The 557,152-nt window shown below is 45.8% G+C and overlaps 2 protein-coding genes, 1 long non-coding RNA gene and 1 other non-coding gene across 12 annotated transcripts; 3 read left to right on the top strand and 1 right to left on the bottom strand.

The window, feature by feature from the left end:
• Positions 1 to 84,370: 84,370 nt before the first annotated feature.
• LOC107539565 (uncharacterized) lies at positions 84,371 to 128,928 on the bottom strand. 2 transcript variants are annotated; one of them, XR_015715757.1, is made up of 5 exons: positions 128,537 to 128,928; positions 87,775 to 88,111; positions 87,081 to 87,362; positions 85,600 to 85,647; positions 84,371 to 84,756 (listed from the first exon to the last, which is right to left on the bottom strand). It is a non-coding gene; the product is annotated as an uncharacterized LOC107539565 (long non-coding RNA). The 2 variants fall into 2 exon arrangements; XR_001603415.2 differs by lacking the exon at positions 128,537 to 128,928 and having other exon boundaries at positions 84,372 to 84,756; positions 87,775 to 88,125.
• Positions 128,929 to 129,373: 445 nt separating this feature from the next.
• ASAP1 (ArfGAP with SH3 domain, ankyrin repeat and PH domain 1) lies at positions 129,374 to 410,664 on the top strand. Of its 4 annotated transcripts, XM_087825493.1 has the most exons (31): positions 129,374 to 129,453; positions 166,620 to 166,702; positions 193,699 to 193,825; positions 292,685 to 292,757; positions 313,329 to 313,474; positions 333,299 to 333,373; positions 333,967 to 334,016; positions 339,343 to 339,472; positions 340,709 to 340,794; positions 344,558 to 344,633; positions 345,762 to 345,878; positions 350,948 to 350,956; positions 351,748 to 351,848; positions 354,310 to 354,379; positions 362,681 to 362,768; positions 364,901 to 364,949; positions 369,757 to 369,920; positions 371,657 to 371,790; positions 373,603 to 373,694; positions 375,743 to 375,929; positions 376,154 to 376,239; positions 377,268 to 377,383; positions 377,536 to 377,603; positions 378,531 to 378,638; positions 380,772 to 381,000; positions 391,105 to 391,275; positions 398,448 to 398,517; positions 400,327 to 400,385; positions 404,259 to 404,758; positions 406,649 to 406,771; positions 408,013 to 410,664. In XM_087825493.1, the coding sequence occupies exons 2-31, from the start codon at positions 166,647 to 166,649 to the stop codon at positions 408,085 to 408,087; spliced, it is 3,435 nt and encodes a 1,144-aa protein (XP_087681619.1). In that variant the 5' UTR covers positions 129,374 to 129,453; positions 166,620 to 166,646; the 3' UTR covers positions 408,088 to 410,664. The 4 variants fall into 4 exon arrangements, with proteins under 4 accessions (XP_087681619.1, XP_087681616.1, XP_087681617.1 ...); XM_087825490.1 differs by lacking the exon at positions 350,948 to 350,956 and having other exon boundaries at positions 345,762 to 345,848; XM_087825491.1 differs by lacking the exons at positions 350,948 to 350,956; positions 391,105 to 391,275 and having other exon boundaries at positions 345,762 to 345,848.
• Positions 410,665 to 466,188: 55,524 nt separating this feature from the next.
• CYRIB (CYFIP related Rac1 interactor B) lies at positions 466,189 to 553,003 on the top strand. 5 transcript variants are annotated; one of them, XM_016216038.2, is made up of 12 exons: positions 466,189 to 466,241; positions 508,028 to 508,065; positions 522,367 to 522,449; positions 529,028 to 529,149; positions 534,061 to 534,166; positions 539,192 to 539,328; positions 540,333 to 540,410; positions 543,254 to 543,370; positions 544,731 to 544,810; positions 546,000 to 546,126; positions 547,624 to 547,694; positions 552,270 to 553,003. In XM_016216038.2, exons 3-12 carry the CDS (start codon positions 522,377 to 522,379, stop codon positions 552,331 to 552,333), a joined length of 975 nt encoding a protein of 324 aa, XP_016071524.1. In that variant the 5' UTR covers positions 466,189 to 466,241; positions 508,028 to 508,065; positions 522,367 to 522,376; the 3' UTR covers positions 552,334 to 553,003. The 5 variants fall into 5 exon arrangements, with proteins under 5 accessions (XP_016071524.1, XP_016071522.1, XP_087681615.1 ...); XM_016216036.2 differs by lacking the exon at positions 552,270 to 553,003 and having other exon boundaries at positions 547,624 to 547,869; XM_087825489.1 differs by lacking the exons at positions 466,189 to 466,241; positions 508,028 to 508,065; positions 552,270 to 553,003 and adding an exon at positions 486,500 to 486,520 and having other exon boundaries at positions 547,624 to 547,869.
• LOC148091366 (small nucleolar RNA SNORA25) lies at positions 531,070 to 531,197 on the top strand. The gene has a single exon (XR_015715823.1). It is a non-coding gene; the product is annotated as a small nucleolar RNA SNORA25 (small nucleolar RNA).
• Positions 553,004 to 557,152: the final 4,149 nt, after the last annotated feature.

Raw genomic sequence — 557,152 nt, 5'->3', positions numbered from 1 at the left:
CACGCTTCAAGCCACCATCCTGCCCCTCCCACCTTCTGAGTGAGCTTTCAAATCATGTTGAGCTGACTCCATGAGCTTGTCTTTACCTTTCAGAAAACAGACAGCGTGACTCAAATGCCATCGGCTCTGTTCTGAAATAATTTCCAACATAGTCTTTTCCTAACGCACGGACCCCCATCTCGACAGTATCCTAGCAATAACGGTAATGAGAACCAACGTTTCCAGGTTTACGGTTGCAAAGTCCACTTCTGAGCAAGATCTCAGCTGAACTTCATGACGACTCTCAAGGACAGAGGTCATTATCCCAATTTTCCAGCAGATTCAGGCTCATAAAAATAAATAAAAATAAATGTTAGGAAAATCTCCATCTAAAAATAGAGTGCTAAAGCTGGAAAGAGCTTAAAGATCATATGTGATCCAAAGTCTTGGTTTCATATATAAGAAAACTAAGGCCCAAATAGGGGGGAGCCTTTGGCCAAGATTCACCAACTAGAAGTACAACCAGAGCTGGACACAGAGGACTTGGTTGCCTCTCCTGTGCCCTCCAGACTCCACATGGGGGCTCTGACCTCCTCCCTTTGCTCACTGTACATAGGCCACCCTATAACCAGGGGCTCACTGAGGTCTCTCTGTTCCCATGAGCTTGGCTAGAATCCCCTGGAAGGCCCAGGATGCCTGCCAACCGCAGGTCCCTCCTCAGACCCCCACTTCTGGACCCAACACAAAACTCAGCCTCTCCTCAATTCGCACACACACGCAAACATGTACAAACACAGAGACACCACCCCCCCACACACACACACACAATCTGGACGGAGCATCCATGCATGCAGCGGGTGTAACTGGAATTCTAGAAAGAGGTGGAGGAGTGGTTAACGTGGAAATAACAAAATACCTTCAGATTGAATGTTAGGTATCTCCCCTCTTAAAGGGCCTTTCCATCACCCCTCCAGATGTGCTCCCATCGTCCCCAACCAACCTCAGGTCAGCACCGACTTGGTCCACCTGGTCCCTCCTCTGCCCCTCCTGGCTCTTCTCTCCCCTGTTCCTTTCAAGAGCAAAATTCAAATTCCTCACATTTTCTCAGGTCAAGGAGCATAAACTCTTCCTCATCGGTTCAACAGTCATTGTGCACCTCAACTGCTCCACCGAAACCTCCCATAGGCCAGGGCTGTGCTATATTCCTGAGGCTAGTTAGGGAAGCTCTCCAGATACTGTGCCAATTAAGCCAAAACCTGCAGGGAGGGAGGGAGGGAGGGAGGGAGGGAGGGAGGGAGGGAGGGAGGGAGGGAGGGAGGGAGGGAGGGAGGGAGGGAGGGAGGGAGGGAGGGAGGGAGGGAGGGAGGAAGCCGACATCATATTGAAGAACCTTCCAGACAAGGCAAACAGCAGGAGCTAAGGCCCTGTGGTCAGCCCTATGTGGCCTGCACCTGGAGTGGAATTAGAGATCATAAGTGTGGTATGAGATAAGCTCAAAAAGGTGGCCAAGAGCCAGCCCTGATGAAGCATTTTTTGTTTGTTTGCTTGAGTTCCAGCCAATATCTTATCTTCAACTCCATGGTTCTTAACAAGGTATTTTCCCCCAAACAAATACAGGTTCCCTTCAGGGAGAGAACACTGATCCCAGCTAAAAATATGATTAAATAGTCAATTCATTACACTCTATCCTAGACTCCCCTTACGATCCAGAGAGCTGAAATCGCACAAGCCATCCAAGTCAGGGATGTGTCTCTCTTTCTTGCACAGAGGGTTTTTTTTAAAAGAACCCAGTAAAGCAAAAACTAACCCAAAGAAACTGTTGAAGCTGCCATGTTATGGACCTCTGGGCACCCCCCGCTGTTGGTGGCACTGGTGGCAGCAGGACAGCCTCTGATGAGTGTGGACACAACAGGGGCCCCCGACTGTCCATAGAAGACACCACAAGCTGGGACTTGTCCCCCTGACACTTATCAATTTCTTGCTGAAATAAGCACCTTCTTGGCTGAAAGTGGTAAATCTCCTTGGGCCCCGACGGCCTGTGTTTGGCTTGTTCAATCGCCAATGAGCCGCTGCCCAGTGACTGCGCTGGACTCTGCCTATGGGGACTGGAGAGCTGAGAAGGACAGGGAGGAGGGGCAGAGTGATCCAAGCACCCACCACAGTCTTCCAATGGAACAGGTGACAAGTGGGTCCAAAAAGTCTTCCAAGGGGGTGCCCTGGACAAGGGGAGTATAGGAAACCAGTCCCTGGCCCCAACCCCCTGCCTCAGAGTCCTCACCCAGTGTCCCCCCTTCAAAACCCAGAGCCACCTCTCCCCCAGAGACCATCTGGATTCCCCACATGCCCCGGCCACCCAGGGCCTCTGGAGTCCCCTCCTCTTTGCTTTGCTCAGGGTGCTCATTTATGTGTTGCTCGCAGATCCCACAGCCCCATTTTTCGCGCGCCTAGTCTCGGGTTCCAGTCTTTGTCCTGCTCATTAGATTCACTCTCTGCTCGTCTCATTTTCATTTATTTCCTGCGTGTGCTGCGGTGAGGGCTGGGCCGGGAAGCTGCTGAGAGCGGCAGGGGGCCTGGCACCTCTCCAGGAGCCGCAGAGGAAATGCCATTAGCTTCAAATCCACGGTGCATGCAGGGTGCACGTGGGGAAGGGGCCGGGCGTTTCACCCTGGCCAGGCTTCTGCGGGGGGGGGGGGCAGCAGGGAACAGGAAAGCCCGGGAGCCCGGCTCTTCTCGCGGAGCCGAGTCCTCAGGAGGGCTGCGGGCTGGCGCTGGCTAGGCCCTGGTGTGGGGCAGAGCGCCGAGGCAGAGCGGGCAGTGGGAAGGCTATTTCAAGCACCCGCTGTACAGCCACCAATTACAGGGCGTGCCAGGGTCTGGATGAAAACGCCTGAGAGACAAGATCACTGGAATCATCGCCGGAGGCTGGAACTGCAGATAATAGGCTGGAGGCTAAGACACAGGAAAATGAACCAAGAAGGGAGCCTGAGCCGCAGTCAGGATTCTCCTGTGTCACCTTCACTCGGGCCCCGTCTGCCTCCAGGGACGGCGGAGCCCAGGGTCAAGGCTGCCTCCCCCTCCTCTCAGCTGCAAAGCCCGGGGGTTTACTAATCTCCCCGAGCTCGGTTTCAGTCCCTAGAAAGGGGCTGGCCGTCTCCCCTCAGGAGGCTGGAACGTCACCTCAGTGGATCCTGCGTGGAAGGCTCCGCGGAGCCCCCTCTCCTGAGTCCCCGGGGATAAGAGGAGGCTGCTCAGAGACCAGGGTCCCGGAGGTGGGCGGGTGGGTGCTCTTCCAGTCCCCGGCACTCTGCCACGGGTGGGGAAACAGCCCTGGACAGAAAGAAAAAGGCAGGCTCATTGCACTCCGACTTTTACAGTGTGTGCCTTAACGTCTCCGTGTCCCATTCAGTGCCCAGACCTTTCTCGGTCACCTGGGGTGCCAGGAACTCTCTGCAGGGCACCAGAGGAGATGGACCTGTTCCTTCCCTCTGAGCCTGCAGACCTGCGGGGAGCAGAACCACGGACAAAGCCCCTGATATCTGTGTGATCCACACATCATGGGGAAGGCTCAGGATGCCGTGAGCAATGGGAGTGACCGCTGCATGGTGGGGACAGTGGTTCCACCTCCATCCATTCTCCTCTGAGCGCTGACCTGGATGCCGGGCACAGGTCCACCTCTGGACATACCACAGGGATCACAACCGACCCCGCCCCGAACATCCTGGTGAGCGGAGAAACCCAGGCACCCAAAAGCAACGAGATACAGACGTGACTTTCCTCTGGGACTGTAAGTGCTGTCAAGAAGTGTGGTAGAAAGTGGGGCTGGTTAAATGCGGGGAGTCATTGCTAAGGAGGAAATATTCCAGCTGAGACCTGAAGGAGCCAACAGTCAAGATAACACCTGTCTCACAATGAGGTGAGAAGTGTCCAGATTGTTAGTTGACTGCTGTATAAACACATGAAGATACCATTAGCCATTTCTAATCCCAGCATCTAGCCCACACCCCACCCTGACGCTCACCCCCATCCCCAGTGCCCCAGTGGGTACCAATTAAGACACAGATCCCAGGCCTTCCTCGTGCGGGCTTACACAGCTCCACCAGGCCAAGGTCACAAACGCCCATGGGACGTGCTGTCCCTTCACATCGGAGCCGCACCAGGCCGCCTCAGAGAGGATTAGCCTGTCTGGGCCCACAGGCGGGAAGCTCCAGGAGCAGAAGGAGCCTCCTCCTGGTGCAGGGAGCCCAGCAATCTGGACGCCAGCAGAAGCCCTTGGAACCACCAGGGTCTTGTCAGAGGGACCTGCTTTCCTTTGCTGCCCTCTGGTGGTCAAATTTGGGAACAGCCTGCAGTCAGCAGAAGTTGTCTGGGCTGGGCGCGGGTGCTGGACTCAGCAGTGAACAGAGCCGATAAAATTCCCTGCCCTCGCGGAGCTCTCACTGGAGCTGGCTGTGTCAGGTACAGCTGCATCAAGGCTGAATCATTCCCACTTGACAGAGGAGGTGACAAGGTTTCAAGGGGAGACGTCATTGCCCAGACCACGCAGCTTGCAAGTGGGAAAGTTGAACTGAGAACTGCATGGCACTCTCTTGCCTTCCCATGCGTCAGGCAGACAGGAGGCTGGCTCTGAGTCTGGTGCCAGATAACAAATCCTAAGAGAACAGTGATGTGCTTAAAGAAAAGAGACTCGGGCCAGGACCCTGGTGCCCCAAGTGTGAGTCTTGGCTTTACCACTTTCTGGCTGTGTGACCTTTAGCAAAATACAAAGTGTCTCTGGTCATCTGCAAAACAAGAGTAACAAGGCCTAACCAGCCCATTTAAGGTTTGTTCATTCCATGGCCAACACTCCTCAAACACCTAGCATGGGTGGACACTGTGCTAGAAGCCGGCTGAGTCTGTCCCTTCCAGTCCCCTTTCTGCACTGAGACAGCCTCAGGCCTCCCAACTCTCCAGTTCACCTTCTCTCCTGCCCTTAAAGGCTGCTGTCCCACTCTGGCTGCCCCCTCCTGTCCTCATATCCTTGTACTTCAAGGGTCGCCATGGTCAATGTAAGGACTCCTCCTTCCCCCACCCCGCCCCAGGTATTTACCAGCAGCAAAACCAGGCTGATCGGTACCTCCTCATATCCAACTCCTCAGACCCTTCTGTAGCCCACTAACTCTATCTCAAGTCTGTTCTTCCTCCATCCCCGTTGCCACTGTCCCCTCAGGCCCCTGACCTCTGTGTCCTTCCCTGCCCAGATGCGCCTCTAGCAAGAGCTGTCCACCTCATGGCCTCGCTGCTGGCTCCGCAGCCTGACCTCTGCCCCCGCCTGCTCCTCCCAGCCGCAGGCCCTGCTGACGCTCTCGCTGCCCGTGGCACAGCCCAGCGCATCCTGTGTCAGGGAAAGCGAGGGCCATGGCCAAGGTTTACTTTCAGAAGTCTGGTGTCCACACCCGGCCGGCGCGAACACCAGAATCTCCCAAGATTCTGAAAAGCAGGCTGGTTTCTGTCCTAAATTATCCTGCGGCTCAGTGGCTGAGCATCGACCTGTGATCCAGGAGATCATGGTTTGATTCCTGGCAGGGTACGTGCCCGGGTTGTGAACTCGATCCCCAGTGTGGGGGGTGTAGGGGGCAGCTGATCAATGACTCTCTCTCATCATTGATGTTTCTGTCTCTCTCTCTCCCCCTCCTCCTTCCTCTCTCTGAAATCAATAAAAATATATATATATTTTAAAATAGTCTGGTGTCCATCCAAAGGTTACTGTTGAGCAAACATCAGAGGGGCCCACCAATGTGGGGAACAGTCCTGAGCACTCTGCTTGAGGGTCTTTAGTCCACGAATGTTTAGTTTGCTCTTCTCTCCCCTTTGATCTACTGGCTGGTGCTTCGAACTCGTTTCTTCATAGGTGGTTGGAACTGTGTCTCTACACCGAAGACTCACTCATTCACTGAACAGATATCTATAGACTCTGCTAAGTTTTAAGAATACAGAGGGCAGGAAGGAAACATTCACACAGACCTTACCCTCCGCAAACGCCTGCACGTTATCAGAAAAAGCAAGTCATTATAATTATAATAAAATGGAATGACAGCCACGGGAGGAAAGTGCAAGATGCTGTGCTATTTCCTTTCTTTTCTCTTTTCAAAGCAAGCAAGCTGGCCTCCTCCACGCTGGGGCTACTGTTAGGTATTTCGAGTCATCTCCGCACAGGTGCCAGGTAGCATCGCCGTCGTCTTGTTCGGCCGCACCTTCCGACGCAGGACTGTCCCAGGAGCGGAGTGGCTCTGAGCAGTGCCGGGCACTAAGAGAGGAGAAACGGCCGGTCCAGTGCCCCGTGCGGACAGCCGAGTCCACTGGAAATCACCAACTGGATGCTTGGGGGCAAATTCCTCAGATCGAAGCATAGACTGCTGGTTTCTTTCTCTGGTCTCTCCTGGGAAGGTCTCATCAACCTACAATGAGATGTGGCCTGTTTAGGTGATGTCAGCGGAAAGGGGAGGGGAGAGAAGATACTGTCCCCTGAGGGGGGACTTAGTCTCTGTGGGATTTTGTGAAAGTCTGTTCATCGGAGTGCAGCCAAGCCCACCTGGAGACCCTTTGCCTCTGGGTATCAGGAAGCCAGGAAACTCCCCAGATTCTGAAAGGCAGACTGGTTTCTGCCCTAAGTTATCCTAGGAAGCCCGGGAAGTCCTCGGGTAAGAGGAGGGGGTGGGGAGGCTGTGGAGAGGGGCTCTGGGGTCCAGGACTCCTACCGGCTAACAGCGATCTGCGCTAGATCCTGTTTTAAACCACTGCGGCCTGGTGGGCTTGGACATCAAGTCGGCAGATTCAAAGAAACTGAATGAAATGTAAAAGGCAGTGCACACGGGGGGGCAGGTGCAACCTCATGAAACTTTCATTGGACTCGCCTGTACACGATGCGAGTGTCGCTGGGTCACAGTGTAACATCTATTTCTACCTGCGAAGAGCAGTTTACAATTTTGAAAGCAAGTTCTTTAGGCGGCCGAATTATGTTTATAGTCTTCATTTTTCTTTACAGCGTTTCTGAATACTCAAAAATGAAATTTTGTTGCTTTTGTGATAACTGTACAGAGTGGGGTTCTTTTTCAACATGAAAAACATTTCACTTGTACAGAAAAAGTGAAAGAATGACTTAGTGAATGCCTACATGCTCTTCAGCTGGGTTCACCAATTAATGCCCCTCGGTCACATTTGACATCGTGGCCCTTTAACCAGAAGTCCTTCTAATCCTTCAGATCTTAGGCATAAGCACATACAATTAACATGCTCATTTAATATTTAACATATAATATTTAAACATATAACATGTAATAGTTAAATTTCCCCAATTGTCTTAGTAATGTCTTAAACTGTGGTTTTCTTTTGCCTTTTTAAATCTAACAGTGAATCAATTACTGCACCTTGCATTTAGTAGTTTTTAAAAGTGTATATTTTTTCATCATCAAAAATAGGAAAAAAGCAAGAGCAGATTACATGTCCCTTAATACCACTCTGTTTCTGGGGCATGTGTTTATTTCGCATGTGTGTTTGGGGTGACCATTTTATAGGAGGAATTGGGAGCCAGGGGTGCACACTCTCCCTACGCGTCCCCTTCAGCTCCTGATTGGGCACAAGTAGTGAAGTTGAAGGCTTGGTAAGACTCCAGTGACACATCCCAGCTCCAACATTTACCCTCTGGGTGACCTTGAGCCTCATTCTCACCTGTCAATGGGATCATCGCAGTGCTCGCCTCATATGACTGTCACGAAGTCGTAAACGGTACAACTGATAGGCCGTTGAGTCATAAGGAGCATTCCAAAAATACTAGCTGTGGCCATTAATAATGTCCCTGGTCTCTCGTCAAGGGATCCTAATTAGGAGATGCCAACACACCACCACTCTGAGATGGCCCCAAGTCTTGCACCCAAAAATGAAGCTTCGCTGCATCAACCATGAAGTAGGGCACAGGTATGAAAAGGGCAGGGACATGATACCCGGGGTGGAAGTGCCCTGTCCCCCTTCCTCAGCCAGTCGCTGCTAGTCCTGCTTCTCTTCTGGGAGACTAGGTGTAGCTAGTGGGTTCCTTTCATTGGTGCCATAGGAAGTACATGACGAGATGAAACCAGAGCCTTGTTATGAGTCCCGGGTCCTTGACTAACTCACCCCTAAGATTTGGGCCACCAGCTAACCTCCTTGGGCCTCAGCTTCCTTATCTGTAAAATTAGGAGTGCTGGCCACCATGCTCTCGTCCCACCCTGATATCCCCTGATCCTGTGGGGTGGATTAAGGAACACAGTCCAACATGAGTGCTGATTCTGGCAACAACAACAAACTTAGCTGACCAAGCACTGAGAGGGGGCACTGCAGGTGCGGAAATAAGCTAAAAGGAGACCAACAAGGCTGGAGCTTAGTAAACCAAGAGGACACCGGAGAGGCATCTGAAGATAAGGCAGACCATGCTCTGAAGTCCTAAGGAAAGAACAGGATTTTACCTGATGTAACAGAAATTTGCTGTGATAGAAAGTGTCCACGTCTGATTTTAAATACCATATGGAGAATGGATTGGAGGTGAGTAAAGTGGGACCTGCAGGCCATCAGAAGGCTACTGCAATAGTCCGTGTAACTATGAAGTTCATTCTCATCACTGATCCTCACTCCTCTCTCACATTAGAGCACAACAAGAGCCCATAAAACCTGGAGCGGCCCAACTATTTCTAAATACAGGGAAGGGTACTCAAAGGAAAGCTCTCATAACCCTTCTAAGTCAGCTATTTCCTTTACCATCAAAATGTTTGCTCTTCTCAATTCCTTGAGTAGTGACTAATAAAATGAACCCCCTTCTCTATCCAAACACACTAAATTAAGAATTTAACATTTCATTTATAGCATCCTTTACCTGGAATGATTAACACCAGATGCAGGAGAGTGGCAGTGATTAGTAACTTTCTGCCGTGAGAGCCATTTTTAGGAAGGACGCAGGCTGTCTTCCTCCACCACCTCCGTCCCACCCTCTCCCAGCTGTTGGCTCCAGCTGGGATGCGCTCAGAGAATGCTAATGCTGGGCCCAATCTAGGGAATATTTCATTGCCTTCTTTTTAAAATGACACCAACAGAGGTTACATGATTTGTCCACATACATCCAACAACTGAGTGGCAAAACTGAAATTAGAATCCAAGGGATCCCAGTGTATTTGAACCCAAGTCTGCTGGCCCTGCAGCCTGGGGTGCATCCCCCCACCCACGACGCAGTGAGTTAGAGCACACACTCTAAGGTCAGGCTGGCCTGAGTCATAAATCCTCACTTGATAGCCCTATGGCCTTGGGCAGGTTATTAACCTCTCCATGCCTCAGTGTTCTCTCTAAAAGTGAGGGCAATAATGATACCCACCACAGAGGCTTATTCCAAGGATTAGAAGAGTGAATATATATAAATCATTTCTTGGAACATGAAATAGCTCAGATACCGTTAGCCGGTATTACATAACAGTGGCCCCTGCTCTGATATTTAAGATTGGTAGCTATTCAGAGAGTCAGCTAATCTGACACTTGAGTAGACCTTATAGGGCGTCTGGCACTATAAACCTCCCAATTACAAAGGTTGTATTTTTTTCCTTTAAATTATTTTGAAATTATCCCTCAATAAGATCTCATAGACAAGAGCATGCCTTCTTTCCTGATACTTCCTTGTACTACAAAACATTGATTTTAGATTTTCCAGACTGATCAAAATGGGAAATTAACATGCAGCCATTTGTTCTCAAATACTGTCTGTGACCGCCTGCCTGGCTCACCAATGTCTGTTCCAGCCCAGGGCTGGAAATAGCAGCCCTTAGTTAACAGCAGGAGCCAAAAATATCACATTCCCTCAGTGGAATAATTTAGTCACTTTAAACCAGACCCTTCTTTTACTGTCCTTATTTTCAAAAGTAATGTCGATGTAGGTTGTTTCATTCCTTGTACCCCAGTGGAACATCCACATACAGATGAAGAAAGCATAACCCCTAGTACTTAGGTTTTTCCATTCACATATTCAAATAATATGTACTGAGTGCCTACATATCAGTGCCAGTCATGTACTAGGTGTTAGGGACAATAGTAAACAAGGCAGGGGCATGGTCCCCGCCCCAACAGACCTCTGGTCTAACAGAGAGATAAATCAATATTAAAAAAAATTATTGTTGCCTGGCATCGACCTAGGATCCAGGAGATCATGGTTCGATTCCTGGTCAGGGCACATGCCCGGGTTGCTGGCTCGGTCCCCAATCGAGGGTGTGCAGGAGGCAGCCGATCAATGACTCTCTCATCGTTGATGTTTCTATCTCTCTCTCTCCCTCTCCCTTCCTCTCTCTGAAATCAATAAAGATATATTTTTTAAAAATAATAATTGTATAATTGCAATTGTAATAAGAGCTGAGTAAACAAGTCAGGGAGCTCTAAGAGTGTTGAACAGGTCTCTGATGTAGCACCTGAAAGAGGGTGGTCCCTTCCTATTTCACCAAACTGAACATGGAGAAGAACCTGGTGGTGGGCAGGGATGGTTTTAAGTGAAAACACTGCCCAACCAAAATCACAAAGCCAGGGAGCTGGGACGGAGGCATCAACACATCCGATTTGTGTGACCAATAAAGGAAGTCCAGCTGGCTCAACATCTGTCCAAACCTTTTTCTAAGGTCTCTTCTGGTGCTGCAAAGACTAGAAATCTGAAAAACACTTGACTCCCTTGCGGTTAGGTTCTGGGTGTGATTCAGGGTTCTCTATTAGTCTTGCTCACGCAAGACATGAGCTCAGAACTGGGTTAACTGGGAAGACAGAAATCAATGGGCAAGGCATCATTTTGCTGGAGCAGATATAGGAAGGATGACATAGGTCTGAGCCAACAGTTGAACTGTGGCATGAGTAAGAAATGCTTGTTTTATTACATTAGACCACCATTATCTCTTATTTTATTTCTAATCCCAAGAGGGCCTACCTAGCCTTTATTAACTAGCACATTCTCTGAATCCAAAACTTATGCTCTGGGTTTGCTTTTAAAGTTGTGAAATGTCGGCGTTTTTTACTTTTAGAGTTTCAAGCCTTCTGGAATTTGTTTCCTATAAATAGTGTGAAATAGGAATCAGTTTTTCCTTCTGACAAGCTAATTACGTCAACTCCATGTTTCAGACATTTATTAAACAGACCTCTCCCCACTGTCATCTCCATCATATATCAAGCTCCCAGCTCTCTGTGTAAATCTGTTTCTAGACTACTCATTCTATTTTATTTACAACATGTCTGAAAATTGAGAAACATGAAATAAATTTATTTAAAAATAATGTATTCATTACATTTTTCAAATCATATGCTCAATTTACATTCTCTCAGTCAAGAAAGTCACCAACTAGCTCAGATTCAAGGGATGAGGAAGGAAACCCCTTTTAAGGGGAGGGCCTGCAAAGTTGCTCACGAAGGATGGGCAAAAAATTGAGCATACTTTTTAAATTAATCTGTCACATGTAGTGTCTCTCCTTACCTCTAATAATGCTTGAAAATTTAACATGCCTATCAATATTGACTTACTTATTTAATATTACTTTATGTTTTCCCTACAAAGTCCAAATTTATTGAATATCCCCATTGTACTTACAAATCAGACAAGAATCTTGGCGTGTTTTAAATCCTTAAAATTGCCCTGTTCCCATCTTTATGTATTTACTGCCCAAAATTTTACTTCCATCATTTGATTTAAATACAAAAGCTGTGTGTGTGTCGGTGTAGACCTAATTAACTCTAAACACTTCCATACATACTTCATCTTCTGCATACATTGTTCAGTTTCTTCTTACATCTTCTTTCTTCCATGTTCATCTTTCTTCTTGGTGAATTTTTATCATTTTGTAGTTCTCTCAGCAAGTATGTGTGAGTTGTAACTCCCTTTAACTCTTTGTATGCTTAAAAATGCCATTGCTTTGCATTTACTCTTGAAAAATTATTTGGTTTTCTGCATAATTCTGGGGTGAGAGTTATTTTATTTCTGCACTTTAGTGGGGGAAAATTTTATATGTATCCTGAGGACTTCAAAACCAGATTTCAAATACAGTATTTTTTTTTAATATATCTTTATTGATTTCAGAGAAAGCAAAGGAGAGGGAGAGAGAGAGATAGAAACATCAATGATGAGAGAGTCATTAATCGAGCCCCCAACCCGGGCACGTGCCCTGACCAGGAATCGAACCCCGATCGCCTGGATCCCAGGTCGACGCTCAACCGCTAAGCCACCCCCGGAAGGGCTCAAATACAGTATTTTTATGGAAAAGGTGGGTTTAATAGTGAATTAATTTAAAAGAGCTGATTAAAAGAAAATAACCAATAAGGTCGATATCATATGTATGTTACTGGGAAAACTAAAGAATTAGAAACACCGCCAGGCATCCTAGTTCCCTGCCCAACCCATGCCGCAGCGGCCAGCTGCCCCACAAGGCCCGTGGGTCAGCCAGCTGAACCCTACATGACAAGTCTGTAAAAAGCAGAAGTTCAGAACTTCTTTTTCCGCAGACTTTTCCAGAATTCCCTGACACTTTGCAAAAGTGCTACTTTTATCACTTTCCGTTTAGGGAAGCAGTAAATGCAGGATCAGTTTTGGAAGAAGGAACTAGAAAAAGTTGGCTATTGAGGCATGAAGAGACATCTGAGATGCCATCAAAACCCCCAAGAGGAGAATCCCCGTTTACAGGGACAGTTTGACAACTGCTCCCTCGCTTTGGGTTTCTGGAGCTCCCTTCCTCTCCTGCCATCTGTTCTTCCCAGGAGCGGGGGGCTCGGATGCCACTCACAAGCCCCCCTCTTACTGCCACCAAGGGAAGCAGTCGGTGCAGACTGAATACCGCATCCCCGGCGGCGTTGCGCTCACTCGACACCCAGGCTCTCGTCGCGCATTTCCTGTCAAACGTCCACATGCTCCGGTCCGGCTGCACTTGTCCTCAGGGCAAGTAACTAATGCCCAGAAAGGTCCTGGGCCAGCGTTCAGGGGACCCTGTGCTGCAGAGGGAGCTGGAAGCGCCGCTCTCTTTGGGGCTGGTTTCCCCCGGTAAGGTCAGGAGGAGAGGGGATCTGTCCAGCTCTCAGGCCTCAGGGCTCCAGAAGGAGGGTGACTTCCCTCGAAGCCACATCCACAGATCGCGGGAGACTGGGAAACGCTGCTAGAAGCCGGGACATCCATTCCCAGCTGGGAGAGGAAGAGGGACACAGGCGCGTGTCCCTGAAGGGGTGTAAAGTCCCTTTAGAACAGCCTGGTGGTGTCGGTTCTAAATACGCAAGCTTCCCCCCACCATCTGCATTATTTTGAGAGACTCCAGTGCATATGTACAAATTATATAAGGACATTTACTGTACGGTTATTTGCAATGGCAAAACACTGGAAACAACTTCCATTTCCATCAGTAGGAAATTAGTTGAGAACTATGCTATGAAATATTATGTAGCTCTTAAAAAAAGAGAGAGATGTGTGTGTTGAACTGGAGTAATGTCCATGGCATGTAATTAAGTAGAAGAAAGTAGCAAGTGGAAAAAAGTACGTTACAGAGGAATGTATAAAACACCATCCTACCTTTCACTTAAAGAAGATAAGCTGCATATCCGAGTATATAAATCTACATGCATACACATAGGAGAGAAGAAACACATGGGCGTATGCAAAAATCTGGAGTAATACCCACACACAAAAACTATTAACATCAGTGAGTGTGAAGGAGAGGGACTATAGAGAGGACAGGGAAAATTTACTGTTTTTATATTCTCTTGTTTCATTTGACTTTTTGCAGTGATTATACATTATTTTTATAATGTAAAAAATATAATAAAAATATTTTAATTGAACAAAAAACATTCTGATCCTATCCTATCAATAGCTTAAGTAAAACTATCAACACCATCATACTTTAGTGTGTTTTTTTAATTAAAATATAATTGACATATAACATTACATTAGTTTTAGGTGTACATCTTGATGATTTGATATTGCATATTCTGCAAAATGATCACCACAATAAGTCTAGTTAATATCCTGAGGAAATTAATTAGAGGAAACATGCATAAACTGAGACCCAGAAGTCGAGACGTAAACCAAGAGTTGGCCAAGAGCTGGGAGGAGCATCTGGCAACTCCACAAGGGGAGGCTGGATGGAGCGTCTGTTTAATGTGCACAGGGAACCAAAGGAAGGTCGAAGTGCCTGGAGCCCCCTGAGCAAGGGAAGGCGGGATGAGATGAGGTCAGAGAGAAGGGCTGGATACCAGAGCCATCTACGCCATGGGACGGAGTTGGGCTTTGGTTGTGAAGTCACAGAGAAGAGTGTGCTTCCCAGAGAACCACCAGGACGGAATTTACGTTACGAGGCAGACACTGTACAGATGCCAGTGGTACAGCCCCCAGCCCTGAGGGTCCCAGTCAAGGGGTGGAGACGTTTAAACGAGTCAGTGTGGTGTGGTGCTGACAGAGTCTAGGGAAGCGCAGGGGAGGAAATAGCCACCCCTGCCTGGGAGGAGCCAGGGGGCTCCGCCAAAGAGACGGCGTTTGAGACGGGCTTTAAAGAATGATGAAGAGTTCACCAGGCTGGGGCCACGACAGCTGGGACTGGAGTCAGACTTCAGGCACATGGAACAGTGTGCGAAGGTGGGGATGCATAAGAACTGGGCGGAAAATGACTGTATTTCCCCGCAGCTCGAGAACAGGGAACCATCCAGAGAAAAGGGAAACGGGAGTTGGTTGGTAAGCAGGGCACATATTTTGAGGGCCTTTGTATATAATCGTACTTTTTGAAACATATCCTACAGTGCACATGATTTTAAAGCAGAAATGGGTAATGCGCAATTTTAATAACTATTAACTACATTTCAACCCATCGCCCCGGGAACCTTAGACTGCACCCTAAAAGAGAAACATGGGATCATAACTTTTGAATTGGATTTGCTGTCATCTGGAAAGTGTATGTTTAACTCCAGGAGAAACTGCCAAACCTTTTCTCACCAGTGCATTTGGGCCGTCTTTAGCTCCCAGTGACAAAGTATGAGAGTTCCACTGGCTCCAGTTCCTCGCCAGCACTTGATATTGTCATGCTTTATAATTTTAGCCATTCTAATGGTGCACAGGGGTGTCTCATTTTGATTGACAATCAGCATCTTTTTATCTATGTATTGCCCATTCAGGTATTTTTTTTTTTTTTATAAAATGCCTGTTCAAGACTTTTGCCCATTTTTAATTGGAATGTTTGTCTTTTTATTGTTAATATGTAGGAGTTCTTAATATATTCTAGATCCTTTTGTTTCACATCCAGTCTAATTCTAGGTGGGAGAACAGAAAGAAAAAATAAAAGTTGACAGAAAATAAAAAGTAGAAGAGCCCTGGCCAGTGTTGCTCAGTGGTTAGAGCATCAGACTGCACATGAAGGGATTGTGGGTTCAATTCCTGGTCAAGGGCATGTACCTGGGTGGTGGGTTCACCTCCCTCCCCTGGTCTGAGTACTTGTGGTAGGCAACCAGTCAATGTGCCTCTCTCATATCGATGTTTCTCTCTCTCTCCTTCTCCCTCCCTCCCTTCCATGCTCTCTTAAGAGCAATGGGAAAAAATATCCTCAGGTGAGGATTTTTTTTAAAAAAAAGTAGAAGAGAATGGATTTGTATACACTATTAGTACATGTCAGCCAATTTGCTGGGTGGACTTCATTTGTTATTTAGCTTTGTCCTTACAGCAGCCCTTGTAAATTAGCTGTATTAATTCCATTAAATAAATGGGGAAACTGACTCTCTGAGGGCTTGAGAGACAGGCCAAGTCACCCAGCAGAATATGGCAGAATCTGAGCTGACCAGAACCCATACTGTGTCCCCTCAGGTGTTAAGATGCTGCCGGTCTAGGTGGACTTTAACTCACTCAAGATCTTGGGGTCAATGGGGTTAGCATAATCTCTCCGAGTCTCTCCCTAAAGCAAGTTATTTATTCCCTAGGCCCAGCTTTAACTGGAGGATGCTCATCTGCTAATGGTCCTTTCAACAGAGGCACATGTCCAGCATCTTTCACCAAGGGACTACATCTCTGTCTGCACTGGCTTTCAAGGAGCTGCAGATCAATGCTTGTTACTCCATCTGCAAATTCCCTACCCTGTGGCGGTGGCTTCCAGGACAAAGGCCAGCCCCTTGCCTTGCATTAGAGTAATAGCTGTCGGACAATCACATCCATGGAGAGAGTCAGCAGGTCTTGTCCAACATATGGGCCTCTGAGTGCCATGTGGGAGAGGAAAAGATCCAACAGATGGAACCAGCACTGAGGTTTCAGACACGGGGACTCTCAGAGGAGAGAGATGCCTCAGAGAATCTAACCCAATGCCTTCATGTCACAGATTCGGAACTGATGACAAAGTCCTTTTCTTAACACACAACTCTGACAATGTCATCCCCATACTTAATGGCTCCCCATCAGCTACAGAATAATAATCTTAATAATAACAACCCTGGCAACATTACAGTTCATCCAACACAACCTGGCATCAATTAGAAATGGAACCTTTACTTGTCTACCTCTAAGAAAAAAATATATCTGCCAATTAAACTGTGACAGAGTCCTGCTGGACATATGAATTGGCCAAGCCGCTTGAGGGATTGTCGCTTCGGAATTTTTTTCATCTATTTTAAGGAATTTGGCAATTTCTCTTGCCGTTAGATGCAACGCTTTGTGTGTGACCAGCAGTCCTTTTTGTATGTTTCGTGGCAAGAAAACAGAACAGCATCATCTCATGTAGGTGTCTTCCTTCTTAGAGCCTGTAAGGCACTTGGATCTTGCTTTGCAAGTAAATATAAAATTACTGTTATCCTGTCAATAAATATTTGCTTCACTAATTTCAAATCTCCCTCCTGCTGCTTTGTTTCCATGCTTTTCAGCAGATATAATAGCTTTTTAATCCAATACCAAATCATAGTGTATTCTTCTAGATAGATTTTAAATGGCAACTAAATTCAACACCCATTATGTCGACAATGTGTTTCACGCAATTGAAATCAGGACAGCATGGACAGCTAAGCCCAAGTTCACATGAGCACAAAGATAACCGTGTCGCAACTGCTGTGTGATTGGCAGTGATTGTAAAGTACCATCCACCGTAAGTCACATGCAAAGTTGAGAGATGTTATCCTACCCAAGAAGAAAAATGAAATGAAACAACAAGCGCTAGCACTTATCAAGCACCTACCATAGGCCAGGCATGTTTCAAAGTCCTTTTCAAGTCTAATAAATTTAATTTTAGCACAACACTGGAAGAAAAGTATGTACCCATTTTATGGATGAGGAACTAAAGCCCAGACAGACAAACTTTCCCAAGGTCACATGGATTCCTCCCTTTTTATTACTTCCTCTGGTCAACTCTCCCTCATCTTTGAAGACTCAACCCAGATGTTGCTTCCCTCCCAAGCTTGCCATGATGACTCTTCCCAGAACCTGAGTTAGGAGCCTGCTCCATGCTTCCCTCATAGGTGAGCTTCCCTCTCTATGAGCAGTGATCACATTACATCTTGGCCGCCTTCACCAAGCTGGTGGTAGGTCAGCATGAGCTGGTTCAGAGTCCTGGCCAGTAACCTACCTGACCAGAGGGGTCTTTGTCCTGGTGAATCAGAGCCTTGGAGCCACCAGTCATTGGATGGTGTGGATGGCACATTGCATGCCTGTCTCTCCTGCTGAACACTCTCGGCATCCTCACCCTGGAGCCCGGCATCTGGCACATATTGGGCACTTAATACACGTTTATAGAAGTGAGTCCATTGAGATTGCCCATGGTCAGCCAGCAAGTCAAATGTGTCTGCCCATCCAGCCATAGGTGTTCAGGGAACAATCTTTGGAGAATCCATCCCATTGCCTTAGCAGGGTCAGCGTGAAGACAGGCAGGGAGCTAGGAAGAGCAATGTCTGAGAAACAAAGGAGCTTCTGGATGTCAGCCACAGAGGGGAGCCTGAGAGCAACAGGGAGCCCGGGAGCAACAGGGAGCCCCTGCTCATTCACTGAATGTCAGAGCCTGGAGTGCCCCGTAGAGGCCTGTTCTATCAGTGTCAGGAAGGAGGAAAGTGAGGCCCAGGAGGGGTAGTTCCTGGCCTGGGGCTCTCAGACAGCTGCAGGCCCCACCACTTGCCCCACCATTTGCCCCACCTACTCCACCGCCCAAGCCCAGAGGGCTGGTTGCTGAGCTCTTTCAAATTCAAACGCAAGAATCACAGCAGGTGAGTTCCTGTAAGTAGACTAGGAATTAAAAATAGACCGCTTTCCTCTTGGAAGACTTTTCCTTTGGCCAGGAGTTTACTTGCTACATTTAGGGACAAGACAAATTTATCAGACAGTTAAAAATGACTCTGAGAGACGTGCATAAGGAAAGGACTGATGGACTGTCTCAGGACAACTTCACCAGCTGATAATCATAAAAATTCTGGCAGAAATCACTCATCCTTGGCATAAACGACAGGTGATGAATCTGGGCCAAAAAAGTACAACATTGGGACTGGAGGCCGTGCCAAGTCCAATCAAAACTGGCAGGCAGCAGGAGCTCACCCAGGGCAGACAGGCTTTCCAGATTTCTAAACAATTATGCGGGGCAGGGGGAGGGAAGAATCCTGGACCTAACGAGGACACAACCTGGATGGGATCCCTTGTCTCCTGAATCCCTGTCCTTACCCTCCACCGCTGTGACTGAGCTCAGCACCACGGCAGAGGTGTCCTTCTAATGCAGATTATTAAAGAGAATCCCTCCCTCAGTCTTCTGTCCCAGTGTTTCTCACACGATGCAGTGACTTACAGTTTGAAACTCTCAATACAAGACCCTAATAGATTTTATTAAGAAGTAGATCTTTCTTTCACTTTTCTACCACAGTCAACCATTTCTCCAGTCCTTTGAACTCCAGTAGTTGCTTTGGTCAAAGACCAAAGAGCCAGCACAATCAGCAAATGCATGAGTCTGGGCTCTGTCTGCCTTTCTTTGGTGAGGGATAATCGTGTGTTAGGTGAAGTGAGGCCTTATGAGTCAGTTATGTGTTGGCTGAGCAAAACCACTGTTATGCAATTCAGAAGTTACAGTGGAAACATGTGTAGGAATTCAAGCACGCTATCATTTACTCCAGAGACTAATGATTACTATGGGGATAGTCACTTCATTCCAAGGAAATCACCAGCTTACCTTCAACAATAAATATGGATTGTCTACACAGAGGTGACCCCCCAGTCCTGGTTTCCCAAGACTGAGAGGTTTACTGGACATGGACTTCCAGTACTACAACTAAAAGTCCCAGCAAGCTGGGACAAGTTGGTCGCCCCATATGTGCTCCTACTATGTGCTAGGGACCTTGAGGAGGTACAGAGAGAAAGTGAAATGTGACCCTTTCCCTTAAAGACCTTACCGGAATGGTAGTGGTACTTTTGATGCTAATGCGCCTTTAGCTTTGCATTTCTGTGTGTATGACCTTCTCTCCTCATCCACAGGCATCCATCTGCTTTGGCAAGGAAGTGTGATTATTTTTTTCTACCTGGGCAAGAGGAATGTGTGTGATTAGGATTCTTACAGCAGAAATGCAAAGAGGAAGGAAGCACATTTGGGATTCAGCTTTTGACTACTAAAATAGAATTTTCAAGACAATATTCTGAAAGTCATACTTTATTAAGATATATAGTAGATATTCCATAAGCGCCAATTACCATATCACAAGCCAGACCTGCCTGACATGAACACTGAGGTTTTTCTAAGCAGGGCACACAGAGTGCTTAGCATATGACATGGTGGAAGTTCCCCCTGGAAAGACGGGGAAACCAGTAGCCTTTCCAACCCAGCAGACAGAGGAGAATGCGGGGGGAGCAAGCCGCCAGACCGGGTGCCATGGCTGCTACTCTAGAATGTCAAAAGAGAATTAGATAGTTACTGGCTTTGCCAGCTATCCCTGGTGTCCCGGCCACCCCCAGCATGGGACAGCCACACAGATTAGATAGTTAGGCAGAGAAACAGCCTAAATGGGCACTCCTGAGCCTCCCTTAGCCCCGCCCCCCATCATAGAATGGACCCAAAAGTTTCTGCATTTCTGTCAAGGAAGCTGAGAGCCCCAGCTGGCCTCCCAAAGTGAAGGGGTAAAGGGGCAGAGCCCCATGGAGCATGGGGTGGGCAGCCAGGCTGGGGGCAAGATATGCATGGGGGGGGAGAGGGAGAGGGGGAAGGAGGGAGGGAGGGGGAGAGAGACAGAGAGGGCTCACAGCTGTCCCTCAACCAATTTTTCACAAAGGGCAATGGAATGAACATGATTGGCTTAGACTAATCATGACTCCGGGCAGGCACCGGGCCCCCCTTTCCCAGCCTGCTGCCAATATCCAAACCAAACCAGGCTTCTGTTAAACAAGGAAGGGCAGTGGCTGTGGGGAAGGAAGCATCGGTGTCCCCCAGACCCGCCACCACAGCTGCTGCCGCAGAGGCTCCTCGAGAACTAGGATGCTACACCAGTGCACTCTGTCTGACCACAGCGACTCCAGGCTCTTCCCGAGGGCTTGTGCTACCACCAGGCACCTTCCTCTATCACCCTCCCTTGTCACCCTGGGCACCAACTTACACTAAGGGCATCCTGGGCTACCATGCTAAAGCCCCGCATCCCTCTAGGTGAGAGGATCGTGTGCTAAAGAGTGTTAGCACGTGGATTCGAAGGCAAGCCTACTGAGCTCTGCGTTCTCACTCCTAGCTTCCATCCACCCTCCCAGGGTCACAGTACATGGGTGCGGGCCACAGAACTCTCTCTCCTTTTGCATTTCTCCTGTAGTTGAAAGACAAAGCAGCATTCCGTGGGGCTCAGATGCCTCTGCGTTTTAATAAAGATAATTCTCCCAATTTTTAACTCACAGCCTGCATTTCTCCCTTGCACCCTCCCCAAGAGTCTTCAGATTCCAGGCAAGGATGGCGAGCCAGAGACAGAAGCCTAGAGGGTGCCGCACTGGTTTCCAAGCCAGCCTCCCCTCCGCTGCTTAGAGCTCTCCTACGAGTCCAGGACACACCAGCTCCCTCCTCCATCTGCTCTGCTTCCATTAGAAGGTGTACTCTGCCAGGAGGCCCCCCAGCCCTCACGCAGGCCCCCACCCACCCTCGGCCCAGGCTGCCCAGACGCGCTGAATTCCCAAGGCGGACAGGGCTCGGGCTCCGGTTGCACTCCCTTCATCCTTGTTCATTACTATTCCACGTGGTAAAAGTAACGCAAAGGCTGACACTATTATTTTTCTAAAGTACTACAGAAGCTGCATCGTGCCCAGAAGGAAACAAGCTGCATACAAACAACATTCTGGAAGATGCTTTTATGATTTTCCTTATCTGAGTGCAAGAATCTTCACTGACATTTTCGGAAAGGGTCTATCTAGACCAAAAGTCCGAGGGGATCTGGAACTTAAGATGCTACTAGTAACCCAGATAATAGCTGTGTGCTCACAGATGTGTGTCAAATGAACTCAAGTCCCCTCTCCTTGGTCTGTGGAAGCCCAGAGCCCTCTTTATGATTTCTGTGTTTCTCCGGAGCTTTCTCTCATGAGTATTTCTAGTCAGTGTCCATCTCTACATTTGTTGTCACCATATTGACCCATGTCACTCAGACTCAACCCCTTATCTGGCTTCCATAAGATACCGATTCCTAGCAGACATCTGTAAATTGGCTTAAATTATATTAAATATTCATAATTTTTAAATAACTATAACAGATATTATTTAAATCCACTGAATACTTGAGTCACAGGATAAGATCAGATCAGAATATGCCACTGTATTAGTCTTCCCTGGCTGCCATACAAAGACTGGTGACTTAAACAACAGAAGTTTATTTCTGACTATTCTGGAGGCTGGCAAGTCCAAGATCAGGGTGCCAGCATGGTCAGTTTCTAGTGAGGTCTCCTTCTTGGCTTGTAGGAGGCACTTCCTTGCTGTGTCCACAAATGGTCCTTCCTCTGTGTGCACATAAAGGGGGGAGATCTCTCATCCTCATACGTAATAACCTACTTTCCCTAAGGAACTGGTTATTGTTCCAATTCACCACGAGGTGGCATCGTAATGGGCAAACAACCCAATGTTAAAACAGAAGTAGTATGTAACAGGCTCCCAGAGCTCAAATATACTGAATATTTTCTCCTAGAGCAGACCCTTCCAGGAGTGTTTGATTTATAGCCAGGTATTGAAGGATATCGCCAGGTATTGAAGGGGGATGGGAGGTGGTTCCCCCCTGAGAGGTTTAGACAACCCAAGAGCAGGTGGATCCCGGGGCACCAGCAGGAACAGCGTGGGAGTCAGCCACGCAGAAGCCCCTAAGCCTCGGTGTGTCCTGCAAACGCCAGAATAGCCCAGAAATGGCATTTCCTTTAAGGCAGACTAGGGGAACACTGTTGTAGAAAGCTGTAGAATGTTCTCCCTCCACAGAGAGCGCAAGGGCCCCAAAAGGAGACTCGTAGTCAGGGATGAAAGGGGGGTAGCGAACCTCAGGAGCCCAGACAGGAATGCCACATGCAATGGTGACAATATTGCGCTCCTGTCACTCAGCTCCCTGGAGGTCAGCAAACCTCCCCAAGCTCAGACAGCACCAGGCAAAGATGCCCAAATGGATGGAATCGATGTTTCCACCTCCTAAACCTAACAGACGCTTGAAATCAAAACCAGATTTCAGCCCTGGCCAGTTTGGCTCAGCGGGTAGAGCGTCGACCTGCGGCCTGAAGGGTCCCGGGTTCCATTCCGGTCAGGGGCACGTGCCTCAGTTGGGGGCCCCATCCCTGGCCCCCGTCAGGGCACCTGTGGGAGGCAACCAATAGATGTGTCTCTCATCGATCTTTCTCTCTCTCTGTCTCCCCTTCCACTCTCTCTGGAAAAAAAAGAAAAAAAATCAATGGAAAAGTCAGATGTAGATTAACAAAAAAAATTTAAAAATTAGATTTCTTTGTAGAAAAGCAAAGGAAGCTGCAAGGAAGCTGCGTTTCTGGCACACCCGAGGCCTTGAGCCTAGGTCGGCGCCTGCTGCCTGGGGCCCACACGCTTGAGCGGTGGCTTTCGGCACAGAAGCGAAACACGCACCAGGGCCACGTGCAACGCTTCCCCGCGGCTCGGTGACAGCAGGGCTTCACTGTGGCGATGCCCCTGGTACACTCGGTTCGGTGCTCCAGGTCCCCGGGGGTGTCTGTGTCTGCTGCTTCGGAAGTGGGCTGCAGTGACGTGTCTGGTGGGAAGCCTGGGGAGAGGCCACCCAGCCCCCCACCATGGGGGTGGCATTCAGAGTGGGGAAGGGTGGAGACAGGTCCTCGGGGAGGACCCTGTGGGCTTTCGGAAGAGTCGAGAGGCACACGGCTCCCGTCTGAGGTCTGCCGTGGTCAGCAGTGACCTTGGGCAAGCAAGTCAACTCCTCTTAGCTTCGGTTTCCTGTCCAAAAATAGAGGCGATGATTTCCTCTCGGCTCAGTCACAGGAGCGAAACGAGGAGGGAATGAGGTCGGCACCTGAAAAGCTGAAGTGAGGACCAGGGCGCAGGGTGACACCGTCCCACTGTCCCCGCCCGTCTTCTCAGCCTCTGCCGCCTCCTTGGCAGGGCTGCGTTTTGCTTTTTGGAATCTGTGCTAGCGCCGGGGCGGGTGAGTGCAGTAAGACCCGGTTCCCGTCCTCGAAGAAGCCTCCCCTGCTGGCTCCCCGCGCAGCACCCTCCACGCAGCTTCCCGCTGGCACCAGCAAGCTCCTGCTCCTTCCAGAGCTTCGCCACGGCCATGCCGGGGACCCGAACCTGGGCCTCCCCCCACCTCGTCACCTGGGGTGGCACTTTGCGCATTCCGCTCCCTGCCTCTGGCGTTCTCACTGCCCTCAAGGGCTCAAAGTCTGTTCCTGCCTCAAGGCCTTCACCTTTGCTGTTCCCCTGCCCGGAATGCTCTTCCTTCAGGTCCTTTCACACTCGCACACCCACTTTCTTCTGAGCAACATCAGTGCCAAAAGATTCCTGCCTTCCACTCCCTCAACTGGCAAACAACTCATCTTTTGATTTTCAGCTTGAATATCAGTCAGGCTGCATCTGACCATCCAGTCCCCCTTCCACTCACCACACACACACACACACACACACACACACACACACTCACTCCACCCTACCCACCTCCAGCCTTTACAATTCAAGCCCTACAGGCTGCTGAGTGACTTGAATTTTAGAAAAGAGCCGGCTGATCTCACCATCTCTCTTCACCTTAGCCCTCCTGTTTCCCGCTCAGGGCCTTCTTTGGGGATTTACATTCTTCTAAAGGCAAGTTTACAAAGAGCAATAGCAAGTAGGCTGCCTGTGTCTCAGACAAGAGTCAGGTATCTTCAGTTCCTTTCCCAGCCTGTAGCCAGCTCTGCAAATCACACTCATTCACCGGTTTCCCGTGTCTCACCTATAGAAACAAGGGGCTTTAACTATAGGACCCCTAAAAATTCTTCCAGCTCTGACAGTTCTTTTACAATCTGAACACAACAGATGGTCGGTTTCTTTGCTTACAACATTTCCTTGTCCCTCCGTGCCCCCAGGAGTCGTCGAATCGGAAGTCATGTGGGCATTTTAGACAGTCAAGACCCAGAAGTCAAGATGGGCACAATACTCAATAATCTTGGCCTGGTGTTGCTTTTCGAATTGTGGTACCAGAGCTCGATTCTCCAGCCCAGCAATTTTCTTCGCCTCAAGGTTCAATGAAACACAAGAATTTTCCTTAGACTGACTATGTTAGGGAAGGATTTGACTCCAGACAGATCTACACACACATGGCTCCATTTGAAAGAGCTCCCTATTGTTTTTGGAAGCCCCGAGAAAATTAAGCATATGCTCAACTTTTTCCTAATAGTCTCGTGAAAATGAGTCAGTTTATGGTGTGTTTTGAACTGAGTTTTATATTCCTGCGGGCTTGTACCTCTTGAAATAGGTTAAGAGCTACCTCCAGAGGAGTTGAGTAAAAAATCTCAGATGCTGATTTCTTAAAACCAGAAGCCCGAGTCCCCGGGTCCTGGGTGGTTCCATCCTGACTTACCACGGTGACCTCAGGCAACCCTGGCTTCCTAAGCTCTTCACGCGCTTTGTTAATGGAGCCCCTGCGCCAGGTTCTATAGCTGCATAACCAGTCACACCCAAAAAGTAGTAGCCTCAAACAAAAACATTAACTTGCTGAAGAATTTGTAATAGAGAGCAGAGTTCAGCAGAAACACCCCTCACTGCCCCATCCAGCCTCGCTGGCACAACCTGAAGGCTAAGGCTGAAGTCAACTAAAAGCTCCTTCACTCCTGAGCTGGGAAGACTTGATTTGGGGGGAATGGAATACTGGGCTCGAGGCATCGCTCTCTGTCTCTCTCTCTGTCTCTCTGTCTCTCTGTCTCTCTCTGTCTTATCTCTCTAATCTGCACTCCAGGACTTCCTGCAGGTTACCCCAGGGCTCACAAGGTGCATGTACCAAGACAGAATACTAGGCAGAAGCTGTATTGCCTTTTATGACCTGGCCTCGGAAACCAGAAGGAGTCAGTTCTGTCGGCCAAGACAGTCTCGAAGGCCCAGCGAAGTCCAAGGGAAGGAAACAGAGCTCATCTCTCAGTGGAGGAATGTCAAATCCGCCTCGCAGGGAGCGCGTGAGGGGTGGGGTGTGCACTGGTGCTGCCATCTTTGAAGAATATAACCCGTGCCCCCCCATGCCTGTCGGGCAGATGCCAATGCCCCCTACGGATGAAGAGAAGGAGCCCCTCAAAAGTGAAGGGCTTTATAACAGGGCCACGTGCTGAATAAGCGACAGGGCCAGGATTTGGGGAAAGGAGGCTGGAGGGTGGAAGGTGTGGGGATCAGAGGTGAGATGCTCCCCAACCACTCCTGAGTCGCTGTGAAGGGACAGGGCAGAACAGGCTGTGCCAGGAAGCAGGGGCCCCGGCTCTTGTCCCAACATGACAATAAGATCCACGGGGGCTCACCTCTGTACCCAGCAGAGTGCAGCACCGAGAGGACCGAAGGGTAATGTGGGAAAACCTTAGGCACTGGAATTTTCTCTAGGTTGAAAATGTGGGATCTTGGTCAGAGCAGAGCCTTTACATAAGTCCTAATATGTCATAATAACGTTGTTATAACAGACTCTTCATAAACACAATTTTCATGGCTGTGAATGTCCCAGCAAGTGGATGTATCAGGACTAATTTGCTGTTGGTACGTAATACATCTCGCCCCTATCTATATGGAGAGAGCATTTTGTGGATTAGGCCTCTTTTTCATTTTGGATCATTGCTGTAGGGTATATTTTCAGAAGAGAAATCATCGTACCAATGAGTAAAAAAAACTTAAATCCTTTGATACCTATTGCCAAATTCCTTTCCAATATTTTATTTTTATATATGAGCTGGTTTCACAATTAAGTTTCTGCCGTTACCCCTTATAAACTGTAGGCTGCTGGAGGACAGGAGCTATATGTTTTTATCCTGTAATCTCATCCCCTATCACAGTGCCTGGCTTCAGGGTATAGCTCAATACAAATGTATTTAATGAACGAAAATGACTGTTTGTTCATGTTCCCGTGAGCATGTGGAGGCCTATTTCATTACATCTTCATTATAACTGAATATACCGAGACCCCGAGAGAGCGAGCGGCAGATCCAGAGGACAAATTCCTAAATCCATGTCTTTCATGACCTTTCTAGAAATTTCTGAGCTATTTCAGAACCGAAAAAGGCTGACAGAACCCAGGTTTCCTACTTCCCATTCAATACCTACCCCTCCTAACTGTATGAAAGTACAGTTAAAAGCCAGCCTTTTACTATTAACAAAAAAGCAATGAGCTTTCTGCAAAATATTTATACCAGTCGGTCTCTATTTCTGTGTAACAAACCACCGCAAAACTTAGGTCACTTAAAAAAGCAACCGTTTATTTAGTTCACGATTCCTCAAGTCCCTGATGTTTAGTCTGGGCTCAACTGGGCAGCTCATCTGGCCTTGACCCGAGCTGACTCCCGTGTGTGCGGTCCCCTCCCGGCCCGCCGGACGCTGGCTGCCGGTGGATGGCCTGTCTCGCTCCCGCCCCGCCCGCTTCCATCTGGACAGGTCCCAGGACACAGGGTGGGAGCGCCGGCTGCCTCCTGAGGCCTCTGCTCAGACCGGGCACCGGCGCTTCCACTGCAGCCCGTTAGCCAGACCACAGCTCAGGCCCAGAGCCAAGGGTGAGGGAAGAGACCCCAGCCCTGAGGCAAGGGAGCGGCAAGGCCCCAGGCGCAGGATGCGGGCGCAGGGACAGAAGGAACCAAGAGTTTAGCCATTTGCAATTGACTACTGTGTCCTCGAGTCGTAAACTGAATCAGTCTGCTGAGTGGACTTCACTATGTCCAACTGGAACTTAAAGATTATTTATCCCCAATAATTCACATAGTGCCTCAGAGATTTAAAATATTTACAAGTCTTACTTTGGCTAATTTTTGGTGTAACCAGCATTTCGGGCGCACTGGGCAAGGGCTTTCGCTCTCAAATTTTAGTTGGAAGACGAGTCTCAAAGAAAGTTCCCTGACGGAAAAACTGGTGGACCCGCCACCCCGTAAGCCTCTCCTGCCTGTGTCCTCAGCACAGAGGACATTGCTCACCTCCTTGCTTTCAGTGGATAGGAGCCCCAGTTCATTCATTTCTAAACTGCGCTGAATTGCTCAGAAATAAGGGTCTTAAGGGTTGGGGTAGGGGCACAACTAGCACAGAAGTCGTTACCTGTCCATTGGCACCTGCCCTGGTTCAGACACTGGTGCCCGAGCCAGGCTCTGCAGCAACATCAACAGCCTGGATTTGTGCCGAGAGCTCGCAGAATCCCCCGCCAGCTCAGCCTCGCTCGCTATAAGGCGAGGTCTACGAGGTGTGGTTTCAGGAGGCAGCCCCCACCCCGCAAACCCTGCTTGCTCGAAATTCCCCCAGTGTAATGCCACACCATTCCTTCCATGGTGAGGAATATGTGCTAAAGTGCAAACCACAAGGACATTAAGCGGTATCAGCAATCATATAACGCATTATAGATTTCCGCATCTCTATGTAATATCTATATTCCTTTCATGGGGGACCAAGCCATTTCTTTCACAGTAAGGAATCTGTTTGAAAATATTAGCCACCAGGACTTGAACTATTGTTAATTTATTTAAATTAGTACAATAATTATACTTAATTATACTTATAATTAAATATAATAATTGATATAATAGTACTGATTATATAATACATTATAGAATTATGTATTTTGTATATTATATATATATTCCTTCATTCCTTTAGCGCATGGGTGGGGAACTTTTTTTCTGCCAAGGGCCATTTGGATATTTATAATATCATTTGTGGGCCATTCAAAATGATCAACTTAAAAATTAGCCTGCTATGTTTGGTCAAACATTTAATTAACTCACCCCTAATGCGATGGCTGGAACTGCTTCTCTTTGGTGAGGCCTTGGCAAGGCCAGACTGAATGATTTGACAGGTTATGTATGGCCCAAGCACTGGACCTTCCCCACCCCTGCTTTAGTGGGATATTCTATTGATGACACATTCTTTTAATGGGATATTCCTTTAATGGGGACCAAGTCATTTATTTCACATTGAGAAATCTCTTTTGAAATATAAACCACCAGGACTTTAATTATTGTTAATTTATTTTAACTATTATGCTAATTATATAATAAATCATAGAATTATATATTTCTGTATATTATATTTGTATATATATCACATGTACATATTATATAATAGTTATATAACATTATATAATCTGTTATCTAATTATAAGACATAATAATTCTGATATAATAATTTAATCATAATAAATTTTTTTAAATGGACAAAATATATGAAACATTGGATGTCAGGCATAGGACTGTGACCCCTTAGAAATGGGGAATAAATAAGGCGAGTCCCACAGTTGCCCCAGGATATTGACTTGGCCAGGGGAAGGGTCCTGCGCTTGGTTAGCAATGTCTAGCCTGGCTCGGGGGGCCCAGCACCAGCCCTCAACCGCAAAGTGCCCCCCCTGCAGGACTGTTAGTGTCTTTGCCCTCCAGTGCTCTGTTCTCCTGCCTCCTCCAGATTCCGACTTTCCGCACACCTCACTGTATCTTAACACTACTTTATCTTGGACAATGCACAAAACATTTTATATATACTGTACCCCTCTTTCCTCGTAAAGTGTCCAGCATGTCAGCTAACACACCTTCAACTCAGGTAACAGAATCCCCAATTCAAAATGGCTTAAACTGTCGAGGGACTTATTTTCTCAGCTACCACGATGTCTGGATAAAAGCCCCTTCACACTTTGTTAAATCAGTTCAGCAGCAGCATCGAGAACGAGACTCTTCCCATCTTTCTCTTCTGTCACTCTCCGCTGGTCCACCTTGTACCTCGTGGTCCGAGCTGGCTGCCCTATGTCCAGACACTACGGGTGGACAGACACTGTTCCCCAGGAAAGACACCAACCCCCGGGGGCTGCAAAGGAGCAGAGCATCCCCTCCGACTCCAGAGCCGGTGCTGTTTCTCTGTTCCAAGCAGAGTTTCAGATAATCGTGCTTCGGTTATGGCTAAAGACCGAGGTGATTTGTTGACTCATTTTCAGCAGGGAATTGAAAGTAGTAATTACCAGGTTAGACTTCTCCCAAACAGGAAGTGTAAATTTACCTTCCACCTGCAGGTCTGCTCTGAGGCTTTGGAGCAAATCCACCCAACCTCACATAGAAAACACGAATCATGCCACAGAGTTTGGAGGTAAACTAATTACCATTATTGCTGCTGAGAATGCTAGGACGTACCTAATGATAGGCTCTGAGGAATGAACGCGGACTTTGTTTATGAACGGGACAGAGAGCCCAGAGTGGTGGCAGGGCTTCAAGCTGGCTGCCCTGAGCAGAGAAGATACAGTCAACCTGTTGGCACTGGCAACGAATTCTGATTACAAAGTAGTGTTTTTGTGCCCCGATATAATGTAAAACTAAGCAAAGAAAACAAACAAACAAATTAAATGACTGAACGCCTATCAGGACCCAAGAGCAACAGCCAGCACCTGAGAGATGTGTAGTTGATATAGTGTCATGGTCAAGAACACAGACTCTGGCCCGGCCGGGCCCCGCTCAGCGGTTGAGCAACAACCTAGGATCCAGGAGATCACAATTCGATTCCCAGTCAGGGCACATGCAGGGTTGCGGGATCGATCCTCAGTCGGGGCTGTGCCGGAGGCAGCCGATCAATGACTCTCTCCCATCATTGATGTTTCTATCTCTCCCTCTCCCTTCCTCTTTCTGAACTCAATAAAGATATATTTTTTAAAAAAAGAACACAGACTCCTGTCCTCACTGGCCAGGTTTGAATCCTGCCCTGTCCCTTACTATTTGTATGATCCTGGCCAAGTGGCTTAACCTCCTTGTGCCTCACTTCCCCCTCTGAAACGGGAGGAATAACACCACTGTCTATCTGACAGAGTTCATGGAGCACTTGGAATTGTCTGTGGCACATAGTAAGTGCTAGATATGATCATTCCCTCTCAGTATCACATCACAGTGGTGCCTCCGTTTTCGAACGTCTCCTTGGACTAACATTTCGGTTTACAAACGCCGTGAACCCAGAAGTAAATGCTTTGGTTTTCGAACACGCCTCGGAAGTCAAACATGCCACACGGCTTCCGCTGAGGGCAAGATCCTGAGGCCTAGCTGTCGGCTGTGGACCCCTCAGTTTTCAAACATTTCACAACTCGAACTATCTTCCAGAACGAATTACATTCAAAAACTGAGGTACCACTGTATTTGAATATTCCTAACACCCTGTAGGATGGGTGGAATTGGATACTAGTAGGTACCCCTAGAGCTATTATGAGGGTGACCGATGACATAGGAGGAACTCAGTAGTTGCAAAGACCATCCCACCCCATCCAGGGAGGAGACAGAGGCTAAATGAGTAAGTGATTTAACAGGTCACCCAGATGAGCTGGAGTTCCTAACCCACAGCCACCCCTCCCTGGATACAGTGCTCTTTCCCCATCACCTCTGTCCCAAACTCGTCACTCCTCTGCTCAAGATCCCCCAACAGCTGCCCCTTACATCGAGAACCAAGTGCAGGCTCCAGGTCATTTCTGAAGACCCTGGCCACCGCCCCCCCAGTCTCCCCTGCTCATGCTGGTCCTGGGCCTCTGGCCTGGTTTCTACATGGTCAGGTTCATTCCCATCTAAGGATCTTCCCTGAGTGTTTCCCCTTCCCCTAATCTTTTCATAGCTGACCGCTTCTTATTACTCAGAACTCAGGTTAAATATCACCTCTTCAAAGACCCACACACTCTAAAGTAACCATTAGTCACTAGTTAATGGATAGCTTTGTTTTACTTAAAACAAAGTGCAATGTAAATGTACTTAATACACTGCTGAACTATATACTTAAAAACTGTTAAGACAGTAAATTTCACGATGAGATCATCCTGGATTAGGGTGGGCCCTAAATCCAAGGACAGGTGTCCTTGGCAGAGAAGAGAAAGGGAGAGATACAGAGGAGAAGGCCTGTGAAGACAGAAGCAAAGCTTGAAATTACGTAGCCCCAAGCCAAAGAATGAAGCTGGAAGAGGCCAGGAGGGCTTCTGCCCTGGAACCTTCGGAGGGAGCATGACCCTGCTCACACCTTGATTTCATATACGTGAGAATAAATTTCTGTTGTTTTAAGCCACCATGTTTGGGGTCATCTGTTACAACATCTTTAGGAAAATAATAAAGGGTTTAACAAATGTACACTATTCCTATTACCCATTGCTTTTCTTTGCCCCAGTAGAACTGGAAAACCTTCCAGGGTCTAAGGGGAGCAAACTTCTGTGAGGAGCCCAGGCTGGAACACAAAGGAAAGTTCCATCTGAGGTAACAGAGGTCCCTGCCCCTGCCCTGCCGCTGACCCTCCCTCCTGCCGGGTGAGGCTCCATCTCTGGCTGTCGTGGTGCCAGGGCCTCGGAGGCTGGCAGCACACTCTGAGCCCAGAGATTCCAAGCCATGGCATGAAGGGAATAATTGTCAGTGAGATCCCAGATTGTTTTGTTACATACACTTTGCAATATGACAAGTAGGCGTCCAAAATATGCTCCAGGAGGGGGAGCAAGACATTTTCCAAAAGCCTACTTGGCAACCAGAGCCCCTCTGCTGAATCAAGTGCCAGTCTGGCTCCTGGCTCCGCTCCTCCTGCCATGTGATGCTGTGTCACTGGGGGAGGGAGGTGCCAAGTATGTGCCACCAGGAGAAGCGAAGCCTGCTTTCAGTGGGGTTGGGAGCATCAGCTTGACTCCACTGGCTGCTTCTGGATTTTTCCAGATGATATCATAACAATAGCTCTAGTCCTACCATCCTAAAAGTAACAGCAATCACTTGTTAGGAGGCACATCCCCCGTGTGAGACATTTATGAGCGGCCCGTTCTTTCATCTGCACCATGATTGTATGAGGCAGGAGTTGTTATCACCTCTCTGTTACAGAAGCAAACAGGAAGGAGGGAGTCAAACAATTTGCCGAGATTCCACGTCTAGGAAGAGGTGGGGTGCTGTTCCGATTCTCACCAGCCAGCCTGTCAAGCTGCAGATGCGGGCACTCTACAGCCACATCGCATCGTATCCTACACTCTGCTGGGATAGGACCCTAGTCCCTCACTCCCCCGAAAGCAAGCACTTGTGTGTGGGGCACACTCCCTCAGACTGGCTATCTCAGGTAGGAGGTGTGGGTAAGACTGTTAAAATGTGAAAACTTACAGAGTTTAAACAGGATTATTAAAGCAAGGCAGACTGAATTTTCTCCCTCTCCCACCTCTTTTCCTGGATCCTGGCGAGTACAGATGCTAAAGTGAGAGAAAGCCTTTGTCATGCAACTCAGAGAGTTACATTGAAATTATGGAAGGAGATCGACACAAAAGAAATGTTAGCAATAGGTTAACATTTGTTGTTAAAAAATTGTGGCTGCACCAATTTATAATCCTACGGACAGTTCATTGCAGCATTATTTAAACAACCAAGCTATGGAAGCAACCTAAGTGTCCATCCATAAGCAAATGAATAAAAAAGTGGCACATATATTTGATGAAATATTACCCAGCTATAAAAAGAGTGAAATCTTACCATTTGTGACAACACGGATGGACCTAGAAGGTATTGTGCTAAGTGAATTAAGTCAGACAGGGAAAGACAAATACCATTTGATTTCACTTACATGTGAAATCTAAAAAACAAAATAAATGAACAAGCTCAACAGAAACAGACTCATAGATACAGAGAACAAATTGATGGTTGCCAGATGGGAAGAGGGTTGGTGAGATGGATGGAAAAGGTGAAGGGATTAAATAGCATAAATAGCCAGTTATAAAAATAGTCCTGGGACTATAAAGTACAGCATAAGCAATATGGTCAATAATATCATAATAACTATGGATGGTGTCAGATGGGTACTAGACTTATTGGGATGATCACTTCATAAGGTATATAAATGTCTAATCACTATGTTGTGCACCTGAAACTAATTAATATTGTATGTCACCTGTAATTGAAAATTAGATTTTTAAAATAATTTTAAAGGGTTAATTGAAGCCAAATAATTCCAAGGGCCTCTTCCCCTCTCCTTTTCACTCTTAAGATCTTACTATAGATTGTCCACCCCACATTCATTCCTCTGTTCTTCCTTCCTAACCAAACTCAGTTTTGTTCCATCTCTCCCACACGAGACGGAATGGCAGTGGACTCACTCCTAGTTCCAGGCATAGGCTTGAATGGCTTAAGGGTCAGGCTGTTCTCTCTGCCAGCGGCTGGTTTAGGAATGGTCATCCCTCAGTGCTAGCCAAGGAAACGTGAGGAAGTCTCCCCAGGGTGAGTGACAGCTTGATGGCTCCTGGAGAAACGTCTTTGCTTCTAAGAAAGAGCCACAGAAAGAAATGGACTTCTTCCTTTAGATTGTGTTTTGTATGGACCGATGCTCGGAACTGCTGCCACCACGTTGTCACCAGCCTGAGAAAGAAGCCAACTGGTGATGGCAGAGCAGAGAGATAGCATCGGCTCCTAAATGCCATTGTTGAATGAGTGATTCAACCAGTTCTGGATCCGCCCTGTCCCCTGGAATTCCTGATATGTGAGATAATAAATTCCCTATTGTTTAAGCCAGCCTGAGTCAGGGTTTTGTTTCTGCCACCAAAAGCATCCTGACTAATATGGGACTCAAAGCTGACTCCCCTCCCCCTCCTCCCCCATCCAGCAGCTGAGCTGAATGCCAGTAAGAATTACCAGGAACCCATTTCAGATGCTGAGCACAGGAGAGGAGGGACCTGGGGGAGGGGAGGGGATAGTACAAGAGGAGTCTAAGACAAGGCTCCATATCCATGGGCAAGCTGAACAAACTAGAGCATCCCCACTGAATCCCCACCATTCTCCTTACTCTGAATGTGTTGGACCATGATGTTTGAACCTGAAAGAACTGATTGAATATTCTCCATAGTTCCATATGGTGTTTCCCTGGCCAACAGTTAACCACTATTTTGCAGGTCATATCACCATTTCTTCCATGAAATACAGGATACTGCTGGAATTACAGATTGTTGGCCTCAGTAGAGCCTTAAAACGTCCACTAATCCCACCCATCTATTTTGTGAATGGGGCTCAAGGTCTGGAAAGAGGGGGCGATTCCCTGAAGCAGTGCAGAGTAAGTTTGTGACACAGCCAAGACTGAAATACAAGTCTCCTACCTCCCAAACCAATGGTCTCCCCAATACACCACCGTTCCCCACAAGTATACACCAAGAAATTGTCTATAGATTTTAACAGCCAGAAGTTTTCGATGGTCAAATAAACTTAGGAAGTGCTGCATTAAATGTCATGTTAAAGATATTTCCATACTAGAGGACCTTTGCATCCTTTTTGTTATGTTTTTTATGTTTATTTGTTTGTTTGCCAGTAATCCTTTCTGAATCTCTAAAGCTGAAATGTAATAAACGCTCTCTCTCAAATGGAACCATGGAACTTTTCTTTCTTGCAGAGCATCTTATATGAATTGTGTTTTGCAAATTCCATTTCAGCAAATGCACAACATGTACCTGCCTCCATAAGAAGGGAATGAGGTCAAACACAAAGAGAAGCTGAGGCAGGCAGGGGTGAAAGTGGGTAGATGGATAGACCAATGGTAGATGGGTGGATGCACGCATGCATGGATTGATAGGTGCGTGGATGGACGGATGGGTGGATGGAGAAAGGCAACACAGCTTGAGCTTCTGACCTAAAGCAGGCTTGTTACACGAACCAACACATTTTTTCCTCTTAGGCTAGCTTAAATTATACATTAGTCAGGTTTTTGTTGTTATTATTGTTATAATAACACATAACAAATAATTCCCAGATTTCAGTAACTGACCACAACAAATGTTTATAGTACACCTTGGGGTCTTCCGGGCCAGGACCCCAGGCTTCGCTTACATTCAGGTCTTCTACATTTGTCTTCATTCCAGGCCCCAGACTGATGGAACAAAAGCTACCTGGTGTGTGTTCTTCTCATGGGGCAAGAGGAAGTCCCAGAGAGCTCCCCGCCCCTTCCTTCATGTGAGGACGCAGTGAGGAAATGGACACTGTGAACCAGGAGAGGGTCCTCACCAGACTCTGAACCTGCTGGCCCCTTGATCTTAGATCTCCAGCCTCCAGAACTATGAGAAATAAATGTACGTTGTGTGAGCCACCCAGTATTTTGTTAGAGCACCTGAACTGACTAAGCCACCCCTGCACCATCATGCTTCTGGAACAAGGTGAGTATATAAACCTTAACACACAATAGATTCTTGGAAAGTAAACATTTCCCTTCTTTCACTTCAATGAGGACTACTAGAGGCACTGAACCAATTGCTTAGAATCTCATGTGTGTGCCTTACAGGTTCTGCATGTCTCCTTGGTGACACACAGGACAGGGCGAGTGTGGGGTCATTCTGCCTCCTTCTAGCTTACTGACCTTTTGCAAATCATCAAACTCCCTCACCTGTAGGATGGGGCTGAAAATATTTGCCCCTGATAATTTTACAGAAGTATTGTGAGGTTTAAAAAGATAACAAGTACAAGAGTCCCTTGAAATGTTAAGTCCTCTGCAAATTTGCTAGAAATGCTATCTTTGTTCTATAAGGTAATGAAGCTGATTTTTTAAAGCAATGGGCCAGGCCTTTCCCTGCAAATGAGAGCTGGACCTTCCAGAGCACTCTCCTCCTCTCCTACCAAGCTGTGGGCTTAGTCTAACGATGCCATTTTTGCTCAAGACGTGTTTGGAATGTTTCTTTGGAAATTACCTATACAGCTGATTTACAAGTCAAAGGAGAAAATCAGTTTTATTACCTGCATTCAGTTGGGGAGCCAAAAAAAGAGTGTTTCTGAGCACTTTCCCCATCTTATTCAGAAGAAGTTCTGAATGATTTAGGTCTATTAAAAAAAATCAAATCCACCTGCAGGTGGGAAGCTTTGCCTCCTGGAGACATCAAGGGACCATGCGGGGGGATTGGAAGGCGGTGTCGCTATTCCACAGTCTCGTTTCACGCTCGCTGAACAGCGATGCCCCGTTGGGCCAGCCGGGTGGTGAGCCGGGGCTTAGCCGGGCCGATTATCAGGAAGCCCATCCCTAGACCCCTCTTTGGGCTGGAATATTTGCTGTTGAAGCCACCAGTCTATGGCTTCCCTGAGAGGCCGTGTTACCCGAGCCCTTCCATCCCTTCCCGTGTGCCACGCCTTCCTTCCCAAAGCACTCACTGTGCGCTTCCCGGCGCAGATGGAGATGCCTGGGGGGGGGGGGGGCTGCGCTCAGCGCTCACACCACACGGGGAAGCACCCGGGCCAACACCCGAGTGCGGGACAGGTGTGACCCACGGTGAGAGGGGAGCCCAGGCAGAGGGCACGCAGGTGCTCGGGCCCCAGGAGAGGAAACCACACGACCTGAGGGCAGCAGCACCTCTGGGACCTGGCCAACCCCGAGGTGGCCCAGCGATGAGCTGGCCCAAGACAAGTGGGTTTGACCCGCAGCGTAGACCTCGTACCAAATGTTAACCCTCTTGGCAATATTTCAAACCCAAGGAGGGGAGCGGGGGACTCTTAGCAAATGTTTTAGCTTCTGGCTTCCCCTGGTCGAGAGCCCGGGGAATGACGTGCATTTCTCCGGGGAGCGGTCTGTGGGGCTGGGCCCGCTCAGCCTCCGTGCTGCAGGTGTCCCCCCGGCTGCCACTGTCCCCGTCAGGCTGCCGTCCTGGCTCTGTTGGCACCGCTCGGCCACCTTGCTTCTTAGCGGGTGATACCGTTCGCTACACCGAGTCCAGAAATTCTTAAATCTGGATCCGCAGCCTCCTCAAAGGGTTCAAGAATTCAAGGGGACCCAGGAACTCGAAAGGGAACAAAATTTACTTCTTTTTTTGACTGTCCTCCCACTGAAATTTGCATGGTCCCTCAGTCATCAATGTCGCCCACAAACCACAGCCGGATTAGAGTCCCTGCCCCTGTGGCTTCGGCCCCCACAGGAACAGCTGATACTCTCGTTCCACGGCGGGCTGTTGCAGACTGTCCCCATGTGGCCGCATTTGTCCCTGCTTTGAAGCCGCTGTACTATCAGACCCACCCTGGATATTATTACCTAAGGCGTCAGAAAGGGGACACCTTTCACACAGCATCATTTTCCAATAGAAACGTTTCCTTTGTCATCCCACATATCTCATCTTATGCACTTAATCCATTTCTCTGAGAAGGGACCCATGACACACACACAGAAATCTTAATCCCCACTTAGGCACTGTTCCATGTGCTTATAAAGAAATGCACACATTTCATTTTTGTGATCACTGACATAATTAATGATGTGGCTTTTACAGGTAGAGAACCCCGGCATAGAGAGATTAAGTGAACCCTGAATGCCACACGGCGAGCAGTGGCAGGGCAGGGCTTGGCATCCGACCAGCCTGGCTCCTGAGGCCATGTCCTAACCGCCTGGCTGGCCTGCCGCCCGGACGAGCCCGCGAGGGCTGTGGGGCAAGAACCCCGAGGCTTCCTTTTGGTCCTGGAGGTGATGGGAAGCCACAAGGGGATTTTCAGCAGGAAAGGACAGTCACATTGCGCTGGGGAAAGACCACTTCTCTGGCAACAGAGAGGAGGATCGAGCAGATTAGAGGAGCTGAGATTGAGGGAGGCAGTTAGAAACCCAAAAGGCAGGGAAAAGGCCCCAACCAGGGCAGTGGCGGTGGGCAGATGGCAGTGGCGATGGCGATGGCGGTGCTCAACTCCTACAGCACTTAGACTGCGGAGTCAACCCTCCTAGGCACCCCACTAACGCAATGCTTGACCCAGGTTTGAGCCCTGAAACCTAATAAGGTTATTTTTTCACCAACTCTGCTACCCAACACCAAGAAAACAAAAAGTTATATTCTGAAGCCAAGTGTAATCCATGGGGGAAGGTGGTAGGGAGAAGGGGGAAGATGTCAATATTTTAGAACATTTTACTTGATTTGGGTGGTCAGGAGAGTTTTTGGGTTTCCAACAATTACCAATTCCACACACACAGTGGACCTAATAGGCATGAGGCACAGTGAGAGGCTTGGGACCTGAGAAGGGTTACACTGTGAGTCCCAAAGAAGGCGCCCTGGCATCCAGATGGGCCAAGTCTTCACCACGGGAGACTAGCCTGTGCGCTGCAGGGCCTTGAAAGTCCTTGCGCTCTTGATGTTAACTGCTTGCAGTGCTGCTTCCCATCACAGTGACTGTCAAAAAGTGTCCCCCACATTATTAAACATACCCTGGGAAGGGCTGCCAACCTGCTGGAGAGCCTCTAGGCTACTGACAAAAGTAAGAATAAGAGGCCCCAAAAGATCCAGCTGCATGAACCACTCCCGCAGCTCTGAAGCAACACTCGGTCCTTGACACCCCAGTACTAACCACAGGCTCTCTCCCGAACATGCTCTCTTTGGGGCCTCTGTGCCTTAAGCCATGCTGTTCCTCCCTCAGACACACTCCCTTCCTGTGCTTACATGCCTGGAAACTCTTTAGTGTCCACATGTGATCAGAACTCAATATACTTCAGCCATTTAACATACGTGTATCTGCTCTGCAAAGACTGCTCACTTCCCTGGGGAGAACAGGCACGCTTTCCATGTCCACCCTGCTAAATGTCACCTTCATTAAAACAATCACCAAACTGGACTGTGGTCATGTATTTCCAAATATAACCTATGTTTCTAGCAGACACTCAAAAATATGTGTTGAATGAATAGATAAATATGTCTGAATTTTGCCAGTTATCTGCAACAATTCTCAGCAACCCCAAGGAGAGTCAAGTTCAGGTAATATTCTCATTTTGCTGAGAAGAAATTTACAAGTCCCCCTACCTCCCAAACTACCATGGATTGAGTGCCTCATGGGTGCTCAGTGCTGTTTTTCAAATGCACAGTATCATTTCATAGTCATTCTAAGGGTTTAAGTGACTTTCCCAAAGTCAAGGGCAAACAGCGAGTGAACTGCACCCAGAGGCCTTCTGTCTCCTAATCTGTGGGGCTCCTGGAGGGCACAGCAAGGAGGTACGCAAAGCAAATCCAAGATGCACACATCAGGGTTTACATAGAGGGCGTGTCAGGGCTAGAACTCTCTCTACAAAAGAATTTCAGGGTGATACCTTAAAAAACATAAGCTCTCCTGATAATTAAAACTTTTTCTGACTTGCAAGAATCCATTTTCTCACCCAGTTCTGCAGAAAGGCACTGGGCACATAGAAACCCAGACACCCCAGGCTGTGCCAGGATGGTGGGGAGGGTCCTCAGCCTGTGGGAGTCGCCTCTGGATCCCCTCCATTCCCTGAAGTTCCTCCCCTGGCAAGTGTGACCATTCTTGGTTCTACTTGCTTGAGGCTCACCTGGGTGGAAACCCGGCACTGGAGACCACAGACGTGCTTGGCTCCAAGAGGTACCCGCTATGAACTGAGGTTAGGGGCTGCATTTTGCATTTGCCTCAACCCCTGGGTGGTCTTCAGGGTTGGTGCCAGGGAGCACAGACTGCAGCAATTTACTAGGAGACCACAGAAGCGGTACAGCGGCAGGCCTGGAGTGGGCTCGGAGGTGGGCACACCCCCACCACCACTGCCAAACGCCCCTTGCCACCCACAGGATGAAAAAATGCTTCTGGCCCAGACACGGTGCATTTTCCAGAGCCTTGTTCTTGTGCTGGACAATCAGTCACCCGTCACCCCCATCCCAAGCCTCAATGTTTACTCAGATAAAAATAGGGGTGAGGGTGCCCATCACCAAGGTCTGGAGTGAGGACAACATAGTGTCCTGTTTAAGTGCTCACAGTGACGAGGGGAGTGGGAGGCCGAGGGGAAAGCCTGTGACCCACGAGGCAGAAGGTGCACAGTTCAGTTCCTCAGCTTTTACACTGAATAGATGCATAATTCCAGAACCCTCTGGAGAAGCCGAGATGGAAAAGATACAGCCCTGGCTGTCAAGGCCCTGACATGAGGCCTGGTTTTCATTTTCTTTCAACTTGGAATGACAGAGGGGAAAGCAGTAGGGCTGGGAGAGGGGAACGAGCACCCTGGTGTGTGGGCAGAGGCGGCAGGAGCTGGGCCCCACGGGGCCTCCCTCTGAGGCCTGAGGCCCGAGGTCCAGTCCGATTCAACTGGGAACAACTTTTCAGAAGAATGTCCCGTATTGGGCCTGTTAGGTGCCACCATGCGCTGAAAGCATCACAGACATCAGCAGATTGTCTCAGGGTTATCTTAGAATGAATGAAGATTACTTGTAGCCCTACAAAGGACGCCTTATCAACCCTACTTTAGAGACAAGGAGGTGGTGCTGAGGACAGGCTGAGGGTGTGAGCTTCGGAGCAAAGCAGCCGTGTGACTTCAGCAAGTTGCCAACCTGAGCCTCAGTTTCTTCATCTGCAAAATGGAAACTGACCAGTTCCCTCCCAGGTTCATTTAGGAAGGTCAAAGGCAATACTCGCTGAACTCTTAGCACAGCACCTGGCACATATGTCAATTGTGGTTAGTATAAAGGGACAATATGGAGATATTCACAATAATTCTACATATTCTGGATATTTACAATAATTCCAGGTAGTCAAGATAATATCTATTAAGTGTCCAAAACACTGTGGCTATTAGACAAATGTTAGCTTTCTTGCCATTGAAGTGTCAGGTTTTGTCAGTACCCCCCAGCCCAGCCACACCAGAGCTCTGTATTTCCAGCACTTAGCACAAAGCAAGCACTCCAAGCGTACCGGCTGCTACATGAGATGGCAGAGTGAGGACTTCGAGCTACGAGGCTTCCCCTAGATCTGTGACCTGTCATTTATTATCCTGTGCTGTAATGTCCTGTCAGGATCATGTGCATGCCTCTCCCCCGACACGCACACGCAGACGCACACGCGCGCACACCACCTGGCATGAACATCTCATCCATCTGTGGGTTCCAGGAGAGGATCGATTGTCAGATGCCCTCCAGCCCGCTACCCCTCGGCGACAGCACGATTACCTGCCAAGCCCGTACTTGGGACAGAGCGGGGCCCCGACAGCTGGTGCGAATGCTCTCCCAGCCCCACGCCCCATCTCCTCCACCCGATGGTGACCCCGCGATTCGGGGCCCGCTGTCCAGCCAGAGCAGCCGCGCTCCAGCAGCCAAAAGGGCACCAGGAAGAACTCTAACCTGAGCACGAACCGCTCCAAGAAGCTTCCTAGCGGACCGATGCTTTCACGTGGCCGCTGGCCAAACACACAGACAGCGCCGGCCCCGCGTGGCTTCCCTCGCGCTCTCCTTCCAGGGAGATGTTTATCTTCGCGGGGACTGTGTTTGTTTTGGAGGAGCTGATATCAGCACAGGGTCAGGCAAAGTAGGAAGGGGATTCCTGGGACCAGGCCACTCCCGCCCACTGCCAGCAGCTGTCACGGCTGGAGCATGGCTCCGTCTCAGAGCCACCTCCATCCGCACACACTTTCCCCAAACAGGGGCCACGCCGCCCCACCGAAAGGCGACTTGGTGCCCACTTTCCTTTTCTGTACTTCCCCCTTTCAGAGTCAGATTCGCTATCCTGTGGGTCTGGAACTGAGAGACCACGTTGTTGCCAGACAATGGAATTGTTTTCTTTCACTGGTTGAAATCAGGGCCTTGTTTCCACATTGAGTTTTAATTAAATTCAATTCCACAACCATGTGCACAGACCAGCTAAGGCCAGGCGCCTTTGCTAGGTACTTGGGCAGCCAGGCGTATCCTCACTTAGCCTGCACCCTTACTAGGCTACCTGACACAGGCCTTGCCCAGGGGAAGGCCCACCACTAACTCATGACCTTCCCCAACTCCTTCCCCAGGATCTCAGCTTCATTAAAGGCACCATTTACCCAGTTTCCTTCTCTGACTTCCAGCCAGCCGTCCTCCACACCTCGGGTTCCTTTAGCCACAGGTTCAGACCATTCTACCGGCTAAATGACTCCGAAATGCAGCCTTCTCCATGGGGTCCCTGTTGCTACCATCCAGTTCACATCTATGACTTCTGCCCAGCTCGTGTTAAGACCTCCTTGCTGGACTCCTCAGTTTCTCCACTTCCAAACATCTTCACTCTGCATCCAGACCATCGTCTCTAACACCCAGACAGCTTAGGCATGTTGACGGTCACCTTGACCACATTACCCTCAGGTCAGCGTTCTCTGCTGAAGTCAACCATGTACTCCCTGCTGGGGTGGGAGGGGGTTTATGTGTGTCCAGGGATGCTGGGGGGGGAGGGGTTGAAGGAATTCTGGATGGGGGGGCCGAGCTGCTGGAAGAAGGCTGAGCTGAGTCTTGGGGCTCACGAGAACGTTGCTGCCCATTGGCAATGGGATGATCATTACCTATTGGTCCTCATGGGACAGCACCCACTGCCCAGCTCTCACAGAACCCTGACTCTGGGTCAATGCGGCTTGCTTGGGTAGAGACTTGTGACACCTCAAACTCGTGTTCTCTGTCTGAATCCATCCTAACCTTCCTTTGTGGCAGACTGCTCCCCCACCTCCTGCCACCCCTAACTAAACGTTGTCCACTAAATCTGGAATGAGAAATAAAGGTGCAAACCCAGACTTTTGCTCTCAGAACCACAAGTCCAAATGGAAGAAAAGGATCTGGATAAGTAAGCAAGTTTTCTATTGTAAGAGCTTAAATACAAAGACACGATGGGCTGGGCAGTAAGCACACAGGTTAAGCTGATATAATAGTAGAGGGTGCAAAATACAGTGACTTAGATGAGATACATGCTTATCTCTCTCCCATATACCACTGCAGAGGTAGGAGTCCAGGGACAGGGCAGCTTTGCCATCTCCAAAGTAACTTTCATCTCCATTTCCAAAGTCTCCCCTCTAGCTGCCACCATCTCCAACCAGCAGGCTGGGACCAAAGGACCAGACGAATCCACACACTTTTTTTTTTAAGGACATACCACTTGTGATCACATCGCATGGGCCAGAAATAAATCGCATGGCTTCATTTTGCTGCAAAAGAGGCTGGAAATGTTGACCATTTTGGCAGCCTTGTGTCCAGCTAAAACACTACCACTGTGGGAGAAGAGATGTCTGGGGACATTCTGCAGTCTGTCACACAAGGAAGGCTAAGACAGATTCTTTTAGAAAACATAAGATTGAGAAGTCACAAGTCTCTACCAAAGCAAGTCACATTGACTCCCAGAGTCAGGGTCTGTGGGAGCTGGACAGTGGGGGCTGTCCTGTGAGGACACCATAGGTAATGTAGAAACCTGGCCAGAAGATGGGGAAACACAAAGATTATTTGCTCCTCTGTCCCCACTCACCATATGCCTTACAAGAAATGGTACCTTTTCAACTATTTTTAAATTTATATATTTATGTAACTGTGATGAGTAATGATCCAGTCATAGCCACCCACTCATTCAGTCATTCATTCAACAATATATATGTTGATGTTTTCTTTCAAACCATGAAGGATTAACTTCTACAGGAATTTTCCTCCCACTGTATACAACTAGAAAATAAGTTGAAATATATAAAACAACTGTTTTCAGACATTGTATTTAGACAATATAAAAATGTGATTTCTGCCCAGCCGGTGTTGCTCAGTGGCTGAGCGCTGACCCATGACCCAAAAGGTCATGGTTCTATAACCGGTCAGGGCACATGCCTGGTTTTCGGGCTAGATCCTCAGTAGGGGGTGTGCAGGAGGCAGCCAATCAATGATTCTCTCTCATCATTGATGTTTATCTCTCTCCCTCTCCCTTTCTCTCTCTGAAATCAATAAAAACATAATTTTTTTTAAAAAAAGAATGTGATCTCTGAGAAAGGGAAAACAATAGAAGTGAGCCCTATGATTGGTTGATAACTGGCTAGAGCCAGTTTCCAGGACACAGTACAGTGGAATGGGCTCCAAAGAAAGGCTGCCAATCTTGCTGAGCTGGGAAGACTGAGGTTGTCCTTCGAAGATGCCAAGTCAACTAGCATGTGTGGGGCATATTTGTGGTGAGGAGGAGCCTATGCAAAGACAGAGTTCCAGAAATCTGCCTAAGAGCTTCCTTCAATCTTTGGCTGAGTATCAATCTATCATGTATAAGATGAAACCCCATAGAGTGTAGCTTGTCTTGCAAATTAGATTCTGGTAGTGACTGTACTGTTGAAATCTGCCTGTCAGTTTTTAAATGCATTGGCTATGGCTTTATTTACTTATTTATTTATTTGGTACTTATTAAGCTCCTACTGCATGCCTGGCACTGTGCTGGGCACTTGGACCACATCAGTGAGCAAAACCGACTAACCTCCGGCCTTTATGTTGACCCCATGTTCATGAGGTTGATTTTGTCTTCCCTGATGCCAGGGCAGGAACCAGAGGGGATAACACACATCCACCCACCCTTTCATATATTCGTCTTCAGGATATTATTATCTTTGGGTAAAATGGGTTTTAGAGCCTGTTAAACTATGCAGAATCTCTAAAAATAAGAACACAGTGGGTTTTATTCTCAGCATCGTTTTTATCCTTCTAATGGGTTTCTAAAATTGCACTTCATAGTCATCATGAAGTGTGAACAAATCCAGACACAGCATCGGAAAAGCAATTAACGGTGCACCGTCAGCTCCACCCAGGGTATGCCCTGCAGCCCCCGAGCCCTCCCTGACCCCCGGCCCACACGTCAGGAGCAGACCCCGTCTCGCCTCTCCCTGGGCTGGAGCAGGCCTTCTTTGTTGAGTGATGTGCTAATTTGGGGATCTTACCTTCTCAACCATATTTTAAGTTCCTTCAGAGAGGATGCCTTTCCAAATGCTTGTCGTCTGGCGTCCAAACAGCCAAACAGAGGCTAGGTTTCCTCCTCTGAATTTAGAAAACAGGGATCAGTAGAAAGCTTTCAAATCAATACCGATAATAATAATAGCAGGGCAGCAGCAATGATCTTAAGAGCATTTAGCTTTTTTACTGCATCTTAGAGGTAACAGTGGCGGCCATGCCTATCATTTCTCTGATTGCCACCCCTTCCTCTACAGTGAGCTCTGTGGGGACCGTTAGTAATCATTACCCAGTGGTGGGTAGTGGGATGGCGTGGGTTTGGTACAGGTTTAAGGGGTCAATGACATTTTTTAAAACAAGAGTTTTAAATCTTGTCATTGCTTTTGGTCCTTTTAAAAAATTATACAGAGGATGTTCATTGTTGAATTGATAGTAAGAAAAAAATAATAATATAGCACAACAGTCTAAAAGTCCACAACCTAGAGAAAACACAGTATTTGATGAATAGTCTTTGAAAGTCTTCCCATAAATACAGGGTGTCCCCCCAAAAATGTATACACGCTTCAACAGCTGATAGCTCAATTGATGTTTTTTTCTTCTCAGATTTAACCCATTCAGATTAATAATTATTCAAAGTGTGTATACCTTTTTGGGACACCCTGTAGTTATAAATATGTGTGTGTGCATTTAAAGTGAATGCATGGCATTTACTCTTTTTAACTAGTTTTCACTTAACAATAAATTATTGACATTTTCTGTGACAAAAGCATAAATCTATACAACTTTTACCTGATGCATTCTGTTAACAAACCATAGTTTATTGGGCATTTTATTTTCAGTTTTTGCTATTATGTACAGTGTTATAACAAATATTGATGCTTATGACACTTGTCCAGTTATCTGTTTATTTAGGATAATTTCTTGGAAGTGAAATTCCTAGGTCAAAGAGAATGATTCTGTGTGTGTGCCTGTGTCTTAGCAGCTGTATAGTATATATAAAAATTGAGCATCGTATTTAAGACAGAAACATTGCACAAATGTGTTCTTCTGTCTACATAGGAACCTGCCCACATCCCATATTCAGGACTAAACTGGATATTATTTTAAAATATATTTATGTTTCTTTGTCTTCCCTTCTTCCTTCCTTCCTGAATAATTCAGTCCAAACTCCATTTGGCAGGCCTGAATGAGGAAGGTGGCCCCGTGGGGATCGGGACTCAAGTGAGGAGAGCAGCCAAGCAGGTGTCAGCCCAGCAAGACTAGGGCTTGGTTAGGTCTGAGAGGAGGCAAAAGGCAAGTAAATCTTGGAGGCTAATGGGAGCCAGGCTTCTCTCTATGATAGAGGGAATTACAAATACAGACAAAGGGAAAGCCAGAATGAACCCTGTGTGCTATGCAATTAGAGACTGGGAGGGCCTAAAAGCAATAACACCCAAGTAGCACTGTGCATACCTCGTGCCCAGATCTTGCCTTTAAAATAACACTCCATTAAACGGAACTAAGGCTTCTTAGAGACACGGCTCATTCCAGAACTGGGTCAGGGTAAATTTAAGATGAGCCTGGAATATCTTATTGCACAAAAAGATACTCAAAGTGCTCAAAGAATGATGAGGACACATCAGAAGGACACAGGAGCCCTGGCCGGTTTGGCTCAGTGGTTAGAGCATCGATCTTCAAACTGAAGGGTCCTGGGTTTGATTCCGGCCAGGGGCACGTGCCTCAGTTGCAAGCTCCATCCGTGGCCCTAGTCCGGGTGTGTGGGGGAGGCAACCAATTCATGTGTCTCTCTCACATTGATGTTTCCCCACGTCTCTCTCGCTCCTTCTCTCTCTCTCTTTCTCTCTCTCCCCCCTTCCGCTCTCTCTGAAAAGCAATAAAAAAATATATCCTTGGGTGATTAAAAAAAACAAAACATAAAGGACACAGGATCCAGCTAGAAGGAGCAACCTTGGCCAAATCTAGGACAACTGAACTATCAAAATAAATAAGACTAATAATGGATCGGGTGGCATTAAATAAATTAAGGATTTGTACCCTTACATTAGTAAAAATATAAATAAATAAATAAATAAATAAATAAATAAATAAATAAATAAATAACAGAAAGCTCTTCCTCTCAATAGGATGCCAACCAATAAACATAAAAGTAATCATAAAGAGGATATTTGCATCGTCTCAGAAATACTTATTAAATCCAAGGGGAGATGGGGGAACATTACAGTGGAGAAGTTGGCACCTTGATCCAAGTTAATAATATCAGTAAAAGTCAAAGCAGCACCGTGTGAGACTTGAGGAGATGCAGTAACAAGATCACAGAGTCACTTCTGTGGAATTACTGCCAAAAACTGAAATTGAAGGACATTCTATAAAATAAGTCTCCCGTGGTGCTTAAAAAGTGCTTTTTTTCCTCAGTTTTATCATCCGAGAGGAGTCAATGAATCATGAGAAAAGGCCAGATATTGTAAGTACATTTTCCACTGTCAAAACTTTCCCATAAACCTTGGACTTGACCAGCGTCCGCCCCCATTACTAACAAGCCTTATTACTATTAGAATCAGCACTGCTGTGGGTTGAAGTAAGAGAATGTCACACTTCATGGAAAATAAACAAGTGCTGAAGTCATGAATGTCATGGCAGACCTGAGGAACTGCGCCGCCTTGAAGGAGCCTGGAGAGATTTGACAACTCAAGGTGACTGCTATTCTGAACTAGATTCTTTTTTTTCCACCCTCACCCGTGGATATTTTTTCCATTGCTTTTCAGAGAGAGAGTGGAAGGGAGAGAGAGGGGGCAGGGAGGGGTGGGGAACATCGATGTGAGAGACACATGGATTGGTTGCTTCCCACACGTGCCCCGACCAGAGCCACTATCAAGCCTGCTACCCAGGTACATGCCCTTGGCTGGAATCGAACCGGGACCCTTCAGTCCACCAGCCAATGCCCTAACCACTGAGCCACACCGGCTAGGGCGAACTGGATTCTTTTGGATACCCAGGGTGCTACTGGGACATTTGCCAAAATGTGTGTGGGTTAGGAGGAGGGAATGTTGAGAGTTCTTTATACTGTTTTTGCCTCTGTTCTATAAGTTTGAATGTATTTCAGTATTTTAAAATGAAAACTAAGTAACTATTCTTTTGAAAAGCATTCAGGTCATACTCCTCGGAAGAGAGAGGACAATCTGTGAATGTCTCCTTAAGTCTTTCCTACTGCATTAGTCCAAGCCAAAGTCTTTTTTCTGTGCTATTCCCCTGAAACTCTCAACATATCTCCATTGTAGTATTTCTTCTGACTAAGATGGTCCCTTGCAAGATGCTCAAAAATGCCTTTCACCTTGAGCTTCACCTGCATCATAGTCTCATGGGCTCTGGCGCCATATAGATAGTGGGCCACACCCACTCCCACCAAAGAAGCTTGTGTGTCCTTTCATTTTCATGAACCAGAGACCTGCCATCCAGGCATTTATATTGCTATTTAGAGACATTAGGCTGAACAAAGGCCACTCCCAGGGGACACAGGTACATGTAAATGACTACCTTGCGGAGGCAGTCTGCTCAGCACTAGGACACTGATGGTCTCATTTGAGCCTCACAAGCCTGTGATGGAGAAACATCCTCATTTCCCTTTATAGATGAAGGAACAACTCTCCTAGAGATGTTAGGTCTGCCCAGGTCCTCGTGGGTAGAGGGATTTCCTTTCTGCATTCCTCGTGTTTCCATGAGGTAAATTCCATCGCAGAAAGATGTCCGGCCTCCCTCTCCGCCCCCATGTTTGACTGGAGAGGTGGGAAGGGTCTGATAATCACTTTTCCAGTGCCTTCTATCAGGCAGGATTAAAGTGAACAGTTTCTATTTCCTCTCTTGAACTTCCTGCCCACGGAGCAGAGGTGGTCCCTCCATGAGTGTGTGAATATTTCCTCTTCTGTCTTTCCTTCAAGACCAGAGACCTTACCCAATTTATCTTTGTAATCCCGGCTGTGACCACAGTGGTGCTTACACAGGTAGGTGCGTAATAAACACTCAATGAATAAAAAAAGAAGGCCTGGATTGCCTCGGGGGCCTACGAACTCTCACTCATGCCCTCACCACAGCATGAATATTTCTGTGGTAAATTTGCCTATACTGTGCCCTTCATGGATTCATCTGAAGGACAATTTTCTCTATCTGGAAAATAGTCAAGCACCGAAAAGTAAGGTTTCACAGCAGTACATAGACTTTAGCCAGAGCTTCAATTCCATTTAGCAAATAATGTGCTTGCATGACTCCTTTCTGTGGATGCTGAGCTAGAAATACCCTGGGCTCCCAATCACCTAGGAGAATTTAATTTTTCCCCATAAAGTGAATGTCACCTTGGGATGGATTTACTTATCCTGATTAGCTCAGGCTTTTTGAGACTGCTCTGCCCTTCCTTTGATGTATGTGTTGACGCTGTCTTCTACCAATGTATGGATTGATGATTAATTCACAGTGCATTAGCAGCCTTTGGCTTGTTCGTGCTTGGTCAAAGTTCTAGCTATTCCATTATTCTGAGTATTACATTTTCAATCAACCACTGATTTATACTTATTTTTAAAACAGCACACATTCAGTTTCCCCAGTCAGCATTTCTGGAAGTCTCCTCGGCAGTCTGCCTTGTCTCTAGGTGGGTGCAGACGGTCTCAGCAGTGTCTGAGTAGGACAGAGTGTTTGTTTGCAAAGCAGGAGGAGGGAATGAAGGCCCTGCATCTCACTGAGAAATGGAACGTGAGCTGCACAGCATCAGGTCTTGGCCATAGCACAGTGACTTGTAGGTTATAAACTCCCAGAGAGCCCTTCATTCCATCTGCAAGATGGAGCCGACTCAAGCAAAGGCAAGACTTCTGCATTTAGTGGGCACATAGCCCTTGGCTGAGTTAGTATCAAACACCAACAGCCCAATCAGGGACCAAAGCTGGATTTGCTAGGTGCTTTGGTGGAAATATAGGAAGGCTGGTAACCCAAAGAGAATCCACATTATCAAGGGTAAGCTCCTTTACTTAGTCAACTGATTGGAGATGTTAATCACATCTACCAAATACCTTCACAGCAACAACTAGATGAGGTTTGATAAATGACTGGATCCTATCCCCTAGCCAAGTTGACACATCGAACCATCACAGACACTCTTTTCCATTTCTTTCCAGCCACAAGATGTCTATGTCCATCTGTATCAATAGATAAAGACATAGATCACTGCAACTTTGCATCAGCTTTTTCTTTACTCTATTAGTGTTTCCCAATCTGGAGACCATGATGGAAGAAATAAGCTACTTGAGCTACTTTTAGCGTTTCAGAAAGACTGGCAAGGATACCCTATGTTTTCTGATTAAAATAGACCTTTTGGCTTTGCCTGGAATTATATCTGCTCTACTTAGCAAGCTAGTTATTTGATATAAAAAACAAAAAAAGGGTAATTTAATAAATTCCTTGTACTGGAAGACCTTTTCGAAATATTTAGCATAATGTGGGAAAATATTTATAGGTGTCTTTGGTGAGGAAAATATTGGCATTAAACCAACATATAATGAATTCAAAGAGCTCTCTGCTTTGGTAGTCCCATGTCAAAGACTTGGAGGAGATTTAAAATTTGAACTCATTAAGCAATTCCACACCCAACACCTGTCTGGTCTTGTCTAGAAGAAGGAGTCCATGGTTTTCTCAACAAAACGTGAGCAGGGCTGCTCCGTGCAGGGAGCAGCCAGGTGGGATGGGGCTCACGGTTTTCTCGCCTTGGGCTTGATCTGAATCCCAACCTCCAGTCTGTGGATTCCCCACTTCTCAGCCCAGTATCTGCTCTAACTTCCCCCGCAAACCCAACACCCAGGGACTAACTTGTCAACTCTACTCAGGACCATCATTCAATGCCACCATGATATCTTCAGGGCAAAATGGTCGTCACTTTCTCCACAACACCTTTCCCACCCGATCCTCGTCTGTCCGAGTCACCCACGAGCTGGGCGCCAGGCGCTACTTGGAGCACGAGGTTACATATGCTCGTCCCCGCTGCTCCTCACCTGGACACGGGCCACCTGTGTGGAGCGAGGAGCGTCTGGATACGCATCGGTGCCTGCAGTCGGAGAGGCTGCCTCCGAGCCCTGGCTGGGGCTCACGGTTCAGTCTCCTCGTGCTGGAGATTCCCCTTTCCTGTCCACGCCCTTGTAGCACGCATGGAGGCCCATTTCTCACCAGGAGCCACGCGGGCCTCTTCCTGTGCCGCAGTTTCCACTAGCTCTTCGGGGTGTTCATTCTCAGAGGCCCCAAAAGTGAATTCCAAGGATGTTACACAGTCAGTATTTAAGTCAGTCCTCAAACTTTACAAATTTAATGAAAAATTTTTCAGTCATTTGTGAGTGATGTGATAATAGGCAGGATATTGGTGTGTGTATATACATATACATATACATCATATACGTATACATATACATATACATATACATATACATATACATATACATATACATATAGAGAGAGAGACTACTACATAACTACCTATACATAAACATATGCAGAGCTAACTATACATACATAATACATAGCTATAGATTATGTTTAAGCAGAAATGTGTACAATAATTAATTTTTAGCACGTTCTCTGCCAGGCACTGCAAGATGAACACTACATGCTTTATCTTCACCTGAGTAAATCTGCTCAGGAACCTAGTGAGGTAGTTATCATTACTTGTTCATTTTATAGATGAGTTATCAGGATGAGGATTCAGAGAGCTACTACTTGATGTCACACACATGTGCTTGGGAGGCACACTGTCCAGATGGCCTTCTTAGCATTCTTACCAAGGATGCTGGCCTCCGCTTTGCCTTTGAACCAGACTCACCTAAGCTCTGAGCAATTAGAGAGGCAGGTGGTGGCTGAGGTCCCAGGTTGACACACACTGCCTAGGTTTGCGTCCAACTTCCACCACTTACTAGCAGAACAACTTCCCAGGATTTTCTTGGCCTCATCTGTAAAACAGGGATACTAAGAGCACCCGCCTCTTGCAGGGTTGTGAAGCCTCAGATGCCAGGCTGCTGATGCTTCGTTACATCTGCCTGATTATACTGCTCTTCCAACATAGTCCAATAACACAGTCCAGGCCAACAGCACCTCCAACCACAAGGGGCACCAGATTTCCACTCCTGCTTCAGATGGCAGATCCCTGGGACTAGGTGGGGGAATGTTGGTTAGTTACTGAGATGGAAGAAGACAGCGAGGGGCCAGGGCATTTGTTCTGCTCATGGGGCAGGACAGGAGTCTGGCACAGAGGCTAGGGATCAATCAAGAACCTGGTCTACTGAATAAGCACACGGCAGGCAAAGCCTTGACCAGAGGAGAGGAATGGGGTGGGGAGAAGGCACCTGTGCTAAGTCCACGGGAGATGACAGATAGAGGCTGACGGCAGCAGCAACTCTGATTCCTGAGGGTCTGGATGTAAGTCTGGCTCCATCACATCTCAGTGGTTCATAGTTTGCAAATTGTATTACGTCTTTTGGGTTCAGGACGCCCATCTATAAAATGAGAATGATGATAACACTGACCACCTGTCAGAACTGTGAGAATTAAGTGAAATAGTACTATAGAACTTAGATGAGTGCCTGCCCCAATACATGATAGCTACTACTACTATTATAATTTATTATTATCATTATTATATTATTTTAGTCTCCTGTGGCAGCTATGACAAATTACTACAAACTTAGTGGCTTAAAACAACAAGAATATATTCTTTCACAGTTCTCAGGTGAGAAGTCTGAAGTCTATTGCCCTGGGCTGAAGTTTAGGTATGGCAGGGCTGGTTTCTTCCAGAGGCTCTTGTGGAAGAATTGGTTTTCTTCCTTCTCAGAGTCTAGTGGACACCTGTGTTCTTGGCTTGCGGCCCCTTCCTTCACATACAAAGTACATCACCCCAACCTCTGCTTGGATTTCACGTTGCCTTCCGCTGTCACCCCCTGCCCTATTAACTGTCCTCCACATTCCTCTTATGAGGATCCTTGTGATTACCTTTAGGTCCCACTTGGGTAACCCAGGATAATCCCCCCATTTTAAGATCTTTGACCTAATTGTATCTACAAAGCCCCTTTGCTGCATAAGTAACATTCCCAGGTCCTGGGGTTTGAACATGAATATATTGAGGGGTACTTATTCAGCCGACCATATAAATTGATAATGGTGTCACATCGGGTGGGTAGATGACAGTAATGGGAAATCTGAGGTGCAGAATAGTCAGAGGAGTTTGGAGAAAAAACTGGTATGTATTGAGAATACTAGTTACATTCGTGATGCTGGGTGGTTGTGAGGGTGAAATGAGATACTACTGCCCAGCACCGAGTCAGTTCGCAAAGGCTGTCGGCTCTTAGCATTATCCTGGTAACTCCTTAGCCCTCAAAATTCTACTCTGAATAGTTGTTGTAGTTGCCTTCCCAATGTTATTTCATCTCTCCCTGGCTTGGAGGTGGCTTGTGTAGCACTTACACCATCTGCAGAGTGGGCTGAAGATGGTCGAAGTGTCACAGTGGTTGATTCAGTAGTGGTCATGAGAGCTAAGATGGTCCCTTCCAAGCTAAGACTTTTTGATGATGGGAAAGAAACTACTTATAGGTATCTTACTACATGAAGGAGGCCAGCCTGAGGATGAAGTCAACACACCAGATAAGATGGAGCTAGAACTAAAGCTATAGCAGAGAAGTAGAACCAGATCCCTGATCAAACTATGCCTGAAGTCCTAGCTCTGGACTTTTCAATTATGTAATACAATGTCTCCTTTACTACCAAGCCATTTGGAGTTGGTTTTCCCTTCCTGTCAACTAAGTCATCTTTGAAACAAGTAGATATTGTCATCCTCAGTTTGTAGGTGAGGAAACAGGCTCAGAGAGATAGGCAACTTGCCAAAGTTACATAACTAGTACCAGGCATCGTAGAGGATTCAACCCAGGCCTGACTGATTCCATAGCCAGTGCTGGTTTCCCACCACCAAGTACTGTGTGGCTGAAGATTTTCAACCCCTCACCATCTGGTTCTGACACTACTGGGAACTGACCAACAGGCACCAACAGAAAGTCAGATGATCCCACCTATGGCAAGAACCACACAGAGACAGAAAACCATGCAGTGGCTGAAAGCAACCAAACCTCCAACCCCAATCCACATCATGGACACAGGAAGAGTAAGTGGCCCCAGGAGCCATGTCACCTGGAATGTGTTAAATGTCTTCCTTCCCAAGTTGACCCTCCTTCAGAGATAACTACTGGAGAAATATTGCCCTTGGCTCCACATGAAGGCGATCTCAGCTGCACTTCAATCATCTCCAAATAAGATGCTATAACAAAAGCTCAAGGGAAGTGGAAGGTAAACAAACTATTTTTGAGGGATCTACTAAGTGCCATGAATTACTCTAAGCACATTACATAAGTTTCTTCATTTAATCACTATAACTCTGTGGGTGGTATACTCACGCTCACTGGGCTCATGGGGAAACTGAGGCACTTAGGGTTTGAGCACTTGCCCAGCTAATAAATGGCAGAGCAAGAGTCTGAATCCTGGGCCTGGAATGCTGAACACTGCATGCTAATGCCACAATATCACGGGGCCTCCTATAAAAATGTTGATGACCAGTGCTTCTGGGATATTGCCTAATGCAGTGACATCAACACCATGAGGCAGAATAGCTGAGCCCAGGAGGTAAAGAGAGAGAGAAAGACAAAGACACAGGAAGGGCAGTGAGCAGACAGTCTATGAGATGCTCCAGTGAACTCACAGGGCAATTGCAAAGGCCTGCTAGGTACAAAGGTAACTTGGGAACATCTTGGGGACCAGATGGCTCAAGTAAACACCCCAAGGACAGCCATGATCTCAAACTCAGTAATTATCATGTTCCCAAAGAGATCCTGAGGACAGTAATAAAAGGACCGATGACTCACGCCAGAAAAGGCTGGGGTAAGTTTTGCTGGCCCCACGGAAGCCACGCTGTGATGCTGGGGCAGGAGCTACTGTTGGGAGAAAGATGAAGAAGGCACCGGGGCGCCGGTCCTTTCTCGGCCTTGTCAATGAGCTAGCAGCCCATGTCTGAACATCACTCTGAACTCACCTCCCACCCGCGGGCCCAAGCGAGGTACAATTTATGGTGTGGGAACCAAAAAGAACGCTTGGCCATCTCACTGCCTGCCTGCCTCCCGGGGTGGAGAGGAGGCTGCGTGGTTCCCATAGGCAATTTCCAAAGGTGCTCTCGATTTTAGATTCAACCAGGGAGGGCTGTTGCTGGGGAGGAATAATGCCAACAGGCCAAGGGCCCCAGGAGATGTTTGGGCCTTGACTGGGAAATATCCAAGTTTCTGTCCAGGGTAGAAAGGAAAGCTCCATGTTTGAGAATGAAGACAGAGCCAGGCAGGGGCAGAGCAGAAGGGGATCAGCTTCTAGGGCCTCTGGTTTGAAATAAAGGAAGGGGCAGTGCTGCTGGGACTTGGAAGGGGGAGACTGAGTTGGGACTAGGAAACATCTGAGATTTCCATATAAACATATCAATGGCAGGGTTGGTTCCTTCTCAGGGCTGTGAGGAAAGGATCTGTTCCTGGCCTTTCCTTGGCTTGTAAATGGATGTCTATCTTCTCCTTCCCGGTTCTTCACATGTTCCTCCCTCTGTAAATGTGTGTATCCAAGACAGTTTCAACAGTTTGCATATAAAATTAGGGCCCACCCTACTGATCTCATTTAATTTAATTACCTCTTTAAACACCCTATTTCCAAATATGGTTACAGTCTAAGGTGCTGAGGGTTAGGACTACAATATACAAATTTGGGTGAGGAGGGACAATTCAGCCCATAGTGAAGTCTACCTTGTGCCAGGAACTTTACATGAATGCTACAAGAGATGGGTTTTCCCTAAAGTTCTGGGAGCACCCAGAGGACAGTCATTCATCCGTAAGCCAGAGAGGGAGTAAGAAGACATCATAGTGCAAGTGACGTGGAAACTGGGCTTAAAGGGTGAAAAGGGTCCACAAGTTGGAGAAGAATTAAGTGGATTCTAAGGAGACACAACTGCTTGTGCCAGAGCCTAACTGTAAGAAAGAACAAGCCATGGCAAAGAGGCAGGTGGGACCAGAGGGGTGGGTGGAGGGGCGGTTGGAGATGACGGTGGAAAGACAAACGGAGATCAAAGTACAATCAACTGCATGAGTAGGCTTGATCCCCTGAGTTGATTCCATGAACAATTTTTATCATAAAATTGTTGAGGCCCATAGTGTTCAATCTGGAGGGACCACAGTGTTCAATCTTGGAGGGGCCACAGTGTTCAATCTGGAGGGACCACAGTGTCCAGTCTGGGGGGGCCATAGTGTTCAATCTGGGGGGGGGGCATAGAGAACCACCAGTTCAAACTCTTCCTGTTACAAATGAGAAAAATGTGGCTCAGAAAATACAAGTGATTTCCAGAACTTACACCAGGACCCAGGGGGTTCATTCCTCTCTGTTCCCTACAACATCACACATGACCCCCAGGGCTCTGAAAGTACTAAGTATGAAAATACTAAGACTTACATACCCAAGCATCTCAAGGATCCTGGGCATTAGAAAGGGAAAAAACATTCCTTCTCTGTCACCATCCCAATCACAATAACATTATACTGGATCATAAGAAGGGCCAGAAAAAATAGTTACCTCCAGTGATTTATGATCTGAGAACTAAGACCACCTACCATGCTTCAGTCTGAAGCAGGCCCCATTTCAGTTTTGAAAACACCACTCTGAGTGTGGCCAACCCGTTGGCCACCTGCCTGCATGGGCCCCTGCCCCGCATCAGGACCCAGTAGCCTCTGCAGCCTTATATCCATTTGATCTTGCTGTCTTTTATCATGTCAAACAGGTACAGACTGATCAGGGAATGGGGCATGATTTATTTTTGGCTCTTGTCTCTGGAGGAAAATTAACCTAATGATGCTGCCAGGGTGGAAAAATGTTGGCTGATACCTTTCCTGGGAAACAGAGGACAGCTGATGACACTGGGAAGGTTATACAGCAGGGAGGCCAAAGAACCAACCAGGAAGCTCTCTTGGCATGGAACCTCAGCTCACAGATGGTGTTGATTCAACAAGCCTGGGTCTGCCAGAGTCACAGAAAGTCACACCCAGAGGGAACTTTAGGAAACATCTTGGCCCTCTCTCCTTTAAGATGGGGAAAATTAGAGGCAGAGAGGAGAGAAATGATTTGCCCAAGGTCACAACTGTGTAAATGACAGAGCCAAACCTACAACCCAAGTCAATCAACTCTCAGTTCAGTACTTTTCCCACTACAGCCCATCACATCCTTAGAGCAAAACTGGATAGCAAAGGTGGGGATCCATCACCTTCTTACCCGAAGGGCAATGCAAGGTCCTATCCCCCTTGTACACTACCCAGCACCATCCCTCCAATGACTGCATCCTCCATTCTGCCTGGAATGATGTTTTCAGCTAAATTTCAGGATTGAATAACTGGCTCAGTGCTGGTGCTGGGTTTCTTCAATTTGGATAAGTTAACTAGATTAACAGGTCATAACCGTGGACCCTGGGAAGCCAGTGAGGACTGGGAGGGGTGAGAGTGGGGCTGTGGTAGAGGCCTTCAGGTCAGGTAAGGCTGGGGTGAGTTCCTCAAGATGGGAGAGAAGGGGTCAGGAAGTGGGAGAGTAACTGATAAAGGTGGCACGGTCAACCTTCAAACTTGATGAAGCCTGGCTCTTTATGGAGAAGGTGGGGAGCAGACTAGGTGAGCAGAGGTCTGGGAATCATGTGAGATAGGTAGCTGGGTGGCCCTTAGGTGCTAAGCACTCAACCTCACTGTGCTTCCATTTACTCAGCCATCAAGGCAGAGTTCTAACAGTAAGTCCATCTCCCACCAAGAAGTGTGGGCAGGGACCTGGGAACCATGAGCTGCAGAAGCAAGAAAGACATTACCCCCCAGATTGGATTCCCTAGGCTATGGGAACGGAATCTATTGCACAAAAGTGTCATTTATGGAGATTTACCTGGCGGCAGGTGTGGAATTGGCAGACAGAGACAGGAAGATGACTTAGAAGATGGAAGGGCTAGAGGCAGAAAACAGTTAGCAAACTGTTGCAACTGTCTTGGGGAGAGGTAATTAATTCCGTTCAGCTGTTAGCTGGAGCTCTTCTCCTATGCTTGGAACGATGGGGCTTGACAGGCCCGAAGCAGCTTCACAGGATAAAGGTAAAATCAGTCATTTCACAGGAAAACCAAAACTGAATTTTTTCATCTAATTGATCCCTATGCTCCAACATTTGCCTCTGCCCCCAGCGCTGATCCTTTTGAACTACACCCAGCCCCGGCCCTCCCCATCTGCCCAGGCTTCTCCCTCTTAGGGAAAACAGTGTAAAGTTACAATCAGTTGACTGTGTGATCCCCAGGCATGCACGCAGGCACATTCACCTACTTAGATTCTCCTGCTCTTCTTTCATCAATCACATTGATCAGAAACCGTATCTGATCAAACATAAGCTGAAGGCCTAAACGTCTTCGAGCTCACGAGGTGAGCTTGTTACCATTCACAAGCACAATAACCATTCCTCAGGTATCTCATCCCCATTCTCTCCTGGGAACTCTGAGATAGTCAATCTAAGAGTCACAAAAACTGCCCTGGCCAGGTGGCTCAGTTGGTCGGAGCATCATCCTATACACCAAAAGGTTGTGGGTTCGATCCCTGGTTGGGAGGCAACCAATCGATGTTACTCTCTCCCATCAATGTTTCTTTCACTCCCTCTCTCTTCCACTCTCCCACCCTTTCTCTGTCTCTAAAAAAAAAGCAATAAACATAGCCTCAGGTGAGAGTTTTGAAAGGAAACAGATGCAGGACCTGGTTTGGAGCCTCAAACAGGCGGCCTTGGGTAAAAGCACTTCTGCTCTTGGAGCCTCAGTTCCCTGCTCTGTAAACTGGGACCTCATTTAAGATGATCTCAGAGGCACCTCCTTTTCTGACAATCCAAGCTCCAAGCTGTGAAGCCTCCCCTGTGTCCCTGTGGAGGGTTGAAGGCCAATGGACAATGACAGCATCCTTCTCATTTCCACCAGCCTCCCACATACCCACCAGAGTGTTTCCAGACTCCATTAAGCCCCCAGGAGACCCGCTCAGATCAGCCGAGTCTCTGTTTCAGCTGACGGATAGTGTAAGGGACCCTGACCACTCCTGGGATCTGGGAGCAGTGGGGAGAGGAGGGCTAGTCAACTGCGGGAAACTTTGTGTGAGAGAGGGCTCCTGCCACCCTCATCCTGCCTCCTGAGCTTGAAACATAGCCTTGCTCCTCTCCCCACGGCCCCCTGGGGCTCCAGTTTCCACCACCGCCTGCATGGGCTTGGGCCTGGGGCACAGGCCTGAGAGCTCGAGGAAAATGTGATATCTGTAGCCCAGAGTGAAGTTTCTTTTTTACAAGCCCACCCAAACCTTGTTCAGCCGCCATCGCCTCTGAGCTTTCCCAAAGTGAAAATAGAGACGGGGCACAGGGAGACCTGGCGGGTTCTGGAACCCTTGTGCTTTCTCAAGGGTGTCACAGCATCCGGATGACTTTGGGCTTGGAAATGAAATGCCAGCGCAGAGCGGATTCCTGACGAATGTGGCCCAGATGTTTCTGGGCGATTTATTTTTGTTAATGGAAAATGGTTGAGCTAATAATCCTTGGAAGGCATTCCTGTAGGGAGAGCTGAAGTCTGCTTTGCCTTTCAGCTCCTTGTATTTGCTTGTGGTTTTCTTTTAGGGAAGGACAGAAAGAAACTGGATGTAGGAAAAAGCCCAAGTAACGGCTTTGTCCATTGCACAGCGAATGCCAAAATCCCAAGCCTAGATTTGTTGACCTGATTTATATCCATTAGTGAACAGTCTCTGAGGCCCAAGAGCTTCTCATTGTTGTCTCATTTAATCCCTCTCGTCAGGAGGAGACCGAGGCTCGAGAGGTGGGGTGTCCTGACCAGAGTCACACAGCCAGAAAAGTCAGAGCTGAGAATTTCCACTTCAGAGCTGTATAGGGAAATGACAGGGGTATCTAAGAATTAAAAGAGAGGTCTTCAAATTGATGCTCCTCCTTTTTGTCAGCCCCTAGATATATTATGCTCTAAACTTAGCCTGGAAGACCTTAAAGGAAAGCACTGCTTCGTGACATCCCCACTCCCAGCATCTCCTGGGTGATGAGATTGTGCTCTGGTCCAATGCTGTGCTCATGATAAAGTAGAAAGGGCTTTGAAGGAGACAGAACTGGGTCCAAATCTAAGCTTCACCCCTTACAAGCCGAGGGACTTAGAGCAGGTCATTTAAGTTCCCTGTGCTTAGTTTCCTCACTCTCTCTCCCTCTAGTTCTGTAGCTAGAGCTGCAGCACATCAGAGGGGTGTTGTGAGGACAGTTTTTAGCCCAGCACTTGGCACAGAATGGGCTCCCGTGGGCGCTGCTTGGGCTGGCTTGGAATTAACCTGGTTCTCTTGCATCCAAGTCTATTTCTGTTCAAAGGTACAATGAATATTCACTGAGCACTTAATTATACCCATGCAGTGGGAGAAAGCAGGGCACCTCTGAAAGACCCAGGATCCCAAGGGATTCACATCCTAAATATTTGCCAAATAAATGACATTTCACCCATATGGTATTTTTGGAACTAGGGTAAATAGAGGAAACACAGCGGTGGACGTGACAGCCATGGCTTTGTCCTCATGGAGGGTACAGGCTTGAGAACAGACATTACACATATGTGAAAATAAATGTGGCAAGTGCTCTAGTAGGGAGACTCCTACAGCATGGGCCTCACCGAGGGAGCGGCACTCTAGTGATGCTGAGGTTTCCGAATGGAGCAGAGCTGGACAGGGAGGGTGCAGGGGGTTCTGAGCAGCGTGGTCTGAAGGGAGAGACCCGGGAGCTTTGGAGAACTGGAGGAAGTTCAGAGAGCTGGGGTAGCGGGTGGGAGAGGACGGTGGGCTCGGGCGAGACCGGAGAAGTAGAGAGGGTCATGGGGAGGCTCGCGAGACACGTTAGGGAGCCTGGATGTTTTAATGAGGTCAGTGCAAACCCTTCAAAGTGGTTTAAGCAAAGGAGAGGGAGTTACATCTTGGAAAGATGTAAAGATGGAGCCTGGAGGAAGACTCGACAGTGTCCATGCATTTTCCCCACAAGCCAGCAACCGAGGACAGGAATGCTCGTGCTCACGGTCCGAACACTTTGAACCTGGAACTCTCGGTGAGACGATTATGACCTTGGAGAAGGGTGCTTCTCACAGAAGAATGGGGACACTGCCACTTTAAGAGGAACGTGGTCTCCCTGTGAGCTGGCCACAGCTGTGGGAGTGTCCGAAACCACTTGCTGTGGCCAAACAGACTTTGTCTTGGACTCATCCCGACAACTCCCACTCTTCATGTTCCCAGCACCCTTCCTGTTGGCCTGACCTCCACAGGCTCTTAATTTTTCAGATTCTTCATTCTTCTGGTTCTGTTTTGCACCCTCTTGCAAACACCAGACCTTCCCAGCTCCGTTTTGCTCTCTGTCTGTGTCTTGCAGTTTCTTCTGCTTGACCATGCAGCTCAGTACACACCCCTCATTCCTTGCTGGTACCCCAGCTTTTCTCCAGAGAGACCTCAGGATTGAGTGTGGTGTTCGCTGCTTTGCAAACTAAGATAGTCAGGTCAGCAAAGCAATTCAGTCACTCATTCAAGTTTTCCTGCCGGGGGCACAGTGAACGCTTGTGGGTTCGTGGCTGTCTCCATAGCTCTGCCTCGGCCCAGAGCCTACAGTGCCCTCGGGAGTGACTGGTGAATGCCTGACTGCGTGGACTCCACGCACATCTACTGTGCTGCGGCTGCTGAAGATTCACAATGAGAAAATGTGGCCCTGCCCTTGGAGAACTTGAATCTGTCCATCGGTTCATCCTCGAGTCATTCCCTCAGTCATTCAGGGCTAAGCGCCCACGCTCCGCGGCTCCATGAATGAGGAGCAGTTTCTGAATCAAGGACAGAGGACCGGGCACAGTGAGAGAGGCATCTTTAACTGAAAGATTGTGTCACCCATGAAAAATGAAGACAGGAATTAAAACCAAAGTTTGTAAAGCTCTTTTGTGTTAGGTATTGACTTTGGCCGGCAGGTGGAGAGTGGGTGGTCTTCCTTGAATGATGAGGCCTTAAGCCCTACGCAAGGGTTTTCCAAATAATCTCACTTCAGAGGTTTAGGTCTAATGAGGGGGAAATACACTTGGACTTGGACGGCTGACTGTGAGCCAGAGCTTGAGTTTGTATGTGGGACTCATGCTCCATAAAGAACATGCTTGGACCCTTGGCGGCCCAGGAAGGCAAAGCCTCGCAAGGCTCATGGCATTGGCCCTCCCCTCTGGCAGGGTACAAATCCTAGAACAAGACATGGTGTTCCCTCAACACAGTCATGGCTGGACAGATGAAAGTACGAGGTGTTAAACTCAGTAAGCATTTATGAGACTCAAGCCTCTGCATCCCTTCTTCATTCAAAAAATAGTTATTGCTCACCTGTGGGTACCAGGTACTGTATTAGGAGCCTGATGCGTGGCTGAGACGTGGTGCTGCTCTCTTGGACTTCCTCGACAGGGCTCTCAGTGTTCTAATAAACCACGCATGGATGTGGAAACTGAGGCACAGAGAATTAACTAACTTGCTGTGAGATAAGAGGAAGTGTACATTGGTCTCTGTCCCTGGTTCCTGGCACAGAGCTCCTGAAACCCTTAGAATTTCCCAAGTGATAAGAGCACTAGGAGCATCTCCTGTTCTATTGAGGCAACTTGGGTGGCTCCCAAATGAGGGCAGGTCACCAGAAAAACCAAGTTGAGATAGAAGCTTGGAATTTTCAGCCATACTCCCCCCCCACCCCATCCTGTAGAGAGGAGAGGGGCTGGAAATGGAGTTAATAATTGAGCATGCCTGTGTGACGAAGCTTCCATAAAAACCCCAATGTTGTGGGGTTCAGAGAGCTTCCAGGTTGTCAAACACATCCATGCAGGAAATGTGACACACCCCAATCCCACAGGGACAGAAGCTCCTGAGCTTGGGGTCCTCCCAGACCTCACCCTGTGTATCTCTCCATCTGGCTTGTCCATATCCTTTATCATGTCCTTTGATAAGCTGGTTAACGTACATGTTTCCCTGAGCTCTGTGAGCCGCTCTAGCAAATCAATCCAACCCAAGGAGGGGGTCCTTGGAACATCTGATCTATAGCAGTTGGTCAGAAGCTCATAACCTGAGCTTGTAACTGGCATCTGACGTGGTGTAGGCAGGAAGTCTTGTGGGACCAAGCCCTTAACCTGTGAGATCTGACCTTGTCCCTGGGTAGACAGTGTAGAAGTTGAGTTGAATTGTAGGACACCCAGCTGCTGTCACAGAGACTTGCTTGGTGTGGGGGAAACCTCCGCATATGTGATTACCTGAGGGCATAAGTTAAGTGTTCTGTGTGAGCTGTAAAGGTGACAGGCCAGGAGGAAGGGTACAAAGGTGGAAGACTGAGTTTTGCCTTATTACTTGCCCAATGGCGCATGGTCAGGGGAGGAAGAGGTGGGTGGAGAGCGCTGGCCCATGATAGCCCATCTCCAGACAAGAGAACGCAGAAGAGCCCCTGCCAGATGCCAACAGCCACCATCCAACAAACTGGAAGTCAGAGGACGGCTGTGGGTGGGGAGCCTGAGAGAAGAGAAACAGGACAGTGACCAGAGGGCATCAGTAAGAGAGGGACAGTGACACTGGAACCCCACGGGGAAAGCAGTCAGCTAAGCTGAGGTAGAGCATCGTCTGAGATGGAAAAGCAGGGGCGGGGCTCCAAGGATGGGAAATGGTATCGGGGCCAAGTGGCAGGAGCACAGAGGATGGCAGAAGTGGCATGAAGGGCATTGTACACGGGTGCAGGGGCTGGTCATACAGAGCCTTGTGAGCGACGTGTTGAGTTTGGACAAAGAAGAGTCGTTCGAGGTGTGCCCAGGCCCGGGCTGTGCCTGGGAGTAAGGTGAAGATACCAACACCAGAGGGTTCGAGCCCAGGCTCCGAGGACAGGCGGCCTGGGTTCAAGCCCTGAGCCCCTGCTGTGGGCCAGCCGTTACCCCGGTGCGTGAGGGGGAGATGATTACACCTCCCGTGGACTGCGTGGAGGAGTGGGGGGAAATTACATGCGAAGGGCTTCACGCAGTCTGCAAACGTCAGCTCTTCGTGCCCGTCCCCACCCTCCCTTCCTGCTAAATACGACTGACGGCGGCAGCATCCGGCCGACTCTGTCATTAAAGGTAATAATGCTCAGCGCAGGGAACTTGGAATCCCGGAAAGGCGCAAAGAAAAGGGCAAACAATTCCTCATATTTACACCACCGAAGGAAAACCACCCTCAGACTCGGGGGCTTTGCCGTTTCTCCTTCTCAGTGCAGCCTCGCATACGGTACAGAGGCCTGATCACGGCTGGATGCCGCTCTGAGTAGCTGCTTTCCAGCTGCCTGCCGGCCGCCCCCCGCTGCAAACGCCAGGCAGTTCGGGGGGTGGGCAGGGGGTCGCTTGGGGACCAACACCTGTCAGGGGCAGGAGGGAGCAGGATTGGCACGGAAGTTCAACTTTAATGCAGGTGTTAAGTTTATATATGTGAATATATACATAACACACACACATGCAGATAGAGAGATGATAGGTAGATGATAGATTGATGATAGATAGATGATAGATTGATGATAGATAGATGATAGATAGATGATGATAGATAGATGATGATAGATGATAGATGATAGATGATTGATAGATAGATAGATAGATAGATAGATAGATAGATAGATGATAGATAGATAGATAGATAGATAGATAGATAGATAGATAGATAATAGATAGATAGATGATAGATAGATAGATAGATAGATAGATAGATAGATAGATAGATAATAGATAGATAGATAGATAGATAGATAGATAGATAGATAGATAGATAGATAGATATAGATAGATAGATGATAGATAGATAGATGATAGATAGATAGATAGATAGATAGATAGATAGATAGATAGATAGATAGATGATAGATAGATAGATAGATAGATAGATAGATAGATAGATAGATAGATAGATAGATAGATAGAGATAGATGATAGATAGATAGATAGATGATAGATAGATAGATAGATAGATAGATAGATAGATAGATAGATAGATAGATGATAGATAGATAGATAGATAGATAGATAGATAGATAGATGATAGATAGATGATGATAGATAGATAGATAGATAGATAGATAGATAGATAGATAGATAGATAGATAGATAGATAGATAGATAGATAGATAGATAGATGATAGAGATAGATAGATAGATAGATGATAGATAGATAGATAGATAGATAGATAGATAGATAGATAGATAGATAGATAGATAGATAGATAGATGGATAGATAGATGATAGATAGATAGATGATAGATGATATAGATAGATAGATAGATAGATAGATAGATAGATAGATAGATAGATAGATAGATAGATAGATAGATAGATAATAGATAGACAGAGAGATATATAAAGAAAGAGGGAGTTTCTGACAAGGAACCTGAAATCTCTGGTTGAAAGAACCGACTGTTTCCACTCAAGAGCCTATTACCACAGGTTCCCCACACCCCAAACCCGCAGGACAGCACAGTGAGAGGCAGGCGTTACCCTCTGCATTCATCGGGTTGCACCATAGGCTGCAACCCCCAAATTATGAAACTCAAGAGTTTATATAGAGTGGCTGGTACATCTGCCCATCCTCTCCTCTTGAAAAAGAGACATCTTTACTCTGGATTATAAATATATGTTTCTGAAGGAGGAGGGAGGCCGTCAGCAGGCTTTCTACCCTAGAATGTGAGCACATGGCTTTAGGGGAGGGAGCTAAGTCTCTAAATCCCTTGGAAAGATATGCTATCTCTAACTTCCAAGGCATGCTAGCAATTCTTGGGTAAGAGTCATCTTTTAACCAAGTTTGCCAGTGCTCTTTGCTTGAAAATCCCAGACCACGCAGAAAGCATGGAAATATTCACATAGAATTATCTCCCAACAGCAGCCTGGACACAGCCTGAGCCAGCCTCCTGGGGAGCTTTGGAGCACCAACGGTGTGCCAGAATGTTCTGTACTGGGTGGGCATGGTCAGGCTTTTATACCTTGCTCATACAGTCACTGGATGTGGGCAACTGGGAAGGATGTGCCTCGACTGAGCCTGCTCTCCACAGTGGGCACAAGCCCTGAAGGAGCTAACAGACGTGCGAGCCCTCCCTTGGACTTGGATCTGACGGTCTATGCCCTTGTCTGCCACAGCAACACACGTGAACATGTTCTCACATGGGTGACTCCTAGGGGCTGCGTGGCATTTCTCTGCTCTGCTCACCCTGATCGACGAGCGCCCCAGCGCTGAGCATTAGGCTGCTCTGAACTCTGCAGTTCCGAATGATGCTGCCGTGGATACCCCAGTAGATTACATTTTGTACTCTTCCCTGACTTTCCTCCTTGGGATGAATTCCGGAAAGTGGAATTCTAGGGCAAGGTGTTTGGGCATCTTTAAGGCTTTTGACACATACCACAAACTGGCCTCCGTGCAAGGCTGTGCCAGTCCATACCGCCCGCAGGGCCTGTCCTGCTGACACTGATGACCGCTACTCCCTGAAGTCACTGTCAGTCTCATAATGGAAGAAAAGTAGCCTGCTTTTGTTTTTACTTGAGTTTTTTAAATATTGTGGGTAAACATTTTTCACTTGGTGTTTGACCGTTTTGATTTCCTATTTCCTGAGCTGCTTGTTTATATTGCTTTCTTTTCCTAATGGAGCATTTTTCTTTTTCTTATTGATTGGAAAGACCCCTTAAACGTACCAACTCCACCTCCTTATCATCTATGTTATTTTTCCCAGTTTACTGTTTGCCTTTCATCTTGTTTACAGTGCTTTTGACATGCACATGTTCACAGTTTGTTAGAGCCAATTCATCAATCTTTCCCTGTTAGCGTCTGTCCTTGTCATTACAGTCGCAATGCTTGATTCATTTTATCATCTCAGTGCAGGACCTTGATTTTCCCCTATTAAAGTTGACCCAGTTAATTTCAATTCACTGTTGCAGGCTGCCTAGATCTTTTAGAATCTTACGTCACCCAGCGTTTCAGCTCTGCCTCCCAGCTTTGAGTCAAATGCAAATTTGATCAGCGCTCTTTCTGTGACTTCATCCAATTCGTCTATTGCCCCTTTTACATTTCTCTAATGATGTTCATTCAACTTGTCTGAAATGGAGCCAAATGGAGCCTTCTATATCACCAAGACAGCAGCCAACTGGCACCGGGCACCGATATGGGAGAGGAGACAGTCTCTGCCAACTGGACTCCTGGCCAGGTCCAAGATGCCTCTTTGGATCAGTGTTTTCAAGCACCTGTCACCCTTAGAACCATCACTTCATGACCATAATCATTTATTTATGGTTTCTCCTCCCTTTGGCATATCTATTTTCCCCCTTTTTAGCCAACTGAATGCTTTGTGGAATGACAAGGGACATAAATATACAGAAAATAATCGTGTTAGATGACAACGATGAGGCATGAATGGCAGTGTAAATACTTTAGGGTCACATTGGAAGTTCAATTCATTTCCTTGGAAAATTGGGCAAGACATTAAAGATTTCTGATCCTCACCTCCCCACCCTTATCCACCTGATGCTAACATCCATTTTGCAGCATAAGAGTTAATTATAGCTACCATTTATAGAAACCATCTGGGAACCAGACAGTTTTCTTACATGATCCCTAATCCTTAAAAAACTAAACAAAACAAAAACCACTTTGCAAGACAGGTGTTCTCTCCCTTCTAATACAAGGAAATAGAGGCTCAGAGAACTCAGGCTGTTAGTCCAGTATCACACAGTTTGAAAGTGTTGGAGCCTGGATTGGAACTTGTATCTCTCTGAATCCAAATCCCATACCAAGTTATGTCCCCAGCTGATGCTGATTGTCCTGCACTCTTTAAACACCATCAGGGATGGGTTGTTCCTGAAGATCCCAAGAGCGCCATGAGGGGAATAATTCTGGATATGGGCCTAAATTTCCTTTTCTGTATCTTCTGCCCCCTGACACACAAACATCTTTCATCCCTCTTCAAGATAGGTCTTCTCAGGATCATCTTTTTCTTGTCTCTTCTTCTCATATCTGTCAACAGTTCCTCATATGACAGAGTTGGGAGACCCTTCAGCTGATCCTGCTCCAGTTACTGGTGTCGCCCATGAGGTCCACAACTAAATACCATGCTCCAGATGAGCTCTGAAAACAGCAGGACTTCACCCCCAGTGACCCACCAGGTTCTCTCCATCTCTTCCAACAACTCATGGAAACAAGAAGAGACTTCTTACCTCATGGCCTACCCCCTACTTTCTTTTACTCCATTCTCAAGTGGAAGAGTTTGGGAGCAGATGTTTGCTTCTTATATTCACACTAGCCTGGCACTGAAACCCCTTTTCCACTATGTGACTTTTCCTAACCAATCTCCCTTCTTTGCTGGCCTGCTTTTCTCACCTCTCAGCCATACCCTGGACTCCCTTCCTGCCTTCATTGAACACTGTCTTATGGAGATGTCGCCCCTGGCCTCCTGATGCTCAGAGGGTGAGAGAGAGACAGGTGCAATGAGGAAAGTGACTCCTTACCTCCTGGCCTACCCCCTACTTTCTTTTACTCCATTCTCAAGTGGGGCTTCTAAGTTGAGAAACCATGTAGCATAGAGCTAGGAGGGCTCTTTCAAGAATGGCTGGTCAAGGGACTGGTCAAGGGGCTGGCCTCTCTGCTTTGGCTGCGTCTTGGAAGGAGCTGGGAAGGGAGACCTGGAAAGGTGACATCCGGAGGTGGGATAGGGAAGGACACTTCAGGACCCTTCTGTGGTTCTGTCTCATGTCCTAGTTACTGAACTGTCTTCTTTTTGTGTTCTGAGCCCCACACACTCATTTCCCTCATTCCTAACATGAGAATAATAATATTACCTTCCTGTGGGTTTGTGCTGAGAATTAAATGATATAATGACTGTGAAGTGCTTAGAACAGTAAGTGCCCCATAAATGGTGGCTATTATCATTTTCAGCCTCGCCCTACATTTAATTATATCAGTTAACAAAGCACCAGGCAGTGTGCAAGGGTAATAGCATTACTTTTTGACCTCTCGCTTTAGAGCCTTCTCATGCACATCTCATCTGAGCCCCACACCACCCCGGAGAAGGGTGCACAGCAGGCCCTCACTGACTTTGCGTAATGAGGATACAAGGAAGACTTGGATGAATGAAAGAGGAGGACTGGAATTTGTTCATGAGTCCATCACAACATCCCCCTCCCCCCCGCCACCATCCTGTTTTGATTTTAATGCAGATTGATGACCAGCAATAAAGATAGATTGAGTTGAGTCTTAACTTCCATCTGACAGCTTCTAACTCCATTTCATTCTTCCTTTGCCCCCCATCAGAGACCCAGCAATGGCCTTTAGTTTGAGACTGAGGCTTATCCCAGTGCCTGAGCTGATTGTGAAAACAGCAGGAAGTGACTCAGCCCTGCAAGATTCTTCATAGTTTTGACCTTCACTACCAACTCTGGACTCAGCTCAGCTCTCACCTCTGGAATCCCACTCTGCATTAAGAACTGCGAAGGATCTTGGATTTTACCCTACCTGAGATCGAACAAGTTAACCTACTACAATTCTTGGATGCTGGCAGAAGATGCGAAACTCCTGGGTCAGAGACAAAAGACAGCTTATTACTCACAGTAACATTAGTAGCCAGAACGCCATCACTGTGAACCTCAGCTCCCCCAGGGCAATGCAGTGAGGGCCAGGTAACTCCTGTACACACAGCAGGTTTTGTTACAGGATAGGAATGCAAAGCTTAAGAAACTCCAATCTTTTAAAGTTGCTGTAAGCAGACCTGCCCAACCTTTGCCCTGGAGAGAGACATGATTGGTCAACAAACAAATCGGCCCTCTGGCCCAGAGGGAGACACTATCTCTATGCTCCAGGGCGATCTGTTATACAAACATCCTTGGAAAGACTGGTGGCAACAAAAGCTTTCAGTGCCTTTTCTCACAAGATGTGCAGAAACTTGAAAGACCCGTGGAAAACTGACTCCCAATACCTTGTCCCCCACCTCTGTGGTCTGTCCAGTTATCCAGGTCATAGACTCAGAGATACTTAATAGCCATGACCTTCCTGGGCTCATCATAGCAACATTATGAAGTCAGAAGCAAGGAGATTTTTAGAAGGTTAATATGCCTTGTGCTGCATGCTGGTATAATGGACACGGCCAATGTGCCTGGCTCCTCGAGGAAAGGTGAAATGTGCTCCAGGGTTTTGAAACCAGCATGGAAACTATTATAAAATCTAAGCTAGATCAGAGGAGACACTGACACGACTTGTATAATGATGTCCTAACCCATTTCTCTAATGATGGAAGTCGGTGTGTCTCTAACAATGAATGTTAATTAACTGCAAGGTATAAACTGTTAGCCAGTGTGGACTCTCTTGATATCTGTGTTTATAGTTTTAAGTTTATGGATACAGGTGAACAAACACGTGGCTCATCTAAAATGTTCCTTCACCTCTTACCCATGAGATGAAGAGTTACTGTAGGGCTTCCTATGGGCTGGGTGTTTTAAGCTTAAGTGCTGGATACTGTGGTGCAGGCTGTACAACACTGTGAGCCTGGCTGCACTGAAGTCAGCCGGCCAGGGCTTTGCAAACAGGCACACCCTTCCTCGAGCAATTCCAAGTCTAGGGACTTATCCTAGGGAAGGAATCAGAGATGAGCAAAATGGGGGTTAAATAAGCTTTTCTGGGGGTTAAATAAGCTCATACAAAGTGCTAAAAACAGTAGCTGGCTCAACATATTTCATTTAAATGCTCAGCTCAGTTTTATTTATTTATGTAACCCAAATCTCCAACAATAAAGGACTATTTAAGTAAATTATGAAATGTGCTAAAATGAATTGTAATATGGGTATTAAAACTATACTATAGCCCTAGCCAATTTGGCTCAGGGGTTAGAGCGTTGGCCCTAATACTGAAGGGTTCTGGGTTCAATTCCAGCAAGGGCACACACCTCAGTTGCAGGCTCGATCCCCAGTCAGGGGCGTGCAGGAGGCAGCCGATCAATGACTCTCTCATCATTGATGTTTCTCTCTCTCTCCCTCTCCTTTCCTCTCTCTGAAATCAAAAAAGATATATTTAAAAAACAAACAAACAAAACAAAACCTGTACTATAACTGTATTCTGCTTATGTTTAGGATATAAAACGTAATAAAGACCATTGCACTCATTTTCACAATAAAGAAGCACTGATAAACTAAAAACGTCACACGTACCTAGGAATAAATTAACAGCAGGTATGAAGACCTCTACACTGAAAACTACAAACTACCTCAGTGCTGAGATAAATTAAAGAAGATTTAAAGAGAGAGAAAAAGGAAAGACATACTGTATTAATGTACTCAAATATTTAATTTTGTTAAGATGTCCCAATCAAAATCTCAACAGGCTTTTTTTTATAAACATTAATAAGCTGGTTCTGAAATATAGATGGAAATGGAAAGACCCTAGAATAACCTAGATAACCTTAAGAAGAACAAAGTTGGTGGGCTTATATTAACATAGTTCAAGAGATAGTTTCTTGGTCCAAAGTAACTCCATAGTGAGATCCTACTGACACCATGTCATTGGTCACCTGGTATTACCACGAGGGCTGTGCTGGTTGTTTATGGCTAACATCTGTTCCAATTAGTGAGAATCTGAGTCACATGGGTTACATTCATTCATTAAACAAATATTTACTAAGGTTGTATGTACCAGGCAAGGACAGATTTGCTATGAAGCTAATCAGCTGTAAGGGCCTCTCACTAGCATAGGCTTCCTTCCAAGGATTCCCATAGTCGCAGGTGTTTATAAAGTATACCAAGAAGGATATTTATCCATAACTGGTTAAAACCACTGTCTCCACTGGAGCCTGCCTTCCTTCCTACTCCCCCTCATGTTGATTGATGTGGGAGTAATTGCGTCATTGGGAGAATTCAGTTTAAGTTGAGATGTGGCTCGTTCAGTATGACTTTAGTGGGATATATTTATGTGGTTGCAGCCACTCCCAAGTAACATTACGTTGTTGTTAGCTGTTCCAGAAAGGAATGACTATCAGAAATACTCTAACTGCCCCCTTTGCCAACCCACCAGAGTCATGATACAAATAATGTCCAGGGCCAGAAATTATGGAGATATAAATGGTTTTCTTCGTACCTGGCATCAAAAATATGGGGTAATGGAGAAAAATTGAGGTACAAAAGCCAAGTCTGTGGAAAATCCTTCCTAATGTTATGGCTCATATATGAAAGAAATTTTATAGATCTTTCCAGCTTGGATATGACAATAGCAGGTTGTGATGCCAAAAGAAACATTCCTGAAATATCATCAATAAAAAAGGCAAATTTCAATCAGCCATACTAGAGAAAAGAACTGAATTGTCTTTATATTCTCTTTATTTAAAAAATTGTAAATTTTTTTTTGCATCTTCTATTAGATACTGAGGAAAGCGTTGAAGTCTCTCACTCTGGTAGCAAATTTGTGTATTTTTCCTTGTAGTTCCGCCAAATTTAACTTTATGTATATGTGAGACTGTGTTATTAAGTGCACGCAAATTCAGAACTGCTTTATCTTCCTGGCAAATTGAACCTATTTCTATTACACAATCTCCTTCTTTATATCATGCGGTTCTTTGCCTTGAAGTCTGTTTGGCCTGTTATAAATATGACAGAGCCTTTCTTTTCATTTCCCAGTTTTCTGCTGTAATTGCTCTACCCATAGTCCTATGTTCTAGATGGGACTCTTTTAAAGATCATAGGACTGGGTTTGTTTTTTAAAGGAACACTTATCCTACTAATATTTAATGTGATTACGGATATATTTAGGTTTTAACTTACCATCTCACTAAATACAGACATGGACCATCACCCCAACTGGAGACAGGAGGCCAGGCCTCTCTCCTGCTACCATATGACTCTTACATTGACCAGTCATTGGGTACAAGTTGCTGGGGGAGAGCGGGGCATGGCCTTGAGCCACGCAGCTTTCTTCAGCTGGGAGTGACGCTTGGGGAGGAACTCAGCTGGGATCCATCTGCAGACAACATGGGTAGCAACTGGAGGAATGAATGCACTGGTCCTGAAGGGAGATGGGGCAACACCCCAGAGCACACCCCGTATACATTCAAACTTCTATCAAGTTGCTATATAAACAGACAGGCTCTCACAAGAGAGGTACCTGATCGTTAGGTCTGCTTACTAGAACCAAAAACTCTAAATGTATTGAATCAGGAAATGACCATGTCAGTGTGGTTCTTAGAATCTGAGCGGGAAGGCACCTCAGAGATGTTGGAGCTCACCCTCCTCGTTTTTACAAATGAGGTCACTGAGACTCATAATGTAGTGAATTCACTTTCCCAAGGCCATAGAGCCATTCTGTGACTCTGGCAGTACCAGATTCAGGAGTTTGCATTTTTGACTCATAATCCATTGCATGACTTCAGCCCTGCATTTATTTGGCAGATGTCTATGGCAAGCAGAATATTATGCCTAAGTCGTATAACCTATATTTATGATGTTTTAAATAAGTCTGAAAAAGTACCCTCAAGAGTCTCTTAGTTGTCAAGATTTTTGCATATACATTTTCCATTAGCATAATTGATTAAGCCATAAATGTCTCTATAAAACTAGACATAGTCTTTTGTTTTCCAAGTACATGTAAGCTCCTGACGACAGATTGGTCAAAAAATTATGCAACCCAACCTTTATTCAATTCCAAGGAAGACAACTAATACAGGCCTCATCTGGGTAATCAGTTTATGTTCATTTGTGCATTATAATCTCATAGTTGTGTAGCTTCTGCACATGCATTATCTCATTTAATCCCAGAAACTGTAATGTGCACAGGGAGCAAATTATTAGCTCCAATTTAGAGATGAAACTACATATCAAGAGAAGTGAAGTGGCTCATTGAAAGACACATCCAGTAAGTGATGGAATCAGGGCAAAATGCAGGTCCCCTGTCTCGTAACCCAGTATAGCAAACACACACTAAGGTGACACCCTGCCATGAGTCATGCCCTTGAACAATTCCCTCACCTCCGACTTGCTTAGAATATGGCCAAGGTGATGAGATGTCACCACCTGGATTATGGCAAAGATGGTCGAACATCACTCTTGTGGTTACATTTCGTTATGTAAGACTCTAGCTAAAGAGAGGCACTCCTACAGGTCTTGAAGAAACAAACTGCCAGGTTGAACAGCTTATCTAGATGTCCACCTGGCAGGAAACTGTGGGCAATCTCTAGGACTTGAGGGTGGTCTCCAGCCGAGAGCCAACAAAATGCTGGGGCCCTCAGTTGAATTCTGCCAACATCCTCAATGAGCCTGAAAGCAGATTCTTCCCCATCCAAGCCCCCAGGTGAGAACACAGCCCAGCTGACACCTACACAGCAGCCTTCCTTGTAGGTGCCTGAGCAGGGGGTCCTTGGGTCCCCATTCGTGTATGAGACATGCCCAGACTCCTGACCCACAGAAACGGTGAGATAATAAATGTGTAATGTTTTAAGTTGCTAAGTTCATGGTAATTTGTTATATAACAATAAAAAACTAATACTCCTAGTATTCCTCCCAAGATAATTCAGTCAAAACTGTATATATATCTCTCTACCTCATCTTACTCCCCGGACTCTGTAGCCAAGCTTTTTAAGGCTGAGTAATATTACGTTGTATGTACGTACATGCCTGTCTGTTCATCCATTCATCAGCCGTGGACACTTGGGTCGCCTGTACCTTTGGGCTACGTGAATAATGCTGCCATGAACATGGACTTGTCTCTTCAAGACCCGCCTTCAGTTCTTTTGAGTGTACACCCAGAAGTGAAACTGCTGCATCATATGGTTTAATTCTATTTTTAATTTTGGGGGGCCCACTGTACTACTTTCCATGGCAGCTTCACATTTTACATTCCCACCAGCAATGCACAAGTGTCCCAATTTCTCCACATCCTCAGTGGAGCTAGGTGTAGACCCTTCTGAATTGGATATGAAGGCAGAACATCTGAGTGGGAACGTCCAGGAGACAGCTGGAGACACTGACCACAACTCAGCTGGCAGGATGGTCCTGTTGACAGATTTGGAACTTATCCAACAAGAAACGAGAGAAGCCACAACAGATAAATGAGTTTGCTGGTGACAGTAGAGGGAGGAGAGCAGAAGGTGAACACTAAGCCTTGGGGGACAGCACGGTTGGGTGGCACAGTAGCTCCAAAGGGCAGCAGCTAATTGTTTTTAAAATCTCATTCTCTTAAGTTAAACATTGCCCTGCAGTCCCTGGATTTACATAGCAAGTGCTTTTGCATATTAAAGTAAATAGTAACTTATCTCAGACCAAGTTACTCAAAATGAAAATTAGAGACTCAGTGATAGTTGCCATGTGCAGAGGTTTTCCGTTTTCATATATGTAACACCCTGAGGGGTAGACATTACTATTTTTACTATGTTCTCTGGGGGAGGGCAAAGCAATGACTCCTCCAGGAGAGGGATAAGCTCTCCTGCCCTTATTGTTTATCCCCGCCCAGCTGGGGATCAGAAGGAATGGTCAGTCTCGGGTTCTGGGAATGGTGTGTTTGCTAGTTGGCAGGGACACTGCGCATTTAAAGTATATGCACCAAGATCAGTGGTTGTCAGGGACTTGGGGAGACGTAGGGATGAATAGGTGAAGAACAGAGAATGTTTAGGGCAGGGGAAGTATTCCGCATGATACTGTGATGGTAGGCACAAGATATTTCACATTGCTCAAAACCTATAGAATGGGCCACGTAAAGAGTGAACCTACTGTAAACTGTGGGCTTTGGTTAGTCATAGCAAATGTGTAAGTGGCGGAGCCAGGGCCCAAAGTCAGATCTTCTGGCGCTAGAGTCTGTTCTTCCTGTTATTCCACCCACTTCTCTAGACAAATAAGGCCTTCTTTGAGGCTTATTTTTTCTAATTTCTTAAGTTTCTAGTTCCCTCACCATTAAATAGAAGCTGATTACAGTGACACATGTGCGGGCACAGGCATGACGTTTGAGTCTCTCCTCCCAGATCCTATGTCTTTCCAACTTCTTAAGTCACACTTGTAAAGTGAGGCCAGACTGTGTGCCCAGGACTAGCCCTGTCTAGAGCCATACCAAGAAACACACGAAGAAAACCAAGGCTAGGGCGAGGACAGGCATCTTCCATCACACGGGGATGGCCAGGGCTCTTAACCACATGATACTGGGGCCTCGTTCTAATTTCCCATCCTGACAATGCACATTCACAACGCGTCCCTTCCTCTGCTCAGCCAAACTCAGGCTGCAGCTGACTCTATAGGTATCAGAAATCAATAATAAGAAATATTTATTAATATCTATGAATTAGAAAAATGGCCAGGCATCTGTGTGCCTTGAAATAAGATGACAAAGGTAGGCCCCAAAACGATGACACGTGGGGTGGGGCCATGAGGGGATTGAGGGTAACACTTCATTTCTTACTCCTTCGTGTTGTTCTTGTGCGTTTTCCATTTATTTTGTTTTCTCACTCTCCATAATGAGACTGTACCAATTTCTTACTCATAAAAGCAACTATACAAGTTCTTTTTGAAGTCATATCTGGACGAAGGATCTGTAAGCCCAGAGGAAGCAGGAATGCACCCAGGTCCTCTCCCCTCTGCGTTCCTCTCAGGACATGCCCTGAGAAATGAAAAGCGCCACCTAGTCACCGTTGTCCCAAGATGAGGTCATAGAGGGGAGACTCAGAAGTGGCCCCTGCAGCAGCCGGGCCAGCCAGCCCTGCAGAGCATTCTCACTCCCTAAAGGAAGGGGGGGCCTGGGCGGCAGGGTTGGGGGAGCTCACAGCAGGTCCCCACCCTGAACCACGCAGGGCCAGGCTCGCCTAATTCGTCATACAAATTGCAAAGAGGGAACTTGAAGCAAACAGGCAGACCCAACACGTTGCAGAATTAAAGCAAAAGTGACCCCCCAGTCCAGCTCCTTCATTAGGCTGCTCCACTTTTTATTTTTTTATTTATTTTGCAGTGTGTTTAGAAAAACTTGCATAAGGGAATATACATTTTCAACTATACATTTAATAAAATTGAAATACAGATCGTGTTTTTCCAATGAAACGTTAGCATTCCAATTGGGATTTGTCATAAGTGCAAATTACACATTGAATTTTGAAGACTTAGAATAGAAAAAAAGAATGCAAAGGATCTTGTTAATAAATTTTTATATTGATGTTGAAATGACAATACTGAGTGTATACTGGCTTAAATATAACATACTATTAGAATTACCTGCACTTGTCTCTTTACTTTTATTACTGCGGCTACTAGAACATTTTTAATTGCCTATGTGGCTCACATTGTATTTCTTTTGGACAGCACTGTGCTAAAATGCAGGCTCCTTCAGGGATTGATTTCCCTGACTGGGGAGCCTATGGGAGTTTATTCTAGAATGTGATACCAGAAGCAGAAGTGAGGAACTGGGGATAGTGAGAAAGAAGACCACAGTTTGAGTCTTAAGTAGGACAATAGCAGTCTGATTGTCCACCACTTCTAGAGCTGAAACCAGAGGTGGACCAAGGGACGTGATGGACAAACCAGGGGCAATTGTCTTGTTCAGCTTTTAATCCCCAAACACTAGAACAGAGCCTGGAACATAGTAGATGCTCAATAAATAATTTTGGAAAAGATGAATAAAAAGATCCGCCTTCCAAAAAGCACTTATTGAATAGCTGTTATGGGCTCAGTACACAAAGGTTCAGTAAATAGTAATTCTCACTCTTTTCTCTTTGAATTCCAACTTAGAATTCCTGGCCTCAAATTTCACTTATTTTTCCAACCAGAAATTGTTCTTCTTGCTTTTTATAAACAATTATATCAAACACCTCAAACTTCCCCTAGATGTCGTGGCAACAAGTCTTTCCTGCACCTCCTTCCACAATACCTACGCTAGCTCACTGGGTTGAAAACTGGAATGAGTCTCCCAGCAAGAAAATTAGTCTGCTCCTTCCATTGATGGTCCTTAATGGGGCAGGAAAGCTTGTGTTTATTCACAGACCATAAAACGTACTCAGTAAATACAGTTCTCTCTCCTCTGCAGCACCTATTATATTTCTTTGTGCACACAGCAAGTGCCAATAAAAGCTTACTAACACCTTCCAAACACCCAGGGAAAGGACCCAGGACTGCAAACACCCCCAGCCTACCATCACCCCAGCACCCACAAAGGACCAGCCCCTGGGAAAATGCCTACATGCCCAACTTCCCTGAAACACTGGTAATACTGCATGTGCTCACAGGCCTAAAAAAAGTAATTTGCTACTTGCATGACAAGCCCTCCTTGGGCTTTAAAATTGATCTCTTTAACTGAGGCACTCCAGTTTCCACCTCTAATCAGGGCCCTTAATTATTCACCCTTTTACTCCTGTTTACAGCGTTCATCTCCTGCAAGACTGACCTTCCAGGTGTAATTAAGAAAAGCAATTTCTCAGGCTTCATTATGAGGTAGCACCCTTCATTTCCTGGAGCAGGTGGAGCCCAAGGGTAAATGATTCTGAGTCAGCTCAGCAGTAAGGGGAACAGGAGGATAGTTGACCTTGAACAACACAGGTCTGAATTGCTGGGGTCCAATTATGAATGGATTTTTTTCTATAAAGATACAGTCAATACTCCAAATCTTGAGGTCTCGCATCTGCAGATTCAACCACATTGGCTGAAGGCAGTCTTTTCCACCCGCATAGGGAGCCTGTGGCTGCGGAGGGCCAACTGTGTTCATTGCTCTGTGCCGTTTTATAGAAGGGACTTCATGGGGGTGCTGGAGCCAATCCCCAGAGAGGAGGGCCCACTGTAGTTAAGTGTTTTGCAGAGTCAAAAGTTATATGGGCCTGGCCCAATGTGGCTCAGCAGCTGAGCATCGACCTAGGATCCAGGGGATGGAGGTTTGATTCCTGGTCAGGGCACATCCCTGGGTTGTGGACTTGATCCCCAGCAGGGGGCGTGCAGGAGGCAGCCGATCAATGACTCTCTCATCATTGATTCATTGATGTTTCTGTCTCTCTCTCCCTCTCCCTCTTTCTGAAATCAATAAAGACATATTTAAAAAAAAAAAAGGTTATATGGGATTTTCCACATGCTGGAATTGGGCCCCTAGCCCCACATTGTTCAAGAGGAAGCAATCAACTGAAGGAAAAAACAATTCCACAATGGAGACTTGTCAAGCAAAACTACCCCCGAAAATACAGCTTCAACGTCCTGAGGCTGAGGCTGAGCCAAAGCCTAACATTCCTCAAGCCTAAATCACCTTCCACTTCCCGGGCACTTGGAAAGACTACATTTCCCAGCAACCTTTGTGGTTAAGATGATGCCATGTGACCAGTTCAGGCCAATGGGCTATGAGCCAAGATACTATGTAAGCACCATGCTCTTGTTTCCGTGATGTTGAAAGCCATGGACTGAGGTGGCGGCGTTGTGAGGTGGGGCAGCCTGGGTCAGGGAACCACTGCAGACAGGACAGCTGCCCTGGAGTGTCGCCAGACTTTGTATGAGTCAGAGACCCAGGTGCAGGTGGACTCCCTCCTGCAGCTTAAGTGAGCTCGGCCCATCCTGAACGAAACAGAGGCTTTCTGTCATATTTACAGGGTGGCATACGCTTTCAAGAAGCCTTTGTTGAATTTTAAAATTATACAATTCAAGTAGATGGGAAAAGGAGAGCAGAGAGGTGACTTTATTAACTTATGTGCTTGACCTAAGCCTCAGTTTCCTCCTCTGTAAAAGGGGAATAAAAATAACACCTAGCGCAGCTGACCTGGCTCAGCGGCTGAGCACTGACCTATGATCCAGGAGATCGAGGTTCGATTCCCGGTCAGGGCACATGCCCGGGTTGTGGGCTCGATCTCCAGAAGAGGGCGTGCAGGAGGAATCCGATCAATGACTCTCTCATCATTGATGTTTCTCTCTCTCTCCCTCTCCCTTCCTCTCTCTGAAATCAATAAGATAAATTTGAAAAAAAAACACCTACCTCAGGTGCTGCCATGAGGTTCTTAAAATATAATTTATTTAACAAACACATAGGGTATTTACCATGGTTACCAACGTTAACATATTCACTCCTTGTATTAGTTTCTTGTGGCTGCTGTAACAAACTGCCACAAACTGAGGGTCATAAAACAATAGAATTTTATCCTCTTACAAGTCTGGAGGCTAGAAGTGTGAAGTCGAGGTGTCACTAGCTCCATGCTTCCTCCAAAGTCTCCAGGGATCTGAGGTAGGAGGAGAGAGAACGAGAGGGAGAGGGGGAGGGGGAGGGGGAGGGGGAGGGGGAGGGGGAGGGGGAGGGGGAGGGGGAGGGGGAGGGGGAGGGGGAGGGGGAGGGAGAGGGAGAGGGAGAGGGAGAGGGAGAGGGAGAGGGAGAGGGAGAGGGAGAGGGAGAGGGAGAGGGAGAGGGAGAGGGAGAGAAACATCAATGATGAGAGTCTTTGACCAGCTGCCTCCTGCACGCCCCCTGCTGGAGATCAAGCCCACAACCCAGGCATGTGCCCTGACTGGGAATAGAACCTCGATCTCCTGGATCATAGGTTGATGTTCAACCACTGAGCCACACTGGCCAGGTGCTAGTAGTTTTAAGGGTGCATTTACTTACTTTGATTTTATTTCATGGAGGGGGAGGAGAGAGCAGGGATTCCTCAGCCCTGAGCTACTTCACCTGCCCGGGAGGTTGTCCCCCAGGCAGTCTGTCTAACTGGAAATCAATGGCCACATTTTCTCTCTTCTTTGCTATTTGTTGTTACAGAGTAAGGCAGTGATATGTAATTAGAGATCGCTGATTATTTCTTTCCTATTTTTTTCAATCCTTACTGTCCAAGTATCTCTCTGCCCACTGGAGACCAACACGCTGTCACCTTTTCCCCAGGGATGACCAAGTTTTGTCTCCATAAGGTGTTTTGGGCATATTCAAAACAACAGCAGCGTTCCCATGAATATCGCTCTCCTTGGTGTCTTGAGAGAATCAAGGCTGGTCACTGAGACAACAGCCGGCACCCTGTTTCTACTTTCAACAGGTGCCCTCATTTTATGCCAGTGGCAAAGCTCTGACACTTTGGTTCTGTCCAGCTGATGGCGCATTTCAGCAGAGGGAAAAGCAGAGAAGGGAGACCATTTCCATGGCATTAAGAACACAGGCTCTAGAGCCAGAGAGATACACCTGGGTTTCCACCTGGGCCTTCACCACCTCCAAACAAGTTACTCCACCTGTCTAAGCCTCAGTTACCTCTTCTTCCAATGACAATTCACGCAGCACCTTTGGTTATGAAGGTTCAGCAAGCTCACACTAACAGAGCACTTAGCACAGTGCCTTTCACGTACCAAGCAATCAGGGTCAGAGATGATGTTGCTGTGATGGTGATGACTTGGATGACATCGGGCTGGTTCCTTCCTTTCACTCCTCTCGTAGCCTTGCCTCTGTTGCCATAGTGCTTTCACAGCATTGGGGCTAGCCATGGAAAAAGGAGTTTTTCGGTGTTTGCGATGCTGGTTATTGTTACGGTTGCTGAAGTTTTCTTTAAACTGTAAACAATAGCTTTCCTGTTGAGGGACAAGCGCATGGTGGGCAGTGTGGGGAGGTGGAATGAGCACCATCTGAACACAGACAGACCTGGGCCTCAGTTCCAGATCAGCCGCTCGCTAGTGGGGTGGCCTTGGGCAAACTGATTAATAATTCTGAGCCTCAGTTTTCTTATCTGTAAAACAGGCAAAATAATCCCCAATTCATTGAACTATGTATTAAATTTTCTTAGGTGCTAGATACTGTGCTAGGTGCTGAGGGTACAAGAGCAGAGAAAATTCATCCCTAGCTTGAAAGAGATCACCGTCTGGAATTCTCTGTTCCAGAGAACAGTGATTAAGAGCACGAGCTTTGGAATTAGACAAATCCTGGGTTCAGATATGTACTCTGAATTCACTAGCTGTGCGATCTGGGGCAAGTTAGTCACCTTTGCTGGTCCTTAGTTGCCCCTCTCAAAATGGAGATGTAGTAACAACACCTACATCCTGGGTGGTTTTGAGGCTTCAAGTAAACCATGATGTGAAGCCCTTAGTTCAGTACAGACGCCCAGCAAAGGGTAGCTGCTATGACAAAGTGCACTCAAATGTTGCTGGTGCCATGTAGGGATTTTGTACAGGTTTCAGTGGAAAACTATACACAGAGACCAGGGTTGTAGGAGTCAGGAAAGGCCTCAAGGAGACCACCATGTCTGGACAGAGTACTGAAAAATAAGTAGATGTCTGCCAGGAAGGGAGGGGAGAACCAAGGAACACATCGAGAAAGCCACAGGAAGACCAGAATGACAGGAACGTAACATACAGGGTGGTCAGCAGGGTCAAAATATGGTGGCAATGGGGTAAGAGGTGGGCCAGAGCCAGATGTTGGCAGGAGCCAGAGCATTGAAAGCCTTAAATGAAATTCCAAGGCGCTCAGAATTTCTTTTAAGGGGCCTGGAGAGCCATTGAGGACTCTTTAGAGCAGAGAGCAATGATGATATTAGCTTATCCTGAAGAGGACAATGATCTATTGTATCCATAGACAAGTTCTACAAAAGACAGGGTGGAGGATGGCCTGGAGCCAGCAGCCCAGTGAGGAGGTGTCACCAGAGCCCCGAGAGACGAGGAGGGGCTTCGCCAGGGCAGCAGCAAAGGAGCACGGGGAGGGGCCGTGTCCCACGTCCTCCCCTCCCGGGCGGGCTGTGCTGCTTGTGAGGCCGCGCACTCCCTAGGCACCGCTTCTCCTTCGCCCCTCCCCTGTCACCTTCCAGTGTATCTGTGTCCTTCCCGGCAATGCCTCCTCGCCGCCCCCCTCTCCACTCTGTCCTCTCTCCTCTCTCGGAGCTTTGCTCAGAGCAGGGAACGGAAAAACCCAGCTGTGGTTTGATCCAGATGTGCAACATCTCAGGAGGCTGGATCAGGATGGAGAGAAAATAGGGGTCACGGGCATTCACTCCAGTTCCAATTTTTCTTAAAAACAAATAAATAAATAAATCCCTTTTGGCACCGGACAAACCCCACAGGAAAATTTAGCAATCCTTGTCTCATGATGAGTTTGCCTCCACCCACCACCTTCGGACCTCATTTTGCCAGAGAGCTGATGATAGCTGCTGGGTTGCCCACTTAAATCTTACCTTCTGGCAACAAAACATATCGATAAGCTTATTGCAAGTCAGAAACTGGGCAGGCACTGGGCAAACAGGGACAAATAAACCATGTGCCTACACTGCGGAGGCCAGGTCCTATCCAGGAGAACGCACATAACAAAGAATTCCAATACAGTGCAATAAGAGGTCCATACAAAACCCTGCAGGACTATGATCATAAGGACTGACTGGCTGAGCTCTTACTAAGGTCCAGGACCAGTGTGACTTCATACAAGTGACTGCCTCAAGGCCTCAGATACTCTGCTGCACACTGTGGGCATCAGGAAGTATTCGCCTGAGAAAGACAGCCCTGTGAGACTGGTCTCAGTATTGTCCCCAGCACACAGATGAGGGGACTGAGGCTCAGAGTAGGGAGGACTCTCTGGTCCAAGGTCACAGAGCAAGTAGCAGAGCTGGGAGTCACACCAGGTCTGGCTCAGCCCATGATCTTGATCGCTGTGCCTTCAGGCTGGTCACAGGAAAGAAAGTAATAAACTGTCCCCGGAAGGATGTGGTTGAGGAAGGCTTTCCAAGGGAGGTGGTCCTTGAGCAGGTCCTTGGAGAATGAGCCTGCCAGCTGGACAAGCAGAGAAGGGGCACTGGGAGGGCAGAGTGCAAGTGGGGACTCAGTCTCCTGTGGCTGAACGTCAGCTGCATCCGGAGAAGCAACAGCAGCAGAAAAGCCTGGAGAAGTTGGGGAGGCCAGAAGACCCCAGGGGGACACAGATTCTCATCTTCTCTTCTCTACTTCCCTTCTGTGACTCTGGTCTGGAAGGTTCCTCTGAATGGTGTGGGCGGATCTTACGCCTGTGTTTGATTTATTTTATGGCTGGAGTTCCGGAGCTTTTGTGGTGGCTGCAACATATTATATGGAATTTCCCTCCCAAGCAATTCTTCATCTCCGGCAACCCACTGGAGCACGAGTTTGGCTCGCTGTGTGACGTGGTGGTGGCTCAGCTGCTGCAAGCCCAGGACGCCCCGCAGCCTCCCTGCCAGCTGCTCAGCCAAAGTGCAAGGGTCCTGCCAGAGGGCCAAGCCCGCCCCTCCTTGATGGTGGCATCAGAACATATCTTCTCTGGTTTCCCCAGTTTGCTCTTGGTCTATTCCATTGAGAGGAGGGAGAAGCAGGACAGTCATGTTTTTGTTTGTGTCTGTTTCCATCACTCCTGGTGTGGCTTCATCTCTGTTGAAACACTTATCACCTTCCACCTTGAAGTCATGAAAAGGTCACAGGCTTCTGAATCAAAACTCAGTCGGGTTCCAGTCCCAGGTCTTTCAGATTGACTTATTGGAGAGGGGACATTTTAACCCCTCCGAAGTATCGGTTTCCCTGTCTGCAAAATAGCAATAACAGTGATATGTACATCAGAGGGATGTTATGAGGTTTAACAATAACTTGTGTAAAGCACCAGGGGTAACACCTAGCACATAGTAGGTGGTATGAACCGTATGTTTGATTCCCCTCCAAATTAATATACCGAAGCCCTAAGGCCCCATTCTGATGGTATTTGGGAGGTAGAGTGAGATGAGGTCATGAGGGTGAGGACCTGGTCCAATGTGATTAGTGTCCTTACAAGAAAAAACACTAGATCTCTCTCTCTGTCTTTCCCTCTCTCTCTCTTCCTCTTCATCTTCATCTTCCTCTCCAAACCAGGAAGAGAGCTCACACCAAGAACAAAGCAGCTGTTGGTTAAGCCACTCAGCCTGGTTATTTCCTTAGGACGGGCCCAGCTAAGACAGCAGGTGCTCAAAAACTACCAGGTCATTGGGCAGCGGAAGGGCAGAAGGTATAGAAACGGCATATCTATGATATCACCAACATCCTCAAGCACATCCAACTCATCACCAAGAAGCCCAAGAACCACATCCAGTGGCTACACGGCCATGCAGTGGTGGGCATCAGTGAGCAACTTGAGGGGCCAACCCAGGTCCTCCAGCAACTGCAGGAGGCTGAGCGGCAGCTGGATCACCAGGTTCACATCTGTACCATGCAGCTGCGGCTGCTTTATGAGGATGCCAACAGCCAGTGATGTCCTTCAGGTGCCTGGCAGGTGGCCGTGTATGGCAGACCTGGGAGCTGGGCCCCTCCCAAGTGGGATGAGAGAGGCTACCCCACGCCCTGGATTTAGGAGAGGACTCTAGCTTTGAATGCAAGTCCTGGCTTAGCATTTACTCACTGTGTGACTGTGGACAAGTTACTTAACCTCTTTGAGCCTCAACTTTATCTGAAAAAGTAGAGAAAAATATCCAGTTTCAAAATCACACAGATTAAAACAAGAAAAGCTAGTACCGGCGGCAACAACAAACATTTAATATAGTGATTCAGTACATGGCTGTAGCTTCAGGGTAAGAGATAAAAGGTTTTATTTTCTTTCATTCACAAAAATAGAAACTATTTTACCATAAGCTTTTATTTTTTATTTTTAGTGAATAACCAAATTATATTTGTAAATTTGGGAGACAACCACTAATTGACACCAAGATCATGGATCAGAATAAATTCTCAGCACCAGAAAACTAAACAAAACAAAAAAAGGAACTACCAGATCATTTTACACACATTTTATCTCCATTCTCCCCCAGGGAAAGATCCATCTTAAATCTTCTTTGTCTCCCGTAATGTCAAGTAGAGTGCCTTGTGCAAATTAGAGACCCATAAATATCAGCTGAAGAATTAGTAAGGGAAAAGTGCAAGTGAGTGAATGAATGAGTGGGCGAGTGAATGAGTGGGCGAGTGAATGAGTGGGCAAGTGCATGAGTGGGCAAGTGGATGGCAGAGAAGCAGCCCAAGGAATGCACCGATTCAAGCAGCAGATTCTCTTTCTTCCAAATCCTCTCAGGGCACAAATATGGACCCACACAGCAAGCGCACCCCTGCAAGCCCCTCCCAGCTCTCTAGAAGCCCTGCAGGATGGCCAGCCTGGGCACTGCCAAGGCTCCTTGCCCAGTGCCAAGCACAATGCCCTGGATCTCTTGGCTTGGAGAAAGGGGCCTCCACCCCAGGTCTAATCAGGGTCCTCCACCCTACATCTAAACAGGGGGATCTCCACTCAGGCCTAAAAAGAGGGGCCCCCACCCCATGACTGCAGAGAGGTGCTCTCGCTAGAAGACAGACTTGCTTAAAGTGTGAATCGCCTAAACAAAGCCCAGAGCTCAGTGGATTTGCCAATTTTATTTAGAAAAGGCCCCCTAGCTCCCCAGCCCACCCCATGCCCTGCCAGTCAGAACATTAGCATCAGGTTGCTGGCAAGATGCCTCCATTTATAAATGCCTTTGTTTTCCTGTCCCCAGATATCACCTCCTTAGCCCCCCCCTCAACTCCTCCTCCCCAAGTTTGCACAAAACACCATTTGTGGGATCGAGACTCCCACCCCTGGCACCGAGCCACAGAGTGAAGTAATTGTGCAATTAGAACTTAATTGCTGGATTTAATTTCTTTTTTCTTTTCATTTCTTTCTCTCTTTTTTTTTTTTTTTGCCTTGCCTCTCAGTTGTTGCAAATGCGCAGCTCTGCCTTCGATGTCTGATGAGTTCCTTGTGTCTTGCCCCAGGAAGGGATGAGACGGGGGGAGGGAGAGGCAAAGACAGCTGGCTGGGTTTTTCGCCTCAAAGAGAAGTTAGAAAGCAAACCTTCCCCAGCCAGGGAGGAAGAGATTTACCTCCAAGATTTGGTGGCAAAGGATTCTTCCCTTGAGGCCAGATTTTCAGCGACCTTCAACAAAAGCTGAGCCCGAGCTTGGCAGGTGTGTGGTGTGTCACTGCGTTTGCCACCGTTCGCAGAGCACACACTGCAGATGGGGGAGGCACGTGACATCCCGTCTAAACCCTCCCGACAATCTCACCATCAGAGGGGCCTTGTCCATCTTTTTATACGTCAGGTAACTGAGTCTCAGAGGGGTCCGGCAACTTGCCCAGGGTCACACAGCTAGTTGGTGCTGGATCTGGAAAGTGAAGACAGGAGCTGGCTCTTTCCACCCTCCTCCACCCAAGGGGCCTAGTGGGGTGCCCCAGGGCGCAGTAGCCACTCCAGAGAATGGGCTCCCTCCCCCCTTTCCTGCACCCTCCACGCAGGGCCACTCACACGCCGCCCGCAGGCCTCGCCACTCTGCCCGCACTGCTCTGGCGCAGCCTGTCGCCAGCTTCGCAGCAGCCCCAGGAGCACAGGCGTGGGTCCCAGCACCACCATGTCCTCCCGCCCCCGGGCATCCTCTGAGAACTGATGATACGGAGAGGGCGCCCCACTCTCGGCTCAGGGACGCCCCATCCTGCCTCCCCCAGGCGCTGCTGGCCCACAGCTCAGACCCAGGAACCGGGGTGCTGCCGCCGGCAAGAGCCCTGGGAAGGGGCACTTACCTGCACACTCGGCTCAGAGCGCTCGTCTTGTTTGTGTTTATGGTGCAGTCGTGAATGCTAGAAGCTTCGGGAGGCGGCTGGATGAAATGCACTCCTCGGAAGCCACGCTACCCGCTTGGCCCCCTTTTGTTCTTGTAGCGTTTGCAGTGGGAAGTTTCATGCCCCAGCGCGGTCTGCTCCATCCACCTGCCAGGCAAAGTCCTTGCAGGGTTCAGCAGACAAGCAGCAGCAGAGTCTATTCGGGGTCTGCGCACCACAGCCCCGAGGGCCAAACCCAGCTCCCCGCTTGGTTTGAAACAGCTGGGAGCCCAAGGGTGGTTTCTGCATTTTCCAGGGACTGGGGTGGAGGAGGGAAGGGGTGGGAATCAAAAGAAAAATAGTATTTGTAACACATGAGTATGATCTGAAATTCAAATTTGTGTTGATAAATAAAGTTTTATTGGAACACAGCCACACTCGTTCATTTGTGCATTATATGCAGAGCAATTGTGACAGAGACCATATGCCTGCAGTGCCTAAAATATTTACCGTCTAGCCCTTACCAGGAAAAGTTTGTTAACCCCTGGTCTGTACCACGTGACCCACCTCACAGCAATTTTGTAGCCCCTTTGACACCTTCTTTCATAACCACTTCTCCACCCCCTCTGACAGATGCCTGTGGGATTCTGAGTTCAGCCTATCCACAGCAACGCCCTGCCATAGGGCATGGCACCCTGACCGACACTGATTGACCCACCCTTTGCCCGATCCCTGCCAGGGGTGACAGTGGCCCAGCCAGGGAGTGAGAGCTTGGAACCCAGAGGCCTGAGGAGGAATCCTGGCTCCTCCACGGCCCCCACTCAGCTCCTTCCCTGCAAACTGGAGTCATGATGCCCACAGCACCAGGCTAAAGTAAGGATTAGATAAAAGGATACAGGTAAAGAGCTTTCCACAGGGCCCGTCACATGGTAAACGTTTAATAAATGTTAAGTTGCTGATGGATTGAGATAAGAACTTGATCCCAAAACCTTTTTCAGAAACATTCCTTGGTGTGTGTAGCTAATTAACATTTTTCTAGTTCTTTTAGCCACTTTACCTTCCTCTTTATTGTTAACAGCTTCACGCGTGCCCTTGGCTGTCACTTAAAACGTCTTGCAACTCAATTTTCCCGACTGTAAAATGGGCGTAACATTTCCTCCCAATCTACTTGACAGAGCTGCTGAGCCAATGGGACAAGGGAGAGGGTCTGGAGAATCAATTTGGAAAGTGCTGTGCCCTATGCAGATGTTACTCGTGACTCTTAATATCTTGGAAGCAAAGAAACTTGTATTATGAGTTGAATAATGTCCCCGCCAAAAGACTCATTCAAGTCTTCACTCCTAGTACCTGTGAATGTGACCTTATTTGGAAATAGGGTCTTTGTGAATATAATCAAGTTTAAGATGAGGTCATTTTGGATTAAGGTGGCTCCTAATGCATTGACTAATGTCAGAAGAAGGAAATTTGGACACAGAGAGAAGAATGCCATATGATGAGGGAGGCAGAGACTGGGGAGATGCAGCTATAAGCCAAGGAATGCCACGGGTTGCCAGCAACCATCACAAACTCGGAAAGACAAGGAGGGATTCTTCCTTAGAGCCTTCGGAGAGAGCACAGCCCTGCTGATTTTGGATTTTTAGCCTCTAGAACTATGAGAATAAATGTCTATTGGTCGTAAACCACCAAGTTTATGGTTATTTGCCACGCCAGCCCTGGGAAGCTAGTACAGAGTGTAAGGAAACTGTTACCAGAGCCCCACGAGCCCCAGATCACACTCCACCACCAGCACACCCAGGTCATATATTCCTTCCCCTCAATGCTGTGTCTGTCACACCAGCGATGGTGTGACAAACACAAGGCATCATGCTGCATCAGGACCTCAGCTGGCAGATGCCAGGTGGCACGGCTGCTGGCATCGCTGGGCCCCTTGCCCGGGGGTTATGTGCCAGCAAGGCCCTCCTCGCTGATGTCTTTGTTTAGTTGTGAAAGGGAGAAATGGAAGAGCCCATCTCAAACAAGGCCGAGCTTCTGCGTGGTGCTCAGACCTCATCAAGCCCTAATGAAACTGAAAAATTATCTCTGATGTACCCCTGGCCAGAGGAGTTCATCTGTGATTAACAAAACTTGCCCCCAAATCAAGCTCAGGAGATTTAGTCTTTTTTTTTCTTCCCAATAAAAGAAAGTATCGGTCCACTTTCCCTTGGCATGCCTGCCCACTTCCCTGCCTATGCCATTCCATTCCTTTCTCCGAGAAGGTCCCGCCCTAGGCCCAGACTAATCCAGCTCAAATACTGCCTCCTCCATGAAGCTTTCCAGGATCCACTCCAACCAGAGCCATCTCATGGATGCGTGGCCTGTGCAGTCACACAGGCCCCTGAATTCAGAAGGACCCCCGTTTGGGTTAATGCCCTGCTGCCTCCACCTTGAAATCTTTAATCAATTTTGATCAAGCACACTTGTGTCTGCATTTTTCCCTGGGCCTCAAAAATGATATAGCTGGTCCTGAGTCCAGCCTTCTCCAAGCAACCAGACAAAGCAATCTCTCCCCGCTCTGGGCCCTCGTAACACTCTGGCTCTTGGTAAATCTCTTCATGATTTGCTCCAGGAATCAAGCACCAGTTCAGGTGTCAGACACTGTTCTGGGCAACGAAGAGATGGAAGCAAGCAGGATAGGCCTGGTCCCCGCTTTTAGGGAGCTGACAGCCTAGCACGAGGGAGATATAAAAACCAAACTCAATACAATAATGGGAGATTCAAAATCCCCTGGCTTTCTTCAAGTAATCATCAGTTTCTACATGTGTGCTAATTTCTATACGCTTCTCACTCTTCCATAGCTAACAACGTTTCAGTAGCTCCTAAAGTAAGGACCAATAATCCCTAAGTTGGCCTGTGGGGCCTGACCCCTCCACACCCCCACTTTATCTCATTCTGTGCTCCCTGGGTCTCCCCAGGCCTCTTGTGCTCCATATTATTCTGCTAGGGCTGCTGTAACAAATACCAGAGGCGTGTATTCTCTCACAGTCCTGAAGGCTGGAAGTCCAAGATCAAGGTGTCAGCAGGCGTGGTTTCTCCCTGCTTCTTCTGTTTCTGTATCCCCCCAGGAAATACCTGTTTCTCCCCACTCCTCAGGTGATGGGCTCACCTCACAGGGGATTCCTTGCCTGAGCTCTGGCTGGCTCTGTGCTACCTTAAGTACCAAGTCTTGGCTGCAAACTGTTCTCCTGTCTCCCGGAGAAATGGTGCAGAAGAACTTTGGAGAAGGCTTCCCAGGGCGAGCAGAGTATGCTAATTAAGTGGCTGGGTCCCCACCCACAGCCTCGCCCCCCTCCTTCTGTGCCTCTGACAGCCGGCTCCTCCCACAGACGTGGGAAAGGGAGCTGAATGCCTGAGAGCCTGAAATGCCAAAATCTGCACTCTCCGCGGTGGAGTCTGGGAGCTAAAATCCTATGGCCACAGCCGAAATCCCACGCGGGGGCTGTGTGAGTGCAGGGGGTGTACCTCTGTAAGGATGTGCGTGCATGTGTGTGTGCATGCGTGCAAGCCTGTTGTCATTACCTCATTCTTCCCTGAACTCACAACATGAAATCAGTGGATCTGTTTCCCAGGCTGGCTGAGGGCATCTGCTTTGTTGAAGCTACTCCTGAACTGAAGGATAATCATAATCTTGACAATGATAGCTACACCCCTGCAGTCAGTGGGTGCCACTGTCACCATCTACAGATGAGAAAACGAAGGCTGAGGTTGCCAGCTGACCCTTCCCCAGCTCTGGCCCTTTGCTCCTGGCTATTTCCTTTTGCCTGGAATTCTCCCCAAGCTCTTCTGCAGCTGGAGTCCTCATTCCTCTGATCTCTCCCATCCTTCATGGCCCAACTCAAATGTCACCTCTTCCAGGAAGCCTTCCCTGGCCACCCTCTACAGTAGCTCCCCCACCACCCCTAGTTTCCCTCTATCAAATTACTCTATTTTCTTCTCCAAACTCAACAGGATCTATATTGTCGTTTGTTCATTTTTCTACCTGACAAGAGCTTGTCCACCTTACCAGGAAATAGGTCCTTGAGGGCAGAGGGCAGCTCTGTCTTTTGCACTCCCACACCCCAGGAACTAGACTAGGGCTCAGTAACTGAGCTCTTGACTAGCTCCTCATTTACTGGTCTTAGCATTTGTGCCTCCCTCTGTATCACTGTTTACTGCGTTGGTGTGATTCTTACCTGCATCGGAGGCCATGCTGGGAATATTTGCAGGCCCCTCAACTGTGCTGGCACCAACGAGTAGCTACCAACGAGTGAAATGGCCTCTGTAGGATGGGTATGCAGCAGGGCCTCCAGATAACAAATTAGACACAGACACGGCATGTCTGCAAAGGTAAACCATTATTTGTAAATGGATAATGCCAAATAATTACAAAATGAAAAGAGGAAATACCCAGCAGAGCAAATGATGTCGAATATTCAGTCTATTAACTCAATTTTCATTTTATTCCTTCAACAAATTGATTATTGTATACCTACTATGTACCACCTCTAGGTGCTGGGAATATAATGTTGAGCGAAGTCAGAAACACATCTAGAATCAGATATGAATCAAGAAGGAGTCAAGCATAGTTCCACTGGAGAGTGAAAGAGGAGACTGATGGCCCTGGAGGTGGTCAGGGAGGGCTTTCCCGAGGAAGCGAACCTTGAATTGCACCTGAAGGATGAGTAGGAGTTCGGGGAGAGAGTATCCTTTGACTGGAGGAGTGTGGATAGTTGCAGCAAACTAAAAGAAAGCCAATATGGTAGAATAAAGGGTGCGGAGTACACAGGCCAAAACTAACCAAATGCACTTAGAGGTGAGCAGGTGGTTAAGACACAGAAACATTTTGTAGCATTTGATAAATGTATCCACTGCCTCAGCCCCCTGAGCTCTCCTCTTCCCCCTGAGCCTCATGCTCCAGCAGCTCAAATGCTAACCCTGCCTGAAGAGCAGTTAAAGGATTAAATCCCCGGAGACATTCATAAGCAGGAAGGAGGCTGGGAGAAGCTGGGAGTCGGGAGAAGCAGGAATATTGAGGTGCTTGCCCACTGCACATGGAGAATGCACTGGGAGCGGACAGATGTGATGATGGGGAGACCCAGGAGCAGCATTTTTGGTTTCTCAGGGAGGAAGGTGGGTGTCAGCTCCAAAATGGAGACAAGGAGCCCAATTCCAGGGGTATTTAGGAGGTAAAATCAACAGGACAGACCTAAGGAACCGGGAAGTGTCCAGGAGGACTCAGAGATGTCTGATTTGTAGAACCAAAGAGATGGAGAGAAGGGAGTGCCAGAGAGGCCGACTTTGGGGTCACTTCAAGGACATGCCTTTCTTCTGGTGAACCAATGCAGCTAGCATCAAAAGCTGCTGACACCATAAAATAGCAGCAGGTACTAGGTGCCTCCGCAGCACCACCTATGAAGTAATATTCCCCCAAAAAGTTAAATTTAAATTTGGTTAAGCTTCTCAACCTTTATATGTCCAGTAGAAGTTTTTGCAATGATGGGCATGTTCTATAGCCTGTATTGCCCAATACGGCAACAGTACTCCATGTTGCTTTTGAGCACTGGAAATTTAATTTAATTATTTTGTGGCTACTGACTACTAGATTGGACAGTGCAGCTCTAGATCAAACTACCAACTTTTAAGAAATATGGAGAAAATAAATTAAACCATGAGCATGCAACCAGCAACATCCAGGCAGGAGAAACTGTACAGGAACGAAACAAAGAACAGTTTCTTCTGCAAATAAATTGCAATGATTTAAAAAGAGAGAGGCAGAAGGAATCTTTAGATTAAAGGATAGTTAAGAGACTTATAAGCCAGTTACAATGTTGGGTCTTGTCTAGATCTGATTCAAGCAAAAGAATTACAAAGAAAAATATGACACTTACTAAACAATTAAAAGTTGAACACCACCTGTATAACTGATATTAAGGAAATATGATTAATCCTTTTTGTGTGTAATAATGGTTTTGTGGTTGTGTTTATTAAAAGTTTTTATTTTAAAAGCATACTTAATGAAATGTTTATGGATGATATAATATGATGGCATTTGCTTTAAAAATAATAAGGGTGGGAATAAGACAGAATTGGCCACGAGTTCATGGCCGGGGGCAGGGGTGGGTTCAGTCATGTTCAGAAGACCATTCTGACTTCTTTTGCATATGTTAGAATTTCCTTATATTATGAAATTAAATTAAGCGAAACTAACCTGTCCCCAAATAAAAAATACCTTAGGCATCATCTTGCCAGGCCACAGAGGCCCCCATGGTTGTGCTACCATAGCGATCGGCGTCCCACCCTGGTAGCAACAGCTCAGCATACGAGAGACAGGCCTCCTCTCCAACCCGCCGGCTCTCTCCACTCTTGTGAGGGCAAAATAAAACTTAATGGGAGGTGCTCTTTTATTTTTTACCTGCAAAAAACGACTGTTCCCTTCCCAGGCAGTGTGACCCTCCCTCTTGCCCCTTGCATGTGCGTCTGTGCATCTGGAACACTCTGTCCCTCGATCAGACCAAGAGGAAGGGCAGGTGCACAGGCAGGGAGAGGATTACAAGCAGAACACAAACCGGAGTTTTAGCAAATTCAGAAAACAGTTACAAAACTGAGCTTCCTACCCATGCGACTGAATCAGGGCATCCTTCGGAGACTGTCACCCTTTCCCTGAAGTGATTCCTGGGCCGTATGTGCTTAAATACCCATTAGGATACTAACACTCTTTAGCCGAGACCAAGCATCAGTGGCTTAAACAAGACAAGTTTCTCACTTGACAGGTTTTCAGGGAGGTGGGTCTCTCTGCTCCACAATTTCGTTCAGGCAGATCACCTACCAGGTCTAAAGCACAGCTTGGTAAAAGCTGCTTGAAGGTCCTGCATAAAGGGACACACCTGACTGGGGGCTGTCAGTTTCTGTTCACAGATGCATCTCAGTGTTCAGTGTTTTGCAATAAAATCCTGGCAAACCCCTTGCCTGGGACATGCTATACTTTGCACATAATCAAGACTCAATAGATATTAGTTTAATTGATGTAAATAAATATCTGTGTGCCTACAAATATATATGTGTGTGTACATGTAAATGTGTTTATGGCAAGATCTCTGCCAAAACAGCACATGGGAAACTCTGTCATATACGTAAGAATATACACCAAGGGAAGAGCAACTGAAAACTGCTCCAGTGTTAAAGTAATTGTCTCTCTAACTGAACGTGGAAAATAAACTGTCCACCTTTCACAGGGATGTTACCTGTGTTTCGGTTTGCAGTCATCAAGGAGGAGTTGTCACACACGCTCCACTCGCTTCCCCTCTCTCTGACCACCCTTTTAACTCTTCTTTGTGGACTCTCTCCATCTGCCTGTTTCTCACACAAGGATGTTCCCAGGGTTCCAGCCCCAGCTTCTTGCCTCCTCAGGACACACACTCTGGTAGGCCCAGGCACGCCTAGGGCCTGGCTTACTTACCATCCGTATACCCACCTCTACTTACCATCCGTATGCCCACCTCTACTTACCATCCGTATGCCCACTTCTCCACAGTATATATCTCGAGCCCAGACCGCCCCCCCCCAAGCTCCTGCCCTGAGCACACTTAGTATCCTTGGGAGCTTGTTCCCTGTCACTATAGAGCTGCTGCGTTGCCCAAAGGGGGCAGAGTATTTCACTCCAGGCTCACGGTCCTTCCTTTAGCCGGCCCCCTGTTGATGTAAACACAAGTTCTTTCCAGTCTTTCCCTACTAATGAAATCCTCATACACGTGTCACTAGGCAAAGGCGCGCGTGTGTGTAGCTAAATTCTGAAGACTGCTGTTCCGAGGCCGGGGTTCCGGGGCGCGGGCTTGGCGCTGTCTTCTCGTGGGGAGGGCCTCGCTAAGGGCCCCGCCGGCGGGCTCACGCGGCTGGGCGCCCGCGGCAGAGCTGGGCCGTGCCCTGCGCCACCCCCGCCCCGTGGGAGCGCACGTCTTCGTTTTCGCTGGGTTAATAGGGGAATGCGGTAGCTCACAAGGCTTTTAGTTGGTATCTTTTATAAGTGAGCAAGCGAGCACATTTCGTGTGTTTAAACCTCTGCTATTTCCTGTGAACTTGGGACTCCGCTGTCTTCATTCATCTGTAGGAGTTTAAGTAGCACTGAGGAAATCTGCTCTCTGCCTATGTCTCACATGTTGGAAACATTGATTTTCCAGCAAAGTTTGTTGCTTATCTTTTGACTTTATAATGAATTTTGTTTGTTTAATTTTATTTTTCAATTACAGTTTATATTCAGTATTATTTTGTATTAGTTTCAGGTATACAGCATAGCAGTTAGATAATCATGTACTGTACGAAGTGTTTCCCCCCCGGTAAGTCCCTGGTGCCGTACATGGTTATTACAATATTATTGACTATATTCCCTATGCTGTACTTTACATTCCCGTGACTATTTTGTGCCTACAAATTAGAACGTCTTATCCCTTCACCTTTTCACCCAGCCCCCCAACCTCCTTCCCCTCTGGCAACACCAGTCTGTTCTCCGTATCTGTAAGTCTGTTTCTATTTTGTTTGTTTATTTTGTTCTTTAGATTCCACATAGAAGTGAAATCATATAGTACTTGTCTTTCTCTGTCTGGCTCATGAAATGCAGAAAATTTTAATTTTATATCATATGTGCCAATCTTTTCTTACACGAACTCCAGGTTTTGTGTCATGTTTAGAACTACAAAGTCCTTCGCCATTTGGATATTATGTAAATAAAATCCCCCATGTTTTCTTTAATGCTCTTATGGGTTTTTAAATTTATATCTTTGCTCCATCTAGGATTTATTTTGTTATAAGGATCTAAGAAGAAATCTAAACTTTTTCTTAGATAGCTACCATTTGTCTAAATATCACACCATTTATTAAATAATCTCCTTCCTCCCACTGATTGGAAATGACCTCTTAATCATAAACTAAATTTCTATGGCAATTTGGATACATTTCTGGACTTTCCACACTGTTTTTTATTGGTCTCTCTGCCTATTCATGCTCTATTACCAAACTGTTTAATTTATTTTAGCTTTATAATGTATTTTAATTTCTTTCAGGCCTAGACCACCTTTTATTTTTCTGAATTTTATTATTCCCATCTCTTTCTTTGTTGTACAAACTTTGACATGTTTAATTACAGGAAAAAAGTCATATTTTACCATTGGGGTTAATTGAATTAAATATTAATTTAGAGACAGTTGGCTTATGTGTAGAATGTAGCTTCTTCTCTTAAGGATGTCTTTGCATTCATTCATGTGTTTGCATGTATTCCTTAGTAGCATCTTCAAATTTCATTCATATACGTCTTGCACATAACTTGGTAACTATATTTCCAGGTAAGTCATCTGTTTGTAGCTATTGTAAATGGACTTTTTTCTTTCATTATAATTTTCTGTCTCTTATACGGGAAGATACTGACTTTGCTACCCAGACACCTTACTGAATCTTGTTGGTAATGTTTTCTAAGTGAATATCCTGGGTGTTGTGAACCTAAAGTCCCACTTATATATAACAAGTTGGCCTCCTCTTTAATGTTTCTTATTCTTTCTCTTTTCTAATCACATTAGCTATACCTGTGACCATTTTCTAGCAGTGACAGACAGATATCCTGGACTTGTCATGTTCCCAACTTTAAGAGGACTATTGGGGTTCATGGTTAAGCACTTGGGGGGGGTGTTCCCATTCCTCCTCCACCCCCTCCCACTCCCATTGCCTGTATGTGCTCTGTTGTTTTTACAGCTGGGACTGGGGGAAGGGCAGCCCTAGGGAACAGACGGAGAGCAGAAATTGGGCAAATAGATGAAGTCTGGGGATCCCACCCAGGTACCCACAGACATGCCTTCTTCTTTCTTCTGTCTTCCAAGCTCTCAGACAGTCCCCACCAGGACTGTCCACGCCCAGGACCCCATCCCTCATCCCAAAACTCACTAGAGCTCAGATTCTAGTCCCAGCCCCGCCACTGTCCTGAGCCTCATCTGCAAAGAAAACTGATAGGAACCTACTCTGCCTGCCTCCTGGTGTGGGCGTGAAAACCACTTTTTGTAAATGGTAATGCAACCAGGAGGAGTTTAGGCAGCTGATGGCACTCCAGTCACACAAAATGTACTTGAAATGCTGTCTTCAGATTCCTGATGGAGTTTTGTGAGCCGAGGGCCATGCTGCAGGACTCTTTTCCTTTCAACTGCATCCAGGGTTATGCAACAGGCTCGGAGGACCAGGATGAACCTTTCTGGGTCTGTAAGTCTTGGCTTTCACCCCTCAAGGCACAGCCCTGCACTTCCCAGGAAAGAAAAATGAATGGTGATGGCATTTCTGACTGGCCCCCTGGGGCCTCTGAGGGCAGGGCTGCTTTTTCCAGGTCAGGCCAGTCAAGAAGAGCCTTGACAGCCATGGGCAAACACTGGCTGCAGCCACATCAAGGCCTGTCCTCCTGCCACTGCCAGTCGGCAGCTCCAACACCACAAATGGGTGTCTACAGGGCCAAGGACCAGTCTGTTCAGATCTAGGCAGCTACTTCCAACTTCCAAAAGCATCTCTCAAAATGCAATAACAAACAACAAATTGGGAGGTAGAGAGGCGTCTACCACAATTATGAGTGTAAAAGGATGCTGTCCTTGAGCCAATTGATAAGGAAATCATTGAGATCATCCAGGGACAAATCGACAAGGGCATGAGCAATTTCCAGAAGACCCAGCCTTCTTTCTATTTAGTCGCTCAGTGTTCTGCAAAGAGCATTGAAATTACTTTGGCAATCAGAGAAGAATTATTTTATTAATCTAGACAGCTATTTCCAAAAAGTCCTAAGGTGCTCCCTTGCTGTCTTAAGTGCTCACTCAATGTGTACTTAAACATCAAAAGCCGACAGATACTTGGCACATAGACTACGAGCCACCCTGGGCTTGGAGGGCCGTGAGTCAGGGCACAGGAGGAGACAGGAGACACAGAACTAGGCAAAAAGGGAATGGTGGTTATGGCCCAGTGTAGGTACCATTAGCAGTTGTGTGACCTTGACCAGCATACTCAGGTCACCTGAGTCATTACCTTGTCTGCAAACTGGGGACAACAGCACATACCTTTTGGGGTTGTTGTGAGAAGTCACTGAGATGCTGGGCTGGTGAGCCTTCAGTAAATGTACCCTTCAGTTTACAATGTCTCATTGAAGAAAGCTCATTCTGGAGTAGGAGAGAGCACTGTCACATGGGATTTTAGTCTTAGTCTGTGAAGTTACTGTGTGGCCTCAGGCAAGTCACATCACTCCTGGGTCCCGGATGATCTTAGAAGCCTCTTCCCACCCAGACATTCTGAATCTCGTTCTTAGCCCTTCCCTGTTGGCCTGCTGTGTTTTTTTGTGTGTTTTTTATTGTGTTTTTTTTTTTTTTTTGCTTTTGTAAAGATTTTTAATTGATTTTGAGAGAGAGGAAGGGAGAGGGAGAGAGAGAGAGAAGCATTGATGGGAGAGCAAAACATCTATTGGCTGCCTCCTGCACGCTCCCCACTGGGATCGAGCCCACAACCCGGGTATGTGCCCTGACTGGGAATCAAACCAGCAGCCTTTTGGTGCCTGGGACAATGTTGAACCAACTGAGCCACATCTGCCAGGGCTTGGCCTGCTTTCTGTTTAGGCCTTTCTGACATTTCCATGGAGATGAAGGACAGAGCAGGGTATTGAAAAGTCCTTCCTTCAGGAAAAGTCTCCTCCTCTCCCCAGGGAGCCCTCAATCCAGTGACACAGTTTCCTGGATCCACTGAAACCAAAGGGATTTCCCATCCCAGAGGCTTCTGGGGCATTCTGGGGTAGGGAAATGGGGCCAGGTGGCCCTTGGAGGTGACGCCCTAGGGAGCCAGTCCAACTCAAGTGTGGCTCTGCTTACACCCAGGCAGCTATCTTCTGGGTGGCTCCAGATCCCTCCACTCCTGCAGGTGCCTGCATGTTCTTTAGACAGAGGAGGGTTTTTCTCAATCCCTGCTCCCAGAGCCAAGCCCTCAAGCTCCCGAGAACAAAACCTCATAAAGAAAGCCGGGAATGGATGGCCTCTCTCTCAGCAGAGCTCAGACTACAAGAGCCACACACCCACCCAGACAGGCAGGACTCACGCCTGTTTCCAACGCTCCACCCTGGCCCGTGAGCAGTGCCTGCCTCGGGCGAATCCCAAGTCAGCAGCGCCATCTGCTTGGATGCCCCTCTGGCTTATCTCCACTGCTGAGCCCTCCGTTAGTGCCCGGCCCCTTGGGTGCCCAGGGCCACTGTACTACCACAGGGAAGCATGGCTGTTAGAAGCCTTGGTTCAAGCACCACTTCTGTCACCTACTACCTGGGTGATATTAGGCAAGTCATTTACTCATTTGAGCCTCCATTTTCATACCAGTAAAATGAGAGTAATAAAAATGCATCATAGAGTTTTATGTGTTCAGTCTCTGTTACCTGAACACTTACTCAAGTGCCGGTATTATTCCAGGTGCTGGAGATGCCACTGTGAGCAAAAATACCGGGGTTCTTGACCTGGCCAGTTTTGCTCAGTGGTTAGAGTGTCGGCCTGCAGACTGAAGCGTCCTGGGTTCAATCCCTGCCAAATACGTGGATTGCAGGTTCGTCTCCAGCCCTGGTCAGGGCACGTGAGGGAGGCAACCAATTGATCTGTCTCTCTCACATCGATGTTCCTCCCTCTCCCACTCTCTCTGAAAAACAATGGAAAAAATATCCTAAGGTGAGGATTAAAAAAATAATAAAAATAAATTTTTAAAAAATTACTAGGATTCTTGAGAATCAGCAGAGAGGACCTTTAAAGAGCCTCGTGGACTTCTACCTCTAGCCATGATAACGTATTTTGGATCACACCAACACTCCTTCACAGAAGAGCTATGAAATCTGGACCCCAAAAAAGTTGTTTGAAACCATAAGACAATGTTTCTTCAGCTCTCATGGGCACAGCAGAGCTTGCTCAACCAGTTTCCTGGGCCTCAGCCCCAGAGATTCTGACTCAGTGGGTCAAGTTCGGGCTCATGGATTTGCTCTTCTGACAAGTGCACAGATGATGCCAGTGCTGCTATCTGAGGGCCACTCTGAATCATGCTGGCACAAGATACCCGCCAAGGGGCCCAGGATCAGAGATGCCAAGTGCTAGAGAGAGGGAACTACCCTGTGGGGACCCCAACATTCTCTCCTGATTCTCTCCCTTGAGGCATCAGCCCATGTTTAAGCCCTGAGATGCTGAAAGACCAAGTAGAACACAGCCGATGGGAGTTTTCAACAGAGTAATGGAACTTGGGAGAAAAAAATGAAGTTCAGGGCTACCAAGGATCAGGGTTTGAGGAGCCAATATCCTGGAGAAAAATTCCCTGCCAGGAGGGAGCCCAATGCTCTGTCTAACCTCTCCCTGGGGACACTTTCCAGCCCTGTTCCTTCCTGCCCATGCCACATGCCGCATGCCTCCTATCTGAGGATCCACTCACTCGGGGGTCCCATCCACACGTGCACAACCCCGAAGTGCCAGGGATTTACTGCCCATGGGTGACACTTTGGCCAATGCAAGACAGAAGACTCTGTATAAATTATGCCTGGTGGTGGTGAATGGCTGCCTAAGCTCCAGTCACCATGTTCTCATCGGGCACAAAGGCTCAGAGGGGGGTAGGGGACAGGCTACGGGACAAGGCAGCAGGAAAGGACTTTTTTGTTTATCCTTCCCCAAAAGTCTCCTCCCAGCAGATATTTTCTTACATATTAATGGTCAGAACTGTGTCTCCTGACCACTATTCCCTGTGAAGGTAGTTGAGAAAGCGAATAGCTGGCTTTTTAAATTTCTATTGAGGTTGTGGGCAGGGAAGAAAGTGCTGCTATGTCATAACACTTAAGGGGATCACAGATGGGGACTTAAGCTTTTGTCTGGAGCCCCATTCTCCCTCTGGGGTTGTCCTGGTTTAGGCTGGGACCCTAAACGGTTTGAGGTATGGTTCACGTGCCATCCAGTTCAACGGCCTCAAGTGTATGAGGCAATGGTTGTAAGTGTACTCACAAATATGTGCATTTTTACAGTGTTTGTGTGATTGTATGTGACTCTTGGGGAGGGGGGCAGAAAGTACATGCACAGGGCTCACAGAGGAAGGACAGGGGCTCACACTGTCCCATGGCCTCCGGGCTTCAGGGCTGCCAGTGTAATCCCACTGCATCTCCCATTGGTTTTGGAGAAAACGCAAAACTCCAGGGATTCCTGTAGAAGATGTGCTTACAGAGATGAATAACTCGCAGGTAGCTGTTTGCAACGAGACAGGCTCTCCAGAATCTAAAGAATGAATTCCTTTCTGGTTATGTTTCTCCAGGCCAAAGGCCAAGCTGCTGTCATTCAAGGGTCTCCTTGATCTGGCCCTGGTGTGGTTTCCAGTACATTTCTCTAAAATAACCTCTCACATGTTCCCAAATGTCATCATGCTTGTCCTCCTGCCTGAATGAGCCCCATCTCATCTTCATATGACTAACTTACCTATCCCCTGGCTAACGCTCCCATGGCCTCCTAATTCACTTACAATGAAATTCAATTCCTTCCTATAGTCCATGGGGCCCCAGCTACCTCCCAACCACATCTCCTTCCACTATGCCTCAGGGCCTTTGCACTTGCAATTTCCTCTATCTCAAACTCTTTCCCTCCAAACCCTTGCAAGGTTGGCTTTTTCTTTTTCCATTTGTCTTTATTGTTGAAAGTATTACAGATGTCCTCCTTCCCTCCTCACTGATCCCCTTCACCTTGCGCTCCTCCCCCCAGGCCTTCACCACACTATTGTCTGTGTCCACGGGTTATGCATATATGCATATAAGTTCTTAGGTTAATCTCTCCCCACCCACTCCGCCACCCACCCCTGCCTTCCCTCTGAGGTTCATCAATCTGTTCCATGCTTCTATGTCTCTGGATCTTTGGTTTATTTTGTTCATTAGATTCCACATATGATTAAAATCATGTGGTACTTGTTGTTCTCTGACTGGCTTATTTCGCTTAGCATAATACTCTCCAGGTCCCTCCATGCTGTCTCAGGGGTAAGGGATCCTTCGTTTTTACAGCTGCATAGTATTCCATGGTGTAAATATCTGAGAATATGCTTGATATGATTTCAATCTTCTTGAACTTGTCAAGACTTGTTGTGTGTCCTAACATGTGGTCTGTCTTTGAGAATGTCCCATGTGCACTTGAGGAGAATGTATAGTCTGCAGCTTTGGGGTGAAATGTTCTGTAAATGTCAATTAAATTCATCTGATCTAGTGTGTCATTTAGAATCACTGTTTCCTTGTTGATTTTTTGTCTGGAAGATCTATCCAGTAAAGTCAGTGGTGTATTAAAGTCCCCTACTGTGATTGTATTGCTGTCAATCTCTCCTTCACCGGGTTAGGGAAGTTTTCTGCCATTATTTCTTCAAACAGGTTCTCTAATTCTTGCTTACTTTTGACCTCTTCTAGCACTCCTATGATGTGAATATTATTACCTTTCATGTTTTCCCACAGTTCTCTTAAACTGTCCTACTGTTTTTAAATGTTTTTTCTTTTCAGATCCCTGATTGAATGATTTTTCCAACCCTGTCTTCTAATTTGCTGATCTGATCCTCAGCTTCCCCTAATCTGCTGTTTATTCCTTCCAATATTGTTGTTGTTGTTGCTTTAATTTCTACCATGTCATCTTTAATTTCCTTCATAGTTTCCATATCCTTTTTCATGCCATTGAGCATCCTTACAATCAGTATTCTGAACTCTATATCTGATAGATGGCTTATCTCCATTTCATTTAGCTCTTCTTCTGGTGAATCCTTTTGTTCTTTCATTTGGGGCTTGTTTTTTGTCTCCCCATTTTGGCTGCCTGTTTGGATTTTTTTCTATGTATTAGCTAGGTCTGCTAGGACTCTCAGTCTTTTAGACAGTCTCTGGTGCAGGCCAACGTCAGAAGCTATTTGCGACTGGCCTTGAGTACCCTGTTTGAAGTTTTCTGCACTCCACAGCTTGTGGTTCCCTCTGCCTGGGCTGGGTGCGTTGCACTGCTGGCTCTTTCTTAAACTTCTTGCCTATCCTGATGTCACAATTAAAGTAGCCCCATCTGCCTTAGGCACCAATTGCATTAATCTGTTTCATTTTCTTCATAGCACTTATTTTATCCAAACTTTCCTGTTCATTACTGGTTCATTTGTATTTTTATCTGCCCACCTCCCCACTAGTAGAACATACACTCCATGAGGGCAGCCTTTTCTGCCTTACTCAGCATTACCTGTGTGTCCCTAACACCTGGCAGGATTTTTGTCCCCATAGCAGGCATATCTTTGCTGAGCAAATGAATGTTTAAGTGGAACCATCCACAAAGCCTTTGCCTATTCTCAGGTCTGGAACTAGTCTCCCTCCTCTGAATGGCAAAGCCATACTCTCTTTCTCAGCACTGTCTGCCTATAAACTGTCTGTGCAGTTATTTATGGATCCCCCCCCCCCCCCCAGACTTCAGGTTCCTTAATCTAGCTCCATGCTTAGCTCATCTTGGTATCTCCTGCCTCCTCCCAGCCATAGCAAAGTGCCTTGTACACTGTTGCTGCTCTGTCAATGCTGAGTGGGTAGTGTTGGCTGTCGTCATGGACACTAACGAATAATTTGGAATTCCGAGTCTGTGCATACCAAGGACCATACTTGTCACTCTGTTCAAAATGACTATGAATTTATGAGAATAGGATTTCCAAAGATGTGTATTGCTGGGCAATAGAATGGAGTAAACACAGGGCTTGGCTGGCAAGTTCTTCTGATGATAATTTCTCCCCAAATTCAGCATAATTGGAGGACTGCATCTGGGTTGTTTTGCACCAGCTCTTCAAAGGAGAGAGATTAAATGCAGAGCAGATGAAATTAAATGCAACAATTAGGGGAATGGGAAAATGACAAATGTCACAGGGTCTCTGTGAGGACACAGTGCAGAGAGGGGCTTTTTTCAGAGCTGATTGGAACTTGAGTTTAAGGAGCTTGAAGGGCTGTGATTTTGTTTCCTGTCTGGTAGGTTTCTACCACCAGCCTTGATGCTGCAGTAGCTGGTCTGCATTTTGCCAGTGTTCCTCTGCTTTCTTGGTATACGGAGACCTTACCAGTTGTTACCTAGCATTGGATGGATTTAGGGAATATTTTTGCTTCAGTGGGAGGAACACAGCTCCCTCTGGCATGCACGGTCCCCTGAAGTCTCAATTCCCACTCTTCTCCGCCCCCCACGGCATGCGCCTGCCAGACCGTGTTATAGTTTCCCAAGCACGTTGCCTTGCCTTCCCGCCGTTGGTGCTCACGGCTTCTTCCTGCAGGGGAATGCTGTCTGCTCACCACCACTTTCCACATCCTTCCAGCAGGCGACTTCATACTTACCCTTACAGCCAACTCCAGCCACCCGCTCTCAGTGAGGCCTTCCCTGAGTGACCTGCCCCTCCTCGTGGCTTCCCCAGATCTTGTTTTTGCCTTTATCATGGCAACTGTCATGTTGAGTTGTCTCTGTCTATCTGCCTCCCCCACCAGCTTCTGAGGTCCCAGAGACAGGGGCTGAGTCTTAGTTATCTCTGTATCCCTCACGCCTAACCCAGTGCCTGGCACCCAGTAGATGCTCAATAAATGTTTGCAGAAAATGATGTAGGACCTGGGTCAAAGTGGCAGTTGCCACTCAGGAGAGCAGAGTTGGTTCAGGTCCTTGTCAGTTGCCCTGGATCCATGCAATATCCTCCTCTAGCATCTGTCCCCTGGGGTCTTTCTTACTCTTGATCCATTGGCCATATTTCTGCCAAACCACGGGCCCGATGATTATGTGCTCAGCGAATAAGCCTGCGTCTTTAAAAACCCAAGTAACAAGTCACCAGTCAAAGGAATGGTTGGCATTTCTTGGAAACAAATTGGAGTGAAGATACGGTCTGAAAGTTCAGAGAAAAGAAATGCACTAAGAATGAGGTGAAGCTGGGACTTCTCTGGAGCTCTGAAGACTGTGGGGGAAGGTAGAATGTCCCCTCCCAACTGGAGGAAGCTCCCCTGTCTCCTTGGGTTTTGAATTCTATCCGTACCACCCCCTTGCTAGACTGTGAGCTCCTTGAGGGCAGGGACCGTGTCTTAGTCAGTCTGTACATCCCCAATGCCCAGTGCAGTGAAGAGAAGCCAAGTAAATGCTGGCTGGGTTGAGTGGCTGAACTCAGACGCTTGGTGATTCCACCTCACCTGTCTCCAGTCAGGGTTTTCCTTCTCTGCCAAAGCCAGCAGGATCCTGTCACCCATCCAAGGCCTGAACATGTCCCTGTGTGGTTGCAAGCAGGATAATTTGTTTCTTGTTAGGAGATCTCATCAGCCTTTTTTTATGAAGGTGAAGTTAGAAAAAAATCTTGGCAGAAAACAAATCCAAATGGAAAACGACTTGGAGGGAGGTTAAGCAACAATCCAAAAGGTGTCTCTTCCAACAACCTCTTACCCATGTCTCCAAAAATTCAGTATAACAAGTGCAGGTCACTACCATTTTCCTCTGCCAACGGTGTAACTAAATTAGCTTTGTCATTGACTGCTGGCCCCCGTGACCTTACAGAGGGAAAGCCATTCATTCAAAAGTAAGTTTAGCACAGGAGCCTGTCCTTTGCTGCCCCATCCCAGGTGTTTTTTGTTGTTTTCTCACTACAGTTTCGTCAGTGCTATGTGCCAAGGTTATAAGGTGGATGCTTTAATAATACCCATTTTGTAGCTGCAGGACTGAGGCTTAGAGAAGTCAAGTAATTTGCCCAAGGTCACACAGCAATCAGCTCAACCAGCATTCACAGTGTGTATAAACAGTGTCCCTAACCATTACACACACTGCCCACGGTCCTCACTGACCAGCCTTCCCAAGCCCTGTTCCCTATCTTCCTGGTAAGAGGTCGGTATGACAATTCTCAGGCCATGGTCTTCAGAGCAAGCGGCACTGTAAAAATGTGAATGCAAAAAAAGTCTTTCAGATCATTGAACAGACCAGATCTAAGTTTCCAATCAGACACTCTCTACCATTGCCAACAAGTAATAAAAACGGGGAATATTTGATGTCAACCGTAATTGAAAAAATAAAAGAAAATAAAAACAGGGAACATTTATTGAGCACTTGGTTAGGAACTATTATATTATCCTCAGTAATTCAGTGACATGGGTGCCATTTTATCCCCAACACACAGATGCAGAAATTGAGACAGGGATGGCTTAACTAGCTTGCCCAAAGTCACAGAAGTGGTAAGTGGAGGAGCCAGGATTTCAGTAATCGAGCAATTCTTTATTGAGTGCCTCCCATGTGCTGTCCCAGGGACTGGGGAGACAGTGACCAGCACGGTCAGAAACCTCCTACCCCCATGCGCCTAATCTTATCAGTCCACATGCCTGGGATGCTGCTGCTGATGGCGATGAAGACAACTGCGACCGCCGCTATTGACTGAGTGCCTACTGTGTGCCAGGCCTCAGCCTGCTCAACTCTAACATGGGGCTAGTTTTGCCTATCTCATGACATAGAGTAGGAATATATTGTCTCTTTTCATTCTTAGACAAACACCATAAAGTATGACCATGCCCGTTTTACAGTTGAACAAAGCACAGCTGAGTCAAATGAAGTCTTGTCCCTCCCCGACCAGGAATCCCAGTGCTCCTGTGCTCCAGGGCCCAGCTCAGATCACATCTCACCTAAGAGCCTTCCTTGGCCTCCCCAGCCTGGTAACCTCGGGCTCCTCTAGATTCTTACCAAGATAATTTCCTTAGCATTCAGGAGGTAGGCACCTGAAACCAGGAAAACAGAAGTGTATGTATGAGGCAATGCTTGTGAGTGCTGCACAAAGTCTAGGCCAGGGCTGCGGCTCATTTGCACACCTCCCCCCTCCCCAGGCTCTCACCCCCCCCCCTTACTAGTTGGAAGAGGTGTTAGGGTTTCAGAGCTGCAGCTTCTCTAAAAGTTAGTACCTTCATTCTTTGAACAACAATAAATCCTTTATCTGGCTGGATATGCAGAGCCCAAATCAGGAGGTATTACTTTCTTGGAAAGGTAACTTCACTGCGTGAAGTTCATCACCAGAAAGGAATTGGGTGTAGCCATCACTGAGAACACTGCTTATTGTGACAAATAAACTCTGTCCGGACTGTTCTCATCCACCCTTGAAACACCAGAGAACCAACTGCTTAGGCATGGCCAGGCCAGGCCGGGATAACCAGGAAAGACATGCAGCCCATCCATGGACCAGAGATTGAAGCCTCGGCCTAGATTCTGATGCCTTTCCTCACAGTCTTCACCTGGTAAACTCCTATGCATCCTCCAAAACCCAGATTAAGGATCATCTCCCTTGAATTTTCCCTGACTCTCAGAGGCAGATTCAGCCCCTCCTTCATCTGTGTTCCTAATATACCTTATTCATATGCTCATTAGAGCATATCCCATATTATATATGAACATTTATACACACATATAATATTTATAATTCTCTTTAGGCTGTGAACTCCACAAGGACTTGGGCCCCTTTCCCCTATGATAAACTTCCCCTCCAGCTCTAATGGCACCTTCTCTATGAAGCCTTCCTTGATTCCAACTACACTTTGCACAACTCTCCACCATAGCATTTGAACCTCGATGCCTGTGTGTGTTGTAAAATCTGGTGCTCTCTCTAACTGATCTGCTTGAGCACATGACTTTTTCATGATTTGTTTCTGTATCCCTGACTCCTCACCCAGTTCCCGGCACATGGCAAATGCTTATTATTTGCGTAGGGCTAATAAATCCTGAGGCCCAAGTGGCTCGTTTCTGGGGGCACTTGAGTTGAAAGAACCACAGTCCAGCAACCAACGTAATGAAAAGAGAATCACATTCTTAACCCAAGTACCTTCAAGAGCATGAAAGGGGATGCAGTGTATAACTTCCAAAGCTCCTTTTCTCTCCCCCCCATTTCTCTCATTTTCTGGAATTGCTCAGGAGCCTCCAACTGCCAACCTCATCTCCTCTTTCCCCAAACACACACACACACACACACACACACACACACACACACACACACACACACACACGCACGATGTCCGACGCCAGCCCATGCAGCTGGCTCTCCCTCTTTGCACCCTCTCCCTTCTCCCCATCCCGCTTCTCGCTCCCCATTGTTTATTACATAGGTCGGCTTAGCTTTTCGGTCTGTTTTTTGTTTCCACTTTAATCAAGAGGCCTTTCCTCTTTCCTTCCTTATCTTTGGTATTCTGCCTCTCTGTACCCATTCTCCCATTTTTATAGTCTTCCCCAAGCCTGGGGGACAAGCTGGCAAAGTCCTCCCTGGAAAGAAGGAGAAAGGACCCAACGTGAGCCAGTGGCTGTGGGGATCCTGCAGGGGGCCAGAGGCAGGAAGCACCCACAGCCTAACGCGTATTTATTGAGTGAAAGGGGATATGGGTACCTGAACACATGTCTGTAGAGTACCTACTATAAACCACTTACAGGCACCAGGGAACAGCCCTTGGCAGGACAAGTGGGTGGAAATCCTATGTGACAAGGTGTACTCATCAAATTTCCCCTTTCCCAGGGAAGAGGGCCACCCTATATGTCCCAGCCCTCTGGAACGTGGGTTGTTCTGTTTTAGGCAAAAATCCCAGGGTTAATGGCTTTTATCTCCATTTTCTAGATAGGAAACTGAGCTCAGAGAAGTCAAATAACTTACTCAAAATCTTCCAGCAAGAAAATATGGAATCCTGTGCCTCTGCCCTTTACCTTAGGTCTTAATGAAGAGATTGTCTAGCTTGGAAACGCACGAGGAAGACTTTGGCCCATTAACTGCTGAGCGCAGTCATTTTAGGACTTGGTTTGAGTCAAAAAGCCAAAATTAAGTCATACTATTAATATAATTATTATAACAACAGCAGCATTGGTAGCGATTACTCACTAAGCATTTGCTGTGTGCGAGGTACAATATTATACCCTCCACAATGCATGATCTCATTTAATTGTTTCAACAGTTCTGCAAGATAGATATTACAGACTAGGAGACTGAAACAGCAGATATGAACTAACTTGACCGGGGTCACGCAGTGTCTGCGCCAGAGTGAAGATTCAAACTACTGTGCTCTTGGCCACAACAGTCAACTACTCCCCATCACCCCAGGTCCCCAGCGCCACTCAGGGGCATCTCCAGGACGCTGTGAACCAGGGTGATCTTTCTGGTCCATATTTTGCTCCCTACTTCACTTCTTGCCCCCAATTCCTGAACACACACACGCGCGCGCGCACACACACACACACACCTGGTAAAGGCTGACTTAGAGAGGTAGTTGGTGGTAAAAGAAAAGATGACCCACCATCTGGTGATTAGGAAGCCACGAAGCTCACATACTAGGAGACGGGTGTGTTCTGAAAAACCTCAGCACCCTGAACAGCTCCTTCCCACCCTGGACGTGCCCTGTGAAGCCCCTGCAGGAGGCTCCAGAGCTGGCAAGTGTGTCAGGGCCACACGCCCTCCATTCTGAACCAGCCTGCTCTGCAGTTCACGGCCTCTCCCCCAGTGTCCACCTGCGCCCAGCTCTGGATTGACATTTCCTCTGTTGTTTCAGAATGCTGCTTTTCAGCCAGAGCTGGACAAAAACACGTGGGGCCTCAGGCGTGTGAATCCTCTCGTGCCCCTGCAAATGGATACTCTTGGAGGGCAGTTGGCAGCCTGAGCAACTTTGGGAAGATCTCCCCCATAAGCATCTTGTCGAAATACTCCTTACAGTCACGTCCTGTATTCTTCTTGGAAGGAGCATGGGAATAATTGTTTCTTTCATCTTCTTACGTCCCCAGCGTTGGCCAGTTATGCTCCAGTGCCTCGCTAGTGGACCCCTCCTGCCTTCAGATCTCTCTAAGCTTTAAACTGGGCCCCTAAGCTGGTCCTGCTCACCCCCAGGCTGAGGACAGACTTTTTTAGGCCCCGCCCGGATATAGGAGATCCCAGGCTTAGGGGAAAGGGAGTTCGAACAGCACTGTTTTCACAATGTTAGCATTTCCATAATGCATCCTACAGTGGGTGTGAACATTCAGTGTGGTGGTCATCTGATTGTTCGGCCAGAAGCTGTCCCCGAGTCAGGGGACAGTGTACAATCAATGAAAGCACTCGCAGCCTTAACTCACAGACACGCGGCGCAGCGCTCGCCCAGCTGGAATCAGTGTGCCCGGCGCGCCCCCCGCAGCGCTTTCCGCTGCCTCTTCTAGAACCCGTCAGGGAGCATCTCACCCACTAGAGATGTGTCCCACCCACTAGACAGCGAGCTCCTCAAGGGCAAAGGCTGTCTAGCTCACTTTGACCCTCCAATGCCAGCGCCGCGCCAGCGCCTAGGAGGCACTGCGTTCCTTCCATTTGATTGAACTGGAAACAGTGAATTTAGATGACTCATGCAGGGGAGACACATCAGCCCTGGGACCCAGAGTTGTTTTTTTCACCAGTCAGGGTAGGTGTCCATGTCTCTCTCTAGGGGGTTCAATGCATCTGCCTCGGAGTGAGATGGCCCAAGCAGATGATGGATTTTCAGGAAACTTCCCAACCCTGACATTGGGCTGCCAAATAGGGTCCCTTCGCCAATGCTGTGGAGCTCCCTGTCTGGCCCCGGCATCAAGCTCAGGGTCAAGAAACCCAGTGGGTGACACACCGGAAACTGGGAAGAGCAAGACCTGTACCACAGAGCCCTTGCTGGCAGCTGTGTCATTGATTACTTAGCCTCAGGCTTTCAGTAAGGTCTTCGGGGACTTCAGTCCAGCCAGATGACCTCATGAGGAGTGAGATTTATGACCTCTGGAGTGAGAAGTAAGGCTATGAGGTAACGGAGGAAAGAGAAACCTATAATTATGCACGAAACTATATCTTTCTCGTGCTCCCTAATGAATCAGGCCAAAGATGAGATGTTGCAGTTGCCATTTTGAAATAAAAAGATAAGACAAAACTCACCCACCAACTTGTCTCTTTTTAATAATTACAATATTCGCCAACATGTGTTTGTGTTTCCATGTGTCATATATACTCAGTGGCACATAGTAGGCACTCAGTACGTTTCTGTGGACAGAATAAGTGAGCTGAATGTTCTCTCACAGCTATTATCTCTTTCAAAGCTCAGAACTACGGGTAGACACTAATATATTAGTCCTCCGGGGCCACCACCACAAAGCATCACAAGCCGAATGGCTTAAACAACAGACATTTATTTCCTGTGCAGGCTGGAAGTCTGAGATCTAGGTGTCAGCAGGGTTGATTTCATTAGAGGCCTCTCTCCTTGGCTTACAGATGGTGGTCTCCTCCCTGTGGCTCCACACGGTCTTCCCTCTGTATGTGTCAAGCCCTAATCTCCTCTTCTTATAAAGACACCTGTCAGATTGGATTAGGACCCACCTACTGACCTCCTTGGGGCTCTGTCACCTACTAATGCTGCTCTTCGTTAGGTACCTGGATAGCTAGAAAATTTTCTCAGTTGGTCTCTCCATCACCCATGGTTCCCTCCCTCTTTCCCCAGGTCAGAGTGGCCAGGTCAGTGTGGACTAGATTGGGAAACGCCTTGACTGTAAATGCTAAGGAGGGTGGCCTTTATCTTACAGTGACAGGGGCATCTGGACTGTTCTTAAGAAGGGCCAAGTTATTTTTTCAGGAACATGACGAGCAGGAAGAGGGAAAACGGAATAGTCTAATCAGAAGGACCAATAATGGGACTTTTTTTGGACAGGTGACTATCCTGTGGTTTTCTTATTTGCAAAAAAAAAGAGCTGAAAACATTATATAGCCCTAGTGTGGTTGGGAATGTCAAATAAGTACAATTTCTAAAACTGTGCTGCAAATTGAATTTCCAATGATTGAATTAGCCACCTCCTAGGTGACCTATGTGCCTCTGCCCAAGATTGATCCTGACTGGAACAGCTGAACAAAGATGGTAGGAAGGAGGGACAGGAAAGCCAGTCTGATTCCAGAGACAGCACATCAATCTGACATTCTAACCCGAAGCTAGTCGGCCCTGCAGGCAAAGACCCTTCCCATATATCCCAGTAGGTCTATGAGCCGTTCCCACAATGCACTGCTGATGGGGCTGCTCAGGAACCTCCAGGGTGCCAAGGCCATGATGGGACATGCGCTGTAAAGGAGGCCCAGACCTGAGGGAAGGGTGAGCGAATACAGAACTGGTTCCCTAAATGTTCACATTCCAAACTAAGAGGAAATGTTTGCAAACACCATGCTATCAACTAATCACAAATTGCTGTCTGGGGAAAAAAAACCACACCAATGTGAATGTCTCATTAATATATTTCAATGAGAAATATCAGTGAGAGGTACTTTGTTTCTACGTGCGTAATCTACTGCATTTCATGTTTAAATTGAAGTACTTAATTATACAATTATGAATCATCCTGATTCAAACAAAGTTCACCAAAATAATGTCCTTATGTAACATTATCTTCCAATATACCTGCTATCTTCATTTCATTGTGTGCTTTTTTCCTGCCAGAGTCTGAAGATCTAATTGTATTTTTAAAGTGTCCCATTAAACCAACATAACAATTCTGCTATAATAACCATCATGAGCTAGTCAGTCCTGACTTGTATTCCATTTGAAATGTCATGCTTTTTTTTATGGTTGTTTTCCCAAGAGAGTTTATAGCTTTTTGCAATTAGGCAGCCTTGTAAAAGTGTGGTTTTAAATTATTTTAATGTTTTAAACTAACTGAGCATTTCACACACCAATTTCCTTTTTTTTTTTTTTTTTTTTTAATAATAGTGCCTTTCATGTAGCTTAGTTCTTTACAATTGACAAAATACAATCACATTTGTTGTTTCATTTGATTCTACTTTCAAGGCCTAGGTTATGTGGGAGGAAAAGGCTTACATCATCAACAACTCAGGCTAACAGGAATGTAAATACTCAGTTGTATGATTTTACCAGAATGTTTTGTCCACTATCTTTTTTACGGACATTTGAGTTATTTCTAGTTTTGCGCTATGGTAGAGTTCCTTATTTATGTTTCTCTAAATTTGAATTGCATGTGACTGCATCAACTCTGTTTTCTATCAGGGGAAAACAGAGTCAAGATCAAGGTTTCAAAATATAATGAGAGGCCAGTCTTCATATATTGATAAATTACAAATTAAGCACACACATACACAAACCAAATATATCAATAATTACATTAAGTGTAACTGAACTAAATAATCCAATTAAAGGATAGGGATTGTCAGACTGGATTTTTAAAAAAGTAACCATGTACATGCTACTTTCAAGAGACACACCTTAAGGATATAGAAAAGTGGAAAATAACAGCTAGAAAAAGATATATAATGTAAACACTCACCAAAAGAAAGCTGGCATAGCTCTACAAGTATCAGAAAACAGACGTGGGGTCAAGAAGCATTTACAAGAGATTTTTTTTAAAAGTTAAATCTGCCAGGAAGATATAACAATTCTAAATTTAGAAGCACTAAATAATATTGTCTCAAATATATGTAAAGTAAAAGCTGATAGAATTAAAAAGAGCAATAAATAAATCTACCTTAATTGTGGGAGACTTTAACACAGAGACACACGTATCTTTCCCTACTATATGCTTCTTCCTCATTTCCAAAGATTCCATGACTGTTTATGCTTCAAACGGTGGTCCTAAATTTTTAAAAGGAAACTAGAAATATAAACAATTATAGATAGTATTTATCACATTACATTTAAAGGAATTAAGCAGAAATGAATGCAAGCTATAATTTACCATTACCCAATGGTCAGTTGAGGTCATCTGTCTTTTGAGATGAGCCAGAATAGGCCTAAATGCCCACCCCACGTGTGGTAGGAAACCCTACATCCCTCCCAGTAAATCTAGGGCTGTGGGAGGCAGCATTCCACTCTGATCTCCACCTCTGCGGAATGCCCCTCACCCCCACCCCACCCCAGTCTCACCTTTATGCCCTGGTCCTTGCTCACCATCCTGTGTTGTACAGTGGGAACGAAACCCTTTTAGACCTCAGTTTCCCTATCTGTAAAGGAGGAAATTAATTATAAAATCTACCATGGATTTAATATACTTAGTCAGGAGTAAAAAATTGGATGGTGAGCTTCTTTTGAGGACACAGAAACATTCAAATGAGGGGAAATAAGTGTTTTTCTAGAATTGAGACAATACATCATATAAAACAGATAAAAGGGCCTGTAGGTCTGGCTGAAGTGGAGAGGCTCATCTCATTGCCTTCCCCACAGCGTTTTCTAGGCACCTTTTCAGAACCCTGCATAATGCAAGAGGCTTGTGTTTGGAATCAGGCAGATAGGTGGCCTTGAGCTAGTGGCTTCACCTCTGAGCTCCAGTTTCCTCATCCTGGGGTAATAAAATAATTCTGCTTGCATGGGTACCAACAGGAGCTCAGTTCACAGAGACAGAGTGTGGAGTGGTGGTTGCCAAGGCAGGCGGGAGGCAGGAATGGGAGTTAGTGTTTAATGAGGACAGAGCTCCGGTTCGGGGTGATGAAATGTTCTGGAGATGGATGGTGGTAATGGTTGTGCAACAATGTAAATGCACTTAACACCACTGGGCTGTACAGTTAAAAATGGTAAGTTCTGCTACACATATTTTACCACAATAAGAAGAATGGAAGCCTCGGCTCCATCCCATCCCAGTCCCCCTGATTTTGCCTTACCCTGCTCCACTTCTTTGTTCTGCTCTATGGACCTTGTCACCTCTCATAAACAATGTCATTTTCTAATTTTCTATGCTCATTTCCCCCACTAGAATATAAGCTCCACAAGGACAGGGATTCTTGTCTCTTTTGTTTACCTTTTTGTTGTTCACTGAATATTCTAAGAACCAAGGACAGTGTCTGGCACATTGTTGATGCTCAGAAAATATTTGTTGAACGAGTGAACCCAGGTGATGCTCAATAAATCCTTGATGAGTACATGAATCAGTGGGGGGATGGAGGGGTGCACTGATGCTGCCACCTGGCTTACTGGGTACCACTCTCCAGTTAGAGGTCCTTAGAGGCCCCATGGAAGCCCATTCTACACCTGAGTAAAGGGAGACACTGATGGAACTAAAGATTCTGCCACAGTTAAAGTAGAAGGTTGACTCAGAGAAGATACTCAGAAAAAATAGCAAATCCAATAGAAAAGGAACATTAGCTCTCAGTCTCAGAAAAACATGAGATTTACCTGCTAATCTTATTTTAGTATTTGCCCTCGAGGAAAAACTTGTTCAACTTAGAGTTTAAAAAAAAACACCTTTTTTTTAGAGACATCACTGCTGGGTTTCTCTTCCTACCCGAAACCTAGTTGGTACATGATAGAAAGGAACAGGGAAAGATTGCAGTGAAGGGAGAGAGATGGATTAGCTGAACTACTGGGGTTTAACACAAAACATAATTTTGTAATGACTTTTTAAAGAGATCTTGAAGTTTCCAAATAAATTTCATAAAGGTGCCTAATTTTATTAGGGATTTGGGGGGGTATGTGATTTCCTGGGATGGGGGTGAGAGGGGGAATCTCAGGAGACCGGATTTATTTCTGATTTTCAGTTTAACACACTCTCTGCTTAAAAAAACTTTCCCTGTTGGATCTCAGCTTCTTCACCTGAACAGGATGGGGAGTGGGGGCACAGAAAACATGGTAGGGGATCTCTAGGGGTTCAGAGCTGTGCTTGGATGGCAGGTCTGCTTAGTTTGTGTTAGAGATCAAAATGGCACAGAAGCCCTGGCTGGTGTGGCTCAGTGACAGAGTGCTGGCCCGCGCACAGAAGGGCTGCAGGTTTGATTCCTGGTCAAGGGCACGTACCTGGGTTGCAGGTTCCTTCCCTGGCCTCGACAGGGGAGCTTGTGGGAGGCAACCCATCGATGTGTTTCTCTCACATTGATTTTTTTTCTCTCTCTCTCTCCCTCCCTTCCACTCTCTCTAAAAATCAATGGAAAAAATATCCTTGGGTGAGGATTACAAAAAAGAAGCCTTAGAATTTGAAAGGGGCTTCTCTTCATTCAGCCTCTTGACATCCTGTGTTTGGATTGGGGGTGACTGATTACGAGTGAAGGGACAGGAACCCTGTAGCCATCCCTGCAGAAGGGGACCGTAGCAGAAGGGGCTCGGTGAGATGAAGGCATGTACAGACCCTAGTGTCCAGTTTGTGGCTTTGGGGGCTCTGGGGCGACATCAGTCTAGGCAGGGACTGTGTGTTTTGATGCCTGGCGCTGGGAGCTGGGACAGAGCCAGGCACCTAGTAGGAGGGCTTCAAGGGCAGAGGACAGCTACAAAGGGCCTGGAGTAGTGAACCAACTAGAGAGGTCTGAGTAGAGCCCACATGAGACCCTCTTGGGGATCCCAGAAATAACTGGGTCAGATTCTGAGGGAAAGGAAGGGCGATCTGGCCAGGGAGAACAACAGCCTGTGAAATCTAACTGTAAATAAGGTAAGGACTAGAGAGTTCCCGATTCCAATTAATTAACGCTTCAAAGAAAGGAATGAAACGACATTAAAACAACTGAAATGGCTCCATGGCCAGTCAATGTGTAGTGCACATAAATATTTCAGACAATCTGAAGTTTTAACGACGTTCGTTGATTGCACTCTGGGCTGACAGAGGAAGTGAGTGGCTAAACAAGCTGAATTTGGGTTTAAAGTTCAGTTTAAAAACATGATAGATACTGGGATTCATTTTGGGAATCAGCAAATTTGGGTTCACATCATGGAAATAATAACCCTGCTTTTCTCTGCACTAGTCAGATGCCATCTGGAGAATGTATTTACTTCTAAGAGTCATGTTTTAAGAAGACATTAATGAGCTGCCGTGGGGTCAGACAAGGGCGATGGGTGGAGAGAAAGATCTAGGTCTGTTATCTGAGAATATTAAGATCTGGGGGATACTTGGGGAGGATTATCAGAGCTGTATTTGAGTGTCTGAAGAGCTGCTGGATGGGAAAGGGAGCTGGGTTTGCTCTGTACTGTTCCAGAAGGTAGAATTTGAACCATAGGAAGGGAAGTTGTAAGGACAGAGGCCTCAGCTCCATTTAAGAAAGAATTTTCGATCTGATTCTTCCTCCCAAGGAGGCTGGGAGCTGAGTCCTCCGGGTCTGTCTGGGGCGGAGCCCATTAGCTGTGGGAGTCTGGAACAGAGACAGCCCCAGGGGCAGAGCCCCGCCCAGTCCTGAAGTGCCAAGACCACAGGCAGGACTGGAGAAGAAAACGGGAGAGGGGCCAAGCCTCAGGAGCCAGGCCCAGATAGATCGATGGGGAGCTAGCAGCATTGGCCCAACCTCAGCTGGCTGTCACCCATCAGTGGCTCTATGAAATATGTGCAGAGCCATTATCTTAAAGAATCCAAGTTATAATAGAGGCCATGAGCTGGTCCCTGGCAACATCACTGTGCCAGGAAATGCTCCCCAACTGGAGGTATTCACAAATGCCTGGTGACCATCTATACTTTCAGTGGATCTAGTCTTCCTAAAAGTTTTCATTGTGGGAAAATACACGACACAAAATTTACCATCTCAAATTTTCTTATGCTGTATCATTTTTTAGTGGCAGTAAGTATGTTCATATTGTTGTGAAACCATCACCACCACCCATCTCCAGAACTCTTTTTATCTTGTACAACTGAAACTCTGTCTCCATTAAACAATAATCCCCCATTCCTCCTACCCCATCCCCTGGCAACCACTATTTTACTTTCTGTCTCTTTGAATTTGACTTCTCAAGATACTCATGGTAGTGGAATCATACAGTATTTGTAGTTTTTTGAGTGGCTTATTTCACTGAGCATTATGTCCTAGAGCTTCATCTATGTTGTAGCATGTGTCAGAAGTTTCTTCCACTTAGTGGCTGAATAACATATGTATATACCACATTTTGTTTACCCATTCATCTATCAACGGACACTTGGGTCAACTGGATTGGATCAATTGATCTAAAATTGGATCTGTTTTGTTCCAGGCCCTCTGGTAGGCACTGAATTTAATACAATGACTTGTGATCTCCGAGGATCTCACAGTTACTGGGAATGGGGGGAAAGGGCTGGGGAGAGGGGTGAGAATGTGGCAGATATATAAACAGATTTTAATAACAGCTTTTGAATAATAAAATGGTAAAAAGTCTATACAGGATATAGGGGTACACAATGAAGGGAGACCAGTTCTGCGGGCGGTACAGAGGGAAGGGTGGGACTGTTTCCAAAAGAGAAGTCATCTGAGCTGATGAGATCAATAATGCGAGAGAAGCTGGTTTGAAAACCTTGTTTCTGAAGCCAGTGGCTCCCAAAAGCTGGATCAGTTGCATTTAACTCCTTGGGACAGCTTTTTAAAAATATTGATCCCAGTTTCAAAGCCCAGAAATACTGATTCAGTGAATCTGGGGGGAGGGCAGGAGTCTGTATTCTAAGCAGCCCCTCCCAGTGATTTTGATGTACCAGTAGGCATGGCAGGCACTGGGGAAACATTGAAGGTTATCATGTTGGGTTGACATTTTAGATCAACCTCTCTGACTTCACTGTGGAGGGGGCACAGGTAAGGAGTCAAAAAGAACCCCAGGTAGAGAAAGTGGTTCCAGGCCCTTAGTGCAGCACTTCATGGACGGGAGATGCTGAGGACAGGCTGTGTGCGGTGTTCATCCTTCAGTTCATGCAAGTAAGCTCCGGTACACACCTGCTATTTGTTTCCTGGACAGCACGCCACTGAAAGGCCCTTCCAGTTCTAAGAATCTGTATCCTATCAATGATATTGAAAGACGCTTTGACTAATGGAATGTGGCAGAAATGAGGGTGTGTGAGTTCAGAGCCTGTAAAATGTCTTTGCAGCTTCCTCTCGTTCCTCTCAGACCCCAGCTGCTTTGTCAGTCAACCTGGACAAACCTGCTCGAGGATAAGCAATTACAGAGCAGAGAAGCCATTTCGGCTGACCTGGGAGATTGACCACAAGGGTAGAAGACTGGAGGACATCTGCCCAGCTGACTCCAGCCAGATTGCCAGTCCATAGAATTCAGGGCCAAATGGTTGTGTTTAAGCTACTAAGTTTTGGGGTGCTTTGTTAGGCAGCAAAAGCTACCTGATACACTCCCTCTGACCCGAGGGCTTTTATGCATGCTGTTCCCTCTGGTTAAAACACTTTTTCTTCTTTTTTTGTCTAATTAACTCTTATTTATCCTGGTTCAGAAATGTTTTCCCTTATCTTGATTAGGGTAAATCCTTCCATTTTTGGCTCGAATTACACTTTTTGCCTCTCTGGTAGTGCTGCAGTAGTTGTAATTTTGCATTTATTTCTTTATATTATTTAATTACAGTCTTTCTCCTTGACTAGATCATAAGTTTCATGAGTCAGAACAGCGTCTGTTTTGTTCACCATTACATTCTATCACCTAGTTCAGTTCCTAGCACACAGTAGGTGCTCACCAAAGATTTGTTGAATGAAGGATGAAGTTACAGCCCTGGAGGAAACAAGTCTTTGGACTTCTTTAAAATAATAACCCTCACACCAGTCCTCTACTCCCACTACCATGGGAATTAAACACTAGGCAAGCCGCTGTATGAGAATATATTGTGTAATTTTTTAAAGGACTATACCAATGTTAGTTCTCAACTGTTAGTATTATTATTCTGGGGTGGCAACAGCTGGCTTTGGGGGAATCCTTTCGCTTTCTCATTCCCCTGAAATGGACCCAGGCAGTTTCCTAGCAGCTACTATCAGCTAGATAAGCAGTTTGTAGGCTGAAAGTCTTGCCTAGAGTAAAAACATGGATATGTAAACATCTCTGCAGCTATAATCTCCAGGCTGGCTGGTTAACTGCAAGTAATCTTCAGGCTGGTTTTAACTGCAGAATTTGGTTGTAATGATACCAACACTGAGTTCAATTAAGGACCATTTACAAAACCACCTGGGGGGAGGGGGATTTTCTGCTATTTCTGAAACAGAAGGCACCAACTAGAGGCACTTGTTATGTTACAGTATAAATCTATGGCTCAGATATACCATAAGCTCCTTAGATTTGGAGTCTGCCAACTATACCCTATTTTGATTTGCTGAGCTCAGTTTGCAGCAAGAGAGCGCATGGCTAACAGTGAACTGCTCCAAATGTAATCTGAACCCAACTTTTCTGAACCTGTTTCTTCATCTGTAAAGTGTACATATTAATAGTCTTACCTCCTAGTTTATTTTGAGATTAAATGAGATAATCACTGAAAAGTGCCATTAGAATTCTTAGAACAGCGTCAGGCCTAGAGTAAGCGCCCTATACATTTTAGCTCGTGTTGGTTATGATCATCACCGTTGCTGTTATTAACACACAGCTGCTCCTACCCGGGACAAGCTGCGAGCTTGAGAAGGCTGCTCTGAAACTCTCCTTGCCCAGTTTTGCTTACTCAGAAGGTGAAAGGGTTTTCTCACATAGTTGATGAGTGGTGATGCTCCATAAAGCGTGCAAGCACTCATCCATGAGACACGGGTGGAGTACACTGCACACTGGCACCGGCAGGTGCTGGGCGTGTACGGGTGAGTAAGAGAGGCCCTGCCCCCAGGGTCTGCAGGGAGAGCTGCAGTGCACGGGGTGAGTGCTCCACCAGCACTGGTCCCCAGACACCTCGGGAACATAGATGAGAGCTGACCGCACCCCAATAGGTTAGGGAAGCCTTGTTTGGGGCTGCCTGGGAGTCTCTGGTAGAGAAGAGGGTGAAGCCCTTACTCATTTCACACAAAAGGAAAGAGGACCTTCCTTCCTTAAGAGATTGATGCAGTGACTCACTTGTCTGACCTTTATCACAAAGCTCCATTAGAGCTGTAAATGGAGCTTTTACAGTTAATAACCTAAGGACAGAAAGCACTCTTCCTGACACTCAGCATCTCTGGAGGAAATGCCATTGGGCGTGCATCTTACGGAACCCTGGCAGGTCCAGCTTTTGCAAAGGAGTCTCAGGAACACTGTGATGGGAAAGACCTCATCACATCTCACATTCCTGTGATCTGGGCTGACGTCTGGTGGCTCCAGGATTGACAATGACTAGATAGGGTATGATGGCCGGTTTTCATGGAGAAACACCTCCCTGGCCATCAGGAAATCTGGATTCTGTCCCTTCCCAGGCTGGCCAGGAGTGTGTGAACCTCCACCAGTCATTATCTTTTCTGTGAATGGGCAAGTTCAATGTGAGGATGTTTAATAGGTAGCTTAGCAGGCATGCACAGCTCGGGTGGGGAATCACAGCTCACCAGCTCACCTCGTGCTTCGTCTGTCCCTCTCCACTGGCTTCTTCTCTTGCTCTCCCAACTGGACAAAAAGAACAGACCAAAACCCTCCCTGGGACCCCCATACAGATCCGTGTCACTATTCCATCTCCATCTCTCTCTTCTTCATTACTCTGTAGCCTGAAAAAAAATAATAAAAATGCTGACACCCACCATGCTTTCTTCTCTGCACCAAGGGTCCCCAGGTGGCCCAAAGAGGAACCTCTTGTAGTGGACGTAGGTTTGGTTTTGGTCACAGTAGCCACTTCCTAAAAGCGCTTGGTTTCCTGTGGAATTACCTCCTCCCCATTCGCCATTTTTCTGTGGAGCTGAAATCAGGATCCCGGTCTTCTCCCGACTAAGGGACGGGAGTGACGCAGGCTGGAATCTGAATGGTAAGCACGAGGGCAAGGGTGCTGGGAGAATTTGGCATTGTGTTCAGTCCATCTGAATGGGCACCAACAAATACGGTAATCAAGATAAAAATACTGTAATGCACTATTTTTAATGCACAATGTAAAGTTGCAAGATGAACAATATATCACATTTTGAAATATAGATAGGGTGAGTATGACTGAATTTTCCTTTTGCCTTGGGCCCTAGTGTGGCTGGACCTGGCACAACTGAACGTTCCCCATCGTGGGGGCCTCCATGTCTTGCCTTCCAGTCCTTCGCATCTTTGTTCCACTGTTGCTGATGGTGCACACGTGTTTGGCTCTGCTTTTGCTCATGGGGTCCTCTCTACATGAAAGGCCCTTTCCCCTTCTATCCCACCTTTCTGACGAGCTCACCCTTCTTTACCAGTGTATTTCTCTACGCGTCAGTTTGTTCATCTATGAAATGGGGTAGTAAGTAGTACCTAAGTCATAGCCTTATTGCGAGCATTCAGTAAGTATTTATTTTATTTTATTTTTCAATTACAGTTTACATTCAATATTGCTTTGTGTTAGTTTCAGGCATACAGCATAGCGGTTAGACAATCATATGCTTTATAACATGTTCCCCTTGACATTTTAGGTATTCACCTAGCACCATACATACTTGTTGCAATGTTATTGACGGTATTTCCTATGCTGGACTTTACATCCCCAGGATTATTTTGTAACTAGCAATCTGCACTTCTTAATCCCTTCACTTTTCCCACCAGTCCCCAATCCCTTCCCCTCTAGCAACCATCAGTCTGAACTCTGTATCCATGAGTCTGTTTCTACTTTGCTTGTTTATTTTGCTCTTTAGATTCCACATGTAAGTGAAATCATACGGTATTTGTCTTTCTCCATCTAACTTATTTTACTTAGCATACTAGCCTCTGGGTCCATCCATGCTGTCACAAATGGTAAGATTTCATTATTTTTTATGGCCAAGTAACATTCCATTTTATATAGGTGCCACTACTTTTTTATCCACTCGTCTGTTAATGGGCACTTGGGTTGCTTCCATGTCTTGACTATTGTAATAATGCTGCAATGAACATAGGGGTCAATGAGCATTAATGTCTATACAGCACCTGACTCAAGGTGAGCACTCAGTGACAGTATGAACATCATCATCACTCCACAATACGGTCATCAGCTGGCGTGCGTCCCACCACCCAAAGGTCAGGGGTGCTGCTTAATGTTGGCAGATGAAAAACACTCAGCTAGTTCCCTGTCTACATTGCTGAGCACCCAAATCTCAATTACAGACTCCTCTTCCTCCAGCTGCCCAGTCAACTGAGGTGTTCCCTGGGTTCATGCTTAAACCTCGCTTCTTTCTATCTGCCCTCCTCCAGGCCACGTCGTAGATGACCACAGCCTCAAGTGTGCCCTCTTGTCTGTGATACATCTGTGACGTCCATATCTCTAGGCCTAAATTTCAAATGCTTGCTCAGTGTCTCAGCTGGGCCTACACACCACCACGAATATTACCAATATTACCAACGACGCAAGTGCTATCAGTCACCGACTAGCTGTGCTCCACACTGAGCCAGGCACTTTACATGGATGACTTCTTTTCACTCTAACACATTTCACAGAGGAAAAAAACCAAAACCATAAAACCAGCAGAGTAACCAGGATTCAAACCAGGCCATCTGAGTCCACAACTGCGATTAGGTGCTTCGGCTAAAAAGGGGGGGCCAAACTTGCACATTTTCAGCAATTTTAAAGTGATGTGAGGAAAAGAGGATAGGGCAGGGGTTCTCAACTGGGTCCAATTTTACCCCTGAGGGGACATTTTGCAATGTCTTGAGACATTTGGATTGCCACAACAGAGGGCTTGCTACTGGCATCCAGCGGGTAGAGCCCAGATGCTGTTAAGCATCCTATGAAGCACAGGAAGCCCCACAATAAAGAATGGTCTGGTCTAACGTGGTGACAAGGCCAAGGCTGAGAAAGCCTGAGTTAGAAGAATGGCTATGGGACAAGATTGAGGGGCTAAGTAAAAAGGGCTTTGGCTTTTAGGTGCTTACTCCCCCACTCACCACCTGTGCAGGTCCGTCTCCCCTTCCCCACCACCCTCAACCGTAGCAGCCCCTCCTCCCCAGCCCCGCAAAGCCTCACACTCTTGCCCCACCCACACTGCCTTCCCAGCACAAAGCAAAAACAAAGGTTTCCTCCTCAAAACCTTCCCACCCCTGCTCTTTATCACAGTTAAAAACACCACCCTTCCCGCCTCCTCCTCACAGGTGAGCACCATTGTCCCCACCTTGCATGTTCTCACCACCGCCCCCAGTCTCCCTCCAACCACCACTCACCACGCTGTGTCTGTTCTGGCTCCCAGGTCTCTTCTGCGCATCTCCTTCCTACTTCCCTAACCTACTTGGGGCCAAAATAGCTTCTTATGCTATTTCTTTTCCGGTGATGAGGCTGAAGTCACTTTTTATTCATCTACATTTGAATGAATTCATTTCACCCAGAGCATGAATTTCATGAGGGATTAAACTAGGGGGCCCTTAAGAGCCCACCTAATTCCTAGTCTATAAATCCAGAGTAAGATCGTGATGGAACTTGAGTACTGTACATTTTCCCTCTGGCCCTCTACTCCCCTGGGCCAGGTGGCCCTCGTCTGATCCAGGGCTTGTCCCCTCCCACCCCACTCTAGATCCCATCCCTTCACCCTCAGAACCTGTTCCATCAGTGATCCCTCCCTTCCTCCTCAACCTCTCCCCCTCTCCTGGGACCTTCTCATCAACCACAGATGCTTACTCGCCCACCCTCTTCTAAGCATCCTCCGCCCTTACCTCCCACTAGCTAGATGGCCACGTTTCTGCAGAGTTGTCTACACTTGCTGTCTCCCACTCAGTCCTCAACCCACTGCAATCTGGCTTCCAGTCCCTCCACTCCACCGAGATGGCTCTGGCAAAAGTTACCAGGCTTCTAACTGCTGGGTAAAATGAAACTTGCTTTACAATCCTTTGAATTGAATTTGATTGAATTTTCTGGGGCATTTGAGCGTGTTGGGCATTCCTGCCTTTTAGAAGCAATTTTGTCCCTTGACCTCTGGTTTTCCTCCCTGAACACTCCCTCTCTGTCTCTTCGAGGGCACCTCTTCCTCTGCTGCCCACAGTGTTCCTCAGGGTTCAATCCTGATCCCAGTGGCTTCTCATCTACACCTTCCCCATGGGTGAGCTCACCTTGCAGCCTGCACCCGTAGCTTTGAACACCAGGAAAGGAAGCACAGGGTGGTGGTTAAGAGGCTGGACTCCAAAGCTCCTCTACTCACTAAGTGTTTGGCTTTGGGCCATTTACTTAACACTCCTGTGCCTCAGTTTCCTCAACTATAAAATGGTGCAAAGCTTTTTAGTCTCATTGCTTTCCGTGTCTGAACATGCACCGTTTCCTCAGACTGTGCTGAACCTCGTAGAGTTACCCAAATACATTATGCACTCATGATCAGTCTTTGCTCAGGCCCACAGGGGTGCTTGGTCAATATCTGTGAATGAATGAATGCTGTCCTGGATTGGGTTTCCCCAGAAACAAATCTTGAGAGAAGGAATTGGGTGCAGCTAGGTGATTTGGGAGGTGACTGATCCCAGGAAGAACAAATGAGGGAGTGAGAAACTGAGGCAAGGAAGAAAGAGAAAGCATAAAGCATGAGTTAAGGAGAGTTACTGGTGGAAACCCAACTGAGGACCTGTAGGACTGTTGCCATTAGGGATGGGAGGTTGGGACATTTATCCAGTGATTGGTCAGGGGTTGCCCCAAGGCTATTGGGTGCTTCGTCTGGCTAAGATCCCATAGTTTTGGAGAAAGGCCTCAGGTGCACAGTTCCTTGGACAGATGGCACGAATTGCAGCTTCAGGTGAACTTAGAGGTGGGCGCAGGGGACACAGCTGAGCAGCCCAGCACACGTGGCTTTCTTCTCTGGCTGGCAGGTCTGTGCCTCCTTGCCTGACTAGATAAAGCTCACCTCTTCCTTGAAACTGAGTTCAAGACCTCTGCTTATTTGGAACTGGCTTCCAACCCCTTGCTATAGATTAAATGTTTGTGTCCCTCAAACTCATACGTTGAGATCCTAGGCCTCAAAGTGATGGTATTAGGTAAGGCCTTGGAAGGCAATTAGGTTATGAGGGTGGAGTCCTCATGAATGGGGTTAGTGCCTTTGTAAAACAGACCCCAGGGAACAACCGTGCCCTTGCTCCCGGCACCATGTGAGGACATAGTGAAAAGATGGCTTTCTGTGAACCAGGAAGCAGGTCCTCACCAGATAGCAAATCTGTCCACACCTATGTCGAACTTCCCAGCCTCCAGAACTGTGAGAAATGTGTGTTGTTTAGAGGTTACTCCATCTATGGTATTGTTACAGCAGCTTGAACTAAGACACCCCACCCCTCATGCTGATATAGGAGCCCTTCCCCATGCTCCACACAGCCCATGACACCCTGGACAGACCTCTTTCAGAGTTATCACCTCTCTGCTTTCTAAATAGAACCTTCTTGTCTGTCTTTCTTAAAGAGGAAGAAGTTTATCTTTGCTGATCTAGTGCCCAAAAGGTTTTTGAGCCCATCATAGGCACTTAACCAACAGCCTTTTCATGAGTTCAAATCCACCTTGTCCAGGGCTCCACTCAGAGTAAGTGGTCAATAAATGTACGCTCCTTTCCTTCCTCTCTAACTCAAGAGTTTGCCATCTGACTTAGAAAAGTGCTCACTGAGTAAGCAGGTAATGCGATAAATATGTTCTTTAAATGAACAGGAGTGCTGGGGGAGCACAAAGGAGGAGTCATTAACTGGGACTATACCAATGAGACTGCACTTATGTCATCAGCCAGTCTTAATTACTTATCGTTTTCACTTTCCAGAGCCACTAATAAAGCTGACAGGTGCTTCTTCCATTACACTGGGCTTTCCCATTTGAAAGCCTCTCAGCAAAAGCAGAAGATACAGGGAGCTAAGGGGCAGAGTGAACTTGCAGCTCTCAGCTCGTTTGCTCCCTTCATTCATTGGACATGTTTACTTGAATGTCACCTATGGGCGAGCACTGTTCTTGGCACTGAGTGACGGAGACAAGCAGCAGTCCTTCTCTAACGCATCTTGCCCATGCAGGGCGAGACGGACAATAAACAGGCAGCCAGATAAACAGGAAAAATTATTAAATGAAACAGGGCATGTGATGTGGGGAGGTGTGGGTGGGAGCCTAGGTGCCAAAGACAAGTAGATCAAATGGCTGGGGAAAGCCCCCTTTGAGGAGCTGACTTTTGCGTTGTGAGCTGAGCACCAAGAACAGCGAAGTGAAGGTTCTTCCAGGCAGAGGGAGCAGCAGCTGCAAAGGGCCTGCGGCAGAACCCTGGATCCCAGTGCCAACCCCAGAGCTCCCACTGTTTCTGACCACCAAAAAAAGAGACAAACCTGGGTCTAAAACTGATGTCTCATCCTTCCCTGCAGTAGAGGAGCTGATACCCAACCGACTTTCAGTTCCCAGCAGGTTCATTTCAAGCTTTGGTTTTCACTCATGGGCACGCTGTTCCCTCTTCAAAGTCTGACTGGGTTTCAAAGGAATTTGAAACACTTACATCAAAACCACCAAGCTGCATCCTCTACGTAGAAAACCCCCAAATGTGGCATTTCCGTGGGGAACCGCAATGAATCATTCCCACTGGCCCCCTAGTCCAGGCCTTACTGGACAGAGATTTACTTTGGTTTCCTCCACCTCTATATAGCCTCCCCAGACTTTTTCACAACCCCGCACAGGGTCCTGACTCTCAGGTTAAGAGCAAAGTCCCCAATTCTGTGAGGTTTGCTGAGTTTCAGATTTCACCAGAAGGGGGTTCGCCTTAGCCACTAACCTCTTCCTCCGCTGAGGGCAGTTTCTGAAAACGCTGCAAAGAAAAATGCCCGCTGGGTGACGAGGGGGCAGATGGAGCGCTAAGGCTCTGAGTGGGCACAGGCCTGCACAGCACACAGCACACGGCCCGTGGTTAAAACCCTCCTCTCCCTGCGGCCTCGCATGGGAATAAAGACCACCGCTATCCCTTACCTGAGCATCTACAACGTGTCCCTATGCGCGAGCTTTCCACGTCACACCTCTGGGGGGTCCATTACCGCCTCGTTCCACGTCGGAGGACGGGCGCTCAGAGAAGTTCAGTGACTCACCTAAGGCGACTCCGCTGGAAAAGGCCAGGCCAGATTCCGAGCCGGGTGGGAGTCCAGCGCCCATGCTGTTCCCGTGGCACTGCTAGCACACGCTCCTGACTCGGGACGCGTCTGCCCCGGGCACTGGGCAAAACGTGAGGAAATTGGCAAAGCGAAGCAGTGAAAGGGGGCAGCCAGGTAAAGTCATTTCTAAATTTAATTAAAAATACGGGAAAGAGCTTGGAGACTGCAAGTCCATCCTCTGCAGGATGGGAGGGGAGAGGCCAAGGCCCTTTCCCGCAGTCGGGGCCTTAGAAAGGCACCTACCTCCGGAGGCCGAGGGTCTTGTGTTCGAATCCCACGGCTTCCAGCCCTGGGCAAGAAGGAGGCGGGCTGCCAGGGGAGGGGGCGGTGGGGCAGGACGCCCGACCCCAGCCCGGCTCTCACGCGAGTCCGCGCGCCCCCGCCAGGTGCGGGGGACCCCGCCTGTCCCCGCCTGCGCGCCGGCGGGTCGAGGGTTAAGCGAGGCGGGAGCCCCCGGCGCGGAGCGTGGCCGGGCGGGAATGCTTAGTCAGGATCCCGGTTTCCTGTCGAAGTGTTCGGGTTTCCTGAAGCCCGCGCCTCCGCCGCCGAGCGGGATCCTCCGCGGCGCGCGCGTCCTGCGCCCCCTCCCCTCGCACGTGGCCGCCCGCCCCTTCCTGCTCCGCGCTCGCCTCCCGCGCTCGCCTGGCCGCCGCCGCGGGCGGGCTCTGTGCGCTCGGGCAGCCCGGCCCGCGCCCCCGCCCCGCCCCGCCCTCCGCTCCCGGCCGCACCCCGCGTTCCGCTCCGAGAGCCGCGATCGCTCCGCCGAGGGTGCCGGGGCGCGGGGTCTGCGCCGCTGCCGGGGAGCCGGCGCCGAGCCCGCGATGGAATAATGCCCAGCGGCCCGCCAGGTCCCGGTGAGTGGCGGGCGCCCGGACGGGTTCGGCGGGGTCGCCCTGGGTCGCCTGCGCCCCGGCCCGGGCCCTGCGTGGAGTGGCGCCGGGACGGTGCGCGGGGCGGGCTCCAGGCTGCATGCCCCCTGTCCGCGGGGCGGGCTGCGGCCCGGGGTTTTGCAGGGCCCGGGGCGTCTGATCGCCAGAGCTGGCGCCGAGGTGGAGCGGGCGGGGCCCGGGGGTGGCTCCACACTACCTCCGGAGAGGGGCCGGGACCGCGCGCCTGGCGGCGGGGCCCGCGGTGGGGCCCCCCTGCTCGGAGCGCGGGCGCTGGCATTGTCTCCCTGGCGCGGCGCAGGAAAGTTCCCCGCCGTTCCTGGAAGGGCCGGCCCGGCCTCGCGCGTCCGCGGGCCCCCGACCCCTGGCCCCGCGGGACGAGGCACTGCCTGGCAGTCTCCAGGCCACTTGCTAAAAGCAGATGAAACCAGAGGGGAAGAAAGATTGCCAGCCGGGGCTTGGTGCTTTCTCCCGGGGACACTGGGAAGTGGCTTGTGATTTAACGCGTGTACCATTTGGGGACCTGCTGCATTTTCTGAGAGCGACTTGAAGTTTAAAAGAAAAAAGAAACTCACTGGCGTCTGGCATTCTGCGGTTTCAGACATCCCGAGAGTTCTCGGGCATTCCTGAAGCGGTTTCCTTTAATAATTTATTTTCCGCTAGGCTGGGGGATGCAGAGCCAAGGCCAGATGATTGTTAACGCGACCTCAGCTTTACCTACGCTAATCAGAAAGGACAAGAACTTTCTCGCACTTTTCCCATAAACTGGTTCAGGTTGTCTTGACATCATTGATTCTGGGATGACAGCGGCTCCTGTTTGGGATTGTAAAGCGTAACTGAGTATTGAGGCCAGTTTTATCTCTGTTGCAACTTTTACCCCAAGGCGTTTCTCTTTCGCCGTTGGAGGGCCACGGCAAAGTAGGAAGATGCAGGTCTTCTGGAAGCATGGAATCTCAGCAGTTAAGAAGGAAAAAAGGATCTTTGAGAACCACTGCTTCAGCCCCTTTTTGTATACAGATGAGGCTGGGAGAGGTGCAATGACTAACCCAGGGTCACAGGCCAGTCTTCAGACTCCCAGGCCTTTGCTCCTTTCACTGTCAGTTTGTGATCTGTCAGTCACGAAACATTTGGAAATACACCTTCTTTGCATTATAATCTTTCTTGTCTAGTGCCTTTTCTTGTTCTGTCTTGCCTATTACTGCTAGTTTTGAAATAGGCCATTATCTCAAACTGCATATTTTGAGATAAAGAATTTTAAAAAATTCTCTAACCCATGCTGTTCAGCCACCAAATGGAGTTGAAATATAAAATGGGTGGCTCGTTATATAGGGAATTACTTTTCTTGCTCCCATTTCTTTGTGAAAAATAGAAACTTCTAGGTCCAAACAAGGGCAGTATCTTAGCACATAATGTGCCCTATGATGTTCTCCAGACTTATTTTCAGCTCTCCTGTATCTTGTGAGTTAAGCAGCCCATCTATTTTCCTCTGATGGCTGGTTTTTCATCTTTAGTATGTGATAATGTTAGAGAGAAAGGACTTTTTCTCAAGCTTGCCATTTGGTGAAGGAAATTGAAATTCTCTCCACCTCCCCATTCCTCACCAGCCACAGTGAGCCAGATTTTCAAAATCAGTCGGAGCCTTGCAGGCCCCCAAAAGAATGTGTGCATTCAAATGGGGCCCTCCCTGGTGCCTTGGGAGGACCCACCCCCAGCTGGCATTTCCACGCTGCACGCAGGTGGCTGAAGTCTGGAGGAAAGAAGCTACTTTGCCCAGACCCTGCATCCCAGTCTCATTTTCCTTTCTTGCATTGCCTCTTCCCACTTCTCTCCCACCCACTGTATCTGGCATGGGCTCAAGAAGAAGCCTTTTCTATGGGATGCACGAAACATTCCCACATAAGCAATAGTGACAATGACAGCTAGCATTTATTGAGCCCTTGCTATAAGCACTAGACATGTTACTTCCTATGAAGTCCCAGAGGTGAAGGAGCTCCTTTGGGAGCATTGCCCAGAAAGGACGGCACTTTTCAGCTTCAGCCGGAATGGCCATGCTTTCCCTCACCCAGTGTGCATTTGCTGAGTGGCTCCCCTGTGGGAGGTGCCAGTCATGGAAAGATGAGTAGGACTCTATGTTCAAGGCCTTCTATTTCCAGCCTCACCTTTCAGTTTCAACCTCACACTTTCTCTTTTAATTAGTCAATTCCGAAAGCCTGTATTGAGTACCTGCTCCAAGTTAAGTACTGTGGGAAGTCACCATGAACCAGATAGGCCTGGCCCCGCCCTTGTGGAGCTCCCATTCTTGGGGAGGAGCTAGGCAAAGATAAAAATCAGGTAACTTCTAGCAGATGAAAGGTGTGATTCTTACTATCAAGGAAGCACACAAGGAATCGAAATAATGACCAAAGTGAAGTGGGGTGGGGGTGGTCCCAGTTTTTCTAGGGAAAGGCTTCTCTGAGGCTGAAGAGTTTAGAAGGAACTGGCCAGGCAGAGAGGTTGCAGGGGAGTGCTTTCCAGGCAGAGGGATCAGAATGTGTAAAATCCTCTATACACAAAAGAGCTTGATGTATCCCTGGGAATGAGGGAAGGGTGGGGTGTAGAGTGTAAGGGAGTGGTGGAGAGAGTGGCATAAGGTGAGATTTTAGAGGAAGACAGAGTCCAGATTACACAGCAGGTTCTAGGCCATGCAGGGGAGGTCCCTCCCCCCAGTACAAATGGAAACATTGGTGAGTGTAGGCTCAGGATTGGGACTTGATCGACATTTTAAAGACATTACTGCTTTATGAACTGTTGGTCACAGGGGACAAAGAGCAGAAACAGGGAGACCAGTTGGAGACTACTGAACTAATGCAGGAGACATGATGATAGCTTGGACCAGGGTGGTAGCAGTGGTGAGAAGTGAGTGTCACCTGTTAGACCCTGGAGATAGAATTGATGAGATTTGGTAATGGATTAAATGGAGGTGAGGCAGGGGGAAGGACTCCAGGATGATTCCTGGCTTCTGGCTTGAACAGGTGGGTGTCATTTGGGGAGACAGGGAAAACTAGAGGAGGAACGTGCTCCTGCAGAGAATGAGGTTCCCTGTTGGCCATGCTAAGTAGAAATGTCTACGAGGCATCCAGGTGGAGACTGCAGGCAGGCAGGAGGGCATGTGACTCTGGACCTCAGAGGAGACTTATGGGCTGGAGACACTAATTCAGAAATTATCAGCCTGAAGCTGAGCCATCAAAGTGCTTGCCAGCACACGTCCTGCGTCTCATTTCTCTTATGTTCTTCCCCCTGCCTGGGATATTCTTCTTCTCTTTCAGGCTAACTCCTACTCATCTTTTAAAATATACCTGTCTTTAGCCCCTTGAAGATTCCTCCAGCTCCCTCCGCCACTCTCAGATCCCCGTGTTTACCTGCACGCTAGTGTTCTGCTAAAGTTGCCTTTTTATAGTATCTTGCATCTGTGAAAAACTTGGAAAAACTCTGCCACATGGTAAGTGCTCAACAAATGTTAGCTGCAATTATTATTATTATCCTCATTATTATCATTATTGAGGGGAGTGTTAGATAGGCATATAATTAAAAATTGTATTAGGATAGCCCTAGCCATTTCGGCTCAGTGGTTAGAACATTGGCCTGCGGACTGAAGGGTCCTTTGTTTGATCCTGGCCAAGGGCACATACCTCAGTTGCAGGCTCCATCCCTGGCCGAGATGTATGTGGGAGGCAACCAATCGATGTGTGTCTCTCTCACATCGATGCTTCTCTCTCTCTCTCTCTCTCCCCCTTCTGATCTGCTTGAACAGTAATGGAAAAAATATCCTTGGGTGATGACTAAAAAAGAAATTATATTAGGATAGGTTTCTTCTTGCTGCTATAACAAATTGCCACACACTTAGTGGCTTCAACAACAAATTTATTCTCTTACAGTGCTGGAGGTCAGACGTCTGAAACGAGTCTCACTGGGCTAAAATTAAGGTGCTGGCAGCATTGTGTTCCTTCTGGGGGCTCCAGAGAAGACGCTGTGTCCTTGCCTTTGCAGCTGCTAGAGGCCCCCTGTATTCCTTGGCTTACGGTCCCCTTCCTCTCTCTTCAAAGCAGCAGTGTTGGTCTCAGTCCTCATGCTGCCATCTCTCTGGTTCTCCCTTCTGGCTCCCTGTTCTGCTTTTAAGGACCCATTTGATTACATCAGGCCGCCTGTATAACGTTGAACGATCTCCCTGTTTTTTGTTTGTTGTTTTGTTGATTTGTTTGTTAATCCTCACCTGAGGATATTTTTTCCATTGATTTTTAGAGAGAGTGGGAAAGAGGGAGAGGGGAGGGAGGAGAGAGAGAGAGACATCAATGTGAGAGAGAGACATCGATTGCTTGCCTTCTGAATGCACTCTGACCGGGGCTAGGGATTGAACCTGCAACCCAGGTATGTGCCTTTGACCAGGAATTGAACCTGCGACCCTTTGGTGCTCAGGCCAATGCTCTAACCACTGAGCCATACTGGCCAGGGCTGAGCTCCCTGTTTCAGGGTCAAGTGATTAGCAACTTTACTTCCGTCTTCAGCTTAATTCCCCATGGCCATGTAGCCTAACACATGGATGGGGCATCTTTGGGAGCTGGTAAGGGAAGGTGTTATGGGAGCTCTGGGGAGAAGAGGCCAGGGAAGCCTTCGCAATGGTAGTGATGCGTGGGTGGGGGTCAGTCTCCACTTGTATCCTAACTGTCCTCCCCAAATTCTTTCCTTCATTGAGATGCATTCATTCCTACATCCAAGCTCTTCTCCATGCTGGGCTCTACGTGGGGAGCTGGAGTTGAGGATTCATTTCACTGCATTGCTTCGGCTACAGGCCTCGTTGTTTACTTTCAACCCAGGGACATTAGCTCTTCTCACCCTGACTCATAAATAAATGAAATTCAACCCATGAAAACTCTCTCCTAGCCCACCTACCCTGTGCTCACTCTCAGGATGGAGTGGGGAGGGTGGTGGGTTGGTACTCTCTTTAAAGGTCCTCTGTGGTTCATTTCCTGCACATTATGAATCCCAACACCCATGCTTTTTATACACTTAAAACCTTGGTTCCAGAGCATCGGCTAGTGTCCTCAACCTCAGCCGGCGTGCTCAACCTCAGCCAACCCTGTTCCCCAAGCAGGAGAGTCAGGAGAGGGCGTGCTTCAGTCAGCACAAATCCATCCTGTTAGGGGAAAATCACTCGAGGGCCTGGCCTGGTGGTGAATGGCAGGCAGGTGGCCCCATCCTGTGAGAGTCAGGGAAGCACACCATGATGTGTCCTGTAGCCATGGAGCTGTGAGGGGCTAATTAAAACCAGATTTTGAACATCTGAGTTATTTGGAGAAAGTGGGCTTCTGTCTCAGATACACCCCAGAAACACGCGGCTCCCTGAGATCTTAAACCCTTTGGAGTGCCACATTAGCTTTGTTGGCCACCAGCGGACTGGGTTGCAAGAGACCCAGATCCCTTGCTGCCCAAGGTCCCCCTGCCAGCCCCTTCTGTCCCATCCCTTGGAAATGTCATGAACTAGCTCGTCTTGTAATATTTTTGGCGTTTCCTCTTCCTTTCCTGCTCTAAGGCAGGAAATGAAAAAAAGTGCACAGTTAGTAAAACACAAAAGTTAGCAAGCAGTGTGTTTCCAATGAAGGGATCTCATTGGAGTCGGGTTAAACTCGGGATAAAGAAGAGTGCCCGGCAGCGCTTCCCCCAGATGTTGGGGAGTTCAGAGACCAGGCGGGTGCAGGGTGCCCCTGGGCAGAACAGGAAGGAGAGAGTCGTGGCTTCTGCGGCCTAGCTTGCATTTCCCTCATCAGGGCTAATCATGAATTTCCCATTAAGGATGCTGCCTTTATAACACTCTGCATGTGGCAGTGCTTGGTGCCTGTTTCATTATAGTTTTGTATGTGAATGATTATCCTTTGGCGTAGAAATGCAGAAAGTGATCTAGTAAAAGGCCATGATAGATGCAACTGCCCTCCAGTGGTTCAGAAAAAATAACGTATATTATAAAAATTATATGTGGCCCTCGCTGGCGTGCTCATTGGTAGAGCACTGTCCTGCACACCAGAAGGTCTTGGGCTCAGCTCATGGTCAAGGGCGCATACCTGGGTTGCAGTTCTGATCCCCATCCCCAGTCAGCGTATGTGTGGGAGGCAACCAATCCATGAGTTTCTCTCACATTGATGTTTCTCTCTCCTCTCTCTCTCTCTCCCTTTCCCCTCTCCCTTCCGCTGTCTCTAAAAAATCAGTGGAAAAATATCTTCGCACCTTGGTGAGGATTAAAAAAAGATTATATATGAGTGAGAATAGAAGGAAAAAAACAAATGGAGTAAAATACTACTAATAGTAGGTGAACAGAGCATATTGGGGTTCTTTGTACTATTCTTTTTTTTTTTTAAATTTATCTTTATTGTTGAAAGCTCTACAGATGTTCCATTTATTCCCCCCCAATTGACCCCCTCCACCTTGCTCCCCCCCCAGGCCTTCACCCCATCATTGTCCATGTCTGTGGGTTATGGACATATGCATTTAATTTCTTTGGTCAGTCTCCTCCCACCCTCCATCCCCTTTCCCTCTGAAATATGATCGTCTGTTGCATGTGTTAATGTCTCTGGATCCACTTAGTCAGATTCTTTTGTTCATTACCTTCTTCTTAAAGAAGACCCTTCAACATTTCATGTAGTACTGGTCTGGTGGTGATGACCTCCTTTAGCTTTTTCTTGTCTGAGAAGCTCTTTATCTGACCTTCAGTTCTAAATGATAGCTTTGCTGGGTAGAGCAATCTTGGTTGTAGTTCCATGTTTTTCATCACTTTGAATATTTCTTGCCACTCCCTTCTGGCCTGCAAGGTTTCTATTGAGAAGTCAGCTGACAGTCGTATGGGTGCATCCTTGTAGGTAATTAACTGCTTTTCTCTTGCTGCTTTTAAGATTCTCTCTTTGTCTTTAACCTTTGGCATTTTAATTATGATGTGTCTTGCTGTGTGCCTCTGTGGGTTCCTCTTGTTTGAGACTCTCTGTGCTTCCTGGACTTGTAAGTCTATTTCTTTCCCCAGGTAGGGGAATTTTTCTGTAATTATTTTTTCAAGTAAGTTTTCAATTTCTTGCTCTCTTCTCCTTCTGGCATCCCAATAATATGAATGTTGGGCTTCTTGAAGTTGTGCCAGAGGCTCCTTGTAATATCTTCATATTTCTGTATCCTTTTTTCTTTTTGCTCTTCTGGTTGGGTGTTTTTGTTTTCTCATGTTCCAAATTGCTGATTTGATTCTCAGCATCCTCTACTCTACTGTTGATTCCCTGTAAATTATTCTTCATTTCAGTTCGTATAGCCTTCATTTCTGATAGGTATTTTATTAGGTCATCGATGGTCTCACTTGTTTTCGTAATAGTCTTACTAATATCCTTGAGCATTCTTATTACCAAAATTCTGAACTCTGTGTCTGTTTGTATTATTCTTGAAGTTATTTCCAAATAAAAAGAATTTTGCAAATTCAAAAAAAAAAGTGCTCAACTATTCCTCTGTAATTGTGACTTTGGTAGAGAACAGGATGGTTGAGTGGAATGACCGGTGGACAGGAAGCCAAAAGGTTCTGAGGTCTACCATGGACCTTGTCTTTCCTTCGGTTGTTGTACTTTCTGTACTGAACCGAGATAATGTAGGGAAAGCATCTCGCAGGATTCCATTCTTGTCTGGAGATGTGTTTGCTCAGATGGTTGCCTCACCTACAGACTGAACATCTTTTAAGCGGGTTGGGTGGGAGGGGCTCTGTGTTATTCCTCTTGTCCCCTTGTGCCCGGCACATGCAAGTGACAGGTACGGACCAGGTTCATTGGCTTCTGTTGCTCAGCTGTGTTGCCACATTTGTTGAATTTTCTTATCATTGAATTTCAATCTTATTGAATCTGTGTTTTATTTCTAGAAATTCTCTTTGGTTCGCTTTCAGATCATCCTGGCCTTTAATCCTCAGGCTGTATTCTTTCATTAGAGTTTCTCATTCTTACTTTGTATCTTTGACTTAAACAGGCTGGTACCGCCTTTCCGATTGCGAAGTCAGTTCTCTCATTTCCTGCATCTTCTGGTTGTGGGGGCATGGTGGTTCATGCCCTGACGAGTTTCACCTCTGCTGGGTCTTGGACAAGTTTCCGTGATCACTTCTGGGTCCCAGATTTTTAAGCCCAGACTGGCTGTGTGTGTTTGGGCTCTGCACCCATACCTAGGGCTTTAAAGTTTGCATAGGAGCTTTTCCTCCCCCATCCAGATCCCGAGGCAAGCAAAGCTTTCTTGGCCTTTCTCTGCACTGATGGGAGAAATAGTTCAGGCCCTCTTTCTGAGGAGGCTGGGATCCCTTTGAGGTCCTTCCTTTGTTGGTCTTGACTAGCAATGTGACGTTTACTAGCAGCCACTTACCCTCTGGGAACCTCCGTCACTTGCGTAAAGGGGATGTCAGCTCCTGTCCGACTCCCCTTCCCTTAGGTCACAGTGAGATTATGAATGTGGTAGGGTTAGGGTTAGGAGTCTTTCTTGTCTTCAAGGCCAGTGGGACAGCATGTCCCCCAGCGGCCCTTTGCTCTGGAAGTTCCCTTCACCTTGCCTCATAGCCACGTGGGCGCTGGGCTTTCCAGGGAAAGGCTGTAGCATTTCCGTTCCTCAAAGTTTGTCCTTACTAAAGGACTGCTCTTTGGTGTATGGTCAAGAGTTGGGCGTTGGGGAGCTGAGCTGGCTTCTGTCTCATGCAATGTCTTTTTCTTAGAAGTAACCCCCCTACCACCAGGATCTGAGGGCTGAGCGCAGCTGAGGGCCATTGTAGTGTGGAATTTGTGAATGGCATTGCCTTCCTTACGCTTGACCTTCCGTCCTTTGGCCAGCCCACTCTTTCTTGCCCGAGGTGATTCGGTGGGTGGAAGATAGACGCATTTGTCATGATGCAATGGGGAAACCACTGACTTTGGAATCAATAAAGATAGATAATATTTATTATGTATTAATACGTGCCAAACACTATGCTAAGCAGTTTTTGTACATGAACTCATGTAATCCTAATAACCCTATAAAATGGCCATTATCTTTACCTTATTTTATACATGAGGAAATTGAGATACACAGAGGCTAACTAACTTCCCCAAGGTCATGTAACTCACAGGTAGCAAGACTTTAAGCAGTTGATCTGTGTTCAGTGCCCACACCTTTGACCTTGGTGCATTATTGTCTGTAAAGACTTGAACTTGAGTTCCATGCCCTCATTCTCGTGTGGCCTTGGGAAGAGTCTGCCCTTGTCCTTTCCGTTAGCCTCCGGAGCTTCAGTTTCCTTTTTGGTAAATCTAGTGGAAATGTGCAGGTTTTCTAAAAAGGTGTTAAATAAAGCAATACTTATAGTAAGTGGCTGAGTGCCTGGCACATAATTGGTACTGAGCAAAAGTGAGTAGGTTCCAAACAGGATAAGAGTTCTCATTTGCATGATCAATAGGGAGAGGAAACATGAAAGAACTAATTCAACTTAAAGAGTCCTCATTGCACAAATGTTTCCCACAGACCCTCTTCTGTGCCAGGCTCCTAGGAGTTACAAAGATGAGAGATCGAGGTCCATGCACTAAAATTCCTTATAGTTGATTATAAGAGAAAGATGTAGAGCTGCTCATAATTTTGGACTGATGTCCACACCATAGGAAAATTATTAAAGAATAGCCATGAGTGTTCAGGAAAGGGAGAGAGTGATCCCCGAGGGATGGTCAGAGAAAATTTTGGGGAAAGAGGTACCATGGGAGCTCACTTTTCTTGGGTGGGCAGGATCTCAGTAAATGGACAGAGTGGGGAGGGATCGTTAAGGCTGAGAATAGTTGGATCAGTCTTTGTGGTAGGAATGTGCTGGTTATTATTTCAGAGGTCTAAGGAAAACATTTGTCCAAGGGGAAAGGTAAAACTCTGAGTTAAAATAAAGCACATTGGGGGTTTCTCTCTGGGAGAGAGTTATCCTTGCTATCTTCTCCCACCAACCCCTCACTGTCACAGAACTCCTGATCTAGAAGAGTGAACTGTGTGCGGTATTATTTGTAGGTCTTCCCATAATAGCCTTTAGTGTGTTTCCTCTCCTAGGACAGTTACTTCCTCAGACCTAAAATAGACCTGCAGAAGGGTGGAGATGTGGGATCTGTGCCCGCTACTCTGTTGAACACTGCACTTGGGAGGCGAGTGGGTGAGAAGGTGTAGCGGACACTGTTGGTTGCTTGTGGAACCCCCTTTCCCCTTCTTCCTTGCTGACACAACATCGATGTTCAGAAGTCCCAGCCCCATGGGTGAATCACTGTGGTCCTGTCCCCCTTGACAGTGACTGATTGAGGCATAGGCGTATGACACAGCTCTGGCTCTGAAGTATGAAGGGACATTAGCTGGAGGTGGATGGGGAAAGATCTTTTCTAAATCTTAAAAAGAGACATTTAGAAAGAAACAGCCTCTCCTATGTTATGGGACGTAGTAGGGTTGGCATGTGATACCTGGTACGTTGCAGCCATCTTGGGACCATGAAGGGGCCTTGCTTAGGGAGATCATGTTGAGCGTGTCAGAGCAGAAAGATGGAAGGAATGAGACACCCTAACTTTAAACGATTTCGAGTTGAGTTTTCGGTTACTTGTAGCCCCAAAACTAATACACAGTGGATGGCCATTCCCATGATGGCTAGATGATTCTGCGTCCCCTGCACCCTTCCCCACTCCCCTTGCTCTAGCCACCACTGTGTTTGAAGTCCACCACCAAATTGTACACTTTTATACATTGGCAGTCTTGTTATTTTTTCCACCTGAATTACCCATTCCCTACCTTCCCCGCCTACCAAAAATCTAACTATTTAAAATATGCTCAAATGTGTCCTCTCCATGAAGCCTTTCCTGATCCTTCCTGCTGTACTCATTTTATTCTTTGAGTCCCCATAACATTTGTTGCCCTTCCTTCCCGCCCTCCCCTTTCATTCTTTACTAAGTGCCTACTGTGTGTCAGCTCTCGTGTCGCACACCAACACCCTTCTTTATGAATAGGGCAGACATGCACAGCAGATCGTGAGCCAGTGTGTTTCGTGTGGTCACCTGAGACCATAAGGTACCACAGGGTGCCTATGAAGAGGTGCCTGACCCCACCTTGCAGGGAGGGTCAGAGACTTGCTACAGGGTGTAGTCCTTGAGCTGAATCCTAAATAATGAATAGGAATTAGCCAGAAGAAGGGCGAAGGGGAGGGAAGGGAAGGAAATTCTAGGTGTGGGGAATTGCCTAAGCAAAGACGTGGATGGTAGAAGTAGCACAGTTTATGCTGGGAACTTAGTCACTCAATGTGGCTGGATCCCAAGGGTTGATGTGGGGTGCACTGGGCTCAGAGAAGAAGGCAGGAGCCACATCCTGAAGCTTGGGCTTTAATTTGAGGCTATTGAGTGGCCATTGAAGGCTTAAAGCAGGAGGGTGATATGACTCTTGCCCCTTAGAAAGATGGTTCTGGCAACGTTTGACAGAATGGACTGGGAGGCGAGGGCAAGGAATGGAAGCAGGGAGGCCCTTTCGGATGGATTTCTGGGAGTCTGGAAGTGAGTGGCCCAGGATGGAAAGGGAAGGTGTCCAGGCAGTAGGATGGGCATTGATCAGATGAGGGGCCTGGGGAGGAGGGAGAGCCCTCGAGTACCCTGAGCTTTCTGGGCTTGTTCACGAGGCTGAGTTATGCCTGCGTCTCACCGTCAGTGCGTCCCCCTGAGAGCTGGGGTCCAGGTTTCAGTGCAAGACGGGGTGATGAAAGCAAGTTCCTTCCTCTCCTTTCTTTTCTTTCCTCCCACAACTTCAGCTCTTCGGTTCCTGTTTCGGTGGAACAGGAAGTGGAGCTGTGACGGAGTTTTCCTGGTGTCCCTGCGTCCTGGGTCTGAGCCTTGAGAAGAGGGAGGACTTTCTTAACGCTTGTTGCTCATTGCTTTTCCGCTTGCTCCTCTCCCAAACTAAACCATTTCTGCATAAGCCTAGCCTAGCATCTCCAGTCCAATCCATTCTCCCTGTCCCCACATTTCCGTGTGAGGCATCGAGGCGTTTTCTAACTCACTGCCCTCCCTTCAGTCCATTCTCCAAGCTACTGCCAGGGGAATCTCCTTAAAACTTCAGGTGAGGGGCACGCTCCTGCTTCACAAGCCCAGTCCCCCTCTCCAAGGCCTGGGTGGTCAGATAGGGAAGAAAACAGCCTGGCTGCTCAGACCTGGGGTCAGTTGGGCTCTCAGTTTACTCGCTGAGTGTCCTTGGGCAAGTCACTTAACTTACTGAGCCTACCTTTCTTCACCTGTGAAATGGGATGCATGATATGTGACTGAAAAAGTACGTTGAGCCCGGCTGGGCATGGCTCAGCGGTTGAGCGTTGGCCTAGGATCCAGGCGATCGAGGTTCGATTCCCAGTCAGGGCACATGCCCAGTTGCGGGCTCGATCAGTGACTCTCTCATTATTGATGTTTCTGTCTCTCTCTCTCTCCTTTCCTCTCTCTAAAACCGATAAAGATATATTTAAAAAAAAAAAAAAAAGTACATTGATGTGCCTACCTCTCACACACACACACACACACACACACACACACACACACACACACACGCTTCCTTTCTCCCCCGCAGCCTTACTCATCTCGGTGAGTCCTTAGTGCCCGCCCCACTGAGGACCAGATGTGTATCTTGTGTTTGATGAATGAATTATTCCTTCGTTCTCTTTTAGCTGAGAGTTCGACAATCTCTTTTTTAGTAAGTTTGAGAAACTCTTTCAAGTTGTCCTACAAGGACCAGAAGGAGTGGGGCCCTGACGCCAGGGGGGATTAATGTAGAGGACAGAGTGGAAGTCAAGACTCCAGCGTGGCTTCCTGGCTCCATCTGGGCTTCCTAGCCCAGCATCTCCAGTCCAGTTCATTCTGCGTGTCCCCACAGTTGCGTGTGACCTCCCTTGAGGCATCGAGCCTTTTTCCAACTCACTGCCCTCCCTTCAGTCCATTCTCCAAGCTACTGCCAGGGGAATCTCCTTGAAACTTCATTGCTTTTCTGTTTGTTCCTCTCGCAAACTAAACCAATTCTGCATAAGCCTAGTCCTGTGCCCTTTCCGTTGGCCACCCTGTGACTTCCTGGGCCATGAGGAGCCACCTACTGGGGTAGGTGCCAGGGTTCCCGGATGTATCATCCTGAAAAAGGGTGGGGGCCCTCCACACAGCTATTATAGACAACAGCAGATTCCAGTGTTTGCATAAGCAGGGCTTCATGAATCAGTCAGGGAGGTATACATGCGCTTTTCCGGACGAATCTTAATGGACATAACATATGTATGTGTGGGGTGTTCCCATCCTGGAACAAGCTGGGAGTTGGTTGGGGTAAGTTGAGTTCAGCGACGATATTTTAGACTTCTAGTCTGAAGGAAGTAACTGCTGAGCATTTGCAGATGGGAATTGCGTTGGAGCTGAAATAGAAATTGTTCAGAGGGTAGTCACACCATCGGAAAACAGCTTGTGTGGTGTTGACGATTAGGTAAGTTTCCGGATCCTGGATTTAGGTTGAGTCCTAACTCGGCCCTTTACTGACTTGGCTACCTGCTGACCTTGGGCAACTCCTGAGCCTGTCTGAGCCTCAGTTTTGCTACTTGTCAAATGGCGAGGGTGAGACTCGTACCTCCTAGAATACCTGGACAGCAGTGAGGATGGCGCCTGGCACGTGGTAACTACAGGTGGAAATGTGAGCAGTCCTTATGGTGAGGATTGTTAGGGGTTGAACTGTGTCCTCAAAAAGCTACGTTGAAGCCTCACCCCCTGTGCTTCAGGATGTGACCTTATAAGGTCTCTACACAGATAATGAAGTTAAAATGATGTCACTAGGGTGGGTGGGTCCTAATCCAGTATGGATTGTATGACTGGTGTCTTTATAAAAGAGAAGTTTGGACACAGAGACAGACATGCACAGAGAGGACAGACAGAGAAGGTGGCCATGTGATTGGAGTGATGCATCTCCCAGCCAAGGAAGGCCAAGGATTGCTGGCAACCACCACAGTCTAGTAAAGAGGCAAGGAAGGATTCTCCCCAGGTTCACCAGGGAAAGCATCGCCCTGCTGACACCTTGATCTCAGACTTCCAGCCTCCAGAACTGTGAGATAATATGTTTCTGTTGCTTTAAGCCGGTCGGTTGTTGGTACTTTGTTATGGCAGCCCAAGCGAATTACGATGATGATGATGATGGAGGGGAATCATCACCAGCATCACCATCATCATCATCTGGCCTAAACACTGAACAGAAAGATGGTCACACATGCCTGACTGATAGGCTTGTGGCATTAATTCAGCTAACACTTCCATTTCTATAGTCTTACGTGCCTCCGAATGACACTTGTTGAGAACATCCTTGATGTTCAATTAGAAGTCACACTCCCAGTGTAACAGCGGAGAGGGACCCTGAGGGAGCAGTCCTCAGGAGGCAAAGCGACTTTCAGCCTGCTGCGTGCACGTGTTGAGAAGGGAGTCGTAGAGCAGACAAGGGGTGAGGGGGCACTTTGGGGCCGAGGACACAGGACAATAGTGTGTGCTGGGTCAGAGGAGTGCTCAGTGTGAGGGATGGGGAGGGGCGGTGGCCGGGAAGCTTGGGAAATAGAAGCACCTTGAACCTGGAGGGTTGAGCAGGGACAAGATTGGGAAGGAGGTTGGCCTGAATCCTGCCACCAGGAAGGTGAGATCTGTGGTTTGTGCTCTAGAAACCCCCGCTCATGGAGCTCAACCATACCTCCTTCATCTCTGACACGCGTGTCGCCTCCCTGTGTGGTGCATCCAGAGGACACTTGAACCTTAGGGGAGAAACCCCGTGTTTTAAGGATGGAAAAAGTAACAGCGTGAGCCTTTTGGTGTTGCAGAGGTGATGTGTTGTGGCAGAAAGAGGTAACCTGGACATGAGATGGTCCTGGGTCAGAGTCCTGGGTAGTAATCCCAGCTCCATCCCTTGCTTTGGGACCTTGGGCAACTTACTTCCTCTGAGCCTCAGTTTCCCCACCTTTCTGCTTGTGACACTGACATCCACTGCAGGGTGGAGATTAAAACGAAATCATATAGGACAAGTTTGTGACACCTGGGAGGCCCCAAATAAAAGTCAGGTCTTCCCCTCTTAACCCTGCTTACACCCAGGCCCCTGGAGTAAGACTCTGTGATGCTCTTCAAACCCAATAATCAGAAGAAGAGAGAGAGAGGGTTGGAAAGGCTTGGACTTCATGGAACACATACATTGGTACTAAGAAGAGGGGCTGGGTCCCTAGGAGGAGGGGGTGAGACATTGGGGCTACTGGAAGGCTTGATAACTCTTATTGGTAGGAATAACCCTGAAGTCCTCATCACTGTCCAAGTTCATAAAATATCACAGAACAGCAGGTAAAGGCTTCTCATCCCCAGGTGGCTTAGCCCCTGGGCTCAGCGCAGCCAAGCTGTTATCCCCATGACCTGCTCAGCTGAAGTGCCCCTTCCCCACCCACTCCTGCTCTGCCTCTCTGCCCTGTCAGGACCTCATGCATCTTCCTCCTAGCCACTGTGGCTAGAAACTTGGGTGTTTATTGCACTCATATTTATGTGAGTTTCTACTGCATACCATCATTATTCTAGGGGCTGGGCAACAGCAGTGAACATAATAGAGAAAAATCCCTGCCCCCATGGAGCTTAATTGCAATTGGAGGAGACAGACAAAAAACAAACATTAAATGTATTTTGGAGAAAATTTCACCAAAAAAGAGGTTGGGAGTGCTGAGGGGCTGTGTACTGTCAGATGGGGTGTTTTAAGTAGGCCCTCCCTGAAAAGGCGACGTTTAAACAAAGACCCAAAGGAGCTGAGGAAGTGAGCATGTGGCAGTCTGGGGTAAAATGTGTTCTAGACAGAGGGTAGCCAGTGCAAAGGCCCTGGGGTAATTGCATGTATGGCATATTTAAAGAACCTCAAGTAGGCCAGTGTGTTTGGAGTGGATGGAGTGAATGATGGGGATCCATTGATAAGGGGAAAAGGGAACGGGGTAAGAGTGAGGGCATGACCTTGTTGGGCATTTTGAGGACTTTTGCTTTTACTCTGAGCAAGAAAAGAAGCTCTTAAAGGGTTTTGAGCAAAGGAGTGATATTATCTTGGTTTTTAAAATTTATTTTAATTAATTAATTTATTTTTTAACCAGGATTCTCTGTCTCCTTTGCTAAGAATGGGACGAAGGGGGCAGGAATAGGAGCAGGGACAAGTTGGGAGGTTGTTGCAAGAATGCAGGTAAAAGTTCAAATATTTACTTACAACAAATTCCTACAGGTAGAATTACTGGGTCAAAGGGTAGGCACATTTTAGTGCCAGATATTACCAATCAGTGTTCCAGAAAATATTTTTATTCTTTATTAGCCATGGTTTTTTCTCACTTATGAATTATCTGTGTATATCTTTTGCTAACATTTTATTTGGTATTTATTTTTTTCTTGTTGATTTGTGATAGTTCTTTATATATGAATGTTGGCTGTCACCTCTTCAATACCTTATTCTGGTATATATTTCTATCAAAGAGATTCTGAATTATTTGGGCAGAACTAGCAGTCTGCTTATTTGATGGTTAGAATGAATATTACGGATAAAAACAGTGACTGAAAACAAAAGTCTTAGCTTTGCATCCTGATGTTAGCCCAAACCAAGTTTGTACCTTTGGGAACACCATTTTCCCTTCGAAGGACCTCATTTTTGTCATTTGTATAATGAGAGGGCTGGCTAATGATATCACAGTAAAAAGAATCCTATGATTTTATAATTGTAGCGCTTTCAGTTCACCTGTATTTATTAAGTATCATTGAGTTTAGACATTACGCAGTGTTTCTTTAAATATCATAATATCAGCCCTGGCTGGTTTGGCTCAGTGGTTAGAGCGTTGGCCTGCGGACTGAAGGGTCCCGGGTTCGATTCTGGCCAAAGGCACGTACCTCAGTTGAAAGCTCAATCCCCAGCCCTGGTCAGGGCATGTGCAGGAGGCAACCCATCGATGTGTCTCTCTCACATCGATGTGTCTTTTTCCTTCTCTCTCTCTCTCTCTCTTCCACTCTCTCTGAAAAGCAATGGAAAAAATATCCTTAGGTGAGGATTAAAAATAAATAAAGAAAGAAAGAAAGATCAGAATACCATAAACTAGGTAGGAAGTGGCATGAAAATAGACTGTGATAATTGGGTTCTAGATTCCATTTTGCCGACAACTATGACCTCTGAGGGCTCGCCTTCCTCATCTGTAGAGTGAGGGAGCTGAAGCAGTGGACACTGAGGCCATTTCCAGCTTCGTCTTTAGTATTCCTTGTTAAGAGTAATAGAAAGAAGCAACTGTGAAGAAATTGAGGCTCCCGCCTGCCTACCGACCTGCTTGAGGTGCTGGAATTAATAAGCGACCTGTAGATTCGAACCCGGGCTCAATTCCTCCAAGCTCTCTCCCCAGCTCAAAGCCCCTCTGTGGACAACGAACCAAGGTCTGCCCTGACCACTGTCTGTCACCAGGCTGCTCCCACGGTGCTGTGAGTCCCCTCCAAGAGGCTGAGCTGTGGGAGAGTTTTGGAGACAAAGAGGAGGAAGGACGAAGATTACAGGGGAAATGTCTGGCTTTCTAAGCACAATGGGGTGAGTGGGCAGAAAGAATTTAGGAGGAGCCACAAAGAAGCCCAAGATAAGTGAGAAGTCAGGAAAACACTGGAGCGAGAAACAGGGCAGGGCCGAGGAGCCAGGAAGCCCTGGGTACTCAGATGCTCCAGATCACCTTCGGAAATTACAGTTTATTAAAAACAATGATTATAATCCATATTTAAGCTGCTTTCTATTTAATTATGACATTCTGATACTGATATCATCAGCCAACCCTTTCATTACACAGATGAGAAAACTGGGGTCCAGAGAGGGAAAATGACTTTTTTTGGTGATTGGATTTATGCATTTTATTTCTAAAAACCAAGCTTAAGTGAGGCTGAGCTGATTGGTGTGTAAGATGAACCAGCAGGGCATTCTCACCTTGGCTTAGAAAACAAGGCCTGGTCTGGAAAGGGCTAGTTCAGATCATATTAATTTTGCTCACACTTTCCTCCCATCTCAGGCCCCGACACCTTTGCTCAGGTTGGTCCCTCTGCCTTGAATGCCTGGAGCGCCCACCTCCTTGTGAACACCTTCCCCTGAACTTGAGTACCTTCCCTTCCAGGAGGTCGTTTCTGACCATCCTGATTCCCAGCAGAATTGGCCATCTCCATTTGTCCCTCTCTGTCCTGCACAGGCTTCTGTCAAGGCATCTGAAACATTATCACAACTTCTTTTGTTTCTACCTGTCTTCCTTGTTTTGTGGCTTCCTAAATAAGAGCAGATGCTGTTATATCACTTTTATTTGGAACCCATTGAATCTAGCATAGGGTCTGGCACATAGTAGATGTTCAGCTGAAGATTTTTTTGGATGAATTAATGAAACCTTGTATTATTCTATTTAATAGGTAATTCATACTCAGGAGACTAGGATGGTAGATTAGTAATGCAGGCTTTTTTTTTTTTTTAATGTATCTTTATTGATTTCAGAGAGAGAAAGGGAAAGGGAAAGAGAGAGAGAAACATCAATGATGAGAGAGTCATTGATCGGCTGCCTCCTGCACGCCCCCTACTGGGGATCGAGCCCGCAACCTGGGCATGTGACCTGACAGGGAATCGAACCTCGAACTTCTGGATCATAGGTGGATGTGCAGTTGCTGAGCCACGCTGGCTGGGCAGTAATACAGTTTTAATAGCTGCAGTAACAAATAGTCCCCACATGTTTAATGGCTCAAATACAAGAGATGTTTTTTCACTCCTGTGAAGGTCCAACATGGGTATTTGTAGTTCAGTGGGTGGCTCTCCTCCATGTGGTGATGCACAGACCTAGGCTTCTCCCACCTTTGTGGCCCTGCTCCCCGCGAGGGCGTTGTCATCTTCTGCACCCGCTGGCGGAGTGATAAAGAGCATGGAAGAGGCATACCCACGTCTTAAAAGCTTGGCCTGAGAAATGGCAAGCAACATTTCTACCCTCGTTCCTTGGCAGGAATTCTTTTTTTTTTTTTTTTTAATTTAATTTTTATTTTTGTTTAAAGTATTACAGATGTCCCTTTTTCTCCCCAATGCCCCATTCCCCCCCGTTCCTTCCCCCTCCCCAGTCACTCTCCCCACCATTGTCGATGTCCTTAGGTTGTGCATATCTGCATATAAATTCTTTGGTTACTCTCTCCCCCTCCACTCCCCCGCCCCCCTCCATCCCTCTGACATTTCCTCAGTCTCAACTGTGCTTCCATGTCATTGAATCTATTCCCTTGGCAGGAATTCTAACGCATGGCTGCGTCTAACCACAAGGGAACCTGGGGCATGTGGTTTAGCTGCATGGCCAGGAAGAAGAGACTGTTCTGATGAACAGCTAGCAGTTCCTGCCACAGGTGGTGAGTGGGCCTCAAAACCTTGTCTCTTAAAGCTTGTTTGAAGGAAAGGGGACTGTTTGGCCTAGAGAAGCCAGATTCCTGGTGAAGCGATATTTGTGACCGCAGACCATAGTTTGCCAACTCTTGGTCTAGAGAGATCTAAAGTCCCTCCCCACTCGAGACGCTATGGTTCTACGTATTATACACTCAGTGTGTACAGAATGCACTCTGAGTGCTGTTGCTGGTGGGAGGGGAGGAGGGGAGCAAAGGAAGAAACAAAGCAGAACTTCAGGCTGTGCCAATTATTGCAACTATATAGACATATGTAATTATATACTTATATAATAGATAATAGCTCTATAATGATGATGAGTAGTTAACATTAACCCAGCACTTGGTATGTGCCAAGAACTGTGCAGAAGGCTTTATGTTTGATACTCATTTATATTTATCTTTATTTTATAGATGAGTAAACTGCATCTCAGAGAAGTCACTTGCCCAAGGTCACACAGCTATAAGGGGTGGAGCTGAGATTCAGGCTCTGGGGAGCTGGTGACAGAACCTGCCTGCTCATCCACTACACTATGTGTTCATTTTTGTTTTTTTAAAGATTTTTTTTAAATTTATTTTTAGACAGAGAGGAAGGGAGAGGGGGTGAGAGACAGAGCCTGAACTCCCCCTACCGGGGATCAAGTCCTCAACTCAGGCATGTGCCCTGACCTGGAATCAAACTGGCAACCTTTCAGTGCATGGGACGACCCCAACCAACTGGGCCACACTGGCCAGGGTTGTGTGTTCCTCATTTGAGCCCAATACCAGTTCCGCCAGGAAGATATTATTGCTTCTGAGGGAGAGTCATATTTGGAGTTGAGAGAAATTAATGAGATCAACCTTTTGAGCTCCACCTAAAGTTCTAGACACATGCTTTATATACTCTCCTAAGTTAATATTACAGTAATCCTAAACCAACCCAATGAAGTTGGTGCTATTAACCCTATTTTACAGATGAGGAAACTAAGACTCAGGAGCTTTGATACTTGCCTGAGGTCACCAGCCGGCATGTGGTTGAGCGGGTGTGCCAATTAAGAACTACCGCTGCACAGAACAAGATTAGAGTAAATGAGACCACGACGCCCCTTGACTTCATAACTCCCTTGTCCCCACAGAACACCCACAGCACCCATGGATTAAAATAATTCAAGAAGAATTTCATAAAGGAATTTTCTAAAATTGAGGTAAAACTGACATGAAACTAACCATTTTAAAGCATACAGTTCAGTGGCATTTAGTACATTACCTCATCCCTCTGATGGAAACCTGTACCCACTTCCCAACAATCCCTCTCCCTCGTCTCTGAGCCCCACCAACCACTAGTCTGCTTTCTGTGTCTATGCATTTAGCTGTTTTGGATATTCATATAAATGGAATCATACAATATGCAACCTTTTGTTTCTGGCTTCTTTCACTTATAATTTTCTGAGGTTTATCTATGTTGACGCACTTATCAGTGCTTCATTCTTTTCTATGGCTAAATACTATTCCATTATCTGGATGGGCCACATTTTGTTTATCCATCCACTTATTGATAGACATGTGGGTTGTTTCTGCCTTCTGGCTCTTGTAAATAATGCCGCTGTGAACAGTCATGTCCAAGTATTTGTTTGAGGACCCCTTTCCAATCCTTTGGGGTATATACCTATGCATGGAATTGATGAGTCATCTGGTAGCTCTATGTTTAACTTTTTAAAAAAAATTTATCTTTATTGATTTCAGAGAGAGGAAAGGAGAGGGAGAGAGTTGAAACATCAATGATGAGAGAGTCATGGATCAGCTGCCTCCTGCACGCCCCCCACTGGGGATGGAGCCTGCAACCCGGGCATGGGCCCTGACGGGGAATCGAATCCAGATCTGCTGGATCCGAGGTGGATGCTCAACTGCTGAGCCACGCCTGGCCAGGCTATGTTTAACTTTTTGAGGACCTGCCAGACTTTCCAAAGTGGCTGAACCATTTTACATTCCCCCCAGCAATGTAGGGTTCTAATTTCTCCACATGCTCGCCAACACTTGTTATTTTATGTTTTTTTAAAATTATTATTATTACGGCTGACCTAGTGGGTATGGAGTGTATGTCATTGCGGTTTTGATTTGCATTTCCTTCATGACTAACGCCTTTGAGCATCTTTTCCTATGCTTGTGGGCCACAGGCGGGATCTTTGAGAAGGTGTGGGCAGGTGTGGCGAATCTCTGGGGGTGGTGCAGTGGCCAGGGCAGATGCCCTGGGGCTCCGGTGTCATGTCTAGTTTGAGGGTTGGGGAGGGAACAGTTACTGGAACCTGGAGACAGCAAGGACTGTGCACAGGAGCCAGCCAGAGCTGAGAGCTGGGTAGAGGGTGGCAGCCATCTCACAGTGCCCTGCAGAGAGGGCGCCGGGTGAGGGGATGGTGGGGGGTGCACACCTCATTCTCCCCTCCCTGTCATCTCCTTGTGGCTAAAGCCACCCTGCAAACCAGAGGGTAGGGGGCCCTAAGGGTCCGTGTGAGGGAAGGGGAAGATGAAGGTGAGGGGCGTTCGGCACAGTGGAATCCAGAATTAGCTTCTGTTTCAGGAGCTCGGCTCCATTCTCCCGTAGTCCTTGTGTCTGTCCTTCCTGTGCTGGCTTCTCCCTAGGCTGATAGTGACACTGGCTGCCATCCTCTTGAGTTTCACATCTTCATTACAACATCCAATGAGGAAGAGAGAAAATACCATTTCCAGAGAAAGAGCTTTCCCAGAAACCTCCAGCTTCAAGTCTCATTAACCCAACTTGGGTCACATGCCCTCTGAACTAATTACTGGAAATTACTGGGACGGTCCTGAACCACTTGGGCTCACAGCCAGGAGCTGCAGGAACATGTGCTTCCTGGGAGAAGGGGAACCCCACATGCAATCAAGAATGAGGAAGGATGCTGGGGGGAGATGACAGTGGCCTTCCCTGGGGCTTCCCTGAAACGACTGTTTGATGGAAGCCCACGCTTTTTCCACCACGCACCATGCCAGGGGCAAGGCCTCCTGGAGTGGCTCACGCCCTCCCTGCTGCAGGGCTGCTGCTGGGCTGAGTCCTGCGGGCAGCGTGCCATCTCCAGACGGTGCTGCCTTCCCAAGCTTCCTCCAAGGGTCTCCAGCCCCTGGCATCTCTCCTCTGGCTCACAGCCAGAATAACTGTTCCAGGGAGTGAGGCCTGACTCCATTAGAACCAGAGGCCCGAGTTCAATCAGGAAACAGGATCTGTTTGTAGATGTTCCACAAAAGACAGAATTTTAAAAACCCACCTATTGTATGATGCCATATATATGAAATCTCCGGAACAGGTAACTATGGAGACAGAAAGTTCACTGCTTTTTTTTTTGCCAGGACCAGATAGAGGTGGAATGGGGAGTAACTGCTGATGGGTACGGGGTTTCTTTGGGGGTGATGGAAATATTCTAAAATTGATTGTGGTGTATGTTGCACAACTTCATAAATTATTTTAAAACCATCGAACTGTATACTTTAAATTGGTGAATTGGATGGTTATGTGAATTATATCTCGACAAGGCTGTTGTAGAAAAAAGTGGTACATAAAAGCTTGGTCTCCTTCCGTTCACTTTGTTTTATTTAAAATTAAAGTTGGTTGCTACTGTGTGCCCTAATGAAGATGATCTGTATGTAGCTTACACCATGCTTGCTTTTTCTTCCATCCTTTCCTCTCTCCCCCCTTCTCTCCCCCCCCCCCCCCCCCCCCCCAGTTTCCTTTGGGAGCCGTGGCCTTTGTTTCGGCCTTTTGTTCTTTCCATTTTGGCTCTGTATTGTAAACCATTTGAGTTATGCTCATTTAAGATTTTATATGTTTGTAATAAGTGGAAGGAGCCCACATCAGCTCAGCCTGCTGTGTGGCCAGAGTGGCAGAACTGGGATGTTCTGTCTCCTGTTTCCCTGGAAACACAACTGCCCCGGAACCTTGGCACTGTGGAACCTGAGGCTTGCGGAAGCCAACCGCCTTTATATTTGATGGGTTTGTCTTCAGAGCAGGTATCGCCTGCCACACCTTGGAGACAGACAACTGCGAAATAGAAAAGATTTTGATTTTCCTCAGAAGGAAGGAGTCCTGACTTTGGGGAAACTTTATTTTCAAAAGAATCCTTGGAGACATTGGCTGATCCTTATAAGTTAGCAGGAGGTAAGATTCCTAAGAAGCAGGGATGGGTTTCCAGAAAGAAATTGGAGGACTGGGCTTGCCCCAACTGTGGTGGCCTCTGGTCACAGGCTTCCTAGAGTGGGGCTGAAAGTTTGTTTCTTCCAGAGCTTCCTGTTTGACTGTAGGTGGTGGTGGTGGTGGTGTGGGCGGGAAGGTGAGTTAAGGCCACATGAATATTTCCCTATAGTTTAAAAGGAACCTTAGTTTCTCATTTAACCACTCATTCAGAAGTCTTCCAGATGTTTCCCTGTTTTGTTCTTTATCCATTCTGATCATGTACTCAGTCAACAGGTGTTAATTGAGCACCTATAAAGCCTGTTGCATCACATGTCAGGTGACTTTATTATTGTGTCAAGTCTTAGACACAAATTGCCTCTGCCTTCAGGAATGAGATGACACTAATGAGTCAGACACCTGCTCTTCCTTTTCTCTGCCAGACTGTCCTCTCCCTCTTTCAAAGCCATCTTCTTCCAAGAAGCCTTCCTTAATTGAACCTGCCCTTCTGTAACCACTCAGCAAATACTGCTGTGTGCTTGCTGTGTGTTTGCCCCAGTGCCAGGGCCTTGGGGGTCAAGATCAGAGATTTAGAGAGGAGTATGTCATGGTCTCTATCCTGGAGTAACTTCTGGTACTGAGTGTGGTCATGGGCGCAACATTAGCCTTTGTGTGTGGAGGTTCCCAATATGTTCCTGCAGTTGCATCAGTGTAGTGTTTTGCTCTTATTTTCTATTCCTGAGTATACTTATCAAGATGGTAAGCCACCTGAGGGAAAGTGTCAGACCATTAAAAAGTATTTATTGTGTTCTCATGGTGTGTTCATTCAACAAATATGTCATTAATTTATTCTTCAACTACATAGCCTCTGCTAGAAATTGGAACCCTTGTGCACTGTTGGTGGGATTATAAAATGGTGAGACCTCTGTGGAAAACAGTATGGTGGTTCTTCAAAAATTAAAAATAGAACTGCCATGTGATCAGCAATTCCACTTCTGTATATATCCCAGAGAATTGAAAGCAGGGTCTCAAAGAGATACTTGCACCCTCTTGTGCATGGCAGCACTGTTCACAGTAGCCAGGACGTGGGAGCAACCCAAGTGTCTATAGATGGAGGAATCGATAAACTAAATGTCTTCCATTCAGACAGTGGGATATTATCCAGCCTTTAAAAGGAAGGAAATGCTGACACGTGTTACAACATGGATGAACCTTGAAGACATTATGCTACTATATGATTCCACATATATGAGATACTAGAGTAGTCAGTTCATACAAACAAAGCAGAATGGTGGTTGCCAGGGGCTGGGGAAGGGGTTGTGGGGAATTGTTGTTTAATGGATATTAGAGTTTTAGTTTTGCAAGGTGAGGAAGTTCTGGAGATTGGTTGTACAACAATATGGATGTACTTAACACTAAACTGGCCTGTACACTTAAAAATGGTTAAGGTGATAAATTCTATGTTATCTGGGTGTGGTGGGTTTTTTTACCACAATTAAAATGTGTGTGTGTGTGTGTATGTGTGTGTGTGTGTCCAGTCCTTTAGAGCAGACATATTCTAAGTACTGAGAATTTTCTGGTGAACAAGATAGACAAGGGCCCTCACCTCATGGACTGGCCGCTATAGTCAGCGCCTGCTACATGCCAGGAATTGTACAACAACCCTAAGACTCTGCTGTTAACTGTCCCACTTGTGCAGACAAAGAAGTGGAAACTGAGAGGTGAAATGGCTGAGCCTGATCCCCAGAATGAAAACCATATCTGGGGGTGGGAGGGCTGAGAACCTGGAGCAGGAGGCCGGCCTGGCTGGGGAGGCAGTAACTTAGACACCTGAACAGGGCCTGCTCAGCACGCGGGTGCAGGGTGCCCGGGAGCTCCGTTCAGCAGGCCAGACGTTGTGACAGCGCTGTGACTTGGGAATGGCAGAGGGGTCAGCAAACATTTGCCCAATGAAAACTCTTTCTTAGGCTGTGATTTTGAACTCACTGCTCTCTGCACTCAGAAGTTCTCCCTCCTGCCTTTTCTGTCTGCTGTCCCCCCTTTCATGCCTCAAAACCTGATCCTGCTGCCACCTCCCCCGGTGAAGCCACTCTGTGATCGAGCCTCTGTGTTGTTTCTGTGCTTTGTCCTAGGTTCATTTGTGCAGGTACCAGCAGCTGTTGACTCACCTTTCTGCCTTACAGTGGAGGAAAGTGCCTGACTTGGATTGGCGCCTAATGGCATCTGTTGAACTGTTGTAGGAATTGATGAATGAATGAATGAATGAATGAATGAATGAATGAATGAATGAATGAATGGCAAACTAGATAATAGAGTCAAATATTTATTTCCTAGTTGTATAATATAATGGGCATTCATTAGATCTCTTTACCTGTAGCCATGATAAGAGAGGAATTTCCTTCCTTTTCTTATCTGAAGTACAAATATTCATGGATTCCCAAGCCTGGGATTTCTGAGCCACACAGATAGGAGACGGGGGTGAAACCGCAAGTGGGGGCAGGTGAGCCTTGATGGATTCTTTGGGTGGTCCGAGGAAATTAGTTAGGCTCCTCATTTCTCAAATTCACAGCCTTCTAAGGAGTGCACTGGGCTTTACCCAGATGAGATTTGACATTTCTGAGATATACATTCTTTCCTTCGATTCTGAGATGCCTGTGATTGCAGTGGACATTGTTTTGCATCATCACAGCATTGGAGGCGAAAACAGAAGCTCTGCCACGTTAAATTCATTGATAGGAAGACGTATTTTGTTTCAGAAATGGTAAAATGTGGAAGTATGGCTGTCACCAAACTGAACAGAAAGAAAGATGTGATTACAAAGACTGTGGGCTGCTGGGAGTGAGCTGAGTGGCGAGGCTGGCCTTGCTAGCTTGTCACAGGTCTTTTTTTAGTCCTGGCTCCAGGGGAGAAATCCATCGAGCAGATACCTCTCTCCTGAGGCTGCCGCTGCTCTGAAAGGCTTATGGGGTTTGTAGGAAAGAGGAGTCTTCTGGAACCAGACAGACCTAGGCTCCACATACTAGCTGTGAAAACTAGCAGTGTGCTCATCCTGTAGATCCTCAGTTTCTTTTTCTGTAAAATGGGACAATAATAATGCCTGTCTCCAAGGGCTGTTAGGAGGATTCAAGGAGTTTTGCTTGTGTAGTGTCTGATACACACAGAAAGCAAGCAATACATGCTGGCTCTGCTATCCTTCTTGATTGTTTGCACAGAGGTGTTGTCCACTCCAGGACTGGGCTTATAATGACAGTTGTGCTTTTCACTCCTTGGGCTGGGTGAAGGGTCAGTGTAATTGAAGGTGCCAAGGTAGCTGTGCCCACACGGCCTGCATGTGCCTAGTGGGCGCTCGGCAGTGGGTGCTTCCTGCAGGGGGTGAACGCCTTTCCGTGCAAAGCCCTTTCCATCCTGGTTCCCTTTTCCTTGAGCAGGTGGAGGTGGGACATGGAGGTGCTGCTTTTGGAAGGCAACTTCCAGGCCTCAGTTGTATCCTCACTGCTGTCCCTGGGGCAGTGGCCAGTGGATAACATGATGACCAGCTACAGGAACCACATCCATGGTGGTAGCCTTGCTGAGCCAGGACTGTGGGCTGCTGACGTACTTTCTAGTTGTGGGTTGTCACTGTAGTGGTAGTTGGCCACCATACCCCTGCTCCGTGCTGATGTTTCTCACATCCTTGTTTGGGCGCCGTATTTGGGAACATTAGTTCCCTGGCACTTCCAGCCTGCCCCATGGTGGCTGAGAGCAAGCTCTCGGGCAGGAAGTCTCAGGTGTGACTTCAGTAGGATATATTTGGCCTTTCATCGACTTGTGAACATCAAGACAATGTGTGTGGGCACCATCATGGTCTGCTACCATTTCCTTTTTCCAGAAGATATAGGCTCAGAGAGGTGAAGTTCATTGCCCAAGTTTACACAGCAGTTACTTGGCAGAGCCAGTGTGGGAATGTACATCTTCCTGCCCCAGAGGCTGTCCTCTTTCCACTGCTTGGGAAACTCCTCCAGCACCAGGCTGCCTGCTCCTCCACAGGGAGTGCAGGGAGCGGCCGCACAGATGGCATTGTGCTAAGCTTCATCACTGCGAGTAAACACGTCATTGTTTGAAAGGACCTCGATCACACTATTAAAACAGTAGTGCAACAAACCCTAAGCAAATCTGCAGAGATTTCACATTCCCCACTTGCAGCTCTTCCTAGGGGACCTGAAGGAAACCTGTAAGTTTGTAGTGGCACAGACTGAGCTGAGTCTGCTGCTGCTGGCTTGAGGAGTGGGGCGTGTGGCTAGTGAGTGAGCCGGTCTCCCAGCGCCCGGCTCTCAAGGTTACTTGGTGTTTCTCTCCTTGTGTCACTGAGGCTGCTTCCCTGGCACTCGCTTATTTTAAGATTCACAAAATTCTCGGGATCCAACTTTTTAAAATGCCCAGGATTTATTAATTATCTCTGGTGTGGCAGTTCCTATGGCACCCAGTACCATGCCCTTTTCTCATCACCTGTGAGGTTCTTTGATTAAGGTTTGATTCTCTTAGACATGCGCTCTGCTTAGAGCCCGTATGTTTTGCTAACCATTGTTAGATCCTTGATATTTAGCTTAATAAATATTTTTTTCAATAAATGAATGGATGAAGGGGTGCATTTCCCCAACACAGTATTCGGATGTTCTAGCTGATGGGAAATAGTGTGCATAAGGCACTTACTAAATGTTTATGAGGCAGGTCCTAGGACACTGTGTCCACACCCAGATTAAATCACTGTGAGAGTTCATCCTGTCTGTTGTTTCTAAACCTGCTCCCCCGCCCCCACTGGACTGTGAGCTCAACCTGCTAGACTCACCTCCTCACTGCCTGGCCCAGTGTGCAGTACAGCCAGGAAGACAATGTGTCGTGTGGTCATGGTCATCGTGGGTTATCATCCAACAGGACAGTAGTTGTGGTGTTTCTAATCATGGGTCCTTCACAGTGACCTTGTTTTGGAGAGGAGAGACCCAGACCATCTCTGATTGTTATCTTAGCAGTGAGTGAGGCAGGAGGGCGGGGCCCCAGGTCCAAAGGTGTCAGCATTGTCAGACAGAGCACTTCAACCTTTCCTGGCTTTCTTGGGTAGGTTTCTGCAGGGTCTTGTCTGCTTCCTTCTATACCATACCCTTGATTGGATCGTCCTGGGCAGATAGAGTCCAGAGGAGCTGCCCATCCTGAACACTTGCTGATAGGCAGGGAGAAGGAGGATTGGGAGAAATGGCAAGAGTCCAGAATTATTGGGCAAAAGGCCACAGGTGCATAACTTGAGGTTCTTCCGGGCAGGTAGTGGGCAGGACTTATTGCTTATTAGTGGATGTGGAAACTGAGAGATCTAGTAATTGATACAAAATCCCCATGACCAACTCACCATTCAAGAATCACCACAAGAGGTGGCAGACTGAGTGGAAGCTATACTGACACTCTCCCAGGACCAAACTGGAATTACAACTAAAATATAGAAAACCCATCCTGAATAATCAACTGCAAATGAAGACTAGCTGGAGAGCGCTCTCATAACCAAGGAGGAAAAGTGGAGACCGCATAGAGACTGGTAGGAAGTGTGGAGGCGCAAGAGGGCTGGCTGGGCTCCCAAAGGCAGCAGCTGAAGGTCCAGAGGGAGATCTCAGCTGTGGGGGGCTCCCACTGAGGACTCTGGGGCCTAAACCCCAGGCTGGGCTTCCCAGCCAAGAGCACCAGAACTGAGAAAGGTGCCCACATAACATCTGGCTGTGAAAAGCAGCCGGGTTTCTGTTGGCCAGGGAGAGACGGCTGGAAATGCAGGCACCCTCTTAAAGAGCCAAAGCACAAAGTTTTGTGTGCAGCCACTCACCTTGGGCTCCAGTAGAGGGAGGGCATAGTGGACTGGAGCTGTGTGAGGAGAATCTAGGGTTATGGGCTCTGGACATAGAGCTCAGAGGGCACCCTTCTGTATTCCTGTGCCGGGTCTTTCCCCTATGCTGCAGAGGACATCTTCCTCAGGCAGATATTTCGCTGCTTTTTCCTGAGGGGGGAGCAATTGCCCCACCCTGCTGGGAAACCTCTCACCCTACGCTCTGGAGTTTCTATATAGCCTGAGGCTTAAGAGACTGATAACAACCAGCTGCCCTACCCGGTGGAGCTTCTACAGCCTGAGGCTCATTAAGAGAATCAGATTAATCAGCCTGCAACAGAGGCAGACCTCAGAGTGCTTTGAGTCTTTGCCTGATCTGCCTCTGGACCCAGGCCTTGGAAAAATAGACTTTAGTGTGCATCTTGGTCCTGTCCAACCACACACCTAGCCCCATTAGAGGAGACCTCAAGCCAAGAGTTGTTGATAGCTCCAAAGAGGGTACTCAGGGCCCTCTTTGGAGCTATCAACAGTCACAAACTGCGTCTGACGTCGGCCTGCACTAGAGACCTTCCAAAAAGACTGAGTCCTAGCACATCTACCTAATACATAGAAACAAACCCAAACAGGCAGCCAAAATGGCAAGACAAAAAAACAAGCCCCAAATAAAAGAACAAGAGAAGTCTCCAGAAAAAGAGCTAAATGAAATGGAGATAAGCAACCTGTCAGGTAGAGTTCAGAATACTGATTGTAAGGATGCTCAATAGCATGAAAAAAGATACGGAAACTATGAAGGAAATTAAGAATGACGTAGCAGAAATAAATAATACATTGGAAGGAATAAACAGCAGATTAGAGGAAGCTGAGGATAGGATCAGTGAATTAGAAGACAGGGTAGAAAAAAAAATCACTCAATCAGAGATCCAAAAAGAAAAAACAGGAGGAAGCCTAAGGGAGCTGTGGGACAACATGAAACATAACAATATTTGCATCATAGGAATGCCAAAAGAGGTTGAAAGTAAGCAAGGGTTAGAGAACCTGTTTGAAGAAATAATGGAAGAAAACTTTCATAACCTGGTGAAGGAAAAAGTCACACAAGTTCAGGAGGAACAGAGAGTCCCAAGCAAGAAGAATCCAAAGAGGCCCACGCCCAGACACATCATAATTAAAATGCCAAAAATTTAAGACAAAAAGAGAATCTTAAAAGCAGCTAGAGAAAAATAAATCCGTTACCTACAAAGGAGGTAAGGCTGTCAGCAGACTTCTCATCAGAAACTCTGCAGGCCAGAAGGGAATGGCATGAAGCATTTAAGGTAATGCAAAACAAGGATCTGAAACCAAGACTACTCTATACGGCAAGACTACCATTCAAGAAAGATGGTAAAATATAAAGCTTCCCAGACAAAAAAAGGCTAAAGGAGTTTATCACTACCAAACCAGCACTGTAAGAAATGTTAAAGGGACTGCTGTAATAATAAGAATAGACAGAGAAACATAGGCATAAAGAATTAAAATGGCAATAGATATCTATCAGTAATAACCTTAAATGTAAAACAAGTATCTACAAGTTCAAGAAGATTGAAATTATATGCATCATCTCAGATCACAATGGCATGAAATTAGAAATCAACTGCAGTAAAAATACTCAAAAACATTGAAACACATGGAGGCTAAATAGCATGTTATTAAACAATGAATGGGTTACCAATAAGATCAAGAAAAAAATTTTAAAAATTCTGGGAAACAAATGAAAATGAACATACAACCACCCCAAATCTATAGGACACAGTGAAAGCAGTCCTAAGAGGGAAGTTCATAGCCCTGAGGTCTACCTCAAAAAGCAAGAAAATTTTTTAGTAAACTATCTAACTCTACAACTTAAAGAATTAGAAAGCTCCCCTGTGAAGCCGTCGGGACCAGGGCTTTTGTCTGCTGGGAGTTTTTTTTATTACTGCTTCAGTTTTATCAGTTGTTATTGGCCTATTCAGGTTTTCTGGTTCTTCCTGATTCAGTTTTACATGATCTCACTCATATGTGGAATCTAACAAACAAAATAGACAGTAACAAAATAGATCCAGAGACATAGAAGCATGGAACAGACTGATGACTCTCAGTGGGAAGGTGAGGGTGGGGGAGTGGGTGGGGAGAGATTAATCAAAGAACTTAGGTGCATATTTGTATAACCCATAGACACGACAATAATGTGGTGAAGGCCGGGGCGGGGGGGGCGGATGTGGGGTGGAGGGGTCAATGGGGAAAAAAACAGGGAACATCTGTAATACTTTCAATGATAAAGATAAAAACAGCCCTGGTTCTTCCTGATTCAGTTTTACATGACCTCACTCAAACAAACAGGTGGAACACAGAACTAGAAAAAAAAAGAATCACCACAGGAGAGGAGGTTTGACTTACCTATTTGAAACAATCAGAAAGTAACACAAAACAACAGGATGTATTCAGTCATAATCCAACTGCCTTGCTTAGTGTAGTGAGCAAAGCCTCAAACTTCGACATTAGACTGTTCCAAGTGTGAATCCTGAATGTGCCATCCCCACCTAGCCACGTGACTTGGGAAATGTTACATCACTTTTGGGAGCCTCAGTTTCCTTATCTGTAAAATTCAGACAATCACAGTTCCTTGCAGGATTATGGTAAGGATTGAATGAGATATTGAACATGCCCAGAATGGGCCTGGTACATAGGAGATGCTCAATAAGTGGTCACTGTTGTTATTGTTTTTATTATTACTATGAGTAAGAGTTCAGAAATGAATAGATTGATGGGCTGGGGAAGTTGGAGGAAGCTTTCTGGAAGAAGGGGAATTTCAAGGGGGAGCTAGATAAGTTGGGCTTCAGATAAGAGGAAGACTAGCATAAATATATGTCGGGCTATCTTCGAAGTACAGCTTCCATAGAACAGGAAAGAATCACATCAATACATAGGAAGACTGTTGGCTGTGATGTTATGGGAAAAAAGAAACTGTCCAAGCTGTAGCCAGCTGCAGATGACTCAGGCGTTCCTAACATCCTCTGTGAAAGGATGCGAATCCCAACATCCGTGAAGTCACTTCTGTTGAATAAAACTCAACACCTATTTGGGGACTTGGCAGTAAAGAAGGGTTTGTGCACCAAATGATTTATGTCTCCTATTTCAGCTTGGCACGCAGGAATCGCTGTCCTGACTGACATACCGTAAGTCACAGAGTAGAATTTCAAAAGTGTGGGTGGATAAAAAACGCGATGCTTGATGGTAATGAATTCTGGTTCACTCTAGTGTAGACACTTTAAATCTTTCATCACTGGTGGCAGTGGGAAATGAGAGGTTGTAGAGAGGACCACAGGGGTTGGCATCACACGTCCACTGGTATATTTATTGAGCACTTATCTACAGACACTGTTGTGTTCCTGCTCGTGACTTGAGTGCAGCCTGGAAGGCGCAGACAGTGCCTGTGTCTCAGGAGGGCTTTCTGATTCTGAGCCCACCCCCGGCCATGCTCAGGCATTGGTGTCCAAACGCCCAGCTTCCTTCCCTCAGGGTGGCACAATTCTGAGGTGTGTTCTCCACTCTCAGAAGGTCCCAGGTGGGATTGCACCCCAGGGTTCTAAGCAGTAACCTGCATGACCTTGGACAAATCCCTTAACCTTTATGTTTTGGCTTCTTATGGGTGGTTTTGCGGGTTGAGATAATACCACCACCACCACCACCACTACCACTAGGGCCACTTATTCATTGAATACTGGGAAGCTGTCATTTTGCTCAGTGCTTTAACTGAGTTACCTTACTGATTCTCACAGTGACCGGATGTGGTGCGGGCTTTAATTACCCCAACTTTAAAGATGAGGAAAGGGAAGCAAGGAAGGATACATAACTCACCAAAGAGCCACAATCTGAGTTCTAACCCAGATGCATTTGTTCTAGGGCCAACTCTTAATAATAAGACAAAGTGCTAGAGCACTAATAAAAGCTGTTGCTGTTGTTATTATTGGTATTGTTGTTATTAGCAAGTGCTGGCATATAGTAGGTGCTCCGTACTTGTTGCATTAAAAAAGCAGTGAATGGATGACTGTTAGGTCCTTGAGAGCATGGACCTTCTTTTGTTTTTGGCCCTTTTTCAGGCATCTAGAAGAGTCTCTGCTATATGATAGGTACAAAACAAACACTTGTTGAATGAATGATTGAGTGAATGAATGCAAAATGCAATTTTTCTTAGTTACTGGTAGTTCCCTGGTTCTAAGAAAATTATGTTAATTGAAATATGTTATTTGTTTCACCCTTACAAAGTCCCAGAAAGGAAATAACCTTAAAATTCTAACAGCATTTATCTCTAGGTGTTGGGATAATAACAGATTTTAGCTTTGTGCCTTACTATTTTCTGTGATGGACCTGGATTACTTTCGTAACTGGAAAGAAATGGTCTCTGTTTGGAAAAAAAAATCAAAAAAAATCAGTCTCAAAGCATAAATGGGTCCCAAAGCAGTGTGGGTGCAATACTGACATATACGGAAAAGCTAACCTAATTTGAGTGGGTTCACAGTTGAAGAAGCAGGATGTGAACTGACTTTGTGTCACAGCTCACACAGCTCTTTCACACACCATCTCCCTGGAGGTTCACACCAGTCTGGTGACGTAGGCCAAGCTAAGATTAGCGGCCTCATTTCACAAACCAAGGGACCTGAGAGCCAAAAAGGCTCACTGACCAGTCCAAGACTCTGCTTGGGGGCAGAGCTCGATTGGAACTCAGGGCATCTGACTTTAATTGAACCCAGTGGCCTTTGCACTCTGTCCTAGGAGCCTCTCATGAAGACCCATTAAAGGAAGTGGAACAAGGGTCGGTGTGGGTTGGTGGACCAGGGACTCATGGGACAGCTGTCCCTGAGTATCTGCAAAACCCTTTCATAGAGGGAAGGCCTGGTTGGGACTCCCTGAGTTAGGTGACCAGGGTTGGAGTCCCACTTCTGCCACAGCTTTCTTGGACCCATTACAGCGTTGCCTCCGAGCCTGGATTTTCTCATCTGTAAAGCTGTCCCAGAGCCTGCCTTGCAGTATTGTCGTGAGGGCAGCACACTGTGCTGTGTGCAGGGCTTTCATTTTTTCCAGCCCATGTTGATGCTCATTGGTGTCCATCGATTAGTGTTCCCATGTGTATTAGTCCATTTCTGCCAAGTAACAAGCACCTCAGGATTGCAATGGCTTGCTCGAGTGCGTATTTATTTTCATGCTCGTGCGTCTGTGGGTCAGTTGTGGTTTGGCTCATCTAAATTGGTCTGGGCTGGCTCAGGCTGGACCTCAGGCTGGATTTAGATCTGTCCCCATGTCATTCATCAGTCTGGGGTCCAGAGTGAAAGGCAGCAGCTGACAGGGGCTAGGGGTACATACTCCTGTCGTGGCCCATCGTAGGAGTGCAATGGGAGGGACGTGGGACCCATACACATTACATTGGCTAGACAAGTCAGGGTCCAGTCCAGAATCCAGGGGACAGGGAAATAACCGCCACCCACTGTAGTGGGAAGTGCTGCAAAGCCCATGAGAAAGGGCAGGGGTGTGTGTTTAACTTTGGGCTGGGGTTGAAGAAGTGGGAGCAGTGATCCAGCCTGTCTATATGTCGCAGCTTGTACACGTGGGTGAAGCGAGGAAAGCAAGTTGAGTAGTGAGCTGGGAGAGACATCGATTATGCAAGTGACAGGGCCTTGCTTCTCATAGACGTGCGCTGAGTAAAGTTGCGGCCAGGAGGTGAATGTTACAGGAAGATCATGGCCCATGATTCTGAGGGGGAGCGTATGTTTATTCTTATGCCAGTACCACACTGTCTTGATCACTGTAGTTTTGCAGTGGGTTTGGGAATTGGGAAATGTGAGTCCTCCGACATCATCATTTCTTTTCAGGATCGTCTGGCTATCCAGAGTCCATCACATTTCTATGTGAACTTTGGGGATAAGACTGTTGATTTCCCATCTAATTTAGATGTGTGATTCAAACTTCACGAAGATTTAGTCAGTTGCCATTGGTATCTAAGTTTGAAGGAAGTGGTTCAATCATTTATTGGACAAATATTTATTAATATTGTGGAGGGTACTATGTGATTGAAATAAAACTTAAGGAAGCACAGGAGTTAACTAGGCAAAGAGGGTGAGTGAGGGAGCCTCCCAGGCAAAGGGAACAGCATGTGCAAAGGACCTGGGGCAGAAGGACCAGGGCAGCTTCCAGAATCTGAAAGAAAGTCATATGTCAGTAGCACTGAGCCCAGGTGGACAAGAAGCCGGAGAAGTGGACAAGAACCAGAGCATATTAAATGGTTTGGGTTTTTATCCTAAAGCTCTAAGAAGCCACTGGAAAATGTTAAGATGAGGGTGGAGAGGTGAGGAATGACATAATCAAATTTGTGTTTTAAATTTTTCATTATGCATATCATCCAGTTATAAGGTGTGAATCTTATTTGGATCTGTATTTTTAAAAACAATTGTTAAATTTTCAAAAACATTTATAAGACTTAGAAATTTGAACATTGAGTATTTGATAAATTGAGGAATTATCTTTTTAGGTATGACAATGATATTACAATTATATTTTTATAAAAGACCTTATCTTAGCAATACATCCGATACTATTTATGACTCAAATAATAAGATGTCTGATAGAATAATGTCGGGAGGGGAAGGATTAGGGTGTGGATGAGGTTGATGGATTATGAATTGATGGTGATTGGGGCTGGGTGGTGGGTACATGGGGGTCTTGGTACTCTTCTTTATTTTTGTATTTTTCAAAATCCTCCATAATAGAGCATACAAAAGAAAAAAGATTATTCTAGCTTCAGTGTGTGTGTGTGGGGGGGACCAGATTTCAGAAGAAATGGTGACAAGGGGGGACCAGGTAGGAGGCAGTTGGAGTGGCCCAGGTGCAAATGATGGAGGCTTGGTCCAGGCTGTCAGCAGAGGGAGGGAGGTGGGTTGAGAGACACTTAGGGAATAAGGGAGACAGGGCTTGGGGACAGATTGATTACAGGGGTGATGGAGATGGTGGGTCGAGAGTGTTCCTCAGTTTCTGGCCCCAGATGGAAATGCGGCTCTGAGCTGAGGATCACTGGAGAAGGACCACACAGGTCCCTTAGCTCATCTTGTTTTCACAGCCCTACCTCGACTTCCCATCCATTACGCAAATATTGAAGCTGTTCCCTTATGTAACACCTTTTATCCCAGACTTCCTGCGCTCTGCACACTCAGCGATTAATTAAGCTTCGATATGCACGAATTAATTAAAATCCTCTCTCGAGTTCAGAGGGGCTGAAATATGCATCTTCATCGCTACCTGCCTCTTTTCTGGGGTTGGTTCCCTTTGCTGGGGGAACACCTCTGCTTTCCTGTGGGCACACACCTGCCGGTGTCTGTCTGTCTGTCGCACCTGTCAGCACACTTTAATTTCTTGTTTGGGAGCCTAGGTCTAGGGAAGTTAATGACTTGTAAATTGCTCTGCACTGTAGAGCTAGAAATAGAATGCAAGGTGATTCCTGAGCCCTTGCATGTGTTCAGCGATGGCACTGTCGGCCCCATGGATTGCTGCAATGGTGGCTTCCTGGCTGTGTCCCTTCACATGCCTGGACGGCCACCCTGTGCTGTAAGAACATTCCTGAGACATTATCTTCTGCCCAGTCCCCTGTATGATTTTTGTCACTTTCTTCCTGCCCCCCATGCAGGTCATTTTCTGGTGTGACACCTGAGACATGAGATCTTCAGCCTGCAGGCTCTCCAGTTTTTCGAGAGATACACTATGGAATCGGTGAGTGGTCTTAGCCCATCCTGTCCAGAGAGCCCCACCCAGGGAATGTGGAAGGATTCTTTGGGGGTGTTGAAGTACACAACTTGACCAAACTCAAGCCCTTGAGTGTGACAGAGACACCATGGGTGTGAGTACTCGTGGCTAACAGATTGCTAGGGGGTACTTGTAGACCTGTGGGCTTTTCCAAGTGTCCCCATCATCTGACCTGTCTCCTTTGCGCAGAAGGAAAGGTGGGAGGCGGTGGTACCAGAATGAAGTCAGAAATAGCAACAAGGACCCCGCTAACAATAACAGGCACTATTCTAGCCGAGTGGCTTTTCAGAAATACTCATTCCTTCAACCCACCCAATAATTCCACCAGGTATGAATTACTCCATTTCACAGAGAAAGAACTTTGCCCAGATGGATCTGAAGTCAATTTTTCCTGATTCCAGGTTTCCTGCCTTTTTCCTCTATGCCATGTTGCCTCTTGATAAAAGTATGAATTGCCCCATTTTTCATCTGGGAATACTGAGTCCCTGTATAGGGACACATGGTGGAGTCTAACAGGTCTGACCTCCGTGGGTAGAGGTTTGTGTTAGAGGATGATAAAAAATTACACTGGACAGGAAGAACCATGAACATTAGCAGAGGAAACGCACTGAGTCCGAGATCTTAAAGTCACCAGAGTGCCCGACACAGGGTTGACCTGCTGTGGCTGGCCTTCCCCAGAAGTCAGTGGGGTGGTGGAGAGTATGGGTGTGGATGGGGTGGTTGAACCCTGGCTCTACTACCAATTTTCCCCGGCCTTAGGCAAATCACTAACCTTCTCTGTATTTTCTGTTTTCTTATCTATGAGAGGAGGTGACATTTATTTTTCAGGTTTTTTTGTGCAGATTGAAAGTAAAAAGGTATACAGTATAGTTGTTTTCTATAAAGTAGGCACACAGAGTATTGTAATTATTCCCAATTTTAGGATGAAAGCAATTTTTAAGGATAATTATTAGACAAGCAGAAATGCCCAGAATGGGTGGGAGAGGTGAGTGGCTGGAGGGAGGGAGGCCATCCTGAGAGGCTGGGATGTGACCCAGACACCAGGTGATGGGGGACTGTGACCACTTCCAGGATGAATGGGACTTTGCCTGCTTATTTTCAGAGTTTGACGATTACAGAGCTACCTGAAGTCGTTTTATTTGGTTTTGTTTTTTAAATCAAGAGTCTAACACAGAGGTGACATTGGTTTTGCAGGTGTCTTTGTTTGGTGATGTGAATTATAATTGCAACAACTTGGTGCATAATTCACGATGAGGTTTTGCTATGAATGATGTAAAGTCTAAAAGAACTTAGGCTTAAAGAAGATAGAAGGATATTTCTCTTACCTAAAAGTTCAAACACAGGTGGTACAGGGCGCTACAGCAATGTGTGAGAGACCCAGGCTTTACTCTGGGGCAGGTAGGCGATAGTGCCCAGCAGGGGGCATGGGATGGGTTCCAGAGTTCCTGCTGATGTTCTGTTTCCTGGTCTCGGTGCTGGTTTCACGGTATAAAAATTCCTTGAATGGGATACTTATGACATAGACAATTTTATGTACAGTAAGTCCTCATTTAACATCATCTTTAGGTTCTGTGACTTTAAACAAAACAACATCTAACAAAACAATTTTACCATAGGCTCATTGATAGAAAGAAGAGTTAAGTTCCAACAGCATCTCATTGATGTTATATGAAATGATGTTAACCAAGGACCCAACAGCATCTCATTGATGTTATACGAAATGACGTTAACCAAGGACCTGCTGTATTTATATGTGTATTTATATTAAATTGAATTATAATATAAATACAGCAAAACCCACACTCTCTTAACTATGACATATGACCCAACACTTTTATTTCTTTTTACTTATTTCTTTGTTGGCTCATTCCTACAAACATAGGTCAGTGACATAGGTCAATCGCTTATTGCTTATGTGCCAGGAACTGGGCTGTGGTGCTTGGGATACAAAGATGCAAGCAGCAGACAAGGCCCTTTCCTCATGGGGCTTTCTGTCTGGAGGGAAAGGAAAGATGTTAATATATCATACAGGTTGACCACCACTGGGCCAGGCTCAGGTGGGATGCCCTGGGGCACCTAAATCCAACCATGCAAATAACTTGGATTTGCATCTCCACCGGCTCCTTTGATGGGGAGGAGTTGCAACACCAGTTGATAAGATTATGGATCGAAGGAAGGCTACATTAAAAATATAAAGCAGTTCCCTGTGTTCTTATTAACCAGCACAGACAGACAGTTGTTTGCCACTGACAGATGTTGACCGTGGAGCAGACAGGTGTTGGAGTTTGGAGCTCAGCAGTGAGAAGGGGAATCCACAGGAGCAGAGACTTGCTCCATCGTCAAGGCATAAGTCCAGGGACCTTTTGCTTTGTTTGGTTATTAAAATAAGTGGGTGAATGAATGAATGAATAAAATCACACCCCACAACAATGCAGTTGTCATCCCTGGGGAAACTTAAGATCTTAACTTTATTCATCCCAAATGCCAGGGGAAAGGAGAGACAGCAAATGGAAGCTGAATTGAATCCTGAGCCAGCAGTAGAATTCAGTTGGCCTTATTTTCAGGGTTTTTCTCTGTAGGTAGAAACGGACTGACCTAAACTTTAGAGGTTACACCAAGCCCCGGAGCAACCTCTGTGACTGCTCCCCCTGCCTTTGCTTTTCCAAAGGTCAAGGCAGGCGCCCTGTCATTGTCATGCCGCCAGCTGTCAGCCCAAATTCAATTTCCCTGAACACAGCTGATGTCCCTTTTTGGCCGCAAGACGGGTCAGGAATGAACGCAGCACATGGACGGGAAATGTGTCCCTTGAGCTGAATGCAGAAGCGCTGACCTCTTAGCTCTGAACTGCATTTCTGACATTGTTTGCGGAGTTGGGGGTGGTGGTTGGAAAGCTGTGATTTCAGGATGTAAAAGGAAAAGAAATGTGTTTTAAGAAAAAACACTAATATTCAAGTTCTACTGTGAAAACCCCTTGATATAATTGAGGCTGTTTAAAATTCAATTGGAAATTCCAGGACATCGACCATTGCTCAGTTAGATATGTAGGGGAGGGATATTTCTGCCTTGACTGAGAATTAGGAAAGTGTGATCCTGGTCTTGTTTCCTGCCTCCCTCCCTCCCTTTATTTTTTCCTTCCAGTCTTCAAAATTTATGAAGCAGCTCCTGTGTGCGACACCCTACCCTGAATTCCAGGAAAATAGATGCATAAGACTCATTACAAAGCCTTCCTGAGCTTCACTCATTTAAAAAATGTTTATTCTACAAATGTGTATTGAGCACCTAATTTGCTCCAGTCTCTTAGTAGAGATCAAAGACAGTTCCTCCTCCTGCTGAGGCAATCCTTTATTGTTTTCACTTGCTCACTCAACAAACACTTCTGGGGCACCTGCAATGTCAGGGATGGTGCCAGCTGCTGGGATGCCAAGTTGAACAAAACATAGTTTCTGTCTTTTTTTTTTTAATCCTCATGCCAGGATATTTTTTTTATTGCTTTTCAGATAGAGTGGAAAGGAGAGAGAGAGAGAGAAAGCTAGAAACATCGATATGAAAGAGACACATCAATTGGTTGCCTCCTGCACGTGCCCTGGTCAGGGCTGGGAATTGAACCTGCAACCTAGGTACATGCCCTGGGCTGGAATCGAACCTGGGACCCTTCAGTCCGCAGGCCGACACTCTAACCACTGAGCCAAACTGGGTAGGGCCATAGCTTCTGTCTTGATGGAGGTGAAAGATTAGACAATATTGTACTTGTCTCCTAAGGCCGCGGGAACAGAGTACCACAGACTCAGTGCCTTAATAGAAATGTATTATCTCCTGATTCTGGAGGCTAGAAGTCAGGTACTGTTGTTATTTCCATGGTAAAGACAAGCTCATGGAGATTTAGAGAGTATATGAGGCCACATTGCTGGTAAATAGCAGAAATGGAATTCAGTCCTAGAGCCTAGAATTCCCACTTTCACTCATGTATTATTATATCTTTCCCAGGCCCTAAGGAAAACCTTTTAAGATAAGCCTTCCCCCACTAAACCCCCAAATCTCAAAGCTTTGGAATTATTCTATAATCAGCCCAGCTTCCAGGAGGCATTTGACCCAGCTGACTATTTTCTCCTAAAAACCCTGTTTTCTTTTGGATTCCATGGCTCCAAGCCCGAATGGATTTCTTCTTGAGACTCTGCCCTCTTTCTTGGTCTCAAAGTAGGGAACCCCCTCGCTCCAGCCAATTCCAGATGTTGTTGAAGGCCATCTGTATGCTGACACTTTTCAAATTATATCTCCAACTAAACTTGTCCTCAGCTAAACCAGTTCCAGACTCAAATATCTCCATTTGGAAGTCTAGCAGGCACCTCAGACTTAATATACCCAACATAGATTTTTCTCCTAACACCCTCATGAGATGCTGTGCCTCTGCTTGAAACCCACCAGTGGTGCCTGCCCACGCTACTTTGAATGAAGTCCAGATTCCTTACTGTGGCCTGCAAAGCCAGCATGATCTAGCCCTGCACCCTTGTCTGCGCCACCCCATTCCCTCAAAGACTTCAGCCGCTGGCCTCTTCCTGGTCTCAAGACTCTCCCTTGTGTTTTCTGCCTGTGGGTCCCTCTCCCTGCACCTCCTATTCCCCAAACCCTGCTCTTCACAGGAGTGACAACCTTTATCCTGGAGTCTCAGCCTAAATGCTATTTCCTCAGACCTCCCCCTGCCGCCCCATTTCCCTGTGTGCTTTCTTCCTAGCACCCATGACAATCTAGAGTCATTAGTGTGTTCACTTTTGCCTTTCTATCCCCCCTCCACCAGATCACAAGCTCCCAATGGACAATGGTAATGACTGCTTGTCCATTGTGTGACCCCAGAGCCTGGCACATAGTGGATGTACAGTAAATACATATCATTGTTGAAATCAAATCAGTGGTCCCTGCTAAGTTGATTATGAATATAAATTGCCAAATCTAGGCCTTTCACTTGCAGAAGAATCCCTTTACCAGCGAGGCGGTCCTGATATGTGTATGCAAGTGACCGAAAAATGGGTGGAAACAAATTTAAACAAAAAACAAACTCATGGATACAGACAACAGAATGGTGGTTACCAGAGGGGACGGGGAATGGGGAGAGGACAGAATGGGTAAAGGGGGTCAGATGTAGGGTGATGGATGGAAACTAGGCTTCTGGTGGTGAGCACACTATAGTGCATACAGATAGCGAATTATAATGCTGTACATCTGAAACTTACATAATGTCAACCAGTGTTACCTCAGTTAAAAAAAAGGAAGGAAGAAAGAAAAAAAATGGGATGGGACCTTGGCCTTTTCATACTCCCTTGTCTCTGTTTTCACATTTCTCCTTTCTGGGCCATCCACAGTATTAGTGCTTACAAAGATAATCTTAGGAAAACGGCAGCCTGGGATACCCAATCCGTGTTAAAGTTGATTTGATTTTGGTTTAAAATGAAAACTATGAGCTAATGCATGTTATGGAATTGAGTAGAGAACAGTTTTCTCTGTGGAAAAAGAATGAGATGTGGAACGCTCTGTGTGGGCTACCGTTGTGCCCAAAGCTCCCGAAAGGGGTTCTCTGCAGATACGTGGGATGTGCTGCTCAAAAACCACTGCACAGGTTCCCCGAGAATCGATAGCCGTCACCACAATGCCGCTGCTTCCCAAACCAGGACCTGCTGGCCATGGCGAAGGGGGATGGCGCCGTGGCTGATCACAGGCTCCGGAGCCGCTGCAGACTGGTCATTAGCGTAACTGGCGGCTGCGCTCCGGCAGGCTCCTCACTGCGCCGCCTCTCCGTCGGCAGCAGCCTAATTGACTGTTAGACTCCCCAGCCACACACCGTGGCTCGGGTGTCTGCTTCTGGCTGCTTCTCCAGGGTGAGTTATGGTTGCCAGACGTTCCCAAACAGTGGGAATCTGGTGACCGAGGAGTTTGGAAATGGAGTTTTCACCAGACGATCTGCAAGTGGTTGTGCGTCAACCACGGGCAAGGCTTTGTGCTCAGGCCTGAGGCCGGCATGGCCAAGGCTGCTGTCTGAATTCCCTTGTGTCCCCCACTCCGATCCAACTCACCAGATAGGAGGTGGGGTTCTCTGGGTAGCAGGAAAGGGAAGGTGACCATTATAGCCCAGAATGAACGCTTGTCTGCAGACCAGGTCATAAATTACACAGCGATGCCGACAGCTTTGATAGTGCATCTGAAGGTTATAATTGTCCCGTCCTTCATGCAGGTCTGTCTTATGAGTGGAGGAGAGTGTGGTCCATGTCTTCATTTTAATCAGGGAAGACCTTCCCTGCTGGTAACTTGAGGTCAATCCATTTCATCTCAGAGTGTCTCGTCTGGTTTGAGTCTTTGATTGCTTTCGGATTACCTTTTATGTTATTTGGTGTTAAAACCCCTGATGGGTCCTGGAGGGGCGTATGGGAAGTTGACCTACCCTATTGTTAGCACATGTAATCTTAGAAGATTCTGGTTCCCTTCCCAGGGGCTCAAATGAGAGTATAGATGAGCGTGGCCTTTGCCCAAAGAGCCGTCTACACTGGGAGCTGTAAGAAGGGCAGGTGGCCTGTCCTGGAGGGTAGTCAGGAGACCTCGGTGTCCCTGTGGTACCCAGACTGATGGGGAGTTTGGGCAAGTCTTTTCACATCTTTAGGATACTGTTCTATGTCAGTTGGACATCTTTCAGTGGCAAGGAGTGGAACAGAAAGAAAAGTCCAAGGTTAGGGCTGGCTTCAGGCACTCCTGGATCCAGGGATGCCACTGGGGTCATCTGTTACGGTACTACATATGTAAATGTTGAAATTCACCGTCTGACACCTCCTTACTATGTGACCTTGGGCAAACAGCTAACCCCTGTGAGCCTCAGTTTCCTCCTGCAGTGAGGATTGAACGAGCCAGTTCATGACAGCACCCAGCACAGTGCCTGGTGCACAGTAGGTCCTCTTGGCCCTGCCCTTCTCTCAGCTGGCTTTGTTCTCAGGCTTTCTCTCCTTGCTGGCCCCTAGTGGTCTGGGGCTCACAGCCTCCTGGCCTCTCATCCACTGCCAGAAAAGTTTCTCTTTCCCAAAAGCAGTCAGGAATATGGACTGGGTCTCAGGTTCACTGGCTGCAGGCAGGTGCTACCCACCAGGAAGTGCTGCTCCAGGTGGCTGGAGCTTGGGGCGCCCCTTGGGGGAGAGGTCTGAGAACCAAGCAGCCAGCATGGCAGATTGGACAAGGGTGGCGTGCTATTTCCAGGGGAACATTGAATAAAGAGCTTTGCAAACCCTTGTTTTGTGAGGGGCGATACTTAAGACAGGGTGACAATGTGCCTGCCACGTATGGTATGCTCTTCTGTGCCTCTGTGCCTTTGCATATGCTGTTCCCTCTGCCAGGGATGCCTACCCACCCTGCGCACTCCCATTTATCCCCCAAGACCCAGCTCTTCCTGGCTAAAGTAGCCACCACTGCCCGCCCCTAGCCCCTTCCCCTATTGAAAATTGCTTTTTTATTTTGAAACCAGCATCTATATATATTACTGTTGAAAGAATTGATGACCCCCTGGGCTGGGAATACAAAAGAGAAGAAATCACAGTGCCTATGTCAGAATTAGTTCAATTCTTCCTCTCTGCTCTGTTTCTTCTCTATCCAAGCAGTTATTTGTTCATTCATCTATTTAACGAATATTTATAAAGCACCCTCTCTTTTGCCAGGCATTTCTCTAAGAGCTGGGGATTCAGTGGGTATTGGAAAAGACAGTAAAATCAATACAGTAGTCTCCCGTTATCTAAGGGGGATACGTTCCAGAATGCCCAGTGGGTACCTAAAAGTGTGGATAGTACTGAACTCTAAATGTACTATGTTTTTTCCGATACGTATATACCTATGATGAAGTTTAATTTATAAATCAGGCACAGTAAGAGAGGGACAACAATAACTAATAATAAAATAGAACAATTATACAATATGCTGTAAAGAAAGTCATGTGAATGTGATGCCTCTCTAAAAATATCTCGTTGTACTATATTCCCCTTTTTCACGATGGGAGATGCAAAACCTGCGTGATACGGTGAAGTGAGGTTCTCAGAATGGTGCACAGCTTAAAACTTATACATTGTTTGTTTCTGGAATTTTCTGTTTAACAGTTTCCGACCATGGTTGACCACAAGTAACAAACTGTGGAAAGCAAAACAGCAGATAAGGGGGGACTACTATAATGGTAACAAAAAAGATCATTTATGATGGTGCGTAACTTAAAATAAACAAAGGTAAAGATTGCCGGATTGGGGGTCCGGGTGGCTTGGTGGAAAAGGTGAAGGGAGGACGAAGTACAGATTGGTAGTTACAAAACAGTCACAGGAATGTAAAGTACAGTATAGGGAATATATTCAATAACATGGTAATCATGTATGGTGGCAGGTGGGTACTAGATTTATCGAGGGATCACTTTTTAAATTATATAAATGTCTAATCACTATGCTGTACACATGAAACTAATATAAAATAATATTGAATGTCAACTGTAATTGAAAATTAAAAATTCAATTAAAAACACACACACCCAAAACAGAAATAAATAGAGGCAAAGAGAGAGCAAGGGATCGGGAGCGGGTGGGAGGAGGGGGCCTGGGGAGTGTGATATGAAGGAGGACAGGGAGGAAACATGAAGTCACCTGGGTGCAGGACATTCCAGGTGAGAACAGGTGCAATGTGATGTGTCCCAGGAATGACAGGAAGCAAGGCTGTGGTGTGGGAAGAGAGGAGGAAGGTTTGGAAAGTGAGGACAGGGGCCTGGCCAGGTAAGGCCTTGAGACCCTGTAGGACCTGGAATCAGGAGTGAGTCGATTGTTGTACATCCAGCTGCTGCCCAGAGAGTTGGAAAGTTGCCTTAGATTTTATTCCAAGTCCTGGGGAAGCCATCGTTGTAATCCTTGTCTGCCTTGATCTCCGCATTGGTGCCAAACACCGTGCTTCCGATATGGTCGCCACCAGCCAGCTGGGACTACTAAAGACTGAAATGTGGCTGGTCTGAATTGAGATGCCCTGTAAGTATAAAGCAGACCAGTTGCAAAGACTTTGGGGAAAAAGGATTTCAGCTATGATACTCATAATTTTTCTGTTGAAATGGTAATATTTTAGATATATTAGGTTAATTGACACTTATTATTAAAACAAATTTCACCTGTTTCTTTTTAATTTTTTTTTTATGTGGTGACTGAAAATTTACAGCTGTTCCCCATCCATCTACTGGGCATCATTCCCTTAAATCTTTGTCTCAGGCTCTGCTTCTGGGGACCCAGCCTGAGATGCATAGGTGCTTATTAGGAGAAAGAGGGGATCGCCTGTCCAGCATATCACTGGAACAGGTGTGGGGGTGAGTGGCAGGGGAATGGGCTACCCTGACCAGTCTCCAGCCTTTGGACTGTGAGCCAGAGGACAAAGAGCTAGGCCACTGTGCCAGGCATGGGGCATAGTGTCTGGCTGGTCCACCTGCTTCCAGCTGCCACACCCAGGGCAACACCCAGAGTTGAGTCAGCAGCTGAGTCAGTGAGGACGGAGCTGCCCAGATGAGTTCAGTCCTTCTGGGCGATTCTGCCAGTGGGTCCTGGGAGTGTCTCACAGCTGGAAGGAGGGAGGGAATGTCCAGCACGTGCCATGACATTGAGTGTGTGTGAGGGCAGTGTCTTTTTTTTCTAACACCACCTCTGACCCCAGGCAACTTTCCAACTCTCCAGAGACCAGCTGGGTATCCGATAATCAATTCAGTTCTGACACTAACTGCCCGGAGTTAGCACAGACCCCACAGGTTAGGGGCTCAGTTCCACTGGACCGCCCAGCCTCACATGCCAGTCACAAGTCTCAGGGGTACTTCTGCTCAGCAGGCTATACATTTGGAGGTTTGCACAACGCCCTCAATAATTTGTCAAAGTGACTCACTGAACTCAGGTAAGCACTTTACTTACCATTACCAATTTATTATAAAGGATACAACTCAGGAGCGACCAAATAGAGAACAAGTATAGGGCAAGGTATTGGGTGAGGGGGTGCTCAGTTTCCACGCCCTCTCTGGTCCCTGCCCCCCAGCACGTTGCTATGGTCACCAACCCGGAAGCTCTCCATCCCTTAGTTTAGGGATTTTATGGAGGTTTCACTACACAGGCACAATTGATTAAATCATTGGCCATTGGTGACTGAACTCCAGCCTCTCTTCCCTCCCTGGGGCTCTCTCTGGTCACCATCATGAAGCTGTTTAGCCCCCAACCTGGGAGTCATCTCATTAGCATTCAAAAGACCCTCCTGTGTTCTGCTGATTCCAAGGGTGTTAGGAGCTCTGTGCCAGGAATCAGGGAGAAAGACCAAATATATTTTTTATTATTCCACAGTGGGGCATAATATTAATGTGATCAGATGAGGAACATGTGGGAAGACCTGTGACTGGCGAGCTGCCTGGACCGCGGCATGTTATATGTTGGCGTGTGTATTGGAAGGAGTGAGGGTGAGAGTTGGTAAATCTCTCTGTATAGAACTGCTGGTGTGCGTCTATTCTTCAACAAGCATGCAAAGCACCTACTGTGTGCTCGTGTTGGTCAGGCCAACATTGCAGCCAGACTGAACCTTCTTAGCATCGAATCTGCTCATGACCACTGCCAGCCTAGAAGCTCTGTTTGCTTTTACGGCAAAGACCGACTCGTTGGCATGACATCCAACGCCTTCCCTGGCAGCCCCTGCCTTTTTCTCTGCCCTTGGCTCCTGTCCCTCCCAGCATGTGTCCTCCACTCTCGTTGCGCTGAGCTATTTCCAGGGCCCCACATCTGATGCACCTGTCAGACCTCCACCCACTTGTTCTTGCTGTTCCCATTGCCTGGAACTCCCTTTGCCAGCCATCTAACTTGCTCACTCCTCTAGGAGGCAGCTCAGCATCACCTCCTCCAGGCAGTCCTTCCAGATTCTCTTTTTACCATTGCCCTGTCGCTTCTCCATGTCCCCTGTACTTATTTCTCCTAGCACTTCAGTCATTCAACAGACATGTTGGGAACTTACTATGTCGAAGGGACTGCACATTAACTCTGGGAATCACTCTACTCTCTATCAGAATTGATGAAATGCCAGATGCTGAGCTAACCAATACATGTATTATCTCACTTAATCCTCATGCTGCCCTATGAAATAGGTGCCAGTATTAACCCACTTTTCAGAGGGGGAAACTGAGGATTGAAGAGGCTCAGAGAGAGTAAGTGGTGTACCAGGATGCACAACCCCAGCAGTCAGACCCGTGAGCTCTCGTACTTGGTTGGGAAACAACATTGTCTTTTATTGCATTATCCTGCAATTCTCTGTTTCCTCTGCCTCCCAGATCAGTCTGGGTCCCAGCAGGAAGCAGACGGCACACTGAAAATAGGATAATTTGTGCAGAGTTTAGTGAAGGACTCATTCGAGCTGTGTGGGCGAGGGGTAGGAAAACCGCATGGGGTGGGGGGCACTTCAGGCTTCTCGAAGGTCTGAAGGGGTGAGGGAGGCCTGGGAGCCAGGGAGGCTGTGAGCCAGGGCCCTCCGACCACAGCTGAGCGGGCAGGGGAGCGAGGGGGGCGCCCCCTCCCTGCATGTTCTTATACCTCCAGCCGCCTTCCCGACGCCCCGTTAGCCAAACCCAACAAGGAGCCCTCTAACGTGTCAGAGCAGATCAGGACCCTGGGGTCCCGAGCAGGACAGTGAGGGTAGCCAGTGGGTTTGGCGGGCCACCTGCACAATCTCTGAGTGTGTGTGGGCTCCTTGAGGGCCCAGCTCGGCCTTGCTCTGCTGCTGGGTGCTCGGCGTGTGTGCCGATGAAGAAACGATGAGTGGCTGAGCTTTAGTAGGCAGGCTCCTTCCACAGCGTCTGCTCGCCGATCATGTGTGGACTTAGGATTCTGAGTGTGTGTCTGTGTGTGCGCCCATGTTATTTCTGAGTGCATGTGTGTGTCTGTTTATGTTATCTCTAAGAGGTGGCATGGTCCTTCCAGCCCTGAGATTTCTGATTCTTTTCAGTGGCTCTCAAGAACCTTTTCCCACCTCTTGCCCCATTTGAACTTGGATGTGAAAGGGAAAATAGATTTTTTTTTTAAATTTAAGAAGCAAACAAATGCCAGTCTGATCTCACACTGGCTGCACGCAGCCACAATTACTGAGATAACTGGGCCTCGTCTCAGTTTCTGCCTGAATTCCTGAGATAAGGAAAGGATGACCCAAGGGAGGTGCCGGTCCCCAGGGCGGAGCACCCAACCCAGCCTTGTGGCCACGTGTCTGCGCTGTGTGGTCAGCAGGCCCTCTCTGTGCCTCCAGACCGAAATCACTAAAGGATGCCCAGCTAGAGAGAAACTCTGGTGCTTAACCACTGGAACATAAACCACTGTCCTGGTGGAATTCATCCCTGGGTCAGTGTAAACCTGAAGGAGACCTGAACTTGGAGTCAAAAAAACTGGATTCAGGTGTAGATGTAAACGCTTTGTAGCTACCTGGTGGTGGGCAGGTTTCTTAACCTCCATGGTTATGCTCTCTTTACAGGGTGTGTTGAGGATGAAATGAGAAATATTTTAAAACACCAAGCCCCTTGCCTGTTACGTTCTAAGAGCTAAACGTATAAATTTTCTTCCCACTTTAATCTGTTCAGCTTCTCCCTACTTAGGATTGGTTGATATTAGTCTGCCTTTGTTATGAATATATGTGTGTTGGAGTCAACCTTGGCAAAGGTCTGAAAGCTCAGGGGATAGAGTTACCATCAGATTCCAGAATGTGGGACCATTTTCTGGCTAGAAGAGGTGGCCCCTTTTTAGAATCATTGAATGTAAAAGACAGCCTAGGCCAAATCTTTTGTGTGTGTGTGTATGCATGTATATATATCTTTATACTCCACTATATTCCTCAAGAAATAGTATTATAAAATACTATAAAGAAATTGTATTATAAAATATACAAATCAATGGAAAGACATATGCATAAAATTCAGGCCCATAGGTGGGCTGGAATATAAATACTAGGGGTGGGAGTGTAGCTGTGCACACCTCAGGATCTTACAGAATTGTTACTTTGAAACTACAGATTTCGTCCTGCACTTTTTATACACAGATTATTAGGTATGCAGGACTTCTATGAGCATTATTGTATGTCTTTTGGTGAACATATGTGTGCATTTCCGTTGGGTGTATACCTTGGAGTGAACTTGCTGGCTCGTATTATTCTTTCATTTGAATTGACATCATCAAAGCAAATAATAATTATAACAGTAGTTTCATGGAAAGTGATGAAGACTCACACAGCAAAAATTTCATTTCTTTGGATTGAGTGAACATTTATGGGAGACAGACGCTGTATTCTCACATATGTTGGCTTATTTATTATTCACAACCACCTCAGAAGTTGCTGCCACTAGCCCCATTGCAGACAGGAAGAAAGTTGAGATTCGTGCTCAGTGTCACAAGGCTTGTAAATGGTAGTGTCAGGATTTGATTCCAGACCTTTTGACTCCTGATCTGTGCTCAGCTTGTCCGTTGCTTCTTTCCTTGAGATGTTGGCATTTTCTGGAAAGCCTTTGAGCACCAAATAGTTTTTATTTTAGGTCTGATTGAAAACTCCTCTAAGAGACCTGCACCTAGCAAGGTGCTTAGAATATAGCATCGTGGGTCTTCGTCACTTTGAGCCTCACTTCTTCCTGAGGCTGGCATCAGCTGAGCAGAATGGTCTACCCTCATTAGCAGCCACATGTGTTCAGAATTTCATTTTTGTGTGTGTTAGGGGGTGTTGGCAAATTTCTACAGGTTTTTGTTGGTATTTTTCCCTTCTTGGTAATTCCCAGTATGACTGCTCCGTTCAGTTTGCTGAAGGCCTAAACACCAGCTCACCAGCTCGCCAAACTTGTTAGAGCTGAGTGTAAAGTGAGAACTGAGGGGGTGCTCCTGTGATTAAAATGCATGCATTTTGGTGCCTGGGCTTTGTAGAAATGAATCTGGCTCCTTGAGGATTTGCGTGGTTCTTTAATTCCTGGTTCTTGTGTCCTAGAAGAGATGAGACAGGGTGTGTGTGTGTGTAAAAGAGTAAAAATTCCACCCAAGGTCTCAAGAAAGGACTGCAAGATGTTTTAATCTGAATTTTTTCTCTTCTCACTCACTTGTAAACATACACAGAATGCTGCCTATTATACAAAATAACAGTGGAATTTTTCACCCTCATAGAGACTATTTGGGGTTCCAGCTCTGGCCATCCACAGTGTATACAAAATCAGCTACATTGAGCTACAAAATAAAACAGTGTGAAAAAATATTTTCTTCCCCCAAATGTTTGTCCTCACTTTTGTCATTGTGGCTTGAATTCTTAACCCTAAATAGAAAGAACCATAATAAAAGAAACCTCCCTTTTTTAAAAAAAATTTAAGTGATTTCAGAGAGAGTAAGGGAGAGAGGGAGAGAGAGATAGAAGCATCAATGATGAGAGTCATTGATCAACTGCCTCCTGCACGCCGCATGCTGGGGATCGAGCCCGAAACCTGAGCATGTGCCCTGACTGTCAATTGAACCTCGATCTCCCGGATCCTAGTTGATGCTCAACCACTGAGCCACACTGGCTGGGCGGAAAACCTATTCTTGACCTCGCAGTATTGTACCAACCTGCTGTTAGGTTGACTAATAAATATCACATCTCTCTCATGTAAATTAATAAACAACAAAACTGTTATTCTGTTTCAGTTGTGGGAAGGCCACTACCATTGGTCTTTGTGGCAGAGAAAATAATTCTGGGATTTTAAATGATTGCCCTTGATGGACTGGCAGGACACTGATGTTAAAGCACAGCATTCTTCGAGCTTTATCATCTTCCTGTTTGGAATCTGCCCCGTCTCTTCTCTCTTAACCAAATTGTGCAAAGGTTGTATAAATAAAATTGCTTCTTCAGAAACCCACTTTGGGAAACTGTTTGCTCCTCAGTGGCTGTATTTCTGAATCAATTCCTGAGGTGACATTTAAGTGCTTCTAATATGTATTGTCCGTACTTGGTAAATTGAGACCAGCCTTTTCAGTGATAACTTCAGAAAATAAGCCTTGGTGACTATCCTCGGATTAATTCAATAGACTATCTAAGCCTGTGAACATTGAATCTAAAACATAGAGGACAAGTTGGGGAAGATGACTCTGATAGAATTCTTCTAATTTGGCCACTTCTGAGTTTAGCTGTTTGGGGCTCTATCTTAGTTGGTTGAGCATGTTCATAGGCCCAGTATAAGTAAGGATTGGATTTCCACTGCATATCAACAAAAGTCCAAATAACATTAGCAATTGGGGCTTTTTTCTTTTTTTTCTCAGACCAAAAAATGCTGGAGATAGTTCAAAATTAGATGGTGCCTCCATGGTTATCAAGGCCCCAAGCTGTTTCTCTCTCTGGTTTTGCCATTTTTATCATATTACCTGATGATCCATAATGGCTGCTGGAGCGTCGGCCGTCACATCCACATTACCAGCAGCAGGATGGAAGAAGAAGGGAAGGATGACAGGGGTCTTCCTCTTGCTGAATTAACTCTTAAAAGCACTTTCCCAAAAGTCCTACATAGCACCTCAGCTTACGTCTCACAGGCTAGCCTTAGGCGCACAGCAGTGCCAGCTGGGGCGGAGGCTGGGAGACGGGTCTTCTAGCGAAACACGTTACTGCCCTAAGTCAAATGACGAGAGTGGGTGGAGAGACATAACTAGCAGTCCCTGCCACATCCCGTAGCCCCGCCACATCCCGTAGCCCCTGCCACACCTAGCAAGGTACTATCTACACAGACACTGTAGTGTAGCAGAAAGGGCTTTAACTCTGAAATCAGACAGACTTGTGTGTGTGTCGCTTCACTCCTCCAATTACAAGTTGCAGGACCACTTCTCTGAGCCTCAATTTCCTACCCATTAAACAGGAGGAGAGTAATCGCTACTTTGTAGAGTTGTCATGAGGTATAAACAAAATTATGTATGTAAATTTCCTTGTACACAGTAGGTACTAAATGGTAGCCATTATAGTCGTTATTATTAATGGATAAGTTGTGCCTTAAACCGGTATTACCATAGTGATTATTTTTTAAATTGAGGTATAATTTACATAACATAAAATTCACCCTTTTAAGGTGTACAGTTCAGTGGTTTTTAGTGTATTCACAAAACTGTATAACCATCACCACGTCTAATTCCAAAACACTGTCGTCACTCCCCAGAGAAACCCCGTATCCATTGGCAGTCACTCCTCCTTCCTCCCTTCCCCCAGACCCTGTCTCTGTGGATTTGCCTCTTCTGGACGTTTCCTATAAATGACTTCATATAATTTGTGACCTTGGTGTCTTTCACTTAGCATAATGTGTTTTCAGGTTTCACCCATGCTGTAGTATGTATCCGTACTTTATTCCCTTTTTTGTGGCTGAATAATACTCCATTATATGGATGGACCATATTTTGTGTGTTGATGGACATTTGGGCTGTTTCCACTGGTTGGCTATTACAAATAATGCTGCTTATGAACACTCATGTACAAGTTTTTATGGGGATGTGTGTTTTCATTTCTCTTTGGTCTATGCGCAGGAGTGGAACTGCTGGGTCACATGGTAACTCTGTGTTTAACCTTTTGAGGAACTGCCAGATTTTCAAAACTGCTGCGCCACTTTACAGTCCCGCCAGCAAGGCTTGAGGGTTCCAGTTTCCCCACATCCTCTCCAACACTTGTCACTTTCCATGTTTTTAGTTACGGCCGTCCTGCTGGGTGTGAAGTGGTGTTTCATTGTGGTTTTGATTTGCATTTCTCTAATGACTAATGATATTGAGCCTCTTTTCATGTGCTTATCCATTTGTATATCTTTTATTTATGTCCTTTGCCCATTTAAAAAATTAGTTGTCTTTTTATTGTTGAATTGTGAGTTTATATATTTTAGATACTAGGCCCTTATCAGATATATGATTTGCAGATATTGTCTCCCATTCTGTTATGTGTGTTATCTAACTTACTGTTTGTAACAATCCTCTGATGTGGATATTATGATTCCCATTTTACAGATGAGGCAGTGACTTGTTTATCCAAGGTAACAATCTAGTAACTGTGAAGATGGTGCTGGAATCTAGAAAAAGATTAGCCAGGGCCCTTTTCATTTTCTTGGTAGAAACCCATCGTAGAACAGCTTATGCTAATATAGAAGTATAGTTGCTCATATACTTGGGGAGTCCAAGGGCTGGACTGGCATCAGGCATGGGATAGGTTCTGTGGATCCAGTGATTCTAGTGATGTCACCAGGACTCTCCCTTCCTCTCTCCATCACTTGCCATCTTTTGGTTGGCATCATTCTTAGGCAAGCTCTCTCACGTGTGGCAACTATGGTCACCAGTAGCTGAAGGCTAAGTCCTTTGAGCTGGACCTTCTAGAAAAAAGGGACATGGCTCTTTTTTTTAAATTGATTTTAAAGAGAGAGGAAGAGAGAACAAAACATTGATGTGGAAGAGAAACATCAATCGGTTGCCTCCCATACGCACCTGGGGATCGAACCCGAAACTAGGGTATGTACCCTGACCGGTAATTGAACCGGTGACCTTTCAGTGCATGAGACGGTGTTCAAACAACTGAGCCACACTGACAAGGACGAGGGATGTGGCTCTTTACCTTAGCATCCATCTCAGACCTCCACAGAGCTCCCTGATTGGCCTCGCTTGAGTATAATGACTGTCAGAAGACCCATCCATGCTGCTTTCAGGAGTCTGGGATGCTCTCATCCGACAGCCGGGGCCCAGCCCTCTGGCTGATAATGGGGAGACATATAATTGACACTCTCTGGAGAATGGCGTGGAGTCAAGGAGGGTACAGTTTCTAGAAGAAGGGGATGTGTAGGGAAGACAAAAGATAGAGTCAAAGTCCTACGAGGTCAGTCTGAACTGCTAAGTTCAAGATGCTGAATTGAGTTGGGAATAAATGAAAGTTAATTCCCAAGCCAACTATTAGGAGAAAAGTCAGTTTGTTCACAAAAGAGTAATGAAAGCTATTGAAAAATAATGATCTCTAGATCCAGTCAACACCGAACTCTCTGCTGTCCATATAAACATAGTACCTTTATAAATTAGTTTACATAATACTTCAAAATCTCTAAGACCAGAGCAAAAAGACTCATTTTTCATACAACAAAATTAGAAACCAGGAACAGAAGGTAGATGTGTCTGTCAAAAAGTTTGTTAGCAATTGTAGAGGTGGTGTTTTTTATTTGTTTGTTTTTAATTTGAGCCCCTAATGTGATTCAGAATGTTCACATCTGAGAAAGATGTTAACCAAATAGCATATGCTAGGAAAACTACAGAGGGTGGGCAATATTCCTTTTGCAAATGGAGGGATGCCCCACATTTGACATAATTACACAAAAATTCTGTTATAATACAGTTTATTGTTATGTAGGTTCAAATACATTTGCAATCGAAAGCATGTTTTTGAAAGGCAACAAGTGGACACTGTGATTCCTATAAGCTAGGGGGCCCCTCTCAGGGCTCCAGGACTGATGATCTCCAGACTGTTGATCTACAAGTAGCTCTTGAAGCCGAGCTGGGGGCCACGTGGTGTTTGGGGTTGATTGTAACACTGATGTCTGAAAATAATTCATCGAGTTACAGGATGGATGTTAGTGCGCTAGAATCTCGGAGGACTTCTGTCCCAGGCTCTGCTTTTAGCTACAGGGAAAGTGAAGCCAGAGGAGAGGAGATGATTTTTGACTGAGGAAAAGGAGCTGAGCTCCTGGCGTTCAGTGTTCCAGCTCAGTGCTAAAGTCACAAAGAGCTGTCATGAGTCCGATTTTTCTTATTGACTAGTGTTTCAGAAGATCAGCAGTTTTGAAAGGTGCTCCCACAAATAGGTCTGACCGGGCGTTGGGCAAATAAAAGAGATATCTATATATGAAATGACCTTTCTTTGGGCTTGACGTTCATATTTGAAATACACATTTATTTTCTGTTTGAATTCTTTGAGCACTTCATCATTTCTGCTGAAAACTTATATGTCTGCCTACATGTGAGGGCAGGGCCTGTGTCCTAGGTATCTTTTTGGCTCTTGAAAAGTGTAGCATAGGACCTATATAGAATACAAATAATGATATTAGGAACTAGCATCTATCGATCATTTACTATTCACCAGGCACTGTGCTAAGCATCTCGAATGGATTATCTCATTTATACCTTACAACAACCTTCTGAGAGAGATCCTCTCATTAGCCTCCTTTTAAAAGTAAAGAAACTGACATTACGTAACTTGCCTGAAGTTCACAATCCCTATTAAGTGGCAGAGCTGGGATTTGAACCCGGGTAATTGGAATCCAGATTGCATAGTCTTAACCACTGGAAAGGCTATAGTGTTCTTAGTAACTGGGATGGAACTGAACTGATGGGTTCCAACCTAATGCCTCTGCACCCTTTGGGGGATGTCCTCAGGGGCCAGGAGACCAAGATCTCACATCTGAAAATGCCCAGCAGGGGAAGAACTTACTAGTCAAGACAGGAAAGTGGACTTGGCCAAAGAGAAATCTCACCTGTACTCTGCATGTGCTGTAGGGCTGCTGGGGGTGGAGGTAGGGTAGATTGTTTACAAAAATAGCATGAATGACGGCCACTGTTAAGGTTACAAAACATCTCTCTCCTATTTCTCCTGACTCGCTTATAAAGGGGCTCTTCAGGAGGGCACAGGGTGGGATGGAGGGCTTAGAAGGTCTATACATTGACATTGATTGCCCTCAAGCTCCCCGCTTCACTGGCTTTGGAGGGCAGGAAAGAAGGGGACAAGACAAGAGAAGGAGACAGGAGACAGGAGCACTACCCCGGCCTCAGTGTACTCAGTCTTCTTGCTGAAAGTCAGGGCCATCAGTTAGGTGAGCCTGTGCCAAGTTTTATATGGTTACAGGTTTTAAGTAGCACGCAAACGTCCATAGGCTTTCCTTGATACCATGGTGGAAAGACCAACGTGGGCTGCTCTTAAATGGGAGTTTCAGGTGTTTCTCTGAGGACAAGGTCTTGAATCCCTTCCTTGGGATGTATACCTGGGAACGGTGAAAGAGTGGGAAACCCCTTGGGAGCCAGGATTCCTGGGGTCTGGTAGCCCACGGAACACTGCGCCAGTCATCCAGCCACCTGAGAATCAGTTTCCTCATCGGAAAGTGAAAGGACTGGAAGCCTCATTGTCCTTGAAAATCTTCCTGGCCCTGACAGTGTAGGATGATGTTGGGTGATGGAAGAGACGCTGAGAACCAGGATTCCTCTCTCTAGTCCCTCCCAACTCCTCTCACACTCCTTTCCCTATAAATGTTAGTTCGTTCGTTCGTTCATTCATTCATTCATTCATTCATTCATTCATTCATTCATTCATTCATTCTTCCCTCAATAATTATCTCTTAAGCACCTGGGACTCTGGGGCTGTAACAGTGGATAGATAACGCCCTGGTCTCAAGGAGCTCCCAGTCTAATTGGAGAAATAGAAATATTTGGAAAATGGTACCATGGAAGAGGGCTGTAAAGGAGGCATGTTCTTAGTTTTGAGAGCGCAGAAGTGGGCATGGCTAAGTGTGATAACTAAACTGGAAGAAAAAAAAAGAAAGGAAATTCATCAAAAAAGAAAGAAAGAAATCTGGATATTCTATAATTTTTTTCCTACTTTTCACATTAATGTTTCTTTTTCAGAAATTAAGATGGAAAACCCCTCGCTCCTATAGATTGCAAGCTTTTAGGAATCCCATGTCACACCGTGTTTTTTCTTCACTGGGGGTTGTTTTACTTATGTTGAAAATGTTGTAGCTCATAAAAGGGAGTTGGTTCAATCCAAATTACATTTATTGGGGGTTCCCGGGGGACCTGCACTAGGCAGTACCTTCTGTGGGAAAGAAAAAGCCTGCAGGGTTTGATTCAGACTGGCTGTGAGTAGCAGTTCTCCACTTAGAAGATGTCGACCTTGAGTAGATTGTGCATGTCTTTGAGTTCCTTCAAGGGCAGGCATCGTATCCCCTGGGCTACTGGGGAGATTTCAGGAGATGGTGCCTGTCAATGCCAAGCCTGGGCTCCAGGAACCTTTTGTCCCTCCCTCAGTTCCTGAGGATGCAGGTGATACAGAGTAGGATATGATTTATTCCCCAGTGCTCTTGGGGATTGACACTCTGGGAATTTTGTAGTGCAGGAAACTCAGTAGGAAGATCTGAATTCTGAGCAGAGAGCTGCCACTAACAGAGCTATTTGTCATCGGGGTGGTTCTCAGTCTGCCTGTGTGGACACACACAAGTCTGAAGTCCCTCTGAGCGGTGCCAACATCCTCCACTTGCTTATACAGCGTGAGAGAGGCTGTATTGCAAACATCCATGCGAAGATTAATCCCAGCTTAAGGAATGGGGCCCGGGGAGTGCTCTCCAGACCAGACAGGCTTGCACTGGGAGTTGGGCTTGTAATGAGTTCCCCAGGAGGAAAAAAAAGTAACACATAGCCTCTAGCAGAAAATTATCCTGGGGCTGTGGACCCACTTTCTTGTTGGAGCTCGCAGGGCAGTGGCTGATCACATGGGCTGTGAAATCTGACTGATCTGTCTCCTCCACCATCTGCCAAGGTGACCTCTCAGCTCCAGGTTTCCCTCACATACGAAATGGGTGTACAGGCACCTGTTTTATATGGTTGCTGTGAGGTCATGCCTGCCATGACTCAGAACAGGGCAGGGCATATAATATGCACAGCAATGGTTAGTTGATATTATTCTTTTACAGGACAGAACAGAAATATTTCCCGAGTTCATTCAGTTGATGTTTACACTACGAGTTGAGTCTCCTGGGTTTCCCAGCTCTCTGCCTGACTCTTTTCCTCCTGTCTCTATCAAAAGGAACAATCAGGGAGCAGGGAGGTAAAGCTGAGTGGTTTTTGTCTCTTCAAACAAACCATGTTCTCTTTCTTTCTGAGAACACTCTATTTGCAGTACAGCCCCTCTCACTCTGTATTGAGTACATTTGGGACTAGACTTTTTATTATTATTATCACGTGAAATTGCATGAGTGCACCTGGGAAGCACTCAGACAAGGCACATGAAAACAGTGGTCTTTAGCTCAGGTAGAAGGTGGCAATAGAAGCCCTCCTCCGGCCCCCCCCCCCCCCACAGCGCTTTCCTTTCCTCTATGACTTCATTAAGATGATAGGAAATGAATTCATACGTTATCAGGTGAAAGAAGGAAGTGAGAATCCTTTCTTTGGTTGTCTGGGTTGGGAAAATATCTAACAGAAGCACAATACGAGGTATAATCAGGAGACCAATTTTGCAGGTGGTGGGGAAAGGCCTGGATTTAGTCTGACAGGCTCAGGGACATTAACTTGCCAGGAGATTTCATTGTGTCTCAGTTTCCATTATTGTAAGACTCCCATATTGGGACTGTTACATGAATGAATTCAGACACTGTGTACAAAACAACCCACGCAGTACCTGGCCTGGGAATGGAGCTCAGAAAGTAGGATCCTATACCTCAGGAGCCTCAGGTTTCTGTTTGGTAAGTTTCGCATAGTTATACTTACCTTATGAAATTGCCCTGAAGTTTAAAGGGGGGTATGGGTGTCCAAAATCTATACTTAGCAAAAGTGTCTGTTCATAGCAAATCTCAGTAAATTTTTTTGTAAAGAATACCAGAATTTATATCTCCGGATAAGATTTTCAATATCCCTTAATATTCGAAAGGTATTGTCTACTTATGTCTCAGATCCTGCTAAGCACTTTATGTGCCTAGCCTCATTGAATTCCCGAGGTTACTATTCATTGCCCCCATTTTGCAGATGTGAAAACTGGGGCTCAAAGACGTTAATTACTTTAACAAGGCCTAATAGCTGAGAGAAGTTAATTGCTTTAACAAGGTCTAGTAGCTGCAACATGGCAGAGATGGGAGCCCAAGTTTTCTCATATGAGAGTCAACCCATAACTCATGTTCCTGTGAAATAAACGCCCAGTTCTATCTTCCAGAAGTTGCTTTGCTCAGAATAGTCTTCTTTACAGAAACTGCGTTCTGTAAAAATGATGCTTTTATATTATGGCCTTAACTCACTTCTGGTCTCAATTAGTGTTTATCCTATTTCTCTAGATATTGTTTATTTACTTCTCAAATCACAAACCATTACTAATGGATCCATCTCACGAAGGATATTTACAAGAATAAAGGAGGTCTCTGAAATCGACTCCCTAATCAGAGATCTCAAACATTGGGAATTGCTGTGCAGCCTCCCCCTCCCTCTCTCCTTTCCTCCAGGTGACTAATTTAGAGACATATCTGAGTCCTGGAATGCAAAGAGATTATTCATAGTCATACCTCACGTAGAAAGGGAGTTTGCAGGGAACTAACACTGGTTGGTTGTTCACTATGTGTCAACTGTTTTATCCACATTTTCTCATTTTATTTCATGTAACAACCTATAGCATAGTTTTATTACTAATTTTGCAGATGAGGAAACAAGGTAATAAGGGACAGAGTAGAGATTCAAACCCAGGTCCTCACAAGGCATATTCTCTGCTGCACTACCCATTGCCCTGTCCCATGAAGGCATGGGGACCCTTTGATGAGTGCTGTAATTCCATCCCATCAGATTGGGAAGCTGGTGAGCACTGTTGATCAGAGCACCAATAACTCCTCTTAGTTTCTTGCACCCAGAGAGCAACCCAAACTGCCTACCCCCACTCTCCACCCCTGGTACATTGTCAATCATCTTGCAAATGCACCCCCTTCGTTGTTAGGCAGATGGGTGAGAGGGATGGCTGCAGCTGGAAATATAACTTAGCCAATTCCCTGATGACAGTGGTGTCAATAGTGCAACCTCTGTCCCTGAGAAGAAGCTGCCACTATTCTCACTGCCTCTTTGCAAGAAGATGAAAAACCTTCTGCAAGGACCACTGTCTTTTCCCCACCAGCAGTGCTCAGAGTAGAAACTGGCATGAAGAGTCCAAGGGGGTGAATAGTCTTTAATGGGAATTATGATGATGATAAGATGATGTCTGCTTTATACAAAGCCGGGCACACAAAGCCTGGTCTGGAAAGGATGATAGATATTTCTGAGCAGTTCCACACACAAAAATCCAGCCTTTTAAGTTTTGCCCACATCAGACTATTTGCTTTCAGATATCCAGGAATGGTTGTCAGGGCACTTGAGAAAATGAGAGGTGCAGATGGTTTGCACTGGGGTATGGTTTCAAATTTAAAGAGGATTATGGCCCATGAACCCCAGAAATGGTGTGAAGCTTTGAAATTCTAATTGCAGATCAGCCAGAGGAGGTATATCCTTACCGTGGCACAGTATCACATTGCTCACACGTCCCCTTCTTGGCTGGAGGAGATGGGAAGGAGGAGCAGATATATAACAATCTTCAAATGAAAGTGAAACACCAATTGATGGCAGCAAGTTTGGGCTCTCTGGTGAATTCAGTCGAGAAATAAATCCCTGGCTGTTTACCATCGCAGTATCTTAGCTTGTAATCATCTTTATTTCCTATATCTGTAGAGCTGGGGGTATTCACAGACTCAGCTCCAGCTGGAAGAGATCTGTGTGGTCATTTTGACACATCCCCCCTTTATTTTACAAGTGATGGCACCAAGGCCCCAGGTGACAGACAGCATCAGTTATTAGGAGAGAAAGCTCTGGAATCCAGGGCTCCTGGAATTGAGGCAGTTATTCACTGACTCTAGGCTGTTAACAACGGCTTATATTTATTGAGCCATAGTATGGCTTTTGCTATATGCCATACATATAGGATGGAAGGAGCTACCAGCCCAGCAGAGGTGACAGGCTTGAGATGACAAACTGGAATAGAGGGAAGACTAGAACAAATGCAAAGTCAAAGTCTAAATTGATTTCCAGCCTAGAGGAAGGCCCTCTTGGAGTGGATAGAAGTCTAAGGGTTGGATGTCGTGCTCCCCACTGTTCCATGGTGTAGCATAGGGTTGCCGAGACTGAGGACTTGATTAGCCCAAGCTAGTAGGGGCCACATGTGCTCCATGTCACAGGGCCTTCCAGAGGCAGGATGACCTGGTTGGACAAAACACCTCAAACCCTCATAAAGGCTTTTCTGTGCACAAAGCGCTTTCTCATCCATTATCATTCAGCAGCCTCCTGGGGTTGGTGCCTTTATCTTCCCTCCTCCTGTGAGGCGACGGAAGGCCGAGATCCCTTAGCCAACACGATGTCAGTGGGACTCACCTTTCTGCTCAAGAGGTCACCTTGTCATAGAGGCCTTCTCTGAACAGCCCCTACACCTCCATCACTTTCTTACTTTATATGTAATCCACTTTATCTGACGTTTTGGGGCTGTAGCCCTACTAGAAGGTAAACTCACCAGAGTAGGGACCTTGTCCCAGGTGACTCTCCTGGGCCCTTAGGACATATCTGTTGATGGTAAGTGAGCTGGTGCATTTTCATTGGGCAACCACGTGGCTACTGACCTGCTCCAGGCCCCTGACTTAGGGCACTCCCTTGTCGTTGCGGTGAAAGGCCAGAGGACACTTAACCAATGAGATAGCAGGAGGATGGCAGGAGCTCAATCCTGGGGGAGTCCCTGGGCCAGCCTTCTGCCCTGGGGGTGCATTCGGGTGATGGGGTATTTTTTTGCCGGTTTGTTTTTGAAAGGGAGGAGAAACAGGGGCCTGCTGCTCCACCCACTCCTGCCTGCTGCAGCCCTGGCCTGTGGGAATGGCCCCGACCAGCCCGCCCACCTGGCCGCGCCCCGGGTGATTCCGAGGCGGCCGTGGAAGGCCCCACTGGCTCGCTGCAGGAGCCAGTCCTGTGCTGCGTCCCAATGCCTAGGTGGTGTCGTTTTTAATTTTTGAACCAATTTCATCGGCGATCGATGGTGAGAAATTCAGTGGATTCTTCGGACTAAGCCGATAGAGCTGGTGAGAAAGGAGCCATCTGCCGGGCCGAGGAATGAGCAGTCTGTCGGCCCCTCCGCGGAAGCCTGGCGCCCGCCTGGCGGCGCGCGCCATTTGCGCCCCGGGAAATGCGCTTCACACCCGTGACCCTGGTCTTTCCTCCGGGCTAAAAACAATAATCGGCGACGAGAGATTAGGAAACTGTAAGAACTCCAAACCCTTTCATTTGTTTTCAGTTAGCGTTTGAACAACTCGGGCAAACTGCGCAAACTAGCCTTCCAGGGTCGGAGAGCGCCCCGCAAGGGGAATGCGGGCGGAGCCGGGCGCCGGGCGGGCTCCTCGCTCCGGCCCGAGGCCGCCCCGCGGCCCGCGCGGCGGGGGCGCCTCTCCCGCTCCCTTCCTGCACCCACACGGGACTAAAAAAGGACGCGCACAACTTTTTTCGGTCCCCCTTCTAGCGGAACGCTGGCGTCAGCGGCTCGCGGGAGTCGGGGCTCCGGGGGCGGCCGCCTTCCCGCGCCCGCGGCCGAACGTGGCCGGGGAGGTGGTGCGCGGGCGGCGGGGGCGGGGGCGGGGCGCGGGCGGCGGGGGCGGGGCGGGGCCGCGGGGCGGGGGCGGGGGCGGGGCGCGGGCGGCGGGGGCGGGGCGGGGCCGCGGCGGGGGGCGGCGGCGCGTGCGCAGAGCACTTCCTTGTTTGTCCCCGTGACCAGCGGGAGCGCCGCGCCCGCCGCCCGCCGCCCGCCCTCCCGCGGCAGCGTGTGCTCCGCTCAGTCAGTCGGTGTCCTCGCCGCCGCCTGTCAGCGCCCCTGAGGAGGCAGCGCCGGCCGCCCGGAGCCGCCCGCCGACCCCCCGCGCCGCCCCGCCCCCGAGGAGCGCAGCCGGCATGAGCACGGGGAGGCGGGTCCCCAGGAGCCCCCTGCCTCGCGCGCGGCTCGGAGTTTGAAGGGCCCCGCGCCCAGCGCCGCCGCCGCCGGCTTCGCCCGCCCTCCCCGCCGCGGGGGCCGGAGCCGCGCCAGGCCGGGCGGCGGGTGCGGGCTGCGCGCCCGGGGCGTTCATGAGCCGCCGGGCGGCCCGCGGCCCCGGGAGCCTGCGCCGTGACTCACCCCGCGCCTGTGTCTCGCCCCCCCGGCAGGATGCCGGACCAGATCTCCGTCTCCGAGTTCATCGCCGAGACCACCGAGGACTACAACTCGCCCACCACGTCCAGCTTCACCACGCGGCTGCACAACTGCAGGAACACCGTGACGCTGCTGGAGGAGGTAGGTCGCGCCGCCGGCCGTCGGGCGGTCCTGGCTCCCGAGCCCGGAGGCTTGGGGCTGGGGCGCCACACCCCCGGCGCCCGGCGCCCGCGAGGGGCCTCGGAGGCGCAGCCCCTGCCGCCTCGCCGGGCCCGACCCCGGAGCCGGAGGCGGGCGGGAGAGCGCGGGCCCTGGGCACCCGCAGGGGGAAGAGCGAAGCCCTCGCCCTGCCTTTCGCCCTTCCTGGGTGCCGGGCAGTCTGCTCGACGCTTTCCACATCGGTGTGACCCTGTCCTAACCCGAGAAGTAGGTGGTGTCGGGCCACCGAGGGCAGAGGGAGGGGAAGCAGCGTGGCCAAAGTCACCAGCAGGGGACAGGGAGATGGTCAGTGAGCGCACGGGCTTGGCCAGGCGGCTTAGCCGCAGAGGCAGGGGCCGAGGCTCAATCCTGCAGGACCGAGAGGGACATCAGGCTGGGGCTGCCTCCACCCCAGGACCCCTGCCCCCTGTCCCGGCGCCCGCAGCCCCTGGTGGAAAGAGGTCTGTGCAGACAGACAGGTCCCCACCCGGCTGCGCTCTCCTGAGGGTCTGATTATGCCCGAGGCCGCTGCACCAGCAGGACCTGCCCGCCGGGCACTCCCGGCTTTGAACCGAGACCTGAGGCCCTTGCTGCCTGGAAGCAGCGGCCGGGCTGGGAGAAGGGAGGCCAGAGGCTGCAGGAAGAGCAGCGCCCAGCTAGACCCTCCAGAGAACCCTGTGGGCGGCTGGGGACAGGGCCACGGACAGCGATTTCCTTTAACATTTTAACCGAATTAGTGAAAGGGTGAGGTGGGTAGGTAAGGAGGAGCCCACAAGCCCCAGAGCTGCAGAAGCCTCTGAATCTCAATGAAAATAGGACATTTGCCCTGGAACTTGGCACCATCTGTAAATGCCGTGAGGCACCACTCCCCTCCACACAAGCCGTACCTATTTCAGCTGGAAAGGACAGCATTGGGGGAGGTTGGGAAAGCAGACCTTTTTTTCTGGGTGGATTATCCTGGGCTGGTTTAGTTGAGGTTTGGGGAGCTCTTTCTGATCTAAGCTCGCCGTGGCCAGCCCTCTTTAATATTGAGAAACTTGGGCTTCCGCGGGCAAAGTGCTCTTGAAATGGGGTTTTGATACTTACTCTTCAGAGCAGGGTGCACGTAGCTCTGGTCTTCTGAAGCACAGGGGTCCTAAATTTTAGGAGGGGAGAGGTTTCTGTTAGTACTGGCCCCATCTTCCCTGCCAGGTGCTGCCAATTAGCCTGAAGGTTTTATGCCAGTTGAAGATGCTTTGTAGAGTTCTTTCTGAAGTTACTGTTGGGCTATGGAACTGAATTTTTAAATTCAGGTGGAGAAATACCACCTAACTATGTTTGTTTGAAAGCCAGAGGAAAACGGATGGATCTTTTTTTGTCTGTCAGTCTTGTGCTAGCCTGCTGCTTAGTGTCCAGGGTTAAATGGAGTTGCCAGGCATTCCACCCCGTGATGGGTCTGTCCTTCACTTAATTGTGATAAATTGGGACGTGCCGATATCGGAGCATTTTGTATCCTTTTTCTGCACTAATTATATATGCTTCTAAAGGATGCAACATTGATTAGACTGAGAGGTTATTTTCCTTCTCGATAACTTCTTCAGTGCCTGCTAATAGAGCTGTCAGTTATTTTAACTATCCCTTTCTGCACATTCAGATAGTGTTACTGCATTCTGTTTGGGTGGGGTGTGATAAGGGTAAGTAGTTGGCGATGCTATTTGGAGGGGTATGTGCCCATACTTTGCAGCAACACCAGAGGATAGGGCAAATGTTGAATTATGTGCTGTTCTCTTGGTCTTAGTTTGAGGTAACTAAGTTTAAAAGCAAATGCAAGAGATGCGTGCATATGTGTGTGTGTGTGTGTGTGTGTGTGTGAGAGAGAGAGAGCACAGAGAGAGAGAGAGATACATAGATAGATACGGAGATACTGTTTTGCAAGTTTCGATAGAAAAATAGTTCCAATCATAATATAAATGTGGTCACCTCTGAATTTGAGAAGGAATTGGAGCCAGGCTAGAAGTTTAAAAGTGTCATATTAGAGTACATTGATGATACTCATGTTCTCAAAAATATAACAGTAACTGTTTCACACAGAATGGCACAGTAATTTTGTAACTCTTTTTCTGAACTTGAGTACAATACTGGTCACGAAGTCATTGTCCCCGATCTGACCCTTTTAATTACATATTCCGTGAGGTTGAACTCATAAGTGATTGCTATTTGCATAAATGTGAAATATACCCTTTTATTTCTTATTGATGGATAACCACCACAGTTGAATTTTTATTTTCCCTTTAAGCTTACATATGTGGCAGGGGTACATTATTATACATGTATTAAGTGGATCTGAATTTAGCTCTTAAAAAACATGGGGCTTAAGGTTAAACCCTGAAAATATAAGGAAAAGTTTCGGGGCAAACCACAAAATCTTGTTGGTATGTGCTTCACAAGTGAGATACTTGGGACCTTTAGAACACTGTTTGTGTTGTCTTGTGGTTATGCTTAGGAATAGAACTTTTAGGTACTTTTTTGGTGATGTGGCAACTCAGGAATAGGAATTAATTTGGGCAGCTCGGAATTATTTCTTTTAAAAAACTCTCTTCTAATTCTAGTAATTAAATGTCTTTCTGTTCACTTACTAACTTTTTTGCCCTTTGGGTTCCTAATTAACATGCGTAAGTCTCAACTGAAAAACTGTATTAGAGCTCCAAGCTTGGAACCCGAGATTAACCCACTCTCTTCCTTTTGCTGTTGCTGGCGGAGAGTGCTGTGCTTTGCAGATGTTGGTGCTTTTATTGAAGTCTCTCTGTTACGAGCACTCTAGGAAATGGGTCAGAAATAGGGTTAAAAAAAGGCGGAGTTTACTTCTGGGCTTCGCCTTTGGGGGCGAAGGGTCCCCCAGGTCTCTGGGAGTCATGAAGTGGCTGGCACGCAGTGAGTGGCTGCCTTTTGAAGCAGGAATGGATTGGCTGCCAAGGTTTCATCCTGGTGCGAGAGTGTTTTCCAAGCAGAAAGCCAGTGTTCTGCTTATTCAGCAAGCAGAGCACACTGACGTGTGCCGTTTCACTCGTGACCGTTTGGAAGTTATGAGTAAATGGCTAGGAGGCTAGGAGAACACAGAATTTTCCTGAGGAGGGAGCAAGCAGGCATTCCAGGGCCACTGTTGGGGAAGACAGTAGGAGAGACCCTCTGTTTAAAGGCTTAGATTTGCCAATACTTAGTGCTTAGGGAAAGGGAGAATCCAGCGAAGGTTTCCTTGGTTATTTAATATTGGCCAGCACTTTATCCTTGGTGACGATGGAGGAGGCATGTTCTGTTCACTTATTGAGCAGCTGCTCTGTGCCAGGCCCATTGCGGGCAGATGGCATGCACGCTTCCATTTCACCCTCCTATGAGCTTTAGGAAGAAGGGCTAACTGTTATCTCCATTTTACAGAGGAGAAAACTGAGGCCTGAAGATGAAGTGATTTTCCTCCAGGGTCAAATGGTTAGTAAATAAATGGAGCTAGTTAAGACAGAACTTAACAGTTCTGGTGGCAGAACTTAACAGAACACAGACATTCTGAATGTCTGCAAAGACCTATTTCAATGGCTTTGTAGAGGACATAGGAGGCTGCACCTTCTAATTTTGGTCTCATGAGAGAGAGGTGCCTAAGTTCCTAAGTGGCTTAGTTTTCCCTCATGTTCACATTCCAGGGAGTTCTTAATTGCAATACTTAAATACACTGTTTTCCCCCTGGTGTTTTCAAATATTTGGTTATGGTTTTTCAGAGTCAGATGTGGGAACTTTTTTTGGTGTAATTCAGGAATCGCATTCACTGACCATGTTTTTTGAGAGCACTTGCTATGTACACATCACTTTGCTAAGCCTAGCTGAGGTATTGGGGTTGTTATCTGGATTGTGTTAGGGAGAAACTGTCTTTGAGAAAGAGATAAATAGGGCTGTCACTCTTAACAAGGTGGAAAGGGGCAGTTCATGGGAAAGAATATAGGACATTCACTCCAGCAATACAAGCTAAATCACTCAGATGACCATCCAGTCACTATACAAGCTATCCAGTGCTGTTACATGCCCAGCAGTGTGCTAGGCCCTGGGATTCACAGATGAACAACCTTGTGCTCAAGGAGTGGTCTGAATTTTTTTAAGGGGGTTGACAATCAAGTGTGGGTCTTGCATTGGAGGCTAGCTCGACTTAACATGTTCAGGTGATGTGTTCAGCCCCTTCTGAAGGCATAGAAATGTTTGGTTGAATGAAGAATGAAGGTATGGAATGTAGATTCATTCTCAAGATTCATTCTGTCATAACAGTACTTACCAGTTATTAGCATTCCTGCTACCTGCAAGCCCTATTCATGTTATTTAATGCTTACATTCACCCTACTATTATCATCGATCCCCTCTTATAGCACTTGAGTCTCTGCCCAAGGTCACACCCATAGTAATTAGCGGATTTGGGAATTCATCCCATTTCTATGGTGTTTTCTTGCATGCCAGTCAGATTTCATCTGTGCTTCCTTGCTCTCCATGAAAGTTTTATTTTTTACCCATGTTCTTTTGGGCATCTTCTTCCATGTTGATGTCTAGAGTCATCAATCTTTAATAAGTGCTTTTAGGTCCTCCAGTGTTACTCCATGGAGTCTCACGCACAGAACCTCCATGGCCAGCGCTTGAGGAAAGACCTTGTTCATCGGCTGCCAGCGCTCCAGAGTGCAAGTGCATTGGTTCTCCGAAATATTGAAAGCTGATAAACCTAATAGGAAGTGCTTATTTATATAGCAGGTGCTCAACTTAGTTGCGGTCTTACTGAAAAACTAGCCTCGGGAAGGGCTTACATAAAATGCAGGCTGGCCGTGTGCATTGCTTAAGGTAAGGAACATGTCCTTTTTCCCTGATCTCTTGAAGATAAAACAGCAAAGGTGAACAAGCCTGGCCCTGATAGCACTGTCCATACACAGTTCTGGGCTCTGTAGCCCAACCCTCTGACTCAGTCCAGACATCAGCAGCAAGGGTCAGTGAGTGAAGAATACATTTGCCTGCAGAAGCAAAGAGAAGGAAAGTTCTGTTATGTACCATAACTCATGTTCTTTCTAAAACAAGGCCAAAACCTGTTGGCCAGGTATTCCAAGCTAATGCTGTTTGCCCTTTATATACCATCTTTAGGGTTTAAAAAACACCTTCCACATCTACCATCCAGGAAAACCCCTTGTTGGTAGCATTCTATCATTTTCTTCCATATTAATGAACCAAGGCTCAGAGAGGAGACTGAGGCCTAAAAATGGGAAAGAAATTAGGCAGGGATTTGAATGTTCCGATATCCTGACTAGCAGCCCAGGCAACATACATTCTACTCTCAAAGGCTATGGAGGCTGGTGTTTTGGGTGGGAAGGTAGGGGACTCTTCCCTTGCTGCTCCCTAGAACGTGATTCCAAGCAGAATGGGTAGAGAGTAAACTTGAATTTAGGAACCTGAGATTGCTAGCCCTAGCTAGTCTGCTCTGCCACAAGACCTACTGTGATCTACGTTAGGTCACAGCATAGATCACAGGACTTCCTGATGTTGGGCTGAGGCTTTCATTAGAAGCATTGGTGTGGTGTTTGACATTCAGACACTACCCAGATCTTTGCCTTTATGTTTGTGAGTCAAGGGAGTCTCAGAGAGGTGGTTCCATTTACATAACAAAGTCACTGGGGACTAGAGCCGGACCTCAGCCACATCCATTCCCACATGTATTATTTAAACATGAGTAAATGATGAGCTAGAGATCACTTTGCATCTAAGCCTCGGTTTCCTCATTTGCTAAATGGGGTTGTTTTGAGTATTAAAGGAGATCATGCAGGTGAGGCACTTAAGTGACTTCCTTACTGGTAAAATGTGGCCCTATGAAAGGCAGGGTCTGAGCAGTCACATTAGTCAGCCCTCCTGTGGGGTGGGGAGGAAGGAGGTGAGAAGCATTCCTTGATGGGGAGGCAGGCAGAGCTCTCCACTCTGGACCAGTGGCGACATTTGGGTTGAGGAGGAAGAAGTTTCCTTGCATAGGCTAATTGCAGCTCTATTATCTTAGTGTATGTCAGGCAGTTTCCTCATGGAGATTACACCTCTCTCTAGTGAGTCAGTATATGTACAGTGCTTAGAACAGTGCCTGGCATGGTGAGTGCTCAGTAAAAGATTATTCTTGTCCCTATTGCTGTCACTGTTTATTATTGTTGGACTAGACCCTTGAATGTGTAACTGTGAGGAGGAGACTTGGTAGACTCATTTCGGAAGGGTGGGTGGTGAGGTCAATGGCAGAGCCAGCTGTGTGCTTTCAAGCACCTGGTATTGGAGGCACAGATGGGACTAGAGACAACACTAAACACTCTTGACCATTGGGGTTCATGGTCAAAGCCAATGTGATCTGAAACAGACTATCAACTCAATTTTACTATATACTCGGTCCTTGGTGGGTGCTACTCTGAAGTAAGGGAACCAGTAACCAGTGCTGTCCCTCTGACCCAAGCAGGCCTGATGGGCTCTACCGGTGCAGTCTCACTGTCCCTGCTTTCTTGTGTCACTGCTGATTCTTTGTTTCCTCCCCCTACCCCTGTCCGCCATGTCCCCTCCATTGGTGCATCAAAGCCTGGACAATGCTGGCCTTTTTGATTTCTGCTGGGGCTTCTGGGTAAGGAGCCACTTTCTGTGTTGCATAATAAATGCAGGTATTTGTGGTGATTTGTGGGGAGGCGCTGGGGGAAGCATTTGTGCCTTGGCCTGCTGGGACAGAGTGTGGCAGCCAGGTTGTGTGCTTTCCTGATTACAGCTTGAAGCACTGAGACCACAAGGAATTCTGTTTTGGTTTGGAGGCAGGCACCTTGAAGTGAAAAAGATCTATCCTTGAACTTGTGTCTCTTTGTGCCTCGTAACTCTTTTCAGTGTCAGTGAGATGAGTTTTAATTATTTGTGGGGCAGGGGTAGATCAGACCTGGGGACACTTGATCCCATTTGGTCTCCACAGAATCGGGAGTTCACAGTGGGCTCTTCCTGCCTGGAGCACGTCCTGAGTAGCCCTGGGTCATGGGCCATTTGTGGACACTTACGTAAGAACCAAATTTTAATGCTGAGGCTGTGGTATAATCTTCCTAAAAGAACTGCAGTATAGTCCCTTTGAGAACACAGCACCCAATTTAGCCACCCAGGGGCTAAGAAAACAAAAGCAGAATCTCCTGAGCCAGGGAGGTAAAGCCCCCAAAAAACGATTGCATTTTTGGTACCCGGTTGGCTGTGCTGAGCTATGCCATCTTTGCCCCTGCCAGATGTGCTTTGGATGGAGGAAACTAGAAGCTCTTCCAAGCTCTTTCTATTATGAATACAGCCTGGATAGCTTGTACTTCTGTAGCATTGAGCTTAGGGGCTGGGGCAAGGACAGCCATGTCCCCAGTGTGTGGCCTGGCATGATGACTCTGTTATTATGAAATGAGCTCCACAGAGCCGGGAAGGGCCTTCGAGGCCGTCCAGGCGAACCCCTCCTTTCTGTGGATGAGGAACCTGAGGCCCAGAAAACCCAGGGCTATTAGGCTCCTTTGTTATAACAGGCCCCACCTCACCCCAAGAAAACAAAACACAGCTAATTCAGGCAAAATGAGAGTTTATTGGAAGGACACAAAGAACGTGAGTGGCAAGAATAGCAGGAAAGGATGTTTTCTTTTGGGGAAATGGCAGAGGATGGCAGCCCCAGCCCTACATGCCCTCCACCAGCTGCATCTCGGAGGGAGGATCAGATTGGCCCAGCTTGGGTCAGGAGAGCACTTAGGCCAAGTTGGTGGGGTTACCTGATGGGCAGGGCTGAGCTGAGCCTTCCCCTTCAGCAGGGACTGGCGGTTTGGTGGTGGGCCTCAGAGGGTAGGAAAGCACCTATCTGTCCAGCCAGAGCACAGAGCCAGGCTGAGACTAGGGTCAGGGTCTCTGGCCCCATCATTTTTCTCCGTCTTTGGAGTGAGACCAAGTGGAGAGGCCAGGACTTCACAGGCTTCTCAGGAGAACCAGTGGGGAGGTCTGTCAGGCAGCTACAGACCCTGCACCCAGCGGCACTGGGAGCGTGTTGGTTTTTCTGCCCTTCTCTCTGTAAGTTTCCCCTCCCCTTGACCTCTCTGCTTGGTGTTCATTTGGGGCACTTTGAAGGGCTGTGGTCAGAGCTCTGTGCCTTCTAGTTGTAGCTTTCCTGATGTGGTCAGAAAGACCAACATTCTACACAGGGTGTGGGCAGAGAAGAAACTCCCCATTGCCGCTTAAGTCCACAGAGATCACACGGGGCTCAAAAATAACCTTTCATAGATACCAAGGATGGAAGGAGGCTGGGCAGGGGAATGGGCTGTGTTTGGGGAAGTTTCTGGTTTGACTGGCCTTCTGTCAGTGTTAAATGACAGACACTGCTTAAAGGTCTGACAAGGGCTAACGGCTTTCCTCCCATTAAGTGGCTTCTTCACTGACCAGTGACACAAAATAAAATTGAGCATCTTCATTTTCTCAAGATGTGGGGAGTCTTCCTTTGTTTCATTAATCATGTTTTTATGAAGCCCACTTCCTTTGCCTCATAATGTTTATTCGCATTAATAGCACTTACATAAAATTAGATACTCCTATTTCCACACAGTGTGAATCAAAATAAGCGTTCACTGCTGGCCCAGCAGCAGCTGCTGCTTTAATAACAGTAAGATTTTCATAGCTGTGCAAGTGAACACACTGCCTCCCAGTAAATACAGTGGTGCCAAGGCCGATCCTGCTGTCACCATCTCAGGCCTCTGCATTTGTGATAAGAGTTTGAACAAATTTGGGATATGCGAACACTACAATTAAGCACCTACTGTATGCTGGGTGCTGTGCTGGATGCCCTACGTACATCATCTCATTTACTTTAATCCTCCCAGCAGCCCTGCGGGGTGGCTGCTTTTCCCCTGTTCACAGATGATGACCCAGACTTAGAAAGGAGTCAGCCCAGTCCATGCTCATTCTACCTCCAACTCACCCTCAAGAAAAAATGCTCAGAAGTAGCATGTCTTCCCTCTGATTTTAGGATAATTGTCACTGATTGGCTAATGAACTAAATTACGTACTTATTCGTGTTCATACATGTGTTCAGTTTAGTAGATTTAGATGGGAAGTACCTCAGGGCCATGAATAAATACTCCCTTTTTCCTTCCCTAGTTGGCACTCATAAATTTAACTAAAATAATGAAGATTATGGTGAAACTGCATTTGATTTATAATTATTGAGGGCAGAGCTGGTACAGGTTTTCCAGGTTCTGCTGTCTGCCGCCTCTCTGGACTCGTTACATGCCTACTGATTGCACGAAACAACTGGAAAAGCCCTCAGTTACTAAATTTGCTAAAACGTGTCACAGATTCATGGCAAACCTGGATGCCCAGCCAAGTTCTTGGTCTGCTCTTTTGGTGTCTGTAGTCTGTCACTGGCTTAGCCATGTCTAGAACTGCGATAGCTCCCCATTCTTTGAGTCCCAGCCTAGGACTGAGCAGTTTATATGGATTGCTTCTAACCCACATGTCACCCAGCTAGTACGTGTGTGTTGGAGCCAGGAAACAAACTTGAGTCCGTGGGGCTCCATGGCCCACACCCTCCCTTCACTGCCCCTCCCCCCAAATCGGAGGGTCACGTTCGAGTTTGCTCTTAGTGGAAACAAACACACACACACACACACACAAACAAGTCACTTCTGCCAGTGGAAAAGGAAAACATGTTCCCCGCCTGATTTGTTTCCTGAGTGGGAGGCATTTAAATTTAGGTAATTTGTATCTTTCGTCTGGGGCAGCCAGTTCATGATGTGGTATTGGAGGGAGTAATGAGAGAGTTGGTATTTCAAAAAGAGTTGGCCCCTCTGATTTTCCTTTATAAACGGTGAGCAGGGAATCATAATCTTAGGAGCAGTTGTGCTCTGGGTTTACTCTCCAGCATTTCTGTACACTTAACAGCTTACAAGGCGCTCAACTATAAATTGACTCATTTTATCCACACAATACTTTGTAAGGCAACAAAGCCACCATTTCCTCATTTCACAGAGGAGAAAACAGGCTCAAAAAGTTAAAATGACTTGTCAAAGGTCACAAGACTGACAAAGTAGCCTGCTGCAGCTGAGGTCAGTTCTGCCTAGTCTCCTGTGTTACCCCTGTCCCCCATGATAACTCACCATCTGAAAGAGGTAGACCTATGAGATGTTTTGTCAAGTAGTCTGTAACATAGAGAATACCTTTTGAATAAAAGAAATGGCTTTTGTTATTGGATAATTTCATACTATTTTGCATTATTAGAGCCCCCCGTGCACACACACGTACCTTTGATGGTCCTCCTTCCTTAGCCGCTCAGCCCTTCGATTGGTTTTTCACTTTGGGCATGCTTCTGTTTTAGTTTGTTGGTTTGTTTTTAACTTTTACACATATACAGAAGTAGAGAGATCAGTGTGAATCTCATGTACTTGTCACTCAGCTTCAACACTGATCTGCTTTGGCCAGTCTTATGTTCATCTCTGCCCCCACCCCTGATTTTTTTAAATCAACCCGAGATAGCCTGGCCGGGCCTGGCTCAGCGGTTGAGCATTGACCTAGGATCCAGGCGATCCCGGTCAGGGCACATGCCCGGGCTGCGGGCTCAGTCCCCAGTCCGGGGGCCTGCAGGAGGCGATCAATGACTCTCTCATCATGGATATTTCTAACTCTCTCCCTCTCCCTTCCTCTCTCTAAAATCAATAAAGATATATTTAAAAATCAATCAATCAGCCCGAGATGGTGTTCACCCATAAATATTATAGGGCGTATCTCTAAAAGATAGAACTAGAAAAACAACAACTGAACCACAATACCATGATCACATAAACATTTGTTTTGAACATTTTCTCCATATTATTAAATATTCAGGCAATGTTCTAATTTCCCCAGTTGGCCTTTTTTTAATGATTGTCTTTTCTGAGAACTAGCACATAATTTTTTCAGAAGCCCAGTTGTATTTCAGTTATCCTTGAGGTGGCCCGTGGGTAGGGAGCCCCATCACTGTTGTGCAAATTTACATTATGGGGTCATGAGGATGCTTTGCTGGGCTAACCTGGAAACCCAGCCACTGATGCCTTCTGTGCTTTGTCACTTCCAAAGGTTTTGGAGAGGCCCATTGTTAAGTCTGGGATTTCCTCTGAGTATGCTGAGCCTCTGCTTCGTTAGGGAGTCCGATCAGCGGGCTTGGTGTTCTGAGAATTTTTCCAGTGGGATTTCATCTTAGAGTAGATTTCTTTAAGTCAGAGTCTACTCTTCATAGAATATCTTGGGTTCCAAGCTGAACACTCCTACATATAGTCTATTAAAGAATTCTCAGAGGCCTGGAAAGTAAACAGTATTAACTTCATTTTGAAGATGAGAAAGCTGAGTGCAGAGAGATGCAGGGGCTTGACGCAGGTGCGCAGTCAGTGGGGAAGCTGGAGTTTGTTCCCTCAGGCCCGTGTCTTTCCACGCTGGGTGTCCCCCTGCCCATCTGGTTCCTCCGTCATCCTCCTTGCCCCTTTCCGACTCCTGTTTTCTCTCAGGTTCCAGGACATTCTCCCCACCCCACTGTAGCTGCCCTGGCTTAGGACCTATATCTTCCTTACCAGGGTGTGTCAGCTGACTGTCCTGGAAGAAAACCTCGCCGATGATTCACTGGAAGGTATTAATGCCTGATACGGTGTTACAGCCCTCACCTGTCGCAGAGCTGTATGCACTTCTGACTGCGGGTGATGCCCTCACCCAACAGAACCGTGGGCTTTCAGGCTTCGTGGGGAGGCCATTGGGAGGTGGTTGTAGGGGCTGAGTGTGTGGATCCCCTCACACCTTCTTGTCTCTCCCGTAGCTCAGTCAGTGAACCCTTAGAAATAATGCCAAGTTAAAGAAGTTGCATAATTTAATCTCCCCATCGGCCTCGGGAAGTGACTTTTCAGGTCCCAGTGTTACCAGTGGTGGAAACAGACTGGGAATGCTGCCAGGCTCTCAACATGTATTTTATCATTCAGTCCTCATGACGTTCTATGATGTAACGCTTGAATTTTCAGATGAGGAGCCTGAGGCTTGGTGGTGGGCAATTTTCCTGGCTCAGGTTATACTGTTGAATGGAAAAAACCAAGGTCCAGACTGGGATCTGTCTGTTTCCCATGTCTCCAGGTCTCTCTGTTTGTAGTTCTTACCCAAGGTCCCACACTGCTGCTTGGTCAAGTCTACTCATGGCTAGATGCTGTGGGCACTTCACCTAAGACTTACAAGCATGAATAATGGACAGGAGCTTGACATTGTGACTCTTGACTCACACATCTATTTTGGGGAGCAGGGTGGCCTTCCTGGGGCCTTGTGCCAACCCAGGCCAGCTGAGGGTGGGTGGGTGGGGGTGCTTTACTCTGAAGCTGTCAGTTGAGAGTTTCCTGTCAAGTTCACTTCCTGCTGTAATGCATTGTCACTGGACTTAGTAATTTAGATTTGATCTATCAACACCCCCACAGTCATGTGGCATTGCTAAATCACACTAAATACTGGTTTTAAAAAACCCACTCCATAACACCCCCTCCCAATAAAGCAAACCTAGTCTTTTACAATGAAGCCTTCTGGACATGTTTCAGCATTCATTCATTACCACACTGTAACAGTCTTAAGAAGCATTCAGGAGCTACTATAATACTGTAATAGCTACAATTTATTAAGTTTTTCTGTGGAGCATAGGGCTGTATTCATTTCTTTACATATTTCTGATCCTTACAACAGCTTTGCAGGAGTTCCTCCACTTTACAAGGGGAGAATAGATGCTTAGAGCAGATTAGTAAGTGTTCAGATACATAGTACTGGTGTACAGTAGAGCTAAGCTTCACACCAGGTCTGTTTGGCTCCTTGATTGTCATGCCACACTGCCTTAGGCATTGTAACCTGCTAAAAAATAGACATGGAATGAAAATTCACGTCTTTAAATTCATAGTTTTATTAAAGTTTACAGTTGAAATATATATGTACATTTTATGCATTGAGTACAAGAGTATGAATACCACATATGTTATTCATCAGATAGTTAATTTCTGCTGTGCTCTTCCCCTAGAAACGTTACAGTGTGAAAGGAGATTTGCTCTGCACCCAGCATAGATTGTTACCCAGGGTGAGTTAATTTGTGTTTGTTTCTGGAACGGCAGTGGTTGCTTCCTGAGGGCCTAACCTTGTGGGATAAATTGCTATGTTGGTCTGTGTCCTAACTCTCGGAGGAGACCAAGTGGCTTTTCATTCCCTGGGAAGTTCCCCTTTGCCTTGGAGCCACCCATTCTTCCTCTCGACTGTGTGATGCTTGGAAAACAGGGAATTATTTGGGGTCACTGCCTTCTCCAGCCAGCTCAGCCTTTTCTTCGTGCAGAACCCACTGGGTCGAGATGCGGGTTCTGAGTCTGTCACATCGCTGCTTTGAGAACAGGACTGTGTCTTATTTGTTGATCTCCAAAGCCTGGGAGCCTGTAGAATGAACCACATTTGATTGAGCAATTGAGCACGCACACATGCACACACGCACACACACGCAGTGGGGAGACCTTGCAGAATTTAGTCAAAGGTGAACCATGGAAGAATTGAGAATATGGAGAGTCTAGGAGAACGTCTGTGGGACTGACCAGGAAGGGAACAGGGAGGGATTTCAGGACCAGTAAGAATTCAAGGGAAATAATATAAGCTTGCCATTTCAGAACCAGAAGGAGCCTTAGAGATCATGGAGGCCAAAACCTCATTTCAGATCTTTGAGGTTTCTCATCAACCCTGAGTTTGCAGCCACTGCCCAGTCAGGGCACAGGACTAGATAGGAACACTTATGGATCATCACATTGTGTTTTATGTTTTAAGTAACTGGCTTTGTATTTAAGCCCTGAGATCATTTTGTCAGGAAAGAAAAACAATTTTTAAAAATTCTAGAAACTAATAAAAAGGAACACTGCCTTCAAATGGGAGAGAAGTGCTGCAGGCTGACCCTGTGACAGCCACGCTCGCCCCTTCCTCTTCCCGCTTCCCATTCTTGGTACTGTCCCCTGTGGCCCCTTGCTCTATTCAAGACTATTTGTACATTTGCTGACTCTTAAAACTTGTTCTTTACAGAGACCTAAATTATCTGTCTGCATTTCTTCCACAGCACAGTCCTTTAACAGCTAAAAAGGTTCCTGGCATATTTTGTTAGCACCCTACAATGAGCAAAGAATACTCTGTGAGATATTGATGAAGAGCCCATAGCCCAGAGAAGGTAACTTGCTTAAAATCTCGCAGAGGATGAGTGCTGGTTAAGTGTTGATTCCTAGTGAGTTGCCCATGGCTTTTTCCATGACAAAGACCATATATATATATATATATATATATATATATATATATATATATATATATATATATATATATATATATATATAAAGTCTCCCTGACGAAGCATCTCTATCTGTACTTGTTATACTTACCTGGAATTCCTTGAACTTCTGGGTTCGTTTTCCACCTTCTCTTCAGGTGCTCCCTGATTGCTGCCCTGCCAGGGTCAGGGAATAGGTGTTCATTGGTATTGGGGTGTTTCTGTTCTCTGCCCCCACCCTGTGAGTTTGATTGTGAGGCCAGCAGCCCCAGTTCTGGAGTAAGCACTCAGCAGGAAGAGCCTAGCAACAGCTCCGGGCGGGGGGGGGGGAGTTATTGCCAAGGGGTCTGTGCTCTGTTGGAGCCACTAGCTGGCCACAGCAGCAGCAGGACATCAGTGCTAGTGGGGCAGGGATGTGGAGATTGTCCTCAGTTTGCAGCTGAGGAAACCCAGGCTCAGAGATGTTGTGCAGCCATAAGGTGACAGAACTGGGGCCACTGGAACCCAGCATGCACATTTCCCACCACACTCCATTGCATGTTTTATAGCAGGGCAAAAAATTTCACAGATCTGCAGGACTAGCTGGAGTCATTGGAGGTATTACAGAATGTTTGCTGGGTGGCTGTGGGCACTGAAGCTATTCAGGAATAGTTGGGATAATGTTCTTTATTTACCCGACACATCTGTTGCTGTTGCTGGCTCCTCTTTGTTGCACACTTCCTGTGTACATGGTACTGCGAGCAGCTCATTTCCATTGAGTGCTTGCTTTGTGTTAAATGCCATCCTAAGGTACCTGCATCCGCTCATTTAAACCTCAGCCCACTATTTTAGGTAGGTGCTGTTCAGTGCCTGCCACTGCCACTTACTAACTGTGCTCTTCGGGGCAAGTTTATTAATGTTTGTGTGCCTTAGGTGTGCACCCAGCATCGCCTGTAAATATGTGCTTTATTCTCACCTGTAGTGTTTATACTGTCCTTGTGCACAGGGCAGCTGTGTGGGTGAAATGAGAAGAGGAAATGAAGCACTTCCCAGGGCCTCAGGGTGTGATCTAGGACCAGCCACTTCAGCCCTCTGAGCTTGTTTCTTTATCTGTGAAATGGGTATAATGCATATTGAAAGGATCATTGTAAGATAACTATTAGGCACCTTGTCTCTGCAACGGTGCACAGTAATTACTTGATATAAATGGTAGCTGTGAACTCTTACTGTCTTCGTGGGGCGCTGGTTCTCACCCTTTTATGTGTAGGTTATAGGACTAAGGGGTCCTGTTAGCAAGGCTGGCCAGTGGTCACTCCGCTCAGACTTAGAAGAGAGAATGATTTGGTGAAGAGGAGACATTTCAGCTTGGAAGTAGAGGAAATTTCAAAGATTATTATGAAATCCAAAGGAAACAGAAGAAAACAGGTAGTAGAGAAGCTCTGAGAAGCTGTAGGTAGGTTGGTCCAGCTTTTAGTTCTTTAATTTCCATGGGATGGAAGGAAACCACCCCCTATCACCTTCATCCACACTCAGCTTTTATTTCCTGATAGGATTGTATTTCTGTCTTAGTACAGGCTGCTGCTAAAACAGTACTGTAGGCATGGTGGCTCGTAAACAACAGAAATTCGTTTCAGTTCTGGAGGCTAGAAGTGCAAGGTCAGTGCCAGCATGGTCAGGCTCTAGCAAGCGCCCTCTTCTGGGTTGTGAACTGCCAACTTCTTGTATCCCTGCATGGTAAAAGGGGCAAGGGAACTTCCCGAGACTCCTTTAATAAGGGCGCTAATCCCATTCATGAGGGCTCCACACTCATGGCATAATTACCTCCCAAAGGCCTCACCATCTCCTACCATCAACTTGGGAGGTTAGGATTTCAACATAAGAATTTGAGGAAATGCAAACATTCAGTCCATTACAGTAACATATTTTAGTTCTGTTAATTATTGTGGACAAGTTAGGATTTGATTATTTGGGGAGGAATAGCATGCTTAATTAGCATTCAGAATTTATAATTTATAATAGGGGTTATGATACACTCTTTTTGGAGTATGTTCATTTTTGTTACACTCTGGGGACATTTCTGAAAAAGTGACGTGTTGCATCGATTCTCAATGAGGAGTCAGACAAGTGATTGGTGGTACAGGAAACGAACCAGTTGCCACTTATTATAGAAGTTATATCAGTTGATATTTCTGTAATCTGTTTGAAGCATGCACCATGCATTTGGAGTTAAGATGATAGTTGTATTAAGTAGATGCTAAATCAAACATTAAAAATGAATTTAACTTGGAAAACACATGAATACAACTCTGGGCTCAATCCCATCCTTTTACGAGCCTGTGCCTTTATTTTCTCACTGTTGACTAGCCGAGCCTTTTCTTATTTGCTCATACAAGTTCTGGAAAGAGCTCATCTGACTGCTTAGCTAGTTTTCATTGCTCCTATTATAATGGTTCTCAAAGTACAGCCTCTGGGGTCTGTGGTGGTCCCAGGACCCTTTCTGGGGCTCTGTAAGGTCTAAACTATTTTCATAATAATACCAAAGCAGCATTTACCCCATTCACTCTTATTCTCAGAACTGTGTAGTAAGTTTTTCAGGGGCTGTGTGCTGTGATGGCGTCATGCTTGGACTGCCAGTTAAATTTGAGTTCTTGACTTTGGAAAATTTTCTCCGTTTTAATTTCTCTTGTAGCCAATATCAATAGATAGAACCCACTTTCAAACAGTAACAGACCTCTTGGGGATCTTCTGGTTTTTTAAGAAAGGGGTCCTGAGACTAAAATGTTTGAGAACCATTGCTGTGTTGGGCAGAGCCCTCCACAGCAGGCCACCTCCTGGGTCACTGGCCAGCCAGTGGAAGAGCCTCCCACGAATCAGGCATTTGCCGAGGTTCCCACCTGGGCAAAGAACATTGGGGCTATTTCTCCTAGCAGGGCACACTGGCTGGCAGTCACCCTTGACCTCTGTGTCCTGCACGAACTGCCACGCCTGCTTCCTTTCCTTGACACCAGGGCACCTTTTCTTTCTGTAGAGGCAATGGTTTCCACTTGTTTTCCTTGGGGCATGGCATATTTTTTGTGAAATGCCTAATTTCACTTAACATGTAAAGAATTTGGAAACAAAAGACTGCAGTGAAGTGGAGTTGGATTCTTTCTGGCAGCTGTTCTGCAAGAGTTGTTTTCAGAATGAAAATAAACCAGGAATTGAGGAGTTAGCGATTTTCTTCAGAAAGCCAGTGATCCATCCAGAGATGAAATGTTGGCCATTGCAATTTTTCTGGTGATTTTTATTATAGAACTTTAGAATTCTTCCATTGTGTAATCCTGGCCTGTGTGGTAGAATTTTAATGGCACCAGCTGCCCAGGCAGACCTTCCTTACCCTCTTTCCTCCCAGTGGTTTGCTGTGAGACCACCCCTTCAGTCCCTCACACCCTTTTTTTCCTGGTCTGAAATTCTTCCTTTCTCTGACAGATATTTGAGATGTGGAACCACAGAGGAGGGCAGTGTTAAGTGTCAGCTTCCATGTGATAAGAAGGGATGCCATCACCCAGAGTTGAAGGGCTAAGAAGTACAAATTGGTAGTTAAAGAATAGTCATAGGGGTGTAAAGTACAGCATAGGGAACAGAGTCAATAATATTGTAATAACTATGTACAGTCCCAGGTGGGTTCTTGAAATATCGGGGGGATCACTTTGTAAAGTATATGATTGTCTAACCACTGTGTTGTACACCTGAAATCAATACAAAATAATATTGAACGTAAAAAAAAAAAAAAAAAGAAGTGGAAAACACACCAAAAAAAAGGAGAGAGAGAGAAACACAGAGACGAAGGACAGGTTCAGGATCTCTACAAAGCCCCTCTCTCTCAGATAGCTTGCTATCCTTCCTGGTGAAGCCTTCTTGGATGCTCACACCTGCACTCAGTACCCTCTGTTTTTGTTGCTGATTTACAAGGCCTCTTTTCATCTAGACTAAAATCTGCAGAATCACTATGTCTTGCTGCTTTTGTGTTTATGTTTACTCCGTGCCTATTTAAAGAGCAGGTGGGGCTCATTAAATACTCATTGCATGAATATTAACCAGTGACTTCTCCAAGTGGGGGTCAGCCTGAGACAAGGGTGTCTTAGCAACTGGGACTTCAGAGAAGGAGACTGCTGGTGCCAGGATGCCCCCTCCCCTCTCTTATCCCAAGCAATTCTCTTCTGGCCCCAAACTTGCATACCTCACTCAGCCAAACAGGGGCCCTGCAGGTGGTGAGCTCACCTTTCTTGGAGAAGGCAGGTTAGTGACTTGCATTAATATGACATGCCCCATGGAACTCTCATCCTCCTACACTGAGAAATTACCACTCTAACCTTCCCAGCTACACTTAGAACTTCTCTCAGGCGAATACTAGGATATATCTTTTTCCCATATAGTTACATTACAAGTATATTTTAATTCTCTGTTTACATTTGTGCCCTGACTGTTGGTCCGGCTGGTATATCCTTATTTTGGGTCAGTCCCAAGCAGTTATAGCAGAGTGCCCATAGACACTGACTGCAATATTTGTCTTCGTTTCTGTTTACCTTATTTCCTTCCTGCAGGTTCTCTCAGCGTGTCTACTCCGAGCCCAGTACCCGTCGTGTAAACAGTTGGATCACAACACAGACTTAGAATGAGTGAATGTACATATATATTGCTTGAGAGCATTGGACTGCATCCAGGCTTTTCTCGTTAGCACATCAGTGCAGAGAGTTGATCTGATTAGCTGGGTGGCACCTTGGGGAGACCTTGACCCTGAAGAGAAGAGAGAGGACATGAGGAGTCTCATTTCTGGATGATTAGAGTAGGGAGGGAGCAGATCCTAGAGCCTCTGCCATGAGGGACTTGGGCCATAGTATCTTGAGGGGAAGAAGGATATTTCTGCATTTCTGTAGTTCTTTCCCATTTCTGGGGGGTAGATTGGGGTCTCTCTCTCTCCCTCCCTCTCTCTTTCTCCCTCCCTCCTCCATTTTATCTCTTTTATTTCTGATCTGTGTGGCCTTGTGTGTCATTGTTAACTGATGAGTAAATTCTAGGAACTGCATAGAGCCAAGGAGCTTAGTGGAAGTGGTAGAGCTGGAACTTAAATTCTCCTGTCCTGACCCTCACTTGGTTCTCTTTCCATTAGCCCAGGACTGAAAGCCTGGAGGGAGAGCAGACCACCATGGCATCCCCCCAGTGTAAAGAATGCCTGCTGGGGGGCAGATGCTTTGGCCACTGAATCATTTCCTGGGAGCTGGCCTGTGAGTTAAGTTTGCTGCCATATGTTTAGTTGCTAGTGGCTTCTGTGTGGGTGCTTTTTCCAGAAAAATATAACTGTTTTTGTTTGTTTGTTTGTTTGTTTGTTTGATCCAATGATTTTATAGTAGAAACAGTATGAATTTTCCTGTTCTGGTGCCCAGTTGTGGACTTCAGTAAACAGATAGGCTGTGTATTTTGGGTTTGCATTGGCTGTTAAAAAAAAATAAAAATCCCCTTTGCCTTGCCTACGTGGCTTAGCAGTTGAGCATCAATCTATGATCCAGTAGATCTCTGTTCGATTCCCGGTCAGGGCGCATGCCTGGGTTGTGGGCTTGATCCCAGCAGGGGGCTTGCAGGAGGCATCCTGTCAGTGACTCTCCCATCATTGATGTTTCTATCTCTCTCCCTCTCCCCTCCTCTCTCCGAAATTAATAAAGACATATTTTAAAAAGAAAAATGCTCTTTGAAAACATTTTCCAAGCTACCCACAGAGTAGGTTTCAAGCTCCTTAAAGTAAGAGGGAAGCTCCCTATTATAGTCCATTTATTGCATTATTAATTTCACTGGAGTGCTATTTAATTATTGATGTTTTATTGAAGGCTAGTTTGGCTGACAGAAGTAAGCAGCTTGACTGGGAAGAGGTCCTTTTGTCCCATTGCTGGGTCAGAACCATGAGTGCCCAGCGGCCGCCTCTGCGGGTCACTTGTCACTCAGTGTGTGCTGTTTTCTTCTGGTGAGATTAGAGGGGACTTTTGCCTCTAACTTGAAATGTTCAATAAAGAAATAGTTCCTCTTAAGTGTTCTCTGGTGGTTCCATTGGTTCCAGCTGTTCTTCTGGGTCTCATGTCTGGTTTGGGTGCAGAGTAAAATTCCCCACTGCCTCCCTCGAATCTTGGTTCCAGCTGTTCTTCTGGGTCTCATGTCTGGTTTGGGTGCAGAGTAAAATTCCCCACTCTGCCTCCCTCAAATCTTTTACTGAGAATGCAAATAGCTTCTTTGGTTGTTGTTTTGTAACTAATATCAAAGTAAGAATTGTCAAAAAGTACTGTGTTTCCCCTCAGTTGGCCTTACCCTCCCTCTCCCAGATCATGAATATAGCCAGTTTTCTGGCTCCTCTTGGCATCGCAGGATAGGTGCTGACACCATTCATCCTGCCTCACTCTTTTATTAGTTTCCTCAAATATCGTATCCTTCAGTTTATTGTTTTGTCGTTAAACAGCCTGCTTCAACTGTGTTTCATAGACCTAGGCCTGTGTTTCTCAAACTACATTGTGCGTACGGATTGCCTGGTGAGTTTGATAAAGTGCTGATTCTGACCTGGTAAGTTTAGGGTGAGCCCAGTATTCTGCATTTCTAACAAGCCCTCAGGTGATGCCGCTGCTGCTGGTGGGCAGACCACACTGTGACGAGCAGGGATGAGAGCCATTGATCTGCAGCCTTATACACGTGCACACGCAGGCACACACATAGGTGCACACACACCTTTGTTTCACTTGGCCTTCTCCCCTACTGTGATAAGTGTGAGGCAAGAGTCACCGCCTTGGGTTGTTTGGTCATTCTTTCAGCAGACATTTATCTTGAGTTGTACAAGGCAGAGGCTTGGTTGTTTTCAGAGGCTGTTTCTGGGGCTTCTTTTTGTAGTAGTTTAATCCCAGATGTCCGTCTCTGGCGAGCAGTGATTGGAGTTGAGTAGTTTCCATTGCATGCAGCTTGCCCCCATCCGGGGCCTCCATTCCCCATGTGTCACTTGGAAATCTCATTTCCCAGTAATCATGTTTCATAATCATTAAGGTGCCTGGAGTTTGCTTTTTTTTTTTTTAACGTCCTGAAAACTTACTGCAAGTCATTGGACTGACTCAGCAGCACCATAGAAGCAATAATAGTTTCCATAACAATTTTACCAACAACCTCTTGAGTAGGCTCATGCTTGGGGAGTAGTCACCCCTGATGTGTTTTTAGGACTTTTTCACGAGCTGTGTTTTCCAGCTGAACTCCAACTGTCTGACTCTGACAGAGGAGCCCCAGGAGTCACCAGTGGGGTGGGGTGGGGACACATCTACAGCAGCAGGGTCTGCTGCACCCTTTTTCTCCATGAGAGGCATGATTCGAATCTGATGGACCTGGGTTTGGATCCTGGTTGCATTGCTCACTGTTCATCAGATTACTACACCTCTGTGTCCCTCAATTTCTTTGAGCCTCACTTTCTCCCATCTGTAAAATAGGGCTCCTACATTGACCTTGTTGAATGATGGTGGGGCTGAAATGAAGGAGCCTATTTAACGGCCTCGTGGAGGGTCTGCTGCATGATAAGTGCCCAGTTAGTGGTCATTCTGGCGGCGATGAAGAGGGCCAGTGTCATCTAATGAATAGGAAGACAACAGCTGGAGGTAATAGTTTGGGGACAAGGCCATGAATGGGGAAGTGATGGGCAGGAAGGTGCTTCTGCTCTCTACACCCCAGTCCACTCTTAAGGGAGGAGACAGTGAAACAGCCATCTCTGTGCTTCTTGGGACAGTGACAAAGCAGTGTGACCAAGAAGAATTTGGGAATGAGAGTGAGCACAGGAAAGGAGAGAGGCTTGGTATTCTGAGAGGGAGGAGTGAAAATCTGGTGTGTATTTGGATAAGCTAAAGGGAAGGTTTATTAATGAAGTGCTTTGTTAGTGGGGTGATTGTTCCTAATCATATTGCTGTTTTTATATTAGTAAATGGAGAGCTGTTGGTCTTTGAGAGAGTTGCCCAGTTTTTCAGAGCCTGAAAAGGGATTTTTGTAGATGTTGTAGTATAAAAAGTACTCTGTAATATGGTCCCAGGCTGCCAGAATTGTGAAAGGAACAGGAAATCACTATACCCAGGAAATATAACAGATCTTTCATTCATTTTGCATTCTGTTTCCTCCAAATTATTAAATAAAAGTTTATGTTTGGTCACATGCTATACAGCTAGAAATCATTTCTAAGCCATCAGTGGTTGTGAGGACCTGTGGACTAATATCGAGATAACTGCCTTTGCTTTACAGCATGAAGTCCTGTTCCAGTTTGGTTCCTTGTCTTCTGGTTTACAAGTAAAAAACAGATCAGATAGTCTCTGTCCTGAGCTCTGGCTGATTGGAGTGTAGGCAGAGCGCTGGGAGGCTGAGGTCTGTAGACGTCAGTAGTAAGTGAATGAAGATCTGCACTTGGTGATAGCATTTTCTGTTTCCATTACTCAGGGAGCAGACTTGATACACCTGATTCCTGTTACCTGAGATGAAGGTGTGACCCTTTATGTGTGGGGAGCTTTCTGTGGCTTATGGGGTAGTGTCCCCTACAAGACTGTTCCTCTGCCGTCCTTTCCTGCTGCCTGAAGGTACAGAAGCCACTGGAAAGCGTCTTGCTGCTTTGAGGTTCCTTGCCTTCCCCTTAGCAGAGGAGCACTGGTTTTCTTGGGCTAGGCTCAGATGTCACAGGCTCGAAGTGGCCTCTCCTGCCTATTGTTCCCTGGTCCCCTTCCTTGTGCACACCTGTGGTGTTCCATGGGACTTGCTTGTGGCTGTGGGTGACTTCTGTAGACTCCAGCTTCTGTGCGACAGCCCAGCAGCACCATGCCCGTCGCATAATGGGCCTTCCAGAAATTCTGCTGAATAAGTAAATCCATCAAATACTGTGATTGTTTTAATTTATCAGTATGATCAGCGAAAATATTGATCTTTTGGAATTGTGACCATTGGGTGTAAACCTTTCTGCTTCAGGATGGAAAATGCCCTGCCCTAACTTAGTTTTATATTATATGCCTGTTTGCCGTAGGAATAAAGAAGAAGAAAAAACCGTCTATAATTCCATCACCTAAAGATGATCAGAGTTAACATTTTGATGTATAATTCTTTGGAAACTAATCTTTGAAGTAATCCAACTGGTTTAGATGGTAGAGGGCGTAGGAGGTAAGGGGTAGATAGAAAGGTAGTCTAAAGAAGATGTGTAATTGTAATTTCCACTTGTGGTTTGAGAGCCACTTTTGTGAAACAGAGCATGGTTTGGCCTCTGAACAAAAGTTGACTGTGAAAGATTGAATTGTTTTGGGCCAAAATCTTTAAGAATGTTGTTATTGCTAGTTCTTTCTGTAATGTGGATACATTTTCCTTAGACAATTCATCACTTTATTATTTTCTCTTTTTAAAAAGCATTCCTCTCTAGTCATCATAAATTTTTTAGATTCTTATATAAAAATATTTTCTAAAGTATTTTTTATAAAAATGAAGCAAAAATTGTGCCATCTGCTGCTGCTGCATGTGCCTTCATGTTTTGGATGGCCATTGGCACGTTCATGGGCTCCTCCCAGGCAAGGAAGTGGGGATTAATAGATTACCCCTTTACTTGGAAGAGTGATAAAGGAAGGAAAAAGTAAATTAGGGTGGGATTAACTAGGGAAGCAGGCTTTTAATTCTATTCTCAGTCATTTAAAAGAGAACAAAAAGAGTTTTTTTAATAAGAAATACTTCTAAAAGTATAAGTGAAGTACAAGTGAAGCCACAACTGATTCCAACTGGGGAAAGCTTAGAAGGTCCTTTCTGACCTGACTGTGAAGGATAAGTGAGCAGGAAACCTTGAGTGGAAAGGTACCGGGGGGGGGGGGGGGGGGGGACACTTCCCTTGGGTAGTAGGGTCAGCACCCCCATGGCAATGCTGTTGGCTTTATTTCATGCCTGTTCAGTGTGATTTGATGAAGCAATTGATCTCTCTGTGTCTTTCTCTGTTAAATGCCTTCTATGTTTTATGTTTTGTTGGGGATACATGTGGGAGAGATTCATTTCCAGCTGGGTTCAGCTGCAATGAAAATGTCCTATTTGACAAATTGAGGAATTAATTTATATGCATCTCTCCCTGAAAGCTGGGGCACTAGCTGTAACATCAGATATCCCTCCCTTTGCAGGCAGGACGGGAGGGAAGTGGTGATTTAGGGCTGCTGGGTGTGCTGACTCGAAAATTATTTGAAAGAACAGGGCTGTGTCGCTCAGTTGATTAATAAATATGGTCCTCACTGAACCGCATGGGTTTGCTCCAAGGAGAACCAGGATGGCTCAATCTGGGGCTGCCCCAGTGTATAAGTGGGCAGCATGTCATTTGGTCAGAATTTTTTTATGGAAAGAATTAACGCATTTATGTGACATGCTATTTAGTCCCTATTTCAGAGCACTTCTTTTTTTTCTTAAAATGTAAAGGACTCTCAACTTTTTAAAGTTTGAAAGCACCTGGAGTTCTTGGTTAGCTACACATTTAAGACTCGCCAGTAACATACTTGCCTGGGAGAGCTGGAGTCAGGAGACCAGGGGCATTGGTGAAACCTGAGCAGGTTGCATTGCCACCCTCCCAGGCCACTCTCCTCATCTGTAAGGTGATGCATGTGGACCAGCTGACCTCCAAGGCCCCTTACCCAAGAGCCCCTCAGAGGTGGAAGGAGTAAATCCGAGGTCCTAGATCCTCGCCCTGCACTTAGCAGTGTCACAGCTGTGTAAGTTTGCCCAGTCTTAAGTGAAAGGAATGAAGTCAGAGCTGTGAGGCCCTGTGGTGTCTCATCAAGGGAGGTTGCCAGCCAGGTCAGCATCACAGCTGGGTGCCATATTTTGAGAGGAGTGCAGAACTCAGCATGATAACAGGACTGGAAGTTGTCTTTCAGAAGTGACTTAGGGAACTATTGTTCCCAGAAGAAGTAGCCCAGAGAAGTAGCAGTGATCGTGGCACTGGGGACATGCTAGCCTTTGCACAGTCAGAGACCTCACATGCCGTAAGTAGTGACTTCAGTGTGAGGAAGAGCAACCCACTGTCTGGTCTGCACGGAGATGACATTCCTCAGAGACAGAAGGGGACTCAACAGTCAATTTCAGAAGATGCCATAATCTGATTGTCAGAAATCCGGTCAAGGGAAGTTTCGCCTTGCATTTTCAGCTAGTCTAGGAGGCCTTGCCTCTTATAAGCGTTAAGAATCTATACGGAGTCATAACTCATTAATTGAGCCTTTACAGATTTTTGCCTTAACACTGCCCAAATAATTTGATGCTGTGTGGTCCAGGTGTTCATGCCCAGGGCCCACCACAGAGGGTGGATACTAGAACTTCTTGCTTTTATTTGGCAAAGTTACAAATATTTGTTTCTCCCAAATTCGGGAAGTTAATACAGGCTTACTGTAATGAGCATATAAGGCGAAGTGTCCTTTCATGGCTCTGGGGACCGCTGGCCACTGTGTTTTAAGGCACAGTGGTGAAGAGCAGATAGTCTTCGCTGGTTGTGCTGGTCGTGGGTCTCATGCCATAGGTGGTGACCGTGAACTTGATCAGGGCCCTTTGTTTCCATTTGTCATGGTCTTTTCCTCATCATAGTATCAGTTTCAGAGAGTTCTTGTGACTGTGGGTGAGAAATGCAGGTAGAAGATGCACCACAGTAGCCAGTGCGCAGTTCAGGTGTTCATTCAGGTTAACTAGCTGGAGTCAAGGTGGTAGTAGAATCAGTGGAAGACAGTGAGCCTCTGAGTGTATGAATTTTTTTTCCAAAGGTGGGATTCATTAATCTATTTTAAAACCTGCCATTATTTTCTTAACATTACATATTGAGCATTACTGTCACTAGTCTCCCAAACCTTTTTTTTTTGTATCAGCTTTATGGTGATAGAATTCACATGGCATACTTCATGCATTTAAAATATACAATTCAGTGGTTCTTAGTATATTCACAGAGTTGTATAGTTAATTTTAGGACATTTTTATCACCTCCCCAAAAGCCTTGTTCCCATTAGCAGTCATTCCCCATTTTCCTTCAAACTCCCAGTCTCTCCCCCAACCTACTTTTCATCTCTCTGAATATGCTTTTTCTGGACATTTCTAACATATTTTTTAATGGCACACAGTGTTCTGTATGCAGATTACACTCCATGCTGTTGGATATTTAAGTTATTTTCATTAATGCAGGTAATGTTCACACTGGGGCTCTCACTATTTCAGTAGAGTCACCCGAGAGTCGTGTACTTCTCATGAAGAAGTAACATGAACTTTTCAACCGTGTGGTACTCAGTCCTATGCTGTGAGATAGATGTTCCTGTAACTGCCAAAGAAGACCAGGCCTGAGCCCCACCATCCTGAGGTCCCACGTGCTGTTCAGGGGACAGCAGCAGCAGTTGGCAAGGGATGGGGAATGACTGACTCATTGAGCGAAGTTGTTGGAAGGCAGACCAAGCACAGAGCTGTAGGTGTTACGAACTCTACAAATGGTGCCACAGTCCCAAGCTCAAGGACAAATCCTAATGGAACCAGAAGGCAGGGAGAATTACTTGTTATGTCTGCACAGAAAGACAGAGTTTCTTAATGCCTGCTTCTGGGGCATCCATCCACTTCCATCTGAACCATCTCCTGTGATGCAGAGACTGATCTGGGGAGCAGGGGGAGTCAGTTTGATGTGCCAGCGTCTAAAGGGCTTAAGTCTAGGTGATTTGTCAAAGAAAGATTCCGAAAAAACAGGCCATCTTCACCTCTGATGGGATCAGTTTCAAGTCCCAGGGCTGGGGAATGTGCTGTGGAGAGATACGTTAACTTCATGCTTTGCTTTTAAATGTCGGGATTATCATAGGAGAATCTGTTTCTGCACATTTGCTATCTGACTAACTTAATACATTCAAGTTTAGAATAATTTACATTCATTTGTTGTTCCTGGTGTTTTCTCTACCCTTTCCTGGTCTTCAGATGTACATACTGTTAATGCTGTTTGATTAGTGGTGAGTAGGCTGTTCAGGCCTCTGTCAGGGAAGGTGGAAATGAAAGTTGTTGCAATAGGAGCTCAGCAGTGTTGCAGGACGGCTGTTCAAGTACATCTGTCTGTTCATGGTGTGCATGGAAACCTGTATTTTATTTGGGATGGAAAATTGCTCCAAGCATTTTAGCTTTTTTGTACATAAATTGAGGATCCCAGTGCAGCATTGACTGTTTTATAAAATAAAGGAATTCAAGTAGAAAAGTATGGACTTTGCAGGCACCTGAATTCTTAGGCCTTGCAAGTAGGCACAAGAGCACCGTAATCATGGTAATGACAGCAGGCCTGTAAAAGCAGGCTCCTTCTTACACTCTGTCATCAATCAGTGTGTCAGGCTTTTCTCACTTCTCAGTCCAGCACTAAAGAATGTGTGTGCTCTGGGAGGTGGGCAGTGAGATGCCCCACCTGATGGCACATGCCACCCCCTTCTTGGGCTTCCTCTGATAGCCCACAGCCTCCACCACAGAGAAATAGAGAAGATGGTTAAGGGTACATGCTGTGGGGTCAGTGAGACAGCTCTACCATGTCAGGTTCCTTCAATTCTGTCCATTTCCTCATTTGTGAGTTGGCGATAATGATAATACTTGACTTAGAGGGCTGTGAAGACGAAATGAGAAAATTCCTTGTAAGGTGTATAACAGCACAGTTTCCAGCATACTTAGTGCCCCATAATGGCCGTAGTTACTGTTAAACTCTATGATTTAAAGTCACTTAAACCTCTCTGAGCCTCAGTTTTGTCATCTGTAATATGAGGACAGAAACATTGATCTCAACAGCAGTTTATAAGAAGTGGGTGAGACTGCTGGAAAAGCATGAGCCAGCTCCTGACTTGTGTTGGGCACTTGTCACATGAGTATGTAGTAGCTACACTTCCTTCTGCTTTATGTCTGTACCTAGTTTTTGATGTGGGGGTCCCTATCACTAAACTGGAAGCAGGGGCTGTGCTTTCATCATTGTCTCTCCCAAAATGCCTAGCTCAGCACAGTAGCTAATCAGCAGATGGTCATTCACACAGGTGTGTTTGAATTTATGGAGCATGTAGTTTAAGAACAAGAGTGATAAACAGTATAGATGTCTTTGTCTCAACAAGGATGCTTGTGGTGAAGTTACTCAAAATCACACATGGTCAGCCTGGGTCAGTGTTGGCCTTTCTCACCATGCACTATTTGAAGTTGGCTGCAGGGCCAGAAATCCTGAGCCAATGTTTAGACATTCTGTTTGACTTTGGGATACTTTGAAAGAATTCTCCAATGTGTCAGATTGTCCTCCCAGTTAAAAAGAAACCACCAGACTTGGTCCCAAGAAAGAGCTAGAAGTAAACTTGTCTGGGTTTTTAGGAAAGGGAGATTTGTAAGCCCACACATGAACTGCTGCTGCTGGGATTCTCCCGGCTCTTCCGCCCCACACCCAACATGTCTGGAATTCTGGTCCCTAAGTCAAGGTGAATGTCCCAGTTAGGAAGAGATACACTCTCCTCTGGAAGGGCCTGAGACCAGGGCTGCCAGCAACAGCAGCGGGGGCTCAGGCATTTGGAGGGTGTGGCTGTCAGCCTGTGTTTTCCAGGTTTCATTTGCCTTTGTTCGTCTTTTGTAGAGCTCAGGGTCACAGAGCAGACTCTGGACATGCCTTTTGCTTCTAGCACTGATGCCCATGTTTTGCTGCCACTAGCTAAGGAAGCAAGTTGCCACTAGCTCAGGGTTTCTTGTTCTTTAAAAGGGGTGCTTTACCAACCGAGAGGTTCAGATGTAGGCCCCGTGCATGTTCATTACAAGAATCTTAATCATCTGGGGGAAAACATGAAGTTGTAAGCGCCACTGAAATTTCATAGCCCTATTCAAGCATGCATAAAATCAGAGGCCTATATTTTCACTGATTTTATGAATTTTGCGTCCTAAATTGATGTAGCTTGCGAAAGGATGTGATTGTCCTCGAACAGGTGAGTCATGCAGTGCATGTGCGGTCAGCTCCTGATTGTCTGGTTCCTCACTTCAAGCCAAGTGATTCCCCAGGCCAGTTCATGTCACTGTGCCTCCATCCCCTCTTCTAGAAAACGAAGGGGTCAGACTTAGCACATCTTTAAAGACTTTTAACTGTAGCTTTATTAAAACATTCGTTTTCTGCAAGTGGCACCAGCTCTGCAGTTGGGTGTGGAATTCAACCTCTTGATCCCTGCCTGCTTTGGAGACAGCCAGAGCGCCCTCAGCTGCTCTCCCAGACCCCCTGGGTGATCCCTGAGGCTCACCTTCTCATTCTCCTGGAAAACAGAAGCCAGCCTAGTATTTCTGGAAGAAAAAGTTAGCAGACAGCCTGAGAAGGGACTAATGTTCCTGCAGGATCAGGAGGGCGCTGCCAAAGCAGCCAGATCTTCCTGATTACAAGCTCCCTGCCCTTTACAGACAGTCGGATTCTGCTGATTGGGTGATTGACCTTGAGGGTTGGTTAGCTGGCATCTAATAGACCTGGCAGGGTAGGAGAGAGAGGGCCCAACATATTTTTGAGCCCTGGAGGAATGGGGGGGCATTGTGAGGGAACCATAGCAACTCTGGGAGCCCTGGGCAAGAAGGGAGAAGCTCAGTGTTTGTGGATCTCAGATCAGTAGTTTTTATGCCAGGTGCTCTGCTAGGCCCTGGGATATAAAGATGAGAGCAGGCCTTCCAGGACCTTGCCGGCCAGAGGGAGGGATGTACCTTGGCTGGGTGCCCAGCATGGTGCTGGTGCGTTCTCTACATATGTAACCACCTAATTCTAACACAGCCATGAGCAGTTCACAGCAGAGGGCTATGGGAACATGGGGCGGGGGAAGCGTTCTGGCTGGGATGGGGAAAATGGTTCACTTTCTTATCCAGCAGTACAGGGACTCGCAAACAGGAATTCATGCCTTGAGAAGACATGTATTTGTCTGAGAGAGCCTGGACACATTAATTCTGATGTTCCCCATGTCTCAGTGTTGGCTATAGTTTTTAAAGGCTTATTTGTTGTTTTCAGATAAGTGGACCAAGGGAAATATGTTCCATCTTGCTTCTCAGTATGGGTGTTTACGAATACCAAGAGTTTCCACCCCTGTTTCTCAACCAACATCCTTGAATAAGTGTCTGAACTGTAAAATCATGCTTGCGTTTGCTTCAGCGCCGGGAGACGTGCCCTCCACAGCCATGGTGATGAGCCAGGACAACGTTCTTGGTATTACCTTGTTCTCACGAAGAGTGGTTGGCTCTTGGTGTTTAAGGAGACATTAGTTTTCCTCCATCTTTGTGCAGTAGTTGTCATTCACTACTTTGAAGCGGATGCATTGGCATTTTCTTTGTGTTGCCCATTCTGGTCTTAGTCTTTCTCATCCAGTTTGATTCCACAAATTCCTACTGTGTCATAAAGCCTGGGTGGTACTGGTTCTATGGTCTGCAACACAGATCTTTGTATCTCTCTTTTTGTCCTTATCACAGTCTACCCTTCGTTGGTTATTTATATGTGCATTCGGTCTCCTACCAGATTGTAAACTCACCTTGGCAGGACAGTGTGTCCTATAATTCTTCACAATCCCCAGCACGAGGGCTTTCCATAATCAGCTTGCAAAAACGTTTGTTGAACTGAATCCAGACAGTGTTATTTATTCTGAGCTAAGTCCTCATCAAGTACAAAAGGCATTGTTTTTAGAAAGGCCAGAATTTACTTTCCTTTATCCAATTCCTGGCCCTCAGGTCTATATTTAGTTAGTTACGTGTTCCATCTCCATCCTGAAGAACATGGCAGCTGAAAGGTTAGGGTGCAAGGTAGAATGAGGCAGTTGGGGATGAGCTCCATATAGTATGTCTGTAAGAGGAAGCAGGAGCTGAGATGCCTGAATTCAGCAGATCGTATTAACTCCATAATTTATTTCCATCTAAGATGCTTAGTTACAGCATTTTCATTTTTTATCACAGATGGCATCAAGTTCATCAGCAGTGAGACTTCTTGGTACTAAACCTGAATTTTTATCTCTTAGGTCCTTAAGCGGTTTGTCACCGCACCTCCCTACCTAGTCAGTCCTCCTTCAGAACTTGTTTCATTGAAATTTTTTTGTTGTTTTTGTTTGTTTCAATTGCTGCATCTCTTGTCTCCTCCACACCTCATTTTTATCAACAAGAAATCCTATCGATGAAGAACTGTGTCAGCAAGATCATCCTCAATGCAATATTTATGGTATGCTCTCCCAGCACAGGGCGGTCTGGCTGTGTGTTTTAAAAGCAAGTTTAATTTGATAAAGAAAACACATTGGTTAGATTCAGATTTCACTTTGATCCTTTGACCATCTGTTGGGAGCCAGGCACTTGCACATATGTTATTTCACTTTATCATAAAAAGTTATAATGGGGAGAAAATTCTGTGATTATTAGGAACAGTGCATCTCATACTAGGGAGTGAGTTCTCCAGGGGTTTATGCACTCGACTGGACAAGATGACTGATGTTACAGGACCAGCATGGTGTATCTTCCTGGACCATCAGTTTTACTCAAAATTGGGGATGGGGGTGCAAATGTGTGCTATTTATATTATCAGTTGTTTTGTAAAATTTCCCCAGGAGGAGAGACCAAAGAAAGAGACTGACAGCCCCAGTGTTGCTACATCAAGGGCTTATTAAGGGAACACACATACAAGGCACATTTTGGGCAGCAGCAAGACGACATGGATATGCTCCATGCCACATGGTAGGCGCTGAAGGGTTAGAGGACCAGGCAGGATGGATAGGGGTACCAGGGCATGACCTGCCCCAGATAAGGGGAAAATGCCTTAGTTGCTCAGGATTGAGGAGAAGGGCCTGTTTCAGGAACCAGCATGTCTGGGGCATAGCGGAGGGATTGGCAGTCTCTGTTCTAGCTGGATCTAGCAGGAGGGTCCTGCAGCTAGCACGTCATGGAACCCTCTCTTCTCCATACCAGTAAATTATATTTAAACCATCATATTTAAATTAGAAGTATATAGAAACAGAGGAGAATGCAGAACATGCATGAGCATCGGTGATAAAACAGAGACTTTATTAGGGTTATGAGGTAGAATAAGTGCTTTAGGATGTACCCTTGGAAGGAGTATATCATGGAAAAGAGTCAGAGAGACCCTGATCTCTAGTGGGTCTGACACTGACGTCTCAAAGTTCATGTCCCTTTTGATTGAGGTGGGACTTGCACTCCCTATGCATTGGCTGTCCTTTTGACCCAGCCCTATGACCTGCTTCTCCCTGCCCATCAGAAGCTTGAGTGCAGGACCAGAAATCTGTAAGCTCAGATGATGACATGGAGCTGAACTTGGAAGTTAGTCATACTCACAGCATCATAGCAAAAGGAGGCACAGAGTGGGTTGTAAATGCCACTCCCCTGTCTCTGCAGCCCCTGGGTCTTACAGTGTATTCCACTATAATCCATGCAGGAAATTCACCAACCTTTGGAAGACTTAATTAGCTGCTCTTCTAGGATCAGATTGCTTAATACACCAGAAATTAAATTTATATCTTGTAATCACAGGATTTAAAAATTGAAGGGGTTCTGCCCTGGCTGGTGTGGTTCAGTGGATAGAGCATCAGCCCATGCACTGAAGGGTCGAGGGTTCGATTTCCGTCAAGGGCATGTACCTGAATTACAGGTTCGATCCCCGGCCCTCATCGGGCACATGCAGGAGGCAGCCAGACAATGTGTCTCTCTCACATCAATGTTTCTTTCCCTCCCTCTCTAAAAATAATAATAATCATGGAAAAAATATCCTTGGGTAAGGATTAGCAACAAAATAAATTGAAGGGGTTCTTAGGTCTTCTAGGCCAACATCCTTGTTTTATATGTATATAGGATGGGACAGTAAAGTTTTCTCTGTTTGAGGTTAGGTGGCTAGCCTCTTGTTTACTTATTTCATTGTCCTGATGCCTTTAACTGAAGACTGGGCGTATTGCTGTCTCCAGCAAAGTGAACTAGGGCAATGGTGTTGATGTCTGCTGACCTGATCATGTCTCTGGGTAGGTAATTTTACTCTTTTCCATAGATAAATTCCACTTTCAGAGTGGCCCACTAGAAACTACGAGAAGCTATGAATTTCCTCTACTGTTTTATTACCTGACACCAATAGGGAAGATACTGGTCCTGTAGTGTGGAAAGCTAGAACTGGGTTGGCTATAATTTTCTTTTTAACCCTTCCTGCCTCAGATAGTCCTAGTCTTCTAAATGTCTAAGTCTGGGTGTCAGGTCTATTTCGCTCTGTTTCTCATGAGCACATAGCCTAGGAGCATGTGACATACTCATTGACATTCCGTTTGGGCTATGAAACCACACTGCTTGATAGACACAATAAATTTTCTTTCTGCATTAAATATATTCACTTTTCTGATTATAAAAGTAATGTCTCATTATAAAAATGCAGTAAAATATGAAGAAACTTGCATACCACAATCGAGACTGCTAATAGTATTAAGTAGACAGGAATATGTTAAAGTTTATTTTTCTGTGCATTGTGTAGTAATAGTGGAGATTATATGTAGCCTGTGTAACAATTACTGTATGAAGCACTTATAGTGCTGTGTTGTATCTACAGACTTAGGTTCTGCTTTTTTCACTTACACAGTTTTTTCCTCCTCTCATTAAAAATGTTTACCCTCTATTTTAGTGACTGCATAATATCCCATTGTATGGATATATCTTCATTATTATTCATATTCCCATTACTGGTGTTGGTTTTCCTGTTCTTTTACTATTACAGTGCATGCATTCCTCTGTTCATCTTTCTGATGACCTCTCAGGAAGCTATCTCAGTGGCTGGGTTTAAGGCTTTTTTGACACATTGTCAAACCCTTCCCAGAAATGTTACATCACTCCCACCAGCGGTGTACAAGTGTGTCCCCTCTCCACGGGCAAGGCAGGGTCTGACTCCGCGTTCTTAGGGTGTGTGAATATTGGCTGTGTGCTGGCTGCCTCAGGGTCCCCACACGCCTGCATCGGACGCGGCACACGGCAGCCAAGCCCTCATCACCCTTAGAATCGGCTTCTTCCTCCCCATTGCTTTTTAGTCTCCATTCACTAATAGCTTCATCTGTATGGGAAGTGCCAGGGATTTTTCTCCACATACTTGTCTTTCTTTTAAGGACAAAAATGGCTCTCATAATGAGGCGCAGCTGGGGGCTGCTTCTGGCTACACGATCAGTGTGGCAGTGACTTCAGCGAGGGTGCCACTCTGTTTCTGGCTGCGCAGGCTTTCTTGCCATCTTAGCCCTTCACCGAGGTGCTCGGTGCCCATGCAGTTTCTCCTGCAAGTAACCACAGCAGTTGCCACAGAGGAAGTGAGATTGTAAAAACACTCAGGAGCCTGACAAACGTGCTGAATGAAGGAGTGGGACTACTCTTAAGTTCTAACAAATTGTGCTCATTTTCTTAAAAAATTTCCTTCAGATGGAGCAGGAGCCTGGCCTTTTAAGTTGCTTTTAGGTTGTCAAGTTACTTGGTTTCCTCCCTTCCCAGTTCTCCTGAAACTGGTCTGTGTTGCCCTGGAGAGACCGGTGAGCCCTGTTGGCCCCACTGCTCTGACCTGCCCATCTTTTTTCCATTGACCTGCTCTTTCTGGTTGGTTTGGTTTGACTCCGTATCTTATTTCCAAGGTAGAGAGAAAAGGTTTATTCAAGTGTTTGGTCCTTATTTGAAGTTAGACAAACGTGAGCTGATCCTCAACCCTGTCACATATTTTTGTTTTGTTTTTCAGTTGTGGTATATTTGACACATTAGTTTCGGGTGTACAGCATAATGAGTCAATGCTGGTATACATTGCAGACCGATCACCACAGTGAGTCCCGTTGACGACCATCACCTTATATAGTTACAACGGAGGATTTTTGCATGTGATCAGATGTCAGTTTCAAGACCTCAGGAAAGGAAGCTAACTTTCACTTGCCATGCCTGTAAAAGGAAATGATGGTACTGCTCACTGGGCTACTGGGAGGTTCAGTCGCCTCGATGTAGAAAGTGCACAGAGTAAGCAATGACCGTCTTAATTCCGGTCAGTTAGTTGCCCTTAGGTGGGTTGTTTCGCCTGCGGGCCCATTGTATTGCTGTGAGGATGGATGGAGGTGCTCAGGAAGTGCCCACCTCGAGGCCTGCATGGAGTAGGTATCTCCCCCTAACTCCTCCTGCATCCACCTTCTCCCTACAGCACAGCAGGTGCACCGCTTTGGAAAAACACCGTCTGCTCCATGGATTCTGTCAAACGACTAAGTGCTTTGCCTTTTCATCTTGCCGTAGAAACTACCAGTGGGTGCTTTCTGCATGCCCGTTTTGCAAACAGTTTCCTGTTCCTTATTTTAGCTGTTTCTGTAAAAGTAACTAATGGTGCAGCAACCGTTTCTTCACCAGCTCTTCCTCAGCTTTCCCCCCAGCTCTCCCCTTCCTTGGTATTAGAGGGTCTTTCCTGCAGCTGAATCAGTGAGCGACTCATTAGTTCTGTGAGGAAAGAGCCTCCTGTCCCATCCTCATCTCGCCAGCCAGTGCTCTCCATGTTAGCAGCTGTCACGGCCAGGCAGAGCTTATGTATAAAGGATGGTGCTGGGGTGAGATCTTGGGTGCACAGGTTCCCTGGCTGGCTCGCTGACTTAGTCATCACACCTTTGCCTGTGTATTCAGTGACCATTTGTTGAACTCTGTGCTCCAGACACTCTTAGGACGTGTCACAGACAGGGAGGCAGTGGAGCCCCAGACCTCTGTGGCGCACGGTGAAGTTCATTGGTTTCAAGGTTAAGTGCAGTAAACTGTGGGAGGTGTTAGGATCATACCCGCACGGTTCTGGCGGAGGCATAACTGATGGACTTTTTTGTTTGGGGGAGGAGGCTATAAAAGGGCTGTGTGTAGGACATGGCTCATCCTGGTTCACAGACTAGGTCTAGCCCCTTCGCTTCTTTCTTGGAATTACTCCGTGGTGGAAGCCTAGGCGCCTGGGTGGCTGAGCTCAGCCCTCTCCCTGCATACCATATTTGAAACCCTGGCAGTGTATTGTAGCCATGCTTTTTCCCTAGAAGGGCCATTCCCTCTTGCCAGGCCAAGAAGGGGGGGCTGGGTATTGTGATCATTGGGCTGCATGGTGTTAGATGTAATGATGTTGGAGTGGGTGAGTGAAAACTAAAATGAACTCTCACTTGCCTGGGTAATGTTCATTTGAGTTTTAAATGAGAAGAAACTCGGAGTTTATACACATTTTTTAGGTTTATTTTCTGTTTTAACATATTTGTGATACTTTCCTAAAATGTGTTATATTAGAGACAACTATAGAGCTTTAAAAGGAAAAGTGAGAGATGAAACTAAAAGCAAACTAGGAATAAGTCTAAAGGTGTAATATGTACCTCATGATAGTAGGTCCTGGGATATTCAGTAGAGTCTCTGCTCACATTGTAGGATTTTTCCCCCATTTGTTTGCAACTCTGTCTTCATTGTGTACATGACCTGTAGGTAGCCCTGGTTTTGAGACTTGCCCCCTGCCTTAGACCCCAGTTCCTGGCTCTTAACTCATGGGACCCAGTTCTACCTTTCTGTTCCCAGATCTCAACTCTGATCCCAGATGGGCATGATAATTATTGTACATGATCTCCTGCCTATATGCCAAGGGACTAGCCTTTTGTGGAGGATTCACAGACATTTTTTGTTTGTTTTTTTTAATCCTGGAATGACCTCGCTGTGCCACTAGCATGATTAAGGGCTGCCCAACATGTCCTGGTATAACTGTCCCCCTACCTGCCCAGGTGCTATGTAATCTTCTTTATACTTGTGTAGTGCTTTGTGGTTTATAGACGATCTTCACACATTTCCTCCTCTGACCCTCGTAATAAAACTAGGTTGGAGCCCGATGGTACTTACCACTTGTTTATTATCAAAGGTTCCCCAGTTAGCTGCGGGAGAACTGGGTTTAGAGCCCAGGCTGTCGGTCTCCCTTTCTCAAGGGTAGAGGTTCGGAGTAATAAGCAGGTAAGTATGAACTCTTGGCCTGAACAAAATCTAGTCAGTCTGCTGTGGCTGCAACAGTTGTCTGCATATCCCAACCACATCTAAACCAGTCTTTGATGATAAATGTTTGGCATTGTCTGGGGCTCGGCTCCCTTCCGTTTGTGCTACTTAGAGCATTTCGTCCATCTAACACTCCCAACCTGGCCAGATTAAGCAGGCTTTTGTGCAGGTCTCAGCATCACAGGGCCACTGGGGAGCATACCATGCTGTCGTGCAGACCGCCGGCCAGGGCCCAGTGCTGCTCAGGCCTGGGCGTGGGTGGTTCCCAGCATGGGTGTTAGCTTGGTTACCCTGGACACACCACTCATGTCGCTAGGCCTCTACTTCCGCATTGTGCAGTTGGGGTGGACCCATGTAGTTCTTGGACCATTTGTTATGTCTGCAAACCTCAATTGTCTCATCTATAAAATGGGTGTAATGACACCCACTTCACAGTATTATAAAGATTAAACAAACTATAGCTCAGCACCATTCTAACACATGGCTCTTAATACATGTTCCACCTTCCTTTTCCTCTTCATCTTTCCAAAGTGTTTAGAGAGCCTTGTAAAAGTGATGTGTAGGTTTAAAAAGTTGAGGATGTCCTGATCGAAAAACCTTGCCTGCTCAGTATCATAGTGTATGGAGTGTGAGTGTGGGAGCAGAGAGAGCGCTTTGCAAATGACTCCTTTCTGAAAAATGGTCTTTCTTCACCATCTTAAGGGTGCCATTGAGGGTGACTCATTATAGCCTTTCATTTATAATGCTCTTTCACATGCATTACTTTTATTTTCAAGTTGACTTCCCCTCACATTGAGTTGGTGGTTGGTGGGCTGCCAGCCATCCTAGGGGTGGACTGCAAAACGGTGTGAAACGAAGCAGGTAGTCTGCAGGGCTGTACTGGTGTGGGGAGAGAGGAGAGCATGGGGACATCGCAGCTAGTGAGGTGGAATTAACTGCAGACACAGATTTCTTCACATCCAATGCTCCCTATCTTCTTCCCTCATTAAATGGTCAGGGCTAATAGCATTAAGTGAAGAGTTTTTAAGTTTACTTGGAATGTAGACAGTGTTTAAGGTAAAAATTCATAAGCTTTGAAGATTCTGGGGTTGATAGTTTTAGGCAGTGAAGTTAATGTTTTCTTCAGCTGAATCCTCATTTTCTTGAGGATGTTGATTATGGGTTCTGCCACCTAACAGAGCTTCCCATTTGCAAATTGTATCTCCAGGTTAGGCAACATAACTGTAATTTGAGAATACCACAAGGCTAGTCTGTTACTCTGCAGATAACCCTCCGGTAAATTTGCACAAAGGCATTACTTTAGAACAGTTTTCTCTGATCCATGATTGCAAAGCAAAATAGTAATTTCCTTTCTAAGGCAAGAGGTTTTGGAGGAGAGCTAAGTTAGATGTGATCTCACCGAGCGTCAGCCCGGGAAGGGAGTGGACCTTCCAAATTTTCATTTTAAAGTTATCTTATTTAGGTTGAAGGTGGTGATGGATAGAAATGGAAGCTATATTTTGTTTTGAGGGCCCACCAAAATTACTTAAAAGTGATCTGCAGGGCATACAGGGTATTTTACTCATCAGTTATCCACTTGGCACCTAAGTCATACTCCGCCCTTTCTCCCTTCCTCATTCTCTGGTTTGGAAGTTAAATAGTTACTCTCATGCCAGGTTCATCCAATTTTCACTTTAAAGAAAGGCCTTTTCAAACAGAATAAGCCAGTGGTCCCCAAACTTTGGTGTGATAGGCTTGTAGAACAAACACGTTGCTGGCCTCACCCTGAGAGTTTCTGAATAAGGAGATCTGGGATAGGGCCTGAGAACTTGCATTTCTAATGAGTACCCAGGTACTGCTGATGCTGCTGGCCCACGCTCTGAGAGCCACTGAAATAAGCAAAGAAAAGTCAAGAGAGCTTCTTCCAGCTGTGAAACCATCACTGTATGAAGCTCATGACCATTTAGGAGGATCCACTCTTACAGCCAAGAAACAGCAAACATCTGACTTTTTAAAAAGAAAAAAAGAAAAGAAGAAAAGAAAAGAGAAGAAAAGAAAAGAAAAGAAAAGAAAAGAGGGAGGGAGGGAAGGAGGGAAGGAAGGAAGAAAGGAAGGGAGGGAGGGAGGGAGGGAGGGAGGGAGGGAGGGAGGGAGGGAGGGAGGAGCTATAACATGGATTTGGTGGGAGAGGCCACATCTTCCAACGTTTGCCTCATTTTGAGGATTTTTCCACCTGTGGCTGTTACTGATGGCCTGTGAGTTTATTTTCATTCCCTTTGTGATTTTAGCAGAACTCACACATCTGCAGTTATGTCTAATTTTTTTTTAAAGTTTTTATTCTGGAAAAGGTCCAAATACACAAAGGCAGAAAGGGAGCATGAGCCCCCTTGTATTCAGCATCCAGCTTTCACAGTGTTCCAGTACAGCCACTCCTGTTTCATTGCTGTCCCACCAGGTTCCTGTGTCCCCGTTAGACTCTTCCGCAAGTCCCAGGAGCATCATTTCCCTTGAGGAGTGCAGTGTGCATCTCTAAAAGATAGGGGCTCTTTAAAGAAATAACCACAGTACTGTTATCACACTTAAAAACTTAATTTCTTTACATCATTAAATATTCAGCATTTACATTTTCTCAATGGTCTCAAATGTTGGTTTGTTCAAATCAGCATGTAAGTAAGAGCCATACAGTCACTTGATTGATAGGTCTTCTGGGCTTAGTGACTGTTTGTCTATCTATAGAGTTTCCCACATTCTTTGCTGGGATTTTGCGTATGGCATCCCTGTGATGTTTTTAACGTCTTCCACTGCCCTTGGATTTCCTGAAGCAGATCTAGAGACTTAATCAGATTCAAGCTTGTTTTTTTTAGGTGGGGGCAGAGGTATGTGCAAAAATGCTGCATCAGTGATGTTTACTTGCATCAAGAGGCTGTAATGCCTGGTGCATCCATTCTTACCCCCTTTGATGCTGAGATTGACCAGGCGTCATCAGCCAATTTTTTATCTAAGGTATCTTTCGGTTTAGCAACTTTCGGCAGGAATAAAATACAGGGAAGCGTGAGGTGTATCATCTGGTAATTTTACTTTAGATGATCGCTTGCTGCTCTAATGCTGTTCTCACCCCACGGTTTTAGTTTTACTGTCTGAGCTGTTTTGTTGAATTAACAAAGGCTTTGTTCATATTAGTATTCTATCCCTATGATAGCTACTTTCTTTCAGTGACTGTCAGTTTGTTTCAGGTACGTGGTACAGTGCTGCAAACTATTTATCGCCATGACACGTGTGCCCAAATAGTGCTTTTGGGTAGGCAGTGGGATGTAGCAGAAATCAGGAACTTACCAATTGAATACTGGCTAATGACACACACACATGTGTGCACACACTTGCACACAGGTTAGGCACTGTTCAGTTGTGTGGCTAAGAACAACCAATTTAATATCTTTATATTTTCTGAAATAAAGGTTAAAAACAGATCCGTTCAATCTAGACCAAAGGCAGAAGACCATGGCATGTTTCTGTGCAGAATTTGAGTTGGATATTGATGTACAAATGTAATGTTGTAGTGGAGTGAATGCCATTGTTTACACAGTATAAGAAAACATGATTCTTTCCTGGCTGGCATGGCTCAGCAATTGAGCATCAATCTATGATCCAGGAGATCCTGGTTGGATTCCCAGTCAGGGCACATGCCCAGGTTGTGGGCTCGATCCCCAATAGGGGCGTGCAGGAGGCCCCCGATCAATGACTCTCTCATCATTGATGTTTCTATCTCTCCCTCTCCCTTCCTCTCTCTGAAATCAATAAAGACATATATATTTTTTAATCTAAAAAAAAAAAAAGAGAATTTTTTCAGGAAGGCGTTTTAAAGACCTTCTAATCCAGTCCCTGGGGCCCTGAGAGAGGAAGGGGCTTCCTCAAGGTCACACGTTGAATTAATGTCCCATGCTATACAGTGGCAACACTGGATTGGCCTCAAGGTGTCTCTAGTAATTAATGCCTGTTTACTCCTGCCAAGGAAAAGGCCACCTCCTTTTCCACGGGGACTGAAACTTACTCAGGGCCCCAGAGGTCTAGCAACAGAGGCTGGCCTCCTGAAGCCATCTGAACTTGACCCATGCTGTTTGAAGGCTAAACCATTTTGGCCAAGTGAGCTCCAGTGGTGTTGGCATCCCAGACATTTAAAGACAGAATAACAAACTTTTACAGTTCCTGAAAGCATGGGAAGAGAAGTCACCATATCTCTGCCCTTCAGCTCAAGGTCACTGGCAGGATCAGATGCCTTGTTACTGTGTCCCCTTGTCAACCAAGGTTGAAACCAGCTAGAGAGAGGGTGATGTAGTGGCAAGAGCACTGGACTTGGAGTCACAGTCTGGAAGTTTTATCTCAGCTTTGCTACTTTCTCCTTTTGTTTGACCTCTCTGAAATAGTTTTCTTGGACTAATTCCACTCTTAACATTCCATTTATTTCACATGATCACCCCGCACACACACCAAGAAATAAGGTAAAAGTGTTCAGTAATCTAAGTGTTTGTAGCTCATGGTGCCCCTTTGTTAACTCTCCTTTGGCTGCAGTCTCCCTTGTGACTGATACTCAGTTTAGAGGTAAAAAATTAAAACTGTGAAAATGGCTGTGAGCTAGAATATTTGTGTTTATTGTGATTTTTTAGTAAGTGTGTGAGTAATAATCTTGCAAACCACAAGGAAGGGATGACACATCCATTGGGACTGGAGGAGGCCCAATAAGTAAGTTCTCACATTCCTAAGTGTTGGGCTAAACTGTGAAATAAGACAAAGGCACAAGGCAAGTGGAAGCCAAATAGACCATCGTTGTTACTGGTAAAGGTTGTATTGGGTGGCCCAGCTCCTATCTGTGGGCAGATAGACGTCCTAATACTGAGCTCCAGGATTGGCAGCCTCAGTGCGGCGTTGGGGGAGCAGAACAGAAGGTGAGCAGCTCACTCCCAAGAGGCAGGTGCGAGCAAATGACTGGGCTCTGTCTGCTCAGCTTTCCTTCCCCTCCTGCCTGTTTCTTCCCCTCCCCTAGGATGGGGTGAGTGCAGGAGCTGAAGGAAGGCAAGGTGTCCCACCAGTGCGACGCCCTCAAATGGAGGGAGACACCAAGCCAGAGGGGGGCCACAGCCTTCATGTAGAAAGATGTGGCAAGCAGCCTCTTCCTGTGGTCTTCCTCAGTAGCCTGGGCACATATGTGGTCCCCACTCTATTGAAAGATCTGTTTTCCTAGCACAGTGATTTTTAAGTTCCTAGGGAGTAAGGCGTTAATGAGGCTGCCTGCACTAGAGCTACAGCTACTTTTTCTTGGGCACTTTCTTTGCCCCAGCCACTGTGCTAATAAGCATTTTGTACTAGCACATTCTCATGAACCCTCACTGCAAAACAAGTCCATAGGTGCCATTGTTATCGCCATCCTGTGGATGAGGAAACTGAGGCTCAGTGACATTAAGCTCATGTCCACACAACTCATGTAAATTAAGAACGTCACCATTTTATCGCGTTCTGACTCAGTATCACGTGCTTGTGTTGTCCTGGGCCTTACGTCTGGCATCACGTGGCTCCAGGAAGGTGGCTGAAGTGGTACAGTGGTGAAGGGAAACTCCCACTTCATGGCTGAGAACAGGCCATCAGAAGAGATGGTCTGAGGCGGTCAGCAGCATCCTTGTTCATGAGCAACCCGGGTCTGGGGGAGGCTGTGAGATGGAGATCCAGGCACGATGTAGTCACTGCTACCTGCTTCCACTCACTGATGGCCTCCCGAGTGCCAGGGCCCGTGCCGGGTGATTTACATATGCTGGTCTCTTTGAAACGTTAATATATTTTAAAGGGACTGATGACACGGCCCCATTGCTCTGCCTTAAATCTTTGAACCACATACACACAGGGCCCCTTGGACCAAAACATCATTTCATGTGATGGCGAGACAGCTGTGTCTTCACCTGGGAAACGCTCCTAACAGGATGTTCCCCTCACAGGAGAGGCCCCTGGGAGCGAGTGCAGAATTAGTGCTTCTTTTCAACCAGAACTCCCACTGTTTTCTTTTTCTCCTTTTCATGGTGGTATATTCTATTTAAGTTTGTTGGTTGAAGTTTTGTTCTGGTCTGGGTAGTGTTCAAGCCCTTTCAAAGGCACCACCAATGTCCAAGGCCAGGGCTCAGCCCAGGGACCCTGCAGGGTGGTGGCCTGCTCCCCGGGCACATCACTACCATCTCTACAGTGGGTGGCGGTCGTTTAGAATTTGATAAGGTGAGCAGTCAGGAATGTACCTGCACATACATGTTCCAGACTGAGTCCGGATCTCCTCTTTTAGAGGGAGTACAATTCGTAGCAAATCCTTATGGGTCATATGAAACTATCATTGTTTTAAAAGGTTGCCATTGTTGCTGGGGTTTTTTGTTTTTTAATTTGAAAATAGAATTTTAGTCATCTAACTTGGCTTATGAGCACTTTTTGTAACTGTAGATAACCTATGATATATATTCTTAATTTACCCTTTTCAAATAATGGTTTAACAAGTTTAAAAAATGCATATGCATTTAAGAAGGGTCGGGAAGAGATAGAACGGGTCAGTAGAGACTGTCTCTAGGTGATAGAATTGGCCATTGCTATTTTGGTCTTCTGTACTTTCCAAAATTTCCATCTATGTGGATTATTCTTTTTAATTTGGAAAGGTAACCCCGATTGCAGCTCTCAGATAACTGCAGCTGCGTTGGGTGTGTCATTCCTGCCACTTGAAGCTGAACAGTGAACGGGCCTCATTTCCCAGCCTGCAGCACGTATCAGACAGTCTGGCCTCGTCAGTGTTTTCACAGAACCCCTGCCCTCCCCACAGTAGGAGCCCCTGCCCAGTCTAACAAGCCTCTGCACAATGGACCCAAACAGGAACCTCACCAAGGAAACTCGATCCCCCCGATAGCTGGTCTTTCACCCCACACAGCTAGCACAGTGCATTCTCTCGGAAAGTGTAACCTATACTGTGTTGGCAGCGTGTGCAGCTTGTTTAGTTACAATATAGCTCAGATGCATAGGGAACTGGGGCACTGTCTGCACTGAGCCCATTAAGAAAATTTTCTGTTGAGTGTGGGCAGAATTTAAACAGATTATTTGCTTATTTCCTTTCACAGGCTTGAAGCAGGCCCGTTTCACTTGCCTGTTCAAGAAAATTGTCAGGGACTTTTTTTTTTTTTTTTACTAAGGACTGTGTGATTTGGTGATGGAATCTATAAATAAAGTGACCCATTTTTAACTAGATTGGGTGTGCTTTTCAGCAGGACTTTGTGGTTTAGCTAATGAAGCCTTCCAGAGGTGATCCTCTGAACCTCTGTGTAGTTCTATTGCCACTGCCGCTTTTATGACTTAATTGCCTTTGTGGTTTAATTCACTTCATGACACATCCATCACCATGAAGTTTACACTGTTCACCCCTGTCTGTCCTAGTATTTGTTTGATGGCTCCTGAGGTCAAGGAGAGGCTGAGAGGTGGTTTTATGCTATTAAAAATAAGTGGTTATTTGGTATGGGCAAATCTGTCTTGTTTAATTAAAACAGCCTTTTTAATTTTATTTAGTGCACTGAATCTACTTCCTTCTTCTGATAATATTCTGTGCCATGATATGGTCAGCTGAGCCTATAAGTTATTTGTTTCATTTGTAGAGAATTAAAATTTGTAAAAGCCTTTTATATTTATTGTATCATTTAATCACTCCCCCATTTCCCTCCCCCAAACCCCCCTATGGCAGATATTATTAGCCTCACTTTGCAGATGAAGAAACTGAGGCAAAGAAATTATAGGGAATGCGTGCCTGGTCGTTATTAGTAGATGGCAGAACTGGGACCATTCCACGATGGGAACTAGACAGGTGGGGTACTGCAGTTCAGAAAAGAGCTCTATTTCTCTGTTTTCTGTTATTATTGGGATTGCCCTAATGTTTACATCTTAAACACGTGTCTGAAGGCCCACGTGGAGTTCTGGGTTTTAAGATTTTCATCTAGCCTAGGAAGTTGGCTTGGGCACATCTTTCATTTTGGGGAACGTAACCATGAGTTCATGGCTCAGTACAGCTGTGATTCACTAATGATAAAAGTCTAGTTTGGGAGGAACCAAATCTGTTTTCCTTGTTTCCTTTAGAGCCAAACTCTATTTGCTTTGAGCTTTTACACTTTCCCCCATTTATGAATGAGGTATCAGGAACTTCCAGGTGGATCCCCGTGTACATGTTCCTGACTGTGCACTCTCCATGTAGGGCCTTTGGTGGCTCCTCAGTACTTGCAAGGTGACAGCCACACCTCTTGGCACAGGCCATAGGTCCCTCCTGGCTGTGCCCCAGTCCCTCCCACACCTGACTGCTGCTCTCATCCCCAGCAGCAGTTGCCATAGATTGTGCTTCATCGGTGATGTGTTCATTCACATCAGCCCAGCTCTCTGCTATTCCCTTCACCAATCCTCCTCACTGTGAGGAGTCAGTTTGAGGGTCAGAGCCCCTGAAATCTCCCCTTATGCTTTATGAGCTAATGCCTGCCTCTCTCTCACACTGCACTGGGTTCGCACTTCTCCTCTGGCACTTGATGGAAACTTGGAAACCTGTGTTTTAGTACACACCTGTGTTGTAGTACTTACTGTATTGAAATATATTGCTTACCTGTTTCTCTCTGCCCATCATTCCACCCCCTGAGACTTTATGTCTTAAAAGTAGGGACTGTATCCTAAAGCAAGCTCTGTGTTTTTTAAATAGCAGGCACTCCAAGAATGGATGATCCCAACACACTTACTCTGATGCAGAGTAGGTGCTGCAGTAGATGATGTTTGCTGATGGGTGAAGTAATAAAAAACTAAGGCTGCCCTGACCTCTTAGTTCTCTGTGTGTAAGTTACCAGTGCTGTGGTTATCTGTGGCAAATTTAGGGAACCCAATGGCTCCCTTTCCCTTGACTAAATGATGGATGTAGACTCCTTTCCCACATTCTGCATGTTCACTCCTTGTTAGTTGATACATATGAAAGGAATTGAAATTACTTTTACATTTATCAAAAACATACGAGTTTGAGAAACTAAATCTGTTGCTGAAAAGACCTAAAAATGACTTCTGAACTATCTGTATCTGGGATTTCCTTCCTCCCTTTCTTCCCTGACGGGAATGTTAAATAAACTTGACTACATTGTGCTGTTTTATCAAAAGATCTTGGACTTACTGAATCTTTGCTTATGGCCCCACAATATTTTTTGAAAGAACATTTGTATCTTCTTCCAAAGAGTTCAGTTATTTTTGTATGTGAACATGCACAGAATCATAAATGTACAACTTGATTTCAGTCTGCCTGATTCACATTTTATTTACTGGGTAGGTCACTTCACCCCTTGGGTCTGCCTCATTCAGACTTCGCATTTTGATCATAACATGGGCTTTGGTTACTTTTGAGTTCAAGTTTGGAGTCGAGAATCTATTTTTATAATCCAGCTGGAGAAAACCCTCTAGTATCTTATATTTTGAATTGGGCAATTGTGGAAATCTTAGGTTATGGAATATCCTTTAGGTTTGGAGTAGAATTTTAAAGCTATGACTTGTAAAACTTATTAAGATGGATAAGTACCTGTGTTTAAATATTTCTGTACTAATTAAAGAAGCTTGTGATAGCATTACAAATTCAAGATGTGTTGCTAGGAGCAAGTTGAGTTATGGATTTAAAATGCCAACATTTCCTAAATTAATTCTGTGTCAGGAAGTGGGGACAACTTTTGAGGAAAGAAGCTGCTCAGTGAAGCTGTGCTAATGTTATTTCTCTCAAGTGTATATTTTTAATACTAACATTTTTAAAACATCCATTGTATGTATTTGAAAGACACTATAGTAGGAGGAGAAGCATTTTGGAGGCAGAAATAGCTGATCTCAAGTTCAGCATCACCACTTACTCCTTTGTGACCTCGATCTAGTGTTTCTACTTGCCCGAGCCTCATTGGCAAATTAGAGTGGGAATTGGGAGATGGGGATGCTTGTCCCGTTCCTCCTGCCCCACAAGGCTATTAGAAGATCAAATGAGAGGCAGAAGGGAAACGTGAATTGTTGAACACTATACGTGTGTGTGTGTGTCTCTGTGTGTGTATTTTCCATAGAGAGAAAAACCAGAGGCAGGCAACAGATAAGATTTTACCAGTTTGTTCGGGGCTTCTTTGAACCACTGGAGACAGGGGCAGACAGACATTCCTGGTCTATTTGGCGTGGCTCAGAGCTAAATCTTCTGGCTCATTGCTGTCGCGTGTACCTGCCATGAGTCAGCAGCCCCCATTTTGAGACCTCCTTTATTTTTTGCCACAGGATCAGATAAAAATTTATGACCTTCAGTTAGTTAAATATGACTGAACACTCACTATCTTCATTCATTCATTCAAGAAGCATTAAATTGAGCACTTACTATGTCATAGTAATTGTCCTAGGTGCTGGGGACTAGAGCAGTGGGAAAACACAGACAAAAATCCCTGAATTCTCAGGGAGTATGTTTTAGGGGGAGACAGACAAAGCAGACAAATGTTAAAGGTAAGTTTAGATAGTGATACTGCTGTGAAGAAGGCAGCTAGGGGACTTATAGAGTGAGGTGGGTGGTCTCAGTGAGGATGGCCCAGCGATGCCTCTGAGCAGCCAGGGTAGCTGACTAGTGAACTATGTGTTTCTAGCTTTGTCTGACTCTCTGCTTTATGCCCTGACAGACTTAAATTTTAATTGGAGGAGAAAAAGGCACCATAGAGATGGAGACTATAAGTAAATGCTAAGTTACATGGTTGGTGCATGAGTGCTAAGAGATTTACGTGGTGCATTGGAATTTACTTCAAGAGTGTACCCAAAATATGTGTACGCAGTAGCTTTCCAGCTCCATTCCTTTATCCTTGCACCTGCTAATTTAATCCTGTGTAAAGAGCTGGCTTTGTTCCTCCTTGTGCACCAAGCTTATTGGTCTTTATCTCTTGGTCTCTCTTGTTAAAAGTTTACATGGAGATGAAGGACCAGCTCTGCTCAGACCTTTGACCAATTGATCATGTGAATCCTCGAGGGCTTTGCGCTAATGACAATGGATAAGGTTTTGCCTTTGCTTCTGAATTGATTTTGTGGTTTTAAAAAAAGGACATTTATCAAAGACTAAGGGGATTGTCAATGTGGGGAGAGAGACGTTCAAAAAGAAGCCATTATCCAAATGACTGGTGGAAGGGAGTCGTGTATGATGTACATTTACCGTGACTTGTTAAATAATGATGCTTCTAATAAAGGCTGACGCATAGCAAATGCTTGCTCTTTGCTCAATTCCCTGCAGTACCGAGGCCTTTCTATACCTCCTTCTCCTGAATCCCTGCCAGGGGCCCCATCAGGTTGGTATTATCATCTCTGTTCTTCAGGTGAGAAACCTAAGGCTTACCTAATTATTAACCTCCTTGTTGAAGGTCTCCTGGTCAGTCCTGGCGGCTGAATGGAACTTGGATCCAGGTCTTTCTGACCTGAGAGCCCTGCTTAATCATGACAAGCATGGCTTCCTCTGATGATGTTAGGACTGCAAGCAAAGGACATTGTGGGAACATTGCCTGGGGAGAGGTGATGCATATGAGGAAGGAGACCTCTGTGAGTAAGAGAAACCCACATAGCTAACGAAGGGCCTTGAAGTAGCTATGGAGGGGCTACTGCTTGTGAAGTTCTTGGTGGTGATCCTTAGGTATCACTCATAGGGTGTGGTTGGGGCCAGTGAAACAGCTCCTAGTGAAGTCCGTTATTACAATTAATACATCATTATTAACTAAAGTCTGCGGTTTACATTTGAGTTCGCTCTGTGTTGCACATTCTGTGGGTTTTGCCAGATTTATGACATGTATCCACTATTACTGTATTGTACAGAATGGTTTCTCTGCCCTAAAAATCCCCTGTGCTCCTCTTACTCATCCCTCCCTCCCTCCTCTCAAATCCCTGGAAACCACTGATCTTTTAACTGTCTCCATCGTTTTGCCTTTGCCAGAATGTCATATAATTGGATTCATACAGTATGTAGCCTTTTCAGATTGGCTTCCTTCACTTAGCAATATGAATTTAAGGTTCCTCCGTGACTTTTCTGACTTGATAGCTCATTTCTTTTTATCACTGAATTGTCAGATGCATCACAGTTTGTTCATTCACCTGCTGAAGGATATCTTTGTTGCTTCTCTGGAAATGTTGGTTGTCATCAACTTGGAAGAAGCCAGAGATGCTGCTAAACATCCTACAATACACAGGACGCCCCCACAACAAAGAATTATCTGACTCAAAATGTCAATAGTGCTGAGATGGAGAAGCTCAATTGTAAATATAAATAGTAGAGACAACGTATTTATTTAATCAGACACTTTTAGTTTGTCGAGCTAGAGCATAGCTGGAGAACTGTAGCCTTACAGCAATCCCAGGAGCCAGGTGTATTGTTAAATTCCATTTTATGAATGAAGAAATAGGCTCAGAGATGTTAGTTAACTGCCTCCGGCCATTCTGCCAATAAAAGGCCAGAGCTGGGATTCAGATCCACAGCTTCTGTCTCTAAGCCCAAGTATGACACTTGCACCCCGTGTATTTGGTATTATTGGGGTCTTCGCTTCTGCATTATTTATGGATTCTTTTGTTTTTAACCCAAATGCTCTTCCTGTTTTTCCTTGGTGGCTTAATGTCTTGTCATCCTTTCGCTTCAATTCAGTGAAAGTTCTTTGAGTGCACACTAGGTCACTCAGGGGTCTCTGGCCTCAGGGAACATTCCATCTAGTTGTCTTCTGGTTTCTTATTTCTTCATAGTTTTCTCCCCTTTGAAGATAAAGGTACAGTGACACATGTCCTCTGGTGACTCAGCTTGTCCTAGTCTCAGACCCAAAAGCCAGTGTACTCCAGAGAGCCATTTGCTTAATGAAGCTAATGAAATTAGCTGCCCACATACTCCCTGCACCCCCGTGGGCATGTGGGCGTCTGTCTCCAGGGCTTGGCTGCCACCTCTGGTCTTCCTGTGGCCGTGAATCTAGTTCCCCGGCAGATGGCAGCTGATCGGGATAAAGAAGTCAGTTGTTCTTTTCAGTGCCCATCAGCCGCCTGCCCTCTTGGTCTGCTCTTCCTGTTTCCTTGAAGAACAGCTGGCAGTGTTGGGTTCAAAGCCAGCATTTTTATTTGTTTGGGATGTTTGCCTGTTCATTTTTAGCATTTCTCTCTCATCTCTTTGAGCTGTGGAGATAGCTGTTCACAGTGGCAAATATTCTATATTTGGGAAAAATGAGCCCCACCTCCATTCCCAACACCCTCCCTGACCCTACCCCCTCTAAAATATATTTTTTTTAGCATCCCCAGCTGATTTCCATTATTTTATTTAACCTTCAGAGAATTTTCTTATGTAAGGTTGGTACAATTACTTTTTACTGGTTAAGTGGAACAAGTATACAAGGTTTTTCAAATTTTATGCAAATACGCCCTGGCTGGTGTGGCTCAGTTGGTTGGAGTGCTATCACATATACCAAGAGGTGCTGCGGGTTTGATTCCTGGTCAGGACACATACCCAGGTCTTGGGTACTATCCCTGGTTGGGGCACGTGTGGGAAGCAGCCAATCCATGTTCCTCTCTCACATCAATGTTTCTCTCTCTCTCCCTTCCTCTCTCTAAATATCAGTAAAATTTTTTAAAAAATTTGTTCAAATGAGTGAGCATCCGCCTGTGCATGCGTGCATGTTATACACAGTGTTGGACTACAGCTATGGCCGATTATTTATATGCCTTTCTCTCCCATTGGAATGTCAACCCCTGGAGCACAGAGATGATTAGTACATAGTTGAGCACTTACCAAGTAGCAGGCTCTGTGCTCCAGGTGTTGAGGAAACCTCTGCCTTCACGGAGTCACCGTCTTCTGATTACATCTCTGACCCAGCCATTCTACTGCTATGAATTTATCCTATCTGTGGGTTTCATTTAGAATTGGAAAAACAGAGATGCCCAGATGCCCTTACAGGCCAACATTAGTGAAGTCCCTGAATGGAATACAGTGATCAGCAATGCGCATGCATATCTATTACTATGGAAAGTAGTCAGGATATAGTAAGTGAAAAACATTATAAAACAGCATAAGAAGGATCATCCCGTTTTATGTTCTGTAAAGAAAAATCTAAGTGATATGCTAAAAGTACAGCATCAGATATCTGAATGCCGGAGTTTCATGATGATTCATTTCTTTCGTACTGAACACATACTATAGATTTAATGAAATCAAGAAACAGAGCAGACAAACACCACCGTGCCCATGCTCCTGCCCTGGGGAGGCTCACGTGAGTAGCAGCGACCATTCAGTACAGCAGATGCTTGCTGTATCCTTAGCACCAGCTCTAGGCTCGGCACCCTTCAGAAGCTCCAGCCACAGTGGTGAACACAGTTGTTAAAGTCCTTGCCTTCTTAGCGCAGAACCCTACAACACAGTATATATTCGTTTCTGTCAAATAATGGAAATGTGTATAAAATGCTACTAGGTAACATGGAAGGAGCAGCAATGTTTGTGAATTAGAGTCACCCTGGAATTTCCATTCGCGGAACAGTTTTGTTTGTGGGTGGAGTGAAGAAAGCCTCCATGTTCTGTGTCCATATTGAAAGTGAGGTTTTATCCAGGAGTAGGCACTGGTGCAGGTCATTCCATAGTTCGGAGGTGGAGGAAGGTAGCCTAATTCGTTACGCAGGAACTTACATTAGGACAGTCTGGATAAAATGTAAGGTACCATTTCATGTCACGGCCTGTGTTTATGCTGGTTCGCCATACGCTCCTCTGAACTAATGGGCTTTTTGGCATCATCCCCTTAACTGCATCATAGGGAATTAATTTCTCTGCTGAGAAGCCCCATCAGGCAGGGTTTTGATTTAGCGATAGCACTACATGTGTTGCAGACGCAGGATTGCAAGGAGGGAGGGCCCCTGTGAGCCCCTGAGTGCAGGAGCCCCCTTCATCATCTCGCTGACAGATGCTCTTCTGCTGAAACCTGGACCGGGCAGAAGGTAAAGGATCGGATGGTGTCTCCTCTTCTCTTGGCCAAGGGACCAGCCGAGGGGTGGGCTTTTATTTAACCATCAGGTTGTTTAGGCTGGGGATAAATAAAGCAGGGACGGGTGTTTTCTTTTTAGAAACTATAGTGAGACTTTCTGCTAGAACAGGCGAGTTTGAGTTCTTTCATCAGAGAACTTGCCATACTAGCCTGAGAAATGTTATGACCTGGGTTCCTCATCTGCACATTAGACTCGTGCTGGGAGCAGTGAAAACCCCAGGCCACACCCCAGACCAATTAAATCAGAAACTCTCCGGGCAGAGCTAGGTGGCAGAGTTTAAACTGCCCAGACAGAACTACTGCAGAATGGTTGTCCCAGCTATACAAGGCAGAGTTGCACCTTCTCAAACTGAGAAAACAGGGTAATACAAAAACGTTATCCTTTCCTTAAAAGGAGAAACATATGACAGGCTGAGTCCATTTAGATGTCCTACTTGGTTTGATTTTAAACTCTAGCATTTCATTAAGGCTGAAAGCCACATCTGTTGTTCTCCTGTTTCATGCCCTGGTCACTGGGACATTGTGGAAACTCGTAACTCTTTTGTACTGACTATGGTCTCGTGTGTGTGTGTGCGTGCGTGCGTGCGTGCGTGCGTGCGTGTGTGTGTGTGTGTGTGTGTCTGTGTGAGAATTTTTCTTTCTTTTTCTTCTTTGGCCAAGAAACTGTATGTGTTAGAGCCTGTTTGTTTTTTCTTCTTTGTTTTGGCTAAATTGTTTTTCAAGGAACTGCCTGACTCCTCATTTAATTAACTTCCATTTCCTGCATATGTGGCTCATTTCACAGTCCACCCTCTCCGTTAGCGGTTTTCTATTCCACTGGCAAAGATTTACATGAAAAAATATCTCCCTGGCCTATTTCTACTATTTGTTCTGAAGCACATTATTTCTGAACTTGAAATGTAATGATTTTAAATGTTTTTTAATAGGAATTTGCTCCCCTCTGAACTGCCTGTGTTGTTGCTGCTGTTCATTTCGATGTTGAACTTTCTTTACTCTGGAAAGTTTCTGCAACGTTTCCATCTTCTTGACTACTGCCTCTTTAAATCCTAAATCATTTTGTGTTTTTCCCACTGTTGAAGTGCCACACATAGTCTGCTTTTCTATCTTGTCACAATTTATGGGGAGCGACAGCAGTGTCTATTTAAATAATAGAGCCACCAGACCCAGAGCCAACAATACACCATTGTTTTCTAGCAAATGTCCTGTCTGGCTATGCATCCTTTAAAAGGGGTTGGGGGTGTTATGCCCTCACAGGACCCAGAGGGTGGGGGGGTTACTTGTTGGTGAGTCCAGTTACCAGCATTGTTGAGTTTCTTTGTGGCCTGCCGTTACATCATCAGCCCCCAATGCATACGAGCACCACTAAAACACGTTCTCAGTGCTGACACCTCCAAATGTTGGAAAGATAACTGTCTCTTCAGGGCCCCTGGGCCCCACGGAGTGTAGAGTGGGCACATCTGCACACAGCACAGTACACAGCTTGCCTTTGGATGGCTCACAGCCCCTGTTGTTGCCCCTGTGTCTGCTCATGTTCTCACCCAACCGCTGGGCAGATGTGCAGAGGCACAGACGCACCCTGCTGGGCTCCCAGCCCACCTCTTCCCCTTTTAGCCTCTTCTTTTAATCTTCTTTGAGCTTGCCCTCTGTCCCCACTTTCCACAGTCCCCCCAGTTATGAGGCCATTTGTTTCATCAACAGAGATTTTTGTTTGTTTTTTTGTTTGTTTGTTTCTACAGCTTGTAGTGTATGCCAGGCACTCTGTTGGGTGCTGGGATGTAACTGAGTACAAGCAGCTGTGGTTTCTGCCTCCCTGACACCTGTAGTCTGGTGGAGGGAGACAGACAAGTAAACAGGAATTTGCGGCGCAGTGTGCTAAGTGCTGTAATGGGGAGAACTCAGTCCTCAGGGTCCAGGGCAGGGGGCCCATCTATTCCACTGGGTCAAGGAGGGATTCCTGAGAGGGTGATACCTCCCCTGGGACCTGAAGGATAGAGGTGAGAGAGAACCTACCACTCCTGAGAAACCATGTTTGTTAGAACTGGAGCATGATGGGGAGAGAGGATGGTAATGGAACTGGAAAGACTTAGCAGGGCATTATCCTGAGAACAACAGAAAGCCTCTGGGCTTGCAGCAGGGGGCTGGAACACTCTGGTTTGCCTTTTAGAAGGACCATTGTGCCTGCAGTGTGGAGAGTGGATTGGGGAGGGCAAGCTTAAGTGAAGGGCATTGGGTATTTGCAGACTGTTAAAGATGACCCATCGAGAGCTGTTGGTAGCCTGGCCTAGGGGAGGGCAACTGAGATTGAGAAGGTTGGAAAGGGACTCCAGAAATATTTAACCCATGACTGCACTCTGAGCTTAGTTGGAGGGGTTAAAGGCTGGCCAGCACCAGGAACCCTTTGGTTCATTACAGGAGAATTGGGGAACTAAAGGAATGGACTTTGAGGAGGCAAAGATGGGACAGTAAAAAAAAAAAGTTTTTCTAATTCATGCAGCCCAGCTCCTAAACTTAATATATTTAACTGAAATGTGGCACAGCTAGGACCTGGTCCAAAAATGTTCCTGAAGGCTCTGTGAAGCCTACTGAAGGACTGATTTTAAAAAGTCCTTGTGCCACAGCTTCATGCTTTTTTTAGGACCTTTCTGAAACCAATGGCAACACAAATTATAGCCCAGCATCAGGCCCACTCCATGCCCATCAGTCAGTTTGCAGCTTATTACAAAGCCTTTCTGCTCCCCGGTTGGGGCTTTCCGGGGACCAGGCCTGTGTAATTAACAGCTGCGCCCACTGTTGGTTACTTTTGCCAGATGTTTCGCGTACATTATATCATTTAAACCTCACAGTGACTACAGGACAGGTATTGTTATTTCTGTTTTATGATTGAGGAAAGTGAGGCTAGTGGTGTTTATGTAGCTTTCCCAGGGTCAGAGTCACACTGCTAATGAGTGCCAGCACTTAAGAGACCCAGCTCGTCTGTGTGGGAACCACATTGGGTCCTGGGGAATCATTGTGGTACAGTCTTTCCAGCAAAAAGAGTTACCTTCTTGACTTTTCTCCATCTGGGGGAAAATTTAGGACATTTTTAACATTCCCCTCTCTGTTATATGCCAGGCCCTATCCATATCCCTATAAATGGGCTTTTTATCTTTTTGACTTCCAGATATGTTCATTTTAGAAAGAAGGCATCTCATCTTTTTAACGGCTTTCATTTCTTTCCAAGTTAAACCAAGGAGTCACTTGAATTTGACTCAGTGATTGGACTGTGACTTTCAGTGGCTACTGGGGTGGGCCTTCTGCCGACTTGACTTGTATACAGTCATGCTCTGTTTGCATTAGCCAAGAGGATGCCTTGTGACTCTTGGTGCTTTTCCCAAGCCGCTAGCAAAGCAGTGGCCTTGCGAGGGGGGAGTCCACTGTGCGCTGAACACTTTAAACACATTAAACACATTTTAAGTCTGTTGTCTCATTCTCTTTCCAATATCCTCATGAAGGTGCTATTGCTATTCTCAGTGTACAGGCACAGAAAGAGTTAAAGTCACCAAACAGCTGATAAGTGGTGGGTTTGGGATCCAAAGCCAGCTCTGACCAGCTCCTATTACTTCTGCATCACATTCCTCTGTGTGACAAGTGGCCAGGGTGGTGTGAGAGGACAGGGCTCCATGGGATGCCCAGGATAGAGTGAGACACCAGGGGAAGGTGCTGTCCCTCTGGGCCCCATTTCTACTATCTGTCAGGACCTGCCACCTGAGGCTTCCTGTTAGCATCATGAAAATCCGAGGAGTGAGTGAGAACTGGTTCCAAGTCACAGAACACATAGAGGGACAAATGGCAGCTCATTTTGGTTAATAGATGGAAAAACCCTCTGTGGTTGGTTCAGAGAGCAAACCTACTTGTAATAGCCTCCGATATGCTTCTGCATTGCTTGTGTTGTCCCGTTTCCTCACCTACAGTGAGGTATTAATTCCTGTTCACTGGTTATTGTGAGAATTGAGACCTGAGACGGCGATGTGAAGTGTTAGCAGAGTGGTACCCAGTTGCCTCAGCGGGCTGGGCGTCGCTTTGTCTCACCTTCATTGCTTCCTTAGCACCTAGGTCCTTGCAGGGCACACACAGGCACACATTCAGTCAGTGTTGGTGATTGCCGGTTTCTGAATTCCTCCCCAGCTCTGCGGCTGACTGTGCTGAAGGTGGCAGTCCGTAGTACTTCTGCCTTTGCTGTCAGAATTGGACCTTGCGCAGTCATTCTAAGGCAGGTTGGACCTGGAAATGTCTTGCCGCCACTCTGTGACTGAAGGATGATTTAATGTCTCATGAGGCCTTTTGGCCCGAAGAAATGATGGTTTGCTGGGGCATAGGGGATGGGTGCAGGAAGTTAGGGAAGAGCCAGAAATTGACGTGCCACTTCACTGGGTAACTGAATCCAATCGTACCTGGTGGGGCGGCCACTCATTGATGTGAAGGGGGCTTGGTAAACCCATCAGCTTCTAGCTGCTCACTGCGGGGCCTGGAGACCAACAGCACCAACATCACTGGGAGCTTGTTAGAAATGCTGTCTGAGTCTCCCCTCTAGATGAATTTAATCGGAATCTGGATTTTGATAAGATCCCGGGCATTCGTGTGCCATGTGGGAAGCACACATTGAAAAAGCGTGGACATTTGAGCCCATGAATGAGAATACTGTTCTGGAATCATTGTCAGTCGTCATACAGGGCTACCAGTTAGGTCCAATTTTCTCACTTTTTAATTCTTGCCAGGTATTTTAAGCAACAGGTGAGCAGCTAACTGCATAAAGGTGCATGATTGCTGGTGGAAGCAATAGTCCATTAGAGTTAAAAACCATTTTTACATACATCCTCTTGTGAGATAGTCTTATCTTTGCTTTGTAGAGAATAAAACTGAAAGCACAGAGAGGTTATGTGACATGCCCAGAGTCACACAGTAAAACCAATAGCAGTATTTGAACTGAGGTCTTAAAACTCCAAGTTCACAGCTTGCCCCCCCCAATCATGTAATGTTTCCATATTGAGATATCAAAAATCCTCCATCAGTGCCATTGCTTTTGTGTAGGTATACTTGTGCACACAGGGCACATGAGACGATTGGAGGTGGAGGAGATTCTGGATCAGGAATGAAATTCTGCAGTAATTGACTTTTGGAAAGTTTTGTGGCTGTTTCTGATTTAGAGCCTGGAACAGTAAGCCACTTCCCTCCTACTCCTGGCTTCCCGTTCACGTCCAGATCTTCTGTAAAGCCCAGCTCAGAGGACTCCGGCTCTGTAAAACCTTCCCTGGGTTGGGGGTCAGAGAGTTGGTTGCTCCATTCGTGTTTTATTCCTGCTTCTGTTACAAAGCAGATCGCTGTCTTAACTACCCATCTTACCGCCACCTGCTCGGACAGTCTGTAAGCTCCCTGCGGACCTACAAAGAATCCTGTTCACCATTACAGCCCCAGAACCTGGCTCATTTTGGTCCTCTATACATGTTACATGTATGAATGTGTTTATGCATACGTGATCCAGACTCTGTCTTGCCCCCCTCCACTCCCATTGTCTGCTTTTTGTGGATTTTTAATAGCATCTAAAAATGGGGCTGGGCAGGCAGTGTACAGATGGGAGATAAAACTAGGATTTTATTTTGGCTCCTCATCAGCAGCTTTGGGAAAGCACTGGAAAGAAGGGGAGCCTCACTCCGGGCTTGAAGATGATCTGGCCCATTGTAGCGAATGAACTAGCAACGACTGCGGCTGCGTGCATGTGGAACACTTCCACATTCCCTTCCTCCCTGTCCCCTCTTAAGCCATGGAATAGAACAGCCGACATTCAAGGAAGCCCAAGAATCATCAGGCTTTCCCACAGTTTGGAGAACTTGAACCTGTGGTGTCTTGTATCTAATAAATTCATTCACCTGGAAATGTAAGCAGGAGTGACTCTTACCTCCTGCTAAGTCAGTGGAGGCTTTGGATGTTTTTCAAGGTGTAAATGAAATGTATTCATTTATTCACACCATTTATTTACTCTGCTCTCTCTCATTCATGCCTCACATTCACCTACCTCTTCTTCCCCTCCTCTGCTCCCTCATCTCTGTTCTTGCAGGGCCCTGTGGCCATAGGAAGCCGATAAGCATTTTCACTTTGTTGGCGTTGCCATCTCAAACCTTCCATCTTTGTTTCTAGGAGGAAGTAGTAGATGACTTCCTGCAGACCTTTTCATTAATGAGGACAGTAAGTGGAGGCAGAGACAAGGGGCAGATGAACAAGAAACTGGCCTAGGTCTTACATAATTGTTTCCCCTGGAATTAACCCACTTGGAATATATACTCTAGAATTGGCCATCTGGCTTCAGCACTTTCTCTGGGTGTCAGTCCCTGTCTCAGCTCTGAGTTTTTTGTCAGAAGAACTTGACATTCACATTCTGGGAGTGTGAATGTTTCCCTTTACATACCACTTTCCCTCATTTTTGGCTGGAGGGGTATGTGAGTATATACAAGAATCTCTGGTTCATTTTTAGCTTCTGCAGAGGCAAGCCCCGGGGGAAATGTCAAGATAACTGGATTCCTGAAATGGTAACTTGGCAACTCATCTTCCTGTTTCTCAGCCTGCGAAACGTTCTTTGGTTTTAGAAGATAAGTTGTTCATACTGGTGAAGGTCTTATTGGAGTGATGATGCATTGAGCGCATCAAGAGCCCTTATAATCCTTACTCCCTTTCCCCAGCCACATGTCGTCATCTTGAAAGCATATCAAAGCAAGCGAGAAAAGGTATGTTTTGTGTTTGATAGGGCACTAAAGTTGGTCCTGCCTTCCTTCTTGGCCAAAGGAAAGGAAGGAGAAGTAACGTGTTGTGTGTTAAAATGCAGGTGTTGTGGTGGTTCAGAGCACCTGCAAGGAACTGGCCCTAGGCAAAGATCAGGACCGGGTTTGGGATTGGTGGCAAGGGCTTGACATTTTCAAAGGCCTTGTAAACCTGACCGCAGCCTGGGAGGAATTACGCCATTGGAATGAGGAATAGCCAGAAGGACTTGAGGGGTGGTTTATGAAGTTAGGTACACATCCCATGTGGATGAGGCTGGACTAAGGCGTCATATAGCCCTGGCTTAGGTATGCCTCTGTTTCCAAGAAGGCTTCCTCACCTGTGCCATGAAATCCTATGGTTAAACCTGGGGAGAAATGGGAGTCCCGGAGGGATCTCAGGGTGAAGGTAGTTAATGTGTATTTGTTGAGTTGATATGCAACCCACAATTCTGAATGTCCCCTTTCCCCCTTGACCTTGGAGATCATGTGTAAGAGCTGGCTGAGCTCTGTAAATGCAGGAACACAGGTACAACATTGCAGCTTCAAATAAGACATTTCCTGATAAACATTACCAGGGAAGTCATACCTGTCAGAGGGGCTCTGTATTCTCTCAAAAATAACCTTTTTATTAACAATTGTTTCAGCAAGGGATGTTTTCCTATAGTAGCTGTTGCAAAAGAAAGGAATTATTCCAAGGAGTGTGTTCCCGGGAACAAAGTCGAGGACTGGTGCCCTTGGAGTCAGATACTAGAACCAAAAAGGTTAGAAATAGATTCAAAGCCTCAGCTTTATCAGAAAAAAGCCACGGATGAGAAGTCTCAGGCAGCTCCAGCTTGGTTGGGGAGATAAGCTTCCCATATTTGCATTAATTAGCTCTGATTGAGTGGTCTGAAAGGCTGGGGCTCATCACAGGGGATCTGGAGCAGAGCTTGAGTGCCAGGCTGGGCCTTGGGAAGCCTCTCTGTTGCTTGGTGCTTGATTGACTGTGTTTTTTGGGGGGTGGGGACACTCCACGGAGAGGGACATGGGCAAGAGGAAAGTCATCACAGGGACCCAGTGGGGCCACGGAGTGCACGTTTGAAATTTTAGGGTAACGTCAAATCAATTTATCAACCCTTTCCTGGGTCTCTCGTATATGTTAGGCTGAGTGCAAAGGGCAAGGGGTTCAAAGCTGACAAAATTCAGACATGGCCCTATCAGAGTTTACTCAATTAAAGGATGCAAAATAGCTAGTTAAGGTGCTCTGTAAACCATGACATGAGAGTGGCTCTTGACACAGGGGTGCCCTGTTTCCAAGAAGGCTCTGGTATTTGTGAGACAGGCCTGATTTCTAGTTTGCATGTGTGAAACACAAATGCAGAAGATGGGTGGGATTTTCCCACCCAGCTGGGTGTCAGTCTCTGACTCTTAGTTTATATCCCCATCACTTTATCAAACTGTTTCCCTCTGGCTGGAAAAATTAGTATAACCAGGCCTTCCCACAAAAATCAGCTGAATGGATGTATGGATGGATAGATGGATGGTGGGTGGGTGGATGGTGGTGGGTGGATGGATAGTGGACAGATAGATGATGTATGGATGGATGAATGGATGGTGGGTGGGTGGGTGGCTGGTGGATGGATGGATGGGTGGATGGATGGATGGATGGGTGGATGGTGGGTGGATGGTGGGTGGATGGGTGGATGGTGGATGGATGGATAAATGGATGGTGGGTGGCTGGTGGGTGGATGGATGAATGGATGGTGGGTGGATGGATGGATAAGACTGCTCGAACAGGGTGTTCAGCAGTATTCACCAGAGGAGGGTGTTACCAAATGAGTGCGAGCCACCCTCTGTGTTGGCACTTGTTCCATCTGTTTGAGGTCTTACTAATCTGAAATGAACTTGCCTACCTATCTTACCTATTATTATTCCCCAATATCCTCCAAGTGGTCCTTCTATTCACTATTATTTTATCCATCCCGCCCATATTTGCCTGTTCAAGCACTATCTTGGGCAGAAATATACATGAGGTTTATTCTTTTTTTTTTTTTTAACATATCTTTATTGATTTCAGAGAGAGGAAGGAAAAGAGAGAGAGAGATAGAAACATCAGTGATGAGAGAGTCATTGATCAGCTGCAGCCCGCAACCCAGGCATGTGCCCTGGCCAGGAATTGAACCCTGATCTCCTGGATCATAGGTCGACGCTCAACCGCTAAGCCACTCCCGGCCGGGCCAGAAATATACAAAGAGGATGTATGAGCCCAGCCTGGCTTGGCTCAGCATTTGAGCAACAACCTAGGATCCAGGAGATCATGGTTGCGGGCTCGATCCCCAGTCAGGGCCGTGCAGGAGGCAGCCGATCAATGACTCTCATCATTGATGTTTCTCTCTCTCCCTCTCCCTTCCTCTCTCTGAAATCAATAAAGATATATTTAAGAAAAAAAAAAAGGATGTATGAGGCTTAGTCTCCGACTTCTTGGTGCCTATGCGATCCAGCTTTAGAATCAAGTAATCCTCTCCAGCCTCTGCTTTCCCTGTTATGCCACTCATCCCTGGTCATCTGTGCCTTTGGGTTCCATTGCTAGGAATGCACTCTCTGCCGCCCCCTCCCCATACCTCCTGCAGCCCTTCTTGCATTTGTAGCATGAAGGTCTGTGTTCTTGAGCTGTGTCATCACACTGTTAGTCTATCTTATCTCGGTAGTAGGTGGTGCCTGGGTTAGGGTTCCCTGAGGGCCTGGACTTTCATTTCATCATAATGAGCATATAGACATTAAGGGTGTTGGCTCATTGGTGCCTTCAGGTAGATAGACACTTCTTAAAGCTCTGTAAATGTGCTGGATGCTCTGAATCTTGATCACCCACCTCAGTCCATGCAGGTGATGGCGGCTAACCCGAACTTACCACTGACTATATCGTATCAGGCACTGTTCTTAGTTCTTTGCTGCTTTAATTCACTTAAATCATTACGGCTACCCTCATTTACAGAGCAGGGAATGAAGCACACAAGGTTAAGTGTCTTGCAGGATTATAACCTCAGGAGTCCTGTCTTCCATATACCTCAGAAACCACACCACCATCAGCACAGGAAAGAGTTCTACCTGCCTTGACTCTCGGTTTTGTGAAAGTTGTTTTTTTTTATATAAAAAAAAAAACATAAACTAAGGGATGGGCTTAAACTGTGAGTGCAAGTGGAATCTCATATGCACAGTAAGATATACATCAGCTAAATGAATGCCAGCTCTGTAGTTAATTGAGAAAACTTTGTCAGTTCGTTCAGTAGCAGCTTTTTATTACGGCCCCGTTTTCACCAAAGCTCATTGAAGCCCTCAGCGGTCCTAGTTTCAGAATCTTGCTCTGCTCTGTGATGCTCTGAGACCTGGATCCAGTTACTGTGCCTCTCTGAGCTTTGTTCCCCTCGTCTGGAAAGCAGATGATAATTCTGCCTGGCAGATTTCTTGTGAGGTGTCAGGGAGATCACCTGAGTTCTCTCCCAGGTCCATACCTGGCACATTGGAGGTTTTTAGTAAGTAATGACTCAAAATATAGATATTTCAGAAACCTGTCATTAGCAGGCAGTGATTTCATATTTTCGGCCAAGCATTAAATTATTTATTGTACCTGTGCCTTGGCAACTTGTTTTGTTTCTGTTTGTTTTTAATCGATATTTGGAACATCGTTGGTACTTTCCTCAGCAGAGATAAAACATCATGAAGTTAGAGCAGAAACCAAAGGGAGGAAACCTACCTTTGTGATACACATGAGCACATAGTTCATGTTTTTAAAGAAAGTCTGGTTATTGCTTATGGAACACAAAAACTGATGTCAGCTTTATTCCAGCGAATTTGAATGCTAGTGACACTGAGCATGGATGCCTTCCCAGAGCTTTCATTTTCCAGAGAGCTTAGGGTTACAATTGGCCAGGTATTTTAGCAGCTACCCATACAATGATTCTTCATTTCAGTACTGAAAGGAAATTTTTTTAAAAAAGATGTTGCTTGAATAGGTAAATATGATGATAATTACACTTTCCCTTGGTTTTATTTAGACCACCAAAAGTGATTCTAGTGACAAGATCATTTGGTTTTGGCCGACGTACCTAAAATTCTCTTCATTCATGAAATTCCATGTCCGCTAGTGCTCACAGGCTGGCACCGAGTCAGTTTTTTGCTTTTAACTTAATGGTTCAGAACTCCTTGAGGATTCCATTTTTATTTGTGTGTGTTTCTGGAAGTTCTACAAGGAAGATAGGCTGGTATGTCATAGCATTTATTTTGCTAATCCTTACCCTTGATGCTTCCAGTAGGAAAGTGAGCAGGTTGCCAGGCCTGCCTTTTCTTTATGGTCCAGCGTCCCCTGAAGTAATGCACTCCCAGTCTTGTAATCAAGGAAAAGTCAGGTGTTCAGAGCCAGTAGGGCCATCCTTTTAAGAGACTGGTATTCACCTTCTTGCGTCTTGACTAGAGTATAGGGGTGGGGAGGCTTTTCCAGTTCCCTTTCATAGGCATGGGGACCAATCTTTGTGGGCAGACACCCACTTGTGAGGAGTGGGGAAAGGGAGTGGAAAGGAACAGTCACTTTCAGTACCTCCTAAGGAGATCACATTGTCTTTATGAGGGAAGGGGATATCAGGAGAAAGATGTTCTGTTTTCTTCAAAAAGCTGTCATGCCCTGTCAGTGGTTGCTAAGAGACTTAAAATTATGCTGCTAAGTTACCCTCCCTCCCAGTGGTTGCATCCTACATCTCAGTCTATGTGTGGTCACCGTGGTTCAGTGTCATAGTTCCCAGGCATAACCAGAGGAAGCCATTGGTCTCATTGAGAGGTGATGCTTCTCTTCATAAATCCCAGCTATACTCTGGAATAGGTATAGATTCACAAACCCTGTTCTCAGAAATCTCTGACATAATTAAGAAATCAAGAACTAAAGAAGGTCTCCCCCTCCCCAAGTAGTGAGGTTTCCGATCCAGTTAATAAGCATACATCAGTCTTTCTATGGGAAAAGAAATCCAGAAACAATAATGGCATTGACCATGAAGAGGTTTGTAAAAGCCATAAGTGGCAGGGAAGCATTCTTTTCATTGATCTGTAGGTCTCTAATATTAGTAGTCACCTTTTATCAAGTGGTAGGTTTATTTGTTCCTTCCAGCAACCCTTTGGAGTACATTTCAATCTCAGTTTTACAAACGAGGTACCGTTGAGGTGAAATGACTAACCCAGTGTCATAGGACCCCAAGTTGTCTGGGCCTGTCTTCTGTTCAGCACTGTCAGCAGATACGGTGTATTTCCTGTGTGTATACATACACACAAAGTCTAAACCTGTTTGTTATTTGGAAAAATAACACTTTGTAAAAAATTATTCTAAAAATGTACTTATTTATTCACCCATTCTTAGGCAAACCAGAGACTGTTATACCACATGTATTCTGGGTAAGTTTAAGCAGAACAATGCTATAAACACCCAAACATTGTAGATAACTGACAAATTCACATTTCCTTGTTTGCTTTTCATTTCCATAAAACTTGAAATGTGGTTGAATTCTAATGTAGAAAATTAAATTCACTTTTGGTATTTTTCCTAGCTTTGATTAAATAATTGTTCTGAATTTTAAGTAACTGGGTAATTTTTCTTTTGTTTAAAATTTTCATTCTTAAACAGAATCTCTGACGCGTATTTATGTATCTCTGCACTTTCTATTGTATTTTTATTGTCTCAACTCTGTCTGAGAGCTGGAAGAGAAGAGGTCATTAGAGTGAGTAAATTATGTTGCTCTAAGAACATTCTAGTCCAGGTGCTGAAAATGCTGACATGATCGACCCTTATCAGTCATGGTAGAGTGTATGTCAAGAACTGCTTCCAATAATAATGCTGATTGGTTGTCCCAAGGTGCCATAGCCGTTATCACAATTAGACTATCCAGAAGCTGTAATTACAATTGAATAGCTAGCTCACCACTTCTCAGAAGCTGTGTTCTAGGTAGGCCAGAGGTCAATTACCAGTTATGCTGATGGATCTTCTGATATCTATAGATGAGGAAGACAGAAGGTAGAAAAGGGACGGGAAGGAATGTTAGAAAGAGCACTGGTAAAATAATCTTTGTTCAAGTCCAACCGCATTACCGCTGGTCTTGTAGCCTTCTTTTAAGGCCCTTTGATCCCTGGGAACCATGGTTTCCACGTCCGCAAAATGAAGGCAACAGCATCAGCTCTGCCTGTCTCTTTAATGATCAAATGAAATGAGAAACATACCAGTGCCAGTTTGAGATATTTTGTTAACAGTGGAAGTTACTGAACTCAGATACAGACTCATGTTTCTAACCTGGTCCATAGTTGACGTTCATGAAAGTTAGTTCCCAAGTTCTCTTTTTAGCCTTAGGTTTTATATTGGTTATTGGTTCAAGAGGGGTAGTGGGAACCACACAGAGCAGGGTCACTGTTTATTATGAATGCCCCAAACTCCTCAAGTGGCCCAGCTTCCCACCTACCACCCTATGCTTCTTCCTGTCTTCTCCTCTGGTTTGTCTTTCTCTCTCCACTGCTTCCTCTTTTACTCTTTCTGATCATCCTTATAGAAATTATAGAACATTTTTAGAGTCGAGAGAGATCTAGAAAGCATCTGGTCACATCTGTTTATTTTATAGATGAGGAAATGAAAGCTGGGAGCAAGTTTTGCTCAGAGCACACAGTGAGTGAGCAGCCAGGCTGCTGAGCCCCATATGCTCAGTTTTGAAAGCAGACCTGTTTTCCCACACCACGCTGCTTTTTAAATTTGTTCCCATGGAATGGGGCTCCTCCACCCCCACTTTAAAATACAGTTACATATCTCTGCAGAAGTGGTTTCTAACACCTGCCGTTGGCACTGACTGTGGTGTGAGCCAGGTCTTGAGTTCGCTGGTTGTCATGTTCAAGGCTCCATCATGTGACACAGCGGATGCCCCTTGCAGAGGAGCAGAGTGTGGCAAAAGGAGTGGGTGACTTCAGAACCCCTAACGCTGGTGCATGATTCAGAGCTTACATGAGAAAAGAGTAATTTTCTTTGCCTCCCCCACGTATTTCTGGGAGAAAGCGACCACAAAGTTCAGGGAAGGGTGTATGATTTGTGTAGCTGTCAATTTTTTCCCCTCTCTCAGTCTCTGCGAGTCAGATGCTGAAGGTTTGGGCGTTTTGCTTTTGCCTGACAAGCAGATAGACCGAGAGTTGGAAACCTGGATCTTTTCCACTCCTTATTAGCTCCGTGACCTTCTAGAGCACTCCCCTCACTTCAGCTTTCTCATCTGTGAAATGGGTTGGAGGGTTCCTGCCTTGTCTCAAAGGAAGGTTTGGGTCAACTGATGGATGAGGAAGGACTTTGTAAACATGCCAAAGGCCCTGGAGTTGTGAGGACTTTTATGAAGAGACCTTAAAGGATGGGATAAAAGACCTAGATTTGAGTTCTGGTTCTGCCCCCCGCATGGTTCCTGGGTAGGGGGAAAGGATGCTGATGGTCTCGAAACAACAGCTGTCTCTCCTGTGTTTCACTCCTCCATATTTATATTTAGCAAGGATATTTCATGCATGTGGATTAAATACCCTAGGAATTATTTTGGGTCTTTTGTGCTTTATCTCTCATCTCTTTTATCATATGTCTCAGTCTAATATGTATACAAAGAAAGAAGAGAAAAGAAATGTTCATTCGTATGGAAGACTTTTGCAAAGAAAGAGGAATATTTTCTCATTGGCAGATATTTTCTTCATGTGTTTCTAATGAAACAGAAGCCAGTGGGTCTCTGGTTTATTTCTTTGTTTCCACTCTGACATTGTTGATGTCAGCAGAAAATGCAGTTTGTTTTTAGGAGAGGGTCATATTTTCTTTTTCATTGAGCACAGGAATGGATTCTACCTGCCATGCCCCTTTAAAATAATAAAACAGATCTAGAATGTGGGATGCAACTGCAGCTTTCTGTAGACCTGGGCCCAGAAATTTCTTTTGGAAATGCTCCTGTTACTACAATGACAAACATGCATAACACCACCTAATAATTATTCACTCTACTTGTCCCCTCCTTCCCGTCTACTTAATATATCATATGGAGTTAAGGAGCCCATAGTTTTAGGATGTTAGTGGTAATTTACATATGTTAACACGGCCCTTGATTTTCTTTTTTCTTCAGGTTTTCAACACACTCATTAAACCCCTTATCATGGCAACAAGAAATAAATGTTCAGCTTCATTGAGAACCAGGATTTCTTCCTTTCATTGCTGTTTATTTATTGGCCTAGTTGAGCTCCACCCAGATGGGGCAGGCTTGCTTCCATCTCTCTGAAGGCCATTTGGAGTCTGAAAACTGAACTGCTCAGTGGATGGGCCCACAAATGCCTACAGCTCTCAGTCAGCAGGCACGATATGAGCAGACATTTATGTAATCTGGGGACAAATTTGGAAACTCCTGTGAGAAATGTCACAGAAATCATTTCCAGATTTGAGCTAATGGCTGCCCTTTTGTGATGTTTCCTAAAGCACTTGAAAGTACACTTGTGTATCTGTACTTCCTTTATTCCCACCCATCACATGCTCCATTTTGGTGCCACGTTGTCAGATTTTGAGCACTGTGACACCAGTTTTGGATTTCTGTCATGAGAACACTTAGTATCACATTGATTACTTTGTGTGCAAGTCCTTTTGGTTTTTTAAATGTCTGTTTTTGCTTACATTTTTAAAGATAGTATTGTCTAAACATTTTTTCCATGTTGCAAAAGTGGAACTGGTATCTCGAATTTATTTTTGTTGTATTGAATTTTCCGCTTCTTTCGCCTCAGCTCAGCTTCAGCTGTGAATTGTTGTCTGAAACGCGTTGGCCATAGGGAACCAGTGTGTCTTACGGTCACTAGTAGTTTTCCTTTGTTGCCCTCATGCATCTTCTCTGCCTCCTTCCACCCTTGCTGCAAAGTGGCTGTTACAGGGAACCACCTTGGAGGTGACCAAGCAGACTAGATGAGACAGAGACGGCACAGTTTTTCTGGCTCTCTGATCCTCTTTGGCAGCTGCCTTCTCCTCAGTCATATTCAGGACTGTGGTCCTCAGCCAGAGCATGCGTCCTATTCAACATCCCATGTAGAGGCTCTGATTTGGAAGGCCTGGTGTGGGACCCAATTGCCTGTATTTATTTAAAAGCACTTATAGGGGTGAATCTGGTGTGGAGGGGTGGAGGTGGTGCTAAAGCAGACAGGACTAGAACTATCTTTAGCCAGTTAGGCCTCACATAGAGGGAAACGCAGTTGAGGAATTGAGAAGATTTGTTTCCATCCGAGGGACTCGCTTCCCTCAGCAGCAAGCAGAGTCCTTCTACCCTCTGCCATTGGGTCATTCATTTCCCTCTCTCTGCCACCACTGTTCCTGGCACTGCCCATAAACTGCCTTACCCTTTTCTCTTCTCTGCTCCTTGCCTTCTCTTGACTCAGTTTCTGCATCATGGTTGAGAGTCACTTGGGCTGCTACAGAATTGTGTGTGTGTGTATGTGTGTGTTTCCATTTGGGCTTGTCAATTGGTGGTTGTTGGCACCTATTCAACACCAGTAGGAATCCCCAATTTGGGGTAAAATGAAGAAGGAAACTTTATTCAGCTCAAACAGCTCAATTGTGATACAGCACACTGGGGAGCAGCACGGCTGTGAGGTGGCCCTGGGGAGAGGCCCCTCTCCAGCCAGACAGCTGTGCCCTTCTCTGGTGTGCTGTGCCCTGCTCTAGTGAGATGACTGCAGTGTTTCAGCTCCAGCCAGGGAAACACAGTCTTCAGTCTTGGGTAGAAAGGGAAAGTGCACTCCCTGAGCCAGAGGGAGCTAGCTGACTTACAGAGAGAGAGTTGCCCCCCATGGCCCCTGACTGGTATGTCCTCATAATACAAATGGGGACTAACTCCAAATCCTCACAGTTTGATTGGTCCAAAAAGCACTGTTCTGATTGGTTAGAATGTAACTGCTCTATTTGTCCTATTAAGATGCTAATGAGGATATAGCTGCATCCCTCCTGTTTGCCAGAAAGTCCTATTTGTTGAAATATGATTCCAGAAGCTCCTTTCTGAGGGTTGGCTCAGATGGTAATGTATATATGTATGTATTGCAGAATGGTTACCACAGTAAGTTTAGTTAACACACCCATCACCTCACATAGTTATGTATTTTTGTGTGTGTGGTGAGAGTTTTAAAATCTACTCTCAGCAACTTTCAAATAGCACAATGTGATTGACCATAGACACCATGCTGTACATTATATCTCTAGAGCTTACTTGTCTTGTAACTGGAAGTTTATACCCTTAACCCCCTCCCCTTCAACACCCCCCCCCCCCATTTTTTAACAAATGAGCTGGGCTCTGGGAGTTTGCTGTGTCTAAGGACACTATACTTTATTAATAGCAATGCAGACCTAGCAGCCAGGCCCTTGGAGTTCTTATGATGATGATGTCTTTCAGTGTGAAGCATCCATTCATCTAGAAAAGGCCTTCTTCTGAATCTTGCCCTCTGTTTCCTTCAGAGAACCTTGCTCTTTGGAACTTGTCTCTTTCCCTGATTACCGTCTCATAGAATCTCTTGCTCTTGGTGCCTCTGATGAGCCTGGTTGTTAGTATCTATGCCCTTTTCCAGTTCTGTGGTTCTGGTCTTCATGAGGAATGTAAAGTTTTCCGCATGCCTTTTCCATTAGAGAGTTAGAACAAAAAAGCAAGCAAAATAGATCTGTCTAGTCTCTGTTATGGTTCCTTTAGTAACATTTTACTTCTCAGAGTGAGCACTTAGCTCTGCTCATTCCCATTTCGAAAGTGCTCCGTGGCTTCTGCGGGGGCCATGAGGAGAGCATTTGCACACTAGCAGCCAGGATGTCTCAGGGGGACTGGTAATTGAGAGAGGGGTATTGACCCTGCGGTCATCAGTTGAATGTGCCTAAGTGGGTAGCAGCCCGAAGCCATTACTGCTGCCTTCCAGGAATCTTTGATAAATGAATTAGTGGGCTTTCTGTAGCTCTTGATGAACCTGTAGAAAGCCCCATACAGGCTTCACTTGTTCACTCATTTATTTCCTTTTGCTGGGGCCAGAAATAAAACTCCATGTGTGGAAATTGCCCAGCTGTGGGTTTCAAAGCACTTGGAAGAGGAGGAGCTGCCATTTGTCGGCTCTCTGAGTGCTAGGAGCTTTGTAGCCTGTCTCATTTCATTCTCTAAAACTCTAGAGATGGCTATGACTATCCCTTCCTGTTTTACAGAGGAAGTGACAGTCTAAGTGAAAAAACAAAAAACTAGCCTAAGTTCACCCCGCTACAAAGTACACGGTCTTTATTTTAATACGGAGTTGTGGTGTCAAGTCTACCTCTGCGCCTCACCAGTCCCCATTCCAAAGTAAGGGTAGGGAAGCAGGGGAAAAGAGGAAGAGGTTCACCCTCTGGTCCTGCCTGCGAGTGGGGTCAGGGAGAATTGCAGTAGGCAGTAGGCGTAGCTAAGAACCAGTCATGCTCTGTCCTGACAGTCTCAGTGTTGAGGTCGCTTTGCGAAGCGCATATGACCCCTTCAGTTCACTTTAGCACACATCTGCTCAGGAAAAGAAGTACGTTGCCATTCACTCCTCCTGCTCCCAAGGAAATGCCCTCTGCTGATCAGACAGTAATGAAATAGTATATCATATCATCAGGTGCGAATGTCCAAGGCACATCCCTGACAGTGAAATGCTGTAGGAGCTAGTGAGAGAAGTTGCCATATCAGATGGATACTCACTGACACAAGTAGGGCTAAGCACCCCTTTCCCTGTTTGCCAGTTGCGACACTTGGGCATACTTAAGGTAAATGGCAGCTCAAGGTAGGTAGTGGCCAGTACAGGGGTTCAGACCAGAAGCCACAGCCTCCTGATTCTTCAGCCTGGTTCTCTTTCAACTAGATATTCTCTTCTCTCTACCAAGAAAAATAATGTAACCTCCCCATCACCACCCCCCAAAAACAACCCCAAGCATCCCCGTGTACAGTGTAAGTGACAACTAAGCCACTGAAAAGTACTCAGAAAATGCCAGCAAGGCCCCCATCTTCCATGCCTGGGTGATGGGCATATCACTCCCTCCATTCTCAGAGTAACAAACTCCTATCCTTTCATCATCTGTCCTGCCATTTTGACTTGAATTCCCCCCGGGGAAGCAGTGTGAGTAAGCAGTGCACATCACCGTGAGACGAATGAATCATGGCTAAGGTACTGTGAATTACAGCATTTTATACCTAAAGGAATTTTACTGCAACCATTTCCTTTTTATAGATGAGGAAACTGAAGGCCAAAATAGAGAAAGGCCTGCCAAGAGCTCAAAACCAGTTAGTGGCTGAGCCAAGACTAGAACCCAGCTCTCCTCACTGTAAGGTGTAAGCTCTGCATGCCTCCCCTAGCCCCTTTATCCCATGGAGGGTGCTGGGGGTCGTGGGGTTTTGAACAAGCCTTGGGGGTGAGAATACTGAGCTTTGTGATCAGAGTGGACAAGATGAGTAGGTTTCGTCTGTGCCCCCGGCACCCACACAGGGCAGTATGGGGCAGCCCTGGCTGCTCCCTCCCCCGCTGCCAGGGAAGCCTTGGCAGGGGCCTCTCAACTTCAAGCTTTTAGATGGCTTTTGATGTTTTTTTCCTTGAAAAGGAAAGAGCTTCAGAATATAGGCTTTCTTCACGTTCATTTTAAAGTTTGTGATGATTGCAACACCGAAATGAATCTTCTTTAAAAACATAAGCTACATATTGATTTGTTGGCAAATGAGTGGTAGGGTTGTGTCTTTCGCTGTTAGGCCATCCTTTTTTTGAGTTTAGTTTGTGAAATCACCCTTTGAAGCCTCTCAAGAAATACAGCTAGGAACCAGCACTGAACACCACATCAGAGAAAGTCTTCCCGGTCTCCCCTCATAGGCAGGTGTCCCACAAAGCAGGGATGCTAGACGAACATACTGCCCGTTACCTGCAATATACCCTGAGAGAGAAATGACAGCATTTCTCCCTTCTGAGTTTTTTCACTTCTGGCACATTTACCACCTCACCGTACTGACTTTTTTCTTTCTGACCCTACGATTTCATATTGTACTTGTTCAAGACAGGCACAGGTGGATATACATACACTCTTGCGGTGTGTAATGTATTCCACAGATACGAAAACAATGTAAGTGAATGGGCAGAAGCACCCCTCAAAAATGAACAGTTGTAAAAAACATTTTCATCTGACGCCTTTTAAAACTAGAAATTTGAAAACTTCACATTTTCAAGGAAAAAACTGCTCATGTGCCCCTTCTCCATTTGTGCAAATCTCTTGCCCGCTTACTGTATTTTGCCCTCCCATCATTAGCCTGTGTGAGGCAGTAAGATCAGAGACACAGTGAAGCGGTGTAGCTTGGATAGACAATTTTTAGAGCTTTGGACCTGGGTGGTGTCCTGCCCTCCCCAACCCTGCCACCATATAGGACCCTGTTGTATGGTTTTAGTAAGTGTGATTGCTGTTATTTTAGTTCTGTCTTTACACTGCTCTGTATAAAGGGTTTGTGATACCCATTCTGAAGCCTGTACAGTGGTGGAGACAGGCAGGTGTATTGTAGCAGGGGACACTGGACACCACCGTTCAGGTGGATTTTCTGAATGTTGGAGACTGAAGGAAAAGTTAGCAGTCCTGGAAAACAAATAGAAAAGTGATACTTGAATTTACAGCTGACTTTTAGCAAGTCATTTAGTGTCTCTAACGCCCTTCCTTCACTGTGGAACAGATCTAGCGTTACTACTTCATAGGGAGGGCTATCTAGGGATTGAGAATATTTACATAAAGTACTTGACTAGTAAGACTGAGGTAGGGTAAGAACAGAGGGGTGAGTTGAACAAGTCTTGCTGAACATGAATCACTGTCTGGAATCAGCTCTAAGGCTTTATAACACGGACCATTCAGTGGGCAAAGGTCCGAATCTGTGCTTTGGGAGGAAATGTTTTTGTTTTCGTTGTTTTTCTGAAATCAAGTAGCTGCATAAAGTACATTTAAGTTGGAGAGAGGCCATCCCAAAACATTGAGGCACGTCCTTTCTTCCAGCCAACCAAAATGAGCCGGGACAACAAAACCAAGAATAAGAGGAAGCCAGACCTCCAATAATTGGGTAATTAAGGATCAAGCTATTAGTAATTCTTGCTTTTATTCTCTCCCAGTGTAAAGACATGCAGCTTTTATCCCCGTGAGGCTTTTGTGCAGTATAAAAATAACAGAGTAGAAACGGAAATCCCAACAAAGGGGCACCCAGTTGCTGTAAACAGGAGACCGGAGAGAGGTAAAGTGAATTTAGTGACTGTGGAGTGGAGGTAACCAGGTGGAAATGCAATAGTGTCATTGGGGACCGCTACCTAATGATGTGAAACCCCTACAATGAGAGCAAGCTGAGCTCAGTGGGCGATCAGCCTAATAGTTTATAGTTTGTTTAGTTCCACTTTAAAAACCGTGTGACTTTCGTCACAGATCTGAAGGAGGTTAAAAGGGAAGACCAGGAGATACAGAGACATGGGTCGGGAGGGGTTGGAGGCTGACTTTCAGGGTTAGATGAGCAGCGCCAGCATCTGAGCTTAAAATGTAGAAGCAGGAGAAGTGCTACCATTGACTTTGGCTCCCTTCTCTCTTTCTCCCTGTGGTAGTAAGTATCCTTTTTGCCAAAACTACGTAAGGTATAATTTCTTGGGAAAGAAAAACAGAGTCCTTGGATTTACTTGGCATACCAGCGATGCTGTGTCTTCATAGCATATCACTATAACTTGTATTTTATTTTTTTTTAAAAAGAGCCGAGTGAGGCTGAAGATGCGTATGGAGTAAGCTGCCCCTTTGATACATGTGCTGAAGGCTCCCTTTCATCGGGGTGTCGGGCGCTTGTCAGTGGGAGCTCCGTAGTTCTCATCGTCATAAGAGCAGCGCCGTTCCTGATGGGAAGAATGGGGAGCTGGGGAAGGAGGGGAACAGATCACTGCCCGCGCTACTCGCAGGGCATGGGCAGCCCAGCAGCAGGCTCTGCTGGGCACCGAGGGCGGCCTGGGGACCAGGAGGGGCAGTTCTTGCTTAAGGGCGATGTGACCCTCCAGCGGCTCGCAGCCGGCGCAGGTGCCGGGGAGCAGTCTGAGTTGGCTGGCCGGGCAGACTGTCCAGCACTTTTCGGGGTTGGTGACTCGTGACGCCGGCGAATCACTCCTTAGGTAATGGTTGCAGGAAAGATTCTGTTTCAAACAAGGGAGACTAATGTGAATCACTAGGAAAAACATAATTTGAGCAGACCAGGGATATGGCACTTAAAGGTAGAGAGACACGGCAATAAAATCCTTGCCTCTGGTTTAAGTATTGTTTTGTTTTGTGTTTCCAGCGGCTCCTACCTGCTGGACAAAAATGGCTTTCCTGAGAGAGTTCTGTGTGATGGAGAGAGTTTGTTTTGTTCTTTTATTTCTTTAAATTCAAATGTCAGGACCAACATGCCTTCTTCCAGATAAACATACAGGATGAAGATCTGCTCTCTGGAGTTTTTATGTCCTCACACATGTTGGAGTTGACAGATAATTTTTAATGAACAGCTTGGACTATATAAGAAACTTGTCTGAACAGCTCCTTACCCAATGAACCTTTGTAATGTGGGAAGTTATTTCTTTATACTTTTACATACAAAGCCTGGTCTGTTAGAGATCACAGATAGGACTGAAAAATGTTAAAATCAGGTGAAGTTCAAGGGACCTAGAAATAATCTAGTCAAACTACAGATCACGGTGCATTAAGAGATCATGAAATGAGTTAATGTGATCGAAAAGTTTCATCTTATTGGAGAGGGAAGCCTAGGTCCAAATAGGGGAGGCACTTAGATATTTGATAACTTCCTACATTTTGAAGTAATGCTTCAAAATCTTGTGATTCTGCAGTGCTTGCAACACACACTTGGCCTGTTGGTCTAATCCAGAGACCAAATAATGCAACAGTTAACAATTACTCTGATATGAATGCAGAGGCCTAGCCTTGCAACCAGCGGCCCCTATCTTAATGTACAGTTCAACTTTCCCAAGAGAGGGACTCAGCTGGCCGTGACCCCTTCTGGGTGGGGACTTATCTTTAGGAACCAGGTATCCCTGGTACCCGAGAGGGAGAGAGCCAGTCATACACAGCTATCCAAACCTACATTTTTCTACATGAAGTTGAGATGATCACCATATACCTAGGTGAAACTTGGAGAGGGGCTCTGATAGGTGGCATATACAGTTGACCATTTAAAAGCATGGGGGTTAGGGCATCTAACTTCCACAGAGTTGAAATTTCTAGTCGGCACTCTGCATACAGGATCCCCAACCTCTGAGTTGACCCTTGGACAATGTGGGTTTGAACTGTGCGTGTCAATTGAAAAAATTCATGTATAAGTATAGACCTGCACAGTTCAGACCAGTGTTGTTCAGGGTCAGCTGTGCTACCTGAATTGCAGTGTACAGTGTTGGCACATGTCGAACATTCTTGTTCCTTTCCTGCTGTTGACCTTCCCCGTGTGTGTAAACAGTCATTTGAACTGTCACTACCTGTATTCCAGGACATCCTGTTAACAATTTTTTTGTCCGCTTCCTTGCAGCTAGAGGTCCACTCAAGGTCGTACAATGGCTGTTTTATTTGGAAACCATATCAGAGAAATCTGCATTGGCATTCTGTCTCTGGCTGTGTGGGCAATTCTGAAACCTCAGATTTTACTTTCAAATTCATCCACAGCTAAACCAAACTCTCTGCCTTTTCCCTCAGTCTGAAGAATGCACCCCAGACAAAAGGCCAATTTCAGTTGACCTTAATTCTCCCTCAGTGGCATTCCTTTAGTTCTGTGTGTTTGAAATTCAAGGCCTGTCCTGGCTTCAAGTACACTGTTTTAAAAAGTCTCAAACAGAAATGTATTATTGGACCAATCACGCCTCGTGGAGGCCAGTAATGGTTTTATGCACAAGCCACAGTACTTTTTTTGTTAGTGGTTTCTGTGCCTTTGACTGTTCCTTCTCCCCCTCTCCTAATCCTCCCTCGGCTTTCTTGAGTCACGCTGAGGAACTTGATATTGCTCTTGTCCTGCATAATGCAAGCTAACATTGGCAAAATTGTCGGGGGAAAGATTTTAGTTTAACAAACAGTAGTGTAATTTTGTGGAGACTGCAAATGATTCTCCTGAACTATAGACTCACCAAGAAGCCAAATGCCTCTTTTATTTTTAATTTAGAATACCATGTAACAGTAACAAATTTTTAATATTTGGAGAGTAAAGATCACCCACCATCCCCCCTCCTAACCTATTTTTTTTTTACTTGCACACATTGTTTTTAACAGTTGCCACTTCGAATTTTGCTTTTTCACTTTAGAAAATAGCCCCGACACTGCTTTCTAGTTTTGTCATCTTTGTTATTTTAAGAGCCACATAATATCACCATATAGCCGTTCCTTAATTTACTAAACGTTTCTATGTTACTGGGTCTCCAAAGATTGCCTGCATTTTGGCTGAGACCCTCAATGCAGTAATCCATTTGAGTCACTAGCCATTTTTTTTCCCTGTTGAGTGCTCTCCTTGGGATCAAAACCTACACTTCCTAGGGAAGCTGAGATGTTCTTCATACCTACGTGAAACTTGGAGAGGGGACTCTGGTAGGTGGCATGGAGTGAGATTCTTGGACAAAGGAATGGAGTGCCATCTCCTGGAAATTGTGCCCCTATATTGCTCTGTCGGAGTGTGGACAGCTCCACTAGCTACACAGACTCAAGGTTTTTGGAAAGACTGTGTTTCAGTGCTCTGGCTAGCTCAGGGCTGGTGGCTTACTAAGGTTTCTGTCTAGAGAGAGGGCTTTTCCCAACCTCTCCAGATGTCATATGGAGAGGTTTTCCCGAGAAAGCTTTATCAGTCAGCTGAGCTCACTGCTCTTGTGAAGGAAGTGTATCTACCCAAAGATCCACTTGGTGTTTTCTTTAACCACTTCCCTCGCACAGCAGGAATTGTAGTCCACGTAGCTTCTCCTCACCCATGCTCACCCCTCTTCCTTCACATGTCTTTCCTTTCCTTTGACATTGGACAGCATGTCTTCTTCAAAGCCAGATGAAACCACCTCTCTGGAACCTTCCCTGACCTCCCCAAGTGTGGCTTCTAGAGCCTGCTGTGTACATGGTCCCCATCCTAGGCTGTCATGGTTCCCTTGTGCTACACCAGCACTGTCCACTCCCACCCCCTGGGGAAAGGAATCACCTTTTCTCAATGGCCCAGGCCATTGCTTAGCACATGCCAAGCACTTAATAAATTCCTGAGTGAAATGTAATGTTTCTGTGCATGAATAGCCAAGTAACAATTCAAGAATACAGTCAGATAGTCAGAAACAACAAGTGGTCTAGATAACTAGTGTTTTCCAGTTTTGAGAAGGAACCACGACACAGGTTGGCGTGTCCAAGGTCCTGGGCCCAGTTCTCCGAGCACACTGGTATCTCATGTGGCAGTGCATGGGGAGGTAAGTCCCCCAGCCTCAGGTCAGTGACCTGGGGCAGCACTGCCTTTGCTGCCTGAGGAAGCGAGAGGACTGGGCCAGCCTGAGAAGCTTGTCTACCTGGACCAGATGCGTGTGACCACAGGGCTGTGAGATGAGGCATCAACAGTTTTCTCTCACAATTTAAGAGACTCAGTTGTTTATTGCAGTTCTCTGGCTGGCATCCCTGATTTGATTGGCCTTTAGGTAAAGCTCAGCCAGATGCTCTCAAATCTTCGGGTCTTTTCTCCCTGTAGCTGGAGGTAGTCCTCAAGGAATGACATGTTTGTCTGTTTACCCCCACCCCATGCCACGTCCCAGTCATGGAATCCTCCGCCGTTCTGCTTGTGATGGTGCTATTTTTCTTCTCATTGGTTTTATTTATTTTTTTGTTGATTGATTGATTTGTTGTTTCACTTATTTATGCATTCATTCGTTGATTCTTATATGTTCCCCTGACCAGGGATCAAACCTACAATCTTGGCCTATCAGGGTGATATTCTAACCAACTGAACTACCTGGCCAGGGCTTCTCATTGGTTTTAACAGGGGCTAGAATTTCACCGTTGTCATTGTCTGCAGCAAGAAGAGTGTGCGTAGAATCCTAGGACTGCCATTTCTTACCTGTGTTACCATAGGCCTCTCTGAACCTCAGTTTCTCTTTTATATATGAAATAATGAATAATACCTACCTTGCAAGGCTGTTAAAAAGAAAAATGACAAACTTGATCAAGTGTCTGTATGTGCCTGACTCACAGAAGGTACTCAGAACTGATAGTTATTATGGAAAACATATAGCCGGGGGAATAAGCCTCAGGCTTTGGAGCAAGACATTGCTGAACTTGATTCTCTGATCTTGCTATTTAATAGCTCTGTGGTCTGCAGAGGTTAATCATACTTGTGGGGTTGTTCTGAGACTTAGGTAACAGAATGCCGTTTTAGTCAAGTTCCCTAGTGAGCAGAGGCTCACTTTAACTTATTGCAAAGTGGTGATGGCGGGGGCGCGTAGGTCCAGATCACCTGGCGAGCTCTCAGTGATGTCTCCTTCTGTGGGTTATGTGTTCCCCTCTGCTCACAGTCTGGCCTGGCCTGGCCTTACCTCTGCTTTGTGTATCTTTTCTTTACTGCTTAATCATACTCTGTGTGTCTTCACTAAGGAATGTATATACCTGGCCCTTTGTGACCTTGCCTTTGTCACCTTTTATTTTCTCTTTTCTAGTTCAAATTGCTGAGAGGGCCAGATCTGATTGGCCCAGCTTATATCTCTTTTCTCCAGCCACTTCATGAGTTGCTGGGAAACTCTGGGTCAAGTTCCCTTACTTGGTCCATTGGTCGTAGCTAGAGGAAAAGTGTGGTCCCTTGCTGCAAAACTTGGCCCTCTCTCACGCGATAACTTTGAGTTGGGGCTTTCTGAGGGTAGGTGTGGGATCCACACACACAATCAGACACTATATGCCAGGTAAAGTATATTAATAAACATGTTAAGCATTTGGGGGGATCTTTTTCTGTTTTCATGTTACACAAATGCAGAAGCATTCTTGAGGCCAAGGGTTAAGGATAACTTTGGGTTCCAGAAGTGATTTCTTCTCCCTTGATGCAAGGCAGAGCCTTGGTGGAATGTAACAAACTCTGGTGTAGTGAGTCAAGACTTCCACTGGTTCGCATTTTTCATTAGCGTGTCATTCAAGGAAATCCTGGCTGCGGGGTCACAGAACAGGCCTCTCTGTTTATCCTTCTGCAGAAGTAAAAAATTTGAAGCATTTCATAATTCATCTGAAGATAAACTTGTATTTGAGGCCTGTTCTAGAGCTTTCGGGGGGAGGAAGATTTCAGTGGAGCCTATTTTCTAAGTATTTTCAATTTTTTGTGATAGCCTTTTTCCCAACGTGGATCATGGAAAGTGAGGGGTTCTTACAGTCTAAATATTAGTTAAAGACATTTGAGAAACTAGAAGTTCCAGCTGACATTCAAAGACTATTTTCTTCATACTTTATAAAGAATTAATTTTCATCCAACTGAAAGGGATAGTGAATAAACCTTCTGTAACCTATTCGAAATCCCGCATGTACTTTTTATTTCTTTAAAGCAGCACTGGGAACATGAATACAACCTATGAAATACATTTTTTTCTCACATGCTGATTGTTAGCTAAGGAGAAAAGTATGCATAGTTTATATTGTCTGTGTGTAGCAGTTACTTTTATTTCTGGAGCATACGGTCCTTTTTTGCAGTAACTATAAAGTTCACTTGTTTTGTTTTTTCCCTTTTATACCTGTTAGCCATACTTTTTTTAAATTTATCTTTATTACTGAAAGTATTACAGAAGTCCTCTTTTTTCCCCATTGACCCCTTCTACTGCACACCTGCCCCCCTTCCCTAGGCCTTCACCACACTATTGTCTGTGTCCATGCATCATGCATACATACATATAAGTTCTTTAGTTAATCTCTTCCCACCGACCCACCCCTGCCTTCATACTTATTTACTCGTTCTATAAGTGTTTATTGTTTATATACAACATGTAAGAATTGTGGTAGTTGCTGGGGATTAACTATCAGTAGTCATGGAACTAAGAACAAAAACTAAGAGAGGGAGAGAGAGAGGTCCCTTGACTGTAATTCTTCCCCTCCAGAATCCCCTCACCCCAACTCCCCTGGCCTCCTCTACATATACCATTGAGATTTTATTGTGTGTCCAAGATTCTTACTCCATGTCAACTATATGGTTGCCTTGAGATACTTCCACTTGAGGGGTTATCCAGAGTGGATATTAGACATCCCATGTGTGAGGTCTTCCTGGCAGTCTTTTCTCATAATCAGAGATGCCGTAGGCTCCCTCCAGCCTTCCCCACCCATCCCTGCCCCACCACCATGCTTATAGAGCACCCCATCCCAGTATTTCTTGAGCATCCCATCCCTCTACACCTCCCTTCGTAGCCATTCTCAAAACTGTCACCTGAAAGAAGGGTTGAATTTTATGAGGCAGTGAGTTCATCGTGTTAGGTGAAAATGGCATAAAGGAATACCCTTGAAAATTATTTGGGAAAATTCTGTGTTTGTGGCCACCACACCCATTGTCCTCTCAGTCTCTCCTGGTTCACTGTTTGCTCATTCAAGCCCCGGATGAAGTGGTTGGCTTGCATTTAGGAAGACACTGTGGAGATGCAAACATTTCCCACCCCCCTCCCCCTTCTGTCCATTGCAAGAGACTGAAATGTGTGAAGTCATGTGAGGCGACATGGCATAGCTAGTTAGAGACCGAGCATGACAAGATAATGACGGTTCATGAGCTTTAAGAAGGGTGTTTCTAGTTTATGATAATTTTGCTTGAAGATTCTGTGTAGTCATGCCCAGCCCATGCAAGGCCCTTGCAGGGTCAGAGCCCTGCTTCCTTTTGCCTTGTTCACTGTTTCTTCCTTGGGTCTTAGCTGCAGAAGGGAGAGGACAGTCAGGCGGCAGGCGAGGCCTTGGGTCCAGGGCGATGCCAGTGCAGCCCACAGAGGCCTGGCAGGGCTTAGAGTGAATTGTAAGCACTCAAGCATCCACTCTGAGGTTTTCTTTCCATGGCAGTAACTTGTGAGAAATTTCTTCAGTTATTAGCTAAAATGAAAGATGACAAATTTAAAAGCAGTGGAAAGTACAAGACTGCCTGAAGCTTGTTGGGAACAAATAAAGATTTGGGGTAAATCCCAGCGGAGCATTCTCTGATACTTAGTAATCCCAAGGCATGGAGGAAGAAAACACCAGCCTATCTCAGTGCATGAGTCATCAAAACTGTATTTCTCTGAATTACAGGCAGATTGTTATTTCTTAAATTAACTCAGGTCATGAATTTTGTGAACCATACTCTGGGGGGAGAATTTTTTTTCTTTTTACCCCAGCCTGCAAAACATTCAAAAAAATTCCATAAGTAAATGGGCAGATGCCCTTCTGGAATTTATTTTTGAAATTGATGGAACAAATAGAGAAAATGCTTTCATACCACTTACCCCAAAATGGAAAAAATTAAAGAAACAGAAGAATTGAGACAAGGACATTTGGACATTTCTTGGGGGTTTTAAGGAAAAAATCAACAAGCGAGTCAATAGTCATTCATTATATACTGAGGTGCGGACCCAGGACCATTGCCTTTGGACGGTAACAGAGAGACAACCATAATCGTATGGAGTTACGTTCTCAGCACTAAATGTACCATTTATTGAACACCTCCTGTTTACCAAGCACTAGCTGCAGCCCTGGTCAGCCCATGGCTACCTATAGTGTGATGAAGTCCTGAATCCAAGAGGGCCTAAGGGACTTGTCCTTACAAAGCCATTCTGAGGCAGAACCTGAAATCAGACCAGGTCATGTGGGCTCCAATGTCAGTCTTGTTTCCACACAGTCCCACGAAGCAATGGGAAAACAGTGAAGGACACAGCAAGTGCTAAAACATGTCCATGAGACTTCAGTGAGGATAGAAGATGACTTCACAGCTAGGGTGACCATATAATTTATCCACAGTGGGGCAAGAGGGAGGGTGGCTCCGCTGTTCATTACGCCAAGGCAGTGGTCTAAACAGGGATTGTCCTTGGCAAACCACCTGGTTATGAGCTTATAAAGGAGGTAGAATGGAGGGATGGGTAGATCGACAGTGCCTGTCTCCTCAAACATCCTAAATATCCCGAACATCTTCCACCCTGGAGCCATTGCCCAAAACATGGGTAGGATCCTTAGGAGAACTTGTGTCAGGGCGCAGGCATGAGTGATTGCCATGGCCTCCTGCTTCAGTGGAATGGAGACCCTGACATGGCACGGCCCCCTCAGGCCCTGCTCAGCAATGTGCTGGGAAAGGGGATTTCAGTTCTACCAAGGCACTTTACAGGGACAGTTGAACTACAACATTTTTATTTTAAATCTCCCAAGTGTGAAGTGTTTGGGAGCTAATTCAGATTTTTACTAAAGATATTAAGCAAACCATATTCAAAAAAAGACTCAGGCAAGCTGTGAGTCACCCACTGCTTCCTATCATATAAATTATAACAGATTCTCTCAAGTTTATGATCCAAGTCTGCATTCCCCAAAGTGTATTATGTGGAGAACTATTTCTGAGATGTTAGGCACATCCAAGAAAGGATAGAGGTGGGAAGGGTGCTTTGGAGGCCAAATAAGTTTGGAGACTATTGTGTGAAACAAAGTTAAACTTTTTTAAAAAAAAACAGGAATCTCATAGGCTTTTAATATATTAATGCTCTGTGCATCTTCAAAGGGGTTATAGTTCCCCAGCTGGGTAGCTCAGTTGATTAGAGCATTATCCCGATAAGCCAAGGTTGCAGGTTCGATCCCCAGTCAGGGCACATACAAGAGTCAACCAAGGAATGCATAAATGAATGGAACAACAAATCGGTGTTTCTCTCTTTCTCTACCTTCCTCCCTCCTTTCCTCCCTCCCTCCCTTCCCCTCTCTCTAAAGATCAATACATTTTTTTAAAAAGGAGGAGGTTATAGTCTAGTGCAGAACATTTCCCAAACTTACTGACCATAGATCCTTTTCTCTCTCAACATGAATTGGGCCACTTGGCACAGATTTGGAGAAATGCTGATCTAAGTGAATACTTCTCAGATTTAAGGATATTCTAAATATGTGAAGGCCCAGAAACCCTGGACTTGACCTCATTTCCACCTGTCAAGTGAGACGCTTGTGGAGTGAACTGTTTGTTGGGAAGTACTGTTCCTCAGTCCTCCAGGTCCTCCAGAGTCCAGTCCTGCTGTGTGAGATGTTAGCCAAACTCGATGGAGTTCATTGTGGTTTGACTGGGACTGGGTAGAACCACTTGTCTGTCCACATTGGGCCTTTTCATGGGTAATGAGGAAGCAGCTGGTTCACTTTGAGGAGTCATTTGGAGGGTGTCTGGGGCCTCTGGTTGTGTATGTCCCTCGGCACTGCTCTAAGTGGCACTGGGTCAGCTGGAATGTATGTGAAGGGGGGAACTCTCCTTGACAGCAGATGCCAGAGTTCCTGCACTGGGCTCACCCCAAGCTCCCAGTGCCCACTGAACACGTTACTTTACTGAAGAATCAGCATGGACATTTGGAAACAATTCACTTACAGTAGTTTTTCTAAAATTATCAATTATGAACTGAGACACTTTTTTTAGAGTGCTTCAACTTCATTTTTTAATGTTGGTATTTGAAGTGGAAATTACTTCTTAAACCATTAATATTCCTTTAATTATCTTCCCAGCAGTATATTAAAGAACCATCCAAAGGAAATCTGTCCTGCCCTTCACAATATAGCTCAGTGCACAAAATGTAACTTAACAAAAGCTTTTATATGTATTTATCAAGAAGGTGTTGAATTTTCCTATCATCCCTGCCCTCAAGCATTATTTTTTCCTTAAATAAATATTTTCTAAAATGTACTACAGGCTTCGCTTCTAAGTGAATACATTTTGTCTTAGCAAACTGACCCCAAATGTCGTATTATAGGGAAGCATTCATGTTTAAATTGTGTTATATTGAGCTACCTAATAAGTGCAATTGGAGTAATCTGTCCCAGTCCCCAAGGTGAGGAATCATCTCTGTGCTTCTTGACCCTGACCTGTTATTCCCACTGGATATTTGTCAGGTGAATGAATTCATAGAGTGGAAACTAAAGTTTTGCTGCATCTTTGCTGCAGGTCAGCCTGGTGCACGAAGATCTGAATGTCGGAGGGTGATCGTTTACAAAGGGACTCACTCTGCTAGAATAATGACAGAACTTAACACCAGCCCTCGCGGGTGTGGCTCAGTTGGTTGGGCGTAGTCCCGGGCACCAAAAGGTTGCTGGTTGGATTCCCGGTCAGGGCACATGCCCGGGTTGTGGCCTCCATCCCCTGTAGGGGAAGTGCGGGAGGCAGCGGGTCAGTTTCCACTCTCACATCCATGTTTCTCTTCTCTCTTCCTCTCCCTTCCTCTCTCGCTAAAAATCAATAAAAAGATTTTTTTAAAAACAACAAAAAAGCTCGACACCTGTTGGAGGAAAGCACCCCTGAAATGCTCATGTGCATCTTTGAGGCATTTAGATTTCATTTCAGAAGTTTATCGAAAATGTAATTCAGAGGTTTTTGATTGATAGAAAACTTCAACTCTCGTAAACAAGAATGTTTACCTTTATGACAAACAACACTCCATGGATCCTAATACTCATTTGTGCTTCAGAGCCAGCTCTTGTACTCATCCCTGTCTCCCTCCAGGGATACTGAATCAGCAGGTCCCAGGCCTGTGAGCATCCCTGCTAATAAGACAGTCTGTCTGAATTTGCTGTCCCTAGGGAGCTTTCTTTGAAAGGGTGCACGTTAAGGACCAGCTATTGCGTGTGTGAGTTCGTGTGTGGGGGTGGCGGGGAGCAGTTAGAGTGGAAGATGGTCCACATTAACCTTTAAGATTCCAGACTTTGCGTTAACCACTATCCTAAATAGTACTCAACTGTAATTTGCAAGAGGATTCATTAGGTCTTTGTGACATTTCTGGCATGTGACAGCTTTTTAGAAATCAAAAACCTAAGGCCGTTTGTCAGTGTTGTGACTTGGGGGCATGTGAATTATTAATGCACTAGGAAGTATCATTAGTGTCTGCTGTTCCTTTATAATTATGTTTATTAGAAACATCCGCAACTTAAAAGAACCCTTATTTCAAAGAAACTTGATTATTTGACCACCATGCTGAACAGGTGGCCTTACAAATAATAAATACCTTTATTTATAAAAGTGAAAAAACTGGCCATTAAGTTAATTTTCAGTAACAGGAATGTGTGGGAGACAGATGACACCCCACAGTACTGGAACTCTGGGCAGCTGCTGTGCCCATTACAGCGTAATGCAGTGTTAAGTAAAAAAAATACAGACTACATGTAAAACATCCGTAGTTACATAGAAACCATGTACATGAAAAAAGACGGGAAGTCAAGATAAAAACTGTTTAGAGTCATGGAGTTATGGGTGAAGTTTACAATTTTTATTTTTAATTTGCTTAGTAGTATGTTAACCAAAACCAAAATTTTCTGAAGTTTTTCTTTTTGCCAGTAAAGCACATATTCTAAGTGCCTTGTGGTAGGAGACACCAGCCTCGGGGAAGGAATAGCTATTTTTATTTGCTTTTAGCAAGGAACTAACTTTAAGGTTATGGAACACCTGTGAACAGAATAATTTTTTTAAATGTTAAATTTTGATTTAGGAAACATGAGTTCTGAGACAATATTTATTACCCAAGTGGGCTTAGAAAAAGTCACCTCGTCTCTGAGTCATTTCCTCGGAAAGGAAAGATGGTGATGGTATTGAGGCAGTTGGGCAAGTCCGACACAAAACAGTAAAAGTGAGGAAGAACTAGGAGTGTTTTATTTTGGAGTAATGTTAATGCCACTTGATCCCATCCCACAGCACCGATGGTTGTATTGGTGGCTATAGAGTGGCTGCTGCTACTGAAGAAAAGTCCGCTGGCATTTTTGTCAGTGTCCTTCTCAGCACTGGACAGTGGTGTCGTTTTCTCTCTGTACACAGACGACAGCTCCTGGGCTGCATTCCTGTCATCGCAATCTGCATTTCCCACAGTGGGCTTCATAGTCAAGGGAAATAAAACCTAGTGCTCATTCGCAGCAGTAGTTTTTTACCTGTCATTTATAAAACCTTTCTGAGCATGCATTTCATGTGCATATACATATATACACACATATATATTCTTCTATACTGATATTGTGTAATGATAAAACATAAACAATACAAAGAGAACTTCTAATATTTTTCTTCCCACACCACCATGGACTATTGTGTACATTCTAGGGAGACCACCAATCTAAAGAGTGGATGGTTTTATAGCTGCATGTCCCTTTTTCCGTCTATAATAACAACACCAGCCGTGTAAAAATGATTCCTGCTAACTCTGTACCTCTTGGGAACCTGAGGAAAAAATAAACCAAAGTACCTGCCCCTGGGAATTATAGCTAACATTTGTTGAGGGCTCCTCTGTTCCAAGCACCATTCTAAACTCTTCATTTACGTGATTACCTCAGTCCACGTGACTCTGTGAGATGGGTTACTGAGGAGGAAACTGAGGCACCGCTGGGTTAAGTAACTGGGCTGATTGTGTAGTTAGTTAGTAGCAGAGTCCCAAACTCTGTGCTCTTAGCCACCATATTTAAATCCCAGCATCTGGACAGCAGTTACGTGATTCTCAATTTCAGATAAAATTGTATGATTAAGCCTAAATGACTATAAGCCATCAGTACCATATTTTGAATCACTGGGTTAAGTCCCAGACTTACAGGTTTAGTAGGACATTATAGAACCCCCCAGAGCAGGTAGGAAGCTGAAAGACTAGCTCTAACTAGCTCATGGTTCCTAATCTTTTTCTAAAACACTAACTATAACTAGCTCAGTGGCTCTAATCTGTTCACCAGCACAAACTCTTCTGTTACGAAGTGGGATAAATTCCTGGTATATTCTAAAGATCTTGAAAAGATGTGACTCAGGAAACTCCTTTCTGGTTTAGGTTTTAATTCTTTTAAGGAGCTCTCATTATGATATAACATGGAAATGGTGTTTTCATGACTTTTTTTATTTTTTTTATTTTGGTCTTTAAATACCTCGGTGTACCTATAATTATTATTTTCCTTAGAATGGAGCTGAAATTGCTTCACGATGAAAAAGCCATGGTACTTGTGGGTGGGTGTGCCACGCCGAACTTTAGAGCTACAACAGAAATTAGAGGTTCCCAAGGTAATTGCTGTGATTACAGTTTTCTATTTGGCCCCAGACAGGAGCTCTTGAATCACAATATTCTACTAATTTTTTAAATGTACAGTTTGCAAGGCAACAAGGAAATTACGGAGAGTATGTACTATTTCTTCCTCATTTTCTCTGAAAGTTAACATCTTGTTGGGTCTCACAATTGCTAAGAAAAAAACAGGCATTGACTATTACAAGGCACTCTTAAAAGGCTTTAAAAAATTTTAAAAACTAAACTAATTTAACTAAAAAAAAAAAAAAACCTAAATCAACCTCAAGATACTGTATAAGGGAATTATTTTAAAATAAAAAGATTTCCTAATTGTGGCAGTCCTAGCTAGCAACCGCTTTTAAGCATCTCTGTGTATCTCTCTAAACTTCCCATTTCTGGATGATTCACATCTTTATAATACATGTACTTTTGCATTCTACAGGTATTTCATAGTGTTTGCACATATCACCTAGCACCGTGAGCGGCAGTTCTCGCCTTTTTGAATTGCGTGCATAACTTTCAGTGACCGTATTCTGAGCTCTCCTGCTGTTAGTTTCCTGTTTTACTTTGCCATTTCCATGGTACTGGACCCAGGCTGTTTCTCACGTTTTACACTGTGAAACCTGGTGGTGTGATTTATAATATCTCCTGTAGGGGTTTGAGAAGTGGGATTACTGGGTTAAATGAAAGAGCAGTTTTGTGACTTGGATACAGTTTGTCCATTCTATGGATTGTGATTGTTTCTCTGAAGCTTTGCCTTTTATTACATTTTCTATTTGTATGACTTCAGAAGGATAAAGAGACACCCCAGTATCGTTTTCCTTGGAATTTAAAACTTCTCAGCATGATTGAAGTTTTCTGCATGTTTACCATTTTCAGTTTCTCATGTTGATGCCTTTTGACCTTTTTCTTCTGGATCCTATAGGAGCAAAATAAGAATTCGGCAGACTAATGATGTATTACATATGCCACCTCTTTTCCCTTTTTGGTTGTAATTGTGTTTTCCTCTTAGTTCTTTTATCTTGGTTTTGTTAAAAATGGATTAAAGTCATTTATCTTTTTCCTGATAGTATCTGTTGTTGGCATGGGGAAATCATTAGATCTCTTCAACTGGTATACATTGTATATTTTTTGAGGCATAACTTTGTTAGATTTCATTTTTAAATACAGAGTCTCCTAATATTGATGCCCCAACATTGTTCTGCAGGTGTGGAGGGAAGAAGTATTCTGATTTTAATTATTTGAGTTGAGAATTGCTGGATTATAAAGTCATACATGTTTCTTGAAAATATCCCAGTCATTTTCGTATCCTGATGTGCGTTGGGTATCCAGAGGAGAGGTATGGTTAGCATATAATGTGTTTTACAAATTTCTCAGGGCCTTTCTTTTCCCCAGAATACTCCCTGGCCTCTCTCAAAAACAGTTTTCTACAGCTAACAGAATAGGAAATGCCACTTTAGTTCATCTCCTTGTGTTTTTTTAAACAATAAATGAGTCAACGATCATGTTTTTCATTTTTAGTAGTCTCCGTGCAGATGAGTAGCTGGGGTTTCTTGGTGCCCTCTGTCAAGTTAGGCCTGTCTTTCTTAATAAAAGGCGTTACTTAATGATGAGCAGATCTGCAGTCAGCAGCTCTGAGGTTTAATTCAGAGAATTCACAAGAGATCTGAACTCCGCTGAAACAAAGGCGTCACTAGCAGTTTGTGACTTTCATTCCCTTCCAGCTTCTGTCCTCAGAAAATGAGAGATGAGCCACCTATAGGGAGCTTAGTGTGTGGCATACTGGGGCACAGTAGGACGTGGGATAAAATACGTTTCATAAATGGAAAGGCCATCAGATGTGGCAGAAAGAACACAGACTTTGGAGTTAGATTTTTCGGACTGAGAAGCCTGCTTTAGCCATTTAAGTACTTGTTCTTTGGCCCTGGGCACCTGCTCTGGCTCAGTTCCTTCATCTACAGAAAGGCACGAATAGTGCTTGTTGTATGATGTGCTTGATAGAGGCTTTGGATACGAAATTCATGATGACCTTTTCAAATATTTCTTGGAGGACAGAGGATGTGACAAAGGGATGCAGAAATGGCTGGGATTAGGCTCTGAGAGCTGAGCTGCGGTTGACCCTCTTTGCATAGAGATCTTAAATGTAAGATCCTTCCCCAGGGCCTTTCACTGTTGATACCAACTGTGTTACTTTCAAAAAACTGAAATGTCTTCCATTTGAAACAAAGGATGCTAAAAGACTTAGTTGAAGCAGTAATGCACAACATCTCTAAGACATGAAAAATGTTTGATTTTTTTTTAGAAAATCAGAGGGAGCAGAGACTGCAGATTGGTCCAGTTTTCCAACGTACAGATCAGGGAGCCAGGAACCTGAGAGGTCTGAGGGGCAGAGTGGGATTGGGGTGCCTGGTTACCCCATTTCTGCCTGGGTTACTTCCTGTGCACTATGACCATCTAGGTCTCCTGGTCACTGTGAAGCCCTGGGGAGGAGTCAGGAAGCTGGCTTTACAAGGGGGAAAGGAAATGAATGCATGCGTAGTATCTTACAAGATTATTAGCTACCATTTGTTAGAAGTAGAAATGTAAGGAAAAAGTCATCTGGTAAGTGCTGCCATAGCAGCAGGGGGGGTGAAGAGAGACATTGGCAGCGGGAAGGGGAGGTTTTGCAGAAGACTTGATAAAACCCAGTCTTAAAGGTTGAGCCTGAGTTTGTAAGATTGTTAAGGAAATGGTGAAGAAAAGGCAAAAGTCAGAAGTGTTATTGAGAAAAGATAATTCTAGCTACTGAAATTAGCATTTCCAGAGACACAGAGGCCAGAAAGCGGTGCGGTATGTGGGGCACCGTGAATTTGGGTGTAAAGTGAAAGGTTGGAGGACACGAGTGGGCATTCTGCAGAAGCGAGCCTGTGAAAGCCATTGGGTGAGGTGAAGACCGGCTGTATCAGACAGGCTATTTTTAAAAGAGGGAAAGGCTACTCAGGCATTGGTGTGGAGGGCGAACGTGGGAACAACTAGGAGGATTATAGCAGGATCCAGTCCTAAAGGTGGGAGCTTTTGGAATGGCTTTAAAAAGTGGTGGGGAGGGAGAATTGGCAGAATTTTGTGGCCTGTTGGGTACAGAGGGTAAAGCAAGAGGAATGTGGCCTTGGGTCCAGCTGAGCTTTCTGATGCCGTCTACTCAGATACTGACTGGGTGTGGAGGGGACAGGAGTGTTTTGAAGGGAAGCCTGAAGTTTGGGGTATTGTCCCAGAAGAAAAAGTGGACTGAAATACTTGAGAAGTTCTGTTTGTGATGTGCCCAGCCTACTGGCCCTTCCCTTTCCAGCCATGTTCCTTTACCTCCCAATCCCACGGCGTCAGCCAGTCATTATTTTGAAGGTCAGAACTGATCACTTCGTTCTCTCAACCCCCTGGCTCCGTCATCAGCAACCATTGCCTTCAAAATGAAACCCCACCCCTGTCCATGGTCTTTCCTCCCAGCACGACCTGGCCCATGTCCATTCTTTATCTTCCACGTGGCCACTTGCTTCGGGCACCTGGTCTCCTTGATGCTTCTAAACACTGAGACTCTCTCTTCTCAGAAATGCTGGTGTGTACTTGCTTGGTTTCTGTCTCCCACCTTGAAGAAGGTAAGTGTCTTGTCTTTGCCAGGCATCTCTCTGCATCTGGCGGGGTCTTGGTGTGTGGGTGCAGGAATATCTATGGATGGACGAGCCCAGTCTCTGGGTGCTCCTCTCCATCCCCCTCACAGCCCTCAGCAGGGACTGAACCCTTGAGTCACCTTTCTGTGGGCCAGATTCATTGACTGATATTACTGAGCCCCTGCTCTGGGCCTAGCATGATTCCTGCCCTTAAGATGTGTACACACCCAGCGGGTAGTTCCTGTGAACACAGGAAAGTGGATTTTTGTGAGTTTCAGCCTTCTGCGGTACCTTTTCCTGGGCTTGGGAAGTTGATAGGTGGGTGGTATTTTCTTGCCTGGATGGAATCGGTCCTTAGAATGTTCAGGATGTGTTTTGAGGGTGCTACTTGGAACCTTTGCTGCAGATCTGAATTGTGAAGTAACTTCTCAAGTAGGGCCCAAACCCTTAGTAGTATAGCATCTCCGTGGGTTAAAGTCCACCCCATGCCACCATGCAGCCATAGTAGAGGACCTGAAATATTTCTGGTTGAAATCTGTGTAGACATAGGAGAACCCGAATCTTAAGGGCCCTTTGTATAGTCTAAAATAGCACCGATAAATGGCCTAAAACCTGTATTATGGATGACACGTCAACTTTCCATTTTTTGGCTGCATTATGCAAATCAAAAAAATTTTTAGGTTGCTCATTTCCCCTTGTGTTGCAGCCTCATTCAGTTCATATTAATCTTGAAACTAACAAGTGATAACAGCTTTACTTCCTTTCCTGTGAACTGCAGTTGCCTGTTTGCAGGTTGTCTGTCCTGCTGCCTGAGACGGAGCCTTCCTGTGATGCCGGTGCTGTGTAGCTGTCACACGGGACGGTGCTCAGCACCGCACACACTTCAGCTTCACAAGTTAATAAGGGCTCTGCTTCTAGCATCTGAGCCGAACACTGAAAAAAAAGGAGAGAGGAGGAGCAGGCCAGGGCCCTTTCGACCTGGGGGAGAGCTTTGAGGAAAGGATTTCAGCAGGGAGGTCAGCAATTGTAAAAGCTCCGAGGTGGGAACACACTGGATGGGTTCAGGAAAACTGTGGGTGTGCATTAGGCTTGAGTAGGGGAGAGTGTGGGAACAGAGGGCAGAGGGCAGGGGGCTGACCACAGAGGGCCTTAGTGAGGACCTGGATTTTATTCTAATAACAATGAGTTCATTCATCCTTTCCTCCGTGTGAGTGTGTGTGTGTTCCTTTCATTCAATTCAGCAAATTCTTACTAAGCGTTTTCTACGCAAAGAAACAAACAAACATAGTATTATCCTTTGAGAACTTCTAGTTGATTGGATGGGGTACCTAGACACCTAAAAGACAAGGTAGAGAGTGGAAGGTCTGGGAAATGTGGATAAAGCCCCAGGCTAACAAGGATTAATATTTCATGAGTAACTTCTTCCTCCATCGATCTTATCAAAAGCAGTACCAGGCTTCCCGTTTAGTATTCTAGTGAAGGTTTTGTTTCGCTGCAGCAGGTAGAAGTGGGGGGCATGCAGCCGGGGAAGCAGAGGAAGATGCAGTGTTTGGTTTGCACACTTAGGCCAGTGCCTGGCTGAGTTGTGTTCTGTGTACATCAGACACAGCCACTATATGAACAAGCGAGCAAGTGATACAAAAACCCAAGTGCAATGATCCTCAGAGCGAAACCTTGCATAGTGAGCCCCACCCCTCCGCTTTGTTGAGGTAATGGTCATCTTTCACTGTCATTCTCTCTCGGCACCTTTATTCACAGTGCTCTTTGTTGAACTGCAATTTCAAAATTACCTGAGTGCAACTATAAAGTAATAAAATATAAGCACTCCCTTTTTTCCAAGTGAGTGAAAGTTCTTTTCATTGAAGAATTCTCTTCACTAGTAGGAGTACTTGTTTCAGAGTTGTTTTGCTGGGCTGCTGTAGGCGTCTCAGGACTTCTCCGTTAGAAGCGCCTTCAGAGGTGAGGGTAACGATAGCCAGCAGGGTTTGAGCACCTGCTCTGTGCGAGGCTTTCCGCCAGCCTCCTCCAGGTCCATTAATAGAGCGAATGCTCCGTATCCCTGAAGGTAGGCAAGATGTCTGTCCACCTCAGCATATCTCTAAGGAATTCTGTGCTGTTACTTTATTGTCATCCACTGTTTCCTTTCTCTATAAGCATACGCATAAGATTTAGCTCCTAAGATTTATATTTACTTTTAAAAATTACATCTACCAAAAGGGACATCTGTAATACTTTAAACAAAAATAAAAATTATAAAAAAAAAAAAAAATTACATCTACCCAGAATAAGAGCAGCTTTTTCCACTTGACTATATTGAAAAGGAGGCGCCATAGACTTAGAAAGTAATTCTAAAATTGAATATCTTAACGAATAATAACAATAGTATTGCCACTGCTTATTTAACATAAGTATTATGTTTCAATAAAATAGTTAAGACAGCTGTTGGAATAACAATCTTAAGGTACAAAACTAACTTAAAATGTGTAAGTTCTGTCTATGCTGTTAAATAGTTTATACATTTACACTTCGGCTATGCAAAAATATTCCGGGAAGAATTACAGAGAGCCACGCTTTTTGAGTTCAGAACTTTTATTTTGTTCAGCCATTCTCAAGGCAAGTCTCACTTTGCATACTTTTCTGTTTTGTGGAGCTGAGGTTACTGAGGAATTATTTCTTCGGTCATTTGTCCCTTCATTTCCTAAGCATTTTTGAGCATCAACCGTCTCCTAGGCACTGGAAGTGGGAATTCGGCCATGAAAAGTTTACACAGGTGGAAGGAGATAAATGCCATAAAAGTAAACAAGTCAGGAACAGGATCCTGGGGGTGTGGTTGTGCTTTGGAGAAAAGCGTGAGGTGTGTTAGAGAGTAGCCAGGTGGGCCGAGCGTGCGTGCTGCTCTAGGTTGACCAGAAGGCCTCTCAGAGGAAGGGGCTCTGCATCTGAGGCCTGTGTAAGAAGAAAGAGCTGGTCTTCCCAAGAACGCAGGGAAGAGAATTCCAGGCAGAGGAATCAGCTAGTGCAAATGCTCTGGGCTGGGAGCAAGCATGGCTGGGTTCCTGTGGAACATCATGGCCTCATACTCTGAAGGAATTTTTAATCCTGATGTCTGTTTATGTAATTTTCCTGAATCCTTCTGGTTATCAGCTCTCACATAATGTTTCTATTGGTATGGTTTCTCTTCTGGCAGTCTCTCTCCCAACAGCCTTTGTCTTCTCTGTGTGTTCAGATTAACAAATGTGTTAGGTCTGTGCACAAAATAGAGGTCAGAAGTCTGCTCTGGCTGGTATTGCTCAGTGGTTTAAAGGTGGCGGGTTCATTTCTGGGTCAGGGCACATACCCAAGTTGTGGGTTCAGTCCTCAGCTGGGTTGTATACGGGAGGCTAATGATCAGGTTTTTCTCTCACATTGATGTTTCTCTCTTTCTCTCTCTCTCCCCCCCTTCCTCTCTCTCTAAAATCAATTAAAAAATAAAAGTCAGCCCGGCCGGGCGTGGCTCAGTGGTTTAGCGTAGACCTGGGATCCAGGAGATCAGGGTTCAATTCCTGGTCAGGGCATATGCCTGGGTTGCGGGCTGCAGCTGATCAATGACTCTCTCATCATTGATGTTTCTATCTCTCTCTCTCCCTCTCCTCTCCTCTCTCTGAAACCAATAAAGATATATTTTTAAAAAATTAAAATAAAATAAAAAAATAAAAAAAATAAAAAATAAAAGTCAGAAGGCTCCATTTCAAGGCTAGAAGTGCTTTTCTAGGGTAACGCCCCTGCTCTTTAGTCGTGGAGAGAATGTGACGTTGCTGTATTGCAAGATTTAAATAGAGATAATGTTATTCTATTATTAGAGATGAGCATATTCTCCTGGATTTATTTAACTCCTCCAGAACACGCTCGCGCGCGCACACACACACATACACACACACACCCCTCTTTGAGTTCCTTGTCAGATTCTCACTTAGAAATGCAGGCATTCACAACATGCCTTGAATGGGTTGAGAGCTCTAATAATTTTACAGCCCCTATTATCTGCCACTTTTCTCTTAGCTTTTATTTAAGTTTACATATATGACATTCAGGGAATGTCACTGCAGGCGTTGCCTGTCTGGCGGTTGAAGGAATGGGGCTGTGCTGCACATTTAGACATGTGTTGTTCCGGAGGGAGTCCTGTGTGTTGAGCGACAGTGTCCCTGGGCGCTCTTAAACACCGAGCCCTTACAAGTACATTTCCCTGGGCTGCTTCTGCCGGTGGCCAAATACCAGAGTGTAAAAAGAGACGTGTCACCCAGACTTAACTGTGACTAGAGCTGTCAAACGCGGATGTTTTTAATAACCTTTAAAAGTAAGAACGTGAACTTGACATCCTATTAGTTTATAGATGAGTTGGTAAGAATTCAGCATAAATTCTGAGACTTTTCCCAGGGGAAAAAAAGGGGGTAGCAGATAGTTGGTCTCACAGATGTCATGGCTGAAGTCGTCCACAACAGTTGGCTTATTTGGAGTGAGTAACTAAATGTGCATGGACATCAGTGCCCACTCATTAATTCCCCTTCGATCGGTCCTCGTGTGGCCATCACTCCCCAGAGCTAGACTGATAGGTTACTCTTCCAGAAGCAGGTCTTTTTTCTTCTCTCCAGAATAATTGAGGAGTGGTAGGCCCTAGGGGAAATGGGACGCGCCTTCTGGAAGGATAAGGAATGAGTGCCTGATTGGAATAGCAGGGGTGTGCCTTCTGGAAGGATGTGGGATGAGTGCCTGGTTGGAATAGCAAGGCTGTGCCTTCTGGAAGGATATGGGATGAGCACCTGGTTGGAATAGCAGGGGCGAGATCATCATCTCTTACCTGGTGTGTGACACTTGAAAGTTGCTTTACTTCCTTAAGGTTGGGCTTTCATCAGGAAAAAAAGATGGCAAGAATGTGTCTATAAAAAGTAAATGGTGCCCGCCAGACATGGCTCAGCAGTTGAGCATTGACCTAGAATCCAGGAGATCGAGGTTCGATTCCCGTCAGGGCGCATGCCTGGATTGCAGGCTCGGTCCCCAATCAGGAGGCGTGCAGGAGGCAGCCGATCAATGACTCATCATTGATGTTTCTCTTTCTCTCTCTCCCCCCCTCTCCCTTCTCTCTGAAATCAATAAAGATATATTTAAAATAATAATAATAATAAATGGTGACTGTTAGGATTATTTTTTAAATGTCCTTGCCACAATAGCAGGTCACCAAAGGGTTGGATTTCATCCCTTAAATCTGTAATTATTTGCAAATTTGCATTTCTCTCTTTCCCTCACATACTCCTGCAACCTAAATGTCTCATAATTTTTTAACCCGGACTTAACTCTGAAAACTGGTGACAGGTCCCCGCTTTAGTGAACTCCTTTTAGTTCCAGTGCATGGCAGATGTCATTGGCATGCAGGACCCTGCCATGGTTAGGTCAGGTTCAGTGGTCAATTCCAGCTCTGCCACACTGGGCAAGTTACACTTCCCTCATCTAAAAAATAAATTTAATAATAGTTCTTAGTTCAGAGGGCTTTTGTGAGAATTGAGATAACCTATAAATCTTAGCATTTGTGAAAATATTCATTATCTTCCCTCTTCTCTCTCAAGTACAAATCTCAGTCTTTGAAATAACTCAAACTTTGTCTCTTCCCTGAAACTGTCCCATAAACACTTTCCTTAAGTGTAGTATGCAGAATCCCTAGTGTCCTATGAGGATTTTGTAGAGTTAGAGAGACATGGTAATTTTTATGGTTTCTTCTATTAATGGTAAGTGATCCTGTTTATCCATTTGTGGTAGCTCTTTTTAATGTATTTACATAAAAAGGATGTGAATGAATTTAAAGGAAAATAATAATTTAGTAGAAGTACAGGTAGGACAAGCTGTGAGAGATTGCAGAGGTGGCTTCTAAGTGATGGGCATGGTAGAAATAGCGTTAGACTTACAGGCTGAAAACTGGCTCTTATCCTAGTGTCCCATTCGATTTGGGATTTGGTAATTAGTGTGAATGTGATTTGAACACTTGCTGGCTCTGTACCTTTGGGCAAGGTAGTTAATCTTTACCTTTCTCCTCCCTCCCAACAAATATTTATTGAAGTCCTTATCTGAAAAATGTAGGTGCTGCTCCACCGGGTTTTTGTGAAAATGCAGTGTAAAGAGAGAAGACATTGAAAGCATGTGTATCTTACCTACTTGGTTTGTCTTCTCTACCAAGCTATCTGGTGTAGTACATGCTCAGTAAGCTTTAGTTCTTGGGGTTACAAGTGATAGAATCTCAACTTCAACTAGCTTGGAACCAGAGGTTTTTATTGTCTCCCGTCCTCAGTCTACAGGAAGGTTAGCAGTGACACATGCCTTGGGATAGCTGGGAGTCAGATACCACCAGGACCCTCTCCACTCTTGTCTCTGGAAGCATCATTCTGTCTGGTCAGGTTTCTTTACACATCTGGAAGCATAGCCACTGCTGGTCCCCAGGCCCATCTCACCAGAAAGGAACCACGCATTGTGATCTCTGTTCCCAAGCCCAGAAGTCTGAGGAAGGACCTGAGCCCAGCACCAGTCAGGTGCCCACCTGACCCGCCATTGGGCTCCAGAAAGTAGGAGCCAAAGGAAAAAGGGCAACACCCAGTTGAACGAGGTGTTTACCGTGGTGGGAAAGACCATTTTCCTGGAGAAAGGGGGATGATAGAGGCCTAATGCCAATGTACTTACCCCTTGCAGCTCCGCCCATGACCTTCAGGAGAGAAGTACTTAACCCCTGGGGGCTTCAGTTTTCTCATCTGAAGTTTGGCGGTTTAGATGATGTAATGGCTGTGAGTGCACATTTACTGTTTTTAAATTTTATATATACAAATTTATCATTATTGATTTTATTGCTCGTGCCCCTCCCCCAGTCTTGACGCACCATCCAGAGGGCCCCAAGAAGATCCTGGATCATCTTAGGGATGCAGAGAGGGGCGCCATATGCATATCTGTATTGAACACAGCTTTTTAAAACCTGCTTTTGAAGTGTAATGCATATTATGGAAACGAGACATATCCTGATATCCTAAGTGCACAGTTTGAGGAATTTCACAGACTGAATGAATACAGTTGTGTGTTTATCAGCTGGATTAAAAACAGCAGTGACAGCCCCCTAGAAGCCTGCCCTCCATCTACAGCGCAGGTATAAGGATGTCTTGATTCATGTGTAAGAAACCACTTAAAGGCCATTACCAGCATCGCGGTCGCATTTTTTATGCTGTGCTTTTTGAGTAAGCAGAATTTTAAAATACAGTGGGCATTATGCCATAACATTTTTTTTAACACTAAAAGAGATCCTCAAGTTTAAAAGTGTTGTGAAAAGCTCTTCTCTCCCTCACTCTTACTTGTTAACAAACCCTTGAGTATTTTCTTTCTGGCTGAAATTACCATTAGTGATAAAGTGTGTTTTGTTCCCTGGGTCTCTGTCGTTCATTTGTTAAGCTCACCTTTCATCTCCTCCCTGGTTGAAAATTCTCCTGGAGAAGGAGGCGGGTCTTATGATTTCTTAGGTGTCTTGTGTTTTCTGCCCTGTGCGTGGCTTAGGATGATAACTGACCAGCGACCACTTTATCCGCCTCACTCCACCCTGAGCTTTGTGGAACGATTGTGCATTCATCCCGAAAACAACTACTCAGGTCCTGGCGCCTCCAGCCGCTGAAATGCTGCGCTGTTCATACATATATCAGTTTGCTGCTGCTGTGGTAGTTGGCAAAACAAATGTAGTTATAGCTATGAGTAAGTTTTTATTTTTGAACTTAACAAGTTTTTCAATATCTTTTTCCTTCTTTGTTTTTCTCTTTCAGGCACTAGACCAAGATAGAACAGCTTTGCAGAAAGTGAAGAAATCTGTGAAAGCGATATATAGTTCTGGTCAAGGTGAGTACTGGACAAAACAGACAGCATTACACACCGTGTCCACAGTTTTCACTGCTATTTGTAAGGTGCTGGGGTTATAGAAGACTTGATCCAAATAGAAAAATCAGTAGGTCAAAGAAATTCTTTTTTTGCCTTTTTTTTCTCTGTCTCTTCTATCAGTCCAACCCTGTTACTGTTTCCAAAGTAAAAAGAAAAAACATTAGTTGCAGTGGGTTTTGTTATACATTTAAAAACTCAGTAGATGGGGGAATCACTTCCTAAGTTACATAAATGTCTAACCACTATACTGTACACCTGCAACTAATATCATACTGATTGTCAACTGTAATTGACAAGTAAAAATTTTTGTTGCTTATTAGAAGGGTAGGTAATTTTGCCACAAGTGACATAAGATATTTAAAGTCTATATAGTTGGTCAATCTGTAATTCAGTGGCCTCAGTTACACATACGAGGATCTTTTCTTTCTAGAGTGTACCTGTCCATATTTGAAAATTAATGAAAGTTAGTGAGGGGAAGGGGGCAGACACCCTTAGATGGAGACCTGGACAGGTCTGCCAGCTTATCATGTCTTGTGGCCGAGGGCACGCCAGGTAACCTGTGTAACTAAACGTTTTGTCTTTGGGCCAGTGACTTTGTGACCTTGGAGACAAAAGTGTGTTGTCAGTGGATAAGAAAAAGTAAACCAAATTAAGATAAACAATGGGGAACCACGGGGATAGGGTAGGTTCCAGGCCTCAGGGAAGGAGAGGCTTGGAAACGGAAAATGAGTTTCAAGGTCTCTACCTCAGGTCTTGTGTTATCATTATTGCAGTACTAGTTCCATGCCCAGGGGCAGTACTCTTAGGAAGTCAGTTTGTACTGGAACAAAACCGGAGGGGAAAGGCAGCAGGGTCTAATGGGGAAGGGCAGGGGATTGAAGGTGTGTAGACGGAGGTTTGCAGCCTCGCCCTGCCCCATATGTTACTTTTTTGCATATCAGTTTTGTCCCCTGTAAAATTATTACAAGGTTGTTGAAAGGACTTAATGAGCTCATATCTGCAAAGAGCCTGCCATGTCATGGGAGTTCAGTAAGCACCATACAATTTATATTTTATATAAATTTTATATTTTATTTACATTTATATTTATAATTGTCATAAAATTATAACATTGGAAGGAACATTGAAAAAGGCAGAACTCGGCTTTCAGATACTCCTTCGCAGAGCTGGGAATCTAGTCTCACTGAACTGGAAACCTCTTGCCTTTAAAGCCTCTAGGCCTACAACGTTCTATAGTCTCAGTTGTTAACACTTTTTATACCGTAGTTCCTTGATACCTCTCTCTAATTTCTTTATAGCCAATAAAACACTAACTTCTAATTAAGGTAGGTAAATGATAGATGTCTTATTATGTGTGACCAAGTGTGGTTTTAAGTCTTGGCCTAAATTATACACCCGATCTATAATCTCTGTTTTTGCATCATTGTAATGCGCACTCTCAGTGTGGTAGGCCCTGTTTAGATAACTAGCTGTCTAGAGAGGACAGGGCATGGATAACTAGGAGTTGGTACAGGGGCTTCTGAGGTGCTGGTGGTCTTCTGTTTCTTGATTTGGGAGATGATTGCATGGTTATGTCTATTTTTTGATAATTTATCAAATGCTACATTTAGGATTTGCATACCTTTTTATGTGTATGTATGTATCTTATGCACTACTAAAAGTGTATTTAAAATGTATGTACAAGCAGGTTCATTGAAACATTGGTTATGATTTGGGAAAACAGACAGTAAATGGGAATTTGTTAAATAAACAATAGTACATTATATAATAGAATGCTATACAGCCTTTATTAAAAAAAAAAACAAAAAACTCAGGTGGTGTAGACCTGAGTTTGAATCTTCTCTTTGTTGCCGCTTGTTAAAGTCAAGTAAATTTTTTAACTTCTGTGAATCTTAAATTGCCTCACCATAAAATGAGAAAATACCAACTAATTTGCAGAATATTGTCTGGCCAAAATGAGGTGGTGTTTAAGGCCTCTAATGAACTGCCTGCAGCATGGTAGGTGCTTAACACCTGGTAGATGGGGGAAATGGTTGCTGAAGCAGTAGCTTGGTTCCTTCTCTATTAATTCAGTCATTCAACAAATAGCATGGGGCTGGGCTGGTATTATAAAGAGCTTAATGTACCACTATCTGCCTCAGGAATAAGTGTCACTTCTCTATAGCACTACAGTTTGTGCTTCAGGCTCTCAGCTGTGTGTCACCGAAGGGAGACCTTGATTTGCAGCTGCAAGGCGCTACCATGTTGACCCTGCTTGGGGCTCCATGTGACTCCTTTTTTCCAAGTGTCCTTTCTCAAGACACATTTCCTCCCTTTGCAGAGGACCACATCATTTAGCAGCTCACACAAACTCTTTTGCTTGGGGGGGATGTGCTTTATTCTTCCAAGATTTCCTGGCTCTAGCAGGAAGGCCAGGTTGTCCCTGGATGTGTGCGGGGTAGAGAGGACAAGGTCTGTGTGCAGTGTTTGGTTGCCATTTCCTCCTGGTCAGGGCCACAGCTAAGTGAGCTTTGCCCACCCCCTACCCCACCCTCGCCTGGATTAGTTCTCCTGTGTCCTTAACCCTAGGTCTGTGCTAGCTAATAAAGTAGTTTCTAGTCACATAAGCCTTCTTAAATTTAAATCCATTAAAATAAAAATTTTAAATTCAGATCCTCAGTCCAAATAGCCACCTTTTGTGTGTTCAGTAGTCACGTGTGCCCAGCTGTACAGTACTGGACTGCACACACACAGGACATTTCCACCATCACAGGAAAGTCCTTTGCTGCTGTAGGAGAACATACATCCCATTGTATTACAACTGTTGACCAGTGTCTCTAGCATTGGACCAGCGAGTCTCAACCCTGACTGTTCTTTAATATTGCCTGGAAAACTCTGAAACCACAAAAGCAGGGATCCTGGAGGCCCACACGCCTAGAGCCGTTCCATAGTAGAGCCCAGGTATTGGTATTAAAATGAAATCCCTCCCCGCTGATTCAAATGTGCAGCTAAAATCGAGAACTGTTGCTCTGGCCTGTCAACTCCTTGATGAAGACTGGTCTGATGTCTTTCATCTTTGTACTCTGTGTGTTTGTCAGCGTAGTTTATTAGTTTGTTCAGCAGATGTTTTTGAGCATCTATTACATGCTACTATTCTGGATGTGGGTATATTGGACAATCAGAATATCTGTCTCCATGAATTGTACAGTCCAGTGGGAGAGAGAGATGTTAATCAGGTCATCAAACCAAAAACTTTATAATTAGGAACTGGGAAGTGCTGTAAAGGAAAGCTTCCAGGGCCCAGAGGGAAATGATGAGAGGGATTTGATGTAGTACTAAAAGGAGTACCTCTTGGAGGACATGGCATCTGCTGGATGCTGACGCTTTACTAAGCTAAGCCAGACAGACCGAAGAGATAGGCCTCCATTACCCCATTTTATAGATGCAGAGACTGAAGCTGACGGAGCCAGACTAACGTATGCAGGTGCCACACCTGGCAAGTGATGCGAGAGCCTAGCTGGCTCCGTCTTTGCTGTTGACAGGTACTCTCTACCTGCCTTCCACCTGACACATGGTGGGGGCTCAGCAAGTGTGGGATGAATTGCTACTTGTTGGCTGGATAGGTTCCTGAGAAGCTCTCCATGAATGGCTATTAAATATTCACGAATCATGATTATTTGCGAACGAATTGATGAAATGTAACCTCCCAGCAGTATAATCCATGGGATGACTTTGGTAGTTCCTGGACGGCTTGGGAATGTGGGGATAAACTCAGATCTCACCAGAGCCTGGCGGGGTTTCTGCGGACACTGACGACTGACACACCCAGGTTTCGGTCAGCTCGTGTGAGCAGCACGATGACATTTAATTCTTAAAATATAGCTAGATGAGTAAAACAGCAGTGCTGCAGACCTTTCCATGAGGCATGCTCAGTGGAATCCGTGCTGTTCCCGTCCAGGGGGTTTTGGCCTCGGCTAAAGACGCCACAAGAGGCTGAACCCTGGTATCTGATTCCCAGTGTGTTTTCATGATTTTCTTGTTTTCTCACGGTGCTTAAGTGACATGAAGCCCATCTGATGTTCCTTAAAGACTTAAGAAGCATTTCTGTATTTCTGGTCTGAGATTACCAACCCCTGTCCCCCGCCCCCACCCCCGGATGACTCAAAAGATGGTAGAGAATGGTGGAGGCTCTCACTCTTAAAGCCTGTTTATTATTGTTACACATAAGCTTTATCAGTATCATAATAGCAGAACTTTTATCAGAAAAAACAAACAAATTATCTCCCTGGAAGTGCTTGAGTTTGAAAATGGCTTTGGAAATTTGCCCCTTCTGTGTACGAGGACATTTTAAAAACAAAACACCAAATTCTGTGGACTGCGTACATCAAGGGGAAATTTTCCAAGCCATTCAGTTTTTGTGTCATTTCTAAGTTTTGAAGTCTTAATGTCATTCTGAGAAGTAGATTGTCATTTAGAAACTTTACCGTGGTGTATGTATCACTCCCACCCACCCTCACTTCTTTTTCTTCCCTAGTACATCCTTTAAAAAGCTAGTAGTTTCTTAAACACGATAGAGGTTTTAAAATAAGTTACAGTCCTTGACACTTTTCCTTTCAAAAGATGGAGCCTAATTTTCTTCCCCTTGAACATGTGCCAGACTTATTACTCCCTTCTAATGACAGAATGTGAGTAGTGATGCCGTGTGATGTCCAAGGCCACTTCATAAAAGAGATAGCTTCCATTTGGGTGCCACCATGTTGTAAGAATACTCAAGCAGCCCTGTCGCAAGAGGTCTCCACCAAAACCACCACTGAAACAAACCTGCCAGCTTCATCAAACCTTCAGATGGCTGCAGCCGTGGCTGACAGCTTGGTCGCAATCTCTGTGCGAGGCCCAGGTCAGAACAGTAGAAGTGGGTGGGGCTGGCTGTCATAGGATTTATGCGAACCTGGGCATATGCTTACATAGCGGAGGCCCCGGGTAAGTCAGTGTGTGTCTCTTGAGAAAAAAGAGCCTACTGCATGTCAGTGCATTAAATGGCACACTATCCTTTTATAAAACAGGAGAGACGTGAGATTCATAGTAAACATGGACATACCAAATTTGTTCTATCAAATGACTTACTTGAGTTGAATTCTCTAATCTGTTTGAACAGACGTATTATTACCTGAACACACATGTGTACACTTTTCCTGGGGAGTAAAGACTGGTATATTTCTGCTACTAGGTCTTTTCTCTGATGATTCTTTTGCAGAAATCTAAATGTGTATTGTATAATTATATGGTGGTTTCCAGGATATATTTGGAGTAACAGTTTGGCTTTTTAGTAACTTGTCGTGCCCTCTAGAAATCTGTAACATTGTTAGTCTGAAGGTTGGGACTCTTAAATCCTTTCATTTTAGTGAATAAAAAGTGGCAGTGGGATGTAATTTGACTGCAAGCATATGGTACAGAGTCTTATTTCCAAAACACAGCTGGATTGTTGTAAACAGTTGTGTAGCTTCTTCAGTTCCAGAAAGAAAGCACTTGGCTTTCTCGTTGCCTTCCCTTCTATTTCCCCTTCTCAGTTAGAATTACATAGTGAGTAGTTTTATAAGAACATTTGTGTGTTTGTTGATTTGTTTGTTTTTTAATCCTCACCGGAGGATATTTTTTCCATAGCTTTTCAGAGAGAGTTGGAAGTGGGGACAGAGGGAGAGACTATCAGTGTGAGAGAGACGCATCAGATTGGTTGCCTCCTGCACACGCCCCAGCCGGGGCAGGGATTGAGTCTGCAACCAAGGTACATGCCCTTGGCCAGAATCAGACCCAGAACCCTTCCGTCCTTGGGTCAGCACTCTAACCACTGAGTCAGACCAGCGAGGGCACATTTGTGTTTTTTAATGCAAAAATGTGATGTTTGCCCCAGGTTTTCGTTTTGGTAATTTATCTCTTTTAAGAAATAGCTTATAGCATATGATGAAATCTAAGATTTTAAAGGTAAAGTGCTAAATTCATCAATCAATAGGAAGTGAATGTTTTTATATCCAAGTAACTTTATTTTTTTAACATCTCAAATTGAAAGGTATAGTATGAAATGAATTGTAGCTAGAGTTGGAAATTAAGTTTGGTGTCTTACCATGGTGTCATTTTTAAGTATGTGGTATTCTGTAGGGAGAAAAGTTCCTTAATACCAGTAGGTAACAGATAAAGCAGATTAGAATTAGAATGACATAGAAGCATAAATGTCAAAAGGTATACAAAGAGCAACTGGTCTCTGTTTAGGAAATCTTTTTCTGCTTTTGTAGATGATTTTTTTGAATTCAAGTAAATTTGTTAGTAAAAACTAATTCTAAGCCCTCAGAAGTAGATGGCTTTAGATTAAAATACTGTAAGTACCTTTTGCTGGTGGTAGTGATTTGAGCAAAATCTGCAAATTACTTTGGGCCTTCAAGGCATTTTTTGCATTCTGTGGATCCATTATTGCTTTGTAAGAGGTGAAAACAAATTGAAATAATGAGTTCCTTTAGAATGGTCAAGGAAGGAGGCTTTCTCCAAAAGGGAGTATACTTATCCAGGAGAGTATTACTCTCAAATTATGTGGGGATAAATCTGAAGGAATTGAAAAAGCTGCCTTTAGGAAATTGAAGTCTCTTTCCAGAATCTTAGCGCTCTAGGCTCCATATGAAACTCCAATTTTTATATTCTAGCTGTTGGCTCAAATATTCTGCTACTTGAAATAAGAAGCTGTGTGTGTGTGTGTGCGCGCGCACGCGCGCACACACCAATTTTCTTCATTTCACTGGTCTGGAATGAGTGCTCTCAATTTTAAAATGAGTGATGTTTCTCTCTCTCTCTCTCTGTCTCTCCCTCTCTTTCTCACTCTCTCCCCTCCTTCCACTCTTTGAAAAGCAATGCAAAAAGTATCCTCAGGTGAGGATTAAAGTAAATAAAATGAATGAATTTTTATAATGTATGCTTCCATCTTGGGCTCAAATGCTGATTTAGCCCCTGATTGGTGGCCAGGAAGCATGTTGTCATAGAATACTTAGAGTCATTATTTCTTCGTTTCTGAAAACAGTAGTTTCTACCACATTGGGCTGTTGTCAGGCATAACACATGCAGTGCAGGTTCCCAGTATAGTGGTGATTACCTTCATCCTCACCAGCTTAACGCTTTCTGAAATAGTGGGGGAAATTCCAAAACAAACTCTTGTCTTTTTGGATCCACTACCAGGCAGATGTATAGAAGTTGCTTTGCCTTGCCCCCACCCCACCTCTGGCCTCAGTTTCCTCATTTATAAAATGGGGCAGTAATACTGACCATGTTGTGAAAGTTTGAAAGAACATATTTAAAATGTGCAGTATGATACTGGACATAGCAAGCATCAGTAGTAATTATTATAATTATAATTAAATGCAAAAATTTAATCAGTACTGGAAAAATTTTAGCCAGTATTTCTAAAAATTATTTATTTTTTTCTTATGGTCTCTTTTCTTTCTGAGACTTCAGTCACATTTGTGTTACACTGTTCGATATTGTCCTGCAGGTCATTGAGACTTTATTTTTAGTTCATATACTTTTTGTGCTTAGGTTTGGATCATTTCTACTTACCTGTCTTCCAATTTAACTGCTCTTTTTTTTTTCTGCAGTGTCCAGTCTGCTGTTAGAGTCATCTAATTAATATTTTTATTTCATATACTGTATTTTTTAGTTCTTGGATTTCCATTAGGTTCTTTTTTATTTTTATTTATTTATTTATTTTTTAATATAACTCTTGATTTCAGAGAGAGGAAACGAGAGGGAGAGAGAGAGAGAAACATCAGTGATGAGAGAGTCATTGATTGGCTGCCTAGCCCACAACCCGGCATGTGCCCTGACCGGGAATCGAATCCTGATCGCCTGGATCCTAGGTTGACACTCAACCGCTGAGCCACGCCTGGTCGGGCATCCATTAGGTTCTGTTTTTTAGAAATTCTATCACCCCTGAAATTCTTCATCTCCTCACCCATTTTATCCATCGTTTTCTATAGATTCTTGAACATATTTGTAATATTTATTTTGAAGTCATTCTATACTAAACCCAACGTCTGAATTATCTGTGGCTCTTTTTCTCTATATATTTTTTTCTCTCTTGATTTTTGGTCACATTTTTTATGTTTCTTTGTGTGTCTAGTAATTTCTGTTCGCATGGTAGACATTATTTTATGTTGTAAAGACTCTGGATTCTGTTCTATTCCTATAAAGTGTTTTGTGTTTTATTCTAGTACACAGTTAAATTGCTGGTGATCACCAGCACCTTGATCCTGTAAAAGGCTTTCTTAGAGAAAGTTTATTTTAGTTTTGCTCACAGTCCTAGGATGTAATATAGTCTTAGTCCTGCAGCATGCTTTATACTCTAAGGTATGATCCTTCTGGGCTTTTAGCACAAAGTTTTTATCAAGCCCTACTAACTTTATAGGACTTAAATTCCAAACATTTTCTTCAGCATTAGGAAGTTTCTGAAATCTGCTTAACTCTTTAGATGTTGTTTTCTTCTGGGCTCCTTATAGTATCATTCATGCATATGTCGTTCAGGATCACCCAAGGATTTGAAGGAGGGTATACAGATCCGAGGGCACCTCTTTCTATCTTATTTCTTTCTAGAATTTTCCTCCTCAATTTCCAACTGCTAAAGAAACCCAAAACTTTCTCTAACCTCTGGCACTTCAGCTCAATAAAATGCCACTTTTTGCTTGAGTGCTTTTTTTTTTCCCCCATCATGGAATGAGGTTCTGCACTTAGGTGAAAAGCCAGTTAAATATGGTCATCACTAGTATGGTTTCCTTCCTTGAAGGGTAATTATCCCCTCCTGTTTTTGCCTGCTTTTGTTTGCTCTCCAGTGGCTTCAAGTGGTTGTTTTTAATATTTTGTCCATCATTTGTAATTTTTATTGACAGGAATGTTAATCTAATTCAAGTTTCTCTGTCACATGATCAACTGTAGGCCTTTAATTTTAAAAGGTATGTATGAGTGATTCCTTGATTAAGCCCTTATTGAGCATGTAGCTATAAGGGATTAACAGCTCTCTTGGCTCACAGGGAGGCTACTATTTTAGGTTAATTGGACTTACATGATAGTATCTGAAAGTGACTTAAGAAAGGTATGTCTTCAGCTCAAGTTGGTGGATCTCAAATACCTCAATGTAGAGATAATTGGCATTTTATTTACTTGGTTAAAACTATAAAGTGCTGGAGAGGTGAGTGGGTAATAGAATTAATAGAACAGGCAATGATTTCTGCACTCTTCAGCTTACAGTTCAATGTAAAGTAAATGTATTTACCTTTCAGCCATACTTTGAAGTTAGGTTTTAGAGTTTTCATGTGTAGGAAGTACCTCATGTAGTCAGCAACCCTTGAAAATCCGTGGATGGCCTATAAAGTACACTTAAAATGGAACTCATTTGATGTACTTACAAAATACTGGCATTCTTTTAGCAGTCCTGGTATTTCTCTCACACACCTTTGAGTAAGGAACCCTTAGTCCAGGAGGAAGCCCCCCTGAGCAGGTGACAGGTGACGAAAGGACAGATTGGCACCAGTTCTTCTGCGCGCCCCCTGCACGTGCTCCTTGACTGACTGAGACCCAGCTCTGCGTTGTTTTTGCTCTCTCTCCTTCTTTCAGACCTAATCAGTTAAATCTCATCAGTTAAAGACACAGGTGTGACACCACGGTGGTTTCCAGTCGTCCTCAACTAATCCTTTTTGCTATTTACATAAAGATTCAGGTTAGTTACTAGTTACAGTTTTCTTTAAGGACCGTCTTTCTGCCTTGAACCAGACCCTCCTTGCAGCTCCGGTGAAGGGTCCACGGCCTGCCGGCACCGTGCTGCCCATGGCTCCACATTGCATTTTGACCTCGCTCTTGGGTGGGTGGTTTCTTCCTGTATAAAAATGTTGCACTTAAACTGTAGCAGAGAGTCTGGAGGAATGCAGGGCCTTTGGTTTTATTTCTGCCTGTGGTAATCTCCCTGGGTTATCTAGCCTCTTTCACACATGCTCTCCTGGCCACATGGCCTGTGGGAAGCAAACCCATCACAGATCTTGAACATAAAACACCATCTAAAGGCAGCCATGCTCTGTGATAACTTCTATGTTGAGTTTGATTTGTGCTTTGCATCTGGACATGAATGTTCAAGTCTCCATTTGCAGCACTGGAGGGACTTTCCAGCTGAGTCTTCAGCCAGGAAGGTAGCTACTTATTGATTTCCTGATGCCCTGCTTGTGTGTGGAAATCAAGCAAGTGGGTATTGATTTTGAAGTCTTTTTCATGGATATTCAGTGCTGTGAGACAGAAGGATTAGGGCTGACGGAGGACGACTTGGCACGGCCAGTTTGTCGCTGCACCCACAGGCAGCAGAAGGGTAGTCTCAGATCTCACGCTTCATTCTTCTTCTTTATGGAGAATTGCAGGGGCTTCCACTTTGGGACACCTGGGGATGATTTTTCTAAATGGCATTTTCTGCCTGTTTGCTTTTTTATTGTTCTCATTGTGAAGGTAAAATGTGCGTTAACACATTTGCTGTAGAAAATTCAGATCAGCTAAAAGAAGAAAACACTAATCAGCCATGTTTCTTTTTTAAGTTATTTTTCATTTTGTGTATTCTGAATTATAGGGCAGAATTTTTCAGTCAGTTTACGGGTTTTCAGAAATTGTTAAAAATGGTGCATTAGTACATAATCTATGCATGTAATCTATATAGTATTAATGCATAAATAAGTCATTAAATAAATAAGCTTTGATTGGAAATGCGTGCTTTAAAATGTTTTGCTGATAGGTGTGGATGAGCCAAAACAGCCTGGAGAGCACGTCTAGAGGTATCTGCCCAGGCCAGGCCCTGTTCTAGTCCACATCATCTCTAAAACAGCAATCCAGTGGGCTTTTATTTTATCTTTAATTATTTTACACATGATTTATAAACCAAGAAGCTAAAGCTGAAAGGACTAATGCAGGTACCCAAGGCCACAAGCTTAATGACTTAAATAACTTTGTATCCCAGTAGAGGTGCTTGGTGAAAGCTTATGAATTAGAAATAAAGTGTGGAGTGATGCTTTTAAATTACACCTTTTTAAAAGCAAGTGTGGCTCCATTGAGTGGTGGGTAGTCATACTGTGGGAGGCTGGCATAGCTAGGAATTAGTTGTTTCCTTTCTAGTTTTCTTGGGGGCCAGATCGCAAAGCATTAAAATTACCCAGAGAGCTATCCACAAACCAAAGTGTGACGTGTATTTTATCTGACAGTTAGGAAGCCTGAGTGATAGAGCCAGAAGAGGGGATGTTTCTGCTTCTGCTGCAATGGAGCATGTTCAAGTGCCTTTAAATGCTGAGGAGCAGCCCTGCAGAGCTCTGCAGGCATCTTTTCTTGGGGTTCTGTTAATGGGTTTGTCAGCTTCTACAGAAATTGGAGTCTGCATGCTGAGCTTCAGATAACAAACACCCTAGGGGTTGGGGCAGATTCTTGCAGAGGCTGGGCTAGAATTTTGAAAGAACAAATCCAAATTCAAAATGACCTTGAAAAATTAGAGGAATAAGTCATCCAAAGTGGCATGGAGAAAGGCAATTTAAAAAAAATGCACAGGACTTTCTGCCTTCCAGGGTGTTGCCTTTCATCTTAGCAAGAGACCTACCTATACAATGAGGGGGATGGGAACAGATGAGCAAACTCCGTCCCAGGAAAGTGAAATAACTGCTCATCATCACGTAAATGTTGTATCTAACCTAGTGAACACAACACCTAAATAAAACACACAGTCTGGATTCTAAATCCAGCCCTCAGCCCCTACTAACCTGGTGTCTGTAAAGCTAGAACAGGTGGTTTTCAGGGTCACAGGGTGTGTGCTGCTCATTTTATGGATTCGTGTGGTCAAAGGATCTAAGCTCCACTCTGATCAAGAGTAAAAAAGGCAGTGCTTTTAACACCTTAATCTACCTAATCTACAGTGAGCTCTGGAGAGACCTCGTGCTAGTCTCTGCATCCCTGCCCACTCAGGCAGACACTAGCTTCTTTCCCACTGGATACTTTCCAGAGCCTTTGCGGTAAGCTGCTATCTCTTACCTGAACTGTACCTACCCCTGATTTACTTGTTGACCAATGATATATTCTTCAAGAGCTGCTCAGTTACCGTCTCTTGAAACCTAACCTGCTCTATCCAGGATTTGAAAGAAAATCAAGCTAGAACTCTTCCATGTGCCATATAGACAAATTCATTGCTGATGGATAACTATTTAAATATTTAAGAGAGATTAAAACTAAATATTAGATGGTTTAGGAACATCCTTTAATGTCAGAACCTTTCCTGACATGTTTGTTATAGAAACAAATATATTGATTGGATTGAAGCCTTACATGTTTTTTTGTTTGTCTGTTTTGTTTTAAAGCTGAACATTAGAAGGTTTAGGAACATAAACAAGGCAGGAAACCCAAGTCTTTTGAGGAAAGATTGGTATATTTAACTACATGAAGTTTCAAAAGTTCTGTCTGGCAAAGACAGAATGAAGTTAAAGGACAAATGGGACAAAAATACTTGCCACACATATTACAAAATAGCGCCATTCCCATGCCAGACAGTCAGTCCTCTTAGAGATTGATAGGAAAAGACCAGCAACGGAAAGCTAGGCTGAGCACTCGAACAGGCAGAAAAGGAAATGCGAATGGACAGTAAACCGGAAAGATGCTCAGGCCCACTACAGTCAAATTTTTCACGTCCCTGTGGCAAGAATTAAAAATGACCTCTGTGTGCTGGTGAGATTATAGAGAAAAGAGACCCTTTCATATTTGCCTCGCTGTTGAGGATTTGATTGCTACAGCCAGCCTCTTTGGAAAGGAACATGGCAATATTAATAAAAGTTTGAAACGCACACCCTGTCCCTCAACATTCTGCTTTTGTGAATGTACCTTTTCAGAGACAAAGTAACTGCATATAAGAATATTTATTGCAGCCCTGTTTCTTGGTGGCAAAACCTGAAAGTCTCTCAGGAGGTGCATAGTTATATAAATTGAGGTAGAGTCTATTATGGAATATAATCATGGTTAAAATAATTAATTAGATTTAATTGTACTGAATTTCTTGATCTTTGTTTACTAGGAAAAAAGCAAGCCATAGAGTCTAGTAATAATATCCCATCTGTTTGTTTTTAAGTGAGAAAAGGGAAGAAAACCCTTATATTTGTGTGTGCGCGCGTGCGCGTGCGCGCGCGTGTGTGTGTGTGTGTGTGTGTGTGTGTGTGTGTGTGTGAAGCATACAGAAGGTTTTGCTGAGATACACTCAGGATTATCAGCTTTGTGGGTTTTTTTTCCAAGGAGATGGGATTAGAGAAGAGGGTGGTAATCATTTTTATCTTTCTACATCTTATAATGTGTGAATTATTTTTGTAAGTTTATAATTAAATACAGTTAGGATTTTTAAAGTGTGATTAGCACCACGGAGTATACATAGGATAGGATAGAGGAATTTGCCACTTGGCCCTGTAGGCCGGCACTGTAATTTATGACCTGTGTTACGTGGCTTTACTGCTGCAGTTATAGCTCATTGTACTTTATATGCCTGGCACAGGGCCAACGCTAAGTATTTTTTGAAGGAAGGAAAAAGACTTGTTGTAAGAGACTTCACTACATACAGTGAGCATTTTATTTTACTGAGCACTGGCTGTGTACCCCACCCAATGCTGGGAACTGGGTATACAAGAACAGATGAGGCCCAGGAGAGAGTGAATGACTAGCTTGCCCAGGAGGTTGCACTTATATTTGGCCTTGAAAGGCAGTAGGAATAGATGGGGTTTGGAATCAAATGAAGCTAAATTCTAATCTGGACTCAACATTGAGTTTCACATTGTTATAAAACAACTGCTTTGAAGGGGTTTCAGGATGTGCGCCGTGATGGACCCACTGCACAGGCATTGCTAATCAACGACAGTCATAGTTACAGTGACAGAGAATCAAAGGCTGGGTTGCAGGCTGGCTGGGAAGTTTTGTGACTGTTTCCCTGTGTGGCAAGGTCTAACACAGGGTGACAATTACGCAGACACCCTCAGAGGCAGGACTCTAATAATGGCTCTGGTTCTGAAAATTCTGAGGCCCTGCCTTGCTTAAGGAATAGATAGGTTCTTAAAGAATATTGAATTTTAGTGTACTGCCCCCTGAGGCACGTGTTACTGCCCCCTGAGGAATGTTAATTGAGTTCTGTCATGGACTCAGAGTATTGTTTGGGGCCCTGCCACCTGGCTGTTCCTGGTGACTCCGCTGCACTGGCCCAGGCTGGGCCGCCTGGTGAAGTCATCATCGTTGTCCTTGTCACCATAAACATTTATTGAGCTCAGCTGTACCATGCAGTAATACCATAACAGGATTATTACTTAATCTCCACAACGCCTCTGTGAGGCAGTTACCATTCTCATATTCACTTCATGGCAGGGGCCAATGAGGTTCACAGGGGAAGTTACTTGACCAAAGTACCTCACCAGGTAAGTGACAGACCAGAATGTAAGCCTAGGTCTGCCCCACTTCACGATACGGGAAAAGTCTCGGCTCCGACATCACACAGGCTCAAGTTTAAGTTCCCCTGTTTATGAGCCGCGTGACCTTGGGCCCATTTTCTGTGTCTGCACAATGAGGATGGTAATAGTACTTCCCACCTAACTTATTAGTAAGAGTGAATGGAGTGATGTAGGTAAATGCTACTTGCAGTGACTGGCATATGCTAAATACAAACTAGCTATTAGCACTGTTGTTACTGGAATAGTAAATCACCGCTCAGGTACAGCTGTGGGTTAAACGTGGGAATGTGTTCAGGGCCCTTCCACCTGCATGGAAGGCGCCACAAGTTTAGTACGTGGTAGTCATCTCTCTAAAGCAATGCCAGCGGTTGAAACCCTGACTGAGTGAGTGGCCCTTTCTGGTATGGTTGGTAAGATGATATTATCTCGTTCTTTTTTCGGACTGAAAGGAGTCCCCTGGCTCTTAGAATTGTCTTACCTTCTGCAACAATACCCTGAATGCCAGAAATTCCGTACAGATATTTGAAAAGCGTGGATCGCCATGTGGATCAGATTTCTCTTTTACCCAGCCTCTATCCTCACCTCCTTTCTCCCCAGCCCCCACTTTACCAACCTCCCAAAGTCTCCTAGCAGTTGGATGTCGTAAAGATCTTACAACAGAGCTTTATCCATTGTAATGTGCTCTCTGAAATGTCCTGAACAGATCGGGCTGTTTCCTGCCTCATCCCTGCCTGTCATTCAGCCACACCCATGTGTGTGACAGTACTTCCCACCCTCCACCCCCCACCAGAGCCCTTTATTTTTCTCTTCTTTGCTAAACCCCTGAATTTACATTCCATTCAAATTGCTTACTGTACTCTGTAATCATCCCCACTTCTGCCCCTGGGCTCTCCCTTTCCTCCACCAGAATCTTGGATCATTGCCCCCTCACTCTGCGCCTGTTGAAAACCTGCTTGGAAAACCCTTAACTTTGTACAAAGGGATGTGTGTGCTTATATCATCTTTCCAGTGAATTGTCGTTCTTAGATTTATGATTCAGTCTGTAAAAAAATATTTAAAATGTGAAATGTAAGTTGCTCTGCTGTTTGATATTAAGTACATCTCTCTGTAATCATGGGTATAGAGGTAATAATGTCTGATATTGGAGGGGGGGGGTTCATGCCACATGCCAGGCACTATTGTAGCAACTTACATTTAATTCCCATCATTTCGACCTTCAATAGGATTATTAGTATTATTTTAAGATATAGTTCACTGAATTAGCTCTTATATTTTATTTATTTATTTTTTTAGTTTATTGTTGAAAGTATTAAAGGTGTCCCATTTTTTTCCTCCCAATTGACCCCTCCACCTCCCCCCCCTCCCCCCCAGGCCTTCACTCCATCATTGACTGTGTCCATGGGTTATGCATATATGCATATGACTTGTTTGGTTAATCTCTTCCCACCCTCCACCCCCCCTTCCCTCTTTCCTCTGAAATATGATTGTCTATTGCATGTGTCAATGTCTCTGGATCTACTTAGTTCATCAGAGTCTTTTGTTCATTAGCTCCTTCTTAAAGAAGACCCTTCAACATTTCACGTAGTGCTGGTCTGGTGGTGATGAACTCCTTTAGCTTTTTCTTATCCGTGGAGCTCCTTATCTGACCTTCAGTTCTAAATGATAGCTTTGCTGGGTAGAGCAATCTTGGTTGTAGTTCCCTGTTTTTCATTACTTTGAATATTTCTTGCCACTCCCTTCTGGCCTGCAAAGTTTCTGTTGAGAAATCAGCTGACAGTCATATGGCTGCTCCCTTGTAGGTAACTAACTGCTTTTCTCTTGCTGCTTTTAAGATTCTCTCTTTGTCTTTAACCTTTGTCATTTTAATTATGATGTGTCTTGCTGTGGGCCTCTGTGGGTTCCTCTTGTTTGGGACCCTCTATACTTCCTGGACTTGTAAGTCTATTTCTTTCCCCAGATAGGGGAAGTTTTCTGTAATTATTTTTTCAAATAGGTTTTCAATTTCTTGCTCTCTTTCTTCTCCTTCTGGCACCCCAATAATACGAATGTTGCGCCTCTTGAAGTTGTCCCAGAGGCTACTTATACTATCTTCATATTTCTAGATTCTTTTTTCTTTTTGCTCTTCTGGTTGGGTGTTTTTTTTTTTTCCTCATGTTCCAAATTGCTGATTTGATTCTCAGCATCCTCTACTCTACTGTTGGTTCCATGTAAATTATTCTTCATTTCAGTTCGTGTAGCCTTCATTTCAAATTGGTACTTTATTATGTCATCGATTTTCTCAGTTGTTTTTGTAATACTCTTACTAATATGCTTGAGCATCCTTATAACCAAAATCCTGAACTCTGTATCTGTTAGCTTGCTTGGATCTATTTCATTTAGTTCCTTTTCTAGAGACTTCTTCTGTTCTTTCCTTTGTGACATGTTTCTTTGCCTCCACATTTTGGCTGCTTCCAGGTGTTTGTTTCTATGTATTAGGTAGAGCTGCTGTATCTCCTGGAATTTGTAGAGTGGCTTTGTGTAGTAGGTGTCCTGTAGGGTCCATTGGCTCAGCCTCCCCAGTCACCTGAGCTGGGCCTTCTAGGCGTTCCCTTGTGTGGGCTGTGTGCACTGTGCTGTTGTAGTTGAGCCTTGGTTGCTGTTGGCGTCACTGGGAGGAATGGACCCCAGGCCAATCAGCTATTAGAACCAGCTGCAACTACAGCCAAAGAGCTGTTGTGCTGGAGACACCCCTATGGAGCAGGATTTACTTCAGTGGAGCTTTCGTGTTCACCAAGTGCGCCCCTTGAGTGTGTCACTAGTGGATGTGGTAGGGTTGTAATCCAGCGTTGTCGAGTCTGACCACCAGGTGCACTGTCTCTGGGGCCTCCCAGGAGGTGCAGAGTCAGCCTCTGGCAGTGCTTTGCCCAGGGCCACCCAGCATGAGCTACACAGCAAACCATAGTTGGCTGTGACTTGTGCCAGGCTTGGAGGTGTCCAGGAGAGGCCAAGCTATGAGCCAATGCAGGCTGGCACTAGTGCCAGGCCTGGGGCCACTTATCAAGCCCTATGGGGCATACTGAGACCAGTTGCTGCTTGTTTGAGAGATTTTAGGAAAGTCCTAAGCATAAGGCTCGAGGGGCCACTTGCACAGAAAAGCCACTGGAAATAGCTTGGATGAGCCTGCGGGGGGGGGGGGGGGGGGGGGCTCTGGGAATCACCAGGGCGTGGCCAAAGGTGTGAGTCAGGTGCTGGCGATTCAAATATGAATACTGCCTACAGGCTGTGTGCGGGGAGGACTCGCCAAAGCAGCCATGGCCTCTGCCAGCTCTTTTGCCTGGGAGGAAGCCGCCCCTCCACCTCTCGCCTCAATTTCAGGCAAGTTAGTTCCTCCCCGAATTTCCCAGGCCCTTTCAAGCAGCTACCCGGCACTGGGGCTCAGAGGTAGCGCGTCTGAGTGAGTCCGTGCGCGGGCCCTCTAAGAGGAAAGGCTGGGGCTCCCGCAGCCTCCGCAACCCTCAGCCACAGTCCCGCTGGCTTTCATAGCCCAAAGTTGTGGGGACATCTCTTCCCGGTCCTGGAGCCCTGGGCTGGGGTCCTGATGTGGGGCTGGGACCCCTCTTTCCTCCAGGAAACCTCCGCCGCTGAGATTCCCTCCCAGGTTTAACCCTCAGCACCAGGTGTGGGCCCACGGCCGGGTCTCCACGATTCAACCCCCATCCGCCCATGTATCCATCCCTCCTACCAGTCTTGGTGCTTCTTCAGTTCCCTGGTTGTAGGGCTTCTGTTCAGTTAGATTTCAGGAGGCTCTAAGTGATGGTGGTTCTATATTTTAGCTGTAATTTTGATGTGGTTGTGGGAGGCAGCGGGTACAGCTGTTACCTACACCGCCAGCTTGTTTCCTCCAGCTTTTATATTTTAAAATGTGTGTTTGCACTAGGAAATTTTATATGCATATGTGATTAATTTACACACATGCACAGAAATATATATATTGACCATATGGTTATTCAGTTGTGGGATTAGCAAAACATACAGTACCCATGGCCTAGCCTATACTTACGTACCCAGTGTCACCTTCTGCCTCGCTCTGATCACGTTGTTTCATCTGCCCAAGAAATATGATTCTTTCCTTGCAACTTTTAATGAAGGTTAACTGGGACACTGGGAAAAGCATTTGGGTCAGAAGGGTTCTCAGCAAACGCCAGTGCTCCCTTCTGGGACCTTTCTCTGCCTTAGCCATGTCCATTCCTATTTTTTTATGTGTCCTTCATCCGTGATAGACTGAGAGCTTCTCATAGTTTTTTCTAACCCCTGCATGGAACTCCAAACTCAGGATAATGGCTGTGTCTAGGGTGGGAGGGAAGAGAGTTGTTAGAATTGGGGAGGGATGGAAGCATTCTGTAACACCTTTATTCTTACCTGGTTGGTGGGTACATGAGTATTCTGTTATCATTTGAAATACTTTATCATTTCAAGCAAACAAACCAAAAGCCTTATTCTTATATTTCATTTACGACTGGGACCCTTGTCTTGAAAGCGGTTGGAATGCAGGCAGCTGAATTCTTTTTTGCTGGCCTCTGGAAGCAGAAGATGGTGTCGGGGTGGGAGTCCCGGTATTGAGTGAGGGAGACACTTTGGCCTCCGGCAGAAGGTGTCAGGAGCAGCAGCTCTGAGGGAGATCAGACACATGCGTCCTGTCTGCCCAGCTGATGTGGCCTTTCTTTTGTTTTCTGAGCCACTTCTCTGAGTGAACACGGCCAGTAACCAGAGCTGCATCTTCTCTTTCTTAATATCTCAGCCCCAAATGCTGACAGCCATTGTAGGCATCATGAATGTTTAATGTGGTGATGATCAGGAGGCTGCTGGGCCTCGTTTCATTTCACCAGACCGCCGTGACACTTGCTCCTCTGTTGTGTTGAGACCACTCTCCCCAGTACATACCATGTGCTGCACCTCAAGTGCCTGTGGCTCCCATGCAGTGATTGAGAGTGTCTTTGAGAGTGAGAAATTTTAAAATCCATCTCAATTATTGAACAACCTAGGAGGATTAGGAAGGGAATGTGTCTTAAATTCCTGAAAAGGAAATCAACAAATCCAAGTCAACAGACACTTCCTGAGCCTGGCTCACCTGAAAATATGCAGTGGTGTTTGTTGGGTGGGGACACAGAGGTGAGCTGGAGGCCATCCCTGCCTCTCGTGGCCCAGTGGCTGGGAAAGATCTATATTTATACAAATGTGATATGATGTGCTGGAAAATATTGCAGAAGTACAGAGACTTACAGGCAAGGAAGGATCATTGCCAACTAAGGGAAGGCTTTATAAAGAAAAGGGTGTTGAATTAAGCCTTTAAAGATAGGATTTTGATAGATGCATATTTGTTCATGTATTCATTCAGTAAACATTCTACATTTCCTGTGGGCCTCTGCACACATTCATGCTTCCCTGTACTCCACAAAAGGAGGAGAGAGTGGAGAGTTGAGCACAGGCATCTGAAACGCTTCCACGTGCAAGTGCTGCCCATCTCCTCCTCTCGTATTTCCCTGTTCTGTGCAAGTCACGTCCCACGCCTTAGTACTTCAAGGTACTTCTTTACATAGGTTCCAGGTGTATAATTCTAAAATACATCATTTTACTAGTGCTACTCAGATCCAGAGCTTAGAGAAAATGAAAGGAAATTAACATTACCTGTAGAGAAAGAGACATGTTAGAACACATGGAGTTTTATTTGCATTCCACGATTGATTTTCTAAGGAGAATTTTCTCCTCCTTTCCTGATCATCATAGTTGCTTAATTGCTTGAAAATATTATTATTTGATCCCTCAACCTGTGGGGAGTCCGTGGATTAATTGGGATAGAAGTGAGCTAAATGCTATGATGGAGGGAAGGGAGACCTCCTTTCATAGAGTGAGAACACTCAGCACCCTGCTAACCACCTTCTGGACATGTTCAGTACATTGATGATGTTTCTCTTCGCTTCTGAGAGTTTCTAGTGACCAGTCAGTGTTCAAAATAACTGGGTATTGTGGCAAACAATTGCTCAGACTCCTCTTTCTTCTTTTACAGATCATGTACAAAACGAAGAAAACTATGCACAAGTTCTGGATAAGTTCGGGAGTAATTTTTTAAGTCGAGACAACCCAGATCTTGGCACTGCTTTCGTCAAATTTTCTACTCTTACAAAGGAACTGTCCACACTGCTGAAAAATCTGGTAAGCCATTTCATAAGTGATTTTTAAAAAAAATGACTGCCAAGCAGCTTTTTAGTCCAGGTATGGAGTCACATGTAAAAAATTCCATTATGGAATTCCTAGAATTTGTACTTCTGGCCCAGCTGACAGCTGGGTAGATTTGTTGAGCCTGTGAGAAACAGGTTAACCTGAATTCGTTGCTCTGTTTCTGTTTTAGATGACTTTTAGCAACTTTTGCCTTTTAATCATTTTAAAGAGTGATGATGGTTTCTGTATCAGACATCCATGTTCCATGTCACTCGTGTGACGATGGCCATGCATTTTGATCACTGATTTATAAATAATTAACTTCACCCAGCTCCCCACCTCCTTTTAACCTGCTACCAAGAAAAAGATTTTGAGATTCAGGGAGTCTGGAGTTGCAGAAGTAGATGACAGGAAGCATCCCTAAGTCCTGGGGCACTGGAGGCACTGACCCCAGAAGGCAGACAGAGTTGGGGGTGGGGCACCTGTTTCCCAGGCAGTATTTTCTGGGCACCCCCAGATTGTGCCCAGCCTCACACTGTGTCCACGTGAGAAAGGTCCATTCTGTGAGCTGATTTAATCAAGTCTCATTTCTCCTAAGCCCCACGAGACAGGAACCCAGGGAGGTTAAAAGGTGCCCCGAGGAAAGCTGTCCCATACTTTCCTCAGCCTTTTCCTGGGGAGGAGGAGCTGTTTCCCTCTCTTTCTCTCCCCGAGTCTCTCACTATTACACCTTGCCCTCCTATAAGGATCCAGAACTCACTCAAGAAGCCTTCACCCTGGGCCAGTTACTCAAGTATCAGATAGGGCTGTGGCCTCGAGAGAGAATCTTGCCACAAATCTGTTTGATAGAAATGGCTGGCTTCCAGACGAATACACCCTCTTGGGAAATTGAAAACCTTCTCTACTATATTAACCTGAATATTTGACCAATCAGAGTATTTCCCCTATTGTGTTGGATAAATATAGGTGCGTATGTGTCTGTCTTGCTGACAGTTTAATTCTAATTGGTGGTTTGTGCCTTCGACTTAGTCTTAGGGACATTCTTAAAGAAAATAAAGTCTGAAGATAGCAGTACGTCTTATTTTCAAAGGATCGTTTTGACCTTAGCATGTACATATCCCTACGCTTTGGGTTTTTTTGATAAATCCATGATATTTCTGTAACTTAGATTATTTAAATCTCTTATTCAGAAGTAGGCCCTCTCATTTCTCCTTCCTCTGGACTTTACCTGCCTCTTTGTGGGGGCATTGCTCAGAGGGTGGTGTGAGGTGAAGAAAGGAAGTGAAACCAGACTCTGACAATTCACTTAGGTGGTAGCTGGTAGAAGGCCTGCTGGGGAGGAAGCTCTGTTTTCGCAGAGGTGTTTTCACAGGGATGTCTTGCTAACCTTTAGTTTCCAGGAGACCACATGTGTTTGGCTTAAGTCAAGAGTCATCACTTCTTTGTTTCTCAGACCAATCCCTTTCGCTCTGCCCTGTGCTGCTGGTTCTTTCACACTGTGTGTGTGCCGTCCACACGAGCCAGTGCACTCAAGCATTGTCATCGTCTCATTTGCTTATCTAATAATACATTTGCTTACTGCGCCACAGAACAACTGATATTTATTGAACACGTTTCTGAACCTGGCAGTGTGCAAAATGTGTGACTTTCTTAGTTAACAACTTACAACAGTCCTATGAAACGACACTGAGGCCCAGTGAGATTATGTTCAGGCACAGTTAGTGGACGTGAACCAGACATTGTCTCTGTGTCATTGTCTCTACCACCTGCCACTGACCTGCCTCTGTCACTTCCTGCTCTGGGGTTGTGTCTCCCTAACTAGAAGTACTGACCTAGCTAGTCCCCCAGACATCCCCCAGCTGCAGGCCACCTTCTTCCACATCAGTTGTTTTTTAAGGAGTAGAAGTCTAAGAAAGACCTAAAAGAAATTGCTAGAAGACCCAGTTCATATAATTAAAAATATAAAAACCAACATTTTCCCATTGAAGATCGTAGCAGCATCTCCTCGAGGGGCAGGTGGAAGAATCAGTTTGCCCCATCATTGGTTGCTAAGGGAACGCTATTCTGATTCAATAAAAAAAGTCAGTCCCAGGAGTTTAGACAACCTGACTACAGTCAGCAGCTTGCTGCTTCCCTTTTTATGTTTTGTCAGGAAAGGGAAGAGCAACCCAGTCAGATTGATGGGGCCACGCCTTGGAGAAGAGGAAGCCAGCCCCGCCCCCAGGGAAAGAGGGGTTTCTGGGTCAGCTTTCAACACCTACAGTTGCAGGCTGAGGTTTTGGGGGGAGCACCCCCACCTTGCCGAAGCCCTGGAACACACCCCCATGGGAACCAGCATTTCTCAGAAGATTCCCTAAAATTTTATTCACTCAGGCTAGTGAAGACCTGAAACGTTAAGCAATAGTGTATATAGTTAAAATTTAGAAAGTAGGATTTTTTTTTTAAAAAAGGTACTTGCATATATCTTAGACTTTCTAATTATATTCTCAGTTCAACCAGCAAATACCAAAGGTCTATTGTGTTCCATTTTCTAATTAAGATACTGCTTATAATGGGTATTTTTAATAGTTATGTTATATTAAGACATTACTTTTTTTTATGGAGTAAAATGAAAGGTAGATTTTGGGGTCAGGCCTGGCTTTCTATTTTTTACTAACTCTAGATAGGGAAACACTTTCATTGTTTGTGTTACTTATAAGCAGTCGTTTTTGCAAGCCCATTGTGTTTCAGAGCTTCTGAAGGTTGGTCCTGAGAGATTCAGATCCACAAAGTGATGGTGACTGAGTCACCATTTAGATGTTTTTATTTTTCTGTGCTTTTAATGACTGTGGAAGGGGTGGTGACCAATGAGAGGTTCTGTGAAAACCCCCGAGAGCTGCACAGATGTTGATGTGAGCATCAGATAGGGCTGAGGCTGGTTTTTATTAACCAGATTCTACCTTTAAACTGACAGTGTCTGAGGACCCCAGAGAGGATTAGCTGTAGCTGATGACTCTCAGAGTTGATATACCACGTCATGGTTAAAGTTCCTTGCTGTTCTTACTGTTTCTCCCCTTCATGTCCTAGAAAGTGGGTTTTGCAAAAAGTTGTTTTACCTTGTAAATTATTACCTTGTCATATACAATGAAACGGGCTATGAGATGTAGGTAGAGGGAGGAATATGGGTTTGGGTCTCACTCAGACCTGGGATCCCAGCTCCCAAATTACTAGCTTTGTAGCCTTAGGCAAACAATTTAACTTTTCTGATGCCTGGTTTCCTTATCTAGAAAAAGAAAGAATAGTCTGTATCTTGGCAGTTGTGGGACTTCATTGAGATCCTAGAGGTAAATCATTAAGTGCCATACCTAACATGTGGAATTTGCTTCACAAATACAAGCTTTTATTGTTACTCACATCTTCTCATTTGATCTTCATGGCAATTCAGAGAGCAAAGGCAAGTATGAAGAGACAGCCCATTTTATAGATAAATGCACCAAATCTCAAAAAAAAATAATATGACTGGGAGCTGGTGGGGTTCGGGCTTCAGCTGGTCTTCCCGGCCTGCAGATCAGGTCAAGCCCTCTCAGCAGCGCTGCCCCTCCCTGCCCCCCAGTCCAAAGCAACAGCATTGCCTTTGCAGACGGGGTGCTACGGGCCCACTGGCCATGGCGACTGGAACCTCCATCAAACTCCTGTTTGTGTTTAGCTTGCATAGCACTTTCTTACCTACTTTTTCCCTTTCATTTCCCTCATCAGTGAATTATAGTATATTAGAAAGAGTGAGAGTGTTAGCCAGTAATTTTGAAACTTTTTGGACTCCAATCTTAAAAATGATTGAGTACACCAGAGTTTTTGTTTATGTGGACCATTTTTATCCATACTTACTGTATTAAAACTTAAAACTGAGACATTTTAAAGGCTATTAATTCATTTTGTTGAGGTACATTGAGGTAAAAAAAAAAAAATAGAGCCTCACACAGGTCTATATATTGGGAAGAGAGAAGTACTGTAATGGCCTTTTCAGGCAATTTACCGATATTCTTCCTCGATACTATATCAGAACTTGACAAGTGGTAGTTTCTTAAAAGTTAGTAGTAATATGAATCTGGAATCATATCTAGATGAAGTTGAAGACTTTATAAGCTGTCAAGCTCATCATGACAGATACAAGTTTCCCAAAATGTTACCTTTTCACTGAAAGCTCCAATTTTAATAGCAACAAATACTGTCCCTGTTTACCTTGCAGTGACAGGTTCAGTTCATTCATTTTGGAGAAAACATTTGCCAAGTACCCAAGTCTCAGTACCACAGTTTGTCAGTAATTCTTTCAATAAAAAATAAAAAAAAGGTCTTCCACTCAAAAACTAAAAAACCAGTTAGTTCAGCTTGCAACTCAGAATGTTGCGTGCTTTTTCAAATAAGCCATCACCTTTTGGTTTGCCTTGGAAGTACCTTATGCATATTTTCTGTTTCATCAAACAACATTAAAAAGGTCTATTCAGCCCGGCCAGGCGAGCTCAGCGGTTAAGCGTCGACCTAGGATCCAGGCGATCAGGGTTCAATTCCCGGTCAGGGCACATGCCTGGGTTGTGGGCTGCAGGTGATCAATGACTCTCTCATCACTGATGTTTCTCTCTCTCTCTCTCCCTCTCCTTTCCTCTCTCTGAAATCAATAAAGATATATTTAAAAAAAAAAAAGGTCTATTCAAGGGTTGATGTTAATAAAATCAATAATTTTTACTGTGTCATCATGGGCCTTCGTAACCTTTATCCGATGAAAGGGAACTTTAGTTCCCAGCAAGGAGTGGTCCCGCTGGCCGAATTTAAATGCTGACGGAATTTAAATGCCGTCTTTTAAAGGTTAAATACTCAGAAACCTAAGCATATATGTTCTTTTTCACAGGCAAAAGGAAAGAAACCATTATTTGTACAGTTGATCCTGGAAAATATATGGAGTTTGTATGATGCTGTCTTTAAAATGCCGTCTTTTAAAGGTTAAATGAAACCCACCTTTCCTTTTTTACTGTATGAGCATCACTGTGCAGAATGCAGTGACCACAGTTTGGGACAGTGCCTTAATACACACTGTTTCACCTCCACTACTGTTTGCATTGTCAGTGCAAATGTCAGAACAGTAGAAAAAGTCAGATAAAACCTCTTATTATTAGGAAAATACTCTGATCGTGAGAACCACTGGTACCCCAAATCGAAGGCTCTATTATGATTTCAGGCCTGCCACTGAGTGGGTTAATGTTTCCTAACTCAGAAGCATGAATGTCCTCATCGGGAGAATGATAAAAGCACCCTCTCTGCCCACCTTACTGCTTATGTGAGGACCGGGTCCTGCCACCCACATGAGAAATTTTGTAAACTGTCCTTGAGTAACACACAGTGGAATGTTAGGCCACTACGTACATATTTATGTATTTTTACTTACTATAGAAAGAACACATGCCTGATGGGGAGAATTTAGACTACAAAGAGAAAATTGCAGTTTCTCTTTTATATTCCCCTTATCCATTGATATTGAGGGTTTATCTTTTTAGTTGCTATTCTGCATGGTTTTTTGTGGGTTTTGGTTTTTTTTCAAATACATGAAATCATATGTCCTAAGCAACTTTGTCTTTCATTAGAGCTCACTTAGTGCTGGCATATGCACTTTCTCTAGCTGGGACAAGTTATGGATTTAGAAGTTCCCCATCCTGGTCCTTCAAACCTCATCCCCACTGCAGCCTCTGTCCTTCCCTATTGGGAGAGCCAGGGTTGGGACATCTGTTTGGTGGGAACCCAGGCACTGGGACAGGAATAGGACCAGGGACTTGCCTGTGCAGTGGGAATACCCAAGTATGTTTAAGAAGGTCTTTAGTCTTTTACTTCATGTTCTTTCTATCCATGTGGGCTTTTGACACCTTAAAGTGAAAACAAGAAGTTTCATAAACGAGTGAAACTTTTAACAAGATCACCTTGCCATTCGTGTAGTTTTCAGATTAAGGTAGAGGTAATCTAGAGTTACAGAGCTGGAGAACATATCAGTGGTTGACAAGAGGTGGAGAAGGGGGCCAGCATGTGACCATGAAGGACTAGCCCAGGGCATTTCTCTGTGTTGATAGACCAGTCCTCTGTGCTGATTGTAGTGGTGGTTATACTAATCTATACATGAGGTAAAATGTCGTAGCACTATACAAAGACATACCAGAAATGTGTGCATGCAGAAGCTGGTGACACTCAGGTGAGGTCTGCACCAGACTGTCAGATGCCAGTGTCGATGTCTGCATCTTGGTAATATGTGATAGGTAGGTAGATAGAAAGATAGACAGGTAGTCAGACAGACAGGACATGTGAGACATTACTGTTGGGAGAAGCTCATTGATGGGTGCAAGGAACCTGGCCTCTCTGTACTACTTCTGCAATTTTGGGGAGTCTGTATATTTTTTTCAAAATAAAAAGGTTAAATAAACATGTAAATCATCAAATTCTAGTTAGGGAGGAAAAGTCCAGAAAATCACTAATAATATAACTATTGTTATTTTAAAAATTCCAAGTAAACCCAATGTACAAAGCAAAATTCCAGTCACACTTCTCTGCTCTTCCTTCACCACGGTCTGTAGTCTCACTTCTTTCACTTGTGTTGGTTTTCTAAAGTAATCAGTCTTTCTCGTGAATTTCTCCCTCTAGTCAAAGTCCTTTATGTGATCACTATTCTGCAAAGGTGAAGTGATTAGCTGTTTCCTCCCAGAAGTGAATCTATCAGGCATGTTGAGTATGGCTGGGGAATGCTGCCTCTTAGTGGTAAGAAGCCACAGAAACACGGACATGATCTATTTCATCAATGTTGTTTGCATTGTTTTTGTGTCAAGGTTTTAAGTGCATGGGCTTTCATGTGAAGTACCTGTCATAGGTTTTGTTCATAGTATGTGCTAGTAGACCTTGGCATTCTAAAAAATTATTATAAATAATTATAAATATTCCTTCAGTTGATTTACCAATCTCTCTGAACTCATCCTTCCTCCAATTAAAGACGCCTTCCTAATCAAAGCCATCCGAAGACATAACACAGTATCTGTTTTACTGAAGCAGAGGTTATTTCTTGTTTCCATGCCTTTATATCTTGTTTTTCTCCCCTGAATGCCTTTTCGTAGTTAATGTGCTAATGACAAAGGCTTTCTTTACAATGCAGCTTCCTTGTCTAAAAAAAAGGAAAATTAGAGAAGAAAAGGAAAGGATGCTGTAGAGTTTTAGCTCTTTCCAAGCATTTTTTGTTGTTCATTTGATTAAATATATAATACAAAAATTATGTTTTGTTTTTTTTTTTTAACCATTTCCAGGAAAGCAGTGAAGTCACTGCCTGTGCTGCTCTGTTCCCAGTGTTGGGCCTTCATGGCCTGTGATGCTGGCCAAGACAAGAGGTCAGCTGAGAATTGTCCCCACTTAATTACCAAACCACAGAATGGGACCGGAAAGGAGTAGCTGGTGGATGGAAATAGATTCTCAGTGGGTAGAGGAAAACCATTGAACCCAAGATCCCCAGTGTAGCAGTAGTTTTAGAAAATATATGTAAAACCTCTCTGAAATTAGTAGGAGGTGCCCAGAAGGGCTGTGGTCCAGCCAGGACTCTCTGCCTCCAGCTCCTTCTAGTCCCTGAGCCTCTGCACAGAGCTGGAGCTTGCATAAGAGCCCAAGCTGCCTCCAGCAGTTAGAGGGCAGCTGTTGCTTCAGTGCTGTTGAAGCAGAGTGAAGATTTCCCCAGCTGCCTAGCATTTCCTGTTTGCACTCTCTGACTGCAGGGCATTATAGTTTGTGTGGAGGGTTTTTAAATTTTTTTTATTTTCCTTCTTTTCTTCCCCCTCAAGAGAATAGCTGGAAATGCAGAGGCTAGATATAGATTAGTAGATTATTTCTCAAACTCTTTGAAACACTGAGAAATGTAGAGAGCTTGGGTGCACTCAACGGTAAATTGGTAGCCCCTGGGTGTCCTGGATTTTATCATACATTTAAAAAACCTCATCTTTTTGCACAATGGTAATCCATCACGGGGAGGTTTCACATTTGATCCTTGGATATCCCCTCATGTTCTGACATGCATCACTGCCAGTTCATGTAGTGGGACAGTCCGTGAAATGAGATCCAACCGTGTGGGTGGAGGCGGGTAAGAGGGAGGTTTCCTTTTTCATTCTGTTATAAACTTTGTACATCTTCAACATAAAAATTTCAGAAATATGGAATAAATCAAGTAAATAAAGATCATTGTGTAATTCTAACTTACTGCTAATATTACGGTATGTCCTTTGAAGTAATTTCATACATTTATACAGAGACACTGTGTGTATATATCATCCAAGTCCACAGTCTCTTATCCAAAACCCTTGGAGTAAGATATGCTTCAAAATTCAGAATTCTCCAGATCTCAGAAGGGTGACGGAATGCATGTTATATAACACCCCCAGTGACTTCTTAGGCAGGTTCTCATAATTAAGCACAATGTTACTTCGGCAGTGAAATGTGTGAATATTTGCACGAAGTGGGATAAAGACTGAAGAGCCCCACCTCAGTTCACATCAGAGCTTCCCACAAAATGAATTCACATCAGGTCAGGTTTTGCTGCTTTAAGTTTTTGTTTAAAAAAAACCACTTCTATTATACATACACCTATAGCTTCATTTACTCCTGACATCAGCCCTACCAGGTAGTAGCCACAATTCTTCATTCTTAACAGCCAAAAAAACTGAGCCCGAACACTTAGTAGCTCTCAGAGCTGACGTGCAGACCAATGCTCTTCTCCCAATTCCATGCCTCTGTGCAAGCACCCTGGACTGCTGCTCAGTGGGCATGGACCTCCTTTTATGGATATAATACGGAAAATATTTAGTTTAAGTAAAAAGTATTGATTTATGTAACAGCAAGTAACACAGTGGCACAGCTGTTGGAAGAATCAGGCAAGCACTGTTCTGAGGTAGTTAACAGCCTTCTGTCTGCATGATCTTGGTCCTGGAAGCCTCCAGAGGTCCTTCTCCAGGCCCAGATCTGGAGGCACAGTGTGCAAAGCAGATGCAGGTGTTTGCCTTGACTCAGAGAATTCTGCCAAACTCAGCCTCACACTCTCTCCTTTGACCCCCCTCCACTCTTCCTGGACTTCCTATTTTCCATCCCAGCCATGGCTCTTCCCTGGGTCCTGCCGCTCCACTTGCCTGCTGCAGATTATGTGTTCTGCCTGAACTGATTTTGGATTCCTCTACAGGTTGTTCCCTTTGATCTCTCCTCAGCTGCACTCAGGCAAGGCCATCTGCTCCAGATTCAGACTCCTGGGCAGGGTCTACAGCCCAAGCAGGGTGCTGCTTTCTGGGCTGCTGTCAGCCAGCACCAGGGAACATGAGTTAGTGAGGGAATGTGGCTGGTTTGGGCTCCACTTGTACAAGCCAGCTGGGTGCTTTAGCTGCGTCTATCCTGCCAAGCGTGCCCAGTGGCCATTCTGGGCTCAGTGCTTCTGGCTCCCTCTGGAATGGGAACAGGAGTTTCAGAGTGAGACACACCTTTTCCTAAGGGTTTCCTTGGAGACACTAATCCCACGCCTTGTTTTGGACAAGAGTTCTGGATTGGAAAGGACGGCATGTTGTGTTACCCTTGGGGATTGACTGCACATGTGCATGTTAAAGGCTTGACATCCTACCATAGAGACCTGTCCAATCCAAAGACCTTTCCTAACTTAGCTGACCCTTGTGCATAGAAGCATTCATGAACTTCTATGGAACCGTTCTGAGAGATGCTGGTTTAGGTGGTTTGCTGGGTCAGGTGATCCATTTCACTTCTTTGTTGGTTTTCATTTTATCCCATTTCATGCCTACACTTCTAGAATTTATTTCTTATTTACATTTCAATGTGGAATGTCTGATACTTAGGCTGGTTGTTTCTTTACACTTTGCCTTTTTATTTTTGATTATACCCTTTAATGCCTTTGGTACGTTTAAAGTTTAAACATGAAGAAACAGTCGACTCATTTAGTCTTGAGTGAGCAGCTTACTACATTTTCCACTAAAAATAATGGGCCCTTTTCTTGACTAATTGCCCAACGTGTTAAAGCAATTGGAAGTTCAAAGAGTGGCAGAAGGCCCAAGACTTTGAAGTCAGATAAAACTGAGTTCAGATCTCTGCTCCACCATTTCCCAAGCTAAGTCACCAGAAGCAGACTCACTGATTTACTCTCTCATTCATTCATTCAGAAAACAAGGATATCAAGAAAGGCCTCAGGGAAGAGACACCCTTTGGCTGAGCCACAAATAATTAGTAGATACTTAGGAAACTATTCTCTTAGGTTTTTAGAGGCTCTTTCCCTTAAATAGAAGCATTAAACAGCATTTCAGCATTTATTTTTAGAGACTGAGATAAAAGTCTATTACTTCAGTATTTTAAAAAGAAGAGAAACTCTGGCCTTGACTCGGTGGCATTTAAGTTGTGTAAAAGGTGCTCCCTAAGTTTAAGTTTGCTGTTGGTAAAACATACTGTGTGATAAAGATGTTCAGTGAAGGCAAGGAAAATGTGATTTGATACCACTTACAGCATGGTTTTGTTCTAGTTTAAACATAACAAATTATACACGACGTGCATGGAAATGAAATTAAAAGTCTGAAAATTGATCATGAACCAACTGACTAATTATTTCAAGCACAAAAAAGAAATCTTTAGGGTTGGGATGTCTTTTTTAAACCGTAGTGTAGCTAGATAGGCTTTTTTCCTTTCGCTTTCCCATTTCTCTTGGTCTTACAAATCTTAGCTACTCTGCCTTTTCTCATAATTATCCTGAAATGGAATCAGATGCTGCACATAATGCAAAAGAAAGTAATGCTTTCATTTTCACTCTTGATGTAGGGAGATGATGCTAAATGTAACCCATCATTTACTTAAATTGAATTAGACAAAATAGAATTGCATTTTTCTGCATTAAGAAGTCTCATGTTCCCTGATCCTCCTACACCTACCCATATTTCTCTGTAAAACTTCCAGTAGAACCATACTTTTCGCTTAAATTCGGGCTTGTCAGTTCTCGAAGCCTTTGGCATAATGGTATAATGAGGCTCCCACCTTTCCTTAGGTCTTTACCAGGTCTCTCAGAGCAGTCACTCACCTCTGTTCTTTTCTCATAGTGGTTACGTCTTAGACCACAGGCAAGGGATGTCCGCTTTCTGGCTGGAGGGCTTATCTAAAGGAACTTTGGACTCCCTTAGGCAGTGGTGCCCAGACTTTACCTTGCTTCCATCTCCCCTAGAAAGCTTGTTTAAACATAGGTTGTTGGGCCCCACCCTCAGAGCATCTGATTTACTAGTTTTGAGATTTCATTTCTAACCAGTTTCATGGTGCTGACACTGTCGGCAGCCTAAGGACCACACTTTAAGGATTGTCATTCTGGACAGAGATCCAGAATTCCCTAGTGTTATAGAGAAACTGTGCCTTTGTTCCTCTAAACCCACTATCTAATTAATTATTTTTACTTTTATTGATGCCATCTGGTTCACATCGTGTATTAAATCACAAGTTGAGTGAGAAATAGGCTGCTGGTTGGTTCTATCGCCCTCTTGTGTTTCTGTGTCATATTTCTTTTTAATAACTTTCTGAATACAAAAATAATACCAGTTCATTGTTGAAAAGTTAGAAAATACAGGGAGAAAAAGCCTAAAATAAAAATCAATAATCTTACAATCCACTACTAAGAAGTTGATATATATCTGTGTCTCTGTGTCCTCTAACCATTTTTCTCTTTACACATATATCTTTTTTTATGTGTATTATTTTAATCATAAATTTTTAACAACATTGAGTTCATACTGTAGCACTGTTTTATAACCCAGTTGTCACTTATTTATATACTTTGAAATGTTTTTCTATTTTGTAAAGTATTATAGCCTAAGACCCTTCACTTAATTGGAAGCATACAGCCTCCTAAAGCAGAGCGGCCCCGTTTGAAGCGAGGTGGGAGACCCATTACCAGCGCCCCCTACCCCTGGGTCTGCAGAACCCAGAGGCCCTGTCCATGACTTTGTTTCTATAGCTGTGTAGAATGCCCATCATTCCATCATCGTTTATTTACCCATCTCCTATTTTGAACATTTCCATTTCTCACTGTTCACAATAATACTCGAGAGCATCTTCTGAAGTTCCTGCATGTGCTGTGTTATGGGTTATTTGGATGCTGGCCTTCATTTCTGTGTGAAGTCACTCTGTAAATATTTGTGTTGTCCTTGATTATTGCTTGAGCCAGTTAGGAAATGGGCAGAAAATGCCCGTGGCCCAAGGTCCCATAGTCGTATCAGTCCTTGCTCAGGTCAAGTTGAGAAGATCACTTTCTTGAGATATTTGAGACTTTTTCAAAGGTCATATTTATATCAAGGCAGAAGTTTTATAGGGGACATTGTGAACTTAGGGTTCTGATAGGAATGATGAAGTGACCCTTCTAACTCTTCAGCAGTACACGGAACTGTTTAGTTACCTTTTCATTTGTTACTTTGTTTGGGGGACAGGGCCACCATCTGCTCCTGAGGCAGTTTGAGTGTGTCCCTGTAACTATTTCCTCGTTGGTCTGGATTTTTTCCTACTGTGTTTAATTGTATCCCAGTAGCTCATTTTAAGCTATAAGATTATTATAACTGGAAGGTACATTACAGACCTTATAGACCTGTCATTTTCTCAAGGGCAGAAATGAACAATGACACAGGCAGGTGGAGTCTAGAGAGCACCAATTCTTCCCAGTTCTCAAAGCTGCTGGCTGAAGGGTGCCCTGGGAGCAGCTCTCACTGGCCCATCCGTCTCCTAAGTCTGGCCTCATCTCCTGCCTTCCATTCAGGTGCTAAGCATTCCAGGAAGACCAAATCAGGTTCCAGTTCTGTAACATTTCTGCATCTCAGAACAGCTTTCCTGGTTTGGAGGGGAATTAATTTGTTCACTTACTCAGTCAACAGGTGTTTTATTGAGCACAATGTGTCTACACTGTGCTGGATGGAGGTTTGTTATAACACTGTGGTGAGACAGTCATAGCCTCTGCCTTCAAGAAGCTTTGCTTTGACAGTAAAAAAACAGACAAGTGGGCCAGTCCTACCTAGTTGAGACTAATGGGGGATTGCAGAGGGGAGACCTATTTGGAATGGTCAAGACCTCACAGAGGAAGTGACATGGAGACTAGAAAGTACTTGGCCAATAGCAAAGGAGAAGTGCTCCAGTCATATGTTAAAGTATGTGGGGAGAGCTCCATGGGTAAAGAAGCTGAAAGGGGCTGGTGTGGTTACTGGGTAGTGGGAACGGCCAGAGGGACTTAACACAGGTCGCCAAGGCCAGACCTAACCTGGGCTGGATTTGTATCCAGTTCAGTGGGAAGCTTTTGAATGGTTTTAAACAGGAGAGTGATATGATCTGATAATCACTTTAAAAGGTCACTCTAACAGCATAACACAGGAAATGAGAATGGCCTTTGGAGTCAGTAGAAACTTTAATTAAAAATCTGACCATCTGCTTACTTACCGTTTGACCTTGGGCATGATACTTAACCTCTCTGAGCCTGTTTCCTCATTAATTGGGCGTGAGGAAGACCCATCTTACAGAGTGGTTGTGAGCAGCAACTTCAGATAACATGCATTAAACACAGTACCATTTGTCATTTTAATGAACTGGATCCAGGCTGCTCTGCCTCGGTTAGACCTGGGTATGAGGGGATGCGTTATTGCACAGCTCGTAGAGACCATCTTGCAGAATGAGGCAGGCAAACGAACGATAAAACTTACCAATGGAGAGAATGTGGTGCAATGTGAAGGACACATGGGGTCCCCTCTTTCCCCCCACCCCAGCCTCAAAAGATCTTTTCCATTTTCTGAAGTGCTGTCATGCTTTTTTCCACCACTACTGCTGAGCTTTTCAGGGGTAAAAAAAAATCCTAAGAATCAACCTAGTTACATTGTCTTAAGAGTCTGCATTGTGTCAGGCATCTTGCATGCATAGTACCAGTATCTAGATCTCACATAGTCCCCCGTAGTGACCTACGGAGGTGGCCTTATAGTTCCCACTCTCTAGGCAAGGAGCCCAAGTCCGTACCATGCCACCTGCTTCGTGTGAGCGTTGGGCACTCAGCCACAGGTCCCTGGGCAGCGGGTGGGTGATAACCCCAGGTCTCGTCTATGTTGAGTTTGTAAGTGCCCTCAACCTGTGAGCAGCATTCTTCATTTCCTCTTAATGCAAAAGCAACCAAATAAAATAAAGCTTAATTGAAAGGTCAGTAATCGCTAATAATAGTTCATTCCTGTATATAGTATGTTACAGTCTTTAAAACACGCTGTTATCTGCAAAAAGATAGTGCTGTAAATGGTTCGTTGACTTCGGAGTTGAACCGGCTTTGTGCTTAGCCCCTCCACTGACCTGGCTGAGCGCGTGTGAACAGATGACGCAGTGGCACCTGCGGGCTGTCAGGAGCAGCCAGCAAGGCTGCGTGTAAAAGCAGGCCGCCCTGTGGTGTCGCTCCCTGATCTCACACCAGCACTGGCTGGTTGAGGAAGGTGCTGGAACACCCACTTTAAAATTAGGAAACGGAGTCGGCAAGGTTAACAGCTAGCAGAGTCACCTGGGCCTGGAGTGATGCGTGGCCACACACCTCTGGGCTTCCCGGTCCTGCCGGAAAATCTTTCCTCTGTCTTAGTCTCGTGGCCACCAGCCTGCTGACACACGGGGCTCCAGTTTCAATAGTTTCAAGGTGGTAAATAGCTCCCTCGGGCACGAAGGAGTTAACCCACCAGCCAGAATACCTAATTCATGCTTGGGAAACGTGGGCTTAACTGGGGGGGGGGGGGGGGGGCTGGCTCATTGTTTTAATTGGATTTTCCCTGGTGAGCAAGTCAGCAGATCCGAATTAGCCTGACTTTCAGGAAACCTTCTCTGCATGTGAAGGGAAAGGAGCAAAACTTATGGCAGTGGAGGGAGAGTATCAGAATTAGTGCAGGATGACAGAGCAGCCGGTTGTGTCCTCCATAACTGAGGGGCAGCCGAGGTGTCGCGGAGGGGCCATCGCGGAGCTGTGCTGCTCCCTGCTGCCCCCACGCCGCCGCTCAGCAGCCCGGGGCAGCAGGGACACCCGCCCACAGCCCCCCGGGCAGCCGGGAAGCGCAGGGCAGTGACCACAGCTGCTTCGTGGCTCCTGCTGTGGGATCTGGTCAGTTCGTGAACAGAGCAGATGGGACGCCTGCCTTAAGCAGCATCCATCACCTTCTAGAGAGGAGAGATGGGTGATGGGTCAGTCATCACATAAACGAGGCCCTTCCGTTTTGTGGTGAAGCAAAGTTAGGTAAAAAAAATCAGGACCGAAGGGGGGGTGTGTGTGTGTGTGTGTGTGTGTGTGTGTGTGTGTGTGTGTGTGTTTATGTCCATAGAGGAAAACTGTCTGTGAAGTCGTCAGCAAGTCTGGTAATGTCTAAACAATCGTAAGGAATAAATGGTTATTTTTATCAAAACCAGTATTAATTACAGTTTATTTGCTCACACAAGTCACTTCTGCATAATGAAAGGATAGATAGCTTCCTCCCGACTGGTTTATTCCAAGTTTCTGTTTGGGCTTGATGGCTGTACTCTCAGGAGAAATAGCCTGTCTGTGAGGAAAGGAACAGCGGTTTGTTTGGAAAGCAGCTGTATTTACCACACCTCAGCGTCATTCCCAAAGTGGTTTTTAATGTGCTGGTGGCTCAATAAAATGCAAAAGATATACTTTTTAAAACATGCTCTTCAGCCTCTTGCTATGTGGAATCACATAAAGAACTTGTTAATTCCATGTTACCATGAAAGGAAAGGAAATGGAGTATAGTCGAGTCAGCAGGAATGGAGTCAATAGAATTTTAGTAAAATAAATGGGAAATAACTATGTGATAGATTGGAAAGGCTTTTTAATAAAAACCCGTTAATGACAGCGAAGGTGCTGCAGGAAGTCTGTCCTGTGTTGTCATGGCATGATGTTGGCTGCGTCGCACTTGCCTTTGGATATGCTATTATTACACAACAGTTTGCAAGTCTTGCTCAGGCCATTAAAAAGTGTTCTGAAGGAACTAGAAAATACATTTTAAAAAACAAAACAACAAAAACCAGGAAAGTCCCAGAATCCCCCAAGGGTGAAATCATGTGATTCATCTCTGTCACAAACCAGGACCTTAAGATATGGGAGAAAACAGGTGTCTCTTCATGGAGAGCTCCACGGAAGGAGATTTTGTTTTCCCTCTCAACGAGTAATTCCTAAACACCTTCTCTTGGGTGGTCTGCTTTCTCTTCACCGTCTCTCTGTATCTTTATAATGAAAGGTAGTTATGATTCACTTTCCACTTAAAATGACCTTTGCCAGTTTTTATAAATGAACCTACTTTTCCTGGGAGAAGTTGGGAAGAGCTTGTAAGTTTTAAGTTGTTTTCCTGTGGCCTTTTCATATAGGCTGGGAAGACTCGGGATCCGTAATACACACTATTTTGCCTTCTTGGCTTCTTATCAACCCCAAGAGTATATGTGTGGATAACCACGAGAAATTCTTAGTTCTTGAGGCTTCTATCAATGTCTCTGCAGCCCACCACCTCCTGCCCGTGCCTGACCACGGTGACGACATGGGGGGGGTGGAGACGTGTCATGTGTTTGCTGTGTGGTCAGTCTATGGCTTTTGAGGGACTTTCCTTATACGCAACCCCCACATTGAGTATTAACCACAGAATTTCATAATTCCTTTGCTATTTTTTTCATGCAGCTTTCAGATCAAGGTGGCAATAACATCACGGGTTGTTTTTCTGCTTCATTTCACAAAGGATTTGAGCCATTGTGACTAAACATTAAAAATGGTTTATAATCACTATGTTTTCATTTGTTGTTTTAGAATGTATACCTTTTGCAAATAAACAATATGTATGTTACCAAAACTTTTCAAAAATGCAGAAAAGTACAGAGTAAAAAGAGTTCCTCTCCCCTTGCCCACCCAGTTCCCACAGGGACCCAGTATCAGCAGTTTCTTCTGTGTCCTTTCAGAAATAACTTAAGCATAACATACTCTATTCTCTTTTTATACAAATTCTTGTACACCATGAATTCTGTCTTACACTTTGCTTTATCTCATAACAACTTATCTTGGAGGTAAGTTAGACAGAAAGAGCTTTCTCGTGTCTGTGGCTGTTTAGAACTTCCATACTTTACTCATCAGTCTCCTGTTGATAAACAATGACCTTTCCATCAGTTAAAGTGCCCTGTAGAGAAGAACCTTATAAGCACGTTTCTGTATTTCCTTCATTCTACAAATGTTTATTGAGCACCTACTCTGCTAGGCTGTGTTCTAAATTCTGGAAATGTAGTAGGCCTTACTCTCAAAGAGGACACAGCAAACCACTAAGGAAACAAACATATAAAATAGGAATGGTAAGGGTTTTAGAGAAAATAATGCAAGGATCTCCATGAACAGAGGAAAGGTAGGTACTGGCTTGATCAGTGGAGGGCGGGATGAGCGCCACCTCACTTACCTGCCATCCACATAAAGTCCTAAAGCACAGGATAGCAGGATGCAGGCGCTTATATCCCAGGCATGAGATTGTTGGGGACTCAGCAAAATGTTATTTCATCTACCCATCTAGGGCAGAGGGTGAATCCTGCTAGTCTTTATCTTTCCCATCTTGTATCCAAAACGAGTGTTTTTCAACCTTGCTTTTTTTTATTATTATTACTTGCAAACCCTCACCCCAAGGATTCTGCTTAAAGACATTGTCTTCTCATCACTTCCCCCATAAAATTTAATACCGTAGGTTTTCTCTGCATCAATGTACGTACTGTTTCCCTTTGGAAGGCCACAAATCATCATAATATCAGATTCTTTTTCACCTCACTCCCCAGGAATCAGGGCCCTAGACCCTCACAGACCTGTACTGAATCTTCAGCCTCTTGCTGCTGGCTGGCCTGCCAGCCAGGCTTTCTCTGTATGGGTGGTGGTGAAATTGCATGGGTAGAATTGTCTTGGTAGGAATCACTTTGTCTTTGAAATGAGAAAGAAAGAGTTGGTTGTTTCTGTTCAGCCCCTGGTGGTTTGCACTGAAAACTTACTCGTGTAAAATTGGGGGGCAGGGAGGGTAGGGGTGTAGGATGACTTGCCAACAGCGGGAAGCCTGGGATGAGAAGCACAGGAAAGGCTTAGGGAGAAGTGGGCCAAAGGAAGGTCTCCCGCATTGCCGTATTCATATTTAATGTCCCAAAGGATTTTATAAATAAGCATGTGCTCAGCACTTCCTAGGTGTCAGGGAATGAGCCAGCACTTGCCACGGGCATTAACTCATCCTGTCTTCACAACAGCCATCAGGAGAGGTTAGAATGTTCTCACTTTAGCCCAGTCAGTGTGGCTCAGGTCCCTGGTTCGATTCCCAGTCAGGGCACATGCCTGGCTCTTGGGCTCAATCCCCAGTAGGGGGCATGCAGGAGGCAGCCGATCATAGTTCTCATCTCTGTCCCTCTCCCTCCCTCTCTCAAATCAATGAAAACATATTATAAAAAAAAAAAAGAATGTCCTCACTTTAGAGGTGTGGTTAGGAAGGTCAGCACAAAGCCAGGCGTGACGGTGCCTGCCCTCCTCACACCACCACCTCCCTCCGCCTCCGGTGCAGTAACATGGTGGAGGGCTTGCTGGCCGCATGCTGACTGCACTCGTCCCTGGGGTGTGAGCTCTCTGAAGGCAGCAGTGCTGTTTTATTTGTCTGCCTCCCCAGCCCCTAGTACAGCAGGTGTCAAAGAATAGGTACTTAGGAAGATTGATGATGGATGGACGGACAGACAGACAAATATGCTTACACTTAAGTAAAATTCTTCAGTGAGTTCAGTGAGGGAACCCAGCCTCTCCATCTGTAACCCGGTTCTGTGGGTGGCTGCAGTCTTAGTTCTATGCTGCTAAAACTGATTTCACCAAGATACAGCAGGTCCTCCAATAACAACGTTGTTTTGCTCAACAGCATTTCATTATAAATGCTGATGAGATGCTATGGGAACTTACCCTTGTTTCTGTCAGTTAGCCTGTGGTGTAACTGGTTTCGTTGCCTCTTTTCCCTTAAAGTCACAGAACCTCTCATCCATGTTAAGTGAGGGCTTACTGTACTGGATCTCCTGGAAGGCAGATTCCACTGTCCTGGCATTGCTGATTCTGTCTGCACTTGTCCGTCCCTCCCTTGTTTCCTGCCACCCCTCTCTCCACTGGGTAGCAGCTTCATCTCTCTCCTCTGTAGACTCCTCTTCATACCATCTTAAAATCAAAGAGGCCCAGGCCACTGGCTCAGAACAGTGAAGAAACCTGCACCCCAGCAGCAGATGGCGCTGCCTAAATACCTTGTCTTCTTCACGAAATCTAGACCCTGAGGATACAGTTGTGAGCAGGGCAGTCAGGGATCTGCCCTCATTAAGCTTATGTTCTGGTCAGGGAGACAAAATATATATATAAACAAACCAGATCATTTTAGGTCATGGTAAATACCATAAAAGAATATAAAAAGGAAATTTTTAAATGTAAAGAATAGAATTAAGGAGGCTGTAAATGCAAGTTGTATAACCTCACTCTGACTGAGGCACTTGAAGAAGTCAGATTGTGAGCCGAGGCATCATGCACAGGTGCACATACGCTGCTGTACCGCGTTCAGAGCGCCGGCCCTGGGGCACGCCGCCCGATCCAGAGGGGTCAGTGATGCCGCCTGACCTGGAGGTGTCCCCCTGGCGGGTGCATGGGGTCCTGGCCTGAAGTCTGGTGTGCGGGAAGTGAGGTCAGCATTAGTGGCCTCACTGTTCCATGTTTCTCTCTTTTCTAACAGCTCCCACCTTTGCTTTGTCTTTCAGCTCCAGGGTCTGAGCCACAATGTGATCTTCACCTTGGACTCCCTGTTAAAAGGAGACCTGAAGGGAGTCAAAGGAGTAAGTGTTCAGAAATTTGATTTTCACTGTAACTTGAAAGGATTGATTTTTTTTTTCTCTTTTAAGATCTTAGTGCTACTTGTATTTGAAAGGCACTGTGAACATTTTTATCATAAAAAAGTGTTGTCGGAAAATGATCAGTGGAAAAGATGTGCCACTTTCCATAACGTTATTGACTGAGGAACAAAATTCAGACACTTTGGGGAAGATTGAGGGCCAAGGTGGGTGGGGCAGCATCCGCACCTGGGTCTCAGCTCCATCCCTAGTGGACCCCGTGGGCACATGTTGTGCTCCATAAGGTACGGAAGGTGCTGGGCCCACCCCCAGGGCTTGTATGCGGTCACCTCCCCAACCCCTCACAGTAACCAGGGAGTCGGGGAGGTGCTTCACAGTGACCAGGATGCTCGCCCTTCCTACGCTCTCAGGCCAGGCCTCTCGTCTGTAATAATAGTGCAATGTGTGTGCGCGTGGCTTGTAAAAAGTTTAAGCGTGTTGTGAAGGAAAGCATTTTTGCTAAGATGTTATTTCAAAATTATTTACTCACCTTTAAGCAACAGTACATTCAATTTCAGTTTCCTTTTCTCTTTTCTAAGGACCTCAAGAAGCCATTCGACAAAGCGTGGAAAGATTATGAGACAAAGTTGTAAGTGGGTTTTTTCTTTGTTTTGTTTTCATTTGGTTTGGGTTTTCTTATATTGTCTTGAGTTTCCTAAGAAAAAGAATGACTGGGAAAAAGACAGAGCCCTTAACTTACATCTTCTGGACAAAAAAAGTGCTTAGTACCTGCTTATAAGGGTGAAGAGGTTGGCCTGCCTGGTGGGTCACTGGAGGGCTCAGGGAGGTGACGCACAGGAGCCCTGGGCGTGGGCCCCGCACCTCTGTACCTTACAGAGCACAGCACGTGCCTGTGTTATGATTCTGAGACGCTGTGACACCAGGCTGTGGGGTGGGGTGGGAGGAGAAATTATTTTAAAGCATTTAATAGAAATCTTGGCAGAAACCTCAATAACTGTAAACATAAGAGAATAAAAGCATTTCTGAAGGCGACAATAGCAGCAAAATGACAAGGAAAAGAAACATTCAGGATTAAATATTTTTCTCCCAAACCACTTTCATAATTGCTTACGTAATAACTACATTGTCGGAGCCTTGCCGCCTTAGGAACACTGTTGTGCGTTGACGTTAAGTGCAGCTGAGAACAAAGGGGCTCGTCGGGTGGTCAGCTGGTGTAGCTGAACGCTGCGGGCACTGCCCTGCTCTGTGAAAGTGGGTCGCGCGCTCGCGAGTGACTGAGCACTGCCCCGCCCGGAGGCAACTGCCTGCACTCGGAGCGAATAGAACGGAGCGCTTAGGAAGGGGGTGGGAGCTCCCAGCTCGGGAAGCATTTTGCTGTAACTTGTGGGCCATATCTCCCCTGTAGGACACAGGACACCCAAACAAGGCATGTGCTTTGTCAGCCGAAGTACTGCAAGACTTGGTGGCACAGTTGTATTTGTATAATAATCTACGCGTCAGTTGAAGACCTTGACGTGTCTGGTTGTCAGTATTATGGTTATCATAGAACATAAAATGTTCTAAGAAGACCTAGGTGTCATTCACAGCACCTCTACCAAATGGTATATAGACTTGTCTGTTCACTGGTCTATATTGTTCTCTGAAATCTGAACTCGGAGAGGACAGTGACCACCTAGTCCCTGTGTGTGGTGTTAATCTCCCAGTATCTACCGTTCCTTGGCATAGAGTTGCTGCACAGGGAACATTTATTGGAGGAGTAAAGGATTATCCAGACCTAGGAATGTGTAACAGGAATAGTGCATTGAGTGGGCCCTGATCTCACCAGGAAGATTTTGGTTTTGTCTTTGTTTTTTAATAAATCCCTGTCAACAAATTATTTTCCCACGATAGGCTTCTTTCCTTCTGACATGGTGTGGTATAGGAAGAAAAAAAGCTGAACGTGTCTGTTTGATGGAGTGAGGCTCATTTGATTATGAGTTACAGAAAACTAAATGACTTAGTGCCAAAAAGATTTATTAACTTTGATAACGAAGGAGGCTGCACGTTTTCTCTGGTCTTCCATTTAGAACTCCAGAGGCAGTGAGAGGTCGTGGTTAGGATCACAGGCTTGGGAATGAGATCTGCATGAGAATCAACTTCGATGCCCCTCACCTGTAAAATAATATAAACATTACCTACTTCTCAAAGTTTTTGTAAGGGCAAGGGAAGGTCATGTGCTAAAGCAATTGTCATAGTTGCCTAGTGTACAGTAGGGACTTAAATAATTTTTATTAGGTTTAATGATCAAATATTATTTGACCAAAACAATACATATTCATAAAACGTCAAGTAGTACTCGTATCAGTGAAGACTTACCCCGACTGCATACAATAGAAACCCCGGACAACAATGGCTACAACATGGAGTTGAATATAAAGCATTCTAGGGTGGCCAAGCACCCTTCACAGCACTTCCCGCACGACACACAGACTGTGTGGCTGGTCGAGTGTCTGTTGTCCTCAGCATCTAAACTCAGAGAGTTTGTGCTGTACCTGATGATACAGGGCTCTTTTCCAGTGATGAGGGGCGAGTGAATATTAAGTAGGCAGCCAGTGAGCTTCAAGTGGAAAAACTCAGCAGCCCTCTGCCCAACCCTCCCTACCTCCTGGGCTCTCCTTTTTCCAACTCTCACCCGAACCCTGGTTCATCTCCCTGTTCCTCAGTGTTCTCTTGCTGGTCTTTCCTGGTTGCTGTGGTCAGCGAGGATTTGGCTCTCTAGCACAGACATCACTTGCCTGGCCCCCCCCCATTCGTCTAATGTCCAGTATGATTGATACAGTTGTGCTGAGTATCCACTGCAGTCTCAGTGAGGGGTTAGGATTGAATTTCCATTCTTATAGTTCAATCTTTTGCTGCTGCTTAGTGAAATAATTACCTCATTTCTTCCTTTGCTTAGTTCTGTATGAATCTTTTGTGAATTTTTGTTATCTTTTCCAACAGATGTCCTACACCAATTAATACTGATTCTGTTTAGAAAATACATGATGTGTATTACTGTAATGATTATGTATCTATTCTTAAATTCCCTGTCAGTTCCTTCCTTTCTCTCCTGGAGACATCCATCCCGAGCTCTTCACGTCAGTGGGGATGTCATTCTGTGCTGCCCCCTAGTGATCGGTCTTCTACTTACTCTTGCCCAGGGTAATCCCAATTTTGCTAGCACACCACCTCCAGTCCTTTCCAAAGAACAGCTCTAAAGGAGGTAAAATTTTCAGGTTTTGAGGTGCCCAAAACTATCTTCATTCTGCCATCACATAGAATGAGAGTTTGGCTGAATGTATAATCTTAACTTTATAATCATTTTCTTTCAAAATGTCAAAAGTATTTCTTTTGTTGGTAATGAAAAAATCTGATGCCTCAAATAAGCCAGGCAGAGAAAGACAAACATCACATGATCTCGCTTATATGTGGAATCTAAAGAACTTAATAAACTGATGAACGGAATAGATTCAATGACATGGAAGCATAGATCAGACTGACGAATGTCAGAGGGATGGAGGAGGGTGGGTGGGTAGAGGGGGAGAGAGTAACCAAAGAACTTATATGCAGATATGCACAACCCAAGGACATGGACAATGGTGGGGAGAGGGATTGGGGAGGGGGATGGGACGGGGTGGAACGGGTCATTGGGGAGAAAAAGGGACATCTGTAATATTTTAAACAAAAAAACAAAAAACAAAATCTGTTGCCTCTCTGATCCCCATTTATTTTTCTATGATATGTGGAGTTTTTTTGGGGGGGGGTATTTTCAATTAGGAAATGTTGAGGTCTTTTTTTTATAAAGGATTTTACAAAGTTTCTTCGTGGGCTATGGTGTATCCATTGACCTTCTGTTTGCAATTTTTAGTTCTTCAATTCTGGGATATTTACTTGTAATTCCTCTCATCTGTTTTGTGTGGGGTTTTGTTCTCATTTTTCTAAAACTCCTCCTCATATTATGTTGGACTTTCTAGATTGTTCTTATAATTCTCTCTGTTCTGTTTGTTATATTTTAGGTCATTTCTTCAACCTTTCTTTCCCACTGTTTCAGCTGACCTTTTTATGTTGGCTATCATATTTTAAATTTCTGAAAGGTCTTTTTCTCAATTAATTGGGTTTTCTTGTGTGGGTTGGGTTTTTTGTTGGTTGGTTGGTTGGTTGGGGGGGGGGGGTCGGTTTGGGTTGGGTTTTTTTTCCTTTTAATGGTTTCTTGTTTCATAGGGGCACTGTTCTAGCTCTCTGGTGATATGGTTGCACTTCATGAAATTTTCTGCTCCCTGTTGCCTCTAGTTCCGTTCACCACCACCCTGCCACTTTTTATTTTGATCTCACACTTTCCTTTTGGAGCCTTTTCTCACTCATCTTAGAATCCTTGACTGCCTCTTCGTATCTCCGCAAGACACCCAGACGTTGATGAGAGCCTATTACATCAGCGGGGTTTGTCAGGAAAGCAGTGAGCTGCCTTTTTAGGTTTTAAGTTCTGGGATGTCAAGACAGCTTTCCTATCAGGAGTAGTCTGAATGTCAGTATCTACAGTGTGTCTTCTGGACCAGTCAGTTCCCTCAGCCCCCTTCCTGGATTGTATATGGGAACTTTCTTTCCAAAAGCTACACAGGCCAGGGAGGCAAGGAGCCTGTCATTGGGGTGCAGACTTCCCCTTTGATCTGCCCTTTCAGTTATTTGTAGAATTATGTCACCCTTTTTTATCTCCACTTGTCTTGTCTCTGGGACATTACCCTTTTTGAATGACTTTACTGTCATGTTAGTGGGATTGCTGAACGAAGAAGAAATAAACGTGATCGAGTCACCATGTTAACTCAGAAATCTGTTATTACTGCTAAGTTACGCCTGCCCCTCATGTTTCTTCTCAAGTGTCTATAGCGTCCTGCTGCTTCTCCTACCCACGCCAAGGAGGAGAGAACTGAGATTTATTTTTCTTCTGGTAAAAACCTGCCATCACGCCTGTGTTACTGCCAAAGTGACATGAAAGGCTTGCTTAAATGTAACATTAGAGTATTAGCATGAATCCCAGCCAGGTTCATAATAGGTTTTCCATTGATTGGGTTCATGGGTTGATTTTCCACTGTTTGTATATAGACAAGGATACTGGCTTTCTTTGGGGTTTGATTTTCCACCACCACAATTTAAAAGAAGACTTGAAGGCAAAGTCACTTACTCTTTGCGTTCACAACTAGAAATTACAGGCTAGTTCTGAAATTAGAAGTCTGTTTTCAAGGTCAGTGGATTTTTGGAGAGAGGACTGTGACCATTGGTGTTATTACCAGAGCATCATCTATCATAGCCAAGCATTAGCCTCGGGCACTGTAGGTTTAATGTGGGGCCTCTTCCTTCTTACTGTTCAGGTCCCCTCTCCACTGAAGAATGCTTTATGGATTCCAAATTATAGATTGGGACTTCTCCCAGTCCTTACTTTGTACAACCCAACACCAGGTGGTTGAATGATTAAAATGTGTTATTGGGATATGGAAACAGCCCATGCTTAGAAGACTATTGGAAATTATATATATGACTAATTTTTGTGCACAAAGACCCGTTATATACTTTGTCTTAAAATAATTCTAAGTCTAATCATCTATTGAAAATCAAAATATGCCTCAGTTCTTCGACTTTCTGATTCTTTTTCATCATAAAGTACCCAAAAAAAAGTAAACTATCAAAATTTCTTCATGCCAGCCAAAATGTAAGAATTTGTATAAATCCACCCTGTGGGAGATCAAAGTTAAATATGAGAAGTTTCTAGTAGAAAACCCATTCCGTGTGTTTGTTCTCTTTGAACTTAGACTTTTACTTCTGATTGCTGTTACCAGCTTAAGGATCGCTGCATCTTAACTCTAGTAATCAAGAAATAATCCAGTGATTCTCACTGAAGGAAGGATGTGTGTGTGTGTTAATGGTGACATCTGCTTTAATTCTAGTACAAAAATTGAGAAGGAGAAGAGAGAGCATGCGAAACAGCACGGGATGATCCGCACAGAGATCACCGGGGCCGAGATTGCAGAGGAAATGGAGAAGGAGCGGCGCCTCTTTCAGCTCCAGATGTGCGAAGTAAGAACAGGCTTTTCAGCCATTTGCCTAGAATTTCATTAATTGGGATCCTTCCTGTGGGTCAGCGGTTTTCATGCTTAAAAGCAGGCTATGCTTGATTATTAGAGGAGGGGACAGTTACTTAAGGTTCTAATCTCATTTTTCTCCAAGCCTTTGGGATCGTCCATGTCACTGTTGTCTCATATTTTGAGCCCGGGGCCTGTGGGGCTCTTTAAGCCAAAGCAGGATTCTTTGGTGAGAACTTTAATGTTGCTTGCGAATGAGTGTGGAAAGAAAAATTGGGGGTGAGAGGTAACACTGGTGAATATTAGGTTTTACTGGTACAGTTTTAAAGCATGTTGTTTTTTAACCATGTGTCCAATTTGAATGAAAGCTGAAGTGGTCATTAAGAAAGTCTATGAGTTCATGGGGGAAAAAAAAAAACACAACAAAAGCATGCTGCCTCAAACTTAGAGCAGTGGTTCTCAAACTGCGTTCCCATAGAACACCAGCCGGCCTTGACCTAGAGACCAACCCCTCTGACATTAATACTGAGTAATAGAATTCCTTTTGCTGTTTTTGGAAACTAAAACTGGATAGAGTTTTCTTAATTTTAAGTTTTCCTTCCTTAATTTTTTTCTCCCTCCCCCAAACCTTTGGCTCCTCCTTGAACTTGTCTGTCACGAACACTTCACACAGTGAAATAAGTGAACAGGAGGCGAACCGTGTCAACAACAAACCGTGGCCAGCTGTAAAACTCAGAACTAGTAATGTTCAGTGCACAAATTAATAATGCGTTACTTTTATCATTTCATTTTTAGTAGCAAAAGTTCTTTCTTATCTCTTGGTCTAAAAGTCTTAATACCTTATGGCACATTCCTTGGAGAAAGTGCTGTTTCACTTGTTTTCCGCACAGAATGGTTCATCTTTCAGGTCTTGACCACGTGAACACAGAGTTTGAGAACCACTGCACCAGAGGAAATGAATCAGTTATTCCAGAATGTTTTGCTGTGTTTGATTTCTGCGTGTCTAGTAAGCTAATCTCAAATGTTTATAAAATGCTAACACGCTAATCGATTTGTTTAGTACACTCGTGCCTGTGTCGGATCAGCATTCCCTAAATTAAGCTCACACCATCTGAAGACAGCCGAGGCCCAGTAGCTGGTGCAGATTCACAAATGAGGGACTGCCCCCAAAACCATGACTGAAGAGCCCTGTCTGTAATGATCAGCTCCCAATTCTGTTTTATTTCCACAGTATCTCATTAAAGTTAACGAAATCAAGACCAAAAAGGGTGTGGACCTGCTGCAGAATCTCATCAAGTATTATCATGCACAGTGCAAGTAAGTAGAATATTGTCTTCATGATTCAGAGCCCAAGTAAAGGCCCTTCACTTCAGTTTTCTTGCTACTTTCTGGTCTTCCTTTGGTCACTCTATGGTGGTATAATGGCCTTCCAGCCAGTGATAAGAAGTAGTATTGTCGCCCAGATTCACTATTTTCTGTAAACCAGTAACTCAAATTAGTGCAACTGTTTGGCTACTTGAAAGTGCTATGGTACTTAGAAAGGCTGGCATTGGCTGTGACAGCCTGTGGGACTCTTATTACAGTCACTGTGTCCTTGCCTCTAAAGAGCCCTCCCTGGCAGTCCTCTGCCCCTCCCCTTTTACTTGGCATCTTACCTGTTACTGGGTCATTTGTACCACACATTCTTACTTGGGATTTTGTTTTTTTGTTTTTCATTATCTAAATTAAGTGAAATTAATGATATGGACAGTAAAAATACTCTGCATTTGTACCTGGATTGCTGGTATATTTTGAGAGACATACCGGCCCCTATTTTGTTTGTTCACATGGTCAGGCTTCCTTTTTATGCTGTTTGAGGTTCTACAACACCACATTTGCTTTTTTACTTCTTGTTTACTTACCAAGTTAGCTTTTGTGGGTTTTCTGGTAGTTTTTAAAGTCTGTATTGAATTGGTGGAAGTCACAGACAAAATGGTGCAAGGACTTTCCCCAGCCATCCAGGCAGCTCCCATACTTAAAAGTGGAGTGATATAAAGGCCATCAGGACTCGACAGGACGCTAACTCTCCAGAAAGTTAACATGTATAACTTCCTTTGATAAGCTTTCTTAATTCTTCTAATGATGTTATGTCCAGAGAGATCTTTACATTCACGTGAAACGTTCTAGAAGGTTCGCATTAATGTTGTGGGAAACATACAAGGCCTGAGTCAGATGGATAGGTAGGTTCAGATCCTGGCTCTGCAACTGGGTGACCATGTGATCCTTCTCAGGTGCTTCTCAACCTCAGTCTCCTTGTCTGTCAAATGGGGTTAAGGTTTGTAGGCCCACTTGGGGTTTTGTGAGGATATGGGAGTTAAATGAGATAATGATGCATGTGGATGCTCAGCCCAGGGTCCACTACATGAATGTGTCCTGCTGCTCACCCACTCCTTTACCGCCTCGCAAGTGTCATTACGATCTGCAGGGTAAAGAGCACTTACAGGAGGCCCTTTATTACCCTCCGTTTTACGGGTAATAATAGTAAACATTTATCGGGAGCAATCAGGGAATTGCAGCTGAGAAAGGAGGAGCAGAGCTGCCCCGTGTCACTTCCTTTCATTTCATCGATGTGCAGCATCTCAAAGCGCTGAAACATGCATTTTGTCGGTGCCACCTCAAGGAAAAGCAGTGCCCTTCCTCCGTCCAGCGTGGGCCTGGAGTGTTTCTTGTGTGCGGCTCCGACATCAGCTTGCTTGTTCTCCATGTCAGATGGGACTTTCTCAGGGTGGGGATGGGGATACTTTTTGCTAACACGGTGCCCACTAGCCACACGCCACTTGCAGTGTGGCCGGTGAGACTTCACAAACTGAACTTTTCATTTATTTAAATTAGTCGCATGTGATCAGTAGCAAATTTAAACTCACCTTTAAAAAAAAAAGAAAAAAGTGATTAAATTCCCTTCATGTTGAAAGTGAAAATAAACACCTTTACAAAAATATCTTCAGAGACTATGTGTCCCTCTGGGAAGGGAATAAGTCCTTGTATAATAAGCCCATGCCGTCCTGGTGAAGAAAGGCAACATTGATCGAGTGCATCCTGACTGCCCAGCACTTGGCTGAGTGGTTTTGTGTGTGTCATCTGTAGCATTCGCCCCATCAAGTACAGATATCATGAGCAGAAGTGAAGGGACATGCCAGGGTCCCATAGCTAAGCTATCTCTGGTCACAGAGCCCTTCCTTTTCCATTGCAAGACGTCCTGACAGCATCCATCTAACACGGAAGTGTTCTACCCTCAGAACCTTTCTCCAGAAATTATTTAAGTGCAGTATCAGAGAACAGAATTGGTTTTGCTGTGATTGATGTGGTAGCCACGCTTCCCTGATGTAGAAGATGCTGGCTCTAAGGAAGACGTGTCTTGCCTTGTGGATGGGACCGTGCTGACGCCGTGAGCTTAGGGATGGCCTGCTCTGGGCAGAACCTTGCTAGCTGCTATAGGGCTGGCACTTAGGCCTGGGCACAAGCAAATGCTGATAAGATGCCCTCCCCTTGGCAAAACTAGGGATAGCTGCTTGGGAAGGCAGCAAGTGAGCTGAGCGACAAGAGAATGAGTTTGGCAGGGAAGGGCATTTCAGGCAGAGGGAACAGTGTGTGCAAAGGCAGGAGGGGCAACTAGAAATAATGTAGCGTGGTGGAGCCCAGAGTTCTTGAGGGAAACTAGTAGAAGATAAAACCAGAAAGATATTCGGGGTCCAGAACATAAATGCTGTGCCAAGTTGTTTAACTTTCATCTCCATAGGCAATGGTGAACAGCTGGATGTTGGAAGATAAGGGTTTAAATGTAGCTTTCCAGTTAATAGTTAACCGAAAAGCCCTCTTTCCACGGCTCCCTGTTGCTGAATAACTTTCTGAAGATAGTGTTTCTCATCCTCACTTCAGTACGGTTCTCGCTGAAGATGAGACTCAAAGAATTTTGGAACCTGTAGGAGTTCAGTAATCACCCTGATGGCCTGTTCTGATGGGGTTGTCCAGTTACCATTGACTGTACACATTAAGCTGAATATATATATGGAACCCAAGATATGAGCCCTAAAAGATATGCTTCATTCCTAACCACTGAGTTAGCCTCTGCTTTGTGCCAGGGACACTTGGACGTGGAAATGAGACAGTCCCCATCTTCACTGATCTCATCCTTTTGTGGGGCGACAGCAACACAGATAAAGTGTATTGAGAAATAATCTGCTGTGGGGGCAGCTTTCAACACAGTAGAGAAAGTTCTAGACACTGAAACACATGGGCTCCCGAGTAGACATGCTCAGACAAGAAATATCTTCACTGGGTAGTTAAGCACAGGGTGTCAGAATCAGAACCTAGACCTGAATCCCGTTTCTGCCACTTCCTAGTTGTATGAGGAACTTGGGCAAGTCACGGCTCACTCTGCCTTTGAACTGGAGATGCGATTGAAGCACTTACTGACTCATTGGGCTGGTTGCGAGGAGTTCATTCAATAATTCATGGGAAGTGCCAAGCTCGCTGGGCATTGGATAATGCTCGGCCACATTGGGCTTATCTCTCAGGGTGAAATAAAGCACCTTCTCATGTTCGTGGTGGGATAAAGCCCTTCAGGTCCGCCAGTACTATTGACCCAACATCCTGCGTCTCATGTGTGTTTGGAACACGGGGACCTTTGGGGAACTGAACGAATGCTGACTTGTGTCCAGCCTCTATTTCTCATTCCATCCCATCTCTTTTTAGAGTTAATTTCATGATGCCCCACTGGTTAATGTGTCCCCGTCTCTCTCTTGAATTCAAATGAGGCACAACCAGGGGGAGCTGTTCTGTGTGTAGAAGAGCAAACACATCATGAGGTCATTGTGTGAGACAGCGACTAATTTGCATTGTCTATGTGATGTCTGCTAGCACCTGACGGTAGTGCTTCCATAAGCGTCTGTTGGCACTTCTTTAAAAAATACTGAAATTTGTTTTACACATCTTTTGTGTAGATATGTGGTAGAGAGTAAATATGTAAGGATTTTTGGATTTTTCAGACAATTATGGGTCATTTCATTTTTATACTGCTGGTAACTGATGTTTTCCATTGTAGTTTCTTTCAAGACGGCTTGAAAACGGCTGATAAATTGAAACAGTACATTGAAAAACTGGCTACTGATTTATATAATGTAAGTTCTTTATAAAATACATGCATTTTAACTTGCTCTGTAGATAAGTATCAGTAAATTTGAAATCTGTATAGGAAAGTATTAAAGAAAAAAAGACTAGTTAAGTGGTGTGTCCGAATGAAGACAGATGAACCTTCAGTTTCATGCAGGGAAGTCGTCAGCGGTGGAATGTTCCAGAGTATGTTTTGGGTGCAAAGGAGGAGCAGGGAGGAGAGTCTAGGGGATGCTTCTAGGTGACTCTCTGTTCAGGTTCAGTAGCATCATGGGTGCCCTTCACTCAGCAATTGCAAAAAGAACGTTGGATCGTGAAAGGTTAAAAATTGTCTCTGAGTAGGTAAGGGTATGAATTTTTTTGGCTTGCTTGTTTTATATTGCCTATTTTTTTCTCATATCTAGGTTTTGCTTTTATAATAGCAAAATCTGAAGGAAGCTTTCCTGAGGAAGAAAACTAAATGCACATGTTTAAATGTCCACCTTGATTCCCATAAACTGCTTGGCAGTGAATAATATTAAAAATATATGTTTTATGAGTGCAAATTCTTATGTTCAAATAAGGTTTTAAGGTTACAGATAATGCCCTGTGTCTTTATATAACTTTAAAAAGTATATAGCTGTTAGTTTTTTTCTGATTTTCTTTTACTTGTTAGCATGGTTCTGGTTGTGATAAAGCTCTAAGTGTTTAAAGAGCAGCAGCCCTTTGCCCTCGTGTGTACTTTGTAAACCTTCCCATATGCGTGAGCCCATTGCATTTGGTCCTCAGGGTTTTCCTCTGGCCCTTCAGTCTCATCGTGGTATTCTCACTACCACCTTTTGAAAAAACAAAAGCAAGAGACTCCATGTTATATCTTAACTTTGTTTAAAATGGAACTTTAGAGTTAATTATCTAGCCTAGATGTATTATTTAATAAGAAAGCATGTTGCATTAGTCACTCATTTCAGAACTCACTGGTACCTTCCTAAGATGAGAAAATTGTGCCTCTTATATTAAAAATGATACCGTGTGAAGGATTTGAGTGAGGAAATCAACTATATTAGTGAATTGTTTGATGAGTAGTATATCTGGGTGAATGAAGCTCGGTTTGTAAATGTATAAAAGATAAATGACAGAGTAATTTTTTTCTCCCATAGATAAAGCAGACCCAGGATGAAGAAAAGAAGCAGCTAACTGCACTCCGGGACTTAATAAAATCCTCTCTTCAGCTTGATCAGAAAGAAGTAGGTGCTGTTCCCAGCAGGGCTAGCCATGTAGGCAAGCCTCTGGTCATGGCCTTGGCACTTCCTGACCTGCAGAACGGGGTTGTTGACAGCTTCCTGCCAGGGTGGTTGTGGGGCAGAGCAGAAACCAGACACAAGGGTGCACCTACCGCATTGCCCAGGGTAGAAACCGTGTGTTAGTTTCCCTCCCTCCTCATGGAAGAGATGTCCTGAGCCCCGATCTACAGCTCCATGACTGGACTTTCTGCCCTGGCAGATTTGTATTTCAGGAGTGTATCTTCTCAGAATGTGGAAGGAGAGGCAGTGACATGCACACCCCTGTCCTCTTTAGCTCATCTCTCTGGGCAGCCAAAGGTGGAGGGCTGTCTCATTTTGCCAGGGAAGTAGAGGAATAGTCTGAGGCACAATCCTATAGAAATTTGGTCCCCTAGTTAGGAAAATGAAGGTGAGAGTCCTTGGATATTAAAGTGGAGTGTACAAAGCATGGTAGATGTAATTTTACTGCTCAGATTCTTAATTATAAATCTCATTTGTTCAGACGTTTAATTAGCAGTACCTACTATGTGCCAGTGGCTGTGCTAGGCAGTAAGCATTAGTCCCTTCCACTATGGAGTTCATTATCTGGTAGAGAGAGAGAGAGCATCAGCTATATGAATAAGCAGTCATACCTGAAAAGACACAGAGATGAAGAACTACCTGGCATCTTCAGCAGGCGACAGTTTGGGGTAAGGTGGGTGGAGGCATGAGATGCCATTTCTGGGGTGAAAATTCAGGCCTGATAACAGAGCACCTTGGATGCACACTGCAGGGCATGGACGTCATGCTACGGGTGAATTAAATAGTGAGCATCATTTGTTACATGGAGAAGGTGGGAACGTGCCTGTTTATATTATGAAATTATTATGCATGGAATTTAAGTGTAATCTCTAAATGCAGTATTTAATAATAATCATAAAATATAGCGTTTTTTATATTTTTAATTCCTCATATCTCACAATGGAAAACTATTTGTAATTTCCTAAACTTTCTGAAAGGGATTCATGAGTCCAAGCGAACCCCCTCAAACGTGGGAAGCCTGCCCAGCAACACTGATCCTGCCCAGTGATACTTAAGGTTGTCTGTACTGAGTGGCTGGAGCCCTCTCTTCTTCTCCTTCCAGTTTTTACACACATGTTGGGATTTGTGAAGTGAGAGAAGTTCATAGCCCTTTAACATTGGGCTCCTGCTCACCTGTGGATGAAGGAGTCAGTACCAGAGTAATGTGTGCTTTGCACCCACATCGTGCAGAGCGACAGCCAGCACCTGCACCAGCCTGAGAGGCCTCCTTGAGGGTGTGATTGCTCAGCATAAGAGCAATAGAAAGATCCAAATTGTGGGGGGAAGAGGTAGATCTCTGTCCAGAGAGAAATTTGCAAAGTTTTATACTGACTGGTATGCCCTTAACCACTTCCTACTTTTGTTTTGTCACACAGGATTATTTCCTTCCTATATATGGAATCTTTCTAGGAAGAAAAAACTATTACAGTCTCCTGTTTTGCATAGAGACCGATATATTCTGCTCATGCTAAGTAAAGGAAAAGTTGCATATAAGCCAAAGGAGTATGTCCATGCAGAAATGCACATGACTTTATTGATCTTAACTTCATGCCAAATTAATAAATGATGAGTTTTCGTTAGCACCCTGTCCAGAGTATTTTACAAGTAAAACTGATCTTTCACAGCATGCCTAGTCTATTCTCATACTGTTTATCATCTCTCGTGGCGAAATATGTTGAGAAGGTAGTAGTTTTTAAATACTTCCATTAAATATGAAAGGAGATTATTGGCCTGAGATTTCTCACCGTAGTGTTTCGATTCCAGGACAGTGTAAAGTCATCTAAAGAATGACCCAAGAAATTAAGGCACCCAAGAAATCATTGAACAGCCTCACCCCTCACCACCCTCACCCCCGCCACCAGGTTCTAACTCGATGCCATTAAAGGCAGCTTCAAGAACTGGAGTTGTAAATAGGACCACCAGATTTTTGATAGACTCCCTTTTTTTCATGTCAAAATAAAACATTTAATGATTTGTGGCAGATGTTCTATGAAATTAATTGTCTTAAGCTTTTATAGCAGTTCAACCTCCCCCAAAAAATAAAATATAAAAAATATTTGTGAAGATAATGTCCATAAATCATTCCCAGACTCCCAGCTTTTTGTGTGAGTCCTTCTTGGTAGCCCATCGTTGTGTGGTTTGCAGGTTGTCTGACAGATTCTGGGCTCTGCTCATCTCTGTCTTCACAGCACCTGGCACACTTCCAGGCACCCAAGGCTGCTCAGTAAATATTTAGTAAGATGAAGCAGAAGGAGTCCTGTGCCTGCTCCATTCATTCTTTGCATTAGAGATTGGAAGCTTCTCTAATAGAGGTTTGGCTTCACATTGGGTGCCAGAAACATTTATGACCCCATTAAACCAATGAGTGTGTAATGCTTGCAGTTTAAAAAGATTGGAGATTTTTCTTCATAATAATGCATTATAAGGTTTTCTAATGAGAAAGGTAATTTGTGCTGCCAGTAGAGAATGGGAAATTGAACTAAAAAATAATACCATGTTTCATTCTACAGCTTATATCTCTTGACTCACATCATGGAATCTCCCCAAGATTTTATTTTAAATTCATTGTTTAAGTTTAGTTTTGTGTTATTTTGCCTGAATGATTTTTTTACTTGCATTTCTTTTTCTTGAATACAAAAATCAGTACATTTTAATTTTTATTATGCTGGCAAAAGATTTGGAACCTATTTTATTCCTTAGGTCTTGTTTTTTTGGTTTTGTTTTTATTTATTTTAGTGTTAACAGTTCTCCAAGATTTACTTTCTCAGAAAAGAAAATCCTCTTTTCGTTTACCTTGAGTGCCCTGCTAAGCAAGCTGAATGACCATTATTCCTCAAAGTGCAAAAATAATAACTTGTATGACTTTCTTAAGCAATAAAATTCATTAGTAGTTAATTTAGGATGTTTGATGCTAGACTTCTGGAGTATATTGAGTCCTCCCTACTCAGTTTAATGGAATAGTCATCTGAGGTCAAAGCCTGGAGTTCAGCCATTTCCTTTACCTTTAAAAGCATCTTTGTCTGATGGGAAGCAAGGCCCATTCAATCTGTTCGTTATTCAGAATTTAGAGTTTACTTAGGCTTGTAATAAGTACACGTAAGGAATGTCTTGATACACTTACAGAATATAATCGTTTTCCTGAGTTACCAGCATCTAAATCCTTGTTAAACATAAGTACTTTCATTTTTGAAACATAGAACTTATTTTAAAGGTTAGCAAGTGGATTGAGGTTGGAGAGGCATAATTTTAAAGCATTTCCACAGACCAGGAAGTATGTGGGCAGATGAAGAGAAGTTGAGTTCAATGAAAAGGGTTCCAACGAAGAGAGGTCTTTTTTTTTTTTTTTGTCTTTTATTGATTTCAGAGAGAGGGAGGGAGGGAGGGAGAGAGAGAGAGAAACATCAATGCGGAGAGCCATTGATCGCCTGCACCCCACCCCCCCACTGGGGATCGAGTCCTCAACCCCAGCATGTGCCCTGATTGGGAATCAACCCGCGATCTCCTGGATCCTAGGTCAATGCTCAACTGCTGAGCCACGCCGGCCGGGAGAGAGGTCTTCTTTTAGTAAGGATTGAAATCCAAGGAAAGTTTAGATTTTATCCTTAATGTTTTGAAGGTAGTGATATGGCAAAGAGTCCAGATCTGTAGCTGAGCAATTTTAACACGATTTTGTTGGGCTCGGGCAGGCAGCTCTGGATTTCAGTATCCAGCCGTGTGCTTTGTCCCCAACTTGGCTCTCCAGCCCCATTTATTCTCCATCCTATTTGTTCTTTACTAGTATTATGGACACATTGCTGTCTCCCTCAGAGAAGCCACGTGTGTCTGTACTGTTGTTTCCGGGACTCAGAGGCACTGGTAGAGGAAGGCTGCTCTCTGCCCGTCCCTCAGTCAGATCTCCATCCAGAAAGCACCAAAGCACCTGTCAGGGAGGCCAGCACCAGCCAACCACAGTGGGGTTCAAGGCTCTGGGCCCTGGTGTGTTTCACTGCAGGGAATGAGCCGGTTAAAGACAGAAACAACTCAGGTTAAGAGAATGACTAGAGTTTGTAACCTGTTTAATAGACTCAGCTGCCTGGAAGGGTGTAGTCAGCTCTCAGCCTACGCGGGAGAGCACGGTGAGTGGGGAAGGAGTGTCCACCTCAGAGACGGCTGTGTTCTTGTCAGTGTCCTCAGTGCCTGGCTGGTAGGTGTTCGAGACATGCTTTTGAACATGGAACTCATCATGTGCAGAACAGCCTTAAAGGGGAGCTGTCCTGCCCTCGAAGGCACTCTTTGCACCAGCCATCAGTACAGATATCTATAATATCTCCACATTATAGATAACCAGGTTCACTGAGCCCCTGCCTCTCCATCACATTTCAGGGGCTGCTGTGAATATCTTTATTAACTTCTCTTCGCTCAGACAAACAAAACAAAAAGAATCCTCCTGAAATTTGTGGCTCTTTTTTTTTTTTTTTTAATTCTTACCCAAGCATATGTTTTTCATTGATTATAGAGATAGAGAAAGGGAGTTAGAAAGAGAGAAATATCAATGGGTTGCCTTCCATACCCTGACCAGGAGTCGAACCCATGACCCTTCGGTGCTCGGGATGACACTCCAACCAACCAAGCCACACTGGCCAGGGCTGTGGCTCTTTTTTAGATTTTTTTAAGTAATTCTCTTTGGGTTTCACTGGGGTGGTGATTCCCTGTGCACACACTGAGAGGTTTGTCAGCCATGTTATCTTGGGAGTGTGTACCTCATGTTTCTCCATTTAGCCTTTTTTCTGTTCTCAAATGACCTGAAATAAAACTTAATATAGATATTTTACTGTGGCAAAGTTTATCATGGTTCTAAAGATGCATGTATATATTGACTTCGTTCTAGTATTATCTTTATAATATTTTCTCAGTGTGTTATAAAAAGTGCTTAAATTATGAGCGATAAGACTGTCAATGAAATTAACTATATTTTCAAATGTTCTGCCTTTTTTCTCTGTTGCTTTTGCCCTTCCTGATCGAAGTCTAGGAGAGTAAGTCACTGCTTTTTGTGAGATTGCATTGTCCTATTTCTGTGTGTGCAGCCCCGTGTTCTCCTTGTTCAGCTCACATTATAGATCATTCCCTGCACTTCCACAGTAGCGGCTGTCTGGCCGGGCAGTCTTTACAAACACTGGGAAGCTCAGGGGAGTGCTAATGTTACGTCAGACTTGTTGGCATCTGTGTGTTCTGTTGACCTTGTCACCCTTTTCATTGCATAATATGCTTGTCACTGCAATAGAATCATCTTTTTTCATTAAAAGTATGGTTATAGGTCTGTTTTGCAGAAGACTCGTTACAAAACAAGACCTTTATAGGAATTCTTAATACCTTGCTCCGAAGATGCTTTTTTTATCGTGTGTATTCCAGCAGAATATGAGAAGGGAAAAGGTTGTACCTGAGGGAAAAGCACGGTTTTCAGGTGGCATGAGCTTGGTTTTGCGGGCCACCTGAGTTGCAGCCCTTCCTGTGCTTGCCTTCGCTGCTGTGTAAACTGGTTAGTCACAGGATAGTCTCCCCTGCATGTCTGAAGCAGAGCTGGGCTCTGAGCTGGCAGTATGAGACCTGGACACCAGGCCCCAGCTCTGCCTTGAACTTGCCTGTGACTCTGGCAGTTGTGTACCTGCCCCGCTTCCTCCTCTAAAACAAAGGCAAGGACCTGACCACTCTTCAAGTTCCTTGATTCTTAGCCCCATATCCGTGGGCCAGGCTCAGCCACAGGTCAGAGGCAGGGATCTGGGAAGTGCCTCCAGCATGTGTATAACCTGTGGGTCGTCTCTCCTAGGATTCTCAGAGCCGGCAGGGGGGATACAGCATGCACCAGCTCCAGGGCAATAAGGAGTACGGCAGCGAGAAGAAGGGGTACCTGCTGAAGAAAAGTGATGGGTAGGTACAGGCCTGTCCTCATGTCCCCGCCTTAACGCGCTTCCTGAGCGTTAGCAACCTGTGGACCTCTTCCTGCCTCCCATGGAGGGAAGCACACTTAAGGTTTTCAAGCGCTTGCTCCAGGCCTTCAGCACACTGGTTTTCCTAGGCTGAGGCTGAGATTGAACCTGCTGTCTTTAGAGGAAGTGGTCATTGTTTATGTTCCCTATATGGTGCCTGTGACTTGCGATGTGCAGTGTTGAGAAGGCAGGAACCGAGTAGACCATGAAGCAAGCAGGTGGGCTGCGGACTTCTTGCTCGCCCACCGCTGCTTTTGTTCATTGCAGTATTCTCTGCCTGGGAGCCCACCTGTCCACCCAGACCCCGACCTTGGGAGTCACCCTTGACTCCTATCTTCCCTCTTACATCACAGCCAGTTTAGCAACAGCCCCTTCAATATCTAACAAGAAATAATACATTTTTCTCCATCTCTGCTGTCCCGCTGTAGGATAAGCCACCTCCATCTGTCCTGGACTATTCTAGTAGCCTCCCAACTGGTCTCTCTGTGTCTTTCACTCGCTCATCCCCTTCTCCAGTTCATCTCTACACAGCACTCTGAGTAGCCTTCTAAAAAACGTATAGTGCATCAGGTCACCCACCCACCGTGAATGCTCGATGTTTCCTGTCGCTGGGAGGCTCTTGCCCCGCCTTTCTCCCCAGTCCCATCTGCATCATTTGCCCCCCTGGTCCTGCCACACTGGCCCTCCCCCTCTTACTAGAGCTAATGACCCTGCTTCACAATAAATGCATGAGTAGAATTGTGATTACTCACTTGAACAATTGTCATTCTTTTTAAAAAGCTGCTTGTTTTCTGATTGCTTGTGGGCTGTGATCCTTGGCTTTATCTAAACTGCACCCAGGTTTGGTTTTGTTTTAATTTGATCGTTAAAATTCAGATATTTCTCCCATAAAACTCTGGGATCAGTGTCGGTTTTGCTCATTGTTCTGCTTTGCATTTAGCAGATTCCTTCTGGATCCCGCTCTGTGTCAGGCACTGTTGTGGGCCCCGGGAGCAGCATTGAACAAGAGGCCTTCATCTGTTAGAGTTACACTGGGGGCGGGGGGGGGGGGGGGAGCAGACCATAAAGAAGGAAATGTGTGGGAGGGAGATGGTAACAAGCACCATCCAGAAAGATAAAGCAAGCCAAGGGATATGGGGCATGTGGGGGTTCCCACTGTCACCGAGAGTGGCCAGGGAAGGCTCTGGTGAGGTGAAATGAGCGGAGACCTGGAGAAGTGAAAGGATTATCTGAACAGAGGTCCGGGGGAGAAGGGACTAGCATTTTGAGCAGCGTGTTCACTTTACTTCAGGTCAGATGGTGTCAGATTCTTATTGCCCTTTGTGAAGCACGCTCTGGAACAAACAAGGCCAGTATTATATCTGTGTTTAGAGATTTAAGTTCACATTGTGGCAGGTTTGGCACAGACTGATTTAAGAAGGAAAAGGAGCCCTAGCCGGTTGGCTCAGTGGTTAGAGTGCTGGCTGGAGGACCGAGGAAGGAAAAAGAACCACAAGGCGATGCTGTTTTAAATGCTGGGAGAAGTTACAGTGGTCTCCTCTGATGTTGTTTGAGTCCAAGGCAACAGAAGGCCTGTGCAGCCTTCTAACCTGAAGGATGCTGTTCCCCTGGACGTTTCTATTTTCCTGATGGAAATGGTCTGAACTAGTGCATTTGTACCTGCTGCCCGAGTGCCAGCTGCCACACATAGTCCCTCACCTGTACCTGGAGCTTCACCAAAAGAACTCTTCCAAGTTTAATTAGTTCTGTTCGGCTTTTTTCATCCTTCGTGCAACATCCTTTCCATTCTTTTATCAAAATTTTCAAAGTGTAAGAGTTACAGAAATGGTTAAAAACTCCTTAGCACCACCCCTAATACGGGCCTGGGCCTCCTTCCCAGAGGGTCTTCTGTCAGTGCGGCTGCTTCTCTCCAGGCCCTCTTCCTTATGTTTACACACAGATTTTTTACCCATAGGAGGTTTAGAGTGCTGTTTTAGATGTCTGAAATTTTTTGAGGTTTTTTTTTAAAAAAAAAAAAATACAAGATTATACGTGAATTACCTTAAAACAAGTTACTTTTTTCAATCAGTATGTTTTAGATATCTCTAGATTTTAAACTTCTTTTAGACTCCTCCAGAATACTCTGTGCTGTGAATGTGACCATAGTGTTTTAATTCATGCTCCTGCTATTAGATGCCCACCTTTCTGTCGTTTCCCGTTCTCACTATCAGAAACAGTGCTGTTACTCACATCCTTGTGACATCACCTCCATCTGGGATAATAAAAGGCAACCAAAGCGTTCTGGTTTGTGTGGTTTGGGGGTTGGGTTGTTTTGTTTGCTAATGATTTTGTGTAACACCGTGTCACTGCATGTCCCGAGGCGGCCAGACACTGAGCCAGCTTGTGTTTGACTTGCTCTGCAGGATCCGCAAGGTGTGGCAGAGGAGGAAGTGCGCCGTCAAGAACGGGATGCTGACCATCTCCCACGCCACGGTAGGTACCTGATCGCACGCTCGCCTGCTCTGCCTTGCGACTGCGTCCACTAGAAATTGGCTAACATGTTGTCACGGCACCAGAATGTCCCCCGGCATGTTGATGTGTGGAGTCGGGTCAGATAGTTTCGGATATTCCTTTGCAAGAGAAATTGGTCTTGCCTTGTCCTGCGGTGTCTGCCCTGCTTCATCCATCGCTCCACCAGAATTTCTTTCCTGTTCTCAAACCAAATCAGCTATCTTCCTATTTGATAGTATTTTTGGTTGTCATGAAAACCTAGTTTTCTGAATTATAAAGATGACAGGGGATGTTCTTTGCATGAAAAGGTAATGTAGGAAGTGAAACAACATGTAAAACATGTCCAGTCTTTTTTAATGTTACTATTTATTTAAATTACTCAGAAAGCCCATCATTATGTTAAAGGGTATATAAATAAAACAGTGAATAATAAAATTGTCTCAGTCATGACCCCCCTCTTTTAGTAACAAAGGCAATTGGATAGAAAGTGGAAAATAGCTAAGCTATTAACACTTACATTCTGTTTATCTTCGGATTGTCAGCGAATGTATGTACATCTTACATACTTGTAGTTGATGTCTGTCATCTGTCTAGTATTTCTATTTTTGTTTTGCATCCCCCATTTCCAGCTAAAAGTCTTATCTTGACAAAATCTATATACTTGTCAGAAAGTTTCACTTTTGGTGGTAGTCAAAGACATGCACAGTAAAGCCAGTAATCACAATTTTGCCCTTTAAAACTAGCAAGAAATTATTTTTTAACTCTTCAGCATTATAGTGGAAACCGTATCAAGTAGGAATGGAAATGGCAAAGTACTGAGAGTCTTTACAAAGATTCATACAGGTTAACCCAGGAGGCCAGTGTGGAGTAGAGGCGGGTGGGTGAGTTTTGGCATCCTGTGCCAGCGATGCCCTCAGTGATGAGGGGCAGCTCATTGCTCACAGGAGAGTAGAAATGAGTGGTGAGCATTTATTACACTGGCAGATTTTCATTATTCACAGTTGCATTTAGCTCACAGTCCCGCTGTTGAGGAAAGACAGTACCTCTTATTGAGCACTTCTTCATGCCGAACACTTTATTTCACTTAATCCTACGTAACCTTCATTTTACAGACAAAGAAACTAAGGCACAAAGAAGCGCCGTGACTTGGCTGATAGCCGGCAGAGTCGGGAACTCAAACTTGGGCTGTCTAACATGAGGCTCTGTGCCCCTTCCGTTCAGCCTCCCATCCCACCAAACCCATCATCTTAGGGGACTATACGCTCCCCATGTTTCAGATGAGGTCCCTGGGCTCAGAGAGGTTTGCTTACCAAGGCTGCACAACTAGCTGATAGCACAGCTGAGAGCCTGGTATAGGTCAGGACTCTGTTCTTAGACTCTCTCACGCACCCCAATACATTAACTCCACTCACCTCCAGCCCCAGTTCCTCCCCAGCCTGGGGTCCCAGGTTGTACCGTCACAGACACAGTTAGCTATGAACCAGGAGGGCCCAGGAGTCAGGGGTGAGGGGAGGAAGAGGAGACACGTGCCTGTACGTACAGGTAAATTCTCCAATGGCCCAAAGCAGGGTGTGACTCCGAGAGGTGTTCTGCCCTTATAGCCCTGCACTTTGGGGGTAAAAACCTCAATGCGGCCTCTCCTGGGTAACAAAGTTGGAGAGCTACAAGGTTGAGCTATTGCTGGGCGGGTTCCAGAGGCACCCTGGGTGGTCTGCAGAGCTTAGAGCCTGGCGCACTTAGACCACCAGCGCTCCTCAGGTAACTGGGGTCGTGAGAAAGGCGTCAGGTGTAGACAGAACATGGATAGGGTCAGCGGTTGCCTGGATGTGATGGTGCCTGGTCCTCAGTCCGCTTGCCTGAGCAGACACAGACCTGACACTGTCCGATGTCATTATCTGAGTGGGTCTAAGTAGTGTGGCCCTCATTGGATCTGAATAGTGTGTGAGCAGAAATGTTATTACTTCTCCACTCCTTGGAGTCTTCTTCAGGTTATACTAACGTGAAAATTTCTGATCATCTGACTTTGTGTAGATCGGGAGTTGTAGTCAGAGGTTTGCTGTATGTACCCTAATTCTCTGTACCTTGTATTCTGTTGGATTCCTTAGGCTCTGACAGTCCTCAGTAAGCATTTTGCCAAGTTACATTGTGGCCTGATCCCATGGCCCATGGACTTGCCTTTCTTAGGAACCTGCTGAGAGGTCACGGAGTTGATGAGTGTTAGTGGTACTGCTTGCTAGTGGTTATTTGACTCAGGCAATTTGTTTAAAATTTTTAAAAAGTTCTCTTCCACACTCCCTTTTTCTTTTCTGTCAAACACATTACTGTGGCCAAACTGTTTCCCTGCGTTCCTAAGGCTCTCTAATCAATGACAGAGCTGTCAGCTGTGCTGTTCAGTGGCTGTGAGAGTGAACTGTGGCATCTGTCACAGCTGAGTCTGCACCCCCATTTTCCCATTTGCTGCGTGACCCTGAGAAAAGCACTTGTCATGTAAGGGTCATAGGGAGGATTAAATGAGATAACATGCTGAGTATGGGCACTCCACTAATGGTGATTATTACTGTTAGTGTCACCTCATTGAATCTAAAGGAAAATGAGGGAGCTGGCCATTCAAGGGCAGGAAGAATCAGAAAGGGAAGAAAAGAAAGATTTTTCACTCTTTCTACAAATGTCCCAACGGCTTGCCTTTTCAGGGAAACACAGCATGAAAAATGGGAAAAGCTCTGGGAAGAAATTTGTTCAAATCTCAGCTTTGCTTTTTACTTTCTGTAAAACAATGGTCAGTTTACTTGCGCCTTCCAGACCCTTGCTTTCCTCAGCTGAATAGTGGGTGTGGTAACAGTACCTAGCCTCGGGTTTGCAAGAATTAAATAATGAAATGTTATATAACGTACATAGCCAGTTTGGTGTGCAATAAATGAAAACTGTTCCCTTGCCCCAGATAAACCAGAATGCTTGCTAAAAGCCAGTTCTCGCACTAAAATTTTGGGACTAAGTTCCCTGAGCAGTGTGGGTGTTCAGCACATACCTGACTTCTTGCAGCAGTTTATTGTGGTTGTGGATTGCTTGCCAAATGTATGTCCCTCTAGGGCATGGCAGGTGTCTAAGTAAATTACCGAGGATAACGAAATGGCCGTAATCCGTGCAGCTCCATTACTAAGCCCTCACAGAGGAAGTGAAGAGCTGTATTATTTTATTTTTACCTCTTTCCACAAAGCAAGTGCAGCCTGACTGGGTCCAGCTTATTTCCCAGATAATTGAGGATGTTCCCTTCTTGTTTGTGAAGCTGGGAGGATGGGGCACTCACATCACCTCGGTCCCCATTCCAGTAGCAGCTGTTTCCTGCTCACAGAGCAGTAGGCCTGTGCTAACGGCTTTGCACTTCCAGCAGAAACACTCCACGCTGGTGCCTGCCGAGCTGTGGAAGGACAAGCGTGTGGTGCTTGTTTTCTCTCGGGGGACTCAGAAGCAGTCATCACAATCGACTCATTCGGTTCCCACACTCTTATCCACTTATGTGTCGGACGGCTTTGCTGGCTGAGTGGCATTTTCTGTGTGGGGCAGCAGGGCTTCGTGTCCCAGGGATAGTACAGTGCTTCCCTGCCGGAAACATTTCCAAAACCCAGAAACTTGAGAATAGATTTGCCGTGTGCGTGCATGTAAAATAAAGACCTGCATATATTGTTAATTGGGAAAAAATCAATTTGCCAAACAATACATACAAGTGGAACCAACCCATTTTTTAACATTTATGTCTTCAGAGATGCATGGGCTTTTTCATACACACATCTTGTTAAAATCAAGGTACGAACAGTGACTGTGTGAGAGGGACTGACGAGTCACGTTTGGTTTCTCCTTCGCACTCTGTCTCCTAGTGTTTTTTCAGTGAATATGCTGTATTTTAATGAAAAGTAAAGCCTGTAAAAGGGTAGCCCTCAGAGTTTCAGGGAACAGAGCCCCCAAAAGTCGTCTTTTTTGGAAGATGTCATCCCTGCTTTTGAAAGGTACCTGTGGGGACAGTGCCGCCTGCCCTCCGCGCACTGCGCAGGGCCTGGACTGGGGGTCCACACACTCTGTGGAGGTTTCTTTAGGAGTGGTTTATTCCAAGTCTCTCTTTTTAGCTGTCTTGAGTCCCTGGCCCCCAGCACCATGACCATGGCTTTAGCTCAGGCCCCCAGCATTGCTCCTCAGTTTCCTCTCTGCGCCCCTCCATCAGCCGCCCCCCAAGTGCAGGTCTGATGGGCCGCTCGCTCTGATTAACTCCCCTCAGTGGATTGCCAGGGCTCCTGGGGCGGGAATGTGAACTCCTTAGGGCCACGTGCAGTGCCCTCCTGCATCCCCATCAGCATCACCTCCCGCCCTTGTCCCCTCCACCCCCGGGTGCCTGCACCTGCTCCCCCTCACTCTGCGCACTCGTCCTCTCTGCCAGTTCTCACTGTGGGCAGACGCTGCCTCGGAGCCTGTCCAAGTCCTTGGTGCTCTCGAGCTCAGGCCAGGCACATCCTAGGTCCGTGGTCAGCTCTGTTTCCCAGAGCTGCTTGCTGGCGTGGACCACATGTTTTTCATACGTGCTTAGAGGCTTAATAGGCTATCTTACAAAATGAATGCATAGGGATTTAAAATATTCTTCTAAAATTTTTCTCTTCATCAATTATGAAATGACCCAAGAAGATACTAAAATAGAAGTTAATCTTTGGCATCTTTGCTTTCTCTATTTCTAACTCTTACTCTTCTCAGAGGGAGATGTTCCCATGTACCCAGCCTCCCGCTATTCCAGGGACAGGGAATGGCTGTCTTCTCAGACCTGCCCTGCACGGCAGACACAGGAGGAGGGATGGGGCTTTGGTCCACTCAAACCTGGTTCAGCCCAGGCTCTGCTGTCTCCTTCCTGGGAGATAATAGGAACATTAGTTAACGTCTCTGTGCCTCTGTCTCTTCACTTGATAAAAGAAACTAAAAAGACTTCCCTCCAGGGTAGTATATGTAAGTCACCTGCACGCATTCATTTGAGAAACATTTATTGAGTGCCTGCTATATGCTGGGAACATTTTAGTGAACAAAACAGAAATGTGTGCTTTTAATGGGAAGAAAGACAAGAAGCAAATAAGAAGTAATAAAAGCCAGGAAGGCCATGCAGCAGGGTGGGAGGGGAGGGTGGTCAGGCCAGGAAACCCTCTGAGGACGTGGGGACTGTGAGCCACCTGGAGGGAGTGAGCCTGGAGGTAGAGGGGGACAGGCAGAGAGTAACCCCAGGAGGGAGGAGGCCAGTGCTCCTTCCGCCCAGCAGGGGGAGCAGCAGATAAAGTGGCCCAAGCTGAAGTCCCGGGATCCTGGAAGTCAGGGTGCAGACAGGTTTTTATTCTCTGCTTGGTAGGATCATCAACAGGAAGGACTCAGTAAATACATGTTTCTCCCATCTTTGCTATTTTTCTTTCCTGTACTTAAACACTATGGAAGTTGTTTTCTAAACTATTCCATGGTGATGTAGCCCAGGGCAAGTCATTTAGCCTCACTATGTTTTTTGTCTGCTGAACTGCCAGGAAAGATTATGCCTTCTTTAATCAATACACCTATAAATTAGCGCTAAATGTTGAGAAAGTACTTTGAAATTTTGGGAAGTTATACAAATCTGGAATTACTATTATTACTGTAGTGATTCCTGGGCCTTCTGGTGCCTTGGTCCAGGGACTGGGGTCAAGCATCCCACTCCACTTTCTCGTATTCCTGGCTCAGTACTGGCTGTATCAGCTGCTTAGATAGTCAAAATTGTGTGTTTTGGCTCCTCACAGTCACACTCGGGGTAATTGGTCATTTGTCAGAATGAACACTGACATTTGGGGGAAGAACAAACACTCTGCTTAGGCAGGATGTGTCTGTGTTCAGTGAAGTTCATGTTGATGTGGCAAAGTCCGTCCAGTGGGCTTGACAAACTGCCCAGGGAATCCAGTCATGAAATGACTTAAACTGTATCAAACCCTTGTCCGTAGAAGCTTTCCGGCACTGTGCTTTGAAGTAGTCCATGCTTCGAGGTGAATGGTGCTGTTTAATTTTCTGGAATGAGTGAATACTGAACTTGAGTATTTTTTCCTTTTTTTAAAATTTTCTGTCTGCTTTGTATTGGTTGTATCTGTTGGTAAGGTTGTTCAGAAACACTGGAGTAATGCAGATTTGGGACAAAAAAGACATCATCTAGTTATCCCTCTGCCACATTCAAATGTAAATGGTGTCTAAAAAATTCTTAAGTTTTTCAAAGAGGTTTCTCTACTTAGGTTAAGAAACCTGAAACCTCTTATTATGCATAATCAACTAATGCTTGGGAAGTTCTTCCTTATGTCTGGCTCAGATCTTCTTCTGCAATTTGAGTGCCTTTTTTCTTGGTCTGTGCAGATGGAAAACAGCTGCCCACCTCCCCCAGAACAACCTCATGTACTTGAAGATGGTTATTAAGTCACTCCCTAGCCATCTTTCCCGTGGACTAAATAGTGCCTTCAACCATCTTCAAAGTTCCCATTTTCCAGTCCTTTAATCATCTCTCGATCTTCCCTAAGCTTTTCTACATCCATCTTGAAACGTGGACGCCAAATTGGAGCATAGCGTTCTACGTAGACCCGTTCACTGTCGTTACCTTTTCAGGCCATCAGTTGTCATTTTCATTCATATGGGAAATCAGCAATTTTATCAATATCCTAAAAGATGAGCTGCAGGACTGACTGTTCCTTTTATAGCGGACCAAGCTTGGGTTTGTGGTGCAGCTGCTGGTGTGGAGTCTGAGGCCTCTGGCAACACAAACTCCAGGTCTGTTCTAAGAAAAACACCCAGTCTCTTGACCTCCTTCCTCCCCATTCTGGATTTTGTAACCAGTACTTTTTCCTCTTAGGCAAAGCTCTTCTATACAGGACTCTCCTGGTTTCCATGTCTAAGTCAAATGCATGTATAATGAACATGAAATCCCTTGGGTGTCTCACTGCCCCCCAGACAGCTTGCTTTGGAGCAGATAGGTACAAGGGGCTTATTTTCTGTGTCTAATCTCATTGAAACCCCAGGGGAAGGAAGATCCTGAAACTTGTTCAGAGAGCACAGAAGGTAGACAGAAATGAAGTGTCCATTGCTCATTATTGATACTGAGAACTGCAGCATGTCATTGGAATTGTCTTGATCATATGTCATCTCCGTTGTTCAGGCCTTCAGTTGGTCACGTTGTGGCATCTCCCTATCTCCTCCTCCCCATTTTCCCCAAAAACTTGATTTGCTTGGGTGGAAATGTTGCTGGCATGGGGATTTTGAGAATCATGATTGTCAGTGGGCTTCTGTTCATGCCCAGCCCAGCCCAGGCACTCGGACATTTCACTCCTGGGTCAGCTGTTGCAGAAAACAGACATGCTAGCGTCGGCATTGGCCATTGTGTGACCTTGGGCAAATGCAAGCAGGAGGTCAAGAACAAGTGCTGACCAGAATGATTACGGGGCAAGACTTCATTTAGGCAAAGCCTAAATTAACATGACTATCTATATACTACAGGGTCTGTGTGAATTATATATGTGACCAAGAGATTTGCTGATAATCTGTGATATGAAAGCCCTGGCTCAGTTTTCCGTCTCTCCAGATGTGGGTGCTCATTAAGCTACGTCTCCTGAGTGGTGGTTGTCCTTGTACTTTTGAGAGAAGTCATGTAAATTGCACATTGCAACCAAAACTTGTGGATACCTGGGACATCAGGTTTGGGATGATTGGTGACTGGGGCCATTTTGAATGAATGAATGAATGAATGAATGAATGAATGAAATGTACTCCACTACATTTCACATCAGGATACAGGATTGGAAGTGCCAACTGTTCGTGCCTGGATGTGCGTGGGTTCCAGAAAGGTGCAGGTCCATGGACCATGCCCATTGAAAGCTGGATTTTCCTGGTTCCATTCTGATCAGTCACCAAGATATTATTTATGTGCAGTTAAAGGACATTTAGTAGACTACCAACATTTTTTTCCTTCTTTAATGAATTTCAGAATCCAATTAGCCAAATAAGACTTTATTAAATTTGGCTCTGGCCCGGTAGCTCAGTTGGTTAGCGCATTGTCCGATGTGCCAAAGATTGCAGGTTAAATCCCCGGTTGGGGCACATGCAAGAATAAACCAATGAATGCATAAGTAAGTGGAACAAAGAATTGAAATAACTAAAAAGACCATCAAATTGACCACCTGAAACCACATGCCTGCGCCACAGAGCACTGACCCTGCAGGTGAGGGGAAGGTGCTGCAAGTAACGTCTCCGTTTTCTCTGTTCCAGTCTAACAGGCAGCCAGCGAAGTTGAACCTTCTCACCTGCCAGGTGAAACCAAATGCCGAGGACAAGAAGTCTTTTGACCTGATCTCACGTGAGTCCTTTTTCTCTCCGCGATGGTTACTGTGGATGCTGACAGCTGCCTGCTCCCATCCTCTGGGCCTTGAGGCAGCAGCACTTCCAAGCAGGGCTCCTCGCTGGCCCCACAGTCGCAGCTCTAGGAAGATCCCTTGGGTCTCTGAATTTACACTGAGCCTACCTCCTCAGAATGAGAGCAGAGCCGTGTCATATCTGACACGCAGCGGACTAGAACCTAGACTTGTACAGTAAACTAGACCAGTTCATTACCATGATACATAGCTCTATCACCTTAGAGAGATTTTTCTTGTACATGCCCATTTCTCCCCTGTATCCGCTAAATCACAGTGTTGGGTGTGAGGCCAGACATGGGTATTTTGTAGGAAGACCCCAGGTGATTCTTGGGTGTACCTATGGTTAAGAAGCAACGATGAAGACTCAGAAAGGCAGGTGTGCTGCTCTGTTTGAACCCTTGATTTGCTTAGACTTTTATCTTTGCAAATTTGAGCTTTTAAAGGAAAAATTATTCCTTTGGTTCCAAGCGTCACTGCCTTCAAACTCCATGAATGATGACACTGTTCTGTCACTCCAGGAGTCAGTGCATGCTTTTCTCTTCTGATGGAGGTGTGTAATGACACCTGCTGACCTGTACCCTGTATTCTCACAGTCTGCGCAGAGTTAGTGGGGACATTGTTTTCCTCCAGTCTGGCTCCCTGTGCCCGCACCGGTCCCATGGCTGCACTTATAACCCTCGTGTAGCTGAGGGGACACCTCTTTGTAAAAGCTGTGCCAATACAGTGATGTGTGCAAATACAGTGAAATCCTGCGGCAGTGCCGTTCAGCATCCTTCCTTCCCCACAGAGCCTCGGGCATGCCCACAGCCTGAGCACATGGTCTGTGTGTAGGACGCAAAAGCTCGTTCCTACCCTGACATCCTCCTGACATCCTGTGAGTGGAAGCCCAAACACAGTCCTGGCCCCCAGGACAGGATCAGTCCGGAGGCTCTTTGCAGGGAGCCTCAGCTGGATTCTGTAGCATCTATTGAAGCTCAAAGCCCCTGTGATCTTTATGACCAAGTGACTTCTGGGGTTATTAATGAGAAGTTAGGGTTAGAATACAGCTTCAAAAAGCCTGGATTTCAGAGCCCAGAGGGTATGAGCCATGAAACTACAGTCATCAGTTATTGAACATCTGCTATGTGCCAGGTACTTTACATACATTATCACCAGTCCTCACAAAGCTCTGTCAGTGTCCTATTTGACAGAAAACTGAGACTCAGAGGTTCAGTGACTTAAACAAGGTCAATACAGTTACTCGTGCAAATACAATGAAGTTGAAATACAATACAGCACTAAAGTAGAGATTCAACTGAGACTCTTGGGCTCTCCTACCCATCGCCTGTTCTTGGACACAGACCCCATCTCCAGGAGACGGGTGTTAATGCCTAGCCTGGAGCAGCCTCATAGTGCGTGACTGGCTAGTTAGTAAAGGTTGGTTTGATCTGAATATGTTCAAGCATTCTAGCAGATTCTGAATTTTAAGCAAGAGCTTCTCTCATAAACACGTGCCCAAATTATCCACATTAGGCCACTCCCTCTTTCCCTGGGCAGCAGTCTGAAGGCGACCTTCAAGCAGAGGTCTAGCTTCTTCCCTGAAGCCTGATTCAGATGAAGAACAACGCAGAATTCTCTGGGGCAGACCAAGCCCAGCTGTCAGAGCTGCCCTGTGAGTTAGAAATCATTTCTGAAAAGGCAATTATTTTTTAAAGGAAACAATGAAAGGCAAGTTGAGAATGAAAATTAAAATATTGCATTGGCAGCTAGCACTCTGCAGGTTGTTGCTGGAATCCACTCAGTCAGGTAGGGCCTTCCATGTCTTTCAGAAGTGCCAGAAGTTTGAGTGGTATTTGCAGTTATTTTATTGCATTCCTATGGCAATTCAGAAAAAGAGTATTGGCAACATGAATTGTGTACCTGCTAAAGCAAAATGGCTTAAAAACAAAAATAATTTTAGAATCCTACTTTTACTGTGCGGTATTTGTGTCTGTGTGTGTGTGTCTTTGTTCCGTTTTTTAAGGAACTTGTAAAATTTGCATTAGACCTGAAGGTATTCTGCTTTCTAAGGTTTCACATTTTTTTTCTATTTTAGATAATAGGACGTATCACTTTCAGGCAGAAGATGAGCAGGATTACATAGCGTAAGTAGTCCTGAGCTAATGGCATGACACACCTCCATCCTGCACAACATGCGTAACAATTTCTTTTTATGACTGAGCATCATTCCTGGTGGCTCCCCACTCTAGTTTCTCTCCTCTGGGTCCTCATGCACTGCTCTCTCTCTCTCTCTCTGTCTAATGTGCCCGGTAAACTCGGGTGCCTCCTTCAAGACTCTGCTCAAGTCCCACCATCCTGGGGGTTTGCTCCCTCCTCTCAGCCCCAGAGCCTCTCTCACCCCTCTTTGATCCCCTGGTTCAGTGCGAGCCCCTGGAGACAAGAACTTCCCAAGCATAAGGACTGTGTCTTCCTGTCTCTTAACCACATCGTCTGCACTTAGAGGGTCATGCTCAATGTTTGGTGGCCAAGTGCATGAGCCAGGCTCCTTGGGTTCTTGCTATTATGGGGAGCAGGGAAGCCTGGCCCCGAAGGAACAGTATTGGTAGGAACCTTCTGGGGGGGGGCAGGGCTCTGTGAAAGGGAGGAGCGTGGCTCCATGAAAGGGAGCCTGGTGTGAGGGGAAGAACTGGGCTTGGTGTCACTCACTCCTGGGTTGGAACCTACCCTCACGTGACCAGATGTGCATCCTTAGGCGGTGGCCTTTTTTCATGTCATCCCTGTTCTGGAGCCATTTTCGTTCCCATTTCTTTCCTGCTGGACTGAAAACAGCATGTGTGACGGCTACAGTCTCAGCTGCTGGGGAGAGGGGGTGCCTGAGTTTGAGCTGGCAGTTAAACCTTTTGTAGTTTGTGGACTTTTAAGTTCCTCTCATTCATAGCACACAGTAAATATTATTTTCCTTCCTTATTTCCATAGAGCCACAGAATTCTGCTCACACCTGTTTCCTTACACTCATCCCTTTTCTCTTCTCTTCCCTTCTCTCCCCCTGCTCTGGAGAATTTTACTCTTTTCCCCTCTCTGGGGAGAAATGATAGGGATCAGAGAGAAAGCAAGAAAAGGGTACAAAGGATATAAAGTTGGGAAAAACAGCGAAAAGCCTGAGAGAAAAGGTAGGAGAGACGGGGAAAAGGGGAAAGGTCTATGGATCGTTCATTCATCTGAATATTTAACAAATGCCAGCTGCATGCCGAGACCTGTCCAGTGCTTCAGGAATATAGTACTGAGGTGCCTGGAGGCAGCTCGGTCTTGCCAGAAGAGAAGGGCAGGTGTCTGTGCAGGGACAGAGCAGGCAGGTGCTCTGGGAACACAGACTGAGCGCACGCCTTCTTGGGTGGTTGGGGGTGTTGCTCAGAGATGACTTCCAAGAGGAAAGGTAAGCAGCCAGAGCTGGCACGGGAAGGTGTGGGAAGGTTCTGAACACTGCGCCTAGGTGGGAGGTTCTGCTGGCCTAGAAGCAACAAGGAAGAAGAGAAAGGAAGCTGTTGATAGCTAGACATGAGTGTAGAGTTGGCCAACTGGAGGGTGACTAGAAACCAGGTAAGAATGGGAAAAGTCAGGAGGGCCGGCCTTCCACCCTCAGATTCAGGGAGGTAATATTTACCCCCCAAGTAGGTAATGTTTGTTGTGATCGTGTCATGCCTTATTAATCCTCACAACCCCAGAAAGAAGGGACTGTGACCCTAGTTTAAAAATGAGGAAACTAGGGCACAGTGTGCCTGTGGTCACAGTCCTAGCCATCAAGTGGGGGTCTTATGGTGAAATTAGACAAAGTCCACCAGTGCCCAGTGGACATCCAGCTGCTCTCAGTGTTGGTACCTGTCCTGAGCCAAGCAGCAGGGGCTCACCTGATCATTTCAAACATACCCCAAGGTTGGCACAGTCATCCCCATTTTGAAGATGAAACTCAAAACAGTAGATGTGATTGGAATTCTGGCTCTAATGCCCGCGCTATTTCCAGCTCATCGCTAGTTCCATCAGGTGGTCAGCTCTGCAGTCGAGAGTCCACAGGTTATAGGAAGGAATTCAGAAGTGAGAGGATTGAAAAGTCTGAGCCACGTGCTTACCCTGCTTTGGTTGGCATCGCTCGGTTTACTTTTAGGAACTTCAGTCTCCTTTATAAGACAAGGGAAGAACACTAGGTGATTATTTAAGCCCCTCTTGGAAAGTAACAGTTAGTGTGTGATTCGAGCAGACCATGTTCCTGCCTGTGATGGGTGTTACTGGTTCCTGCTGGAAAAGGTGCAGCAGGCAGTCACATGTATGGGGCACCCCTGACTTGAGTTCCATGAAGAGTTTCCTGGACAGAATTTCAAAACCACGTTGGAACATTGCTTCTCCTCTTCTTTCATGGTTTGCTTCTCTTTTCCCTTCCTCAGAGCCCTAAGTGGGAGGCGAGGTGGCCAGATCAGGGGGAGCACGCCCTCTTCTTTGTTCTGTATTTCAAACCCAGGCCTTTAGTATGCTATTTACTCTTCTGACTTACAGGTAGCTCAGCTGGTGGTTCCTGCTTGCAGGACCTCACACCCTTAGTGAAAGGGCTGCCTGGCCATCCTGCAGTTACGGAACATTTTGCACTTGGAGTGCTCTGAGTGCTGGTGGGGATGTGACAGGGACATTGGAGGCAGTTTCACTGCACCTGAGTTTCTTTCTCCTGGAAAAGTGTCCATTGAAATTGAAGGAAGAAACCACTTCTCACCAGGGAAGGAGGCAGGAACAATGGAAACCAGTGGCATGTTTAAGGCAGGCCTACCTGACTCCTGGTCCTGGCTCTGCCCTTTTAAAAGTGTTGAAATACAATTATGCACTTTTTAATTTCTTATATTTTTGTATGTCTGTTACTTTAAAATAATGTGTGTGTTTTTTAATTGTCAGAAATAGCTGTTTTGATGCTCCGCACTTTTGAAATGTAGCCATTCCATTTCACCAGATCTGAATTGTTCCTCCAGAAAATTCAGTGTCCTTTATATATGTATTTTCTGACTATCATGACAGACTTCTTTATTTATTTGTCACGAGCTCTTGAATAAAGAGGCAAAAAATGGCATAATGGAAGGAACTCTGAAAAAGGGGTCGTAGAAGTGCTTTTTCATCCCAGTCTGACACCAGTCCAGCTGTGAACCTTGGGCAAGTTGTTTAACCTCTCTGGGCTTTAGTTTCCTCATGTATAAAGTATTATAGGCCCTGAGAGGCTAGTGGGAGGATTACATTTAAAAAATTAAAAGTACTTAGCACATAGTAGGTATTTGTAATATTAAATAGACAGGACATCATAATGCTTAAGGAAAGCAAAATAGAGACCCTGCAATCTCAGTGCCCCTGTAACATGCAGTGACTGGCTCTGTTGAATCCAGTCTCTTAAACTATTTTTAACAAAACAATTTTGTTAAAAATTCTTTGTAACTTGAGACTAAACAATAGAAAAAAATGCAGTTTAATTTAAAAGGTATTAAGTGACACCCCCCACCCCCCATCCCTAGACCGTTGGTTTTGAGGTGTTTTCTACTAATGCCTTTCTCACAGCAAACTGAAGGTGAGCGCCACCTAGAGTCACAGGCGTGACTTGCAGGTCCATTGCTGTCTCTGTTACTAATTCAAAACCTTCTGCAGGTAGTCCTTTGTTTCATAGCCATTTGATCCTACAAGACAGCAAAAAAAACTACAGACTCAGTTCTGAACCTCTGTATTCTCTACTGAGAATAGATATTACTTGTCTGTGCAGTGGGTAAGAACAAACTGGTTTGGAAATGTTTTTCCTTTTCTTCTTAAAAAATAAATGTGGCTCTTTTTCTTCAGTGATACAGGCTCCCTATAGATATAGGAAATTACAGAAAGGCAGAGTCAGGCAGTCCATCTAGCCACGTTTCTACATAAGACTACTCGGGGACAACCAGTATTAACACTTCATGGGTTTCCTTCTAGCCTCTGTTCCCCAAGCAAAAATACATAATCCATACATATGTTTAAATTTGGGGTTATATCATACAACAGTTTTTTCCGTTTATTTCACAAGCATACTGTGAGCATTTCCCCAAAGTCATTCAAAAATTAGTTAAAATTACATTTCAATACCTGAGTAACTATTCCATTTTGTTGTTGTTTCATGCTTTAACAAGCAGCCCCCTATTGTTGGGCATTTAGGTTTTTTTATGCATAGATTGGTGGCAAAGGATTTTTTTGTTTAGTACATACTGTGCTCATACTATATATATAATTTAATAGCCTTCGTTTTTTATTTTATATTAAAATGCCAGCATGTTTCCATGTTAATATACCTTTTTCATAAGCGTAAGTTTGTTTGTTTGTTTATTTGAGAGAGAGAAACATTGATCTGTTGTTCTGCCCATGGATACATTCATTGGTTGATTCTTGCATGTGCCCTGACCGGGGATCGAGCAACAACCCTGGCGTATCAGAACAGTGCTCTAACCACCTGAGCTACTGCGCCAGGGCTCATAAGCATAAATTTTCATGACTGCTAACGAAATACTCTGTCTGTCTTCACTCCAAGCGCCCTCACTGACTTGCCCCTAGAGTTCAGGTGCCTGTTGCTGAGCTCGTTCCTGCCTCCTGTCCATGTCTCACCAGCTTTCGTATCCTTGCCTGGGGCTGGTCCCTCGCCGAGTTCTCCCCCTCCTGACGTCCGCTTTGTTCTGTCCAGACGCTAATGCAAGTCCCCGGCGATAGTGACCGTTGGCTCTCTCAACTGTTCCTCTCACCTCCCGGTCTCTCTGCTGTGCTGCTTTCTGTTCTCTAACTCTCTTTCCTTTAGGTTTAATTTCTTTCATTTTCTCCTTTCTTTATTGTTATGTGAGAGTGGTGTCTCTTGGTGAGGACAGATTTGGTGCAGTGTAAGGAGAAAACAGTGTCTCTTTCCTCCTGTTTTGACAACAGATGGATATCAGTATTGACAAATAGCAAAGAAGAGGCCCTGACCATGGCCTTCCGTGGAGAGCAGAGCACAGGGGAGAACAGCCTGGAAGACCTGACCAAAGCCATTATCGAGGACGTCCAGCGGCTCCCCGGCAATGACGTCTGCTGTGACTGTGGCTCATCAGGTATGTGTCCCCGAAGTGGAGCTGTCTTGTTAAACATCTGTCCTCTCACTGTGGAGGACAAATGAGCTAGTAACTTAAAATCCTTAGGTCCTTATTGGCATACCCAACACACGTTCCCCGTGTGAATGACCCTTGCTGTTTGCTATACCTGGAAAGTTCCCACTTGCTCTCCCTGCATGCTCACCTGCCAAAATGCTACCCTTCCTAGTGAGGTCCAGTTAAATGGCACCCTGGGCAGCATGGAGAGAGCACTGGACATGGAGTCCATCATCCTGATTCTGAATCACCAGCCTGCCGTTCATTGCCTGGATGACCTCACGCTGAGTCCCTTTACTATTCTGATCTTCAGGTTCCTCATCCTAAAAATGGGATAATAGACCCCAGTTCTTTATGAAGACTTAATGAATTCATGTACATGGTGGCTGACACGTGGCACATTACTTTTCTTCCTGCCTAGTGAAAACTCCACAACCTCTATAAGACATGGGTGTCACCTCCCCCAAACTTCTGTTTCCAACTAGCATGTGTTACCTAGAAATTGACAGTAGCTAAGTTACTCGGTGCTTTGTAAGGATTATGCTAGTTGTTTTGCTTATATTATCTTATTGAATCTTCCAGAAGTTCTGTGAGCAAGACACTAATATTATCCCCATTATACAGAGGAGAAAACTGGGGACTCAGAAGTTAAGTGACTTGCCTAAGGTCACACATCTAGTTGGGGTCAGAACAGGAATGCAAGCCTGTAGTTCTTAACATTATATGATGTTCAGGTTGTGAAAATGGACTTCTATATGCAACATGCCATAGGCACCTCAGAGACACGTCTCACATTTCCTACTACTTCTGTGATGTGTGTGGTAGTGACTCACTGGGTGTGAGGAAGTGGCAGAGAGTAGTAAATACTTGGGTATTAACCAATGAAAAAGGAGCTCGCCACAGAGAGAACCCTGCAGGTTTGGGAAATAGAAATATGTGCTCCTGCTGTTCTGGAGTCTGTGGGTTGTAGCAACGCCTTCAGTCTCTGAGAGAAACTTGTGCTGTTCAGTATTTACAGCTCTTCCCCAGGGGTGCTGTGGAGAAGCTGTAACTGAGGCGATGCACTAATGTGAGTTGTAACTTGAGTTTAGAGACAGCTGTAGGGCCCGGCCGGGCGTGGTTCAGCTGTTGAGCGTCGACCTAGGATCCAGCCGATCTGGGTTCGATTTCCAGTCAGGGCACATGCCTGAGTTGTGGGCTCAATCAATGACTCTCTCATCATTGATGTTTCTCTCTCTCTCTCCCTCTCCTTTCCTCTCTCTGAAATCAATAAAGGTATATTTTTTTTAAAAAAAAGACAGCTGTAGAGCCCTGTCCCCTGTGAGCTGGACCTCGCAGGCCTGCAGTCCCTGTCAGGGGTGATGCTGGTGCAGAGGGAGCACCTCTCTCACAGGCCTCAGGATGTATCATAAAACCACGCAGGAAAAATCTTTCTCACATTTCACAAGAATAAAGAACTTAATTTTGTTTTCAATTCAGTACTGAAAGAAAATTTTTAAAAACTTGTCTTATCACGCTTTTTGCTCTCTAACAAGCTATCATAGTAGCCCCAAGCCAAATGCAAGTATCTGTGTCTTACATTTAAATCTTCCCCTTATGAGCCTTTAAAATGTTGCTACTATTGTTTTAGCTTCCTCTGTAGCTGGCACACTAAAATTAGATGCCTTGTTTGTTCATTGTCTTCAAAATCCTTTCCACAGAACCCACCTGGCTTTCAACCAACTTGGGTATTTTGACCTGTATAGAATGTTCCGGTATCCACAGGGAAATGGGAGTTCATATTTCCCGCATTCAGTCTTTGGAGCTAGACAAACTAGGAACTTCTGAACTCTTGGTAAGTAGTGACCTGTACTTTGGAAGAAAACTAAGTTTATTGTCATGAATATATTTCATATATTGCTTTGAGTTGTTGTTTTTCCTGCTGAGTACAAAGAATTCTAATCCCTGAATTTTGTTTAACTTGAATAGACATTTAAAATGTAAATTTTGTGGTATGTAATGTTGACTATTTCTGGTTCCTGTTTGAAGAACTGGTGAATCATACATTTCCATAATTAGTTCAGCTAAACTGGCTCTTTTCTTCTGGGATGAGCTTTTTCAAAGCCAATTTTTTCTTTTGGAATTTGTCTTACACGACTCACTAACAAACAGTAAAGGGAGGTTAGGCGTTATACTTACATGTTCTCTTTACCTAGAGGCTTATGTTCTTAAATATAATGACTAAAAAGTTTTTCTCTATTTTTACTGTTTGTAAGTTTCTAAAAGTACACAAGAATTGAGAGTGGCCTGTTAGCTACTGTCCTAAACCCAATCACTCCTTACCCCCTGGCTTCTTTAGGTGGTGAGGGAAAAGCTGTGTGAAGGTGTGGGCTTAGCTTTATAATATGGAAAAGGGTTATAAACACTCACATGTGCTTATAACCAGTTCTACCCTTCCCATCATGATTCACTCAAATTGAGAGCCCTCATCAGGTCCAAGTTAAACTGGTCCCCACAGTACACAAATAGAGGTCAGGGAGGCCCCCTGGGCGTCTCCCATAATGCCTTGTGGTCATAAGCCCTGTCTTGCATAATTTGAACGTGGTGTAGTTCATTGTTGTTTATACTAACAATGAAAGTGCTTGAAGTGAAATAAGGCTCCCTCAGACCCAACGCCCCTGAACAAAACATGAGAGAACCTGGAGCTCCAAAAATCTGAAAGCCTCGATTATCACTAGCCTTGTCTGGAGCACAGTACCCCAAAGTTAGGGCAACTAGTCACCCAGCCACAGCCTTGGTCGTCTGAGTATCCGTTAAGCAATGATGGCCTATCTTTCGTTGTAGGAGCCCCTCAATTTAGGAAATAGGAAATTTAGGAAGTACACGAATCACTTCAGTACTGTAGGGAAAAGGCTCAGAGCTAATACCTGAAACTTTCTCTTTAGTATGGAAATTGTGTCACCAGTCTCCTTGACTTGATTAATGAAACCCAAAAATGGAGAGAGTCCAAATCCTAAACACTCACCATATGATGAACTCAAGATTTTCCCCCAGAGACCTGATTGCATGAATATTTCTTAAACTTTACATTGATCCAGAAATTATCTGAATGACGAAAGGACACCTTCAGGATAAAATTTTTTGGAAGGGTCTTGAACCCAGAAGCAAAATGCTTACTGGGGCTTTCTCATTAGTTGCCTGCTACCTCTTAATTTGTACCCCAAATATGAAGGAATCCTGAATTGTTTTCTGTCCAATAAGAGTAAATCTGCTCAATCTAAAATGAGGTATGATCGGGGGGGGGGGGGGGGGGGCGGTGTGTGTGTGTGTGTGTGTGTGTGTGTGTGTGTGTGATGTGTAGGACACGTCATATTCTGTTATAGCATTTATCACACTTTATTTATAAAAATTACTGGTTTTCTTATCGATGGTCCGTTCAGTCTATTAGCTCCTCTGGGAGGAACATGGTTTCCCATCTCCCTATTTTCATCACTAAAGCCTGGCACATAGTAAGTGCTCAGCAAATACTTAACCAGATGGATGGATGGTTTTTGTATCCTGAGTCAAGTGAGGGAAAGCACATATTCAGAAATCTCAAAAGCAGATAATGGGAAACCTTTAAACCAGTAGTAATGAGTTTGCTGTGCTGTGTCTGTTTCTGTTACAGCTGGCCAAGAATGTAGGGAACAGTAGTTTTAATGATATTATGGAAGCAAATTTACCGATCCCCTCACCAAAACCCACCCCGACAAGTGACATGTAAGTACTTCTAGCATATTGAATTCTTTACCATCTATCATTGTTTTTCAACCCTCCCAAAAAACTTCTTAGTTGTTATAGTATCCCCCACCGCACCCAGAGGAAACCCCATTATGAGGAAAGAGCAGAGCAGAGTATTTTGAAATATGTTTCTGGAATACACAGATTATTTTCAGCATCACCTTCCCCTAGGGAATTGCAGCTGCTCTGGAGGGTAAATCTTCATAAGGACGATTCTCTCTAAATCACCACATGTTGTGATAAATAGGAGACACACAGACACAGTGGGAGATGCCTGTCAGATTGGCAAAAGTCCAAATGCTTAACAGCCCATGCGGCAAGGCTATGGGGAAACAGACATTCCAGAAACTCCTGTGTTGCTGGTGGGAACGCAGATTGCCTGCTGCCCGTGAGGAGCAAATTCGCCCTACTTACCACAACTAGAGGTGTATTTACCTTGGACTCAGCAGTCCCACTTCCAGGCGTTTATCCCTGCTCCGTCATAGAGCAAGATTAGGAGCAGAGCGAGCGTCCGTCAATAGGCATCTGATTAAATGTTTTCTGGTATAAAAATGAGGATGCTGCTTATGTCCTGATTTGGGGTGTCCCCCAGGATTACTGCTAAGCAAAAAAAGCAAGGAGCGGAGCACTGGGCAGAGCACACTGCCTTTGGGTCAGGGAAGGGAGGAGGGAGTGTGGGAATGAATACATGTGTCCTCTTGACGCAGACATGCTGTCCAAATTCAGGAACTGCGTTTTGGATAAATTTGCTGATAAATCCTCACTTTGGAATTCTCACTATTTACTATCTGGGCTCAGACACCAAATAGATTTGGACAGTGACAAATACATAAACATACACTTATTTGAAATTGTGTTTTCTTGAAGAAACACAGGAAAATACACAGTGAACATCATTGCTTCCTCTGGTGGGTATAAGCATGAGACTCCTCAGTAAACACCTTTCGATGTCATTTTTAGTTTTGAGTCATGTGTACCTTTAAATCTATTCAAAATTTCTTCATTGACTTTGCACCTAAAGTTTTTAATACTGTGGATGACTAGGAAGAGAGATTTAATTCCCACTCACGATCAGGCCTGAATGTTTGACCAGCCCCTCCTTGGTAGTTATTTGGGCACCAAATTTGCACAGCTATTATGGAGAACACCCAAGGAACATGTTTTTTTCACTCTGAAATCAGACAGTCTCCCAGTAGGGGCCTTGGCAGTAGCCTTTTCTTGAATTCAACCAACGCATAGCACATGTTCACTTGATGCCTCACATCATGTTAGCTGCTGGGTAAATAGCAAAACACAAACTAGATATAAACCCTGTCCTCACAATACCTGGAATGTAGAGAGGAAGATAGATTGCAACTGAAAAATTCAACACTTAAGTTAACTGTGTGGACATGGTTGTAGTGAGTGACACAGAAGAAAAGTCAGGGGTGTTGGGGGCATATGTAATACCCTGACCTAACCTGGGGCGTGTGGCTTAACAACAGCATTCACATGAATCTAGCACAGAAACAACTTCAATGCCTTTTTCACACTAGTGAGCACAAGTTACAGAGAACTAAGGCTTTAAGGACAACCTGTCTGAGCCTCAGTTTCCTTCCTTACCTGTTAAACTACAGAGTTCTGTCAGATGACTAAAATCTTTCCCATGGCACTCTGAAAACTTTTAATTGGTCTTTTAGAATTGTGTTGACTTCTCAAATTTTTCATTTGTGTTATATACTTAACGTGTGCCTGAGTTTGAAGTAGGAGCAAATAGCGCATCTCTCCTGCTATTGCTCAAAGAAGTGGGGTCTGCCGGCCCAGTCCTCTGTAACTGCAGGCTGCCTACACGTGTAAGTGAATATATGTACCAGGTTCTTCATTCTGTCTCTGTTGGAATAACTTGGTCTAAAACCTGGTGTGTTTGAAGGTTGAAAAGAAGTATCTTAACTAAAATCACTCTTCTCCGAGAGAACTGTTGGTCTGCAGCTCTGTCCTCTCTGAGCTCTGGGAAAATAAAGATTCTTTGTCTCATTTTGCTATGTTAGGATTGTACGGAAAGAATATATCACGGCAAAATATGTGGATCACCGGTTTTCAAGGAAGACCTGTTCATCTTCATCAGCTAAACTGAATGAATTGCTTGAGGCCATCAGATCTAGGGACTTACTTGCACTAATTCAAGTCTATGCAGAGGGCGTAGAGCTCATGGAACCGCTGCTGGAGCCCGGGCAGGTGAGGCTTCGCTGAAATCATACGATCAAAAGGAATGTGGACAGTCCATTGAAAGACGACTCATATTATTATAATGAGACTCTAGTCCCTTGCGTGACCCCATCTAAATCAGGACAATTTGAGAGTGAAAGGGATGCTATTAATAATTACTTTGGGGTAACGGGTATGAAGGAAACTACCCTAGACATGTGGCCACCCTGTTCATGCTTATCTGCCCTTTTTAGGAGCTTGGGGAGACGGCCCTTCACCTTGCAGTCCGAACCGCGGACCAGACGTCTCTCCACCTGGTTGACTTCCTTGTCCAAAACTGGTACGGTTTCTGTTTGTCCGAATACGCCTTGTACGTTAACACAGACCAGTCCTGTTAGTGGCCTAGGTCAGGAATCAGCAAGCTTTTCCTGTAAAGAGCCAGATACTATTTTAGGCTTTGCAGGCCATAAGGTCTGGTCGCAGCTGTTCAACTCTGCCGTGGTAGTGTGAAAGCAGCCAGAGATGGTATGTAAATAAGTGAGTGTGGCCATGTCCCGATAAAACTTTATTTATAAAAACAAATGGAGGGCCAGAGAAGGCCTACAGGCTATGGTTCACCAACCCCTGGCCTAGGTAAGTGTAAAATCCTGTCTCTGGGTTCAAAACCTGCAGCACTAGGGAGGTTGAAAAACAGAAGATTTAATAGTGCAGGTCCACATGATGTTCATTGTAAGACAGCAGTGTGTGTGGCTGACATGATAGCTTATTCAAACTTGGGACATACTAATAGGAGTACAGTATTCCACACAGGAGGTTTGAACTTGCTGGATTCTTTATTGGGTAGATCTGTAAGCCATGGAAATGGAGCTTCTCCAAAGGAGAGTGAGTAAAACAATGAGGGCGTTTGAACCCACATATGACACAAGCCAAGTTGTATCAACGCCCAAGCCCCTTAGAGGTGCGGTGGTTAAGAGCATTGGCTTCAGGCACACGTTGCCTGTGCTCAGATCCCTGCTCCATCGTCCGTGTCTTAATGATCTTGAGCACAAGCACTCTGTCCTCTCTGCGCCTGTTTTCATCTGTAAAATAAAAGCTGTAATAGCACCTACCCATTGGGTGGTTGTGAAGATTAAATGAACTAAGACGTGTGAAAAGCTAAGAGACAATGTCTCTCATAGTATGCACTCAATAAATTCTGGCTGCTGTTGTCATATGTTGCTTATAAATTTGGGTGCAATGTTAGAAACATCATAATTTTATAATAAGTCTGAAATTTGACTCAGGTGAACTTAAAGTCAGAAATAAGTAGTTAATCTGTAGTGTTAAGCTGGACTGTAAGCCGTTTTTCCTACCAATTTAATTTTTCAGTGGTAACCTGGACAAGCAGACCTCCCTGGGAAATACGGCCTTGCACTACTGCAGCATGTATGGAAAACCCGAGTGTTTGAAGCTACTGCTCAGGAGCAAGCCCACTGTGGATGTTGGTAAGAGCACCACCAGGGGTCTTAATAACCATAGTAGGAGCCTTGTTGGCTAAAACCGAGATTCGCCTGTTGCACCGTAATCTGATCATTGTTTCTTGTCTTTTCGAGATCTGTCCTAGATAATTATGCACATATGTTTTCCCCGATTTTAGTTAACCAGGCTGGAGAGACGGCCCTCGACATAGCAAAGAGAGTAAAAGCCGCCCAGTGTGAAGACTTGGTAAGCACACAAGAAGCAGGGTGTCTAACAGACATCAGCCCTGAAATGTCGTCCTCAGAAACTGGAATTGGAAGTAACAGCAGCAGATCCATTTTTTTGAATGCTGGCTAAAGAAATTCCAACAAGCACTACAGCCATGTTTGAAAAAACAAAGTTGTCACTCCCCTGTCTTTTGAGTGCAGCTGTGATGTAGGAACTGGAAGGCATTTGAGAGGTGGTATTACCAGGCAGCTGATGGATGGAGGTCATTAGGCTTTCTCTGTAGCTTAATAGTAAAGACGACTTATTTAGGAAGCCAATTCCAAAAATTGGGCAAGTAAAGTTCAGAGTGCAATGATTTTTAAAATGTTAAACACACTGCTCTCCCCTCCATGCCTCTGTACGCACTCACCTATTTTTGATCCTACTAGTTCCTGCTTTCAGCTCCAGGCCTTAGCAGAACACAATGCACTTAACCATGGGAAAGGTTGAGACAGGAAAGATAAGTTACATTCCCGAGTCCCGTGCCCGCAGTGGTACTTTTTCATTCCTGCAGGGCTCCCATGTATGAGTAAGAAAAGCAGGACATAGATTGAACTGGGACTGTCTGACTTTGAGGGCCCACCTTTCACACTTCACTGTCTCTGATTTTGCCCTCCAGCCAAGATTTTGCAGTTTTGAGACTCATTTTTAATAATATTTAAGAAAACTTTATATCTTGGAGAGAAGTCAAGTTATCAAACTAAAATAGGCTGTGCCTGTAATTTCTAGCAGTTTCTCTTCAGCCTGCTGCTGGTGTTCCAGCTTGTACAGTCAGAGATTTGCTTATAATGCAGCTACCGGTGGTTAATTTGGAACAGGGAATAAGGTGGGGTTTGTTCAGTGTTCCTGTAATGTTGGGGGGTTTGGCATTTGAGTGAAAATGGTTACACCTGCTGTTTCTTTCAGCTTTCTCAGGCTAAATGTGGAAAGCTCAATCCACACGTCCACGTAGAATACGAATGGAATCTTCGGCAGGAAGAGATGGACGAGAGTGACGATGACCTAGACGACAAGGTGAGTGTGAATTACGCCTCTGAATTTCTGAGGGCTGCTCCTAATTTTTCTGCACTATGTAGCCAAGACTCCTCTTCATGAGGTTGTTTTAATCTTTTGACCTGATGTGCCAGCGCCGTTTTCTTGGTTCAGACTTTGCTCCTTGTTGGGTACTACATAACAGCTGTATCAGTCAGGGTTCTCCAGAGAAACGTGTATACATAGAGAGAAAGCATGAAATTTATTTTAAGGGATTGGCTCACACACTCATGAGGGCTGACAAATCGAAAGTTTATAGGGCAGTCTGGAAATCCCAGCAGTCTTGAGTCCAAAGGCAGTCTGGAGCTAGAATTCCTTCTCAGTGGGGGACCTCAGTCTTTTTTCTTAAACTCTTCAACTAATTGGATGAGGCCCACCCACCTTACAGAGGGTAATGCCCTTTACTCCAAAGCTAAATGTTAATCACACTAAAAAATACCATTGTAGCAACTCCTGGGCTGCTGTTTGACCAAACACCTGGGCACTTGGCTTAGCCAAGTTTGATTAGCCATCCAAACAACTAATGAGTAAAGAATAAGTTGTCATTTACCGAGCACGTGCCTAAGGGCTGGGCAGCGCAGGCATGTCACCCGTGTCCCCTCAGGTCGTTCTTACCAAGCGCCCACTGCACTGTTGTCACCGCAGAGGAGAAAACCTGCACACGTGGACATTTTGCAATTCGTCTGAATTCTCAGAGCCGGCGGAGGCAGCCTCCGATCAAACCTACTTCTGTCTGACTCCCGTAGATAGTTCTCAACCTCTGAAGGTCCACTCGCGCACCTCTCATTGGATGTGTGCGGACATGTCCTCTCTCCCAGGCAGGATGTAAAGAATGGCCAGAGATGGTCACACAAAGGTGCCCTGAAGGCATTTGCCACTTCGAGAGGAGACAAAGTATCATACCGTGGGTAACCAATATAATAGAAGTGGGGGAGCTTGCTGAGAAGTGCTCAGAGGACAGAGCAGCTGCCTCCACCTGGGCAGACAGTGAAGACCTTTTCAAGGAAGTGAAGTGAAGAGGGGCTTCTAAGGGTAGGGAGGAGCTTGCCAGGCAAAGGAGTGAGGAGGAATGCGTCCTTTCAGGAAGAGAAAACAGCATGTGCAAAGGCCCAGGGGTCATGCTGGAGCTTGGACGACTGAGAAAAGGTTAGAAGCACAGTGTGTGAGGCGACCTTCACGTTGGCTGCATGGAGAGAGGCAGGAGGCTGCCCTGCAGGGTCAGGCAGCCCAGATCAGGAGGGGCACTGTGGGCCAGGTTTGACCTTTTGGCTTTGGATAGAGCCAATTTTCAGATTAACCACCAGTAGCAGTCAGAAGCCAACAGAGGTTTATCGTGGGACGAGCAAGGTTTCCTACCAGCTCTGCCATCATTGTGGAGAATGGGCTGGAGTTGAAAGAAACTAGAATCGGGGCTCTTCAGGAAGCCAGTGCTCCAGTGGGAGCTGGTGGGTCCTGCATAGCCAAGGGGCCCACGGGATATTTCTGAGCTCTCCTTGCATGGCCTGGTGGCTTTGGAAGACACTGAGGTTCCTAACTTGAAAAGTTGCATGGATGCTAAAGCTATCACCAGAGTGCAAATACAGGGGCACCTCCTAAGCCACTGGAAATGGTTTTGAATCCAAGGGGTTGGAGTTGGACCTGCAGGTCTGAGTCATCAGCATTAGGTGTCTGTGGAAGCCAAGGGTGTGGATGAGATTGTTTCCTAAGAGAATGCACATGAGGAGAGGTGATGATTGAGAACTTCAGCATTAGAGGGTTGGACAGAAAGGAACGTTTAACTTTGTCAGTTATAGGTGGGTGGGAGTCTGTCTGATTGTTGGTGAAAGTGTCCTGCACTCGGGAGGGATTTGTTGATAAAATGTTAAATCTAACTGTGACCTTATGTTTCTGAACGCTGCTGATCCATAACCAGCATCTCTCTAACATGACCCTGGTAATGGTGACACAAGGATCGGAAGTGTAACGTTGGCATCCTTCCCTGTACTGTGGGGTGGCTCTCAGCCATCGTTGTGGGTGACCTAATGAAGCCCAGGGAACCCAGGTTCCCACGGGAGCCCTCCTGGGGTGGAGTCTGGCTTGTTGTCTCACCCACTGTACTGTTATCTCACCCGCCAGCCGAGCCCCATCAAGAAGGAGCGCTCCCCGCGACCTCAGAGCTTCTGCCACTCCTCCAGCATCTCCCCCCAGGACAAGCTGTCACAGCCGGGGTTTGGCACCCCAAGGGACAAGCAGCGACTCTCCTACAGCGCCTTCACCAACCAGATCTTCGTCTCCACAAGCACAGACTCGCCCACATCACCCACCTTGGAGGCGCCTCCGCTGCCTCCTAGAAACGCCGGGAAAGGTACGAGCTTTGAGAAGGGCCTCGTGACTCCAACCTCAAAGCTAGGAGCCTACCCAGCCTTGAGGTAGAAACTGCAAGGTGCATTTGAGTGGCAGGTATGGAGCGGATGCCAGCACCAGCAATAAGGTAGACAGTGTTGTGAGCACCCCTCATGCATTCTCTGTGTGAACCTCACAGCAGTCCTAAGATGTGCAGTTTGTGCCCCTTTTACAGATAGGGAAACTGAGGCTTACGGAGGTAGAGTGGCTGTCCAAGGTCATGTAGCCAGTAAGTGGTAAGTTGAGATTCAACCCAAGGTCACACAGAGCCCAAATCCTGGGCTTTTTCCTCTTGAGTGTGGGATGGAATTTCAGTTCTTGAAAGTGACTTCCCTCTACACTAACACCTCTCCTCTGAGGTGGTAACAGCAGTAGTGGTAGTTACAGTCATGGAGCCCCGAGGCCCTAAGCCTAGCCCTCCTCACTCCCTCGTCACAGTGAGGTGGGTATGACAGTTGCTGGCACCGGGCGGACAAGGGGATAGTGGTTCAGGGGTGCTGAGTAAGTGACCTGAGGCTCTTGGCTGCTGGGGCTGCTAACCCAAGTCGTGTGTGACCTGAGTCCACCTTCCTGTGCCCTTGGATGAGGCACGAGCTGTGGCAGGATCCTCCCAGAGGAGGTGATTAGGCAGGGGTGTCAGATGTCTCCGCGGGGCTGATGCCGGGGGCTTGTGGTCCCCCACCCTGTTCTCTAGCAACAAAGTGCTTGTCCCATACCCTGGATCCACAGAGAGTGCCCTGTTCAGGAAATCAGCGTGTTCCCCTGACAGGGACAGATCGAGACTCAGATGCCCACATCAAAGAGTCACCCAGCCGGGGAAGTTGAGAGGTCCCCAGAGCTGTCGCTGCGGTTTGTTCTCTGCCACTGCATCCAGGCGCGGGCTCCCCGTGTGCAGCTCAGCTCACACAGCTTCCAGGGCCTCTCCGCACACAATGCCATGCCTATTGGAATCACACTGGGGCTATTTTCTGGGAAATGTGAGCTTTATTCAAAACAGTGTTTCTTCAGAGCTTATTCTCCATTGAGATAGTGTTATAAATAGGAGCTGTGTTCCTAGAGGGACCCCAAATGGCCTCCTAAGCCATAAAATAACAGAGAAAAGTTAAATTAAGGCTTTAGCATGAATAGCTCTCATCAAAGATAACCAGTGACCGTGACAGTGACAGCGCGTGTAAGCCAAAGTTTAACCCGCCAGGTTTTTCTTACTCTCCCAGACTTCTGCTAAAACACGCCTAAATGAGGCATCCGAGTCCTTTCAAATCACTAACGCTCTCAGGTTTTAGTCTGTACTGTGAGAGCGTGTGTTGCTGCCACCTGGGCAGTGATACTCCCCATCAGGGTAGCAGCCTCGTAAGAGCAGAGCTTCCCTTTCTGACCCCAAAAGAGGACCGTGAGAAACCGCCAGGCCAAATGAAACGATGGAAGGTGTTTCTCTGAAAGGGTTCATATCCCTAATTGTGGCTACCAACATCGAAGTGACAACCTAGCTAGACTGGCAGGGCCTATACCTGTGCAGAGAGCCTCCAGGTAACAGAATCTTCAAAAAGGTCTATAGGAGAGAGTGATGCCAGTCCTGGGGCCTAAGAAACTCCCTCACCCCCTCCACCCCTTTCTGTAAGTTTGTCTCAAGGGGACACAGAGACCCACAAAATATACTATCTGACTCAATGCCGGGCATATCTTTCCTGCCTTGAATAAATGCTAACTAGCTCTTTACCAAAGACCCAGAGGACAAAGGCCAAATTTATTTAATGAACCAGCTGCTGAGACAAGTCCTTAGGACTTGGCCATCACAACTGTGGTCAGCTAAGGATAGACACCCCACCCCCTAAAAATCTCATAATTGGAAAGAGAAGAATGTTCTTCCAGGCTGCGCATAGCAGGCCATCCTATTGGAGTTTGGCCCATGCTGGTGAGATGCAGGAGCACAGCCTTCTCGTGACCTTTATAAGGAACCTGAAACATGAGCTGTGCCCTGCCTCTCGCTGGGCTCATGTGCCTGAGTGCTGGGAAAGTGGTCATGTTTAGAATGGAGCTCTTAGAAGGCGTCGTTGAAGATCAGCTGATGCTCTGTGCAGAGATAACTCCCCCCTGTTTCGTAGCCCTTACTTTTTCCCCATTTCATCCTGTCAAACTATAGACCCATTTGTGTGAAAATGAGGATGTCTTGACTGGGTCGCGTGGGTGGTCCATTTTCCATGGCAAGTACAGCGAGGTCTCTGCCTGCAGGCCACGGCCACAACTGTGAGTGTAGGGGTCTGAAGGACGATGGCTTCTGGGGAGGCAGAAACAGACACTCATGTTAAAGTCCCCACTAATCAGAGGAGGAGACTGAGAGGGAAAGTAGAATCATTCTGAATTCAGCTCAGTAATATTTTCTGGAAACTCCAGCTGCCTCATCAAAATGCAAGGAAGTTTGACTTAAATTGCCTTCAAGCAAAACCTCCTTGTGCTTGAGCAGAGCTCAGTCAGCAGCGGAAGACTTGGCGATTCAGAGCCCCAAACTCACCATCCTGGAGCCTTAGACAGGAGCATGGGCTGCCTAACCCCCTGCAGATGTAAGGTCCAGCGGGATGAAATCAAAGCCATACGTTTAAGTGTGGAGGTGTTTCTCACCAGCGCAGCAGCTCCCCTGCCCCTGATTTACATTTATTAAGACTAGAAGTTCCCCAGGCTTGCCAAGATCAATTTGTTTTTCATCTTTAAGCTGAAGTTAGATCATAGAACCAGGATGTATGAGAGCGAAAAGGATACTGAAAGATTAACTTGATCCACAACCCATTGTACAGCGAAGGAAACTGAGCCCTGAGAAGGTTAAGGAACTCCAGGTCACACCATGGCTGAAATAGAAAATTAAAATCAGCCTTGGGGCCTGTCAGACCAGATCTCCTTGTTTCTTCTTTTGCATGTTGGGGAAGATGGTCCATGTCTGTGTTGCCCTCCTGGTGGAATTGTCATTGGGATCCGGGGAGACGGTCCATGGAGAAAGCATTTTGCAGAATGCAGAGCCCTGCACTGCTGTGAGAGACTCCTGTTAGGGTTGTCGGGCCGCGGCCCTAGATGCTCCTAGAACGTGAAAGAATGTGGGGAGCAGTACGAGGCTGTCCCACAGGACAGGTCCTTGAAACAGATATTACTTGCTTATAGTTTAACCATGTTTTCAAATAATTTTAAACTATAGAACCTCTGTTTTCTCCCATTGTACAATCCCATACCTTTTATATAGCGATGACGCAAAACGCACCTGAGCTGAGGTAGGTGTGGAGGTTAGTGAGAGGGACGGGAAGCATTGAGCTCGGCCTGGTGCGTAGTAGTGCCCTGTGCAGGGCAGTGCTGCTGGCCTTGGGCCTCCTTAGCTTTAAGCGGGGTCCTTTTGGGAATAGGGGTCTGAGAGAGTCACCCAGGTCTGCTAAGTGGGCAGGTGCTCTGAATCGTGAAACCAGCATGATGTCGGCTCCTGAACTGAGAGAACGGTTCTGTTAAGTAAATGAATGATAAATTCAATCCCAAGGTGCTCATTTAACTTACTGAAAAGGAACTGACTTCAAGCTTTTAGAAACATGAACACCTGATATGCCAATTACCACCTGCTCATGGAATCAGTCCCCTAGAGTCAGGCATGACGGGTCCCCTCTGATACCGCATGAATGCCTACGCGTTGACCCTGCACTCGTATACGTTCTCCACATCGTGGGCTCCCTGCTCAGGCAGACCTGAGCCTGGCGCGCTAAGAGCTCTGTGAACACTTGTGCACGCTGCTCGGTGTCACAGAGAATATGCAACCAGGTGCTACCCTCGCCCTCCAGGTGAAGAGGCTAAATAAGTACCCTCAATAACTAAAGAATAGTTTGAGGGGAGCACACTGTCTGAGGGAAATAAGTCTGTGAAGCCAGCGGAAGCCAACTTCCCTGTTTCCTCTTCCAAGAAGTCTTGGCTCCCTTGCCCCACCCACGAGACGGGTTTCTTTCCCCATAAGTGCCAACTCTTTCCCTATCCTGGTCGCCTTTTAACATTTAGCTGATCTCACAGTTTCAGGGTCTCCATGAAAAACCAGCATTGGCTGTGCCTGCTGGGTCACTGCTCGGAGAGTGCGAGATAATGCCTAGCAAGAGCTGCGGACAGCGTGCTTTCAGTACTGGGTTAGCTCCATCCTGCCGCACGCGCGCAGCTCGCCCAATCTCCTGGACACTGGGGACACAGGAGTGGACAGGCAGTGGTGCCTGGGAGCCTGCACACCAGTGAGAGAGAAAGCGGGGACACGTGCCTCAGGGGCAGCAGGGTGCGGGGTTGGAGTTGAGGAAGGAGCACTCGGCTGGTAGATCAGAGACACGGTCAGAAAGCCTGTTTCCCTCCCCACCCCGCCAAGGAGACAGAGCCCCTGCAGGCAGCCAGGCGCTGTGAGAGCTTCCCTGAACCCCACCTTGCACAGGGGGGCCCTGCTATGTTCAGGCTTGTGGGATGAAGGAACAGCAGAGTCAGCGAGAGCACATCCCAGAAGTACGTAGCCGGAGTCAGGAGGAGACGTGAACCAGACGTCCGGGGGGGTTAGGGGGGTAGGTGCCTGGCTGAAAGTCTTCCTGCACAGTGTTGGCAGCCTTAGGCCCGGGCTCAGCAGCGTCTGCACTTTGTACCCCGTCTCCCTGCCTGCCACTGAGGTCTGTGGCAGTCAGGGCAGAGAGGGGAGTGGAACGGGGAAGGCTTCCTGGGGACATGAAGGCGGCCGGCCATCTTGAACATGCTCTTCTGGAAGATTCAGACCTGCCCAGGAGAGGTCCTCTTGGTGGAATTATTCATAAACTGCCAGACTGGCAGTTCCCAGGCATTTTTACCCCATAGGGAGACAGCCATTGGAGTGGCTTGATTTTAAAGTGTCCATGGGCTCTTGTCTTTTATTCATGTTAGATTAGGTGGGGAGCTTTTTTTCGTAGTCTTCCCCAGTCCTTTTTATATCATGACACACCTGCCGCCTGCACCGGCCACCTTGCTGCCGAGGCCGCGGCTGTGGTTTTGCCCTCAGCAGAGGCCACCGGCCTGGGGTGTGGGAGGGAAGTGGAGGAAACCCTGGCGGCCTCTGGAATACAAGACTGAGTGTGTGATTGTCAGAGAACTGACCCTGAGACCATGGATCTGGTCCTTAATTATCGGTGTCCGGGCGGGAGGTTGAAGGGCGAAGGAAGAGCAAGAGCTGTGTTCTGTGTGTAGCACTGTCACTCGGCGTCCACTGCCATGTGGGAGTCCCGGCTGGTCTGTGCTGACTTCTGGGGTGTCTGGCACACTCCACCTTGCTCGCTGTGCCTCTGTTTCCCCATCTCAGCTCCTTCCTTCCCCACACACAGTTCCTCTCTAAGTGAACATATTGTGTCTGTCTACTTTTTAAAGTAACGTACACTTCCCACACTTTCAAGCCCTACACTGAAACCATGGGAAAATGGGAAAGTTATCATCTGCTCTGTCCACGGTTGTACAGATACAACCTGTGTCGGTAACACACAGGAGTGTGTCAGAATACTGAACTTACACAGATGGTTTTTCCAGATGGTCAGGATAAGTTTTAAGCCATATCCTGGGTCTTGTTTTCCTTTGAACAAGATGTGCTTTTACTTGGTCTCCCTGCTTGAAAGACCTCTAGGTTTTCTGTTTAGCACCTAGAGGTATGAGCACATTAGAAAGGAATCCTCCTGACTTACACCATAGACCTGTCTTGAGTGCCCAGAACCTGCCAGGCACCGAGAGAAAGACCATATGTATCCTGCCCTAAGGAAGCCGACAGCCAGGAAAGGCAGAAAAAGTTCGCTCTCACGCAAGTGGAGAATTTGGTGATATTAGTCCTTGTGGAAGTTCAGAGATAAAAGCCGGGGCTCCACTGAGGCAAAGGGGTAGATGGAGGAGGTTTCCCTGAGGTGACATTTGAGCTGACATTTGAGAGGATGGGATGGTGGGGAAGCATGGGTGTCGCTGACGCTCCAGCAGAGGGGACGGGCTGGCATCCTAGGAAGAGGAGCTGGAGACTCACTGTCGAGGTGAGAGCCCAGCCAGAGTCTCAGCCGGATTCACTTGCTCTAACTGTCCAGTGTCCTGACCTCTCAGAGCCTTGGGTCTGTTTACCCCAAAATTGATGGCCCTGATAGCAATACGATAGATAGTAAGGTGAGTTCTTGGTGATGGGTGTGAAACTCCTGGCCAGGCACACCATGCTCTCAGGAAGTGATAGCTCTAGGGAATATAGGACATGGAGGAGGAGATTTGAAAAGCATGTTGATTGCGATTTTAGGAATGGGTTTTTAAAAAATATCTGCGTGCAGGTGAATGATTTTTCAGGACAGTTTTTCTGGGCTTAAGTGGATAGATTTCTTTGTTGTTAAAGATGGAGCCCTACCTAGTGAGGTTTATTCATACTACCTCTGTGGTCTAAGGACATACTGTTTTCTCATATGGGGGCCTTTAGTGAACAGAGGAAATACCAGTTCCTGGCTGCAGGCTTTTCAGAATCTAAGTGGCTGGGCCCAGGAGACCAGAACAAGGGTTCCAGCCTGCAGACTGCCTGTGGCTGCCCATGTGAGCACAGGGCTTCTGGGATGCGATGTCTTCAGGTGCCTGAGCTTCCTGAGCTCGGGCCATGTGTGGGGCCCATGTGTGAGGGAGGGGTCGCCCTCAGAGTCCTCCCCGAGCTGAGGACATGGAGCTGCTCATGGCAGCACAGCTGAAGAGGGGTTGAGTGGGGACTGCTAGAGTTGAAGGCACAGCAGAATGTCCAAGTGGAGTGACCAGGAGGCCGTGGGAGATGCGGGCAGTGACTCAGGCGTGGGAGCCCTCAGGAAGAGCTGGGATACACTGTCTCCGCTGGGAAGACCTTCAACTAATTTACTGACCTCAAAGTTATTTATAGCAGCTTTGGAAGACTAGACCCATAATTTTAAGAAAAAGAATTAGAAGATAACTTGACATAATAGCCAATATCAGTGGCAAAAGCAGTTTGGGGCATTTTCTCCTTACTTTCACAGGCTCTGTCAGAGTTAAGGGGAGAAAATGGGCTGTCGGAGTCCTAGACCCACGCCTACCCCACCTATTAATCTTGCCTCCTTTTTTTAGTTTGTTTAATTCTGTTTATTCCTTTTTATTTTGTTTTAGCTTTCTTTATTCTGCCAGAATTGCTTCTTTCCTAACTGAGCCAATACTCAGGTTTATTTCGCATAAAACATGCGCTTTAGTGCTTAGAAACTACTTACTCATTTTGGAAGTTCTCTTGTTAAATCTTTTAAAAAATTTAAGTATGCTTTTCTGGAGTGTAATTTAGTGTTCTTCACCCCTTTTTAACTCATGCCCTAGCAGCCAAGATGTTGTGGCATCTTCCTTTGTAGCTGCTAGGACGAAACAATAGGAGAGTCTATGTGTGTTTTCTGTGGAATTAGATTACAGTATTAAATATTCCTATTTGGGCTTAACAGTGTCCCTCCCTATTTTCTCTCCCTGTTTGTTTGTGGGGTTTTAAAAAAAATATTTTATTGATTTTAGAGAGAGGAAGAGAGAGGGATAGATAGAAACAGCAGCGATGAGAGAGAAACATCAGTTGGCTGCCTCCCACTCGCCCCCTACTGGGGATCGAGCCTGCAGCCTAGGCATGTGTCCTTACCAGGAATCCAGCCCATGACCTCTTGGTGCACACTTAACCACTGACACACACCAGTTAGGCTGTCTCCCTGGTTTTTGATCAGTCATCCTAAGTGAGACATAAGTCTTCCTTAAGAATCACGAGGCCCTGGACAGGTAGCTTGGTTGGTTAGAGTGTCATCTCAGTATGACAAGGTTGTAGGTTTGATCTCTGGTCAGGGCACATACAAGAAGCAACCAATGAATAAATGCATAAATAAGTGGAGCAACAAATCAATGTTTCTCTCTCCCCTTCTCTCTCTCCCCCCTTCTTCTTTCTGTCTAAAATTAATCAATAAAATTTTGACTTAAAAAAAATTTAAGAATCAATCACCAGCCTTAAAATGATAGAAGTAGCAGTTTATTCATCCATTAATTCAATAGTAAATTCAACCTACTATATGCCCGAGCCTGGTCCTAATAGAACCTTCAGCCTGGTGAGCAAGACAGTAAACACGTTAACACGTTAACAGAGACATCATTACAGACTGTCACAGCTGATAGGAAGAAAGTCTGTAATGACATGTGGAACACTAATCCTTTCCCTTTGAAATGATGATTCTGGACGCTTGGTTTTGCTTGGTTGTGGTTACAGGACGACTCTGGTCTGATTGCTGCTGAAATAGCGTGCAACTTGGCTCAGAGACATCGCTCCTTTAGCGCTTTGTCGGCGATTTTTGTTCCGAAGCAGGATTTGGAACTGATTGAATGACCTTTTAGATGCAGTGCCCAAGCACGTCCCTAGGTGGCGATAAAGATGAACTTGCTGGAGAACCTCATATTGTCTTGTCCGGTCTCCATTTATTTCCAAGAGGAAAGTTAAACTTCCTCGTACTGAGCATTTGTTGTCTTTCTCGTGACCGAGTGCAGGAAATGCTGCCCTGGCTTTCAGGAGCAGCATCCTGTGACCTAGTGGGCACCTCCCTATCCCAGAGACCTGCAGTGTGGTCCCAGCTGCGCCCCATGTGGTGTCACCCTAGTGATGCCAGGCCCCCACTTTCCTGGCTGCAGAACGGGGACCATAACTCCCCCCACACTTACCTCACGGGGTCATTATGAAAATCAAGGGTAATAGCATATATGGACACCTTTTGAAAACTAAAAGCATACAAGTGCAGGGCTATAACAGCAATGCCTTTCTGTTACAAAAGTAAAATAGTTTCTGAAATTGCCGTGACTAGTGCCATAATTGGGCATTATTTGGGGTAATGGTAAGGCTTCATCATGTATCACATCATAGGACTGAGAATAAATTATATAGCTAGGGCCATTTAATCCTGACCAAAATTAATGGCAGTTACTTCCAAGACAAGACTGTCTTTGAGAAACAAAGGTGGATGTCAATACTGACTAGTAATTGATCATGGGAAATGTCAAAGTTTATTTTACAAGGAAGGAGGCCAGCAGTAATTAAGCTTTTCTTTAAATACGCAGAGTGTAAAAAGAGCTCTTTTGGATCCTTTCTGGATCACCAGGTATCTACCATCCTGTGTTAAACATTTGGTGTGGCGGTGAGAGCAGTTATCCATGAACACAGTTAAAATGTCTACCTGATAATCATAGAGCAGTGTATGTCCAAGTGCCCAGCACACACCACCTGGCACACACCAGCCACTTCAGTGTCATTTTCATGAACAAAACTAATAACTACTGTATTCTCGTGACAGCTTTTACAAACCAACTTTTTCCCCTAAAATATTAGTTCCAAAAAGCCAAAACTTTTGCAGTAATGGTGTGTGTGTGTAATATTCATGGGATTACTGATTTCCTGTCTTTGTCTCTGAGAAAGCTGAGTCTTTTTTAAATCTATAGAAATCAATGTCTAATTTATATAACCTGTTTAGGCTTCCCATATAATAGGTGGTTTATGATTTCCAGAACCATAGTCAGAATTGCTCTTTTTCTGAATAACTCTTTGCATTAGATCTTTCATTATTTATAAAAGTCATTAAAAAAAAAAAAAAAAACTGGGTCAAAGTTTGCTGGCTAAAAGTAAAAGCTGTAGTGGAGAGAAAAGTCTTGTGCCTCAGCCTGTGGCCCGCGGAGGCTGCAGCCCTTGCTCGGCTCTTGCTCCTGGATTTCGCCGGGGGTGCTGCGTGCCTCCGCCTCAGCAGATTCTACGATTACAGTGACATATTGGTTTAAAATGTGTTTCATTTTTCTTGCTGTACCTAAGTGATCTAAACACATAAATACACACTTGCCTTTCCTTTGTTGTCTTTTTTTTTTTTTTTTTTTTTTTTACCAGCAATGTTTAAAAACCCTATTTGTGAGTCACTGGGTTGATGGACTTGGCCACCTCCAGCCTTGTGCTTTTGTGCCTCCCTGTGTTGTACCACCTTCAATGTGTGGAAGTGACTGCATACTGGCTGTTCTGAGACTGGGATTAACCTCCGTGCCCCATTCGGTTCCTTTCCAGGTCCAACTGGCCCACCTTCAACACTCCCTCTAAGCACCCAGACCTCTAGTGGCACCTCCACCTTGTCTAAGAAGCGGCCTCCTCCCCCACCACCCGGACACAAGAGAACCCTGTCTGACCCTCCCAGCCCACTACCTCACGGGCCCCCAAACAAAGGCGCAGTTACTTGGGGTAAGTCATCCTAAAGTCAGGGCCCACACTTCCTAGGGCCAGCCAGTGTGTGGGGCTCCGTGGGCCATTCATACTTAGCTCACGCAACCAGCGGACCAGACAGCACACACGCTGGGGGTACATGGGAATGCTTGTGCTCCCTCTACAGGCCAAGGAACATTTTGGGAAATATTTAGGACCATTCAAAAGCTATCATAATAGTACTACTAATAATACTAATAATGCTAATACTAACAATAATAATACTAAGATGCTGAGCATTTCCTGTGCGCCAGCCACTGTGCTAATGAGCCCTCCACAAAATCCACTCAATCACAGTAGCAGCTCTGTGAGATAGATACTGTCAGCCTCATTCACAGAGGAAGAAACCAAGGCCAAGTCATTCATTCAGCTCACAACAGCTAGAACGGTTTCCTTAGAAGATAAATCATTCACAGTCACTGCCCACCCTGCGCTTCAGGTGAATGCAAATTGCTTACCCCGGGACCTAGAAGGGTCCTTGTCAGACTCTTGTCTCCCAACCCTTTTTCTGCCATACCAGCCTCCTGTTACCTTGGGTACATCTGGCTCTTTCCCTCCTGGGTCTGTTCACTCAGTGGACCTGCCATGCCCTTTGACAGGCTGGCTCCCTTGGTCCTCCTGGCTTGTCTGTATCCCTGGCCCTCCTCTCTAAAGGCACTTCCTCCCCACCCCTTTCCTCCAGGGCACCTGTCACAGTTGCTAAGAATTTTGTGTTTGGTTTTTGGTCCAAGCTCCCGGAGAGCAGGGACCTTGCCTGTCTTGTTCTCTTCTGTATTTATAGGGCCTAGAATTGAGCCCAGTACACAGCAGGTACTCAGTGATCACTTGAGAATAAATAAACCTGCTCAGTCTGTTTGTTTAACCATTTCAGTGACATTGACTACACATCACAAATCTCTCTCCACAGGGAACATAATTTTCACTTTTGTCTACCTTTTCAGTTCACCAGAACTCTACACTAGCCTGTCAGCAATTTAAGCCAAGAACAAAACAAGTGTTTCCCAGCAGGGTCTGGCCCTCAACGGGGACACACAGCTTTGCATGGGTCATCCCTCCTCCCGTTGGGTTTCCTTGTGGCTTTTTTTTTTTAAATATATCATCACTAATTTCAGAGAGAAGGAGAGAGAGAGAGAGAAACATCAATGATGAAAGAGGGTCATTGATCGGCTGCCTCCCACACACCCCCAACTGGTGATCGAGCCCGCAACCCGGGCATGTGCCCTGACCGGAAATCAAACCTCGACCTCCTGGATCCTGGGTCGATGCTCAGCCGCTGAGCCATGCCTGGTCGGGCTCCTTGTGGCTTTTTTGTTTCTTTTTGAATCATAACTGATGGGTCGGTTGGCCAAATGCTTTTAAAGGCCCCATCCAAAGCCCATATTAGGAGTTCTGAATTTTGGGAGTTTTGGGGAAAAGCCATACTACCATTTGCAAATTGGCACACCTGTCAGCTGACCCAAATGCCAGTATGTGTGCAACTGTGTCTGTGTGTCTGGCCACCAGCATCCTCATGTGTCTGTTGTTGGGGCTTCTAAACCTCCGGGGTCCTGAGGGGGGCAGATGGGAAACAATCCAGTGAATGTTCTTTACTGTGAGAATTGACACATGCACCAAACATGGAGGGGGTATCTGAAAAGAGTGTCAAACTGCACAAGAGGCTTCATAGAGGAAGAGACATTTGCCGAGGGTGTTAAGGAATTAGTTCCCAGGTGAGGCAAAGAAGGGAAGAGCAACAGAGGTGCGACACGGGCACATCGACACCAGTCATCCTGACGTTTTCAGGGACTGCATTCCAGGGCCTCCAGGAGCCCTCAGGTTTCCCCCAAATCACATTCCACTGACTGTCACAGGTTCCCTGTGCAGATTTTCATATCTCAAGTTATAACCTTACATTTCACTAACCTTTGGTTCTTTTATTTAATCTGCCTTTATTTCTCGTCATGTTTATGGTGCCTCTGTTCACCTTCCAGACACAATCCTTCTGCAGTGAGATTTACCAAATTCAATCTTCCTGGCTTCAGAATCATCACATCATTAGGTTTCTCTCACATCCCTCAGCAGCAGGGCCAGCAGCTGGTGTAGTTGTTTGTTTGATTTGAGTTTTGGGTATTTTGTGGATAAAGGATATTTTTTACTAAACAAAGTTACCAGTTTATGAGAGTGAGTTGTATCACCAGCTGGGAGCATCCAAGCCTCTCAAAGCTGTGGGCACTGATCCGTCTGCTGGGCTCTCTCACCAGCCTTAGGGACAAAAGTTAAATCTGTCTGCGCCCAAAATGACAATCATCCACGTCCCTAACTTTGGTGGTCCCTCACAAACACCCCCAAATGGTAATTCTTGGATTATCAGGGTGCACCTCTGTGTTGGGGTGTGTGCACATATACGAGATACACTTAACAGCAGCTGCAGACACACTCAGTGGCAAGCGCATACACTGCAGCGGACTTCTCATCAGGTCGGCCACATCCCTCTGACCCTGGTTTTTCTGCTTTCGTGTCAGACAATTGCCGCTCGGTTCCATCCATACCTGTCTGCCACTAGCATGTTCCTGAGGCCAGACGGGGGGTGGGAGGATGGGCAGGCGACTGGCTGTTAACAAACCGGGGCGGGGGTGTCGGACTCATGGCAAATGTCTGATGCCTGCAGCTCCCCTCTGAACCTGTCTCCTGTGCTCTGAGATCCCCTGAACCTCCCTGAGGCCAGGACCAGGGCCTGGGGTAGATACCAGGTGTGAGAAGTGGTACACCTTAGCTCTGCCCAGGCCTCACCCTCTGACCCTGAAACAGCATGCCTGTCATAATGAGGTGCACCAGGTTCCCAAACTACATCCTTTCCCCTAACATCTGAGCCTCTGCTCACTGTATGACCTCAACCTAGAATGTTCTACCCATTTGTGTTTATGTTTAGTCAACTTTCCAGGTCTCCTGTCCAGGGGGTCTGTTGAAAAGGCCTTCCCCAGTCCGGCCACCACCCGCTCCCACTCTGTTCCCTCCAGCCCAGGATTGTCCGGTGGCTCTGTTTGCCTCCCTCACTTGCCCGATGCATCCTGAAGTCCTCACCGGGATGTGTGGGGGTTCTGTCTCCATGGAGCAGAGCACTCCCTTATGGGCCGTGTCATTCCTTGGTAGCCCTGTGACGTTCAGCAGGTATCTTTGAATTGTTTCATACCTCAGTTTCTCCAACTATAAAATGGGGCTAGTTAATAGTTCTTACCTAATTCTCTTTTTCAAACTGTTTTTATTGAGTTTAGAGAGAGAGGAGGGGAGAGGGATAGAGAGATAGGAACATCGATCCAGTGACCTCTTGGTTCATGGGTCGATGTTCAGTCACTGAGCCATACCGGGCAGAGCTGCGTTCTCATTCTTGACCACAGTTCCACAGGGAAGGAAACACAGACAGAAAGGTTAAATCACCTGCCCGGGTTCTCCCGGCTGGTGCGTGGGGAGCCTGCACTCCCCGCCCTCTCCTTTGCCTGCTGTGTTCTGCACGGGGCAGCTCCCTGCCGCCCTGGCCGTCCCAGTCTTCACACTTGTGCCTTTGCCTGCGAGGTGGAGACAGGTGGGCACACTCCTGGCTGTGGCCCCTCATCCATCTGCAGCATGGAGCCCTGGTGTGCAGCAAGGGCCACTCCTGGCTCTCTCCCTGCCAGAGCTACGGAGCCCGCAGCCCCCAAAATAGCCCTGGCTCGAAGTCCAGAAGTCCCGCAGCCGTGATGAATGCAGAGGTCTGTCCCAGGGGACCTCGGGCAGGCTTTTGATTGGGAAACAAGCACGCCTGTGGGCAGATCTGGGTTTTGTGGGGACTTTGGTTTTTGAAGTGGTGTATCATTAAGTCACCTTTGGGGATAAAGGAATTTGCTTATAACCTGCTTTTAACCAGCACATATTTTAACACAATTTAGAAAAAATTAATAAGGGTATGAGATCAAAGGAGAATATAGGTAGCAAAATAACAACGTCCAGAGTGCAGCCTCCTCACAAAACTCGTGACATACAGTTACATGCAGTGGCTGGAAGTGGACCACCAGTGTGACACCGAGGTTCTTACCGGCAAGAGCATGCAAAAAATACAACTGTCAGTTCCTGGTGGCTGCATGGTGGACTCTTCTCACACTTGAGATGTGTGTAATTTGTACCTGAGAGCAGTTTCCCCAGGACCTCTGTCCTCGGGCAGGTATTGAGGGAATCGTCTGCTCGTGGGAATCCGTGACATGCGCTGGAGGAACATTCTGGAAGCCCGAGTTCCGGTGCGCTTCTACCAGCCTTGGCTCAGTGACTTACATTCTCAGTCTGGCCACTGGGACTTAAAGTTATATGAGCTTTTTTAATGTAGAGCAAATAATGGAAGAAGCACTGCCCCAGAATTGGATTCACTTCTCCTACTTCAGGGCCAGAACTTGCGGGCAAACAGGCTCAGTGTCTGATTGGGAGTGGTGTTGGCTTGTGCAGACCCTTTGACTAGAAACATCCTTTTCCTTCCTCCTTGGAGTCCCAGTCTGTTCTCATATCCGCTCCCCCACCCCATTTTGCACGCAGTCATAGAAATGATCATGGCTTCTGCCACTTAGATTGTTTGCCGGGTACCAGGGTCACTTGTTCACACGTTGTTTAGCCATCACAGCCATCCTATAAGATAGGGACTGTCATTGTTCCTAGTTTACTAATGAGGATTTCAAAGAACAGAGAAGTCAGACAATTTGTATCATACAGAGTCCAGGGCCTTCAGTGCTGGTGTCTGAGCCCCTTTCTGGCTCTGAAGCTCCTGTCACTATCGACTGTTCCAGGCGACCCCTGGAGTCTCTGCCATCGTGCCAGGCCAGTGTCTGACTCTGCACAAGCTCTGGCCCGCAGCTAAGAGCTGACGCGAGTGGCCACAGCTTTCTCAGTGGCCTGCCCAGCATCTGTCTTCAGCTCTCTCACACATCTGTGTGTTACACTGGGATCCTTTTCCAAAATGCACAGAGAAAGGATTGAGCTGCTTCTGTTTTTTTGCTCTTCCCTCCAATACTCCCCTGTTCGCAGAAATTTTTCTAAACCACACTATTCTTCCCAGGCCTGGCAGGTGGCCTTTGCCTCGCTATGAGCATGACTGGGTTCCTGCCTGCCAGGGACAGGTGCCTGCCCACCCAGGTGTGTGAGAGATCAGCTGAGGCAGAGGGGCTGTGTCAGCGCTGCTGGCTCTGTCCTCATTGAGCAGGCGCCTGGTGACTGCTCCGTGCCAGACACTGGGCCAGAAAGTGGGGTTACGAGAGGAGCAAGGCAGAGCCCTGTCTTTGAGATTCTCGCTCATTGAGTAAATCATTTCTATTACTTCCATCAAGGAACTGTGTGATAGTAAGTGCTACTGAGTCAGGCTCCCTATGGTCCAGCACTGTGCTCCACCCTCCAGAGCCTCTCTCTCTAATGCTCATGCCCATCTAGTGGGGTGGGGACTGTCATAACTCTCATTCTATAGGTGAGGGCCCTGAGACTTAGTAGGAAAAGCCATGTTCACACTCATACGCTCTGGTCAGCAGCACGGCTGGAATTCAAAACTGGCTTGTCTGGCTCCAGCAGTTGCACCCTGCACCACTTCTATGACCAGTGGGCACAGGCACCCAAGAAGCAGGGAATGATAGCTCATGGCTGGGGGAAAATGCTCGGAAATTGGCTTCAGAGATGTACTTTGAAGTTTGCATAAGAATTTACCCCTAGTGGGAGGGGGAACAGAGGGAGCAAAGTGACAGAGACAAATGCACAATGTCCTTGGGGGATGGGAGTCGCCTTAAGTGCCAGAGGACATTCTGTCGAGGAGGCCCATCCCGCACTCCGCCAGCCTCTCCCTGCCCTGTGGTTCAGGGGATGGGAGGTGATGGACTGTGGTAGTTGGTGCAGACCCTGCAGGTGGACTGCTCAGCTTTGTGTCCCAGCTCTGACCCTTACCAGCTACATGACCTTGGGCTTTTCTTCTGTGTGTGTCTTCCTCTGTAAATAAACACAGGGTAATTGTATTGCGAATGTCATAAGCATAATCACTGTGAGGTACTTGGCACAGAGCCTTCCTTGCAGTAAGTGCTCAGTAAACTGTAGTTGCCATTGTTAATGTTACCATTGGGCATCATGATGGTAACAGAAAGCATGTAGACTTGAGGTCAGGACTGACAGGTACATCCTTCAGCCATGTGACCTGGTGCCATCCCTTCACTTATCCTCGTTCCCTCCTCTTCAAAATGAGAATGATGCCAGCTCCTCGCATCGTTAGGAGGAAGGAAAGCATTAGGGCCTTGGAGCAGATGCACCAGCCAGGGAGCACGCTCAGCCCTGTCCTCTCCATCCACCTGCCTGTTTCTGAGCCTGCCCATCCAGCCCCTTCCCAGTGCCACTGGGCAGTGTGTGGGCATCTAGGCAGGGGAGGGAAGGGGTCAGCCAAAGGAGTGGATAGGTTCCCAGCGCAGTCACGGGAAGGGCAAGCAAGGAAGTGGCCCAGAGCCAAAGACAAGCTGCAGGTGCCCAGGGACAACTCCGGGGTGCCTGGCAGCTTGCCCCAGGATGCCCCACGCTGCTTCATGCTCCTCCCACGTGGAATGGGTCACAGAGGAGCCTTATTCTGCAGCCAGCCTTCCTGCCCTCTGGACAGAGCACAGGGTCTGGTCTGGTGCCCCTCCACTAGAATGAGCTCCACTGTTCAGGGGCTGTGTCCCCCAAAGACCACTTTCCTTCCTCTCTCACCAGGGAGTTTGGACACTGTCTCCTTTTTACCACCCAGCTCGTTCCACATGACTAGTGTAGTTTGGCCAGATCCTAAACTCTGCAAGAGCAGTGACATTTTACTTGCTTTTGTGCCTCCTAGTACGTGTTCATGCCTTGCACATAGTAGGTACTAAATAAATGTTAATGTTTGAATGAATGATGTGTAAGTGACCGAGGGCTTTGCCCAGGAGATGGCCACTTACCACTCCCTGCTGAACTGTGTCCGCACATATACACCTGTGGGTTGTGTGTTTCTTCTGCACCTGGCATCTACTGACCTGGAAGCCTCTAGGTGAACTTATGCACACAGTCTTATCAGTTCCTTTATGGAACCTAAGGGTACCTGTCTGCCAAACCCTACATCCCTGTATTCCATTTCACTGTCTGAGGCTGCAACTTTTTACATCTGATTTTCCCTGAAGGTAACGACATGGGTCCATCGTCATCGAGTAAGACTCCAAACAAGTTTGAGGGGCTGTCTCAGCAGTCAAGGTAAGCCAGCTCTGTCCTGCTGGGTTGATGCGATGGGCGGAATTATAGAAGTGGGTTTTAGTGACAATCTGCTCCGAGTGTGGCCTGCCAGCTGGCGCTGGTTCTGGTGACAACCTCTCCAGTTGCATGTACCCCTTGTCGCTGGGCCTGGCGCACTCTGCAGACTGCACTGTGAGTGGACAGCTGTCCTCCATCCGAGGTCCAGGTGGGATTGGAACTCACATCCCTGAGTCACAGTCTGTCAGAATGAGTTTCTCAGCTTTTTAAATTAACTTGTTTTGTCTCATTACTTTCCCTTAGTTCCATTTTGCAGACTTGGGAGTGAAAAGATAGCCCTCAGTGAAATCTGACAGCCTAGAGATTTTCAAACTTTTAAAAATAGGGCTCTTAGGTATTTTGGAACATTTCTTGTGAGCACTGTTTATCCAGTCTCAAGGCAGAGGATTTTTTTCTAGAGGCCTGAGCTGAGGACACAGAGAGCCACTTCCAGACCCAAACCTGAGGGAGAGTCAGCTGTTGTGTGGGTGTTGCTTTCCAGAGTTTCTCCAAGGTTTTTTTAAAAGCAAAAATCCTCATTTCTTTTAATGCCATTGTCCTATTTAGTCTTTACCACCCTGTGAGGCAGGCCCCATTGGTACGATGTGCACTTTTACAAATGAGGAAACAACCCTAGAGGCTAAGTGGTGGCAGGTGGTCTCAGCGCTGGACTCAGATCCCTGGCTCTGCAGACTCCCAGTCCCGGAGTTCCTTTCCCTGGCACCCTGCCTGACAGGACCTGACAAAATCACTCCAAATACGTTTGAAGCAAAACCCTTTGGCGTTTACTGTTCTCAGTTCAGTAGTGGCTTTCTTTCAACAGGATCTTCTAGTAGCCCAGGGGCAGGTAGGACTTCAGGTGAGATGAAAGACCACTGAGACCAAGGGTGATTGAGGGCCAGGATAGAAAATGCAGGCGTGTCATCATCTTTCTGTGGCTCAGTTTTTGTTTAGTTATTTTGGCTTTTCCTGTTCTTTTAAATGCAATTAGGATAGAAGGGGGAAAAGCCAATTCTTAGGACATCAAAGGACAGAACAGGAGAAGTGAGATATTAAAAGGAGCCCTTGGCAGATAGACTCAGGCACTTGGCTGCTGTTGCTTTGGAGTCCACAGAGCTCTTGTGTCCTCAGAGTAGTTGTGGCCTCTGTTAAAGGGAAATAGTGGGTTCCAAGGACTAGATGCCACCTGCAGCGCTGGCATTTAAAGAGTGTAGAGGTTAACATTTGACTATTCAGACGACACTGGCAGACTTCTGTCGTGGGGACCTGGGCCTTTCCCTGCTCCTTTACATGGCCTCCCAAAGGAGGGGAGGGGAGGTCGCTTTGGAGGACATGAGGGCTCTGGAGTCTGGCATAGCTGGGTCTTATTTCCATGTCCACCACCCACCAGCCTCAGGACCTTCTCTGGTCGCTGAAGTCTCCTCATCTGAAAACAGAGACCGCAGTGGTCACGTTGTGGGGTCATGTGACATGAGTTACTTCTGTGTCCCACACCTGACACAATCTAGTGTGCCAAGTGCTTTCACAAACGTTATTACCTCTGGGAAAAGGTGTCAAGAGGAGGAGGAGTTCATCTGAATCACTCAGAAACACCCTTTCCTCCCTCTTCCCAGCCAGGCAAACTTTGAATTCTGGAAACTGGACTGTAACCTTTTGTTAAAGAAATTTTGAAAGGGTTTTTAGATAGTTCAGCAAACACCTATGATTTCCTTGAATAACCTGTCACCGCTGACATAGCACTTTTAGGTCCTAAATGATTTTTTTTTTTATTAGCACCAGTTCTGCGAAGTCCGCTCTTGGCCCAAGAGTTCTGCCTAAACTACCTCAGAAAGGTAAGATTTATTGCTTTTGTTTTCATGTGTAATTGGTGTCACTGTCCCTCTAAGGGGACAGGGTTTCTCTCTCTTGGCCACTCTGTGTCCCAGATGCTGGAGTGGCACCTGGCATGGAGTGGATGCCTAGTACATACGTGCTCCATGAAGGAGACACTGATAAACTCAAATGTTGTGATTAGCAGAGCACCTCATTAGATTCCCCGGGTCCCATTTCTTCTCTTTCGCAAACCTCATCAGACCTGGGAACCAGGTCCAGCTCTACCACTCACAAGTTGTGCAGCTGGGCAGGAGACAGATGCTCTCGGGCTTGGTTCCTCGCCCGTAAATGAGGCAAGAATACTATTTCCTGAGGCTTTGTGAAGACGAAATGAGGTCGTGCTTCAGAGAGCCCCTAGCTCTCGGGTCCCTGAGATGGCGTCTGTCGCCCGCCAAGTACAGTGGTACCTCGGTTTTCTAATGTAATCCGTTCCGGAAGACCGTTCAAGTTCTGAAACGTTTGGAAACCGAGGGGTCCACAGCCCACAGCTGGGCCTCAAGATCTTGCCCTCAGCGGAAGCCGTGTGGCATGCTCGACTTCCGAGGCGTGTTCGAAAGCATTCCCATCCGGGTTTATGGCATTGGCAGACCGGAACGTTCATCAGTGGAGGTATTTAAAAACCGAGGCACCACTATACAAGAAAGCAGTGCCAGTGCTGGCACTCCGCCAGGCAGACACTCACCCTCTCCCCAGCAATTTAATCCTGGCCAAGCCTGTCACTGGAGAGACCGAAGCATCCGTCTTCCTCATCACATGGAAGTGAGTGTGCGGAGCTTGTGTTGCAGTGTTCCAGTTTTAGAGTTGCAGAGCCCCCCACAGGGGCGCTTGGTTCCCTCCGCTCACCCCCACCCAGGCCCACAAGGCAGCAGGACCCACTCTAGGGATGGACAGAGGCCCTGAGGAGCTTGGTGGCCGCTCTGTGGGTTTCCCTGCCGACGGTGAGACCTTTGACCCCAGAAGTCAGACGAGGGGTCCGTGGTGGGAAGCTAGAATTCACCTCTCCCAAGGTCTCAGCCCCGCGGCGAGTTTGGAGGAGTGTGGACTGGTCGGGCCTGGCTCCTGTGTAGGATGAGAGGGGAGTCCAGACACTTCCCGCATCTCCTGGGGCACAAAGGACGGCTTCCCCTGGTCTGCTGGATCTGACTAAAGCCACTGGGTTTTCTCTTTTAACCACCGCCCAAAGTGCTGTCCTGACCTCACAGAGACGGAAGCCGAGATCCCCAGCGCCATTCCCACTTCTCTGCAGTCGGCCCCACCCAGCCCCATGTCCGCCCGCTGATCACACTCCCGAGGCATCCCCCCTCGCACCCAAGCCCCACTGGGACCTGCCTTGCTGCTGCCACTCTCCACATCCCATCCTGGCCTCCTCCCCGAGCCACCTGCCTCCTGATGCTGTCCTGTGCTGGCTTCTGCTCACTTGACTGACACTAGGCCTGACCACACCCCTGGGTGTGGCTGGGAAGTAGTCAGGGTGGGGGTTCCACTGCCTCATGACCACAGACCCAGAGGGCCTCTGTGCTGGTGTCCTCCCCAGCAGGTCACTGTGTCGTCCAGTTGTGGTGAAGTTGGCTGTCTGCCCTTCAGAGTGAATGTAGTTCAGAAAGGAGTTTTCGCTGGGAAGGGAGAAACACAGCCCGGCTGGGAAATTAAAGAGCAGAGGTTGGACAGGCTCCCTGGAGAAGAGACTGTCTCTTGACTTATTTTGTTTCTTATTATAAAAATGATATATATTGCCGTAGCCAATTTGGCTCAGTGGTTAGAGCATCAGCCCCGTGGACCAAAGGGTCACAGGTTCAATTTCTGGTCAGGGCGTGTACTTGGGTTGCAGGTTGGTTCCCCAGCCCCGGTTGGGGGATGTATGGGGGAAGCAACCAATCGATGTGTCTCTCTCACATCAGCGATGTTTTTCTCTCTCTTCCCCTCTCCCCCCACTTCCACTCTCCCTAAAAAATCAATGACAAAAATTTCCTTGGGTGAGGATTTTTTTAAAAAAAGTGATATATATTCATTCTAGAAGATTTGAAAACTACAGATAAGCAAAAAGAAGAAACTGCAAACCACCTGAAGTCTTCCCACCAAGATAAACAGCTGGGGCCATCCTTTTATTCGCTTTTCTGTGCTTTTTTTTAAGTTTCCATTTAAGCTCATTTTTTCATGTAACAATTAAAAACATTGGCTATGACATAAATTACATAACAGGGCGACTTTTCCTGGCTGCATAGTGTTCCATCGCCCAGTCCATGCTATTTTAAGCAGGGTCTGTTATTTAATAGTCACGTAGTTTGCTTTTTTCCTTCACTATAAACACTGCCGTGCTGAACATTCTAGCTCAGACATCTCAGTGCCTAGCTTGGATCTCTGTTCTAAGATAAATTTCTAGAGGCAGAGGTACATGTTTTGAGGGTTATAGCTACTCAGCACTTACAGTTTCTATTCCCCCAAAAGTGTGGCCTACAGCAAGGCTTCCCAGCCGCCTGCCTCAGGGATCCCCCAGGTTTCCCCCATCACTACCTGCCTCAGACTTCTGTTTACTCAGTTTTAAACCTTCAAGTGAGGAATCTGGTGGTCCTACTGTAACTTTTTAAGCTGAGCCGCATCAGCTGAAGCTCAGGGGCCAGCAGTGAGCAGGGTGTCCTGGAATCTGAGTTCCCCAGGAAGGGAGGGGGTTAGCAGGCCGTGGGCAGAAACAGCCTCAGTGCAGCTTGCAACAGTTTGCAACACTGGGGTTCGTCTTCCTTTATTTTTATATTTTCACTTTAAGACTATCTGACTGTTGGGTTTTTAGGATAAGTTGTTTTTTCTTTGACTCATTCTGTGTGCCTTAGTCAACCATTTTCTCGCTGAGCCCTGTGACTGGCCCCTGCGTCAGGAGCCAGAGCTACAGGAGTGAGAGAAAATGTAAATCCTGGCTGCAGGGAACCCTGTCTGATGGAACAGTAAGAGGAATGTAATGCTTAGAGCCTGCCAGCTCCTGCGGCCAGGTCTTTACAGATATTTTAGGGGTGAGGAAGGTGAGGCACAGCGAGGGTGTGTAATTTACCCAAGGTCACACAGCTGGAAAGTAAGTGGTGGAGCTGGACTCAGAGACGTGTCCTCAGTGTCCTGAGTTCTGCCGGACAGAGCTGTGCAGAGAGCTGCGGGAGTGGTCCAGTCACCCACCCCAGGCCATGGAGTGCCACGTAGCCCAGCGCCAAAGGGAGTAGGAGGGCCTGACTTAGAAACACTCCCAAGCCTGTTCAGTGGGAAATAAATCAGAGTTGCAGACTGTGTAGATAGGGTGATCACGTTTATGGTTTATTGTAATCATGTCTATTCATGAGCACATGTACCTTTGTCACCAAAATGTAATCGGAGGGATCGTAGGGGTGGTGAGAGGAGAAACCTCTTCCTACTGATATTAAAGAATTTTTGTTAACATGGTCAGTGCTCTTGCTAAGGCAGTATATACATAAAAGTTTTCTGTATGGCAGATGTAAAAAAAAGTCAAAAAGGAAATATATCAAAATATTTAAAATGGCTATAGTTAGGTGATCGACTTCTGGGAAACTTTTAACTCTGTACTTTCCAATTTTCTCTGATCCGTATTGTGCTTATGGTTGTGGGATTTTAAACTGTGGATTCGTTTGGACATACTCTTATTACATAACTGAGGCGTAAAGTCATGAGTGGTAACGTGGGTGCCTCCCAGGCTTCTAGCTCTTGTCTGTTTAGAAACGGGCAGCATGCGCCTGGGTCTGGCCTGAGCTCCAGGTGCCCACATTAGGTCTGTTCTCTTCAAGGTGACCGTCTTGTGTTCTGTCCCCGTGACCCCCTCTCTGTGCTTGTCCCCACAGTGGCTCTACGGAAGACAGACACCATCCATCATCTCTCTCTGGACAAAGCCGGCCTCCCACCCGAAGTTGTACAGAAGTCGGCACAGCTGGCAGACTTACCACAAAAGCCACCACCTGGAGACCTGCCCCCCAAACCCACCGAGCTGACTCCCAAACCCCAGATGGGAGATTTGCCACCTAAGCCAGGAGAACTGCCCCCCAAGCCACAGCTGGGCGACCTGCCACCCAAACCCCAGCTCTCAGACTTACCTCCCAAACCGCAGGTGAAGGACCTGCCTCCCAAACCGCAGCTGGCGGACCTCTTGGCAAAATCCCAGCAGGGAGACGCCTCACCCAAGGCCCAACCGCCCTCTGACGCCACCACAAAGTCACACTCGGTGGATCTCTCCCCGAACGTGCCAGCCCGAGACACCATCCAGAAGCAAGCCTCTGAGGATTCCAATGACCTGACACCCACTTTGCCTGAAATGCCTGTCCCGCTGCCCAGGAAGATCAACACGGTGGGTCTGAGACCGGGTTGGGGGGGTTAGGGGCTACTTACACAGAAAAAGCAGGAGCCTGCTCACCTAACAGGCTCTGTGTCTGCATCATGCCAGAGCGGGGCCTGCCCGTTGGGAGCACAGGCCACAGAGCCCACCTGCAGTGCCCGCTGTGACTCCACCTTCTCCCAGTCTCAGTTTCCTCATGTACAGAAAGGAGCTGATACAGTAACTGGGCTCCTGGGTAATTAAATGCACTTAGCTGGCACCTGGGAGACCTCCACACGTGAGCGCTCTGACCCAGGAACCTGAGGTTGGGACTCTTCCTTCCTCGGGTCACAGAAAGCAGTCCCTTCCCAGGGCTCTAGAACCCCCACCTCTGAGCATCTCACTGCGTCTTCCTGGAGGAGCTAGGCAAAGCCCAGAGACCTGCACAAACAGAATTTGGCTAAAGTCTCAAATTCCATCGTTTTCATGGAATGCTTTCTGTTCTGTAATGTATCAGCTTTATTTTGATATAAAAATGCTTTTTTCCCCAAAATCTTTTTTTGGAGAAAGTGATGTTCTAGGGAGATGCATGTATGCCGTCTGTCCTGCCCACGGCTGCACCCCCACAGGGACACTGACACCCCAGGTTGAGGGGCGCAGCTAATGGGGGGATTGGATCAAAATGCCTCCCACTGTACATGACAGCCCTGCCCTCGTTCACATTTTACTCTGAAAACAACATGACAATAAAAGTGTGGCCTTCATGCCCTGGCCAGGTGGCTCAGGTGGTCGGAGGGTCGTCCTGTACACCAAAAGGTTGCAGTTCAATGCCCAGGTTGGGGTGTGTGTGGGAGGCCACCAACCCATGTCCCTCCCTCCCCCCCCATCTCTCACCCCCCTCAATAAATATATCCTTGGGTGAGGATTTTTTTTAAAAAGTGTGTCCCTTCAGGACCGAAGGAAAAGGAAGACAGGTAAACCCACCCTCCCCTGGTTAGAGCCCATGCATCAGTATGGTGGGCGCCTCTCTCTCCACAAGGGCAACTCCCGAGACCCCGGGTGCCACTGACAGTCTCGACCGGCACAAATTCCACTTGGTGCCACAGGCCTCACAGTTGTTCTGTGACCTCGCTCACTCCTCCCCGTGGTGCGTGGTCACATAGGGCCTTCTCAGAGTCAGCACAGAGACAGGCCTGCCCCGCCAGGGTCGGGGTTCCATGGGCTCCTCACCCCACCCGCCCGGCCCCGAAGGAGCTGCAGAAAGCGGGGTCAGCAGGGCCCCTGAGGGAGAAACCAGGGGAACTGAGAGGAAGTCGCTCTTTTTATTACTATTTACTGAGCTGGGTGCCCAAAGCGTCCTCTCGAAGGTCATTTTCCTATTTCCATCTTCCTGTTTGCAAAGAACTGGAAGTTCAACAAATAAGAGCCCAAGTCGAATTGGTCAGATCTTTGGGAGGACGTGCCCGGAGCCCCCCGGCCGCGCCGCCCCGTCGGCCGGCCCCTGCTGACGGTGCTCTGCGGGCCGGGAAAGGTGCTGATGCTGCACAGCCGGCGGCGGGCGCTGCAGGCTGGCTTTGCTCATGCTTCCCAGACCCATTTTTAGACTCTGCTGTCATCTCGAGGCTGCTGCTGTGGGGGGGGGGGGGGCAGAGTGCTGTGTCCCAGCGGGCAGATGCAGCCGACTGTCCCCCTGCCCGTGAGGTGAAAATAACGGGTGACGCCCGCTCGCCTGTGCCAGGCTCTACCCTGATGCCAGGGGAAGGGACAGGGACTGTCACGTCCCGAGACGTCACAGTACACAGCGCGCTCCGCCTTTCACAGCTGAGATTGCGGCTCAGGGAGGTTCTGTCACTTGCCCGAGGCCAGTGTGCCCTTTCCCCCTCATTCAACCCTGGCAGCTAATGCCCCGTTTCTGTGTCGCAGGGGAAGAACAAGGTGAGGCGCGTGAAGACCATTTATGACTGCCAGGCGGACAACGACGACGAGCTGACCTTCATCGAGGGGGAGGTGATCGTCGTCACGGGGGAGGAAGACCAGGAGTGGTGGGTGCGTACTGAGAGCACCGCTCGTCCCCTGCGGGCTCCTCCAGCTTGTGAGCCTCGCCCGGCCCTGCGCGCACTGCCGGGCGGGAGGCCGCACCCCTGAGGCCAGGAGCCCCCCCTTTGTTGGGGATCTTCTGTCACCAAAAACAGCTGTGGAGGCCGGAACTGGGTCGGGGGGTGAAGGCCGCTGTGCTTTATCCTGCGTCACACCCCACCTGTGAGCCAGGGGTGCTCTAGATGCTTCAGATGCAGAACCAAAGCCCAGGAGGAGCGCTGCCCGAGGCGCGTAGAAGCTTTCTGCAGGTTTGCAAAGCCAAGGCACACGCAGCAGAGGAAAACTGCCGTAGGCCCCAGCGATCGGGAACTTTCGCAACATCCTTTCCCCCGACAGCAACCAGGAAACAAGTGCTTGGTACATAGCAGGCCTTTGCAGATGACAGTCTTTTATGTAATCTCACCACAAGCCTGAGAGAAGGGGCTTTTTGGCCCCGTTTTGCAGACAGGAGGCTTAGCAAGCACTGCCCGAGGTCACCCAGCAGGATGGCAGGCGAGCCCCCAACCGAGAGCGCGCACTCCGGGGTCTGCGGCTGGTGCGAGACCGGGGACGGGTCCTGCCACTTCCCTAGGCCACTGTCCTTTTTTTAAAAAAGCAAAGTACAAATTTTATTTTGTGTATAAGGGCACGGGGCCTCTTGGTTTCTCCCTCCACTGGTGTGCTCCCCACCCCAAGCCGTCTCCGTCCATCACCGTTTATCCCCTCTGCCTTCTTTCACCGCCTCCGACCCCTTTCCCTCTGGCAGTTGCCGCACTGTGGTCTATGTCTATGAGTTGGTTTGGTTTTTGTTGTTTTGCTTAATCACCTTTTTCAGCCAGCCCCCAGCCCCCCGGCCGCTGGCAGCCCGCTCTGTCTGTGAGTCTCCCTGTTGGTTCACTTTGTCCATTAGGTTCCGCGTGTGAGTGAGATCATGTGGTACCTGGCTTTCTCGGACTGGCTTGTTGCACTTAGTGTAACGCTCTCCGGGTCCCTTCGTGTACAGAACGAGGGTCCTCGTGGGGCCGACGGGCGGGCGCGAGACCCAGTGAGAGTGCCGACTGCTCTGTGCTTGTCGCTGTGCTGTGTAGTTTGTCGTCATCAGCTCTCTGTGGTTCCCGAAGGGTGGCCGAGGGCAGGCCTCTCCCGCCCTGGTCTGCGGGCTCCCCCAGGCTCTGACCCACCAGGCCTGACGCCTCTCGTTTCTCCCACAGATCGGCCATATCGAGGGACAGCCCGAGAGGAAGGGGGTCTTCCCAGTGTCCTTTGTCCACATCCTGTCCGACTAGCGAGAAGCAGAACCTGAGACTGTCCGCGCCCTTCATGCCAGACTGCCGCCTGCGCGTGCTCCTGCGCACACGTGTACATAGCTGCTGTTACAGGCGGAACCCGCGGGGGGCCGCCCCCGGAGGGGAACATGGTGTGTGTTGTAAATAAATACCCTGTTGTCTTCTGCCTTCGCCAGTATTAATGGGAGCCTGGGACCGGCATGTCTCACTGGTCTGCCAAAGCCGTCCTTGGCATCTAGCACTTACATCTCTCTGTGCTGTTCTCCAAACAAACAGGAACATAGGAACTGCTGGCTTTGCAAATAGAACTGGTCTCAGCCGCTGAAGGGCATGGCATCGACTCTGCTCCAACAGTGCAGGGTTCTCAGTCGTGTTACTGAAAACGCACGCTAGCGAGAGGTGGGTCCTGTCTCCCGGGGGAGACTCGGCTCCGAGACAGACCAGCCTGCAGTTTTCTGTGTATGCAGTTTACAGCGCCAGCACCTGCTGTGGTATTTATTACAGGGACGTGCTCAGTTAAACGTGTTATTCCATCAGCAGAGCAGTCACTGACCCCAAGCCCTGGGTGGCATTCGCAGTGCCCACCGCCTCGTGCGAGTTCAGACCAGTGGATTCGTACTGTCTTGTGAGGAGTACCTGCCCCTGAGATGTTACCTCATTATGCAGAAATAACTTAGCCTTCATGACTATTTTGACAAAAGTTTAAAACCCCTCGGGTGAAGTTCAATTTTCAGGAACCAAGGACTGCCAGAAACATTAGCTCTACGTATGCATGCATTAGACGCTTACCTGGAGTCTGCCTTTTGTAAAGGAGCAGTGCAGAGCAGCGGACTGTACATTTTAAACCTGGTTGCCATTAAAAGCAGAAATGATGAGGTTGCGACAATATTTGTTTCCAGCCAACCCTTTGGCTTTCTAAAGAGTGGATTTACATGTCATATTATGAATTAGCATCCCTCCCATGTGTTAAAGCATCTCATGCGTCAATTTAAATTAGGTGCGTAGTTCTGTTCCTGACAATTTTAAACCCTTAAAAGAGGATTCAAGCGGATGGTGGATTTAAAAGTCAACCCTGCACGCGGCCTGCCCACCGTAGAACCCAGGTGCTGAAACCAACCTCGTCTTTTCTCCAGGCTCTTTGTTAAACCCCAGTCATAGGGAGGTTTTCTGGTCCCAGGCCCTATTCAGTAGACAGGTTGCCTCCAAGTCAGCCCGTAACCGAGGTTCTAAACGCTGCTGGGAATTGCACTGTGAGAAGGCCCTTCCTGCAGCGAGTCCCTGGTGGCTTTCTTTTCATCCCAATGTGTTGATCAGAACATTAGGAGCATCGTGCCTACTCCGGCCTCCTGCATGAGTCGGAATTTCGGAAAGAATACACCTGGTTCCCTCCCCAGCCGGTGGGGCTGCACTCTGCCCGGAGGCTCGTGTGTCGTCCTGCCATTGCATTCGCTTAAACTGCTCTGTTGGCAACCGCACAGAAAACGAACATTTCCAAGCAGATAATCTTGGCATTGAGTGAGACTCGTTCATTTCACAGAAGCACAACTCCCAGCCGAACCCTTAGGAAAAGCCGTCATTATCAGTCACAGCGCCCAGTGAGTATTAATTTAGTTCTGCTTAGTGTTTCTATGAAAACTTCGAATAGCCACCTGATTAATAAACCTCGCATGGCAGACCTGCAGCATATGCCTCAGCTGTTCGTGGAAAGTGACTTTAAGCAGTTGCTTCCCCAGCGTCCTCACAGCACATGTGACTCCCACACAGGAGCGTCAGGAGCGGGCGACGTGCTGGTGCGTGGCCAGCAGTGTTTGCAGCCTCAGGACTTGAGCCACACTCGTGTCAGGACAGGAAGTCACCGTCCCCAGTCCCTTATGTCCTGGTTCATTCAGTTACACATTTTCAGTTGCTTTAAGAAACTTCATTTTTGTGGCCTACAGTATTTTAACTGATCTCAAAATAAACTGGTTTCTAAACCACCACAAAAACTAGATGTCTAAAGTGACCTGGAATCTACGCCTGCTCTTTCGCCCCTTTCGCAGCAACTTACACAGATTCTTAACACCTTTTATTTTTTCAGGGTTTGTCTTTTTTTCCATCAGGAATCTGAGTTCTCTAACCCAGCTTACCGTGGGACATAGGAAAACTAGGTATAAATACCTGTGCTGATCTCGGTTGAGTTGAATCTGACATTGTAATTAACTCAGTGAGCCACTATCTGCAGTTTTGTACATGATACAGTATTTTGAAGGTATGGAACCTTATGAAAAAAAATAGCTAATTCTTTTTTCCCCCAGAGGGGAAAAGTATGTTCTGCAAATAGTGTGTCTTATTTTACTGTTGAACAGCAATTGCTATTTATTTTTTTATTGCCTAGAACTCCACCCTGTTGTATAGGACTCCCGTATGCCACTCGTTAAATTCCGAATCTCATCTGGATGTTGCGCTCAGACATCAGTACACTTGTCATTTCACATGTATTTAATGTGACAGTTCTTTTCAGTACTGTATGTGTTCATTTCTACTTTTTTTAATATTTAAAATTGCTTTTAAATAAACATATTCTCAGTTGATCCCAAACATCTGTAATCAGGCCATTCTGTGACTTGTCCTCTCCCCTTTCATTTGGAGAAAATCAAGACTCCCCTTTGCTGTGCTTTGGGGGGGTATAGATAACACAAGTCATTGCAACTCCTATGTAAAAACTCGCTTTGGATACATAAAAATGTGCATCAGTTTCCTGGACTTACAGAACATGGCCCTCAACATCTTGGTGCCCCCCCATTCCCACTCCCGCCTCCACGGCACCCACGGGCAGGAAAAAGGGAGAGGATGCCTGGCTCGGACCGCGTGCTGTGCGTGTGTCTGCCATGTGGCTGTGGCTCCTGGTGCCCCCCCCCGCGGCGAGCCAGCCCGGGCCCAGGCGCCTGCTTGCGTCAGCTCGTCCCCACCGGGTCAGTGAGAGGTGCGAACCCCTCGGCCTCCCGGAGCTTGAAGATGAGTCCCAGATCCACTGCCGTGCAGGAGATGTCATGGCTGGTAAGCGACCGAGTTAGGAGACCAGAGGAGTGGTTCTGGCTCTGAGGCCACCGTGGGGATTCCTGCCCACGTGGAAGACAGTCCCCGTCACAAAGCTAGCCAGGGACAGCGGTGGAGAGCTGACGGGGCCACGGCATTGGACATTCTGAAGCGTCGGTCTCCTTGTTTCTTTTCAACAAACTGGGCAGATACGAGGCCTGTCACACACTAGTGAGGACCCCCCTATGAGTGCTGCCGAGGGGCGGGCGAGGGCATGGAAGCCAGGGAGTCGGTCGGGACGTTTCTGGGAGAGACCGACATAATTATCTGGATAATTCAGGCAAAGGGCAGCCTGCTTTCCACGTAATCACAGAAGGGTACGGTGTTGGCGTTGATGTAAACCTGGGACGGTATCTGTTTGAAGTTAATGGACCTGCCCCAGTGAAAGCGGCCCCTTCATTACATGGGGCCCCCACAGCCCTCTGCCAGCTGTGCTGGGAACCGGAGGCGCCCCGATCACTCCGCGGCCCCTAGCCCTCGGCGGGCGGCCTGTGTGCCCGACGCGTGTCAGTCCTGTGAGGTGACGCCCTCCTGAGGCGCACGCTCGGGTGAGATCGCTCACGGCTGAAGCACCCTGCTCCAGGCCACAGTAAGTCATGGCAGCGGCTGGAGCCCAAGCCCCCTCCCCAGGATGAGGGTGTCGCTGGCGAGGGGTGGGTGTGGTAGTGCCACCTGCTGTGCTTTGCCCTCGTCTGTCCCGGATGACAGCCTTATTTCCAGAGTCCGCGGTTTGTGGTACTTGGGAGCTGATGGGCTCACCTCTGCAGCAGAGGCGCCTGACCGAGGGCGTGAATCTCTGCAGGCACACGCACACGCACACGCACACGCACACGCAGTGATGGACGGAGCAGCCTTCCAGCCTGACCTCCCAGCCCGAGGCCTGGGGTGGAGGGGCGGTCGGCTCAACCATGTCACATAACCCTGAGCGTTAACGTGCTGTTACCCTGCTGCCGGGACCGTGGTTACAAAGCCCTGTCCCTGGGGAGGTCGCAGGCTGGGGAGTAACATTACCGCGGGCTCACCTGGTGGGAGCTTCCTGGGGGAAAGGGGGTCTGCAGCATCCTGGGCCTGCCGGACTGAGCAGGCGAAGGCGAGCGGCTGACACCGCCGGGAGGGACGGGGGGCGTCCCGGAGACAAGACCCAGCGGGGCCCCCGCCTGCACTCCACCAGCACTGCCGGCCACGCACCTGGGGGGGGCACCAGACCGGCTGGGAAAGCGGGCGCGGTCATCCGCGTTCCGGGGCACCACGCAGCGGGGCTCCGGTTCCCCCCGTTCACAGCGTAGGAGGCTGAGGCTCGGAAGTGAAGACGACACTTGCCGAAAGTCAAGTTGCTCGTGAAGTGTGGAGGCTGGGCTTGAACCCTGAGGTCAGGCCCCGAGCAGCCCCCGGGGTGTGTGGCCTCTGCTGCCACTGGGCGTGTGCCCTGGCTGCCCCTCCTGAGGAGGAACGGCCAAACCGCCCGCCTCCTGCAGACAGGCCAGCCGGCCAGGGGAGAGCCGGCCAGGGAACGCGATGACGTTTCCCACTCGGAGAAGGCTGGAGCCTGCCAGAGGGGCCGCCAGGAGCGTTTCCTGGACAGCTGCCCCGCCTTCGGGGGCCAGAGGTGGAGCTGGCTCACAGGGTGCCTGCCGCCTGCAGGATGTGACCCAGGAGAGCAGAGTGACACTCTGAGCACCGCAGCCCCGTAGGCAAACGTCGAAACTCTCAAGCTCCTGAAAACAGGAATTAGAGCTCAGATAAACACAGCTGTTTTGCAAAAACCTTACCACAGAGCAAACCCAAGTCAGAGGCTCAGAGGCCAAAACTGTGACCTGCAAAACCGCCAGGGGACAAGACTTGTTCAGCTTCATGCTTTTGGGGACAGAGCTTAAATTTTTGCCTCACAGGTCCAAGCAGATTTGAGGATGAGAGATGGCAAATATGTCCCCTGCATGCCAGCCTGAAACTACATCAGGGCCAGGCTTTCCAATTTGGGCAGCATCACCTGGAGCCTCAGCATTAAAATCAGATCCCTGGGCCCTTTCCCTGGAGTATCAGAGGGGCCTAGGGATCTGCATTTCACCAGCATCCCCAGGTGAGGCCCAGACCACCGCTCAACTCCTAAGAATCTAGAATTGACCCAAAAAGGGAGGGTCAACCAGAGTCCAGAACCTCTGCACGGCAGCCCCTTCTAGTAACGGTGAGACCCCTCCTCACAGCCCAGCCCACACCTCCAGCTGTCACTCCTGCTAGGTTAAGGTGCAGGGATAGCATGGGGGATATGGAGTTTGGCAGAACTAGTCCCGCCCTGCCTGGGGTGCTTAACAGCAAATGTGTCCAACAGACAGTTGTTGAGAGGCCCTCCTATGACCAGCCCCTCCCCGTGTGACCTGGAGCCACCTAAGCTAGGAGAGCCTCCGGTTTCCTTAGATGCTCCACGGAGCTCGGACCCTATGACCTTGCACATACAACAATGCTCGGTCACCTGCCAGGTACCCTGTGCCCACCCCTAAAAAGCCAGACATGCATTTTCCAGGCTCAGCACTGGCTTCCCCAGTCGGGTGTGAGCCAGCATGCAGGGCCTGGTCCCCCCCCCATCATCAGCACAGCTCCTGCCCATCCCTAAGGGTGGCAACTTTGGAGCCTGGCCTGGTGGGTCATGGCCATTTGTTACCCAGAGGGACAGGATTGGGGGAGGCTAAGAGTCAGGTTTGAGAATCAGAAAAACATGGGCACAGAGCCTTAATCTCTCCAAGCCTCAATTTCTTTCTCTGCCAAATGAGATGATAATACCAACATCCTAGAATTAGTGTGAGAATTAAAGAGTAATGCAGCGGTGCCAGGAAAGTGCTTGACCCCTAATGCTTGGCTCGCAGTAGACAGAGTAATTATGAGCACACGTCCTCTCAAAAATGATAGGAACTTTAACGTCACCTTTCCTGGTGACAAAGTGAGAAATCAGACACCAATCTCCTCAAGGCTTGACATGCGGTCAGTGACCACACGAAACCTGGTGGAAGTTTCTAGAAGAGCACCCACTGTGGGAAGGAGGTGACGTTAGCACGGGGAACACCCACCCAACCAAGGGTCAGGGCTCTGCCCACTTGCAGGAACAATGCTGACCCCACCCCGTACGCAGGCGTCCGCACAATGGGCCCCTGTCACAGAGCTGCAGCCCCACGTTCACAAGAACGCATTGTCCGAAGTGCAGGCTCAGTTCCTGCTCAGCTGGAACCACTTGGAAATCCGACCCCGGGCTCCCGGGCCCCCGGGCCGGCTCCAGCTCCGGTGCCAGTCAGCTCCTTCCCTGTCCGGGCTCGTTTCGTCTCTGCTGCAGGAAGAAAGCTCTAGAGCCCCTGGGGCAGTGAGCCCCCCAGGCTGTCCCGCTTTCCCTTCCAGACTCGTGCCGGTGGCCTGGGGTCCACTTGCCCACTTTTTGGGTCTGTACCAAAGTGGAAGGTGCCGGGTTGGTGAGCCAGCCCGTGAGGAAGGAGAGAGGGAGCAAGTTAAGGGCGCAGAGAGGAGGCAGAGGACGAGCCGAGTCCGGGTGAAGTTCCCTGAGAGCCTGTTCAGCCCCCGAGCACGTGCGCGCCCTGTGACCCACACCCCCAGGCCGTAATGTGTGCTCTGGGCCAAAAGAATGTGCTGGAGCGTCCATAGCGTGACTACTTAAAAGAGTATAAACCTGTAAGCAGCCCAAATGGCCACCAACAGAATGCTGAATAAACTGGTTCTTATTCACAGTGTCCACAGTAATGAGAATGGACCCTGTGCCACCACCCACAGCAATTCAGATGAATGTCACAAACCATGTTCAACACAAGAGCCAGACTCAAAATAACTCACCTTTGATTCTCCGTAATGTACAAAAATAGGTAATCTCTATGGTTACAAGACAGAATCGTGTTTACCCCAAGGGGAACTTGAAGGAGATGCTGGAACTTTAAACACCACCTTCCCTGCTGACATGTGAGAAATCAAAGACGCCAGTCTCCTCCAGGCTTGACATGCAGTCAGTGACCACATGAAACCTGGTGGGGATTTCTAGAAGAGCCGTTTTAGGGGTGCAGACACTGTTCTGTTTCTTTCTCTGGGCGCTGGTCATGCAGGTTTTTCCAGTTTGTGAAATTCGGAGAGCTGCTCACTTCCGATCCTGCTCTTCTCTGCGTGTGATGCCCCGGGGGGTGCCCGTCAGCGTTTAACCAGCTCTCCCGTCGCTTTGACTTAATTTCCCTGCTGACCAATGGTGCTGGGCATCTTTTATGTGCTTACTGGCCATTTGTGTGTCTTCTTTGGAGAAATGGCCAATAGAAACTGAACATTTAAAAACTGGACTGTGTGTCTCGTCGGTACTGAGTCGTAGCAGTTGGTCTGTCTTCTAGATACAGACCCCGTATCAGACGCGACCTGCGAACCCTTTCTCCCGTCCTGTGGCTTCTCTTCCTTCCACTCTTTTGAACATGGGCGCGTCTTCAGACGATGGAACTTGCAGAAACGATAAACCCCAAAGGCTTCAAAGGCCAGGCAAAGAACCTAAACGTGTGAGGCAACCCTGGGCACTTCTCGGGCGACGCTGTTGCCCGGGCCACGCTAAGCATGCCCGTGGCCTCTGGCTCGCCGATGTGGACGCTGGGTTTTCTGGCCCTGGGTTCGATGCTGCCAGGCCCCTCGTGGCTGAGCGAACGCGGGCAAGTCCGCCAGCTGCTCCGAGCCGTGAGTGTGCCTGTCCATGAAATGCGGGCACTGCTGCTGCCCTCAAAAGGTGTACAGCGAACGGCAACTTGTCCCGTTTTAGCACAGGCCCTCCTGTATAATTTTTGACTATGTGCACATTTTACTTTGATAAATATTTTTAAAAATAAACTCGAAGACCCATACCTGGTATAAGTTAAGGGCTCCAGACATGACAGTCCCGCCTCACCCTGAGATTTCTGCAGGGCCTGGCCCAGCCCCTCTGCCCTCAGCCTCCAGGGTCTTCTCAGTGGCCCAGAGCTGCTGCGGTGGAGGGACCCGAGCCCTCCTCTCAGGGCAGCGCGGGGGGCGAAGGGCTACGCGTCACTGCTTTTTATTTTTATGAAAAAAGAGACAGACGTGCTCGCAGCTTCTTAGGCCAATAAGAACTTTACCAACAACTGAAACCAAAAGAAAGTGTCATCTTTCTCTCCTTTCGAGAGGAAACAGCTCTTTGGCCCAGCAAGAGTTTCTCTGTCTCCCCCGCAGCACCCAGCACCCCACCCCACAGAGGGGAGCCCAGCTGGGCCTTCTGTGCCCCCTGAGCCTCTAGGCCTGGACTGCCCTGCGGGCCACCAGCAAGGTGACTCCCACCGCCAGTTTGGTCCTGCAGACAGGTTGCAAAGCGGTCTGGGGGGCGCAGCGCAGGTGGTCTCAGCTCCTGGGGGGCTGCGGGCCTGGTGGTTCTGAAAACAAGCTCCTTTTAACAAGCAGGCTTCCCCGGGTCGGGGACACACTGCCAGAGGCTGAGCTGTGGGTGTAAAAATAAAAACGAAACTCTAGTACAGGTTCCTCACTTTGCCCCCTGGGGCCCTTGCCAGTAAGTCACTCCCTTCTGTGAGTCAGCTGGGAAACGCTGGTATCATGATAAGGCAGCTCCCTGCTCAGAGAACCCTCCCTGGGGCAGGATTCTTGGGGCCCAGACACACCTAACTGGGCGAGGTGCCCGCTCCACAGCGCCCATGGTGCCCTGGGGGCAGGAGCTCCTTGGGGAGGCCCCTGCCCCTGCCAACTGACCCATTCGCCTCTGTCCAATCTCTGCAGCTTGGTTTTTCCTCTACTTCACCTTCAGGATAAACAAAGAAACCTGAGTGTGGAAAATGCACCCCTGGCAGCCCAGCCCTCGAGATCCTGAGTCAGCGGGTCAATGGTGGAGCAGGTGGGGCCAGGAATCTGCTCTTGCAGCAGATCCACCCAGGTGACTCGGAGGTGCGTGGTCATGGACTGGCCTTTGGAAAAGAACTTTCACGGATTTCAATTGCTTTTAAATCAAAACAACGTGGGTGCTAAAGCAAAAAGAAAGGCTTACGTGGAAGTGGCCTGAGTTCTGCCCTGGCCTTTGCCACTGAATCCTGTCAGGTCCATCTCTCTGCCCCTCCTTCTCTCTCTCCCTCTAGCCCCTTGCCCACCCCGAGGCCCCTTCCAGTGCCAGCTAGTGCCCTGTTCTCACCAGATCCCAGCACCTCCTAATCTCTTCCAGCAGGCTCTGGGGCTCAGGCTGCTGACTACACGTGAAGCATAGTCCGTGTCTGCCCTTCCCACACCCTGTGCAGTAAGCACATAGTAGGTCCTCAGATAAATTTTTTAAGTAAAACCTGACTCATCCCACGGAAATTATGCTGAGCGAGGACTGCCATGAGCATTATAAGAAGTGGTCCGGCTCTATAAATAAAACCAATTGAACTATTATAAATAAAACCCTGTATGTGCCTGCATCCAAGTAGAAGAGAAGAAGGAATGAAGGGCTCTCTGCTGGGCAGAAGAAATGGGACCCCTGATATGACCACCCCCAGGACTGCTGGACCAGGCGGAGCCTGGGTTCTGGCCTCACTTGGCTCCACCAACAAATGACCTTGGGCAGGGCAGGGCAGGCCTTATCCCCTCTGTTTTAGTTTTTCCTTTTGGGAAACAGGGATTACATGGCTTTGCCTATATCCTGGCACTGTTGAAAGCACTCACGTGTTTGTATGCGTGTGTGTGTGTATGTGTGTATGTTTGTGTTCCCACAAAATTCATATTTAAGATCCTAACCCCCAATGTGAGGATGTTTGTAAATGGGGCCTTCGGGTGGAGCCCTTCTGAATGGGATTTGTGCCCTTATAAAAGGACCCCCGAGAGCTTTCTTTTCCTCCCTGCCATGTGAGGACACGGTGAGCCGAAGGCAGGCCCTCTGCAGGAGTAGCCCTCACCAGACACGAGTTTGCCAGCACCTCGACCTTGGACCCCCCGCCCCAGGACTGTGAGGAATACATTCCTGTTGTGTATAAGCCACTCAGTCTGTGGTAGTTTCCAGTAGCAAGCTGAACAGACTGATACAGTTCCCCCGCGTGTGTGCACGTATGTGCGTGGGCTAGTTTTGACCATGGTAAGTCACGGCTCTGTACCCTGACCCTGTGACGGTGAGCGGTCCCTTGCTGCTCTCCAGGCCGCTCGGCTATAGTGAGTCACTGCAGCAAAGTGGGGGGAGAGGCTCCTTCTCAACTCGGATGAGCCCCATTAGCTTCCCCTCTGGTGCCCTACGAAATGGGCTCAGAGTTTCAGGATGCTGGGCTCCCCACACTGCAGGAAGTCGCCTGTCCCGGCCCCTTGCAGGGCCGCGTCCCGCAGAGGCTTTAGGCACCTGCTGCAAGAGGGCAGCAGCTCTCACGGCCCCAGGGGAGCAGAGCCGGCTGAGCTCCCCGAGAACATTCACGCTCAGGAGGAAGCCTCCCTGGTCCTGGGCGTCCCGGGGCCCTGAGAGGTACAGTGACCCACCCAAGTGCTTATTAACACTTACCAGCACCCTTCCAAACACTTAACATGTCTTCATGTGTGTTAATCTCAAAGCAACTGTATAAAGTAGGTTCTGTTATTATTTCCACTTTATGAGAGAGTGTAGTTTCCTACGGCCGCTATAACAAATGACCACAAGCTTTGTGGTTGACAACAGCAGTTTATGCTCTTGCCGTTCTGGAGGTCAGGAGTCTAAAATCAAGGTGCTGGCCAGGCTGTGTTCCTTCTGGAGGTGTCAGAGGAGAATCCATTTCCATGGCTTGTCCAGCTTTGAGAGGCTGCCTACATTCCCTGGCTTGTGGTCCCTTCCTCCATCATCCACGTCTGTCACTCCAACCTCTGGGTACATTGTCACATCTTTTTCTGACTTTGACCCTCTCTCTACCTTTGTAATTAACTGTGATGACGTTGTGCCCACCCAAGTAATGTCCCATCTCAAGATCCTTAACCACATCTGCAAAATCTCTCTTGCTATGTGAAATAACATATTCACAGGTCCTGGGATAAGAACATGGACCTCTATTGGGGCTGGGGGTGGGTATTCTGTCTATTACAGCTTAAACAACTCTCCCAACATCACACAACGAGAGAGTGGACAGTCTGAGTCAGACGATGCCCAGGTGGCACAGTGATCCCTCAAATCTCTGTGATCATATGTTTGAGATCTGTGAGTTCCACCCCCTTCTCTTGACCAGCAGCTCTCAGACCAGCAGCAGGCAGGCTGGGCTCACTGCAGGCCCTGTCCTTGCGCGGTTCCTCTGGCAGTACCCCCAGCCAGCCAGCTGACCGCCTGCAGCCAGGAGCAGAGAGGGAGGCAGGCCCCAGGGCCCTCGGGTGGCCCTCAGGATCATAGCCTTGCTTTCCAGGTCTCCAGGTCTCGGACCGGCTCCCAGCCTGAGGCAACCTCTCCTAGTGCCCGGAGACCCACCTTCCTGGGCTCACACTTAGTCCTGTTCCCAATAGCTTTACTTTCTTTCAAGGAGCATTTACTGTGCACTTACTGTGTGTCAGGCCCTGGGGACACCAAGGATAAAAGCACCATCTGTGCCTATGCGCCCCTCAGAGTCAAGTCAGCAAAACCAATGCCCACAGTAGTTAAATAAAGCCACTTCTGGGAGGAGGGCAGACTAAATGACAGCGATCCTCTGGCAACACATAAGAGACACAAAAAATATTAACACGCTGACCAAAATTCCAACTCTTGGGAATTTTTCTAAGAAAAATAAAAGATTTATACTATGCTATTATTTTAAAAACACATGTGACTGGTTAATTATGGTACATCCACCCATATGTAGCCACATACACACACACAGCTACAGAACTTACAAACGTGCTTAATATGTGATGCTTCAGGGCATAACCTAACAACTGCCACGGGGGACTGATTTTCCAAATTAAGGCGCATCGCCACACTGAAAGGCTAACAGTTGTCAAAAAGAAGAAATGAGAAATTCTCTATGTGACAAAAGAGGAAGATTTCTATTTTGTGCATGGTTTATGTATGGAAAATTCCAGAAGGATCTGAGTGCCTTGGTTCTGAGGCCAGAACTATACATCTGTGCTTTTTAAGTGTGACATATATATAATATATTACATATTATATATGAAATAATATATATGTAATATATTTTATATATTATACATAAAATATATATGTAACATAAATTATATGACATATTACGTATAAAATACATAGTAAACTGGTGGTGGCGAGTCTTGGCATAACCCCTTTGGAGAGTGGGTAGGGATAGTTAATACATGGAAGCTATGCATATCTACCCATTTCGCAGGCCTGTACCCATGGGTACAAAGAGATTCTTTCCTACCTGTGCACAGGAGAAATGGAGAAGCATATCCCTGCAGAAACACTTTTTAAAGATCGAAATATTGGACTAAGGCAGATGTTACCCCAGAGGCATGAACGAAACAACTGTGTTGAGTTTATACCGTGGGCTACTCTGCAGTGCTGATTAGTTCTTGGAATGAATTAGCCCATTTTTCTTGGCACGTGTGCTCTGCACTGGGCCCTGTTCTGGCCTAAAGTGACCCCGCTCCCAGGAGCTGGCCCTCCAGTGAGGGGCGCAGGGAGCAGAGTTGGAGAGACGGGAGGACTCGGCGGGTTTCACGCGCTGGTGGTGACCCCGGTGAATCACTAAATGGACAGGCCTGGGCTACATGCAGCAACATGAAAGCGGCGCTGAGCAAAAAAGAAAGTTGCAGAAGGAGTCATACCAAACGAAAGCATGTACGTGAAGTTTTTTAAAGCTACAAATTCTGTATCTTGTTTATGGGTACACAGGGAGGATTAACTGCAAACTCAGGGTAGTGGTTAGCTGGGAGGAGAGAGATGGTGATGGGCATGGAAGGTGACACAGGGCTTCCCTGTCCTGCCTCTTCCTCCAGGAGGAAAGGGGAAGGAGAGGAGGGGAGAGGGAGGGAGGGAGGGAAGAAGGAAGGAGGGAAGGGAGGGAGGGAGGGAGGCAGGGAGGGAGGGAGGGAGGGAAGGAGGGAGGCAGGGAGGCAGGGAGGGAGGGAGGCAGGGAGGCAGGGAGGCAGGGAGGGAGGCAGGGAGGCAGGGAGGGAGGCAGGGAGGCAGGGAGGCAGGGAGGCAGGGAGGCAGGGAGGGAGGCAGGGAGGGAGGCAGGGAGGGAGGCAGGGAGGCAGGGAGGGAGGCAGGGAGGGAGGCAGGGAGGCAGGGAGGGAGGGAGGGAGGGAGGCAGGGAGGCAGGGAGGGAGGGAGGGAGGGAGGCAGGGAGGCAGGGAGGGAGGCAGGGAGGGAGGCAGGGAGGCAGGGAGGGAGGCAGGGAGGGAGGCAGGGAGGCAGGGAGGGAGGCAGGGAGGGAGGCAGGGAGGCAGGGAGGGAGGGAGGGAGGGAAGGAGGGAGGCAGGGAGGCAGGGAGGGAGGCAGGCAGGGAGGCAGGGAGGCAGGGAGGGAGGCAGGGAGGCAGGGAGGGAGGCAGGGAGGCAGGGAGGGAGGGAGGCAGGGAGGCAGGGAGGGAGGCAGGGAGGGAGGCAGGGAGGGAGGGAGGGAGGGAGGGAGGGAGGGAGGCAGGGAGGCAGGGAGGGAGGCAGGGAGGGAGGCAGGGAGGGAGGCAGGGAGGGAGGCAGGGAGGGAGGCAGGGAGGCAGGGAGGGAGGGAGGGAGGGAGGCAGGGAGGGAGGCAGGGAGGCAGGGAGGGAGGGATCTGATGCAAACGTGGCTAAATGTCGGCTGTGACGGAGTCCGTGGAGGCTAGAACTGGAGCTGGCCCTGGAAGGAAGCCATGAAGTGCCCAAGTCCCGCGGCAAGAAGAGCAGAGGACATGCCAGGAGCGAAGAGCTGCCTGGACAGAGAGGCGATTTTCTGTCATTAGGCCAAAACGCTTTCACAGCTCGAGAGAAGTGAATACCGAGCTGGTCTCCTGGAGGGAAGCTGCCGTCAGGGCGGCCTGCTCGCCGGCCGCCTCCGCACCAGGCCCACCCTCCTCCGTCACTTTGCTCGCCTTTGTCGCGCACCCCTTCCTCGGGCAGCCTGAGCCCGGGGTCTGTGGGCAAGGCCGGATTCTCCGTGGGGCACCGTGGGCGCCGCCCACACGCGGCCCGGCTCAGGGAGGCCTCCTGCTGTCCGGCTCCCGGGGGGCTGCCGAGCACCTGCTGGCGCCAGGCCTGCGCTGGGGGCAGGACCCCCGTTTTCTTATGCTGACATTCAGCGGGAGGAAACAGAACATGAGTAAAATAAACACTATCGGAGACCAGATGGCAGAGAGAATAAGAAAGGAGATGGTCTGCCAGGGACCAGGGTCGCTTGGTCATCCCAGGGTAATGTAGAGGCTTCTTTTCCTCAACAGCGTTTAAAGCAAACTTTTGTCTATTAAAAAATCGTGTTTTCGGCTTAGGATTCTCTTTCACCAAAAGGAGAGGGACCCGAGGTTAACAGTGTGACTGTCCCCGCGGTGCGCCGTTGGAAGGCGTCCTGATGGGTCCCCGCATCCCTCTGCTGAGCCAGGAACGGGCTCCATGTCCCGGCCGTGACCATGTCCGCTCCTTCCCGCCCTCAGGGCCGCAGGAGGGCAGCTCCTCTCGCCAGCCAGCCACCCACCGGCTCCAACGTTTCACTTTCCTTAAACTGTAAAACACAAATGTCGGCGGGACTAGGACGGTCAGAGGCACCCACTTCTCTCTTCCTTTGTGAGGCATGTTTTTCTTTTTAAGGATAAAAGGCAAAGGAATGGGGCTTTCTTCTCCCCAGAAATGATTTGAGGCCACCATTCCATGAGGACCATGGGGCTTGAGCTGGGATGGGAGGTGACGGATGACACCTTTCTGCACTGTCTCTGACCGTCGGGTCCCCAGACAGCCACCAGCGTGACAGCCAGTGATAAATGCCACGCGAGACGTGGCTGTAGGAAGTCGAGGCAGAACCGAGGTTATGGCAGCAGGGACACTCGGGTCTGGTGGCCGTGGGGCTGGGCTTTGAAGGTGAGAAAGGATCCCCGAATGGGGCCCGGAGGCTGGGGCCCTGACCCTTTCCACCCCCTCAGGAGCCCCTGTCCTTGCCTCTCCTTCCCAACGTCTCAAAACGGTGTTCACTCCATTTCCTTTCGGTGGTTTACGGCTGGCGGATAAAGCCGGCCCGCTACCCCGTCTTGGACAGAAGCCCCAGATCTGTTTTTACTGGCAAAACCTCTTCCTGTTGGTGACCCCCGCTCTCACGTTCAGGTGACTTCCCAGGGACGCAGTGACCAGGTTTGAAAGGGTGAACTTGAATTCTAGAGCCAGTTCTCAGAGGGAGCTAACCACGGGCTTAGAGTCTGAAGACCGGGTTCAAGTTCAGCTTCTGCTGCTAATAGGTGACCCTGGGTAAGACCCTTCCACCCCTGGCTGCCGTTTCCGTGTCTGTCAGGTGGCAGTCACTGTACCTGCCCCACCTCGGGGGACCAGGGCTTGAGGGTTGAAGAGAATGTGTGTAAAATCCCTCCGCAAACGCGAAAGCCCCAGGTAATTGTAAGGTCTTTTTATGACTTGCTCTTAGAGGCCCCCACTTCTATCAACCAAACAAAGCTGGTGCTCAGGGAATAGTTTGTAGCTTGAGCAGCTTATAGTCATGAATGGAAATGAAAAGCGATGATATATACTGAAAAAATCTGTGTCGAAGACAAAGGTAAAGTGTGCAAACATATGTGGGGGTAACCTTTTGAGGATTATCTGTACCTTTCGCCACATCTTGGTTTTCATTTGCATGTAAAACCCAAACTTTTCACTACCGATCACTTTTCTTAGAGCCCTCTGGGGGCTTTTCCTTTTGCATGAGGGTGGCAGAGAATGACTCTTACACGTGCACTGTCACCTCCAAATAGTGATAGTGACTTCACTGGTAAATGCCTCGTGCGCCGAGTCCTCACCAGGCCCCATGAGCTGGACTGTGGTCGTCCCCCTTTTACAGGTCAGTAAACTGAGGCTTAGAGGTGTTGGGGAGTGAGTGCCAGATCCTGTTTCCCAAACCTTTCACTACCAAAGCAAATCAAGTCAGAGTCTAAAAGAGCCAGAATGCTTCCAACTGGAACCCTCAAGTAAACTTTGTGTGTGTGTGTGTGTGTGTGTGTGTGTGTGTGTGTGCGCACATGCATGACCATGTACATCCATGTTTTTCAGGTCCAGCTAACTTCAAGAAAAAAGAGATAAATGACTACCTGTGTGTTACGTGCTCTCGAGTCAGCTCCGACTCCTGGCGACCTTGTGAATGAGTGATGTCCTGTCCTCACAGCCTGCTCAGCTCCTGCAGACTCCTGCCTACAGTTTCTTTTACAGAGTCAATCCAGCTCCTGCTTGGTCTTCCTCTTTCCCTGCTGCCTTCGATTTCCCCCAGCATTATTGTCTTTTCCAAAGAACCCTGCCTTCTCATGATGTGCCTGATGGAGGGCGGCTTGAGTTTTGTCATTGTTGCCCCCAGCGATGTTTCAGGCTTCACGTGCTCTAGGACCCTGGCGGTCCAGGGTCTCCGAAGAGCCCTCCTTCAGCACCACGTTTCAGATGAATCCACACTCCCATCAGCCTTCTTTGGTTTTCTCTAAGGAACATGTATTACTTTCATAATTAGAAAAAATAACTCAGTACACCCCCTCCCTGGGAGTGTGTGCACGTGGGTGTGTGCAGTTGTTAGAGGGTGAGTGTGCACACACCTGTGCTTGTGGACCAGGTTAGAGAGATGACTCATATTACATTTGGAGAGTGGTTTTATTCCAGTGTCATCAGAGGGGGGCATCTCTGCCCCTTGTAATGGAGGGCCACTTGACCTCTCCCTGAACAGGTCTCAGGTCCAAGATTCCCCCTCCACCTAATTGAGTTTTTCTGGACAATGAAAGTTGACCCATTTCCACAGCAATTCCCCTGTAAGTAACCATTTCACAGCAATGTCTCTAAAACAGATCACCTTTCCCAGCCTTTCTGGGGGAATGAGGCCCCTAGTCGAGTGTGAAGGGCTGGTCGCCCTCCACTAGGTGACCCCAGGAAGTTCGCTGTGTCTCCATGTTGCCCTCTTGGTCTCAGTGGGAACTGTCGCTTTCTGATGTACTACGGACACGCCATGAGTCTCTCATCACGACACCTGCCACACACCGGGCGCCAGGCACCTCTGAAATCTGTCCTGCAGATAAACATTCTGTGGTTTGGGCTGGTCCCAGGCACTAGCGTCTACACTGTGGTCTCTACAATTCCCCCAAGAACTCCTTGGGTTCGTTTCCCCCTGGACCCATGTTCTGAGAGGCTGTGTACACCATATGGTAACAAAAACAAGTTACCACAGCCATTGATTAAGCCCCTTCAAGCCAAACTCCACCGTGCTGTGTCACTTGGTGGCACAGCAATCCGACAGCGGAGATGTCATTGTCACCCATTCTGTGTAATGAGGAAGCACGAGGTACAGGGAGGCTAAATACTCTGCCAGGGTCCTGCTGCTGATGGGAACTACAGGCAGGATTCAAACTCTGGCCTCTCCGACTCCACCCTGAGCTTTGCCACTATGCCATGCTCTTTTATCAGAAACATGAATTAAGTTTTAACAATAATTCCCAAACTGCAGCATCCAATCAAAATTCCTTTAACTTTTAATGGTTAGAGGACCACTTATCAAAACTGCTGCTCACAGGAGTTATGCACCCGGTTGCTAAGATCCTGCCATTTGGTCCATTTGTGCAGCCCTAGTGTGGATTTACTGAAATACTGAAAATATACCAAAGCTCACTAGCTTCCTTGTTTTTCAATTCAGGTGAAAGTCTCATAACCTACGGTTAACCTTTTAAAGTGAACAATTCACTGGGTTTACTACATTCACAGTGTTAAGCCACCACCACCACCTTGGTCTAGTACAGAATATTTTTGTCACCCCAAAAGGAAACCCCATATCCATTAAGCAGTTACTCCCCACTCTCTCCCTGCCCCAATCAGCCAGTCCCCAGAAGCCATCGCTCGCTGGGGTTTGAAGGGCAGGCTCTCTGTGCCCCTTGGGACTGCCGGTCCCTCTCTCACCTTCCAGGTGGCGCTCCCCAGCCGGAAGGGGCTTCCTGAGCCTCCTGCAAGCCTCCCCCACGTGGCCTCCTGCAGGTCCAGGAGGGCAGCCCCCAGGGGCTCAGGCTTTGAGTCTCCTCGCTTCGATCTGTTGATTCTGAATGGCTGGAGGTCTGGGGACCCTGACACGCCAGTAAGTGGAATGTCACTGAGTTTGCTTTTATCCCCATGGGGTATGGAATCCGCTCAATTGCAAAATATTCACCAGCAGGCTAAAAATGGAGTCCCTGTGTCTCCTGACTTTCTACCTTCTGTTTCCTTCTACAGCAGACACTCCACAGGGAAATGCGTGTTTCTGAGGGGCTTCTGCGTAGATGATGCGAGGTGCCAGCTCCTGGGCTCGAAGCCTGTGTGGACTGCGCTGCTAGGGAGAATGGGGTTCCAAGAGTGAAGCTAAAATGTGCACGCTGCTTCAGCGCTCACAGAGCATCACGAATTCACTGCCTCATGTAGTCTCTCAAAGCAGATGGCATTATCGTTCCCATTCTACAGATGAGGAAATGAAAGGAGTCAGAAGTTCGAGGACTTGCCCAGGGTTGCACAGCTGGAAATTGTAGGCTGGCCTTCCTGACGCCAAAATCAGTGCTCTTTGCAGGATGCTGGGTGTTATGGACTGAATGTTGGTGTCCCCTCAACATTCATATGTTGAAACCTAGTCCCCCATGGGATGACTTGGGGGGTGGGGCCTTCCGGAAGGCGTGAGGGCAGAGCCTTAATGAAGGAGATTGGTGCCCTTATGCTAAAGACCCCAGAGAGCTACCTCCCCACTTCTGTCACGCAAAGACACAGAGAAAAAGGCCATTGATGAACCAGGGAGCAGGTCCTCACCAGACACCATGTCTGTCAACGCCTCGATCTTGGACTTCCAGGCCTCCAGAACTGTAACTAATAAATGTTTGACGTTTAAATCCCATAGTCTGTGGTATTTTGTTATAGCTGCCCCGACGGACAGAGACACTGGGCTTCTGCCTGCCATTGTCAGGGAAACAGAGCAGGTCTCCGCAGTGGTGACTTGCCAGGGATTTTCCTAGGCATTAATCCCCAGCTCTCCCTTACGCTTAAATTTGTGCAACCTATCAGGACCTGATTGAATGAGCTAAGATCAGAGGCCCAGATGATCCTCTCAGCCCGACTGTATCCAGTGAGACAGACACAGGAGTAGGCCCCTCATCTCGGACATCTCTGAATTCAGTGGGGTGCAGGGTGAGCATATTCCAGCCCCTGCCCATGCTTTCACCTGCTCTTCCCTGCTTCCTGAACCCCACACTGACAGTCCGTGACATTCACACCAATCTCTTGCAGTTCCCAAGCATGCCAGAAAGTTCCTTACCGCTATGCCTTTAAAAATTATTGTGATGACGACAATGGTGATAGCTCTCTCCTGGGTCCCACTAAGTGCTATTTCACTTAACTTCCCACAACCTAATGACATGTTATTGTCAATCCCATTTCACAGATGACCAAACTGAGGCTCAGAGTGGATAAGTGCTGGGCTTTGGAGCCAGGCAATCTGGGGGTCATGCCCAGCTCCCACCACTATCTAATTAGAATGACCTTGAGCAAATCCCATCTCTCTCCCAGCTCCAGTATCTGTGCGAGCCCAAGCATGATGAACCTGCTTCATAGGGCTGCTGTGAGAATTCAGTTAGATGGGCACAGCGTTTGGCACCTGGTAGGTATTGCAAAAATGTTTGGAATTAATGATGCCCACTTTAAGCAGCCAAGAAAGAAACTCAGCTCAGCTCGGCTCTGATTCCAAACTCTTTTCCTGCTTCTCCTAATGTTCATGGTTCGAGACCTGGCTGTTTCACGCCTCCTGGCTCCATCAGGCTAAGGTGGGCACCCGCTTCCCCCTCACGGATGAGAGCCCTGATGCTCGAGCATGCTTCCATGTGCTTCTTTTTCCCCACTTTGCCAAAATGCCTCTCAAAACTCTGAGGGAGGATTTTCCCACCTCCATCTCCTGCTCTCTCTTCAGTCCCCTTCGCCCAACTTCAATGGGCACCCTTCACGGTACCCTCCCCTGGGCTGCTTTCCTACAGGTAGAGTCCCTTGGCATCCGTGTGCCCCTCGGGACCAGGAGCCCCTGGGAAGTCCTCGGTGCCCCCAGCTCCTAGCCCCAGGCCTGGGCAAGAGAGGGTTTCGGGCATCCTGGTTAAAGAGCCGAGCGAGTTAACCAGCTAAGGCAGGCTTGATGGCATGGGCCCATGCCCACCAGCGCACGGGGAGCTGCTGGGAGGGCGGATGGACCGGAGCTTCCCCCGTGAGGCTTCGGGTGCCCGCGGGCGGTCCGCGGGCAGGTATTTGGGAGAAGTTGTCTGCAATGCTGAGGGAGGTGGCCGGATGTCAAGGCAGCGACAGGCGGCTGGAGAGCTGGAGAAGGCAGAGGGCAGAGCCTGTTTCCAGGCCGGTCCCCTCCGCGGAGAAGCGTGCGTTCCCTGCCGGCACCGCCAAGGGAAAGACGGGGTCCCCGAAACCGGAAGCTGTAATTACAGCGAGGAGCTTATTGTCTGGGAATTTCGGTGCCGAAAGTCCTTGGCGAGCCCCGGGAGCGCACAGCCCCGCCGGCTCCGGGCGCCCCCCGCGCCGGGCGCCCAGCCCCGCAGGTGCCGGCGCCTCCCGCCCGGGCGGGGCTGGGTTAGGCGCCCGCGGTGGCCCGGGCCTCGGGCGGCACTTAGTAGGCCCTCAGTGAGTGTCGGCAGGGCGCCGGATGCGTGTTTTCTCGCTGACCCCGCGGTGGCCGGGCGCTGACCGCCGCCCTCCCCGCGGCCAGGGAGGGGCGCGGGCCCGCGGTCGGGGGCGCGGTGCGGTCGGGGGCGCGGTGCGGCGGGGCCCTCGCGCGCCGACCTCGGGCCGCTGCGCGCCTGGCGCAGGGGGTCTCCCGCCCACGCCCGAGGCCGAGGCCCCCGGGGCCCACGCGGCCGCCGCGACTCGCCCAAGGTCACCCGGCCCCGGGCCCCGCGCCCGTGCTGGGGGCGCACGGGCCGACCGGAGCCGGGCCCCCCGCGGGCTTTCGGGGTGGGGGCCGGCGCGGGGCGGTCCCGGGGCGCCGCGCGCTGACGCGGGGCCCGAGGCGGCGGGGGGGCGCGGGGAGGCGTAGCGGCGCCCTCCCTCCTTTGTGCGAGCGCCGGCCGGCTCGCCAAGGTGAAGGGCGCTTCCTCTTCCTCCTCGGGCGCCTCTTCCTTTTATAGAGATTTCTCGCCTGGCACCCGCCCGGCCGCTGCCTGCACCGCCGCGGCGGGGCCGCTCGCAGACCTGCGGCGGTGACGTGAGACCCGCCAACCCGGAAACGGCGGCTCCGGCGCCCGGCTCCCGCGTCCCGCGTCCCGCGCCCGCCCGCCGGCTGCAGGTACGTGCCCGGGGCCCGCGGGCTCCGCCGCCGCCCGCGCCCTCGGAGCCCGTTGGCACCGGCGAGGGTGCCGGGTGCGGGGCGCGCGTGCGGTGGGGGCCGGGCGGGGGGTGGGGGCCGGGCCGCGCCGGGCGCCGCTGCGGTCGGACAGGGGGCGCCGCTGGGGTGCGGGCCCGCGGGGCGCACCCGGAGATGCTCCCGGGCTGGGCTGCGGCGCGAGGACGCGAGGGGCGCACGCGGGGGCCGCCGCCGGGGCCGCCAGCTGCGGGGAGCGCGCCGCGGGTCCAGCGCCGGGAGGGGGGAGGCTCCGGTGGCCGCCCCCTGCCCCCCCCTCCTCCCGCACGCCCGGCGGGGGCGCAGGGTGTGACCCCGGGCAGGTCAGCCCCCCAGCAAACTTCATTGGAAGGCCAGTCAGAGAATTGAGGAACCATGGGGTGAACAAAATCTCCACTGGCCTCCAGACTTCCTCCCGGGGAGCACCCGCCCGGTTGAAGGGGCACTTCCTCCTGCCCTTCATCTTTTCATGACCTGTATTTTTTAATGAAGTTCGGTGGTAACGCGGCTGCCCCTGGAGCCGGCCCTTCTGGGGCTGTGCGCACCTCTCTGGGTCTCGAGCCGTGAGCCCGTGTTGGGGGTGGGAGGAAAGAGGAACCTAGGACTTCCCTTGCTAGAGCCCTGGGGGCAGCCTTTGATCCCCACCCTGTTGCAAGAAACGGAGCTGGTGGGGGAGGAATTAAGCGGGAAGGAGGCACGGGAGTGTCTGGTGGACTTGGAACCTGTGGTTTAATTCGTGGCTCTGCCACTGGCTAGCTGTGTGACCTTGGGCAAGTCACTCGCCCTCTCTGAGTCCTAGGCACCGGCCTGTAAAAGGGGCTGCTGTGAGTTGGCCCTAGAGAAAGTGAGCATGGACGTCCTGGCCTGGAGGGGCACATGATGGAAAGTGTCATTGTCAGTCACCTTTCATTTCTCTCTCTTCACGGCCTAGAAGGGGTGCCTGGGGCACATGGGAGGTTCTCCACAGATATCTGTGAAATGAATAAGTGGATATGAATTTCGAGAGGTGAGTGGGTGTGGTTCCCCGTTTTTGGCTTCCTTGCTCTGTCATCTCCATCCCACAATCCCCAGAGAGCCACGTTTTGCCACCTGGAACCTGTGTAATCACCCCTCCCTGCCCTGCCCTAGGAGGATTATCTTGTGAAAATATTGACTCCTTGTGAAAAGGAGTTTAAACTCTGACTTCGAGCTTCTCTCATTCTTGGAAGATCGCACTCGGTGGAAATGACCGGGAAGCATCGGTTTGATTGCCACAGCCAGATGCCTGGCGAGGCAGGCAGCCAGGGCTGACAGCTGGGCTGATTTCCCAGGCCTGGGGTTCCTGTAAACGTGGGAGGAAGCTGGGGTGAGGTGGGTTTTCTCCCTCCGTGGGGCATGCAGAAGTGGTCAGCTGGCCTGGGTTTTCTTCCTGGGGAGGCAAGTTGTAATTTGCATTTTCTAGATCCTTGCTAGACTTTTCAGCATGGGGAGGGGCAGAGTGTGTGAGCTGCAGGAGGCCAGGGTGCCTTAATGCACAGGGGCACTTGGAAATGGCCTTCAGAGAAAGGGCCAGCATGCCTTTCTGCACTTCAGTTTGGAAGATTTTCAAGTAACTTTGCTTTCTCTGACAGCCATCCTTTCTTGTTCTTTCTCAACTCCCAGAAGTTTCTGTGTGCCCCTTTAGGGTTCTCAGCTGTGTTTTTGACACCTATGAAGGGCAGGAGATGAGCCTGAGTGCCACTCATTGCAAGAGGCAGCAGCAGGCACCCCTGGCTCTGCTGGGCCTGCTGCAGTTTGAGCATGTGCAGATGCATTTTTAAGATGTGGAGTGGCCACAGTTACCCAAGAGTAGTGATCGGATTCTCATTTGGCGAGACTTAGAGAGAGTGCAGGATTTGGCCCAGGACCCTCAGCCAGTAAGCGGCAGATTCCTATAGACTTTGCTCCCATCTGAATGGCCTTTGTGTTTCCCTGGCACCTGGCAGGCTGTCTGGCACATATTGGACACGCGGTGCATGTTTTTTGACAGAATGAACAAAAGAGTGATGGTTTCCCCTGTGGAGGTACATTCTGTCTCTACCCCAAGGTCAGCGCACTGGCCTGTGGGTGACCTTGACATTGTTCTCTGGCAGTTCCTCCCAAGTGCCTCTAGATTCCCCCTTGTGCAGTCCCAGTCTCTGCCAGCTCTTACCTCAGGATCCAGGGCCCATGACAGGAGGGACCCCTGAGGGATGCTGGGGCCAGAAGGTGGTGGCTTCACTTTCAGCATTTCCCACTGTCTCCTTGATTGAAGAGACCACCATCCTGTGGTTTCTCAGCCTGGGACTCAGCCATCTTCAGCGAAACCATCTGAGCGTTGTGGAGGCAGCATTGTGTTGGTGAAAAGTCAGATTTAAAATCGTTACACTTCAGATTTTAAGATTAGCCAGGAAGCCTTAGACAGGTCGCCACCCTCTCACAACCCCTTTTCTCTCACCTGTAAACAGGCAAAATACTCCCCACCCCACCCCGTCCGTCTCACTGGGTTCCTGGTAAGAGGACAAGATCCACCCTGGGAGCCTCAGTGTTTTCACTTGTAAAATGGGACGAAGGATCATAGGGTCGTTTTGCTCATGGGGATAGAGCACGTGAAGCCCTTAGCACAGGCCCCAATGTATGGTTATCATCACCAGTGACTGTTATCATCAGCAGTAATCACCACGCTTCCTCCACTAGAGCACAAGCATCACAGAGGCCAAACCACCTCTTTAAATGTGAACGGGAGCTTTCTGCTCTTTCTTAGCGTCTACTCTTTGTGTGTCTATGACACTCACTTCCTATCTTCTCATAACCATTCATAGCGACTCCTTTCAGCTGAGCCTGACTCCCCCAGGTTCTCATGTGGACAAAATGACTGTCGCTTCTGTAGAACTTTGGCAGTTGGCCCTGGCCGGGTAACTCGGTTGGTTGGAGTACGGTCCCAATACGCCAAGGTTGCGGGTTCCATCCCCGTTGGGGCACATACAGGAATCAACCAATGAATGCGAAGATAGGTGGGACAACAAACCCATGTTTCTCTCTCTCCCCCCTTCCTTTCTCTCTCTAAATCAATATAATTTTTTTTTTTTTTATAAAAGAAAGAACTTTGGCAGTTAGTCTGATGGTCTTAAGAGGAAGGGGGGATTGGCCTCAGCAGGTTGGAAGAAAGATAATTTTGTAGCCAAGGCTCCATGAGGCTAAGGGCAATTATATTTCCTCTACCCTTTTCTCCTAGAGGCAGTGGGCATATGAGTGTGGGGGCCGGCCGCCTGGGTTCCCATCCTGGTTCTGCTGCTGGCTTGCTCTGTGACCTTGGGCTGATACTCTCTTGGGGCCTCTTCATCTTTCAGATGAGGGACAACGATCTCCACTCGCAAGAGTGTTGTCAAGATCAGCCCAGAGATTGTGTGGGGATCCGCCCAGCACAGTGCATGGCACATAGTAGGTGCTCAGCAAATGTCTGTTACTCTTTTACCTAACTCTGGGCTCTTCCTGTCCCTACCCCAGTCCCATTGTCCTGTCCCTCCTCTTACAGGGCTCCAGTTTGCTCTGGGAGCCAAGCCTGTGTCTGGCAGCTCCTTTCCAGATTCAAGTGCAGCCTCCATGCTTTCCCAAACCCACTACTGGCTGGTTGTTGTGGGGCAGGCACTTCCCAGGAATGGGAAGATCATTGAACCAGAGCTCGTCAAAGAGAGTAAACTGGGGAGTCACTGAGTTTCCTTTCCCATTGATCTCCCCCCTTTTCAAAGACTTACTAGCTGCCATCTGCTCCAAGGGAAGGAGACGACGTGTTCATAAATATATAAATAATCGAAGTCGGTGAGGACATTTGTTTAATGAAGCGTTGCTGAGAGTGATTTTTATAAATATTTAAGATCATCTGAAACCATTAGAGGAATTGCAGGGTTTATTAAAAAGCCGAAAGCGTGTTTTGGAAGGGTTCCTTTGCCTTCCCCGTTGACTGGATGTAGAGGATGCGGGAGGAGCAGTGCTGAGCACGGACGCAGGCCCACGAGGGGCAGGTGGGCCGCCAGCCCGTTTGTCTCTGCTGGCGGAGATCGGCAGCTGGATACTCACTTGTGTATGGGGGCTGCTGGGTGGGCGGGTGAGGGCAGCCAAATCCGCAGAACCAAGGCTGGAAACTGATGTTGGTTGCAAACTGACATTTCCGACATTTTTGAAGGCTGCCTGGGCTTCCTTGAGACTCAGAGGGCCAGTGGGTAACACATGCCAGGACTCACCCTGGGGCCACACGTTTCAGATCCTGCTTGTGAGATCAGTGGCAGGCTTCTAGAAGGTTCCTAAGATGAATGTCCTTTGGTTAATGATGTGGGATGGCCCACAAGTGGGATTTTTAAAAAATCCTCACCTGGGGACATGTTTCTATTGTTTTTTAGAGAGACAGGAAGGGGGGGAGAGAAACATCCATGTGTAAGAGAAAGGTTGGTTGGTTGCCTCCTGTATGGGCCCCTACTGGGAATTGAGCCCACAACCTTTTGGTGTATGGGACGACGCTCTAACCAACCAAGCCACCCAGCCAGGGCATATGGGAGGCTTTTTGGTGCTCAAAGTAAGGGGTGTGGGGTAGGGACACCTCAGAGCTGGGAGGGATTTTGGAGCAGTGCTCCCAAACTGGAGTGTGCCTCCAGATCTCTTGGGGATTCCCTTGCCGACTCTGAATGAGAGGTCTGGGGTGGGCCAAGATTCTGCATTTGTAACACTTTTCCATGTGGTGGAGTTTACGTTCTTTCCATGCTCCGGTGTGTGGACTACACTTTGAGCAGAGAGAACTTGGAGTTCCCCACTCTCCTCATTCATTTGGGATCCCACTGACCCTGAGGATGCAAATCTGAATAGGACATCGAGGTTCCGAGGTGGCTGATCACTCAGTGGAGGAGGCAGACGTGTCACAAACACATATGATAAACAGTTGGAGGCCTAGACAGGTTAAGGTGAGAACATGGAGGGGCGTAGAGAGGAGAGTCTCCTTTATGTGCCAGAGCTACTTAATAAGCCTTGCAGGATACTCTGAAAGACCGAGATGGGGATGGAACCGGCAGGGGAGAAAGGGAAGCAACATGAGCCACCCGGCCTCACACGTGATTGTGGTCTGGAAGGACTGAGTGGGAACCTCATGCTCACAGTTTCAGGTTTTAGCCATCAAGTATTTTTAATTTAACAGATGAGGGAACTGGGACCCAGAGGGGGAAGCATCTTGCCCAAGAGGCAGAGTCAGGACTGGAACCCAGGTCTTCAGGCTCCTAGGCCAGGCCTTTCACAGGACTCCATGGTGTCTTCCTGTGAGTGCCATGGGGCCATCCTTAGTGTGGGCTCCGAGGCCATGGGGGTGCTGGGGTTGGACACCCTTGCCCAGCTCAAAAGGTACCTCTGCCTCTGACCTTCCTTTAGCAGGGGGCTCAGCCCTTAAATCCACAGGGATAAAGAAGGCCCAACACAGAATAAGAGACACACCATGTTAGACTGATGGCCTCCTCTCGCCACCATCATCCTCAGATAAGAAGAGGGGAGGACAGTGAGGTACAGTCATGCAGACGAGTTCAGGATGGGAGGAGGTTTGGACAGCGAGAGGAAGAAAGCTCCATCGTTTACTCATCTACGTCAGAGAGTCTTCATAGAGTCTCTGTCTGGCCATTTGGTGCTCTTTGGAATTTAAATCCAGTGCTCATTCAGCAAATACCGATGTACTGAGGAGCTGCAGGACCCTGGCCCTGCCACTCCATAGCTGTGTGACCTTGGGCAGATCACGGCACCTGGATGAGCCAGAACTGTCATGGGTAAAGCTGGGCTAATCTCACCTGTCGGGATTGTTTGGAGGACTGAGTGAGATAATGTGCATGAATCACCTAACATAGCCCCTGGCAGAAACTCTCCAAAAATATGCCCTCTCCCCCAAGACATAGTCACAGGTGGGTGAGAACCGATTGTCCAGTGCTAATTTCAAGCCAGGGCTATCCTTCTGGCAGAGATATGGGGTATGTATTTGAGGGGAGGGCAGATACTTCTTTAAGATACTTTCATACTACTAGTGGCTTTCTGCCAAACTGAGCCCTGGGGCTGGCCACTCTGGGGTTCTCCTCTGAAAGGGAATGGTGGGATGGAGAACCATGGACCTTGGGGACCTTGTCTCTGTTCACACCTGACTCCCTAACTGTGGAGCCTTTTGCAAATTGCATCCCGGTGCCTGTTTTGTAGCTTGTTGTGGCTCTTAACTCGGAAGATGTGTGAATGTGCCTCCCTTAGGGCCTGGGATCTAATAGGTCTTCAGTAATTTCAGTCCCTTATCCACGCAGCCTCAGGGGCTGGGACTCAGGAGAGGAGCCTGTAGACTAAGGCAAGTCTGTTCACTGTCCCCAGCTTTGCTCAAAACCAGAGTTGAAGTAGAATTCAGGAGACAATGTGGAAGTGAAACTTGGGCAATAACATCCTAAAACGTCTGCTCTGTTCCCCTGAACTCTAGTTTTGTGTGCTGCTCTGAACTCCGGAGGCAGAGACTGGCAGGGCACATACAGATCAAAGAGGCCTGTGAGTGAGAGCAAAGTGGTATTTTACAGTCATTTCTGAACATGTCTTCGTGGCTGTTGAGTGTTTAGCTCATTGTGGAGAAATCAGGTCCACCCTGCTCATCAGTTGCAGTAATTGAGTACCTACTGTGTGCTAGGTCATACTGAGTCCCACTACTGTGCAACACAAGTTCTTAAGGGCCTGAGCAGCTTAGGGGAGGAAGGACTTTGGATTTGTTTCCTTGGGTTAGCCTAAGCCCAGCCCAGCCAGGCCCTTCCTTTGTCTCTCAGGAATTAGAAACGCCCTCTGACTAGGTTTGGAGATGGCAGGGGGAGTCCCTGGACACCAGAGAGGACAGAGCAGCTGGTTGATGAAGGGGAAGCAGGAACTGGGAGTGAGGCTGCATTTCCGATCCTTCTTTGCACAGCACTTTCAGCCCAGACCAAAGCCTTCCTAGTAACACAGTCCTGTAAACATCATGTTGTGGGGTTTTGTGACTTGGGGTATTTTGTTGGTCTATCCTATAAATATAACAACTTTTCCTTATTGAGCATGGGCAATGTTTACTTTGTATATCTTCTTCTTCTTTTTTTTTTTTTTTAAGATTTTTGATTGATTTTTAGACAGAGAGGAAGGGAGGAGAGAGAAACATTGATGTGAGAGCCAAACCTCAGTTGGCTGCCTCCTGCACGCCCCCTACCAGGGATTGAGCCTACAACCCAGGCATGTGCTCTGACCTGCAATCAAACCAGCACCCTTTGGTGCCTGGGATGACACCCAACCAACTGAGCCACACCAGCCAGGGCTGCATATTTATTTCTTACCTTCACGATACCTCTGTGAGGCAGGTAACATTATCACCACCTTACAGGTGAGGAAGCTGAGAGAATGTGGAGGCCAATATAAAGCAGAGCTGGCGTTCGAACATACCACGCCAGCTTCAGCACGCCGACCATGCTTACCCCTCCTTCATGAACCTCAAACCGAACTAGAAAAATCGCCAAAGAACATTGTCTGCCAAAGAGCAGCTGCTGGTACAGCTGGCCGCTGCTGGGCGAGGGTCGTGGTTTTCTGGGTGGGCTTCTCAGTGATCAGCATTGCCAGCCACGTCTTGTGAATCTGTCAGCCAGGGAAGTTCAGATTTTATAAATTACTCTTGTAAGTAGATTACTTGGGCTAATTTGAGTGGTGAGGCTTTTGGTAAATTCAGTGTGAAACTTACTCATGCTATTAATATATCTCGATGCATTTGGTTTTGGGACATGTGGCATCCTGTGTATTACTCTGCAGCCTCACAAGAGAAAGATATGGGGGAAAGAGGGGTGCTGTGAGTTCATGCTTTGGGGGGATTGAATTTGAAAGGAAAATCCCAGTGTTTGGATAAGAGTCATTGTAGACTTGAGAAAATAAGGTAGATACAGGATTGATACCTCGGCTAGCAGTGTTCCTGCCATTTTCAGTATCTGAGCTTGCCAGAATGTTCTATGCCTGTGTTCCCTCTCCCCCCTTTTCCTCTCACCTGGCCACAGCTTGGGTGTGCTCAAGCTTTCTGGATGGAAGGGGCAAGAACCCGCATCTCTAGCGAGTGCTCTCATGTGATTCTGATGCAGGGTGCCTATGCGAGGAACCCAGTTAGAGAGACTGCCAAGGACAGACATGCTTTGTCCCTGTACGATCTCTTTATAACTCTGGGTGGTGGGTCTGAGACAGAAAGGACACTGAGGATCACCTAGTCCTGTCCTTCCCAGCCTTTTTCATCCATGGCCCACATAGGAAAGGGAATTTGTAAGTCGTGGGTTGGAGGATGAGTGGGAAAAGGGGAATCATCTCCCACCTGGAGGTGACTGACCCGGGGACCACCTGCCCCAAGTGCTGAGGAGGTCAGTATCTCAACACAGTGTCACCTCTTCTAGGGATCTCACTTGGGAAGCTGATTCTCGTCCAAGGAGGGAGCCTGTCCAGACAGCCAGTGGAGGCCCAGAGAGGTGATGTGAGTTGCCCGGAGTCACTCAGGAGTTTGAAAGGCCATCTAGGCTGCTTGTTGAAAGAATGAGGGACCAGGCCAGGGAGGTGAAAGCACTGCTTAGGGCCACATGGCCAGCTCGTGGACCAACGAGGAGGGCCAGTTCTTTGACCAGACAGCCTGGCCTGGGAGGGGGGTTCTAAAGCCCTGGGTTCCTGTCTGCGCTCACCAGTCTGGGAGGCCTGGTTTCCTATTCTGATTCCAGACTGATTTTCTATTAGTATGTAATAGGTGGTCACATCCCTCTAAAAGCACCAAAGGAGGGTAAACCGTATGCATTGTAGCTGTGAAGTCCAGAAGTCAGCACAGCAGACAAAAGCGTATCATGAAAACAACTTTGCACAGTGTCCCCATCTGCCCCTGAGGGAGTGTTTGCATGCCCAGGCTTAGTGTATGTGGTACAGCGTGGCATAAAAGCAGTGCACGCTATCCAGTAAATCACGATATCCCCCAGGTAAAACAAATACACGTAGATAACATAGGCAAACACACTTTTACATTAAGGATTTAAAAAATATATATATCTTTATTGATTTCAGAGAGGAAGGGAGAGAGGGAGAGAGAGAAACATCAGTGATGAGGGAGAGTCATTGATCGGCTGCCTCCTGCACGCCCCTGACTGGGGATGGAGCCCACAACCCAGGCATGTGCCCTGACCGGGAATCAAACCTCCATCTCCTGGATCCTAGGTCGATGCTCAACTGCTGAGCCACACCTGGCTGGGCAAGGATTTTTTTTTTTTTTAATTAAAAAAGAAATGTCTGAGTGTAGTTGAACTAGCCACAGTCAGTGAGCGGGCCGTGCGATTGCGTTGTATGTTGTGATGCATCAACATCTTCAGAGCGTGCAGTCGTCCTGTTCCAATGGAGGGTGACGTATATGACCTGTGTGTTGTAGTGATTCCTGGGGTCTCCCCTGCTTCAGTGTGATTACTTTGGAGTGGATTTTGGGGGGTCCAGCTGCCCAGGCTGGGAGACCCAGTGGACAGGAAGGACGCAGCCTCTCTCGGCCTAGTGAGGTCTGATTCACTGTTTTTAAATAAAAGCTGTCTCTCTGGTCACAACAGCTTCTAGATTTATTTAGGACCTTTATGACTGTCCTTGAGCCCCTGGTGGAATGCCCTTTTCTGGGGTTGATCTGAATGGGACTCCTGGGCCCACGGCGGGGGGGGGGGGGACCTAGCCTTTGGAGATGACCCCCACCTTCCTGGGGCCCCACCTCCAGTGGATGGGTCTCTTTCCTGAGCAGTTTCTCAAAAGTTTCGGTGGTGAAATGCAGGGGAAGTGTAGAAAGACATTTGCATACTTCTGACTTGACCCTCGCAGAAGTAAATGAGGAATTAACAAGGTCTGACTTTTGGAGTGTCCCTGCCCCCCTTTCCTCAGGAGCCCCCTCCCTCTTGAGCTTGACCCTGAGTGTGGTTGCAAAATGCTTCTCTCCAGATAAACATCTTTGTTTCAAGACCTTGGACACTTAAAACCGAAAGAAAGGAAACCTGATCTTTTGTTCCTGAAACTATTAAATAGCTCTTGGGGCAGGAGGTTGAGCATGTTTGAGTCCAGCATGGAGCTGACTCTCCCATGCTGCCACTCAGTAAGGGAGACTCGAAAATGCTGATGTGCAGAGTCTGGAATGTTCCACGAGAGCTCGCGCCAGAGAAAGCCCAGTGGTGCTGCTGTCCTCGCCCTGTGATGCCTGTGAGAGGTGTCACCCCACAAAGACATCTGCATCTTCTCGCTGGTGGCCAGTGGAGTCCTCCAAAGATGCTCCTGGGCAGCCGTGCTGATTTGCTCCAGAGCCCTGACGCTGTGTAACTGTTGGCCACTTGAACCCATTTCTGGGAAGCTTCCCTAAGGAAACAATAGAGCATTCGCACAAAATGTTGCACCAAGATCTTCACAATAACAAAAGAAATAGGAAATAACCGAAGTGTCTGACACTAACTGAATTCTTGAATCGGTTATACTGTAGGCACTCAGTGTGAGGGCACAGAGGCTGGGAGGGAACTGAGAACAGCAGTCATTTATAAGAAAAAGCTTGGAAGGAAACATACGAAAATGGTGTCGAGTGGTAATATGGAGATGCGAGCGTGGACGGCTCTCTGTTCCTTTCTGTCTTTGACACATTTTCTATAATGTGGTTCTGTCACTCTGACTACCATCCCCTCTTTTCATCTCCCTTCTCTTCTAAGAAACCTAGAACTCTACTGTTCCCAGGGAAAGAAAGCAACCGATATTTAGATCACTTTGTAAATGGTATGCAACCAAATAGACCAAACTTACTAAAACTTCAGCCAGGGCTTTCCTGAGGTTAACATGCTATCAGGCCTGATACAAGCCACTGGAGAGATAGCAGCAATTCCTAAATATAATAGGCGCAGGGATCAGACCCTGCTGGGCCATAAAGAAATTATTGTCACTGTTCGATAAATGAGGTAACCTGGGTCGAGGGGTCACAGGACTTGAATCAACTACTCCCTCCTGGTTAGCAGCTGATGGGATGAAGGGCATCTTGAGAGACCACAATGCCAGCAACTGTCTTCAAGTCACATGGGCGTTATTTTCAGGGAAGACAGGATGAGTGACAGCTCCTGATTGGTAACCACAGCAAAGCGTTTTCTGTTTGAGTGACGTTGTCTAGGTGAGTGTCCGAGCAGAGGTGAGCTTCTGGTCAGTGGGGAGCTGCTGTCCTGTGTGTTCCCAGTGGGAGACAGGTGACCTTATGTCCATAACACTTGGGTCCCCCTGCTCTTGCACGTCCAGAGAGAGGGGTGCACTTCACCTCCAGGGAGGAGAGGCACCGCTTTTAAAGCCCTCTGCCTGCGCTCTGTGCTGGGACACAGGACAGAGAGAAATGGATGCAGGTGATGCTGAGAAACCCATAAGGAGCAGACAGGGCACCTTGGCGGGTGGCTGAGCTCTAACTATTAAGGGAGCACCAGATTCTGGAGAGCCTCTGTGGTATTTAAAATGTCACTCTCTGTCAGGCCTGTGTTTCTCCGTTGTCCCTTTTGCCTGCATTTTGGAGAGGTTCTGACTCAAAACTCCTCAGCCACATTTTAAGGAGGGCACAAAACCCCAAAAGGTGCCGGGTAAGTAGGTGCCAAATGTACCTTTGATGAATAAGGGTGTGAATTCATTTTCTTCTTTGGGTGGAAAATTGAAATTGCCATATTTTAAGCTATTTCAGATGCCAAGATTCATAATTTGTCTATGTGTATGTATGTGTTTCTATGATTAGATACGAAAGAGGAACACAATTTTAGCATCCCAAATTGGCGCTTACTGAGTGTCCAGAAAATCCCCCTTTCTCCCCATTGCCCCCGCCTCTGTGCTCCTGTCCAGTGTGTGTGCTGAGTGCTCCTGAGCGCCCTCCAGAGGAAGCGACATGTAAATCAGACAGTCGTGCGGTTCTGGATGATGAGGGGAAGGACCCAGCCCCAGTGACTTGCTGAGCGGAGCCCTGGGCTGGCCCCGCTGAGTCATGGACAGTCATGCACATGCGAAGTTATCGCCCTCGCAGTTTCCAGGCCCAGAGGAAGAAAATGAAGGACCAGACCCAAATGAAAAGCTGCTGGTGGGAGAGGTCTCCTATGGCGTACGTCATCGCATTTAATCCCAGGCATCAGCACCTCGCAGGGAGATTTAGCTCAGCTCAGCAGATCCTTGCTGCTGGCCCATGGGGTGTTAAGCAGGGCTGGTAAAAGGCAACTCCAGGGTTTTAATTACCTGCGGGTGTGGGTGTCACCTGCTGCCAGCCACTGCAGGAACCCACGGGCCTCTCCCCGCTGCTTTGTGTAATGAGCTCTGCCATTAGCTCTGAGCAAGTCACTTGCTCCTCTGAGCTTCCTTCCCTTTGGCGTGTGGAGTATGAACTTGGGTGTGTGTGAGGCCCTGGGTAATAGGCCTGTCTCTTAATGACCATACCCTGAGGGCCTGTCACTTGTGTTCTCCCAGAGAGCCTGGCTGCCCTCTGGGTGGCGAGGGGATCTTTTCTAGGTGTGCCCCTGTCTTCTGTGCTCCCTTCCTTTCCTGCTCCTCTCTCCCTCTCTCCTTCCCCCCTCCCCAAGCCTTTCCCAGAGCCTGGACAATGCCCCTGCTGGAGTGACAACTGAGCGCTAGCTAGCTCTAGGAACAGCCTCTATGAATAGAGGTGCTGGAAGAAAGCGTTTTGGCATGTTTGAGCCCAGCTGAGTATTGTCGGCACTGAATTACTTTCCTGGCTCTCCATTTTACTTAGCGTTGATCAAGCACTATGTCTTGAATCTTTAAAAAAAGGAAGAGAAAAGGTTGCAAAGGGGCTTATATGATAGAAAAAAAAGGTCTATTAACAGCACCTTATGTCCATAGAGTGCTTCGTGTTTATGCTGGGGCCTCAGCCCAGGAAAAGTCCCCCAGCCCAGGGGCCTTTTTTTGTTTTAGGTCCACAGGTCAGGCTCACAGTGGGCTTGCTCTAAGAGTGTGTGGAAGGAGTGGGTAATTCTTTCAGAAAATTGAAGCCCAGAGAGGCTGAGTGATTTGCCCAAGGCTGCACAGCTGCTCAGGTCTAGAGTTGGGACTGACTTTCTCAGCACTGGCTCTTTTAAACCTCCACCTGGTAGGCAGATGCTCTCCAGGCAGATGCTCTCTGGAATTCAAAAGTCCAAAGACATAGGCGAATTCATGAAAAGAGCATTTCCTGAGGCCTCATTTCTCCTTTATCCTGTGCTCTCCGAATGAGCCTGTTCTCCTGGTGGCCACGGAACTGTCCTCTCTCCCCTTTCTCTACCTCACCCACCCTTCTTATTTGTATGACACTCACTGGGTTCCCTCCAAAGATCCTGGAAGCCACCTGGGGCATCTTAGTCCTATTTAGCAAATTGAAAGTCAGACTTCAGCTTCTGCTGTGGGGGCTGGAGCTGCAGGAAAGAGGACATTGGCCCTCAATGAGTGAGGACTCTTGTCGCTTTCTATTAGATGGCCCCGGTTGGGTCTCCTCTGGACCAACCGCACTTTCTTGTTCTGGCCGCTCCATTTTCTGATGTGTAGGGATAGTTAGTCATTCACGAGGCACGTCTGGAGCCCCTCCTGTGTGCTGGGGACATACTGCACTTCTGATCCTCGGAGTCAGCTGTGCCCTTTCCTTCAGCCGGCTCTGGGCGGGCGGGGCCTTCCACGGGTTCCATGCACCTTCATCCTCTAAGGACCAGGAGGCCTTCAGCAGGCTGCAGCACAGACAGACTCCACTGGGGAAGCCTCTGCACCCCTTTCCCCACTCCCTTTCTGGGGCCAGTGGGTGAAAATCCTGCCCTTCGTGTTTTCTTCTCCCCTCCCTCAATTTTCTACAAGTGTGCGTTAAGCATGCGCTGTGTGCCAGGGTGTGGGTTAGGTGCCCCGATAGAGAGATTTGCTTACAGAGGGTCCTGCACTATAGAGATGGACATAAAAACAAGTCATTTGTTAACACGCCAAGTGTTTGGGTTATGAAAACTTTAAGATTTGCAAAACAATGATGTGCATTGGTTATGGGGGTACACTCAATGTAGTAAAAATATGAAGAAATGCATGGTAGTGCTTGCCCTCCAGGGAACTGGGGAGAAGAGCAGGGTTGGATGGGGTGCCCAGGGACTTTGTATTTGCTGTATTTTATTCGTCAGCTGGGTGGTGAGTGTAAGAGTGGTTTTATTATTCTTTATATACTTTTGTACATCTTAAGTCTTGCACAGTAAGATTTTTAAAATAGAGTTGCGGCCTAGCCGCGCGTGGCTCAGCAGTTGAGCATCGACCTAGGATCCAGGCGATCGGGGTTCGATTCCCGGTCAGGGCACATGCCCGGTTGCGGGCTTGATCAATGACTCTCTCATCATTGATGTTTCTATCTCTCTCTCTCCCTCTCCTTTCCTCTCTCTGAAATCAATAAAGATATATTTAAAAAACAGAATAAAATAGAGTTGGGAACAAGAGGTTGTTTGGAGACACTGACCTGGAGGGTCTCCAGACATTTCTCCTCGGCACATCTAGCCGAGCACTGGGCTTGGCCAGGCTCATGCACTCAGGACATGTTGAACTGGACTCTGCCTGGAGCGGCCAGGGAAGGCTTTATAAAGAAGGCGACTGACACGTTCAACTGAATTTGAAGGCCATTGCTAGGAACAGCATTTTAGAAAAGGGAACAGCATATGCAAAAAATAGGTTGCCTGGCATTCAAGGAAGTACAGGGTGTGAGTGGGCATATCAGTTCGGCTTTGGAGCAGCCCTTGGGGGTATGTTTTGGTCTAAATCATTCATACTCAGAATGGCTCAGAATCCAGGTCAGCTTGGAGTTGACGCAGGATGGACTCCACTCTGTTATTAAAATGCAGCCAGTTTCCAGAGAGCTCTTTGATGTTTACTGGGGCCCTCAGCGTTGTGACATTGGCCCCAGCCTGAGGAGACTGGCTTCCGCCTGAGGTTCAGAAAGTTATTGGTGAGCTGGGACTCTGGTAAAGGAGTGGGACCTGCAGAGTGCAGAAGCTGGTGAGAAAGCATCTTGTATAGAAAAGAGCCTAGGCTGATGCCATTGTCTGACAACGGGGAACCTGCTGCCTGCTCCAAGGAGGGGAGAGTGGGGGAGGCAGGAGGCCAATCTCTCTGCTTGGCCTGGGGAGTAATGTATATTCAGGAACATTTTCTTTGAAATGTTGAAAAGCCAATGAAACTCCCCAGGGGAGCCAGATTAAAGCAGTGAAGGGGAATTTCATCAGCGCCTAATCAAAGACATTGACTGTTTTCTGGGCCTCACTGCTTACCCTCCCATTGTTGTCTTTAATTGTGGAAACTTGTTCATTAGGGTTTCATTAAGGCTGGCCCGGGGCATCACCCCTCACTTCCTGCTTTGATCTCTGGGAGTCATTCTTTTCCAGGGGGCTCCTGGGGGTTCACTGGGGCTCCTCGCTGTCTTTGCTACTCATGTTCAAATTCAGGCCAGACTCCTACCCATATTTCAAAAGAAAGGTACTTCTCTATACCCAGGCTTCCACCTGGACTGAGGAAGAAGGTGGTTTGGGGGAAGCTGTCATTAGAGGGGACCTTGGCCAGTATCTAGTGCAGTGGCCAGGTGCGGAGACTGAAGCCCTGCAAGATGAGGTGACAGAGAATATTCTAGAAGTGTCGGCTTCTGATCCTTGATTAGGGGCCCCTTTTCATCCGAGCGCAACACATTCTTCCTCTGAAGGCCGTCCCCAAGCAACCCGAGAGTCCATGGGACTTTTAAGTTCAGGCTTGAGGAGCTATGTGACAACTTAGTGGCAGGAGTGGGAGGGAAACCACACGAGTTGCATAGTCCAGAGGAACTTAGCACGGTTCTCTCACCAGGGACCAATTAATTCTGCAGGAACTTAAGGTTTACACTGTGCCCTGGAAACCCAGGCTGCACACATTCCCGTGCCTTAGTTCTCTGCACGTTTGTTTAATCATGGTCATGGTTGAAAACTCCCAGCATTTCCCCCTGATTTTATTAGCTGGTCCTTACCCACATTTCATCTGCTTTCTCTTAAACACTTTTTTGGGGTCTGTGTTTATAGACGCTGAGTAAACACAAATCTTTGACTTTAATTAGGAGGCCAGCAATGGCTGTAAAAGGGTGCTCATTCGTCTGTTTCTCATGCACTGTGGATGTTGAAAGGAGAGTTAGTGAAGGCCCGTATTCCCCAATAGCTACCAGAGTGACGTGGGGGTGAAGAATCGTATGGTCTCTCCTCCTTCCAACAGGCCATGTGTCTTGAGTCTGCTGAAGTCACATCTTGACATCACCTGCAGTAGATCACTTGACTTGACCTGCAGTTCATTCATTCATCATCCATCCATCCATTCACCAAAGGGACAGTACCTTTTCTGCAGTTTGCTCATCTACCCATTCACCCATTTATTCATCCACCAAAGGGACACCACTTTTTTTCTGCAGTTTGTTCATCCATCTCTCCATCCATCCATCCATCCATCCATCCATCCATCCATCCATCCATCCATGAGACACCACCTTTTTGTAACACTGCTTCATGATCAGACCTTAGAGGGCTGTAGTTTGTGCCGTGCTCACTCCTGCTTCTCTGCCCTTAGAACGGAGCATGCCATAGGTGCTCAGGAAATATTTGTTTAATGAATAAATGACTGCCTGGCATTCCGTTATAAGCAGCCCAATCTTTGTTTTAATCACAGGCTTTGATCTTCATCGTATCTTACAAAAATTCCCCAGGGGGAGGAAACATTACATTAGGTCCCCAACAGTAAGCTGATCACAGGAAGGCATGGAGCTCTGGTCCCTGGGGAGAGGGAGAGCCAGAAGCTGGCTGGGGTTTCAAGTCGGGATAGAAATTGGTATGAAGAGAGTGGGATTAGAGGCCCAGTTAGCTTTATTGGCAAGAATGTCTTAGGCAAGCCACCTAAGCTCTCTGAGAATACAGATGCTGAGAGGGGAGTGATAATGCTAGGTTCTTACCTTAAGAGTCTTACCTGTCCTGTTCCCTTGGTTTTGGTTCTGGATGCTATCCCCCTCTCCCATGCTCCCATTGGTACTTAAGACATTTGTTCTGCCAGGCCCTGGGGATACAGTGGTATATGAGGTAGATGAGTCCCTTTTTCATCTCAGCCAGGGAGTTTGGGTTGACAGATGGACAGTGATGATACCGGGTGCTGTGATACAGGGAAGCCTGAGGTACTGTGGGCCCAAGAGTGGGGTGGGGACATCAAACCCAGCTGGAGAAATCAGGAGGGTTTCTCAGAGGAAGTGGCATCCAAAAAGGTAGGGGCTGATTTTTATTACTCTTTAGATTCCTACCTTTAAGCAAAGTGCCTCACACATGACAGGTGTTCAGTGAATGAATGAGCGAATGTGCTTAAAAGTGCTTTAGAAACCGGAAAGTGTGGTGCAAATGGCAGGTGTTGGTATTATGGTTTGTGGAGCGTAGAGCAGGGGGCACCTGAGACAAATTTTATCATTCGGTTTCCTGAGGACCAGCTGTTGCCAAGAGCTGGGGTCTGCCCTAGAGCACAGCGAGCTGGGTGACAGTGCCAGCCGCAGACCACTCAGGGAAGCAGACTGCCCAAGCTTGACATTTTTAGCCAACTCAGGAGCCAGCAGCCCTTCCTAACAGAACCCAGATTTGGACATGCAGCCTTTGTCTTCTGGACCACATCCTAGGACTGTGGCTGACTAAGGAGGTAGAGAGCTCACTCTGTGTGTGTGTGTGTGTGTGTGTGTGTGTGTGTGTGTGTGTGTGTGTGTGTGTGTGTTTCTCAGCACATGGTAAAAAGTTCGGAAGCACACATTCTCTTTACTAACCTCGAACCCTCCACTACAATTGTCCTTCCCAGTGGGAAATTCACTTTCTTTTTCCTCTCCTCTGGGCAACTGAATTTCTGGAAGTCAGATTGGTGACAGATTCATCTTTGTGCCCCAGTACCCAGCACAGGACCTGGCATATCTGGGTCAGACAGTTTGCAGAATGAATGAATGAATGAATGAACTTCAGATGATGGTGATTCAGTTACCCTATCGTAGCTGAAGCCTAATGTTTGGAAATGACCTCTTGCTACTACTTTAGATGTTTTGCAATAGCGGAGGCTTGAGGTCCTGCTTGACACTTGCTCTCTGTGGTGAGAGATGGAGAAACACTTCCTTTATTCATGCCTGGCTCCCGGGCTGTGCAGACACAGAGGCCTCCCTCACGCCCATCACCCCGGAGCCTTGGAGTCCACTCTGTGAGGCCCTGGTGAGACAGGGCTCGTGGATCTACACTGACTCCCTTCCACAGATTGGTGAGTTGATGTATCTCCTGGGCACTTTTCTATATTTTGGGGTGTTCAGCATCCTACCCACCTCCTGTTTGAGGATACCCCCAGCATATAAGGCAGAGCTCTGCCTCCCAATATGGAGACTACCGTGGACCAGACATTCTTTCTTCCCACTCCGGCTGCTCGGGCACCAGAGTATTGCCTCAGGGTGGCCATGTGGTTGGCCTCTGGGCCGAGTGCCACAGCGATGCCGGGGCAGTCGCAGGTTCTTGGAGCTGAGAGCCATGTGGAGATGGCGAGTGTCCTAAGCAGATGTCCTGTGGCCTGGCCTCGGCCACATTTCCCTTCTGCTCAGCCTCCCTTGGTCCTTTATTCCTGCCTGGTTCTCCAGCCTGTCTGTTGATTCTGGGAGCTTCCCATCATTTTCTCATCAAATTCCCACCCCCCATAAAATAGTCACTGCTGACTTCTGTTGTCTCTACTTAGTAACACTGACTGACAGGCACTGCTGAGGCCGGAGCGAGGCTCGTGTCCCTAATGTGAACCTTGGCCACATGGCGAGCCGTGAGCTTGCTTTGGGTGCTGTGTCACTCTCCGGGTCGCATTCCTGGAAGACCCCGTCCGCTGCGGTTCCAGCCAGTAAACACTGGGCTGCCAGCTGTGCATCGGCATAGTGCTAAGCACACGGACACAACATAAAGAAACCGTGATCCTGGCAGGTCAGGGCCTTACCACCCAGAGGTGCGTCATTCTGCCCAGCGAGGGGAGAGAACGGGGTCAGGGAAAGGCGCTGTGTTCGCACAGAGACTCCTGAGTCTGATGGGAGACCTGCAAGAAGAGGCGACATCTGAGCTGAGGTTGGTCGGATGTGAGGAGTTAGCCAGGCGAAATGAGAGTCGGACAACCAAACCAGGGAAGCGCCGGGTGTACAGCGAGCGGGGAGGCAGAGTGGTGGGTGGTCGGTCTAGAAGGGAAGGCAGAAGCCAAAATGTGGATGACCTGTAATGACAGGGGTCAAGAAACATCTTCTGTAAAGAACCAGATGGTCCATTTTTAGGCTTGGCAGGCCCTTCTCTGCCATGGCAGTGCTGAGCAGCCACAGACAGTCCATAAATGAGTGGGCATGGCTGTGTTCCAATAAAACCTTATTGACAGAAAAACAGATGGGGGGACCTGACTCAGCCTGAGAGCTCTAGTTTACCGATCCCTTGTACGTGCTAAGGAGTTTATACTTTATGTTGAGAGTATGGTGAATAGATGTACTTCTGTTGCAGATAACAATAAACTCAGCTCAAGCCAGCTCAGCTAGGAAAGGGAATTAATGAACATGTATACCTGACATGTACTGGGGTGGGGGGGCTTTAGGTGGGGTTTGGTCTGGGCCCTGGATCTTTTCTCTGATGTTCTCTCAGCTCTGCCCTCCCATGTGAGCCTCATCCTCAGGCTTCCTTCCTCATGGTGGTAATGTGGCTTCAGCAGTTCCAGCCTTCACACCTAATTCGCATGGACCACCTTAGGTCTTGTGCACACCCTAGAGCCTGTCCCTGTGGCCTGTGTGCTGATTGGCTGAGGCTTGGGTTCCTACCTGGAACTGCTCACTGTGAAAAAGGAATTAGGACCAAGGAACTTCCCGTCTTAGGCCAGCCAGGGACCACCCATAAGGGAGACGTGGTCAGGCCTATCCAAGTCCATGGCTGCTATCCAGTGGACATGGTGGGATGAGCCTGCTCATGAGAGGATTGCAAGCAGAAGAGCGATGCAGCCAGATTTACGATTTCTAGAATAATCCATCAGTCTGGTGACATTGTGGAACCAAGCCAGCTTCGAGGCAGGGACACCATTAGGACGTTGTTTCTGAGGCTGGGGTGCCAGTTGTTAGGTGCTGGACATTGGGAGGAGAGACTAAATTTGAGAACTCTTTTGGGGATGGAATTTTTAGAACTTGTGACTAATTTAATGTGTGTGAAGTTGATGATGGGGCGGGAGGAAGTTAGAAAGATGGCCAAGAAACACCCATCCTAGCTTGGTAACTAGCAGAACTAGAGGAGGAACGCATTTTTAAGGGAAGGTGTTGAGTTGTGTAATGAGCAAGTTGAACTAGAGGCTGCCTACACCCAAGGTCACTCTTCCTTGCCCTTCCCAGCCTTCCCCACCAGAACAGCCTCATTTTATTTTTAGAATGTAGGGACAGCCAGGAAAGGCTGTGCTCTCATAGAGGAAAGGCTGTTTTTTCCCCCCTTACTCTGTGTCCCTTTCTGCCCTGGCTGCCAGGAAGCTCAAAGCCAAATTTATGCTTAATCACAGCAGCTATACGCAGCCCTTAGCTTCAGTCTGTTTGCTTTCTTTCCACTGTTACATTTTCCCCTCTGTATTATCTTCATTGATCCTTTTTTGTTGTTTGCTATCTCAAATCTCTTTTGGAAGGTGGCAAGGTATAATCAAACAATAAAGGAGGAAACATGGACACTGTTGGTGCAGAGCTCTGAAACTCTGTCCCCTTCAGGAGTATTGGTCTGAGTCCTCCAGTCTGTGAAGCTGGCTGGCCTTAGAGATTTTAGGCTCCTGGAGGACAGGGTCTTTGTCTCCTCAGTGTCTCCAGTATCTGTCACAGTACCTGGTACCTACTAGGTGCTCATTAAATGCCTCATGGAGTGACTGTGGCTGGGTCCTGTCTTATCTTTCTGAGTGCTGTTGAGGGACAGCCAGTAGTGTTGCTCCTTACTCTCTGACAAGTGGGCAAGGTGGTGGGGGGACATTTTCGCACCCCTCCAATTCATTCTTTATAATGTGGCAGATCTTTTGAAAATGCAAATCAGAGTGGACTATCCTGCAGCTTAAATCCCTCAATGGCCTCCTGCTGTCATTTAAAAACAAACAAACAAACAAACCGAAACAAAAGCCCAGGTACTGAGGACTCAGCCCCTGCCTTCCTGTGAGCTCCCGAGCCTCTCTGCCCTTCCTCTGCAGCCCACCCCCTCTTTCTGTTTCCTGGAGACCTGGGCTCTTTCCACCCTTGCACGTGCTGCTCCCTCAGCTTGATCTCATGTCCCCGAGTCTTTGCAAAGCGGATGTCTCCTTTGTCAGTTTCAGTTTCTCTTGTACATCCCCCTTTGCCTCTTGACACCCTGTTCCTTCCCTTCAAAGCCCTCCTGTCAATTAGCATGTAGTGTATGTGGTTTGCACTCCTGTTTATTAGCTCCCCTCCCCGCTCCATCCTGAAGGCAGAGACCACATCTATCTGTTTATTGACCTCTGTTCTCCAAAGCCTGGCACCATGCCTGGTACTTGGTAAATATTTGCTCAGTAAACACTCATTGAATGAAACTAGGCTGGCCATTCATCCATTCAAGAAATACTTATTGAGTGTATACTATGTGCCAGGCAGGCACTGTGCTCAGGCTTAGGGCTGCAGGAGAGAGCAGGAACAATCATTTACTGAACACCTATGTTCTGTACATAAAACATGCTTTATACATGTACACGTGTATGAAAACAAGCATTTCTCAAATACCAGCTGTATGCTATATATGAAAACCTGTTTATATACATAAAACATACACATACAGGATATGCACATACCTGTCTATGCAGGTGTTTACTGAATGCCTACTTTGTGCCCACACTGTGCAAAGCTGGGGACAACACAGGTTCCTGGAACAGATGGAGAAGAAAACCCCATTCTTATGTGCGGGGGAAGGGCCCTAACCCTGGGGGGGGGGGGGCTGGGCAGAGAGGCAGCCTTGCAGCACTAGCACAGGAGGGATGGGTGGGAGGGCAGCAGGGCTGCTTCCGGAGCCAGGGAGTCCTCGGTGCTTTCCTCCATTACCTGCCTGCTGAGTCAGTGGCTCTTCACATACTGATTTAGCTACTTGCCAAAATCAGAGATCTTCCAGGGACTAACTTAATTTGGGTTCTTTTAAAATAATCAATGAGATGGAAATTTTAGAACACCAAGAGACTTAGAGCGCTGCAGGCCCGAAACTTTTTCTTTGGAATGGACATAGTGAAAACTGAGAGCATTTCTCCCCCAGTCTCTCCCCCCTCATCTTGAACTTGACTAATTATTCAGGCCTTCTTGCCAGGATTTGTCACTCTCTTGCCATATCCCTTCCTGGGTTTTGAAGTCAAAATGAGGACCCTTTCTGTTCATTTGTGCTGCGTGTGGGGTCCTGGGACAGGGCTCCTGTGGGCTGCTCCAGCAGCGGGTTCTAGACAGGTCACCTACATGAGCCAAGCATGCTGGCCACACCCTCCCTGGTGATTTTTTGTTTTGTTTTGTACCAGCTTTATTGAGGTATCTGGCAGACAGAATAAGGGCCCTCCAAAGATGTCCGTGTCCTAACCCTTGGAACCTGTGAATACATTACCTTCCATGGCAGAAGGGACCTTACAGATGTGACTAAGTTAAGGGTCTTGAGATAGAAAGATGTTCCTGGTTTATCCTTGTTGGCCCATTATAATCACAAGGGTCTTTGTAGAAGGGGGATGGGAGGGTGACAGTCAGGAAAGGGGGTGTGCTGATGGAAAACAGAGGGCCAGAATCAGAGATCTGAAGATGCCACACTGTGGCTTTGAAGGTGGAGGAGGGCCCACCGCCAGGAGCTGGAGAAGGGATTCTGCCAGGGGCCTCTGCAGGGAGTGTGGTCCTGCTGACATCTTACTTTCAGCCCCTGAAACCCATTCTGGATTTCTGATCTCCAGAAATACATTTGCGTTGTTTTAAGTTGCTGCATTTGTGGTACTTTGTTACAGCAGCAGGAGGAAACCAATATATCTCTTTATTTTTTAATTTTTATTGATTGATTGATTTTAGAAAAAGAGGGGGGGAGAGAGAAAGAAGGAAACATTCATTTGTTATTTCACTTATTTATGCATTCATTGGTCGATTCTTGTATGTGCCCTGACCTGGGATTGAACCCACAACTCTGGCATATTGGGACAACGTTCTAACCAACTGAGCTACCCAGTCAGGGCACAAGGTATATGTTATGTACCTTAAAATCCACCCATTTCAAGTGGATTTAGTCACTTTATCAAGTGGCGCAGCCATGACCATAGTACAGTTTTAGAATATTTTCATCACCAGTAAGATCCCCCGTGTCCAGTTACAGATAATCTCTGTCCTCAGCCCTAGGTAACCACTAATCTCCTTTTTGTCCCTATAAATTTGTATGTAAACTTGCCTTTGGGGCATTTCATGTAAGTGGAATCATATGGCATGTGGTGCCTTGTGTCTGGCTTTCTTCACTGAGCATCGCGTGGAGGTTCATCCACACTGTCAAGGGCATCGGCACTTTGTTCCTTCACTGTGGGAGAGGATTCCACTATATGGATGGGCCACGTTTAGGTTGTTTGCAGTTTGGGGCTTTTATGAATAATGCTGCTCTGAGCCTCCATGTGCCAGTGTTTATGTGAACTCAGATTTCCATTCTCCTGGGTATATGCCGGGGAGTGGAAGCTGCTGGGATGTGTGGAATTTTGTGTTTAACTTTGAGAAACTGCCGAACTGTTTTCCACGGTGGCCACACTATTTTTCATTCTCACCAGCAATCTATGGTGGCTCCCTCTACCTGGCTCTTAATTCTCCAAGGATGACAGGTAGCAAAAGGGGCCAAGTACATGCATGGACACGTGTGTGTTCCCATGTGTGTACCTGGAGACCATTTGCAAGGTGTCATTTCCGCTGCTTGTAATTGGCTGAGGCAGGTGAGGAGGAGAGCTGCTCTCTTTTCTGGGCCTTGAAGAACTAAGCGGTTCCAGCTTCTCCTGCCCACTACCCCCCGCCCCCCGCATAAGCCCCACAACTCCATAAATAAGTAGTTGTTGGGATTCCAGACACGTGAGCCTTAATCCATCCTACATTCTCTTGTTACCAGGTTTGTTTTGGGCATTGGCCAAAATTTGGAGTTTTGCACTGGGTGAGACCCGATATTGGTACTTTGAATGTAAACAATGAGGCAGAAAGTGTGGAGCGCTGAGACACTTGGACGAGACTCGGGCTCCTCCCCATGCCCATCTCCTTTCCCCCAGCAGGCCTGCCACCAGGCTGGCACGCCGCCTCCTGGGTTCCAGCTTCTGCTTGTGAGTTCTGCTTCCCTGCTTGTCTGAGCAAGTCTAGACTCCCCATTGCGTGGGGTGGGGGCTGGAGCAGTCATAGAAGGGTCAGCCTGTAGATAGCTGTCTACCTGGACGGGTCAGGGGGAGGTCTTCTGACCCTGCTGGGGGGCGTGATTGGCAGGATGGGATCCAGCTCGAAAGCCTGGGCATTCATCCCGGGCTCAGTGGGCAGCAGGATACTCCCTCTTCCTCAGTGACAAGTCAGTGGGACACAAGCTTAATTTTGGACAGGGATCTTACAGTAAAGGAACCCAAGCATTACATATTCTGTTTGTCACAACATGTGGGGCAGGGCCATCGAGACTTTAGTGACTCACTTAAGTTCTATTTGATCCCATGAAAAAAACAGTGAGTAATTCATGGTAACTGTCAGAGGTCATCAGGCCTTTGAGGAGAACCTTGACCATGGGGTAGGGTTTGCAGACCACTACTGATGACCAGGTTGTAGAGCAGGAACCTGGAGCTGACGAGGCCTGGGGGCGTCTCACCAAGGGCCTGTCCATCCCCAGCCAGGCAGGCAGCCACCTAGGACATAGCCCTGCACCCACAAGGATGTGAGTGGGAGGGCATTGGCTGAGCTGAGCCCAGTGTCTGAGGAACGTGGCTGCCAGTTGAGCCGTTGATGGGTGAGAAAGGGAAAGACTCAGCGACTCAGAGACGATGATCTGGGTCAGCAGAGTGGCCGAACCCTAAAGGTGGGCTCGAGGGACCCAAACCCTGATCAGTAGATGGTGTTACTGCCATTTTTGAGGATGAAGAAACTGAGGCTCAGAGAGGCTAAGCAACTTGTCTAAGGCCACACTGTGAGTGAAAGTTGCAGTCAGAAATTCAGACTCCAGGCTGTTTCTGGAATCACAGTCCCCTTGCAAGATGCTCTTGCTTTAGAAATGAATGAGATATAAACAAAACAACACAAAACTGAGCATGAATGAATGTGCTCATGACAGCTTGCTGGGTCCAGGAGAGGACAGGTATTTTTACAAAGCACTCTGCCACCTAGGTCCGCATCAGGAAGGGGGACTGCCTGCCTTTCATTGCATAGCCAGCAGCTGTCACTGCCTGTGTCACCAGCCTTGGCCTTGTTTACAGGCAGTAGAGAGAGTGAGAAACCGCACCAGGCCATAGGCCTGGAAGGCTCCCTTTACTCTGCCGGGAAACACTGAGGCTCCCTTTTCAAGACACCCTGTGAGATGTCGCACAAATGCAGAAAGTACATACAGAACTATTCTGTGGCTGACACTTCTCAGTGGATTTATTAGTGTGTAATTAATGCGTTACATTAAAACCAAGGTAAGTTTATTTGTAAATGTCAGGGGGAAGAAAGCAGAGAACCCTGTGCTTGTCCTGGGCCCCCTGCCTCCTGACTGTGACCCTGGGGTGTCATTTCTCTTCTTGGAACCTCAGTTTCCAACTTCTGTGAAATGGGAAGATTGGCCTGAAGATCGCTAAAATCTATCCTGCAATGAAGTCTCTGCTTGTTGTAATCATAAGTGCTGTCAGTTTCTGTTCAGTGTTGAGAGGTTATATCCGTAGACTTTCTCCGATGGTGAGGGTGAAGTGTGTGCAGGTGGCCATTTTTCAATTAAAACAGAAAAAAGCTGTAATTTACACAGCAAAAGCTTAACTCTGAGCCAATTCATGCCTTAGATGGGTGTTAGGAAGCTTCTGGGAGGGCCTCATAATCATCGTGGGGAAGGGGCTTGTTTGTGAGGTTCTTTCAGCAGTTACTTCACCCAAGAGGAGTGGGAGTTTTGACCTCAGTGGACAGGATGTGGGTCACAGGCCATGAGGGGTCTCCTTGTCCTCGTGTTTATGGTGTCAGCTGGGATTGTAAAACCACCTGCCATCACATCAGATGGGCTGTGCAGGTGCCTGCGGCTGGGAGCATCTCATCCGCGGGGTTGAACTAGAGGGCTCCTGTGGAGAAGCAGGTCCGAGCCAGGTGACAGTGGCTTTGCGAGGTGTTAGAGGGCCTCTCATCAGCATGCTGCCGGAAAGGCCACCTGGCTCTTGGTGGGCCTGCCTAGCGCCCGCAGGCAGAGTGTGGTTCTTGACTTCCTGCAGGGAAAATTTCACGACGGAGTCCCGATGACTATGAGGGAATATTTGTTAAAGGTGGGAATAGTAAAACCAGAAAGGCCCCAGCACAGCGGCAGCCACGGGAAGCCGCCACAGTGCCTGACCTTAACTCTCCTTGCTGGATTGGGGGGGGGGGGGGGCGCTGCCCTAGCCCTCCGGGAAGTTACAAGAGAAAAGGAGGCCTTGGGGTCAAGTTCAGGGGACTAGCCTGCAATGAGCTGTCTCTACCCATTGCTGCCCTGGTTGTAAGTCTCATGGGGTCCCTCAGAGTTTAGGAGATATGTGCCTGTGGGGAAGAAGAGGGGAAAGGGAATGGCGGGGTGTGAGGTGTGTGCTCCCCAGAGGGAGATCACGCACTGGGTCCTTTGTCTTGAGGTTTTTATTTCTCTCTTGCAGGCGGGAATCTTAGGGGAGGTCTCAGGGGAGGGTTTCAACAGAATATTCCTGTTTTCTAGGTGTGCTCCTTCAGGGTCATGGTCTTCACTGATCGGTCAGTGTCAGGGGAGGGGGTTGTCAGTCATCACAGCTGGTCCTGGTGTTGCCCACCTGGTTTTGCTGCTTTTCTGAGTCTGGAGCTGAAATACAACTAAGGCCTAGGTGTTATTTCTAGGAGGCAACCTGTATCTGCTATAATTGCTCTGTCAGTTTGTTCTGCTATCTGCCTCAGTTTCCCCATTCCACTTGTCCTGGCTTACTGGCCCGTCTCAGTAATCTGTAGGCAGCTCAGGGTCATTGAAGGATTTGTGTTTTAGAAAAGGTGGCAGCACAGAGATGGAGGGGGAGGGACTGGAGCCTGTGTGTGAACTTGGGGCCTGCAGCCTCTCAGGTGCCATCAGAGCCACCAAGTCAGATGCAGTGGCAGTCGGGCAGGAAGCGTGTGGCAACCAGAAGCTTCTCGTTGGCCCACTGAGGGTGGTGTCAGTCAGTGCTCCGGGTCGCAAGTGACAGAAACCAAACTCAGGCTAGTTTAGGTTAAAAAAATTAATTGCGTTAAGTCACTCAACAGTCAGATGTGGTTCATCCAGGTCCCTGTTTTCCTCCCTCATTTCTCAGGGGTCTCGCCCTTTGAGATGGCGGGAGGCTGCCAGCGGCTTGGGTTCAGGCTACACCCTCTCATGTTACCATCCTGCGGTGGGGGGGAGGGGGGGACGGACAAAAAGTACTTCTTTTCCTGGGGCTTTAGCCTAAATGCTAGAAAAGGCCCTTATTGGTCAGTTAGGGTCACATACCTGTTCTGGAACCTGGAGAGGACTCTTATTGGCCCTTTGGGTCACATGCCTGTTCTGGAAGCAACTATTGGTTCTGGAAGATTTTGTGCTGATTGCCCTCCCCTGAGTTACGTGCTGGCCCTTGGAGCATGTGGAGGGAGGGTTGAGGATGCCCCATAGGAAAACTGGGTGGCATCCTAGAAGGGGCATGGAAGCTGTTGGCTGTGCATTGCAGGGAGCTCAGTGCTAAGATTTTTGTTTCCCCTTTAGGGTTAGGGTTAGGGTTAGGGTTAGGGTTAGGGTGAGAGCTAAGCACCAACTTTCCTTTGACCTAGTCAGAGAGGCTCCTGTCACAGTGGTGACCTGAACTTGGATGGAGTGAGAGCCCTTGGAGCCACTGCCACGGGAATCAGTCTGCCTCCTCCGCTCCCTCCCTCTCCTCCAGCAAACATTTGAGTCCTAGTCTCTCTTCTGCATCCCTCAGAATTTTGTTTGCATTTTTCATGCCCCTTCCTCCTGCCCAGGGGTGGTGGTCAGAGTGTTTAACTTTGGGCTCCCATCAGAGCACTTTCTGGAAGCCTCCGCAGTGCCTGATGTTAACCCTTTCCTTGCTGGACGCTGGGGGAGGTCGGGAGCGCTGGAGGAGGGCCCCTTGAGGAGAGGGCTCTGCACAGCAGCTATTTCCCAACCTGTTTGAGTATTTCAGTGTTTTACCAAGTGGTGCAGCAGCGCTGGGGTGAGCAGCCCTGTCACTTCCTGCTGGCAGGGTGGGGCTGGAGTCGGCTGCTCGCACTCCCACCCCTCCCCCACCCCGCCTCCCACACCCGCAGGTGATCTTCAGGGGCCTGTCACTGCGTGAACGCGCCATTGATTTTTGTGGACCTCGATTGAGAAAAGCAGGGGAGACTGCTCTGGAAACCCCGGCTCCCCCCTGCTCACCCCACGCTCGCAGCTGGCGCTGCACAAGCCCAAGGTGGTTCCTCTGAGGTTTGACCAGGCCACCTCTGCCCACGCTCACGGTCTTTGCACCTGAGCAGTTCAGGTTGATAGGCCTCGGAGAATGTGCAGATGTTTGGCTTTAATTAAGGAAGTCTGGGGTGGGGAACAGGCAAAGCTGCTGCTTGTTTGTTATTCCTGGGGGACCCTGGGAAGGGTGGGGGTGACATGGGGCCTCCAGCCCCATCAAGGCACCTGGTCCTCCAGGGTAGGTCAGCTGGCCCAGGGTGGCCTGTGGGTACAGAAGGCGGTGAGTAAGGCAAGAGGGTACACACTTTGGAGGTTTCTGCAGGCCAGAATCGGGGTGATCGGGGTATGGAGCAGGCGATGAGGATGGCGTCTACCACCTGAGTGATAACTACCACCCCTTAGGACTTCCTGCTGGCCGGCCACAGTGCCCTTCTCAGTAATTCTCACCATCTTTGTGGTAAATATGATCGTCCCCACTTTACATCCAAGAAAACTGAGCCTGGACATGCTATGAAATGTGTCCAAGGTCACCCAGCTGTTATGTGGGAACTTGTGTGCATCAGGCTCCCAAGTGTGCAAAACCACCCATCTGTATAGTGTTCAAGGTGTTCTTAGAAGACCCCACAAACCGGTTTTGAGGATAGGTGAGTCCTATAAACGAGGGCCCTTAGACTATTAAATGAGATTTTATCCTGACTAGCAGAGCCTGCATGTTGGTTGGAAGAGGGAGAGGAAAAGGTGTGTGGGGGGAAGAGGGGGCAGCGATGAGCAGCTTGGGGAAGAAAAGGAGCCCAGGAGTCCAGAGTTCCTGCCCCAGGCCTGCCCGCAGCATCATGGGGCCATAGCTGAGTCATACCACTTCTAGGAGCTGGTTTCCTTTTCAGTGAAATGAGGGCAACCACCACAATAATAGCGTTTATTGTGGGCTTCCTTGGTGCTGGCTCCAGCTCTGGGATGCCAGGACCCAGATGCGTGTGGATTAGGGCTTCTGCCCTTGGGTGCTCAGTGCTGTACAGGAGGCCTTGGATGGGAGGTTCTGGGGAACTGCAGGGTGCTCTGCCATTGGGGGCAGGAGGGAGAGGAGAAGCTGGTGTCCTGGCTGTGGCTTCAGGGCCCTGCAGCCATCTGATTGTAGTCCCTGCCTCCAGAGGGAGGGACCCTTTAACAAGGGGACTTCTTCCTCCAGCCCTCATAGTGCTTCTCCCTGTCCACCCTCCCCCCAACCCTGCTGCTCACAGAAATCACGGACCTTCCTAGGAAAAATGCCGGGTTCCCAGCTGTGCAGCACAGTCACCTGGGAGCTTTCTGTGAGCACCATTCCTCGTTCTAGGGAAAGCTGTTTTTAAAAAGCTCCCAGGACGATTCTGAGCCACAGCTTGCTTCTCCTGGGACCCACCACCAGTTCCTGCCGCAGAGATGGATTCATTAGGGCTGGGAGAGGCTCTAGAGAGAATCTGTGCAGGGGCTGTGCAGCTGCTGCCCCCTCTAGAAGCATCCCAGCCCCCAAGAGGGAAAAGGGGTGTGCCCTTTGCAGATGTGCAGGGCCCCACACTGTGCAGCGCGTGCTCCCAGGAGGTCCCCAGAGCTCCGTGCACGCTCCTGTGTGCTGCTAGCTGGCGAGGAAAGCAGGTGCGCGCAGCAGGGCCCCAGGCTTCCGATGGGTGCTGCCTCCTCCCTGCCCTGTGACAGGCCTGGATCCAGGCTCCTGGACTTTGTAGGGCTGGGCTCACGTGAGCTGGTACACTACCTCCAAGTTTCCCAGTGCCTACTGCCCCATGGCATTTTCTGATGGAACTCAGTGACAGCCAGTCCCAGGCCTACCTGGCACAGAAATCCAGGCGTGGCCAGCCCAGCAGGAGGACAGGGTAGTTTAGAATCAGAATTTAAACCTGACAGAGGTTGGCGATCTGGCAGAAGTGATGCCCACTAGGACACTCTTTATGGTTCAGAATCAGATTTTTCTAACATTTATACACAGATTTGGTTTAGCTGCTGCTTCTAAAGAAATCCTATTTCTTGAAGTTATACTAGGGACCAGTATTTCTGAGTAGTCTCATAATAAATTCGTAAGGATTACAGATGAAACAGCGAGACACATTAGCAAATGACTTGGTCAGGCTCTGTGCAACTCCAGGGTTCATTGCTGTGCACAGGGATGGAGCCTAGTTCCATGTATGTAAAAGCAGACCTGGGCTATCCAGACAGTGGCCACTAGCCACCTGGGGCTATTTAGGTTTAAATTAATTAAAATTGAGTAAAATAAACTCATTCACACTAGCCAGAGTTGAGGTGCTCAGCAGCCACATATTGGGCAGTGCAGCTGCAGAGCATCTTCATCGCTGCAGAATGTTCTGTCAGACAGTGCTGAGGGGCCACATGGCCCTGATGGGGTCCCTGGGCCAGGCCTTATGGCTGAGGATGATTAGAGGTGGGGACACTGTGACCCTTGAGTGTCCACAGTGAGAGTGACCAGCCTTCCTGGGTTGCCGGGGACTGGCTTTGCTAAAGCTGGGAAATGTCTTGTAACGTGGGATGAGTTGGTCACTGTGTTCCCTACACAGTTTCCACGTAGTTGTCACATTGCGCTCAGGTCCATGTCACAAAGAGTTTCATAGAGTTACTCAGAGGTCAGGGGAGAAGCTAGTTGAATAAGTGACTGTCATTCAGGTAGAAAGGAGCACCTGGTAAGATGTTCCCAGCAGGGACCCCCATCTAGACCAAAGTCTCCCTGAAGGGCATCCACCTGAACTGAGAGCCCACACCTGGGAAGTAGTTCACCAGGTGGAGGAGATTGGAGCCAAATGACCATCCCTGGGTAGTTCGGCGTCGGGCAGCTTGGTAGCTGGTCCTGGTTCTGCTGTGATCTGACCTTCTGACCCCTTCCTTCCACGCTTCAGATTCACTCACCTGTAAAGTCAGGCAGGTAGACCAGATACCCAGAAATAATAGTCTATACCTCTACCAATGGCACTTTTTCAAGTAAATACTGGCATGTCTTTAAAGGCCATAAATCTTTACACTGAGAAAGTGTTTGTTTCATAATCACTTCTCTGTTATTTCATAAATACCATTTTTACCTTGCTCATCTGTTAATGAGTTTCTCTCCATTTCTCTCCACTATTGAAAAAAGAAACACACAATAGTACACAATAACATTGTTATTAGTTTAAAGAGATGATTGGTTAAAGCTTCGAATTATTTATTTTGAATATTTATGTTAAGCACCCTACCATGTAGTCTCTTCCTTTCCCCTAAAATATCTGAGAATTCGTAAGGGTAAAGGCAAATTTTTCACCTGGGCATAGAGTTACAGGTACTACAGCTTCATAAAAAAACATCTTTTAAGGTTTATAAGCAGTAGCTCATGATACTATGGAATAGTTATTATAAATAGGTAACAGTTATTGAGTATTTAGTATATATTAGCCACTGTTCTGGGAGAAAATTTTATTAAAAAATGATTAAGGATTGTTGGAAGTACTGCAGAGTTCTTGTAATTGAATGGGATTATGGGTATAAGTTTATAATTTTATAAACAGGGATAGAATGAATCATGGCTAAGAAAAACCAGCAAATAATAAAGAAGCTAATAAAATTACAAGGTGAATTCACTGAGGAGGAGTAATTATTTGAGTTATATTTTTGTTTAATTAACACTTATTAAGTGTCTTCTGGGTAGCAGGCACTGTTAGGTAGTTTTACATCTGCTATTTTATTTAATTACAATGAGTTCTCTTCCAGATCAGATTTCCCATGGGCTTCCTTTGACTAATGAGTTATCCTAGCCCAGTGCTCCTGAGTCCCGTTTGCTATTACAATTACCTGGGGAGCGTCAGAAAACTCTGGTGCTGGGGTTCCGTCCTCAGAGAGGCTGTTTAATTGTGCAGGGTCGGGACCCAGCAGCAGTATCTTTAAAACTCTCCCTCCCTCCTCCGTGAACTCTGGTTAAGCCAGAGCAAGAAGCACTCTGACTATGTGAGATGTTATTTCACTTGCAGGAGAATGTCCACCTGAACTCTTCGGCAATAAGCAACTATTGCAGGCTTCAGGAGGGAGTTTGCTGGGCCAGGTGGAATAAGTAAAACACCTGCTTTCCTTTGCCTGTTTCCTGTTAACTGGGATGTGGGAAGTGTTGGGAGAATTATAGAACGAAGCAGGCTAGAAAATGTTGCCCTGAATGTCACAGGCTCAGAATTTCCAGGTGCACTCAATTTGTTGCCTGGGTTTTGCTGTGATATTTATCAGAAACATGTCAGTGACTTGCATTATAAGTGGTTTTGTTTATTTGTTTGTTTTTCAGATAAAAGGAGTATGTGCACTAGAGGTAGTTCCTTTTAATGAAATACATACGTACAGGGTACAGATCTGTGCATAAAGGATTTTTAATAGGGCACAGGGAACGATGCAGAATTCTTTGGGTGGAGGGGTAATAGGTCGAAATGGCTTCTTTAAAAATCATCTTTGATGTCATAGTAAAGTTGGTTCATATCAAAACATTAAAAAATATGAAGGACTTAAATGATTTGGGGTGCTCATCTTTTCTTTGAAAAATTGTTAGAGTCTTTGATCACATAATAGAGAATTAACCCAAAAAATGATCCATAGTGAAGAACATATCCAGTTCCTAAAAAAACTCCTGGTCATCTTCATAAATAGATTTGTGTCAGTGGGAATTTTGGTCCTGCCTAGGAAATCCTAGGAGTCGTGAAGGTTATGGTGTGATTGGTGGTCAGATAAAGGAAAGCTGCCATTAGACCTGCCAACATTAAGCATTTTCCCCTAAAATATGCAGTGTTTCTGTTAGGGGTGACTAGATAGCCTTCCACTAAAGAATATGCCCTTTTAAGAACATTATATTGCATTTGCTGAGAGATCTTGCGCAAGTCATATCATTCTTTTGGACTTGGGGTTCCTCATTGGCATAATGAAGGGATTGTCAGTTTTTAGTGACATGAAGCCCTGGTGTCACCGTGAGAGCACTGGGGAGGAGTGTTGAACTGGCATGTCTCTGGGTCTCCTGTCCTGGCCTCAGACAGAGCGGCTGTCTGGAGGGGGGGCGAGGAGGGGAGCACTGGGTGGATGTTCATTTGCAGAGAGAAGAAACCATTTCAGTTCTGCATGCATTTTTGAGGACCTACTATGTGTCAGGCATAGGTCTTGTTGCTGGGGACACCAAGGTGACCAAAACACAGTGTCAGCCCTCAGGTAGCTTAATGTCCTGGAGGAGATAGGGGCACAGACAATTCCAGCATTTCTTCACCTTTGTCAGGGACTGGGTGAGAGAAGGGGGACAGTCAGGGACTGGGTGGGAGGACAGGGACAGTCCCGATGAAAGACTGATTGTATATGTGAGCCCTGGATATCTTTTTTAGAAACAGATGACAAGTAGGGACAGCTCCCTTGTTGAGTCACTGCCCAGTCACTCCTGAGGGAAAAAGAAAGAGGGAGGAGTAGGGCCCACGTGGATGGCTGGGACTTCCCTTGTGCCCTGGAGTCCACTCAGGGACTTCGGCATGCTAGTGAAAGGGTTGTAAGGGAAAGAGGAGGACCTGGGCTCTCAGGAGGCTACAGAATCAGCGCCTGGGGGCTGGGAGGGACCTTGGGAGGTCATCTAGTCCAGGCAAATGACCCTGGCTGGCCTACCTCCCTACATAACCAGGTCTCCGTATCCTACATCTCTCCTCCCAGATCTTGGGCTTGACCAAGTGAACTAGCAGTTTAGCCTGTGGGCCTTTAAAATTTCACTTGGATCCCCTCCTGCCTTTGCTGGGCAATTTCTAACTTGTATTTTAGTTCTCAGCTTAGATATCACCTCCCTGGGGAAGCCTCTCTTGCACCCATCACTTTCCATTCCCTGCTGAGTAACTAAATACCCTTTTCTGTGACTACCTAACACTGGTATTCACCCCTGTTGTATCACTTTTTCATTCTCTGCTGTAATTGCTTGTCTGCCTGTAATTGCCACTAATCCATGAGAGCTCCTGGGTGGCTGGGACGGTTTAACTCCTGGATTTCTCTCCAAGGCCACATGCGTGGTGCATCACAGGTGCTCTGTAGATGATTCTTGAATGAATGAATGAGTATCTTCACTTGCCAGCAGAGGCTGCAGGAGCTCAGAGAGGATGGAACCCATGGCGGGAGTCTAAAGAGGAGACAAAATCAGCAAGAGTTTCTAGGTCCATAGTCCAGGGCTTTTCTGCCCATATTGTGGAAGTGAAAAAAAAGTCACCCTTGGTTGGAGATGACCACTTTCCTTCTAGGGGAGCTACACTCTGTCTCCTGGGGTTACCTCTAAGTGATGCAGTGCCCAGCTTGCTCTTCATGTTCTTTGTTTTTTTTTAACCCTTACCCGAGGACATACTTAGAGAGAGGAAGAGAGAGAGAGAGAGAGGGAAAGAGAGAGAGAAAGAAACATCAATGTGAACGAGAGACATCAATCAGTTGCCTACTATATGCTCCCCGACTGGGGATGAAACCCGCAACCCAGGTATGTGCCCTACCAGGAGTCGAACTGGCAACATTTCAGGGCATGGGCTGATGATCACCAGCTGAGCCACTCTGGCCGGGCTCTTCATGTTCTTAAAACAACAAAAAGCGTTTTGTGAGCGTGAGCTGGTGCTCTCATTCTCATTTCTAGCACGTCTGCCCCAGGCCCTAAAACTTTTCCTGAGAGAGGAGCTTCTCCCTATTTTCAATTTTATAAATGTGCTCAAAGAATCAGAAAGACAGAAAAAATCCTTTATGTAACTGGAAGATACAGCAGGAGGAGTCAGGAAAACCATAACCATGTTTCTGGGCCTCTGTGTGTGTGTGTGTGTACACGTGTGCTCGCACACCCTTGCAGGGGGTGGGGTGTGTTGCCTACGTTTGAGGGCACAGCTAGTGAGTATGCTTGGATGGTTGTTACATGAAATCCCCTCTTTCTCTGGCCACTGAGCAGTTCCGTGATTATTATTTAAAAGGGAATTTAAAATCACACTCAGGCAGCAAGGACAACAAAAAAACCCGAAAACAAAGCTGCTGTCAAAAGCAGCAGAAGTGGTCGGAGCGATCGGCCCGCGGTGTTCTCCCAGGACAGTCAGACAGACGTGGCCCCAGATCTTTTGTGAATAAAACGAGGCAGGTCAAGTGGCTCCCTGTAGTTTCGGCACCTGATGAAAACCAGAGAGAAAACACAAAGGCGGCTGGAGATTGAATCAGAGCGAAGGCCAGCAAAGGCCTTGTTTCTCTCCCGTGCGGCAGTGGGGTCCCTAGACGCGGCCGACCTTGCTGTCTTCACGCTGCAAGCTGGTGCACGTGTTCGAATGGGATGTGAACTATGGTTTTTATGAAAGCTCCCTTTGATTCATAAGTGTCTGTCAAAATCTCCCTGTAAGACTTGAGTGTGACAGGGGTGGTGTAATGCACATGCTTGTTTTCCTTCCTCCGAAGGGTAGAAACCTAAAACAGGAAGTGATTCAGGGGTAGAATGACTAACACCAGTTCAAAGTCAAGTTGAGCTGAGCGTGTTGCATGGGACCGAGACGTGCTGCTGTAGCCCCGAGTTCCAGCATCCTTTAGCTTAGAATTCTGGGCCCCCTCCCCCCCATTCCTGGGACAGTGCAGTCCAGCCAAACTGTCCCTCAGTCAGAGGAGTTTGGTTTGGGCCTTTGCTCTTCACTTACTATGCCACCTTTAGCAAGTTACTGAACTTCTCTGAATCTTCATTTTTTAATTCATGATGCATAAGGCTGTTCTGAACATTAAATGAGAAAAATGTTTGTGAAACATGCTCTGTGAACTCTAGTGGTCTGAAGCGTTGAAATTCAGAGTTGGCATTTCCAGGCCGTGTCTTTGGTGTGGGGAAAAATAATGGTGGCCAGGATTTATTGGGGGGCTTATTGTGTGCTGAGGTCTGTTGTTGCTTAATCTTTGCCGCATCTCTGTTTTGCAGGAGAAGAAACTGAAGCCTGGAGTTTGAGTGATTCGTTCAAGGTTACCACGTTGGTAAGTAACAGAGCCTTATTTGAGCATGGCCGTCTGGCTTCGGCCCCGGCACTCTGCACCACTCCACTATGAAGACAAATTAAAGTGGGTGGTGATATTAGGTAGGACATAGATTTCAGTACAACAGAAACAAGAGCCTTCTGCCTCTGTTAAAGTCTGAATCCACTGGCATTCTTTCATTCACTCCAAGAATATTTATCAAGATTCTGCAAGGTTATCAGGTCAAATGATTAATTTAAGTAAAAACTGTACCCTTGGAGGACACTCCCAGCCTCCTACCATCAGTCATAATAATAGCTAACATTTATTGAATGTCTTTGAATAGCAGACTCTGTGCTAAGAGCTTTGTCTGAATGATCTTGTTTAAACTTCACAACAGCCCTAGAAAGTTGTGGTTTAAAGAGAAGTAACTTGCCCAAGTTCACTCCACTGGCAAATGGTTGTCTTAGTTCATTCAGGCTGCTGTCACAGAATACTGCAGACTAGGGGCCCTATAAACAACAGGAATTTAATTCTCACAGTTCTAGAGGCTGACAAGTCCAAGTATCAAGTTGCTGGCAGATTTGGTGTCTGGTGAAGGCTCACTTCCTTCTTCATAGATGGCCATCTTTTTGTTATAACCTCACATGGTAGAGGGGCTGAGGGAGCTCTCTGGGATCTCTTTTATAAGGGCAGAAATTCCATTCATAATGGCTCCATCTTTGTGACCTAATCACCTCCCAAAGTTCCCACCTCCAAATCCCATCACACTGGGGGTTAGGTTTCAACATATGAATTTTGCAGGAATACAAACAGTCCAATGCAGGGATAGAGTCAGGATTCACATCCAAGCAGTCTGGATGGAGAACCAGTGATCTTAACTATTATTGTAAACATATACTCTTTTTTTTTTTAATATGTCTTTATTGATTTCAGAGAGGAAGGAAGAGAGAGAGAGAGAAACATCAAAGATGAGAGTCATTGATCGGCTGCCTCCTGCACACCCCCTACTGGGGATTGAGCCCACAACCTGGGCATGTGCACTGACTGGGAATTGAACTGCGATCTCCTGGATCCTAGCTCAATTGCTGAACCATGCCGTCCAGGCAACATATCACATTTGTAGGAGCCTGGGTGCTCTCTACCCACAGCAGGGCACTTCCCTTTTCTGCCTCTTCTTTTCCTAGGCTCCCTGGTCTCCTCAAGACCCTCCATTAGACTGGCTAGCCTCTGGAGAGGTTTAGCTATAGAATGGAAATCAATTGGTAATGATTGTTATGCAGTAGTCTCTCAGGCATGCTGCCAACTTTTATTTTAATTGAGGTATAACTTACATACTGTAACATGCACAAATCATATTAATCATACAGCTTGATGAATTTTTAACATGTCAGACCCATCTGGCCACCACCCAGAGCAGGGGATACAATATCCCAGCATTCCAGCAAGTTCCCTCCTGCCCCTTTGAGTTCATCCTGCCCCCAGAGCCAATCACTGTTGAGACTTGTCAAAGTCATATCTCTGTCATATCAAAGATTCCTGCTTTTAACTCATCCAGATCCAAATATACTTGCTCAACAAAAACAAACCACAGTGGAGATAAAAATAACACTTTCAGTAGCGTGGGTGATCCTGTCATTCCACCCAACTGGCGTCTCTGTTGGAGTGAGCGTGAAGGAGAGACAGAGACCTGCTGTTCCTTCTGTCGGTCTTTGTTCCTGTGGCTTTTTAGAATGTGAGCATCTTGTGCCATCGAGTGCCTTTCTCATATTTATAGATTTTAATTATCGTACAACACGGTGCTGGAATCCAAGCCAGCAATTTCTTCTGGTCCTCAACCTAAGAAACCAAATCGGATGCTGAAGAAAAATGGGCTGTGTTGGGCTTAAATGGGAGATGGGTTTATTAGTCTCCATGGGAAGACCTTATTATGGGATTTTCAAGGAGAATTTTGACTCCTTTCAATTTTCATATTGCATGCTAACTTTAGAGGCTAACCCTTGAGTAAGATTCAGTTGTAATGTGGAAAGAACTCAAGTGGGTAAGTGATTGTTACAGATTTGGTGATTTAGACTGTGTGGCACAATGTGGTGGACTGTGCTGATTTGTGGAAGTCCTCCTGATATGAACACAGAGTTGACCAAAATATATGAATTATATCCTGGGGAGCTCACCAGAAAGGGAAGTCCATGAGTATCAAAAATGAAGAGAGAAATCTAAGCCAAATGGTTATGTATAAGCCATAGAACCTGGGGTGTTGAGATTTTAATTCTACAGTGAGTCTAGAAATGAAAACTGGGCCCAAGGTGGAATTGAGTGCCCAAGAGCCTTAAACATTATACTTCTTCATGAAAAGGGACTAGAAAAACTCCACTGTCTGGAGAAACAGAGAATAAGCTTGCCTTGAGTGGAAAAACATCACCAGCAAGAAATTAAAAACCTGGGGCTGTACCATATGTGGTTGTGGAATCTATATTATTGTTGATAAGCTATAAGACCCCTCAGCTGAGAAATTAACATAAAACTGACCTAGTACCATGGAAATCCCTAGCACAAACACAAAATCACTCCATAGGGATATTTCAACAACTCACACCTAACAAGACTCCCACAGAACTACTTCCTCAGATGAGTTTACAGTTATTAATGTGAACTATTCAGGAAATGAATTGCTTTGAGTTTAAAATAATAGAACCATCTAAGACTATAAAATAGTATATTTAAAACGATTAAAGACTGAAGATGATAACAAAAATGTAAAGAAAGATAAAAAAGAATAGGTTGATTTGAAAAGCAGCCACATTGTTATGAAAAACAGTCATTGAAATTAAAACCCAACAAAAGGGTTCACTGACAGATTGGACATAGCTAAAGAGATAATTAGTGAACTGGAAGATAATAGTAACAGTTTCCATTTGTTAAGTCCTTAGTATGTGCCAGACACTGTTCCGTGTACTTGCATTTAACCCTCAGAACAAAATTAAAAGGAAGGGTATTATCATTATCTATATTGTATAGATGAGGAAACTAAAATGTAGTAGTTTAAGCCACTTGCCCAAGGTCTCACAACTGGTATGTGACAGAGTTGGGATTTGACTCCAAGCTGTCTAGTGTAGCCTAGAGTCTGTGTTTAAAATTAATACACTCTGAGAAATTACCAAGAATAAACGATAAAGAGATGCAGATATGAAAGAATGGAAAAGAGGCATAGAGGAGAGAATGAGAGGGCACTATTTAGATCTAAACAGAGGGACTAAGGGAGAAGCGGTATTTGAAAACAATGATTAGATGTCCCTTCTGATCTTCTCTAGTCCTAGGTTCCAAGTCACAAGAATTTGTGACCATACTGAGGGTGGAAATTTTCAAAAGCGAGTGGCAGAGCCTCAGTTTCCACTGTAGTATGCATTGATGTGCTGATATGTTTGACAAAGTTCTCTCTGAAGGACAGAAAAGAGCTGATTTTAGCATTTGCTGACTTCTATGGTAGAAGTATTTGCACCATGACATCAGGCTACCAACATGATGTCGCTGAGCATAGAATTGGGAAGAAAGGAGCACAGTCAGTTCTTGTGAGCCAGAATAAGCCGGCTGTAGCACTCCAGTGGCTCTGATGGTCATTCTCTTTTAAACTCTAATCTCTGGATTGTGCACCCAAGTGTGGAATTTTCAGGAAGTAGTAATGTCATGTATGATATCACTGGGGCAGGAAGAGACAATGGGACAAGAGTACAGCTCTGCCCCCCTTTCTTCCTTTGTATTTAAAAACATTTTGTGTGTGAATGTGGGTGGAGAAACTGGCCTGCTTGCTACATTATGGGTGACAGTGAAAATGACTACAACATCTTCAAAGGGCAGTTCGGGACTATCTACAACATTTTGAATGCGTTTACCCTCTGACTCTGCAATTCCACGTTAAGGACTCTGTCTTATAAATCCCATCTGCCCTATAGTTACACATGTCTGTGCAGATGCATGTTCATTGCAGTGCTGTTTGCAATAGCCAGACCCTGGAAGCAGCTGAAATGTATGTCAGTTGGGAACTGATTGACTGAAACGTGGTATATTCTTTTAGTAGCATACTGAGCTACTGTTTAAAATAGTACATCATATATGCTAAAAAAGAATGATCTCCAGGTTACATTTTTAAGTTAAAAAAAGGCAATATATATATATAAGTGTATATGGTATACTCCTATGTGTGGAAAAATGGAGGTATAAATGCACACACACACACACACACACACACACAGAGTACACGCGCTTGGTTGTGCGTGGACTCTGGCTGGAAGGATACCAAGAAGGAAGGTGGTTGTGGGGGTACTGTTTACCTCTTGAGGGAAAAATGATTGTGGGTCTAAGATAGAAGATCTCTTACTGTATATCCTTTTATATTCTTTTGAATTTTTAAACATAAGCATATAGTATTTTTTTCTGTTAAAAACAAACTAGTTAACAAAAAACTTTACTTTGGGAGCTTTCAGTATGAAAGCCCTATTTATTTTTAGAGGAGACTGGCAGGTCTCCATGATGTTGCTAATCCCCAGCATTGACTGAACATGTGCCAAGTGCCAGGCACTCCTGGTATGGCCTGGTCTCGTCCACACACGCCCATCCACGGTAGCTCTCTCCATCTCTCGGCTTTGCCTGAACCCCTGTAGCTGCCCAGTCAATGTATGAGAACTGATCATCCCATTTTCAGGAAGAGGAAGGTCGAGTCTGTGCAAAGTCACATGGCATGCAAGTAGAGAAAGTGGAATTCAACAGCAGTCTTACAAGTGTTTTAGAAACAGGACAACCCCGCTGCTTTTAGAAATTCAAGTTATTGGGAAGGCACGTCAGGCCTTTCTTCCTTCTGCCACCCATCCTGGCACCTCTCTTGAGGCCACATGGGGGTGTTCTGTCCGGATTAATTTTTCCAACTGTGCTGTTGTTTGCTGTGGAAAGTTGGAGCTGTGTTTTTGGACCAAATCAATCGCTGATGTGTTTAGAAGCAACAAAGGCAAGGAGCCTTTGTCCTGCGGTGTCCTCCTGATTATGCCTGCACAACCGCCCTGTTGAGTGGGCACCATCAAAGGCCTGGGACACACTGGCTCTGTTCACTTGAAAAGACCAACCTCAGGGCCTTTCTTAGCAAAATAGATGTTCCCAGGGGTGCTTCTGGTGTTGTCATTGTTGTTTTCTGCAATGAGCCGCATTTCTAACCCATCATGAAATGTTTCATGGAACTGGAGGCTTTCTCTGCTCTCTCTCCCTTTTTATCGTTTGGTAATAAATTCAGTAAGTAGGTTATTCATCTTGAAAAGATGTTATGATTTGACCAACCGTAATCCAAATGGGCAGGAAAACGGGAGTGAAAAGTGAAGTTTATAGAATCAAAATCACCAAAACTGACCTGAGCATGATTCGAGACTGTCACATCATCTGTCACATTCGGATGAAATTCTTGAACGTGATGGCTCTTTGACTACGGCACTTTGCTGTCTCTTTGACTCTGTTTTGTGCGTTCATTTAGAGAGTGTCCTTAAGCACTTCAAGTATCATTGCCCCGAGTGCAATGTGGCATGTAGTGGTTTTAGTTTACTGTGAGATGAATGTGTATCAACCGTGTTATCTCGACTCCCCCAAACAGTAATTCTACCTTCCTTGCCTGAATGCCCATACAGAGTTGGTTTAAATGCTGTTTCTTATGGGAGCCCTTTCCTGACTCCCTCTCCCTGTGCTCCTAGTGCACTGTGTAGAATTTAATTAAAGCAATTATCTTACTGGCTTTCAATAATTTTAGTTGTTCGTAGCTATTTCCACATCAGACTGGGTGCCAGGAAAGATGGCATGGATCATCTTGCGTCATCTGTGCATGGCCTGCATGTGGCATATGTCACAGAACTTCAGATTTCATTACTCATGATTCTTTTGACCTTGAGACAGAACCCCAACTCAAGCTGGCTTCTGCAGGCAGGGGATTTGCTCGTTTATGTAATCGAAAAGCCCAGGGATGGAATTTAAGGCTCAAATGGTGTTGCTAAGGTTCACATAGTTTCTCTTCATCTCTCAGCGCTGCCTACCATTTCTTTTTGGATTGTGGTGGCCAGATTGCTGTCAGCAGTTCCAGCAGAAGGAACAAAAAAAAGGCCACTTTTCCAACAGTTCAACCAGTCTCAGAATTGAGTCCCAATGTCTCTGATTGGTCTGCTCTGGGGAACATGCCCATCCCTGGCCCATCCCTATGGCCAGGCAATTGCAGTGCTCTGATTGGCCATCCTGGATCAAATGCCCACCCCTGAAGAAGCTGGGGAAGGGTCTGCACCCCAAGAGCACAAAGATTGAGGATGAGGGAAGAGTGGTTCCCAAAACCTGAAAACCATGTGTATTGTGTGTGTGTGTTGGGGAGCAGGGGTAGATAAAAGCCAAGATGTCCAATATAGTGGGTTTTTAATCAGCATTACTCGATGAATGAATTAACAGATGAATGAGCAAACAGGAGCTAGCTGCTGATTCTGTGAGGTGGTTATACAATACCCTGAGTGGGATTTTAACAGATGGAGCCTGTGCAGAGAGGAGGGATAAAAGAGAGCCTTGAAAGCAAGTCATATAAGGGTGGCTTTAACTTCGCTGAAATATTTAACAAGAAATGAGAGACACAGGAGACACATAAGAGCTGTTTCCAAGCGTCGGAAGGGCATTCACAGAGATGGAACATTTGCTGCGTCCCTACGTCATATCATAGGAGCTGGACTAGACACTTGGACTGATATCACCCCACTTTTATTTTCATTTTATTAGGCAACCAGTGTATGTTGATTCTAGAAAATAAAAAATGCACAAAAAGAAAAAGAAAAAATCCTCCATAATCTTACCGCCTAGGGCCAATTGATTTTAATATTTTGGTATACATACACACACACGTGTGCATATATATGTTTTAAAAATATATATATTTTTATTGATTTTGGAGAGAGGAAGGGAGAGGGAGAGAGAGATAGAAACATCAGTGATGAGAGAGTTGTCACTGATCCGCTGCCACCTGCACGCCCCCAACTGGGGATCGAGCCCGCAACCTGGGCATTGAACCACGACCTCCTGCATCCTAGGTCGATGCTCAGCTGCGGAGCCACACCAGCCGGGCGGTATATATTCTTTCAGTAGTTCCTCCCTATTATAACTGCATTAAAAATTTTTTTTTAATCTTGATGATTATGTTTGTCAGAGAAAGAAGCTGTGGTTCAGAGATTTTAAGAAATTGCCTGAGGTCCCAGGCTGGGGCACTAGACTTCTAGGGTCAGAATTCAGTCCATATCTAATTAGCCTCAGAAACTCTCTCTCATTTCTGGGTCTTTGATTTACCTGCCGTGGTACCAGTCTGTGTACTAATAGGGTTTTACTACTGTTCCTTTTGGAGAATCTTGATTTCATCACCCTGTTTACTCACTCACTCATCTTCACCCATGTACTCAGGAAAAATTTCAGTGGGTGCTTTCCAGGTGCTGGGGGCAGGGCAGTGAATGAGGCATGGTCCCTGCCCTCCCGGAGCTGACAGTCTAGCTGAGCTCTGCATCACTTATAAACGGTTAAGCCCAAAGCCTCTAGGGCTGTGCAGATCTGTGATACTGCCAGCTGCACATAGAGAGGTCCCGCACCTCTTTCAAGGAAGCCGCCAGTGAAGCAAAGAGAAAGCGCCATAGCCGGAGAGCTAGACGGCTGAGTCTTAAATGTGCCTTCTGCCCAAAGCCCCTCTCCTAAAGGAATGGGGGTGTGTCAAGGGATGGGAGGCTCAGGGTATGTGTTCCCTGTCTTCACTGTCCCAGGGCTAGCTCTGCAGGGTGATCCAGGGTATGGCCCACCTCTCTGTATGTATGATGACCCGGTTTTCTGAACCCCAGGTCAAAATCCATGGTGCAAAGCAGGGTTGGCCAGACAGAGGAGGGAAACACATTTCCCGAACGCGGCCCACCCCGGGAGCGCTTGTGTGGCTCCCTTGCCCAGCGAGGTAGGTGTTATCCTTCCATTGCAGGTGGAAGCTGCATCTCAGATGAAGCTGGGATTTGAGTTTAGACCTATCTGATGGCTCCAGATCCTATGAGCTTCCAATTCATACTCCTCTGATCCAGGTACTTCTGGGGAGTGGGGCTTTAAAAGGTTCTGAAACTCCAGTTGAGTTGGTTAGTTTCATTCCATTCACTTATTTAAAAAGTATTATTGAGGGACTGTGTCCAGAAACTCTTTTAGTCCCTGAGAGATGGGGTGACCAAGACCGATGAGGGCTCCTGCTCCCAGGGAACTTGAAGTCTGAGTTAAATTGTTGCAAGAGCAGTTGTTTCTGTACAATCCTTTGCTCAGTGGTTCATCCACACAGGAGGGTGTTATCAGTTAGGATACTTGAGTTGCAAGGGACAGAAAACCCAGTTCAGTTTGGGCAATTGATAGAAGCAGGTGAGTGGTTCACATAAGCAGGAAGTGAAGAGGTAGGGTGGGTTTCAGGCACACTTTGATCAGGGCCCCAGCTTCCTTTCTTTGTGATTCTCTGGGCTCTGTATTTCTCTGTCTGTTGGCTTTGTTCTCAGGTAGACTGCCTTCATAGAAGGGAGATGGCTGCTGTTCAATGCCAGGAGACGCCACATAGAGTACGCGTGCTCATAGATGTGTGGAGGAGAGCTGTCCAGTGTAGGGGTCTGGCTGGGGTAGCTTTAAATTACGTGCTTATTTGTTCATCTCTGGGGAAAGAGCTACTTTCTCTGAGCTTCTGTCTGGTTGGGCCATAGTGGGACATGCCCCTATCTCTCAACCAATCGTGGTGGCAGAGGAAATGGTGTAACACTGGTTTAGACCCTTCAGGAGCCACTCCTGGAACTGGAGACTGAAGGATGCTGCTCGGTGGAAGGGGAATGGAGCCTCTGGGGGGGGGGGGTGAATGTAGAAAGATGAGTAGGGATTGTCCCTCCTCTTAAAAAGCTCACGTTCTCGTGAGCTTCCTGAGATTTTGGCAGTGATCAGAGGAGGGCGTTTACATTTGTTGAACGCTAGGCACTTCACATAGGCTTTCTCATTCTTACAAGGTCCCTCGCTAGCAGACCAGGATTTCCATTTTACAGACTAGGAGACAGGTTCAGAGAGGTGAAGCTGCTTGCCGGCAGTCACACACCTCGACCGAGAGCGAGGTGTTTTGAGGCGGTGGATCTCACATTCTGTCTTCTCCTTTTTATGACGCTTACGGAGAAAATAGATGGTTACCAGAGACCCTACGAAGGTTCACCCGATGACTTCTCTACAATAAGCGGGGCCTTGGGAGTAGTTACAGCTTTTCATTTCAAGCTTTTATTAGAGAAATCCTGCCTGCTTTTTTTTTTTTTTCTTTAACTAATTCTAGATGAGAGGAAAACTCTCTCAGGTCTAGATAAGCAACAGATAATTGAATGAGCTTCTGAGAAAAGCAGAACCATTGTCAACTCAATGCATCAGAAGAGATGGGCATTCAGATAATTTTACAAAAATTCCTCCTTTCGACTTTGCTGCCGGAGGCTGCCATGCAGTCTTAATGCAATAGTGTGACTATTACGTAACACTATACAAAGCTGCTTTCCCTTGGGCTCAAGTTAGCTCACATGTTTGAAATACAGAGTACATTTTTGGAGGTAAAGAGTTTATGGAAAGCCAGTATGGTTCCTAGATTAAACTGCCCAAAGAAGGGCAAACAAGCTGGATTTTCTGGTTTTCTCCAGGCTCTACAGAGACATAATCTTCACCAGAGCAGGAGGTGATTTGCCAAAAATCCTTTCTGTGCTGGTGGCAAAATATCTGTGGTCGTGCTGCTCCCTGCACCACGGCGCGAGCCTTACCTTTCACTCCCAGGGGGAAGAACGCTCGTTTGTTCATAGTTCTCCTGACCTCACTTACTTCCACCCCAGCAGATGCAATTTAATCCTGGGAGAAATGAAGGGTGAACAGAAATGGGGAAATCAAAACAGTGGTTGATGACAAGTTGACGCATAAGGTTTTCAACTTAGATTCTGTGCTTTTTTGAGTTCTTGTGTCGGTTTTTTCTTTTTTCTTTTTGAGGTTATTACTGATGATAATGGGTTTCCCTATCCCAATTTCTGTTATGTTGCCTACTGAGTTTTGGGTCCTGGGGATGGGAGTTGAACAAAGGATGGTCTTAATAACTAATAGCCTTCAGTGACCCTCTCACCAGTATTACTTTTGGGTCCTTATTTATTCTTGGCCAGGCAAACTTGTTAAAATGCACCTGGAAAAGGTGTAAAGTTAAAGTAAAGAGGAAAAGAGAAAGGCCTGAGGGTAAAATGCATGGGCTTCAGTGTCAGGTAAACACCAGAAAAGCTGGGTTGCTGGGCTTATCTTGTTGACCCTAAAGGGCAACCACTGCGTTATTAGGCCTGAAATTTAGGGGTTCTTTGTTACCACAGCATAACCTAACTCACCCTGACCGATGTGACCACCACTGTCATAGAAGAGGAGGATTCATGGAACCTGGGAGCAGCCAGCTTGTGTGTATACATGTGTGTATGTGTGTTGGCATCAAATATATATATGTGTAGATATGAATCATGCTGCCTCAATGGCAGTGGTGGTCAAACTTGGCTGCACATTAGAATCACCAGGGGATCTTTTTTTTTTTTTTTTTTTTAATATATCTTTATTGATTTCAGAGAGAGGAAGGAAGAGGGAGAGAGATAGAAACATCAATGATGAGAGAGTCATTGATCGGCTGCCTCCTGCACGCCCCCCACTGGGGATTGAGCCCAAAACCCTGGCATGTGCCCTGACGGGGATCGAACCTCGATCTCCTCGATCATAGGTCGATGCTCCACCTCTGAGCCACTCCGGCCGGACCACCAGGGGATCTTTTAAAATTCCAAAGCTAGGACTAGACACTAGGTGAATAAATGCACCAACTCAAGGGGTAGGACACAAATGCTAGTAGTTTTTAAGCTCTCCAGGTGACTCCAGTGTGCAGACAAGTTCAGGAGCCACTGATCTATGAGAATTAGAATGGCGTCATCATCATTATTTGAAGAGGAGTAGGGATAATGGTAATGACATTGGTCCTAGCCATCACTATCAGTTACTGATGGCTACCTATATGCCAGGCAGTATCCTGGGTGTTTCACAAACATCCTAATATCTCATCTGCACTGCAGCCCTGACAGACAGCTCTCTAGGTGGTTGGAGAAGGAGAAGAGAGGCCATGTCTTTTAACCTACAGAGTTGCTTAATCCAGATTGTCAGGTAAAGTCCAGAAAGAAGGAGCTGCTGGACTCATGTTGCTGACCCCAGAGTGACCACTGTGGTCATCATTGGGGCTGAGACTTCGGGGTTGTTTGTTACCACAGTGTAACCTGGCCCATTCTGACGGATGCAGCCATCCTTTCAATAACCACAGTAGATTCAGGAGTCAATATGCAAAAGCACATTTTGCAAAGTTATAAATGGAGGGTGAGTTTATTTTGGCCTGTGGCTTGGAAAGAGAAATGAGTGTAGAAAACCAGGCTATTAATCTTGGGTTGGTTGATTCATCCATCAGAATCACTCTATGTGTTTCAAGGAGTCAGGGTAAATCAATTAATAAAACAGTACCTTGTGTTTCTGTAGGGCTTTTCTCAACTGGGTACGCAGTGCTATACAAACCTCATATCATTGCCAGCCTTTTGCACACATCCTGGAAGGACCGACAGGTGCGAGTCGGGCTGTGTGTTACCATAAGTTAAAAACTGGAACTAAGTTATGTTGAAGTGCTTATCCAGTGTCCACAGAGATTCCTGACTGGAGTGTTGGTGGGTAGGTTAGAGTTTGGCCCAAGGTATGAGAGTGTTGGCAAGGAGCAGACAGACCAGCATGGGCAAAGGCACAACAGCAGGAAATAGTATTTACAGGAACTCTGTAACTAGTTTAGTATTGCTACCAAGAAAGAAACCATGATTGGGAAGGCCCATGAAACTTGCATTCCCACTTGCTTCCTTTGGCACACATGTCTTCTAATTTTTTTTTTCAACTTTGGTAGAGATTTGTGTGTAATGAAGGGCCAGATAAGCAGGATGCCGTAATCGACCTTTCCCCTGAAAGATCACACCAGACTTGATACTAAATATTGCATACTGAATACCAGGAGAGATTTTTTACAAGACTCTGTTGGTGCCTTGATGATCTAGACTAACCTTTGGAAATGAACTCAGTAGTTTTCTGACAGTGTAGACAGGAACCACTGAGACCTGCTCTTGGGACCCAGAGTCCAGGCCTGGGGATTGTGCTCCTGCGAGCCCCTCTGGGCCCCTCTTGTGTCCTTCACTTTCTTAAGTGTAAAATGTTGGATTAAAGGTGAATTCCGAGGTTCCTTTCACATTTAAAATGAGATGATTCATTCAGAAACTCATTAATGCAAGTGGCCTATTTAATAAAAATGCTACATAAATGCTGAAATGGACACCATGGACATTTTCTCCAGGTCTGTGGGTTCAGACAAGACCAGAGCTTGAGCAAGGTAGCATTCTCCCCTCTACCTTCCTCTGTGCATAAAGCTGAGTAAATCTTTCTCATTAAACCTGTGTTATAACATATGAGACCTCAGCACCAGGATTTTAGAGAGGACGCTGGCTAAACCAGTTAAGCTTCTTAACTTGGACTATATTGGTTCTCTTGGAAATATTTTTTTTTTAAACCTTACGCAGTATCTTTTCTTCTATAGCCCCCATACTCAGAACTCTTTCCATATGCTTAGCTCATGTTTGACATTCCCACTGTTCTGCGTAAAGCTCTGTATTTCAACTATTGGGTCACATAGCCAGTGACCTAAGCATTTTGGCTACTTCCGGGAGGACTGAAATCTCACCTTCTTGCCTGCTTATCTGATTCTCTGGTTCCAGGTCTGGGGCCACGTTGGGGCTTCAGAGTAGGGATAAGGCCCTAGGCTGGGGTTAACTCAAGCTGGACCAATGCCATCTCTTTGACCAGCTGCAACTGTTGAGTGCAGGCCTTTTGCCAGGCACTGTGCCAGGCTCTGTGCTAGCCCTGGGGATACATGGTGACAAAACAGCATGGCCTCTGCCCCCATGGAACTCATAGTGCTTAAGGAAATACAGAAATTACCATATCATTACAAATAGGTCTGTGCTCTAACCATGTAGCTGGGGTCCTGAGACCTCTCACAGCAGGGGTCAAAGCTCCCTCCTTCAGGTGAGGCCTGTGCCTGGCATGCAGGTGTCCATTTTTTTGTTTGTTTTTTTTGTTAATGCTCACCTGAGGATATTTTTTCCATTGATTTTTAGAGAGAGTGGAAGGGAGGAAGGGAGTGAGAGGAGACAGAGAGAGAGAGAGAGACAGAGAGAGAGAGAGAAACATCGATGTAAGAGAGACACATGGATTGGTTGCCTCCCACACGTGCCCTGACTGGGCTGGGGATGAACCTGCAACCCAGATATGTGCCCTTGACCAGGAATTGAACCTGGGACCCTTTGGTGCCTGGGCCAGCGCTCTACCCACTGATCCACACTGGCCAGGGCATACAGGCGTCTTTTGTTCTGACGGATTGATGCCCACCCTCCTTGATCTGAAGTGGGGTGGGCAGGTGGGCACAGACGGCCAGCGCCCTGGGCCACTGAGCAGTCCTGTTGGAGTGGGGTCTGCTGTTCCACCTGCTTCACCAGGGGCGTGTGGGGAGGCCCTTCCTAGGAGGGGTGTGACTGTCACTGCTGAAAATGTGAAGGGGGTGGGTAGCCCTTTATGGGACTGAACCACACGGTGGGCTGAAAGCGTTTGTGGAAAGGGCAGCGCATCCTGAGTGTGCCCTCTTGGGTTTTTCTGCAGCCAGCTCCTCTCTCAGGCAGTGGGCTTTGGGCCGCAGACTGCTTCGGACATAGGTAAACCCCTGGACCTCTTGGGGAAAAACTTTGCCTCAGGGCAGGGTTGGGAGGGAAAAGTGAAAGCATGCAGAATGTCTTCTTTTTCTCTTTTTTACCATTAAAATCTTGGCAAGAAAACACACTCTTTATTTTGGTCGCCTGTATCAGCGCAGATTCCCAAATTGAACTCCTTGGCATCGTCCTGCCTTCGACATACTTCAGCTTTTCCGGCTGCAAACAATTTTGCTCCTCTCTCTCTCTTTTCTTTTTTTGCTTTTCTTTTGGGACTCTAATAACTCCAGGTGGTGAATGGGCGGTGGGGAGTACAGTTCTGTAGAAAATACAGCTTGAAAGCAATACAAACACCGAGGAAAAAATGGGAAGCTTGTCAAGGGGGAAGTGCTTTATCAAAACGCTTTACTGTTATTGACATGGAAGAAACCTCCCTCTGGCTTGACGCTGGGAGATTTGTTAAATACTTCATGGTCTAGCAGCCCAGCGCAGTGTTACACAGCCTGGAACAGTGAGGTCGCGGAAGTACCTTTATTAAGGAAGGTGATTAAGGTAGATGGTGAGATGAAACACAGCAGAGTACAGTTCAGCATATGAACCAGTTTTATAGAAATATATGCATTACTTTTGTATAGTTAGAAACATACAAAAATCATTTGGTAGGAGATCCATGTGGCGTGGGAAGTTGGATTGTGAGGGTCTATACTTTCTTTTGTTTATCTGTATCTTCAATTTTTCCCCACAGTCAATATGTATTGTTCATATAATTGGGTGAAAAATGATATGGGGGGGCCAGGAACCTCTCTTTTTTACGAAATCATTCCATGTAATTATTGAGGGTCTCCTAGGAGTTGAGCAGGCACCATGATAGGTGTTGGAATGGACAAGATAGTCCTGGCCTCTGCCTTCTCAAGCTGCTGTTTTAGTGAGAGGCTTTTTTAGGGAAGACATTTTTAAGCTAAAAAATAAAAATAATTACAGGTTGTGATAAGTGCTATGAAGGGAAAAAACAAAAACCAGTGACATACTAGGGTGTGACTCAAGGGAGGTGGGGGGATCTGATGTCAGGAAGGGTGATGGGGAGGAAGGTTCCCTTTCAGGAGGCAACCCTTGAGCCTGGAGGCGGAGAAACAGCCTCGTGCAGAGGCCCCACAGCGTAGTGGAGGCGCCGGGAAGGGCCAGCAGGTGCCAGGCTGCGTGAGCATGTTTCCTTCCTGCGGGCCACTCAGAGGGCTGGGGAAGTGTGAGCTGCCCACCCTGAGAAATGTGGAAATGTGACGGAAGCTCCTAGGTAGATCTTGTAACTCTGGGGAAATATGGCCATCAGGGCCCTTGATGGCTCCTGAGAGGTTGGTTAATGTTTTGCTAAACAACGGAAGTGTGTTAGGTGCGAACTGTTTACTCTGTGTGTACTTTGGCTCTTTTTCAGTAGCAGCTCTGATGCCATCTTTCAGTTCCGGGCACCAAGGCCTCCTTCCCCTGTCCCCTTCTGCACGCATTCAACTCACCCACTGAATGCTCATCTGTAAGATGTGACAATGGAGTCTTAGCCCTTAACGTTGAACTCTTAGCTGTGGCAAAAATTTTGGGGAAGGTAACTTTCTCGTCATGGATTCAATATTCATTCATTCTGTGAAGAGGAGGAGGGAATTAATTGACAGAAGTCCCTAAATGTTAGATTGAGGACTGATACTGGGTACAGAAGCAACCAAAACTATATTCTAGGCGCTTAAACATATTAAATAGTGTATTTGAGTTAACAATGGCAGCAACTACTCAGAGTTTTCTCTAAGGGCAATTGGGCAGTACAAGTTAAGAACCATAACAATGTTCAGATCCTTTGACCTAGAAGTTACAATCCAGGGAATTTATGTTGAGGTCATCAAGGGGGAGAAACCAAGAAAACAACGTCTATAAATAACAGCAGTGATATGATCAATAATGGCATAGTGCTTTGAGGTTTTGAAAGTATTTTCCTACACAGTTTTATGAGAGCTTTGCAACATTCCTGTGAAGTAGGTTCTTATGCCCATTTCACAGATGGGAAGTCGAAGGTGAGAGAGATCAAGGGAGTGGCCCTGGTTCACTCTGGCAGATTCAGGATCTGAACTCAAGCACATGGATTGTTGCCCAGTGGGTTTGCTCAGAAACGCAAGGAAATGGTGGGAGTCAAGGGAGCATAGGGAAGGCACCAAAACTGAAAATGATGATTGGACTTAATGTATGCTTAGTTCTGTCCCAAGTATTTTACAAGTCTTATCTAAGTTAATCCTTACAATGAATTTGTGGGAAAATTGAGGCTCTGCAAGGTTGGATAGCTTGTGTGTGTTGAACAGGTTTCAAACCCTGGCCAGGCTAAATCCAGAGCTTTGAGGTAGTTTTAGCTATTTTCTGTTGCCCTTTGCTTCAGAAGAATGCGTTGCTGAAGAGTGAATAAGTGAACAAATGGATTAGAGGGGTTAGGACTTGACAACTAGCTTCCACAGAGAATAAGACATCAGGATTCCCATGGTGGTTTTTTTCCAAGACTCTGCAGTTTCTACATGCAATAGAGTTGCCCAAGAGTTGCTGACTTGCTGGCCCTTGAGGCTACACTTTTCCATCACCCTTCACCTAAAAGCTCTCTTTCCTCCCTCAACTCATTCATTGCAAAATGCCTAGAGCTGAATAAGTCCAGGGTAAGTCAGGCATGTAGGGTGTGGACCTTCAGCAACTGATGGAAACTGAGTTATTTCAACATGATGAAATATTCTGTAGGCATTAAAATGACAAATGTGACTGTAGAAACATGAAAAAAATATTGGGAAATAATAGTTGCACATATCTGAAGATTCCAAGTGAAGCAATGTGCATACACGTGGATAAAGGTTGGAAGAGAAGGGATGAAAGCTGTGTAAAGGTCTTGGGACTGGATGGTGTCACCATCCAGTTAGTCTGCTAAGCCAGGAACTTTGGGGTTGTGCCCCACAGCTCCTGCTGCTTCTTCCCCCAGATTCAACAAATCACAAACTCCTGTAGATTCTGCATCAGTAAGTATCTTAATTCTGGTGCCCATTCTTCCTCTCCACTGCCAGTTCCCTAGACCAGACTCTTGGTATCTCCCTCCTGGACCCCACAACACCGGGCCTCTGTTCTCTCTCCCACCATAGTCCAAATTGGACACTGTGCTCAGAGTGATCTTGATATAAAACCCATCTGATAATGTCACCTTGCTTAGAAGCTTCTACTTGTTGCCATCAGGAGACAAGTTCAAAATCCTTAGCTGGTGTAGAGGAGGTCCTTTACAATCTCACTACCCTGGTCTTACCCCCAGCATGCCATGAACTCCCCTTCCTCTGTCCTTGTGCCTTTGCTTCTCAGCCCTTCTCTCATCTATTCAAGATGAAGCTCATCCTCTCTGAAGTCTTCATAGCTGTCCCAGGGAGAGTTGGTTCCTCTACCCTCCAAATTACAGTGAGTCATGCTGTGTTGTAATTGTGAGGTTACAGCTCTTCGAACCAAATTCTGAGCCCCTTCAGGGCAGGGACTATGTCTTACTGTCTTCCATCCTAGACCCTCAGCATGGTACTTAGGACACAGCAGAGGAGCACAAATGTGTGTTGACTGAATGACTTAATGGTTGAGTGAAACAACTGATTCTTTATAATGTTTTGAAGTTGATTTTTGTAATAAAAATTTCAAAGAAAACAGCATTTAAAGAAAGCATCAGGATCTTCTGAAATTTACAAAAGAAAACAGAGTCCAGTTAGTGTAAATGGAGAAACTAACTGTGGAGTTGACAGGTTGGGTTTGAATTTTGGATCTGTCTCCTACCAAGTCTTGGCTTCCTCATTATAAAATGGACATGATAATAGTACCATATAGGGTGGTTGTAAAGAGCAAAAGAAAATGCAAGCCAAGGGCTTAGTACAGTGCCTGGCTCATTGTGAGGACTCCAAAGGATGCCCGCAAACCACAGTGATTAAATAATCACTGAGCGCCTAGTGGTCTTATACAAACATCCTTTTTTGCATCTTCTGCTTGTTTTCTCAACATATAACTTTGAAAGCTTTGACCTCAGCTGAAATGTGATTACATTCATGCAGAATGGTGAAGAAAGGACCTAGGGAGAAGAAATTCAGCATTTCTCATAGGGGTCTTGTTTTCTGTTGCTCTTTCAGGACATTTAACATGAGGTAGTGTTAGAACTTCCTCATGGGTTCTTGCACAGGCCAGGAATGCATGTAGGGCTAAGGGGGAAGGTGCCTTTGACAGGGACTCCTCATAGGACTCATCCTACTTTACCATTGTTACTCATCAATGGACTGTTTTCTTCGCTAGACTGTAAGTTCCCCTAAAGACCCGCGTCATGTTTATATTGCTCCCAGAGATAAGATTAGGACCAATGAATGAAAGTTGTTGTGCATCCAGTGTCTTCTCAGTGTAATGGAAGAGGTTCCTAACAGTTAGAGGAGGCTGAAAATTGCAGTAATGAACTCCCCATAATTATAGACATCTGAGCTAAGCTGGATGTTGATGTGCTGAGGATACTACGAGAGAGATTTCTTTTGGTGGGAGATTGGATTAGAGGTGTTACTCAGAGATCATGGGACTGGGCAGGTGTGTGAACTCTTCCTCTGGTTCAAATTGAGGACAGTGGGTCTGTATAAACCAGGGTTATTTAACAGTTTCAGTGTGTCAGACAAATGGACCAAAGTCCTCAGATTGTGAAGACTGTTATATTGCAGCACCAGTGTTTGCAATATAAATATCAGCTCCCTCAGTTTAATTGAAATTGATGAAGATTATAATATAGTATAGAACTCCCAAATCATCCTAAAATATGATATCCTAAAATATTAGGGTAAATGTCTGAGGCCTAGGACTCTTGAGTGTGTGCCTTGAAAAAGCCACCTAATGTCTCCATGACTCTCAACACATTTCTGTGTAAATATGGCCAATACCATTTGGTCTCCATGTATCTCAAGAGGAAGACAAAAGACTAAAGCCTAAATAAGGTAAAAGCAGCCCTTTTGTATATGGTGCAAGGAGTGATTTCTTGGCTACATATGGTAAGGTCCAGATAGTTCCTGGGAGCCTATTTGATTGAAACAGGGTCCATAATCAGGGTTTTATAGACAGGCTTGCTGGATCCATAAATTCCCTGAAATCGTATGCAAATTTGTGTGCATATGTGCATTTTCCTGGGGAGAAAAGACCATACTTTTATGGGATTTTCATAGGGCTCTTGACCCCAAAACATTTAGAGCCATTTATCTCCATAGTAATGATCAGCTCAGCAGTCAAACTGAAAATACCCCCAGGAAAGGTAACATTGTAATCATTTACACTTTAGTGTTAATGAAAAAATCTGAGTGTTTCGTAACAGCATTAGGACGAGCTAGCTAAGTGGGATGTTCCGGTTTTGCATGTAAGGAGGGAGCATTTACGGTCCTGAGCGTGAAAGGGGAATTAGGGGAGAATGAAGAGGCTGCGCCCGCTGCCACATCCAAGTTCTCTATCAGACATTTTTGCAGGACTCCAGAACAAAGTCTCATTTATCTGAAAGAGCTGTGCGTGGCACGGCGCAAGTCTCAAGTGGCGCCTGTTTCTGTTCGCAGCCTGATCATGTAACACCTCCCAAGGGCGTCTCCGCGATAGCATCGCGGCGATAACGGTGCAGCTCTCCGCCGGGAGCCCGCCGAGCGCCTCTGCCCGGCCCGGGGGAGGGAGCGAGGCTCAGCACCGGGCGGCGGGGGACGGCGTGCCCACCCCCCAGCCATTCCACACTTGGGGGTGCGGGGGGGGGTTGGGCGCGCACGCTTCATTGGGTTCAACTCAGAGAGTCCTGGGCTGCGAGTCCCCAGTTTCAGTTCTTGCCGTTTCCGAGCTCGGTGGCCTGAGGCTGGTCACCGTCACCGCTGAACCTCACTTTTCCATCAGTCAAACGAAAAGGCTGCGAGACCCAGACCCACCCGGACGCGGTCTCCGCGCGAAGGTGCTGCTCCTTTAAGGAGGGCGGGTGCTTAGAGGAGGCGGCCGCGCCCCCGTCCTCTCCTCCCCGCGCGCGCCGACCACCTGTCTCCGGCCTCGCCCCGCCCCCTCGGGGGGGGGCGGGGGAGAAGGGGGCGGGGACGGATTTACCTTACGGGGCGGGCTCGCGGCGCATGCGCACGGCCGGACAGGTCCGCGGCGCCCTCACTTCCTGGCATTCCCCCCTCCCCCTCCTCGCCGTTACCCTGTACATCCGGGTCACTTGCCCTCCCCGCTCAGAGCCGCCGTCGCCGCCGCCGCCTGGCTCGTCGCGCCTCCGCCACTGGGGCAGGTGCGGAGGGGCTCCCGGTCCGGCCGCCGCCGCTGCCCCGCTCCGGGCCCGGGGCTCCCCCTAGCGCCGCTGAGGAGTCGCCGCCGCGGCTGGAGGAGGGCGGACGAGCGGGGCTGAGAGCCCGGAGGCTCGAGCGCAGGGTGAGTGGTTCATCTTGACCATTTCCCCGCTCCCCTCACACCCCTCGCTCGCCGGCGCCTCGACCCCATTTTGGCGGAGAGGCGGGTGCGGAGGCGCCCGCGGCGGCGGTGGCGGCGCCGCCGGGCTCCCTCGTCACCCCGCGTGGTGGGCCCGCCCTGGCGCCCACCCCCAGCGCTGCGGCTGCACCTCCCTGGGCGCCCCCGCGCGCCCCGGCGCCCCCCGCGCTCATTCATTCGGGTCTGCCATTCCGCCCCTTCCCCTCGCAGCTCCGTGCGCGTGCTCGCCGCCCCTCCCGCCCCCGGATCCCGCCGCCCCTGAGGTCTGGGTCCCCGGCCCGCCCCGCTCCCCACCCGCGTCCACTTCGCCTCCGCCCGCAGCCCCCACCGCCCCTTCCTCCGCGCGCCGCCGCTCCGTCCTCGCGCCCTCCCTCTCCGAGCTCGTCCCCGGGTCCACACCCCCTTCCTCAGGCTCCGCGCCGCGCCCGGCCGCCGGTCCCCGCGTGGAAGTTGGCGTCTCTGTGGGCCACCTCGTCCTCCCACCTGTGCGGCGAGACCTCCCCACTTACGTGCAGCGTCCACCTCGGAGTTCCCAGCGTTGAAAGTCCAGATCCTCAGTCCCAGGGTGTGGTCTTAGTGTGTTTCCAAAGCACACAGTTTCTACTATAATTACCCAAATCTATGGCTGTCAAGCTGTAGTGGAAGTGGCCACTGCGGCGCGCGCGCTTGTGTGTGTGTGTGTGTGTGTCCGTGTCCCTTACGGCGGTTCTGGGCCATACCGAATATCCCGCCCCCCTTTTTTTCCTGGAGGAGCATCTACGATGGATTAATTTTCTCTGAATGTAAAATTTGGCGGTCGATTGTTACTCTCTCTGCTGCTCCTCCACAGCCCCCCTCGCTCCGTTCCCTGCCCGACCCGCAACATTACCTGTTAATACTGTTGGCTGGAGAGACTTTCTCCTCTGTCAACAACAGTTCCCGAGTGTCCCTTGGCGTGCGGAATACTGATGAAATGCCTGGATTCTTGCAGTGCCAAAAAGTGCCATTCTGGATGAGACAGATTTTTGAAATTTGTTTACAATGTTTTTCCACTCCTGTAAATGTATCGAGTTGGCTATCTTTTTACTCCTTAATCTTTATGTGGAAAATGTATGGCAGTCCAATTTGTGTTCTTAGAGTCTTGCAGCTTGGCAGACTGACATCGCAGAGGAGGGTTGTCTATAGTTCACTTGGAATTTCAATCACTTGGGTGTTTGGGGAATTACTGCAAATCACTTTAGACTAATGTACCGCAAGAAAAATGCACTGATCCTTTTAATTCTTTAATTGCATTTAATAATAGAAACAGAAACTTTGCATCTAGCACAACTTGATAATTTGGGTGTATTTGAAAACCTGTTTGTAAAGTGTTGCAGTTAACTAAAACTGCCTGGTGGACATTCATAAAATGAGATGATAGCACTCTGTTGTTGTTGTTTTTTATCTGACATTCTTAGTACATAATAACGAACTCCAAGGAAGGTTCTTGGTCCTGAAGTACATCTACTTTATCAGTATGATACAAGTGCTAGCAATATGTCTTTTAGGGAGCTAGGGGTTAAGAAGACACTTGGCTGTTTGTCCCGTTTAGGTTTTGGATGACCACTGTAGCAGTAAGGTTTCTTAACTCATAGTCAAGATTGCATTGCTTTGTTAGACCAGATTTGCTAGCTAATGTGTATTTTTTAAATTCCTTAAAACTTCCTTATGTAGCTGCCTCAAAGGAAACTCTTGTTTTTGTAAAATGTAGGATATAGAGCATGAACTCTAGATTATTTGATAATTGGATAGGGGCTAGATTTTTTTCCTTCTAAAAAAGTGGTTGGTCAAAGGGAGGCACGTTGAGTAAATAGATTCTCAGCAAAAATGTAATTTCAGACACTGAGTTAACACTTGAGTGAAGGCAGTTTATTTCTGATAGATTACTGGTGACATTGAACATAATCAAACTTAAAATTCATTTCTCTGAATTCCCCCCAAAATTGATTAAAAAATTATATGTTAAGTAGTGTTACTCATAAGATTATTGTGCTCATTTGAAATAGTCATTTACCTTTACTTAGTAAGTAATTGACTGAGGACTCTAGAGGGATATTTATTCCATTTTACTCTTAGTCTCCTTGGGGAGAATACTGGACTGCCACTTATATGATGTTACTTAACTCATTAAGTATTGATACACTCAACTGCTGGAGCCTATAATTTGCTCTTTCACTGTTTAAGGAAAACTAAGTTATAATATTTGTAAACATTAATAATGTTAGTTATATTATGCCCACTATTATTTTTGGTCTCCATTTCTGTTACTACACCAGAGTTTAGTACAGTGCCTGCCTATTGCACAGTAGATACTTAAATACTTTGAATAATTGAATGAATGGCAAGGTCAGAGTGTTTTCCACTATACCATCATTTTGTAATTATGTGGCAAAAGATTTGGAGAAAGATGTTGATTGCTCTCGGCTGCAGTTTTCTCAAGTAGCTTGTATATTTTGTGGACTGCTATATCTGATTAAACTGCTTTGAGACCTTTCAGGAGAAAGTACAATAGACGTCATTTTGTGTTATGCTTTAGTTCATTAAATAGATTTTTTTACTTAGAATGGGTATTTGGTACATGGATCTTGTCAGCATTCATTGACAGTAGTTAATTCAGATAATTTCTTGTGCATTAAAAGTTTCTAAAAGTCAGCATGAAAATTCTTGGATGTGTGTATTCATCCTATATTATGATCAATTCACTAAATTAGGTTTATTTTTCAAGGAATATTTCATATAGCAGAAATGGAAGGCATAATCCAATCATGTGCCAATGGTTACTTAATATTTCAGTGGTGGTGATGATGTTAGTAGTAACTAACACATAGCATTTACTACTTGCCAGGCAGTTTTCTAAGACGTTTAATCTTTACACCTACCTCTTTAGGTAGATAATAGTGTTCCTATCTCAGACTTGGAAATAGGTTAAACTAAAATGACACAGCTACTGTGTGATAGAACTGGGTCTTGGCTCTTAATTATTATGCTGTAATAGTGAACACCTATATGCCAGGTTATTTATATACATTAAGTTAGTTTTATGACAACCCTGCAAGATGTAGGTTAATTCCTATTAATTCCTAATTAGTGTTAGGAAAGAGACTGAGACAGGTAACTTGTCCAAGTGCACTCCCAAGTAGGATGAGGAACGCTGGCATGCAAACCCAGACCTTCATGACTTGTAGTGTTTACTAAAATTCTCTTTCAAAGTACTAATTTGAGGTCCTATGTTTGATATTATATATTTAGAAGGCATACTTACAACAGCAAATCTCAAAGCTTTTTCAGCTGGTACACAGGGTGGATAATGTTCGCTTGTTCTCGACTGACTCTCGTGAGCATGTACAAGATTAAAATGTCCTGCTCGACAACTATAGCTTCACCCCTTTCCCACTCATGCAAGTATATTGGAATGCAAATGAGTGACATTTGTAAAGCTTTTAAACAAGGAAAGCATTCTTAGAATTTTGATTCTTTAAATATGTACATTTCTTATGCAGCATCCTACATCCTGATGGTGGTATCATGGGTGAGAATGGCTGTGTTCAAAGATACTCTGTGATTTTGTTTAAATAAAAGGCCTAATGCAAAGATATATTTTGTAGTTTTTTAACTTATTTTGAAAAGGTCATGTCCAGTGGTCCTACTGTATGCAACACTGGGAAGCTTTGAACCCTGTACAGTCATTTTCTGCCATGCAGGTCATCCCCCCTTAATGTATTCTAATTGGTACATTGTGGCTGGTGTATATCAAATGTAGACGGATGCAGACACTCTCACTCTGCCTAGAATATTTCTTCCAATCTTAAATTGGCATGTTCTCAGATAATCCAAATTACACGGAATACTAATTTAGGTCAAATCATTTTAGAAAACATTTGCTGTGAGAAGAATTATGACCTATTCCCAGATATTATTGTTTGGGGATTATGTATGTCATTTCTCTGAATTAAAAGCACAAATTTAAATGAAACCTGAGATTTACTAGGTCTTGAAGTGAACTTTCGTAGCTTGTTGACTCGTACTCTTATTGAGAGATTCTACTCATTGCAAAATTGTAGTACGTATGGATAAAAACGTTGCACTTAAACACTGATTTGCTCTTGTTTGATAGTGGGAAGATTCTCAGATTATCTATAAAATGGGAATAGTAATGTCTGTGTTATGTGCTTCACAACATTTTTTGTGAAATCTTTATATTTCAGTGCAGTGTAATAGGAAATGCAGAAAATAATTTATTAACGTAATGCATTTGTAAATCAAATGATCATTAATTTTTTTGTTTTTGATCACCTATTTTTTTTTGACACCTGGCACAATACTTGGTATGTGATTGCCCTTAATCACCCAAATAGTTATTGAGCACATAAGCAGGGTTATGTAACAGTGAGTAAAATGTTAGTGGTCCAGAAAAATAAACCATGTGAATTCAGTGCTGTGTGTGTGTTCCACAGACACCTAATTTAGGAGTCAGGATAAAGGCCCATGGTGTGTGTAATGCCATCTAAACTAAGACCTGAAGAGTGGACCAGTAGTCAGTCAGGCAAAGATGGGGGAGTAGGCATGAGTGTAGGAAGAGGGAGAGGCAAAAGCCTAGAAATAAGAGAGGTCATGTACATTTTAGAACTGGATACTGACTCTGGGTGTTAGTAATGTGGGCTGGGAAAGAGGCAGACAGTAAGTCACCCATAAGGCTGGCTGCTTGAGCCAGGTAACACGTTCAGGTCAGTTTCGACAGAAGGCTCTGGGAAAACCATTATAGGATTTTTAGGGGGGGACAGAATGAAATACTCAAGTTTGTCTTTTCAAAAGATTGTTTTGGCAGCTTTTGGAGAATGGTTTGAGGGTGAAGATAGAATACAGGTAGGCAAGTTAAGAGGTTTTGTTGAAGTGCAGGATAGAATTGATAGTGTTCAGTACTCGAGTGTTGACAATGTAGGGATGATGTTAAATGTATAAGATTGGATGACTTACTGGACGTGGGCTCCGTTGAGCTAGTAACTTTGCTTCTGGTGGTAGAGTAGGGGATATGTCTCCCCTAGAGGTCTTGCTACTACTTTTTCACGTGCAGTTGAGATGCTTTTGGGCTAAGGGAAAGCCAGTTGTATTCTCAAATATGCATTTTTAGTTGACTCTCCACTATTAGTCATTGAGTATGAGTTGACCCATCCACCCCAAGGTGAAAATATCACTCTGAAGACCATGAGGCTTCCATGAGTCAGGCATTCCATCTCCCCAAGAGCTCGCTGGCAAGCTAGTAGCTGCATTTCAAAAGGGGTAGCCTAATAGTTGTGCCAGGGAGGCAAAGCTCCAGAACTCCAGGGCCACCGCCAGGAGGAGACTTCCTCCCTTTGTCAGGGGCTCCAGTCAGTAAAATCACAAGTCACAGAGACTTGTAACCCAAAATGGTCATTAGGGTTGTGAGGCCCCAGGGGTACTAACACTTTCCTTTGAGCAGCCCTTGCTGATTGGGAGAATCCCGTGAACTTAACAGGATGTGGAAGTACAACCATGAAACACTTGAGTTCCTATTACACACTAAGATATAGAGGCAACAAGAGGACGTTGAATTGCCCCAAAGAGCCCCACCCATGGGTCATATTCATTTCCCTTTCCTACTGTAAATCCTGCCCAAACCCTATTAGCCGAATCTGGATATCCCTGCCCTCCATGAGGCCAGGTAGGGTGGTAATGACCTGGGATCCCATATCCAAGAGAGCCCTGAGACTTTTGAGTCCCTCTCTAAGGTTTCCTGGACAGCCTCAGAGGGGTCTGTATGGCCTTCAGTCCCTCTTGGGGGTCAAGGAAGCCTCAACCCCATCCCTTACCATTTTTCTCTGTAAAGCAGAAGAGTTTGGAGGTGCAAGTTGGGAGGACTGGAGAGAGGGCACACACAGAGAGAGGAACTCTGTATCAGTAGTCAGTCACTTTTGGTCACTCCCGTAGTTCAGCCAAAAGAACTTCTGATACTTTTGGTTTATATAAAGCTCTATATTGGTAAGGTCATCATTACTTACACAGTCTACTTTAGCTTTGGGGATTCCTTGGCTCAGCAGTCACGGCCACGCTGCCTTTCAGGGAGACATAAGGCTTGTTTCCCCAAAGTCATGACACATCCCTTCCCCTGCCAGCCAAGGGGAGAATGAACAACCGGTTCACTTGAGTGGCTGGTTTCATTCCCACTTGTCACTCCTCAGTTTCTAAACATTGATTTAACTCCTTGTTTACAAACAGGTGGCACAGGGGATCCTTATTCCCAGCTTCTCCCCTCCCAACGTTAGGATAGCTCTCTGACCCCTATGTCTTCTCATGTTCCAGGGCACTGCCCTTGGGGGCCTTTCTCTTCTTTGCTGGAAAGTCATGGCTCTGTCAGTGTTCTGTCCTTGTTGCGAAAACTGTCCAGAACCATGACTGTCGAGATCTTTCCCTGCTGGCAAGCTAATAAGTTACCTGCCACATTTTAATGGATATTGGTAGGAGACACAAAGCTCCCATGGAAGAGACAAAAGGACAATTTACTGTCTCAGTACCAGCAGCACCAGAGTATCAGCATTTGTGCCAGCTTCCTGATATTTAGGTTGTGCTTGCACACCTGGAGGGCTATGTTATTGGAGAGAATCCCTGAGTTTAGGGAACCCAAATCTTTTGTAATGGGCAGTAGTGGGCCTGTCCTTTGCTCAAGGATACCTTATATGATACTAGACTATTATACTAGACAGGAAGCATGCCTGTCCTTTGCTCCAGAGGGAGACACTGTGTCTTTCAAGGCCATTCGGATGGATAGCCTTGAAAATATCGCCCAGAGCAAAGGGTAGTCAGTACTCTCAGCTTGCAATACATTCAGAAAAGACACACCTCTGGAGAACTGCATCCCAACATAGGTAAGACCTCAGTAAATCTGACTCAAAAAAAGTACCTGGCACATAGTAAAAATGCGATATGCATTATCAGTGTTCATTTCCTTGATCTATTTTGGGGGGGGCAAACCTATATGCAGTGACCTTGGTGGAATTTTTAGATTAATTTTCTTCAAGGCAAGTGGTAACTAATATTTACTCAAAAAGTAATGACTAACATGTTTAGACATCTTTTATCTTGAAAAAAAATTGTATGTGGTCTTTTAAGAATTTCAGGGGCATTAAATTAGTGAAATATGAGAAAACCACCTTGGCTTGCAAGGTATGAGATTACTTTGCTTTTGCTTATGTCAATCTATCTGAAGTTGTCTACTTAAAATTCTGGCTCATTCTAACAAACAAAACAATGTTCATTAAATACAGCATTTTTAAGTGCAGCTTCTTTTCCTTTAGATCTTGGGGACAGTATAGACCTGGGGAATAAGAGGCTGGCATAGTTAGTTGGGGGGAGGTTTAAACTTACAGTTTTTCGTGTGTGTGTGTGTGTTTTAAGGAGTAAGGCTTTATTTTATCAATTGGTGCCACCTAATTCCTCCCTTCCAGATATTTTCTGTAAATAAGCATTTGAAAATATTATTTTGAAAGCTAACTTTACTTGCTGAAGATTGTTACATTTGAACTTGTTTTGACTTAAGTATTTAATGTATTCTGGTGTTACATAAATATAGTTACCAAGTTGTTTTTAAAAGTACAGAGGAGTCAGCTTCTTTTTTTCCATTTATTTGAGTTAACATGAACATGAATGTACAGACTTGGGAATGTAAAATAATCTTGCTCTGGTGGTGCTGGTTCTGAGTTGCTAGTGGGTAAAGTAGGTGGATGCCTCAGAATCAAGGACGGAAGCAGTTTGGAAATAGTCTTTGATAATTTGGACTTACCGTATTAAAAATGTGAGTATATTAAAGTAAAGATCTTCCTTTTTATTTATAGAACAGTGTGTTGAAGCAGTAGTCAAACTCTGTAGCCTGGGGATGGCAACCTTTTGAAATGGGTGTGACAAAGTTCCATTATAGTGTGTATCATGGTGACAACTGGTCAGGGCACTGTCTTTGGTACGTGTCACTGACCCCTTCTTAGTAGCCTGTTAGCTTATTAAATATGTGTCATTTTAGATGACATTACTTGTTCTTTCTTCCTTTTTTTTTTTTTTTTTTTTTTATATACCTTTATTGATTTCAGAGAAGGAAAGGAGAGAGAGAGAGAAACATCAATGATGTTTGATGTTTGAGTCATTGATTGGCTGCCTCCTGCACACCCCTGACTGGGGATCAAGCCGGCAACTCGGGCATGTGCCCTGACCGGGAATCGAAGCCCGATTGCCTGGATCCTAGGTCGATGCTCAACCACTGAGCCATGTCCGACTGGGCTACTTGCTCTCTCTTTATAAGCATTTTTTTTGTTAATTCTCGGGTGAAGCTATTTTTTCCATTGATTTTTAGAGAGAGTGGAAGGGAGGGAGGAAGAGGGGGAGAGAGAAAAAAAGAAACATTGATGTGAGGGAGACACATGGGTTGGTTGCCTCCCACACGTGCCCCAACCAGTCCAGGATCAAACCTGCAACCCAGGTACTTGCCCTTGACTGGCAGTCAAACCCAAGACCCTTCAGTGTGTGGACTGATGCTTTCACCACTGGGCCACACTGGCCAGGGATCTTTTTATTTTCTTAATGGTATCTTTTGAGGTACAAGAATTTCGAATTTTGGTGTGGAGTCCAGTTTATCTTTTTTTTTTTCTTTTTTTAAGGATCATGCTTTTAGTGCTGTGTTTAAGAAGTCTTTGCCTAACTCAAGCTCATGAGATTTACTCCCATGTGTTCTAAAAGTTTTGTAGTTTTAGTTCTTACATTTACATCTATGATATATATATATTTTTTAAATATATCTTTATTGATTTCAGAGAGAGGAAGGGAAAGGGAGAGAGAGAAATAGAAACATCAGCAATGAGAGAGGATCATTGATTGACTTCCTCCTGCACACCCCTGACTGGGGATCGAGCCTGCAACCTGGGCATGTGTGCCCTGACCGGGGATCGAACTGCGATCTCCTCGATCCTCTGTCGATGCTCAACCACTGAGCCACGCCTGGCTGGGCTATGATCTGTTTTTAAATAACTTTTGTATACAGCATGAGGTAAATTTCTAAGTTCATCTTTTTGTATGTGGATGTCCAGTTGTGTCAGCACTATTTGTTGAAAAGACAGCTTTCCCCCACTGAATTGCCTTGGTAGCTTTGTTGATAATCAGTTGAGCATAGATCTCTGTGTTTATTTCGAGACTGTCACTTCTGTTTCATTGTCTACATGTCTATCCTTCTGCTAGTCCCACGTGTCTTGATCACTACAGTTTTCATACCATTTTTAAATTACACAAATAGCATTCTTCTCATAAAAATATATGCTCATATTTATAAAAAATTGAAGCAATAGAGAAAAAAGAAGAGAACAAAAAATCACCATCTAAGTAGTCACTGTTTTGGTGGCCATCTCTCCAACATCTCTGCATACATGTGCATGTTGTGTGAGTGCACACATACCCTCCACAGTTACCCATAAAGACGTGTCAGTGTCTGCCCACACTTTTTGTTCTTGTGTATTTTTTGAGTGAATACGTATTTGTCGGCTTTAAGACAGAACTGATTATTTTCTTTCTTCAGGCACTTTTGTAATCCTATGAGTTTTTACTGACATAAACCTCTGAGAAGAGCAAAATTCTTTTGGTAAGAACTATGAGTACTTTTTTATTGGTAGCATGTAAAATGGAATTTAGTTCTCATTTTGCTGAAAGATGACTTTAAAACAAATTTTTAAATGTGTGTTTTGTGAATGGATGGCAGATTATGTGTGAAACTTTAACAAAATTAATCCCTAAATCCACTTTTAAACATTGAAAGTTTCCATAAATCTGCTCTCGAGTATTAGATTAACTTTTGGCAGTTGTGATGGTGTGGGGCCAGTAAGTATATGTGTGTGGTGATAGAGTTTCACTTGCAGTCACATGGGACTGATCTCCAACAGGAGCTGGATTTTACCATGTATATAGAGGAGGAACACTTTGTGAGTTCAACTTTGTAACCCTGGTGGAGCCTGTTCCTGAGATACTTTCAGTGGCGATCGTGGAACTGGGACCAGATTCTGAAATACTTCTCATCTACGAGCAGGTCACATCCCAGGAACTCCCCTGACATTCATACTTTTCTTGTAGTATGATTTTTATATCATGAGTACATGGTTTAAAATCACATTTAGATATGCAACAGGTGTAGGAGGTTGTATAGATTATGCTTAATTTAAAAAGATTGGAGCTTAATTTGTGGCAGTGGGGAGCCATAAAGTTTGTGAACTTGGGGGTTATACGAGTCAAGTTTCAGAAAGCCATCCTCACATTGGTTTCGTGGGTTTTGGTGTCCCAAAAAGGCATGCTTAAATTGTGTGGGAAGCTGGATTGCCCAATGAAATTTATAAATGAGGTGTTTTTGTACAAGATTTGAAAAAATTAAAACTTGAAGTAAGATATTTTCAGATGACAGATGAACTCTTTACAGAAAGGACAGCAGTACCCAAATGTTAATGGTAGCTAAGTGTGGTGGGATGTGGATTTTTCTTCCTGCTTTTTATGGAAAATTTAGAAAAATGTTAAATTGTATATTGTGTAATAAGATGTTAAATGGAACTCTTTTATTCTGAGTTTGGCCCTAAGTCAGTAGATGCACATTTCTGTAGTGAGCTGTAAGACCACCGTGCAGGTCTTGCAAAAATAAAATAAAAATGCAGAGCCCGGCCGGCGTGGCTCAGCGGTTGAGCATCGACCTATGATCCAGGAGATCGCAGTTCAATTCCTGGTCAGGGCACATGCCCGGGTTGCGGGCTCGATCCCTAGTGGGGGACGTGCGGGAGCCAGCCAGTCAATGACTCTCTCATCATTGATGTTTCCATCTCTCTCTCTCCTTTCCTCTCTCTGAAGTCAGTAAAGGCACATTAAAAAAGAAAATAAGAGAAAGAGGCAGAAAATGGATCTTGTGACTTCTAACACGTACCCCATCTGTTTGTATAAAAAGATTCAGGAAGTTGGAAATTGGAAGTTTTTGAACCAGTTGTTGGTGTGCTAGGAGTTTTCCCTAACCCCGCCCCCATCCTCGAGTCCTCTCCCACAAGTGCAGGGGCTTTATGGTAATGACTTGGAGAACTTGGGGGGCACTGAGTGGATGTCCTCTCGCTCAGGCCTGGGTGCAAGAAACGCTGTCTGTCCTGGCAGCACAGCACAGCATGGCACAGCGACATTACTGTGGGGGGGGGACTGCCCATCAGTGGGGATGTTCTTGGGGGCAAGGGATACATGTTTCCCAAAGATCAGATGACAGCCACTAGCAAGGGGAAGCCCACAAGATCGGAGTTGTATGGGGGTGGGGAGGAGGGCGCTAGAGGACTAAATGACTGGTTCCCAGAAAAGACGCTTCTTTCTGCATCAAGGGAATTGCTTCAGTGAGAGATCCCTGGGGCCTGAGTGGTGAGAGTCCAAGGAATCCCTGAAAGCATTCCCTGACAGATCAGCTTTAAACACTCAGCCAAGAGAGCGCCTGTGCCCTCTAGTGAAACCTAAGGTGGAAGGGAGACGGGTGAAGCAGTCTTCTTGTACTACCTAGGGCTAGGGCTAGGGCTAGCCTGCCACAGGCAGAGCTGGACCTGGACCTGGACCTGGACGGGGTGAGGGTGCGGGGCTGGAGCCTTGAATGAAAAATTTTGGTGATTATACTAAACTGTATCTCTCAATTTCTAAACTCAGGTTATTTTTATAACTTGAAAATGACCAAAGTCATAGGCTTGCCTAACTTAGGGACACTAGCTGTCACCATAGAATAACTTTAAAGGACAGTGATGGACAAAAAGTTGCTTTATGGTTATATGCCACAGATTCTGCTTGTTCAGGGTAATGGTTACAGTTGTTTTTCTAATAAGTAAAATATTAATGGAAATGAATATTTATAAGAAGAATGTGTCCATTGAAGCATTTTGTCATGGAATAAAGTAACATCAACCTCGGGACCAGGCAGAACTGTGCTTGAGTCAGATCAACCCCTTATTAGCACTGATACGGTAAGTGAAGTCATTCTTGAGGTTGACTTTCCTCTTTTACTTTTTGTAAATAGTGTAACACCATCTATTTTGTAGTGTTTGTGAAAAAATTATGATCTATAGTGATGCACAGCAGTCACACATATTAATAACTGTCTTCCCTCCTTATAACAAGTGTTTCCTATAGTTTTAAATACAGTATGTTCTTACTCTCATTAACATGTGTTTTGCTTCCTCTAAATGTATTCCTTAGAAATTACAAATGGATTAATAGATTCAGTATGACTACAGGATACTATCAAAGGTGTAGAAAATGTTAGTTTTAGTATAGCTAAAGCTTCCACTTTGTGTGTTGTTTTTTTTTAATCCTCACTGAGGATATTTTTTCCATTGCTTTTTCAGACAGTGCAAGGGAGGGAAGGAGAGAGAAAGAGAGGGAGGGAGGGAAACATCGATGTGAGAGATGTTGATTGGCCCCCTTTATGTGGCCGAGTGGACCAGGGATGGAGCCTGCAACTGAGGTACATGCCCTTGGCAGGAATAGAACCCAGGACCCTTCAGTCTGCGGCTGACACTCTAACCACTGAACCAAACTGGCTAGGGCAAGATTCCACTTTTGATTTGAAATGTGAAAGATTTTAAGAAAGAATGAAAGTAGTTTTACTTATGTGTTGGTTTTTAGTGAGGAAGCATGTGAATTAGGGGCCTAAAGAAAAGGTAGGATAATTTTTTCATTACTGTTTTGGAGCAATGTGGAATATGTAAAACAGAGGAAGGCATCTCCTTGCAGAGAGAACACATTGTAAGAACAGTTTTCTTAGTTCGTTATTTGACTGATACATTTTAAAACAGTGTTGGTGTTTTGTCATCTCTTCCTTATGGATGTTCTCTTATACTTTTTTAGTGTTCAAATTTTGTACTTTGAAGCAAAATTTATTTTTTAATTTTTAAAAAAAATATATCTTTATTGATCTCAGGGGAAAGGAGAGGGAGAGAGAGAGAGAAACATCAATGATGAGAGAGTCATTGATCTGCTGCGGCCTGCAACCCGGGCATGTGTCCTGACTGGGAATCGAACCCCAATCGCCCAGATCCCAGGTCGACTCTCAACCGCTGAGCCACGCCCGGTCGGGCACAAAATTTATTCTTAATGAATAGGCACCTCTTGAATATCAAAAACCGACTTGTATCGCCTTAAATATGATAGTATCTTTGCTTATACTCTGCACCTTAGAGTTACATTTGTAACATAGTTAAGTTTAGTTTATTTGTAGAAATGGGTTTAAATTAGGAAGAAAGTTATAGGTGGCTTTTTACTTGAGTCCAGAATATTCTTTATAATTCATTCAAGGATCTTTAGTTGCAAGTTGCAGAAACTGACAGGGTAACTCAGATGGAAAAGGATTTTATTGGGGTGATGGCAGATAACTGATAAAAATTAGAAAAGTGTTATTTACTTATCTGTGTGTGGATCTCTCCTTACGGCTCATTTCCGAAAGCACATCCTTTTAACAAAATGACCAGTCTTAACTCTAAACAAATCACATTTATTCCGGCCTCCTTAAATCTTTACCATGTTTGCTTATTTAATCATCTACTTATTCAGCATATACACACTGGAGACCACAGTGTGTCAGACTTTGTGCTTAGTGTAGGGAATACAGTAACAGTGAATAGCTGTGATAACCACATTCAGCCCTAGGAAGAGCCAAACATTTTAATGAGTAAAATGATGTATTATGGGGCCCAGGAGAAGATACTTAACCCACACTTGGATTATTCTCTTCTCACACTATTGTGTTCTCTAAATTTCTATTGTAATGTAGCCTGTAACAGTAATCTAGGGTGGACAGAATTGTTATGGACTTGTTACTTTTTATATATGCAAGTATTATTTACACAGGAAGTCATTAACCTCTTTCAGGATACAAATTGTCTTATTCCTTTGTATCACAAGAACTGCTGGAGACACAATGAAGATTTTAATAATATTTGTTGAATTAACGAAGAGAAACTCCATAACAACCCTGGTGCTGCTTAAACTGTTTGGGCCCTTAGAACTACGAATATGGTAGTAACAGCACCTATGCAGAGGGGTGCTGTTGGCCTAATGTGACAGTTAAGACCTGGGAGAAGAGCTAGACAATGCATGTAATAGGTGCCCCTCATTCGTTACTTGAGTCTCTCAATCTTATGAGTAGGTATTATCTTCCTTTCTCAGATGAAGAAATTGAAGCTTTGAGAGACTTAAGAATCTTGCTCAAAGTTAAAAAGTGCTCTTTCTGTCAAGTTATGTTACATATGGATCCATATTTTTTTCAGGAAGATGGTTAAATATTTGTTTTGGTTATAGAACTCTCTGGAATAGAACAGTGTTTAACAGCCTAGGCACAGAGCTTCTCTTTGAAACTCACAGGCCAGGTGAGGGTCCAGTTTGTAATGCTGGCCTGGGTGGCCTGAACTAAGTGCACTGGCTTTATTTGTGAGCAACACAAATTACCTTTAAATCAGCCAGATTTTGCAAATTATTTCTCCAATTTTTAATGATATACTAAAGATTAAGGAATTTTAAGAGTTGGATATGTACATTTGATTTTATTAGTGGTTTCTAGTTTTCTTTTTTTTTATCCTCACCTGAGGATATTTTTTCCATTGCTTTAAGGGGAGGGAGGGGGAGGAGACATCGATGTGAGAGAGACACGTTGATTGGTTGCCTCAAGGCTGCAACTGAGGTACATACCCTTGACCAGAATTAAACCAGCAACATTTCAGTCTAGAGGCTGACACTCTAACCACTGAGCCAAACCTGCTAGGGCAGTGGTTCCTAGTTTTCTTTTGCATATGTTGATATATATGGAATAAGGCGTTAAAAAAGTAGTATAGGTGACTCAAAATATAGCCATCTGCATTTTGAAATTTGCGGTATGTGGTTCAGACCCAGAAGTTTGAGAACATGTTGCACTTAAATACATGCTTTTGTAGAACAGTATCTTAATTTTTGGCCCTTAGCATTTTGCTACTGAACACATGCTTGTGTTATATATTTCCAGCAACAGAAACAATGGCTATGGCAAATTAAGATGTGAATTTAGCTTTGGGACTTCGGCCTTTCTAACCATGGGCTTGGCTGTGATTCTGTTACTATCAAGTGTGTTTTCAGAGGTACCCTGCGGAGTGCCACAATTGTAGAAAGACATGTGTAGGTGGACATTGCATTCTTTGCTTCAAAAAGAGACCATTTTCCTTTTGTTTATGTTGGTTAGATCTATTGACATGCGTTTTTTACATAGGTTAGATCTGTTACCGTTTACTAAGTAAAAGTGAGCAATTGTCTGCTTGCGTCTTCCTTGTGTAGCTTACAGTTCATAGCGAGCATTGTTGTCATGCCTTGGTCAAATTGTCATACTTCTATTCAAGTTTGGATCCACTTCAACATTTTATCCATTGCATTCTATGTCATGAAATATATCCAAGAGTTTTTTAATATGACACAGTAAGTACTTACGAAATGGCAGCCAAGTAGACAGAGAGATAGATACTTTAAAAGACTGTGTCTAGGTTTATCATATATATTTATATATTGAGTGTCTGATCCAGGAAATTCAAACATGACTGTCGTCCTCTTACAAATGAGTAAGGCCTTAATAGAAAAATGAGAAAGGACTAGTTTTACAGTTTCAAAGAAAATGCTTAATGTCATTAGTAGTTCAATGAAAAATGTGAAAGAAGGCACTGAAGTGTGTGTGTGTACACACATATGTACATGCACACTTTGTAAACCATGCATTCATGTCCAGGATGCTGCGAGGGTGGCCATGTGTGGTTCTGCTGGCAGTGTACATGGGAACATGTCTTTGGAAAGCAATTGGTATTAGGTATCAAGACCGCTACATATCCTAAAATATTCTGTTATTTCAACAAAGATCTGTGTTGGTCAAAGCTAGAATGATTATGCAGGGTGCTCATATTGTTCTCTGTACAAGGTGCCACTTCTGTGGATAGGTCAGGCACAATGTGGACATGTCATTTCTGGGGTCACGGGTGGGTGTAGATCTCAGGGCTTTCTTGCCATGTCTTGGAGCAGCAGTTGCCTGATATATAAACCCACATCCACCTCACCTTTGGTGTGCCTGGACTCAGAAGAGCTCATAGGAGTGCCTCCCTGGCCTATTGGTGTGTGTGCGCAGCAGTGTCTGGTCCAGGCCCAGACAGAGTGTCAACACAGAGAAATATGAGAAAAGTAGTGACCATGTTCAGCAAACTGGCATTTCCATTAATCTTCACATAATCTTTGAGATTATTTTTATTTTACAAGTAAAGGAAACTGGTGCTTAGATAACTTAAAAAAGTGGAAATCTCCATTTTACAAATAACAAAACAGATACTCAAAGAATTTAGTAAGTGGAAATTCAACCCTGGTCTCTCTCATTCAAAATCAATGTAAACTTTTTTCATGTATATTTTCTGTTTTGCTTTCTCTTACAAATTGTAATGATAGTCTTTTCCTCTCATGATGTGATTTTATTTATTTTACATGAACTATTAAAACATTGTGGATTTTCTTTATTAAAAATTTTAATGATTGGCCCTGTCTTTCCATTTTAAATTTCATGTAGTACTTCAAATTATTCGTCTAAAGTAAGGTAGTGCGTTCTATATTTTTCCATTTAGTTTTGAGAAATTAAATTCTAACCCATCTAGTATGTATAGGCTGAGAAGGTTTCATCTCAGTTTTCCATGGGATTATTTCAGTACCATTTATTTACATTAAATAACATTCTCTTTCTTTACGGCCCTGTGATGTTTACTTTTTTCATTCCTCATGTGGAATATTCTCTTTGAGCCTCTTACCTCGATTTCCTGCTTTTCCAAATCCTGTTTATTTTTCAAAACCCACCTCAGCTGCTAGGGCTTCGTGAACTCTTCCTTAGTACCCGATTTCCACGCTCTACCCTAGCTGAAACCTCTTCTCTTAATTGCACAGCACTATAGGTAACTGTTTCTCATGATACTTTGTTTTTGCCTTGAACACTTTAATTGCGACCATAAGGCTAGATGCTTCGAGAGAGCACAATATTTTTCATCCTTGCATTTCCTGTTTTGGTATTATATACACCATAGACTTTCCAGTAAATATTTGGTGTTTTTTACATTTATATACAGTTGGACCTATTCTGATTTCTCTGTTCTCTTCCTCTGACTATATCACCAGTTCCACACAATTTTAATTATTAATGAGTAGGACTGATCCTTCTCATTTGTTGTTCTGTTTTTCAAAAAATTTTTATAGGCTTGAGTGTTTCTTTTTCTCAGATGGATATAGAGTAACCTTTATATGGTCTTAAAACTCATACTGTACTTTTTGGAATTACATAATGCACTTTTGTAACATTGATCTGGAAATGTGGTCAGTGGGCTCAAGTGCTTTTTTTTTGTTTCTAAGATGGCTTTTCAGATTGTTTTGTGTATATCAAGGAACTTGAATTAGATTTTATCATGTACGCGAATGAAGAAGGAGCGCAGTGGGTTGCTAAGCGGTAGGATCTGCGTGCCATCATTTGAAACCCTGCTGAGCTGTGCACATGGCGACAGGATCCTCTGAAGTCATAACTCTTTTTTTTTTAATATCCTTTTTTTTTTTTTTTTAAATATATCTTTATTGATTTCAGAGATAGGAAAGGAGAGGGATAGAGAGATAGAAACATCATTGATGAGAGAGTCATTGATCAGCTGCCTCCTGCACACCCGGGACTGGGGATCGAGCCCGCAACCCGGGCATGTGCCCTGACTGGGAATCGAAGCCCGATCGCCTGGATCCTAGGTCGACGCGCAACCGCTGAGCCACGCCCAGTCAGGCTGAAGTCATAACTCTTATGGTTTATGTTTTGCTGGAGACAAAGAAATTTTAACACTTATTTGAAGAACCTCTGGGCTTGTGGGGTTTAGATGCCTGGATTATCTAATTTATGTATTATCTAATAATCACTATTTATGACCTTACATTTGATTAAGAAGGGTGAAAACAGTGATAAATGTTTTATTATTTCTTGATTTATTAAGAATTAGGATAAACAGAATTTTTCCTCTCTGGTCTTATGCAGGCGGCACCGGTCTTTCCCCTGGTTTATGAAAGTATGAAGGTGGCCAGCCAAGCCACTTGTTTTGTTTATTTCTGGGTGGCTGCAGTCAGCCTTAGGGAAGGAAGTTTTTCTTTGGCAGAAAAAGCAAAAACTGTTTATTCATTCCATTTGTAGTAACATTGATCCAAGAGGAGCTTTTGAGGAAAACCAGAGTGGTTAGGTCTTGAACATAAATAGCTCCAATTCATCTCCTAACTGGTAGAGAAAAGTAAAAGATTCGGATGAATAATACATAAATTGTAGACAATACAAAGTTCTAGAGCAGACGTTGCAAACTGATGGTTCGTTTAGCAAGTACAGCCCTCTGGCGGTTTATTTTGTCTCTTGAGTGTTTATAAAACTTAATTAGTTAGTTGATAACATCTAAAAATTGTTTGACGTGTATACCCAGCAGCATGGCATGTTAGTAGCAGTGGCACCTTTAGATTAAGCATGCACGTTTGTTTGCCCTAGTTGGCACTTCTAACCTGATTTGTGCCAACTGCATATGCATTTAACTTTTTAAGCCATTCTAGAGGCTCTTGAATGGAGAAGTAATAGGTCTAGTACTGCTAATGCAGCTGACCTTCAACTTTGAGTTAATAGGAGTAGAATAGTAGGCATGAATATTTGAGGTACCAAGAATTTGAGTAGAATATGGGATGTGTGAGAAAAAGTAGTTGCAATAGAGGAATCCAGGGTTTTTACCTGAGCAACTAGAAGGATAGCAGCCCACCAGCTGAGATGGGAAGACTGCAGACAGATAAGGTTTGAGGGGGAAGATTAGAAATTCAGTTTTGAATATGTTAAATGTGAGGTTTCTATTAAACATCTTAGTGGAGGTATTGAGCACGTAGTGGTACAAGTGTGGTGTTGGAGAGAAGTGTCTAGATGGAATAAATACATTTGAGATATATAGATAGGTAAAGCCATGAGAGGAAATGAGGTCACAGAGTGGAGGACCCGGACTGACCCTGGGACACAGCGTTCGAGGGTTTGAGAGAAGAGTTCAGCAGAGATGTGGAAGGAGCACCCAGAGACAGGATGAGAAGAGAATGAGTGCCGTGTCCTAAACAAGTGTCTTGAGCTGATTTCACCCCAAACAGAGCCTGAGACAGGGACTTTTTAGGCAGTTAATTTATTTGGGGACCTGTTAATGGGAACAGAAGTTAGAGAACTGATGCAGGAAGAAAGGAAAGCCAGTCCAAGGGTGCATTATTGACTGACCCAGTCACTTCTGTGAGCTGGTGGGTATTGATCCTAAAGAAGCCCTAGGAGGACATAAAGAAATGCCTCTGGGTGAGAAGAGGGGCTGCTTACCTACTACATCCCATCCTCCACTGGCCCATTGGAGAGGGGTTACCACAGGGTGTTGGTGCTGACACCTTCACACTTCCAGGTTCATTTGTGTCTCACAGTGGCCAAGAGTTCCTGTGGGCATCTCTTACAGCAGAGCCTGTGAGCAGAAAGCAGCCCAGTAGTGCTGATAAGGGGAGGTGCCTCAGCTGGAGTGGAAATGGGCTTCATGGGAACCCCCTTGTCATTAGCCCTGTCTACTACCAAGCTTTTCAGGGTGGTGGCTGGCGACAGTCTACTGTGGTGGAATAAATTTTTTTGTTTCAGTCTTCTACCACTCATTCTAGATTTTCCTCACCTTCAGCCAGCACTTCAACAGCTTGAGGCATTTTCCTGGTAGAATGACCCAGACATCCGCCAAGGGATCAATCACGGCCTGTCCTTGTTTTATCCATGTTGGCCTGTAGTTGCTGCAGCTTCCCACTTAGTTACCACTGGGTGTGACAGCCCCAGTTGAACACCCTGGGTTCTTAACATACCCTCCTGTCACCATTGTTAGCATCAGCCATAAGTCCTCGCTGTTGTTAGGGTCAGTTAACAGCCCCCTCCTCCCTGCACCTACCTTATAGTAACCCCTTTCTTAGCATATGGGTCCAAAGTAAGGAGTCCAGAATGACCAGGTGATAGTTGCTTCAGAATTCTTTCTCTGTCTCCTGGCAAGAAGCCCTTCTCTCCTCCCCCAGAATCAGAATTTCTAATCCAGTGGAGCCCAAGGCTGCCAGTCTCACTTCCATCCAGTGGTTCCTGGAGCCATGTTGTGTTTGGTTCTTGTTTTTCAATCTGTCAGAGACACAGCTGCGCGTTCCAGTGTCAGATCACTGCCATCTTGGAAAAGCAGTGCCCATCCCCTCCAGATGTTACCAAGCACTTTTATACACAGAAATTGTATATGTATTAAATCCAGGACTCTAGGATTGTAGAATAAACAATTAGGGAAAGAAGTTTTCACAGAAGGGTGACTAGTTACATTGGTCAAATGTTTCTTCTCGCTCTCTGTGAACTTAAGCTGGTTTATTACAGTGACTATAGTTGCTCTGAGTTGCAAAATTAGAAAAAACTAATTCTGAAGATTTAATTTTACCTAAAATTGTTTTAGGCTTCGAAGTAGTAAAACCAGTCCTAGAGAGGACTGTGTGGTTCACTTGAGTTTTGACACATGCGCCTCTGGAAAATAATAGGTTATTGTCATGGAATATAAAGATCTTAGCACCTGTAATAAACCTGATATATATATATATAAATACACACATATATATAAATATGTAAATAGATAAAGATATTTTAACTGATTTTTAGAGAGAGAGGAAGGGAGAAGGAAAGGGAGAGAGAAATACCTATGTGAGAGAACATCAATCAGCTGCCTCCTGCATGCCCCCCTACTGGGATCCAGCCCAAAACCTGGGCATGCACCCTGACTGGAGTCAAACCAGCAACCTTTTGGTGCAGGGGATGACGTCCAACCAACTGAGCCACACCAGCCAGGACTAAACGTGGTTTTTTAATAGTGTATTGAAACTGAATGAATTTTAATGGTGATAGAATATAGAAATATGCCTCTCTTGATAATTTTAGGCCTCTGTTACAAGAATAAAAATTTAGAATTACTAATTTTCTCCCCTTGTTATCTTCTGATTCATAAGCTATAATGAGAACTGTGTACTTTTCTTAATACACTTATTATTAGTCTTTGAGTGTCTTGAGGGTGACAACCTGGGTGTTTTGTCGCCTGTTACTGTTTCCAGGATGTAACGTAATGCCTTACTCTTAGTAGGTCCTCTGAAATGGTTGCTGAGTTAATCCAAGGAGAGAGAGAGAGAGAGAGAGAGAGAGAGACACACACACACACACACACACACACACACGCAATATGTGATCGCATTTATGACCTTTATTGGTATGGTAGTTTTAATAAAATAAAGCTGTTTTAAAGTATAATAATGTTTAGACTTTCTTCCTTTCCTTTCTTTAAACAGGTAGAGGGGCGAGGACAGCATCACAGCACTGGCTGAAGGTAAATAGTCTTCGGGGGAATGATACTCAAATGCAGACGAATGTCATGATTTAAGTTAGAAGTGCATTGGCTAAACATAGTGTAAGGAAAGTGTTTGAGCTGCTAAAAACGTCTTTAGGAAATAACAACCTGTATTATTTAGTTTCTGGCTTAGACTAGGGAAATGTAAATTTAATTAGAACTTTTTTTACAGCTTTCTTTTAACAGTAGAGGTATGTGCTTTGTTTTGTAAATTCCCTTTTAAGTCATTTCAGCTATCACCGGTATAGTTAACCCAGAAAGGTCTAAGCCATAATTCTGATAGTTTAAAAATATTTATTTGTTTATTTGGAAGCTCGAAGGGGAGGACACTTTTGCATATTTTCTTAATAGGAATTCTACCAATTATTGTTTTGGTTCCTTTTTAAAAAGTTTAAGAAGTAAACAGCACAACAACAACAAAATAGTTACTGTTAATGGGTCCTGATTACTCAAACATTTATAGTCCTGTAATTGTTTTAATTATAACAAGTTAATGGGTATTTGAAAATGTAATTTTTCTACAGGCTCTTTGTGTTATTCAAGAGAAAATGATCCGCTTAGATCTCTTTTGGTGCTCTTCCTTAGTCATGGGTAGAGATATTTACCTTTCAGAACGCACCTGGCATTTTATTAGACCTAATATGACAGTCATCATGTCCTTTGGAACTGTAGCCACCTCGCCTGCTCTGTGTGCCACAGTGTGGGAGTTCTGAACCATTTTCGGTGCCATGACCTCTGTGGTCATCCAGTGAACCTTGTGAGTCCCTTCTCAGAATAATGATTTCAACAATTATTGTATGAAATAAAATATATAGGATTAAAAAGGGAACCAGATATATTGAAATAGTTAACAAATATTTTAAAAATACAAACTTTTGATAGATTAATATATATGCTTCTGACATTAGAGAATAAGCTTTGGTGACAATTTTGCAAAATATTTACTGTAATTTTAAATAGTGATAAGTTTACAGTAATTGTAATATAATTTGAAAATACCTCTGATTTCTATGGATGACAAGTTTGATAGGTATTTCTAATACCTCTGTGGTTTGTTGCCTATAATTTTGATTGACGGAATTGTTAAATTTCTTGTAGAGGTTAGTAAGAAGTTTCCCATCCAAATTCACTGGCACTGAATTCTCTCTGGACCCCAGATTAAGAACTGTTAGTGAAAATCAGCTAGACCTTTCTTTCTCTGTTGTATTTGACCAGTGCAGTATTTTATGTTCTGTATAACTAATCTTAAAGAAGTAGCACTACCCATCATCTATACCTTAAGAAATATCCTAATGGTGTAGGCTAGAAGTTCTTGAAATAGCTTTGAAGAAACTTCTGTTTGCTAGTTAATAATCACAGAAACAACATTCTGTTGAAAATGGTGTAGAAGATGTGTTAAGCCTTGGAGTTTGCCTGCCTCCGAAGAACTCTCATTCTAGTTTAAGGAACATGAACTACACATGTAAAAAATAAAATAGTTTTCAAGATGCCAACAGTTAACCAGAGAAATGTCGTCATTCTTTGCCATAGGAGGATGCAGATGGTAAGTGCTCCGATGCTTATGTTGTGGAAATGTTGGTGAGACTGGTACCAGAACGTTAGACCGTGGAGTCAGACTGGATCTTGGTTCAGCAACCTTGGTGCTTGAGTTATGCTCAAGAAAGAATTCAGAGCCAAGACTCAAACTATAAGAGAAGGTTTATTTAGAAATTCACAGAGGTAGAGGAAGTGAGCCGTAGAAGAAATGGACTCAGGAAACCAATAACAGAGGCCAAAGAAGGGCCGTTGGAGCTTAGGAGAGAAAAAGGTAAAGGTTATGCACCTAAAGGAAAAAGGAGAGAGGGAGGGGGAGGAAAAGAGGGAGAGCAGTTGGGTCCTCTGTCCTAAGGGCTTTTAAGGATAGAGATTCTAGGGGAGGTCCCTAGAATATTCACCAGCTTTCCTGGTGTGTTTTTGCAGGACCATGGCCTCCACTGATTGGCTGGTGCCATAGCACAGTGTCGCTAGTCAGTGCAGCTGGTCCTGATGTCAGCCATGGCTTCCAGTTTTCTGGTTTTACTGCTTTTCTAGGCCTGGAGCTGAAACACAACTGAGGCCTAGATGTATTTTATGTGGGTCAGGACCTCATTGTCCTGGGGGCTTAATACTTAAGGGCTATTCCCTGGCCCCCTTGTTCGTTCCCCTTGTAAGGGGCTCTAACCCAAATGACTAGCAACATTCCAGGGAGGAAAGGTCAGGGGAGGGGCCAGACCTCATGACCAACTATGATATGAAAGGTCAGGGGGTCTGAACCTCATGACCAGCCATATGCTAGGGGAGAAAGGTTACCCTGGGGGCAAGGTCCTTGTTTTCCCAGTTTTGCCTATTGCTAGGCAACTGGGGCTTTCCACTCTGATGACCTTCTGTACCTGGTCCATGGTTCTTGCTCTGCTCAGGTCTAACTGCCGACTACAGAAACACACAAGAAAGGTCAAGACTTGTAAAACACCATCAAGTGTTTTTCAGTTACTTCAGCATTATGAACTCTACAATGACCATGTGCCAGCCTAAGTTGGGAAGAGCCTAGAGTGGGGTCACTAAATTTGAATGTGTGTTCACCATCTTGTGGCTGACTACAAATAAAGGGAATGGCAGGTCTTTTGAAATTTGATTGATAGCAAAACAGCACTAATATTTGTTTTGAAGGGAACATGGTAGGTATATGACTTTTGGGGTTTTTGGTTCTATCAATGTGACCTGACCCTCATGCTATATATATATTTTTAAATTTATTTTTTATTGTTGACAGTATTACTGATGTCCTCTATTTCCCCCCAACTTCCCTCTACCCAGCTCCCTCCCCCCCCTTTACCACACTATTGTCTGTGTCCAGGGGACCCTGTTGCCATATTTTCAAGATGTTTTCAAAAGCTGCACTGCCAAGCTCATTACATTAAGCCCTACTTAAAAAAACAAACAAAACTAATTTGCTCCTTTTGCCCAAGTCACCAAGTTTCTCTAATCCTCAGTTCCTTTCTTTTATAATGTTAGAGAATTGAGCTACATGATTTCAAGTCATGTTATGACCTATATTCTGGGCTCAGATTTTTTTACCCTTTCTCATTCCCTTCACTTCCTCCTTCGAAACTTGAGACATATGGTAAAACTATTCATAGTAGTTAAGTGAATTGAACTTTGTTTTAAATAAATATTGGCCTTGTATATGCTACACAGAACTTTAAAAGCTAAAATTATTAGATAACGTACTTAGTTCAGAAAACTTTGTTATATATATGTTCTGTATTTTTCTTACTTTAATGGTTTGAAAAATCCATTTAAAATTATTAGGCTCTTTCAACAATAAAGGTAAATTAAAAAAAATAAATAGCCCTGGCCAATTTGGCCCGGTGGTTAGAGCATTGGCCTGCGGACTGAAGGGTCCTGGGTTTGATTCTGAACAAAGGCACGTACCTTGGTTGTAGGCGCAATCCCTGCCCCAGTCAGGGCATGTGCGGAAGGTAACCAATCGATGTGTCTCTCTCACACTATCCCCCCTCACTCTTTCTGAAAAGCAATGGAAAAAATATTCTCGGGAGAGGATTAAAAAATAATAATAATAATAATAAATAAATAAATAAATAAATAATAAATAAATAAATAAATAAAATTAATAGGCTCCACTATAAGAAAATCAATGGAATACCCTCTATTTTTTGTTAATCCGCTTTTTTTGGGGGAGGGGGTGGTAAGTCAGCTTTTCCAATACTACTTAGTGAAAGGTATCAGGCCTTGTCATTTGAAAACAGTCATGGAGTATGCTTCTTAAATTAACTCAGAGAATCTGTCTCTACTGTCCAACTGAAGTAAAATAGTGTTTTTAAAAATGATATAATGAAAATATCTTCCATTTTAATTACCACCTTTTTTGCAAGATCAAAATGTAATGGCCCAGCCAATGTGGCTCAGTGGTTGAGCATCGACCTGTGATCCAGGAGATTGTGGTTCGATTCTCGGAGGGGTACATGCCCGGGTTTTGGGCTCAATCCCCGGTAGGGGGCATGCAGGAGGCAGCCTATCAGTGACTCCCTCATCATTGATGCTTCGATTTCTCTCTCTCCCTCTCCCTTCCTCTCTCTGAAATCAGTAAAGATACATCTTTTAAAAATGTAGTGACCTCTGTTAGACTCTTTTTAGTAATATATGAGATACTGATTTATAAATGTAGAATTATTTAAGTACATAGCTTAAAATTTATGGTTACCAAGAAGAGTAAATTTATATTTTGCTTTTGTAATCTGTTAGAGTCTGATGATCCTGGAGGAGTTATATTTAAGAGAATGATTCTAACTCAACTTCAGGAGCAAGGGAAACATTTGGCAGTGACCTCCTGTAATTTCACTGTATAAATTCCTTTAGTGTGCCAGGCTCAAACAAGAAGACCTGACAAACGGTAGGGAAATCTTTAAGGACATTTCTTAGTGTACTACCTGTCATCTTTTCCTAGTCATCATATTTATTTTTCTTAATTTTTTCTCTTAGAATTTTATTAGTACTTTAGAAATTGAATTAATTTCTTTTAGGAACAATTGAAAAATTTTAAACTTTTTCGATGAATTTTGTGTACTTCCATTTATGACTAGGATGCGATATGGCAAAATGGTTAAGAGAACTGTTGGGACCCAGATTTGCCTGAGTGAATTCCAGCTTCACTGTCAAGCAGATTACTTAATCCTTCTGACCTTCAGGCTGCTCAGAAGTAAAATGATGATTGTAATGCTGACCAGCCTCATAAAGTGGTTGAGGATTTTACGAGGTAATAGTGTATATACACTACTTAGCATAGTGTGTGGCACACAGCAAGGTATCATTCATTGACTTTTATTTTCGTTTAGTGCTCACAGCATCCATGGCCCTCTGCCAGGTGCTTTGGATACAAAGGTGAAGTTATAGTCATACTCAAGGAAAGCTGGTTCTATTGCTCTTAGTTCCTTTATTCTCTGTTTAAGAAGGTCCTTATGGTGAGTATTTCCTAAATAACTCCTTCTAAACTTTATTCTCTTTCAGAAGCTAAATCCTCATAATTACTAGACAGGAGATATCTTGTTTGTAATTTTTTGCATATGTGAATATATGTATATAGTGTGATAGATAACTTTCTTTCGACCTCAGTTTAATATATAGTAAGGTATTTCAAATATTTAATGGGTTGGCAGGTGGCACAGGGATTGTTTTGTTTGGTTCCGGAGGCCAGTGAGAACTGGTACCAATGAGGAGAAACTAACAAGTGGGTGAATTTCAGCTTAATATAAACTTTGTGTAATTCTTGAGGGCAAGATTCATGTTGAATTAATTGTGCATCATTTGATCATTGGCTGAAGTTTCTAAAAACTGATGGAAGTCTAAAATTTAAGTCATTCGAAAATAGAGTGCTTGATGATTTTTTAAATCTAATGATCATTTTCAAGAGGAACCTTCATAATAAATTCTTGTGAAGTGGGTAATTTTGAGTTTTGCTGGCTTTTTCATATTCCATCTCATACCCCATGTCTTTGTCTGCTGGGAGACATAGCAGGAAGCATTTCTTTGCTTTCTTTTCTAAATTTGCAATTGAGACAGTGATCTGCATTGGTGGTTTTTGTTTTTTTAAAAAAAACACACATCTTTATTGATTTCAGAGAGAGGAAAGGAGGGGTAGAGAGAGAGATAGAAACATCAGTGATGAGAGACTCATTCATCGGCTGCCTAGCCCGCAACCCGGGCATGTGCCCTGACCGGGAATCGAACCCAGATCTCCTGGATCCTAGGTCAATGCTCAGCTGCTGAGCCACGCCCAGCCGGGCTGGCTTAATTTTTAATAGAGGCACGGAAGAGTACTCGTAGTAGTCTCTGAATCAAAGTCAGACATGTGACAATCTGATATAGTAGTATTTTATTATGGTTCACTTCCTTGTAAGTGGCAATATTGGCCTCCTAATTTATTATATTGCCAGGCAGTCTAGTAAGTCTTTTATTTAAAATAGCTTAAATAATACTTTTCATTTTAGAATACTGAATCTAAGTATATCCACTAGATGTCAGCATTAGGAAAGACGCGGCATAACGTGTAGAGTCACAGCCAGCAGCTGTGAGAGGCTCAGTCTAACAAGCAAACTGACTTGTGTAAAGTCACATATTTTGTGATAGAGTCAGGACTAGAAATCAAGTCTCCCAATTTCCATTCCATAGTTCATTTATGTCACATTTCTTTAAGGCAAATGACTTTACCCCATATAATTACTGGACTAATGTAATACGTTGATCTTGATATGTGCTCATGGGGAGGTTTAGTCCTGCTGTGATGGTATTGTAGCGGGGCATCCGTAGTACCCGATTCCTATTGCTCTTCCTATACATTTTGCCAAGGAAGGAGAATCACAGGGCCACTTTATTAATAGCTATACCAGTACCTGATGATGCTAGATTAGATAGTGTTGGTAAGGTTAAAGTTAAGAGATTCTCTAGAGCTTCCTCTGTATCAGTCAGATTTCAGCCAGGAAAGCAGAAACCTTGCTGGGTGTTTTAAAATGGGGGATTTAACATATAGAATGATTTACACAAGTGTTGGAAGCCCAAGCAGAAGGAGGATGCTGAGGTCTGAGCATGTGTGCTCACAACACTCTGACACCAGTTCTGAATTGTTCCAACACACTTCTGACACAAAATGCGTGGGATATCCACCCCCTCCCCCGCCAGTTCTCCAGCTCTCCAGACACCAGCGGACTGTCCTACAATTCACTTTGATTCTGACACTGACTTCCTGGAGTTAGTGCTGACCCCACAGGCTCAGGGCTCAGTCCTACAACACTGCCCTCCACTCCAGATGCCAATCGCAAGTTTCAGGCCTTCTGCGCTTAGATCAACCAGCTGTGAAGTGGGGGTTCCCGTTATACCTTCTTGGGTTCAGTAATCTGCTATAATGGCTCACAGAGCTCACTTCACTTCCTGGTAACAATTTATTTTAAGGGATTTTTATAAAGGATGCAGATGAACAGCCAGATGGAGACGTACATAGGATGCAGTGTAGTGGATTGATTAGAAGGACCTTTCTGGCATGTGCCTTATGATATTTCTGTAATTGCTCAATTTGGTGATTTCTTCAGCAGGTTCCAGCAGGTGAATTACATTCTCTGCGAGAACCATTGTTTATTAGTAATATTTTTTGTGTTGGCATAGTTATCTTCAGAGTAGAATATTAGTACTTTTTTATGTTAAAGCAGATTTTTAATGTGTAATAGCTGTTTGGTTGAGTATATGACAAAGCAGTTCCAGCATCTCTTGTATGTCTGGTAGTTTCTCTTTGGAAGGAGAATTATGGAAGTGATTCACTATATTTTTGCTCATGTAAAATATATTTTATTATATCACATATTATAGAATCTGAACATAGAACCGAAGGCCAGATTTCCCTAATATTTAACATTTTAATAAGTTTTAATAGTGATGCATAAAGTTTATGCCTTTTACTCAGAGAGGAGGGAGAGAGGGGGAGGGAGGGAGGGAGGGAGTAGGGCAGTCTTCATTGATTCAGTTGGGAAGACAATGAACTCTTTTCTAGATTCTAAGTCCTGTTTTTTTTGTGTGTTTTTTTTTAAACTCAATAGTTTTCACTTGTCAATATTTGGTTTTTCCTCTCCCCTACTCACGATATTCCTGTAACTTTATAAAGTTCTGTTTCTGTGTGTATTTTTAACATGCAGCCATTCAACGTTTGTGACTACCTGCAACATCCCAGGCATTGTTCTAGGACTTGGGATGAGTAGTATGCCAAACAAAGACCCCCCTGCCTTCTTATAGTTCCCTGAACAGTGGAAGACAGTCAAAGGAATGAATATGCATTAGATTGTGATAACCATCAGTTTGGGAAGGCCAAGGTGATGGAGAGGAGAGAGGGGAAGAGACAGATGGATTGGTCAGCAGTGAGCTGAATGAAGCTCAGAAGCTTGTCTTTTAATGGTTTGTGGACAGCGCATTCCAGGCCAGGAGTAGATGTTTCTTTTTCTTTTATTGTTAAAATATGTAGTGAAATCATTTTTTGCACATGAGGATAGAGGATAGATAGATTGAGGTTTGAGGAAATTAAAAAGCCTTGTGGAATGGTCACCTGGCAGAGTGGGTGAGGAGATTGACTGGAGAGATGGAGCAGGATTGCTCAGCAAAACAGGATGTACATTGAAAGTAGTGATTCTTAGGCGGGTGCAGTTTTGCCCCCTACAGGATATTTGGCAATATCTGGAAATGTTTTTGGTTGTCCTGCTGGTGCTGGGGTGATACCAGGTGTCTAGTGGGTAGAAGTCTGGGATGCTGCTAAACATCTTACAGTGCACAGGACAGGCCCCGCAAAAGAAGAGCTGTGTGGTTCAAATGTTAATAGTGCCAGGTTTAAGAAACCCCAATTTATAGCGAAGCTGGTCAGTGCGTCGATGAGTTTTTCTTCCTTCTCATCCCCCACTCGGAAATATTTATTAAGTTCATAAACTAGACTGAAGAAAGCTGACACCAGACAAATACAGTGATTCAGATTGTGTTAGGGATACTGAAGCAATAAGTTTGGGGATGTGGTAGAGGACGATGGAGCCAGGGTGCAACTGCCATGGATAAGGTTGGCAGAGAGAAGCCTCTCTGAAGAGGAGCATTTGAAATGAGGCCTGAAGGATGGAGAGAAGCCAGCCATGGGAATATCCTTGGGACTAGCATTCCAGGCAGAGGAGATAGCACTGTAAAGCCCTTGAGCTTAAAAGAGTAAATGGAGCCCTGGCCAGTTTGGCTCAGTGATTAGAGCATCAGTCTGAGGACTGAAGGGTCCTGGGTTTGATTCCAGCCAAGGGCACGTATCTCGGTTGTAGGCTCCATCCCAGGCCTAGGTTGGGGGCATGTGTGGGAGGCAGCCCCCACATGTGTCTCTCTCACATCGGTGTCTCTCTCTCTCCCTTCCACTCTCTGAAAAGCAACGGAAAAAATATTCTCAGGTGAGGATAAAAAAAGAAGTAAGTGAAGTGCCTTGGCCGGCTCAGTTGGTTGGAGCATCATCCCATACATACCTGGAGGCACCCAAACCATGTTTCTCTCTCGCATTGATGTTTCTCTTTCTCTCCTTTCCTCTCTCTAAAAAAAAAAAAAAAAATCAATAGAAATATATCCTCGGATGAAGATTAAAAAAAAAAAAGTGAAGTAACAGCATCTTGTAGGAATTTTCTAGAAAAAGAGAAGAAATAGAGAAATAGTATATCAACTGCAGTGTATAGATGTGTTTCTTTTGGCTTCTGTTTTAATTAAGGAAACTTCAAGTGTTTTGTGGGAAAATGGTTTAATGTAGTTATTAAGTGCCTTTTGTGAGCTCAGAAATACATTCCACAGACTACCGGCCAGGAAGAGCATGTTCCTTTCCAGATAAGTCGCCAACTTTGAAACAAACATGTAACACAGGAGCTCATTGCCACAAAGGTCCACCAGGAATATCACAAACACTTGAAGTAAACTATATTTGGTTTCTGTGTATTAAATTTCTTCTTAGCTTACTTAGTAAATATTTGTAATATTTTGTTTGAATCCTAGGATTACAATAAAAAGCAATCTGAAAGAAAATTCTTTAGCTTTTTCCTCCTAAATTCTGTTTGTAAGACTTACAGTTACTGTTCTATTATATTTGTCATTTACTTTGAAATAGTGCCTCTAGAATAAATCAGTAGTATCTTAGACCAAGTTGTATATAATCTGAAAGATCTTTTATATATTGTTATCCTTTGTATCAGATTTATTTATTCATCTGAAACTCAGAAGTCTTATTAGTCAGAACTCTCTTAGATGCAGATGACCAAAACCCAGCCCAGCTAAATAGGTAAAGGGGAAATTGGTTGAAAGAAACTAGGGTGCCTTAAAAACCAGACGAAAACGTAGCAGCTAAACTGAGAGAAATGGAAGCTGGAACTTGGGAACAAATGGAATAAGAAGCTAATGACTTTAAGACACTTTCTGTGACTCTCCGCTGAGAGTTGGAGTCCTTTTGTTACAGGCTGGCTTCTCTTTGGCAGGAAATAAGGCTGCCACGCCCTCTGGAGCCTCACATTCCGAAGGTTCTGCTACTGGGAACAGATCCTTTGGTCAGTCAGACTCTACAGCTGCCCTGCAATAGCAGCAAATAGGTCACCAGGCATGGGACTAAATGCTGTCCTCCATTAACCCATTTATGAGTTTATGAACCCTCTACAGTGGATGTGTATTATTATGTACATTTTATGGATGAGAAAACTGAGGCATGGAGAAGTCAGGGATCTTGACTAAAGTCACAGCTGGGAGGTGGCAGAGCTAGGGTTTGAACCCAGGCAATCTGGTACCTACCAGAACTGACAGTTATTAGCCACTATATTGTATTCATTGAAATCAGTCACACTGAGGGGACGGAAGGTTTTGTTTTGTTTTTGGCTGAAGAGTTAAACAATGCAAGACAGGGATATGGTTTTAATTTTTTTGTTCATCCTTATAAAAAAAGATAGGACAACTGATAACATAATGAACTTCTTTCAGGCTTTTGGAGGGTTCCATGAGCATTTGTTCAGAGACACGCACGATATGGGTTGCCTGCACAGCATCTTCCCTGTGTGCTGTGGGCAGAGGTACTTCTGCATGGGCCGCTGTTGTGCTTTATCAGTGGTTCCCAACCAGGGATGACTTTGCCCCTAGGGGGCATTTGGCAATATCTGGAGTCATTTTCAGTTGTCATAACCTGTGTGATGACTTACTACTGGCCTCTAGTGTCTGCAGGCCCAGGATGCTGCCACCAGCCCCACAGTGTGAGACGGGCTCCCCTTAACAAGACTTACACAGCCCCCAGTTTTAATAGTGCTAAGGTTGAGAAACTGTGCTAGATACACTGGGCCATTTCAAACGAAGAGTGTCTTTGGATTGAAAAGGTAAGAAATGCTAAATCTCTGAGTATTTGTGGAGAGTGAATAGGTCAGGACCAAGTATAAAGCCAGGTGAGGGTGTGGGGTCACCTTAGGCTAGGACACCTTGAAAGGACTAAATAGTGAAAGATGCTTGCAGAAGGGGAAGTAGGAAAGTAGAGCAGATGAACTTGGCTAGTTTCAGTATTTCCCTGATATCACCTGTGTGCTTACAAGTGAAAAGGTAAGGAAAGTAACCTCTCCCTTCTGCCTCCCTACTATACCTGTTGATGGTCTCACAGGACTAATTTTAGGACAGCATTTCAGCAATGCTCTTGACAAAAATGGGCTAAAAATGGACTCTGTGATTTACTCTGATTCATAACATTGAAGTTGATCAATAAACTGAAAATTGGTTTGTATTCAAAGAAATAGAGCCATTATTGTTTCTTAAAAGTTATTTTGTGACTTTTGGCTTATAATGATGGTGACAGCCGACATTTATTAAATGCTTTCTGTGTGCCACATACTGTGCTAAATCAGTGCTCAATCCCATTGGACTCTCATTAACCCTTTAAGATAGTGACTATGATGATTTTATTGGTATATTTTATTGATGAAGAAGATGAGTCCCAGAGAGATTAACTAGCCTTCACAAGGTCAAGCACCTAGTAAGCTAAGTTGAAATTCTGGTTTGATTCCATAGACTGAACTGACACCGAATGGTATGCTGCCTCTTTCCCTTGGAGACCGGCACAGGCCTTTCTCCTGTTCTCTTTTCATTTATAGCGGACACTTTGATACACAAGGGTAACCCTTTGTATAGTTGGTCTCAGTTCTTGCTAGTGAGAGAATTTATGTGTTTGGAAGCAGATATTCTGTACATATTTGAAAACTTTAAAAAATTAAAGCTGTGAAATAGTCTTATTTCTAAATGGTTCTTAAAATTTATTGAATAAGTTTAGTAACTAGTTTGAGTAATTGTTTCGATGTGATTATTTTGGAACAATGTTTATATTTTTCTTACTATAAAAGGTTGATATTATTAAACTTTTTATAGTGTATAAGAGAATTAAGATGAAATAGTTCCCTCTTAGGTCCCAGCTCAGCTAATTCCATTTGTATAAAACATTGTACAAAATCTTTACAGTGAACTTCTGTGTAATAGGGATTTTGATATAAAAATCCTACCTCTCCCACTGGGAGAATATTGTTTCGAAAGAGAGGGGACCCTTCATTATTTACCATATTTGTGAGTAAATCGGACTGCTTTTAACATTACTAAGAAATGTGTGTGTTAGTCCAGCCAATAACTCATACATGTACTTTTATTTCCTCTTTGTGGAGTTTCAAGTTAGAGAGACAGGCCATTGTCCAGGGAGAAGGTAGAGGGAGGGGGGACCAGCGCAGGTGCCTAGAAGTGCTAACTCTTTTCAAACTTCTTGTGGGGATGAGTAATAAGATGTATCCTTTCATTGATAATAAATAATGTTACTTTTATGTTTCATTTGTATTTGCCAGCAACTCCATATTTGGAGAAAAAGTATTGAGAATGGGGGAGGGGAGGGTGTCTGTGACACCATAGTCTGACTTCCCTGTAGTTACTGCAACTTCCAGGTTTAAACCTGGCTTCCTGATGTTGTTGACACTTGCCCTCCATGTCCATCTTCACAGAGTCATGGCAAATTCATGGGCAAGATTTATACCATACCTTATTTTTACTGTTTTTCCTCTGTGAACGTACAAAGTTATAATTGCTGGCTCCCTTCCTGTTGGTTTGCTGTGTTAAAGTTTAAGTTACATACTTTGTATGATTGTATATAGTTAATACTGTTGAATAATCAGTCTGAGTTAAATAATAAAATGCTTGACTAATCTTTGGAGTATAGAAGATGTAAGAAATATTGGTTTATGTGTGGTAAAAATTGTAAATGGGTCATTAATTGATAACTCCCTTCAGTCTTTAATGGTTAAATGTGGTTTGAATACTGTCTTCCTTGTATTCCCAATAGGTTTTGATCTACAGAAGAAAAATATCCCTGTTGTTTAAAAATGTGGCCTCAGTTTTACTTACTTGAGAAATCTATTTTGACGTTAATTTAAACCGCGAATATATGCCTCAAATGTTTTAAAGGAGTAACACTAGCATAGACTAATCAAATGTAAATATTGCAAGTTATATGTAACAATCTAATCTTTTTCCATTCTTGTTTTATGTAACTTTTTTGATATGTGGAAAAGAGGGTCAAGAGCTATAAACTCAGAGCCAACTGTGCTTTTGTTCCACATTTTCAATGCCCAGGAGCACATAGACCTGCACCTGTTGGTAATTACGAGCAAGCCAGCCTTTGCCGAGTCCCAGGCCTCTGCTTAAACTTTTTTACTGGAACTAAATGATGTTGCCATTTTTATTTTTAGGTTTGCTGGCATGGGTAATCTCATTAAGGTGCTAACCAGGGACATAGACCACAATGCAGCACATTTTTTCTTGGACTTTGAAAGTAAGTCTCCTTAGCCCTTCACAGCTGGTGCATAATGGTAAAGATGAAAGATTAATTATACTCACACCGCAGTGAAGGCCAGCCAGAATATCTGTTAATAAAATATGGGGAATCAGAGCTTGCATGATTTTTTTCTTAATTCGTAGGCAAACATCACCATCATATGTATAATTCTTTAGTTTTTCATTTGCTAAAATCATGTTGAGTCTGTAGCCAGTGCTGTCTTTTCATTAGTCCATGAAGCAAGTAGCCTTATGATGAACATTCTAATAGTATGCCGTGGTGACTGCGCTTACAATCCTGCAATGGCTTTATGAAAAATCAGGAGTGTGCTGCATGTCCAGAATCAGTACTTAAATAACCTCCACAAATTACTAATCCAAATTGGGTTAGAAATATCCACTTTATTTCATGGCATACAGGAAGTAAGTTTACTATTCTATTATTTTAAGATGAAATGCAAAGGTGAGCCAAAACTCTGATATTTGGCTTTGAAATTGTTGTTCAAGTGCAATTTTTAAACAAGATTACATGTGAATAATTCTTGATCAGAAATTTCTTTTTCAGAATACTAGCACTATTGGAATACTTAAAGAATTTTTCATTATAAGGCCATTAATGAAACTTGTCTTGGGAGAATTTTGAGAATTAGAGCAACAGTTGTGCCATTGTGTACAGGAAAACCCCATTTCACCTCTAGGTCCTACACATCAACACGTTGAGAACCTGGTTTGCTGTCTGCCAGAGCACAGTCTGGGTAACCTGAAGGATGAATTCATGGCCTAATGAACATTTTCCCTGTTGCTTTTAAACAAAAAAATCCATTTCAGATGTTCTTTTATAAAGGGATATTCTCTCTTTTCTCATTCTTGTCTTGACAGGTACCTTAACATGGGGAATCTTCTTAAAGTTTTGACATGCACAGACCTTGAGCAGGGGCCAAATTTTTTCCTTGATTTTGAAAGTGAGAAGATGATTTTATATCTATTTCTCTTTGCCTGCAGTAGACTGCGTTTGTCTTGCACTAAATGAATGTTTCCACTTTGCCATCTTTTTAACTGCTTTGCATGACTGAGCTATGAATTGTTTGAGTAAAATTTCTGGTGCCTTCTAGAACTGGAAATCATATTTTATAGAAAAATTGTGGTAAAATGCTTGTATTTGAATTTTTATAAGATTCATATCTTTTAGTTGGATATTATTTTACAATTTGAGATCTCTAATGAAAACATGAGATTCTCTAATGAAAACATTTCTATGAAAAAATTTTGGTGAAAAGGAAAAATGCTAGTTCAAGATTTCTTAATAGAAGCAATATTTAGGGGAAATTACTGCATTTGAGAAAAATTAAATATTAACTCTATGTACCTATTGAAGTATTTTAAAACAAATCTGTTCTCGAAGGCCGTTCAAAGCTCAGTAATTTGGGCATAATATTAAAAGGTAAGTGTGAACCTTATTTAATCTTTGCACATAATTAATTTGAAAAGTTAAGAAACTCATTAAATGTATTTACTTCAGGAGTTAATTTTTTTCTAACTCTAAATGAAAAGAAAATAATGGGTTCACAGACCTTTGAGTGATCTGCCCTCTGCTTGTTTTATGTTGCATGACCTGTTGTAATATGGTCTAAGGGTGGCAGGTAAGTGTCCTTGACCCCATGCATGTGGAAAGCTTTTGCTTTTTTGGCTGTCTGTCTGTATAGGTTTAGCTTGTCTGGTTGTCAAATCGAGAACAATGATATTAAGTTGGTATTTTAATTTTAACTGATCGTTAGGAAATTGTTAGGAAAGGGTGAAGAGAGCACCTTTAGATTGTAAATCATGTGATCTCTTACATTATCCCCTAAGGTTAAAACATTTGAACAGATTTTTAAATACATAAAATTTAAGACCTTTTCTGGTTTTAAAAACAAAATAAACAAATCCCTTAAAATAAATACCCAGAGTCATTGCATTTTTTATCTACTTCAGTTTAGTTTATGTGATATTATGCAACTCATTCTACTTTATGAATAATTTTTATATTTTTTTTCTTTAAACCAGGACAGTTCCTATGAACACAATTTATGGCTTGTCTCCATTTTATGGAATAATTTGTGGTCTCTGATATTTTTTCTACTTTTATTATATTCCTGTCAGTGTTCTGTTAATAGTTTGGGTAGTGTATGCAGGCTAGCAAAGAGTAGTAATGTCAATATCAGGACCATACAAATGTTGGGTTTTTAGGGGAACATGTAGTTAAGGAAATATTGGTTTTCTTGACCCTTCTCAACAATTTAACAAGACTGTTTTAAGTGCATGTTTAGCATGAATTTTAATCAGCTTGGGGATGTTGAGCAGATTGCTGACTTGAAGATTATTCTTTCAGATGAGGCAACTTACATTAAAGCTGTATTTTAGTTTATTTGCATCTGTTTCAGACTTGGTCTTGTATTTTCCTGCTATTCTGTCTCTTTTTTACTCTGTCTCAAATTCCTTACATTTGCAGAATCTTGGCTCTGATACAGTCAAGATCTTGTTCAAGACTTGGCACTTGATCTTTTTATAAATCCAGCTTTATGTTGTGGTCCAGTGAGGAGCATGAGTTTACTGCAGTGTTTAAAATATTATTTGGTCTTGGTTTTCTCATCTGGGATAGGTTTGGGTGATTATCCTTAAAATTTAAATCGCTAATGTAGTGACAGGAAAAGGTCAGAATTGCTAACAAAAACAATTCCCAGGAATGAAGAACTACATATAAAGTGTTAACTTCTTAAAGGCAGCTATAAATTAAAGAATATTTGTTGCCTATATCAGTCAATGTAGAATTTTTGGCTTGACACTTACTGGCATACAATAAATGAAATTTAGTGAAACATTCTGTATACTAGGCCAGAGTTTGCCTGTTATTTCTTATTTAGATTTTTAAATATATTTTCTTTTGATTCTAACTTAATCAGTTTTATCTCTCATTCATTTGTGTTTGTTTTTGTTTGTTAAAAACATTTTTGGTAAAAACAAAACTTTTTTATGTAAAAGTTTACCTTATGATTTGGCCATTAGAGTGATCTTAGCCCATCAGGTGGGTCTTCTTTTAAACTGTTTATACCAGACTCAAAGTCGTCAACATATTTGATGTGCCAGCTCCTTACGATTACAGAGAATAAAGCCACTTCTTTTATTAAATAAAATATTTAGTTCTAGTACATTTGAGACAGGATTTAGTGGAGTCCTGTAGTTTACAAAATAGAGGCTCTGTCTTTATGGTAAGTTATTCCTCCCTTCACTTCACCTCATGCCCCCACGTGCTGGTTTCCACTTCAGCTGGATATATGTCAGGGCCTGCCTCCTGCGTGCCCACGGCAGGCACTGGGGGTGCAGAGGTGACTGAGATACCACTCCCCCTTTGGGGAGGTCTCAGTTTAGTGGGGTCGTTAAAAAGACAAGTTAATAATATTTTTTACGTAATTTACATTCCAGCTGCAGATCAGGAAGGGATTAACTTTACCTGGCAGGGCGCAGATTGGGCGTCATGGTAGACCTTCTGATGGTCACATTTGAGTTGGGTTGTGGAGGGTGTATTAGAATGTTTCAGACAAATTTAGTGAAGGACATTGTGGAAGGAATATGTGCAAAGGCCTTAAGGCATGAGGTGACAATCTGTTCATTGAAACATACTGCTATCTGTTGAGGTGCTAGAAAGAGGGTCTCTTTCTTAAAACAAGTTACACCTATATGATAAGGTTTTATTTTTAAAGTAATGGTTCAATTAGCATATAAACTCAGATTAGCCTCATAAAATTTGGCAGCACTTAAGCTAATGATAACATATATTAAAAACACTGAATTGGGGCCTGTATACCCTCTTCTAGTTCTTGGAATTTATTTTATAATGACACTGTTAAGTTATTGCTCATTCAAATGACAAATCATTCGCCTGAATAACTAGTATACAGAGTGGGCAAGCGTAGGTTTACAGTTGTGAGTGCACAGAACAGTTTATTCTTGTACTCTTACTAATTATTGTACTTTATTTGTATTACAACTGTAAATCTACTTTCGCCCATTTCTGTGTATATTCACTAAATTGTGGTTCTTAGAAGAGGGACTTTTATTTATTTTTATGTCCCTTCCCAACCTTAGCATAGTGCTTTGTAAATGATAGAAGTTTCATGTTTGTTAAGCTTGATTTACTTATTTTCAGTTAGACCAAAGTAGGAGAGTAAATATAGGTGGATATTTGTAAATGAGAAATACAATCTTACTTTCTCTGATTCTTTGTTTTAGTGTCCTTCCATTTAGTCATACATTTCCTCTAATTCTTGTGTATGTTGTGTTATCTGTCTCCCCCATCTTTTAAAAATACTGATACCTACTTTTTTAGTCTAACTTTATTTTCCATTTTGCCTCTTGTATATTTTCTATTGCTTTTGCCCTGTACGTTGAAATATTTTTATTCTGGTGGTATTTTCCTGTGTATTTTTTCTAAAATGACGTAGGATTTTATTTGTTCAAAGTTGAAAATGCAGAATGGTGTCCTTTAACTCGTGCTGGAGGCCTGTTTATATCTACCGTCTCTACACCTTCTCATTCACACAGCAGACATTTATCATAGAAAATCTGCTAGGTACTGAGTTTGCACACCATTCAGTGGTTTTCCTGAACACTGAGGCCCCTGCCTTGATGAAAGTTATGGAGATAGAGTATAAATATTTATTGAGTGAATGAGTGAATGAATAAGATTAAAGCAGATAGACCCCTTATCACAATTATGATTTTTATGTGATTTTCTTTTTCTTTTTTTCTTTTGTAGCTGATCTTTGCCTCCTTTTGTACCATAACAACTTCAATTTTAACAATTATTTTCAGTGACTCTTTTATAGGAAAGTGGTGTGAAATTATTAAAATACTTCATTTCACCTTCAAACAATAGGAGCAACTGAAACATGCTGTAGTAATTTCCCTGGAATGGCTTTTAAATAAGCTTGATGAGTTAGCGCTGTGCCTCCTCTCAGTAACATACATTCTTTTGCAATCAAATGAATATCCTTTTGTTAGATGGCTAAGCAGCAGGTTTTTTCTTCAACTAATACAATTTTTTATCCTTTGCTTGGAAAAATCAAAGTGACAAGTCTTGGGTGCATTATATGATACCATTTTTGAAAAAAAAACTTTCTTTTATGTAGTCTCTTCTTCTCCCTAGTATCTCACCCTTTTGCATGACTTGCTCTCAGTAAAGTAGTGCTTACCTGTCTGCTCTTTTCTGTTTGTCTTCATTTCCACAGCAGTCTTCAGCAGCTTTCAAAATTATCAATGTAACTCTCCTGTGACAGTCTAACAATGTTCAGTTAGTGTGGTGCTGGGTGCTTTCCCACCCTTGGGCGGGGGGGCGACACAAAGCTTCTCCTTTGTTTTTAAGCTTCTTGGTATTTACTAAATCTTTATAATTATTAAACACTCCCAAGGTCTATTTAAATCTACTTGATAATGTTTCTTTGTCTGTAAGTCTCAGTGTCACATTTTTCTTTTAACAACTAGTCACCACACCAAAAATACATAGTTAGTATTTGCAAACTTTATGAATACCTTTTGATCTATATTGTCCTTTGTCATGAATTCTCTCTTCATGAACTTAAACTATGTGTCTACTATTGATGTTTATGTCTATAGTTTCATAATCCACATGAACAAGTATAAAACTGCTGTTTTTGCATGTAAAGAGTATTTTCTCTACTGCACCTGGTGTAAGTATAAAAATTATGAGGTGTCCTTTTTAAAAGTGTGTGTCTAACTATTTTTGGAGAATGTGGTCTGACTAAATGTGAAAGGATATTACTGCTAAATGACGAACTCTGACTTTTAAAATGTCATTTAGCTACAATATCAGTATTTGCTCTTAGTAATTCATACTTGTATAACTTGGGACACAGCCGTTTTAATTGGCTTCTCTTCTGTAATTATTTTGTCATACTATTTTCATTCCAAAAAAATGCATGATTTATGAAAAGAAATTTGAAAAATAAGGGAACAGATATGATAACGCAGATTCTTAAGTTGGCTTTGCATGTAAATGTTACTTTGTTACTGTTTCTGTAGTGCTGTCTTAAGTATGTTGAAATTAAAATTTGGTACTGTAATTGTTGATTTAAAAAAATATGTGGTAAGTTTTTGACCAGTTGGCAGGTTTAATAGATGGAACTGAATTATGACTTGCTCCAAGTGCAAAATAAAGTTAGAATATTTAGGCACCCGGAGTCCTAGGTTCATCTGTGAACTAAGTTTCCTTAAATTTTCTAAGGAAAGGAATAAATAGATTATTGTTTATTTGTGGAAGGTGGGGTGTCTACAGAAAACTCTTAAGCACTAGTTTTATGTGATTGGTAAACAAAGAGATCAGAAATGTTCTTAACTCCTATTACAAATTTGGTCCACTCCCCTACCCTCATTAGGGAAAACATTAGTTAGCAGGGAGAAACTCTGCCAACACAGTTCCTCTCTAAAACATCATGGTAATTAGAGTGCTTATCATTTTAAGTGCTTTATGCCTTATGTGTAGTCCCGTGGCCTAGTTGGAAAGATTCAAGAAAAACTGTTTCTTCAGAGTGCCCTCCCCCCCCCCCAAGAAATGTATTAAATAAAAAAGCTTTATCCTTAGAAAAACAGATGACCATGATATTAAAAACAGAATTTCTGTTACCTGGAGTCTAGCAGAGAGAAGTCTAGATTTAGTCACATTCACATGTGTTCTGTGGCTAATACTGCAGGTGGTGGGAATACCCATATGTTTGTGTCCCTCAGCATGCTTTCTGTAACTATACTTTTTCCTCGTTTCTTTCTCACTTAACCTCAAGGATGTTTGAATGCAGTTCTTGCTTTGGCATTTAAAAATGTTAGGGATAATATTGTAGCTAAAGTGTCTAGTTTTCAGTGGCCCAGTAGTTCTGGAGCAGTTTCATAATTTGAGCTCCTCTGTGCAGGAATCCTGACTGGCGGTGTGTTCATCAGCAGAGAAGAACATTGGTGCAGAATTCAAAGTGGTCCCTAGAAAAGGGCAGCATCTAAAAAGTATTCTTTTAAAACAGCTTCTTACCACAATTCAGTCAATAAAATGAACTTTACAGGAGAGTAAAGTCGTTTCAGTCTTAAACATAGATTAGCAGGGCACTTCAGGCATTTCACCCCTGTTGCATAAAGCAGATCGGTACTCGTGAACTTACAGTCATTACTGATAGTGATGAACAGAATGAGAAATGCGTTCTTCATGCTACCACAATTTAAATTTTGAATTATAATTCTCAAGTTCACTCAGTATACCAAGTCATGATTTGTAACTAAACTAAATAGTAATGTTTGGTGTTCCCTTGCTTCTTTGTGATATTTATAAACTTGAGGCTAGTTAGTCAAGTGTAGAACTGTGGAAAAATTATCAATCTTTTTCAAGAAGTGCAAAGTTAACACTAATGAAGTGTCAGTCATCTTTAGACATTTGGATTGCTTAGAGTTACATGTGTACTAAAAATTCATGTGACTGTGACTTTTCTTGTGCTTCCCTGCCATTTAGATGCCCAGCCCACGGAGTCTGAGAAGGAGATTTATAATCAGGTGAATGTAGTACTGAAGGATGCAGAAGGCATCTTGGAGGACTTGCAGTCATATAGAGGAGCCGGCCATGAAATCCGAGAGGTAAAGCAACTGGGAGCTCCTGTGTCCCTCTTTTAACCTCTGCTGTTTTCCATACTCTAGAATTCTTTGTTGCATATTAAGTAGTATATTTAAAGGAAGATCATGTGTATTATTTCAAAGGTAGCTGCAAAATAGAAGGAAAACAGTGCTCTGCAAAACGTAATTTATGTATATTAAAGACAATTTTATTTCATTGGTTGCTCTCACACCTGAAATTTACTATATCCATGGGGACTATTGGTACTTCTGTGGAGGGGAGGAGAGAACGTGACTTTCTTTGGCTTTTTGTTCTGTCAGTCTATTTTTCCTGCTCCTCTTGAGTTTCTCAGGGAAATGCCGAAACATCCTTGTGGTCTGGACTTCCCAGCTCTGTCTGATGACTTTACCCCACAGAGCTAATGTTCAGAGTGGTCTCCCTCAACTTTTTTCTCCAAACCCCTGACCTTATCCAGGTTTCTTTCCATTCATCTCTTTTTCCACTTCTTCTGTTTTTCCAAAGAAGCTTAGTCTCTCTACTTCTTACCAGGACTGTGTTCTCTACCATTTCTCTCCATGCTCCTCTGGGACTTTAGTTCTTTCTTCTCTTTATTATATCTGTCTTTTCTCTTTTGCCGACTTTCTCCTCAGCATAAACACATACCCGGCTCTCCTGTACTACCCAAAGAAATCTCTTAGCCTCTTTTTCTCATTGCCACGTTTCTTGAAGGCATGGCCTGCATTTTGTTTCTTCATTTCCCCCCAACCCTTTGTAGCTAATAGTGCACAGGCTATCAGGGATCAGTCTGTTGGGTTTACACTTCACATCCAGCGGGCTTCCTCCAGTGGCGTTTGGAGTACCAGTGAAGGCAGAATTAAGTGCAGGCACCAGAAGGTGACATTGCGAGAAATGTTTTGGGCTCAGGGGCCACAGGTGTTGGTGACTGGCTGGGTGTTTAATATAAAGTAGGGGAGAGAGTTAAAGGATTGCATGGTTTCTAATTTAGATTAGCAGCTGGTGACATCATTGACTGAGGGAAATCATAGATAGTGCAAACTCCACTCTTTACCTCGTGCCCTCACGGCTTGTTCCTGGATGTCTCACACACATGCACCCCCTTGCCTTTGCTTTGTCTGGAGCACGCGCCTTTCCTTCTCCTGTCCAGTTCCTGTCCTTCCTTCAGACCCGGTGGCCTCTGCCTCCTCTTCCTTCTTTGCCCTAGCACTTTGCACATGTTCCTTTTATGGTAACCATCACTTTTTTAAAAAAACATTGATTTTTTTTAATGTTTTTCTGTCCATCACTGTACCTCCAGCTTGAGGAGGGTAAACCTGGTTTCTTATTCTTGGGTTGTCAGTGCCCAGCACAGTGCTTCGTAAGCAATTAGTAGCTGTTGAAGAAATAAATACAAGAGTTTAGACTAATCTCTCCACTATCATTAGCTTCAATAAAACCTTAAGATTTCAGTCAATGAAGGAATGTAACCATTTCTGTGAAATTCAAGGTCTCTAGATTGAAATGGTTAAGCAGGAAGCTAATTTACTAATTGATAAGTTACTCTTTCCCTGCAGGTCACACCAATTCACAAATAGTTCTAAAACTGTTTAATGGTCTCTCCCTGTTGATTATTAGTGCTGTAATGTATTTTAAATGGTTCATCAGTGTTATATTATTAGACTTCTTTAAAGTTTGTTTTATAATTGACTTCTTATCAACTAGTTACAGTTGTCTTCATAAACAATAAAGAAAAAATGCCATTATCTTTGTGATTTTTTTTTTTTTTTAAGGGAGAATTCTTAGGATTTTTAAAAAACTTCCCCAGTAGAAGGGTTTCTCTGCTTCTGTGCTTTCCCCAAAGTCTTTATGTTGACATAATTGAATGCACATTAAGATTCAGTTGTAGCCTTCTAGAAGAGAGTAAAATAATAGAAAAGTTTATATGTAGGTCATTTCAGAGAGGGCTTGTGGGGCTGTTAAGCCGAGAGCTCTCTGTGCTATGACCCAGGATTGAAGTTCCCGTAGGATACCCTAGTCACTCAATAGTGCTGTGCTTTCCTGAGGCGTTCACTCTCAGTGTTCCATGGTTGGGCATGAGGGAAAGTAAATAAATGTTCAGTTTTAAAAAAGAGTTTATATTGAAGAATAATACTGAAGGACACTAAAATATCAGGGGGGATAAAAATCAATGATAAGAGATTCACCTGTTCAGGCTTTGAGACTTATAAGGGCACCATGATTAAACTGTTGGATAAAGGAATTAAGGGCAGAGAAATAAGTAGATAAAATACATATAAAATATGTAAGCTAGAAAACTCTTTAAAAAATGCATTCAGGTGGCCTGTAGATGGGGGATAAATGTGTAACTGTTTAAGTAGTTGAAGAAATTTTCACTGAGAAATATACGTTGATGTTTGGGTTTAACTATATAAGCAGAAAAGATTTCTAAATAGTAAGAAAGCAATTTAAACTAACAAAGGGAGGTACAAATAAAAGCTGACTGTATACCAAATATACAAGGAACAGATACAGCCACCATAACTGTCACAGATCAGTAGGAAGTCTTCATAGATGTAGCAGCTTTCACCTGGAAAGAAGCACGGACACTAGAGAAAATGTTCAGCGTCACTAATAAGTGCACATCACTCAAGTTTTATTAAATATAATGAATTGATAAAAGCTCAGTATTGGTTAGTTTATGAAAACAACAGGTAGTCTTAATGCAAGTGGTACTGTAAAATGGTTGTCTTTTTGGAGGTCATTTGGCAGTGTGTAAAATAGATCTATAAAATTATTTGTACTCTTGCACCAGAATCTTACACTTTAGAAAATATGATCCAAAAGATTAATTCAGGAGGAAGATAAATGTGACAACTTTTATGGCCACTGTGTTCATGGTAACAAAGCTGTGGGATCAGTTCATGGAGTTGTTTTGAGGATAAAATTAGATAATTCATGGAAACAGCACAGCCTAGTATCCGACAAACAGAACACACTAAGAGTTTATATGGAATTACATATGTTTTTGTATAAATAGCATTTTATTAGAACTCCAAATAGAGTAAAATTTGATTTTAGATAGAATCTATTAAATAAACAAAGCGTATTCTCTAGGATAAACCACTAGAGATGGAAATAAGAACTTTCCACTAATGTATTGATGTATCTGTTAACAGTTTCAATATTTTTGAAAATGAGAGTTGAGATACCTGCTCCTTGATGCCCTCACATTGACATTGACTAAGCACCCTTTTGCATGTTGGGCTATAATTGGTACAGTACCAAAAATACTATGTGACAGCAATAAAACTGATGTGAGAGGAGAAGGAATCAGAATTATAAGGAGAACCATGAAATGCCATAAAAGAGCATGTCTTCGGTTCTAAATCCAGGCAAGGGAAGAAAACAGTTAACTGTACTCAGTTATGACAATGGGTGACATTTGCTGGAGCATTTGAGATCCTTGCAAGAAAAGTTGGATAGGCTTCTCAACAGAAGATAACAAATTTACAATTTTTATCTGCTCATTTCCTGAATAATAAATAAAGTAAATTTTTACTACTTGCTATGAAACATTGCTGAACTGGGCTGGAGGCTAAGAGGACTTTCATATACAGCAGGATAATGTCACAGTTCCCTTAAAATATTCATATTACTATGATGTGAAATAAAGATTGTTACCTGTTGTAATGTCAGATTTTTTTAACATTAAAGTGTTTTTAAAATGTTTTTAAGATTTATGTGAAATCCCATTCACATAAATGGGATTTACTTCAGCCTCCTATTGTGTTTATGCATCATTTAAAAATTTTATATAAAAATCAAGAAAATTTGAATATAGTAGGCAAACTTATAAAGCAAATTCCTTAAACAATATATAGCCCATTTATTTAGTTTGTAGCTAATTTATTCAGAGGACCTTCTAAATTTATCTGGTTTCATTTTTCGTTTGCATTCTTAATTTTTGGTTTTGTGTAGATGGAGGTAGAGTGCTAGCGCCTTGGGAAAATATAACATGTCAGTATCTCCTGATAATGTTTATGAGCAGCCCCCGCAGCCAGCCTTTGTTATAAGTTTCAGCTTTCAGATGGTGTGTTTAGCTTCTTTGAATATGCCAGAGAAAGCAAACCAGGTTGTTGAAAAAGACACAAGTTCCTTAAAGGATTAAGAAAAGCATCTATAAGCAAAAGGAAGATGAAAGTAAGAAAATACATTTCTTTGGGAAGAGCCCTGTATATGTACAAAAGATTGCCTAGTGGTTGGAAAGACCGGCATAGAAAGAGGCACATCCACATTATATTAGGTTTTCCAGATTGTGGGTGATTTTCTCCCCTATCAGATTACCTTGAGGAAACCCTGAGAAAACTTGGGTTCCAGAATAATATTTTAGTTATAGGAAATAAGTATGACAGTTTATGAATCCTATCTTTCAGGTTGATTTGGGCTCTTAAGTGTTTGGTAGGTCTCTTAAAGCTAGTTTGGACCCTGGAAGTAAAATTATTGAAAGTTTCATACCCTGTTCCACAGTTGGCATCTTATTTCAGCTATAGCCTAACTTTTTGGTTTCTTTCTATTCCACTAAAATAATTCTTTGACAGGGAACTGGTAAGAAAGCCTGTCTGTAACATGCAAAACAATGTAAAATGGTTGCTTTTTGTGGCTCTGAAAGGTACCGTGGCATAATATATATAACAAGCATATCTCATGTCATGCATTATATCCATATCCATTGCAAGAGTAACTAAAGATGTATTACAGTAGGTTGAAAGTATCCATGGCTTTGAGAAGGCCCACTCTGAGCATTCCTGGGTCCATTATTCTGTATTTTGTAGATTATACCAGTGTTTCTGACATTTGCTGAAACCTGTATTTTAATGTAAAAGTAATACTGTTGTGATTTTTAGAACTCTAATTATTTTTTTCTTTGGATTTTGAAGGCCATCCAGCATCCAGCAGATGAGAAGTTACAAGAGAAGGCATGGGGTGCTGTTGTCCCACTAGTAGGCAAATTAAAGAAATTTTATGAATTTTCTCAGAGGTTAGGTAAGTTGAAAGTTTTGTAATTATGACTTCGCTAGTAAAAAATATACTTATGAACAATACCAGAAGTAATTTAGAGTATTTTATGTTCACCTTGCTAAATTAATATGTTACATACGTGGAGCAAGCTTGTGAGACTGTAGAATTACAGCGTAAACCTAGGTATTTATTTAGACCATTGTCCTCGACAAATTATAACTTCCACAGGGAAATATCTGATTTGATTGCAGTCTAAAGGGTCCTGGCGTGAATGAGAAACCACTTGGTAGAAGTTCTCTCCAGCTGTACAGCAAACCCTTTCCCACATGCAGGAACTAATCTATAGCTCTGGATTATTTAGATTTTGGTGTTCTTAACATCATTGCTGATTGTGATCAGTTCATGGGTCTAAAACTGTACAAATTGAGAACTAGGAAGCTAATGGTGTACCCAAATATCTATGGAGTTATTAAAGCAGAAAGAGTTGAAAACCATTTGCTTTTTCCCTTGCATGGGAAAAAATATTGTGAGATCAGAATTGTGCCTTCACTACAATGAGTAAACAAAGTTGGAATTCCCTTTCTTGGAGAAGGAAGCAGAGATAAGATGTAGGCATTGAGCTGCTTATGTAACTTGAAAGATGTACATGGGAAGGACTTTTCTGTGTGAAATTGTGGACATAGGAGAGGAGCTGTATAGAAGTGTCAAAATTTGAAACATTTAAGTTGAAGCTCTTGACACATGTTTTATATAGTTTTGAGTTTTGAATTTCATGAACATGTTAATGTACTTTAAGTGAATACATGCAGTTTGGTAAGAAACCATACTATTAGGTAGGCGTCAAACTGGGGGCTCACAAGCTTTAGACCTGAAATGTGATTTGTTTGTCCTATAGTTCTTAAAAATTCCTCATTAGTTGCCAGGTTTAAAAATTGTTAATTATTTGTGTTTTGTTGTTTTTAAGTCTCTAGTTGTTTGGTAAGATCAGTAGCTTAGGCACCAGTTGATCAGCTGATCTGCATGTCAGTTGGCAGGAGCTGAGTGACAAACCATCTCTGTTCAGTACTTAGGACATGTGCCTCCTAGTTTGCAGTCAGTTCTTATCGCTTCCTAGTTTTTATATCTTGCTTTTCATATTCTTTTATGTTAGCTAGTTGGCCATTTGTGTTTGCAACTTTTGCTTTAAAGTTGAAGTTCTTTTTTTTTTAAGCCTATGTTTTTTAAAAATGTGAGAGAATTGCTCTTTTTTCCTTAGATGCAGTATACGCTATTAAATGTAAAGACCAAATGATAGTTGAGATAGAAGTATTCTATAAATTATCCTTTTCTTACTAGAAATAAGAATTGTAATTTATTTTCCCAAGCACGGTAGTCAGCTCTTTCACACTGTTTGCCTTTCAGCCAAGCATTATATAGTCTGTAGCTTGGTAGCCCCAGACCACTGGGCTTGGGGCTATCATGACTCCTTCATATTTAGAGGGTTTTTTTGTGCTGCCAGTTTCTGGTTGCATTTATAGTTGACTTGCTTTAGATGGTCCTCTGGTCCTACTAAAGCTCATTCTGGTCTCAGCATTTGCTAGTGAAAAAAAGAATAATTGTAAAATAGGCCAAATCAGCCAGGCTTACGTGTTTTCTTGTATTTTAACTACTGGAATTAAATCAGGTTCCTGGTATGTGTTCCACTGTGAGTGCTGTGTTCCATTTCAGTAGAGGCACGTAGTAATACAGGGAATAACAGTAGCAAAGAGCTGTCAGTTTCCAAGCTTTCGTGGGGAAGCCTCGAACCGTCATCATTGTACTCTGGGGGTCTCTTATGGGCAGAGTATACATTTAAGATCTCATGGTTTTCCCCTCATCTCTTGTCCAATAACCTGGCTAGTAATGTTTCCAGTTTTCTTGCTTAGAGGATGCATATCCTTGCTTGCATGTGATAGGAACTCAGTGTTTGTCGAGTGAGTGATGCATTAATGAATACACTCATCTGCTATATCAAATATGTGTTGGGTATTTAGGAGAAACTGTGTGGTCTTGGCTACATCGCTTAAATTCTCTGAGCTTTAGTGTCCTGTCTGGCCCTCCATCTTTGAGTCCTCTGCTTTATGTCCACTAAACCTCCCTGGTCTCTTCTCTTCCTGCCTCACTGTTGCGCCAGAGGTGAGGATCAATACTGCAGACAGCACATGGAGCACCACGCTACCATCAAAGGACTGTGGTCCTTCAGAATCCTGCAGCCTCGGGGAGAGGGTGGCTTGGCCTGAGTACTGCAGATACACCATGAGGTGTATTCCAGAAAAGGGACCCTGATCCCTTGTGGCTTGCATATTTATGGAGAGACAGGGAAGGGGTCGCTAACTAATTTGGAGGATACTGAGCTTTGCTGATAGAGCTTAACCTTGCTGGCCTGGGAAACACCCTGTTTTTGCTTTGTTGGTCTGAGGCCTTCCTAGTCTAGACATCCTGAGGGAGGTTATGTGACCAGACAGTAGAGAAACAGCCTTGTCTCTCCTCAGTCTTTCTCCCTCCCTTTCCAGGGGCTATTATAGGGACCACCTCCAGGGGTCATAATGAGTTTTTCCATTGCGTTGACTCCTTTTCACTGGGCTAAATTTACCAAAATCCATCAAAAGGTCCCAAAGTGTCCACAATAATTGTGGTCATGTCTCTTGGCTGTCTTAAATCCCCCAAAGATCACATTCTTTGGGTTCTCTTCTGAGGATTCAACACCTGGTCTTTGATAGTAGATGGATGGCAGTTGGTGAGAATAAATGGCTCTGGTCTCTCAAGGGGATCTTTCTGCAGGGGCCTCCCCTTCCTACTCATCCAGTTGTTTCCCTTCATGCTGCGCCTTGTAGACTAATCTTTGTTATTTCTCCTAGTTAGTCTCTTTCTTGCAGTCTTCTTATATAACTGGGTTCTGCACTAGTCTGTTAGCTAATTTCTTCCAGAATTTAGGGCTTAGTCGCTCATTAATTTCTTCCTTGTCATCTGCCTTTCCTAAGAATCATAACTATGTGGTGGTGTCCAGCACCCTCATCAGACAGTCCCTACATCATTTCTCTTTGACCTCTCTTTCCAACTCATCTAGAGACCTGGGCCACATTCTAGGATCCTCTGTCTTTGATTCCTCTCTCGATACTGAGTGTTTAGGCCAGCAAGACTCTTGTATCAGCAGAGGAACCCAAGACAAGAGGCTGATCTAGCTGCTTTAAAGGCAGATAAGCAGCCTTATCTTGAGTATCCCTTCAGCCATTCATGGACAGAAGTTCTCAATTCATTGGCCATCCCAACTCAGCCATGTGACCTGAGTCTACCGCTAGGGGGCGAGGTCTCCTATCCCCCAAAGTGGTAGAGTGCTTTGAATGATGACATTAACCCTGAGACTGGATAAAATCTAGGAAATGCAAAGTTTTTTGATAACAGTCCAGTTTTTTAACCATATTGGTGTGTGTGTTTTCTTAAGTGTTTTTTCCTATTCTCATCTCTCTTAAACTTTGCTTTCCACTTATATTAATGTTGATACATTGAATGAATCTTGGGAAAAATAAACCATTTTTCAAAATAGCCAAAAAAGGTTATTCCTCTTAATTGATTTTCACGTCCATGTTGCAGCTCTACGATCCATTCATAGGCCTCCACTCCATTCTCCACACTGCGGATGAGGTGGAGAATTTAAATGCTAATCTGATGCTGTTACACCCCTTCTTAAGTAGTTTATCCAGGGATGTCAGGACAGCAAGGCCAGGATGCTTCATGTGGCACACACATTATACACATATTGTTTTAGCCTGGTTACTCTCCTCCATGCACTTTGTCCACCTGTATTGTCAGTGCAGTTTGTGTACTATGTCATGCTCTGGCTCTCTGCCCTGTCTCTTCACACAGTCTTCCTCATGCTTAGTGGGCACTCCAGTCTCAGCCCAGATGTCGCCTTTACTCAGGGAGGACTTTTTCTGTAGATTAATATTTTATAAGGTTGTAGAAGGCTAAGTAGAATGCTGCTATATTTGAGAGACAACTTATTGTGGTGGAAAGAATAGGGTTGTTAGAGTCAGTAATACCTGGCATTTACTAGCTACACCTTTGGGGCCTAACCTCTTTGAAACTCAGTTTATCCACCTGTGATACCCAGGTTATAATTGATGCTGAAAGTTAAGTGAGAGACTAGGTTAAACTTACAATATGGATATTGGTTCATAATTAAGTCTTCATGAATTATAGTAGAGCTGGTATTTTTTAAGGATTAATGATCTGACATAAACTTATTATCATTAAGAAATATTTCCTTATTAATCTGACACATTCATTAATGTCAGATCACCATCTGACTCTGTAAGCTGTTTTCTCTGAATAGAATCTAGCATCATTTTCTGATTCTGTGATCTGTAACTGAATGAGTTTGATTTCTATGACATTTTTTGAATGAAATAACACTATTTTCATTCTTAAACATGGCATTTATTAGCTTGGCCTTCCAAAAGTAGCACTTACTTTAAAGAGACCATTTTACTTATGTAGTTAGAATATTTATCTTTTCATCCTGAGGTGCCAGGTTCTTAAGAAACTCAGGTAATTATTAAACCAAAGACTTTGTTTCTCTTAGTAGCTGAAAGAAAGCAGTTTCTACTTAAAAGTAAGCAACATATTAAAGGTATGAGAAGTTGGTCCTTCGTTCATAGCCATGGACAGATTTGACCGTGTGGACACAGGGCCATTGCAGAAGTTACTTAGCTGTAGGTAACAATGACCATTTCATAAACATCAACACTGAAGAATGGTAAATATAGTATAACATGTGCCCTTTGGTCCTGGTGTTTAACTCAGATTACATTTTGCATTATTTTGAATTGGAGTTTATAGAATTTAATTAGTCTCTTTAAGGTTTTTATTGTATTAAACAGTGTTCAATTTGAGTGATTGTATTTAGATAATCTGGATCTTAAAGAGAACTTACTTTCATGGGAATTGAAATCATAACATTTATAAATGGTTCACTTTCTAATTAATAAATATCAGAAGATAATAAACAACATTTTGATCTTTTTTCTTTAGAAGCAGCATTAAGAGGTCTTCTGGGAGCCTTGACAAGTACCCCATACTCTCCCACCCAGCATCTAGAGCGAGAGCAGGCTCTTGCTAAACAGTTTGCAGAAATTCTTCATTTCACACTCCGATTTGATGAACTCAAGGTAGGATTCCTGCTGGCCTTGACTGTATGAAAGTCATGAGTCCTCAATGAACAGGAGGAAGGATGGCCTGGAGACCTTGCTAAAATGTGTTTTAATGATGTCTGATGGTCCTTAGCAAAAATGGAAAACTAGATTTAAAAATTATGGCAGGTGTTTTGATATATGCATAGCAAATTACCCAATATTCAGTCTTCATTTAACTTCATTTAAAAGATATCTCTGGAACAATGTTGACCTTTTCTGATATTTTTTCCCCCCTTTTCTGCTCACCTACAGTTTATCTCAACTTTCTTTTATATAAAAATGTTACAATATTTCCACCCCACTCCAATTTACCTACCTACCTACCTACCTACCTACCTACCTATTGCTAGGAGTGAATGTAGAAACAGGCACTAGATCTCCCATCAGAAGACCTGAGTTCCACTTCAGGCCCGTCACAGTAGCCAGTTGTAAGGCAGGTCCTTTGACTTTTCAGGTCCATGTCTAGAAAATGGAAGAGCTGGGGTCCTATGGCCAACGTTTTATGATTGAATCTTAGAAAACTGTTCTCTTTTATTGCTACATTAGCACACATGATTTACATATAAAATTTTAGTCTGTCTGAAGATGGTCCTGTTGACAGTGTATGCTTACTTCTGTTGTAATTCCAAAACAAGTGCCTGCAGAGTTTTCCTTGTTTTTGTGTGTTTGGCATTACTATTTTTTGGCAAATAATTGTTTAGTATATTATGTGAAATTATTGGGGGGAAAAAAGGGGAAACCTATTGACCATGACTAAAGAACAGTCTCTACAGTTTTATGTGTGCAGTGGGGACTGAGTACAGTGTTAATATAATTTACAAAAAAAGCGATCTTGGTGATACCGGTCTTAGTTATTAAAGTGTCATTACAAATTGGGAATGTTACTTTACTAGTTAAAACTGTATTTATTAGATTTTCACTTAATTTTTACAGCATCATTTAGTACATACTACATTTTCTTTCATTACTGTCTTCTTTAGATGACAAATCCTGCCATACAGAATGATTTCAGCTATTACAGAAGAACCCTGAGTCGTATGAGGATTAATAACGTCCCGGTAAATGAACACTTTGAATTAGGGGGTGGTGATAATAACTCATCTCTCAGTTTGCTCTTTTATTTGTTCATTTGCTCATTCATTCTGATAAAGTCAAAGCTAATAATTAATTTAGTAACTATGGACAACCACAGGGGTGGGAAGAAAGAGCAAAGTGTAGCAAACCATACAGTGTTGACCTTTTCTCTCCCAGTTTTTCCCATAAATTTCTATGACTACTTCAAGTAAAGTTCTTCTTTGTCTATGTGACCTTGATACTTACCAGATTTTTCTATGTATTCTCATTTTAATGGCATAATAATTTGTGAATTAGTGGCTTTGAGTATTTTGTGCTCATATATTCTTAGAATGGAGGACTCCTGGAGAGGAATTGGTCTGGAGTAGAAGTACGAATGCTGGCAGGGGGGAGGGCAGGGTTGTGGACTCTGGGCACTTTTGCTCCTGGCTGGCTGAGAGAATGGCTTCTGTGCCTGTTCCTGGCTGGCACAGCGTCTCTTCTGGTTTCTTCTGTGCCTGTTCCTGGCTGGCATAGCATCTCTTCTGGTTTCTTCTGTGCCTGCTCCTGGCTAGCATAGCATCTCCTCGGGTTTCTTCAGACTTGTGAGTCTCTTGATGTCTCATTTTACACCTTGCTGACCTGTCACGAGTATACGTGTGTTTCCGTGTCTGTGTTGCTGACGAGTCACAAGATAACTCGTGTCTGCACTTATGTTAATTCAAGTCATTTTAAACACCTGCTCATGACTGGTCATGACAGATAAGTAGCTGGCCACATGGGCGATTTCTGGCTCAAAATAGCCAGTCAGCGAGATGTTAAGCTGTTTAATACACTTTCTGTCGCCAAGGAATCAAAACCATAAGTAAAACCTTAAATAGGAAGAAAAATTATCCTTTTCTTGAGGCATTTTGAGGGCCTACATTGTGTGGAAAATAGAGAAATTTCTAGGATCAGCCCTAGCCTCTAGTAGATAGTTTAATAAAGAAATATTATATAGGTATATAAAGAGTGCTGAATGGCATAAGAGGTTAAAAACATACCAAAGGAGCCCGGCTGGCATGGTGCAGCAGTTGAGCATTGACCTAAGATTCAGGAGATCCTGGTTCGATTCCCGGTCAGGGCACATGCCTGGGTTGGGGGCTCAATCCCAGTAGGGGGTGTACAGGAGGCAGCCAATCAATGACTCTCTCATCATTGATGTTTCTCTCTCTCTCTCTCTCTTTCCCTTTCCCTCTCCCTGAAATCAATAAAGACACACACATACACACACACACACATATATTTTTTAATATACTTTATTGATTTCAGAGAGAGGAAAGGAGAAGGAGAGAGAGAGAGATAGAAACATCAATGATGAGAAAGTTATTGATCGAGCAACCCAGGCATGTGCCCTGACCGGGAATCGAACCCCGATCGCCTGGATCCTAGGTCGACGCTCAACTGGTGAGCCACACCCGGCCAGGCAAGACATTTTTAAAAAAACCAAAAACCATCCTTTTTTTCCCCACTGAATGACTGTTTTGTGATGCAGTTGTTCCTAAGACAGGCCCTGGGTTGGAGGAAAGATTTCTCTTCCAAGAAGCCGCTGATCTTTGTGTCAGTTAGGTTTTGCATAATCCATGTCCTGCTGTGAACCTGACCTTATCACCTGCCTTTTTCATACCCACTGTGTAAAATAAAACAAAAGCAGAACATTCAGTTCTCTATTAGAGCCACCCTGCCATCACTCAGTGCCAAAGACCTTGAAGACACCTTTCACTGTCTTCACTGTCAGTGATGATGAGTAAGTCTGGTCTCTGCTGTGTGAAATCTCTCAGATCTCTTCCTGGTTCATCTGCTAATACTTCTATCCAGTTGAAGCCTCATTCTCACTCTCTTTTTGGCAATCATTCTGTAGCAGTAGAACCATTTTCTGACCTGCTGCCTTTTTCTCTTTGGAGCACTCTGCCCACTGCCATCAGCTGACTTTCTTTAGAACATTGCTGTCATTGTCACTCCCTTTTTCTAACACTTTATGTGGTTCACCATCAGACAGAAGACCTTAAGGCAGCATGTAAGGCCCTTTACAGTCTGCCTCCCCTTCCTGTCCAACCTTGTCTTCACTAGTTGCTGCTTCTTATTGCATTGAATACATTGAATTACATGGAATTACACTCTTCCAAGTCACTAGGAAACATGCTTGCTTTCCCTCCACCCCACTGGGTGGACCTGCCCATCATCATCTGCCAAAGCCTAACTCTTCTGTGGGTCCGTTTTAGTTTCTTCCAGTCTAACCTGGTCTCTCTCACCCCTTAGCATGCTATTGTGGAGGCCAGTGTGTTCCCAGCGGGGGCAGGGTGCGGTGTCATGATCGTCTTCCTATCTTCATAGCAGTTAGTATAATCCCCTGTACACAGAACGCAGCCCGTCAGTGTTTCATTTCATTGCTTAATATCATTTAAAATGCACGGTGGGGCAAACGTAGGTTTATAGTTGTATGAGAAACAGGGTTTATTCTTGTATTATTATTTGTTAAGTAGCATTTTTCCAAACGAACAACTGTAAACCTACGTTTGCCCCACCCTGTATTTTTAGAGGTTATCTTTTTAAAAAATGTTTGATATCATTTTTAGTCTTTTTTTTAAGGTTATTTATTATTGTTGACAGTATAACACATATCTCCTGTTTTTATTTTTCTATTTTTAAACGATACTTGAAGGTCTAAAATATAGTTTAAGAATATTTATTTGACTAATTTAGCAGGCATTAATGAGGCAGGCACTCTTGAGTACCTTATCCTGGAATCAGTGAGATCCTATGTAATAATCCATGAGCTGATGGTCAGGTGCTTTTTCTTTCCACACAGGCAGAAGGAGAAAATGAAGTAAATAATGAATTGGCAAATCGAATGTCTTTGTTTTATGCCGAGGCAACCCCGATGCTGAAAACCTTAAGTGATGCCACAACAAAATTTGTATCAGAGGTGAGCATTGCCTGGGAAGTTTTTCTCTGTGTTGTTACTCCCTGCCTGTCTGCAGACATGATGATCGCAGTAAGTCCCGTGGCATTAAATGCTATCTCTAAGCTGGTGTGTACACCAAGTGCCATCCCCTTCCCTGAGGCCCACCTGTGCACATGTACTCATCAGTTTTCAGCCTCCCTCTGGGTGTATAGTCAGCACCTCAAAGGTATTGTGACCAAACTAAAATCTCGATTTCCCCCCCAACCCTGCCCTTTCCCCAGTCTCTCCTATCTCAGTTAATAGTACCATGTATAGGCAGACCTCGGGTTATTATGCTTTACTTTACTTCACAAATGTTGCATTTTTTTACAACACGAAGGCAAGACCTTCTACCAGCCAAAAGGTTATGACTCGCTTTATTGCGGTGGTCTGGAACCAAACCTGCATTATCTCTAAGGTCTGTAAAAGCAAATAATTTATGGCTTATTATCCTAAATTCCTTTCCTTTTTTTTTTTTTTTTTTAGAAAAGCAAGAATTTATTGACCGCAGCAAAAATATACTTAGGGCAGTGAAACAAGGAAGGGCATAGAAGAAGCAGCAGGAGAGCCTGGCTGGGCTGCTCTGGCTCACTGGGAAGTCAGAGAGAAAAGGGGGCCTGGAAACAGGTTCAGGGGGTTAGCCCAGGACGAGCTGCTGCTGCCCATTGCTCCCCTGGTTGCAAGTCTCATGAGATCCCTTGGAGTTTAGAAGATACGTGCCTGTGGGGGATGAGAGTGGCACGGGTGTGCTCCCTGGAGGGAGAGCTCACCCTAAATTCCTTTCTTTATCTTGCCCCCTATGCCCACTTTATCAGAGAGTCTTATTGGCTTTCTCTTCAAAATATATGCTGACTATACACACTTGCTACCTCTCCACACGAGCCCAGCACCTTCTCACCTGGATTACTGTGTTCATGTTCTGACTCTTCTTATTCCACTCTTGCCCACTACAGTTCTTTCTCCAAAGAGCAAGTCAAGTAATCTTCTTAAAACATAAGCCATATCCCTTCCTCCTCTGCTTAAAATGCCTCCATTGACTTCCCAGTACCTTTGGGATGAAATCCACATACCTCCTGACCCCAAGCCCCTGCCTGCGTGCTGCAGAGTTTGTATCCAGCCCGAATGTAAGTGCCTGTCAGGAGAGCAGGCCTTGGTTTCCTGCTTGTAGCTGTATCCCCAGAGCTTAGAGCATTACCTAGAATCTAGTACTTTTTTAACAAAACTAAGAGCAGGAACCAGATATTAAAGTTGCCAATTTTTCATGTTATGCTAGGTTTTAAATTATATCTACGTATGAACTGTTTGTCACTTTTACTTTTTTGTTCTCTGTACACCTCTACAGAATAAAAATTTACCGATAGAAAATACCACAGACTGTCTAAGCACCATGGCCAGTGTGTGCCGAGTCATGCTGGAAACACCGTGAGTAGCGGTTGGTCTTTCTCACTTTTAGTCCTGTTGACATGGTTGTCTAGATATGAGTATGTCATATTTGTAAGGTGGAAATTAAAGCACATCCCAGGTAACCAATGTTAACGTGAACAAAATGAAAATAATGTGGCAGCTTCAGGTAACTTCTGGGTAAGGGTCCAGTCCAGCTGGTTTTCAGGTCCCTCAGACCAGGCAGACTAATTCAGACTCTTCCTAATGGGGGTTTTTGTGCTTTTTTGGGTGGGGGTAGGGGAAGAGTTTGAAAGTTCTTTCGGTTTTGCTTTTCATAAACATTCTCTCTCCCTTTTCAATAAAGAACTTTGCCTTATTCTGCTTATCCTTTCCTTTCAGTATGAGTTCTCAGTCTTCACTTTTTCACCACTCGCCTGAGTTCTCCTCTGGGGTTCTCCACTCTTAGGCATTTAGGATGTCTGCCACATGGCGTCTGGCTGGACTTTCCTGTCATAGGCTGAAAGGATGGGTCCTGGATTCCCAAATAATATATGGTTTTACTAGATAACTTGTTTTGGGGAGTTTTTGATTTTCCAAAGCACTACCATTATATACTGTATTTCTGGAAAACCTTATGAAGCAAGAGGAGCTGTTCCTCCTCCTCAGTTAGGAGAGCAAGGCCCTGGAGAGCGAAGGGACCTGTGCATGGTGGCTGACCCCACACATGAACCTGGATGTCTTCATCCTGGGCCTGGACTCTTTCTGCTGGGCCATGATGCCTTTTACATAGACAGATGAGAACCTAACATCAAAATTTAGAGAATGAAAATCCAGTAATACAGTAATGTTTAGATCAAGTCAGCCCCAGACACACTTGCTCTGTTAAGAGCTAGTGACTCTTCATCATATTGGTGATAGCAGCCATTACAAAGCACTTATTCCCAAACTTCTCCTTTGGGGCTACTTTGGATTTCTGTAAAATTGTGTGATCTCCTCTGCTAGCAGAATGGGGAATATACTGAGGTGCATATAGAGACCATAGTATGTAAGTGCTAACTGCTCCACACACCTCCTGCCTGCGAGTCCCATTGCATGGAAGAGGGGTGACTTAAAGTTAGCATCCCTCTTAGAGGTTGACAGGAGCATCTTCCAGCATCAACTTAGAGAGTTGAATCAGTTCATTAATTTGTGATGTGCCTCATCCATCCTTGTCTTTTCTCCCCTCCAGGGAATACAGAAGCAGGTTTACAAATGAAGAGACAGTGTCGTTCTGCTTGAGGGTAATGGTGGGTGTCATCATACTCTATGACCATGTACATCCAGTGGGAGCATTTGCCAAAACCTCAAAAATTGATGTAAGTTACATTGTTTTATGTAATTCCCAACAATTTCCATCATTGAAAGTCATAGGCTCTCATGTAAAGAGCTGGCGGGCTACACTGTCGCTGAGCCCAGGGCTGTATCTGTGATGTGGTGGGTCTTGGTCTCCTCTCCCCTTGCAGTGTTTCTGGCAGCCTGTATACTGGTAGGGTAGAATGACTGAAGGGTGACTGTGTTGTCTCAGAGTACATCCTTGTAGGGAAGGCTCACACTCAAAAGGAGTCTTTCTGCATATTGGGCAATATAAATAAATAAGCATAAGAAAAAAATTTTATTGTGTTCTTTCATTCCTTTTAACCAAAGGCCATTTCAAACAAAAGATTATTTCCAGATATGCAGGGTGGGGCAAAAATAGGTTTACAGTTGTGAGTACTTGAAACCCAGAGTTTATTCTTGTATTAATTATTAGTTAATTATATTATTTTCTGTATGGCCAACTGTAGACCTACTTTTGCCCAGGGAATAAAGGTGAAGGCTGCATATTTTCCCTCCTCCCGGTCATAATAGTTTGTGGGTCTAGCCTGGGTTTTTCTGTTCTGTAATTTTTCTCCCTCACATCTGGTTCATCAGAATTATAACCAGTGTTTGGTGAGAACTGTCTTCCTGTTTCGCTTTCACAGCTCGTGCGGGCTCTCAGCATTTCCTATCTAGATTACTGATTGCCTTCATTAGTGTCCATATATGGAAAGAGAAAGGAGTTCATTTATTGAATGATTACTGTTTCCCAGGAATTTCACACTTGTTCTTTCATTTAACTCCAAAAATACTCCTAAGCTGCAAGTGTTACCTCCCCTGTGCTAATAGAGAAACTAAAATTTAGGGGAATGAAGTGATATAATTGCTAGTGAATGGTGGAGCTGGATTTTGAGCCCACACCTCCATGGCTTCCAGAGCCTGTGGATTGCTACGTGCTGTGCTGTTTCACAGTAATCCGACGCACCTTCCTTGCGTGTCATCTTCATTGACTTGTTCCCTTTTTTAATAGCCTGTAACAAATCCCTGCTGCTATCCCTGTCAGTTCCAAATGCGCCCTCCTGGCTTTCAAGGCCTCAGTAACCTCCCCTCTGGGAGTCATTTCAGTTCTCCGAGATTCTGGCCTTACTCAAGACATACTTTATTACCTTGTCGTGGTGTTCGTCTAACTGGAGAGCTCCCCTTTCCCCTGCCAGTGTCTCTGTTTCATTCTTTAAAAGGCTACTCAACACCCTTAGCTGACCCTGAGCTTTCTCATTAGTGTGGGTGGCGCTTCAGTTTGACTGATTAGGTTCTTAAAAAGTTTTGTTTGAGTGAGAAACTGAAAATAATAAGACTTGGGTAGATTTTTCTTTTTCTGTTTTAAGAATAATTACATTTCTAGTGTGTGATTTCTCATGAGTTCTGTAGTTGTGCTAGTATACTAAGTATTACTATTTTGAAAGGGAATGTTAGATGGAAAAACATGATTCACCTTTTCTGTTTTCTTTTCTCCTTAGATGAAAGGCTGTATCAAAGTTCTTAAGGACCAACCTCCTAATAGTGTAGAAGGCCTTCTCAATGCTCTCAGGTGTGTATATGGACATGTACATACGGATCGGAAGAGTGCACGTAAGAACGTGCTTCAGAGTGGAATAGCACCAAGGATGTGAATGTAAATGTTCAAGTTAGAAATGTAGAGATCTCGTTTTGCTATTGGTAATGTTGCTTCAGGCCCGTATTGCTTACTCACACTCTCTCTCTCTCTCTCTTTCTCTCTCTCTCTCTCTCTCTCTCTCTCTCTCTCTCTCTCTCTCTCTGTGTGTGTGTGTGTGTGTGTGTGTGTGTGTGTGTGTATAATGAGAATGGCAGCTCTGTTTCTTTGCTAAAGAGTTTGGTTTTTACCTTCTGCCCCTCTTGAGGCAGAGGTTGCTTATTTACAATGCAGAGTTTTTTCTTTACAGTTGTCTATGATCATTCTCCATAAAATAGTTACTTTTTCTCAGCTTAGACTTACCTGATTTATTTACTGAAGCTCCTAAGAATGACATTTTGGCCCAGTACAGTGACTTGACCAATCTAATCTCTGTCTGATCTCTGTCTTAAAGGGATTTAATTGGAAATATATGTTCCCTGCCATTATAGATGATGTCTCATTACTTGATTTTTTGTGTGTTTAAACATAAAAATTATATGAACATAACAGTACTTACACAGTGACTTTCTGAGGTCACAGTTACCGAGCTTCTCACTGCAGGCCATTGTAGTTTGCTGGTTTCCAGGTCAGTATTGTGTCCCCACAGGTTGTGGAGAATGTTTAGTCACACTGGGTTCATCATAAAGCAAAATCTAGGTTGTGTCATTTCAGCTGAGTGTAACCATCAAATAATTTTATTATGACTATGGAAAGTGCAGCGACTGCCTGAGTGATGGAGGTCTGTTCTAAATGAATGTCAGAACAATGAAGGAACAGAATATAAAAAGAAAACGTCCTTAAAATGTCAAACTGTTTTAACCATAAGCCTATCAAAAACCTTAAGTTTTTGGAAATTTTTTTACTCTGGAGGTTTTTCGTTGGTTTTACCAATATTTGCAGTATTGTGAATCTTTCCTACTCGATCCCTTTCCGAAGACTCCCTCTGTCCCTGTCAGCCAGTTTTTCTCAGACTGAGCTCTTTTCTGTCTGATCGGTGAGACTCTCCAGAGCCAGCAGGTGACAGACATCTTTTTTAAACAGTAAGAGGTAGGTGAGATCTCAGAGGTTTTAGTAGTAGTCCTTTACCTGGAAGGGACTGTGCTTCGAATATTAATTTAAAATCCAGAGTTTACTTTTCCTTTTCAGAGTTTAAAGCTAGTTCAGTCTCTTTGACTTTAGAGTCAGGGCAAAGAGGGGCAGTGGCTGGGAGTGAAAGATGCCGCGTGAGTCTGAGAGAAAGCAAGAAGAGAACCGCTGAGGCAGGAGCCACCTACTTTCTCCTCACTTGCAGAATGGAGATTGGAAAACAGGATTTGTTGCAGAGAGAACACTTGACCTCTTTTTACTCAGTGAGCATAGTTTTATTTTTTCTTCTTTTTGGTTCTGATTTTTTCACATGCGAAGTTCTATAAGGTCAGTCAGTATACTGGTTGCCATGTCGTAGTGGTTACAGTGAGTAACGGTTTTATAGTGTCACAGTGCAGTTTCACATACATGACTTTATTTCATCTTTTCCACAGCTCCGTGAGGCAGGTGGTGGTTCTGGGGTGTTGGGTGTCTCCATTGTACAAAGAGGCACCTTAAGCTCTTGAGAGACTAGAGGATTATATAGCTAACAAATGTCGGAGTCTGTTTTCAAACTCAGAACAGCACTCTTGAAATAAGCTTGATGCTGTATCACCAAGCATTAGGTTTGCTATGTGATGGAATTTTCCTGTGCTTTGGAACCCCCTGGAGGGGTAGGGAAAAGTGCAGATTCCTGGATCACCACCTCCAGAGAGAGCCTCTTCATCAGGCCTGGGTGGGGCTCGGGCACCTTGTTTTATAAACAAACAGCTTAGCTGACATAAGTCATGCTGGTACTTTGAGAAATTGCTCAAACACCATCGGCCTGGACCTCGATATGCTCCAGTATCAAGAATGCACTCTGTCATCCCAAAAGCACTATGCACGTGTTCATTGTCTCTCACACCTCTGCACGACAGAACACATTTTTGCGAAAATATTTTCTTTTTTAGGAAATAGCTCATTTTCTAGACATGTGCATTCCTTTTTCTCAGTTTTTTCTTAGAGCCAATTGTAAATCACTAAAATTTTTAAAAGGAGGTATAATTGTGCATGTAGACACGCTGCTTATTTTGAATGCTTCCCCGTAGGGACTATATAGTTCCTTCAACTTACAGTGTGTGATTAAGAGGGAGCAACAGGTCATGCCCGCATTTTACAGGTGGAGAGATGGAACCACTTTCCTTTGATCGTACAAGGGAAAGCTAGGACTGGGCGTTAGGGTTCAGAGCTAGATGATTGCCTTCATCATGAATTGAAAGGGTAGGTGAATGACAGTTGCCTTTTTCAGTAGAACAGTCGTAGGTGCGTGGGAAAGGAGCTGTGCACAAAATGAAGTAATGCCACACACACTCACATCTCATTTTCACGTGCCAGATGTTACTGGCCTTTTCCTGATGAAAGAGTTTGGTGATGTGACACTCCTGGGTTAGCTCTGCCCGGGGAGGCTCTGGGCACCACTGGAGCCCAAGGTCGCATTCCTCACAGAGTGAGAGCTGGTGTCCGGGCCTAGAGGAAAACACGCACATCTCTCGGCACATCACAGCACAGTGCTGGTAGTGACATTGTCAACTTTGTGCAGTAAAAATTGTGTTGTGCCTGTTACTTGGCTCTTCCCACTATGTAGTTGTGTAAAGGAAGGGAAAATTCTTATTTTGGGCATCAGTAGGATTATGTGTGGCTAAGTATACTTTATATGCCTTTGGGAAATAAAACAGAAAGCTTAAGTCTTTGCCGCATCACCCATCACTTAATGTAAGTATCTCTTTATGGATTCTTCGCTCAGCCTGGCCGCTTCCCTTCTTCCCTTCCTAACGCACACATGCTAACTGAGCACCTGTTCTGTGCCAGGCACTCTGGTGCTTGTTCTGTAATAGGGAACAATTGGGAGGTGACTTCTGAGTTAAATTATGGAGCGTTTATCAGGTTAAGCATTACCTAATAAGCATATGTTTGTCTTCTTACCTAAGCATTTACTTGAGTTCAGATAGTTTTTCAGTTTTTAGATTGATTAGAAATGAACCTAATGAAAATGGAGTTTAAATTTCTTTAACCCAGAGAGACTGTGTGTGTGTTTCTGCGTAAAATGATATAGTCCTTAAAGGAGCTATCTATGTGAAATTCTCGTAAGCCAAATGAACTGATGCAGCATTAGATTCTGTCTGAAAAAGCTCTGAAATATACCCCACATTCAAGCACTGAGCACCTGTTTCCATTGCTCCTCCTCTGGTCTGAGTGTTGGTCTCCTGGCCCCTGTAACAGCACCCGGTTGGTCCCTCTGCTCCTCCTACTCCCTGCAGCCCTCCTGCAGCCAGAGTGATCCTTTCAGGACATGAGTGAGATCTCACATTGCTCCCCTGCTTAGTATCCCACCCTGGCTTTCATTGCCCTCAGAATAATCTCCGCACTCCTCACTGTGGTCTGCAGCATCGTGTGACCTGGCCATTCCGGGTCTCCCAGTCCCTGTCCAGCGCTTCCCTCCTTTGCTCCTGGGTTACCCTTCTGGGTGTTAGTTTACTGTCATCTTCCTCTGCTAGCTTGTAAGCTCCTGGAACTGCCTGACACATAGTAGGCTTGCTCATTGGATTTCTGCTATTAAAGGAATCCTGTGGTGAATCTTTTCATAAAACAGAACGCACTCTTAGTGATTCTTCTTTAGGTTCTTAATTTGTATTTACATATTTAAAACACACCTGCCTGGACATAAGGCACCTAGAGAACTGAAACATTGGGGATGTGACAGAACTGTCCTAAGACAGAATAAATAGAACGGGGACCAGCGAGTTTTTTGTAACTGGCCAGAGAGTAAGCACATCACGTATTCAGGCTTTGTGGGCCACAGAGTGTCTGTCACAGCTACTCAGCTCTGCCATAGCAAGAAGGTAACCATAGACCACACTGAAGTCAATCAGTATATCTGCATTCCAGTAAAACTAAAACTTCAGTTTCATATGATTTCCATGTTAACATGAAGTACTACTCTTCTTTTGATCCACGCCCCCCCCCCCCCCCCATTTAAAAATGTAAGAATATGCTCAGCGCACAGGCCATACTAAAATAGGTAGTAGGTCCAGTTTGGTTCAAAGGCTACAGCTTGCTGACACCTAAGCTAAAACAGTAACAATTTCCCTCTGAGCGAGAAGTTACAGCCAGTTGTTTACTCTAGAATCTAACCAGATGTTTCAACCAGGTAGTTCTGACTAAGTTAAGCAGCTCCTGGCTGTTCTGTGAGAGGGTGGGAGGGTAAGCCCGCAGAACCCGAACAGGGCTAGCGCTGGGATGGGAAGCCTGGTTTTGTGAGAGGAGCTTGCCCCTGGCCAGTTGCTCAGGTTGTCATTCTAGAACCTGATGCAGATGATGTGGTGTGTTTTTAATTCCCTAAAATTGGTGTTTTTTCACTTTTAGGTACACAACAAAACATTTGAACGATGAGACTACCTCCAAGCAAATTAAATCCATGCTGCAATGACCCCTCTGGGACGAGCACCTGCTGTCAACGGGAGACGGTTCTGCAGTGGCCCCGGATGCACAGTTTTAGTGATTGCAATTACTCTCATTTACTCTCGCTTTTATTTCCTCCCTCTGTCCCTCTGCCCTCTTTTTTAATCATGTTCTTGTTCTTAAGACTTCTTTTCTGTGCCAAAATCAGTCAAGTTATCCTCTGAAGGGACGCTGTCCTTTCTAGCGGGCCATCTAAGGCAGCTAATTATGCATTGCATTGGGTCTCTACTGAGAGAAATTCTGTGACTTGAACTAAATATTTTTAAATGTGGATTTTTTTTGAAAACTAATATTTAATATTGCTTCTCCTGCATGGCAAAACTGCCTATTCTGCTATTTAAAAACCCTCAATGACTTTATTTTCTACTGCCGCTTTTTTCATGTGCAGCCAAATGAAAATGTTTAAATTAACTGTGTTGTACAGATGGTACCCAACACACACTTTTTTTAAATTAGTAAGACTTTTGTTTAAAGTTTTAAGTTTGCATTTTGACTTTTTTGTAAGGATGTATGTTGTGTGTTTAACCTTTATTAACTAACGTTAAAACTGTGATGTGTGCGTAGAGTATTACGTATGCATGTTCATGTTTAAAGAATGGCTGTGATGATGAAATAAAAATCAGCTTTCATTTTTCTAAGTGTGGCTTGGTTTATTGAGGTTTGGTTTGGGGCTTCTAAAGCTCTCCCCATGTATATTTTTATGAAATGAATATACATATTACATAATTTCCCCTCTTTTAGGAGAGAGCTGTGTCTTTTTAATAGTATTTTTGTTTTCTATTGTCTGTGTGTACCCAGTTTTCATTGCTTTCAAAACCTTGCTAAGTGCAGTAAGACCAATGGTTGACTTTCATCCTTGCCTTACTTTGTGTGGATGTAGTATCAGGAAAGCTCCACTCTTGCTTGATTTGCATTTCCCAGGAGCGAGGGGGTAGCAGCAGGACACAGAGTGAGGGAGGAGAGCGGGTGAGGGGCCTTCCCAGGAAAAGCTGAAGGCCCTGGTCTCATGAGTGGGACAAAACGAACATGTTTGTCATTTTAAGGCCCTAAAACCTTAATTTGTGAAATCCGAGTGTGCATATGGGACAAGCTGCTTAAAGGGTGTCTAGTCCATCCATGCTGGTGATTTAGTGAGAAGAGAGCCTGAGCTCGGATACCATCAAAAGGGTTAACGGTGGAAGAGAGTCCCGGAAGCCTCCATCCACGGGGCTTAATAACAGCGCCAGGTCGGGAGCCCATGGCCCTCTGGCGGCGGTCCTGCGGCCTCGCTGCCTGCAGCCCAAGCTCCCACTCGTACCGCTCTGAGGCAGCCTCCCCGCTTGCTGTTCAGATTGTTGCATGCGGCATCGTACATCCGTGTCTGGCGGGGGGCCCTGAGCCCGTCATCTTCCTCCCTCACGTCTGTCTGACGAACAACGCTTCTTCGAGGACCAGTCTCAGGGATAACATCAGCCACGTCTTTCTGAGAGAATTGTCCTGGGTTCAGTCGTGAACCTCCAAAGGTATGTCTATCCGCAACCTGCAGATGTGACCTTATAGGAGGTCTCTGTGGCCTCTGGGGTTCACCGGGTTCAGGGAGCATGGGAGAACCCCAACTCTGCCCTGGCCTCTCCAGCTAGTCTGCCGCCAGCCTGCCCAAACCACCTGTTTTTGTCCAGCCTCTGGACAAATAAAGAGTTTTTACATTTTTAAAAAGGTTTATGTATTAGTTTGGGCCACTTCTGCCCCACAATAGTAGAATGGAATTCTTGTGACCGGGGCCATGTGGCCCTCAGAGGTGAAAGTATTTCCTATCTGGCCCTTTACAGAAAGAGTTTGCTGGACCCCCTCCCCCCCCCGGCCCAATTGCAAGAGCAGGTTAATTTGAGAACTGAATGTTGATCTTAAATGTTATCACCACAGAATAAAGGGTAGTTATGTCAGGTGATGGGGTAACTAACCCACTTGTAATCATTTTGTAACATATACGTGTACAGTTGTACACCTTAAATTTACATATGATATATGGCAATAATAACAAAGCTGAGGAAAAATAAAGTAAAACACAGCTTCCAGGTTCTCCTTCAGAAAATCTGATGCAGAAGATACAGGGCGAGGTGAGGGGCTCCGAGTTTCCACAAGCGTCCCAGGTGATTCTGCTGCAAGGGGTCCCCAGGCCACCCTAGAAAAGCTGCCCCACCTGGCTGGAGGAGGGAGTGTGGGGGCCGCGGGTGGGGGATGTGGGAGACTCCAGCAGGGACACCCTCGGCTCTGCTGAGCTGGCTCCTTCCCACCAGACATTCTTCACGTCGCAGATGGTGATGAGAAGGAAACCTTTCAAGATGGTGAGTTGGGCAGGTTCTCTGCTTGGACTTCAGGCTCTGCTGAGCCTTGACTCCCATTTGGGGATTAAATGGAAAGCCTGTGTGTGTCCCCAACCCAAACCAAGGGTGCTGTAGAGACCCAGGGAGGTCTCAATACTGTCATCAAGGGAGGGCCAGAGGAAGGTTAGGATATGTTAAAAATTCGTGGGTGATAGGATTATCAACTGGGGATTAGAATTCTTAATTTTTGTAGATATGATAATGCATATAGTGATTATGCAAGAAAATGTTTTGCTTTTTGAAGGGGTGTCTACTAAAGTATTTGGGGATAAAATCATGATATCTACACTTTAAAATACTTCAATGAATAAAGTGTACATGAAACACAAACTTACTTGAAGCTCAACAATAAAGAAATACACAATTCCATTAAAAAAACGGGCAAGGACTTGAATAGACATTTCTCCAAAAAAGATGTACAAATGGACAACAAGCACATGAAAAAGTGCTCAACATCACTAATCATAAAGGAAATACAAATCAAAACCACAATAAGATACCATCTCCTACCCACAGAGATGGTTGCTATTAAATAAATAAATAAATAAATAAATAAATAAATAAATAAATAAATAAAATCCAGAAAACAAATGTTGGTGAGGATGTGGAGAAGTTGGAATCCTTTGTGCTCACTGTTGGAATGTAAAATGATACAGCGACTATGGAAAACAGTATGACAGTTCCTTAAAAACTTAAACCATATGATCCAGGATTACCATATGATCCAGCAATTCATTCCTGGGTATCCATCTAAAAGAATTGAAAGCAGGGTCTGGAAGAGAGGTTTATACACCCACCTTCACAGCAGCACCAGTCACAAAAGCCAGAAGAGGGAAGCAACCCAGTGTCCGTCCATGAAAGAAGGGATCGACTAGTTGTGGTCTATTCGTTTAATGGAATATTATTCAGCTTTAAAAAGAAAGGAGACTCTGACATATGCTACAACATGGGTAAACCTTGAGGACGTTATGTTAGGTGGAGTAAGCCAGACCCAGACAAATCCCGGGTACGAGGCTGCTGGAGGAGTCAGACTCACGGGAACAGAAAGTAGAATGGTTGCCAGGGGTGTGGGTGGGGAGCTGGAGGGTGGATGCGGAGTGTTGGTGAATGGGTGGAGAATTTGGCGAGACGGGAAAGTTCAGGATATTGGTTGCACAACACAGTCAAACTCAGAAAGAAGGTGGTTGCCCGGGGCGGGGGCGGGGGAGGCTGGGTGATTGACCAGGATTTATTGTTTACTGAGTAGGGAGTTTAAGATCTGCAGGATGAGGCTCTGAGGTTAGTTCCCTAACAGTGGGACTATAGTTAACACTATGGACCACATGGTTGGACAGTAAGTTTTATGTGTATTTTACCACAATTTAAAAGAAAACACCTTACTTGAGTACTTTAGGAATACATTACCTCTGTAAAAAACAAGCAAACAAACAAAAAAACAAGTGAGTAAGTGAAATAAAGAGAAAAAAGTTTAATTGGTGATGGTGTTTGCAACTTGACAGCAAGGGCTTCACTGAGAAGTGATTTTTGAACTAAAATTTAAACTGAAACAAGGGGAAGTGAGCTGTGTTGCTATTTTGGGAAAAAGATTCCAGGTAGAGGAATTAGCAAGTGCTTAGACTGTAAAGGCAGAAATTCCTGGCATAGGAACAGGTGGGATGAGAGAGGGTTCATCAGAAAGTGAGAGCAAGTTTGTGCAGGCCCTTGTTGACCATTGTCATGACTTTGTTCTTACTTGCAGTGGGATTGGCAGGTACTGGAGAGGCCGGGGATCACCAGTGGGATATCTGATACATCTCTTGAAAGGATGCTGTGTTTGCCGTGTGGACAGTAGACACAGGAAGAGAAGTAGGGGTCTAGTTAGGGGATTGTAAGAATCCAGGTAAGAGTTGAGGGTGTTGGCCCCAGAAGGGATAAGAAGAGATCAGGACCTGATCTATGCCGAAGGTAGACTCAACATCTGTAGGAGTGGTGTGACGCGGCTTCTTTTATCTCTGACACTCAGAGCAGATCGGGAAAGTAATTCTGGAATGGGATGGTCGAGAGGGAGTGAGGTGAGCCTGGGAACCTAAGGAGTGACAGGTGCTAAAGCAGCAAGAAGTGAGCTAGAGGAGCAGTAAGCGGTGGTGAGGCCTGGAAACCCAGGGAAGAAATTCTAGAAACATTGGTCACCGAGAACATGTAAGGACAGCGTATTTTCCATTTTTCTTTAGTTTCCCATTTATTAAAATGAGTATTGTCGGTGTCCCCACACTGAAACTAAGTCTGTGGAGTCGGGGGACTCTGTCTCGCTAACCTTGCTAACCCCAGCACTAGAATCAGGACAAAGTGTAAAAATGTAGACCCCAAACCTAGAAACTAGCTGGCCCGCTGGCTGGCTCAGCTAGGGGAGGGCTCTGAGAAGCTTCAATTATTCTGTATAAGAAA

Source organism: Miniopterus natalensis, chromosome 16 (genome assembly GCF_054644295.1).
Source record: "Miniopterus natalensis isolate mMinNat1 chromosome 16, mMinNat1.hap1, whole genome shotgun sequence".
Classification (NCBI taxonomy): Eukaryota; Metazoa; Chordata; class Mammalia; order Chiroptera; family Miniopteridae; genus Miniopterus; species Miniopterus natalensis.
This window is presented reverse-complemented; position numbering and strand designations above follow the sequence as displayed.

Bases quoted from the DNA above. Each gene is read 5' to 3' on its own strand.
- ASAP1 (XM_087825493.1), top strand. From the start codon at position 166,647: ATGAGATCTTCAGCCTGCAGGCTCTCCAGTTTTTCGAGAGATACACTA. The intron at 292,758-313,328 runs GTGAGTACTGGA...CTTCTTTTACAG, and splicing joins GATATATAGTTCTGGTCAAG to ATCATGTACAAAACGAAGAA. The intron at 404,759-406,648 runs GTGGGTCTGAGA...TCTGTGTCGCAG, and splicing joins TGCCCAGGAAGATCAACACG to GGGAAGAACAAGGTGAGGCG.
- CYRIB (XM_016216036.2), top strand. From the start codon at position 522,377: ATGGGGAATCTTCTTAAAGTTTTGACATGCACAGACCTTGAGCAGGGG. The intron at 522,450-529,027 runs GTGAGAAGATGA...CCTGCCATTTAG, and splicing joins TTTTTTCCTTGATTTTGAAA to ATGCCCAGCCCACGGAGTCT. The intron at 529,150-534,060 runs GTAAAGCAACTG...TGGATTTTGAAG, and splicing joins CCGGCCATGAAATCCGAGAG to GCCATCCAGCATCCAGCAGA.